The following is a 529,685-nucleotide window of genomic DNA, read 5'->3' as shown; positions in this document are numbered from 1 at the left end:
TGCTCTCTCTTTCTAGTCCCTGTCAGGACTCTTGCTGCAGCATTTTGGATTAGCTGAAGGCTTTTCAGGGAGTTTTTAGGACATCCTGATAATAATGAATTACAGCATGTGACTTGTGGCCAGAAGCTGGTCCACCAAAGTATCCAGTTGGGCCCACAAGCTGACTGTAATTGAAATTGAAGAGTGGGAGGTCATTATTTTTAGGGGTTTTGGGTAATAATCAGATCAGAGCTGAATCACTATAAGTTTTAGAGTAACACAAAAGAGAAGTAACAGAGACATTAATAGTAGCACTTATCAAGAAGCACAGGGGAACTGAGATGTTACCACAGAAATGAGGCATGAGGAACTGAAACCAATAAAAATCAACTTGAACCAAGACACAAAACTGCAAAAGTGAAAGTCATGGCTAGAATAACCATAAACTAAAAGCAGGGGTCAAATACTTCATATTATTACCAAAAATAAAACTCACAGTCTGCTAAAAATATAAGGAAACCAAAACCAGAATCCAAAGTTCAAAAAACAGAAAAACTTCAAACACTAGAATAACAATAAAACCCAAATAGAAATCAAATATACTGACTGAGAATTCTAAAACCCCCAAAAAGTACAAAATCCCGACTGAGGCAGGTATGTTGTTTCTCAGCCATGTAAAGAACAGGTGAGGCTGGCTCGAGCTATACACGCATCATCTTCAAAGTACCACAGAAACTATTATTTCATAGCCTGCCTAATGAAAAGGTTTTACTCTACACAGAGGGACATGAATGATGTGGCTATCCATCCTACTGCTAAATTTAAAATCCATAATTTTTTATGTTCCAATGAACTTTTAATTTTATTTTGGTTAACAACCGGACATTTTGCCATCTTATGATTTAAAACATGTTTTCATTACATATCTGACTGTCTAAAAAAATGAAAATAAAAGGCCCTGGCTATGTTTTCTGTTGTTTTAAACTTATTTGGAATCTGGATCTCTTTGAAACGCTTGCATCTAGCCAGTGTTTTGAAAAACCAAGTATAAGATTGATTATGTGATCTGGACTGCGAGATGTGGCTTTCTTAATCCAGATCATTCTGATCCAGATTAAATCTGGGCATGGTGATGAGGAATATCTTTATATATTCTCCAGTCTCTGGTAACTGTCAGTCTGGCAGTTTTATTGGTCCCTAGTCTCCTCCTGTTGTCAGTTATGGGTATCACATGTAACAGAGCTCACCTTTCTTTGTATGAGAACTAGCAAAACATCCTCACGATAAACTTAGATCCTAAATTTAGAGCCCAGACTTTGGGCATAGAGCTGTTTTCTTTCCTAATTATCTGACAGTTATTGTAAGTTAACCTTTCCTTTTAATTTCCTTTTCATTCTTTGTGATGGAGTCCTTTACATAGCTCACACAGTTATGCCCACATATTACTCTGCAATGCATTCTGCTTATTTACGCATTTTCACTGGGATACAACCTTCAACAAGTTTAAGATAAGATGAGATAAGATAAGATAAGATAAGATAAGATTTAGTTTATGTATCACAAAATGTACCCAAAGTTGGATTTTTTACAAATTTGTTACGGAAGCTAAATAGAAAGTATGGAGCTAAATAAAAAATAAACCAAAATATGAAAAAATAAGGTAAAATCTAAACTGAAAATCAAGATAAATTAAGTCAAAATCTAAACAAATATATTACTAAAGCAGAAATATCTCACATTCAACAGAACAGAGAAAAATATTAAAATGGCTTACTGAGTGTAGTAAAAACAGGGCAGCAAATATTAGATAACATTAAAGTGGCTTAGCAAAATAGTATATCATGTTATTATTTATTACTATTATTGTATGTTTTTATAAAGCACCATATGACTGTTGCTTGTTCTAAAGAGTAAAAGCATTTTAAGAAAAGATATAAGATATGTGGAAGGTTTTTCATTATGTGATTCACGAAATACTGTTTAAAAATATATAACTTTATTTGAACCTTTGTACAGCTCTTTGTAAAAACTTTCAGCTATAATCCAGCTTTTGTGTATTTTTAGGCTTTTAGCTGCCACATCAGTGTCAGCACAAGTCTTGGTTAGTGGGGGGAAAATGACAGTTTACTTTTTATCTTTTCCAACAAACTGCGCTATTTATACACCTAAATGCTTGCAGGGTCCATTTTTAACACACTAAGATAAAAATAGAGCACAGAAGAGGCTCCTTTAATTCGACATGTTTCGCAATGAATCATGGGAAACATAGGAGGACGTTCCCAGTCGTGCTTATGCTGCTGATGTCAAATCTTGCTTCGTGTATGGGCTCTGTCTATGTAAAGGATCGCTGACACAGCGCCTAAACTCTCGCGAAATTGGCAACAAATCTGACCAAAATGCTGAGACTTTGCTATTTCCGGGTCATGGAGAGGCTGTGGTGGATAGGACGAAAGGCGGAGTGATTACTGGGGAGGTTTGGCTGTCAAGTGACTCACTATCCAGCTGGTGCTAATCACCTCAGTGCATGTCTGCAGAAGCTAACCGCAGCTAACTAGCTCGGTACTGCCTGACAGCCCCGCTTCCCCGGTCACATGAGACGAATTTGACCGGAGGGAGGATGGCGGAGCGGGATATGCCGCCAGGAGATCTTCCTCTGCGGTCTTCTTCAGAAAGTTCCGGCAAACAAAACTCCTCCGATGAAAATGGACACACTGACAGCCCGGACGAAACTCTCTCCCCGACCTCAGTGATTTACTTCAAGGAGGCTTTAAACTCGTCCAACCTGCGCTTCGCAAAGACTGGATCGCTGCCGCCCGCTCCGCTTCGACAGTATGACTTCCAGATTGAACGAATCGAATCGAGGCGACGAAGTAAGTGCTGACCAACTTCAAAAAGTACACCTTTCCCGTGACAGCTAACACTAGCTTCCTAATACACCGAGAATACCAGCTGTAACGCTGCAGTTTGTGCTGCTAGCATTGTTGGCTAACTTTCCAACGTCCGTAAACAACCACCTTGCTGACACATGAACTCAGTAAATTACCAGCAGTTATCGGGGCTAAAGCTGGGGAGAGATAAGCCACATCACATGATTGTTGACTCTCAGCCTCAGATTTCTGTCTGCAACGTAAAAGCCGCTGTGTGTTCTTCTGTGTTGTTTCTCGGCTAATGAGTCAACATGTGTCATGTGTTTTGACAGGCTTGGTAACTCGCCTTGCTGCTGATTGTTATTGTTGTTGTTGTTGTTGTATAGATTTATCATTTATCTGATTTGGAGCTGCAGTTCAGAAAACGACCTCCTACCTCCTCTCCTAACCACTTGAAAACAAAGGAGAATTCCTGAGGAGTTTTTAAGGAAAATAAGACCGCTCAGACAATCCAGCTGCCCTTACACCAGGCTGTTTAATACTGTGACAGTGTGTTGTTTACATGGGTCTGCTGTGTTGGAACGTTTTCATCCTTTTATTTTTTCATTTGAACATTGGGAAGGAGGTGATATTTTTCTTCTATATTAGCTGCATGAAACACGACAGAAACACACGAGAGGAAGTATCAAAGATGAGCCATCTGCAGTACATCTTTGAGGCATAGTTTCAACTCCATCCATCCAACTTCTGATACTTATCTGGGTCTGGGTCATGGTTGCAGTAGCCTTCTTTCTCCCCAGTAACCTCCTTTAGCTGTTCTGGGGGGCATTGAAACATCCCCAAGCTAAATGAGAGACATAATCTCTCCATTATCCCCTGGGGGCACCTCTCAGTTGGACATGCCCCAAACACCTAAACTTTGAGCCTTTTCTGAATGATGAAGCTCCTAACCCCATCTCTAAGGGGCTGCTAAGGCACCTTTTCAATCACTGCTGGTGGTTATAGGTCGGGGGGGAATGTAGCTCGACCGGTTAATTCACAGCTGCGCTTTCACGTTCATCACCACACCACAACACTGGTGATGCTGCATCAGTCCATCTTTCAACGTCCTGCTTTGTTCCTCCCTCACTCATTAACAAGACGCCCCAGATATTTGAGCTACTCCAGTGGAAGGTACATCCATTCCCAACCCGCAGTGGGTATTCCACTCTTTGGTTCTCTGTACTGTTAATATTTATTAACATGATCTGCATCGCTTGTGACTCATGTTGATGATTTAATTTTGTGTGCTGTGGTCAGCTTCTGGGTGGCGTTGTGTACTTTCCTTTGATAAAGGGATTGTCCAGTATGTCCTCTGTTAAAGGAGGTAATAAAGGAAGCATTCAGACACCTTTCGTTAGTATTTAGAGGAACTCTTAAAAGGAGTGGATGTATTTATTATAGCTCTTATTCTGGCTGCAGATACTTTAAGGTCAGTTAATTCAGTTAGAAACCTTCCTAAGGAATTGAGTCTTTGACTGGTCCTGTTGTTGGTCGTGACAGAGTTAACCATGGTGTTGTTAAAATACCTGTTTGCTTTCACATCTTCATTCTCCTTCAGCACACAGGTCTCTGTGGCATTTAAGATCTATAGATCCTTTTTACTTTTAGTTTCCAAAGCTCTTGCACAGAGACCTTAAATAAATGTAAAGGCAATAGGTCGGTAATGTCTATCCATAACATTACAGTATAAAACTAATAAACTTCAGTGACATCCCATTCTTAATCCATAGGCTTTAATACTATGTTGGCTCACCCTTTGCAACTATGAAAGCTGCAACTCTTCTAAGGTTTTCCACAAGGTTTAGGAGTGTTTATGGGGATTTTTGACTTCTTCTTGTGAGGTCAGACACTGATGCTGGTCTCATAGTCTCCCCTCTAATTCATCCCAAAGGTGTCCTATGAGGTTGAGGTCAGGACTCAGTGCAGGCCAGTCAAGTTCTTCTACACCAAACTCTCTCATCCATGTCTTTGTGGACCTTCCTTTGTGCAGTGGTGTGCAGTCGTGTTGGAACAGGAAAGGGCCATCCCCAACGGTTCCCAAAATGCTTAGAGCATGAAGTTGTCCTAAATGTGTTGGTATGCTGAAGCGCTAAGAGTTCCTTTGGGCCAAGTCCAGCTTCTGAAAAACAGCCCCCGGCATAATCATAGAAACACCTCTAAACTTTACACTTGGCACATTCCAGTCAGACAAGTACCGCTTTCCTGGTAACTGCCAAACCCAGACTCATCCATTGCATAGCGTGATTTGCCACTCCAGAGAAAATGTGCCCAATGCTCTAGAGTCTAGTAGCGGCATCCTTTACACCACTGCATCTTATATCACTTGGTGATATAAGGCCTGGCTGCAGCTGCTCAGGCATGTAAACCCCTTCCATGAAGCTCTGTGTGCACTGCTCTTGATCTAATCTGAAGGAACCATGAAGTTTGAGGTCTTTAGCGATTGACTCTGGAGAAAGATGGCGACCTCTGTGCTCTATGTGCCTCGGCGTCCACTGACCCTGCTGTGTTTTTACGTAGAATTACCACTTTGTGGCTGATTTGCTGTCGTTCCCACTTTGTTAAAATGCGCCTAACAATTGATTGTGGAATATTTAGTAGTGAGGAAGTTTCAGGACTGAAACGCTGCAACTGTTTCTAGAAGCAGTCTGCATGCCTAGCTGCTTCATTTTATACACCTGTGGCCGTGGAAGTGACTGGGATACCTATATCAGATAGGTCAGTGAATTTGGCAATATGGTTTATTTCCAACATTAAGTTCTTTCTTTATTACTTTATTGCAATATTTTCTTCATCACTTTGTTAGCAATTTATTATTTTTACTAATCACTGTTTTTTTTACAAGTCAAATGAAAAAAAAACAGTCTTCACTGCTATATAACAAACCAACTATAGATGAACAAAATTACAGTACTGTAAGAAATTAGTTTGGAACTTTAGAATCAAGTGTTTTAGCAGATAGTGTATCAGGGAGAGTAATGCTTGTACACCATTTCTTTTAATGTTGAATATTTGTATCCATTTGAGAAAACCTTGAGGAATATCCTTAATTTGAAAAAATGTTTGAAACCAGAGCCTGTGTTAGGTAATTTATGTGAAAAGATAAAACTGGCAGAAATCTATAATTTTTAATGTTACTGAAAACAGTGTAGAATAGAACAAAGGTGTTGGGGTTTTTTTAGAATATATCACAGACAGTATATGAGGTGGATGTAGCAGCATGGATGTCACCCACTGGTTTAGTACTCCACATTTTGAAGGTGTTTTTATAGCTGAGATAGTTTTTTGGAGTTGTTAGGGACCACATTTAAAAAAAGAAGACGTAGGGATAAGTTATCAGACCAGTGTGTCCACAGTGGGAACAGTTTGCAGTAATGTGGCAACCAGAGACCAAAGGAAGTTGATGACACTCAGCAACTTCAAGCAATTGCAGGAAGAAGAAACAAACAAACTTCTCATCTTTGATGCAAGCGATTGAAGTGACTACCAGTGAGAGCACAGGATACCGCTAATTGACATCAATATTATAAAAATTACATTACAGGGTTACCAGGCAACTGGAGCCTGGAATGTCTAGCATCAGATCATCAGCTCCAAAGTGTGGATGCAGCTTAAGCCTAACCAGTTTTGTTAGAATTCTGCATCAAGAACTGCAACAAGCCAACACAGATATCTGAGTAATAAAACAATAGACTCACCAAAACTGAAGCACAGAGTTGGTGAACACGCTGTACGTCCAGCAGGACATACCATTTTTCAGCTATTTGCCTTTAAACTGCCCCAAAAAGATACCAATGCAACATGATAGAGAGGTTCAGTTTGGTTACGCTGTAGTCACCTGTGATCAGACGGCTGTCAATCAAAGTAGAAAGCGTATAAAATAATTGTCCCCATAAAGTTGTTACAATATGGAAACTAAGCTGTTTACTGTACAGGCTACAAACATGTTTGTTTCTGCTGTAAAACTGGAGGTTTTAACACATCTGTGAGGTTTGACTCACTTTTCTAGCCTCATGTGAACATTAGAGCAACTGCAGTTTTTAACTACGTATTATATTGAACACATGGTATTACTTTCTAAGAGAAAACGGAGCCTCGTTTCAGATGAGCAAAGCAATCAATTTTTTAAAAAAATGTGAAAACTTTCTCAATTAAATTTGTCACATGTTTATTTTTGCTGTCCTCTGATGGCACCGAGTGTCGTCATCTAAAGATTATCTGATTGTCAATATCCAGCTCGACGTTTAAGGTGTTAGGCCCAGGGAAGCTGTTCCAAAATGGGTGGGGGATTTAAAAAATAGATGGCCCCCGCTTACATCTGGGACCTTTGGCCTTATTGCCCTTCATGCTCGCTGCTGCTGTTTTTCTGCTGCAGCCAGCTCAATAATTGCATTGTGAAATGACAGGCCTGTGTTTGAGACTGGGAGGAGGGGGCATGTTGTTGATGCTTCAGAGAGACACAGGCCCTCTGCTGCATCATTAGCCTTGGTTGGTTACTCCGGGGACCCCCCTCCCCCCCCTATTTTAGCTTCTTTTTTTTTACGCATGCACCATCTGCTCACGTGACAATGTGTTGCTCTACCCAGTGCTGCCGTCAGCCATCTTGGTCAACACCCACCCAGTGCATTCACTGCGGTGCGCAGGCAGTCCAATCACAGAGAACCGGTGGTAAGCTGACCGGAGGAGGGCTGTGATTTTTCAGCACGGTGCTCTCTGTTGCATTTTAAATCCCCAGTCGGCACAAAAGGGGATAACAAGAGGCTGAAGAGGAGGAGGCGGTGGAGGAGTAGAAGGCACAGACAGCAGCCTGTTTCACTCAGTTGTAGCAAGGAGGAGAGGAGGATGCATGCATAGAGAGGAGGAGCACCCTTTCTAACACCTGCTGAAGGCTGCTGTGGGCCTTTCCCGTCTTGTCCTTTTTGTTTCTTCCTCTGATTCTCTTTTCATCTTTCATCCTCTTGTTTTTCTGGCCTTCTCTGGCTGTTGGAACGCAAAGCTCCTGCATCTTTTTTACCTCCCCCCTCCCTTTTCCCCTTCGGTGGTGTTGGTTTTGCCTTGCACAAGCTGAGTCATCATGTCTGATCTGACGCCTCAGAGCGAAACCCCGACTCCCACCACAGACAAGATCACCCAGGCTGCCAGGGAGACCATTTATCTGTGCAACTTTCGCGTCTCTGTCGATGGCGAGTGGCTTTGCCTCCGCGAGCTCAACGACATCTCGCTCACGCCAGACCCCGAGCCGGTCCATGAAGGTAACGTGACAGATTAGCTCAGCATTCGAGGAAGTGTTTGTGAGCACAGTGCGATATGTGTTAGGGCGTGGTGGTGTGCATCGGGGACACCAGAAGCTGCATATTTCACCTGGTGAACGGTGTGAGCTCTGTCACGACGGGTTTGATTTCACTGAAGGTTACGCAGCAAGATGACGCCACTTGTAAATAAGCCAGGAGCGGACAACAAAGCAGCCAGGAAGTGCAGGTCCTGCTGGGAGGATTCAAGTACTTGGTAGCTGTTGCTCCTTACAGAAGATCCCAGTTGCACAGAACAAACATGTTTTGTGCTGATGATTTACATTTTGTTTCTCCCACTGTTGAAGCCGAATGCAGCCAATTATAGATTTAGCAGCAAACACAAGCCTGACTGTAAACGGATATCTATAACTGTGTGCTCTGTTTTTATTGTTTTTAAAACTGCCACACCTACTCTCAGCACCGAGCAGGCCAGCTGGCAGCCACTCGTAGGCAGTTCAGTTGGCAAATTAAGCGCTGCAGCATTCAGCCTACACCGCTGAAGAGTCCACTTTAATGACATTACAGAAGCCCATTAACAGACAACAGAAACATCTGCTTTAGGCTTTAGTTTGTTATCGGGGGATGATCGATAGTCACGTTCTCTCTCCTCTTCACTCACTTTGCATAGGTTTCTGAGGTTCTTGTTATCGCCAAAGACAACATGCACAAGTTTGTTGCTTAAAAAATAGTTCTGTCATAGCACTGGTAGTGTAAAGCCTTTTTATGGGAGACGGGGCAGTATTCTTGAGGAAAATTTTCCATCCAAAATTTATTTTAATGTTCATACAGTTTTTCCACATGGCTTAATTAAACAAGCTGGGTAATCATTACCACCCTGTTGAACATTTTCTTAAACAGACGGATTCAGATTCACAGGGACAGATGCAGGAAATCTTATATTTTAAACATATGCACATAATATTTTTATTGTATGATAACTGTTCATGATATCTTTATTATTACTTCAAGTGCACTAACAAAAGAATATAGCACAACTAGGGTAAATAAAAGATTTGTTATTTTTCCATAGACTGTATAAAAAGATGGATGTAGCCAGCATGATGTCACATATTGGTTGGCGAGATCCTGCCATGTGATTTCACCGCCGCTCTTGGTGGTTTTATAAACTGGAGGTAACAAGTGAGGGCTGGATCTGAAGCTGAGGGACACTGCACACTTATCAGTCACACAATAGAGCATGCTCTGCTTTATCCACCTTTTCAAGTCTTAATTGTGCCATTAAAACAAATGAGCTTCATGTTGTATTTACTAAGACCTGAAACTTGTGATGTAGCCCATAAGGTTATCAGAGAAAGGAAGATAAAGGAAGGTCAAAGGTTATTTTCCCACAGACTTGTACAGAGCCAAAGGCCTTATTATAGCCACTGGTGTCGCCCCCTACTGGCTGAAAAAATGCAGCTTTAAGGCACTAAAGCATCGGCGTCACTTTTCAGAGCTGGAAGCTTATGGATCTGTAGTTTCCACTGAAAGGGTTATCAAAGATGGGCACGTTTTTTTTATTTCAACAAAATGTTTTAAACACTTCAGATTGACTCATGGAAAAAACCCAACAATAAATGACAAAGGCTGGCTCTTTGTTTCGGTCGCTGCAAAGGAAAAGACCAGATAGAGATGGTGGAGAAAATGGTTTTTAATCAAGCAGACCAGTAACCGCTACAAAATAACCAGACAAGTCACGCCGTCCTCCTGAACCAGCTCAGTATTTCTCAGTGTCTCGTTGTTTAGTTGCCTGAATTTTTTTCCAGTTTTCTGTTTTGAGGAACGTTTTTCTATTTTACTTTCAGCATTAATATTATAACACTAATTTATACAGTTTTGCCGAGGATCTTTGCTACTTTGTTTACATTTTGTATTAGAGAATAAGATGAACATGCTGCACTGCAAATGTAAACTTTAAATGTGTAACTGTATTAATAATGTAAACAAATCTGCAGGGCAGCGTAAAGCACCTCCACTAAAAGCCTCTCAGTGTTAAATGCTGACATAAATAATAGATCAGGATCAGATGTGCAGAACGAGTGGACTGTATTAAACTTTCACATTCTCTTAATTGAGACTATTTCTCTTGCAGACACATTTTATAGTTTATATTAAAACTGTATATAATCATCAGATTTACAAGGTTTTTCATAGGGAAGTCCTGGACTCTGTCTTCTTTTAGCTATTTGTAATGATGGAGTCTTTGTTGTCTTGTTGTGTATTCTTTATTTCACCTTCCTGGAAACTGAATTTTTTAAAATTCCTGTTTAAGAAATACAGAGCTGACTTTCAAATGAGTGTAGCTACTGACTCACTTGTGCTGTTAAATTCTGAAGGTAAGAATTATAAAAGTCTGTTCCCTGTTTCCTTTTCTCCTTCTTTTAGATCCCAAGGATCCCATCGCGATCGAGAGGCTTAACTTGATGAACATGGCCAAACTGAGCATCAAGGGCCTGATCGAGTCTGCGCTCAACCTGGGACGCACGCTGGACTCTGACTATGCACCTCTGCAGCAGTTCTTTGTCGTGATGGAGCACTGTCTGAAACACGGGCTGAAAAGTAAAAACTGCATTCATGTTGTCTCTTATAACTCAGTTTTTGACAGTGAGATGTGAGAGATAACACGCGGCATGCTGTTAAAATGTACAGTTCGCATAGCTGTAAGGAATATTTAGTCTTAAACTCCTGCTTTAGATTCCTTTTAACTGTATTGAGGCCAGTGTGTTTTTGCTCTTTCTGTATGCATGTGGTCTCAATCTGTCCGTCTCATCGTTGTTTGTCAATCATCAGCTAAGAAGACCTTCCTGGGGCAGAACAAGTCCTTCTGGGGACCATTGGAGTTGGTTGAGAAGCTGACGCCTGAGGCAGGAGAGATCACTGCCAGCGTAAAAGACCTGCCTGGGCTCAAGTGAGTTTGTTCAAAGTTTCCTAAAAAAAAAAAGCCCTTCTCCTTCGATTTTAATTATATCATCTGAGCTCTAAACAATGCCAGAATACGACTGGAGCTTCTTTGCTAGCTGCCTTAATCTTGTAAAGGCTGTTAGTGTGTGCAAATCTCACTCTTCCCGTGTTTGATACTAGAACTCCTCTAGGAAGAGGACGCGCCTGGTTACGACTGGCCTTGATGCAGAAGAAGCTCTCAGACTATATGAAGACCATCATCAACAGAAAGGACCTGCTCAGGTGTGTTTGGATCGTAATATTCACAGAGGCGAAGACTTTATGTGAAAAGATGAATGTGGTGTCTCTTGTTGGCCACTGCAGCCACAACATCTATCAGTTGGAAGTACAGTCATTAATTATAACAAATTATTATAATTTATCAGATAATTGCATTAAACTTCTCCAGAAGGCAAAAACACCACAAAACTGATAGAAAGGTTCAGTTTCTTGACTTTACTTAGCAGCTGAGGAGGCTAGCAGGCAGCTTGCAGCACAGTCTTCATTCACCTGCATGTTTAAGCAGCCACGCTCATGATAATGCACAACTTTAACCTTTAATAATGAAGCAAACCTGGTTGCTTAGAACAGTTATCACATCGATCAAAGCTGGCTGTGGTCAAACTCAATCACAGACAGGTGTGTTGGGTCCAGACAGCAACTTGTATTACTGGCTGTGCTTTTTTATGTAATCGCTACTACATAAATCTACATGTATATTCTGTATTCTTAGTTTCCCTCCAATGTCACCATTATAATCCTGTGATCAGTTTATCGTCTGGTCAGTTGGCTCAGGAGGATGAGAGTCTGGCTCCAGAACGAAGGGTCAGGAGTTTGTGGTGCACTTGCTGCATATCTTACATCAGCCAGTGGAGCCGTCAGATAGTTCACCTGACCCTGAAATATCTCCATGGCAGCCATAATAGCAGCTGGTCATAGTTTTTTAAGAAGGATGCTTCAGTGCTTCCTTCATATGATCTCCTTTTGCAGAGGATAGAGTGAAACATCCTTTATGAAAGGAGACAATGTTGTCCCACAGTTCATACCACACTCTGTCAGCATGACTGACACAGATCATGTAAATCCTCATTTTAGTGCATTTACTATTTTTATGCCATTTGTTAAATGTTTTGAATTTTCAACAACAAGCTGTTGAACCCACAGGTTCAACTTTGAACCTTACACCGTGGTAAAAAAATCAGCATCTTATCAACGTGTTTTATCTTTATGAGCTCCCTAAATCCAGATTGTGAGCTGTTTTAATCAAAGTGTGTTTAAGGTGTGTAATCATTCAGTTTGTATTAGTAATGCCTGTTCATGGACTTTGGACTGGTTCCATCCCTCAACCCCTGATCCCACTGTGTAGCCTGCCTCAAGTGGCCATCTGAGGATCTGCAGTTTTTGGTTTGGTTTGGGTTTTTTTGTTTGTTTGTTTTTGGCTCGGGTAGTATTTTATACAAACCTGAAACCCTTCCGCCTGACGTTATGGCCCTTTCTGTCTCCTCTCTGTAGTGAATTTTACGAGCCGAACGCGTTGATGATGGAGGAGGAAGGCGCCGTCATCGCCGGGCTTCTGGTTGGATTAAATGTCATCGATGCCAATCTGTGTATGAAGGGAGAGGACTTGGACTCGCAGGTTAGTCTGCTTTCACCTTCACCTCTAACTCCACTTAGAGCAGCTCAAACTAAATCAAAGACCCACCTTCTTGAAGAAGTAAGGCAGAGGAAAATGAATCCCACTCCTTGGTGTGGCATTGTTTTCTCTCAGCCCATGTGGAACAAGGGCGTCAAGTTTCACTGATCACATCTAAGGCCAGACATGGACTTTATGACATGTGTGAAATAGCTAGTTATTTTCTGCAATAACGCCAACAACCTGACGTGGTACAAGTTCATGTTAAAGGAAAATAATCCTTTTAATAAATAATCCATCATTTTATTTGTAAATATCTAAAGTGGCCTCTTTCAAAGGATTGAAGCATCTGCTGTGTACTGGCTGGAAAGCGTAAACGAATAAATAGCCACACAAAACAAATGTTTGGGAAATCTGTTTATGTTTTCATTTCTCTGAAAGACAAAAAAATGTTCCATACATTAGAATATCATTTTAAAATCACCAAATACCTGTATGGTATCGGTCTTAAAAATCTGGTCTGTGTCGACCGGGTTTGGTCCGGATTTGGCAGATGTGGTGTAGAAAACAGTCACTGTGGTGGAGTTATTTAGAATTATTGAATTAGGTTTTTTTGGCATTCAAATTTTGGCCAGATGGCATTTGTATATCTGTATATTTGAACTCTCACTAATGTTGTTTAGTTCTTTTCCTACAGTCATTATTTTCCCTTTAAAATGCCAACAAAAGCCTTTAGTTAAACCAGGGGTGGGCAACTCTAGGCCTCCTGCAGGTTTTAGATCTCACCCTGGGTCAACAGGCCTGAATCAAATGATTAGTTCATTACCAGGCCTCTGGAGAACTTCAAGACATATTGAGGAGGTAATTTAGCCATTTAAATCAGCTGTGTTGGATCAAGGACACATCTAAAACCTGCAGGACACCGGCCCTCCAGGCCTGGAGTTTCCCACCCTGAGTTAAACCATCTGTTCAGATCATTTAAATATGAAGTACAGGGATGTTTCCTTTATACAGCAGCAGCATAACTGAGTTAAGAGCAATGTAATGGGGATCGGTGTTTTGGGCACTGAGACCTGTGTCCCTGCTCTGCTTCAGAAACATTAACATGCTGAGCAGTGCAGCTCCTGGTTGTTCTTGTTTCAGCAGTTCACAGGTAGTCAGTCAGGATGTTCAGCTCTCAGGTTGGGAATGAGTCCAGAGTGACTGTGAGGAATGTTGCACAGCTCTTTGTTAATATCCGCCTGAGCTTGGAGACTAAAATATTTCAGCCTGCCGACTTTACACATACTTTAAATTGTTTTACATACAAGGATGGCTCCTGTCGTCATTGCTTTTTTTTGCCTTCTTAATTTTCTTACATCTGCAGGTTGGGGTGATCGATTTCTCCATGTACCTAAAAGACGGTGGACACAGCAGCAAGAGCGTGGAGGGGTGAGTCCTGGCTCCTGTAGTCCCATCAGCAGTAACTGTACACTGTGGGCCTGTAATAGGAGCATATGTTTTGGTTTTGCTTCGCTCCTACCTCTGTCGACTGACAGCCATTTGTCTTAATCTTAATTAACATAAAGAGTTCTTTTATTTGGACGTCTGGATTGAGTCCCAGCCTTCGGACCATATTTTTCCAATGTGTGGCCTTTAAACTTGAATATTGAAAAAGAGAGAAAATCTGAAAATTCTTCCATTTCCATTCCATGGCTGAACCACATTTTAGCCTAAACAGTTTAAAAATACTGCACTAGTATGAGATTTTCTATCAGATTTCAATTGTTTTGTTTTGTAGTTGCTGTGTCTTTGTGTGCCTGACGGCTAACTGCACGTTTCTCTTTGTGCGTTTTCAGGGACGGTCAGATCACGGCGATTCTCGATCAGAAGAACTACGTGGAGGAGCTGAACAGACATTTAAGGTTTGTCGGGGTGGTGCGCTCACTTTGCTCACCTCACCTTGTCGAGCTCGGTGACTCACATGATTTCTGTCTGTTTACAGCGCGTCGGTAAATAACCTGCAGGCCAAAGTGGACGCTCTGGAAAAGTCCAACACGAAGCTGACAGAAGAGGCGAGTCTCACAGTGATCATCCTCAAAAACTGTTGTCTTTAAATGTCAGCCTTACATGTTTTTTGCCCGGCTGCAGGGACTTCCTGTTTACCAAGCTGCTTTGTTCATTTCTGTCCTCGCAGCTCGCAGTGGCGAATAACAGGATCATCACTTTACAAGAAGATGTGGAGAGAGTAAAGGAGGAGAGCTCATATCAGCTGGAGTCCAGAAAGGTGAACGCTGCTTATCTGCCGGTTTATGCAGCAGCTGACTCGAGCATTTGGAAATTTGTAGTAAAAGCAAGCGTTCCTGTTTTCTTCAGGCATTAAGAAGTGATTCAGCAGCAGACGGACAAGCGCTGGGGGAAACACGCAAGCAGCTCAAAGAGGAAACTTTGCTTCGACTGGTACGTTTCAGCTGTTTGACAGTCTTTATGTAGCTTTAACTCTGCTGAGGCCTTGATACCAGCGAGGGATTATACATGTAGCCGTGTCATCTGCTGAGAAAGTTTGTAGTTATAGTAACAAATGTGTTTTACCTGTTTAGCGTGTTTATTTTTAGCTGCGATTTACACAGAATACAGTGAAGCTTATGTGGAGAAAGACAATCAGCCCAGTCCAAATTCAGTCCATTTAGCTTAGTTTAATTATGACATTCCTGCTTATATTTTTCTAACTGACAAAGTCTGACTTGTGTGCAGGATGTGGAGAAGGAGCTGGAGGTGCAGATCGGGATGAAGCAGGAGATGGAGCTGTCCATGAAGATGCTGGAGAAAGACGTCTGTGAGAAGCAGGACGCTCTGGTGGAGCTCAGACAGCAGCTGGAAGACCTTCGTGCCATCAACCAACAGCTAATGCACAAGTCACAGGTGAGGCGGTGCTTCTCATATCTGATTATGAGGACACTGAGCCGGAAAGCTTTTAAAAGGCTCACATCCACTTTTGTCTCTCACAGCTTCACTCGTAGATTTCAGCTCTTCCCAGAAACTTGTAGGTGGTTCATTTCACTATGAGCTCTCTGTGAAATGATAAAGCATGACTTCCTGTCTAGAATAACTATTAGGGCTGCCACAAACGATTATTTTGATAGTCGACTAGTCACCGATTATTTTTGCGATTAGTCGACTAATCAGATCATGCATCGATTGGACGTAAAACTTACAGCTTGAAAATATGTTAAACGTTTATTTTGTGACCCAGAAAGAATAATAAGAGTAATATTAAAACTAACTAGCTGCCGCCATTGTTGACAACTGCGCTGGGCCGCACTATGAATTCTGGGACACAGCTTCTTCTTCTTCGGGGTTTAACGGCAGCTGGCATCCTTTACATGCAGTGCTGCCATCTTCTGTTTCAGTCCGTTATTACACTTTTAAATCCTACTACTTATTCCTGCGTCTTTTGTGATCTTACAAAGCTTCAAACGACGCGTCGACTATTAAATCAGTCGTCGACGATTTTGATAGTCGACGTAATCGTGACTAGTCGACTAATCGTGGCAGCTCTAATAACTATCAGTCAGCAGTAGATCCTGACTGATAGTAAAAACTTGGCATTTTTTTCAGTTAAGGCAGAAAAGAGGAGGCCACTTCAATGAGAGAATTCAAAGGTCTGCTTAACTGCAAGAAGACTGAAACTGTTCCACAAAGTAAGAATAAAATGGACGATAGCAATTAGTTTACTAAAACACATCGAAAATATTAGGTGGAAAAAGGTTTTTTAATCTGGGCCTCGGTGGGAACGCTCAGATTACAAGGTGCACAGGTGATCTTCACTTTTGCTCAGAGTTTAGTCTCTTAATTTGGATTTCTTGCCATCTTATCAGCATTAACTTATCAACTAGGGGTGGTCACATTTATCAGATATTCCATCCGTCCACCTATCCTTTCTTTTTCTGACCCCTATCCTGGTCTTCCCAGCCGCCTAATCCTAATCTTCCACCTGCTGTTCTAGGGATGAAGAGCAGGTGGAGGATTAGATCCCCAAAATATCTTTTCACATAAAACTCAGTTTAAGGACGAGAGACATCAGTTGACTAGTTTGGATCATCTTCTGCAGAGTGCCGATGCCAGCTCGAAACAGAAGAGTGAGGTCATCGTTCGCATGGAGGAGAAAATAAACCAGATGTCAGGGACCATAAAACAGCTGGAGACCAGGTGAGGCTAGTTTATTATCACAGTACGATATGTATTTGGTGCCTTCAGACAACATTTCTTATATTCATTGACACATTTTCTCTCTCTTCACTTCCTTTTTCTTTAATTTTTTCCATCATTTGTTCATCTGTTGTGTTGAAAAAAAATCAGTGACAAACATTTGGTGAAGCAGGCCCGGAACCTGAACTCGGCAGCAGGGAAGCTGCTGCAGCTGCAGCAGTAGCTCCCTGCTTTCACGAGTCTGAAAACAAACATACAACCCTGCCTAATATAGAAATAACCAAACTAGGATGTTATCTTTTCTGTACTGCTCCTTTGTTGTTACAAAATAAAAACCATCTTCTTACAACCTCCTGCAGCGGCGCTCCAGCATCAGCTTTTAGTGTGGACTGAATGGATCCTTTAGCAGCCCCTTAATCCTCGTGTTTTCTGCCAGATGTGTTCGCCACATCAGATTTCTACTTCAGATTTCCGTTTCTAAAACCTGCCCCGGTAATGCTTTAGTCACACATAAGATGAGTAGAGACGTCTGATGGACTGATGTGCCAATAAACTCATGCTGGATATTTGACAGTTGCTGTAATGTGATTCGTCCTCAAACCTGAGGCTGTCAGATATTCTCAGCCGACAGAGAGAACTGGCGTGTGGCGCCAGATGTCCGAGGGGTTTGTTGAATTCGAACGTCCAGCGCAGAAGAAGGAAGGGGCAAAATTAATGAATAATTTTAAATTGTATGTGAACATAAGTTTGGTGTCAACTGTAGTAATCATTAGGCTAATAAAACAATAAACAAACACAGTCTGCTTCATGGTCTTTGGTCACAGTGTCCCAGGTTGCTCTTACATTTTAGTTTCCCTTCATCACATTTTTATTTTGCCATGAGTTTATGTTAACCCGCTCACCCCAAACCAGATGCAAGCAGGCGGAGAAGGAGAGGGACCTGGCTTTAGAGGCGAACCGGCTCTTCAAGCAGGACTTTGGAGACAAAATCGAGAGTCTGCAGGTGGAGGTGGAGCAGCTGAGGAAGCAAAGGTAAAGTCTGGCACCTCACTACTCCTGCTCCATTTGAAACGCTGAGATGACCAAAACAAAGAGGAATAAGACAAATCACTTCCTTTTTACTAAAACTGATTCTGAAGTATGATTTCACTACCTCATCTGCTGTAAGCCGTGGCAGTTGGCAATTCCACATTTTGCATTTATACTGAAAATGAGCATTTTCTTTTCTTAATGTGGCCCTAATGCTCCTTTATATTTTATCAGTCTTTCAGACTTTCTTTATTAAAACAGACTCTCACTCTTTGGTCTCAGTGCTCTCAGTGAGATCTTTCAGAATTTTATCACAGACTTGTGCGAGCGCATTTGTAACCATAGAAACGTGCAAATACTAAAGATCTGTAGCCCATCAAACCACATCGATACAGAGAGTGGTTTCAATCTTATGAGCTGTTTCTAGAAAGTTTTGAGTAGCAACATTTCACACAGATTTCAGTTACACAGGAAGCCTGTATAACATGCTATAACGTGCAGGTTATACCTGACGAAGGGACAAACACAGGTCAGAGGCCTGGCAGAAAACTGCTGGATGCAGCTCTGTGTTGGCACAGCTGTTAATCAAAGCTGCCATCAGAAGAATCTTATTTCTACTGTAACGCTGGGCTTTCCTACCCCTTGGAGGTTCCCCTTTACCATAAACGTTGTTCCTTTTTCTGCTCCAGATATGTTTATTAATTACTGTCATCACTGAACTGTATGTTTCTATTCTTTGGCTTATTTTGCTGTTTCAGGTCTCATCTGGAGCGAGAGCTGAGAAAAGGTCGCGATCGAAAGAGCGAGCATCACCTCAGTGCCTCCTCGGTACCTCAGTCCAGCACTCCTCGGACCGACAGGAGACAACCAGAGGATGTACCAAAAGTACGTGCACTCTCACATTAACGATATGTCCGAAGAACAGCTGTCAGCTGTGCTTTGGTGGCTGATGACTGTGTTTTTAACAGCAACTCCCAGAATCCCCGTCAGTGAAGGAGAAAGACCAGTTACTATGTGGCCCGGAGGACAAAACCAGCCTGAGCTCCAGCTTGTAGGTATCTCAGGGTTTCAGAAAATAATGTGAAATTTATGGAAAAATAATTCACATATTTATGTCCTGTCTTTAACTTTGAAGGTCCCTGTCGCATCACGAGGATGAACAGGTGAGATCTGACTTTTTACCTGTGTGAAAGTTTGGCCTTTTAATAAGTGGATGCTGAAACAGTCAGCATGTACTGATGGCAGTGTGTCTTTGCACTGTTCAGAGACTCATGCATTTATTTTTGTTGTTCTTCCTTAGAAAGAATCGTTCTTGGAGATCAGCGAGCCTTCCATGTGTACGATGTGTGAGCAGGCCGACTCCCTCCTCAAGACAAAGGTACAAATTACTGAGGATCATTTTGAACTTTAGTTATCAAGAATATTTTTCTGTTTTGCATTGAAGGTTTACAGCGTCTTTAAATAGTTGACTCCTGTTTTTCTTGGGTTGAATTTCCTAAAGCTGTTAGCAGAAACGGCTGTTCCAAAACGTATTTTCTGTATCAAAAAAATATCAAACATATGCAAAAGTCTGGCTCAAATCCTGATTGTGGATGATCCATTCCCATCTCGTCAGTCTCCAGGTTGACCACAGGTTGTGGGATTCCTCTTGTCCACACGCTTTTTAAGGACTGACCAGGTCAAAGATCAGCATGATCATCTCAAAGGGCAAAGTGATTATTAAGACTCACAGATCATCAGCATTTTGGATCAGTGGTCAGTAAACTGCCCCGATCTCAAACCAATCCATGATCTATGGTCAGGCTTTAGAAGGCTGAAGCGGACTCTTTGATTGGTCGGTTCTGGCCCTCAGGCTGTTTGCTGAATGGGGAGGAGCTAAGGTGGACTGCACCAAAGCCCAATATGAGATAAATATGATCTGTGAGTCATGCAAAGCTGCTCTCATAGAACCAAAAAGTAAAAATATGGCGCTGTAAATGAGCAGAATGGGTGGAGAACTGGTGTCCCCAGCTGTGGTTTTCTTGAATGGAGTTTTTCTTCTTCTCTGCAGAAACAGTGTAAGAACTGCAGCGGTGTTTTCTGTGAGAGCTGCGTGTCCAAAGAGCTGCCTTTACCTTCCTCCATTCTCCCAGAGACGGTCTGCACTGCCTGCTACTCGCTGTTACTCCAACAATACGCTTCATCACCAACATGAACCCGCAATCATCAGACACAGCAGAGGCGCTCGAGTGTAAAACTGGCACTTAAAAACCAAAAAATCCCAACTTCCTGAGACATCCTAAGAATCACGGGGTCTGTGAGATATTTAAATCAGTCTGGTGTGTGTGTGTGTGTGTGTGTGTGTGTGTGTGTGTGTGTGTGTGTGTGTGTGTGTGTGTGTGTGTGTGTGTGTGTGTGTGTGTGTGTGTGTGTGTGTGTGTGTGTGTGTGTGTGTGTGTGTGTGTGTGTGTGTGTGTGTGTGTGTGTGTGTGTGCGCGCGCGCAGGTTTTCCTTATAATAAAAACAGCTGAAGCCATTTATCTTCCTTTTCTGGTTCGCAGTGTGTCCGTTGGTGATTTAGGCTTCTGTCGGCACTTTTAAGCTAAACTTGCACTCCCTCACATGGCTGGATTAAAAAAATAAAAGAATCATCTCATTTACGGACACTAAGTGATGAAAAGTTTAACTGACATATCTTTTAACACTAGGGATAAAGATAAAAAAGGAAAAACTGGAATTCAAGGCTCGGTGTTTCGATTCAGAGATCAGGATATGGAGTTACTCACACGTTTATGCACTTTTGTGATTAAACTGGTGTCAGATTCAGGGAAAATCCTGACAAAGTCGGTCAAAATGACCGAATGCTGTCATGTTATGTGTCATTACTTCCTTAAAGACTTTTTAAAAAAAATTCATGCAATATATGAAAAAAAGTTACAAAGTGTTTATTTCCAGAGTGGAGCGGATTCTGGGAATTATAAAGAAAACTGAATTTTAGCATAAATAACCAAATCCACCTTAAGAGGTCAACATTTAACATGCCAATTTGCATTTCCAGCGTTGTGTGCTGGAAACTTGGACAGCGATTCAGAAGTCACTCCCAATAAAAATCAGTATCACCATTAAATTCTTCATCTTTGGATCTATTTTAGAAACTGAATTTGTCTCATGTCTTAATATTGGTAAAGCTATAAAAATGGAGACCAATTCAAAGCTGTTCATGGAGAATCAACCTCAACAAGCAAGTCAGTGAAAACCGCAAGATCAGAGTTTTGATCGAAGGTTTGCACATTTCAGACTCGGCCCCGGTGCTCTGTTCAGGAACAGCTGCTCCCGTCAGGGCCGGGAAACTTTAGATGCAGTGTTTCATTTTTGCAACGATGTGTTAGTCGGCACTTTTCCTGAGCGGTTTTGGTCTCGTTTCCTTTCTTTACGCTAAGCTCAGCTAGTTTCATGTAATGAGAGATAATAAATGTATTTTGCAAATGATCACCTGATTCTTAAGTTTACAAAGCTGTTTTCTTTTTCCTGCTGTTGTGTATTAGAAGTGGCATTAACAAGAAGGCTTAAAATCAGTCATTTAACATGAAGTCACATCTGAGTCTGGTGTGTTTTAAACTGTAGCAGGTGAATCATACATTTTTAGACTGAAGGCTTTTTGCTTTGGATAAACTGAATGTGTTTCAGCACTTTTGATGCACGGCTCTCTGCCTGGCTGAGGTAAAGTGAAGACACATCAGTGCAGGTTTAACTTTTATGTTCTGTTGATTAAAAACAACTAAATCTTTATTTTTTTGTGGCTGATGATTAACAGGTGAAGTGGAACAGCTTCTTGGCTTAATAAACATAAGAATTTACAAGTGTACGCCTCTTTCTTTAAAATTAAAGTGGAGATGCAAACCTCCAGAATAAAATCAAAAAAACATTATAGGAATATTACATTTGATTAAATAAAGACGGACAGGTTTGCCTTTGACACCAGGAATGTTTATTAGATGTCCACGTCAGGCTGGAAAATAAATACGGGAATCCTGTGTGTGTTTGGCATCCGTGTGTCGACGTTCACCTGCAGGAGAGGGAGAAACAAAACGCGCTCAGTCGAGGCAGCTTCAGGTTTTCTCTGCAGCAGCTGGGTTACTCGGTAATACGTGTTTAACCTCTTTATATTTTCTATTATTAGTTTTACATTTGTAAAATCAGTCGATCCGTCCCTGAATAACAAACAAGATGAGGGAAGGATCTGTGTACGGGCCTCAGAGCAGTTTGTCTACGACACAAATTAATTTGCATCCTTTCCTCTCCGAGACTTTGAGACCAAATATTTTCTCACAAAGAGGAAACGGCACTCTGTTTGACTCTAGTAATTATTGGTTTACACAAAAAAGGACCACTCCACTGTCTTGTGCATAACTTGGTCTCTTTTAAAACAAAGTAAATTGACTGATGGTAGATGTGTTTCCTACCTGCTGTCACAGTCTGGGACAGAGTTGAGAAATAACTCGATGTATCGCTCGCCTGAAAGAGAAGAACCAAATAAAGTCAATATCTGCCACCGACCAAAAAGCAGCAAAGACACATTTTAGACATAAATATTATTTGGATCATAGAAAAAAAAATAAAATAAAATAAAATAAATATATATATATGAAGAGCAGAGAAGACTATCATCCAAAAGAGCAGTTGTTCCTGTGGCCACCATTAAATCCTTTACTGGGAAAAAGCGAGCAAGAGTCCTTCATCAACAAATACTGACGTGAAGAAAAAGCGAAGTTTGAAGCTGCTCCATGCACCGCCGTTTATTTTACACAGAGAAGTAAAGCAACATTAAACTATGTAGATGAACTGATAACTTGATCTGATCCCAGACCAGTTAAATTATAAAGCTCGCTGAAGGCTGACGGCAGCCATCATGTTATACATGGGAGCAAACAGGGGTAAGTCTAAAGGGGGGCATGGGGTGTACTAGATTATATTAATTTCAAGGTTTTGTAACAATTTTCAGATTGAAAGAGAAACAATATCAAATATTGTGTTAATTAAATTATATAATTTAATATTTAAAAATGTAAAAATAAAAGCTTTTTTCACAAGCCCATAAAAATGCACATGGGCCATTGAACTCGCTGACCTGAGGGTTGTTGGTTTGGACACTGAATTATTATTAATATAACATCTGTTTTCAGCAGCACAAAAACTTGCCTCCTGCTAACGTCAGAAAGTTTTCCAAGACGACGGAGTAAAGGTAACATTTTTATACCTTACTTTAGATTGCATCTATGTCTTATTTTATTCAAGTTTGACCTTTGACTCGAGATCATTTCCATAGTTTTGCATTTAAAAGATGTTTTTCTTAAAAATGTAACTTTAATACGAGACGTAGGATCAAAGAGTTTATTTTGGGGTTTTGACAGATGTTGTATGCAGTTAAACTTTAAAACATTCACGTTTCTAAAATGGAAATCAATGAGAAGTTCATTCTGAACTCATCTTTTAAAAATGTATTATTGCTCATTTATAAGACAAAAGTATTTCTTATCCAATTACTCGATTAGTTGATAAACTACTCGATTACTAAAATAATCGACAGCTGCCGCCCTGTTAAAGAGTCTAACTAAAAGCAAAACTAAAACAACGCTGTGAAAAGCTCGCCAACAGGCTCACCTATGTTCATTCTGTCTTTTGACATGGCGGCCACGGCGTCTCTGTGGCAGTGGAAGTAAACGTCAGCCTCTCCGCTCGGCCTCCCGTCGGGGCCGCATTCGATCAGGATCTTAGACACGGCCAGAGGATAGAAGAACTGCGAGAGAGAAACACACACATGAAATCACGTCTGACGCCGAACTCAGTTTCATCATCTCGACATGTGAACAGCTTTACCTTCACTATGTCTTCCCCAGAAGCCTGGAAAGGAAGTCCTCTCACATGGATGTAGTGCAGCGGTACGGTGGAGCTCTGAAGGTGAAGTGACGGAGGAGGCGAAGCAGGTGATCTGTTTTCAGGGGCTAAAACAAAGAGTTTTTTAGTATCCCATTACACTGCTGTCTGTAACCAGGTTCATGTATTATTTGGGCTTGAACTTCCATAAATGGTTAAAATATCGTCAAATATTCATATATTTAATCTATACCCCCCCCCCCCATGAGTCTTTATCAGGGTTGCATAATCAGTCAGAATCAATGTGCCAGAGGGACGGGCTAACTACCAGCACCTGTTGCATGGTATATAGCCCATAGAGGGCGCTAACTGTGCTGTATATGTCAGGTCATTTAGATGCTTTCTACCCTGTAAAGCACAAGAAAGTCTTTTTTTAAATATGGTTTATAAGATTAAATTGGCACATGTAAAAGATGTCCACATGAAGAGTTTTAACCCCACACTGTGTTACCTGTTCGTCACATCCTAAACTTCTTTCATCACATCTTAAGTGTCATTTATTTTCCCATAAATGTATCCGTTTACCGAATGCCGACTGATCGACAACTGAGCTGGAATTGGGAAAGGAGCTAGAGCAGAGTTCACCAGGAAACACTGGTCAAACGAACACATGTACACAGGCGGACATATTTCCAGAACCATAAAATACGCTTTACTCCCACCAGAGATTTGAGGAGAGGATGTGAGGCGAAAGGGTATTTGACTAAATGGGACACTGGAGCCTTTGAGCCTCTTTTCAAAACGATGTTAAATATAATATTTTGCAGAGCCACATCACAAATTTTTTTGTTGCAGCCACTCCTGCTGTACTTCTTTTTATTTGTTTTATGTTTATATTCAAGTGTAAGATTTGCACGTTTTTTGAATTAAAATTCCTCACCACTCCTCCTGTCCACTGACTGAGGCCTGGACTGAGAGGAAAATGGACTCGTCCTCCTCCCCCAGGTTGAGTGAATCTCATCTCTTCTGCTGGGAAACACCTCGATGTATCTGCAGATATTAGAAACAGCACAAGAAGCAACAAACATGACAAAAAATAAAAGAATGCACTTCTTCTTGCTGACCTGAGAAACATCCAGGTGGATTTGAGAGTCAGTAAAGCTTCCTACCTGTTCCCTATGATCTCTCGATCTCTCTGCAGCGCTTCATCAGCTGCTTCCTGAGACGTGAACTGCACATAAGCCACTCCAGACTTTCTTCCCCTGGAGTCTGTGACCATGGTGATCCCGTTCTCCGTTATCTCCAAACCTGTGAAATACAGCTTGTTAAGATAAAGTAGTTATAATTCTTTTCCCCTTTCATAGTTTCCCCTTTTCAAAAGGCTCAGTGCCAGTTTTCTAACTGAAAGCCGTGTGCTTAAGTGCTGTCAGTGGTCTTTTTGCAACTAAATCTGCTGAGTTTGCACTTATAACAGTCCCATGCTCTAGCAGCACAGTGTACCTGAAAAGAAGTGGACAATGTCATCCTCAGTGCAAGTGAAGGGGAGCCCTCTGAGCAGCACCACGCCATCAGCTCCTAGAGGCTGGGTGGCTTTCTTCAGGATGGCTTCAGCGTCACCGTTTGTCACTTCATACACTGAGACAGGACAGGAGAATGTGTTCTTATGAGTTAAGTCAACATGACTGCTTCTTATTTATTATTAATAAATCATATGCTGTCTGCTGTATAAGGGATGTACCCCAGAAGCTACGCCCTCCTCTGAAAGCTCTGTTCACCCACACAGAGATCACAACCGGAGATGTATGTTTGGGTAACTGGATGTAACAAACTGGGCCACAAATGCAAACTAAACTACTGTTTACAATAAAGAAACAAAGGACCAATTTAAACTAACCATGGCATGACACGTACACATAAATAAAAAACTTTGTTCTGTCATCTGAAGGTCATTCCCAATCATGTAGGAGTCCTTATTGCAGAGTTGTAGGTCTGAGTTTGCCTCAGACCATTTCCTGTGTGTCATGCACTCCAGCTGTATTTCTGACTCCATCAGGACCCTGAAACTGAACTGAGTTTTCCTTCAAACCATCACTCTTTGTCAAGGACTTCCTGTTTGGAACAAACCTTCAACGTATCGTGGGCCGAGGTACTGCCGGTGCTTCTCCAGGGCTTTGCTGACGTCCTCCTCGTGCTCCATCTCGATGAAGGCTCGTCCTGACGGCCTCCCCAGCCTGTCCAAAGTCAGGTGGATGCCTTTCACCCCATCACGTATCCTACACTCTGGTACATGGTAATTGCAAAAAATAATAATCTCATTTAATTTATTCATATACTGTGTAGTTACAAAGTAAATGTTTGCCACTCCTCAGACTCCCACCTGAGAAGAACTGCAGAAGGTCCTGAGTGGTGCAGGACCATGGGAGACCTTTCACCTGCACGATGTAAACCTCCTTGGTCTCTGGTTCCGTTTCAGGATGATAGGCCGGCAGAGGTGGGTAGTCATCCTCACAGGTTCCTCCTGTCTGGAAGATGTAGCGTCAATTAAATCAATATATCAGTGTGAAATGGAAATGATCATACATGCTTTCAATTCATCACACCTTGATTACTGTAACTCATTATTCCTGATTCTGAGATTAAGATTTTCATGATCACTTTCAGAACTTTTTATGCTCTGATGCGTCGCTGTATTAGTGAACTACAACAACCTTTAACAGCTGCTAAGGACAAATGGAGATTGTGCTGTGCATACTTGTTTAATCCACTGATACGATTTTGATTATATGTGATTTTATATTGGAAAGGATTTTGTGACTTCTGTATTTGTATCTTTCTGTATTCACTCATTCATTTAGTCTGTAAAGACGACGGCGCGTAAAGTTTTGAATGAATTCTGATAAAACTTTGTAGTGGTGTAGAGTGGGGATATGTTAGCATGTTCCATTAAAACTTGGCTTACATCCACTAAAGTCTTCAAGGTCAACTTAATGATTTATTGGCTGAAAACTGACAAAAAAGGCCTTAAAACTTACAAACTGTGTCTCTTACAAGTGTGGTTTTATTTTCAACATATAGAGAGTAACATAGAAAGATTTAAAATATCATGTAACATTTGACCTCTGATCTCTCTTTCAAGGTCAACAGACTGATCTGAAGGTCAAAGTGGTGATAACAGAGTTATTAACTACATGTAGGTATAGAGGGAATGATACTGAAATATCACATTACTCTCGACCTCTGACCTCCTCTTCAAGGTCAAATAAGGTCAAACTTTCATTAAAAAATATATTTTATCATTAAAACTTTGCCTAAAATTGCACTGCCTTTGTTTGTATTGGCAACATTTAGGAAATGATACTGGTATATGCGGAGTCTGAAAATCACATTGCATATCATGTCACATCTGACATGTACATGTGATAAACTGTAAATTTAAAGCTTAGCTATAATGTCCTGATTTATTAAGTGGATCTGTACATGATGTGTGGCTGTTGTGTTACTTCATATAGGAAAATGTCATGAAATGATCATTTCACGTTACTCAGAGGGAAAACCAGCACACCGCAGACCACGGCCTCTCTGTGTGAGGATCTAAACGTATTCTACGCTAGATTCGACACAGCGAACACCAGGAGACCGGACAGTGTGCGCACCGCGGATGACGTCAGTGCGCACACTGTGTCTGAGGAGGATGTGCGGAGGTACTTCAGGAGAGTGAACCCACGCAAAGCTACTGGTCCGGACGGGATTCCCGGCCGCGTCCTCAAGTCATGCGCGGCTCAGCTGGCTGGAGTGTTCACACATATCTTCAACCTTTCCCTCTCTCTGTCTGTAGTCCCAGCCTGCTTCAAAATGGCCACCATCGTCCCTGTACCCAAATCCTCCACCATCTCATCATTGAACGACTGGCGACCTGTAGCCCTGACCCCCATCGTGAGCAAATGCTTCGAGAAGCTGGTCAGGGACTTCATCTGCTCCGCACTACCCGACTCACTGGACCCTCTACAGTTCGCATACCGCCACAACAGGTCCACTGATGATGCCATAGCCCTGACACTCCATGCTGCCCTGTCACACCTGGAGAAGAGAGACACGTATGTGAGAATGCTGTTTGTAGATTACAGCTCAGCATTCAACACCATCGTTCCCTCGAAGCTGGACAGGAAACTGCAGGATCTAGGACTGAGCAGCTCCCTCTGCAGCTGGATCCTTAACTTCCTGTCTGACAGACGCCAAGTGGTCAGACTGGGCAGCACCACCTCATCCCCCATCACACTGAACACTGGTGCTCCACAGGGGTGTGTACTGAGCCCTCTCCTGTACTCACTCTACACCTACGACTGCACGGCCACTAACAACTCCAACATCATTGTGAAGTTTGCGGACGACACTACAGTGGTGGGTCTTATCACCAACGGTGATGAGACAGCCTACAGGGAGGAGGTCAGCGCCCTGACCCACTGGTGTCAAGACAACCATCTCACCCTCAACGTCGCAAAGACAAAGGAGCTGATAGTGGACTTCCGGAGGTGCAGAGGAGTACACACCCCCATCACCATCAACGGCGCCGCTGTGGAGAGAGTGAGCAGCTTCCGCTTCCTTGGTGTACATCTGGCTGAGGATCTTACGTGGTCAGTACACATAAACAAGACAGTGAAGAAGGCGCAGCAGCGCCTCTTCTTTCTCAGGAGACTGAAAAGATTTGGCATGAGCCCCCGCATCCTCAGGACCTTCTATCGCTGTGCCATTGAGAGCATCCTCACTGGATGCATCACCACCTGGTATGGCAACACCACCGCTTACAACCGCAAAGCTCTCCAGAGAGTAGTGCGGTGTGCTGAACGGATAATTGGAGGTGAGCTTCCCTCCCTCCAAGACATCTACAGGAAGCGGTGCCTGAGGAAAGCGGGGAGGATCATCAAGGACTCCAGTCACCCCAGCCATAAACTCTTCAGACTACTTCCATCAGGAAGGAGGTTCTGCAGCATCCGGTCCCGTACCAGCAGACTGAGAGACAGCTTTTTCCACCAGGCCATCAGACTGCTGAACACGTCATAGACACCTCACCCTCACTACTGGAACTTCAACATTATGCACTCCATACTGTACATTAATGCCACTGTTTTGCACATACCTACCTCTGTATATTTTATATTTTATATATCTTATTTTATTGTTTACTCTATTTCATTTGTAAAACATGTATATACACACTCACACACACACACACACACACACACACACACACGTAGAAAAACATATTTAGTACACACATTCAGTAATGTATATACCTTTATATATGGTACATATATTTATTACTTTTTAGATTAACCATTTTTATATTTTGCTTGTTGCACGTTATTGTATTTTGCACAACTCTGTTGCTTGTGAAGCTTGCACACAAGAATTTCACTCGCATGTACTGTACCAGTGTACCTGCACATGTGATGTGACAATAAAGGTGATTTGATTTGATTTGATTTGAGATGTTATACTGGGCAGTGAGTGCAAGCTAAACTGGGTTTATTTCTATACTCTATCAGGGCAGTGATGTCTGACAGACTGCTGCAGACTGTGGTGTCCATGGTCACTGCTAGGTTAGGTCCTACATGCACCAGGATCAACTGTATTATATGAAAGAGATGCTGCAGTGAAACAAAAAAATTATAGGAAAATTTTTGAGAAAGAAACAGTGGTGGTAGACATCATTGTACCGATCGTGGCTCAAGAGTTGGGAGTTCGCCTTGTAATCGGAAGGTTGCCGGTTCGATCCCCGGCTTGGACAGGCTCGTTCGTTGTGTCCTTGGGCAAGACACTTCACCCGTTGCCTACTGGTGGTGGTCAGAGGGTCCGGTGGCGCCAGTGTCAGGCAGCCTCGCCTCTGTCAGTGCGCCCCAGGGTGGCTGTGGCTACAATGTAGCTTGCCATCACCAGTGTGTGAATGTGTGTGTGAATGGGTGGATGACTGGTTGTGTAAAGCGCTTTGGGGTCCTTAGGGACTAGAAAGCGCTATACAAATACAGGCCATTTACCATTTACCATCATTTGGATGAGTGACAAACAGTTTCTACCACTGAAAACTCTACGTTTGAACAGAATCAATCTTTTGGGGTTCTGTACATACAGTTTTTATACCCCTTTTAGTGAAAGGGAAATTAAAGTTAATTTAGATAATGCTTCAGGATAGCTGCCCAAATAAGTGCCTGGATGTGTTTCAGTGACAAAGACATAACACTAAAAGGACCATGTAGTCATCAATTCAAGTTGATGATGTTTTTCAGTAACACTTGTCAAATCCCACAATTATAGCAGTTTTAGAGTGACTAGGAGTCGGAAAGCAGCAATGATAGCTCAGGTAGAATAATTGTTTGTACTATAGAAGGCAGGTGGTAAACCTCAGAACCAGCTCAGGTCAACTGACCATAGCCAGACCACAGAGAAATGGCTCACAATAGAAATTACTGATTCTTTTGTTCTGAGAGTCATTTCCTCCACTGCACTCCTACACCAGAACTTAGGAACCCCCACACTAGCCCCTGCCAAAGTGGGTTTGGTACAAGTGCTTTCCTTTACATGAACAGAGATATTTCTGTCCTCGAGTGTTGCATATAAGTGACACAATTCTAGATAAAAGTTCATTAAAAGCACGAATTTAAGTGTCTGATGCTCCCCAACCAAAAGATACACCCGTGGAGTTAATAAACTCTTCTAGAAGCATCTTCAGAACAGTTTTAAATGATCTTCTCGGTCTTTAACCGTCTCTAGTTGCCTCTGTGACCCAAACACATGCTAAACCATGCGGGGCTGTTCTGAGACTAACCTTCGTACAGAAGCGGCTGTGGCTGCTTCTAACTGCGGGCTGCAGCTCGCACAATCTCTGGAGACAGGCTGTCCGGGCCGCCGAAGTCCAAGTTCGCTGCTGAGTGAAGCCGCACATGCGTGAAGCTGTCGGTGCCGTTAGCTGTCTGACTGCGACACACCGCCGCAGTAAAAGCCACAGAGATTTACCCCTGCAGGACATCGTAGCCGAACCGAGCCGGAAGTCAGGTCAATAACAGACAGTCTGTTCTGCAAAAGAAAGCAGACGCCCGAACAGCGTTAGATCGGGTTTCTCTTAATGTCGCCGGTTAGCTTAGCTAACAACCGGCTTAGCATCACAATAACCTGTAACTGAACATACTCACGTGGGTCGGTGACAGTCAAGGGCAGCGCTCGAGCGCTAACTATCAAGCTAACAGTTTCACATTCTCAATATCCGATTTGGATTTTCACAATAAAGGTCTAAACATTAAACAGTTACCACAGGAAAGCTAATGACCAGTTTTATATTTTTAATTCTTTTTTATTATTTTATTTTTATTTATTTTTTAAATTCGGTTTGGTTTCAGTTAATTTCAAGGGCAGGACGCTGTTCTTTCGACATAATTCTATGTTTTAAAATGTTCAGCTTTGGTTTATTTTTTCTTAGTTTTAATATTATAGATGGTATCTGACAGGAGAACTTTTTTTTTTAAAGAAATCACAGTAGAAATTACGACATGAATGCAGCGCTTTCAGAAAGCAGTTGACTTGGTCATGTGGACATCTCAAGTCTTTTTTTATTATTTGTGTTAGTGTATTTTGTAAGTATAATAACCTGGCTAATAACTGTTACAACTGTTGTTGTGTTTTTATTATTTTTATTTTTTCAAAATGTATTTTTTTAATTAAATGTTATTTATATAGCACTAATTCACAGCTAAGTCACCTTTAAGGCAATGACGTTACAATAATAGAGAGAAACCACCATAAACCCCCCTATTAGCAGCACTTGGTAAAGGTGGGGAAGGTAAACACACTTTTAACAGGAAGAAAACTCTGGCAGAACCAGTTTTTGGGCAGTTGTCATGCAGCAGTAAAAATTTAAAATAATATATGGCATCATTCATGACTGAATTATAGAAAAACAAGTGAAAGGGATGATTAACATATTAGTAAGACCTGCTGTGATGTATGGTTAGGAGACGGTGGCACAACCGAGTGGCAGAGTTGAAAATGCTCAGGTCAAATAATCTAGAGACCACAGAGGAGACTTAGCGATGTAGTGTAGGAGAACATGCAGAGGGCTGGCGTCACACAGAGGAGGATGCCAAGGAGAAGATGAGATGGAGGCAAGTGATCCATTGTCGTGTCGCCTAAAGGGAGCAGCCCAGATAAGAAGACCAAATCGTCCTTTATTTATTTAACGTTATTTTTAGATTATTTCACGTGGATTGGTTGTGATGGGTGCAAACTGCTAAAGACTGTGTGACAACAGATTCATCAGTAGTTATACAAATGTGCCACAAAAAGAGAAGCTGAATTTTTCACACTTATATTTGCCATTATACATGAACATTGCTGTGGTTATTTAAACAGTTCATTTCCGCTTTAGATATTAAATAAGAGTTTGTTGCTCAGAGAAACAGACTGGGCTTCTTTTGTTTTAGTGGGCCAAAATGGACGGGATGTTATTGTGAACTACTGCAAACTTGATGATCTTTAGCAACTTCTGCTTTGCAGCACTTCCTCTCTCACATAGTATTTAACCCACACTGCCATCTAGAGGTCTGGATCGGTGTGGGTATTATGAAGGGCCTCATTCACGAGTATGTGCGTAAAAATCTTCTCACTCTGTGGAGATAATGAGGAAGTAGTGGTTAGTCGTGGTTTTTGGTATTTTCATATCTTCTAAACAATCTGCTTCGAACCTTCTGTCTTTCAGCACTTCTTCTTGTTTTTAATGTAAAGGGTTTTCATTCTTTTCTCTCACTTCTTTTTCATTTAGTTATTTATGCTTTAAAGGTTTGTCTAAATAAGTTAAACAATTACAAACCAGAGGGAACTAAAGCTCTCAGCGCAATGTAAACAAACCCTATGACTTTATGCCCAAAGCATCAGTGTACTGTGCGGAAGAGATGCTAGCTGAAGCTGAATTATACCTGAGCTACCTGAGCTGCACTTTTGCATAATACAATTTGCTACCACCAGGTGGTGCAGTGTGCCAATGTAACATTATTTAACCAGGTAAGTCATTGAGTGCACACTCATTGAAAAGGTATAAAAGCAAGCAGAACATGTTTAAAAACATGACAGCTTCCTCTTTTTTTAAGGTGTCCCCTTATGGTGCAACATTTAATGAAATTCTCCACATGAAAATTATATTATATATTATATATATGCATATTATATGAATATTATATGCAAATTAAAAACGTTTATAACCTTCCAAAATTAATCAGTGGCATCAACAAAATGTGAAGAAGCTGCGTCATTGATGCTAAATCCGCTTTTCTTTGTTTAGAGATTGAATACATTATTTATATTATATTTATGTTATAATAAATTAATTCTGAAACTTCATCATCATCATTTTTATAAGTAACTTTGATGTGAAAATTCTTATTTTTATAATCTATTTTAAAATAGCTAATGAGGTGATAATTTCCTTTATTATGTTATTCTTTATTAAAAACCTAAAATAAAAGGGTCTCTACATATAGACAAGGCTGCATATGAAATAATATATAAGTTATTATACTTTATCTCCTTAAAACTGTACTGAATTTATTTAGAGCTCAGCATGCCGGATCAGATCATAATTTAGAAATATTGTTACATGGAGAAACACCGGTTTCATCAGTTACAGAGAAAATTAGGACATGTAGATATGTCATTTCGTCACTTGAGTACATTTTTGTCTTTCAATATCTCCACAGATAGATAGATAGATAGATAGATAGATACATAGATAGATAGATAGATAGATAGATAGATAGAATGTTATTTTGAATATGCAAATATAACTGAAATAACAAGAGGGGAAAAAAACAAAAACAAAACTTAACAAACATCAAGTTTTCAAGTATCTATGTCAACAGAATGTGTGTGCTCGAAAAGGAGTAGGATGCAGTTTAGTAGGATGAAGTTTACACTTCATGCATTTAAAGCAACTACTTTCATCGGGAAATTGTGACAGATATAAGTGTTAGTTTGGGGTGTTTATATGTTTTAAAAGAACATGTAATCTTGCTCTGCAGCTGCTAACAGGTTGCTCAAATCCAACGTCAGAGTATAGGTAAATAATATTAATAATAATAAAATAATATAATATAGTATATATAATATTACAATTGCATTTATAGCCCACTTGATAAAGTTCCAATTCACATGAGCCCAGTTTCTTTTTTTAATATTTGTAATGTTTCGGATGTAAGGACGTAAACGTTATCTGAAGTCCTCTCCGTTACAGCCTTTCTGTGGCAGAAATAAAATATAGCTTTTTTTTTCTTTTAAAGTAAAATAAATAAATAAAGGCCAGAGTCACGTGACCGCCTCCGTTATGTCTTGCAGCAGCATCCTCTGCTGCGCGCTCCTGCCTGCGACAGCACAGCCGCGGTGTGGTCGCTCTGAACGCACGTTAACGGAAAGGAAAAAAAACACTCCACACGTCGGGAAGGCCTCCGCCACACTCTACACCCTGTTGCAGTCACAGCGGCGTCGGATATAAACACAGACACGCACGTTTTTCCAATCCTAGTCGCTCTTTTTTTTAATTTAAAAGCCGTTTTAAAAGACAGTCTTCGTAATGGCGACAGCTGCGGTGTCTGCCCCAACTGGCAGCGGCCCCAGCCCCGGGCCGGGAACGGAGCTGGTCCGCGGGCAGGCCTTCGACGTCGGGCCTCGGTACAGCAACCTCTCCTACATCGGCGAAGGCGCCTACGGGATGGTGTGGTAAGTTGTAGCCGAAGTGTCTCGGGCTGACACTTTTTGATTTTAGCCCGACATAAACGGCGGCTAACCCGCATCTTTTCCGTTTCTAACTGTCATGTTTCGGCTGGCTAGCAAGCAACAGCGAGAAGCCGATGTTGCTTAAAGGAAGACGGCAGTTAAATCCCGGCCGGTGGTCGCTGACTTCATGGCATTATACTAGCCTGGAAGTGCATTTTATGTGGCTACTTTTAGCTGTTATCAGTGCTGAACGATATCTGAGGCTATATCTGAGGCTATATCGATCCTTTCAGGAGGACAGAGGCGTTTCCAGGATTTCTTTTAAAGTGGGGTCCGCAGAGGGGGCCCGCGGGGAATCCGAACATTTGATCAGAAATAAATGCAGAGTAGAAAATGTTACTGGGTGTGATTTTTTTCAGGCTCACGTGAAGCTCTGTGCGCATGGAAAGTGATCGTGCTCAAAGGTTTAAGGCTGTTTTGACTAACGAGCTGTTTCGCAAAGAGATGGGAAAAAACTGTTTAGATTCTTCACTGGGCTAAAGATCGTAATCCTGTTTAACTAGACAAATGCTGTAAACATGTTTTAGATTCTTAAAGTTCCTAAAGTAGAAGGAAACTCTGGTACATGAGAGTGCCACATCATAAATATTGATTCATTATTGTGTTTATCAGTCTAATATTGCAGCCATAAACGATTGAATTGTTTGTACTTCATGTATACTAACACTGTGTCATTTACTGTTATATTTGTCGAGAAATTGAGGCTTTAAAATAACTGGATTGAATTACAATACTTGTAGAAGTACTTAGACCCTTTAGTAAGAATGATAATTCCACTTATTCCAGTGGACAGAAATACAAAAGTGTCTGCTTTAAAACAATCCTCAAGTCACCAAAATGAGCCATTAGTCTCAGTTATGCCTCCCATTATCTTTATTATAATATCTATATTTATGTTTGTCACCGGTTTTCCTATAGCTATAGAAGATTTTGTAAAAGTGCATAGTTTCTTCTTGCACACCATAATAAATTATACTAACTTTGTGAGTTAGCTCTCTGCCTGAGGGCTTCTGCAGCAGTGCTACTCTGGGTCTGTTAGCCATGGTTCACTGCACAGTCACAATGTAGTGATTAGGAGTGGAAAATTACAATAAACTCAAACCTTTAATATAAAAAAAACAAAAAACGGCATGTTTTCCGCATAATTTTCCATTATCCTTGCCACACCACACCAGTGAGCTAATTCCCGTCATTGGGGTGAAGAATGCACATAAATATATGGAAGAGGTCATAAAGGAGCCCGCTTAGGTGCTTAAAGGTACCTGGAGTCAAGTACTCATGATGCTCTGAGAGCATAACTATTGATTTATTAATATGCATCATGTCACCTTAGTGTTTCAGTTGTAAACAGGTTTTAATTTCCTACCATACAAAAGTAGTCGAGTAGAAGCAGAGAGTAGCGTGACGTTAAAAAATGTAACAGAAAATAAGAATGTCTCTTACTTCAGTTTCTGTAACGTGCTGCGTGTAGTCATCCAGTGACATTTGCAGTAATTTAATCAACACACTAGTCTCTATATGTGTCTTCAGGTTTATTTCTGCCACATTTACTTAAACATTTACAGAAATGCAGTTTTAATCTACTACATTCTGGATGCTAATAATGTCATTTGAACCCCACATGATTTATCTTGAAGTCTTGGGTTTTTAATATTTTATAGATTTTAATATAAATCCAATAACAGCTTCATGTATTTGTATACATGAAAGTACCCAGAAGCATTTCAATCATCTCCAGCTGCATTATTAAAGTGATCATCAATGATTATGATTTGATATTATAATGTGGTTAATTCTGCTTTTGCTTTGTTAATGTTGCTTTGAAATGTAAAGTTTGTTTTGGTGCTGTGTTAGTACTCTCAGGCTGCTTAAGTGAGACTTTCACCTAAGTAAAGAGTCTAAATACGATGTTCAGTCTCATGTGCAGCACCACATTCCCTGTAATATCATCTTAATTATTGCACAGGACGTCACATGAGCCTGAAAGTCATACCTAATGTTTTCTAGGCCAGTTTTCTCAATCAAATATTCTGATTTCTGTGCCACCTCATTTAAAACATCCTGGAAATACCGCTAGTGTGTGGGCTTTATATTGAGCTGACATTACCTCATTAAATTTTTCTTTCTTTTTTTTTTGTTCCTACATGCGGTTAGTCCTCTGTTTAAGTTCTTGGTGTTGCATAAAATGCCTGGAAAATGTATTGTGGGAGTATCTCAAGGGGTTTTCCTTGTAGCTGATGGCAGATTACAAGCAGCAAGGAATGTACAGGAAAGACCACAGAAGCATTATTTTCTAACCTAATGGTATGCTATCAGGAGTGCAGTAGAGCATAAAGTCAAATTATTCACCATTTTATTTGTGGTTTCTCTTGGTAGTGTACATTCCCACACAGGAATGGCAATCAAAGGTAACTTAATTTTGTCCACATCTCGCCGTGTATTAAATCAAACTCTACCCTCTACTTTGGAAAACACTTCTTGCATGTGTTTCTTTAGCCTGAGGAGATGTTTCTGACCTTAAATGTGCACACTGTACTGCATTACATAATATATTGTCCTTGTGTCAAACAGCAGCAGTGTAGTTCTTTTGTCTTCTGTAGTTAGAGAGAGGAGCAGGCTTTTCTGAGAACAGGCTTTGACACACAGTCTGCCCACGGTGTAGATGCACAGCAGGTTGTTTTAGCACCTTTTCGTCTGCAAACTGGAAAACCCACCGAAAGCACACAGCCACAGTTGCTAGTTGTACGAGCAAAGAAATGACTCGTAGCTCAAGTCGAGCCCAATTGAAGTACATTTTTCCATGTGAGGATGTTCACTTGTAAAGAGACCTCTGTGCTTTTACAGTAATGCTTGAAAGTACGCGTTGCAGTCTGCAAAGTTAGCATTGTTGCAGACCTGAGCTCACGTTAAAATTACTTTCAGAAGTTCACCTGCTTGGACATCTTTAGAAACACTATTGCATGAAAATATTACAGCTGATATTCAGCTAGCTTTTGTATGTTTGCAAAACTTCAGTTTAACCACACACTGTGGTCAGGAGAGCTAACACGACTGAAAAACGATGATACTTTGTCTTGCTCAGTGCTTCAGCAGTTTCTTTATGTTAATTGTAACATGTGTTTGGGAGGTTTTACTGCAGTTACAGTAACCTAATGTTGTACACTGATACATCACCAAAGTGGAGGTAACGGCCACAAGGGCACAATTGTACACTATATCTCCAACTAGGCCGCAAACATCAGGTTGCGAGAGTTGCTCAAGCAGCTGAAAGAACACCACAGCACAGCATGTGTCAAAAAAGTGATGTCACTTTTGCTATGCGCTGTCGTTCACAAAGGTGACTGTTTTTTTTCTTTCTTTTTTTTTCACCGATGTTTTAATGAGACGGTATAGAAGCTCAGGGTAAACGGAGGGAGATGTTCCCACAGTTTGGAAAGATGAGACTTACAGAAAAAAAACTTCTTTGCTTCCGGTTTTGACAACTTCTCCTTCTACATCACAGCTGCCTGAGTGGGATACTGTTTTGTTTTTTTTGTTTTTTTAGAAGAATACTGCAATGGCTATTTGTGCTATAATGGCGACTACTCATCAATGTGGTTGTGTGACGATTATACTGGTGGCACATGAAGAGACCAATGCAACGAGTATATTGGTGCCTTAATAGTTCAGTGGTCAGCCTACAGGCAGCTTTGCAGACCAACGTCCGCATGTTGTAGCTGTTTTACCAGGGGGAAGTGTCGCAAGCAGCCAGGCTGTGGGCTATTCTTGCATAAGCAAGAGTTTATGCCAGAACTTATAACGTTACAAAGAGCTGAGGTGAAACAAGAGCATTTAATGTTTGGAACCGTGTTCCAGCCCACTTTTGAACAATTTAGCATTATACTTATGCACAACGTCATTCATGGTGACCTTCATGCTGTTTTTATGGAAAGGGGGGGACTGGACACAAGCATGTTTGCATAGGTTGCAAACACCTCTGTGTAATCAAACCTACACAAACTGCCATAAATTTACCATAATGTCTTTCACACTGAGCTGTTATTTATTATTTTGATTGCAAATACTAGCTCAATAAATGAATATTACTGGATTTATTTATTTGCCACATTTGATTTCACACAGTTTATAAAGCAGCGTACTTTAACCCCGTTGTTGTCTTAAATATAAAGGAATGACTTCCAGTCTCTTCCCCACAGTAAGGACTAGAGCTTATTCGTTTAACAGTGGTATTGGGTCGGTTCTTGGTATCAGCGTACCCTAAGCCACGCTATCTCTAGTGTGTCGGTTTGACACTGACAAAAGTTAAATGCAGTGCATCCCTGTCCATCTTATTACATGCTATCTTGTTTTATGAACTGTTGTGCTAATTGATGAACTGTGTTATATGGAGTATTACTACCAAAGAGACCAATTATGCTTTTTGAGATCTGTATCACTGTAACGTAATTTCCAGGAAGGTGGATTTAATGTAGAACTGTAAATCGAACATATCAGTGCTCTAGGCGTCGTCTTGGCAAGCAGTTTATGTTAATTTCCTACAAGTGGTGACTTGTTTAAAGTTTTGCTTCTAAGATTTGGATCTCATCGCTGTGGCCTTTCCACACCTTCCCTGTCCATCAAACTGCCAACTGGGTGAAAGGTTTGAACTTTTCTTTAGTGAACTTTGTTTCCGTCACCCAAAAGTGGCCTCTGTCAGTGTGGTCTCTGCAGGTGCCACTTCCAGTAACCATCAAGGTTCATATTTTCCTCCAAAATTGGGTTCTTACTGAATGGTGGTGATGATCCTCTGTCTGTCTGGAGCTTTGTCAGCAGTATTTAATGGCGGTAGCTGTAATACTACTCTTTTAAGGGCCTTTTCAGAAAAAGCGTGCTGTGACCAGTTTCAGGAATGTTTCAGTCCATTTTAAGGGATGAATCTGGGCAAGTTCGAACAAAACATTTTAGGTTGAAAGGGAAACTCGAGTGATTTTTGCTTCATTCAAAACTCAAATTTCTTTTGTTAGTGTGTTTTTTTTGTTTTTGTTTTTTTTTTTTTGTTGTTTTTTTTTTTTAAATATCCAGTTTTGCAAAAATCTCTTGGCTGATCAAAAAAATCACAGGTTTTAAAATGTATGGCCATTAGGTGTTATTTTAAATGTTTTACAATAGAACTTGTGTTTTTTTTTTTCTTAAAAATTATTAAATAGATGTGACAATTCTAATCTTCTCGCAGATTTTCCTACAGAGAAAAAAAAATGTGTAAAGCTTTGACTTCATAATTTATACATTTAGGAATTTTGAATGCTCTTTTATTTTCTTCTGACTCAAATTTTTAAATTCTGCCCTTGGACCCAGTCAACGTTAAGCACTGTGCGGAGATTAAAGGTAGAGCTTTAGAGTGGTACACGTTGCAAACAAGTTTTAGGGTCAGTCATCTTGCTCCTCTGTGGAGTTCCTGAAGGTTCTCTTTTGGGGACAATTCTGTACTCACTTCCCATCTGATCTATAGTTTTGTTTTGTTTTTTTTAAGTTAGAGCATCTCCTTCCACTTCTATGCTGATGATTCCTAAATCTACCTGCCCCTCACGCAAAATGAAGTGCTTGTTAAAAAGTTAGGTTTCAGTGACATCAAAACCTGGATGACCGTTTTAATGAGAGTAAGACCAAGGACATGATTCTTGGAGCCATCAGTTGTATTTGTCCATAATTGGACTGGATCCTTATGTTAAGCCTATTATAAATAATCCTGGCATGAAAATAGATTGACTTAAAATCAGGTAAAGAGATTAAATCCACTGTAAAATAAATTAAGGCTTACCAGTTAAAGCTTCTTTCTATGGCCAAGTCCTTCTTATTTTGAGAGAGTTACATCTGCTTTTATTGCAGCTTGACTTGACTATTGTTACACCCTGTTGGATCAGATTGTGCTTCCCTTTTGGATGTTTAATTGGTCCAAAATGATGCTGCTCACTTACATACTAGACCCTATACGATAGAGCATATCCCATGTTCTGGCCTCCCTTCACTGTCTTCCTGTGCTTTTTAGGATATTATTACAACATTTTTTAAATCTCTTAATGGATTGTAACCACCAGCAACTGCACATCTCTTACCACCTTACAACGTTAACGTCACTGAGATCAGCTGACCAGTTATTCCTCCTTATCCGGAAGATTACACTGAAGAACGGGAGGGATGGAGCTTTCACAGTCATAGCTTCTAAACTGTGGAGTGAGTTGCCTCTCCATATTAGGCTGACCCCCACCTTGCAAATTTTTAAGTACTCTTTAAAACTTATTCTTTGTCCCACAATGACATTGGCAGGTATTTGGACAGCTGAGCTGTGTCATCGTGGTTTTCAGTGTGTCTGAACACTCAGCTATAGTCCAGACACTCTTGCCACTTTTACAGGTGGTTTTTATTGTTCCAGACTCTACCGGCCTCTTCCCGTAGCTTTATTAGCCATATGTTTCAGGGTGCGTTGAGCTTCAGATTTCAGCACTAGCACTGGCCCAAACTGTGCACACTAAGTATCAGAGGATCTAATAACTTTGTAATAGCAACAACAATAGAGAAACGGATACATGTTTGGTGTAAGCACCTAATGTTGTTACCATTAACATCTTTTTGCTTTGCTCCTCGTACTTGCGCTCTCGTTCACAGTAAAGCAGACTGTATGGGCCTGAAGGAGTGACACAGATGCCGTCCCATGATGGCTACTTCAGTTTCGCTTATATTCACAAATCAGTGATCCTTTCTCAGTCCTTACTCAGGTTCAGGTTGAAGCCCAGTTGTTTCACCGACTCTGGTAGTGTTACTGCATTTTGGCTGTGTATGCTTCCGAGTGAGAGGCGGTTGGAGCGAGTGCTGTGCGAGCCTCAGCCTCCTTGCGCTCCTCTTGCTGCGTTCTTTTTGAGACCTGTGGTTTTCAGCCAGTTGGTCATGCAGCTTTGATGTGCAGCAGCCAGCGAAAGTGGTGCAGGGTGTACTTCAGACATCCCTCAGTTTGCATCTGAAATATTTTTAAATATCATCAGTCGGTTCTTTGTCAGGCTGCGCTGCTGTATGGTGGTGTTGGGCTGCAGTCAGCTGGCCTTTATGAGTCAGTAAAGCAGGATGCACTGTTCTGTTTTGTGCATTTTCTATAGCGATTAAACGTGAGTAAAAGCCACAGATGCACAGCGATGCGCTGATTGCTTCTGTGATTTTTTTTTTTTTTTGATTTTTTTTTTTGAAAGATTATGATTATGTTTCTACTGTGTTCGGGTTTATCTCCTTTGGATTATTTAAACCACAAAAACAAATTCATATTGAGCATTTAACTGTCACCATCTTGCTTTTTTGAAACCAGACATGACAAGCTGCAGGTTGATCTGACTAGTTTGTTATTGACAGTTCATTAGCAAATCAGCATTCACATGTTATTTCTCCTTTTTGACTTTAATAATGATCGTGCTTTATTCACTATGACCCAAAATGAGTGACTGACCCGATAAAGTAATCAGAAAAGTGTTTACGGAGGTTCTATAAGACCAGAAGTCTTTTTACCAGCCCCAGGTATCGCTGATGTAAGCTTCTGCTTAAAGAGCGTATTTTTGGACCAAGAATCCCACTTCTCGTTCTGGTCGCCCACTGTACAGCAGGATATTGGTTCTCTGTGAATTCTCATTAAGTGCACATTTTGTTTATCTTTCTAAAAAAGCCTGAAACATGATGCAGATTCTTTGTAAGTTGGTACGCTGCATGAAGACATTTGCTTACCAGTCGACTGTGAGGTATGTCTGTGTCATTTTCAGAGCAGGCCTATTTTTGCTTTCAACAACCTCTTGTTGGCGCCTGTTGAGGCTGCTCATGTCAGGGCTTTCCAGCGGACGCTCCACAGATTGGTGGTACACTGAGCCTCTTAACACCGTATGCTTACACAATCACAAGATACTGTATCGCCCTCTGTGATAATATTCAGAAGCTGCCATGGCATACTCTGCCTTTTTCAACCCGCCCACATGAGCAGTTAGATCATGGGGGAATGCTGCTGAAGTGGCTCATGTTTATAAAAAGTTTTACATCTGAAAAGATGGGCGATAGTTGGTCAGATTCCACTTTTTTGTTCATATCACATTGGAAGAAGGAAAACGGCAGGAGGGGATAAGTCGTAAGTTTTTATATTACCTAGTATGCAGTGGGGATCGCTCAGTGAAGCCTGTTTTAGGAAAGAGATTCTGTTTAATGGCCACCAGAGGATTACTCCTGTGGCTGCAAAAAGACTTGTAGTCCTACAGAAGGCCGCAGAAAAACGGCAGCCAGACATCATGTCTATAAATGGATTCTGGTTAAATACACGGGCTCATTCACTCATTTCAGGTCATATTGAATAAAATATTAAAGTCCATTTTGTAAAATTTGATCACTTTAAGTGTCAGATTATTCAGAATATGCTCCTGTCAGTTACAAGCCATTAGCCCAAGATTGAGTTGGTTTCTTTAGATGGTGAAAATGCTCAACTCGAGGCTTCAGAACTGGACTTAACTAACCAGTGGGTGACATCACGGTGTCGGCGTTTATCTTTTATACGGTTTGTGGTAAAAACAAAGCAGCACATTCAGTCTGAAACTGCTCCAGTACTATTCAAAAAGAGCCTTTTTTGTGTGTTCTTATTTTAACCCCCTTGCAGGTTGATGGCTATATAAGCAAGTAAATAAAAATACTGGAAGAAATTAAATAAATTAACCACATTAAAGCACGCTTGCGCAGACATATATAATAGAAAAGAAGGACATGAACATGACTCCAGATTCAGATTATAGTTAATTACAACTAAATTAAAAGCTAACTGTGAAGAAAAGAGCATCAGGATGCTTTGGCATATTATTTGGTTTATTAGACTGTGACGAATACATGGAATTGCATTTTTTGCACTCACCAAACACGTGGTTTGATGCTTGGCTGCTCCAGTCTGCATGCCAAATATCATCGGACACTAACTAACCCAAGGTTGCTCTTCGAGTGCGAATGTTAGATAGAAAGCACATGCATAGAAAAAACATGAAAAATGTGGTTAGCACGACAAGTGTATTCAAATCATAATTCTGATTGCAAAAGCTGCCAGACAGGATTAAAAAAAAAAATACACACACGAAGAGAGAAAAGTCTCCGGTGTGAATGTGCGAATGAGGTAAGTTGTATAAAGTGTTTTGAGTGCTCGGGTAGAATAGAAAAGCGCTATATAAGAACCCACTGTAGTGCTGGACTAATAAGCCCCTCTGATATCTGGTATCTCATAATGTAAACCTGGCTATGATTTGAGCTTTGGTATTGTATAGAAATACAAAGTTGTTGTCACAGCACACTCTTTGGTACCACTGACATCCAGCATGGGAAACACTTGTTGCTTGTAAACATTTCATCCTAAATTTATTTGTCATTCTCGTCGTCCTCTGGTGATTCTGACTCCGTCTCGAGTCCTTGACCTGCCTGATTCTTAGCCACCGCCGATGCTCTGCTTCATCCTCTCGAAATGCCACCGTGGCGCCCATCTCCATGGCAACTCCTCTGCTTCTGACATCAGTACCACCACTCCACAGCCAATGAGAGAGGGGGGGAGAGAATGAGAGCCTTGACACTCTGAAATCCTGTTGTGCAATTCAGAAGGAGATGTAATTTGTGTAATTTGGGTGGCTGCGCCTGCCAAGACGAGCATGACGACTTCTGGTTCAGAAGGGCTGTAAAACATTCAGGCGCTGCTCTGCTGCGTTGATGTTAATATCTGTGTTGATCATCAGGGACTTAAAGGCGCATGTTGTTGCTGGTTTTACTTGTTGCATCCGCATTTCTCAGAAACCCCAGTGCTAAGCTTACATTAGGACTTGTAACCTAATGAGAAAAGGCAGATATCGAGTTCATGCACAGTGAAATATGCAGAAGTAGCTGTGATTATATCACCTGCCCTCATTTTTATGTCAAGGTATGGTTACGGAAGTTCAAGTTGCCTTAAAATACACACACACACACACACACACACACACACACACACACACACACACACACACACACACAAAAGTGTTATCGTGAATACTTTTTTTTGTTTTTTATTCTTTTGTTTTTTTGGGCTTGACAAGCACAGTTTTGCTGAAGCAAGGATGTTGTTTATCACAATAAACTGTGGAAGATGATTTTTTTCTCAAGAAAAGTTGCACGTTTTCATTTCAGAGATTTTAAAACACGCCTGTCTTTGAATTACCTTAGGTTAGCATCCTTTCAGCTGAACAGTCTAAATTATCTGCATGAATTACAAATCACAAGTGTGCTTCAATAAACAAACAAAATGTTATTGCCCTAAAATAAACACTTGTGAAAAACTAAGATATATTTTTTTTAATCATTCCATATATGAAGTGACATAAAGAACTAGAAATCCATGAAAATGACTCTGCTAAGCCCCAGAAATATTTAATTTAAAAGGACAAAATTTCGACATTTTAAAAGCTACAGTCAGAGTATTTGCTGTTTTTAGGACTTCATTATAGTCTTTACTCCCACAGTGGAAAAATTACTTTTTAGAATTTTCTGTGTGACGTCTTACTTTGGTTCATTTAGTAGTTTTTAAACCAAAAGACTGAGTTTACTAACCAATAAGTCATGGTAAAGTCCAGATCCTCTGAAAGAAGTCTAAGGGATTCTAACTTTCTAATTACAGTTGGGCATCATTATGAAATCTAAATGCACTTTAAATAACTATGGAGCCATTGACAAAATCCTTGTGTTGGTCAGGTTGAATCCTGAATTCTAGAGAGTGGTGATGCTTTCATTTGCACAATTTGTTGTCTATGAAAAATGTCTCCATTGAGCTCTTGTAATAATTGGTTTCGCTCATTCAGAGATGCTAGAGAGTGCTTCACGTAATTGGAAGACTTTGAATTGATGCAAAAAAAAAAACAAAAAAAACGGCATCTGAATCTGAGGTTCAAGTGTTTGGTCAAAGCCTTGGAACTGGAAGGTATGCTGTGGCTAAGTGGGAGAGAAGCAGCAGGCCTATGGTCAGAAATTAAAACATGAGTGCTATCTGTAGGAGAGCTCCTATATTAAGCATTTATATCAGTGGTTCTTAGCAGATGCCTAAAAAATGGGCTGCAGGGACAAGTTTCAGTGAGTCACATGTGTACAGTTTTTTGTTTTTCTGTTGTGCTTTCCTCTGATTTGACCTCTGAGCATGCATCAAGACATTTACAATCATCCAGGTAAGTAAATCCCCAAAAGTTGATTCTGTTCATCTGGACGTAGCGTTTTCAGTGGGAGAAATGTTTTGTCACTCATCCAAGTGAATTCTTCAGTCTCAGCTGACTGCAGGTTTCCCCAATCTTATAAACTGTACATTTGCATGATGACTGAAACCAGCACCACTGAAGGAACAATGGACTGGGAGGTCAGTTCCTTGATCATTAATATGGAAATTCTTATGACCATTGATTAACAACCCCTGATCAAAGCTAATTTATCAAAGACCACCATTCACAGAGAGTTGGGGAATGGCTGCAATCACAGCATTGTAAGATGGTGACAGATGTACCCTTAGGCCCCCTCCTCGATTCAGAGATGGTCTTTCCCTTTTCACGTAAATGGCCTCCTTGACTCCGCGCTCAAACCAGCGTTCCTCCCTGTCCAGGATGTGTACATCCTCATCATTGAAAGAGTGTCCACTGGCCTGTAGGTGTAAATAGACTGCAGAGTCCTGGCCTGACGAGGTAGCTCTGCTGTGTTGTGCCATTCTCTTCGCCAGAGGTTGTTTGGTTTCCCCGATGTATAAATCCTGGCAATCCTCCTGGCACTTAACAGTGTACACTATGTTACTCTGTTTGTGTCAGGGGACCCGATCCTTGGGGTGGACCAGTTTTTGGCGCAGCGTGTTTTGGGGTTTAAAAGCCACAGAGACCCGGTGTTTAGAAAAAATGCGTCTCAACTGTTCCGATACTCCTGACGCATACGGGATCACTACAGGTTTTTGCAGTGGTTGACCTTCTCTCCTGGATCGGCTGGAGCTTTCTTTAGGTGCCTTCCCAGCTTTGATAGAAGTCCAGCTGGGATAACCACATTTACTCAGGGCCTTCTTGATGTGATGTTCTTCTGCCTCCCTGGCCGCTGTGTCAGTGGGGATGGTGTTCGCTCTGTGTTGTAGCGTCCTGATGACACCCAGTTTATGCTCCAGTGGATGATGAGAGTCAAACCCTAAATACTGATCTGTATGCGTAGGTTTACGGTACACGTCAGCTTGTAGATGTCCCCCATTACTGATGGAAATCTCACAGTCTAAGAAGGCTAATCTGCCACTTTTCATATCCTCCCTGGTGAATTTGATGTGTCGGTCCACAGAGTTTATGTGATCCGTGTATTGTGGTACATCCTTAGATTTGATTTTCACCCAGGTGTCATCCACATACCTGAACCAATGGCTTGGTGGTGATCCAGGGTGGGATAGCAAAGCCCTCTTTTCTACTTCTTCCATGTACAAATTGGCCACGATGGGTGAAACTAGGAACCCATGGCACACCCATGTTTCTGCCTGTAGAACTGACCCTTGTATGTGAAGTAGGTGGAATGAAGACACAATTCCAAAAGCAAACACACTTGGTCGATGCTGAGAGTGGTCCTGTTGCTGTGGTTGGTGTCATCCTGTAATCTTTTACAAACTACCTCCAACGCTTCCGTGACTGGGATGCAAGTGAAGAGAGATGTAACGTCGTACGAGACCATGGTTTCATCTGCCTCCATAACGACATCTCTCACCTTCTCAACAAAATCCAAGGTGTTCTGGATGTGGTGTTCAGAGCTGCCCACCAGCGGGTTGAGGATCGAAGCCAGAAACTTAGAGATGTTATAGGTGACTGGGTCAGTCATACAGACAATCGGTCTTGAAGGTGCACCCTGTTAATGTATCTTCGGTATACCATAAAGACTTGGTGTAGATTGCCCTGGGCGAAGATGGTGGTATGAGGTCCGGTCAATTCTAACTGCTTCAGACAGTCTATCACCCTCTTCCAGTAATCACTTCCTGGGTCTCGTTTCAGGAGCTCATAAGTATTTTCGTCACTGAGCAGTGACAAAATTTTCTTATGATAGTCTTTCTGGTTTAGGAAAACTGTGCACCTACCCTTGTCTGCTGGAAGGATGATAATGTTGTTGTTGTTGTCATTGCTAACTACCACCATTGTTCCTTCAGTGGTGCTAGTTTCAGTCATTATGCAGATCTACTGTTGATAAGATTGGGGAAACCTGCAGTCAGCTGAGACTGAAGAAGTCACTTGGATGAGCGACGAAACGTTTCTCCCACTGAAAACGCTGCGTCCAGAAGAACAGAATCAATCTTTTGGGGGCCTCTGTAAACGCCTTGCCTGATGAGTTTATAAGCTCAGTATGACCTAATTTTCCATAGCAGGTCATCCTGAATAAAACAGAGTCACTTTTGGTCATTCAAGTGCCAGAAAGGATTACTCACTGTTTTTTGCTTTTTAAATTTGTTCAACCTGCTTTAGAAAAATCAGGTTGTGACTTGATGACTCCAAAGAATGGCAGCTGTAACTGATGGTAACAGGTGGAGATGCACATTAAGACTGATGGTGAGATTCTGTGCATTCAGGTTTTGCTTCATTTGCCTGATTTTAGCCTGCTTTATGGTTTTTGGTTAAGTAAACTATATCACTTTATTCAGATGTCATGTTAGCAGCTGTGATCAGAGAGTCAAATATAAAAACCTAGAAAGAAGTCAAGAGTTCGTGTGTGTACGTATAAAGTATATGTTTTTTTTTTGTTTTTTTTTTAAATTTGTTTGTTTTTAAATAGATTTGGTTGCATAATCCAGTTCATATGTGAAGAAATGAGAACAATGAAATGGCTTACAGTATCAGTAAAAACAGATGTTCCTGGTAGAGCAGGACGATGTGAACAAAAATATTTATCACGATATACATTTGAAAATTTGCGATAACAATATAATTGACACTAGACAAAATACTTTACAACTCCACAACTTTATTAGTGCAAAAAAAACCCCATCAATATATTTTCACTTAAACAAGCAGCTGTTTTATGTGCATTAAAGTTATATATTTTGCCATTGTTTTACTATGTGTCTTCCTATTGTAAAGTGTCCTTGGGTGACTTGAAAGGCACTCATAAATAAAATGTATTATCATTATTATTATATAAACATTTAACACTGCAAATGCAAATTCCTTGCTGACAGTTTAACCAAAAGGCATTTCCAGTGGAAATTGGCCGACATATCCTCAGCATAACCATGTATAATATTAGGGGTGGGGGAAAAAATCGATACTGTGTAGTATCGTGATATTTTGTTTGCTAATAATGTATCGATACAGGGACAGCAGAAATCGATATTTTGTTACAAAAAAAGTTTTTGTGGACTGGAACACGCTCTGACTTCAGAGCATGTTGATCAGCTCCTTTTTCTGAGCAAGAATCCTGACATTCCTTCACTGTCCAAATGTGTTTAACTTTTTTTATGACAGCAATAAACATGACAGTTTACTTATTTTAATTTAAGACATGTTTTATTTTAATTAAGTTTTACATTAAATAAAAAAGTTTTAAATTATATTTTGTTTTAATTTACTTTCAAATTCTTCAGTTGCTGAAGGGGCTGCATAGTTTTCACAAATTGCATAGTTCAGAATAGCTATAATTGTACCAGATGGTTCCGTTCAGTTAAGTTGGACTAGACCGTAATATAAACCGTTCAGTTTGTCAACAATAAAACTGACTGAAATGAGAGAGAGACTGAGTGTGAGACTTTGTTATTAGATAAAATGAATATTGATAAAGTTTACCTTTATGTACAGAATCTGAATATCGCAAAATATTTTCAAAAATTGCAATAATATCATATTGTGCGTTAAGTATTGTGATAATATCGTATCGTGGGATGTATGGTGATTCCCACCTCTATATAATATCCACAAAACTTAAAAAGAGGTTATACACACACAATACGGTAATATTATGTTGAAGCACAGTACGTATCACTCCGCGAGCCTCCTGCCTACGATAGCCGTAATGCTCCGAAAATCCATCAAGCGGTGCGGGTTCGTAGCTTAGCAAAGTCGTACTAAAACATTTGACAGATTTTCGAGCGCCGTGTACATAAAATCATTTCGAGGTCAGTAAACACAACCAGAATTCATATATAAGGCACACGGGATTATAAGGGGCACTGTCGATTTTCAGAAAAATCAAATGATTGATTTTAAGTGTGCCGTATTTTCCAAAAAACACGGTAATAACGACGGCCCGCTAGCATGCTCTACCAAAAATAGTGCTTTGTTGTGTATCTGACAGACGAAAGCTAAACCACTGAAGTTGCAGCATTTTTACAAACCAATTCTGGTTCATCCGTTTCATTCAACGATCCGCTTTCGCCCTCCTCATTCTCCGTTGCCGCCATGCTTTTTCCACCATGTGCGTATGAAAACAAGGGCACTGCGCATGCGCGTTTTACTCATATTCTATCGCGATATTTCATTTTCTTATCGTTGCCCAACATTATACCGGTATTACCGTGAACAGTATGATATGGCCCACCCTAGTTCCTGGCATCTAATTCACCAGTTATTGTACTGGTAAAAGAAAATAATTGACTAGTTTTATAGTAAGAAAAATAAAAAAATAAAACTGAAAAAGCGTAGAACTGAATTAAATGCCTCGGTCCATAGATTGGCCTATTGACACCAATATTGTGCCTTCCTAATAACTGGCATCTAACTAATAATAACTGGCATTATTTTATTTATTTATTTTAAATGCAAAAATTTGTTGGTTTCAGCTTCAGCTTTTGGGTTTTGGACTGCTCGACTCGTAAACATTTTATACTCAAAAGGATTGGTCAATACTGGGGACAAAAAGCAGCAAATTTAAATGTTACTGTAACATTAAAGCCTATAATGGTTAAAATATTAAGGCTATCATAACGGCACACCTAAATATAGAGCTGGGGTTATGAATGACTCCACACAGTCTCTTGGAGTTTATATACGTCTCATTTTCAGTCTGAAATGACACTGGAAAGTTAATTATTTATTCCATGTAAGTGTATTCATTTTTTTATGATAGTAGCAGAGGTGGCTTTTATTACAAGAGTGGCTTCTCCCCTATGTAAGAATAGACTCCGCCAGTCACTAATGCAAAGACTGTGACGAAACCCTGCAGGCCACACTGAGGTTATACAAATATATTAGAAAAGTGCGATGCATACTGTGTGAGGAAATGGCTTTGAGGAAGAAACTTTTCTCTGCTCATGCTCTTCAAAGTTTCTTCATTATGTCTGTGCTAAATAGTCTGAATTGCTGCAATAAGGTTACCTGCTAACAGTGAGTGAAATGATATTGTTTAGGAGCTACACGCAGTATAGCGCTTTACCTCTGAAAAGAAACTAGAGGTATGTTTCAATGCGTGCATTTTGCTGACGTCAAGGAAAAAATGGCTTATTGTGCAGAGCTGGATATTTCATACAGCCGTGTAAGCTTGATTGAAAAGCTCCTGCAGACACAAACACCACGCTGGCATGTTTTTATAAATGGGTTATTGTGGTTAGTGTACACAGAAACAGGAAAGGCTTTTTTTTTTACCTTTTTTTTTCTTTAACTTTTGTTTCTTTCTTTTTTTCTCTTTTTTTTTCCTTTTTTTTTTAGTAAGCATGCAAATGCAGTTAAATCTATGATCGTTCCCAATGATAAATGCTGGAGGATATAAATCAGATTGAACTTAAATTAAACTTTTGCAGCCGATAGTCAATGCCGCCCAGTTATCTGCTGAAGCTTCTCATAGAGCAGCTCAAAAAGATTCAACTTAACTGATCTCTGTGCAGAAATAAATAAATGTTACAGGTTGGAAAAACAAAAATAAGTTTGCAGATTACGTGTTCTGTAGGCTGGGCAATATACCAGTGGTTTCTGGTAGCGGTGCAGTCGTGTTAAGGAGATCAGTTTTCATAGTTGTTGCAGATGCACTGACCCCCTGGTTATCAGACAATTTATTTAACTGTACGTTAATTTTGATATTATTGTTAGGAACTCATTTAAGCAGTTTAAACAGGGGAGTACAATGACGTGTTTAAATTTATGTGCTGCTTATTCAACCGTTCTGCTCCAAGCCCTTTTATTTTTTTTCTTTTTGTAAATTTATTTTTCTCTTGGTTCTGACTAACATTTGTCTATTCAGGAAAAACTCCACGAGTAATCTCTGATGTGACTGATAAGCAGTTATGACTTGCTGTCGGTCTGAATCAGTAACTTCAGGCCAGAGACGCTCCAGTCCTACTGTACCACCTCTTAATGCAGCAAACCCCCTCACAGCAGCACTGTGGTGTGAAGCCCGACCCCACAGCTACGGTACTCGCGCTGCCTTTTTAAACCTCTGACTGTGATGTCAGTCCACATTCTCACCATGGGTCGCCCTTTAAGCACAGTGAGCTTTGCCCCCCCCCCCTTTTCCTTCCACCCTAACCGTGAATATTGTCATGGTCACAGTCCTATTGCATAACTGAGAAAAGCCTTGTATTCCCGTCTCCATGGAAATGGAGGCCCCCCACCCTACCCCCACAAAGCTTCTTCCTGAGCACTGAGCATGCTCAGAAAACACTAAGTGCACAGAGGAAATAGGAAAAACAAGATTTCACTACAGAGCAACTTTATTAAAATAATGATTGCACTACCTGCGTTAAATTTACCTTTTAAAAATATTAGTGCACAATCATACCTAGGGCTTTTTTCCCCAATTTGTTTAATTTTATTTTATTTTTTGTACAGTAGCCTGTGGGTTTAATAATAATAATAATAATAATAATAATAATAATAATAATAATAATAATAATAATAATAATAATAATAATATAAAATAAGAAAAACGAAAAAAATTGCCTTCATTCTACAGGCTGTCAAAGCACACAATGTGAATCAAAAATTGGTCCTTTTGGATTCACCTTTTTTCCTAATTTTAAGCCGTTTAACTCAAAGTACAGGAGATTTTCAGCATTTAATAAAACATCTAATCTCTGTTTAAAAACAGACTGACTTTGCAGCTGATTCTTAATGGATGCAGTCACATGTGATGTTGAATGCTTTTTGATGGATGGATGTAGGTCAGTGAAATGGTCAAAAAAATTACAATATCAAAATAAACTAATTAAAATGATTGCTCATCAAAACGGGATAGCTAAAAAATGAGGGCATTAAACCAGGTTTGTGCAGTAGCTTTGAGTTCAAAGGTTGCGAGTTCCTGAGAGCAGCCCGAGTCCACCCTCCAGTGATAAAGCTGTGCAGCTCAAAACTGCCTTAGCAAGCAGAGATAACTGCATTAAAACTACTTGGTGAACTCTGTACTTTGTACTTCCTCAAAGTTCCTTCTGCATGCCGGATAAAGGGACAAGGAACTGCAGGGCTTGGCTCAGTAAATATGGTGAAATACAGTATGAACCAATACTTTTTGTTTGTCATAAATTCCTATAGCATGGAACAGCATTTCAAAAGCTGAAACCAAAAAGTATTTGGCCTTTTTTGCCTTAGAAGAAGTTTTATCTTCTGTCAGTGTGATCATTTAAATTTAAATACTTTACAGTAATATGAACCACAACAGCACCAAATTCTTTTTTTTTTGCAGCTGCAGCCTGAGAATAATAAAACAAAAGAAAATTGTGCACATCAAGCTAGCAACAGCAAAGTCGCTCCCTTCAGGGCTTTATAACCAACGGGTGATATCTGCTTCCATCTTTTATACCATCCTGGTCTCTTCACAAAACAGGAAATGGTCACATGACCATGACATTGTGCCTGATGTATTTCACTAGAAGGTATATTTCTGCATCAGAAAAAGCAGAAACGTGTCACCATGCCAACCAAGAAACTGAGTTTTTTAAAAGAAGTTGCAATCAATGTTGTTTAGGTTTGGCTAAACCATGATCCTTTTCTAGACCTGATCCAGTGATTTATGATGCCTCACCCCATAAACCTAAGTGATGTGTGAATATATGTGTAGTGTGAGTGTCACCCTCCACTCACCTCAACAAGTTCTGCGTAGTGACTGAAAGAATGAAGTTGCAGGGAATGAGCTTCCCTCTTCCGGTGGCTCCTCATCCTCCCTAAGGGAGAGAGGGTGAGGCGCTCCAGAGTTAGAGCTACGCATCAAAAGGAGGCAGCTGAGATTGAGTTGCAAATAACTAGAGTGCATCTTGGAGATACCCTAGGTGAGGTGCATTGGGCATATCAGTGTGGAGGAGACCCAGGGCAGACCCAGAAGCTGCTGCCCCATACTGGATAAGCAGCAGATGCATGGATGGATTTATGCTGTGAAATGAAGTGAAAGCATCAAAGTCTTCCAAAAGGTTTTGTTATACCATCCAGCACTGCTGCAGACCTGCTGTTCTAAATGGTGCCAGAGTTAGGGACATATTTATTTTTGACCTTTGACAAATTATCAGTTTCATGAAAATATTTAGCTTCTCATGTCTGCCATTTCCACAAACTGGTGGAGGAGGCTGTTGTACCATTGACTGTTTAAAAACAGTACGAGGATATGATGTCTGTGCCAAACTGCCTCTGCCCTGGATCGGATTGTAGCTTTGATGAATAACTCTTGTCGTTGTCTGCTCCTCTGTACATGAGGGTATCTGCTGGTGTAGAACAGTTACATGGAGAACTATTTACTTACCTCCCACACACACACACACACACACACACACACACACACACACACACACACACACACACACATACATACACATTCCTCTCACACAAGTGGAAAGGAAGGTCACTCATATTTCCCTCACAGAAGGCTGGCACACTTGTGTTTACATTGCAGTCCTTACACCCCCATCACTATAGCAACTCATTTTCTTATTTTGTCCGACTGCGTGGGTGTTTTTCAGTCATTTCTGTTGTGTGTAATTTGCTGAAATAAAACAATGCTTGTCTAGATGTAAACGATGAAGCTGAGGAAGATGATAAAAGCTCCAAATTCTCTGTTTGTCATCCCGAGGTGCAGCTGTGTTGTGCAGTTTTGCTTTTCTGGTTGTACCAAATGGGGTGAGATGAGCTGGCAGCAGTGATTTGCATTTCTCGGCGGTACTAGTTCAGCTGGACTTGGTTTGGATGTGTCATCTGAAGATGTTTGATCATTTCGCCAACCCAACACCAGGCTGTAAAGTAATCGTTCTCGATGACGTATGTAGGCAGGCTGAACTTCTGTCATTATTATTCAGTTTAAAAAAACGAAAACAAGGAGGTACAAAGTGCTTTAATAGTCCAAACTGCAATCATTCATTGCAGACTAATAATAACCGGAAAAGATGAATTGAAGTCGACTCCTGCAGATCTTTTTATTTATTTATTTAGTTATTTATTTATTTTAGTAAAGTGTTTTGTCAAATTTAACAACAGATTTGACAGATTTTTTTATTTTTTTGGTAAGGCTGTGAGATTTAGGTTTAGACCATAGCGTGGGTCTGAGACAGCCATTAAGAGTGAAAAAAGCCAGAGATTCAGCAGTGGACATGTCTGTACCTGGGATAGTGTGGAGGAGGTGTTTCAGCACAGGCAGGGCTGGATATTTGAGTGGATGAACAGTGAGCCTGTTGGGTGTGAGCATAATCACCCACATCTTTCCACATAATCACTAAAGATCATTTTTCTAAATTAAAAATGCTTCCAAAATAAGATACAGCTGTGAGCGGAAACTGAAGAGGAAAACACTCTAACTTGATGTCCAACATTTCTGTATTGTGTTAAAAAGCTGATTCTAGGATGTAAAATAAAGTCAATTAAAGCACTAAATTTGTCTGATCAGTTTATGATGAATGGAAATGTAAGAAAGATGGCAGTGAAGTTTAGATTTTTAGATTTTGTTTTCTAATAAGTTTAATGTTTCCCACATTCAAAACATCACATCTGCTTTCTGCTTTGAAAATTTTGGTCTTTGCACAGTTACACAAGAGAAAATAAGACAAAGTGGGCAGACTAAACAAAAATCCAGCCAACATGTTTTTACTAGTTAGTACAAATAAGTGGTGTCATTCTGGGAAGTAAAAACCCTGCAGAGAAAAGTGCTGATACACAAACCCTCTTCATGCCAAAGGGTGTGCTAGTGTTTGTTTTTCCCTTTCAACATCTAATCTCACACACACGGTGTTCATGTGCTGTGGTCCTGTCTTTGTTGATGGCCGCTAGAGTTGCACGGTACGTTAAAATATTCCAACACCTTTGGTCAGGGCGTCTGTCAGTGTCAAGCGGTCCACTGAGCCATTATTCAGCACATTATTTACAGAAATTAATTGTAAAGAAGGCAAACCAGTGACCTGTCTATGATTAGGATTGGGTTTTCTGCTTTAGCCACATGCGAAATATGACAGTGAAGTATAGGTTATCTCTCTGAGCTGCTACAGCCTCGTACACCCACCCGCTCTCTCAGGTCAGCTGATCAGCAGCTCCTGAATGTACCCAGGACTGGGTGTAAACTTAGGGAAGATCATGCTCCAAAACTGTGGAACGATCTCCTTTTAGAGATTAGACCGGCCTCTTCCCTACCTGTTTTTAAGTCACTCCTAAAAACCCACCTCTTTACCCTGGCCTTTGACACCACGTGAGATGTTGGTTTTTATTTTTTATTTTTATTTTAGTTGTTTTTAGTTGATTCTATGCTGTTTTATCTTGCTTTCTTTTTAATATAGGGCTGTTTTAAATTTTTTGTATTATGTGTTTTATTCATTTATTTTTGCTGTTTTCTGTTATTCTCTTGTTTTTAACTTATTTTCTGTACAGCACTTTGGTCCTGTGCTGGGTTAAATTTTAAAGTGCTTTATAAATAAAACTGTATTGGAATGAAGTGTCATACACTAATTTTGGAGTAAGAGTTTTGAAAAGGTTTGCAAATGTTTTTCCAAAATAGTAACTGATAAACGTATTTATTATTTTTTCCCTGAGCCTGGTTCTGCTGGAGGTTTCTTCCTGTTAAAAGGGAGTTTTTCCTTCCCACTGTCGCCAAAGTGCTTGCTCATAGGGGGTCATGTGATTGTTGGGTTTTTCTATGTATGTATTAATGTAGGGTCTACCTTACAGTGTAAAGCACCTCGAGGCGACTGTTGTTGTGATTTGGCGCTCTATAAATAAAACTGAATTGAATTATTTTATCTATATTTTAATCACACATGTTTGTGTAATGAGCCTTTACCTTAGTAAGGGATCTCTCTGCTAAGGTTGATATGAAAGGAGCTAGCTAAGCTTTGCATGTTAACTCCCTGCTCTTTCTTGCAATCTAGCTTTAGCTTTAGATCCTCCATACCCAGCTTCCTACATTTCCTTTTTTTTTTTTTTTTCTCGGTCGCATTGCAGATACGGTTGGGTCAAAAGCACTTAAACCAGTTGGGTTGCTGTAGTAGTTCTCGTGTAAAGGGAAATGTTCTACCCTTATCTTCCATTTTAGGGTGTGCTTACTGTTTTACAATACTTTTAATTCAAACCTAACATTTCCTGCTGTTTTGACTTAACATGAAAAACTTTTCGCTTGCAAACCACAGGAAGGAAGTGGCATTTGTCACAGAGGTTTGAGCGGGTTTGATTCACACAGCAATGTTTCTTTATTTTTCATCTGCCATTTTTCATTTGTAAATAATCGTTAAAGTAATGGTTAAAGGTTTTGGATCAGTTGTGTGAGATTTTGTTAAGAAGGACTTGTAATGGTACATTTTTCATAAATCCTTATTTGGAAACGTGACTTTTTGGTGGATGAACATGTGGTCTTTTTGTGGAATAGCTTTTATTGTTGTCTTCTAAAGATAGTTATTAGAGGCTAATATAAGCTACAGTATCGGTGCTGGTATGTGGCATATGTGGTTCTTCAGGCTGCACTTGTTGAACATGCTTGGCCCAATAAGCACAGTGGCTTAGAGCTGGATATGGAAAAAACGGATTATATTAAGTGTTATTTTGTGCGATATTGGTTATAGCAGGGGTCTGCAACCTTTTACACCCAAAGAGCCACTTGGACCCGGTTTCCACGCAAAAGAAAACACTGGGAGCCGCAAATACTTTTTGACATCTAAAATGAAGATAACACTGTATATATTGTGTTTTATCTTTATGGTTTGTGTGAACAACTAAGGTGTGCTGCTTATGAAATCCATGAAGTGCTACAGAGAAAATTAAATTATATTTATGTAATCAACACATTTTGAACTCTTAAAGAAATATAACAAAAGGAAAGACACCAACCTGAACTAAAATGATCCATGTAGCAAACAAAAACTGTTATCAGCCGCCATCCTTATATCGCCTTTGGGCTGTTGGAGCCTTGACCTGACTCTTAAAAAATAACTGGAAAAAAGCTCTATGCTGCTGAAAAATGAAAAATGGATATTTGCAGAATTCTGCCTAAATATGTATTTTACCTGGTTAATGCGTGCGGCGGGGCGTGGTTTGCAGCGCCGCTGCAGGGGAGGCGGACGCACCTGAGCGACACCCACAATCACGCCTCACTGCCTTTACGTCTGCGCTATCTGTGCTGTTGTGTTAGTGGTGTATGTCGGGCTGTGAGCTGAAAAGCTACAGCCGGCTGTATGCGTACAGCAACCGTGTGTGAAAAGTGCTCAATAAAGAGATGCTCAAAAGCGTGCTCATGGAAACATCGTCGGGTCTGCCGTGATTTGTTTACAATGGGACTTCTGCTCCTGAACCTCTGCGCACAGCGTCCGCAAATCGGGGCTATACGAAGTCAGTTTACGCAGGACTGTAAGCTGTCATCTGTCGTCTGTGAGGCGTGAACGGTGTTTGTCTTTAACATAGTTCACGGTGGAGAACAGCTGCTGACATAATGTGGATCCGAAGATCCATAATTGGCCTATCTGGGGTTGAAAGTCTCGATAAATGCACGGCGTTTCGGCGGGTACACCGGCTTCCGCGAGTGTGACTCTTATTTTGAGCGATGAAAAAATAACAGAATATAATTTAATTTTTACATTTCAATATCACAATAATCTTCCAATTTAGAACTACGAGTTAAAAAAGAACTAACATAAATAAAATACACTTCAGCTAAATACTTCTAATTTATTTGCCCAAACCAGGCAGAGCCACACTTTAAGGACTAAAGAGCTGCATGCGGCTCCGGAGCCGCAGGTTGCCGACCCCTGGGTTATAGCTTTAATAATAATTACACTGACTACAATCTGCACAGTCTCCACAAAACACTGACTTAAGGCAATTAAAGGGGAAAAAAACCTTGTTTCCAGGTGCTATGGAAGAGAGAGGGAGGGTCCTGAGCAGTTCCTCTAGGTGAGGCGTGCTCCATCAGCTCACTGACCCTTGGTCTGTATTTCCCTGATTGATTGATTGATTGATTGATTGATTGATTGATTGATTGATTGATTGATTGATTGATTGATTGATTGATATTCACCATCCCAACTTGCAAACATGGTTTTCAACATTTGGATAATGGCTGTACTCAGTTTTGTGCACAGCTGGGCATTCACAGAGGAGAGAGTGTGACTCACTTTCACCACAAAGGCCATGTTCTTAGCTGTGTTAGCACCGTCACCACACCGAGAAAGTCTCGGTCGCCTGCGGCCTTTCTGTCTTAATAAGTGTTTCTGAATTGTAATTTTAAATTAACGCAATTATTGCACATATCTGGCATTTGAGTTTTATGGATTTAAAAGGTTTGCATTTTTTAAACTTTGTCTCATTTTGGGGTTTTTGTTTTGTTTGTTTTTTAAATACAGCTCTGCCTACGACCGGGAGAACAAGATACGCGTGGCCATCAAGAAGATCAGCCCCTTTGAGCACCAGACCTACTGCCAGCGCACACTGAGAGAGATCAAAATCCTTCTGCGCTTCAAGCACGAGAACATTATTGGAATCAACGACATTATCCGTGCACCGACCATCGAGCAGATGAAGGACGTGTATCCTCACTGAAGCATGTTTGATTGTAAAGCGTCTCATTCTTGTGTTTGATGGTTTTCTTTAGCTGCTGGTCAGATTGGTATTACCATCAAGGGTTTGTGGTCAAGAGGTTTTTATTTGTCTTTTGTTACATAATAGCCACCTGTCGCCATACAGTTGGCAGAGATGCTTTTCACTGTAGCCAAATGGTAGCAAACTATCAAGCCTGCAGGCACTGTGTATAGTTTTACACTGCATCTGTGACTGAAGCCTCCAGCTGCTCAGCCTGGCAGCACAAGCACAAATAATAAATTGCACTGGCTTTCTTTCACCAAGAGTCATCAGGGAGGTGGAGTCCACCTGGACCAGTTTCATTGCATATTTGCCTCAAGAGCATCAGCTCAATCAGAATCCTTATGCCTAGGGACTTTGAAACTTGACTAAAAGTCCTAAAAGACCCAACAAATGACCATTTAGTTTTGTATTTTTGCAGCTGTGCATCTCTCTGGGCTAAATCTTTGACACAAGAACCTCTGCCTTTGCTCTTATCAAGTCTTTCTTTAACAAAAAAAACAAAGAAACGTAAAACAATCAATAGTTTTACTGAACTTAAGTGTCAAGGAGTTTTCAGCATGATGAATACATTTACCAAAATTTACCACACTGACTAATAATGGCCTCATAAGTGAGTCATGAGTATTGACTGTCTGTAAATGATGTACGTAGTCACTCTGACGCCACACGTTAGATTGTGAAACTCTGTTTTGAATCCTCAAGTGTTTTGGCTACAGGCTTGTGTGAGTGTGTGTGTGGATGGGTATTAACATCTTTGTGGGGGCCAAAAATTGGAAGTTTACTATACTTGTGGGGACCAAAATCCCGGTCCCCACGAGTTTGAAGATATTTTTGAGACTCAAAATGTGGTTTTACTGTCAGGGTTACACATCCATTTTTGATGGTTAGGGTAAGAGGCTAGGGAAAGCATTATGTCAATGAGATGGCCCTGCAAGGATATAAATACACACGTGTGTGTGTGTGTGTGTGTTTTTTTTGTTTTGTTTTGTTTTTTCAGTATAAAAGCCGACTTTCCTTAACCTGGAACCGTGCAGATATATTGTCCAGGATCTCATGGAAACAGATCTGTACAAGCTCCTGAAGACTCAACACCTGAGCAATGACCACATCTGCTACTTCCTCTACCAGATCCTCCGAGGGCTCAAGTATATCCACTCTGCCAACGTACTACACCGTGACCTGAAGCCTTCCAACCTTCTGCTCAATACCACCTGTGATCTCAAGGTAGCGTCTCAAGCAGATGCTGGCTTCATTTAAATGCTCGTTTTCAGGCACTTATCCTTAAGGGCCCCATTCAGATATTTTTCTTGTCACTGGAAAGACCTCCTCATATGGTGGTTTAACTAACACCAGACATATTTTCATCATGATTAAATAACTTAATGTTGTCATAAAAATTCACAAATACAAATCTGCTGTGTAGACTCTCAGTGTTTTACAGCCTTTAATTTTTATGTTGTGTCCTCTAATGTTGTGACAATTTATTGTGCCTTTCTTATTTTATTGTTGTTGTTTTTTTTTGTTTTCTTTGTTTTGTAGATCTGTGACTTTGGTTTGGCTCGTGTGGCTGATCCCGACCACGATCACACTGGTTTCCTCACAGAGTACGTAGCCACTCGTTGGTACCGAGCTCCTGAGATCATGCTCAACTCGAAGGTGAGTAGAGTAACAGTGGCATATGTTTAGTGTTTTTAGGTTTTCCCAACTTAAAAAACGTGTCGATTGGAAAACGATGACCCTGTTAGCGATGTGAAATATCTTTGAACTTTGTATTTCTATTTCAAGTCTTAAACTTTAATTTCTAAATACTAGTTGGAATAATTTAAAATGACTTACAGCACTTGATAGGCACATGGTATATTAATCCTGTGTATAACTAAGTTAGTTACTGTAGTCATGATTATGTCTGTTCTACTTGATTTCAGGGCTACACCAAGTCCATAGACATCTGGTCAGTGGGTTGCATCCTGGCTGAGATGCTGTCCAACAGGCCAATCTTTCCAGGGAAGCATTACTTGGATCAGCTTAACCATATTTTGGGTAACAATAAACTTTGCATGCAGTAAACATGTAGAACTTTCCATTTTTAAAAATTCAAATGAGCTGTGTTGATGCACAAGTCCACAGAGGCTGACATTTACCCCAGTATGCCACAAAATTAGAGCCACCTGCAAAATGATGTCTGCCAAAACGAATCAGAGATGTTAGTGCTTTAGGTTCGGTTATGGGTCTATAAGTCAAACGCACATCTAGATGAGTCCCATGATCCAAGATTTCTCTGCATTATATTGATTTTACTTGCAAACCTTCTTCCTGTTATGCAAGATTCTGCCATCTCTTCCAAGGGTACACAAAGCGCTCACACCTGAGTCACTGCTATTGCTCCATTGTTCAGCTCAGGTGGTGGTTGAGGTTCAGCTGGGGAACTGTGACTGCTCTGTGGCTGCGTAGTGCATTGCTTTGTGTTCTGGCGTCTTTCTATCATAGCAAGCGTTGAGGTTTTCTCCAGTTTGAGCAACAGTGACCATGTAATCAGTAAACGTCTGCACCGATTACTGGTTATTCCAGTTATTCCCTCTTGGATTCCTTTTCCTTGGTACTCGCTGCCTCATACTAGGAACCTGTTTTGTTTTGGAGATGGTCTGACCAAGTCGAATCCTCCACGATGAACTTTGTCAGAGTTTTTCCTGATATTTTGTTTTTTTGTTGTTGTTAATTTGTTTGGTCTGTATTTGTTTGGTAGTACAGTATATCGTTATGGTGTGACTCAGCTGCATTATTTAGTCTGTAAGAAAAGCAACAGCTTCCTGGTGCCAGTCCATAGATACTGTAGCCACTAATATGTCCTTATCAAGTCTGACTTTTTTGTCTCTTGGTGCTAGACCACATATTGCTTCTTCCATCTGTCCGTTCGTTGTGCAGTCTGAATGTTTTTGTCCAGAGAATTTTTCCTTTCACTATGAACTTTTTGCGGCGGCTCGGCAAATTGTTACCTGATTACCTGAAGAACAAAATCTGATTGTCTTTATGATTTTCTGTTTGTCCTCCAGGAATTCTGGGTTCTCCCTCACAGGAGGATCTCAACTGCATCATCAACATTAAGGCCAGGAACTATCTCTTGTCACTGCCTTTGCGCTGCAAAGTGCCATGGAACCGTCTCTTTCCCAACGCTGATCCAAAAGGTTAGAGGTGGAATCTCAACATAACCACAGTATTTGGTCATCGGGGGATTAGTAAATGACCCTGTTAAACATTTCCTGAGAGAATTTCATTTTATAGAGAGGGTGGAAAATGGTTGCCTACACTTGGCACACCTCATACAGATCACATTACATTCATGTTGTGTCTACTTCTTAAAGGTTTGATGACCTGTGCCCTGGCACAACACACAGCAATCACACTAGTCAGAAGATCTAGACTTTAAGGCTCAAACACGCTCAGTTCAGGCCGCCTAGTGTGGCTACACTGATGTTTTTGCAGATTCAGTTGGTCTTTCTGTGCATAATGATTTTATGTCTCCTTCACTGCTGAAATTAAATTTAATCTGTATAATCATTCTAAGAACTGTGCTAACAAATGCACAGTGCCATTTGAAGATGGTGAGAAAAGCTTTAGTAAAATCTTTGGTAATCACAATGTGAGTCCACTGACGTGCATCTAAAGGCAGCCTGAAGTTTCAGAGAGAAACTGATGATAACATTTACACAGTGTAAATTTAAATGTACTTAAGAAAAACGTCCTCAGAAGCGGTAAAATTCATAGAGACGAAGCTAAAAGATGGATTTGGTAAGACTCAACTAAGAACTGTGGCCAAACCTTTACTCAGAGCACAAAAGCAGTGCAGGTGGATGACGCGTTCCTGCTCTTATATCTTTTTCTCTGTTTACAGCACTTCACAATGAGTCACCACATATTCACCGTATCACTATGACATCTTCCAAACTGATATCATGCAGTGACACAGGCTAACACAGACATATATTAGAGCCATTCTGCAAATTCAATAAGCTGAAACGCTCATTCTCACACAGTATTAAGTAGTGGATGAAGGTTGGGTCAAGAGATCCAGCAAATTCATGTCCAGTAAAGAGCTGATCAGAGGTGGAGTGACAGACTTTGTTGTCAAAGGATGGTTTAAAAAAATAACATGTTGGATGTAGACTAGGACCTCTAGTGGACAGACAAGGATATTGTTGTTGTTTCAGAATCACCTAAAGTAACTTGACTCCATCTTTGTGTTACAGCTCTGGACCTGCTGGACAAGATGTTGACCTTTAACCCTCACAAGAGGATCGAGGTGGAGGAGGCACTGGCACACCCCTACCTGGAACAATACTACGACCCCACAGATGAGGTGGGTCAGCCATCTTGTGCTATATGGATAACTGTTTTAGGAGGTGCAGTATTCCATATGCAGTTTTTTTGGGGGGGGGGGTTATATGAATACTCAGTCCTCCATTGTCAGAGACTCGTGGTCAGTTCAGGCCTGTTCCTCAACATGAGGTTTAAAGATAACGATGCGAGTGAAGACCGTCAGAGGGTGACTGTGTGAATGTAAGCTTAAAAGTGTAAGAAAAAATATTTTTGTATGAATGTGTGCTGTACAGGCGAACGAGGCTTGTAGGTAGAAATTGCTCAAGTGTTGTGTTCAAATAAAGTAGGAAAGCATTTTACAAGAACCAGTCACTGCTAAAACGAATGAATGCACTCGTCAGCTCAGCAACAACGATACATCTGAAATACCACAGGAAGCAACTGAAGTGGATGATTGCCAAATTATTTTCATGGTTAATAAAAATAATTTCAGAGAATTTTGACAAGTCGCTCTTAAGTAGGTAAACATATCAAAGTCTGCAATCAAGAGCCACCAAACACAACTTTGTACACTCAGGACCAGGAAGGCCAGATTAGACTGCCAGCAAACGTCTATAAGAGCCTTCTCAGGTCTGGGAAAAATTCTTTGGAAAGATGATATCAAGAGAAAATTATGGAGGAGGAGAGAAACGGCTCATTAACCCAAAGCACGCCACATCATCTGTCAAACATGGTGCAGGAATGTAATGAAATGGGCATCCTGGTAGAAGAAGAAAGATGTATTTTGAAGTGTACAGGGCTATGCTCTCTGCTCAGGTTCAGCCAAGTGCTGCAAAACTGAGCAGACGGTGCTTCATAGACGAAATGGTAATTTCAGTTACCAAAGACAAACCCGAAGGCCGAGAGACCCACAAACAAGCAGCAACAGAGGGCAGCTGCAGGAAAAGGCCTGCAGTGAGGGAAGGGCATTTGGTGGTGTCCATGGGTTTTTGAACTTCAGTCACTGGCAGCAGAAGATTTTCATCCAAATATTAAACACAGTTTTTATGTTTAAAATTGTTAGATTGTTCAATTAATTTTGGTTCTAAAAAAATGGAAATAAAAATGTCTGTAACTGCAAAACAGTTGATGCAAATTTTCATTGAGCTGCTTGAATTAAAGCTCGAACGTGCACTTGACTAACACTTGACATAACTTTGACTTCAAAGTGATGGTAATTGTCCAAATAGTTGCCTGCATGTTTCTCTGATCTAAAAATGTTCTTAATTTTTTTTGTTGTTTTTTTGTTGTTGTTGTTTGTGACTTAGCCGTTCTGTTAGATCCTATAAACATTTACCTCACTGTTCCCTCTTTGTTGCTCTGTCTTTAGCCTGTTGCCGAGGCCCCATTTAAGTTTGACATGGAGCTAGATGACCTACCCAAAGAGACACTGAAGGAGCTCATCTTTCAAGAAACTGCACGTTTCCAGCCCAGCTTTAGGTCCTAACATCCCACACAGGTAAGTACACATCACTGCAGCTCAACTTATAACCCCAAACTACTGAAAAATAACCTGCAGGGGCTGGTGACACAAAAATATGAGCAATTTGTTAAGAAGTACACAAAAACCAACTTTTCCAAGGTCATAAAGATCAGGGAGATCCTCATGACTGTCCCACCTCCGCTGCTTCAAAATATGGTGGAGTGAGTCGTGTTCCCGCATTGAAATCTGCTCAGGATCATTGGGGTTAAATTTAACAGCTCCTCTGTTTAAGACCTGCAGTCAGGACCTCACAGAGTAAGTTTAAACTTTGCTTTTGTTGAGTACGAAGCAGAGGTACTCGACAGGGATAAAACCACTTAAAACCATCCATCTAAGCACTTTAAACTTAGTGATTTGTGCTTTACTGCCATCAATTTGTATCCAAAACAAAACACAAATTCTTCTGTGGTATGAAATTTAAATATTTAAATGTTCAATATGCAGCATTTACCATGTATTAAGACTTTTTTTCCTATTGCCAATGTGCGAATTGATTGTAATGTAAAGTCAAATTCAGTATAGTTTAGTGTGAAGGGCGTGGGACAGATATTCCAAGAAACTCTAAATGATAAGACTTTAATGTTCTCTAGCTCATGCCTTGCCTCGCTGCCTGTGTTCTGCTTCCACACACTGTCAGCAGTGAGCAACACTAGCGTTAGCCATTTGAAATGGCCCACCTCAGATCAGCTTGTTGCAGAGACTGACATTCATTTAGGGTCAGTGTTAGCAGGGCCTTACATGTGTAGTTGAACTTTCTTTGATTGTGGGAATCAAACAAACCCTGAACTAACGCTGGTTTGCCGGTTACAGGGTATCTGATGTACTGTCTTTAAGTGGCCCAGGTCAAGAGATGGCCTCTCACAGCCGATTTGCTATATTAGTTTTCCAAGTCATTTTGTCACCTAATGATATGAACCTAACCAATGGCACATACATGAAACGTGCTGAAGTTGCACCTAGCTCCCTAACTCCAGATTTTGCGATTGCTAATGTCCCAGCTGACCCACCTTAGATGTTTTTTCTGGACAATAACAGTTATGATTGATTATAAGCTGGTTGGAGTTGCTAAAGTAAACCTCAGGAGACTGCAACAAAAGTGTTCCTAACAACAAACATAATCAGACTCCTTCAGCTGAATATGGACATTTTACAGAAGCTAACAAAGGGAAAGTAGCTAAAGCTACTGTGAGCTGTGAGTCAGCCTCTGGCCTGCAGCCTCGGTATGAGCAAAAGATTAATTATGAAAACGGGAAAAAGGCTTATGTCCTGTTATCTGGTGAAGTCATAAACATACTGGGAAGTGACGCAAGTATCTGACGTTTGCTTTGTTATAGAAATCTGCTGCACCTGCTTTTGTTTAAGATACAATGTCTCAGCTAAAGGTGTTTTTCTGTGATTAGTATCATGGCATATACAGTGCCAAACACTTTGATATTTGTTTTCTTGTTTTTATGACAGGTGATCTGACAGGTTTGTTAAGCACTGTATCAAAGTTTTAATAACTGAAACTGCATCAGTTGAATATAAATGGCGTAGAGGATCAGAAACCGGCATTGCTGGCCTGGATGTTTGCTCTGTTTTCTGATGACTTGTGAGAGAAAACTTCCAAAAGTACAGTCAGATAGAAAACCTCAAATTAGTGTTTTGCTGTTGAAACTGTGATGAGCATCACGATACCGATTTCTCTGTAATCGTGTTGATATTCTTGGAATGAAGGTGAAGAGCCGCATGGCGTCATTAAATATGCAAACATCATTGTGCGAATAAAGTCAGCTGATTGTGAGGGAGTCAGATGGGAGACGAGCTGTCTGTGCAGTGTCTGACATTAATAACTTTGTCATATCCAAGAATTATTATTATGTAGTTCTAAAAGTTTCTTTAAACAATGTAAACTACCCAGTTTATTGTTGCAGTGTAATTGTAATTTCCTTAAGAAAGGATTTTGGCCAATTATACAGTTTTTTTTTTTTTTTTTAAAGTCTGAATTTAAATGAAAATTTGGAGAGATTGTTTTTGTTTCCCGTGCTGACAACAGTCCTCAGATGCGGCGTCCCCTCCCTCGCTGATCTCTGCTCACCACCAGCTGCTTCCTGACAGGCCTCCTTTTGTGATAATAGCTATCAGCTCTACATTTTATAGCCCATCATCCTCTTTGTGCACGAGATGGGCTGTGTGTAATTACTGTGTTTCCTCTGTGCATGTCTTGAAGCATAACACGCGTACAGTGAAAGTGAGTCTGTGGTGCTACACCTCCCAGAGCACCAACCATGTTTGCATTTTTAGTTCCTTGTTTCAATATCTGCACATCTGGTAATCTGTAAAAACGCTGCCTTTCTGCGCTGCACTCATTTCATGGGGCCTGGGCTGTGAAGCAAATGCGTCATAGCCAGGGTAGCTTTCCATTATGTAGCTTTGCTTAATCTAACATCAGCAATCAGGCTAAAAGGTCACGTGAACACAGTTATCAGCTGCATAAGTCTACCCGGGGTTTATCTATGTAGCTAATAGCACGTTCACATGAAAGAGGAAGAGTTCAAACATGGACCGGTCTGCTGGCAGCAGATTTTACAAATCAAGATAAAATTATAATATTAGAAAAATATGATGAGGTTAAAAATAAATAAACGCGGTGTGAGACGTACAGGAAAAGTATAGTATTGTAAAATTAACGGACTCTTATATAGTGCTTTATACAACAGCCTCATTCACCCATTCATACAAGCGCTTTCTTCTATGTTCAAGTGATGGGGGGTTAGTATCTTGCCCAGGGATATTCCCATCAGTAGATGCTGCTTTACCTCCTTATGAGGGGCCGTACAAGCCAAAATTCATTCTTTCACTCTCACACACATACATTCTTCTTTCACATACATATATTTTCACTCTCACATACATATATTTTCATTTATGCATTCCTACATTTTGCTCTCATTTACATGCATTCAATATGCATTTAATCTCACAAATAATATATGTATGTAAGCAGAGAATGCATACATGTCAGAAGAAAATATATGTATGCAAGAGAATAATGTATGTGAATGAAAGAGTATAGTGGAAACGGAAGGCTGGGTGTCTGTACCGCTGTGATTGGCTGAGAAGCATGCGCGGGTCACTTTCAAGTGTCTGACAGCATGGAGGGGGGAGAAGAAACTCGAGTTCTTCAGCAAGCTATCGGGGTGTTAAGAAATATTTTATCATCTCCTGAAACGGTCACATCGTTGTCCTCGTCACTTGATCGAGATGGGACGGGCTCAACTTTTTTTTTACGTGCGCTCAGAATAGTGGCACAAAAATAACGCCATAGTTACCCACCAGCTGACCGGGTGATCACTCGGGTTAAACATAATATATAAAGCTCAACTGACAAAAAATCACCGACTACACCACCAGGTATTATAGGAAAAACCATAAAGCCTTTGAACTAAAACAAACGCTGTTGTGACAGTGATGTACACTGTCTTGTTGATATATATGCATGATTTGTATCACCTTCATGTTTCCAAACCAATACCATGAGCAGCAGTTTTTACAGCTGTGGCTCCAGCAAACATCAGCTGATACTAGAAATTAATTTTAAATAAATTCTAACAGCTTATCAAGCTTGAACGTGCTGCTGTTGTTTAGCGTGACATCCGCTGGTTTCCTCTTTCTGGCGCAAAGTGGGAGATAAACAAACAAGAAAGACGATCAGCTGATCATTGATCGGTTTCATGATTGAAGTAGCAACAGGAGAGGGAGGGAGGGGGAGAGAATGAGGGGAGAAGAGGCAGCTGTGCAACGTTAAGACAGAATAACTCCAGCTTTGTCTTTTTTCATTCTAGCTGAAGTACGGGACTAATCGCGTTGTTTTTCCTCTCAATACGGATGTATTGTAATTGGTCCAGCCCAGAGTTGATCATGAGCAATTGGCTAATCCACCACCTTTCATTGTTTATACCATTACAAAAACAAACAAACATCTGTTATATTGTGGTTTTGTGGCACAATATAACAGCGTACACAAAGAGTTGAGCGCGCACGGGCAGAAATGTTGAGAGCGTGAGCGCAAATACAAAAACTGAGCGAGAGGGGCTGCTATTGTGTGTGTGTGTGTGTATGGATAATAGCAAACACTGAAATACATTTTTTGCACGCGGCAATGAATTTTGTTCGCTCAAATTCAGCTTTTCTTCGCTCAAAATAAATTTCTCCTCAAAATGCAACACTTGCACCTGCAAACTTTTTTTTACGTGCACTCAAATTTTTTTTACGTGCGCTCAGAATAGTGGGACAAAAATAAGGCCATAGGTAACAGGCATCTCCGAAAATGTTAGAGCACTTATGGAAATATGTGATGTCTTGATGAATCAAGCAGATATTTGAAGTTTACACAGCACCATTCTCGCATGAAAATATCTTAAAAGTTTATTTTGTGACCTATGGCGTTATTTTTGTGCCACAAAACCAGCCAATCACAGACTTGGATGCAAAAATATCTGATTGGCTGTTCTGGTCTCCAATCGGCTCGAAATGACGAAATGCAATATCCCAGAATCCATTTCGTCCAAAACTCAAACGAGGCAGTGGCAGAGAAGCACAGAGTGGCGGAGTTTGAAATATTACTCTTTCTGGGTTACTGTGGCGTTATTTTTGTGCCACTATTCTGAGCGCACGTAAAAAAAAAAGTTGAGCCCGTCCCATCTCGATCAAGTGACGAGGACAACGATGTGACCGTTTCAGGAGATGATAAAATATTTCTTAACACCCCGATAGCTTGCTGAAGAACTCGAGTTTCTTCTCCCCCCTCCATGCTGTCAGACACTTGAAAGTGACCCGCGCGTGCTTCTCAGCCAATCACAGCGGTACAGACACCCAGCCTTCCGTTTCCATTAAACTCCTTCCGTTTCCACTATACTCTTTCATTCACATACATATATTTTCTTCTGACATGTATGCATTCTCTGCTTACATACATATATTATTTGTGAGATTAAATGCATACTGAATGCATGTAAATGAGAGCAAAATGTAGGAATGCATAAATGAAAATGTATGTATGTGAGAGTGAAAATATATATGTGTGTGAAAGAAGAATGTATGTGTGTGAGAGTGAAAGAATGAATTTTGGCTTGTACGGCCCCTCATACCTCCTGAGCTACAGCCGCCCCACAAAGCTACTGTATGAATGTGTGAGGGCTTCATCACTAGATCTGCCAGAAGGTTCATTTTTGCCCCTTGCTGCAACAGCAGTAAGTGCCAAAATATTATTTTTGTAATTATAGGTAAGATTTGACTAAAATAACTATTTAGATGTTTTATTAGTATTACAAACGATTTGGAATGATTTCGTTACAGATCAGAAAAGACTGAAAAAGCACCATTATATTAATAAAGTTTGAAGCCAGGATAAAATGCCATTAACTGACTTCTCAGTATCACAGCTCTGTTATTAAGACACCTGCTGCTTCATTCATCAACCCTTTGAGGTCTTGCACTTAATCTATGCTTCTGCATTTAATCTCTATAGTCTGCTACATAATGGCGGGCAGCTGCACTTGTACATGGTGAGCATGCTTTGCTCTTCATTTTCTCTCTTTGAGTTGATCCATTCTCTTCCATTCGTTTAAAAAAACAAAAAACAAATGGCATCAGAATAAATGGCTGCACATGCGAAGGAGGAAATGGCAGTATTGAACGAGCCAATCAGTCGTCGCCTGTTCCTGCATTTCTAGGGATTTGCATACATGCCAGGTCACAGCATAGGGTTTAATTTATGATGTAACTGATAAGATTTAAGGCAGAAGTATAAATGATGACCCTGAAGCTATGATATACTCATTGTTTGATAATAATGCTACAGAGAGCTTTTTAAAACCATCTTTCTTACTGTCCCCATATGTCGCCTCTGTCAGTGCGCCCCAGGGCAGCTGTGGCTACAATGTAGCTTGCCATTGCCAGTGTGTGAATGTGTGTGTGAATGGGTGAATGTAGTGTAAAAGCGCTTTGGGGTCCTTAGGGACTGAGTAAAGCGCTATACAAATGCAGGCCATTTACCATTTACCATTTAAACTCTAAATTGCCCACAGATGTAAATGTGAGTGCGAATGGTTGTCTGTGTGTGTGCCCTGCGACAGACTGGGGACCTGTCTGGGGTGTACCCCGCCTCTCTCCCTAAGACAGCTGGGATAGGCTCCAACCCCCTCGCGGCCCTGAAAAGGATAAGCGGGGATGGATGGATGGATGGATGGATGGATGGATGGGTTTCTTACTGTGATTGTTTGTATTGACAACATATAGGCATACGGGGAATGATGTATGAGGATTTGAAATATCACGATACTTCTGGTACGTGACCTCTAAACTCTTCTTTGAGGTCAAATAAGGTCAAACTTTTATAAAATCTCTTTTCTTTCAAACTTTACTGCCTTTGTTTGTATTGGCAACATTTAGGAAATGATACTGGTTACAGGGTTTCTAAATATTACAATATACTTACAAATATCATGTCACATTTGACCTCTGACCTCACTTTTGCACTTCACATCTGCCTTTTTTTTTTTTTTCAAGTTGACCCCAAAGTGTTTCACACCTTTAAAGAAAGTATTGTCAAAGAGAATGAGCCGCCTGGTCAGTTAGAAATATGCTGTAGTGTAATATAATATGAGGTCAGGTTTATCCATTATCTACTCTTACATGATGTTTATATACAAAATAAAATGCATTTGTCTTAAAACTAAACTAAAGTGGGCTGTCTTTGTGCACAGTTACGTTTTTTTTAATTTGCCAAAACTTGCAAAAACAAACAATCTGTGGACAAAAAAAATCATTCAGACACATCAAAAAGTGTGCACACTGCAGGGTTTGCATCTTTGGCCCAAAGAGATGTGGTTTTGCACCAGTCAGTGTCGTATCTGTGTTTGTATAAAGGAGGTGATGTTGTTCAACCTCGCTAACAGTGAAAACCCTCAGGGGTTTCCTCGCTCAGCCCGTATCCTGCTCAGTGTTATGACTCTTGGGTTCAGTATGGCGGCTCATCACAGCGTCTCTGTTTTCTTCTCCTTCCAGATGATTCTGCGGACTGGCTCCTGCGTTGCCACTGCTCCTCCCCGCCTCCACACTGTTGCTGTGATATTATATTTTTATTTTATATTTTTTTTTTTTTAGTTTTGGTTGGTTTTTGTTTGAATGCTCCTCTGCCGATGTCCACATCTCCTGGATTCCTTGGGTCTCACTCGTCAAGTCCACTTTGCTCAGGAATGGCGTCAGGAATCAATCAATCAAATCATCCTCTGTTTGGCTTTCTTTTTCTCTCTTTCTCTCTCGGAGGTCAGGACAGGTGAGGGGAGGGCGGGGTCACATCACAGCTTACAGGGGTGGTTGGGGTTGTGTGTTTTAAGCCAAGTTAAGCATTTTTTTTTTTTTCTAACTGTGTGTCTCAAACAACAGGGGTTGGGGGGAGTTGGCTCTGGCTATTACTATTCAAGACCTTTAATGTCCAGTTGAATGACGGTCATAGACTAGCTGTTCTTTTTCTCTGCCTTCATTGCACAAACAACAGAGGGTTACATCTAAGGATCACTGATCGGAGGAGTTTTCTAGTACTCGTCACAGTGTTACAGGGGATGCAGTGTACTTTTTTCCTTCTCTTTAGAAAAAAAAATCCAAATTTAACAACCTGATTTATGCAATGAAATCACTGAATCAGCCAGAGGTTCTGCAGGCAACAAGCCATCAGTCAGTGAGGACCTATGTTTTATCAAACGCTGTATTTTAATTAACACACACAAGGCCCGAATGCAAATATATACATATAAGACATATAAATATATGGCCTAAAGAGTCTTAAGATATTTTAAAGGTGATAATTAGGATTTCCTGTCTCATCAGCTCGAGGAGGAAAGTTTCCACCTTAGCTGTGAGGAATTTCCCACACGTCTGTATGTACAGGGTGGTGTTTTTCATGGTGGGTTGGGGGAGCTTTACCGCATCAGGACAAGAATTCAGTTACCGCTCAGCGCTTGTTTTGTCTGGAGGAAATGTTGTTGTGCCTCCCCCTTTCTTTGTCTTCTTTTCTTCTTCTTTGTGAGTCTCTGTTGATCTCTCTCTGTCTCTCTCTCTCTCTCTCGCCTTGTTAGAATAAAACTGTGCCCTTTGCATGACTGTTAAAAGCTCTGTATACAAAGACGACGATGTTAAGTGCCACACAAGCCGGGCGGATCCGCCGGGAGAGCGCCCAGGCTCTGTCCGTTCTATCTTTTGTGGTATATCACACTTTCCACACTCACGGTGCTTTTTGTCCTCTTTCTTTCTGTCGCTTTCACAACCTCTGTCCATTTTTCTTTTGTCTTGTTTTTCTTTATTTCTTCAGATTTCAACTTTTTTTTCTTAGATAAACTCCATCTGCATGCTGTAAGACATCTTGTTGTGGTTGCAAATAGGAGAATAACCATATAACTGTATTTATGCCAATCTCTCTCTCTCTCACTCACACACACACACACACACACACACACACACACACACATTTCCTGAACCTGACAAATGGGATCCAGGCATTATAAAGTTAGAAATTATACTCAGATATAACAGATCATGTTTGTTTTGTTGTGGGTTTTTGTTTTGTTTTTTTTGCTTTAAATTGCACATTTTAACGCTGATAGCCGTTAGCAGTGTCAGCACCAGCAGACGACTGCAGTAAAACTAAAAAACATAAAGAAATGCAGCAGAAGTCAAGACCATAATTCCACTTTTTGTCAGTAACTGCTGATTAAAGACTGTTGAATTTGAAGGTTTTATTTCAAGTGAGTGGAGTTTAAAGATTACACATATATCAATGTGTGTGCGTGTGTGTGGATTTGGAAACTTTTGGGGAGCAAAAACGGGATGAAATCCCCGAAGCTTCAGCATCTATCCGTGTCACTTCACGCGAGAAGCACTGCAGTGTTTAAATATATTTGGCTTTAATGGCACACCTGACCTTAGGTTGAGTTGCAGAACTGCATATTCAAATTGAAAACTCTTGGTAAGGTGCGCATGACTCGTGTTAGTTATGATATTAAACCATTTCAGAGTACATCAAATTTAAAATCTACCTGAATGGATTCTTCAAGAATCTGACTCTGCTGCACTTAAAGTACAAAATTGAAATCATTTATTCTTTTTTTTCTGTGCATATGGTCAGTTGCAGAGGTAAACTCCTGATTTTTATGTTTTATGCCAAGTTTAAGTCGTTTAAAAGTCGATTTCTCCGAGGGCGGAGCTGCTCTGGTCGATAATAAATCGCAGAGCCAAAGAACCTCAGTTTGACTTTTTTCGTTCTGACCTAAATGACGTTAGACTGAAGCTGAGCGGAGCCACGACAGGACGCCGGAGCTCTGCTGAGATGCACTCAAGCCATAATCGGTCAGTCAGCCAGCCCATTGCACCTCTGACCACACCCAACTGTGATGTCACGGCGTACCGACACACCCCTCGAGTACACGTCAACATCACTGCAGCCACGTGATGTTATGTCAGTGAAAGTCGGCAAAAACGAGCATTAAGACTCGAGATTAACACGCTGACTTAAGACGAAAGCAAATGTTTTCTGGGTCTGCTGAGTTTTCTGGAAAGAACATGTAATTTTGCACTAACTGTCAGATAATTGGAGTCTTCTTTAGAGCTAACAGTTCATTGGGAAGCAAAGATGGCAAATTGAGAATGATGAGAATCCATGAATGGAGACAAGCTTCAGGTAGTAAATGAAGTGATGCAGTTTTAAAGGTAATTTTTGCAGTGACCCTCTGCAGAGTTTAATTAACTTTCACCACCAGGGGCATTGTTACCCATGGATGTGTTCAGATAGTTTCAGATATGTGCCCCCTTTTCTCGTAAATTTAGTCTTAGCCTGCCCTTTTCCCTAGAGGCCAGTTTGTGACCTCCTGTCAGTCTCTGTTCAGATGGCCATTTTTGCTGGCTGGGTTGCTGAGAGCTGCAAAGAGGGCGCCGCGGTCACCTGTAATTTGTAAGGGAGATGCTGACTAGTCAGCAGAAACTTGGAAAAAACAGCCACTGAGTACATTAGTAACTTGATCTTGCTGTCACAGGTGTTAGCAAGTGTTCGCAGACGAGTCGGCATGTTTCTTGCAAACTACGGGACTTGCCGTCACAAGTTCTTTGGTGCAGAACTGAAACTACTTTCACTTAATAACAGCACGCAGCTTCCTGCAGCCTCTCACCAACCATTGTTTTACCACGGCATTACTCAGCAGTCGACTTTACAGCAACCGCTCAAAAATCATAAACTGATGAGCTGTGGATGCCAGCTGGTTTCCTGCTGGCCTCTAAGCCTGTGTGACTGAGGCCCTTAAGCTCGCCTGGTTTCATCAACATTACATTGACTCATTGCACCATCTTGTGGTATAAGCTCAGATGACAGTACAGCTGGCCCCTAGTTCAGTTTCTATTGATATTGCATAAACACGATAAGAAGATGTTCTGAACATGAAGTCAAAGAAGCTGACTCTTCATTCTGCTGACAAAAAGTACCTTTCAACACGTTTTTTTCCCCCCCTAAGACAGTCTTTATTGTAATTTTTAAAACATAATCAAACAAATCAGCATTAGAGAAAAAAAAGAAAAAATCACATAAAGAGGAGACGCCTCAAACCCTGACTGCTTTACAGAAGAGATTAAAACTTTGTGACCTTCAAAAGTAAAAAATAAAAAAGGTCCAGCTGAACACATTTTCCCAGTGATCAGGGTGAAACTGCGTGGTCTTTCAGGAAACTCGCAGACCTGTACAAATAAAGTTTGTTTTGTAAATGTATACTTTTATCTTTTGGATCAGATTTCCCTCTTTGCTAACATCTGAAAATAAAAAAGACTATTTTTGGTTCAGTTTGCAGAGATTTAACTAAAAAAATAAAGTTCATGACCAAAACTCTGATGCAGAAATGACAGTTTTTGCACTCAAATTAAAAGACGCTGAGATTCGTCTGTCCCAGTGCTCCAACGCTCGCTGCATACACCCGTCTGTCACACGATTATTAAATGCACTTGCTTCTACAGTACTTGGGATGGGACTTGTAATCCGAGGTGCCTGCCGGGACTTGACTCGCCTGTAGATAGCCTTTTTTGGGGGGCGGGGGGTTTAGCGAGAACATTAAGGGCACTGGAAACCTTACTGGGATTAGTTGTATAAAACAAAAAAAGCTTCTGCTGAGTTCTTTGTGCAACCTGTCTGTTTGTGCCTTTTTTGATAGTCTTGATATCTGAGATTTGATGTGCAGCTTTCGTTCAGTCGGGAATCCGTTGTAATCGCAGTATACGCGCTTAAAAATGAACACAATCAAGTCTGGGGGGGGTGGGAGGGGTTGCGGGGTTATCCTTACCTTTCATTTCTGTAAATTTTAAAGAGATTTGTTGCCACAGCTGTGTGATTTGTGACTGTATTGAAAAGATGAAAAGCAAACATTTATTTTATTTTTTTGCGTAACCCTTTTTTCCTTGAGACTTTTTTTTTTTTCCTTTTTTGGGGGGATGTTTTTGTGCAGATATTTTTATTGTAAAATGAATGTTATGTTTCTATCAGACACTAATCTTGTTTGAGTTGTCTCCAGTGGAACTACTTCACTCTGTATGTTTTGATCAGTATAAACCTTTAATTGTGTAGTTAACATTTCTGAAAGGAAAAAAAATAAATAAGTTCCTTGGTTGTATTTTAAGGGTTTCTCTTTAACCTGCCATAGAAATTGTTCTGAATTGATTGGTCAGTTTTATTTTGCTGTCGTGTGAAGGATTTGACTTGAACGAAGCGTTCACTATTATTAAAGACTGACTGCTACTTTGAAAGATCTGTTTTTTAATGTTTTTCTTTGCAACTCTGCCATGAAAATTAAATAGACGTTCATTAAAGACACTGTACCTTCATCGGCATGTCTGAGGTCTCTTTGTGAGGATGTTTCAGTAAGTTTGTGCTGCGTTTGAGGAGTTTCCTGCCAGCATGTATCAGTCCTGGATTCTAATTGGTTGTTGGACAAGCAGAGGTGCATGCACCTGCAGGTCAACTTTACTAGGTACCAAACCAAACCCAAAAAAGGTACAGTCATGGCCAAAGTTTTTGACAGCATTACTAATTTAGTTTCATCTGCGTTGATACTTCAGTTTGTTTGTTTTTAACATTTTTCTTCACTTTATCATTTAACCTCCTAAGACCTGAACTCTTCCACAACATGCATTTTTAATTTCTCTTTGATATTTGGGCATATTGGGGCCCGATGAATGTAAAAACAAAGAATTTCCAGATTTTTATTTTTTTTTTTACCTTATTTTCATTTTTAAGAAAAATGAGAACCACAAATGAGGACATTCATTTAAAATTTTGATAGAACAGTAGCAGTATAATGTCCTCGTAAGTGGATATCAGGCCCATGTATAGCAAAATTGAGTATTTTGGTCAAAATAACCAAAAATGTGATGTCCACATATGTGGACGGCAGGTCCTAGGAGGTTAAAAGTAAAAACAAAGACAGCTCTCCACACTTACTCAAAGTGATGATTTAATCCTTACAACATTTATTTAAAAGCAACATTTCCATTGTGCTGGAGAGGAGACATGTTTATGGAAGATCAAATGGATGAAAAACTTTACTTTAACCACAGAAAACCACTGGAGGGCGCAGTCTTCAGCTAAAGGGATACTTTAGGTTTATTCTTTAAGCTGATTGGGCCCCAAAACAGAGCGATGCCTCGGTGTCTGGACAAATGCACAACCAGTCAGAAGGAAAAGGTTGGAAATCTATAAACACCTGAAATACGGAGTACAGCCTATAGAGGGCGCTAAAGATTTAAAACCAACCCCACACATGCCAGAAAAACTTTCCAAAAGGAGAAAATCCTGAAAGTTTTGTTTTTGTTTTTTATTGTGGTGTTTAAATGAAGCTCTAATGCATCTTATACAATAAAATATTCTTTATATCTTTTTAGTATAAACAAAGACATTATTTTTTTGTATAATTTGGGGGGCTTTTCATTTCAGTTAAATATTTTTTAATACAAATGATTGATTACAGGCAGACTGACAAATACTATCCCAGTTACCCAAATACCATCTCCCTGGTCCTGATCTCTAAACCTACTGATGGTGAATTCTAAAATTTTAATGCCAAGTGTGGCGTAAAATCTGATGGAATAAAAATGACCGAAAACTTAAATTAATGACCTTAGTTTCTTGAGGATTAAAAGCTCAGAAGACGAAAGTATTTATAAAGTTTATCTGATGCCTGCCTTCTTTTTGGGGTCCCCCCCCCACGTATCCTCCAGCACTAAATACTGGATTTAATATAAGCAAGAGCCCCCAAATCCAAATAACACCTGTGACTGATGCCTCCCATCACTCACATCAATGTTTGTCTTGCTCCTAACACACTGCCTATAAGTGCATTCCAAACTCAGTAATGACATTCCTGACAGTTTGAAGGCTGTTGTTATTCTTTCTAATGGATTTTTTCGGCGCTTCAGAGGGCTTTTCAAACCCACAAATGATACAAAGAGGCAGAAACGTTCAATAAAAGCACAGAGCATATGGAACATGTTGGATTCCACATTGAGGGATTAAAGTTTCCTTTGAAACTACATTCTTTGCTGTGCCAGGAACCCATTTCAAGCACAGCCCCAAGGTGCTTCTGTCCAGTCACAGACTGGATCGGCTCCGTTTAATGGAAGTAGGCTGGATGATTATTTCCTCCTGAAGTCTTTACAGTGTCAAGGATGAGGTTTGCCCTGTCACAATGTTTAAGAACTCATTAAAGCAGTATCATCTGCATACATAAAATACTCTTTAAAATATTGTTAAAAGCAGATAAATAGTCCACAAAGGGTGTAGTGCATGCAGCAAAGTCAGTCCTGAGTTTTCCACCTACCTACAGGGTTGGTGGACAAATTGCAGGGGGTCTATAAGATGCTCGTTTTGTGAGACCATGTACCTCCCACCAGGTGTTCAAAGCACTTTGTGACCAGTGATGTAAGTGTGACTGCTCTAAAGTCTTTGGGGACTTGATGGCAAATACGATTAATAATAAATAAAAATGATTGATCATAATGACAGAGATGCTATATTTTATTTAAAGATATATTTTCCCAGCTTCTTCTGTTTATTTTTATGATCTTATATGATCATCATTGTATACTCATCGTTTTCTGTCCCAAACTGTTACCTGTTTTTTCTTTGGACTTCAGCTGGGATACAGTGGTACTTTTCTTTTTTTTCTTTTCTTTTCTTTTTTTGTAAACACTCAAAATATGTGTCATCTTCTCATTAAGTGAGTAGGAGAGGTCACATCAGCATAAAAGTATTTACAATTATTTAAGCATGTTTCTCAGATTCAAAACCTAATGGCATTTGAGGTTTTATTTGTTTATTTATTTATTTGTTTGTTTGTTTTTAGTAGTAAAATCTTTTTTAGAGGAAACGCCAACTTCAGCAGTTTTATACTGTCTTTAGGAAAAAGTCATCCATAGAGAATTTATCACCTAAAGAGGGACCAAACCAACTTCAAAGGGGACCAGAAATATTCAGGTTTGTCGTTTTGAATTACTCACACGGTTTTAGTAGTACTCAGTGTGTCCGGTAGGTGGTGCTGCGGTACAGTTTAATATGATGTGCTGCGGCTTGTCCCGTGATTGATTCATAAATTCAAAACCTCATTCATTATTTTCAGCTACAAACCAAAGCAGGGTCAGAAGTTTGAGTTTTTTGCTTTTAATTTTGGAGTAAATTTTGTTGTTTTTTTAAAAGCATCTTCATTCATAAATCTGCGTTAATATCGCAGGGAGATATAAACTAACCCGTTACATTTACGAAGGTGAAGTTACACCGGTGCATGAAAGCAAAATTCTATTCCAAATTATTTAAATCAAAAGTAAACACACTGGTTGAGGTTTTAAATATATATATATACATATATATATATATATATATATATATATATATGTGTGTGTGTGTGTGTGTGTGTGTGTGTGTGTAAATATATTCACATTTAATGTGATTGTGAATAATGTCATTGTAATCCTGACAGAAAAACTAATGTACATGTGTAACTGCAGTGAACACGTCACTGAGCAGCGATCAGCTGGATCCATTTCTGACGGCTTTGTTTACCAGCTTTGCCACGTGCTTGCAATGCGTCCACGCATGCGCACTAAAGTATTGTTCTTATGGCACGCGTCGGTATCGGCGGCGCGCGCAGCCAAAACAACCACTAGCCACGCGGGCGCGCAGCCACTTCCCTGCCCTCGAGTTGATTGGCTGCCATCGCCTCTCCCCGCCCTCCCCCGCAGCTGATTGGGTACATGGTGATCTTTCTCCTCGCTGATTGGACTCTATTTGTAGAGCAGGCTTTGTAGCTAGGCTGCTGTTGCCTTCACGTACCTCTCCAAACAGCGAATTTTAAGATTGAAAAAACACAAAAAACACGGCCTTTGTGTGAAGAGTAACAGGGAAATGTTCCCTGTCACAGTGCTGTTTGACTGGCCCGTTAAAGGTTGTATGACGTGTACCATATGAAGAGTCATAACACAAATGAAAGGAGAGGGACGATTGGTTAGCCAGCAAAGAGATGCAGGAGCGAACTGTGGATACATATTGTAGATTTTACTCGCTCACTTTTAAGCCACAAATTATACAGCTAATAAAAAAATATTTTAAAACGCCAGAAAATGAATAAAGTGAAATAAATGGAAGACAGAAAACTGTTTAAGATCCTGATTTATTTGTGTGTGTGTGTGTGTGTGTGTGTGTGTGTGTGTGTGTGTCGGGGGGGGGGTAAATTTGAGTGTTTCTTTCATTTCTTATTCTTGTTGGGTTCCGCGTGGTTTTCTCACGGGCTGTGTCTGACACCCGCCATTTCCTGCAACACTTAAATGCATCACCGATAGATGGAGATAAAACTGCGCCTCTTCTGCACTTTTTTTTGCACAAGTTTTCCTTCGCAGCCTGCGGCGCTGACGCTAAAGAGAAGCTGCAGACACCGAGGCGACGCTTATAAGTGACAGATCCGCGGCCGTGAACGCGGCTGTGCGCGCATCACAGAGCTAATTAGGATTTCAGTATAAAAAAGGCCGCAGTCGGGACAGCTCGGCCTGTCCTGCCGCTGATATCGGAGAGCTGAAGGTACAGAGGTGCACCCCAGCATGCACTCGCTCTGATCCCAAACAAGCGGATGGGATTTGGGGATTTCGCCCACGCCGCACTCTTCACGGTTTTGCTTTGTGAACGCATTGAAACTCCAACGAGGACACTGATGTTTCTGGAGACTTTAATGGCACTGGGCTCGACCTAAAGAGGCTGCTGCTGCCTTTATGGGACGGTGAAGCTATCCTCATTTCTTTTCTTTTCTTTTTATTTCTTTCTTTTGTTTATTTTCTAAACTGATATCCACACTGCTGGTTCAGAAGGAAAAGCTTCGATTTCGTGGCCGGGTTGTTTTGGTTCTCTGACGGGGAGGAAGGCTAAGAGTTTTGGGGTAAGTGCAGAAGCAGTGACCTGCTGGAGGACACGCATGTACTGGTCAGATACACCCGTGCTGTGGTGCTTTTAGACGTGTGTGCAGATTTTGTCACACTCTGTTTCCTGTTTTTCCGTATTTAAAGCCTGCTCTGCGTATCTGTGGGGCGGGTTTAAACTGTCTGACGCGTCGGGGAAGAAATAAAAATCAGGTGTCACCCTCTAGAATCTGAAATGATATCATTTAGTCCCCATTGTGGAAGTCCGTGGTCTTATAGGATGGCAGCTCGGGTGGATTTATGTAACTGTGGGGCTTTACCAATCTGCTTACATTAATTATAAGGTTACAACATCCTCTCCTTTAATGGGACACGTTTTGTAATTTGATCTCCAAGTTGCGTTCAAGAGCAGAAAAAAGCACGATTTGCAGCTGCTTTCAGCTGATTATGTGCGCTGCCTTCATCACCACCACCATCATCATCGGTGCGCTTTTTTGGCTGCAGATCTCGGTCAGATTTGTGTGTGTGTGTGTGTGTGTGTGTGTGTAGGGGTGGGTAGGAGGGGAGGGCTTATAATGCCACGTGAACAGGCGACAAAAACACAGCGAAAGGACGGATTTCATAACGTCCACGCGCATTCTGCCTGCACCTCTTGAAAGAAGCTGCAATATTGTGTTTACATGCATCATCATCATCATCATCATCATAAGCCGCCCTCGTGGTGAAGCAATATCGCCCCTCAGGGTTTGTTACAACACGACTGTCCTCACGCTACAGTTCATTATTATTATTGTTATGAAACATTTAAAAAAATAAACAAATAAACAAAAGGAGAAACATGAAATGTTGTCTAGGGTAAGCGCGCCCACGACGCCACGAGCGGAAGAGTAAGAAGAGGCCAAGCTGTTCTGTTTAATATGAGACCTTTGTTAATGTTTGGTGTGATCATTCGTGGCGTCCTGTTCCAGATGTGATGTCCAGTGTCAGGATGATGCAGCGCTGACACATAAACAGCGCAGCAGCAGCTGCAGGAGGAGGAGGAGGAGGAGGGTGAGGAAGGCTGCTGTTTTTGTGCCTCTTATTCCATAAAAACATCTTCATCACGTGACAGAGCATTGAAGGAACCTGCTGGTCTTTGTCACAGTGGCAGGCTTTGTTTTATCGTCTGTGTTGTTGCCTTTTAGAAAAATGACCGTTAATTATTTCGTTATTACTCAGTTATGACGTTTCCGGTGTTTCAAACACTCGTATGGTTTCAGGATGATGTAAGTCTGACTGTTTAGTTGCAAAAAAAAAACACGAAAACAATCCTTTCTTAGTTCCGTTTGGTTAACTCGCAGATTAATTATTATTGATCTTGAAATAATTAATCAACGGGGTGATTGGAGGGAACGCAAACGCATCATCTTCTTCATTTAACTGGAAGATCCGCAGGTGGGAAACCAAACTGCACACACATGAATGCGTGTGATTTTTATTTTGCTTTGTGTGTGAAGGAGAGGACAGAATCCAGATTCATATTCTCATCTTGTATTTATTTACACATCCGGGTGTCTGCGCGCTCCCGCCTCCCCTCTGTGGTGCGTTCAAGCCGCATGGGAAATAATCTCGACAGTAAAAACAATAACATGTAGAGTTTTTTTCTCCCTCCTTTGTTTGGTCTCCAAGCAGAAATATGCGATTTCCTTTTCTGGGAAATAAGTAGATGATAGTCTGTCACAGCAGAAACACAGACATCTAAAGAGTGATACAAGGAAACCGTGAAAATGTGCCATTTATGACCAATTTAAAATTCACAAAGAGAAAGACTGTGGCTAAACATGTGGGTGGAAGACTCTGGGAACATTTTGTTTTATAAAAACAAATTAAGCAGCATAAATCCATCCACAAAACAATTTCTACTAACGATTTAAACAACGATTTAACAATTTAACCTAAAAAACAAGAAAAAAATTGAGGCACCAATTTTCATGGCTCTGCAGTTATCTCCACTAGCATGCAGCCTGCCTCCTTTACCTCTCACACTGTCCAACAAAATCTCGGACTGCCTCTGGCATGTTTGGAGGAGGCCGAGTTCGTGCTTCTTTAGCTTGCTAAGTGTCATGTCTCATAGATGTTGTTGCACTTTGGCACATATTCCAGCTGAAGCCGTATGGCAGGTGGCTTTCTGCTGGTATTTGAGCTAACATAAGAAAGTGATTCTTTCCCTGTCCTCACAAAAGTCAAATCTGATCCTTTCTGTGTGGAGTTTGCATGTCCGCTCCAGACATTTCGGCTTCCTCCCATGTAAGGTTAATTGGTGATTGTAAATTGGCTGTAAACTGTCTGAAGGCAAGGATCAGCTTCACCTTCCACATGACTCTGAAGTGGATAAGCAGGATAAGAATAAAGCAAGGATAGATAGTTGACTAAAAATGCCAAGCATGGCTTTCCAAAAGTATCCAAAAGCATTTAAACTTTCATAAGAAATCTTGTAAATATGGATATAAATACTAATTGGTGGAAATCACATTTTAAAAAATAGTCGAAAATACTTTGGTAATCTAAAGTAAATGAAGTACAAATGTACCAGCGACATAAACAAAGACAAATATTTACAAGAATAAGGTTTCTTCATAAACTTTAAAACAGAGTTGTGCTTTTTACAAAATAAGAGTTCTCAAAGGGTGGATTTAAAGAGAATAGAAGGCATTAAAATCGCACAAACACACCATTTTCCCTTGAATGGCGCTCTTAATCTGGAATCCATTTTTCCCACGGGAGCCTGAAGGCAGCGGAGGCATCTATTGGTCAGCTGGGCTGTTAATCAGAGCGCACTCTCCCTCCCACGTGGTGACGTTCTCGTAAAGTAACCAGGCCAGTCCATTACGCACACAAAAGGCACAACAAAAGCCCGTGTGGGGAAAAATGAGAACCGTCAGCACCCAAAGGACGCAACAATAAGTTCCCGTCTGGCAGCATCACCCATGGACCAGAGCCTGGGACGCCGACAATCATTTCTTTAAGTCCAAAAAGCAACAAGAAGTGCAAAAAACCCAACAACAACACCTCTCTGTCTCTTCCTGCAGCAAGCAGTTTTCCACCGAGCTGCGCTCTGCTCAGATCTGATCCAGGTGGTGAGTACAGCAGCAGCAGCTGAAGCGCCGTTTGCCTAAAAACTGAAAGAAAAGCAGCAGCCGAGGTTCGGTGTCGTGCTGGATTCAGAGACAGCGCCAGGCTCGGAAAAACAAACAATGAAAGCAGACGGCACAGCGACACTGTTGCGCCTGAGCTGGCGTCGTGCTCTTTGTTGGGCATAAACAAATTTAGAAGAGGAGCAGGAGGAATTGGGAGGGCTGCAAACGCCTCTAACGGCCAGATTAACTGCTTTGGATCGTAAGACTTTCAGCGAAAACGCATGTTATCGTGTTGTTTTGGCTAGACTCAGTGATGAAGGGAGCGAGTCTTTTGTCTGGACACTCTTCCTGTTAGTGGTTACCAGAGACGCACACTGCTGCCTCTTTGTTTTCACTTTGCTCAGTGCGAATGTCAGCTGTTACCTGTCCTCTCCACTCACTTCGCCACCCTTTTAAAATATATTTCTGCTTTTTATTTTATTTTTTTAAAGCCAAACATACTTTTGTTCAATTAAAAAAACAGAAGCAGGAGATGAGATAGCAGGCGATGGAGTGGACGGACACAATAGAGAGGAGGAGACAATGTTGCAGGATTCAAAGCGTCGTGTTTAGTGTTTTATCAGCACTTTAGTCTGCAGAAGTCGAGAAATGTTAAAGTTTCATCAAAGAAGCAGACCATGTGGTTTTAAATGGCCTGAAGTCAGCAACTTGGCTTATAAAGTGTGTGTGTGCGTGCGTGCGTGTGTGTGTGTGTTTACCTTCATTGTGCACGTGCCGCTGGGGTTAAACTGAGCTAATTCACAGAGGGGATTTTGTCCTTTTCATGCAGGGATTAGGCCTCGGCACCTGTGCAGATTATACTGTATGTATGTAAACGTGGCTCTCTGCGTGGGGCCTCCTGTGGGCCAGAGTGTGTCGCATGTCAGGTTTTTACCTGGCTGATTGTGTGTGTGTTTTTGTGTATGAATACGTTTACATTCGTGTGTTTGTGTTTGCAGAGCAGCCATGCTTCACGCTGCTTCCTGTTGAGTTGCGGAAGCTCCTTTGTTTTCTGTCTGGCTGCTGGCTTCTGTCTCGGTGCTGCTCTTCCTGTTGCGGCACATTGAGCTCAATTGGAAACTTCTCGAGCTTTTTTAATTGTTTTCCCCCTCAGGGCCGCAAGGTTATTGTTTTGAGGGGATTTCTGTCTAATGGGGCAACCTTTGCTATGCAGAGATGATACAAAGATAGGCGTGTGGTGGATTTTTCCTTCACTTTGCAACTCTTGAGAGATAAAAGTGAAAGTCTGAGAGTTTGGGTGTAAAATGTGCTGGTTGGTGTTTGAATGGGGAAATAAGATCCACAGAGTCGGATTCGCTGTATATTTCAGTCAACATAGGAAATGTGAGCCACAGAATTTGCAAACTTCAGGAATCCTCACGCTCTGGTTTCATAGGGGGCGCTGGTGAGCCCGAAAATATAAACATTTCAGTTTTCAACCTCATTTTAATAGACCAGGGTACGGAGCCCCGCAGGGGACATGGGAGAAAAAAAAATTAAGACGGACTTTTGCGAGATCTCGCAAAAGTAACTCGGGATCTCGCAAAACTATTGCGGGATCTCGCAAAACAAACTCGGGATCTCGCAAAACTATTGCGAGATCCCGCAAAACAAACTCGGGATCTCGCAAAAGTTTTGCGAGATCTCGCAATAGTAACTCGGGATCTCGCAAAACTTTTGCGAGATCCCGCAAAAGTTGAATTCCAACAATGGCGGCAGCTACTTAGTCGTAATATTACTCTTTCTGGGTCACAAAATAAACTTTTAAGATATTTTGAGGCATGAATGTAGCTGTGTAAATGTCAAATATCTGCGCGGTTTACAAGACATCACATATTTGCAAAAGTGCTCCGACGTTTTTCGGAGATCTGACACCCACCATCTCGAAGCTAACGGGAGGTCGAGACCTACTACAGCCGGGAGAAACACCGCTCTCCCGGCACGTCGTGCCTCGACCTCCCGGTCGGCCTCGACCTAGCGGCCTCCGAATGCGGCTAAAACTTTTGCGAGATCTCGCAAAACGTTTGCGAGATCCCGAGTTACTTTTGCGAGATCTCGCAAAACTTTTGCGAGATCCCGAGTTTCTTTTGCGAGATCTCGCAAAAGTCCGTCTTAATTTTTTTTTTCTCCCATGTCCCCTGCGGGGCTCCGTACCAGGGTGAGAGAGAGGAAAAAAACATTTCTGCGGGTATCAGGAACCTCACAGCACCATGGGTCCCTTTACATCCTCGGCCATTTTTATTTGGGGCATGAAGCAAGCAGCAGGAGAGAATTTGGCTTCCCTGCAAGAAAAACAAAAGTGCGTGAATGTCATTTCATACCCGTTCGGAGGTGTTGTTGATGTGTATTTGTATAAAACTAGAAGCAGGTGTAAATGATCATCTCAGTCATTTAGCACAATTTACCCCCATTTATTGAGGATTAGCTTACGATGCGCCCCCTACTGCACACCAAGCTGAACTGCAATCACATTGCAATGGGACAAACAGGAAGGAGAATGCATGTCCTGGATCTATAAAGGCACCGTTCGTAACATCTATGTAGCCATTAACTGTGTTTATCCATCCAATTATGGTAACCATGCCAACCCAACTGACGTTCAGTTTAGTCAGATGATGTTAAAGCTTTGTAGTTTTGGGAAATCTAATCTAAAGTCCTCAAGATTTATCAAGCTCCAGCCAGGTGTGTTTACCACGGTTAATTTTATCTCCCTTAACCTAGTAACCTTAGTTAACCTGATTAGCATTCTGTTAGCACTGTATGTTTAAGGGCTGAGGACTTTGACTCTCTGATAAAGTTACTGCATGTTGCTCATTTCCTGAAAGTCAGTAGTTCTGCAGAAAAAGGGTTAAAAAAAAAATCCATATGAGGAAAGATACACTTTGTAAATCAGTAACAAAGTTAAACACAAGCAGGCAAAGATGACTTTTCTCAGCTGTCAGTGGAAACCTAATCAGCGCTAAAAGCACAGCAAATAACAGGCGTGCATTCACCAGGTGTTCAGAAACTCAACACCAGTGTTCAGGTGCTCTGCGCCTTCTGGCTGCTGATACACTGCTGCAAATCAATACATGTACCTCATCGGTCAATCAGCCAATCAGTCAGTCAGTCACCTTTTGCACATTCAATCAGTGTGTGCTCTTCAAATGCAGCAACCAGTAAAATAGAAAAAGACACAAAATATGATTTTAAAAAACGAATAAAATGATATTTTTAGCACCGTGCACAGCAGTGAATGTATGTTTCATCTTTATCTGCAGAGCTGAACAGTGAGTGGGTCTGAATGTGTTCAAATCTAATTCAGCATGAGTTCCACTGCGCCTTTAAAAGTTACAGTAGTGATTTATTTATTTTGTTTAAATGTGGAGAAATGCCTCAGTAAATAAAAAGGTGTTTTCTGGCCTGTGCACGCTACAACGCACAAACCTAACGATTAATAAAGATGATTCTGATAGGTTTAAAGGTCGGGACACCGAGTGCAGCTTTGCTTTAGCTTTTCGTTTAGTTTCCAGAGTGCGTTTACTCATTGCAGTTTAGTTTGCAATGTTCAGCTTCAGGTTAGTTTTATGTTCTGAGTTTTATAAAAGTGCGGGTATTACTCAGGGCCAAGATACGATGCTCACAATAGCAAAACGCAACAGTTTGTGAAGGAAGTTGAGTCACAGTCCGGTGGACATCCCAGTAATCACACACTCCAAAGCCTCGTGAGGCAGGTTGTGTCGACAAACCAGACCACACTGGGAAAAAACTAAAACTAAGAACACTTCCTCAAATTTTCTATTTGCTTTTAGTTTGGCGAGCACAAAATATCCTCTCATTTTATTCTTTTATCCAAGTTTGTTTGTGGGATGTTTTTAACGCCTACTTTTAGTCTTTTTTTCTTGATTTAGATTTAGTCCAGGATCACAGCCTTGGGTGGGGTGTCTGGCATCGGGCTTGTTCAGGCATGTCTGTGGAAGTTTGAAATCTGGGAAAAAGTCTGCACGCTGTTTGGATCTGGTTTAATAATGGAGGAAACCAAATCAAAGGAGGCAGAGGGGGAGAGATCGATTACACTGAGCTTATTTAGGCTCTGTTTCTAGCCTGCACAGGTGTGCCCAAATTAGTCTAACAACTCCCCCTACCTGCACAGTCCCGCAGGGAGAGCAGAGAAACCGTAGCAGTGTGAAAGTAACATCTGCATGTCAGTGCAGTTCCAGGAGCCGACGAGTCCCCGCAGGACATTACATCCTAACGAGATCATCAATGTCACTCACTTCACCTGCAAGTGGTTTTAATGTTGTGGCAGATCTGTGCAGGTCTGTCACTCTGGGCTCTTTTTTTCTTTTTGAGGTTAAAAAAAATTCCAGATATGCATTTTTTTTATGCAAGCATTAATCTCATATTGGTCAGCTGGGAGTCACATGCTTGCAAACAGCTGCACAATAAGAGGAGGAGGAGAAGGAGGAGGAAGTCTCCACGTGGGTGGATGTTTAGCATCTGTGTAGACCTGCAGACGTGTTTTTCATGAACCCCTTTCAAAGCTCGCACCTATTATCAGGCTTCTGTTTCATTGTCTCAGCAGCTGTGCTGTGTGTATTTGTTACTGCAGTGCTGCAGTTGCCTGCTTTCACTTTTACCTCTGAAACCTTTGCAGACAGTCGTGCCTCTTGCTTCTTTAAACACCAAGTTCCAAAATAAGGCCAAGAGATGTGACTAATGGTATCCTTTGACATAAAATCCCAGAAAGTTGATTCATATAAACAAATGTTTCATCAGTCAGCCAAGTTCATTCCAGACTGAAGAAATCACTCGGCTGAGTGATGAAACACTTCTCCCACTGAAAACACTGCGTCCAGATGAACTGAATCAACTTTCAAGGATTTTCCTGCCTGGATTGTTCGGCATGCACTAAGATACTTTGACGTCAAGTGTCCAACAAAAATGATCATGAGCCATTTGTTCGTGTAAATTAATGACATGAGAGGAAAACATATTGAGTTACTTGAAAAATTGACATCTGAGCAGCATTTCCTTAAGTGTCTACAGGCACAAGAGTTGGGGCTAGAGTTTCATCTGCGTTTTAGATTCTAAATACTGTATATTTTTGTCCTTTGAAGGATTTTTGTTTCCCCAGAGAAATTCCTGACTTATCTCCAAGCTGCTAATCTCTTCTCGCATCTTTCAGTCTAAAGAGACAAAATGAAGACAGGCTGGTTTCTGTCATGTGCTGTGAAGAAGGAAATAGTTTGAGAGCAGGTGAAACGTATTATGTGGCCACTGACTCGTTGTCATATTAAGTTACATAACCATGCAGCCGTGTTGGTAGGGGACAACATGCGACTGTAATCACTTAATAGATGTTTCTAATCAAATGATTGTTCCAGTGAACGAGCTGTTTATATTGGAAATGCAATTAAGCTCATGAGCGCTATAAATAGGAAGTGCGGAACGTGCCGCTCACCACATCGTCTCTTTCCCTTTCCCGCAGGTTTGATTTTCTCCCGTGGTGTCTGTGTGGAGCGTGCCACACACCCACTCCACAACAACGACGGCTTTTGCTTGCATCTTCCAGTGTTTCTTCTGTCAGCAAGTCCAGCAGAGCTGCAACTCTTCCAGTGCCAGCCCTGACACCAGCGAGGAGCCCTGCCCCACTGACATGGTGAAGATGACCAAGTCTAAGACCTTCCAGGCTTACCTGCCGTCCTGCCACCGCACCTACAGCTGCATCCACTGCCGAGCACATCTGGCCAACCACGACGAGCTCATCTCAAAGGTATGGCGGCTCCACACGAGCTCGCTCGTCCCTGCTCTTCATATAAAGCCACCCTGCAGCACTTCACATGACTTCAGCTGCTCTGTTTTATTTATGGGGGAAGGAAAGCTTCAGGGTTTTGCACTTGTCTCACAAATCTCACAGCAGCTACACTTGGTGCCGTCACGGAGGTCAACTAGAGAGAAATATTACATTAGTGCAGCATGCTTAAAACACCCTGATCAGCAGCGAGTGTTGGCCCTCTCCTTAGAGCTATAAATAAAAGCTGCGAGTGTCGGCCCATTCTGTAAGCTATAAATAAGTGTGGATAACGTGATGTAGTCGAAGAAGCAAATGTAGGTTACTGTGGCACAGCAAACTGTTTTTAGCCATACTGTCTGTTTGAAAACACGTCATGACGTGAGAGCAGAACAGAGAATTAATCTGAGCGAGCGCCAGCAGGCTGCTCCGCGCCGCACACCGTGCTCGTGTTTGTTTGACTACTATGGTGACCAGCATGCCTCGGGAACTTCTGGTGATCTGCTGTGCTCGCCTGAGCTGACAGGAAATTTTAGTTATATAAAACCTAAATTGCGAGTTTGGAAGAGTTACGAGACGGGAGTCTGTCGATAAATGGGTCTCTCGAGTCCCATAAACTGGGCTCGCTTCCTGAGCTCATAGCCTGAAGCCGCTGTGGAAGTGCACAAACCTGCAGTGTTCTCGAAGGCCAGCAGGGGGCGAGACATTCAGTTGCAGGCTGTGTCCACCTCGTTATTGACAAACTGTTACCGTATGAGTGTGAGGTGTCTTTTAATTGATCGCATCTGGTTTCAAAGAGCTACCGTGGCGATGGCTGAAATGTGTGATGTCACTATCGCTATGTCCGTCTTTAATATACAGTCTATGGTTGTATTTTACAGCCCAGAGCGTTCTTTAGCATAGTGACTAGTGGAGTTCACTCTGTTATAACCTAATGTTGTGGTATTAAATGTATTTTTTACAACCAAATATTTACTTTCAGCCAGCTCAGCGAGCAGGTGTGCTCACGTGAATTTTGGGAGCTTTTGTTTTTTCCTATTGTTCCTTCAAAATAAGAGCTCAGCTGCCTCGTGTTAGGAATAAGGTGGATCATGTGCTTTAAAACCTTAACAATGTGCTATAAGAGATTCACTGTACAGTATTTTATAGACTGTATATCAAAAATGGTGTCACCTGTTGGTCAGTCGTGCTGTGAAGGCTCAAGCTTAGCATTGTTGATGCCGCCATGTTTATTTTTCTTTCTTGTGAAAGAAAATGAAAATGAAACCACCTTAAATTTCACCCGCCAAAGCTGGAACACAGACTCCGGCACATTTAACCAAAACATGGTTATCCATAACATGTGTCACATAAATTCATTATAAATACTTCTGAAGGCACAAACAGTACAAACATGCTGAAGAGGTTCAGTGACTCAGTCAGATTACCTGAAGGCTCACAGATTGCGAGTGGCTTTACCTGTCTGTGTCACAATCCACCTGTTACTCAAAGTGGGTCACCTCCTAGTATTGCATAACTTTAGAACAGCTGACATGTGTAAATAAAAACACCTACCTTACAGGTGTCATTGAGGGGAAACTGAAACTGCTTTGTGTTTGTATAATATCAGGCTCTATCCTGTGCATTTAGGCTGTTAATCCTGGCAGTCTTTTTGGGATTGACTCGCTTTAACTGTCCATTTGAGTTTTTGACAGTTCATTTCTAACCCTGACTCTTGAACCCTAATCAGTGGAGCTTTTAAATAAGTGATCCTCACTAGATGGAACTGAATTAGAAGCACAAGCAGTTAGAGCTCTGAAAGTGTGTTTATAGGAAAATAAATGTAGTTTTGTGCTGATTTATGCAGCTCACGGTTAAAATCGAGCTCTGATAATTATGCAGACTTATCTGCACATCAAAATGAATGGCATGTTTTCCTTAGTAACCATGGGGATGACTTTCTCAGGCAGTCATATTTGACAGCATGCTCGTAATATTTTGTAGTGAATAAATATGTCTAAACTGTGAATTCCCACTCAGCAATGACTGTCATCTGATATCAGTTCGGGCAAATGACACAGATGAAATTTTATGTGATGCTCAACTTCCTTATTGCATCTCCACAGCTCGTGTACCTGTCCACTCTTGCGTCTGTGTCTTGTTACTGCCCATAAATTCTCCGAGGCTGGGATGCTGGGCGGGGCTGCTGTTATCACTGACGCTGCTGCAGAGCATGAAAGAGCTGGTCGCTCTTTTAAAGTGTTACTGCCGTGGCTATTTTTGCTTCTGTGGCTGTTTTTGAGTTAAAAACGTCAAAGCTGAAAGCACCGCCTTGGTTCGCTGAGCATCTCTTTGGTAACCTCATATGTGCTTTGAAAATCCAAGATGGAAAAATCAAGACAATCGAGCTTCGTATCTGCACCGCTGGCCACACGTTTGCCGGGAGTCTGGGGATGTGTTTTTGTTTGTGTTCGCTCATATCGTGTATTGTCATGTAGATAAGCGTGGATTTAAAGAGCTGCCTATTGCAAAATGTCAGAGATAATGTCTACAGATTGCATAATCTCCATGAACAAAAGTTTAAAAAAGTCAATGCATGGAGGGATGGATGGCAACACTTTAAAAAGCCACAAAAATCATTAAATCTCAGACGTTCATTGACTGAAAGTTTGAGGCTGATAAGCATGAAAACCTCACCGCTGTTCTACTCGCCTTACCTGTCATCGCTGGGCTGGTGTGACTAATATTCCCATGACTGTGCTTTTCATTCCGACTTTACCCTTTTTTTTTTTTTTTTTAAGGAAAATTACCTTCATCATCATCCACTCCTGTCGAGTACGAACAGCTTAAAGGTGCTGGTAGAAATGATGTGTCACTCATTGAATCCAGTGTTCCCGTCAGACTATTGTCAGAGAAATTCATCTCCGCGACTCTGTGACCTGAAGCAAAACTAGACGACACGTTATTATAAGCGTCATAAAGTGTCCGACGGTGCCAGTCTGGATTTAAAGTCGGGAATCTCAGGGAAAATCTCTGAAAACGCGAATATTAGGACCACTAATTTCAGCACACCGTTTTCACAGTACCTGGTGGTGGAACTGGTTTTGAACTGGTCGCTGGTGTTAACTCGTGACCCCTCCTCTGTGATGTGTCTGTGGGTCAAATGTTTGCATAGTCCTGTGGAAAAAAGCCTCGTTATTAACTTCCCATCATAAATGACTGCTGATCGTTTTGTTGCTGCCTGCACATAAATCCTGTCTTCACTAATGATCAATTCTAGCAGAGACCAAAACAAACAAAAAAACCTCATTTTACAGTCAGAGCGCACAGCAGGACGCTGAAGATTCAGCCAATTTCCCAAAATGAAATTGTCCTGCCAGGGCTGGTCGTTCATCAGCCCACAGAGAGTGACAAATGTGAACCTGAGTGAAATACAAAGAGCTCTGTGGCCCCTTAAAGTTTCTGAGTCTGTTTATTACATGATTTCTGGGTATCGAAGTCCACGCTGGCATTTGGAGGCACAAACACGCAAAGCTGTGAAAGCGTCGCTTTAATGCCGGTCGTAAATCGGCAGCTGGTGGGGAAAGTTTCTGAACTGTGAGATGAAGCAGAGCAGAAGTGGTGACCTTTAAGTGTTATAATACAGCAGCGACGGCGTGCTCCTCTGCGTTAAGGCCTTACCGAGCACTAAGCTGATTATTTAAATGGCAAAGTTGATCAATCTGAGCTTTGATCGACCATGTGGAGGCTGCGCTGCTGTAATGACCCCATGTACATCATGTGGTACTCACTTGGAAAAAACTGAAACCAAGTAAAGCAGAGTAGGTACTGCTGAAACTGCTGTAACATTACCACTGGCCACTATGTCAAAAATCCAGTGTTTAAAAATTCTACATATGTGCTAATTCTCTCCTGAAGCAAATGCTGAAAACTCAGTTTGTTAGTGCAAGCAGAGCAGCACGGTCAGTGAAAAGCTTTACCACCAGCCTCTCAGAAGGTTCGGAGGCCTCAAGGTGGTAAGTTTGGAGTTGCGAAGTCTGCACAACAACAATTTCACTGGGTTTTAATTTTTAACGAGCATCATAAATCATGAATGCGATGTGCCTTTGGCCAGAGAGGGGGGGGTGTCCTCATTTATCTGTGCCTCACTTAACCTGTCGTGAGCCATGTCAGATATGTGGATTTATCGCCACGCGCAGCAAAGACTGTGACAGGGCAACAGGGCAGAAAGAAGGTGTTTTATGCTGTGAAGGTTTATTGGATCCTGCGCAGGGAAATTAAATTGTTGCTCCAGCAAAGTTGAACTGAAACCGTGGGGGGTTGGGGGGATAAAGCAATAAATGAAGAGAAGTTTAGCCGATGTGGCTCATGCAAATAACCTTCAGTTTATCAGCAGAAGAAAAATGTAGAGGAAAACATGATTCATTCATGGGATGTTATTTAAATCGAGACACCATCGCTTGCTCTTGTGATTAATACATTTCTTTCGCATTTTGCAAACAGGAAGTCGATTGAGGAAGAAAACACCATTAAACTTAACTTGACACGGCTCATCCTCAGTGGTCAAAGCTGGATTAAAAAAAACCAACACGTTGAGTTTTCATTATGATGGAAGAAAGTGAAACTGAAACAATAAAAACTGCCCCGTTACTCAGTTATTCTCTTATCAGCGGCTCCTTGTTTACCATCAAGCAGCAGCTTGTTGTAATCTGCTCCATAACCTCTCACTGAGTTGAGACAGCGGCTGATGACGGCTTCTTGAGGCCGATCAGTGACTTGCTGGATGATTTTTATTTTTTTCCTTCAGAGACCAGAGCTCCGTCAGGGCCCGTCCGGATGCTTTGAAGGTCAGTTTGACTTTCTGGTAGCTCTGTGTGGCTTGGACAGAGAAGACGAGCATGTCGCAGGGAACAGAACAAATGCTTTTTACACTCTTGGCTGCGATGGACCGTCTACGATTCAAACAGTGCCAAAACTGGAGGTCAGCTGCTGTTCAGAGCAAAGTTCCCAGAGAGCTCTTTTTAAGGAAAATATGCAATACTGTGTTTTACTGAGTACAGGCCTGTCTGGTTAAGGTGCTGCTGAATCTGATCAGGTGTAATTTTGCATTGAAACGTCAGCCAAAGAAGCTTTCTGTTTGCCTTTTGAAATATTTAAGCTGCAGTTACACCAGCACTGCAAGGCTCGAATGCCTGGTATGGCAAATGTCTCACTGGGGTCATGAGCTTGTTTTATTATAAGCGTCAAACCCACCTTTCCTGAGCTGCAGTCATTCTTCTTGATGTTGCGTCCCGTGTGACAAACGATTAGATGAAATAATGACGTCAGGCGTCGGCGCTCCGCAGGTCAGAGCGGGAGGAGCTGAAGCTGTTGAAGGTTGTTTAGCCTGTCTACTGGCTTTATTAAAGGCACGCCACATTGTTTGCTGTGTTCCTCAGAGATGACATTGGAGCAGGAATGCTGGAAAACCAGTAGCACCAGAGCGCTTCTGTCTGGGAACTGATTTATGACTTCACATTAGCCACGTCCGTGCTGGCCTTTGTTTGGTTTGTGGGCTTTATTTCCATGGGAATAAATTAAACCTGTCTTGTTTTCTCATGAATTACTGAGGAATCAAACCACAGACATCCTGCTGCTGTGTTTACTAACATATAACCAGAGATGGTGTTGCTGTGGTTAAAGCTGAGAGGCGATGTTTGCGTCAGACTGCAGTCAGAAACGCCAACTCGCTTTAAAATACCCCGCGCTGTTGTGACAAGTACAAACGATTCAAATAATGATGAAAACAAACATTTGTTGTTTTCTCTTTCGTGGAATGAATTCTGCTCTTGTCCCGTGCGTGACTTGAGATGAACTTTCTTATCAAACTTGTCTGAGTAGAAATATGTTTTGGTTTTGTTGTAGAACAATTATCAAAAAATTTCACTGGTGGAGCTTTGCTGGTTTGGCTGGTTAGTGTTTTATGATGTTAAATAGTTATATACCACCATAAAAAATCTCTATTCTCCATCTCTGTTTATTAAGAATGCGATTAGTTGGCAGTGCTAAACAGTTCCCAGTATACCACTGGAGTAAAGAGTGAAGGGCTCACTGGGTTGTGTTGCTGTGTTTACTGAACTAATGCGACTGATGACGGACGACCTCTTTAAGCCGAACAATCCACGTCTATAATAATTGGATTTCATTAAGAGCGCTTCCTCCGACAGTCTGTTCTTCTCCGTCAGGTTTCAAATGCTTAAAATGAGGCTATTTGCTGCTATTCTGCCTTCATAACACTAATATCTGTGTGGTGTGTAAATTTTTTTTTTTTTTTTTTTTTAATCCTGACTCAGAATCCTGAAGTGCACTTAATATTTTTATTTTTTTCCAACTCACTTCATTGTTAGTTTTAATTAAAAAAGGTACAAGGCGTCCAGAGAGATCAGATGCTACAAAAGGCTGCGTGCACTTCATTTGGATGCAGATATTTCAGCTGAAGTTCAATTAGCAGGCTTTCATCGGGGTAAGTGTCAAAAGGGTTTCTCAGGGCCGCCGTGCATGTGCTTCTTCCTGCAGCCTCGCAGGAGATAATTTCACAATCGTAGCTCCTGCAGTTCAAGCGCCGCATAATTAATACAGAAAGCAATCAGAACACAGCCAGAAAAAACTGCAAATGTCAGGAAAACCTGTGACGCAGCACAGCAGTAAATGTATTTGTTGCATAATGCTGCCACGTGGACTCACAGCCACAGTAAAGTAACAGAAGCTTTACCACCTTCATACAAGTGCAGGAATGCATTTTTAGTCTTTTTCTATTGTTTGAGAAATTGCAATTGAATGATTTTATTTTTAAAGCAGAGATGTGTCTCGAATTAGAACAACATACAATTATTTGTTTGACCACCAGTACGTGACCTAAAGAAGTATAATCCATGTAACTGTAGAGAGAAACGGCTCATTCTGAGGATAATTATCAATAACATGAGTGCTAAGTTTTATTTTTTATATTTCCTAGCAATCATTTCAAAATAAAATAACCATCGTAGTTACAAAATAAAAGTTCAGCCCATGCTCAACATCACCTGAACCTCCTTGTTTGACTTTTGAGTAAAAGAAAGTTTGTATTCAGTAGTTTTTTAAATATTGTCATGTGATTCAAAATAATGAAAAAGCTTTGAGACGTGGGAGTGACTCGACCCGCAGGCCTCCTGTTCTCAGCTCCAGGTTACGACGGTGACGTCAGGGAGCAGAGCGCTGGCGGATGTGACCGTTTAATACGTTTCCAAAATTTCATTTCAAATGTTGTTAGATCACATCAGGACCGCCGAATGTTTTCATTGCAGCACTCTGGTGTTTCTCGCTCCGTTTTATGTGGAAGCGTCGTTGTTTACGGTTTAGTCTTCGACCTGTTTTTGTTTTTTGTTGATGGATAAAAAAACACAAACATGTATTTTAATGTCTGATTTCACACAAATGCATCGTACCGTGAAAAAATCCATCTGGAAATCGTTCTTGATATCTTGATATTGATTTTTGACCGTACTGCACACTGATCTATTAATAAACTCCTCATTCTGCGCCACACCTCGCTGCCATGTGTGTGTTCAGCAGTCCAAGGCGGCATCGCTGGTCCTCAGCATCAAGCCTTCTAAGCCGATTATGTTACTCAGAAGAAGATGACACCGTAGTCTGGTGTTTTCCACTGCATGGTGCCAAGGACCGCTCGCCTGGTCCATGTTTGATTCTCATTTCATGTGAAAGTATCTTGCACCGGTAGTGTGTTATGTGGGGTTTTTTTCATTGTATGTGGTCTAAGCAGAGGAGAAAGTAGTTCTTAAGCCCTGTTTAAAAACAAAAAAACAAAGGGAAGTGTTGGAGGAGCTCTGCAGGTTCTGACAGATTTCTCTCCATCGCTGCAGCCTGAGTGCTGGAAATCCCCTGAGTCGGGTATAAAAAAGAAGAGTGGGGGGAAAAAATGTTTCGTTACCCGAGCTTGTGCACAGAGTCTTCGAGGCATGCCAGGCAGTGAGGGAAGATGCAGATGGAGCAGCCTGAAAGAGAGGATTAACCTGAGCACATGGACCAGAAGTATGGCAGGCACAGTGGCCTCCCCCCTCCCACTTCAGCCACTAAACTAAATATGCAAATTTTTTGGGGGGTGGATGTTTATAACCTCAGCTCTGAGTGGAGATGGTGATTTATTTTTTTATGGTAGAAACTTGATGAAAATATTTGAGGCTATGCAGTCTTGGGATTCATGTGCATCAGCATCAGTTAATGTGCAGATTGTTTCATAGAACACTGATGATGCATTTAAATCACTTGTAGGGCTGTTGATCAGTTAAAAGAGGAACTAATCAAACAAACGTAATATTTCTATTATTTATAATATTTTATGTCTGTTTATTTTCTGGGCCGATTCCTGCAAACTGCTGCTGGAAAGCATGCAAAGTAAATAAACGACATAAATAAAATCAGCTTAAATATGTTTACGTTTGCCAGCAAACATGTTCCTTGGGCTTGGAAATGATGCTAGATTAATGCTGTAGGATATATATCTAGTTTATATTTACATTAAAGCAGACAACTTTTTGAAATGTATATCTCACTGTTCTGATTTAGTTGAGGCTAAAACTGTGCCGATATCCAGCGCCTGACTCTATGGTCTGATTCTATCGTCTATTTTTGTCACTCCACTGGATTTGTTAACATGAAGGGCAGCTAGATAATCAGTGACATGGTTTAATTTCAGTCAACACCTTCAACCCAAACACGCTGAACACAAGACGCGCGGGCACAAAATCCGATCGGACATGTGTTGTTGTTGTCATCCTGCGCACGCAGCTTCTTTTCAGCATTGCTGTCGCTTCATATTTTTATCAGATGCAGGTTACAGATAGCGATACGGCATCCTGAAATCAGAGCAGCGGTTAAGAGCAGAGCGTGAAGGCCTGCAGTGTGAACGTGGTCCCGGAGCGGGAGGATGCCGCCTGAATACTGACGAGGAGGCTGAGTGCTTCATTCAGCACCTTGGCCTCGTCCCACCCATCGGGCTGATGGAAGTCCCTCTAATGGATTGATCACACTTTTCATTTCTCACCATTAACAGACGCAGCTCCCTTTTTTCGTCTTTCTTTTTTAAACCATCTTTAACTGGAGGTTTGCCAAGACTCTGCCTGTGACAGAGAAGTCAGTTTAATATTGCTCTTCTTTCTCTCTTCTTTAAAAAATACACCATTTGACCAGGAAGGTTTTATTGAACGTTTTCGCAGCACCGTCAGCGATGTTTAAGGTCACATTACCTGTTAAGTCCAAGGTGAAACATTTCAGTAATCACTTGGTTTGACGCCAGAGATGGTGGCAAACGTTCAACACTTGCAACAACTCATATTGAAGAAATCGGTGCTTTCGGTGAAGTCCTCACCTACAGTACATCCAGCTGCTTGGAGTGATAAAGGAGACGAAATCGCACCTGTGGGTTACAGACGAATTCAGTTTTATTTTAATGGCTTCACTTCACAACAAAAACGATCTCATGGAGAGAGAGAGAAGGGCCCAATGATTCAACAATCCCATATCTGCAAACACTTGGTGACAGTGGGAAGGAAGAACTCCATATTAAGAGAGACAAACAAAATTCACAAAACTAGGAAGGCCTCTAAGACACGGGTGTCGAACTCCAGGCCTGGAGGGCCGGTGTCCTGCAGGTTTTAGATGTGTACTTGATCCAACACAGCTGATTTAAATGGCTAAATGACCTCCTCAACATGTCTTGAAGTTCTCCAGAGGCCTGGTAATGAACTCATCATTTGATTGAGGTGTGTTGACCAAGGTAGATCTAAAACCTGCAGGACACCGGCCCTCGAGGCCTGGAGTTTGACACTTCTGCTCTAAGAGGATCACAAACCTTTAGATGACTAGATATCTTGTAATGATTACACCAAGAGTGCAACACGGACTAAAACAACATTTCAGGAAAGATGAGATAAAAGTTTTAAAGCCTCGTCCTGACTGCAGCACGGCGGAGGTATCGTTGTGGCTCAGGGCTGCTTTTGAACCAATGAATGCAAAAGTTTATCAAGAAGTTTTACAGGCGGGTTTGGGTAATGCAACAACAGAGACCCAAAGCGGCAAGTAAACCAAAAACCGCAAAATTTAAAATAAGGAAACGGGTTTGGAGTGATGACATGAAGAGGACCATTTCTTTTATAATCAAATTCAAAATGTGTATCATTAGTTCATGTTGAATTTTCACAGATAATCTCTAATATATCCCATCGGAGCATATCTGTGAGTGAATGCCACATGACTTATAATAAAACAGAAGTCAACACAAAATCTACAAATACCAGATCTGCTTTTCTTACAGACATCTGACAAACGCTGTCCTCTAACTGAATTTATACAGAGCTTTGGGATTTAACAAGATTACGTTGGAGCCTTCACCTGCAACAGCCGACATCTGTTAAAACAGATGGTAAAAGTTGACCTGAGCGGGTTTGTTAAGAGCTCTGAGTTAATCTATTTTCTTTCCTCTTTTTTTTAAACACAAGTGTTTGTTTCACAGCTTCTCTTTCATTTTTATGGCATCATTTTAAGAAGAAACACTGGTGAAATCCTGCAACTTGGTCACAGCACACTCACTGCTCTCACGGTGGATTTGTGTATCGTGTGTTTGGCTGAAGGAGCAGATTTCTGTGTGTGAGGTATTGTTCCCTTTAGTCCCATGTGGTCAACAGGATATTCAGGGATTTTGAGATTTGCTTTGTAGAATTCATTTCTTGGGAACAAGCGTTTTAAAACAAGTGTAATTGCAGCAGCTTAAAGAAATGAGCTTGGTAACCACACTCCAGTTTTTGTCATGTTTTATTAAGCAGCAAAAAAAACAAGCTGTGGGAATATTTCCAGCTAGTATCTGATTCTTGCTGCATGGTTAAACAGTCAACAAAGCAGTCCCCGGGCTGTCTAACAGGACTGCTGGTAGGCTAGAGGACGCTCGGGTTGCCGTCTGTCTCCAAAAGCTACTCTCCGAATTTCTTTCTCTTTTTTCTTTTTAATCTTGAAGGATTTTCTGTTGCTAATGTTTTAGTGAATGTTGCAGCAGCTTGGGAAAAGGGGGAAAAACACAAGCAAAGTAAAAATAGACTGTGGGAAACAGATAAGGGCAGCCAGAGATGGAGCCTTTTGCCAGTTGTTCAGCTGATGGCGAGCTACAGAGCAGCACAGATATGACATCAGCTCTTGTCACACAGCGTAACCCGCCACCCTCTCTGGCCTAAACGCTGCCGAGGACTTGTTGTTAACTCCACGGGGACCGACCCAGTTCCCTCTAGCAGCTAAAGGTCACATGTCTTGTGGCGCTGGACTGCATGTGTGCATAGATTTCCTTTCAAACACAAACATCGAAGTTAAGGATGTGACAGTAAGAGTTTGTCACCTGCAGAGAGAAGGTTTTCACTTTTTGCACCTCAAATTTGTTGCTGTGGAATCGGTTTTGGGATGAACTGCTAACGTCTGAAATTAAACTTTGCCGGTGTGGACAGATGCTGGGCAGTTAAAGATGTCCCCCGGGCCTCAGTGCTGTTTGTGGCTGTGGTCAGTGAAAGAGGCAGCTGGTGCTCCTATTAGGCGGTATTAGCTCAGCGCCCTCAACCGCAACAACAAATGTATCTGCCACACTCATTTGCAATGGAAAAAGCAAAGCCGATTGAGGCCTGTCGCCCGGCCTGGGATGACGGGACCAGAGGATGGAAGCCTGGCAGGCTCTGTTGTCACTCACTGTGACGGCTTTACTGCGCTCTGTTTACATTATACAGAACAGTCATGTGTACATTCAATGGCAGGCAAATAGCAGGACAGTAAAAAAAAAAAAGCCAGTTTTCTTTTTATTACCTCCTATAGCAACCAAGACTACATAAGTGATTGAGTGTACCCTACAATTGGCCACTCCCCTGTAAACAAACTTGGTGACTGTGGGGAGGAAGAACTCCCTCTCGGTCGGCAGCAGACATCTCCCTTGGTGACCTGCTGGAGTGACACTACCATAAGTTGTTTGTGCAAGCGTCTTCTTAGGACCTGCAGTAACATGTCACTTGCGTTGTTATCTTTAAACATTGTGGATTTTTTGCTTTTTATTCTTTTTAAGATTGTACTACTGTGAAGTATTAATTGTGCATTATCAACTTAAAATTCTCTTTAATTGGTGTCTTTGGTGTATTTTTGGCAGATGCTAGCAGACTCACATCTGCTGTTCTAGTGGCTAAATGTGTCATGGAGATGAAATATAAACCTTGGTAGTTCTGTCTGTGATATTCCCACTTCCCCACGGGTAAGGCATAGCAAGCTTTATCTGCCTCGACACTAATGGGAACCATGATTTACTAAATGAACACGTTGTTATATTAAATTCAACATGGAACTAGCGATTGAGCCTATAAAGTAATCTGGAAAGTATTTACTGAGCTCATGGAGGAAGTGAGAATCAGGCTCGTTTTCCCATAGATTACTATACAACCAGACATCTTTGCAACCATAGGAATCGCCCCCTGCTGGACATTTGAATGAATGCAAGTTTAAGGCACTTCCTTGTTTGCTTCACTTTCTCTCTGTAAACAGTCACAGCTCAGCAGGGTCATGCGTGCTACTCTCAGACAAAACCTGCCGCTGTCATTGGTTTGTTCTTATCATTTCTGTAACTGAAGACTGAAACACTCCCAAAATTTTATTTGAGTACTTGGACTCAAAGTTTCTTTTGTTTGCAGGAGCATGAATACATAGGACCCCCAGTTACCCACATCATCCTTCTCTGCAGAGACACTTTTAATTTCAGCCTCATAAGGAAGGCTGTGTTTGATTTGCCTCAAGGAATCCCTGCTTATACTATTTTCAGGGATGTAAATATAACAGTTTCTGTCTAATGAGAAAACTCCACGGGGTGTGTTTAATAAAACTGATGCAGGGTTTTCAGCTCATTTTGGGGGTGATGACGATGATTAAAGTAGTTATTATCAGCTGTGTGTGTGTGTGTGTGTGTGTGTGTGTGAGATAAATCCCTATTAAACTGCATTCCTCAGACATCAGTCTTCTATCAGCTGCTGTGAAAGCTGCTTTGTTGTCCTGCAGATGCACTGAATATCTGGAGCTGCATGTCAACAGTGGAGCTTGAAATCTTGAGATTGCAGATGTAAAAAACTCTGTAAAAATGTGACTCATTAGATTTTTAGCTTGATTTTATATGATCCATTTATTCAAAACAAACTTTCATCTGTTTCCTCATAGCCCTACTTGAACTTTAACGGCTTTCTTACACGACTGTCCCTGCAGTATTTAGCAGAAACTGAAGTTTGTGAATATTAAGTCATTGTTTATGTGGTCTAATGTTTTTACTGCTCTCACGTCCAGATTATTCATAGACCTGTCTGTGTTGTTTATCTGCTCAGGCTTCTGCATTTTTGAGCCTCATTTTATTCCTTACCTCCAGCCAAACTTGTGCAGGACTGTTGATAAGGTGGAAGAACAAGAATGCACAGCAGTCGAAGGGGGAAAAGCACCCCGGGGCGTCAGATGCTGACATTCTTGAACTCAGCGGTGCAGCTCTTTAATGTCAACTTACATGATGTCTTTTTCTCTCTCTCTCTGGTTTCAGTCATTTCAAGGCAGTCAAGGAAGAGCCTATCTGTTTAATTCAGTGTAAGTATGAATCTCACACATCCAACTCACCTTCCTTGTTTCTCATATAAGCAGTCTGACCTACAACTTAGTTTGGCTTTGAAACACAGTTCAGTTATCTGAATTCATCTTTCACTCCACTTTGCTTTCAACATTTGCCACTTTCATCAGTTAAAACACCATATTAGCTGATGAAAGTGGCAAATGTTGAAAGCACTTTCTTCTTAACTGCACAGGCCAAAATTTAGAACTGAAAGGGGAACGATCACCTCCACTAACCCTGTTCACTTCTGCAGAATTTGTTGGAGTAGCCATTCACAGTTATTTTGAGAAGTTTTACTCAGCACATGCTTAATGCACGCACATATTCACTGTTCAGGAAAAGCATACTTAAAGCAACCCATCCTTTAATTAATAGTTCCTACCCCCCATGTCCTCATAGATGCACACCTTCCAGTGACGAAGGTTCATAGGAGGAAATGTTGTGCACGACGTTGTGCTGGAGTGCTTCTTTGTCTGTACACCTGCATCTTATCAGTGCACTGCTGCAGCCAGAGCTGTTAGCATGAGATGCACATGAATTTTGATCCTCTCAGAGCATGGATCGGTCTCTGTCATGCATGCAGACTGCACCGCAGTTTGCTTACAAACACCTCCTTTAGGTGGCCTCTGTGGGTTCATAAAATGATATTGCATGCCAGAAATTTTAACTACAAACACTCAAAGGAACTGCAGATTTCTGGCACCACAGTGACTCAGAAACAGTCTGGTTCCAGTTTGCAGCAGCCAAGCCCAGCAAGCGCTGATTTATTTGGTGTTTTGCAGGTCAAACGATGTCAAAGTAATTGTAGTTTTCAGTTGTTTAGATCACACACGACCGGTTCAGCTTTTGCAGTATTTCTAATCAGGTTTTAATGAGTCCAGTCATTTATTTATCATTTGACCCGGAAACAAACAAATCATTTCTTACTGGTAAACACAGGACGGACTTCCATTCTTTCAGAGTTTCAGTCCGTGCTGCAGAAAAAGCTGGTTAGCATTCATCTCTTTGAACCTGAGAGCAACTTTTACTGGTCTATTTCTTGGTTGGTTGGTTTTTGGGACTCTGCTCTCAGTCTTAATGAACCGCGCAGAAGCCGCCCCCCTCTCTGCCCCTCAGAGCCCCGAGACATTTTGAGACAGTGTCGCTTTTCAACAGCTTCGTGCCACCCGACTCTGAATTACATTGTTTCACCTGTCACAATGAATCGAATGAGAGAAGCAGTCTACGGGCGCGAGCGTCTGAATAAATGATTCCGGACAATGTGAAAGCAACCGAACCCCTGAGACAAAGCTTATGGTGCGCTGCAGGTAAAAAGACATTTAGGCTAAAAAACAGAAACATTTGTGGTGGAGGGAAAAAACTAAAGGTTTGCAGACATCTACACGTTGCTTGGTTACATATAATAATTTCAAAAGGAGTCTGTTTCTCATGACGTGTTCATTTAATTAAAACGCCACTCAAACTTCTCTGCAGCACAGCGTTTTTAAAGGGACAGTTCACCACAAAAAGCAGTCCTCTCAGTCTGCCTGGATTGTTTTGCTGTGAGTTATCAGACGTGTCTGCCTTATTCCTCATGAAGCTCAGCATCAGGCGCTTTCGTGCAGAATTTTCTTTCTTGTGTCTACATCTGCCAACAAATCCAAGCGTGCAGCTCGCTGACAGTACAGGTCAGCCGAGGTAGACGTGAATGTTTACATATTCTCACACCGTCACGGGTTGCTGCACCTCTGCACGGCAATACCAGTTCGTCAGCAAATTAAGTAAGACGCGAAGGTTCGTGGTATTTTCAAGGAAAGGCTGACGTCTGTAGAGCTGATGTGTCCCACACTGGTCGACCTAAAGCAGAGGAATTAACAACACAACAAAGATTTTTGGGGCAAACTAAGAGCGAAGTGTCAGTGTGGAGACATTCTTAACACGTTTATCTTTGCTTTGCTTTCGCTCCTGAAACTTTCTGCAAGAAAATAAGATTCGTCTATATAAAATGGTTTAGGTAGACAGAGACAGAGACAGGGTTATATTTAATCGCAGGGCCTCTATCTATACTCTGCTTTCATTTCCTTGACCCTTGTGACCTTTCCTGCTCTCCCTGCCTTCCTTACAGGGTGAATGTCGGCTGCGGGCCAGCAGAGGAGCGGGTTCTCCTCACAGGTTTACATGCTGTGGCTGATATCTACTGTGAAAACTGTAAAACCACCCTTGGCTGGAAATATGTAAGTAATTTGCTATTTAAACTTTCCCCTCAGCGTTTCTTTGTGTTCTTACTTCCCCGTCTGTCTTGATGGATCACTTAAGGCTGCTGCTTTGTTGTTTTGCAGCTATGTGGTTTTTCTAGTTTCTGAGAGAACACATTATGCTGTTACAGGTCAGAAGAACAAGGTTGCTCTCATTAAAGCAATGCTCATTAAAGAAACTGTGACAGTTTTTTTCTTTTTTTTAAATACTCGGGTTTTTGTTTGGGCTGAGAGATTGAACACTCTGTGGTATCCAAGTGTGCAAGATAATTACAGTGCCGAAAGGTTGGCTGCAGACAGCCAGGCTGGTACCTCTGAGAGTCTACAGTGATTAAATGTCAGGCCGTTTTGAAGAGGCTTGTCCTGGTAATTGTGTGAAAAGAGTATAGAAGGGTGTAAAATAACTGAACACGCTATAAAGACAGGGACTCACTTAAAGCTGCTGCTTCAGTGACAAAAACAATTAGAGATTCTCCGAAAAGCCCTGCAAGCAAAGCAGAGCAGGGCTGGTTTACAAGGCAAACCAGGCTGAGCAAATATTCACAGAAGCAGACTCGCACGAGTCTCCTGGAGCTCAGCAGGGCTGGGACATATGCCGGAAATCATACAGCACTTAACGAGATGCACTGCCGGTCTGGAAGTTTAGACCTTTGAACGAAGCAATTTGGTCGCCGGAGGAAAACGTTTTCTGTTCTCATATTTCTCTCTGCGTCTCTCAAAACCCTGCTGTTCTCTGACGGTGATGGTGATAGTGCTACATCAATGTATTCGTCTTGGATGCTTGAATGCTGCCGTCTCTACACTTCCCGTGTTCTCCAAGTAAAAAAGGGCTGGGACAAAAACGCCAGTCTTTCTTTCTTTTTGTGCATTTTTATGGCTGTAAAAAAACAAAACCTAGAAGATGTAAGCATGCCAGATTTTATCAAAGCTGCTAATTTACATCAGCAGTCCCTGCAGGGCACGTTAATCTATATGATGCACCGGTGATAGAACAAAAGTAAAGTGAGCACAGATGAGCCATTGAGATAAGAAGAGCAGCTGTTTATTGCTCTTATTCCACTTTGTATTCCCACCGTCACTCGTTTTGTTTAATAAATGTGTTTTTCTTTTTCATGACTGATTTTCTGATGTTTTTCCTCTTTTAACAGGAGCACGCGTTTGAAAGCAGTCAAAAGTACAAAGAGGGAAAGTTCATCATCGAGCTGGCTCACATGATCAAGGACAACGGGTGGGAGTGACGCTCCGCCTCTCCATTTGTTTTTGTTGTTTTTGATGTTGTTGTTTTTCTGACCTGGGAATGCTCTTTATCGAACTGCAGGGGGAGGGCGATCGTCCGGCCCTCCCCCCACCTCCCTCCACCAGCCCCCGCACTTTCCTAACAGTTAAAAAAACAAACAAACAAACACCTCCACCTTCCCGCCTTCTTCACGTGCACACGCACCCACCTGCTCATCGTGAAAGTGAACAAACGGTGACTGACGAGTGGAGCGACTCGTTGAAAATCGACGTCGCGGGAGTCCCGCCGTTACTTTGAAGATTCCTCGTTCTCCTTCGCAGCCCCAGAGCTTTTGGGATTGACCCCGCCCACTCTCAACCCGCCGCCGCCCCACCGAAACACGCTTACAAGTGATTGTGGTGACGTGTCGACCACTATGCGAACGAAGAGAGAGACTTCACCGAGAGGACGTTTTTCTTTTCTTGATGGATGACTTTGATTATTTTAATGTTATTTGCTTTAGTTTTGACGTCGGGTTGGTAAAGATTTGGTTTGGCAGCCGATGGATGTTACTGGTTAGCATTATATTTTATTTCCCTGTCAAGTCTGTTTTTATTCATTTTGTCGGCTTGGTGTATCTCTGCCTCTAGCTGAGCATGCTTTTCTTTGCTAATGTCCAAATGAGTAATCAGGGATGGGTGAGGAGCAGAGGGGGAAAGGGAGTTTATCGTAGTTGCAAATATGTAGCAGCATCTTGCTTTCTTTCTTTTCTTTTTTCTTTTTTAAAGAGGCAAAGAATGAGTTTGCAGTAATGTGGAATTTTATACCTGATATTTTTCTGTTTTTACCTTTTTTTGGACTTTCTTTTTCCCTCTTTCTGGTACTTTTCAGCACCCAAAAGCATTGAAAGCAGCACCTAGTATTTGTTTGACATAAATGGGTATATATATACGTATACATAGATCTATAGATAAATATTTGTAGTGTTTGGCTAATTGCGATTGTGGCTGGTCCCAGTTTGCAGCAGTACCACGAGTGAAAGACGAAAAAGGAGCAGAAATGGTTATTAGACTGGGGATCCTTACGTCAGTGCCCACACATCATAAAACACGATGACAGAGTGTATTATCCCATTGTCTAGTAATGAAACAATAAGAGACACACTTTACATATGAATATAAATACACATAGTATGATTACATATCCATAAATACTATGAAAATGTTCGTAGTACGTAGATATTGGAACATGGTTTCTATATATATATTTGCTGTCATGCACATATGTATATATGCATATTACTGTGTGTATATATGCATTGTGTGTGTGTGTGTGGTCATGCATTATACAGTGGCATACTTGAACGACTTCGTTTGCACTTTGCAGAGGCGTTTGGTCCATCGCGGTTTGGAGGCAAAATGTTTGTTCGCTCTCGTTTCCCAATGGCCTTCTCACAGATGAACAACAGATTGTTGGAGATGGAAAGGAAGCCGGAGCAGGAGGGCTTCGTCGACTCTGGTATGCTTAGCAGCTGCCTGTTAGATACTTTGAGGAAATTTGGTTTCATTTTGTTTAAATTCAGGGTTTCCTCTCACTTCTTCCACCTCAAAAAGTAGTTTCTGATTCTTTGCTGCTATCCTGGAAATCCCGCCGCTTCGCCCCGTTCTTGTAGATCTTTTGCACTTTACGTACTTCTCTCTCTCGGAGCGTATGAATCGTCTCTTTGTGGACGACATCTGTGATTTGCCTCCAAGCCGTATGAATCTCGTGCCTCTTCAAAACACGAACGGCCTCCCTCTACTTGTTTTCTTTTATTTTTCCTTCTGTTGTGCAGTGCATAACTCTGAAAACTTTCATGTGAACCGATGTGTCTTCCCCTTCCCTTTGCCCCCTTCCTGGTTCAAAGAAGTAGCCCTCGAAATAACATTCTTCACCAAAATCCTCAGAGCTCTATGGATAACAGAGACTTGGTATATATACACACATATATTTTCTACGTTAAGATTTAGAGGTGCAAAAACAGATGGATATTCAGTATATTATTTCTCAGAGTAAAGCAAAGAGGAGGAAGAGGTTGCCCGGGACCTGTTGGACTTTTTAATCAGAGGGATTAAAAAGATGGCAGCAGGTGATGGTGTGGGCAGGGTGGGAGAGGATGGGAGAGATTTTAAAAAAAAAAAAAAGAAAAGAAAAAGGAAAAAAAAAAATCAGCAGTGATTGATTACTTTGCCGGCAAGGTCAGTCAGATCACACGACCTTTTAACCTAAAACTATGACAATGCAAACCCTTGATAGTTAGCAGTGATACCTACTTGAAATATAAATACATAAACAGCTAAGATATTGGCCCGTGTTCCAGTTTTTGTACATAAAGTAACATATTTAAGGTTTTATACGTATTTCTACTGGGTTAGTTCTTTTACTTCCCCTACTTGAAGCACTTTTGTTCACCGTACCTCTGGCTGTGTGGTGTCTGGCTGTGTGGTGTGTGCGCATACATGCATGTGTTAGTCCACATGCATGCCTGCACACCAAAGCGAATGTTTACCTTCTCTTGCTCAGTTTTCCCCTCTTTCTTTTTTCTTTTTGAGTATTCCTGGCGTGTTTTCTTCCCTTTCACAGCTGTTTGGTTTCACTGTCTCTCTCGCTGATCTGTGAGGTTGACAGCCAGGTTAGTTTGTTTGGAAGTGATTTATTCCCCGTTTGGTTTGTTTGCTTTTTTTTCTGTTAGCTTGTTTATTTAGCTTGTGTGGTAAGCGCCCGTTAGAGGGCCGGTGTTTAGGTCTCTGCTGAGCCATGTAGACGTTGAGGGCGAGCTGGAATCTCCCACCATGTCGCAGGGAGAGCCTTTACCGAGACCCTTTGGCCACCACAGTCAGTGTCTCCTGTGCTGAGGGCTTTCAGGTGTAGAAATGCACCCTGTGGCAGCTATGTCGGAGGTCGTTAGTTTGCGGCAACACTGGCTGTGAATATCTGATTGTATTTTTTGAACGTATTCATTCTTGTGGTGTTTTTCTTTTTCTTTTATTGTGTAAAAGTGAACTGTTACTCCCCTTATCTATTTGATCGGCTTGTTTTGATGATAATAGCCTGTTTTAGTCACATCTCAGTTCTGGTGCTGCATCCTTTCAATGTTATGCAGGACACGCCGGGCATGTCAAATGCAAGCAAGAATTTGCAGCTCTGTCCAACAACTTAATGCATAGTGTTGAATGCAGCTGCAAGCGTTAACCCCGCAGCATAGTTTGGGCCCATGCTCAGAGGTGCAACAAACTTCTTTGCAGATGTCGTATCAAAGTTTTAATGGCCTGTTTTTGAGTCCAAATTCTAAAGTATTGAAATATGATGTGAAAGATTTGAGCTCCTTCAGTCAGAACTAGCTTGTCTTTCCATTTCCTGGTAAGAAGCTGGAAAACTACAGACTGGAAGGTCATTCTTAGCGCCATGGGATAAAACGGTCATTGGATTAAAGCCGCGTCTTCTTCCACATGTCGTGAGATTTGGTCAGTTTAAAGCTACAAACATTAGATGTTCACAGGAACACGTGAATGCATCGTTAGAGAAGAATGCTGGGCGTTGGTCTGGTATCACTCGAAGGTTGCAGCTCCTGAACTATGATGAGCTTTTATTAAAACAGCAAAGTCTGATTGCATTAACATAACAATGCCACAGCCCTGCCTTTAGGTTGGTTTACCTCTGTGAACTTTCCACACACTCACAGTCTCACAAGACCAGCACCGGTAGCAAAATTTGGAAAGAATTCTACCTTACAGGACTGTTTTTGTCTATCTAAATCGTTACTGAATGCACACACACAGTCGTACGATTTCCCTCTGCTACATGCACACAGCCAGTTTCTCTTAAGGACCTCCACATGGCAGCAGCAGCTTCTGGGAGCAACCCGGCTGCAGAGCGTCTGTACTCTTCCCTTCGATCAGTCAGTCAAAGTTGAACCAACAAAAAGCAGCTGCCAGTGTCACCGCCAGTGCGTACCAAATAAAGACCCAGGCTCTATCGAATGCATCAGTGTCATGTGTCAGCGGGCAGGAACGAAGCCAGGGGCCACGGTCGATGGTCTCCTGGAGATTCGACTGCGATACCAAAATCAAAGAGTAGAAAACCTGTCACCTATGACATTGTCTTTCTGTAGAATGTTTTGATTCTCTGAAATACGGCGTCAAAGCAGCCTGGATGAAAAATGTAGATATTTGCTGCTGAAAACTGTTTACTTTTTATTGTTGTTCTGTTGTTATCGTGGCACTGGCTACCTACTTTTTGCGCTCTGTTACTTTCTAAACAGGATGTTGATCAAAGGCTAGATGGGTATACAGGAGAAAAGACTGTACAAGTTCTTTTCTTAGGACTGTTAAACTACAGTTTGAGGTCTAAAAGCATGTTGTATTTATAATGTCGTGCCTGTTTTTTGTTTGTTTTTCTTCCTAAATTTAAAAGCAAATATTCTATGCTTTTTATTTGACTACATTGCTTTGCATTCTGTCTTATTAAAGCCATGTCACATGTCTGTTTTCACTCTAATGTAAACTATCAGATATCACAATAAAATTTTCAATGGCATTAAGTCTCGGTTTGTCAGAAGGTGTCATTATTTTTACATTTTAAATTTCATATGCCATGTTTCATAGCGCATTAACTTTTTCTGAATGTGTGCAAATAAGACAGAAAAATGGAGGATTTAGCTTTTTGTATATTTACTTTTTTAAATGTATACAATCTAAAGATCATGCAACTTTTATTGTTTACATTTTAAAGACCGTTATGACAACAAAAGTGCAATTTTACATAATATAAAAACATTATCTGGTCTTTAGCAGGTTCTAAAATTATGTAATCTCAAATAAACAACATGGCATATCACACTTTCATTATTTATTTAACAACAACAAAAAGGCGTAGGAGTGTATGGAATAACTAAATACACACTTACTACTTCCACTGAAATTTAGGTAAGCAGCCAAGTGCTACTAATGAAATCACTTGCTTAATTAATCATTCATCAGAATGACCACCTCCATAAACGCTAAAGTGTCGGCAGTTTGCTGGACTGGAAAACTGAGGGTTTTGTATTTTTTATCACAATGTCAAAGAGCAGAGACATCAGCGATGAGCTTAGAGAAGCAACAGTTGCCACTTTCAAGGAACTGAAGTCCATCAATCTATAGTTTTTCAAGACAATCTCCCCAGGAGTCTATGTTCCCACAAACTCACCCCAAGGTCAGACCACGCAATGCTCAGAGAAACTTTAAAAAAGCTACATCTCAGACTCTGCAGGCCTTGTTAGCTTGTTAAATGTTAAAGTTTATATCAATTACAAGTAGAAGAAGCCTGAACACTTATGGATTGTTTGGAAGGCTTGCCAGGAGAAGACATAGCAGCATGGCTTAGGTTTGAAAAGTTCTAAGAAAGACTTCTGGAACAATGTCCTTCAGACAGACGAGTCCAAAGTGGCGATGTTTAACATAAAGCACAGCACCACGTTTGGAGAAAACCAAATCACCTTATCAGGACAAACTCCTCATTTGAACTATCAGCACGGTGGTGGAGGGGTGGTAAAGGGCCTGTATTTGTATAGCGCTTTACTTAGTTCCTAAGGACCCCAAAGCGCTTTACATTATATACAGTCATCCACCCATTCACACACACTGGTGATGGCAAGCTACATTGTAGGCTGCCGGACACTGGCGCCACTGGGCCCTCTGACCACCACCAGTAGGCAACAGGTGAAGTGTCTTGCCCAAGGACACAACGACCGAGACAACCTTCCGATTACAAGACGAACTGCCAACTCTTGAGCCACGATCGCCCCGGGTGATGGTTTAGGCTTGTTTCACAGTCGACCATGAACTCCTCTGTGTACTAAGGTATCCTAGAATCAAATGTGAGCTCATCTGTCTGACAGCTAAAGTTTGGCTGAACTGAGTCATGCAACAGGACAATGATGCCAAGCACAGCAGCAAATCTGCCACAAAATAAGTGAAAAAGAAAAAACCTCAAGCTGATGTGTTGGCACAGTCAAAGTCCAGACCTCAACCTGATAGAAATGCTTTAAGGGGGGACACACAGTAAATCTGCCTGGGGCAGCATCAAACTCAGCTTTCTGCAAATAGCCTTGCAGCACATGGGTCACCTGCTCAGCCCAGTGACCTAAACTGACACTCAACAAAATGATTGCTGCTCTAAAAGCTACCGAATCATGGGATGTTCTTCATTTTTCACACACTGCTTCTGCTATTCGGCTTACAGTTTACCAAATAAAAAATGAGTGTGATGTGTCATGTGTTGTTGTTCTTCTGAAGCTGTGATTGCCTAATTTGAAAACCTGCTAAGGACCAGACAACTGCTTATTATGTCCTGATATGTAGGATTCAAAGTCTGTAACTGTTGAGTGTAATATATAAACTGTTAAGGTGAGTTAGTTTAAATGGTTATTCTCTTCTACATTTTTTGTGAGCATAGATAAACAACAAGAATGCAGACATTAGACAATTGTTATGTGCTTATTTGAGCACCATAAAAAGCCCTGAAAGTGATAATGTAAATTAGACCAGAGCACTGGCCTGGAGCAGTTTAAAACAGGAACGCAGCTGCAAAAAGGAACTGGTCTGTGGTGAATGTCGTGTCTGTGAAAGGTGATGAAATGAACTTTGACAGTTTACCACAGAGGCGGAACTTCTTCATTGAATATTACAGGCCTTGCAGGAAATATGGGCTTTAAATGAAAAACAATTACTGAGGCATGAAATTGACTAGTCTCTTTTCTGATGTGCAAGTGTGTCAGTTTGGAGGGTTGTCAGGTCATTTCTTTAAAACACAAAGAACTGCAGGTGACAGTGCTTGTTGTTTTCGGTTTGTGCAGCTGAAGAGTCGGACGTCTGCAGTTGTGTGTTTCATCGACTGCAGCCGCACTTCCTTTTACCTGGTTTGACTGTTGGCTCAGTGCCAAAGGGCATAGGGTCATATATATAAATAATTAATTCTAATTATTTTTAGCAGGTCTCCAAGTGACAAACAATGAATTCTTTAGGGGGGGAAGCTTTATATAAATTAAGCAAGACTATACTGTGGGATTGGGAATTGACAGTTTATTGATGAATGAATTTAGTCTGCACTGGTTCCTCAGATTTCTTGACTATATTTTCTGAGCTTCAGGGCTGTTTTGTTTTGTTTTGTTTTGTTTTGTTTTGTTTTGTTTTGTTCTGCAGTTACACTGTGACTATCTTCCCTTCTATGCCAATGACACTCAACTGTTCTCAGTTTCATGGTCAAGGGAGGCCTTTTCCCTCATTATTCCATGAAACATTTAGCAGAGAAAAGATTCCAAGACTTGAACTTGGATTTGGGAGCTGTTCACTGGAAGTTAGAATATGATGTCCAATAATTGAAATAAAGGAGGCCATCAACAGGTCAAACCAAATTAAACCTAACAGAGAGATCAAAGCATACCACCACATCATCTGGCAAACATGGTGGGGGGTTGTTATGTGTGAGCATGCATGAGGAATCAGCTCACTAGTGTTTATTAATGTGACTGCAGATAGTCGCAGGATGAATTGTGACGTGTACGGGGCTATACTCTCTGCTCAGAGTCAGACAAAACTGATTGGACCGTGCTTCAGAGTGGACATGGATAAATAAACCAAAGCAAAATGCAAAAGCAGCCCAAGAGTTTCTCAGGGCAAAGAAATGAAATATTATGAGATGATCTAAAGGCAAAACTGAAGGCAGAAAGACCCTCAAATAAAGCAGGTGGTCTTTAATTGCAAAGTATTTCAAATATGAATAAAAATTATGGCAATTCCTAAACAGTTAATGCAAAATTGTTTTTAAACCCCTTGAAATAAACCCCAAATTCTGCACTTCACATTGATTGTTTGATTTAGAATCCAATGTCACTGTGTACAGATGACCTAAAAGGGATCACCAGATAAAATATGAGGGGTCTTAAGATGTTTATTGGGGTCACAAAGAAGGAAAAATAAAAGTTCTGCCCTACAAATTTTCTTTTACTATATTTTGTTTTGTTTTTTCCTCCTGTCTTCTGGTTTACTTGAGTGAATGTACTTACAATGTTCACTCTTTTGTTTCTAGAAAAGGGCTTTTGAATGCACTCCTAAGAGTTTCAGTTGTTATTAGTTCTTCTGTTCTCACAACAGTTTTGCTTTTATCTCACAGGTTAATCATTCTCTATTTAGGTGAGTTAGACTGACACACAGTAAGTACCTCAAACAGAAAGGTTGCTGTTTTATAACTGATCTTAACGCCCTCTTTACTTCCTTCAGTATCATCATATCCATATCATGGTCATACATGTGACGGCATCTTCAACAACAAAGGCAAGAATTCTGCTAAGGTATAAAAAATGTGAATTCCTTGCAAACAACTTTAAACAGATTATTTAAAATGACTATAGCCTGCCATGGTATGAAGATAAAGCCAGTGCAGTGGGGGGATTGACATTTTTAATTTCTATATGCAGATAAAAGAAGACTGGAACATTTTCCTCTTCTCTCATAAAAGTGCTCATATTTTTTTTTTAATCGTATTTGATGAGTGTGAAGGCTCGAGGTGACAAATGAGTCTCACTACCTCTCTCCCAGCAGCCTCTCAGTCTGTTCTCACTCACAACTGTTTAACCTGCAATAGCTCAAAGTAAAGGAGTTATTTGAATTTTAATTTCTGTATTATGAGAATAACTGTGTATTATATATGTAAGGGCTGTGGAATAAACCTCAGCAGTTTACATGCATCCCACAATGACTCAGAATGACTCAACAGAAACAGTCGTACAAATAACAAACATGTTGTGTCCACATACTGACTCAATGTCATATTTTAAATATCAAAATATATTATGTATAATAACATACGTATCAGTTATTTGATATTGAAGTGCAAAAAATAAAGATTAGCATTAACAGTTAAAGAAGTACAATCATTTTAATATACTGTTAAAAGTTTCAAAGGTCATTGTTCAAACAGTTGTAAATAAAATGAACTTTGTGGAGAAATCTTTGCAGGCAATGACTGCCAGAAACACTGCAAAATATATAGTAGGTTTGCTTCTTTTAGATGCTTTGCCAGGCCTGCAGCTGTCTTCAGAGAGATTTGCTTTTCTTCCTTTAGTTTGTCTTCAGTCAGTGAAATGCAGATTTGATCTCTTCACTATAAAATGCTTTCTTCTCTTTGGCTGATCTGAGCAGATGATTTGTGATGAATTGTCTCTCAGGAAGTTCTCTTTATGATGGTAGACCTAAATTATGATAAGTCTATCTTCTGGAGACTTTTCAGGATTTCACTGAATGCTGTAAAGGGGATTTTTATTATCATGGAAAGGATCCTGCGATCATCCTCCGCTGTTGTTTTCTATTATCCAGGCCTTTTTTTTTAACCAACTTTTTTTTTTCAGAATATACTGAACTGTTGATTTTGTCTCGGGGCTTCCACACAGTAAATAACAAACAGCGACATGGCAGCCAGCTCACAGAAAGCTGATGAAATTCGAGGACTTGAAGTGATAGCTGTTGAAATGAACCCACCCACCCACTTCACTTCACCAGCTCTTGTTTCCAAGTCACCAAATGTCTCTGATTCTCTGGTCTCTAATTGCCACGTTTCTGCTCAGACCCAGTAAGGATGGACAACTAAATTTGCATCATGAGCTCACATGTTGTAGGTTCACAGTAAACAAAATGCCACAGATAGAATCATCTCTAGACCTCCCACCCGCTTAAAATAAAGATTAAACAGCTTTTCTGTTCAATTGAAACAAAGTCCCTAAAGAAGGAGTGTGTATCTTTAAAAATGTAATAATTTCATAATTTTAGATTAAAGATAAGACCCTGCAGTTTAAGCCCATATTCATCACATAACTCTGACTTCAATGTTAAGGCTAAAGACTACTTTCCAAACAGAAGACATACATTTAACCATAAAGTCATTCTGTTATGTTTTCAGATGAGTTCAAAAATCTTCTTGTTTACCTTCATTTCTCCAAGCTTCTGTATCATTCCATCCTTGGTCTCATTATTTCTTCAGACCCACTACTCCAGCCTAAAGTCATCAGAAGAGACAGAAATGTAAATTTACTCCACAAAAAAGGCTGCCACACAATGAAACATCAATGTTTTGATCTCGGGAAGCAGTAATTTCTTTAAAAATACACTTTTTTTCAGTTTTTGGCATGTGTCAGTAAAACGAGAGAAAGACTAGCTGTCTTTTCCACCAAAAGATGCTTTTGTGTAACAGCTTTCAGAAGCATTAATGAATAGATAAATAAGAGCTTTAGCCTGTGGCAGACAGACACAGCTTCCAATCAGCAAAGAGGAAACTGCAGAAGTAATAAACAAGAAGCCCGACACTTTTTTTAGCTGGTGGAGACCAAAAATGGAGCTAAAATAATTGAATCTGGAATTTATTCAGATAATTTGACAGACAGACATTGCAGCAATTATGTGACAATAATATCACCTTAATTCATTTAAAAAAAAATGTTGGATGTCATGTCTTTGCTCTCCCCTAATTTCTGTTTTGTCCTTTTCTTTTTCTCTTTGCCTTCAACCACTTGCAGTACAAGTTACCCAAATCTGGTTTTGCTGGAAGTCTCTGTGCTACTCACTGGTAAACAGTTTAACCCTTTAAATCCAAGCGTATCGTATTTGATACACGTGTTTTTGTGAGTTTTTGAGACTTCTACATCATCAGCATGACTTTTTTTTACCCCCCAAAAATGATATAAATTGCATGACACATTTTTAATGACTAAATTGCAAAAATATTGCTTATGTAGTAAATGTGATTCAATGGTTCAGGTTTTAAAGGGTTAACTCAGCTCAGTTTTAATCAATTTATAACTGCAGTTACATCAAAGCACTTTATCTTGTAAGCTAAAGACGTCACAATATTAGTGAAAATCCCAACAATCAGACAATCACCTCATATATTTTAATCATTAAACAACTAATATAATTATTAATCTTTATTGTTTAATCAGATCCTGTAAAGTGCCCAGCTGTTTTCCACACTCACAAATGTTTACAAACTTTATCAAGTGTGTATCAAGTGCAAACTGAAAGCAGAAGCCAGATAAAACTTTGGCGTGCCGTATAATGCCACAAAATCTTATTTAATGAAGCTGTGCGTTTCAGTCCAGGAGAAGCGTCTGTCGGGCTCTGTGAAGTGTTGAGTCTGCTCTGCTGTGAGCAGCACAAATGAGGCTGTGGCAGAAAATATCTCAAAACCTGGGAAAACTTTGTGCGATGCTTAAAACCCACTATGGGTGAGTCACACCGTGTGTATTTATGCTGATTTGAGTGTACTGACCATTTAAAAGGTGTCACTGAGCTCTGCAGCTTTTATTTTGCAGAAAGATTATCTGACCTGCAGCTGCACAGCTTATTAAGCATGAATCATTTGGTAAAGTACAGACAGTTCATTTGTTGTAATGATGGGAGCTCCTGTGACAGTACATACTTAGATAAATATTCTCTGCACGGTGCTTTCTATCTGTCTAGCTTGTGATGCTGATGCCCACACAGCCTCGTATTTTGATGTCCTTGAGGTGGCTGGCTTGTTTTCAAGCACAAAGCAGCCTGTCAGCCTCTAATTTATCCCACATTATGCTTTTCTCTTCAGGCTGCCGGACTATAAATGCATAATATTAATATAGACTTCAAAGTTATAATTTTCAATATTTTAGACTTTTTATATCAGAGGGTGGTAAACTTATAGTAGTTTGTGGGGCACAAACAGCCCAATTTAGAGTGGCCAGAGAACTAATATTACCAATAACCTGTAAAAACAAATACCTCAGAATGAATCCTCTGTTAGTATAAAGAAGTACATCCTGAGAACATTCACATCAATTAAAAATGTGTACCCTGTCTTTTGCCTTGTGGCAGCTGGACTCAAAGACCCAGTATTGTGACAAAGGGGACTAACCAAATTACACATAAAGGAATCTTAAATGCAACAAGACTCAAGATGGTAGAGTGAAAGCAAAAAAAAAATAAAAACTTGATCAACACCAAGCACAGAAACACCTAATAATAAATATAACTTAAGTGGCTTTATTGTCATTTTAACCATGTGCAGTGGTGCAGTACACAGTGAAACGAGACAATGTTCCTCCAAGACCGTGGTGCTACATATGACATCTAACAGACAATCAACACAGGACTACATAAAGTGCAAAGTGCAAAAATTGCAAAAAACCCCAAACAACAGCAGACAGAACAGAACGACACAGACACAAGACAGTGCAAGAGAAATGTGCAAAATACTGAGCATTATGCAAAAAGTAACTTGGTGTATGAAGGTGTGTGTGTGTGTGTGTGTGTGTGTGTGTGTGTGTGTGTGTGTGTGTGTGTGTGTGTGTATATGAGATTGTGCAGATAAGTGCTTGACAATAGACAAACGACCATAATAGAGACACATCAGCATGTCTCCACGGGACCTGTAAAATGATAGAAAAAGTACTGGCAGTCTGTCCCATGATTTCCTGTATAATTCACAGAAAACTCTAAAATGTCATCTAAGCTGATTTACTGTCCTTTAGCAAAGCCACCAGCTGGTCGGACTGTGGAACTCTTGGCAGATCACTTTTTGTCCCCAGGCAATACTTTGGACAGGTTTTTATTCTATATAAATATATGTATAACTTCTTAAAAGTATGTTCATTTACACACTCAATACTTATCTGGGGCTCCTTTACCATGGATTACTGCATCGCTGTGGTATTTTGGGGTGTTTCTTATCTTTTGTTTGATAATATGTAACGAGGGGAAAGGAGAAGGAAGAGGGAGGTCCTTTTCCATCGGGTGGAAAGCAGCTAAAACAAATAAAATAAATGGGGGTGGTGGTAGCCGAGTGGTACAAAACTCCAACATTTATTTACAGTCCCACACATATATAATGTATGACAGGTGCAACAGTCTTGAAATAGATCTTCTAGCACCAACTATCTCTTGCTGAGAAAGGCCTTACTGCATACAGCTCCAGTTCCACAGACACTTCCAGTCTCCCTGGCATCTGTCTGGCTTCTCCATCCTTCTGCTCTGCTGAAGCTCTGCGGTCTTCATGCTTGTGCCACTTCTGTGCATGCTCTGACTCCTCTCCCATGCTCTGTGATTCCCCTTGACTGCACCCACCTCCCATCTTTTATGCAGTGTGAGCAGGTGTGGAGAATTGCTTTGATTACGGCGTGGGTAGGAAGAAAAAAACAAAATTTCAAAATAAAAGCATGCACGATCTATATAAACATGCATAAAACCATACTATAACACCAAACCAATAAAAGACAGAATAAAACAACAAAACTACTTCTACCCCATAAAAAATAACCCACAGATTCTCTCTGGGGTTTAGGTGAGGTGTGTTGGCTGGCCAATTAAGCACAATAATAATTATGTGAGTAGACCTGGGTAGTAGTTTTGACACTGGGGCACTGCTGGAAAAATGAACTTGGCATCTCCGTAAAGCTTGCAGGGAGATGGAATAATGAAGTTATCTAAAATCTCCTGGTAAACAGGTGGGTTGACTTTGAACTTGGTAAAAAACAGCAGACCGACCACCAAAAACACCCACAGGTGACCTGGCACCCAGCTGATCACAGACTGGAGAATCTTCACACTGGACTTCAAACACCTTGGATTCTGAGGCTCTCCACTCTTCCTTCAGACTTCAGGTCTTTGATTTCCAAATGAAATCCAAAATTAACTTTAATCTGCAAAAAGGACTTCAGACCTCTCAGCAGGAGTTCAGATCTTTTCCTCCTTAGTCCCGGTAAGGAGTGGGTTGATATTGGGAATGTGACAGTTGCTCGGAAACTAGCCTCAGTCCACTTCTTGTGAAGCTCTCACAATTAATGAACTTTTCATAAGAATCCTCTCTCTTCAAGGCTGTGGTCATCCCTGTTACCTGCACACCTTACATACAGCACTCTGTGGACAGCCAGCGTTTTCACCTCTCACCCATGCCTTATCCTCCCTGTGGGGGGGTGTTGATGATCATCAACCACAACCCATTACTGTGGTTGTGTTTATTGCAACAGTCCAAGAGATGCACAATATACTCAAACTCAAAATAAACTATTCAAATAAACTGAGACACTGGATTACAGATTTTTTATGAAAATCATCCAGTTTGATATAAAAACTGCTTGAAATATTTCACTGTGCATGTAATAAATACAGATTATGTGATGTTAAGTGTAAAAATGTTACTTTTTCCCAAGAGTCTACATTTTTGACATACTGTAGTATACTGTATAATCTGTATAATCCAAAGTTACATATACACAGTTGCAAGAAAACAATAGTGTGCAAAGAAGAAGCCATGTATGAACATCTAATTAAAAACATCACAAAACCAAAAATACAACAAAGACGACCCTGGACTGCTGAGCAGCTAGAATCATCTATCATCTCCTGAAAGTCCAGCTGGGTGTCCTCAGTTCCCAGGTCTTTACAGACTGCTGTTCAAAGAAGAGGGGATGCCACACAGCACTCAACTTTTTTTAGGATGTGTTGCTGCCTTAAAATTCCAAATGAGCTAAACTTTTTTTTGTTCTATGGTAAATAAAATATGGTTTTATTAGATTTCCAGATCATCAAATTCTGTTTTCATTTACACTTTACACAGCATCTCACTAGTAATTGAGGTTGTACTGTAATTTATGAGTTTATACATTTTTTTTAAAACGTTTAGACGAACTTTAGAGATAAAATGATGTTTTGGGTTTTTTTTTAATCATTCTTTTTGATTGCTGATGACTGAGTGCAGTTATGAGACACAGACCAGGCAGCTCCGAGTGAGAATCAAATCTAACCTTTACTTTGTAAGGTCCATTTCCTGTGCGCAGATAGAGCGGCAGGCAGGGGGGATATGGATGGGTGTGCTGTTGGTGTTGTGATGGCTGCAGATAGTCAGGGTGTGCTGCTGTTAGCTGTTTATGTCTGCACATATTACTCACATGTTCACATGTTCCTCACGTCTCCTGACCTTCTCTTGCACAGGAGGGTCTCTCTCTTGGTCTCTCTGTGTGTGGAAGGCTGTTTTCTTTTTTTCACACTCTGTCACTTCATCCACAGACAGGTTGTGATGTGAAAGTGGAGTGAGGGATAAGGATAAGTGTTTGGGTGTGAGGGAAGCATGAGGAGTGAGAGGTAAACTGAGAATATGAGGGTAATGAAATCTTTCCATACTATTTGATTCTCTGCTTTTTGCTAGAGGATTTAATGCAAATATGCATGCCGTTCATGCATAAACAGAAATACTTGACGTGGACCCTCAGTTCATCGTCTGTCTCATGTGAGCTGTTTATGTCCTCACAGTTTAAACCAACTTTCTTCTGATTGGCTGCCCCTCTCAAACAGGAGGCCCAAGCAGCAGGTGGGTGGGTGCCACTGCTCGCAACCAGAGCTGTGTGCTTGAGATGGGAAGACAGTTTGACCCTGACTTTAAATCCGTTTGGTCTCATATGTACAATCCATGTTCATGAAATCAGGATTTTCCACTTTCAAACGGTGAAACAGTTCATGGTTGGAGGCTGGAGGAGGCTGCAGGGCACAGGAGGAGCTGATGGTGGAGCTGGAGTAAATCACTTATCAAGCATTATTCGTTTTTTTAATGTTTAAATATGTGCTTTGATTAAATTTAGTCTTAAAAGCCACTTGGTTAGGAATGAAACAGGTCACAGTCTGGGTTAAGACACAATCGTTGGCACTTCCTTTAAAGCTGTTTTCTTGGTTGCCATGGTAACACATCCCTAGTTTTTATCTGTAAAAAATAGGTGCTGCAGAGAAATACATTACATACACATTTTTACTGTCCTGATCAAATGTCACAATTCGAGTCCATAAACTTGAGCTTTTCATGATTATTTCATATTTTGTTATGAAGCTCGGTTGGAGATAACAGTATTAGCTCTCAGTGACATCATACAGAGCCAGGATTAGAAAAAAACAGTCTGATTCTGAGTGTGTAGATCAGTCTGTGTGAGCTTTTGGGGTTTTAAGCATTATTTCTACTTACGTTGGCATCCATTATTTGAAACTTTGCCATGTTTAATATGGACATCTACTGTTATAACCACATATATGGCTAACATATTTGCAGCTATATTATGTACCATGAATTAGTTCATGTTATTAGTTTATTGCAAAGTAAGAAACAAAGACGAAAGATTAAACCAGTGAAAATGAAAAATATCCAGGTACACATGGTCAGTTTGACCAAACATAATTGCCGCTCTCATATTTTGCACCCCTTCTGAGTGAGAGTAGCTCTGAAAGGATGTTGAGCTGATCACCCTCTCTGACTTGTTGCTCCCATCACTTCATTATCTCCTCCGTCTCTTTGTTTTTATGGCTCTGCCCACCCCTCCCAGTCTCACTCCCCTCCTCAGCTGGAAGTGGCTGCTCTGGGTTGCAGGCCTCACAGCAGGACCCCATGACTGGAAGCTTTAATGCTGCTGCTGCTGCTGCAGCAGCAGCTATTTCAAGCCCTCTGATGTCATCTGAAGGAGGGGCCGGCCCTCATGCCCAGAGCGTGAGTCACAACCAGAGAAGGAGAAAGAGAGAGAGAGCGAGATTCAGTGAGGAGGAGCATCTAAACATCAGGGGTATGCTGTTTGTTCCCATCTTGTCACATGAGACATTAAAACCTACATCGTGGAAAAACCAGCACAGACATACTGGTGTAACTGGGCTGATGCTGCCTTTGTGGACCAGTCAGGTTTGTTGATCACGGTTCCGCCTTAACACAGCTAAATAAAACAGTCAGTAAACGCAGCGTTGTCACGTTCTTTTGTTTATTGTTACTACTGTATTTTAAAATGAACTAATATTTTTTTAAATTTGAAGTATTTTAAGAATATTTTGTCCTTTTTTTCTGTTGAATTTTATTTCTAGAGATTCTGTACTTCATGGTGATTTAATAACATTAATTAATTTTATCTTTTATTTTTGCTGTTAAAAAATATTATATTTTTGTAACTTGTAATGATTTCTATTTCGTTTTTTTCCTCTCACCTTTTAATAAAGTGTCATATTTCTTTAATCACACATGTGTACAAAGGTTTCCTAAATATAAAATTCAACCAAAACTCATTTTCAAACAGTTTCCAAAACATTTGAGCTTTAATGGTGAAGATTGTATCAGTACTGGCTTTCTTCAGCAGTCATCTTTTTGGCACAGCAACACAGAGATGCCAGTTTCTGGCTTTGCTTTGGTTCAAATTTGATTTCTAACAAAATGACCGTCTTTAGTTTTGCATCTTCCTCCAAATAACATTTGGTGTTATCGTCACGGGCAGAAAAACAGACACAGGAACTGAAGGAGATGTTGTTTTTCTCCCGTCTCCCTGAGTGATGTCATCCCCATTCAGACTCTGCCTACACAAAGTCGTGGCAGTGCTCAGCATCCACTGTCGCCATGGCTACAGCACTGCACCTGCCACACCTCCCTCACATGCACCGCCGGGCAGTCATTGGTCAGTGCCTCGGACTGACGGTCACTTTGTCCAATGGGAGGGGTGGTGAGTGATGTCATTGAAAGGATGGGTTTGAGGCAGAGATGCATATCCAAACACAGATTGTCAGATCTTCTGCTGACGCACCAACTTAACACGACAGGCCATCACATTATCTCTTTGAAGGAAACAGGTGAGAGTGGATGCCAGGGTCTGAGATCATTTACAGCTCAGTCCAGTCGCTCTTTAGCACTCAGATAGCCAATTAAACCTGCGCTGTTCACGATGTCGGGTATTTCTGGGTGGGGTTTGACATACTGCGGGTAAGTGGTTCAAAATATCAAAGCTTTTCCACGGACCTAAAGATCTATTACACCCAGAAACAAACTCTACACTATACCAGAGAGATATAAACAGGAGTCAGAGCACCCAGAGGATCCTGAAGAGTAACAGTAAAGATGCTGGCAGAAGTAGAACCACAAGTGTGGGAAACACCTTAAAGAAATATTGTGGGGACTAAAGAACAATATCAAAATACACGATAAGCTGCATTTTGAATTGATTTTAGAATCAAAGTATAAATCTGTGTATGGACTGTGCAGTGTCATTAGAGTAATCCGTAACATTTCTCATAAACATAAACTGCATGAACATTTTCTTCTTATTTCGGCTCATCCCATTACAGATCATCTTTCTGACGTCTGCATCTTCCCGTGTCCTTGTTTCTGAGGACATAAATTTTTAATCTAAATCTGGAGCCTTTCTTAAACTTAACGTTGTTTTCAAGGGAGCAAAAGGAAAAGTAAGAGAAAATAAAGCCAAATAAAGTGTAAAAAATCCAAATCAGACATGAACAGTGAACTTTCAAAGCATGATATGGGATTGCAGCCTCCTTCTGTGACTCCCCATCACACTGAGGTGTCCTTTGAGTTCCCCTCAAATAATCAGGCCCCATCTTATCTTAATGACCTTGTAGTACCATATCACCCTATTAGAGCACTTCGCTCTCGCTCTGCAGGCCTACTTGTTGTTCCTAGAGTATTTAAAAGTAGAATGGGAGGCAGAGCCTTCAGTTTTCAGGCCCCTCTTCTGTGGAACCAGCTTCCAGTTTGGATTCAGGAGACAGACACTATCTCTACTTTTAAGATTAGGCTGGATCAGGTGACCTGAATCCTCCCTTAGTTATGCTGCAATAGGCTTAATAGGCTTCACTCACTATGTGTTTGTACACCTGTTACATTCCCCTAAAAAGGTCCAGGGGATGAGGGAAAGTAACAAAAAGTGTCCAGGTTGAAAAAAGGAGAACGGTTAAATTAACAGGTTTTATTAACGTTTCTATTAATAACTAAACTGAAAGAGACGGACAAGCTGCTATCACCATTTAAAGAAAGACAACAACAAAACTCAGGTGTTGGTCAGTAAACTGAAAAGTAAGTAAAAAAGGATTAGTCGCCAAACACACACTCCTCTCCACAGAGCATGAGCGAGCAATCACCAAACACACACAGCTCACTCGCTGCAGCCCAACATGACTCTCCGCCACTAGAGCTCTGGCTCTCTTTCACTGCATGTCTTTGTCCTGTCTTCCTCCCCTCACTCCCTAACAGGTTATGACAGATGGCCCCGCCCCTCCCTGAGCCTGGTTCTGTTGGAGGTTTCTTCCTGTTAAAAGGGAGTTTTTCCTTCCCACTGTCACCAGGTGCTTGCTCATAGGGGGTTTCTCTGTATTATTGTAGAGTCTTCGCCTTACAATAAAGCACCTTGAGGCTGCTGTTGTTGAAATTTGGTGCTATATAAATACAACGTGTCACCTCCCTTGTTCATTATCCACAGTGTTATCTAACAGAACAGCAGAATTCATCGTTTTTGGGGTTGCACCTCTTTCCAATGTTAAAAAACTAAATTCTGTAGTTCAACATAACGATGGCACCAGTTCACATTTTGCAGGCACTTATTCACCGGATTGTTTTCACCTGTGTCTGATTCCTCTCCTTGTGACTGCTTTGCGTTTTCTCTGTTGTCTGTTCACCTTCCCTAGTTCCTTACTTTGTGTTGCCTGAAGAGCTTTGTGTTAATTCTCTAAGCTAGGGGCTGCATAACTTTTCACTTCCATAAGTTTCAGGTTGTAATAAAAGCTCACACATAAGCTCTGTTTGTTGTTTTCTGTAGCTGTAGAGCATTTGTTTCAGGGAATGTTTCTTTATCCAGAAAAAGAAAATGGTGAACAAAAGCTCGGCGCTTTCTGTTTCGCTGTAAGCCTGCTGTCGGCTCAGTGTGTGAACAGAACGATCCAGGAAATTTGATGGCTTTCAAGGGACAACATGAAAGGCCTGGAAATAAACAACACCGCGTCTCCACAACACTTTATACTTTACTTTTCTTTGTGAAAGGGCCGGCAGGGAATTATCAGAATTACCTCTGAGAGCTTCTAACATAATTGAGCAGACCTCTCAACACATCAGACATAAGATCAAACGAAATGATCGTGATTATTGCAGGAGAAGCGCGCACCTTCACAAGAAGAGAAAAGGATTAGAAACAAGACTCCAGCAAATGGACCTTTAAAAGGTGTTTTCATCCAAAAACACAAAGAAAGCTTTTATATTTAAACCTAACGGTGTCCACTTCCATCTGTGATATCTGTTAATGCCTCCCAGGAACTGTTACCTGTTCTCAAATACAAAAAAAGAAATGCTACCATAAACACACAGTCAGGTTAAATAACGAAGTAACCCAAACATTGAACCAAGTCAATAATCAGGCTGGTAAATGTCAGCTGTGCTTTCACATTAAAAGTAACTAAATTCATACTTGTAGTTTAAATATAACTATAATTAGATTCTGTACTATTCGTCTCTTAATTGGGGTTGAGATTTTTTTTAAACCTGCCTTGCAGGTATTGATCTGAAAATGATGGATAAATTCTTGTGCTGTTCCACTTCTAGGGCACTGAACACCATGCACAGTGTTTTTCACACCAGTTTTCTGCGCTGTATTTAATTCAGATTAAATCATTTCTTTGTTTTCGCCTCATTTAAAAATCATGGGAAAGCTGCTGCCTGGGAGTGAGACTGATACGAGGAGCACTTTTTAAGAAGTTAAAAACAGCTTGTTATGACGAGGCAGTTACTACAATGTCTTGTCTTGATGCATTCTCAATCATCCAGGAAAGTAAATCTCCAAAAGTTGAATCTGTTCATCTGGACGTAGCGTTTTGTGGGAGAAACGTTTCGTCACTCATCCAAGTGACTTCTTCAGTCTCAGCTGACTGCAGGTTTCCCCAAACCTTATAAACAGTACATTTGCATAATGACTGAAACCAGCCCACTGAAGGAACAATGGGCTGTGAGGTCAGTTCCTTAATCATAATTATGCAAATTCCCATGACCATTGATCAACAACCACTGACCAAAACCCACTGATCAAAGAACACTGATCAATGGCCATGAGTCCCATTCACAGAGAGTTGGGGAATGGCTGCAATCACAGCATTGTAAGATGGCGAAAGATGTACCCTTAGGCCCCCTCCTCGGCCACAGAAACACCGGGTCTCTGTGGCCTTTAAACCCCAAAATACGCTGCGCCAAAAACTGGTCCACCCCAAGGATCGGGTCCCCCGACACAAACAGAGTAACGCTGTTAAGTGCCAGGAGGATTGCCAGGATTTATACATTGGGGAAACCAAACAACCTCTAGCGAAGCGGATGGCACAACACAGAAGAGCTACCTCATCAGGCCAGGACTCTGCAGTTTATTTACACCTACAGGCCAGTGGACACTCTTTCAACGATGAGGATGTACACATCCTGGACAGGGAGGAACGCTGGTTTGAGCGCGGAGTCAAGGAGGCCATTTACGTGAAAAGGGAAAGACCATCTCTGAATCGAGGAGGGGGCCTAAGGGTACATCTTTCGCCATCTTACAATGCTGTGATTGCAGCCATTCCCCAACTCTCTGTGAATGGGACTCATGGCCATTGATCAGTGTTCTTTGATCAGTGGGTTTTGGTCAGTGGTTGTTGATCAATGGTCATGGGAATTTGCATAATTATGATTAAGGAACTGACCTCACAGCCCATTGTTCCTTCAGTGGGCTGGTTTCAGTCATTATGCAAATGTACTGTTTATAAGGTTTGGGGAAACCTGCAGTCAGCTGAGACTGAAGAAGTCACTTGGATGAGTGACGAAACGTTTCTCCCACAAAACGCTACGTCCAGATGAACAGATTCAACTTTTGGAGATACAACAATCAATTATCAATCAACCCCCCCCCGCCTCATCTAGTGGTCTTTCTTTATACCTTCACCTGGTTTACTTACCAGTATATAAACCTTTAATAAATGGGTCATATACACTGATGTTTTAGCTCATATAAAGCAGTATATATGTAGACCTTTTTCTGATAGTGGGGTTTTTTGTGCCTCTTCTCTCTCTGGACTATGTAACCTCATAAATGTTTCAGAATAAAACGCTGCAGCTGAGACGTAGCTCCCACAAACCCGTCCCCTTCCTGCGGTGCAGGGAGGAAAGGAGTCACAGATCACCTCCCTGTTCCAGGATGGGTGATTCATTTCCCTGTCTTATAAAGTAACAAGTAATCTCTGGCACTTTCACGGCAGTTTCAGTGAAATGGACGCAGCATGTAAAATGGAGGGCTGACCTGTGAAATGAAAAAAGACGGACAGCTGATGGTTGTAATTTAGAAAAAGGCAGATATAGAAAGACCCAAACACTGGTGCTGTCAGCCGATCCCTCGGGAGCCGGAGAGGCTGAGGTTTGGATGTTTGTTGTGGTTCTGGAATCTTTACACAAACCAGAACTTTTTATCCAAATACACAGCTGATGCAAATTATTCTATTTTCAGTTAAAGCCAATGCTGGAAATACAAGCCAAACAATTTACACTCTGTGTATCCAACGGCTGTCTGGAGCTGTATTCAATGCACTGTTTTAATGCCCTTAATTATGGTCGAGGACTGTCATCTAAATAACCCAAATAATAAATGTTAATACTGAATTACTCTTTAGATCATTAGGGTTTTCTTTTATTAAGCTAACTTATTATAACATAACAAACAATGACATCATTTCTCAGGGAGCAAAACAACAAAAAATGTTTTTCTATTATTTCCTTTTTTCTAAAATATAGGGTTAGGGTAGTGTTGCCACCCATAATGAGTTATGTCTGAGGTCATGGGTTAAAGTTGTCACTGATGGCAACTTCGGTCTCAAAGGGTTAGGTCATGTCTCTCTCTGGGCTAGATTAAGTAACCCTCCGATCACACCTGCATGTATAAATTCCAGTGTAGTGGGATGTCACCCAGTCGTTTACTGACCACCTTTCCGATTCCATTTTAAAGCACCCAACATTGCCTTTTTGGAGCCAGGGTCTTGAGCACTTGAAGGCTGAAGGCAACTGGACTTCCTTTTTCTTAGGCTCTTGAAGCCATTTCACTTCTCATCTGAAAGCCTTCTTTGGTTTCTCTTGAACTTCAGATGTGAAAACCGGAGAAATCACAAGAGAAAATACATTGAAACTAAACCCTCTGCTGCCTTAGTTGTCATTAAGTGACAACCTTAACCTTCAGAAGAGGAAGATTTTCATGCAAGAGGTGAAAGAAACCAAAAAGAATTCAGTTGCCTTCAACTCAAGTGTTCAAAACTACCATGACCAGGATGACTGAAAACCCAAACAGACAGATGACCATCACTGGGGAGCATAACTTGGTTGCCAAGCTGTATTCAAAAACTGTATGGGTGGTCACACAGATACACATGTTTGTTAATTAGTGTTTAGAAACAATCTATTAAAATGCTAGAATTTCAGTTACCAACACTTAGATGGTTTGTCAGAACAGCTGACAATCAAACTGGACCCACCTCTAACTTACCAGCACTTCATCGTACTTTGATGAAGGTCAAAACGACTCATAGAGGCCAAACTGTGAGGGTGTAAACAACCTTTAACACTGTTAAGTTGGGAATTTCAACGTGAGTCTAAAGACTCACTCACTTTTCAAGTCAGCCTCATGTGGCCTCCAGAGGAACTGCAGCTTTTGACACTTGCCTTAAAGTCATTTCTCGATCCCTCTGCAGAGCCAGAAGTAAACAGCAGAAAGGAAACACAAACCTATATTTGAGCTATAATATCTACTTAATGATGAAATTAGAACCACAATCATCAAAAGAGTGAATTTAGTCAACTACAATAACTGACCAGGAGGAGATAAAGGTGCAGACCTGGTCAATATATGTATGTTTTATACACAGTCGAGTCCTTAAATGACATAACAGCACCCATTTCTCCACTATTGTGGCCTGAGCTTTGTAAGGTGAGAGGAAGTGTTGACACTTCTTTACATGCAGTCTGTGGTCTGGACTGACTAACAGCTGAGACAGCTACAGCCCTAAAACGCACTGGTGCATCAGAGCCAGTGTTACATAAGAAAAACTAGACAGGGAACGGGGACATAACCATTACTGAGATTTTTAAAAAGCAAGTGATATTCCTAGAAAATCTAAAAATCTGAAAGGGGATGCTAAACCATGATGAGAATCTGACTGCTGCATAACTGTGCAGAGCATTCACCCACTTTCTCCCCCTGCAGTATCTCTGCTGAGGTCTGCTCTCAACGGTCTACTTCAAAAAGGAGGCCTGGGAATGAAAAGTGAGACTGAGAAGGGAGAGGGATGATGATGATGATGTGCGCAGACACACATTAGAAATTTATTCACGTACCCTGAGAGATTTCTGGTCAGTTTTTATTATAGCACTGAGGCGGTAGGGTGATGACTTTATAAAGACTATGTCCTCTGCTTGGCCTTTTAAAGGCACTAAAACTGGATCTCTATAACAACAGCATGTGTGACATCCAGTTACTGCAATTGCCTGACACAGCTGTTACTGCCTATTTAAGTTTGATATTAGTATTAAAGCCAGAGAAGGAAATGCCGGATAACTGACTGAAAAGCCATTGGTGAGCGGTGCTGATAAACACAGCCTCTGACTCCTCCTCAAACTCCTCAGAAGAGCATGAATACAAAGCTCCATGTTCACTTTCCAGCCACCTGTTATTCACTGTGGTTGCAGATGGCAGTAGCCATCACAGGTATGTAGTAAAAGGAGGTTTTTTTTTCTTGAATCCCTGGTAATGGTTTCCTCTAAGAACGCTGTATCCCATTTTTAAACCTCTAAATTTTGATTAGGTTGTGTAAAACTAGGAGTCGTAGGTTTCCCTTTCAAGTGAGGTGGAGGTTCACCTTAGTGGGAGCCTAGCCACCTTTGGTGATGTACCTCTCCACCAAACTTATGCATGTGAGAGAAGCTACCTATCCAGCCACTTCACACTCAGCTGCAAACCACCCTAGAGTGTGCTGGGGGTCACTACCTAGTGAGGCCAAAATAACCACATTATCTGCATAGAGGAGGAACGTGATCCTGAGGCACCAAAACTTGGCTGACAGTGACAAACTATTCTGGTTCGACTAATGAGCAGCGTGGAGTCTGTTAGTCAAACGTCCAGGAGCAGCAATGCAGTTTTCACCATGGTCACAGCACTCGACCAGCTCTGTATCCTCTTGAGGGCACGCGAGGGTGTGGAGGAGTTTGCCCAACCAGTCTACATGTCTTTTGTGTACTTGCTTGATTTTCAATGTAGATTCAAGTCAAAATCAAGTCAGTGCTTTGGGAGTATGGAGAGACTGGCCCATGTCGAAGAAATGTCTCCAAGTCTTCAGAGTTCCTCAGAGTTTGCCGTGGTGGTGTGTTTGTCGTGTATTCCAGTTGGGCTTTTACCACCACATAGAGGGAGGTAAGCTGATCCTGAGCCACTGAAAAGGCATTAATGGTGCTACACAAAAGGATGGGAATGATTAACACGAGTGTATTAAACAGAGAAAAAACGACATCAAAAGGTCTGAAGCCAAGAGTGTGGTGACAAGATCAAAGACGAAGACATAAACAACTAAAACCGGGGGGAGCTGGACTCAACAGTATCCAGCTTTTAGTTTTTTGTAATTACACAATATTGTTGAAATTGTTTTTTATATTGGTTAAAAAAAATAGGTGTTCACACCTATGTTTAGTTAAGTAAACCAATATAAACCTACATTTAAAAATATTTCTACTCTTTGAAATCAGGGTGCTGAGACAGGATCTTCAGGAGGTTTAACTGACAGAGTATATGAAACAGACGTGTTTCTGACCTCAAACAATTTATCCTTGGACCGACACACGTTACAGTAACAAGACTTTAACTAAAAACCGATAAATACAAATTTGTGCATCTTAAGTTGGTTTCTTTTTTAAAATTTCCTCTCACATTAATCACCTTCCAACCCCCGACTCTGAAATGTTCCTGTGGAAACACCTGACATTTGCTACCTGGGATCAAACTGCTGCAGCAGTGAAATGTACTTAAACATTAATGCATTCATGTCACATGCCTGCTCAGCTTACTGCTCAGTATACTTTGAAGATATTGTTTTTCTTTAGTCTTAATTCGATCATTGTATTTTAGTGTTTTGTGCATCACATGAAGTTTGAAATGAAATGACATGGAATTTTTTATTGACTTATTGGATTGTGAGGCATCTTTGAAGCAATAACCTGCAAGAAAAAATGCTTTACAAATACTGATTTTTGTACTTTAAGCACACTTTTCTTATAATTATCCTGTTTCTGAGTTTAATGGCTGCAATTCTTTATAATTTATCCATTTATTATTTTATTGTTATTATTTATTATTTACAGAAGCTTCAAATAAAAATCTGAACATTTCTATTATTTATGCATGACTGTATAAAATATAATACAGTGTTATATATGCTAATGCATTTTTGTAATTAACAGAAATACTGTTCAAATGATGTGTAAAAACAGGCTTTTTAAACTATAGATATTATACGATTAAGGAATAAAGTAAATATAAGTAAATATAAATGTCAGTACGATACATTTTAATTCTTTATGTACGATTTGTATGGTTATGTTCTTTTTATCTAAATTATTTTAAACTTTAAAGTTTTCTCTCTTGTTTTTCCAAAAGGGGGAACAAAACTGACAGTTTAATTATGCAGAAAATGAGATGCTGTTGGAGCCTGTTCTTTGTGCATTTACCAAGAATATTTCAGTGGTTAATGTTTTAAAGGACATCCAGTGCCAACTTTAGTCATTACTTTGTGAAACTGTTCTGCTCAATAAAAAATACTCTTAAAATACAAAACTGGAACAAAGTTTGCTGCCCAGATTAGATTTTACAACAATTCAAATACTTTCCGACATCTTAACTTTACTCCACATCATTGCCCAATCACATATTTGTAGCCTGAAATACAGAAATAAAAATAATCCTGAAGGCGCAAGTCTGGCTTCTCAGATTTGTCAAACAACAAAAATTTAACTTTGACTGGAGAAAAGTTCAATCAGGACGTTTTCTGTATCAAAATCTGAAAGTCTCAAATCAACGTAATTTCAATGATTTACAATCAACAACTGTATTAATCTTATACTGGGCCTTACTGCAACCCCTCAATCATCCTCTGTGTAACACAAGCTAATTTAGCTCTCCTTTAAGCTAAACTTCTTCTGATTGGCTGTCCCTCACAAACAAAAAGTTCAAACAGCAAAGTTGGGTGGGGCTTCCATGACCATATTAGGAATACTTGCTCTTTTTACAAGTGCCAAGAGAGAAAAAGAAAACCACGCGCCCAGCTCACGATTCCACCAGGTGTACCACAGCACGTTTTATAAGCAGCCTTCAGGTGGTTTGTCAGTGTTCGAGCTGCACCAATCAGAAGTGTTTGGGTTTTTTCTCACCTCTACTCCTATGCAGTCTTCTTCTGAGACTTTGGTGTTTGGTTTTGGGGGTATAACCTTGGTTTGAGACGAAATCCACCCTTTTAAGATCTATAACACATCAAACAAAAGTTTCTGACCGTCCGTGGGTCACAGTGGTTAATCACGCTAAAATAGTGGCAACACCAGCAGAGACGTTTTGTCCATGGTCTCATTTCAGATGCTGAAGGAGTCCTACTGAACTCCACTGAACAAACCTTCAACCTGAAATATGGATAACCAGAGCCAATAATTGTGACCAATCGACAGTATGTGACAAGTTAGGAGGAACTGTTTGAAACTGGAGCGATTTCAAGGAAATATTTTAATGGTTCGATTCAGTGAAGAAACTTTGTCATTTCGAAGTTTAGCCTCGTTTTTGCCTTGATGTGCTAAAATAGAACCAAAGTGATTTACAGCAGTTATTAAACCTACACTTATAAAAAAAAAAAAAGCATTAAAAATGATTATGTGTAAATCAAACAGTACAAACTGTAATAAATTATGTTAGCTTGTGGGTCTGAAAAGTAAAGCAGAGTGGATTTCTTAAAACAACCGTATAGAAGTCCATGAAAGTGGCACTCAGCTCCCTCTCGATTAATTTATGGCCTCAATCGTTACTTTCAAGGCTCCAAAGTTAAGAAGAATAAATCAGTTTTACAATTTGCTTGTGTGGCTTTAAAAAATGAACATGCCCTGTCCTAAACTTTAAAAAGTTCAGAACAAGTATTAAAATACGAGCAACATTTTTTAATTGAACATTTTCTCAATTTTCAGCTTTTCCCAATATAATTCGTTATTTTCTAAAACTCAAATCAGATTTTTTGTATTTTAAACTTTTATAAAGATGTTTTTGGATAAAGAAAAAATACTGTGTATAAAAGTTTAATATACACTGGAACCCGGTACATGCTTAGCCTTCCCCTGGCTTAACCACTTGACTTCATTATGTAAACAACACACAGTTTAATGTTACTGCTTACATGTCACTCCTCAGTCTTAAATCGCCCAGCCAATGCTTTCAAGCAGCACAGACCTTAATTATTCATTCTGGTAGTGACATCAGCATCTGAGAGCCTGCAGGAATTCATGTCAGCTGCTCTGCTGACAGGACAGTTGTGAGAACGAATGAGTGTGCCGTCACGCTGCAGCACCGTTTTAGCCCTCCATGTGTGAAAAGGATAATCGTGTAGGTCAAGAAGTTCAAGTTTTGGAGGGCACCAGCTTCATTTTCCACCTCCCCGTGTTTACGAAGCTTAATCTCACTCAGACAAGAGAGAAACTGAGGACACTCAAGGGTGTATTCATTCAGGTAAAAGCCCAAAGCTTAGCAACTGCTGCCAAGAGCAACGCTAAATGATGAGACTTGAGTGGAGCAGCATTAGGGCGATAACCAAGCAGCTAATAAATTACGTGTTATGTGACACAAGGGGGCCATTGCCAATAGGTCTGCTGCAACAGCACAACAAGGATCTTTAAAAGGCCGATCCCACGCAGCTCCGTGGAATTACACGCCTGTTTTTCAGCCTTCAGATATGGAGCTAATGATTTAATACTCATCCAATGAAAGCTTTCACACTTCCTGCCCAGAACACCTGATACTTTTGGTAATTCCGAGAAATATTTATAGTGTATAGGAAGTGATGTTTTCCAGGAACAATGGGTTATAGGGAAAATTACTTAATGCCCACGGTGCTCATTTCACATTGTTTTGAGGTTGGAGAAATTACACGACCGGAGGAGTGATCAGCCAAGAACGTCAGCTTCCTGCATATAAACCTTCACTGCGCAGTTACAATCACCAAGTGGAAATTCCTCAAAACCCCCAAAAAGGTTTCTTAAATGATTGTAATCAACCAAAGACCAGTCCAATAAGGTGTGGGAGTCACTGTCAAGCACCAAGAAGAAGAATAAAATAAACTGCAAGTAAAAAAGTGTGTGCATAAATGTGCAGAAGTCTTCTGTCAGGCTTATTCACACACTCGGAACTGCAGTTCTTTCTTTTCATTGCCTCAGGGCAACTTTTCAAGCACATCTATCATGGATGTTACCACATATTATCACATCTGCACGAGACTTCAAGTACAGCTGTCTTTTTTTGATTTCGCTGCTTTTAAAACATTTTAAAACACAAGATGGATTTATGGAAGAAAAACGCAGAATCTGCATTTTTCAGGAAACACGAGGTTGCCCTTAAACTAAAAAGCAAAACAAAAATATATTAAAAAATACTTCTTTGTCCAAAAAAAATTAAATGACCAAAAATAAACCAATAAATGTGAGGGAGTCACAAGTTGTCACTTGTTATGGGTTGAAAACATCCATCCAACGTCACTTTGTAGGCAGTAAATTCAGATTTTTCTTTGGTTTACTCTGATCGTTTTCTATAGATGCTTTGTGAAGTCTCTTTTTCTTAGAGTGGATGTATGAAATTTAATTTTCAAATTACGTCCTCACATAAAAGGGATGACAGGAGCCCTCTCTGAACGTTTATTTAAAATGCATGAAAACAATGAATCAATACAGACGAAACTATAAACACGAGAACAAACGAGGCAATAATCACACCTCTAACTGCGTGCTCGTCAGTCACCGCAGTCTGATTTCCCTCAGTGTTGTTCAATGAAAACTCAAGAAGTGAAAATATTTTCACATATTTTTCATATATTTTTCTTGGTGGTGTTGAATGAGAGCAGTGAATAATAAGGTTTTTGTGAAAATAAAATAAATAGATAAAAGATTCAAACCCTGAAGCTCTGTTGAAAAAATTATTTTGAGGTCATTTAAACTAGAATGAGAAAATATCAAACTATTGAGTTTGTTAGGTGAAGAGAAGCACTTCCCAGTGCTCGGAAATCACCAGACCATCCTTTTTTTTTTGTTAGAAAATATTAACTCTATGAACTATGAAATTCTGAAAACATGAAAGAAAAAAAGAGTTTTTTTCTTTCGAATAGAGCGAGCTTGGAGGCTCATCCCTCGAGATCAGGGTGGGGAAGGGTCAAGGACACATCTAAAACCTGCAGGACACCGGCCCTTGAGGCCTGGAGTTCCCCACCCTGATCTAGACGCTACAAGATTAGGTCAAAGATTTTTCCACACTGCTACTTGAGCAGTGCTCTATGAGCCACCTGCATATCTACCATCAGTCCTGAGCTGAACCATCCTTTAGTTACATTTCTTAGGCTGGTAAACGCGACGTCTTCCTCCCCACCATCACTGGGTGCTGCTCACAGGAGGTCATCTGATTGTCAGGGTTTGAAAACGTATTAAATACACTTTATCATCTGTGCCATGCAGAAGCCTCAGCGGAGATGATCTGTCTGCACAGACTCTCACCGATTTTGGGTTTTGTATCTGAATTCTTGTACTGATTCAAACAGCCTTTAACTCCAGTGCTGCATGATGTGTGCATAGACCAGGGGTGGGCAATCCCAGTCCACGAGGGCCGGTGTCCCTGCAGGTTTTAGATCTCACCTTGGGTCAACACACCTGAATCACATGATTAGTTCGTTACCAGGCCTCTGGAGAACTTCAGGACATGTTGAGGAGGTAATTTAGCCATTTAAATCAGCTGTGTTGGTTCGAGGACACATCTAAAACCTGCAGGACACCGGCCCTCGTGGACTGAGATTGCCCACCCCTGGCATAGACTGTACATAAGAGATGAAGCCGCTGTGAAGTCCTCCTTGTTTAATGAGGCATTACTCAAACGAGAGATGGATCTGTTTAAGAGACCTTGCATATTCTATAAAGATGTGAAACTAGGAACTGAGCCCATAAACCTATAGCTTCTTGTTTACTATAGACACTGTAAATAATTATGCCAGTGTTGCTAGCAAGCAGCTAACTGTAGTAGCACAGCAGCACTTAATTAAACCATCCAGGACGAAACATCAGTGAGATATTTAATCCAAATACCGATAAGATTATCTTTAATAATAAAGAAAACAGTCTTTATGAAAAAAGCAGCTTTAATTGATAGTTGTCAAAAAGCCGGTGTTACTGAGAGAAGAAAAACATTACAAAAAAAAAATGAATAAGAGTAATTCTGCTGGCTGCCATTCTGACCAGTAAAGATACAAACTGGTAAATGGAGAATGTGTCAGTGCTACCAGGAGCTGAAGTCTCCGAAGCTGGTTTTGCCTTTGGACTTCTTGGCTGCCGTCCCGCTGGTGGACGGACCGCTTTCATCTTCAGCAGCTGAACGTTTTCTGAGAGAAAAGAAGCAGAATATGAACACACGAAGATCTCTATTTACATATTGCTTCTTGCAGATCATGCTTTGATCTTCCTTATAACTCTGTTCTTTGTAAATTCTGTTGTGCACGTCCTTGTCTGCATGCTGGGCTCATATTTTCAGGCATTTCATCTTAGTGAAAGTAAAAGTCAACCCAAAAAAGGGGCGGTGGGGCCTACCTTCAGTCTTTATGGCCTAAAAGCACTGCTGAGCTTTCTCTTGATCGATTCATTGACCGACTGGTCTGTACAATGTGAAAATATTTTTTTAATAATGTGTTAAATGTTTCTAACGGTTCCTTAGAGACTGTGATGTCCTGTTTTGCCTGGTAAATGGACTGGTTCCTGCTTTTATAGAAACGTGCCTCATTCACACCAGCACGTTTTTCTACAAGTGCTTTCTATCCAACATTCACAGTCTGATGAATAAATTGGAGAAACACTCAGGGTTCAATATCTTGCTCAAGGACACTTTGGCAAGCAGACTGAAGCAGCCAGGGATCGAACAACAACCATCCGATTAGCAGATAACCTGTTCTAGCTCCTGAACTGCAGCCACGCTGACTGATCAACAGCTCAGCAGAACAGATTACTAATTATTAATTAATTATTCAACTACTCATTAGATTATTTTTCCACTGTGACACGATTACAGTTAATGTTATAAACCTCAGGCTACAGTCCCACACACTGACATGAATCTGCTCTGCAGTGATCGTCCCACCGCTTCTGTGGGACCACCGATGACCACCGGCATCCTTAAACCTTGTGGTAGCGCCAGAATGGCCTAAACGTCACGATCTAGACCTGTACCCGTCTCTCCTGCACTCTTTATCGTGTCTTTATCGAGTTTTCACCACCAAAAGAAAAAAAACAGCCGGTGGAAACAAAATTAAAAAGAAAAACAAATTCAGCCACATTATGATCCAAATCAAAAATCAAACCACAGCTACAGCACGACTACTCACCACTGCTTCTTCAAATTTTAACTAACCGCATTACACGTTAACACAGTTAAAAGCTTAACACAATAGATTAAAAAAACCCCAAAAGAATGATCCCATAAACCACCATAAGAGGCCCTTTATGGACTAATAAAATAGAGCCAGAGGACAAAACTCTATTGTTTGGATCCATCTGTTTTATAACCCAGCGACTGAGCAATTTGAACAGAAAACTTGAGCAATAAAAAGTTAAAGTTATTCTAAATATTATGCCAAAACATGTGAAAACAAAATGAATATCAAAAATATGTTCTGGATAATAACCCTGAATTATCCCTGTGGGGAAAATTGGCAATCTTCTCTATAACTGGCAATTTCGTACAATATGCCTATTCCCATTCTCTCTTGCTATGCTGCTATATAATCATACTTTATCATCCATTCATTGCTTTCCACTTTCTCTAGTCTCTTACATCAGACGGTGAGAAAACGCTGCAATTTTTTAATGTAAATTCTGTCAACGGAGTGGAAAGAAATACTCTTTAACTCGTGTTTGTGCGCTTGCAGCTTTTATATAGTCTCGCTGGTGCATATGAATGAGTCATTTCTGCATTAAAAGCACAGGGGAGACTGTAGTAATCTGTATTCATGTGTGTTCCTTACATTGTGGCAGGGTTGATGTATTTTCCAACACCTGCTTTGAAGGTTTTTGGCGCCTGCTCCTCCTTGGCTTTCTTCAGGGCGATGTTGGCCTGCTGTTTCTCCTCCTCTTGCTTCTGTAGCTCCTTTTCTCGCTCTGTGGCAATCTAAGAGGCAAAAATCATGTAAATACCCACAAGTACACACAAAACTCACAGGATAGATGGGTTTGAATAATAACTCTGACACAGGGCTGCCAGGTTTGTCAACATGATATATAAGAGCTGTGACCAGACGCTCCATCAGCAGACCTATAAAAATCAAATAGCTTATCTGCTTTACATTTTTCCGATCTCCTGTTCAAGGTCAACATCTCAGTCGTGTCCAAACAGCTGCTATTTTTAGACTGCTGACTAGAAATCCCATGCTGACTACTTGCACTGCACATTCTGAAGTTTACAGTCCGCTTCTTTTTAAACTGACTCGACTTTCCAGGATCATAACCAGCGATATGAGCTGGCTCTGCGGCTACAGTTTTCAAGCTTGAAGGTAGCCTGTTGAGAACAGGAGTACGCTCCTCATCATTTTTAAATCTTTTTTTTTTTTGGGGGGGGGGGGGGGGGGGGGTTCTACACCACGAGAGTTTCTCGATCCTGAGGCGTCTGAAGGAGAACGTTAGAGGAAACCATGTGAACAGTGGCGCTGGTCAGTGCTGGCATGGACTGTGTAAGAGGCCACGAGAATGAGCAGAGGTGGGAATTATCTTTACCAGCCAAACAAGGCAGAGCGTGATGGTTCTGAATAAAAACTAAAAACTTTTAAAATTGCTCAAAAGAACAAACTTTTCAAGACGTTAGCACCATCGCTATTGGGCAGCAAGCAAATCAACCCTCAAGTGCCACACTGTACACCTTAAGCCCCTCCCACAGGAACTACTTTATCTATTAACTAACACAGTTGGCATTTTCATTCAAAAACTCAATAAGGGAATTGTAGACTTCTCAGAAACACAAACACAAATTCTGAAGTTTGAAAACAGCACAAAGCTGTTTCCCTCTGAAACCCCCATAAAGATATTTGGAATGTCCCTCTTATTGTTTGACAGTCATCATCTTCATATGAGAAAAATTCAAACCTGGACATCAGCTTCTTCATACGGGTCCACAAACACTGTTGTGCTTATGATCTTGATCTCCGACTGTGGAACAAACATTAAAGCATTAAATGATGTGCAAATGATAAAGTATGTAGGTTCTGTTACACACTCTCAATCCAGGTTAAAATATGTTCTACACAGTTAAAAATAATATAAATACTGGTTGAAAATAAAGGGATCTAAATTCATAACTAGTCCAATTTTTATTCATTGATTTAACTTTAATGTAAACTTGGAAAACTACTGCTGTAGCTGGATTTCTTTGTTGTGTACAGCTGTTTACTAAATTAAACAGAACTCCCACGCTCCCTGCATCGTTTCTAGTCCTACTATCTGACCTTTAGATGATCTGTGTATCCGTGGCCTGACGGTGGAGTCTTGTTCTCCTCAGCTGCTTTTAATGTTTCCGATCCAGAAACTTTAACTCATTTTAAAACTACAGCTCAACCATTTAAAATGTAAAAAAATCGGACATAAAACAAACCTGTGGAGTGATACGTCTTTTCAGTCCTTTGGGCCCGATCACACATTTACAAGCTAAAGCCAACCTAATACCTCACTGCTTCATACCTTTGGTTTGTCTGTTTTGGGATCACTCTCTATGTTCTCCATGGCTGTGAGAGTCTCAAATCCACCAACCACCCTGCAACAGAAAAAGAACACAACACGTCCTTCATTTTATACGCTGCAGACTCTTCTATAGTCCCGAGCTCCTGGCAAAGGTCCCATCATGCCGACCTTTGCCAGGGAAGAGGATCGTATCTGTCATAAAACATATAATGTAGCCATGAGAGACTCAGACTGCTGAATAATTCATTCCCAGTTTTACCATTTAAAATGACACATCCATGTTAAGAGTGATGTGATGAGAGAGAGGAGCGTGATGAAGTGGAGCTTAAATCGCCATGAGCTAATCCATCTACATTAAGAGACCTGAACTGTGATTGCCCTGCGCTCACCTTCCACTGCAGGAGGGTGTTTGAATTTAGCTTTTACCTTCCTTTCTGACTGATAATGGTACTGAGTCGATTCATATCACACTGAAAACACCAACAGATTCCAGGACTTTAACCTGCATCTTTTTTAATGGCCAGTCACTGTCCTGACTGATGTGTGGGCTTGGTCACTCCTGGATTGACACCTCTCCATCCACTTCAAAACGAGTCTTCACAAACCAACAGGCGACATCATGTTTCATACATCCATGTTTTATGGATGAGCACAGTGCAATTACACAATGACAACGTATATTCAGGCTGGGAACCTATTTCATCATGAAAACCCATCAGCTGGGATTCTTCTATCGGCATCCAGAGTCGGTAACGGAGGACGAGCTTGACTTGATTTGTAAAACTCTTTCTTTAGCTTGCATTCAGCTTTCAGGTGCACCCCTGCTCGTCCTGTTGACCGTTGGAGTGACTATGGGTGCCTAACAGAGCTGTATGAAATCCAGTGTCATCATCTTATTTGACATGAACGCACCATTGTAAGGTATATGACTGCTACAGATGCCAAACCTCACACCAGGATTTCTATAATTTTGTAGTGGCAAGTGTTTTTTTGGTAAATTTATTTCACCTTATTAGAAACTCTGATGAGGCTTTCTGGAATTGGAAACTCTGGGTCAATTAACTCTGACCATGGGAAACTACAGAGGCCCCTGGGACGTATAAGACAAAGGAAGTTCAACACAGCCGGGCTTTTTTGTGTTTGCTGGCTTATATATACACACACACACATATATACACATACATATATATACACACATGAGCTCATTGTGAAGAACAAAAAGGTAAACATGAATTATGATGCGAGTGTGTCACACAGCTTATAACCCCCGTAGCAAACTAACGTCTTCTGCACATGGCGACAGCTAAATAAGCTGTGAACATCAGCAAACAGCTGCTTTTTCAGTTTAAACCTATCCTATAGACACAGAACAGCGTTTATATGGAGTCAGGCTCTGAATCCAAGCCCAGTACTCACTACGTGTAATTCTGCTTTTAGACACTTCCAACTCCTGATGGGAAAATCTGGCTTTTTAGCTGATAAACACTCAATTAACCCTGTCTCCCATTTAGTGCAGAGCATGTAAGGTATTCAGAAGCATTTTGAGCATTTTCTGTTAGAAGGCATGTTTCTGCAGGCAAAAATGACTCAGGGAGCAGTGAGTGTGAAATAAAATGGAAAGGTTTAGGTCCAGGCAGCCAAACAAAAAGCTCAGACTCGCTGATAAAGCTCAGTGAGGCCAGGAGGAGCTGCAGGTTTCGCCGATAACACTCCTCACTGGATTCATCACTCGAGCTTTGTCACATTGTTTTGACGTAGTCATGGATGTAACTGTTCAGATTACACTGCAACCTACCGTTAAACATTTAATGCTTAAAACATAAACAAAACTGCTTTAAAACCTGAATTAAACAAACAGTTTGAACCCGTCACGTCTCAGCTTTCATACACAAGAGTGTATCACTTATCGTCTGAGCGATTTATGCAGATCCCATTGTACTCATCAGTCAACAGTGACTTTCAGTTAAGTCTTTTTTATCAGCACAGAAGCTTTACAGTTTAAACACTGCAGAGAAAACAACCGCTGAAGATATAGTGCGTGTCAAATGCTGAGGGCCGAGAGGCGATCTGTTAGTGACTCCCCTGGTGCAGAGCACTTTAAGAAGTTGCTCTCACTTCGCTCTTTAAACTGCAAACTCGTTCTCCAGCTGCTCCTTTGCCTGCCCCCCCCCCCCATTACAATGTGTAGAGTGAGAAGACGTACACACACACACACACACACACACACACACACACACACACACACACACACACACACACACACACACACACACACACACACACACACACACACACACAGGAGATCCTTCTCAGGTCTCGTGTGCTCTGCTTTCATACGTTCAGCCGAACCGATGAGCACAAACACCTGATGACTCACTGACCTGCGGCATCAGATCAAGCTGTTATGTTTTCAACTTTTTTCCTACCTCCTGGTTACCCGGCACATTGTTTTTATCTCTAGGCCTTCCAGCTCGAGCCTCTTTTTCAAATTTACATTAAGATATAAATTAAGATTCCACCTATCTGCACAACAGGTATCTGCAATGTGAACAAACATCCTCTATAAAAGGTACAAAGAACCAGCGTTATATAATCGATTTTCAAAATAAAAGCATTTGCCAGATAAAATAACACAGAGGTATGTGCCTGTTTGGGCTAATCCAGTGAATGGCAAATCATCACAACATCACAAACACAACAACACAATAAAGCACATCCACTAATCATTTTTACAGGAAAAAAACGCTTCATTAATTAGTGAATTAAAATTAAATTAATCTGAAATACTTCTGACAACAAGTAAAATGATCCTGTCACTTTTCAGGAAAAAAATATTGTAAAGCCAGGATTCACATGCAGATCAATTATAATAATCGATTAACTGAGAAAATAATCAGCAACAAAAATTCACCATCTCGTAGCTCCACTACTAACATGTCCAGATAAAACAAGATAGAGTCATACTATAAAGAGTATATGATTAAACCTCTGCATCTTCCCATGTTCATGTCACTCACAGCTACACCGAGGGTAAAGCAGCATGAGGATTAACACGTTAGCCCAGTCAAAAAATAATGCACACAAAAAGATATCATAAGCATATTCAAAGTCAACCCAGCTCCAGATGAGCCTGCCAGAGTTTTTGTTCTGTTTATAAAGTGCAGTCAATTAATGAAATTTGTGTTTGGAGTGCTGGCGATATATGTGAAGATCCCTCATTAAAATACAGCCAGGGACGTTTGTTGCATATCAACCCCCTAAACTTCTGTCTTTCTTCTAATAAAGGAAGAAAAAAAAAATCTTAACATTTGCAAACACACAAAAAAATGCTAATAAAAGAAACCAATAAGCGGCATGAGGGGAAAAAAAGACTCCTGGATTCAGCTACATGAAGTGATGCCTCCGTTTTATACGATTCGTTATGGTCAAGCAAAACAAGACATTTTAGACGTGACCCTTTTTTAAAAAATAAATAAATAAAGCTCGTTAGACGATGGAAAAAATCATCTATCCCTCACAGACCTAAACATTTAATCACTTACAAAAACTAAAAATAGATAAAGAAGCAGTCTAAAAGTGTGATTCTCCTCAATCAGAAAACAGAGGATGTGGTCGCACATCATTAATACGAGCATTATATCTATTTCTTTAGACATCTTTAATTTTCCATTCGACACCATTTATGCAACCCATGAAGGTTGTTTAATGAGATTTAGTGTTTCCTCGTCAATTAAAACAAAAACATCATGTTCAGTACTTACAGAACAATAATAAATATTCTTGACAACCCTGCAGAAACAGTGTCCTCTGTAAAGTACCTAAATAGATCTAGTTTGGTTGCCTAGGTCTCAGTTAAATGTGCAAAGACACTGGGTTAGGCGGTATAAAAAGCTGCTTGTAGGGTTAAAACTGAAGCTTTTATAGTGTGCTGAGCATCTAAAGAATCAGCCTGTTAAAAGCAGTCTGAATATTTTTAGACAACAGTCAAGGCTTTTTGCAAAAGACAACCATTCGCTTAGCAGGGAGAGAGAGAGGTTCAGCATCTCCTAAATTTTTCACTGTTTTTGGCCTGAAGTCAGGTTCGAAGTCACAGTTCTGGAACCATGTGTATGAAAGAATAATATGAGAGGTGAGAAGGAGAGATGGAGAGTGAGGACTGAGAAGAAAAGAGGAAGAACATGCAGAAAACTGTCTGTCAGGACTGTTACCTTTCACACCCAAATAATAAACACATAGACACAGTACACACATACAGTGAAGATTATAACACTTAAAAGAGATTTACCTTCCAAATACTGTGTGCTTCCTGTCGAGGTAGGTGCACGATCGAAATGTGATGAAGCTAGGAGGAGAAATGGAAAAAAAAAAATTACACGAGTTTAGGAAAATTAGCCGGCCTTTAGGCTTATTAAGACTGGAAATAATGGAAACAAGGAACTGTGGAATATTAGCTGAATGATCAGAGAGCGCTTTTGTGACAAAATTTGCTCCAGTTTGCTTTTTTAACTTGGGGAAAATGGCAATTTTTTAACACTAAACAGCAAAAAAGTAAAAAGAACTAATGGCTGTGCTGTTAACACATATTTCTGTGTACGCTCAGCAGAGACAACGACACAGACGAAACACAACATAATTCCCTGCCGGCTGACTTTCAAGCTCTGAGCAACTGTTCTAAGTTTAGGAAAAGTATGTCTTACAACTGAGATTTGTTGGTGTTTGGACCAGAGTTTGCCATGCTGAGAATCCCCCGGCCGGTATGGGATAGGTTGGGGCGAAACTCATCCTTGAAAGGTTTTCCCCAGAAGGATTCGCCTCCTGAGGATGGAGAAAGTGTGTGAGGGAGGGAAAAAGGAAAGAATGATCGAGAGAAGGAAAACAACAGAAAACGTGACGTCAGGATGGAAAACAACAGAAATAGTCAAGCCCTTAATAACATCTTTGCTTCAGAGTTCTAATTGATGTGCAGTTTTAACACTTTCTTGCACTCTGGTAACGTGGCTGAAAATGTTTCTGCAGGTAAAGCTTCAATATTTGCTCAAGCTAAACCTTTTACACTGCAGACACTGGGTCATGTTAGCAGGAACTGTTGACGGATGCTGTACATCCTGCTTGTCCAGCTTTCAAGGTCTTGGGATTAAGCATGCTGGCTCACTGGCTGTGTTTACTGGGTGCTATTCACATTTTGAAGGCCAGCCTCTCTCTGCTGGAGCTTAATGTAACTGTGCACGTGTTTCTTTCCTCTCCAATGTTGCAATTCTGTTGGTGAAAAGATCCAATGTGGGCAAATTTACACCCCAAAAACAGAGTGAACGGGCAGAGCTATAAGTCTGAGGTAAAAAGTAAGCAAGTAAAGTAAGTTAACTATATTTATATAGCACTTGTCTCTCTCATATCCATCCACTCATTATTAACTACAGAAGGCTAAATAATTACAGATATTCTCTCTTCACGCTTTAGAGAGAGGAAAAAACTCAACTGTGTTTGTGTGGGTGGACGGTGAGCTCCTCCCCACCAGGCCACAGTTGGTTTTGGTTATAGCATGGCTGCTATATGGAGCCCAAATAATGCAGAATACATGGGGAGTGAATACATTTTAGAAAGACTGAGTATGGTTATACACCATTAAATATATGTTATATATATAAATATATATGTTAATATATTGTATCTCTAATTCACTTCTTCTTGCTGAGGCTTGTGCTGCTGTAACATGTGGAATTAATAAAGCCCTTGTATGCCTGACGAGTTTTTTCTTCTTTAGAAAGTAAATCTAAATTAACCAGGGTCCAGTTTGGCGCGGAAGCAGTCTGAGCAAAGACATAATCTCTCCAGAGTGTTCTGCCCCAGGATTTCCTAACCGGGGTTTCCTCCCGCTCTGACTTGCCTGAAACACCTCTCGTAGGAGGCGCCCCAGAGGCATCTTAATCAGATTCCCAAACCACCTCAGCTGGTTGCTTTCATGTGGAGGAGTAGCAGATCTGACTCCCTTCCACTCCTTCACTTAGGTCAACAAGCCGTTTCTGCCTGAGAACCATGGTCTCAGACTTGGAGGTGCTCATTCTCATCCCATGCGCTTCACACTCAGCTGCAAAACGCCCCAGTGAGAGCTGGAGGTTGCAGTTTAATATAGTCAAACAAACCCACATTATCTGCAAAAAGCACTAGCTTGGCTGTACCTGAAAATTCTGCCTCTAAAAATTACTGACCGAGCTGGTGACAGAGGACAGTCCTGGCTAACTGGGATAGAGCCTGGCTTACTGCTGGCAATGTGAGCCAAACTCTCTCTATGGTTGTACACGGGCCAGGCAGGGTGTAACGATGACCCCACACTCCCAGAGCACTCCCCACAGTGACCGAGTCCAAGTCCACAAAACACATATAGATGGATTGGACAAACTCCTACTCTCCCTTAAATATCCTTGAGGGGAAAACAAACCGATTGAGTGTCCCATGACCAGGACGAAAAGTGCACTTTGAGCTTCTTAACCAGATGGGTCATGTGTGTACAGTAAAGAAATGCTTGTCATTTATCCACAGACCCACACGGTTGTATAAATAAACTGTGGTTTCTCGCCATTCCGCTGATCCACAGCTGACATGCCCTAAAGGTGGGAAAAAGGAGACTGCTAGCTGGTATAAACAGATGGAAAACGCAACGCAGGTTTCAAAAATAAAAACATCAACAAATGCTTAACAGAAGGAGACATGTCGAGCCTCGAGGACACACGAGGGTTTTAGTGAGAAACAGTGGACGGAAAAACAATTTCAAAGTTTGTTAGGAAAAAGGAAACATGTCCAAGTCTTGTTTTCAGCTTTCAGCTCCACATAAGTGCATGTTATATTTTTATATTGTGAAAGTAACAAATCAAATTAGTTTGTATGAAAACAACTTGAGTTAGCGGCTCTGTCGGTACCACTTATTCAGATTCCTGCACCATGAGAGAGACAGGCAAGAGACCCGTTTGCCCTTGAACACGGAGGCGTGTTGAGAGCCTTCAGCTGTGAATCATTATTCAGACTGACTTCATCATTAAGAATCATCATAATGAGTATACAGGAATACGCACTGCAGGGGCTTATTGGCTCCCAACAGGGGAAAGGATCTGTCGCCCTGAGATGTGTTTCACTGTCCTGTGTGCTGCCAGCTGGTGTACGTGCACAAAGCTCAGTGTGTGTGTGTGTGTGTGTGTTCACGTAGGTACAATATGTACCCCGTGAGTGTGTTCGCGTTTGCGATGCATACAACCAACCAATCAATTCTTTAGAGGCTTCTGCAGCCATGACGTTTCCCCGGTGACATTTTTGTATAATTTATAAAGTCGCTGACATTCTACCTCGCTACAAACGGATCGTAAATGAAGGTGAGCGAGAGAGGAGGGCCAAGGGAGAAATTAATTGCCACCAGCGAGTTAACGATTAAATTAAAGTGAAATTCGCTCTGTGGGGAATTTCAAATATTTCTCAAATTAAATCAGTGGTACAAACGTAAACTTTGCTTGACCTAAACAGGAAAGAAGGAAGAGACATGAAGACCGATCCCGGTGAGTGACAGCTTCAGTCTAATAAACATTGTTTTTTAGCATTTCAAAGTACCTGAGCATGTGCTCGTTGTTACACGTCTTCACAGCGCATCGGAGGTTTCACGGTTCAGTGTTTAAAACTCGGCTCTCTCCAAAGCACCTGGTCTTGCAGGGTTTTAGATAAATGAAGCTTTTCTAAACTTGGCAAAGCGTTAACGCTACAGTGAATGTGATGTACAGGAAGTGGAAAAGACAGATTCGCTCAAAACACAGAGGCAATTTCTGAAACTCCTGACAGGAAAGCACTCTAACATGACCCAATAACTTATTTTAACATCACTACCTCCCCATGCACGCACAGTATTAATATTGCTTAACCTTAAAATACACATTTAGTTTTCTGGGGGGTTTCACCTCATGCTTGTATTTGAGATCTTCAGAAAACTTCACATTAAACAACATGTGAAACTCATCAGACCTGCTTTGGTTTCCACACATTTTAATGCAACTTTTTCCAAAGGGCCAAAGCAAAAACAACAGAATGAGCGTCCGCACTCCAAACCTTCACTGCAGTTCATTTTATTATACAAACAGCATGCTAGACTGCACCCTACAACGTGCTTTGGGACTATTAAAAGAACAGTTCACCCAAAATCAAATTTATGCATTTTGGAGATATCGGCTGTAGAGTCGTCTGCCTTTTCTTGAACATAATGGAACAAGATGGCATTTGCTTGCAGGCAGTAAAAAAAAGCTATATTTAAAAAAAAATGTTTTACAGATCGTCTTTCCAGAAATCATGATCCGATTACTCAAAGGAAACGCACAAAAGTATTGTGAACAGTAACTATTTGTAGCACACCGAGCAACTGTATCACCCTGCAAATGAAAATGGCGCATCTACCCATGATGAGAGTCTCAATTTAGTGACAGTGTAATGAGTTTTTCTCCTGAGGCTGGCGTGGCTTATTATTCTTTATGATGGGAGCAACAGGCTTGTATACGACGCTATGCCAGAGGCCATCCCTAAAATATCAGAATATTGAAAATGATTAGAGGAATACTTTGCCCACTGTGGATCTGCCAAGATAAGTAACAATCACGTACTTGAAACACACCGTCTGTCTTAATAACCTTACAGAAACAAAAGCATCTCAACAGGGGAAAAGAAAGGTTGTAATGTTTTCCATTAAGCGTGTGGCTAGGTGGTTTTCAGCCCTTAAAAAAACAACACTTTCCTAATGGTGTCCACCCTCAGCTGACCTTTAATGCTAACTTGCTGCCTGCTTCTTTTGGTTGGTGGATGACGACATCAGGAAGAAAACACTTCCTATATGAAACTGTAACAGCAAGTACTGTGGATTTTATGGCTTCAGCATGTCATGATTTCTGCACAGAGACACTGCTGCTGAACCTTTTACTTTTAAATGCTCTTTTTAAAAAATGTCAAAGCCTTTCAAATGATTGCAGGCATACAGACCAGGAGACAACAAGAGAAAGAGGCAACGTTTGCCCTCTTCCTCATTAGGGGGGTGATATCTTTAGCAGACAATAACAAAAATCCTGAGAAAGGGAAGTGAGTCAGTAGCAGTTTGGCCTTACATACTCGTACAGCTGCGAGAAAACGAAAATATTTCACATGACTCTACGCATACCATTTTACTCCATTATATTTAAGAAAAGGCACCTCTACAGCCAATATCTCCAAAACTGGCCCACTGATAATAAAGCTATCTATGAAGATAAACAGCTCTACAAGCCAGTGGGAAAAGACACGAGTTTGATTCTGGATGAACGGCCCCTTTAAGCACTGCAGAGAATCCCTCCTTTAAGTCCGGAGTTGTGTGCACACACTGTTCAGCCCAGGTGACGAGGAACATTTTGCCCACAGGCCAGAAATTCTGCACCTCTATAAATCTGTCATGCTGGATGCGTTTTGCGTAGTGTTCAGAGACGCCCACAGACACAAAGCTCACTTTGTGCTGCAAACTCTCACATCGGCTCCGACGACACGAAGGCAGGAAATTAACTACGTGTGGCCTAGCAGTCAATTACACTTTTGCTTTTAAAGTGGTTGTAAAAGCAGGAAAATTACAGCATATGCTAGATGATTGGTGTTTCACCACAGCCCCATTCAGCACTCTACCCTCAGCCGCCTCTATCCACATCATCTCTGTTGCTTTGTACGCATGTACTCCCATATTTAGTAACACTCTTGACTTCCAAAAAGGCACTATTAAGGATTCAACCACTCAAATGAATTCAAAATGTAGTTTAAGTGCAGTGCTAATCTTACCTGTGCCCGTGCCAGTGGGGTCCCCTCCTTGAATCTGGAAAAAAAAGAAAAGAAAAAAGTGACCTTTGGGTGACCTCAGCTTTCTCTGCTGCACACTGAAAAACTAAATGCGGGTTTTGTTCTGCAATACAGGAACAAATGACACAATTTTTAAGCGTTTTTCTTCCCCAAATGTGACTGTAAATTGATTATCTTTTGGATGGGTGGCTTCTGGATGTTTCAGCAGTTTTTAAACGTGATAAATGAAACAACTGACAAAAATAAAGTTTCCCTTCTTGCCAAACACCCAACCTGGGGTCACGTTTCCCTGTTAGAAGCCTGACTCAAAGCTTTCCAGGATACTGGCCCCTATTGTTCATTGTAAACCTGCCCGGTGTTCCTATGAGTGCTTCTACAGTTCTCTGCATTTCTTTAGTGTTCTTGTTTAAAGAGCTTTCTGAACTTTTGACCACCAGCATCACTGTAGAGCACAGTGTTGTTGAGTGGGCCTCCTGTGCTTCCATGCAGAAAACTCTTCCGTCTAACGTCTTGACGCATGCTCAACCATCCAGGTAAAGAAATCCCCAAAAAGTGGATTCTGTTCATCTGGACATTTTCAGTCGGAGAAATGTTTCATCATCATTCGGGTGACTTCGTCGGTCTCAAGTGACTGCAGGTTTCCCCATCCTTATAAACCTTATGACTGAAACTAGCACAACTGAATGAACAATGGGCCGCAAGGTCAGTTTCTTGATCATTAATATGCAAATTGTCATGACCATTGATGAACAACCACCGATCAATGGCGAACAGATGAACAGAATCAACTGTTTTGGGACTTTCTTCTAAGAGCACAGGCAGCTGATTATTCTGCATTTCTTACTGTTGCCTTTTAAGCCATGTTCTAAAAAGGAGCCAGAGGCAGAGGAACAAAAGCTCAGTGAGAGAGAAGAAAAGCACGACTGCGGGGAAAGGGAGAAGACAAAGAGCAGAAACATGTTTGCTCAAACATAATTTGTGGAAACAGGATATTGTTTTAGGTACGGTTTATGCTATGCACGCCCCAGTGTGCCAGCCGTGCAGTTATGGTTTTTCTGCCACCCTTGTTAACCTGCTCCCTCCTTTTTCATTCTTCCTTACTGCTGATTGGCTGTCTTTTGCTGCTGCTGTTTTAACTGTTTTACTTTTCACTAGAATCTGTTTTACTGTTCGTTGAATAGTGCAACACAAATAAAGGGTTTTTTTAATGCAAAAGATCGTGGAATCAAACAAACACTGCACTGTCTCGAGTGTACTGGTCTTCCATGTTAGAGCTTTAAAAAGGTGCAAAAGACGACAAAAAGCAATGCTTGTATGCTTCCCCATTAATGCAGTAAAAAAAAAAAAAACATATTATTAAATTAATATTAAACCTAAATTATTAGACGGCTGCATCATGTTGATGTTCAACATCTCTGTGCCTGAAACATTAGAGAGCCTCTCATCTTTCAAAGTAAAACCATCTCTGGATGTTCAGCGACTCAAAAGGTCCTGCTTTATAGTAACAGTGCCTTTACTGCCACTATCACAGATTTTAAAGTGTTTGTTGCTATGAAATTATTCTCTGTGAGGCCACCCTCCTCTCCTTTTGGGCTGTGGAGGATAAGCTGAAGGCGCTAGTGGCAGTGTAATTACGTATAAACAATTCACAGCTTGCCAGTGCGAATGAACGCCACAGGACAGAATGAAAAAGGTAAGGGTCCTCTTGAGACCAGATGTCCACTCAGAGCCACTTTAATTATGGGAGCAGCAGCTCTGAAATACACAGACGAGCGGCTGATCAGACTCGCCGCCTCATATTCTCGGTCTGTGTTTAAAGCTTAAGCTGAAGAGACGCAAATAAAGTATACCATGATTACAACAAAAACCAATGTAATAAAACATAGATTCTAATTATTCAGGGGTGGAGGATGAACCCAGTTATATTCAGGTCATCCTGACTTCATAATGTGAAGTCTAATCACTGTTTAAGCCAATATAAATCCTCCACATTTCAGTTAAAATGCAGCAGGCCGAGCATAGACCATAATTTCCAAATCCATCAGTTCCATCAGCTGTCTGTTTAAGAGCCAATTTGAAGCTTTTAATGAGTAATTAGAGCATTAGCGCCTGACCACTGCACATGTTCTGCAAACTCTTGACCTCTAATGCAGTGAAGTTGCACTGATTTAAAAATCTGCGAAAGGAACTTGTGAATCACAGAGAAAAGTCTCAAAGCTCAAACCAGACACATATTAATTGGTGGCTTTAGTGGAGGTAGGTAAAAGCAGGAAGGTGTTTTAAGCAGGTATTATTTCCTTACCATGAAATTCCGGATGGACCTGTGGAAGATCGTTCCATCGTAGTAGCCCTTTTTGCACAGACGGATGAAATTCTCGCCTGCTTTGGGAACCTTCAGGAAAAATAACACAGGTGCTTAGCTTTGCGATTTTCTTCTTCACTACAAGATCAATACTTTTCATTTTATCGCCACTCATTTGATAAGTGCCAGCACAAACAGTCAAAAAGTCCCTGGTGTGTCAAACTAGTGTCATATCATAATATATATATATATATGTTTTCTTTCCCACACATATACATAATTGCATAACCTCCACCTATTAGCATTTTTTAAGTTCATGATAAGTCCAAGTACTTTTGGATAATGACATGTTTGTTCTGAAGTTCAGCTTTATTTCGAGGTGTTTAACAAAAATATTGCTTTACCTGTTCAGGAATTACAGCCGTTTTTATGCATGGTAACTTAAAAAGTACTTATGGAGCTAAGTGTACTTTCACTCCATCATCCTTGTGAATATTTGACTTCTCTTACTGGAGCTTTAGAAGACACTGAACTGGCTGTATTTCAGCTTTCATGCAGCAGTTACTGTCAGCGTGAAGTTTTACATTCACATAAACAAACTGAGTCGCACATTTTCAGCTCTGCCTGACCTGCTACAAAGTGTTTGTTATACCCATAAGTCTGTCATGAAGTAGGGCTCGTCTGCAACCTGAGGCAACGCCACGTAGCTAGAAGGCAGGCTTAGTTCCCGTCTACAACAAAGCGATTTAAATGTTGAAAAATAAAAACAGATGTATGGTTCATTGAAGGTGCTTCCTGGGTTATGAAACTTTTAGACGTCTTGTAAATCATTACAAAACACCAAGTGTCAGGCGCTAATTTTGACTGACTGGTACTCTGTGAAATGAGGCGGCGACACTGCCCCGAGCAGAAGGCGTGGCTTTGACTATGACGCCGGTCAGGTCTACCGTTATTAATGTCAACAGCCTGGAGGAACACCTCTCTGAGTGTTCATGCGAGAGAAACACACACCCCCAGCCCGGCAACAACGGTTGGTGGTTTCCCCAGATTTATAAAATACTCTGTTTAAACCTCTTTATTTCAACAGCTCTCTGCTGGTCTCATTTCCACATACATCTTGATTTTGCTGGGGGTGATCAACTCTCTGGCTCCTTTTCCCTCTAACATAAATCCCAGATTTTCCAAGCACTCTGGTACAAGAGGCTTATTGTTTTAAACCACTAAGCACACACACACACAAAGTAATTTATTTCTATAATTTTGGACATAAAACTGATTTTTGGAATTGAAAAGAACGTCTTAAAATAGTTGTCTAAGGACAAGCTGTCTGGTTCAACAGATTACTACCACCTCTATGAATAAATACATAACAAATCAATATAAAAGCCTCCTTTTTCCCCCAGTGCTTTAACTTTGATTATTAACCAGTCTCCTGCGTCAGAGACACGTCTGTAAGTCCTCTCTCTCTCGCTGTTGCTGTCTGTAATAATGGTTAATTTAGCGTGCATGCTTTTGCGTTACTTTGCGAGTCTCTAAAATGCAATTCAATTCAGAAACATGCCTAGGTACCTAAAATTGTCAACAATCAGTTGGTGTCAGCATGGAAACATTTGGTGACGCAGACAAGAAGGAAAAGTAGAAAATGTCCTGATTCACACGTGTTTACAGACTCGCTCACGCTGCCATGCAATCAGGCAGTAATGTGAAAGAATGGAGGAGCATAAATCCATTAAAATTACTCAGTTTACATTTTAGGCACATTTGTGTGCAGCTGAGATTTTATAGGTCCCACATAACCCACTTCACTAGAATAAATAGTCATCATTGTTTGTGCGTTTTGTTTAACTTTAAACCCACTCAAAGACAAAAATATCTGACTTTACATTTTGTCATCCTGTTTTATCACAGCCAAGTAAAGGCTGCAAGCTGAATCAAAGGTTTTTTTGAATATAAAAAAGCTTTGATATCACGGGCAACTAAAGCGCAGTCTCCGTCGGCCACTTACAAAAATCCACCCCCTTGCATTTCATCCACGTTGCGGACAGCGAGGGCTGGGCAGGCTGAGTGAGCAAACCTTACATGGAGGTGGGCTCTGGGTCCTGTGTGACTGAATGTGACGGTAAAGCAGCTCTCATTAATTCATAAACAGCAGGCTACGAATAGAGCTGCGATCTTGTGAGAAAACCACTGGGGAGGAAGGCGGGGTGGAGGAGGATGTGGGGCACAGAGGGCAGGTTTGTCTAACTGCTGCAACTTTCCCTTCATTATTCTGATTCGACAGCTCAGAAGCCAATGAAAACCAGACGCACAAGGCGCTCGGTTACCAGGGCAGAAATATGTTCCTGGAGTTCACGCTGGCTCTCAGGAGCCCCCACGTCTAAGCTTAGAAGGGTGAACACGAGAAACTCATTCCTGCCAAGACGTAAGTTTGGCAAAGTGTGAGGTGGGGACACTGTCTATTTTCACAGTTTTAGGTGAGTCATCCTAAAAGCTATTTATTTAAACACATGCACCAGGAAAAACTTCATTTGAAAAGCTTGGAGCGGAGAATGAAATCACCCTGTCACCTGAATCAGAGCCTCACAGGCTGCACTTGTAAAACTATTCGTTTTGGCAGTTAGTATTGCTAATATCCAAGTGAAGCCATCTGCTCCTTTCTGGTTCCACATTGTTTTCATGCAGCCTGATGCAGTAGCTTTGTACGGTTCACAAAATAATCCTTATTTCTCTTATATCAAGCACCCCTCAGGAGCTTCATTGTCTTATGAACATCTGTTTAAGGCCAGCCTCCCTTTAAGCCGGTGGTTTTTAAAATGGTATGGCAGGAAGTTGCAAGCTTAAACTTTGATTCCTGGTTAGTCTCTTAATAACTGTCAAAAAATTTTAGCTTTTGACGCAAGGTACTTTGGAACATGTTCGACAAAAACTGCAGACTTACTTGTGTATACGCTACACACCTTATTATATGAAACTTTGCTGACAGCCAAGAACATGAAAACATGTCCAGTCCCACCTTCTTACACCCACATCTCACTCGCCCATTTGTTCTTGTGCTTGCGGCACTTCTGCATTTGCTTCATTTCTCCCACCTGAGAGCTACGTCCAGCTTTTATACAAAGACAAAAACAACTCACAAAATCTTCAATGCCTGCAGAGAGACCTAGCTGGCACCGCAAAAACAAAAAAGTTATATATTTTTATTTTCCCACAGTACTTCCTGTACTAACTGCTAAGAACTGAAACCCCGACTTACCCTACAAATTTTAATGAGCTTTTATATTCTAGTTCTGTCCTGCAATGATCATGAGAAAACATCAATGAGGACTGTTACTATACTAACAGGAAAACCTGCTGAATTGCACACTTTCTCCTCAGTTTCTTGTCTTTTCAAAATAAAAGCACGACGCTAAACGGCTGAAATCTATTCATCGTATAACACAGATTATTATAATTATTTCCATCTTATCGATTAGCAATTACCATCCAAATTATTCCTACTGTTCATGCGTAAATACGAGCGTTCTTACCTTATCACAGTGCAACTCAAGATTCAGGTCTCCCTTGTTTGTATGCAGGCGTACGTATCCCTTTTTCTTCACATACTGGTAACGCACAGTGTCGTCTGCGATAGCATCTGTAAAACACGTTTGAATATAAATTTAGTTGACGTGCAGATGATGAAAATCTTTCACATTTATAGCTGGCACGTCAAGCGGGGACAGTTATTCTGAAAAACAATCTTAAGAGTTCATTGATTGTTTTGTGAGTCTCAGCTTGATGTTGGCACAGGTGAGATCTGTGACCTTTAAAGAGCCTGCATGCGTCTGCAGGGCAAGCTGTTATGTAGATTTATGCCTGAGTGTTTTTCTCCTGTAGACAATCTCCAAATCAAAAAGCCGTTTTTAAACATCAGCGTTTAGCTTTTCACTAGAAACACTGGTTTGAAAAAATAAATAAAAATCCCTTCTTGTATTTCGCTAAATAAAGAGCTCTGTATAAATATATTTCAAGGCATTTCATCCCTTCTCAGAAACTTGAACTAGGTCACTAAATCCAAACATTGTCCTCCTTTTCTGAAGTGTGCTGAACCTACTATACAGTTGCATAACAGCAAATCTCTTTCATGAAGCAGCTCAGCGGCTGACAGGAGAAGAACACGCCAGTCGAAATAAGCAGCTCCCACTTGCAGCTGCATTTAAACTGTGTGAGCGTGAAACTGCACTTTCATTTTTTTTAAAAATAGATAAATAAATAACAAGAGCACACATGGGCAGCCAGTCGTCCCTGAATGAATGCAGGTTGAAGATGAGCCAAACGTTTGGTTTTACGGGGACTCTGTGGAGGCTTTTTGTGTGCCATGTGTTCACTTGCCTGCTTCGTGTGTTGTGGCAGGAGTCATGGCCGTGGATGTGAATGAGGCAGAAACTCTTCCCGTGGAGTAATGAGCCTGACAGGGAGAAAAAAACAAGATAAAAGTTTAAAAAGTCAAGCCGATCTGCCATCTGTCGATAGAGCTCAAAAAGATGCTGAATATAAATATAATTAAGACAAGAGGTTAACTTAATGCTAAATTCTGGGGGTGTTGTTAGCGTCTTTATCATGTGGCGTTTGTTACGCCCCTCTGCAGCCCTTAATCTCTTTGTAGTGGCAGTGCAAGAGTGTTCAGCTGTTGCCAATTGACCACACCTAGTCAGGTGTGAAAAAGGCATACCTGAGACAGGGTTTCATGGAAGCACACTAGTCTTCGTCTTAGTGGTACCTGCTATTTTAGCTAACTTGTTACATAATTGAAAATAAAACCTCTTCTAGTTGAATTTCTGGTGTTACTCTCCATATTTATGTTGCGGCTTTTCATCTGTTCCACAACATAAATGGGGGCTCGTCCGGGACATGAAACCGGGACATCTTGCACCCCAATCATACTGCTAGACTATGATTCTTTTGAGCCGGGTCGTAACAGCATTAACTTTTCTAGTCTTATTGACCACTTGACGCACTCATAAGTCATTCTCACACATAAACTCTGCACAACTATTGATTAAGGTCATGATATCCCACACACGTAGCACACACCAGGAAATAGTCTACTTTTCTTTGTTTTTAAGTCACCTGAGCAGAGCTGGCAGGAGGCAGGACACATGAGGCTGCTGCCTAGTCACCTGTACTATGGGGTATTTGTACTATTCTCACATAAGCATAAACTGGCATAATTTGACAGGACTAAAGCTGGCAGGTTCAAGGCTGTTTAATGACCACCTGTTGAGAACTATATAGAACATCAGAGGTGCAACAAATGTGCAAGAACAGCTTTAGCATTTTATCGCTCACACATCAATGGTGGCAGAATAATCTGGGGTTCAGTATTTTCCCCCAGGACACTTGGATATGCAAGCTGGAGGAGCTGGGGAATGAACCACTGACCTACTGATTCAGGATGACCTGCTTTAAGTCCCAAAGGAGGGGCGGAGGTATGAAAAAGTGTCTTTGTATTATTCTAGATGCAGGGAAAAATATGTAAAATGTTACAATGTAATTATTAAATGCTTACTAAAAACCATCACTTTCTCTCATTATTGTACATTTTTCTTTACTGTGAAATAATCCACTGGAGCTCAGAGGCAGCCAGGGGAGATATTTCCTCATTAAAAAGGCCAGAAGGTTCATCCTCCAGTTGAGGAAGCGTCTTCTCCACTCGTCATATCTTTCCAGCCTCATACTCGATTGGTCCCCTCGTTTGCTCTAAAGGGCGTGTGAGCTTTTCCAGGCTCCGCATGATTAAGAGCCGAGAACAGAAAGATTTCTATCATGTTGTAATTACAGAGCACCGGAGAGGTTATCTGAGCTTAAATTATAGTCGAAAGCAATTGTTGGATCGTAATATACACCTAAAAATACCAGAAACATGTGATAAGGCAGCTAGAGTTATTCAAGTCAAAGAATAACAACTCTGAAGATTAAAGCAGAGTGAAAATGGATTTCAAAAGCTAAAAGTCTGTTCTTCAGTCCCCGCTTAACATTCTTCTGCTCCAGTTCTTGTGAAGGCGCATGAAAGCGCAGACTTCACCTTGCACGCTCTGTCTGACCTATATTCCCTCTTCTCTCAGATGCTGTCGAAGCGTCACTATGAACTCGACACAGAGAGCGACCAAGGAAGAGCTGTGCTGTAAAAATGAGGCACGGCGCAGCATCAAAGGAGAGCCGATAAGAAAGAAGGTGTAGCTGCGGCTCAAACTGAATCAGCCGTCATCCTTCCAGTAATTCAAGGACACAGTCACGGCGGTAACGTCACCGCCGGTGACCTCCTTTGTTACACATCGGTCTGTGTGTGCACGCGAGTGTTCCCCAGAGGTATGATGACTGAGAGCAGGCCTGGAGGAAGGTTACATTATGTATATGTTGGGTTTTCAAATGGATATAAACATGCTTCACATTTTACTCTCTCGGGCTCAGACACTGATGTTATTTTTTATTAACATTATTTTGCATGAAAAATATTATTCATCACTCTCCCTTAGATTACAGTAAATATATTTTATTCTTTGCCGTTTCTGTATCTGGATACAGCTGGGGTTTATCTGGTGTTCGTTTTTGTTTTCTCATCCACAATACTGTGAATATATTTTCTAATATTTGGCTCCCTCCTGTGTACAAAGTAAAACTAGCACATCTTCACCTGGTTCAGAAGGCTTAAACCGGCTGCAGTGACGTGACCAAACAACTGAAAAATCTCCTAAATTATGTTAAATTAGTCCTCAGCAATGACATTTGATTAACTGTCAGCTTCATGACTAGTTTTGAGCTTGTCCAAAAGTAAAGAACTATGAAATAAAATAACGTAATGGTTTAGTAAAACAAGTTGAATAAGGGTTCAGTTCACATCCTGTTTGCTTCATTTCAAATCCAGAAGCTAGAAGCTTGGACACCCGAGCCCGGGCAGTTTTTAAATTATTATTTATATTCTTAATAATCATTTATGAGTTTTTGTGATCCACCATCATATTGGCCAAACATCCCTATAAGACTAATTCATTGCTCAAAGCAAAGAAGATTGTGCTTACTCATCATGACAGCTGATGTTTCTTCATTGCTCCAAGTAACCAAACGCACAGTGATGAGAAGCTCAAAGGTTTAAAAACAGCAATGAGTTTTTCCAAAGCTGGGAGAAACCAGAGCTTCTGAGAAAACCAACGTAAGCAAAGGGAGAACATCCAAGAACCCAAGACCCTCTTACTCTGAGACTGCTGTCCAAATATATTATCTAATCTTATTAACTAAAGTCACTTCTAGCAAGTTGGTTTTTCAGGCATTTGACTCTACATCACCTTAACTTAGCGATTAAACTCTGCTGTGGACACAGACAGCTACAGATAACAGAAGCAGAAGAGTTGTCTAATCCCACCCAAAAGGTGTAGGGGTTGAATTAGAGACTGACCAATATATCAACTGGTATTAAATATTCCAGATAAACTGCTGTCTGCATTTAAAAAAGAGATGAGAGAAACACCCTTCAGCCATCTTGAAGGGTTGATGTTTTTGTCCATCAGGGGGAACTCCGGTTCCCCCTGATGGGAGTCAACAGGAGTCAAACAGAACGTAAACAAGTAAATAAATGACTACACATGTGTCAGGGAACTCTGTTTATGTTTTCTGCATGTGAAAGAAAACATATCAGATTTTTAAATCACTAAATATTGGCATCAGTTTTAAAAAAATCCCATAGTGGTTGGGTTCTAGTCTGCATTATAAATGGAGAACGGGTGGAATCTGACTCTACCTTCAGGTGTTTGGGCATCTACATGTCCACTGGTCTCACCAGGACCTACAACACCATCGCCCTAGTAAAGAAGGCCCAGCAGCAGCTGTACTTCCTCCGTGTCCTGAGGAAGACTAACCTGGACCAGAAGCTGCTGCTGGCCTTCTACCTCTCCTCAGTGGAGAGCGTGTGCTCCTCCTACCTGGGTGTTTGGTACGCAGGGGTCACGACTGAGAACAGGAAGGCCAACAGAGGGCAATTAACCCCTCACAAAAAATCATTGGCTGCCCACTGCCACCCCTGGAGACCACCGTCAGATCCTCCTGTCTCAGGAAAACTAGGGCCAACACAGGTGACCCCTTGTACCCACCACCTCACCAATCTGAGCCATGGTCTGAATAACCCTCATCACTCAGGCCACTCACACACGGACTCTACACTCAGACCAAGTCCTTTGCACTGCCTCCAATCACTTTGTCCTCCAATGTGTCCCCTTCTCTAGTTTGTATTCCTTCCTCTTGAGTGTACATTTTTCTCCTGTCTGTTATTTATTCTGCTGTCTTATTATTTATAGTTTACTCCTGCACAGTTGTTGTGGAGCACCCATAGTTTCCTTGTACATGCAGAATGACAATAAAGGGCTCTTCTGCTCTATTCTATGGTCACAAAGGAATTGCTGCGCATGGAGCCTTGCAATAATGAAACCAGGAGCTATAAAGTGGCTTAAAGGATCACAGTGGGGAGGGTTTTCTTACAGCATTTAATTTGTCCGTCTTCTTGGCCTGTGGCTCTTTCATGGTGGAAGCCAGAAGTTCATCCCCTTTGTATTCTTTATAAAGCTCCGCTAAAGTCTCCCTCGTCTCCAGATTGGTGCTCTTCAGATGGTATGCTGGGTCCTGCTTAGCCTTTTCCTCATCTGAAGCATGCCAGAAAGAGCAAGAGAAAATGATGATTTTACCATGGCACATTTATATAATGCGAGAATTACCCATCACCAGAAAAATACAGATAGCTCACCTGGGTCCAACACTTTCAGGTCGTTCTTAACATGGAAAAAGTTGGAGACGTTGAACTTATCCAGGTTTGTGGGGTCCTAAGAAGAGAAAACAAAGTCTCTATTCCTCAAATAAAAGTACTCTTTCATTGTGTAGGTGGATAAAAATTGTTAAAAAAAAAACAACTCTCACCTGAAGAGTTATGATATCTTTTCTTGTGAAGGGTTCATCTGTGAGCAGATCATTAAAACTTTTGGTCTTAATGTTTAACTGCTCAACTGCCTGCATGAAAACAGAAATATTAGAAAGAGAAGCCTCTGTTGGTCATAAGGAAAACAAACTTGGACAGCAGGTAAAATTAAATTATATGTATGTTTCCTTTAAGTTTAACACAAGCTTACTATCGCTACAACTGAATGAACAACACTTTGTGGAATTCATCTGTAAAAATAAACAGAAGAACACTGTTTTTTGTTTGGAGAGAGATTTTTTGCACACAGCTAATTCTGTGTGATGTAAGGCAGCATCTTGTAAGACCATGTGGGCTGAGCATCTGCACTGTACCACACCAAGACCAAAATCAATATCATCTTTTTCTCCGTGTGCGTAATTTTAGACATCGATTTCTGTCTGAAAAGCATCATCGTGAGGATCAATGAAGTAAGAGCGCGAGTTCACTGACCTCATAAGAAAACACATTCCCGCTGACCTTGTTGGCAACAATGTGAGAATTATTTGTGAAGACGTTGTACAGAACAGGGCAGTGATACTTTCCTGGAACGAAATGAAGCAAAGAAAAAAAAAGTGAGAGAGCAGCAGGCTGAGCAGCAGAGTCCAATCTGCTGCCAGGGGCTGAATCCACTCAAGAAGTCAACGAGTACCTCATGCAATCCTCTGCTGAATTATATCACATCTTCTCCCCTCACTTGCTTTTTTGGGTTCTTATTCCTCCAACCCCTTTTAAGTCAAGCTTTCTTTTTTAAGGTTCCCCTCACACAAAGCAAAGCAGTAAGAAAACCGTGGATTTAAAAGAAAACTAAAACCTGCATGTTTTCAGTGACTATGACCTGGCAAACCAGGCTAATGACAGTATTAAATTTCGTCTAGATGCATTTTGTTGTGCCTGAGGTGTATCAAAGCATAAGCATATTTACCATCATTGTTCTTGGCAAAGTTAAGTTTAATGAGGGACTTTGCTTCCAGTTTCTGTGGAAGAAAAGAAAAAATTTGCTTCTCAAACTGTACAACAATGCTTGCGCTACAAATACAACGACAAATGGATCATCTTACAGAGATCAGTTTCCAGCTGTGACATGGGGGAAATTGTACAGATGTGCTTTTTGATGCGTGCTCAATCATCCAGGTAAGTAAATCCTCAAAAGTTGATTCTGTTCATCTGGCCATAGTTTTTCAGTGGGAGAAACTCTCTGTGAATGGTACTCATGGTCTTTGATCAGCGGTTGTTGATCAATGGTCATGAGAATTTGCATATTAATGACCTCCAAGCCTATTGTTCCTTCAGTGGGCTGGTTTCAGTCATTGCGCAAATGTACTGTTTATAAGGTTGGGGAAACCTGCAGTCAGCTGAGACTGAAGAAGTCACTTGGATGAGTGACGAAACGTTTCTCCCACTGAAAACGTCCAGATGAACAGAATCAACTTTTGGGGGTACAGATGTGCTGTATATACACATCACTGATAAGTAGACTTATTAACTTTAAACAAAATGTCTGGTATTAACACTGTATTTGTGAGCAGCATCTTTCTCCTACTTATAATAAAAGCAGAGTTGAACTGGTTATAAAGATAATAATAACATGTTATACACAGCCTTACCTTCAATGTTATTCTTATCATTGTGAGTAAGACACTGACAAAGAAACAGAACTGCTACGGCGATAAATAACATGTTTGCCATGCAGGGTCAAGATAAAAACTGGATATTCTCCTGAATTTAAAATTCATAAAAAGCTTAAGGTCAAGCTAAACCAACCCTAAGCCCTAAATGGAACAACATCACATTGGCTATGTCCATCTTGTATACTTGAATTCTACCTCCACTTTTTATAAATTGCTTGCTCGGCTAATATTTAAGGTCATGTTTATATAGAAAATTGTGTTTATTTCTTTTTGCGTTGGATGATTAAAACCACAATTTTTGTAAATGAGAGCAGCTTATGGAGCAGTTACACCATGAAAGAAACGTTGTCTCCTCACCTCTCCAGAGATCGGGTTTGTACCATACTTCTTAATCCACGGAACAATGCTCCTAAAAACAGGAGGCACACAGTAAATGATCTTTTAGATTATGCTAAAAGCAAGCAACGACATGCAAAAATATGTAAGATACATTATGTTGTGCAAAATTATTTATGTATAGTGAGATGTCAAGTCACACACCAGATAAATCATCAAAAAAAAGAAAAAAAGAAAAATCACCTTTATAAGCCAAAACTGAAACAAAACTGATATTTTATGGGGGGTTTTTAACAGAATTAAGGCAAGTGTGACATATCCAAGCTTCCTTTGTGTTAGCTGGCTTGGTATAACCCAGAAACAGAGTTGGAAGCAAATCAGGACCAAGCATAAAAACATATTTTTACTGCAACAACTTAATGAATGAAACGCAACCCATAAAGTTTGCGCTTCTGTAACTTTCTGTACAGCTTCATCAAGTGGCAGAAATAAGATACAGCCGATGAAACTGCATATATAATATGTATTCCTTCAGCATAGACTATATAATTTATCATGCTTAGACCATGTCATCAGGAAAAGAATCACTAAATTTGTGGCACATCTGGATGATTTTAAACCAAAACTCCTCAGGAGGAGGTTATGTGTTCAGCATATGTTCTAATCCAGCCGGGGTTAAATACACTGAAAACCGTCCATGAATGTTGCCTCACAGTACACACTCAGAGCTTCTTCCAAGATCTGCCCGGCTACTGTGGGTGTTATGTGAACACTTAAAGCCATCAGACATAATTTACTCACAGCAGGTCGAAGACAACTCCCTCCTCAGTGCAGACAGGATACTCAAACGGCTGAAGGGACAAGCTGAAATATGTCACAGCAGGAGTGTCAAACTCACTTCAGCTCATCAGTTAACCAAAGTTCATCTGTATAGCATCTTGCAGGTCAGCACAGCTCAAAATTATTCACAGATGACAACAAACCAATAAAAAGACATAACAAGAGATAACAAAGGAAAGCAAATAACATATTATAATAAGAAATTCAAATTAAATTAGGAAAAATTCAATTCACTTAAAACATGTTTAAAAAGTAAGGTTAGATAAAATATGCTGAAAAGTACAATATCCACCAATATAAAAGCATCAGTGAATAAAATAAAAATGATGTAATGATAAATAAAAATCCAAACAGTAAAATGGAAATAAAAAATAAATACTAATCAAATAAGGTTTAAAAATACCAACAACAACAACAAAAAAACAAGTAAGTGACTCATGCAAATGTTGAGATGGAGAAGGGAGTTTGAGTTGAAACATTCCCAGATGTTTGTCAGGGGAACTGTTCATACTCTGTCAGTATGAACTTATGGGAACAAAGCTATGACGTACTTTCAAAAAAAAAACAAACAAGCAAAAGGAGTTTTTAAACACAGCAGGGTTTGATTCTATACATGGGTTTTAAAATTAGTTCAATTTTCCTTCCCTTCCTAGTAAGTCACCTGCCAGTACTAAGAGAACAATTTGTTCCCAAGTGGACCAAACAAGTGCATAATAAAATATCCTTCTTTTAATATTATAAGAAGTACAGGTTTACATTTAATGAACAATGCATTTGCAAAACAGATAAACAGCCGGGAATGTCTTTAAAAAAATAACTATAATTATTTACTTTGCTCTTTATGATAATTTGCAGAAATCTAGAACTAGTTCTAACTTTCTAGACACTGCAATTTTTCTGACATCACCTCACCAGGTGTGGCAGAGAAGAATTTGAGATGTCAGTGACTTCACTGCAGTTTTCACACTTTACAAAGCCATTCAGGCGCCAGGCTGGATCCCCAAACAGTACGACAAATACTCAATCGTTTACAGCTATTGAACAAAATCATGTTCAGATGCAGATTTACCAACAAAAACATGATCTAAATATCATCAACTGTCTTCTAAAGGTGTAATGGGTTGGCCGGCAAAGTTCCTCCTCTTCTTCGTCATCATCATGTTCTTCTTTCAGCTGCTCCCTTTAGGGGTCTCCACAATGATCATCTGACTCCATCTTACCCTCTCTCTATCATCCTGCTCTGTCACACCAACTCTAAGCATGTCCTTCTCTACTACATAAAGAAAACTTCTCTATGGGCTTCCTCTTTCCCTTCTCCCTGACAGCTCCTTCTTTAACATCATCTCCATCTCAGCCTCACCTCTCTAACTTTGTCTCCAAATCACTTAACCTGATGTGTTCATTTCTAATCCTGTCCATCCTGCTCACGCCCAGTGAAAACAGTCTAGCATCTAGCTTTGCTTTCTCTCTTTTTGTCAGTGCCACAATCTCCAAACTACACACCATAGCAGGCCTCACTACCATATTGTAAACCTTTTCTTTTCCTCTATGACATTACTCTTCCGCCTTTTTCTTAGGTGCCTCTTCTCATAATAAACAAGTCTCTTGTTACCTGCAGTGGTCGAAGGGAAGCCGTCTGAAGTTTGCTTGTGGGATTTCTGTAAAGTAAATACACAAACAAAATGTAAGACAAGTAAAAATCAGTTTCATTTTTAAGGACTACAAAACACTGAGAAACCCCCGACCTAGTGCATTTATAACATTACTTCTAACGATTAACTATAGATATTGTTAATATGTGCTATTAAATATGACTCACTGATACAAAAATATTAACTCAGAAACATAAATTCAAGCAGCTAAACAAACTAAAGCCTCAAAAACAGCATAATGTTGACTTCCCTTCTGAACACGTTGTTACCTGTATTAAAGCTTAGTGAGGTAGCACGCTGCAAAAACTACAACTTATATAAAAGCCAAAAATAAATAAATAAATAACATAACATAAACGATGTCTCCACAGACGCTGGTTTTAACCGGTTAGTCTGAAAACTCACCTGCTCGTTTTCCTCCATAAAAGTTCGTGTACTCTGTACATGTGATGTACCTGTAAGGAATAAACAAAACACAGGTGAGAAAACAAAGGCAACGATACAACTTTAATTATAACACTTTAAACTGTTAGTAACGCCACACTCAATACGCTAATGTGGGTTAGCTTGCTACTAGCTTCTTAAGCGCTAACGGTGGCCAAACAAGCCCGTTTCAGAGCTGCTTGACGGTTACGCTTACATTTTGTCTTTCTGGTGCTGTCGCTTCCCCATTTTGACTGATTTTACAGGTCTGAACAAATATCCTCAGTCACAAAATAAAATATTAAGACACGCAATAACGACTGTGTGCCTTTCCTATCTTCCTGTTTACTTTCTCTGTCTTCGTCGTGATTAAATGTACACCATATGTAAGAACTGCACTCTGCTGCCCCCTATCGACAATCCGGTAAAAACATTTTAAGCATTGAAGAAAGTTTTACTGAAAAAACAAAACAAATAAATAAGGGGCTATACAAAATCATGCAGTTCGGTCAGAAATAGAGTATTGTGACTCTCTGTCGAGATACGTTGTATGATTTTTATGGAATATGTAAAAACAGTGTTTGTTTGTGGGGTTTTTTACCATCATTGAAATAAGATGAAAGAGTGACAACCACAGACTAATTTGGAGTTCCCTCAGACATACTGTACCATACTGTACTTTTTAAATCAACAATTTTTTTTGTTTTGTTTTATGTCACAGTTGAAAAACTGTTTTCTCATTCACTCTGTGAGCCTGCAGTTCATCTATTTTACTTTTGGGGACTGCAAGCAAACTTAGCAGAATTTATGGTTGAGCAGAGAGAGCATCTACTTGGGGCTCTTAAAAGCACTTGAAATGTTACACAAAACAGGTTGCTCATAAGTTTTGTGATAAATCATAGTCATACAAAATAAAAACACCAATCCATTTTCCTCTGCTTATCCATTTGAGCGCATTCAAGCTGCCATAAGCCAGAGAAACGGGGTCACAAAAACAAAATATTTTAATAAATATCTTTAACAGGCTGACAAGTTGGTACTAACTTCCGCTGCCTGTGTCAGAGATGGGGTCGCGTCCATGCACACTGTAACTGTTTGCCAGTAGATCGTTTATGTTTACATAAAAAACACAACAAATTTTCCTTCAGCTGCCTAATTTGTCCAACAGTGTGTTTCCAGAAAAAACAGCATACGTAAAGCCTGCGCGTGCCCTGTATACTTTTGGAAAGCATATTATTCGTTCCTCATGGGTCTGCTTGATTTTGATCCACTATTTTGTGTTCTTCTCTGATATGAACGCGTCATATCATTGAACTTACCAAACTGCCTGCGTTTTCGCAAACTACAGGCTCACTTATGTGAAATGATCAATTTTCTTCATCACGAATCCGTTGAATCGTCCAGGAAAGTCCCGTCCTGTCCGAGCTTTGGACACATATTTGTCTCCAGCTTCTTTTTCCTCTTCCAATCTGTGTAGCTGTATCTCTTATTTCTGACATTATTTCTCAAACATTTCTACAAACATAACAAGACAATACAGGATAAATTCATCTACAAGTTTATTCTTTTCTTGGCAATTAATTCGTAATTATGGCTAATCTTTGACTTCTTCTAACAAGAGAAGGGAGCAAAAAAAGAAAAAAAACTGGTTACAGGGGCATGATCCAGGGCCTGGTGGTTAGAAATATGTTGTAATGTGGAGCATTCAGGTACATTCAGATTGCACACTTGTCCTCTGAAGCGTGAACACATGATAAAGATCTACCAACCCTTTATCCAAGAAACAATAAGGACATTTTAAAACTTCACACAGAAACATTTAACGGTAGAGGATGATCTGGAGTGATGGGGTATAAAAATAGAATACAGCGCAGCAACACAAGCACTGCCTGCATACCTGAGTTACAACTTGCTTTCACTTCTCTCATCACTCATTTAAAAGAACAAAGAATAAATTAAAAACTTCACACTGGACTTCATGTTGCACACTGAAAAACTCAAAAACAAGTTTATGTAATCATCCTTGGCACTTTATCCTTCAGGAGAAACCAAAATGTGACGATGGTGCAAGAAAGGTTTGGGTTACCAGACATGTGTCTCTCACTGATGAACAAACATTTTTATTAATGACAAAAGGAAAGAAGTACACCACACACTGACAGAAACAAAGGGCCCCAAGAGCCAGTCCTTTAGCTGGATCGCAGTTGCTTGTTTGGAAAGTGCAACAAGTGGATTATCTTCTTAACAGAACAAAAAAACATAATAAAAAGAAAAACATTTGCAGCGTTGTTCTCTTTGAGAACAACCGAGGTCCATAATTATGGTAAACTCGTGGCCAGCATCTGCTCAGAACCACCCTGAAAATAAAAATGAGTGTTTTTTTCCCCAGCTTGATAAAACAGTCTGTGAGTGTTTTGGTGGAAAAAAAGGAACGAGATCACCGCAAATCCATCATGGACACGGTGCCATCAGTGATGGTGACATGTCCGGCGTGCTGAAAAAGGAGAAACACATTTCAGTTACATGCTCACTCAGTTAGCCACTTAGCTCAAAAGACTGAAATAATACATCAGACACCCAAGAAGAGTACAGTACCCCCCCACCCCACCCCCCAAACAGAGCCAAATAAGAGCTGGACTGAGAATCACAGCAGACGTTTCATGTGGCGGCAGATATACGTCTCCTTGTGATCATAGCAAAGATGGACGTAAGAGTACTTTTGAAATATTTATTTCTTGGCTTACGCTCTCTTAACATTAATTAGCATGCTGTTGGCCAAAGATGTGGACAGTGAGCCATTCATAAAGCTGTAATATCACACGTTTGCACACAAATAACTTGTGGAAAAATCCTTTTAAAAATTTATTTTGGGACAAAAATAATAAGATTTCTCAAGCTTTTGTTTTTTTTTTAAAACAGATTATATATACATGCAGTTTTTATGCACAGGCTCAGTGATGAGGCTCTCATTACTGATGAAATAAATAAATAAAATCAATTCTCAGGAAGATTTAGGTAGTTTGATCTGATGAACGTTATCGAGCCCACAGATTAGTACAGATTTAAAACCGGATGGCCTTCCTGATGCAACCCTCCCAACTATCCGCCTTTGGGACGGCCTTTGTGAGGACACTAAGCTTGTGACTCCCTGAGGCTGGATTTGTGCCTCTTTCTTGTTTGGAATCTGGGATTTTTCACATGTTAGAGAAATGTGTGAACTATTAAAACGTTTAAGTTATTTTATTGAAAAAGTAATAATCAAATCTATTTAAGATGACATGAAAATAAATCTGTTTTATTTTTCTGTATGAACCTTTAATCTGACTGAGATTGGAGTAAATATAAGAAAACGCCTCCTATTAAGTAGATTTGAGTACTCTCTGGGTTAACTGACCTTTTAAAAGTGACCCAAATATCTAATTAAAGGAAGAAAGAAAAAGCTATACTAAACCCTTGGTCATCACTTCATCACTTTACATCGTCGGCACTTTTTTGGCAGTAAGCCTTGCCCGTCCCAAAAATCATATACGACTTTCCACAGAAAACTGTGCCCAGTACATTTATCTGTAGGGGAGATAAACTATACTCTGCAGGAAACAAATGTGGGACATTTATTTCTAAACAGATCTTTATTCTGGAGTGTTGCATCTACCTCCATACAATCCTGACACTTTAAAAAAAAACGACACGTCAGAGTTTTTAGTCATATGTTACAAACATGTTTACTTTTTGCAAGACTACAGTTGGATTCCTTCTGAGGTTATTTCCCATCATGCACATGGTGGAAATTTACAAGCAGAAAAACTGGAGCAGAAACAAGGAAGGAGCTTTTGGCCACACCTGCAGTTTTGAGTGGAGTAGTTTGTTCTAAATAAAGACAAAAGAGCTTTAAAAAATAAAAAAAGAAAGATCTGGCAGAATGTGGGCACGGCATGGAGAGAGCGCAGACTTTGAAAACTTCAAATAATGTTAAACATGGCTGACTTCATTGGAACGCCAAGACAGGAAAAAGACTCAGTTTCCTGACCACCAAACAGTAGATGATGATGATGCAATCCCACTACAGCTTTAGTAAGACCGTTGAGGTTTTACTGAGACACTGAAATCACTTTTATAGTCGTTTGGTATGAGGCCAATGCTTTTCCTTGTTATAACTGGCTGGTTAGAGGCAAGTAAAATAAGTGGTGAGGCTCAGTCATTCAGTCTGTCAAAATGAGATTATTTTTACATCATTATTAACAATCTAAAACTATTTTCTGACGTCCTTCGAAAAATAAAAGACTCCAATTAGTTATTGGAAGTTATCATCCTGTTTAAACGCTTTGAGGTTTTCAAAATAAAATCTAACTCCAGTTATAGGAGTTATAGAAAATAATTCTAGATGCACAGAAATATGCAAGATCTTCTAAATAAAAGCCACCAGTTAATTATAGGATGCTTTAGTGCTAGATTTTCAAAATAAGAGCTTGTTTTTCTTTTGTGCCACTTACAGTTAAATTTGTTTCTACAATCCTAAATCATCTATATAACTCCAGAATTTTCATCATTTTCTTTAGCGATACAAATTCCTACCATTTGTGACAACACTGCATCTATGACTTCACAGCACAAATATACTTACTGTAAATAGAGGTGGCTCTTTGCTGTGAGGATGAAACCCTTTCTGTTTACATGTGGAAATCTCATCTGTTCCCCGATCTGTCAATCTGAAGTAGCCAATTCTGAAACACACACAAACACACAATCACACACGGTTAGATCACAGAAAAAGACAAAAAATATCCTGTAGTTTGTAAAAACAGGACACTGAGTTCTCCCACTCACTCGTTGAACTTAGGCGAGCAGACTATAGCGATGGCCTCCGGCAGCATGATCTGGTAGGAGCAGTGTGTGTGGAGGTCGACGCTGGACAGGAAGGCTGTCTGTGTGGGGTGAGTCTGGGAAACAGAGGGCAGACCGTCAGTGCACATTACACAGCAGGACAGGACCAGCGGTAACCATGAGGACTTATACTTGTGAGCCAAACTGTAGTTTATGCAGGTCTGAAGTCAGAATGTCTAAAAAAAGTTTAACTATACACCTGAACAAATACAAATTCAAAACCAATCAGTGAACAGTGAATACTTTTACATTTGGTGGCAGGTTTTAGTGCCTACTCAGCACTTTGGTTGATACGAGGTTCCACACAGTTAAGCAGCATTAAAGTACGATTCATTACTGAAGAATGTGATGGGTGGTTTCTAATGCCTCTGTTTAGGCAGTTTTTGACATCCTCCAATAAACAGTCCTCAACTTTAGCTTCATATCTGAGCGTTGCTTCTTCCTGTTCTTGTCGCTATTTTCAGAAAGGTTGCTTCCTATCAGTTGACCTGTTTTTGTAGATGCAATGAGGTTGCAGTTATATTTTTACTCGTGTGACTAAGCCATTGGTTTGCTCTGAGTTAGGAAGAATCTCAGTATGAGGTGAGCGCTTTTATTTGTAGAGTATTTTAATTTATTTAATACAATGCTGATATTTGGTGCCGTTGTATTAATACAACATCACCACACAAAATATTGCGATACTTTTTCCCCTTAGCCCTTGTGAACACATGAGGAATTTTTCCTTTAAGCAGCTGGAACATCCATGAGCAACCAATCATCAGCTGGTTAAGTTTCATACACAGTCTATGATTTTATATAATAACTCATGCGCCGTTGTTACGAAGCCTGGTAAAAAGTTAATATTTAAGTAACAGTATCATATATTAACTTTTATGAAGTTGTATCAAAACCACTTGTTTTGTGTAAGTACATGAACACCCCCAATGATGTTTAACAACCTGCCATAAATATCTAAAAAACTTTTTTATAATATTCCTAATAACTATTTCATAAATCAACAAGCAGTCTCCCCAATGAAATTTCATCATAGGAGCATTAAAAAAAGATTAAAAAAAAATCTATTTTAGTGTGAAATCAGACACAGAGGATTACCTCACTATGAATCAGTGACCTTTTTAAGACATTTTACAGAATGGCTTTGTTGATGTCTTTAACTTCTGGTTATCGTCTTATTTATCATCTATGCATGATTTTACTCCTATAATTTAGACGCATTTATATTTTTCTCTTCTGACATGTTTTAAAATTTCTGTGAGTAATGTTTGAATCTATTCTTTGAATAAAGTTTATAAGCTAAGCTGATTGGTGTGGGTGACTCTGATTATTCGTCAGCACTGACCCCAACCTGCCCATCTTTTACTCACATGTATCCAGCCGAGCGTGATGAGATCATACTGGTCCTGTATGAGGAAGAGTTCCTCTTCGTTTTCCGTGTCACAATAGTCCGGTCCGCCGCACTGCTTTGGTACGATGACGTGGGTCACAGTAAACGCATTTCTGGTCTGGACCAAACACAAAAAGCGTCTTGCTTTTACACTCCTTTAAATTATGCATGTCCCGCTGTCTGCCAAAGTGCCACCCAAGGGCACTGCCTGCACGAAATTAACACTGAGCAGCTGCTAGCAAAACCGCTCAGTCATGCTCATAAAAAAGTGGAAAGAGCTTGAAGTTAACCCCACCAGGAAATGATATAACGTAAACAATGGGCAGAGCAGCCAAAGAGCAATGAGACAAGTGTCAAATTATCTTCTAAACCTCTTTGGAGGGACATCAACTGTTGTCTAAGTTTCATTTAAAATCCACATTCATAAAACGTTCACAGCCTCAGAATTATTAACACTAACATTGAGCACCTCTGGGTTCAAGGGCTGGATAAAAGCATTTATTTAAAGTCATTTTTCTACTTCAGTACTATCGCTCCAACACGGCCACACTGTTCCAGCTTCTTACCAGTTTGCCACATAGGATGCCACAAGTTTCTACAGCTCTGCTTGTGTTGGCCTCAGCCAACCTCAGAAAGCTCCGGCACAACTCAGCGGGAACAGCCAACTGCCGAAGGGCATCCACCATTGTATCTGCAGAGATCATACACAAAAGCTGAATGGGAAAGTTAGACTCTTGTGAGATTCTGAAACAAGTCATGGTGCAAACAAACTAAATTAAGTAGGTCAAGGGGGGAAAGAAATCAGCTCAGAGGAATAAATACTTTCACCCAGGAGCAGGGCAGCACTTTAAATCCTGTGAAGGCCTGCCCACCGTGACACAAAAGAATGAACTCACTGTTATTCCCCGGGCTGACCAGAGACCCGGGCTTGAGTGAGCGGTCGAAGCTGGGCGGGCCGGTGGTGGGTGTGCCGATGGATGTGGGAGGGCGGTTATGTTGGTGGTTGGACAGTTCTCCTGGGATCTGAGGAAAGGTAGGGGAAACTAACGGTGGGCCCTGGATGCCCGGGATGAGGGGTGTGTCAGAGGAAGGCTCAGCCGGAGCAGCAAACTCCAGAAGCACTCGTTGGCGCTCCTTCTCCAACTCCTGGCGGCGGATCATCTCCTCAAAGGCACTGAACTGCTCCTGCTCCCGCTGCCGCCGTTGCATCTCAGCCACACGTTCCCGCTCTGCGTCCAGCGCTCGCTGCTTGGACTGCTCCCGCGCCAACGCCTCCTCCTCCTCTTTCTGAGCATGTAGCAAACACATCACATACTAGCTTAGTTTCAGCTGCAGTTTCTCTCTTTTGGCTCTTTTTTTAAACAGTGAGATTAAATGTATTGATCTTCTTGTTGATGAAACAAGTTTGCTTTAGAGCAGTTTGTGTGGCACATGAACTGCTACTGATTGACTATTCAAGGTCAGTTCAGGTGCATATTAATGAACTGTGATATGAGGTTACTGTGGGACTTGTTAATGATTCACCTGCTTATGGACTTTAAATGTAAATTGGATTTTATTTAATTACTTCTAATCTCTTAAACCTTTCCAGTGTGACTTAATGTAGCAACGTGATGCAAGGGTGTAAATTCACAAAAGAGTGTTTCAGCTCACCTTTTTGACAAGATATTGAGCATATTCCTGTTCAAATCTTTTCAGTAGAGCTTTTTTGAGAATCTCAGCCTGAGGAAACGCAACGTCCTTCAGTTTCTGTAGATTAATCAGAATGAAATAAGTGTCAAACTTTCCTTGAAAACAATTAGTAGTGCAAATAAACAAACAAAATAAAACTGTATGAGCACCTTTAGTGTGTCCTTTTTCTCAGGAATGTTGGCTGTCTTGTAATCCCGATGTTTGGGAAGTTTTTCTATAAAGAGCCTTAGGAGGGGAAAAAAAACCATCAGGACCAGTAAAGGTCAGAAAACTCTCGAGGGAGGTCTTTACGTAAACTCCTTCAGCTTGCTTCAGTCAATATGGATGGAAATGTGAAAAGACACTCACGTAATATATTTATTATAAAGGACAAAGGCATGCTCGATGTTGCCCTCCTCCGTGTAGATGTTAGCCATGCGGATCATCTCCATGCCTGAGCGGAAGTAGCGGCGTGGGGGCATGTCGTCGTTAATCTCCACCGAGCTGCCCTTCTTGGTCAGGGCGCGGACGCGCTCCTCCGGCTGCAGGCTGACATCAGTGTGATCGGCCATCACGACAGCTCAACCTGTAAGACTGGAGAAACAGGCTGACTCAGTGGAATCTTTAATTCAACAGTGCATTCATAACGCCGGGTTTAAACATCCGAGAGCCTTTGAACACACCGTCAATCTGAATTCTGACTTGGAGGTAAAGCTAATCGTGATTATTTTGGTTAATACTGAGAAAAAGACAATTTAACACAATTACTCAAAGACTGTGTAATATCAGTGAAGTTGCTAAACTTGTAGCTAAACTTTACTTAAAATAACTAAATAAGAAAGAAAAAACTTGACAAATAAAGGAACAGCTTAGTATCACAGAGCAACAAAAATGAAGTGGGCGCTAAAAGACAAAGCAAAGCTTCACGGTGGAATCATTTTATCTAGCTCAGGAATCTTGAACATGCAGCGTGTCATAGGCAACATACTTCACCTGGTGACTTAACCTCTTAATTTGGCTGAACCTGAATTGCTGATAGTAGCATGGACGTATACATATAAAAGGCTACTCCAGAGTCCTCCTAGTTATACTTCCAAAAAGTCACCAAGGAAAAATAAGAATTAAACATTGTTCAGACCTTTTTTTTGCTTTCACCACCAACGCTGCTGGAGTAAGTTTGATCAGTTAATGGTTCACAGCTAAAATAAACTGATACTGGTCTGGAATATAAACATTTACCATTTTTAAAGCTAATATGCAGCTAAATGTTTTATTTATTACCAAAGTAGCATACGTCTAATTTGATTTATTTGCAAAAACACAGGTGTTCATCCAGATTTCTTACTGATATAAACCCCAATAATAACAATAAACATCTTTCTAATATAATATAATCACCACATATAGTACAAATTATTATCACATTGTGACTCTATAATGCCACACATCAAAGCCAACTGGTACCTCCAGTTTTAATGAGTTAACTGTACAATCCAAATAAGCACCAAATAACAACTTTCTAATCAGAAACATTCACGGAAAATCATCATTTTCTGTTTCTTTGTCTCTTATGAAGATCAGATCTCATCTCCACATTCAAACTGCACCACAGTTTCACTCCATGCACAGAAACACTAAAGCTTTTCCTGGTAGTACGCACATTCAGAGGTTTGAAGTTCCAAAAACTCTTTAAAATATAACTTTGTTCTCTCAAACAAAGCATGCTTTGAATATCATCTGGTAGTTTATTATTGCTATGCTAATAGATCCTTTTTCCTCATGCCACACTTTATAAACAATTAGACAACTTCATAAATGTTACAAAAACGCTGTATTATTGTAATGTATGTACAGAGACCATTCCCACCAACGACCACTTCAAAATCACCAGTTAACCTAACATAAATGGTAAATGGCCTGTATTTATATAGCGCTTTTCTAGTCCCTAAGGACCCCAAAGCGCTTTACATATCCAGTCATTCACCCATTCACACACTGGTGATGGCAAGCTACGTTGTAGCCACAGCCACCCTGGGGCGCACTGACAGAGGCGAGGCTGCCGGACACTGGCGCCACCGGGCCCTCTGACCACACAGCAAGAAAATGCATGTCTTTTGGTCTGTGGGAGGAAGCGACAGTCCAGAAGAGACATATATGTCAGGTTAACATGAAGAGAACCCACACAGGCACAGAAAGAACAGGCGAACGCAGGAATTTGAAACCAGGAATTTCTTGCTGTGAGGCGATGGTGCTAACCACCAGATCACTGTGCTGCCCTCATCTAGATTATTAGAGATCGAATTTTGACTAAAATTAAAATTAAATTAATTTCACATTAATTTCACTACTTGGAAGATAAACAAAGAAGCATATTTCTGCTCCTTTTTTTAAGTTACAAATGTTCATTGTGTACCTAAAACAGAGGGAAAAAATTGTGCAGGTTTTTATTTTTGTAAAACTAGAAGTATCTAGCCTAGCTATTCAGCTCGTTTCAGTTTCATGTGTGCGTAATCCATCTCTGAACCTTTACCTACCAAACCAAAAACAACAAAATGAAGTATAAACAACAAGAAGACCTGATTCTTCAGTTCAGAGTCAGACTTTCATTCTCAAACAGGATTTGGAAAGTCTAAGCAGGTAAAAAACAAAACTATAGAGCTAACTAGAGTGAGTAATAACTAAGAGAACATTTAGTTGGCCCCCTTTAAACCTCTAAAATGCTGCACATTTGTTTCACAGTTTTTATGTCAGACACTGCTTCATCTCCTTTCAGAACTCTCTACAACCTTCATGAGTCCTAAGGAAATGTAAACTTTATTAGAAGTGAACAGCAAGAAAGAATCTTGAAAAAAAAGTAAGGCATATCCAGCTGGAGTTTTTAACAAAATGACTCTATGTGGAATTCACAATGACATCACTGGAAACTATGTGTGTATAGAGTATATTTTAAGGTAATTAATTCAGTGAGTATGTAGGAAACACAGACTCTCGTATACGCTAGCACAAAGAGGCAGTGTCCTCAGTATCAAGGCCACAACTCAGTCTAAAAATCACTGGCTGCTGCATATATTTAGGGGGAAAAAAAACTGCTGGGAGGGTCGATTTGGTGTGACTCGAGATTCTCTAGGCTTCATCAGCATGCTGACTAACAGTCAAATGGCTGCTATTGATTCTCCCATGATGGCTTCTTGGCTAGAAGGCACAGAAACACAGTGTATAAAGAGGCGGCCACTTCTTAACAGTTTAGCTCAAGAGGTGTGGCGCTGATAAAAGGAGAGGAGGGGTGGTACTTGTGGTTCATGCTGTTACCATACCATATTATATATGGTCTATATAACAAGTTAGTAATATTATGTAACACATACTTAGTTACTGCTTTGTTAAGTCGAAATTATTTATGTTGCCCATATAAAGTAGATGATGAACATAAAACTAAGGAGATATTCATGGAGAAAAACTAAACTTTATTAACAATTACAACACTGATGTCTGCATAAAATATTGAAACTTGTTTTGTAGACTCAGAATAGGACTGTAGGAAGTGACTACCCATAATGGTATTTTTGGTAAACAAAATTTGCATTATGGACAAGTGTCTGTAACCCTAATTATAAAAACAGCTAAAAGATATTATGTATGTAAAAAGGTGCTAATTTTCATTTGGCTCCAATACTCTTCCTCTAAGCAAGAAAGCCTAGAGAAACCTTAAACCTTTTAAAATGATTATCAAGTAATCTACCCTTATTGTAGACTCACAGAACTAAAACAGGCCGAAGAGATGACACAACCACAGCTGGGGTTGGCAGCGTGTGTACTAAATTTTATAGTTGAGATAAACCCCTTCAGAAGCATTCAGTCATCAAATGTAGGTAAAAATTAGATTTGACTGTGTATTTTAACTCTATATAACTATATAATATCAAAATTAACCTGCAATGAAACCACGAATAAGGTGCTTGACATACATAAATTTCTTAGAAAATGTATTGACAGAGTATTTGAGAAAGTAACACGTAAAAACCACAGTGGCAGTAACTTTTATGTTTACAGTCAGTGTGATCTTTACAGAAAAGGGTAAATTACAAATATGTTGTGTCAGACTTGGTTTTTTATCCAAACCATTAGCCAGCTCGGTCATGGCTCCATGACCGAGCTTTTTCAACCTTCAGGGTTGCTTTCACCTCCTTTAAAAACTTCCCGACACTCCCTGTGTGTCACTGTATTTTCCCATCGATCCCTGTATCGCTGTCACTGAACTGATCGAGCTCTTTAAAAACGTCGCGTTAGCCTGCGCTAAGTTAGCCTCTGATAAACGGGTAAAAAGCTCTCCACTTCCGTAGAAATGCCATCATCCTTCTTACCTGATCGAGCCGTGAACCTGAACCCGAAGCTCCCACAGAACTACATACAAGTGGATAATAAACACGGTCAAATTACGGTCCCAAAGCTGATTGTTAGTGAGCTTCGCCTACAACAGCATCTGTACACTTCCGCAATCAAAGCAACTTCCGCCCGACTAATTGTCACGCAAGCGCAGAAGTAGCCCTGTAATTTAGTTTCTTTCGAATGGATATGGGCTTTGTGTTGTGTTTAAAAATATATACACTGATCTGATTTTTAAAGGTGAAAAATTTCAGACAAAAAATTGATTTATTTTAAACGTTTGATGGTCATTCTGCAGTCTTTTGGTATTTGTCTGTGCAGCCATTGATTTCATGTGTTTTCAAGCATTTTCTAGCATTTCATTGGACAGTTCGCCTCGTACTTTACACACGCATGCGCTGTCCTTCCCCAGGTGGCCTTGCGCTCTGGTACTTTCCCTTGCTTAGTGATATGCATTTAAAACGGTTGGTTCAGATCAGCGGATGCGTTTCATGCTGAATGGGGTGACGTCAGCTATCAGCCCAGGCACCAAGCAATCAAACCACGAGAGCGAGCGACGTGGTTGCTCGTGCAGTCTGGCATCAAAATGTCGAGACCTCGATTACTGTGCTCAATAATGAATACACTATATGTCAACAATGTAACCAGCAATTAACTTGGCTCATGCTAACAGGAAGGACGATGACCCACGAGCGAACGTGGCTCGTTGGTCTAGGGGTATGATTCTCGCTTTGGGTGCGAGAGGTCCCGGGTTCAAATCCCGGACGAGCCCTTTATTTGTTAATGCTGACGTACTGTATGAGATCAGAGGCGCTTGGGCAGTAAAAAAAAGTACACTCATCCAGTGATGTAGCGCACTTTATGCAGAGAATTTCTCACTGTGTTTGTCAGGCTTATCTGCGTGTTTTTAGGGTACTTTCTGGGTTTATTAATTATATAATCATAAATAGCATTCACCTGAAATTCTCTGAATTACACTGCAGGGATGGAACAGCACATTTATTTTGAATTACTTTTTGTGATCACAGTTTACTCCACTATATTAATTGAACATTTAAGAATGAAATTAGGAATTTAAACCAAAAATTAAATGACAAATACATTTGGAAAATAAATCCATCCACTCCTTCTTTTGTGGAGTTCTTACCATAATAACATATTTGTTTGCCTTGCCATATTTTATATCATGACCTGTATTCATTTTATTATATTAAATTCATTTGTGCTAGGTTGTTTTTAAAGGTTTAAGACATTACATTACTTCTCATTTTTAAAATATTTTGCTTCCAAGGTGCCAGACTTCCATATGATTTGGTAAAGTGGTTTTGAATTGCTGTTCTTCAGGGTTTCTGCAGGTCTATCAGATTTTTTCTTTGCAATTGGCTGCATTGTCTGTAATCACCATTTTCAGGGGATTAACACTGATCTATGAATCATTCAAGTATAAAAATGGCACCTAAATAAATGAAAAGTTCTGTGTTATGTCTATGCATAAAATACAACAAGCATTTTTGGGCATGTCTATTGCAAAAACCTACAATTTCTAATTTAGTTTACTCTTAAAAAAGAGAGACAAAGATAACACAGTTTGACAGGCATAAAATAGTATTTTTGCACAAATAAAGTGACTCCCAAAGCATGTGAAACGAGGGTGTATTTCTTTTCTGAGAAAAAAAAGTTGGGGATGAAAGATGTGGCAGGCCTGAAAATCCTATCTCCAGTAGGTAGATAGGATTATCTGAAATTTATGTCTTATGAAAAAAAAAAGAATATCAGTCAAAGGCCTAAAACAGGACCTGACATATTCATCTGACCTGTCAGCAGATCCATCTACTGTTCACTGAAGCACGAGGGCTTCTGTCAAGGAGCCATTCTTAAGAAATGGAATCAGGTACGACAGGGAATGTGTACAACCCTCTGTAAAACACAGTGGAAGCATGGTGATGGTTTGGCACTTCATAGTGATTGCCGAGACCTTATCAAAACTGATGGACACAGAAAAATACTATGAGGATTTTGATCCATCATGCCATGTAATTTGGAGGGTGTCTGACTGGCAGAAGGTTTATTTTTCACAGACTGATCCCAAACAGACTGGCAATGCAGAAAAAGCATACTTGGATAGAAAAACACACAGAGGAGCACTATCCATCATGGACCGGGCTAGCCAATGTTCAATAAGGATGACCTCAACATTATTGAATAATCAACTACCTCACTTTTTGTTCAACAATAAACACAACCCATAACAATCATTTTTTTGATCCTTTTAATTATAATTTAAGTAGTGTGGGATCATCTTGAGAACACGAAACACAACATATATATAACATGTAGAATGATATATAGCTGACTAAAGTAAAATAGAATATGACAAAACATTAGTTAAACTAATGTCAGGTTAAAATAAATATAAATTTGAATGAAAAGTGATATAGCTCACTCATAATCAGGGTACGGTTTTCCGTGCAGTACCACCTTTTGAACGCAAGGTGGCAGACACGACCATGTGGAAAAGCCAGTGCGGTCTGTCGACGTCACAGCGAGAAGGACCACATCCTCCACACGTTCCTGCTGCCAGGGGGTAAAAAGCGAACGTCCTGTCTGTGTGTGAACGACTGAGCAGTGCCGGATGGATCGTCCCCACCACAGCTGACATTTTCACTCCCTGAATTTGACATCGCGGATCGTGTCGGAGCCACGGGAATTGAATTGTTGACAGGAATTGACGTCAAGCCTGATTTTCTGCCCCAACAGTATCACCCGGTAAGCTAACTCTCCAAGCTAATCTAAAACCAGCTAATATACCTGACTCCAGGTTATCAGACCACTAAGATGAAATGTCTCCTCAGTTTTATTGATGAACACAGGGTAGTGTGTCCGTGTTTATTCAGCGTAATCATGTAAGACCATAGATATATAATGAGTTATTTTTTAGTGTAGAAGCTAACATTATAAAGGTAGATAAGTAACCATCAGGCTTTTTAACTCATTGAATTTTGGGTTTAGTGTTCTCCACGATAATCCATAGATTTGTCTTTGGAGAGAAGCAAAGGAGTGCAGACAGGTGAGACTCACCCAGGTGTCTGTATAAATCTGCCAATAGAAAGAGTCCCTTTTAATCTATGCATGCAATATCTGTTTTCTGGCACAGATTAGATCCCATTTTGGTCACTGGAAGTCGGCCCTGTTACTCAGCACCACTACTACTACTAACTGTTACTCACCTTGTATGCAGATGTGTTGCATAGGATGAGTTAATTGTTAATTTATCTTTTATTGCTCACACTGACAGTTGCTTAAACCTGTAAAGTCCACTGCCTCGTCAGTCGTTCAGGGTCGCTTGTAGTTTATAGGTCACATTATGAGATGTTATAGTTTATATTACAGTCTGCAGACTGTAAAAAATAGTAATAATTAGAATTATTGTGAATAAGTTTGGAGACTTTACAAGTATCTCAAAGCCCTTTATTTTAATTGTTAACTTTGCAATTCAGTTTAGTGTTTTATTTAGTTTTATTTCATTTTATTACTTTCCGTGTTATTGTTGTAAAATAACTACAGTGTGTGTGCATACAGACACTATGGTTTGGAGATATGAGTACAGAGGGGTGTACTACAAACATGGTTTAACACAGCCAGCCCTTTTTTTGCATTAGCTGGTGTGACCAAACCTAAAACCACATTTGGGGATAAAAGATATCAAATTCTCTGTTAAGCAGACTTTCTGCTTCAGACTCTGTAGGCTTTCACATAAAAAGGGGCATGTCACAAATGTCATATGATTCTTCCTCCACACAAAATGATCCCCATGAGTGCTGCCAACTGCAGAGACATTATAAGATGGCAATCTATAACGGTAAATATAAAGAATATGCAGAAAATCATGCGTCTGTTGATTTTGCACAGAGAGCAGTAAAATAAACATTTTAATTCAAGTTAGTTGTTTGATCGCTGAGTGTGCTCTCACTGCTGCTCCTTAGAAACCTTATTTCTAAGGTTACAGCTGCACATTATAGCTCTGAGAATGTCCTTAGTTTGCAAAATAAAATGTTACACATCTACCCAGTATCACTGATACACAGTCCAGATTTTGCAGACTGTGTTTGAATTTATTTATTTTTTTTGCTCCAGATATATTTTTAATATTACCTTAGACAGGTTAGCTAGAAGTTTCTTCCTTATATTTGAAAACAGCATGGCTGACATGTGTTTGTTTGCTGCCAGCAGCTCTAGGGTTCTAGGGGTCTGCTTTTTGCTTCAGGTGTGCGAGGTCCCGGGTTCAAATCCCAGATGGGATTAACCCCATATTTAAGTATTATTTTAACAATGTCATGCAAGCAGCTCAAGATATACAATTATCATTTTTTAAAGCAATGATGTGAAATTTGTTTGATGCTGAACTTTGTAAAATAAAAAGCATGGCAGCTTTTCCTTTGACAGCTCTCTCTCTGTGCATGCACCACCTACACAAACATGTTGTGCATGGAGTGGAGCCAACACCAGACAGGTGAAGTGAAATACTATTAATAGAAATTGGATTGCAGGTGAGAAATGAACAAAGATCTGATCTGAAAAGATGTGCCTGTTGTCACTGATGCATGATCTGGTTATTTTCAGTCAGGATTACACTGACATCTGTCCTCCTCCTGCCATCAGTGGTGCATTTTCGATATGAAATTGGGACGGGTGAGATGTTTCACTGCCTTTAGAGGGCCGTTGGGCAATGTGCATGCGTCTTACTTTGTGTGCAAAAGGCCCTGGATTCATATTTTGTTTGTTACACGCCTGTATGATAATACATACTTTATATGTGCATTATCTGCAAGCACCTCAAGCTTTACAGTTATATACAACAAGATGCCTTACTTTATGTGTGTGTCTGCCATTTTCAAAGGCTTTTCTGACTGCTATTATGGCTTGCTGTGCGGCTCGTTGTTCTTTGTGTCTAGTTCTTACTTTGGGCATGAGATGTCCTGGGTTCAAATTTCACACGTGGTCTAAGGCTGTATGATAAGATGCAGTGTTTGATTAATGTCTGTACACAATTTGACCTATGCAGTGAAATAAAACCCTATGAACTGATGACTTAATCTGACCCGATGTTTACATGATCCCAGTTCCTCTTGCAGTTATACCTGAGGCAAACAGGGGTGAGTCTACAGGGGGTCATGGGGTGGACTATACCATATTTATTTTAAGGCTTTAGTAACATTATTTTGCATGTCAGAACATCTTTGTTGGTATTGAGAATGTTGATATGCTCGCCTTTCTTGATTTACAGCCGCCACATCCTCCTTTAACCCTTTAAAGTTGATCGGAGAGCCTGCGTGCCGTTTGCAGTTTTTTACTTTTTTTTTGCAAATTGTACACAATAATATTTATTTTTGTTTTTTGCTGCAGTTTTAAAAAATGAGCTTATCTCAGAAATTATGAAGACACTTAAAATAAATTTCCTGTGGTTGGAAACTATTTTGCACAACTTTTTTGCATTTATAGTTTTAAGGGATATCTTTGACATTTCTGTAACTAGAAAAGTTACTTTCTTTTGTAGTCTTTGCACTTTTTAGCAATTTACGTAGTTACTATGGACTTAATGCATACCTATTATTAAAATTTGGGATATAATGGTTGTATTGATGCATAGCAACTTGAAATACTCCAACAAATGGCTCTACATCAAGTGAAATGTAAAGATAAGCTCTGACGGATTTTTTCTATGGTGGGCTTAAGGTTTACAGAGAGACGCACTCACTCGTATACTACCACACTTATACACACAGACACACACAGATGCACAAAAACACGATCACACACCAAATGTACATCATTGAGGAGCGAATACTGTCACAAAGTGTTCCAAGAAGACCCGCCCTCCACCTGCAGCCCTGATTTGGATAAGAGCTTCAGTAAGAAATGCAGATTCTTTGAAACAATGTTCATGTTGGCTGCAGTCAGTCATGACAATGTTATTGCTCTTTATACAGAAGAACAACACTAACAAAAAAAGAAAGTAAGTTGAGCAAGATTTCGTCAGTTCGAGGTTCTGAATGATTAATTTTTGATTGATTACCCAGCCATAGCATGCAGGATATTTACAGTCTGGTTCAGAAATGGTTTTGCCCTCTATGAATAGTTTCCTTCTTCATAACAGCTCTGAGGATGCTGATTTGTTTTTCTTTTACCTTATTCATCTGGTTGATTTCTTCAGAGCTCTGTCCACATTAATTGACACGTCCTGACCAGGCCTCGCTACTCTGAGTCATTAAACTGGATCATGCATGTGCTGTTGTTATCCTGTTTTTGTGCTGATTTCAGTTACATGTAGTTAGATTCAATGATCTTAATTAGATTTTTTTTTTTTTTTTTTTTTTTTTAATCAATGCATTTCCCAAACATGGATTTAACCTACTTGAAAAAGGTTTATGGTCTAAGATTCAGTTTAATCCACGTCATGTTTAACTTACTCTACCTTACACTGCAGCCATCAAATTAATTATCTTTAATGTTCTCTTAAAAAGGAAACGGTAACCCACCACTTAAAATGTGAGTAACTTACTTCAGTGCACATGCTCTGTGGCTTTCTGTGTCTGGCTTGCTGCTCTGGGTAAGAGAGACGGGGTCTGAGTCAGTCCGGGTCACATTGAAACCCTTTAATTTTATGGTTGGTGGTCCTTTGGAGTGTACTCAGGATGAGTGGAGCACAATAACAATGCGTTTGGTGAACCAAAACAGTGCCCACAGCTATCGCTCTCTCATCTAATGACGGCTTTGGTTGATGATACCTGCGCGAGAACCAAGCGAAACAGTAATTAGGGGTTGATGAAGGCATGCACATCCTCACCTGGTCTATCCTGTGGTTGTATATAAGGTGGCCTGGGAGGAGAGAGTTCAGAGTGCAGATGTGAGAGGACGGACGAGATGTGAGGAGCAAACTGCTGGAAATTGCAAAGTCTCCATTCATAGAAAAGGTATGACAAAATGCATGCTCTGTAGTCAGCATGAGTCTGCAGGGAAAGCCTGTTGAAATCAGATCTGAGAGCTTGTTTATGTTTTTACATTTATCACAAGTCCAACAACTGATAAGTACAGTTATTGGACTAAAAACCATTAAAGTGATTGATAATGAAAGTACTTTTGTTATTTAGTGACACAGCCCTCCCCATTTATCCAGGTTTGGGACTGGCAGTCGTCACTTTTGTTATTTAAAGACCTAAATATTGATTTTATGGAAACACACGTGACATGGCAGCACTTAATACTAAGTGTTCTTATTATCATTTTGTTGGGCAATATGAATGGAACCACTGCCTGTTGATCATTGAATTCTCTGAAAAACTATCTCTGTAAGATCTCTTGGACTTCAGAGTGCAGAGTTTTATCTTTCCCCGAAGAGCATCGGTAAGAAATACGGATTCTTAGAAGCAACTTTATTCGTTCTGGCTGCAATATAAAAATAACCTTATTGCTCTGTAAGCCTCTATATATGATCCTAAAACAGAGCACTTTGTACTTTTTTGTCTTATGTCAGTTTTTCAAAGCCTAAGTTTGAATTCATTTTTTAAATTCTTTTTTTATATTTATCCTTTATCATCAGAGTTTAAACACCTGAACATAGTCAAGCGTTTGTCATTCGTTGGTACGTCAGGTCTTAATGACAGAGCTGTGATACTGGTGAATGTGTTATCGTCCACAGACGGCATTTATGGCACCTTTGCTTGCTTCACGCTGGCCAAAGTTTTATTTCTCCTTGTAAAATCTCCCCTCGGGCTTCGGTAGACCTACCCTAGTTTGTGATCAGTAATATGATGCCAACGCCATCCCTTTCATGTGAACGCGTTAGTATCTAGACTGATAAACGCTGGGTTGACTTATTACTTCTTTGTACAGACTTGTGATCTTCCCCAGCTGAAAGTAAGGATAAGAATGACTGCAATTATGCTGTTTGATTTTATTTTTGGAAAGACACAAAGTACTTCTTGCTTAATCTTACTGTTTCAGGCGCCTCTTTTATTCACTGCTTTGTTTGGTTTAATTCCCCTGTGCTCTTCTTTTGTTTCGTTTTGTTAACAAATTCCACTTTTCTTTTTCTTTTTTGTTACACCCACTTGTTTCTCGAGATCTGCCTCTTCAGACTACCCTTTTAAAACTTTTCTGGTGCCAAATGACGACATCTATGCTCCTTGTACTCATGATGCTGGATTTAAAAAGGTGAAATGAGAGCAGAAAGTTTCTTTCTGTGCTTTTATGATTTAGTTTAGTTTGTGGATTAGCTCACCAGTATGCATCACCCTAATTACTCACTAATTTATTAAAAAGATGCGTGGGTTTGGAGTGGTCATGGTTTGTTTGGTTAAACTAATCCATGGAAAGCAGTTACTCATGTTCTCTTTTTGAGGCTGCTGGTAAAGTGTCAGCCAGAATTCCTGTGAGACCTGTAACCCACCACAGACTTTATTTCTGCCTTGTCAGCACATGAAGTTGGTGATGACGAGGGAAACTGGTCATCGAGCGGTGTTTACTCGTGGCTGCAGGAGCTGTGAGATGTGACAGTAGTGCAGATAACACTGGTAATAATGGTTAATCACCACAAGTGCTCATGGCCCTCGGCGCTGATACCGCCTGGTTACAGCGGTGACCTCAGCCTCCGAGTTCACGACTTTCTCTGGCTTCAGTATTTTCCTGCTAGCTCGTGGATGGCTACCTGATCTGTAACAGAAGCCCGATGTGTCTTGTTTGTCCTTCCTGTCAGCGCTACAGTTTAATGGGATTCATTTTCGTGCCAGTGTTAGATTAGATTTCCTCTTCCCTGGCATTGGTACTTTATACTATATAGAAATATAATCATTGTATTTATACTTATTGGTATGAAGATGTTTTGTTTGATGTTACTGTTAAAGTGGTGTATTTAAATAGAAGTTACACTTATTTTGAAAATGGGAACAAATCTTCAGGGATACATATTAATAAAAAAATGTATCGCTGAAATGATAATAAGTATATGTTTACTTATTTACTTATTTGGGGGGTTGGGTATGGATCAGGTAGAGATTATCCTGTCATGATGGGAGACTAAAAAGACAAACTCAGACCGACAGGTGACGTCTTGAGACATCCGAGGTCCTCTGCATGCTGTCGGGGATTGGTGACTAAGCATTTTCCCTCCTTCACCCCTCTGCTGCAGCTCCAAGGCAATCATCATGTTTTCCATCCGTGGCCTTCATGTTGAAGAGCTCACGTCTGTGCTGCAGACTGCCAGTCTCGCCCGCCAGCTTTTATCTTAACTGTGCACACACACACACACACACACACACACACACACACACACACACACACACACACACACACACACACACACACACACACCACTAAAACAGACATGGTGACATGAGTGTGACCCAACACGCTGACATTCGGGGCACTTGTTCTGATTGGACCTTAGCCATCTGCCAGTGAGGAATGTTTCTGCTCCTTCACTGTTTATCGCACCTCGGCTTTTTGGAGCTGCCCATCCTCCAGACGCTGAGATGCATGTGTATATTTAGTGTGTGGAACCTGAAGATTGTCACAGGCAGGTTTCTAACTGCAATAATGGTGCTCGTGTTGATGTTGACATTTGATAGTTGACGATTTATGTAATCGACTGACTGCAAACATCCGTGTTGCATGTGTGTGTGTGTGTGTGTGTGTGTGTGTGTGAGCATGTATTCATATCATTGTGAGGACTAAAAATTGGAAGCTTACTTTACTTGTGGGGACCAACGGCCCTTATGGGGACCTAAATCCTGGTCCCCACAAATTTGAAGGCATTTTTGAGACTCAAAATGCGGTTTTAGTGTCAGGGTTATGTTGTGTTATGGTTAGGTTTAGGGTTAGGGTTCATTTTTGATGGTTAGGGTAAGTGGCTAGGGAAAGCATTATGTCAATGAGATATCCCCACAGGATATGAATACCTGACGTGTGTGTGTGTGTGTTTGTGTGTGTTTGTGTTAATTTTTTAAGGAAGATTACGTGGCTGGTTCTTAAGTTTCAACACTGACGCCCTTCATATTAATTAAAGCCTTTCCTCCTGTGTTTGTTGGGTGGTTCATGTGTAATGTAGCAGCAGAGCTTCTAGTCTTCTGGGTTTTGTTGGTGTCTGCCCATTTTTTGGTTTTACAGGAATTAACCCATATACATTTTGGGAAACTTTTGTTTCAGACTTGTTAGGCTGCAAATAGAGAAAGAAAACTGTGATTATAGTGTCCTGGAGAAAATGTGTCTTGGCTTTTTCCCTCGCTGCTCATCTCTTTAAAATATTCTCACCTTCTTCTAGACAAACATTTGTCTCGACCATGCCCGTGAATCTGTTTCACCTCTGTGCTTTCACTCTCTAATATAGGCTGACACACCTTGACTCTCTTATAAAAAATAAATGCACAAGATGAGGGAGATATCGGTTTACTTCTGGCAGCTTTCCTGGGTTTTAACAGGGAGCGCTAACAGCAGATAAACCACAAGGTGAAGCTTCAAAACAGCTGGCTGTTACTCAATCTCATTCTTAAGATTCGAGTTACTTAAGACCTTTATTTAACCAGGCAAATCCTGTTAATATGAGGATGTTTGGCTAAGGCAGTGGCATTATAAAAAGCTGAAAGAACAATAAAATATCTGCTAGGCTTCTGTCAACTACTTAACTTCACTATATGTGGACCAGTTATACTTATTGCACAACATAGTGTTCACCACACACTCCCTCAGCAGGAGCAAGTATTTGTTGCTTTTACTTCATTATCTTCTAGAAATGTATCAATTTTAGCTTGACTAATTTATTTTAGTACCATTGTTTACTCTCAGCTTCCCCGTGTGCCTGAACGTTAGCAGGCAGCAGGAAGGAGACCAAGGTTCAGAGCTCCTGCAACTTTAAGGAGGATTGTGCAACAGAGACTTGCAGGGAAGAAAGTTTGAAAAAGTAGCACCTAAAGACGCTTTTGAAGTTTTATTCTATTTCTCTCCTCCACCAACTCCAGAAAAAGGCCTCATTAGGCCAAGTGGTGGGGAAAATGTGGGAGAGAGGGTGTAATCCACTGGGGAGAAGAGGAGAGTTTTCTCTTTGCCTCCTCAGATCAGAGACCTTTGCAGAGAGGAGTAAAGACAGTGCCTGAACTCAAATTGGTTAGTCAACTTCCCTAGATAAAATAAAACTTTTACTTTTCCAGGCTGCATTTTTCCAAAACATCACTGATGTTTGGAAGTGAGAAATTTTAAAGTGAATCATCCTGATCACTTGCACGTCAGCTTACTTGATGATTCTAAGTTGATCTTTTTCAGAGCTGTTCAATGCTATAGTATTAAGTAACTGCATAGGTGTCAACAAGAAACACTTCAGTTGCAGAAAAGAAATATTCAGGGTTCGGCTCAGTTCTTGACTTTGTGGCCTGAGTGTCAGACAGGAAGTGGACGAATCGATGGATAAGAGCACACATGGTAGATTTAAGCTGGCAGCTGCCATTTCAGGTTTCGTTTTAGTCCTCATTTCTTTTTGTCTACCTTTCCCTATTTGTTTCCTCCTCACCAGTGACTCGTAACCTTCATTTTATCTGTCTCTCTCTCTTCCACAGCCCGCTGCACTCCCGAGGACCCTGCTGCTCTCTTCAGACTCACATTTCTCCCTCCCCAAATCTATCTCAGCTCCCAAGTTACCCGTGAGCATTACTCAGCAGGCTGGGAGCCTCGGGGCAGACCGACTGAAACAGCCTCTTTACTCACCGGCTATCATTACGCACCTCTGTAGGAAAAGGTGAGCTTCTTTACAACAAAATGAATGGCTGTGTTTATTCAGCTCAGCTTTGCTTGTAGACCTGCAGGGTGCACAGACATGAGTAGAGACTCTGTTATAACAGTGGACCCTATGTGGACATGATCCTATGTGATTGGACTGTCAGAGTTTAAAAAAGTGGAAATCACAAGGGTTTTATATAGTCGAAACACACAGTATTGGATATTTTCCCACCGACACCGATTGAGTAAAGTGTTGAAAGATCAGTAAATCCTGTTTCCAGTCGACAGACGGCACATTGGTTGGGATTGTCAGTGATAATCTGTGTGCTATAATTTCCTGTAATTGTCTGTAATTGGGGACTGTGTTTATCCCACGGTTTCCTGTTTGCAGCATGTGCTTCGTGCTACAAAAGCTCTTTGTGTCACCTTGTGTGTTTGGTGTTTAATTAGAAGTTCACAGCTTTGCTTCAAGCAGCAGTTATTTTGTATATTATAGAGTGTTATGGTAGCCATGTTTCTCTCCTGCTTTGGATGAGGCTCTGCAGCGCTCTGTTTCTTTTTGAGCAGATACAAGCTCCAAAATCTTTCAGTTGTCATAATTCAAAAAAGAATCGATCCCGGGCTCAGGAAGACTTCAGTTTGCACATTAAGCTTAGGGTCAGGACTTTTTCATAGTGAGCAATCCAAACCACACAGCAGCATATTAATGTTGTAGATCGAACATACATACATCATACATACATCGAACAGATGTGTCTCTGGGGGACCTTTAACATGGAGTACCACTGAGAACAAGTTAACCTTTGTCCTACCTTTTTCCTGGGCTAATGTGCTCATTTTATCCGAACCATAGCTTTGTAGCACCAGGTAGGTTAACACTTTATTATGCAATTATAAGACGCTCCCATAGAGAGCTGAGCACTTGACTGTCCTCTGCAGTGTCTTTGTTGTTCCTAGGGCTGCGCACGTCTGGACAGAACTCTCAGATGTCGTTCCTGCGAGCTGCCATGATTAGTGCCTCTGTGCTGACTTTCAGTTCAGCTTTGTTCAGCCACTGGTAGGATTTCTCAGTATAAGCCACTTCTTCTGTCTGTTGGTGGTACATGCTGTGCGGGGGCCTGTCCTTCCATGATGGTCCCTCTTCTTGCTCGACTTCTGTCTCGGGCTTCTGCTGACAGAGATGTTCACTAAGAAGTTGGGAAGATCCTCCCAAGTCATGGCCATGAGATGAACTTTCGCCCCCAGTCCGATGGGGGCGCTCTGGATCACCCTGACTACTAGAGATGGGAATTGATTAGAATTTTGTGATACCGATTTCGTTATCAGTTGCACTTATTGATTCTTTTTCTTACCGATTCTCGTTGGCTGCACTTTGAGAGTCACCACCATCTCTAAGCAGCATTTCATTAATTTACATTCATGCAAATTAATTACACGCTGCCTGGTCAAATGTTTGTGCATGTTGGAGGCATTTCCCCTCTTTCTTGTGATCGGTGAAAAAAAAAATTGCACATAAAACAACAGAACACAATAAAATTAAAAGTAATGTCCACGCTGTAGGCTGCGTCTGTCAAGAACCGTAGTTCTAACACCCAAGCTGGACCCAAAAGCAAACACAATACACAGAAATGCACACGAAACAAATTTATATTTTAACTAAAGGTGACCCGGAATAACCAAAGGGAACGCGCTGCTTTAGTGTTGAACAGAAGAGACCGGGAAATAAACGACACGGGAACGCCCTGATCGGGACCGTGGGAGGGATCGGGGCCGGACCATGGAAACCGGAGGGAGGGGTGAGTGTCCGCGGGAGAGGATTCCAGGGAGACGGAGAGGATGATAGGTGGTTTCTCTGAAATCCAGGCGGGCAGGAGGACAGGCAGGTGAAGGCACAAACACGCCGGACAATAACCTGAGCACACAGTGACAGCATTAACACAGTTCATAAAATCCAGGAAGTTACCACTGAATGGCGACTGATGGACTGGTGTGGAGCAGCCGGCCGTGCGGGGTTAAATCGTCTTCCTGATGATCGCCTGGAATGGGATGCAGGTGTGGAGATGACAGCCCCACCTGAAGGTGTGGCCACCTGGGCATCCCAAACGCTCCTCAGACGCCGAGCCGCGGACCATGACAGTGTCACTATTTTCCTCCTCTGTCACACGAGCAGAAACCAGCTGATTGTAGCGAGAGTATAGAAAGACAGGCAGACTAACCATTCCAAGGAATTGGACTACTGGGTTTTCATTTCCCGTCCCTACCAACGAGTCTCCCAGTACCTGCTGCCACCATGCTTCACCTTAGTAATGTTATTAGCCCGGTAATGAGCAGTGCCTGGTTTCCTCCAGACATGCTGCCTGGATTCAGGCCAAAGAGTGCAATCTTTGTTTCATCAGAGTAAAGAATTGTTTCTCATGGTCTGAGAGTCCTTCAGGTGCCTTTTGGCAAACTCCGGGCAGGCTGTCATGTGGCCTCCCTGATGAAGGGCCCTTCTACCCCGATCGCTCAGATTGGCTGGGATAAATAAGAGAAACATATGAGAAACATCAACATCAACCCATATATTACTGTTAGCGTGCTTGTTTTCTATCAGAAATTAGGCATCCAAACTACTACTACTAACTGTATTGTGTTACGTACTATCAAAATGTTAACACAATCTTATCTTATCAGGAAGTCCCATACAGAAACTATGCTGTTTAGACAGTATAGTGAATTTCCACCAAATAGTGAAGCGTGCTTGCACACAAACACTGATGTCTCCAACAGATATTGGTAGTCTGGTATTTCAGGTCTTCAACATGCAATCCAAGTAGTTTCCTGAAAAGCGAGGTAATGCCACATTCTGCTCAGTAATTTCAAAGATTTAATCAAACTGTCTTTTTTATGGCTTCTGTCCTCCCCACAGATCGACGTCCTCCATCCACTGAAGAAGACATGCTCATCTGCTCCCCTCATGGCCGTGCCGCTACATCCACCAGCCTCTTTCACGTTGACTGGGCGTTCCTGTTGGCTCTAGCTGTGGTGCTCTGCCCCACGGGCCAGGTGACAGGTCAGGTGGAGAGTCAGACGCAGTCACCTGCCCAGGTGCTACAGGACTTGCTGTCCCGCTATGGCGACAACAGCACCATCACGGTCCCTCAGCTGCGATCTCTGTTAGCAGCCCTCAGCCAGGGCCAGAGTGAAAGTGACAGCGACAGCAGCAGCACAGCTGAAACACCAACAACCACACCTCCCCAGTTCAACGGCTCCAAGGTACAAAACCTTTTCATTCTCTCCATTTTGAGTTAAAAAAATTTTCTGTTGTGGAAAAAATATAACAAATAGAAGCTAACAACTAAAATTAGCTAATGAGTTGTCAACCACAAAATGATGAAAAGCTAAACAAGTGTTGGTACTTGTGTACCTGGTCTGCTACCTAGCAGGTGAGGACATTCCCTTAATTTGTATGGTGTTGTAGAAATTGCAAAAAGGACCAGAAATGCAAAAAGTAAAAAAACAACAACAACACATTTGCTGGATATATTTACACTTTTTGATGAGGAGCATGTTAGCGGTGTTGGCAAAGCCTTAGCACCTTTGCAGGACTCTGAAGTAGAATCATAAATCCAGCTTTAGTCCTGTCTGGAAGAAACAGGCGGCACCGGTTCCAGATAGCTGAGCTGTTTAGCATATTTCCCATACTTAGTGTCGTGGCTCATTGACTCACTCACTTGTTGATCTGCTTTCGAATAGATTTGCTGTGTGTACTAGTGGCCAAGTATGAACCTTTCCAAAAAATGATGATTAGGACGTAACATGTGAGTCAGGTGTTGGTTTTTGAGATGCATCTGTGTGTGAATATGGCAACAGAAGAACAAACACTTAATGTCTTTGTGCGGGTTTATGAACCAAAGAGAACAGAAGCAGAAGTGCAACCTTTAGCCAACTGCTGTCATCACGTCCCACCTCCGGTGCCTCACAGGCTGGTATTCTCTGCCAAGTGCTTGGTCACGTTTCTCACGCATCTGGCACAGACGCTGAAAACGTTGCGTTTGTCAATAACCGGCCGGACTACAAAGAATGATCAGGGTGTTCCACAATTTGACTTTGCGGCATATTTTGTACTGAGGCATCAGCTCATTCTATCATGTCACAGATATTAAAGCAGGCCTATTGCTTTTTATTATTTTCAGCATCGACTTTTCTTTCCCACCTTTGTAAAATACAGTGTAGCAAATAAATGCACCAGTGTGAACATGAATCTCTGAGCAGATTCAGCGTGCCTCAGCGTGCCCACTAAAAATGTTACAGTGCTGTGATGATGCAGCAACAAGGCCCAGCAAAAAGGATTATTTTAAACTGTTACTTTGTTAAAATTGAATCAGTAGAGTCTAAAATTGAATCATTTTTATTTGGTCAGATGCTGTTTTTTAATTATTTTTTTTTATTGGTGACACCAGTGTTATGCAATAGTGCCTTCCTATTACTTTCGTCTAGTCTATACTACAAATATGAATCTTGGCAGACTCATTTGTGTTGTGTTTTCAATCCACATGAAGGTGAAAAGCATGTTAACCTGTCACTGCATCCTGGTTATATGATGTTAGCTTGTGTGGGTTCTTTATGGGTATGTTTCCTGTTCCAGTGCTTGCCTGCAGACACACTGGCCATTTACAGCTTCAGCGAGGAGTCGCGGCTGGATGGGCGGGGTTTTCAGGCGCTGTGCCCCACCATGCTGCAGCAGCTGGATGCTGGAAGCTGCAGGGCACATAAAGGGGAGGAGCAAAGCAGCGACACCTCCCCCAGGCCCTCAGACGCTGAAGGTGAGCACCAACTAAATGCTAATATTTAAGATATTTTTATGTTATAATTTCCTCTGGTGGAAATTGTGCATATGTGTTGATCAAAGTTTACCTTTTGCTCCTTAATGTGTCTTTTAAAGCCTTATTTAGAAGAAACATCTCAGACGAAAACAGTATGAATCCAGAAAGTGTTTCTTCTCCACATATTTTCTTTTTAACTTCTTCTGCAATCGCTGTATTTCTTTCAAGGTTTTCTGTGCCTCATTTTTCATGTCTGTTGTCAGTTCAAGTATTATCACACACCTTGCAAACACATTCTTTCATCAAATCTCAGCTCGAAATGTGTGTTTTGTTGCCTGGAGATGGTGATTTTATGGTGTCCCCGAAGGAGCTGAAAGCCAAAATAAGCACACGCAGTTAGCCAAGAGCTCAGATTGCATTTCTCAGTTTTCTGTAAAAACCAGCACATCTTTCAGAGTCCACAGTCCAGCTTCTCTCAGCGTTTTCAGTATGCAGCACAGATCTCATCCAGGTAAAGACAGTCCAGACTGGAAAGCTCCTCTTTCCTTGGCTGCTGAACCGCTGAAACTCCGTGCAGGCTGCTGACTGAACACACCCAGCAGGATGTTTTAAGCCTGAGAGCCGCTTTGACATGCACATTCTGTCTGAAATTCTAGGAAATGCTGAATTCAGTGCAGGCTGCTGTTTAAAGAGAAAAAGAAAAACCTTTGAGTCTTCATGAAGTAAAACTAAATTAGCTGTGGAGTGTGTGGCTGGTATAAAAAGCAAGCTAATCACAGACTTGGAGATTTTGGTTAAGTCATGTGATGTTTTGTGCTCAAGGCCTCAGGATCATCGGTTTAAAAAAGTCCAAAGCATTTCTTGAGCTTCAACTAAAAGAAAAAACAACAGCTTTCTTTATGCAGGCAAAGACTCTGGGCTTGAATCCTGTGCTGTAGCCGGTGTCCTTATTTATTTCATCCTTGACAGGTGAAGAAGAAATGGCCCCGGAGCTCCGGCTCTATTTCTCACTCTCCACTGACAAATTTGTTTTCCCTTATCAGGCTCTCATGGCTTCAGCTCACCTCACACTTTCCTCTTTAGGCAGCTTATTTTGGCTTGAGAGATGTTTTCCTAGCTGGAGGTTTGCGGGCATCAGAGAGAAAATTCAATAACCTTTTCTTTTCTCATTATGTGAATAATCCAGCTTTACCCAAGGACTCGCATTAGCACTGATATACTGTTAATAGACATGAAATAATGATCCTTTTTTAACCAGATACTTGTTTTAATGATGTTTGATGACATTCTCTTTATTCTGCTGCTTATGTTCTTAACCCCGTGTCCAGCAGCTGTGTTTAAATGGTTTTTGACTCGTCTGCACGGCTCTTGTACGCCATGAACATTTCTCAATAGATCGGTGATTTTCCAGAAGTCTTTAAAATTACTTTCCTTGGGACTCTTTTTAAAGAAAAACACTCTACATAGCAGTAATGGAGACAATTTGCAAACATGGAATTTGCAGGTTACTCATAGCCACTTTGATATGTACTCCATCTCAAGTGATTGTTAACAAATATTTAATCACCTGGTCACATGGCAGTAACTCAGAGATGTAGACATGGTCAGTACAGCCTGCTGTATGGGCTCAAAATGTGGTCATAAATATTTTGTACTTGTAAATCAGGATTTGTATGTGTAAAAAAGATTTGTGTGTGTAAAAAGAATTTGTGCGTGTGTAAAAGTCCACACACAAATCTTTTTTACGCACACACAAATCTTTTTTACACACACAAATCTTTTTTACACATACAAATCCTGATTTACAAGTACAAAATATTTATGACCACATTTTGAGCCCATACTGCTGACGTTAGAACCAACCATCAGAAAGAGTAGGAAAGGTGAGTCACCTGACCTCAGCACCTTTGGGGATGTGCTGGAACAGCAGATTGACATCATGGAGAACTGGGTGATATTATCACGTCATTATGAACCAAAATCTCTGAGAAATGTTTTCAGCAGTCTGTGAGTCTGTACCGTGAAGCATTAAAGGCAACTCTGATGGGAAAGTGGGACCTAACCCACACTAGAAGATGTACCTAATAAAGTGTCTGCTGTTAGACCAAAAGACACAAAAGTTTGCAGGGATGCTAAGTTAGCAAATCAATTTCCCATTGGAGACAAAGTTACCATTGACATTGAGAACTGATATCAAGTCAGTGATGGAAATGTTGGTGTTTCTTGTTTTTCCGGAGCTACTGTAGGTCCATTAGATACTGGAAACGCTAAATAATAATGATGAAATATAAAACTGTGGTGCTAAGTAGTGGGGAAAAAAACAGAGTAGGAGTTTTGCTATTGAGTCAGAAACCACAGAGTGTTTCACCATAAGTCCATCAGAAAGAGGAAACGATTCAAACTCATCTAAACAGCTCAAAGACAGACATCTGGATCTGTATTCTCTAAAATTCTATTTGAGTTTCAGGTGTCATCAAAATGTTTAGGATAAAGTTCCCATGGCTCATAGCTGAGCTGGTGCTGTTATTGGTAAACTACTGTCACAGCTTCTGATCTGCATGCAGCAGATTTTCTTTTAGGAAATCCTTTTTGAAATATGATCCGATTATCCTTTTTTGTATCCAGTTTAGCAACATGACCTGAGAGGCTGACGTCCAGTTTTTACCATTGCTGATCTGATACAGTCTTTTCTCCTCTTTGTGCATTTTTTAAACATTATTAAATATCTCTTTTCCTCGGCTGTACTCGTCTTCCTTCATCACCATTGTTGCTCATCTGTTTACTTGTTTCTTCCTCAGCAAGAAGTTGAGAAGTTGTCTCGCAGCATCAAACTCTTCGCTTTCCAAAAAAATTGTTTTACAGCATACGGAAAATCTAACCAATGGCTACTTCCTTTTATTCGTTTTACATGTGTTGCTTAATATATTTAACTGTACAGCAAGTGTACATCACATTTATGTCTGTTAGCACTGTGTGTGAGCACTTCAACTACTTCTTGTACTTAAATTGTTTTATTTGACTGCTTTCTAGAGTCCAGGTGGAGTAAAGCTGCAGTGTTTCACAATATAATAACTAAAACTAAAGAAGGGAACAGAAAGTGGATTAAATTGCAGGATTTATGTGGTGCATGCTTCTAGCTGATTTAGCTGTGCAGCCAATTTTTCTCATCTCCTGATGAGAAAATCTATTAACATGAGTTTGAGCACTGATTTTAACCCCATGAAAATATAAGAACAGCCTATTTTGAGTATTTAAAAATCAATAAACTGCAGCTGCATACAGTCATATAAAAAGGAAAATGCATCTGCTTTCAGCTCTCTTGGTTTTGCGTATCAGGACATAATTTAAAAAATCATCTGGTCCTTACGAGTTCCAAATTTCAGTACAATCTCATATGAACAACAACACGTGACATATTATACGGTCATATTTTTATCTATCAAAAACAAAGCCATATCCAAAAGCAGCGGGTGGAAAATCTAACTACACCCGATGATACGGTAGCTCGGAGAAGCACCTTTAAACAGCAATGCCTTAAAGTAATGGTTTCATCACTCTCTCACAGGAATTTTGGCCACTTTTCTTTACAGCATTGCTTCACCTCACTGATGTTTGCAGGCGTTGTTCTTTAAGATCGCTGCTGATGGTTTTTAACGCCCACCTGAACGCTCCAAACCAGCAAACTGCCAAAGTGTCTGGCTGTATCGAGCTGGTTGAACTGGCTGATGAACAAGTAATCGTGTGCATTTGAATAGCAGCACCTGGCTGCAGGAAGCAGGAAGGGATTTTCAAAAACTGTTAAAGAAATAACGACACATGTCATGTGCTGTTGTTCATTTGAGGCTATATTTAAATGATTGGAAGACCTTCTAAGGATCAGATTATTTTTATTATATGTGTACTTAAACCTTAAAACTGAAAGATGGTGTTATTTCTTTCTTTCATATGACTGTATGATACCAGATTTGAACTGACAGCAAATAGGCTGATGCTATCGTATGGATTTGTTGGAATAATGAGAATTTACTTTGTCACCTCTGCAGTGATGGAAAATCCACTGCTGTTGGCATGAACTTCAAAGTAGCTGCTGATCTTGCAGACTTAAGACACTCACACAACAGTTTTCTCACATCCAACAGCCGGAGCCCACATGATGTTTTTCATTGGCTGCTGACATTGTCAAAATATTGTTGTTGTTTGTTTGTTTTTGTTTTTTTTAATTCTTGACCTGTATGATTGAATCTGAGGTGGCTGACGTTATCTTATATCCACAGCTTAAACTGCATTTATAGATGGATGACTGCACGTTATTCACAGCGCTTTGTTTTAACGTTGTACCTTCCTGTCACTCCAACTCCAGTTTGGGGTTTTTCTTTCTTGAGTGTGACAATCATCAATGTCTCTGCCCTGACCGGAGTCTTCCTCGTGCCTCTGACGAAGTCGCGCTATGGGAAATATGCACTCACCTTTTTCATCGCGCTTGCCATTGGCACGCTGTTCTCCACTGCCATCCTGCAGCTGCTGCCAGAGGTTTGACATCGGGACATACATGCATGCATACATGCAGACCTTTGACTTTCACACACTGATACAAAGATTACGCTCTCCTTAGTTCATGGCATTGCCATCAAAAAATCAATCAGTACTTTCCACCTGACCCTCTCATAATGAGCTGGTGTAACTCTGCAAATTCTTATAGTGCTGTAAATAACGTTTTTCATGGCTTCATGAAAAATGCCAAAAAGCAGCAGATTGTGAGGGGTTTGGTAGGAAACTTGGAAACGGTCTGACCCGTGGACATTCACAAAATTACAGCACTTTGGCCGAGCTCGCCATTGTCTCTTCTGTGTTCATAACTCTTTCCTGTTCCTGACTTTGTTTCCGGCCTGTGGCTTTCTCGGGCACTGTGGAATTTGCTCTGATCTCATTGCAGCCCCAGTCATCTGGCTGTGTGTGTGTGTGTACCTGTGTCTGCAGCTCTCCTGGTACTGAGATCTAGGCCACCTCTGTTGTTTAATTGAGGAGAGAATTTCTGTTCTGATGCTAGAAAAGCTGTACAGACCTGAAACATGGTTTTAGTCACTGTTTTTGCAGGGCGGGGGTTGTCATGTGTTTCACTGGGTGTAACAGAGCCCTGGGAAATGGAGCACTGCACCCTTAAAGTGTCCTTCAAACTGAAATGTGACCCCTTGTTAGCACTGCTCCTTCTGCCACTAGTGGGCTATTTAAAGTTCATTTGCCCCCTTTTGTCTCTGCAGTGTTTAGCCTGAGGCTATGACAGTGGTACAGACACACCTGAGTAGACTATAACAACCGTGTGTGTGAGTGTGTAGACATCTTTGTGAGGACAGAAAATTGGCATGCCGCTACACTTGTGGGGACAAAATGCCGGTCCCCACAAGTTTGAAGGCAGTTTTGAGGCTCAAAATGTAGTTTTAGTGTCAGGGTTACAACTAGGTTATGGTTGGTTTAGGCTGGGGTTAGGGTTAGGCATTCATTTCTGATGGTTAGGGTTAGGTTAGGGTAAGCAGCTAGGGAAAGCATTATGTCAATTAGATGTCCTCACTAAGATATGAAAACGAAAATGTGTGTGTGTGTGTGTGTGTGTGTGTGTGTGTGTGTGTGTGTGTGTGTGTGTGTGTGTGTGTGTGTGTGTGTGTGTGTGTGTGTGTGTGTGTGTGTGTGTGTGTGTGTGTGTGTGTGTGTGTGTGTGTGTGTGTGACTGCTCAAGATTGGAGTAAACCATAATAATGTCTTTTTATCAGTGAAAATGGGGAACCAGTGATTATCTTCAAATACAAGTAAAAGGTGGTCTCACTTCAGCTGTTTTCAGCGGATTATCGGCTCGCTGTTTCTGAAAATCCTTTAATGTCTCTTTTTTCTCAGGATGATTTCATTTAATTGTTCCTTTCCAGGGAGTTAACTGCTTGGTCTTCCCTCCTTTTTTAAAAAAACTCATAACGTCGATTAACACACTGGTCATTAATCCCACAAGATTATTTCCAAACTGATTACCTCTTTCTCTCTCTCTTCTTCCCCCTTCTTTCTCCTCTGTTAATCAGTTTGGGGCTATGGGATCCTATGCGTGACACTGATCTCTCTGTGCTCGCTGGTCGGGGCATGCGTCGTGCCCTTCATGAAGAAAACCTTTTACAAGCGACTGCTGCTCTACTTCATAGCCCTGGCCATTGGCACTCTCTACTCCAACGCCCTGTTTCAGCTCATCCCAGAGGTAGTGTTGGTGCTGCTGAGGCTCAGTTTGCTGCAGTGCATTTATAGCAGGGCTACTGTGTAGTTTCTGGAAAGAAAATATATTGAATATATATTTGGAAATACAGTTAGGTCCATGTTTGTTTGTTTTTTAAATTTCATCTCTGCCCACCCCCACAGTGTATTTCAAGTCAAACATTCAAGATAAGACTTGAGTGCAGAGGTTCAGGTTTAATTCAAGGGGTTTAACAAACGTACTGTATTAACTGTTTAGAAATTTAGGAGTGTCAGATCAACACTCTGCTGTACTCTTAAAAAGAAAGCATGGACTCACCAGCTCAGCAACAGCAAAAGGCCTGAAATACCACAGAAGACAAGTGAAACAGATGATCACACAATTATTTCCATGGTTTACAAAAACAACTTCACAACATCCACCCAAGTCAAGAACACTCTCAAGGAGGTCGGTGTATCATTGTCAGGGTCTGCATACAAGAGACTCCTTCATCAACGTAAATACAAAAGGTTTCCAGCAAGGTGCAAACCTCTGGTTATACTCACGAGCAGGAGGGCCAGATTACAATTGGCAGAAAATATCTGAAAGAGTCTGAAGAGCTCTGGAATGAAATTCTTTGGACCAATGAAGCCGGAATGGGAAGAGAGAAGTTTGGAGAAGCGTAGCAAATTATATGTCAAGCATGGTGGAGCCATACATGCCCATGCCCAACAAGCACGGGCATGTATGGCTGCCAATGGAACTGGGTCACTAGAGTTTTGTCTCAGTTCTGTACCGTGTGCTGGGCTGTACTCTCTGCTCATATTACTAAAAGGTTTCTCCAAAAGTCTCCCAAGAGTTTCTCCATGCAAAAAAATAATTGATATATTAAATATTCTTCAGTGGTCGAGTCAGTCACCTGATCTCAACTCAGTAAGGCAGCTTTCAGTTTCTAGTCCTTACATTTAAAATGTTGTAGTTTTAAGGGACTACCGTATTTTTCGGACTGTAAGGCGCACCTAAAATCCTTTAATTTTCTCAAAAATCAACAGTGCGCCTTATGTATGAATTCTGGTTGTGCTTTCTGACCTTGAACCGATTTTATGTGGTAGATGGCAGCGCTCAAAAACCTGTCAAAAAATGTTTTAGTCCGACTTTGGTAAGCTATGAAGCCGCACTGCTCGGAGCATTGCGGCTACCGTAGTCAGGAGCCTCACAAAGTAATCTGGGTCCAAAACTCCGTCTGCTTCAGGTCCCAAAGTCAAATGAACACTGCGGCATCTCTGAGAGTTAAAAACCGTCTAAATTCTTTCATCTTTAATAAAATGATCAGCGTTGCTGCTTTACCAGGTGTAACAATTACGTTTAACATCCAGGCATCCATGAAAACAGGATTTATTAAATTTAACAGAATTAGAAGTTAGCAGGAGGTTAGCTCGCTAGCTTCCACCTAAACATGATATAGCATGTTCTGACTGAGAGGTTTCTGAAACATTCAAACGTACAGCTCTGCTATCACTTCCAACATAAATGAAGACAGAAAACTAAACAGCAGTGACGTTTGTAGGGTTACTGAAGTTGGGCCAGCTGGTATGTAATGATGTGCTACGTGATCGCTAGCGACACAGCTATGTTAGCATAACATAAACACAGTGAAGCTGGAGGATGAACGCTAACTTTTTTCCACTTGATAAAAGTTAACGTGAGGGTTCCCGATGGTTAGGGACAAATGCGATCGCATGGCAGGATGCTGTAAACGGACCAAACTTCAGTCAGGAGAACAACTGAGATAATCCATCCACAATACGAGGTTAGTCATTCACAGTGTTGGGTAAGTTACTTTAAATTAGTAACTTAGTTACATTACTAGTTACTTCTCTAAAAAAGTAACTCAGTTACTTCAAGTTACTCGTTACTTTCCCTAGTAACTAGTTACTTTGAAAGTACTCAGACTTCTCTTGTTAATGTGTTGCTTCCGTAACTGGATACCCAGCCACACTGCCAGTCTTCTAGCTTGCTTACTTGCCACAAGTGCACTGTGCCACCTACCAATAGAAAGGAAAAAATAATGTGCACATTTCCACGAGAGAAATCCCACGCCTGGACCGTCGTTGACCGCCGCCATGATTCTAGCCTGCTTTTTACATCCAACACAAAAACTGCAGTCGTGGTGCTTTTGATTGTACTCAGAACTTGGAAATTCTGCCTTCTGAATAGGAAGATGTAGGTAACACCAGACTGCAGATGAGCTGCAAACAGGGCTGGACTGGGACAAAAAATCGTCCCGGGCATTTTGACTAGAGACCGGCCCACCATTATAGGAAAAATCATAAAGCCTTTGAATGAAAACAAACACTGTTGTGACAGTGATGTACACTGTTCTGATGGTATATATGTATCAATCTATCAATTGTTTGTTGCAAGACTCAGATAATTATTTTTTTTAAAAGCGAGACATTTTAAATGAGAATAATAAAGAAAAGTATTTCCTTGTGCCCCCCTTTCCCTGTTAATGCCCTACCTGGCCCCCTGGCAACACTTTGCTAGACCCGCCCCTGCACAGTTACCAGCTGTCAGCTACTTAGAAAAGGATCCTGGTGTTATTTGTCTCTCAGAAACAGTTCATAACTTCCCTTCAACTCATCCATGTCACCTAAAAGGTAAACCTGTTTCTCCATCACCTGTTCAGCTCTGATGATTCAGTAAGGACATCTCCTGGTTTCATCTGCATGTTTCCCTCTCACCAGATAACCAAACCGACATCATGACCAGCAGCTTTACAGCTGTGGCTCCAGCAAACATCAGCTGATACTAGAAATTAATATTAAATAAATTCTAACAACAGCTGATCAAGCTTAAACGTGCTGCTGTTGTTTAACGCGACATCCGCTGGTTTCCTCTTTCTGGCGCAAAGTGGGCGATAAATAAACAAGAGAGAAAAGCCGATCAGCTGATCATTGATCAGTTTCGTGATTGAAGTAGAAACAGGAGAGAGAGGGGGAGAGAATGAGAGAAGAAGAGGCAGCTGTGCAGCTTCAGCTTTGTGTCTTTTTCATTGTAGCTGAAGTCCGGACAAACTGTGTTCCTTTTCACCTCAGTACGAAACGCGTAATATTTTCTCTGAATACCAGACGATTCTGTTTTTTACGGGACGGTTGGCAACTCTAATAATTAACCGTATGAACAAAATAAAGTTCAACATCAGTATCATAGCACCCACCCAGCTGTATAGAAACTCCGTCATGCTAGCTAGCACGCAGTACGAAAATGTCAGCATACCGAAAATAAACTCCACCTAAACTTGGTTTATATCTGACTCAGATAGACTGCAGGTCATAACTTCTTACCTGAAGTTCAGTTCACCTGACACGCGGACCGGCGGCCGCTTCGGGTCTCTCCTCTTGCCTCCCTTTTCCTTCATCCACCTGCTGGCCTCCACCACTTGCTAATGTTATTGAATCTGTGGAAGCTCTGCGATATCCACCACACGAAGTAACGAGTAACGAGCCTATCTAAATCCCAGTAACGAGTAACGCGTTCCTGGTTTTGGCGTAATAACTAGTTACCGTGCTCGTTACCACAATAATAACGTAGTTACTGTAACGCGTTACTTAATAACGCGTTAGTCCCAACACTGGTCATTCATATACTGCAACAACATGGGAATAGAGCAGCTGCCAGAGAATTCAACATTAATGAATCAATGCAAGAAGAATGAGTTGAGTAAAGTTTGACTTATCTGTTTTGTTTTGCTTAATGCGCCTTATAATCCAGTGCGCCTTATGGTCCAGAAAGTGTGGTACATATAAAAATGGCTGTAATTCCTAAACAGTTAATGCTTGAATTAAGGCTGAAACTCTGCACTTAAATCACATTTTGATGAATTTAAAATCCACTGTGGCGATGTACAAGCGTAAAATGATCAAAACTGTGTCATTGTCCAAAACCTTGTGCACATGTGTTTGTCTTTATCACTAGGTTTTGTTTTTTTTTTGTCTTATCTCACTTAATGTGAGATAAATCACAGTTTCACAGTGAGTAGGATGAGTTTTTATTGTATGTACCACTGACCAACAGAGTAATGTGCTTTAAAGTTTATAGTCCTCATAGACAGCACAAGCATTAAGGATAATCCCCAGTTTTTGATGACATTAATAGTCTAAATTGTCTCACACACATCAATCAGCTGTGTGTCGAGTCTCACTTAAATTCAACTATTTAATAAGATTTTTGCAAGAAAAACAAAGGACAGTGATTCAGGGCCTCACATCCTGAACCACTACTCTTCATGAAAGCATTCTTAATTGTAACACATTGCTGCACGCGTTAACATCACCTTCTTCCTTCATGCTAGGCCTTTGGATTTGACCCAATGGTGGATTTCTACGTGTCCAAGTCTGCCGTGGTGTTCGGAGGCTTTTACCTCTTCTTCTTCACTGAAAAAGTTCTGAAAGTGCTACTAAAGCAAAAGAACGGGGTGAGTTTACACCAAGAATGACACAAATTGACTTTATTGTGTTTTATTGTTAGATAGTGGCTGTTAGATATTCTCTCCACCTGCTGAAGCCACAAAGCATATTCAAACCAGTCACCAAGATTACAAGAAAGTACGTGCAAATGCTGAGTATGAGTAGAAATTATTTTCAAATGTGGTTCACGTGTGTTGCAAAAGCCCAGACTGTGGATTCTCCCAAAGCCAACGATAAGGTGGCTTTGCTCTGTTCACTATTTTAACGGAATTTTAACGCTCTTCAGACACCTGTCTTCTCATCATGTTTCTGCTGAGTGGGGAGTAGTTTATCACTGATTATTCCTCCATGTGCCAGTATTTTCTCAGGCTAGCATATCATGTTTCTGATTCATCTTTCCTCTGACATGATCATGCCACACAATTACATTTTTATTGTCAGTTATTCTCTGCAGCATCAGCAGGTTAAACAAGGTGGACAGGATGCCGGCGTCTCAGTAACTTGAGAGAAAAAACTGGGAAAGTGATGATTCAACGCTGCAGGCAGTTTACAAATCGCATGTTTGATCCCAGCCTGTTGACTGACACAGAGGTTTGCAAAGTCACTGTCTGGAGTTGAAGCCAGAGGCACTGCTAATACAGTGTACATTATGCACTGTACTCTGTTGTACATACTGTACTAAAGTGAAAAATGAGACGCCTAAAAATGTTCTCATGACCTTTAGACATAAATGGGAAGACGAGGTGAACTGAACATTCTTGTTTGTCGTGACTTTGAGGAACCATTTAATCACACAAAAGAGGATTTTGTAGATTTTTTTTTTTTCTGAAGAGATCAAAAGTCCAGCAACATTTTCTGTATTTTGTGTGATGTGACAGACATTCATGTTTTTGCCTTCATTGTGGTAAATGAGATCGATAGAGACGGTTTTTTAAAAAAAGAAGAAGAAAAAAGAACCAATCATTTAACTCCACATACATAACAGCCAATGAGGCACCACATAGGGTGGGATGGACATCAGTCATTGGTGCTGACAAAGGGGAGCGACCAATAGAAAACCTTGATGGTGAAATATGTGGTCTGTAAACTGGAGAAGTTCAACTGCTCAGAAAAGATCCACTTAAAAATAAATAAAAATATTTGGAATAAATGGATTATTACCTTAGATAAGCTCATGTGTTAGAAGATGCCTGATAAAGCATTCTTTAAAAGGTAAATAAAATGTTTGAATCGCTGTAGAAGCTCACAGAGAGGTCGTAGTTCACACCACCTGGAAATAAACTTCATCCTCTCCTCCAGAGGTTGGAAACACATCGGTGTTTAAACAGTGAGCTTGTTAGTTTATCAGGCGAAATTCTATAAATTAACAGCTTCAGCCGCTCAGAGGTCACTGCTAATAAATATTAGTTATTAAATATGTTGAGCTGCCTGCGACTGCTTTCATCTTCTTGTTCTTTTACACATTGTTTTGTGAAAACAGTAAAATATTTGAAAGATCAACACCATAAACTCAAATACTCAAAGCTTGTCTTTTAATGTCAAGGTGCAGTTCTGACTTATTAACAAAGCAACAAAAGAAGCTGTGGGGTGTGATTGTGGGACAGTTGCTCCACCTTGTGGTTGCTCTTTTTTAGTCCAACCTAGTTAACTGCTAACATTTTACGTCCTAAAAGAGCTTCAGATCTGGGAACTGGTGATGTGTCCTTGAGTGAAAGACTGACTTTGTGCTGTGTGCTGTGGTTTACTCGCGACTTTGTTACACACTTTTGAGCAGATTACATTCCTTGTTGGGTTTGCAGACAGTTTAGTTCACAGAACTCGACCTCGCTGAGTCACTGAAGAAGAAAATGGTTAAAATCACATGGTCGGCCTTTTTAGCTGTTCAGTCCCAGCAAATATAACAAAAGCAAAAAGGAACATCTTCAGCTTTTAAGTGAAATCTCTTATCTGAACCTCCTCTTAACCAGATTTTGAGGTTATTTCACCTGTCAGGAAGAAGATGCTCACAATAAGTCTATCAGAACGTGCTGAGTTTTTTCCTGCCTGTCTCTCAGAGCCACGGCCACAGCCACTACCCCGGTGCAGATCATTACTCAACCCCTGACAGGGATTTGGAGGAGGGGGAGAAGGAGAAGCTGCAGCAGAACGGAGAAGCCAGCAGCCTGGCTCTGGGCAAAGTGGACGCAGGCGAGGGCGAGCTCATGCTCAGCCCTGCACAGACACCACAGGTATGGATGTAACAGCTCAAAGAGGAGCTTGTCTGGAACGCAGAAAATGAAATGGATAACTGAAAATGGAGTTAACTTTTGTATATGTGGACAGTTTCAGTTTATGACTGGAGGTTGACACCTAAAAACAACAAAATCACTCTTGTTGAAATAATCAGATCTAAACAAATTTAACTTACAAGGTGGGAACTGTCGATTTCCCTCCTCTGCTCCTTCCAGGACTCTCAGAGTCCAGACAGCGGTGGACGGTCAGGCACCAGTGGTGGCGGCTGCTATTGGCTGAAGGGGACAACCTACTCTGACATCGGCACGCTGGCCTGGATGATCACACTGAGCGATGGCCTGCACAACTTCATTGACGGCTTGGCCATCGGGGCCTCGTTCACCGCCTCTGTTTTCCAGGGCATCAGCACCTCGGTGGCGATCCTGTGCGAGGAGTTCCCCCACGAGCTGGGTGAGTCAGGGCGGACTGAGCGGGCGGGTGTCCCTAATGCCGAGATAATCAGGCTGCAAGCTTAACCCTAGCTACTTTCCTTTTGACCCTTTAGTATAAGATCTCCTGAGAACATTTCTTAATGAATTTAATGGAAGTGTTTTGTTTGCTGTCCCAAAACAAACTACTTGAAACATCAGCTGTTCTGACTCTGATGCATGTTTTCCTGCTACCAGGAGACTTTGTGATCCTGCTGAACGCCGGCATGAGCATACAGCAGGCTCTCTTCTTTAACTTCCTGTCGGCCTGCTGCTGCTACCTGGGCATGGGCTTTGGCATCCTGGCCGGTAACAGCTTCTCTCCCAACTGGATCTTCGCCCTGGCAGGAGGAATGTTCCTCTACATCGCTCTGGCAGACATGGTCAGTGAATTATGAGATTAAATCAACACAGATGGGTCTCTTGAGGTAGTGGGCTTTTTAAATATGTTCTCATGTTGCTGTTTAGTTGGTTATGCTGAGAAATAAAAATCCGCAACAAATAAAACTCCAATCAGAAGTACAGGATTTATTTCTAACAGTAAAACTATGTAATAAACTTAATTTATTTCATTAGGTACCTTTTATTTGTACTATACAGTCTATACACTGATTGCTAGTCAATTTGTTTTTACAGTTTTTAGGTTACATCCTTCACATTAGGTTGTGTTTCTATATTTAAATTAAAATGTGTGCGATTAAGCTAACAGCTAACCTGAGGCGGAGCTCTTCTGCTAATTTTCAGATTCACATTTTTTATTCTTGGACCCATAAATAAAAAAATAATCCTAAATGATTCTTTTTCATCTTAGCCTTGATTGCCTCCCAAATTACCCTCTCTCTGAAACAAGCTGTTTTTGCTCCTCCCACTCTAAGAAAGCTTTCTTCTGATTGGCTGTCCATCACAAACAGAAGGTTTGAACAGCTGGTTAGGAAAGGGGGAGTGTTCTTTTTATGTATTGGACTTTGAAAGAAGAAATTTGAATGAGAGGTAAAGATAATGGAGTAGTAGTTAGTGTGACTGAGCTTTATAAGGTTGACCTGTTCCTGGTTACACGGACGTTTAAGAAGTGTCGCTCTGTTTTATGTGTCTCAGTTTCCAGAGATGAACGAGGTGAGTCGTGAGGAAGAGGATGCAGGCGGCAGCAGCTTCCTCCTCACCTTTGGCATCCAGAACGCCGGCCTGCTGACGGGCTTCTCCATCATGCTCCTCCTGACGACGTACTCTGGACAAATACAGCTGGGCTAGCAGCAGACTCCTCCAGGGTCACCATCAGCTGCTTTGTGCTGTTGGAAACTGAGCCCTAAAGAAGAGAGGCTGGCTGAAAGTTTCTCCTCTATTTTTCCTCCTGTTCTCATTTTTTTCGGGTTCTGGACTTTGGGGATTTTGGTTGTGCGGCAGGTACGCGCAATCGTCTTTTAAAGTTATACAAGAAGCTGCTTGAGCGCAGTTCCTGCATGCAGAAGGTTCAAGGTCGAGGGTTTGACGGCCCCGTCTCCTCAGCGTTTCAATCCTTTCTGCACAGCTGCCCCTGAAAACGTCCTGAAACATCAACTGAAGCAGTCGCAAAAGACGGCTATACTTGATGTGCAATACACTCACCCAGTCTCTCAGATATTTCTCTTTTCTTCAGACTGCTCTCCAGGCGTCTTTCCTCAACCTTCATCCTCATCATCCATCCTGGTTGATGCCATTGAGCCTCCACTCAGGCCAGTTGTGATTCCTAGCGAGTGTTTATATCATGAATCCTCTGTGAAAAGCACAATCAGGTAACAGCAGCTGTTCTCCAAACATCTTTGATTTCCAGGCACTACATGTCCCCCCACTTTTTTTTTTTTTGTCCATTCCATACCAAAAAGCAAATGTTAAAACATTTAAACTGGAATTGTTCCAACTTCCAGCTGGACTTTGTTGTCTGTGTGTCGATTTTATATTTTTTTACACATGAATACTGACTTGTAAAGACCAAATATGGGCAGACCATTGAAGTGAAGGGCTACGCAGTGATGTTTGGAAGCGCACGTGTCAGTCAGCCAGCCGGGAACTCCCAAAGACTCCGGGGTCAGACACGGAAAAGGGACTAAGTGGCTTCATCCAGATCGCGGTGGCGCCATTTCTCTGTAGTTAACCATCTGTGCCCTTCATTAGAATAGCAAGTGAAAAGTTTTAGCTTTTTTATTCCTTCTGATCTTGAATTCAGAGTGCAGATCTGCAGTTTTCACATATCCCATAGACTATTTTTCCCAGATTATCTATTCTTTTACGGTGTCGTTGTAACAGAATACTGTAAGGTGAATCATCTGTATAATCACGCACACGTCACCTCGTCTGTGACCTTATCCGTGTTAACTATTCAGAATTAAGAACAGAAGTACAGCCAAAAGTATGTGGACAGACTCCATGCCTCGTTTTGTTACCGGGCAGTTTTTAAAGGGGTTTTTGGCCATTTAACCATGGAAACAGTCTACACTGCATTTTTAACCCAATCCCACTAAGGGGAATCAACTGACATGATTACGATATTTTTTAACTCAAAAGCTTTCATGTCAGCATCTGCATTTTCTTTCTTTCTTACCACGTTATTGATCAAAAAACAAAGATCAGCTGAAACTCAAACAAGGATAGACTTTCTTTAAAAAAAACAAAAAAACAAAAACTGTGTATTTCTTTTCTCATTTTTAGGTGTTTCATTAAGGACTTGTCCTTATTTTCTGTTTAATGTGGCTAAAGTTGCCTAAAACCCTGTGAGCCAAAAGCTCTTAAACACTATTTTTCTTTACTTAAAAGGAGCTAAAACAGTTTTACCTTCATCTTAATGAAATAATAGTTAATTTGATTTGTGAACCTTGCACAGCAACTCTAGAGCTCAAGAGTTAAAATGCATTTGGATATCAGCCGAACAGATCTTCTTTAAATGCTTAAAATTACTCATTTGACCCATTTAGTCGCGTTTTGCAGACGAATAGAAAAGCTACTGCCAGCGCTGTGCAGAGGAGCTGTGTCAGTGATGGAGCTCGTGTGTGCATCCATCCAGTTTGATGGACACAACTACAAATCTAGAAGAGCAGAGGCTGTTGTTAGGGGTACTGGGTTTGGGTGTCCACATACATTTGGCCATGCTGTTAAAAAAAAAAAAAAAAAAAAGGTTTATGATGTGAGGGGTTAATAGTTTATTGGATGGTCGGGAGGGGGTGGGATACTTGTTCTGAGATTGTCGGGTTGCTTTTTGTGTTTGTCTTACAGGTGGATTAAAAAGATTTTTCCTCATCTGAATACTGACAGTTCAACAGAGCTGACGTGATCCATTATGTAGCATCTTTACATACTTTTCCTAATGTGAGTGTAGATTAGAGCTGTAGAATATTATTTATTAGAGCTAGAAGCTGAAACCCGTGATAGGTTTACAATAAAGACGACATTGCAGTTCCAGGAATGAGAAGGCAAGCCATTACAAAGAGAGTACCCTGAGTGGTACAGCGAGTATTACTGCTGCTTGATATGTCATGTAACAGATTATTTATTGTTGCTTAAGCCATAAAATATTTATTTTATGCTTTACATCTAAGATCAAGTGTTGCGCTTAGCTTCACACCATGAATCCAGACGTAGTTTAGTTTTTATTTAGAATAAACGGGTCAGATACAAGCTAAACCCTCTCTGCTCTGCACACTGTTAATGTTGTGTTTAAAACTGAAGCCAGTGGATTTACAGCACACACAGACTGACAACATACCCACTTAGTTAATGCAGATAATACATTCAGAGACCAGAAGAGGTTCTTTGGAGCAGAAACAGGAACAAAAACCAGACGCAGAACACAGAAGAACATTTTATCGGGAAGTTTAATAATGAGGCAGAAAGATTAAGGTTAGGAGGTTGTATTGGGGGTCAGATTGCTCATGGGGGCGGGAGGGTAGAGTTTCTTACTTGTGGGGTTTCTAATAAAAGTAAGGAAGCCAGAATAGGAAAAATAAATGGTAAGAATTTGGCTAATTGTGAATGTGTGTTGGAGCTCAGGCAGGGCAGCAGTGGGTCAGGGGCTGGAGGCAGGAACAAGCAGGAGATCATAGAATATAATAAAAAAAACTACTGATGTGTTCAAATTAGAGCTGCAGCATAGTGATGGAGAAGACAAGAAAGCAAGAGTGAGGACAGAAGAGACAAATCTACGAGGAGCTGACCTAGAACCAACCGACCGACTGACAGGATGGACTTTCTGGCCATTTTAATATTTGCAGCGCTCTCGCAGACTTGTAAAGGATCATTTTGAAAAGTATAGTATCTAATTTCATGTATGAGATTCCTCGTTAGCCTTCTGTGTGTGTCATGGAGATTGTTTTTATATATAAATTTCATTTTCCAAGAAATGTTATTTGTTGAAGTGTCATCATTGATTGATACTGTGCTGGGTTTTTGGTTTATTTTTCACCAGTTTAATTAGAAGTGACCAAGTAGAGTCATTTATATGAATAAATATAGTATGTATGTTTTATATTTTAATTTTATTCTGAATTTTCCCACGACTGCTGAAGCCTTGAGGCTGATACTAAAAGCCCAAAGTGATGATGAAAACAGCTCACTTGATGTAGCTTCAGTTTCTTTTTGTATAAAAATGATTAAAAGCCATGATTAGTTGGTACATTTATCATGAATAAAGCAAACAGTATAGCTATGATAAACACAAATGGAGCCTTTAAAAAAGTATTTGTGTATACAGTAGTGAGCCAGCTTGATTACTTCAGTGTTAATCAATGTTATGAAATGCTCTTTGTCCTCAGATTACCGAGCTTCCCCACATTTAAGAGGTTATGTGACTTGGAAGAATATGTTTATTTGAGGTCCTTCATTTTTGGAGAAATGTACCAATCTGCAAATATCATGAAAGCATTTAAAATGACAAATACTGTGGCAGACAGGATTCAGGCTGTGGATGTTCAAACAGTTCTCTAATAACAAAGAAAGCATTCAAATTTGATCGTTCTTGAGGAAAAGAAGGTCGCCTTTGACCAGAAAACCACAATGAAGCTGATTATGATTTGCACATTACAGTTTTTCACACCTGCAAAGACACAATTCTTAGAACCTTCTTTTTCACAAACATCTAAACACAAAAATACACAAAAGCTCCTTCCATCAAAACAGTTTTATTTGTGTATGTGTGTTTTTTCAGATCACACACACAACCAGTAAAGGTAACAACACTGCTGAGCACTCATTACAAAAGTCTGAGAGCCTATCCCAGCTGCCATAGGGACAGACACACCCTTAAATGCGCACACACACATTTTCATATGCAAATGTTCATTAAGTTACTGTGAGAAAGAAAAAAGAACGATACCACACTGATTTTGTTTCCTTTGGTCTTTGATGCCCACCGGGGAGTGGTGCAAACAAACAACTCCTACTCCTAACTGGAGTGCCTTTTTATATCTCAGTAGCTACGTAAAGCCAGTCGTGCCGTGAACCCAGTCACACTGCCAGTGCAATAAAGGCATACCTGAAAATATCATTTATGGACTGGCCTCACAAGAGCCTGGACTGTTGAAACACATCATCTTGGCAGATAACAGGACAAAGGACAGCCAACATCCAGTGAAGAGCGTTTAGTGTCCTTCAACAAGCCTGGAGAGTTATTCCTGAAGCCTTACAGAAATGAGAAGAAAACTGCCAAAGAGTTTAGATTGTGTTCAAGATTGAAAGTAGTCAAACCAACCACTGACTTAAAAACTCATTAGAAGTGTTTTTGTCTTATATACTGTATTTAGTTCCATCTTTTTGTGGCAAATGTAAGGAAATTAGGTGTGGCTCAAGACTTTTACACAGTTTGAGAGAGCGTTGGCTTTCTTTGCATTGCTCTTTGGTGCCCACCAGGGGGCGATGTAAACAGCCAACCATCATTAAACGTCACATGCGTCACGCTGAAGGAAAACAAACTGCGTCACTTCCTGTCTGACACAGATGCTTAGAAAACGTTTGGTAGCTGGAACTGTGGGAAGCTGCTGTGGTGACTCTGATGTGATGGCCGTGAACAGTTGGGGACAGTGATTCTGAGAGGTGAGCGGGTTCATGTCGCCTGTTTCCTGTTCGGTAGTTCGATGCTGGTGTTTCTGTCCCGGGGGGACGGGTTTGAAGGCACCGGCTGGTTTGACACGTTGTGTTAACGCGTCCATTCATTGCCGCGCTGCTAAACTCTGTGAATAAGTGACAGCTAACGGGTAACTTTAGCTGAGCACGCAGTTAGTTATCAGTCTGAGCTTAGCTAATTACTTGCACGCTGCTAGCCGTGAACAGGTTGGAGGTTTTACAAGCTAACTTTACCTTAGCTTCCTAACTAACCGGAGTGGGTTTTTGTATGTGTTTCGTTTCTATTTTCAGCTTTCTGAATAAACCGTTCACATTAGCTTGCTACAGAGCTCACATACAGAGTGAACGTGGCTTTGTTTTTATCATTGGTTAATCCTTTAAGTTTGTTTTTCGAGCATAGAAAGTTTTTCTTTAATACTTTTGGATCTAGAGGTTTGGATTTAGGGCGTCCATCAGAGGCCTGTACCACGAGCAGGATTTGGGGCTGAGGGAGGTAACTTCAGGGTTAACCCGAGTTTTCACTGTTATCAAGGTGTGGTACATCGCCATGGTAACTCATGCAGCAGACCTAACCTGCTCAGGTGCAGGTCACGTTCATGATGAGATACGTCAGACCTCTGTACGCGGATTGTAAGAAGGTCTGATGTTTTTATGAGCACCTTTAAGAAGTAAAGCAGTCAAGTACACCAGTTGATGCACATTAGAATAAAATTTGGGTGCAGTGACTCGCCATCGGAGTGATACAATATAAAAAAATCTAAATATAAAAGAACCTGAGGTAAAAGAGATGTGAGAAAATGTGTCTATATATGTATAATAGGAAGAGGAAAACTATATAGGATCTTTGAAATAAAAATATTTACAGCAGTGTAGCAACAGAAAAACGGTGTACATTCGCCATTCCAGAAATATTACACTGACCTAAATATAGAGTCATTACCAGTCCAGTTCAGAATGTGCTTCATGCATGTATGTAGAGAGGGGGAAAGTAGCTGGGGACTGATGGTGCAGGTTATTGAGGGTTCAAGAGTCTGATGGCTTTGACGCTGGTGTTCCTGTCCCGGGGAACAGGTTTGAAGGCTTTGAGAATGAAACTATTCCAGAATCTGGCTGTCCTGGTCCTGATGCTCCAAAACCTCTTCTCAGAGGGCTGCAGGGAGAATAGTGTGTGGTCAAGGTGGGCGGAGTCTCTGATGATGTTATGGGCTCTACTGGGCTCTCACTTGTGTGTGATGTCCTAAATGGATGGATGGATGGATGGGAAGGGAAAGGTGTGCTCTCCTTAACCAGCACATGAAGTGCAGGTGCTGCTGAGCCCGTTAAACCAGTGTTAATGTGTTCAGTGACCAGTCCAGACGATCATTTATCTGTACTCCAGGGAATTTGATGATGCTGACTACCTCCACAACACTGCTGTTAAGGATGAGTGGTGAATGACTGGGCTGTTTTCTCCTGAAGTCAATGATCACTCCTGATCGTTGACAGAGCATTGTCACTAATGAGACCCACCACGATGTGTCAGCAGTGCAAACCACAGTGGACTGGGGACAAAAATCTGAATTTCTTTGCATGTTTGTGATTGTCCGTTGAACACTTCTGCTTTTATTTGAACAGGCTTGTAGCTAGATTGATAAAGTCTGGGTTAACTTATCAAGTTGATTATCACCTTCACTAAACAGCCTGAACCTGATATCTGTTGTTATGATGAGACAAGCCAGATAAAGTGATCCTGAAAATGTTGAACTTGCTTTGTAATACAGATCCAGACTGCCAGTTTAGGATTACGGTTAAGCTCACTTATACTCACTTACATAGAATTTGGTATTTCTTAACAACCAGCAGGTCACTAGCAAACCATTTACAGCAGAAGTGTTGAGCTTTTTATTTCATACCAAACTTCAGAAGCTGAAAATCGTTCCCACCCCACCCCTCACAATTTTTATTATTTATCAACAACAAAAATGATCCAAACTGAATTTTACCAAATAGAGGTCAGTGCTATTATTCCTAAAACTTCTAAAGCTTCTAAATTTCCTGCTATATGTGAAGTAACTGGAGCAGATTAAGGCAGTTGTTTTAAATTAGAGCTGCATATAAAGAGAGGGTCATGCTATTGGACCCTTAGCCATCTTTACACAGTGACTTTAATTGGCGTCCTCCCTGTAGATATGAGGCCTTTTATTGCCTGTGTTACTGCTTTTCAAACAAGCGCAGTGGCTGTTACTCAGTGTTTTGAGTTTTGAAGTGACCTCTGCCCTTTTTTTATTTTGTTTGCTCATCTATTCAGGTTGTCCTTGTAATGTTAGTTTTATAATTAGTCTGTGTGCTAAACCACTGTATGTTCAAAAGATGGACAGTTTTAAGTTGAAACTGTGTGTGGAGTTACTGACGTGGTTCATGTTTGGGACCAGACAACAAGTTTCAGCAACAAAAAATGCATAAGTAATATCAACGAGAAAATAACGGAGGATCACATCATGGTATAAAGATCAAACAAGAAACACCAGATAGTTCAGGACGACGTGTCAGATCCCCCTTTAGAATACAGACTCAGTCACATTTAAAGAGCCTGTATGTAAATGTTTTATTGTGAAAAGTTAGTCGGTGCTTTCCAGGTGGCCTGCTTTGTTTCCCTTCTTGTGGCTGCTAACAGCTGTGTCAGCTACCTCTCAGACAAGTCTGATGGACGCCCTCTCTGCTGTCTTTGAGTGCATTAGGTGATGATAGTCCTTACAGGAAGTGGTGAATGCGCTGAACAGGACTGCCGTCACGGGCTGCAATCCAGGAATTTTTGCCTTAAAAGTATTAATAATAATAATGTAGCTACCTCCAGTAAAATGTACTTTTTTTCTACACTCCATCAGAGGAACCCAGAGAAGGAGCAGCCATGGCCTGTGCTCGAGTGCCACTGGATGAGCAGCAAGTGACCGAGCCTGGCCCTCTGGGAAAGGAGCGCACGCTGCCTGCACTGGTGAGTCGGCACTGATGGTTTTATGCTAATGTTTCACTCTGACAGCAGCTCACCTCGCATACTGACCCGGATCCCAAACTGTGCTTTCTGCCCCCCTTCAGCACCCAGACAGGACAGAGGAGCGCTGTTTCGTGCCTTACAAGCCCCCTCCAGAAGACGGCTCTCCAGCTGATGTGGAGGAGTTTTTAGAACATGCCAGATTCATCACCGAGGACCTGGAGTGGCTGCTTGCATTGCCTCACGACAAGTTCTGGTGTCAGGTAGAGTCGTGTTAACCTGTTATGTAGAGAAAAATCAACGGCTCGCACTCTGCAAGACCCCCAGTTTTTCATTTTGTGCAACATGAAAACTAATGTCACATGATCCAGGCCTATGGATGCAGTGTTCATACACCAGTATTACACTGATCTGTTTATCAGAGACATGTTCACAGTTTGTGTTGTACCAAGATGTAAACTGTCAAAAAAAAACAACAACTCAAAACAAAAAAATAATATAGATTAAAACAATCAAATAAATAAATTAATTAAAAATGTAAATACAATTAAAAGAAAAATATAAAATAATTATATAAAAGCAAAAAACTGTAATAATAAAATTAATAAAAACTATATAAGCATTAGTACAAAAATAACAGTAGACAGTAGGAAAAATGTTGTCTGGATCACATTCAGCATGTAGACACCAACCAAGCAGAAGGGAGTTGGTTCAATCTGTGGAAAATGTCTAAATACTGTTGAGTATAGAGTGATAAAGGTACAGTACGTCTCATATGTCTCAGTACCTCTTAGGTAATAAAACATACAATAATTATAATTATTTTTATGGAACTATAATAAATCCATGTACAGCATGTGTGGATATATAGAGAAGCCTTTAATAAGCTACCAGGTTAGTTTAAGGAAACAGGGGAATCTCTGTTGTTCAATGAAAAAGGTGGCAAAATGGTGACGGCTCAGAAGATGCACAATAGTACAGTCAAGAGGAAAAGCTTCAGGAAGGAGTGCAGAGAGAGGCTGATAGTGTCAGACATGACCTTCAGGTGCCGAAGGGTCGAGAATAGTTCTTGCTGTAATAGTAAGACTTTAACATTGATGCCGCATTTCCTTTTGTCATTCAGCTGCAGGCGTCCTCTGGACCTGGGAGCAGTTTAGATTCACTGGTGACTCACGTGCAGGAAATGGTGCTGATGCTAGAAAATGTTCTCCTCCTGATGTCACATGGCCTGTCTCTTCCATCAGGTGGTGTTTGATGAGTCCTTGCAGAGGTGTTTGGACTCTTACCTGCGTCATGCTCCTCGCGGCCTCGATCTCTCCACACTACCCTCCTCCCCAGCGGTTGCTGACATGCAACGCTCCATCCACAAAGCGGTCTTCTTGACCTTCCTCCGTATGGCCACGCATAAAGAATCAAAGGTAGGAAAACTAGATCTTCAGCATGACTAATGCACTGATGTTGGTGGTGACATAAAGTAGCGCAGTACGCAACCTTAACTTCCTCCACCTCCCTGCAGGAACACTTCTTTACCCCAGCTGTGTTTGGGGAGATTATCTACGAGAACTTTCTGTTTGACATTCCCAAACTTTTGGATCTTTGTGTGCTTTTTGGAAAGGGTAACGGCCAGCTGCTGCACAAGATGATAGGTGAGCTGTGTGCGAGATCTCATTTATGTTTCATACCAGTTGTTGCACTCTGCTCACTTTCAACATGACGGCCTTTCAGAGAACATCTTTACTCAGCAGCCGTCCTACTACAACGACCTGGATGAGACGGTGCCCACAGTTTTACAGGCGAGAGCCCACTTTTATCATTTCACTGAAAAATGTCACAATTCCAAATGAAAAACACATTGTATCTGTCGGATAATATTTTAATGCGCTGTAATAATATTTTCTTTTTTAACACTGTGTCAACTTCAGGTATTTGACACGATCCTGGAGAAGTGTGGTCTCCAGTGTGAAGGAGCCACCGCTGCCGAGCCAATGAAGCTGAATGCACACAAAAAACCCACTGCCATGACCATGAGCCAGCAGGTCAGTCAGACAGATGCATTTCATATGTATAACATTTGCAGTAAATTAAATAAATAAATAAAAATACTGAAACATCTGAGATCCATGAAGGAGACCACATCAGGTTAACTCTCTCAGTCCATTAACTAAAGCTGAGAAAGTGACACAGCTGTGCAGTGTGAAGCTGAGTTTATGAAGTGGTCCATCTTCTTACGATCGAGCCTTTGACTGAGCAGATGCAGATTTCTACACAAACTCTTCAAAGTTCTTATTAGCACATCGTGTCTGTGCTGAAAGGGAAATGATATCCTTCTTATTAAAGCCACCTTAATTGTTGTTACTCCGAAGTGTGCTGTGAATTATGGGATGGTTTTATCTCTGTCCCTTTCATAAAGGTTGGTCCAGTGAATTTGCTGCTACAAGAATCAGTTTTTGTTTCACTGGTTTGGTCACAGTCTCCTAGTGTTGTGCAGCTCTCTTCAAGTAGAGCTCAGATTCAGAACCTCACGATAATCTTCTGTTCACTCAGGATCTCTAAGGATCTCTTCCATCTAAAAGCCAGCCAGCTGTCTATGAGCCATGCCTCACCTTTAGTGTTCTAGCCTACTAAACATAGGTCGTTATTATAGGAACAGATTTTTGCACAGTCATCTCAAGATAAAGGCCTATACCTCGGTGGTACAACTGGCTTAACTACTAGGTTGACTACGGTTCTACAGAAGGTATTTTCATTGATAATGTCTTTTATAATTTCTGTCCTAGGAACTGTTAGATATAATTTTGTACCTGTGTGACTCAACCACCACCATCAATGCCTTCCTGGACATCTTCCCCGCGGCCTGCTCCAGTTTCCAGTCCCACGGCTTCCTCAGCAGGTAGGTACCCTGAAAGTTCACCATGAGTCGTACTTCCATAAAACCTTCTCACGATCTTTGGGTTTTCTCTGCTGGCAGTCTGACCTCGTTTTATGAGACCGGTGTGCCTGACCTCGAGAAGGCGATCAGAAAGAGAAACTTTGACGATAAAAGGTGAGCGTCTGCTGAGTGAAGGAAAAAACAAACGGGAACGTAAGTGCGAGGGGAAACGTTTAACACCTGAGCGATGACAAACTTTCTTATAGTCTTCAGGAGGACCTGTGGAAGAGGCTGTCTCACTCCTGTCGTAAGATGGTGGAGACGGTGCACCTGCTGCTGCACCACACCTGCCTACAACCCATCCTGGAGGGGTGAGGCGCCCAGAGTTTTTGCATGGAGATTAGCAGGATCAGCATTACATGTTTAAACAGACACACCCATTAAAACGTCTACTGGTTTCATTGCAGGAGAGAAAACATGCAAACATTTGCAGAGGAACTGCTGCAATATTTCACATCATTTTTACCTGAGAAAAGGTGAGATGGATGATTAATAATTTATCTCGGACTATAAGGCAATATTATAATGGTTTAGAACATTAGTAAGCATGTTTTTGTTTTTCAACAATAACTGTGAACAGCTATGATACAAAAAAAGAGTAACAAAAAGAAAACAAAGTTCAAACAACTGCAAGTAAATAATGAAATATTAACACTGAAAAACTGAATTTCATCAGTCATTCACACTGGCTTATTGTTGGAGCTAATTGTTTTGGAAAGTTTGAAACCTTTTCAGTGTTTTGTCTTTCAGTATACGGGTTATTCTGGTTTTTGCTTGAACTCTTAGTCAGACTGATTACTGCTATAGTGAGAAGTATGTCATCAAAACTGAAATTTAGAGTCTCTCTTTCTTGCTCCTTTCAGATTCTTGACTGACTACGATGAGCAGTTCCCCGTTGCAGACGACATCAGCCTCCTGCAGCAGGCCGTCCCCATCATGTATCCTCAGGCGCTTCGCAGCAGGACATAAAGGCTGTTATGACTAACAGTAGCCTGAAAGCACTAATCCAAAGTTCAGTAATACCATTAACAGAATGTAAAGAGACTGCCACTGTGGTTTGCATTATGTTTATGTCTGCATTCATATCTGCAGTTATGGAAGGACTGGTATTCTAGTGGACCACACTCCAGGCAGTCACTAGAAAACACCAACTTCCAGAAATAAACCACACTCGGTTGCATTGTGTGGGCCGCGTTGCACCATCTGATTGCTGTAAAATAAACTGTGTGGCACAATCAGAATATATGCGTAGTTGTGGGTGAGAGATAAAGAGGCAGAGGGGAAGTTCATTTCTCACGTCCACCATAAAGAGAAAAGTGAAAAATACCAAATCACTAATTACTACGTTTACATAAAGGGATGTAAAATTTATCCTCCTCTTATTAATTAGTGATAAAGTGGTCAAATTTTCCTCCTTTATTAGATTTCTGGGCTGTTTTACGTGTACTGGTAACAGCAGGAATATTAGGTGGTAGTTTATCAGCAGATTTATGATAATGGTTGGAGCATTTATCTGTTGAGAAATCACAAAGCTGAGTGAGAGTGTGCTGCGTAGGCTCAGCTTAGAATAGTAATACAGTGTTGACAGTTGAAGTGAAATCCAGGAGTGCTCATTTGGCCACTTGTGGTGAAGCATTTGCATTTCATGAAGGACTTTTAACTTTAAATGGCATCAGAAAGCGAGACTGGGGATAATACAGTTTATATATTCAACAGTGCTATTATTGCACTATGTGATTGTTTTTTTAAATTAAGTAATTAAAAGACATATGAGAATTTGTTTCATCCCTTATCGTCTTGCATTGTAATATCGCTGTATTTAAGCTTCTTAGGGTTCAGACTGTTGCTCTGATGGATGATGGGATGCATCTTAAATCTCAAGGCCAGACTTGGGTCTTAGTGCTGGATGATAAAGTGACTGTTTCCCTCGGTACCTTCCTTAACCACCTTTTGCCTCAGTGATGAGACCAGGACGTCCTACCTGCTCCAGGGAGTTGAAAGTGCCTGGGACAGCGTGGGACGACGGAAACCACAAAGCCAGATTCAGACTAGTCAGGCTCAAGCTTCTGCATCGCTATCGGCCAATCAGGGACCAGCGCCTGGTGCTGCTGCTTCCTCTTTGGCTGGCTCTAAACCTCAGGAGGTCAGAGAGCCAGCAGAAGGAGAGAGTCCGAGGGGAGCAGAGGCCATGCTGGATGTCCCCCAAAGAGGAAACAATGTGAGCTCTGTGATTGTTACCACTCAGTTAATGCACGATTATAGCAGCCCAGAGATTTTCCTTATTTTCTGTCCTATATATCCTGTAAAAAGTGTGGACTTGTATTCATCATGGCCAGAGTTTTTAATAATTAGGTCAGCAAAGCTACTGTGATGGAGTCTAAAAACAGCCTGCCTTTGACGCGGTTTGTGTCCTGGTTCCGGCGTGGTTTCAGGGCGCCATGTGTCCAGTGATCGGGGCGGAGCTGGAGTCTCTGCTGTCGTGTATCAGGGACCTACTTCCTGATTTGGGTGAAGGTTTCCTGCTGGAATGCCTGAAGGAATACAACTACAACTCCGAGCTGGTCATCAATGACATCCTGGAGGACCGGTTAGCTCCCAGCCTGGCCAAACTGGACCGAACCATGCCACGGTAACACCAGACACAGAGATTTATGCATAATGCTGATATTTATCATCTGCTCTCTATTTTGCTCTGTGATCTGATATTTATAGCAGTGTCTAACATTACATTTCTTTATCTAGATAATTTGATTACTTTATGTACTTTAGGCCTAATCCATAATAATATGGGATCATATGAAATCTGTCCCTGAGAGGCTGCAGTGGGCTAACAGGGTCTCCATTTCTGCTGAGACTGCAGAGGTCAGGCTCACAATTTGGCATCAGTACATCTGAGCCAGCCTGGCTTGTGCCAACAGTCCAGACTGCTGGTGGTGGAATAGTGCAGGAAATTATGTGTTTTATTATCTTCATTCATGTTTTTAATGCTGCAAATTATACTTCCCGACCTTTATAGGCACAGTTTCCCATTACCTGCACACCACAAAGCAAAAATGATGTCAAACTGCTTTGAGTTAATGAGTTAATTTGACCTTTCCAGCCTTCACATCTGAACGAAGTAGAATGGGATGTGCTAGAATGAATCCTGAGTGTTTCAGGTGCAGACAGATGTTTCAGGGACGCCACATCTGAACACAGCTGCAGATGAAAACAAAGAGTCATTGTTCTCGAATAAACATCTGCATGACGTGCCTACAGAAGATATTTACAGCAACTTTAAAAAACATCTGATGCAGAGAAAAACCTCTGAGGCCAGCAGGATGACAAAATGTTTTGCTCACCTTCGTGTTACACCACACAGTTTTCTTTTCATGTTTTTGTTCTGCAGTTTTGATGTTTGGTTCTCCGGGTGGTGCTTAGTGATCTTACAGTTTTAGAGTAGAAAAGTACACATTCGGTCTGGGTTGTGCTGATCATTTTTAGATCGCTGTAGAGTTTTATGCTATAATGTTTGTCCTGCTCTTTTAGGCCAGTGAAGGAGGAGCTCCCGGCTGTTCTGAACAACAGATCCAACGTGTTTGATGGTGACGAGTTTGACGTCTTCCGCAGAGAGCAGGTGGACATGTCCCGCATCTGGAAGGGCCGGAGGTAAAAGCACACATCGAGATAATCACCGATCGGGAAGTTAAAAAGGAAAGTGGACGTGTTTTCAGTGTCAAGTCTACCAGGTCCAGAGTAATATGTTCAGATGTTTGCTTCCATGCTGCTCTTATTTCAGGATGTTTGGCTCATAACTCAAACTCTGTGTGCCCTTAAAGAAGACGACAACACGTGGTAATGTCCTCTCGTTTTGTTTTCCTGCAGGAAAGGTGAGAACGTTCGGGAGATGCTGAACGACAAGCGGCACGTAGCGGAGCAGAAAGCTCGTTATCACGCGTACGAGACAGTGGTGGACGAAGTCATCGTTGAACCCGGAGAATCCGCGACGGCATACGAGCTGGACGACTATGACGACGAGTACGACGACACCTACGACATGAACCAAGTGGGCGCCAACGACCTGGACGGAGACTCTTTACTGACCAGAAGGTATCTTTGGTGTCGCTGATCATGATGGAGACGCAGCGAGCCGGAATTAATTTCTGTTTCCCTGCAGGCCGTTCACGGTACCGCAGGTACTGAGAAAAGCAAACAAGGAGGACGAGGAGGATGAGGATGAAGACGGTCAAGAGGAAGATGCTTCAAAGGTACGGAGATCATTTGATTGTATTTTAAATCTTTAATGTTGTGCGATGATGGAATTTCACCTTTTTTGGGTAAATAAACAGTTTTATCCTCTTAAAATCTTGTTATATTAAATTTTAAAGTTGGTATGCATTAAAAGCTCTTGTGCTAATATTTAAATTCTGACATATGGACTGTTACAAATAGTGTGAGGTATACTTTATCACAGGTGGTGGAAGTTTACTGTTCCAGCAGTCAGGACAGCCAAAGTGGGAGTTTAGGAAACGTTGATGTTAATCTGTTACCTCAGAGCTGAATCGTGTGCTTCGCTGCCACTGCCTTGTTATTACAGGGCAGTCACACTTTCCGTATATGATTTAACTTGAAGTTTCAGCCAGCATTTACATGGTTTGGTTATTTATTATTTGTCCTCGGCCCTCATGATTGGCTTTGCACCACCAGATTTCTAGAATTCTGCACACTCCGTGTGTCTTATTGTTTGTCACTTCCTTTTATTTCAGGGCGCTGTAAACAGGGACCAGTTCGTGCAGGACCCGGCTGTGCTGAGGGAGCGAGCCGAGGCTCGAAGAGCAGCCATGCAGCAGAGGAAAGGGTAAAGACGATGCTCAGTTTGCTCTGGTTCACTCTGCTCTGGTCGGTTTCCGTCCAACATGTTCTTAAAAATATGTGCTTCTGAAAAGTTGTGACATTTAAAAAAAAAGAAAGAAACTCTCTCTCCAACCCTGCACTCACGCCTCTGCTGTCTTCCCGGCTGCAGCTTCCGGCCAGAGCGTTCCAGCAACGTGGTCGGCCGACCCAAAGGACAAGGACAAACCACTGAGACGTTACTGGACCGGCGAAAAAAGGAGACCAACAAGAGCCGTGGAGCCAACCACAACCGACGCAGCATGGCCGACCGCAAGAGGAACAAAGGCATGATCCCCTCCTGACCTGTGGCTCGACCCCAACGGACTGAGGCGAGAAGGGGAGGATGAGGCGTGCGTGAAAGGTGAAGAAGGATCTGGGCTCTGGTGTGGCTCTGGTTCCAGCCTAAAGTCACTGTGAAAGCCACCACAGCTTCTCAGTGGGTGAAAGCTTTCATTAGTTTTCAGAATGATTTCGGTAAAGCTGCATTTTGGCTTTTTCTTTTATTAAAAGTTGCCAACAAGCTTTACTGAAATAGTTGAGAGATCTGTGTCATGTTTGAGCTCAAAGGATTTTATTCTATAGTTCATTAAAAATCAGAGTGAAGGACTGACGATAAAGAATAACATGTTTATTTTTGCCATGTAACAAATCATTTTATTATTAAGATCCAGAGTGATCAAAGTTTCTTTGACATCATCATCAACAAACAGACTACATAGGAATAAAAGGAGGAGACGTTCAGGGTTTGGGAGTTCCTACTGTAGCTGGAAGAACAATTACTGACCTGGAGATCAAGTCTGGACGTCAGCGGCCGACTCGTCCTGTTCGAGCATGTGCGAAAGCTGCTGCACGCGTGCATCATCATCTACCTGGCTCACACCACTGCTGTCCAGACTTTACTATAAATAAGGAAACTCCAACTCATAACGATGCTGTTGTTTGTGTTTGGAAGCACTTTCTGTAAGGATGGTCCTGGAGAACCTCCTACACGCTGCCATGCACACGCTATTTTCTATTCAGCGATGAGCTTTTTGTAACAATTTCAGCACAAAGTTATGCTTTTTGGAGTTGGCATTGCAAAAACAAAATCACAAAATAAATACAATAAAACTATATGTTTAACATACTTTGAGTTTGTGGTTATTGGCAAAGTAAGAAAATACATTAGATTTAAATTCCCGTTTTGCAGTAGGAACACACTTCAGAGTAAAAACAGTGATAATTATTCATCTTCAGCTTTGGTAAGTACACAGTTTCTTTTCTGTGCTTGAGCGTTTGAGAATCCCACAAATCTGCACTGCAGAGATTTACTTTGATGTAATCACAGTTTGGATATGATTTCTTCCAAAGAGCTGTTTGACATTTTTACTTAAAATGGGGTGAGAATAATGTTACTGTGTTAGTAAATTGTATGAATCTACTGCCATTTACAGCAAACGCAGGGACAAAAAAAAACAAAACTCATGCTCAGCTCTGTCCAAACATGATCAGATCTGCCTTTCAGCACCTCTGCACTTCATTAATTAATACGATAGTCTTGGTTTGTAATCTAAAATGTAAAAATGGTTGAAGTTTCTTGTGCAGTAGATTTAGTTCAGTTAAATTTCATATATCTAAATATATATACACTACTGTTAGGTAAACCTCTTACAATGTCAGGGAGAGAAAACTAAAAACACAAAAAACCGACGACACCACCTTATGAGCGGAACTTGGCAACAGTGGAAAGGAAGAACTCCCTTTTGACAGGAAGAGCTCTCTTCAGCTGGACTTTCCCTCCAACCTTAAATTGGATAAACTGTTTTGGAAAAGAGGTGGACTGACAGACCCACCCTTGAAGGCGTTATTCAGTCAGTTTTAACCCTGACCTGTCCCAAAGCCTCTGGCCCTGATTGTTTTCTGTGATTTCAGGACTGGACAGGAAGTGATGTCGGTCCTCGGTTTCATTCGTTTTCCTCTGAGTCCTGTGGACAGACTCCAACACCACCTTTTGGACTACAGCTGTTAACAGACTTTGTCCTGATGCCTCAGTTAACCTGGTGTGTCAACATGTGAGCGACATCTCCACCCGTTGCAGATTCTGGGTGGAGCACAGACTATATATAAAAGTCCTGTTGCATAAACTGCTGTTTGCCCACTACCTGATGTTTTATTCAAGACTTGAAAGTAACAACCGGGTTTATGAAAGTTTACACTGAGCTAACAAAGAAAGAGAGATGAAGGTAATTTTAAGTATGCAACCAGAACTCTTTCTGCAGCCACAGATGGGAGAGAGATTTAAGGTCCGTCCACAGGCTACATCCAAATTAGCAGCCCTGCAGCTCATTACAAGCACTGCTGCTGCCAGCTGCAGCCAGATGTTGGAGCGGGAGTCTGTCCATCGTCTAAGAGGTAGCATGAATGACACTGTGGACCTGTCAGCCTGCAGGTAAGGAAAGAGGATGAGCCTTCCTGGTGCACGGTGAGTAGACTTGCTCTTATAATTCAAGCTCTTCATGTTTTTATATATATGTTAAAGAAAAAAATTAATGTTTTTAGTGACCTTATTTTTGTGGATCTTTCTCCAAACATAAGCCCATTTGAAAATCAAACTATTGTTTTTAAAATTTGTTAACTCTGTTTCACTTCTGATGCAGAATAATGCAAACTGCAGCGCTGCTGTGAATAAAGCTGACGAGGTTCTGGTATTCTGACTTTTTGAGGATGAAGCCAGATTTGCTGTCATTTCAGTCTGGCTTAATTTTTTTTTTTAATCTTAAAAACACGAGTGGAATTCTTCTCATCAAACTGCAGAATAAAACTTTTCCAAAGATATTTCATTGAAATAGAAAATAGGAGCTGAAAGGACACTGCAGCAGATCTATGATTTGCAAAGTAAAACTGCAGCGGCTGTGAGAGCACTCTTTACACAGCACACAATCCTTCTGTGCTGCAAACACCATCCTACCTGTTCAGCATCACCGATCGTACCGGTGAAACTAAACTGGCTGCTGATGTATGCAAAGTGCGATTAAAGGAGAATCAGGGAAAAAAAATACATAAATGGCAATGGAGGAGTTTAAGGATGTGCAAAGAGGGTTTTTTTTCCCTACATGACACCAGCTGGTACACACCGACTCCTGCACTACGACTACAGAAGCTCTACAACTACCACTGAACTGCAAAGTACCAAAGAGGACCAGTTTTTTTAAAACTTTCAGTCCTCCCTGGTTGTTGGTTACTGACATCATTTTGACCCAAAGTGAACCAGGTGATCAGTACATCCACACTAAAAACATAAAAGCATTGAACGCCTTTGCACCAGCAGCGGACTCAGATACTGAGGTTGTCAGTTTTTACACATACTGATCCCAAAAAAAGTTGCATTTGCTGCTGTTTACACACCGAGTTGTACAGTAACGAGATTTCAAGAAGAAGTTCTGTTCACAGACAACACGACCAGTGGGGAACTTCATAGTACTGCTTTAAACTACCACTGTATTTTGTAAAGGTTAAAATCTGATGGCCGGTCAGCAGCAATGACAAGTTTATGCTCCCAAATCCACAGCTGGAAGGAGGAAGTGTTGAGGTCGCTTTAACCAAAAACAAAAAATAAGTGTCACTGAGGTCGGGATGTGGACCGATTCCCCGAGATGAAACGACTGTTAACTGTCTTTGCAGATGCTGCCTGCAGAGGAAAAGATTCAGACACACATTTCAGTCCCAGTCCTGAAAACGATTAGACTGGAATAAGGAAGGAATAAGGCTGATCTTTTAAAGTGTTTTACTAAAAGTAATTTTAAGCCTTTAGAAGAGGATGACGGAGGCGTGTACGAGTGTGTGAACTCACCGAGGATGCTGCGCTTGCACAGAGGACAGGTGTGCTGCAGCAGCAGCCAGGGGTCGACACAGTCTCTGTGATACTCGTGAAGACACGGCAGCACCCGCAGACACTGAGACAAGATTTTATAGATGCATTATTACAGCCTGCACTGTACAGGGTCGTTTATTTAAATCACAAACTTAGCCAAAAAGCAGCGAGTGTTTGATTTTTTTATTCTCATTATTCACGGTAGCTCCCTCCTTACTGGATTAAACAGAGAGTTATAGTGTGGGGGTGTGTTGGCCGACCTGGTTGTTGTTAAAAGGCTCCAAACAGACGGCGCAGGTTTCTGCCTCTGCCAGCTGCGACGGGTCACACCAGGGTTTGGGCTGACGGTATCTTTTGGTCTTCAGGGATGACATCCTCTTCAGAACGTCCTGTTTGGGAAGGAGCTGAAAAACACAGCCCAGCAGAACATCTCATGTACCGCTGATTTTTGTTTCTGTGTGGGTGGAATTGTAGAGATGTTAGCTTATAGTATTAGATGACTTGAGGTGAATGTTGTTGTGATTTTAGTGCTATATAAATAAAATTTAATTGAAACTGCACGACAGAGGCCTCACACAACTTTTGTTTTGTGTCGGCTAGTTTGTTGTGCTCTTTGCCACGAGGCTCTGTACTGTAGAAGTTTACACATTTGCTTAACAAACGAAAGGTCGCTGATTCACTCCCAGCCACACACACACACACACACACACACACACACACACACTGAGGTTAAACCAGGAAGGCATCCAGCATTTTTAAAAAAAACAAACAGTGAGAGCAGATACCTCAGGAACAGCTGCTGCTGTTTGAATCTTTTGTTTGAAAGGAGCAGCCAATCGGAAAAAAGTTGGCTTAAAATGGGGGGAGGGCGAACCGAGGGGCTGTGCCAAAGCAAAGTTTAAATAAGAAACATAACTGTCTACCTCTAAGTCGTCGTTCAGCTGGCGGCCTTGGTACTGCCAGCGAGCCTGAACGATGACTCCTGTGCTGAGGATCAGAGCCACCAGGAGGACGGTGTCCCACAGCTGCTGCAGGTACTTCTGTGAAGCAGCAACAACACGGATTCCTTTAAACCACAAACAAGAAAAGTCTTCCAGAGAAATGAGCTTATATTTCTAATTTTTGTACCGTTCCATCTAATCGGGTTATTTTGACAAACAGGAACTCAGAGGTTTACGCTCTAACACAAGTTACTCACTCGGCTCTGATGCAGCAGCTTAAAAGCAGACGTGTGTTTGACGGTGTCATGTTTGCCCACCTGGACCTGAGAGTTGGTCTCGCCGGTGCAGATGACCCCCTGCCACTCCCCGTAGCGACCTCCTCTCGACCGCCCGCAGCTGGACCACAGCGTGAGCGTGGCTCCCTGCCCGAACACACAGCAGCAATGCGCTCACTGTCAGCTCAGCCTGTCATCTGTTCACTCACCACTGGAGGGTGCTATCAACTGAGATGGATGTGGATCTCACCAGGTTGTCCTGCAGGATCGTCTTGTATGTGATTTTTGCCGTCGCCTGAAGGCCCCTGTGAAGAGGTCGGTGCAGATTTAGGTGCCAATAAAAATCATCTGCCACCTTCCAGTCCTCCTGCATTGTTTGCATTTCTCTCTGTTAGTGTTTCCAACAACCAACAAGCACAGACTGTGTATCAATGATGACTAAGAACATCTGCATCCTCTCTCACGGGCAGCAGAGGGAGACATTTGTGACATCTACAGGACTCAATCACTACTTTTAAGTTTTATTCATACAACATGGTGCTTATATTGTGAACTACGGTCCCACTGGAGTTAAAGAGTAAGATACTGCCATTTTCAAATCCACATAAGACACATTTGACATCAAAGCTTGTCAGTAAATTGTAAACATCTCGCCTTCATGTGATTCTCCTGTCTCAGTGAGGCTGTTGAAATTGAATGTGGCAGAACCTGAGTTTACTGCATGCACACCTGAAATACCCTTGAAACCCATTTTTAAGGTAAGTTAACCTCCCACTGTTACTTTTTAAAGTTGTTCTGTGAAACTATGCAGTGTGTAGTACTGGGGAAAAAAACTGAACAGATGATCTGATGCATTCAAAGTAATGCACAGCATCCATCAGTGTTCTGACCCACTGTACTGCAAACACATGTTTCAAGTGCCATTATATGCAACTCATACTCATGGATGCATGTATGCAGCTGCATCTGATAATCAGGCACTGACCTGAGCAGTGCTCCGATCAGCTTGGTCACATTTTCTGATGTCTGGATCACAATGATGGGCTTGGACAGCACCTGGGACAAATCCATCTACAAACAAGAAAAACAGGGTTAAGAATTCAGCAGACTGAAATGTAAACACAGTCAGAGGGCTGCTGTGCAGTTGAAAAAGACTTATTTAATGATATCTGCATGTTTCCATGCATGATGGTGGTTCTTCAATTAAGTTAGATACAACATAAAATACTATAATAGTCTCATATGAGAAAATAGAAATAGAGGTTGCGGCAACATCAAAACCAGATTCACACAGTAAACCTAAAACAGCCACCAGCATTATTACTGTCAATGATCTGATAAGAAGCATGCACAGAGTGCAACAACAGCACTTTCGTCTGGGCTGTTATGAAAGAAAGGTTTACAAAATATGCTTCTGATAAGAGAGACGGTTCTAGTTAAAAGCAAAGGAGGCCATGAGAATTGTTAAGAATTCTCTTTTGGACATTTAGGTGAAAACTGGCTGCAGAGCAGGAACACAAAAAAACAAAAACCCTCAGTCTGAAAGCTTTTCATCATCCTGTGTGCTGTATGTCCTGTAGAACAATTCTCCTCCTCATCCCCCGAAGAGTCAGAGCAGAGGGCTGACCCTCCCTGAGCCTGCTCTTGAAGAGGTTTCCTCCTGTAAAAGGGAGTTCTTCCTTCCCACTGTTACCAAAGGGTGCTCACAAGGGGTCATCTGACTGTTGGCGGTTTTCACTCTTATACTGTAATGAGTACTGTTACATCTGAGATCATAAAATAAAGCAGCAGTTTGGCTATTATAAAACTATTAATGATGAGTTTGTATCAAACGCCACATCTTCCTTGCCTCTGCCATTTGCATCTCTGCTGGGAGGGAGGACTGGATTTGAGGATTTGCAGTCAGGGAAATGAGAAAGCCAGCTGGGTTACACTCATGGGAACTGTAGGTGCTGCTCTCAGATGATCCTCTCAGTTTCACTCTTCTTGAGGGACTCATGAAGAAATCCAAAAAAGCTTCTGCAAAGACATCCTCTTATGCTGTCGTCAACTCTGTTGCTTGGGGACTTAACTGGACCTAAACAACCTCAGATCTGTTTCTAATAGAATGTGAAAATTTGAACCATTGTTATACATGCAGGCATTTTATATGGCTTGCATCCTGACACAGACTGGCATGAAGAGCTTGATGCACCAGCGGCACTTGCAGTATAACGAGCAACTTTATTGCCCAACCAGCAGGTTTCAGCTGGTAGCTTGCATCGGGGTCATGTACATGGACTGGCACATGTAAAAATAGGTCAAATAAGGAAAAAGTCGGAGGAAGTTGCTGTACAGTTATGATGGAAAAGGTGGGGAAACAAGATCCATATCAACTGCAGACACATCCTACAGCTACCTGCTGCTTTTCTTTCTGAATTTTTACCTCACTGACGGTGTTTTGGTTGAGAGCCAGAATAATCAGCGCCGATGCTCCGAGGACCAACGCTCGCTTCATCTTGAACAGAGAGAAATCGATGTTACGTTTCAGGTTTTTAACTAAAATACTTCTAAAATACTGAATGATCACATCAGAACTAAAGCAGAAAGGCAATGTGGAACATGTGAAAACTAAGCGGTTGACTGAACTGTACAAAAACCACTCACTTTATTGACCACAGCATCAGCGAAGGACTCCTGGTTCCCAGTCGAGGCTTTGCTTTCGTCTATCTCCACGGGCACAACCCCGATCCACGGCTCTGGCTTTTTGATGTCAGCCTTGTCTTTTCCTTCATCCACCGGTGTCACCTCATCTCTAACCTGAAGACAAAGGGCAGGGAAACAGGCTGAACATCTGCCCTGACCAGGGTGGAAATTCTGATGGGTGATTGTTAATCTGTTTTTAATATTAGTATATCTTCTATTATCTCTTTAACCTGAAAGGTGTGATTGGTCCACATACAGTAAAGGCAACAGGTTAAAGTTACATTTTTCTGTCTAAAATCTTATTTTAAGCCAAAAAAATAAAACTTTATTAACAAAACAAATTGTTATGTTGTTTTAACATTACAGTTCTGTTTGTTGTCCTTGGTCTCTGCCTAAAACCTGTTCAGGGAGCACCAACAATTCCTCTATGCAGGGAAAACTTTGCACTACATATACTACAGGAACATATATTTACCATGAATATGTCATTATATTCTGGTTTCTGATCAAAAAGCAGCGTTTATGCCCTCTTGTAGTCTCCCTTGGGCTCGTGTCACCCACACGTACCACTCTATTAAAGGACCAGGACAAGAGCCGAGCAGCTGAGTCCCTCGGGCCCACTCACCAGGACCAGGACCAGATCTCCCTCCAGCTCTTCTCGCTCCTCGTCCCGCTGCTCGGAGCTCCCGCCGCCCAGGCTGGATTCAACCACCTCCCCCTGGAGCAGGTCGCTCGCACCTGGCCGCTGTTCCAAGAAAACCTCTACCAGAGCAACCTGCTCCGCCACCGCCAGCAGCCCCGACCACCGCAGCAGCAGCAGTAGCGGTAACGACACCCCGAGGCGGCACCAGCGAGGGGAAGCCATGACCCCCAAAACAATACAGAGGAAATAGAGCAGAAATCTGCAATAAATCCGCGAATTTAATCAACTGTCAGACATTGTTTTGGAAAAGCCGTAGCGATTCCCTCCTAGCTCGCAGAGCCCCGGAGAATGTAAACAAGAAAAGCAGCTTCCGGTCGAACCCGGAAGCTGCAGGATAATTATTCTCTTGCATAAGAAAAAACGCAACATAGGCCCTTTAGACAGCATCGACAGAAATGAAATCACATGCTAATGCTGTTGATTAGCTATCAATGTATTACACTGGTTATGAACTGCCAACTTTAGCATATGACTAATGTTTTTCACGCTAGCGTACAGTCGCTGAGCTTTTAATTTAAACAGAGACGAAAAAGCAAACACCGAGAGAAGTACTCTCCCATACTTCCTTCTTCGCTTTAAAGCTAGGACTCAACCCTACAGCTAAAGTTCCGGATAAAATATTTTCAAAACGGTCTGTTGTTTATACTGAGATGGTGACTAACTAAATTCCCTTTATCAAAGTCTAATATTTTTCAGAACGCACTGGAGATAAAAATCAAGAGCTTTTAACCTGTTCCTTTTCTCACTTGCCCGGTACGACTATAAATATAGGGTATCACTACTACGCAATACGCAGTTAAACATAACGTTAAAAAAAGTAGCATAATACGCAATAACTTAATTTAATTAACGACGTGAAAAAGCTTATTGTATGTGCGCATGTGCAAGATTTGTTAATTTTTTTTCTTTTTCCAAAGATCGTCTCCTTTCTGTCTCGACAATGTCTTACCCCAAAGGGAAAAAACACCTACTATTAAACGTTAAAGAGCTTAAATTTCTCAGTGTAAGGCCTCGTAGATTAAATTATTTACTCTTTATTTTCAGCTGATTAGCTTGAGAATTTAAATGCGAAATATAAATTGAATAATTCTGTATTTAATAACATGATTTTAATAGTGCGTGAACCTATGAACAGAGAGGGCGGGGCTTCTGCTCCCCGTGGCCCCTCCCTCTGCTGCAGAGTGGCGGTCCTGTCATTTTCACCCTCTTTCTTTGGCTGAGTTAGCCAGCTGGGCTGGATCTTTAAGCATAGCGGAAAAACGGGCGGTGTGAGAGCCTTGTTTATATTTTTTCCCCCTCTCATACGTTTTCCACCACCGGGCAGTGACACCGGAGGATAGCAGGACGCTGAGGCCGTGGATGAGCATCACGTGGAGGCGTCAAAGACGGAACTTTGAAGGAGCTCTGCTGTCTTTATCCACAGGTCGGAGGCATGAGCGGGAGAGTGGGAGACCTGAGTCCTAAACAGGCTGAGGCGCTGGAGCAGGTCAGTTTCATAATAAGAAGAGTTTGATAATGCGACTGAATGGGGTGATGCCTTCACACTGGCCTTATTCGTCTTGATCTGCTTCGCTGTTTTCACAGTGTGTGGTTTCCTTCACACTGTGAAACGCTCTAATAGTGTGTGTAGAGGCTCACAGTGAGCTGTCACAGCATGCGCACAGACGCTGTCCTGCATTTATTTCCTTTCTAGCCCATATATCACAGTGGAGTCTCCTCTGTCTAATTAAGCGAAAATTTTAAGGGTTTATACGCAGCACTAATATTTTCTGTTAATGTTAGTCATATACTGATGTATTATTGATCAGCAACTATGGAGGAAGGTTAAATTTGCTAAACTAGATTAAATTTTTAAATATCACCCACGTTTGAAACTGTGGTGTCTTTATTACTCTATATGTAGCCTGTAAATGATACACAGAATCTGTAAGCCACACTTTATAAAGGGTTTATAAGGATTTTTTAAATTATTGTTGTTGTTGTATTAAACTTGATTATATTTTAGATTTTTTTAAAGATCAGAATTGAGCCCATAGAACAAGGATAGCGTTGTGGGAAAAAAAAAAAAGCTAATCTGACTGAGAAACTCAGGTAACAGATTTTAGTTGCTGCCTAAAACCCATTAGATAGTCAGTGTTCAATAAATTTAAAATCCTAATATTTTACAAGCCAGTGATGTTCCAAATAGTGATTTGTGTATTTGCCAAAAAACATTTGTATCCGTATTTAAATGACTTGTTGGCCTATAATTTGCCAAACAACAGACAAGTAATTCTGAGCCAGAAAAAAGGCAGGAGCTGCAATCAGTTGTTGGCAAAGTGACCTTTATATGTCTCACTGACATTAAAAATGTCCTTTTCTTCATCTGTATGTGAACAAAGTGTTAATAAAAATAGATTAAAAATGTCTTTTTTAAGATTACCCCTGTACTTGGTGCACATTTTCCACCAAGAAGTCAGAGTGGGAAAACATTACTGAAAAACAATAGGTGCTATTTTAGATTTATAGTACTGTGCAAATGTCTTGAGCCATCATCATTTCTTTATATTTTGGGACTGGTGATGTCGGTGATCTTGTCTAAATGAATGGAATTATGAACTTGGGAAAGTACAATCAGATTTTCATCCACCGTACAAAACCATCTGGAAAGCATCTGATTGGCAACAGCTTCATTTTTCAGCATGACACTGATCCCAACCACACAGCCAGTGTTGTAAACCCATCATAGATAGAAAAAAAAAACACCATACGGAACACTAGCAGTCATGATTGGCCCCTTTAGAGCCTGGATTTCAAAATTATCATCACAGTGTGGGATCGTATAGACAGAGAATGGCAAACAAAAAGCCATCAACATCTAAAGAAGAGCTTTGAATGTCCTTCATGAACCCTAGAGAACTATTCCTGAAGTCTAAAAGAAATAACAAGAAAGCTTCAAACCAAATATTGACTTTCAAGCTCCTAGAACGGTTTTTGCCTTATGTTTCAATAAGTCGCTGCACCTATTTCCCATTTTTCTAACAAATTATTAATTATAAAGAAATCAGATGTGGCTCAAGACCTTTGTAAAACATAAGTTAAAACTTCAGTGTTATGTTTATTGTTAACACTAGTAAATATCCTTGGGCAGGATACTAACCCCACGTTTGCCTACTGGTGGTGGTCAGAGGGCCCGGTGGCGCCAGTGTCCTCGCCTCTGTCAGTGCGCCCCAGGGCAGCTGTGGCTACAATGTAGCTGCCATTGCCAGTGTGTGAATGTGTGTGTGAATGGGTGAATGACTGAATGTAGTGTAAAGCGCTTTGGGGGCCTTAGGGACTGAGTAAAGCGCTATACAAATGCAGACCATTTAGTATTTCGGACAGTGAAACAGTGATTTCTTTTAACCAACAAATTACATAAATTACTTTTGAAACATGCTGCATTCATAGAGCTGTCAAGAAAAAAATAACATTTTTGTCCTTGCACAGGTTAGTAGCAAGTGAGCATATCCTGAATAATCCTTCTGACTCTTAGGGTCCTTGTAGTTTACAAAATGTACTTAATTTTGTATGTGTTATGACATGAAACCAGTAACTCATCCAATAAACCCACAAGGACAGTGTTTTACTAGAACTTTTCTGGATACAGTTGTTGGTTAACAGCTTGTGAGCGGCTAATCATAAGCCAGTGAGCTTGTGGTTTCACACTCAGATCCACCCTTTGCTTCTTACTGTCATGTAATGGACTGTGTAGATTACTGGACTCATCAGATGGAATTAATTAAGGAAGAAAAAACAAACCTTTATGTTTGTGTAGTTTAAGTCCAGCAGGCAGCAGGAAACAAATCACGTAAAACCAAACAGGAGAAACACAATGGAAAAAGCCACAGGCAGACAAACATTCAGTTCACTGTAGGCAAATTAGAAACACCAGGGTACACAGCTGAAGCCAATCAGGGAAAACAAGACAAGGGAAGCAAAACTGAATATAGGGCACAAAAATAAGGAGAATATCAGAATAAAACAGGAAATAACTTAACATGGGACCAATTACCATAGTGATGGAGACTTAACTAGACACAGGGAACACGGGTGAGGAAGGGTAAACTGAGAGAGGGAACACAATAAACACAACAGTAACTGTAAAAAAAAAAAAAAGGCAGAAGAGTGAAAACACAACAAGAAACTGAGAATTAAACTGAAGACAGTTTATAATAGCAGAACTTAAAGGTCCAAAAACACAAAACACAGGGTTCATAACACGACTGCCCTAAATGATGGGTAACGTCACAGTGGGTACGTCCATTTGTTTATGCCGGTGCTTCCACCATGAAAAAACAGGCTCGGCCACGACTTTCTCGCAAAAGAATTTCTTCCTGGATAAATAAACTTTGAAAAAAACCCCAAAACAAAACAGTTCTTAGTCATTAGCAACATAATCAGCTGCAAGTCATGTACCCCATTAAGAGCATATTCAGCTCCACATCTGTTATCATATGATGTCAAGGGTCTGCTGTCATTCATCATCTAGCTGAAGGGAAAGTCTGTTATCTGCATGTATACACACCACAAAGTGTACAATAAAGCCAAAAGTTTGTGGACATGTTCTATTAGTTCATATTAACCCTCCACAGCAGAGGTCTCTGCTGCAGGAGTGTTTTTACAGTAAGAAAGATTGAGACATATACTATACTGTTATGATAAAGGTAGATAAATTATACATGGACTAGCATTTTCTACTGCAAGGCTCATTCACCAAGTCACACCCACATTCATACAGTGCTTTTATCTATGTTGATCTATGCACACACTCACACTGCATCAGGGTTTAGTACCTTGCTCCAGGCGATCGTGGTGATTCCAGCTTTACTACACAGCTGTTTAGTTCCATGTGTCTTTAAAAGTTCACTATTATGTGAACATTGTAATCCACATGTAGTGAGGTATGTTGCTAAAACTGCACATATTTTTCTAAAATGATCTCAGGGGTATTAAATTAAAGATGAAAATTAAAGATCTCATTAACTGTCGTCTAAAATGATGGGTCACTTTACCATGCAGCTGTTTTAATGGTCCAAGCCACTGGAGGTTAAACTGGGCCGAGGTCAACACCTGCTTTAAATGATCGAGTAACAAACCAAAAAAAAAAGTTTGCTCTTCTTTTTTCACTCTGGTGCGGTGAAGCTAAGATGCTCCTGTGTCTCTTATCCACATCCGTTATATGTCAGGTGTGTTACAATTGTTGAGGCGTTAACGGCTGAACTTTCACTGGGTGGAGCTTAAAGGTTGATGGGAAGTTTTGTTGCTGCTGAAAAAAAAAGATTTTCATTAGTACAAAAAAAACGTTTTAGTGATTTAAGGTTAAAACCAGCGTGGACAGAAGGATGTGACTTTATTTCTACATATGAAAAAACATTAAAATACATAAAGTTAGACCAATAAAATTGTAGGTTTAATGGTAAATGGCCTGTATTTGTATAGCGCTTTACTCAGTCCCTATGGACCCCAAAGCACTTTACACTACATTCAGTCATCCAGACATTCACACACTGGTGATGGCAGCTACATTGTAGCCACAGCTGCCCTGGGGCGCACTGACAGAGGCGAGGCTGCCCGAACACTGGTGTCACCGGTCCCTCTGACCACCACCAGTAGGCAACGGGTGAAGTGTCTTGCCCAAGGACACAACGACCGAGACTGTTGGAGCCGGGGCTCGAACCAATTACAAGACGAACTGCCAACTCTTGAGCCACGATTGCCTCAATAATCAATATCTTTTTACATGAGTGCATCGAGCAGTGGTTTCCAGTGGTTAAAAAAGTATTTCAGGCCCGTGAGGTCGGTTGGGTTGTCTGGCTTTCTGGGTGTGTCTTGTATTTTGCCAGAATATGATGTAAAATGGAAGGTGTGTGGATTTCAGGTAACGTCACGTTTTCAAAGTGACACACTGATATTAGGAGAGGCACTTGACATGTTTTGACATGATAGTGCACATAAAGGCAGGCACTTAAAGAACTGGCTTTGGTATTTCAGAACTGAACTAGTCTACACAGATACATGTAACCTCCACTGACTAAGCTTAAGTGGCTGTATGGGAACAAACTCCACCATCCTAATGGAAAACCTGACCATCCTGCATTTTGCAGCAACTGAATTTTTTATGTTTGCCATTTATTTCTGCTCTTTTACATTAAACTGACAAAACCAGCAATACAAATATTTCTTCTTGGTTTTAGGAAGAAAATCTGACCAATTCATCCATCTGTTTCTTTTCTTACCAAATACTTTTCTGTGATTACAAAACCTGCAGCCACACCCCCAAAAATTAACCCCATGCACCAACACGGGGTTAATTTGAGTTTATACGACCTCTTTTATGGGCCCCAAATTTATTATTTGACTTGATTTTTTTTTTGTGCATGTTTTATCATTAAAATCAGCTTGTTTCAAAATAAACTTGTGCCTTATCTGTTCACATTGATAGCAGATAAGGGGGAGAGCTGTTATCAATGTGATACAATGAGTTGATACATTGAGTGAATATAAATCATGATACAGCAATTTTGCAAAGCTTGCATTCACTTCTTCCTCATTTATTTGTGCCAGTGACTCTTGTAAGTCAAAATCTGCAGGAAGGAATCAACCTGCATGTATTGCAAGGGGAAATGATACCATACTCGTCCTTATCTACATGTATTTGTTTGACATGCTGTTGGCTATAAAGTAAATTTAGAGCCTAAAATGTCATGTAAGCCTGCCTCGAGCTCTGTAAACATGTTTACAGGCATCAGCTGTAATGGAAAATAGTCATTAAGTCACAAGATTCGGTGACACACACCACTGTGGAAAAGACTTGGCTTTGGACAAAGAAAAACCTCTTTTAAGGCTGTTTTTCACCCCCAGGCTCACCGCTGTAAACATTTAGTGAAACGTTTCCTCTGAAGTCATATGCCTCTTCTTTTCTCCCGTGTCTGACTGCAGTTTCGAGTACGGGTACAAGATATTCTTTCTCAGCTTCCTGCACAGCATGACCACTTCCTCTTACGTTGGCTCAGAGGTGAGTTTACTACCACTTTGCATCCGTCGCTTCTCCCAAACTGAAAATGGCAAAAAGCAGAAGTTTACCCATAATTCCACTTCCTACAGGCTAAAGTTGTTTTCTCCTGTAATGCAAACTGGGAAAAATCTGGTCGCATTATTTCACTTGTGCAATATGTAACCGCAACTGTGGTGGTTTATTGCATGAAGAGACATGAAGCAACGTGTTTTCATGACTCTGCTCACATAAACCAACACGTGCACTCAACATGCCACCTCTTATACTGTTGAGTGAGGGGGAGGCAGGTCTTCTTGTACCCCTTTTTAATGCCCCCTCCCCGGGGCCCCACCCTTCTCTGTCTGCGTCTGGTTCAAGCAGGGCGTTGTTGTGGCCTGAACCCTCCATTATCAAGTACATTTTGTGACACACACACACACACACACACACACACACACACACACACACACACACACACACACACACACACACACACAGAGCAAGCTTGTCTGCTTGTTTGTGTGTCTGTTTTGTAACAGTAACATACATGCTAATCTGCCCCTCCCTGCCTGTCAGCTCTGACACGGTTACACTATAAAATATAGAAATGTGAATAAATACAATAAAATAACATGATGCCGACTAACAAGAGGAGCCTATAGAGAGTTTATAGAGCTTGTTTTCACAAAGCAAATGTGTTTGGCACAACAGTGCCATCAGATCATGATTCTGTTTGCTAAAGTTGCTGTCGAGAGGAGAAGTTAATAAAACAGAAAAATGAAAAACAACAACAACAAAAAAACATGTTTTTTTTGCCAAAAGATGACGAATAAATAAGAGATAAATACAAAAGTTGGAGATCTTCTTTGTGTAACTGATATCCAGAGTCTGAATAGGTGGTGGTTTTGCACCCTGGAGGAAGCGCAGCGATTAAAGCAGGCCTTGTTCTGATTAAGTTCTGAAGCAGAGGCCTAGCACTCCATGTATCAGGCTAATCCACGGCTAATCGCATTAAAGGTGCACTACGGCTGTCTGCTGCTGTGTTTCTGCTGCTCTTCTAGGTTTCAGTTCCCTGGATTTTGATAACAGTGAAGAAGTGTCTCATAATGAGGATTCGGACTGGCGGTTAGGGCGTGCTGTTCTCTTTAATTAGGCCTTACTAAATGAGCGTAAATGCTGTGAAATGCCTGATTTGCTTCTCAGAAAGCTGAGCGTCACAGCTCCAAACATCGACAATGAAGGTCTGTTTGGACAATGCATGCTCTAAATGATACGAGTTATGTCACACTCAGCATCACACTGTAGGAACAGTGCAGCTTAGTGATTCCCAAGAGGCAAAAGTACCCCAGGAGGTATTTGTGCTGTAGCCACGGGATACAGATTAGTTCTGTATCTGTAACCAGTGTGAAAAAACCTGCATGTAACCTGAACAAATCTGAGCAGAAAAGTTGACTAAAAGTGATGAATAAGCACTCAAAGACGGCGCCTGGTCATACCATGTTGACTTTCAAGATCATGGATCATTAGTAATGTGAAAACTCGATATTTACCTTACATGTATTCCAGTTGTATTTACACATGCTGCACCTGTTTCCCATTTTCCTAACAAAAGATAAGGAAATGAGGGGTGGCTCTAGACTTTTGCACAGTACTGTAGTTAAACTATTAGGATCACACAGTTAGGAAATATTGATTAAAGTGTGGCTGGCAGTTCAAGCTGTTGGCTAAGAATATGGAAATGCATATTCTTAGATAAACGTAGTGTATAAAAGCTCTTTTCATCTGTTTCCTTATTCACCAAATTCACCATAGCAGGTGGGATCCCCTTCCTGATGCAACCTTAACAGGATTTATGTCTTCTCCTCAGATCAAACCATCGATTTTTCACTTGTTAGGTAAACTGCACTGGATAAAAAGTTGCAATAGCTTCCTAAAATTATGAATAACAAGTTTAATTAACTAAACATATGGCTAGCTTAAAATAAAGAGCCGGTGTTCACTAAACATAATTTAGAGTAGCTTTTAAAGAAAGAAATAACTGAAATTAACTGTAACTGGATGAGTGATTGAAAGAGAATTCTAGTAGTAACTGATGGTCGTCCAGTCATAACTGAAAGTCTGCGATAATCTGAATGTCCAGATCCAGTTTACATGGGCCTGGACTGCCATTTATATTGTGCTTGTGCACCACTCCGAGGATTTAGATTACAAGCCACAATTTGAACGTTGAACATCAGAGGTGTTGTTGATGGAGATGTTGTAGAGTCCATCTGACGGGAGCTTTTAGAGGCATATCAGATGAGAAACACTGGTCTAGTTTATTGATGTGAAGCAAATAGCCTGAATTAGCACATGGTGAGGACACATGATCACCATTAAAATATCAAATTCTGTGCAGACTGGGGCAGCCAGGGATCGAACCACCAAACTTCTATCTTTGTTTCTTGGTAAATAAACAAGAACATATACTGTGGGAATGAGAAGACAGTGAAAAGCCAGATCACTCCACTGATGATTTAAAACCAGTCAGAGATCTCTGTGTGCTGTGAGTGCAGCAAGGATCAGCGGGAGAGTTAAATGGCAGAGAAAAGGTTACCCCTATCCCATATACCCCTTCAGCCTGTGATCATCAAGCGGAGTCTGCTGAGTCAGCTTTTATTAACCACAAGTGCCAAAACTTTGTACAGAGACTTCCTCTTCTGACGACCACAGTTTTAATCACGTTTGTGGGAACATGTTCATATCATGATATTTTGTTTTCCTTTGACATTAGCACACGCTCTTTCTTTAGAACAGCAAACGTTATAAGAGTCCCTGTAAGGTGCACAAATACATTATCGCTTAATTTTGGAGTTTGATCTCCCTGCATTGTTTTTTAGCGAGCATGCACCAGTGATAGCAGCGAAACTATCAGATAGACTGAGAGTTATCAGGCAATGAGCTGCAGACGGAGGCTTTGTACCAGTAATGAGGCACATCGTAAACTTTTATTACAGCTAAAGTCGACGCTGAAAATGTCTGCAGCTGTGAAGTGAAGGTGCATGGATAGAGCCCAAATGTGAAACATAAAACGGAGCCTTTACTGGTACAAGGAAAATCCCCAGAAGTAACCACAAAATAGGAATCCAGTGCAGACACGATGAGAATCGGTAACACCAGGCAGCTTAAACGGAAGTCTTGACAGAGGACAGAGGGGGGAAACAACTAGCTGCAGTCGAATACTCCAAAATGACCTCATAGGTGTTTTCCTTAATATTTTCTGAGGGAAAGCATCGTGAGCTCATAAGGAAAAGAGATCCTGGATGCACCGAGCTGATTAATCATGTGGCGGCAGATACTACAGTACTTGGGTCTCTTTTTCATTCTTCCTGTTGGAGAGAGGATCCAATACTACTCCTTATTACTTCTTATCAAATGCAGTCAATTAACAAAAGTTTCTAAAAGCTGGCATTACATTAATCCAAACTGAGTGATTGTATAACTTAAATGTAATTGGATAATTCTAATCCTTATGTAAAGACTGTTTGTGTGTATAAATCCACATTGTTTATGTAAGAAGCAGATTTCATCAGAGCTGTGTCGTGCTGTGATTACATCTGTGGTTTTACCAGCCTTTCATTGAAGGCTCAAAACACATCAGCAAGTTATGGCCTGGAGCGAAAAATACTATTAATCAGCATTTACAGGTGTGCCACTTGTCAGCCACGTTAATCATTTGCTTTGATTAATGATGGTAAAGTGCGCTGGTAAAGGTAAAGGACGCTCCTGTGAAGCCTCTGCTAAAGGGGGTCATAAGGGAAGCGCTGAAGCACTTTTGCCGCACAGACACCTCCAGGTGACTTCAGTCAGTCAGAAAGCAACGAGACACAGGTGGGAACAGCACAGGTGGGAGACAGCTGCAGAGGATCAGGATGACAGACAGGGAGCGAAAGCGCCCAAGAGAGAAACCCGGGGAAAAGCAATCACCAAAATAAAACAGCAAATGGAAAACAGGAAGCCAGAGATGGTGGCGAGGTTCATTAGCAAGCTGCAGTCATAAACTGTACTGATGACACACAAAGACACGGATATCTGCAGAAACACCGTCAAAGCATGGTGGGGTGGATGGTTGATGAAGTGGACAACTATCCATAGCAGCCAAAGCTGTTTTTATTTTTGTCTCATTTGCTTTATTTTTGTGTTTCGTTGCTGTAAATTTGGACATTTCAATGTGCCAATCTGTAGGGACTGACTTGGTTTCGGGGGTGAGCCTCAACTGCAGTGTCTGAACTTTAATATCATATAGACCAAGCGGCGTTTGAAAAAATAACTGTCATCTAAATTTAAAAAGGTTAAACCCATTACTTCAGACCATTACGGTGACATGCATGTCTTTACTGACCCAGAGGAAGAGGTGGCCAGGTCTTCATCCTGGCCCTGCTTTGTGTTTGAGTGCCCTGGAGGTTGCTGTTAGTGTGCCAGGAGGAAGCATTAGGTGTAGTGTAATCTAGTGGTTGAGTAAGATGTAAGTCTCAGTTCACAGCCACAGCACTGTCGTGTCTTTCCACCGGACTGTCAGCTGCAGAGCTAATCACCTTAAAAGGAGCATTAGCCTGTGTGTGCACTCTGTCCTGCATCGCTCGTACTCACACCGTGGTGTTAATGCTGACTGCGTTACAGAGAAGAGCTGCACGGCGATCGAATGTTTGATCATCTAAGAGATTCTTCTATATTTTTAAACTTCTGAATAATTGTCTCAGATCATTCAAAAACATCAGGGGAACAATTTTAGTAATTCCTGGCTTCTCAGATTGTTGTCTGACACCTTTACATGATTTTTTTTTTTTTTGTTATTTGGCCAAAGTTGGAACAACATAGTTCCAACATGAGCACCGTACTGCCATTATTCCTGCTAATATTTCTGTTAGATTCCTGTTGATAAGCAGATTTAGGAATAATATGAGAGAAAATTCCAGAGGAAGCTTATATAAATTAAAGCCTTTCTACATCACCAGCTGCCCCTTTAATTACAGCACCATGTGTTTGCACGATGGTTTTAGTTTTAGCTTTATGTAACATATCCTACATTGTATAATTCAGCATTAAATTTGTTAAAAATATTACATTTTCCGATGTAAATTTTAAGAATCACAGCAAAATTATGTTTCTTATCTCTTTTCTGGACTCTCTTATTTTATCCTTTTAATTTGCACTTGTTATATAATCTCATTCAAGCTTCAACTCTCTTTATTGTGGAATAGAAGATGGATTTCAGCATTAATCATGGCTGCCTTCTTTTTTTATTTCTCCTTTTCAGCCAGAAACTTCAATATCCAGAAGTCTGAGGCAATGCTGCGAAAGGTAATAAACTTGGACTTTCACTTTTGTAGGCCTGGACTTTTAAAGGACTTCCACGTGTAGCACTCTTCTAGAAATGCATTGCACTGCTGAACCGCAAGCCAAAGTACGACCATAATGCGTTCCCATTTAGTGAACGATATTCGTGCGCTTAGCTGCAGCACACACTGGTTATTAGTGTGGGAGTGGCTCCAGATTAGAGAGGAGCAGTGTGGTAATGTTACACTGTGGATAAACTGAGTCATCACTGCCACCAAAGAGATAAGATGTAGATAAAAAGGATTAAAGAAGTATTTACATTGATGGGATAAGATTTACAGTGACTAAATTTACTGTACAGGTGACTGTTGTCCACTAGGGGGCAGAATGTGAAGTTGCGTTTGCGATTATTTGCTGTTTCTGTATCATTGTTGCCTTCTACGAAACACAGTTCATGCACAATTTCAAACCATGATTCAACCAGGGATTAAGGCGACTACTAATTATTTACATGTTGCTTCCATTGCTAGTTGTCATCAGGAGTACTAGTTAGTTAATTTAAATATTATTTTATTTATACTTTCTGTGGAAGTTCTAAACGAGGTGTGCAGATGTTAGCCTGCGAGAAAGGAAGGCGGCTGATGCTAATACTGCTAACGGTAGCAACGCTCTGCAGACTAATCTGACACTGCGTGTGTGCAGCAAAGGTCAAAGTCCTGCAAATTTAACACACAGTTATCAAGGTATAGCATTAACAGTTTCAAATAGCTCCTAAATATTACATGTGGAAATCACCAGACGAGGAGTTCCTGTTTTGTTTTCAACTGTAAATGACAAAAAAATGCACACGTACTTTACGCAAAGTCTGGAGGGAGGATAGGAAATGACAAAAAAACCCCAAAAACATCAAAACTTTACACTCTGATGACATCAGACACCTCTGAGAAAATGTCACCTTTACGTTTCACTCCAAGTTGGCGTCTGAATACAAACCTAGGTTCTTATGCTGTATATCAGGGGTAAGTAACTCCAGGCCTCGAGGGCCGGTGTCCTGCAGGTTTTAGATCTCACCCGGTGTCAACTCACCTGAATCAAATGATTAGTTCATCACCAGGCCTCTGGAGAACTTCAAGACATGTTGAGGAGGTCATTTAACCATTTAAATCAGCTGTGTTGGATCAAGGACACATCTAAACCTGCAGCACACCGGCCCTCCAGGCCTGGGGTTCCCCACCCCCGCTGTATATAAAAAAAAGAAAGTGCCACTTTAAAAAATAAAAGTTGTCAGTGTTTCAGCTCTGTCATTGAGACAGATTATTAATGTGGGTAACATAGTTGTTTGTTTCAGCTGCAGCCCTGGTGCTATTTAATGGTCTGAGAACTACTAAATAACAAATCAAAAAAATGTATTATTAATATTTAAGTGATGATCTCTAAGCTTGAAAAAAGAAGTTACCAACAAACTCCAACAGGAAGTGAACTGAAAGCCAGAGGCTAACAATCCACAGTTACTATCTCAAATAAAAACAACAGAAAACTGCACAATGATGGCGGGAAAATCATCTCATGAAATCAAACGAGAAGCATGTGAGCAAGTGAGCAAAGCAAGTGAGCAAAGCAACAGTAAACATACAGGAATCAATAACAGATGAGGACAACAACAGAAGCACAGATGACACAACGATAACAACAGAAGCTAACATGCATCCATCTTTTCTTCCAGCATTTGGAGTTCAGGAAACAGATGAAAGTAGACACAATAATCACTGACTGGCGTCCACCAGAGGTAACCCCCTGAAAAGGTTTTATGTACATGTAATGTAGCTTCATTGTACTTTCAGAAAATGACACGGCTTCTTCGCTCCTATTCCAGGCAGTGTTTGATATCAAAATCGGGGGTTTTCTTGCAGGTTATCGAGAAATATCTGTCAGGAGGGATGTGCGGTTACGACCGCGAGGGCAGTCCCATCTGGTACGATGTCATCGGACCTGTAGATCCTAAGGGCCTCTTTCTGTCTGCCTCCAAGCAAGACTTCATCAAGTCCAAGATCAGAGACTGCGAGATGCTTCAGAAGGAGTGTAACCTCCAGTCGGAGAGAGTAAGAGCCGATGCAGTGTTCCTGTTCACGCCTCACACTAAAATGCCGTATCCCTGCGATTACTCCCCACCTGGTGACCCTTTGGCCTTCAGCACTGCATTTTTGATTTATTTGAATTAGGATCAAAGTTAATGCAGCTGTTTTAGTTCAATGACTGTTTAAGATCACAGTTATTGGTCACCAGAACATGAAATCATTTTAAAAAGAGCTCAAAGCATTCTTTAATCTTCATGAATTCATTAATTTTATAAATACCACATAATCACGTCCTAATATTTTATTTTATTCTTCTTGTCTCCTTTGGATGTCACTGAACCCACATTATTTAATCTTATAACATTATTTAATCACACTATGGCAATTTTTCGCAACTTGACTGTTAACTCTGCAATAAACATGCATCTCATTTTCTGTCTTTATGTCACCGTTTCCTTCCAGCTGGGGAAGAACGTGGAGTCGATCACAATGATCTACGATGTTGAGGGTCTGGGCCTGAAGCACTTATGGAAGCCAGCTATAGAAACATATGGAGAGGTATAGACTTGTATGCATGTAGTGTAAAAGCAGACGGAGCAGAAGAAAAGATCTGTTGGTGCTGATGTTTCTCTGTTGCACCAGATCCTCCAGATGTTTGAAGACAACTATCCAGAAGGGCTGAAGAAACTGTTTGTTATCAAAGGTGATTTCATACTTTTTTGAAATGACAAATTTAGCTGAATGTCCGATTGACAGATTTCTGCTTTTTCTGTCGCAGCCCCTAAAATCTTTCCTGTGGCCTACAACCTCGTCAAGCACTTTCTGAGTGAGGCCACGCGACAAAAGATCTGCATCCTGGGAGGTGAGACAAAAACACTGCATGTCACTACCTTCCGTTTGCAAGATGTCACTCAAAGGAGTGAAATTTAGTGTTATGGTTTCGGCGCTTTCACAGCCAACTGGCAGGAGGTGTTATTGAATCACATCGATGCCGAGGAGCTGCCGGTGATATACGGGGGTAAACTGACGGATCCTGACGGAGACCCTCGTTGTCGCAACAAGGTGAGTCAGGCTGCAGCATCCTGACTTGTTTGTCCTTTATTTTTTAAATGATTAAAAAATGGCTGAAACGTTGGAGGCGACAAATATCCATCACAGATTTACAATCAGTGCTTTTGGCTCACTCATAAGACATTAATGTATCTGTTGCATATAATCTCAACATCTCTAAAAGCCTCGGTCGCTGTAGTAGTCTGAAGTTGTTTTCTTTGGTTGTCGGGTAATTTATCGACTGTTATTCTACTGTAGTTGTTTTGCCCACGTTCATAAAGACTGTATATAAAAGATGGATGTAGCCACCTTCACATCACTCAGTGGACGATCTGTCTTAAGCGCATGGCCATATAATATAATATCTACATTTATTTTCCATGACACAACACTTGAAACTACGTTTATAAACTCCTCAGGACTTCATCACTGAGGTCACAAGTCAGGTGAAAAGAAGGGTCATTGGACTTTTCTTTGCAACAGGAGTCGCCCCCTGCTGGCCTTTATGGTTGAATGCACTTTAAGTACTTCAGGATTGGCTTGCTTTTTAGGCCTGAGGTTTTCAACCTTTGTGATAAATGAATCAACCCTTTTAGGACTGTAACGTGCTTGACTGTGGGCACAGACGACATTTTTATGTTATTCCCTTGTTTCTATTAGGCCAGGTGTTCACACGCTGTATATCCAATACACCTTCATATAAATATCATCATCGATACATTGTGTGTTTCGCTCAGTGATGTGCTTCTTTGTTACAAAGAATATGAACATGACAGTTTATTTACAAATGTATCCACTGACTGCTTTAAGGTGACCAGCATATCAGAAATCACATGACTGCGCTCAACAGACTGAGAGTATCAAATATCATTTAATATTAAAAATGCATCAAGTGAATTCAGTAACAAACACCAATGTAATCATTCATATATATGTGTGTTTTATTTGATAACATTACGCATCTCGTTTTGAAAACAAGCTGTCACACAGGTGTGGTTCTTATTATAGCTGTAAATGTAATTTTCTATTTCTATTAAATGTATTAAGCTTTTAAATTAATGAAGCTATGTGACAACTTTAATTTTCAAAACTGCTGTGAGTGGATAGCAGTCTGACTCCAACTACAGCCAATCAGCTCTCCCGTAGATGCAGAAATAGTCACCGTTTTACTGTTTTAATGTATCTCGACTGAAACTTGTGAGTCCTGTAGTTTCCCTTCACTGCTTTGCATCGTGTGCTCCTACGGTTTTAGCAGCTTCCCCTGTGCTTTGATATCATGCTAATATGTTGTGGGTTTACATTTGACTAGCAAACGATGTTTTACATAACCTCCTGCTACAGCCAAACAAACCACCACCAGGCTACTCTAACACTGAATCATAAAATGTTCGGCCGGCTCTGGCTGTGTGAGGGATCCTGTTACACATGGATGAACCAGTGTAGTCACTGCAGGTCACTGACAATGCACCGGCTATTCCAGACTGGCTGTCTGCAGCAGGATAAATCAATACAGCTACACACACACAAAACACTGTTTAGCGCATCTTTCTTGATACAATACAAAGAGCTTGTGTGTTGCATTAAAAAGAATGACCAATAATATGTTTGCAGACCTGCAAATAAAAATAGAAGTCCTGTCAGATGTTCTGTGAAGCGAGTAGTGGCCTTACCCTGCAGAAAACAGCAGCTTCGGTAGTCCTGCAGCCGTAGACGCAGCTCCAGATGACACAACTGACCCGTGTTTGTCACTGTTTCTGTAGATAAAAAATTGGGCCCAGAACAGATGAGGAACAGAACGAGAGAAATTCATTTTGACTGCGTTGAAGGGAACAGACGCTCAGCCTCAAATGTTTTGTTTCTTTCTCTCCTTTTTTTAACCTTGTGTGTTTAACTAGTTGTCCTTTAGCTAGCTGTGTGTCATTGATTTTCTATTGTGTTATTCTGATTTCGGTCCATGTGTGAATTTGTGTTCTAATTGCTGTTACGGGTTCACATACTTGTGCTGTCCAGTGTAGTTGTGTTGCAGAACGAGTGTTTAATTAGAAAGGTTTAAGAGTTTGTGGTGATTTGTTTCTGAATATGATGCCTCATTATTTTCAGGTACTGTTAAACAGTTAGTGGCTTTGAAACGGGTGCATACAGCTTTGATAATATCATTTTTTATATAGCTTTAAAAATAACAAGATTATTAAGTGCTTTACTAATAAAACTCTCTGGAACAACATGAGTGTAAAAGGAGAGAAGAGAAAATCGCTAAATGCAACTTTCTGTTTCCAACAGGAGCCGAGTGGTCGGGGACACAAATCTGAGAAATTTACTTCATTTTAAAAACCTACTTTAAACAAAATGAAACATACATATATATAAATAGCGCCTTATGCACCTCACAGGGTTTTTCCCCGTCACTCTTCCTCCTTCTGTATGAACTGTGTAAATTGACTGATGTTCTTCTCACTTGCTGTTAGTTTTGTTTTGATTCTTTGCCTCTGCCTTTCTTTTCTGTACCTGTTCGTTTTTCTGTGGCAGTCATAAAATAAAATCACATAAAGGTACATCTCTGCAAGATTTTTAGAGAAGTGGTTACACAATAGTTTGACTTCCTCCACAATAAAGCTGACATCCAAAAACAGCTGAAAACTTTGTGAAACCGTGACAGGTTTTCTTAAATTTGACCTACAGTTAAGAGCTCTGTCTGTCTGTACGTGCTCTTAACCTGCTCGTCACCTGCTGGACCGATGGACATTGGATTCAACAATACAGGCAGCTCAGCTCAGTTCTCATCAGGAAGTCACTGCCCTCTGCTGGTTGCATCTTGTATTGCACTGTTATGGGAAATCACTGAACATCATTGGTTTGACTTTATGTGAATAAACAGAAAAACCGAGAGAGAGAGAACACTTTGCTCGTCTATAACATTTTTACCAGTTTTGTGCTCAACTAGACATTTTACAAGCTTTCATAGCTGTAAAATGGCACAGTAAGTGAAGCCTTTTCTTCTTTCCTTCACTTTTCTGCTCTCAAACCTCTCACTCATTGTCTGTGTGAGTATTTGACGCCTGTTTTTTGACTTTTTGACTCTCTGCTGCAGATAAACCATGTTGGACCAGTTCCTCCCTCCTACTACGTGCGGGACCATGTGAAGGTGGATTACGAGCAGTCTGTGACCATCAGCCGAGTTTCTTCACAGCAACTGGACTTTGAGATCTTGTTCCCCGGCTGTGTTCTCAGGTCAGTGATAAAAGTCATACAGAGTCTATGATTAAAGGTCCTGTCAAAAGGAGACTGTCATGTAGAAAGAATAGTATCTGTAAATTTCTCAAAGTGGAGTCGATGAGCCGTAGCGAAGAGCCCTTAAAAAGAATGTGCTGTATCATTACAGAGACGGCGTGACTCACAGCCACAGAGGCTGTGATATGATTATGACTCATCACGCCAGCTTGTTGTGAAATCACTCACTTCATTCATTGTGCGATTAAAGGTTGAAGCACGCCATCCGTCTTTGGAGCGTGAAGAAATCTTTAAAGTGATCTTTATTCAGGTCATTTATATCACAAAACATCAAATGACAAACCAAAAGGGTCTATGTTCAAGCTACAGCTTAAAAAAAAGGAAGATTAAATCAGTTACATCTTTAAACTTTAATGTAAGTACAGAATCGTGACAAAAGAAGAACCAGAACAACAAAGTTAGGTTTGCTATTTGACAGTTATGCTGACAATGTAAGACCAAGTGAGTAGGGTCCCAGTCAACCTGAGCAGCATGTGCGCATCTGCAGGGAAGAATGTGCGCTCCCTCTTGGTGCAGCTTATTCCTCGTCGTAGTTCCTCCTCTCCCAGCTGCAGTGAGACCATAGACAGAACAAAAGATGGACACGGCTACGGTGACATCATTCACTGGTTTCTAAAGTCCCATTGTGTAGCCTCGAGACGAGCGTTTCTGCCATCACCATCTTGGTTGTGAGAAACCACAGTCTAGTTTTCAAAATAAAGGCCTTCGCTAATTCAAAGCATTTTTACATCCTGTTAGGTGGCAGTTTGCCAGTGACGGTGGAGACATCGGATTTGGGGTCTTTCTAAAGGCCAAAAAGGGTGAATGGAAGAAGGCGGCTGAGATGGAGGAAATCGTCCCCAGTCAGCGATACAACGCCCACTTAGTACCCGAGGATGGCTCACTGACCTGTGAGCGTCCAGGAGTCTGTGAGTAGCCTTGTATTCGAATGCTGCTGTGATGTTAAACCCAACTGTCTAAATACTCCATCCTGCCTGTCCCCCACAGATGTGCTGAGGTTCGACAACACCTACAGCATCTTCCAGGCCAAACGCATCAGCTACAGTGTTGAGGTCCTGCTTCCTGATCATTTACAGCCCGCGCAGAGAAACGGGAAGTCCGGCGACCACGTGGAAGTGGAGTGCGACAGTCAGTTATAACAAAGATGATGTCATCAGATCAGTGATGGTTAGCTGCTCAGAGAGCACAGCCTTACATACTTGATTTGAACATGTCGTGTGGATTAATAGTATTATAGCTCAATGCTGGGTGACTCTTATTCATGTGGCATCTATTTGGAAACTTCACTTCACCCATTCTCCTCTCAAACATCACAGATCCCAGATTTTCAGCCCATTTTTTTGGCCTGTTTAGCTTTACTCTGTTATTTTTGTTCCACATCAGCACTGGTGTTTCAGCAGGCGCCAAATAAATGAGCTGGTTATAACACAGCGTGATACGGTGTAAACAAACAGCTGAAATTAGTATCAAACTTTGTCCATGTGCAGAGAAATATTTTCTATAGACATTTTCTGAGTATATGCAGTAAAATCAAAGTAAAACTATAAATATTTGAATTTATTGCAAAATGCACTAAATTTTGTGCTATTTGTCATTCTTTTTTTGATTCATCATTTATCAGGTGTGCCTCTAGTGATCACGCTTTCCATGAACATACACTGTCATGTCAAAAAGAACATATCACGGACTCTGCAGTGAAGACTAAGAATCCCATCATTCAGTAGCTCATAAACCACGTTCAGCACCTTCAGCTCATTGACATTTGCAGGTATTGTTTATGCACAGCTAAGGTCCTGTAACAGCATTTCAGTCAGGTTGAGGTCTGGAGTTTGTCCGGACCATTGTAGCACCATGAGTCTTTTCGTTTTCAGCCATTCTGTTGGAGACTTGCTGCTGTGTTTGAGATCATTGCCCTGTTGCTGAGCCTTCTTTGGGCCTCACATTTGACACTAGACTACTTTGGCACTGGAGGAGCTCATGGCTGACTTAACTGACTTGACTGCATGGTGCACAGGTCCTGAAGCTGCAAAACATCACTTCTCCACCACTGTGATGACAGTTGGTGCGAGGTGTTGGTGCAGAGTTTAGACACTTTGGCCTCATCTGACACAAGGATGTTCCTGAAGTCTTCTAGTTTGTGTAAATACAAGCTCGCAAACCGAAGCTGTGCTGCCACGCGAGTACCTGTGAAAGCTTTCTTTTTCATATGACTGTATTAACAATTAATTTATATTCGCAAAAAACCCTTTCCTCTAAATATTTTTTTCAAAGAATTGCATTAATGTGATTTATTATATAATTTAATATTTAAGTTTTAAGTCCAAGACTGAAAATATAAAGGCAGAAATGAATATAATAAATCCTCTTGTTTGGTAAAATAAACAGTATATATTATTCCTGCCATTCCAGTGAGTGAATCTTTATAATCTGACTGTGTCTCAAAGCTGTAATAACACAGTTGTAAAGAAATAAAAATGGAATAATTGTAATATTTGTTTTATTTGTTTGATTTGAAGCTTTCATGGTTCCAACATTGATGCTTCACAGATTTAAAGCGTAAAACTTTGAGCACCTTCACCGAAAACTGTACTGATGCAAAACAGTTTATATACAGACGGTGTTTTAATAACTCAGAATGTGACACTATGGTAATGGAGCTCCTTTCTTCTGGGAATTTGCTTCACCAGTTATTTTTCTGAACGTGATCAGAAATCTTTTAATAACCATTAAATTAAGAAAAATAAACTACTTTTTTGTTGTTATTTACTAAAAGTATAACAAAAATGTAACAAATGTAACAAAATTTCATCGATTACCTTTAAAACAACCAGAAAAAAGCATCAACATAGGTAACTGTAAAACACCTGGAAATTAGAATAAAACACCACAGCAGTATTGATCACCTGATTCTCAACAGGACCTGGTGATTCACACTTTGGTCATTTGAACATGTAGTAATCTCTGTGCTGTGACATCTGGGGAGTAGTCTGTTATTTTCTCTTGAGGTTATTTATTTCTTCCAAATTATTAAAAAAAATGTAATCCAGACTAAAATGAGCAACTCTCCCTGACTGTACGTTCATCAACGACCGGCTGAGCAGGATTGTAGTATTAATGCATCATTAGAATGGACCTGCATGTATACAGCGCTTTTGTAGTCTTACTGACTACTTTGAGTGATTTAGACTACAATACATTTACCCACCGATTCATACAGCACTTTATGCAATACACCTTTAAGTACTTTATCAGCACACAACCATTTAAAATCACCAGTGCACTTAACAGTCTCTGAGTACACAGAATAATAGAGCCTGCACAATCCACGCAAAACATCCCAAGCACCGCTACCCCAGAACACTCACAGTACCCGGGGGCCTTGTGGTTTGTGCACTTTAGTTTAAAATGTTTTTCATCACAGTTACTGTGATGAAGACTGAAGGTGTGTGTTTGCAAAGACAGCTGCACACCTGCTCTCCACGTTTTTTCTTTCTGAGTGTGGTGCTCAGGTAAGGCAGGAATCGCTGATCGGAGGTGCCGACCGAGCGGGAACAGCGAGCTCTGTGACAAAAGACACGAGGTGCTGCCTTGATTCATAAATATTTTATGTACAAAATAATGTTACAAGTATATTCAACATATGTCACATTAGAATAATGATAAGTACTTTACATACAGTCTTCATATTTCACAGTACATACATGGGGGGAAAGAAATCACAATTCTAGTTGACTGTTTACAATAAATACATGCTCTGGATGTAGGCATTGGTTTCATTTCTTACAAACTTACAGTGAAACAGAGTGCAAGAGTTCGGGTGTGACTACAGATGTGGCTCACTTCTAAAGTTGCTTTCGTGCAGCCAGTTTTGGAAAAGTAAAAAGTGGGATGTCTGCAAAGGCCACATCTGTCAAATACAACCCGAAACATGTGAGAAAGCTGAATGAGGCTCGCTGAACACTTGAGTTCCTTGGCACATAGTAAACAGACAAGAGGGTGGAAAAAAAACCCACTTACAGTTCAGTCCGTTCAAACCGGCCCCTATGCTCTGCCTGTATTTTCCTTCAAAGTTTTACGTTAATGCAAAATGCCACCCTGTGTTTGGAAACATGAAAACGGTCAAACATGTGACGGTGCATGCACGGCGAGGCTGCAGCGGCTGATTTTATCTGTCCTAGTTTGTAAAAACTGTTAAAGTAAACAAAATGGAATGATCCGAGGTCCATGTTTGGTCCCATATTCGAGTTCACGCTATGTAACACTTACAAGGGTTTTTCAGCTGTTGTTTCCATTCACAGCATTTTGTCACCATCACAAATTAGCATTAAACCAAAACCTGAAACACCCGACGGCCCAGCAGTCAGTCAGATTCTTAAGTCATGATTTTTTGCTTCTGAATAAAATCTTTTTTTTTTAAATTTACAAGTCAGTGTTGTCATATTTCAAGTCTCTCAGAGCAGGCTAGCTTCGTTAGCTAACTCATCTGCTTATTTTAAGGCAACGCAATCCATAAAAACTTGCTACAAAATCAAACCACAGCCCGTATTAGCGCTCCTGCAGGTTTTATAGATCAGTCTGAAGCTAACATCAAAGGGAAAAACACCTCTGAGACATTTCCTGTTTGATTACCTGCAAATCATCAGGATCTGACACTGTATCACAATATTTCACACTGTTAAATTTGGCTGCAAATGTGTGACACTCACTCTCTGGATAATGCATTTCCCGACTACTGTGTGATAACTGGTCCTTTCTTAAGTTGTGTTAATTAACATATGTGTGTTACAGTTATAACTCCGTCTGTTGACTAAATTGTGGATCAGTCTTAAATGTTTCAGCTTTCTGCAACAAATCCTGCCAAATTAAACATTTGTTCACTTTTTCATGACATTAGTTTTTGGATCCAGAGGTTGTTCCAGAGTCACACAAGGTATCTGTAAAGAGTTTAAAGGCCTCAAAGGCTCAAACATTATAAGAAGAATATGGGGTCACGCTCGTGTAATCTCAGTCAATAGACAGTCGATTCACCAGCAAGGACTACAACCTCAAACACAATTAGACAAAGTTTATAGAGGAGGGTGAGCAAAGACTTAGGCCTACAGTGGTGTTGGCCTCACTGAGGGTCTGCAGGGGCCCCTGGAGTCATGAGAAAAACAGAGTCAGAGTGTTTGAGTTGTCGTCCTGCTGCTAAACTTCAATCAGAGGTTACTGTTTAGGTCTAGTTTTAAAATGTGTCGCGCGGTCAAGTATCTCAGTGGTATTTGAAAGTCAGAAGGATTTTATCCAGATTAACTCACTAAAGAAGGTTAAAATATAAAATTATGAAATGACACCACAAAAAAAAGCAAAGTTAGCTGGATAGACGCTATGCTGAGCTTCCCCTCACCTGAAACGATCACAGCAGATGGCTGCCGTTCCTGAGAACCTGTTTTCAGAAGTTTCTTCCTGTTAAAAGAGGTTTTTGTCTCTGTCGTTGCTAAGAGCTTTCTCGTAGGGTTGGTTGGATCGGTGATTCTCTCTAAAATCATCGTCTGATATACAATCCATTGATAGGACTGGTATCGTAAACTGGTGCTATGAAAAATACTTTTTATACATTTTGAGAGACGATCTCTTCCTCAAAATTTGCCCTTTTAAACGAATCCATTTTTCTTATTCCAACTATGACAAACTCGTTGTACATCATCAGTCAGAAGGGTCTGCGTTAAGGATGAAGGTGAAGCGCTGCTCACAGAAAACAAAGTCAAAGCCACACTTCTAAACCTCGCTTTCAGTAAAGCCCGTTTCAGCTCATCTGCCTTCCTCCGCGGGACGAGTTTCCGATTTCAGCTTGACAAACTCTTTGGCCACCTCGTCAGCAGGACGCTGGGAGAGGATACGCATCACCGTCATGCCCGTCTCATCGGTGTGAATGCGTGGCCCGAGAGGACACCAGCACACGCAGCTCTTGCGGTCGGCCACATCGCGCAGCTGAACGACGGCCATGCCGACCACCCGGTCCGCCCGTCCGAAACAGTAATCCTTCACCGTCACCTGCAGCTCGTAGCAGTCTGGGGATTCTTTACCCAGGATGCTGCGAGCAGAAGAGATAATTGACCATCTTTGGTATCTCAACTCATTCAACAATCTTACTTGCTGGCGCTTCAGATTTCCAACTCACAACTGGAAAGCCTCGTTGAACTTGGCCGTCCAGCTGTTGTTCTTGGATTTTGTGGTGAACTTGCGCTTCTTGTCAGCCAGGAATGGACCGACCATGGAGACGTCGACGAAAGGCCGAAACATCCCAGACGTCTGCCACTTCATGTCGTTCACCGCAATGACTGGAGGGGAGACGAGTGAGAGGGTGAGCAGATAAAGGGCAAGAGAGACAAATACAAAGCAATGGTGGTGATACTACTGCATGCACGCATGTAGATTTATAAACACATATCAGATCAAGTCACCAAAAATGTGTGTGGTGGTTTCTTTTGTTTTTCATGAGCTTTCTAAGTGAGCTATCAAAGGAGGTTTGCTTTTTTACAGCACCAGGCGAGATGCTTTCCGTGTTTGAGAGTATAAACTTTCTGATTTACTTCATTTATGTGACTAGTTCTGTATGTTACTTTACTGCCTCTCAAAGGACCAAAATTACAATTTGATGAAGGGAAAATGTTCATGGACAGCCTGTGCTTTGGACAAGAGTAAAAAAATTAAAAGAAGCTATTTAAGATATAAGAAAGTATTTCGAGTTCACTTCAAGTTTACTTGATTTGATCAAAATTTGTTCCTCGCTAGAAGTTTAAATTCAAATGTATGAAGAGATCTGCTTCATGGCTCACGTGGAGACGAGGTCTGCTGTTGTGATTTAAACACATCTGTATGCGTGCGTCTCACCTTTGACGTTGACCTTGCGGTCTTTGCCGAGCAGCATGTCGATCTGCAGCAAGGCCTCTCCGATCGGCTTATCTACCCCCGAACCTGCACGATACAGCCGGAGCGATATTACACATTAACGCGATTAAACACATCTTTAAACTTCACTCACTGTGTAATTAACTTCTTATGGTGGCCTCAGCAGCGCTTCAGTGACCCATTTTCATTTCTTTATTTCTGCTTTGGGCAAGCTTGTTAAAAATTCATTTAATCTCCACAGAGGCTGATAATGGCAATTTGGGTGGCAGAAATGTTTCACCACAGTGTTTTACATTTTAATATTTAGCATTTGATAAGGAAAAACAGCAAATCACCAAAGTCCAGTCAAATACAGCGAGGAGGAGAGGAGGCATGCGCTTTGCTTCAAGGATGCCAAACACCTTTCATTAAAGCTCATCGCTGTGCCAGCAACATTTCCAAAATTCTCCTAACTGTTCTCATTATTTTCCTCTTTAATATTAACTGTGACAGCTGAGATGGGCTCCAGCCCCCCCCCCCGTTCACGTGTATCACACTGAGCTCATTTTTTGGAGTTTCCTCCAAAACAGGGTCTGCACCGTTGGCGAGTCTGCAGTCAGTGCCCGAGTTCTTTTGAACCCCAGAGTCCAGTTTCTGTGTCAGGTGCAATCACTGCCAGGGTGTGGGTCAGGTGGACAGTTTGCATGCAGGGTAGTTGCATTTTGAGCCCCAGCATGGATCTGCAATGCTTCCTCAACAACAGGTGGCTCCATGAAAACTGCTTTAGGGTAGTGACTGAAATGTGAAAAGGTAAAGTGACATTGCTTCCACAATTAAGTGTGAGTATAACCTCAGACCTGGGGAGCTTTGGGCTGCCTGGTCTGAAACAGAACTTTACGCGGGAGCTTCTCTACATGAGTGTGAAGGTAGAGTTAAAGTGTTTTCGTTCTGTTTCTGTGTTGATTCATGCTGAGGAGTACTCATCCTCCTGGGGTCTATTTCACTCGGAGTTTAGCGAGTTCTTCTTATATCAAAGAAGACTTACCCCTATCAGGTCTGATCTTCTCATTGGCGGTGATTCTGATGCCCATCCCATCATGCACTGAGAGGACAGGACAAGAGGAGCAAAGTTTAAGGAACGTTTTAGCTCAGTTTGAACCACAGAGAAGACAAACATCCACACTGTACGTGCAGTGAGTGAAGTTTGTGTGTGTGTGATCACCTTGGGAGTGCTGTGTGGTGACAAAGGTCTTGATGAGAGCATCGGTGCTCTGGGAGTAGAGGGAGAGGGCGTAACGCAGCGATGCCAGTTCAGGACTTTTCTCGACGAATGCCTTCTTCAGCCCATTTCCTCCAGCGTGGAAATATTGCTGAAAGGAAAGGAAGTGGCAAGGTGGAAGTGAGGAAATGCTCACTTTAGAGGAACATCTCAATAAAATATTGAAGAATAATACAATTTTCTTCTTAACCCTAAACTCATCCATTATGTGGCACTTCAAATATGGCAGCAGATGAAAAAATGAAGCTGTAAAAATGATGTAGGTGTTCACCTACCTTGATTGACTCAAGGCTTGCATCAATAATTATGCATTGCTTGGGCGTCAGGGTTTTGGCTTCACCTCCTCCCTACAGAAGTCAGAGAAGTTATACATCACAGATACATGAAACCAGATCATGAGCACACACGTAAAACTCCCGATGCTGGATAATAACTACAGCCAACTGTTGTAGAAAGTCTTAAAAAGCTGTTACTTGGAAGTTTGTAGTTATGAGCTGTGAAGGTGGTAAAATGGATTTGAATGTACTGCGACTTGTGCAAGTTTACTGACTTTATCTACGATTCAAACTGCAGATTTTACTGAACCATTAGCGAGCAGGGTTATTATTGAACCGTAATAAGAATTTACAATGAAACATAAAGGTAGCTACGCCCTTTACTGACAGTCTACGTGTGTTACCTTGAGGTTAGAAAGTCCTTTAGCTGCTGTGAGGAGCTGAGCTCCCTGCAGAGAGAAAGACAGAGAGGTGGAATATATGAAATGTTAATAAGCTTTGCTTAAAATAATTCATTTTACATTATTACTGCAACATTAAAGAAATCTAACAGCAGCAGTCATTTTGTAAAAAAGCTGATGTCAGACACTAGATGGCAACACAGGGCTGCATCTGCAGCAAACTGCATAACATTTAAAGCATGGGCATGTATAAGCTCGCTGTAAACTCTATTTACGTTGTTTTTTTCTGTAAAAAATTAGTTTTGTAAACTAATTTAGTACATTTAGGAAAATTAGTATGATGCTGAGAAGACAGAAAAACATAATAAATACAACTGTCTGTAAATTTGGTTAGATTTGACCCCCAGCAAGAAACAACTCTGTCTCAGACATATTACCAAAAAAGTTTTAAAAAAAAGAAATCAATACAAATTGGGACAAACTGTCCTAAATGGTTGTTCTTTCATAAATGTGTCCTTGTGTGTGTGTTTTCCATCTCGTTTACTGTCCCCAGAGTAATCTCATGAGTATGTAAAAGCTGGATTTTGATGGCCACTCAGTTGTGATGGTTAATGTGCTCACCAAGCTGTCATTGCTCTGAGGCAGCACGATGGTCTTCTCCAGGCTGCTCAGGACGATCTTCCACAGATCCTTTAAAATCCTCTTCAGCACCGTCTTCTCACAGATGTCAGCAAAGATACTGAGACTGGATTACAAGCAAACACGGAAAAATGTGAGGGACCGTGTGCAGAAATCGGCCTTAAAGCATTCTGAAGTCACTCTGCAGCCTGTGTGCTGTACAAAAGACTGACACAGCACACAAATAAACACACACACCTAACGAAGAAAAACTAACATGAACATGATGAGAAGGGATACATTTGGCTTTTTCAAAATGAAAATAAAAAAATCAAGATATTCCAGTAAAACGGATAAGAAGCAAATATCAGTGCTGCTGAAAAACCTTTTTATTCTGATTGTACAGTACACTCTGTCTCATAGCTGAAGCCTCATTAATCGAAATAAATCCGATTGCTATGGAAGCAAAGATACGGCCTGATCAGGTGACGCAAAAAGATGAAACATATTAAGATGTCATGACGTTGGGTTTCTGTTAAATCTCTCGCTGTTTTATTTCATAATAATAAAAAGATATATCATTAATAACCATGTTATATTGAGGGTCATGCAGTTCTAAACAGATGGATTTTGAGGCACGATTTAAAAATAGAAAGTTTATCGTCTGGACAACTGGTGGAAGTGCCTTCCAAAGCCTCGAGCAACTAAAGGCTCTGAGTCCCGCAGTAGTCAGGCGAGCAGATGAAACAGACGAAAAAGAAGCTGAAGAGGAGCGAAGTGTTCGAGAGGGCGAGTACGTATGAAGAAGATGACACAAATATGAAGGAGAAAGGTTATGAAGCACTTTGGAAGTGAGAAGTGTGACGTGTATGTGAACTGGAAGCCGATGGAGCGGTTTAAGAACAGGTGATTTTGTAATTCTTTTGTAGTTCTTAGCCTGTTTGTGTTGTTGTGAGTTTCACTTCCTTTGTGAGTGTTTAGTCTGCTACACCTGTCTCCATCAGTCTCCTTGTCTCCTTTCAGTCGAGCTTTTTCCTCACGTTCAGCCTTTTATTTCTAATCGATCTTTCTGGACTCTTGCCTGTTCCTGGACAGTTTGGCTTGCCACCTGAGTTCCGGCTTTGAATTTTTGGACTTTAACAACACCTGCTGGTGTGCCGCATTTAGGTGATTTTACTCCTTACTGTTCCACGACCAGAAAAATATATTTTATAAATATTAAAACTTAATTTTGATCTCTTTATCATGTCACTTAGAGATACAATATCACTGCTGTTTCCTTTATTTTTTTTTTTAAAGTAATCTAAACTATGCTTAGTTTGACTATAAAACTGAATGTAATTAATTCATTTAATTGATCTTAAAATGAAGTTTGTTAATTTTCCTATGCAGAATTCAGCTCATTTGACAGTGATCAGAGGTAGTGATGGTAATTCTCTCAGGATGAACACAGAAGCATTTTGACTTTTCTGTTTCCATCGATTTTCTTCCACTTTGTTGAGGGTCTCTGAGGGACTGGAGCATATTCCAGGTGTAATGTAAGGAGATTTGGGGTTTGGGGTGCATGGTCATTTTTTAACGACTCGTCTGGTTTCAGTCATAAGCCAATTCAATTCAATTCAATTCAATTTTATTTATATAGCGCCAAATCACAACAAAAGTCGCCTCAAGCCAAGCAAACGTTGGATAATCCTTCTTTTTAAACCTATAATGTTTGTTTATCAGCTTTTTTTTTTTTGAAAAAGCTTTTTCATCATAAAAAAACAAATCTTTGAAGCTTCTCTTGTAGTGGATCTGTGTGACATCAGGTGGGCCAAAACTTAAGCACCATCCTTAAGTTATACTTTTCAATTTTCAATTCAGTTTGATTTAAAAGATGCCAAAACACAACAGCAGTCGCCTCAAGGCTCTTGATATTCTAAGATACAGATGCTGTTCAGCTTAAAGACACTGATGGATACGTCCCTTTCTTACCAACAGGACTGAATACCCAGGCCCCTCATGTTACTCCACACCTCTGTACTTTAAAATGCTGTCTATAATTTGTCACCCAACGACTTCAATAAAGGCTACAAGCTGACACAAACACACGCTGGTTGATGATCAAGTTGCTTTATATACTACAAGTGTTGCTGGAGCTTTAACCGATTCCCCTTATTCAAAATTGAAATGTCACTAGTCTTACCCAGTAATCTATCTGCCCTTCAAGCCACTGACTCCCTGATCTTTAAATTCATTGTGAGATGTCTCTGTCTTTAAGGCTGCTTGTTGTGCAGCGCTCGTCCTTTCCATCTCCACCTCATCTGGGTTGTCCTGACTCCATCAGCCATCTGTTTACACTGCTCCACCAACACAAGTGTCTCTGGTGGGTTCAGTCACTATCTTGAACCTTCAGCTGGAGCCTTTGCTTTGTATCATCACTTCAATTTGCATACTCATATTTTGAATCTATTTTTCCCGTACTGCAATGCTGTTCATATGATATTCCAAACAGCACACTCTGTACCAATAAAAAATAACAAAAAAACACACATATGAGTTATAGCAGCTTGCAGCCATAAAATATTAAGGTGAAAAATATAAATATATATATGTCTCGGAAGGTTTTCTACCTGTGAGCACTGCGGTACCGCAAAGCTGGATCAATTTTAACTCGCAGAAAGTAAAAAATCATTTGGGTTAATGGAAATACACATTTCATTTAATCCATGAAATTAATGACTTAAAACTTCAGTACATTCAATCTATTTTCCCCCCGTACTGCAATACTGTTCATATGATATTCCAAACAGCACACTCTGTACCAATAAAAAATAATAAAAAAGCACTATATAAATACAGGCCATTTACCATTTAAGACAGTCACTCTGGGGGTGTACTCTGATATAATCTACTTTACAACATAAGCTACTTACTTCCCATCCAGAAACTCCATGAGGGGCCTCAGCATGGTGTCAGCGTCTGCCTCAGCGGTGCTGTGGTTGGGGGGGCCTTTCATCTGGTAGAGAATCTCAGCCATCTGACGCATGCAGCCGTTAATGCGAGTCTGGAAACTGGAGGCAGAGACCGAGGCAAACTTAGAGGAAAAAGACTTCTGCAAAGGCGGTGAATGCTCAGTCATTCAACTGTGTGTGTGTGTGTGTGTGTGTGTGTGTGTGTGTGTGTGTGCGCGCGCGCGTTAGGTTCCAGCTAAATCAGGATAAGGTTGGGTTGGGTTGGGTTTTTAGTTGGCTTGATTAAGAGACCAGAAAATGAGCATTTTTACCTCTTAGCAAACATGGTGCTGAAATTGTCCAGGACGGTGCTGAGCTTCACCTGCAGATCGTTCAGGATGTCAGCCGCCTCAGTATCCAGCTGCAGCACACATAAAGGAGCAGGAGCAGAAGGGAAGAGGAAGAGGAGGTGTTCACAGGTTATTTCAAACTTTTATTAGCAGTTCCACAGTCTGTGGACTCGATAGACTGCAAAAACCTCAAGCATGAATTGGATGCAGCTTCGCGGCCGAGTATCCTGTGCTTCTACAGCACGGCTGTCAAACTCGTTTTCATTTAACGAGCTAGAAGGAGCCCAGTTTGATCTCGAGCGGGCTGGATCACTAAAGCTACGTATAACCTTAATATACATATATGCTACATGTATGCATAGAAAATATAAAGAAGTACATTCAGAAATCATTTACATTTATTGAATCATACATTTATGAACAAATGATAAGTATTTTGAAATTAGAAAAATGTAAATTAGTCCAATAATCCATGACATTGTTACAACCTGTGAGCCAGACTCAACCAGTTATTCATGGTTTTCTTATTATATTTATCACAATTTAAATATTTAACTATTAAAAAAGAAGCTTAGAAACACCAAACACAGTGTTGCCAGAACAACCAATTTAATTATAGTGAGAATTTGAATAAGAAAGTATGTACTAAAACTGTGATTAGCTTACTTCAGTATGATTAACAAATGTAAAATAATCACAAATTAGTACATGATGAGTATACCACAAAGAGTGGTTACAAATTGAACCGTTATACGTGAGTATGATTGGTTTAAATCCAACTGAAAATTAGGAGGTCACAGCGGTCACCGTCCACATTCACACTAAAAGGCTCAGCGTTTGAAAATCCTAACCAGCGACGGGCACTGCCAGCTGGTGTTTTCTATACATGGTTCATGAAAACATGCTTGTCTCTATGAAAATAAACTCTATAACTGTGTTATTTCCACATTCAATGGCCATTTTTGAGAGCTGTATTTCTGTACTGCAAGACACATTTCCAGCAAACTACAAACATTACAATCGATGTCAGCATCTCCTGTGGAGTTTGCAGCAAAATAAATATGTATGAACCAGACTGTGGCGTTAGACGAAAAGGCAGAAGTCGTACAAAACGCGTGCACGAGCTCTACTGCAGGAAGCGTGCTGAAAAGATGACGAGCTGTGTGTAACACCACATTTCTTTCACAGTAGGTTAGACACTGACGACTGCGAGCGTGTGAGTCATGGATACACACAGCGACTTACAGTTTGGGCGTATTTGCAGTTTGATGACGGTATGCAAACAGGAAGTAAATGCTGACTAAAATGCACATTGGAAAGACCGAGTTGCAAAGAAATCACATATCTAATGGGCGATACGGATGATGAGTCCTTTTATGCCTCTTAAAAGCTATTTACCAGCGTGAAAAGAACGCTTCGAGCTGTAGAGTGCACGCCACTTCCTTAAGTGCAGAGAATATATAAATACACCTCTGAAGTTTGAAGTCTGTAGTAAAAACAATTTCACCTTTTCTTAGCAGGAAGCTATCACCCGTTTTTCTTAAGGCTTCCCATGAGTCAACTTTGCGAGAATAAAAACCAAACGGCTGATGTTTAGAGTAGAAATAAGGAGGAAGCTGCTAAAGAAGAAGCCTAATATTAAATAACTTTTACACACTAATGTTGTAATGACGTAGGATAAATGTTACTTTTTTATGTTGGTATATTTAGTCCCAAAAACAGCAACAGTGAATACTTGATACAGTGAATACTGCATCTACACTTTTAACACAGACATTTTGCTTATGTGCTTATCTCCTTTGCTCTTTGCTTCAGAGCATCTTCAGATCTTCCCAGTAGTCAGAGTCTGGGGTGAGTTCACTTTAGCACCTGACTGGAGCGTGTGCAAGGAGACCTCTGGGCAAAAACGCACTCCAGGCTAACCTCTCTTTTAATGGGCTCGCTGAAATATGAGCACTGCACATTTCTGGGTTTCAGTTGTGCCCTGTAGGTAAAGCAGCAATGATTTAATTTGAAAAATAAAATAGATTTTTACTGTTTTTGAAATCACTTGCCTTGACCACAGAAACCAGTGCACACACAGTCGGAGGAGCAGCTTGACTTTAACAAGAGGTCCGTGCTTTTGAAAAGTGGAACTTTTTAAATATTTTGTGTTTTCTATGTTCTTTTTTCAACTTCTGCAAGTATGTAACTGACATCTGTATCTTAAGTTTGCCTAGTTTTCAATTTGCACACATGTAAATGGCAGAGAAATTAAAAGATTGTGTGATCATTCGTGCAAAAAATGGTCCTTAACTTCAATCCAAATGCCACAGAAAACGTAGATATGCGACACCCTGCTCGAAAACTACCACAAAAAACAAAGCACAACAATTTACTGCTGCTGCACATCACACATCTGGGCACTCTCACAGGTTAACACATGAAAGCTAGCTTTTAAAAGGCCCTACGGACTCGTGCATTTTTATGGTTAGACCTCTGTGGCGTGTGTGGACTGTGTGGGCGTGTCCAGACCAGGTTTTGAATTGACACGTCTCTCTTCTGTTGAGACCATCGGAGTGGGACAAATTAAACACCGATAAATCTTATGGGAGTTTGGTGACGTGACATCAATCTCAACGTAGCAAAGCAAATGTCTCATTAGGCAGAGTGATTGAACAACTGTGGACGCACAAGGCTACAAACCCTCAGCAACAATCGACTGTTTCGTTTCGACAAAAACGCCGAGACTGAGCCTGCAAGATCAACTGGCCTTGAGAAGCCTGGTAACAGTCCTTCAATAAAACTGTAAAATACATCCTGAAGGTTTAAGCCCATTAGTATGCTGGACCTCAAGCATTCACCGCGTGTTACACCAGTCAGTCGCTAGACGACTACAAGATAAGGCATCCCATCCCATCTTTGTAGAAAGTGTGCCATCAATAACTGTGGAACTGTGTTATTAGCTAGAAGACATTGGGCATACTGCCAGAACATATAATTGGACTAAAGGAGGGCCACGACTTTCAAGTGACAGTGTTTTAGCGTTTTGCATTTTAATTGAGAAATGTTGCAGTGAGTGAAGTGAAAGGTTGGACTGCAAACTCAGGCCTTTCAGAATAAATCTGTTCTGGTCTGAATCCAGAACGTAAATGCACCGCGGTGTGGATGTGAACGCCAAAGTGAACATAAACATTCTGACAGAAATTTGTAAGTGACCGCGCACATTTGAGATGTCCTTGAAAACTCCACGACATCAGCAATAATATTATTAGGTAGTATAATAAACAGAGAAGAACAGGAAGATTCGTGTAATGACTAAAACTGGAATAGTAAATAATAGCGTTTATATGTGGTATATAAAGTTGTTAAATTAACATACAAATCACAAGCTCACCGTACTCTGCACTCATTAATAAGGTAGCAAAGCATATCCTGCTTTATGGTTTATGTTTCTTACTGTAATTCTGATCATAATTTACCCAGTGAACATCATGCTATAGTAACTCAAACTGAATAGGCCACAGATCAAGCCAGCATCAAGTAATTTTTACACAGACATGTATGCAAACACACTTATTTGTTCTGGCGATTAGAACAACACTGGCTTTCATTTATCAGACCTGGAAGCTGTGCTCGTCTCTTATATACACACTTAACCCTCTGCAGAGTGCTACCATCATTAGCTTAAAAGAAAAAAAAAATCAATATTATTCTCAAGTTTTCTGCCAAATTTTGTGTGTTGGACTAGCTGTTAAGAATGACATGCTGTGTTTTTACGTTACATTTCGCATTTACCTTCTTTACAAACCCAACAGCACTGTTCATCATATGTTGGTGTCATTTTTTGTGGAAAAATTCAAAACGTCAGACATTCTACAAATCCTCAATTCTCTAAGTATAATTCATGTGAACTTTGGGAGGAGAAAGAAAGTGACTGACTATGAGGAAACTTGCTTTCAGGTTAGAAAGGTACCCGTAAGCTTGAACACACACACACACACACACACACACACGTTGGGTATTCATATCTTGTGGGGACATCTAATTGACATAATGCTTTCCCTAGCCACTCCCCCTATCCATCAAAAATGAATGCCTAACTCTCAGCCTAAACCTAACCATAACCCAACCATAACCCTGACACTAAAACCACATTTTGAGTCTCAAAAATGGCTTCAAACTCATGAGGACAGGCACTTTTGTCCTCACAAGTGACTGTTGGTCCCCACAAGTATAGTAGCATTCCAATTTGTGGGCCCCACAAAACTGTCTAAACAGGTACACACACACACACACTCACAGAAACACTCCTCTCTATAGAGTCACAGCCTCAAATTAGAGGTGTCCTTTACAGGCACTATGTGTTTGTCAGACTCTCTTTTCCTTCTCTCACACCCAGCCGTACCTTCTTGGTCACAGCGGTAGCTTCAGTCTTGCCGGATAGACAGAAAGGAAAAATGAAAAGGAAAAATACAAAAAAGTAAAGAGAATAATCACACAATAATGTGCAGGAGATTTAAAACACAAAGTACACAAACACAGGGATGTGTTTTTACCTCATTATTATCATAGCAGGTAAAAATAGGGTTTGTTTTGGGTGGGCTTTTGTAATATTGTCAAGTGGATTGGGTAAGGATGAGTGGGTGATTTTAATAAAAGCTTTTACTTTATTGCCTCTGGTTTATTGGGATGCTACAAGGGACGCAAAAGAGGACATTGACATTGAAGGTAGGAGTCCAATGTTTCACTGCTGTCTGCTAAGGTACGCTGCTCAGTGCCTTCTTTTTTTTGGCAACTCATATAATAAATGATATCCGATATTAGCATACTGCGAGTGAGGTCTTATGCCTCCCAGTGTTTATTTAAAGCCCCACAGAAAACATATATGCACTATATACTTAGACAAACAACAGCTGCTATAGGTTACCTGGCAAAATCTGAAGAATATGGGCTAGATGCCAGATTTGAGCAGAATAAATGCTTCAAATACACAAAGTAGCCATAATTCACATGCAAAGTGTCATTACAGGGAGGCCAATCAGTGCTCTTAGTTTTGTAAAAAGGCTCCAAAATTTCAAGATACCCAGGAGGTAGAAGAGAGCACACAAAACGTTTTTCATCCTCTGTTATTGTAGCGCACTCCGTAAATTTGTTTTAAAAAACAGAAACTGTAGAATAAAGCCACGTCAAATGGGAGATGCTACAAATGAGATTGGTAAATATATAGCACCTTTCTACTTTAACTGAGCACTCAAAGCGCTTTTTATTACAAGGCACTACATATTCGAGGCATTTAAGCACTTTCTAACCATCACACACACACACACACACACACACACACACAATGACGGATGCACTGACGACAGCTTAAAGTAAAGCAGAAAACCTGCCTTACTTCCTGAGCTAAAGCTTTGACTTACAGATATCTAAGTAGTAAATAAAATTAAACAGACCAATCTTTGTCACATCTCTTTATCGTACTTTAGCAATAGACATGTAGATATATATATATATATATATATATATATAATGAAATGTGACTGCACTTCTATGTTTGTACTTGTACAAACATGTTTGTACAAGTACAAACATGTTTGTAGTGTTGTAATTCCTCAGACATGAGGAAGCCTCTCCCCACCATCACACTCACGATGAATCAGAGCTTCCTTATGAAATTAGATGAGTTCAGGTGGAGCACCTCCCATTCGGCTTGGCATCGTTTAACAGTTTCTTGTCTTCCTTCCAGTTTAACCGCTTTTGAAGTCAAATTTTTTTTTTTATAGAAGAAACAGTTTTGCTTATCTGTCCAGGTAGAGAGGTTAGGTCAATCTGAATTGGTTGTTTTGCATGTCTATATTAAGATATGTTCATTTTGTTCTTCATAATGTCCACTTAAAGCCTAAAATTTCATACTCTGTAGGACTGCTGCTTTTTATGGCCAGTGAATTCAAAATACATAAAAACACCTGAAATATTAAAAAAAAAAACAGCATAAAATATTTATTAGCTCTGGAAGTGTCTGCCTATCCTTCAAACAGCAAGCTCGATTCTGCTGTCACTACCTGCAGAATAAATGTTGCACGTTGGGATAACTATGAGGCAGGGATGCATATTAGCTAAGATTTTAAAGTCAGGCGAGGCATTTTGGAGGGGCAGCAGAGGAGAGAGGTCTACAGGGGAAAGAGGACGACTGGATAAACAAACCTTGTTTACTTCCTCCTTTGTCTATTAGGAAAAAAGCAAAAAACATCAGACAAACATTTCTTTCTTTTCATTTGGTTTCCTGCACAAACATAAATCTACTAGCCAAACACTGTCAAATATAGGCTGTTACACACACGCACACACAGTCAGTATAAGGCACACCTAATTTTGTAAGATGCGTTTGCAGTTCTGGACTTGTACAGCATAAACAGCTAATGTGGGTTACAGCTGTCTCAGGCCACCTTTCCGACCAATAAAAACAAACATCAGCCAGATATGAATTTGTGAAAGTGGTTCCTTATATTGACACACGTCCATTTAAATTGAGGACAATTCAAAATGCTCTCTGAAATTTGCTAAATGAATATTCATTAGGCTTAAAAAAACCAGGAGGCAGAGCTAGAGTTCAAACGTGTTGATTTGATGTTTATTTTCTGTTGTTTGTTTAATGGCTCGATTCCTGCTGTTCTTCTGCTGGGTAACTGCACTTTAACCAATTTATCTTCAATTTTAGGTCCAATAACTGGGTGAGCAGTAGCCTCAAAAATGCCTGGCGTGTCATCCTGGCTGATGTTAAGTGCAAAGTGGGCTGGAAAACCAACATCCATGCCATTTAAACAAAGCAGGGTAAAGAATCATCAGCACTGCCACTCTTTTTGAATATTATAAAGCCCTGGAAGACGTCCAAGTCTTACAGATCCCTGTACTCACTGCACTGGTTGAGCCAAAGACATAAGCTGTGTTTTAAACACCCACCTCTTTGCTCTTGGAGTCGTCCTTTGGGCAAAGATGAGAAAAGAAATTAGGGAAAGAAAGCCGACACCATTAATCTCTCTTTTTTAAAGTGAATTATTTTTTAAATCTGAACTTCGATTGTAGTATTTTCAATAATGTAAATCTATAATGAAATGTTCAAATAGTATAAAGTGGAGATGAAGGGCGATGAGTGATATTACAAACGAACCAACCTGCTTCTCTTTGTCTGTCTTTTCAGCCTGCAAGGATACACATTTGTGAGTGAGCTAATGCTTAAATTCACACACTAACCCTGCAAAGAACACACTTTTTTTTTTTTTTACATTTTATTAGATTCATCTTCTCAGTAAGGCTCTCACTTCTCCAGGCAGAGACTCACATATTTATGAAGCTGATTGCTGCCTACAGGTAAAACCCTCCCAGCTGGACTTTAGCCGATTCACAGTTTTATGTCCAGACTCCTCTAAGCTGAAGAGTTAAAACGAGCCCCGAAATTTTAAAGGCACAAGGTGTTTCTACCACAGTATTATGCATGAGCTCACACAGGATTAAAACCTTCAGCTACCTTCAGATAGACCCTGTCATTATCATAATTTCAACCCCTTTGATCATCTTAGGATGATTAACACCATGTACGCAGATAGCTAGCCCCCTGAGATTTGAACACACTTAAAAGTCTAGAGCTCTGAAGTGTCTGCAGTCTCTCCTCACAAACATGGAATCATTTCAATAATTACATGCTCCCTCTGTGCTTGAAGGTGTGGTAATGTGGAAGGAGTTGAAAGGGAAGCCTGCAGACTCTTGGACCTTCATGCACATAATTGGACCCCACTGGTGTGTACCGGGACCTGTGCACTGTCCAGAAACTTCTTACTGATGAGGAACAACTAAAACCAAGTCCATTTATCCATTACAGTCTAACAGCAGTTCATGAAATGGTCACAAAGTTTTGTCTACTGATTCATGTTTGTGGACACAGTTTTCTTTTCTTTTCTTTTGGACACAAAAAATGACCTCATACCAGCGCTTCTAGTTTGAAAGAACAACTAAACCCATTTAATCAGGCACAGGGTATGGAGGTTCGGTAAGCTGCAGGATTTCTTTCAGAACATTGAGGTTTGAATGCCTAGAGTAACTTTATTTTAGTCTTTCACTTGTTTTACTTTTATGCTTTCATTGGTTAGTTTTGGCATCACAGCTAATTGGTTAGGTTTGGAACAGTTTTCATATAATGACGTAGGTATATGTGCTGGTCAAATGATCAGGCTTCCAACTGATGTCAGTGAGAGTGGATAGAAAGATGGCATAAAGGGAGCCGAGTAAACATCACTACAGGTCACAGTAAGATAAATAAGAATTATGTTGAGCTCTGAATCATGAAATGCTACTTTAGCTGAGCCAAGAATAAAAATATGGCTTTATAAATGTGGATAAATATGTTTGTATATATGTGTGTGACTTGGCATGCTGGTACACTTCAGGCCCCTGAGGGTTCTTATCTATATCAGATATTATGATGTGAACATGTTACCTAGTAACCGTGCAGCAGTTGGCTAATATTACCTAAATGTAGCATTTATGCACATTTATGCACCCATCATACCTTACTAACCATTGTATCATTTTTATTTTACTACAGTAACACTTAAATTATATACACAAAAACTGAATTAGGCATAGTGTATCATGAGGCCATCAGGTTGCCTGGCAACCATCTAGCCACAGGTTAAAATGACCTGTTTTTAGCATTTATGCACCCTTTAAAGCACTGTATCATTTTAATGTCATGGCCAAAAGAACATTATCTAAATGTGCTTTTTTAAAATTTACATTTATTTACATGAATTTTAATATGAAGTTGTTACAGAAGAGCTCACTGAGACAATATGAAAATCAATAACCAAACTTTTATATTAGTGTACATGAACGTGACTATTTCACAAACTGCCATGAGACCGGGCTGATTTACCACTCATGTTAGACACCGTGGTCTTTGTCTTCCACAAATGTGGGAGTGTCAGGACAGGTATAACTTTATTCAGACTTTTTTTTCTTCTGTAGTTTGTTTTCTTTGATCAGACTGTGTACAGTCAGTACGCTTCACAGCGTGGGTGCTTTCCATTATTAACGCTGGCGGCCATTCTGACCTCCTGCAGCTCCCTTCAGCTAATCTTTCAGGAACCAAGGTACAGACTTTTAAGGCCACTGACTCCAGTTCTGTGTAAAGCATCTCTCCTAAATATAAAAGAGCAAACAAACACCACTCAAAACCTTTTTTTGAGGTGGAAGTGAAGATAAATTATACAATTTGGGATTTTGGCGAGAAAAACAACACAGCAGTGATATGGAAATGCTGCAAATTAAAAGGTTTACAACATCTTTTTATTCTGCAGTTATTTTTAAATATGTCTGCTCTGAAGCAGCACTAACTTGTGTGTTTATGTTTCTAAATGAAGGTCAAGTATTTACTTTCAGTTCTCTGTTTTTTCTCCTCATTTCTCAAAATATCTTGTTTGGCAGTTTTTTAAAAAGCCTTTTCTAACTTATTTTTTAATATACAATAACAATTTAGGCTGCACAATCACAAATGAACACAAAGACAAAGTGCTTTAAAAAAACATAAAAAACATGAACACAGTTTAGTTGAAAACACACCTTTTCCTTCTTGGACTCAGACTAGAGAGGTGTGAAAACAAAAGAAAAAGACAAATAAGACAAATGTTAATGAAATAAAAAGAAACAGAACAGTTGTGTGGTTCTTGTTATGGCTCACCTTCTCTTTGTCCAGCTTTAGAACAAAAAGCAATAAAAATATATTTAAAAATTAAAACAACAGAAAACAAAAACAAAAAAGGCCGGGGAAGACAAAACGTGAATGGTGCACAAGCACGTACTTGTATGTATACATACGTGGATCATATGTATACCCACTCAGACATACATAAACATAAACTCTTACACACAGGAATGGTAAACTGGAAGACTTATGGTTCAGTCACACAAGGATGGCAACACCCTTATAGAAAAACTAGGGAAACAAATCAGCGACTAAAAACATCTGATTTATAAATACAGACAGATGGACAGCACATTGCAATCAGTCTGTCTGCACAAATTGTCTTTATAATAGGGAACTTGAGTGGTTTCAGACCTGATCCCCATCTTTAAAGCAACAATTTCAGAGGTAATAAGAGTTTATAACACAAGTTGTAATAATTTTGGTTGTCCAGCAGTTTCCCAAGTGTGACTGCAGCATTATTTAACCATGTGTAATGATTTGAGTCAGTGAGGTCTGTCAGCAGGAGAGGAGAGGTCAGTTATGGAAATACTGGACATGCAGCCAAACCTTCTCCTGCTCCTCCTCACTGTCATCATAGGCTGAGGACTCATCCTACAGGAGCACAGAGGGTAAACAGCTGCTTTAAAGACAACACAGTCACAAACTAAAACGTCTACTTCCAGTACAAAGTTGCTCTCTCTCCACAAAACTATTGAAGCCTCAGCTTGGTGATAATGACAATTAATGGTATATCATTGCTGAACAAATGTTTTATACATTTCAGTGTGCTGTCGCCTTGTTTTGAAAAGGGAAGGCACGCCGTGTTGCCCCATGAGAGCTCTGCATTTTCATTTTTAGTACTGGTTTAAAATATCTCAAGTTTTCGCTTCCCACTCCAACCACATTTTCAATCTTGTCAGCTTTAATAGCAGGAGTCGTGTAGCACCCCGCGCTTTTCCCAAAGCATCTTTTTAGTGCTGCTAGATGAAAAAAAAAATAGGCATCTGGTGGAAAGAGGCACTTAATGCATTGTCACCAAGAGACAAATGCAGAGAAACAGGCACAGATGTGAGGGAGCATCTATGGTGTGTTTGATACACATCTGTTAATGACTTAATTCTGTGCCAGTCTAACACCCAGTTTCATTTGTGATTTTGCTGGAATAAATATTTGATTCTTTTTGCACAAAATATGTATCCAAACTGCTGCAGGCAATATCTTAAAGAACATCAGCGCAAAACACTAAAGGGGACAAGACTGTTTTAGGAGACAAACTAAAATCCAACTGATTTTCCTGAATTAGAATCAAGAGTTGGATACAGACACTGGCAGACGTCTGGGTGGAAAGCTAAAGGATTGGAAACTGTATTATTCTTCCTGGGCTGATGTTGGTGAGTTTTCTTGCATAGGGCTTTAAGCTTTGAAACACTTTCCTCTGACTTTCATTTGGAGTTTGTTTGTCCACCTTTTAGCATAAAACTATCAAAACGTTACACTTGGCCATGATTAGAGCTCCTTCAGTGTCGCTTCTATGAAATGCTTTCAGCTCTCCTAAGTTTGGATCACTTCCCGGAAGTCCCGCTCTCACCACTTGAAGTGCGTCTGTGATTTCACATGTATTTCAAATAACATGAACCCAGAATTGGTGTTGTGAGAAGTCACTCGGGTTTCCAGCTACAACTCACAGCCCAGAAAGAAGTTTTCAGTATAAGAGCCTGAAGGCTTTGCAGCAGGTGAAGAGTGCGACCAGAAACATGACTTCCACGGGGCTGTGCACCATGTTGTTTGTCACACGGGGTCAAACTGTCTACTATAACCTCTTCAGGTGACCGAGTTAGAACAGTCAGTGTAAATAGACCTGTACTATGCAAATGTGTGTCCACTCACAGCAAACTGAAAAGGCTGGTCGAGTTCTCTCACTACCAGCTGTACTTGTCAGATCTTGTTCTTTACATGTTCTTTCTCTTCCCCAAAATAAAATCATGATGAAGAGTCTTTGCTTTGCTACGGTGTTGGAGACTCACCACGCAAACATGCGCATGGAAGTGGTCGAAAAGGAAACTCAGGGGCACAATGAAAAAAAACTAAACCTAGCAGGAGCAGCAGACAAGGAAACTTGCAGGGAATCGTAGCCAAATGATATTTGATTTTATCAGGTGGAACTCTTTGATTGTAACTTCTAATCAAACTAAAAACTAATGAGTGAAGGAGTTTATAAAACACAAAAGCCTAATTTCCAACATGAACATATGGTCATTATGCACAACCAACTGACCTTTTTCTCCTTCTCTCGGTTGTCAGCCTAAGAGTGAGCAGGAGGATTCAGAAGAAGATAAATAGGAAAGGAAAAGGAAGGTGTTCTCATTATAACGAGTATGATCTACCAGAAGAAAAATGTTCCTTTTTCATAAGGAAGGAAATCCTTTAATAAAAATTTAAGGTTGGGTGATCCAAGAATCAAAAAGTCATAAAACTAATATAAACATCATTGGATTTCGACTGATTTTACATCCTCGACCTAAATCTTAATATAATGATGCAGCATGCTGCCCTGCAGACACACTGCCGGCTGACTGAGGTTGGGACACTGAAGATATTTCAGTGTCTCTTTTTCAAAAATACATTGCAAAGTCTATCTGAGGCTCACACAAGGCTTCAGCTGACTGTTAGAAGAGCACAGCTGAAATCTTCACATTGTTTCTAGAACAAAAATCAACATAAAATAGATTTCAAAGATTGAAACTTCTGGGCTTCTTTACAGATTCACTGAGAATCTTGGCTTTATAAGCTGGTCATGTATGACTGAAGGTATTTCTAATATCTGTTCCACAACAACACAAGGACTAAAAGCTTGCAGGTATTAGTCCAATTAAACTGACTACAGTACACTTTTTCCAGCCTTTCAGACTGAGTTTTCTCACCAAACAGACACACTTTTTATACACACGTGTAATTTCAGGCAAATAATACCCAAATAATTCCCCTTTGGAACCTGAACCTTAAACAAAGAAGAAGCACATTAAGTGTACCTAACAGTGTGCATATCTAATAAGCCATTCAGCACCTAAAAAAAACAGCCACGTCAGCCGAGACAGACTTTATCCTTCCCTCACCTCTGACACCCTGTGCCACAAAGAAAACCGCTCCCTCAGACATGAACACATACACAAAACACACACTGAGCTGGCTATCAAAGTCATTTCAGCAAACCATTTAGTGGCGGCTAAATACAACATGTTTATACTCCATCAAATTCAATTATCTGGCAGCCCACTGTCTAGTCTATTATGTACTCACTGGAGGGGAGAGGAAGGAGTCTGCATTAGGACACGGCTGTAAATGTGTAAAAAGCTTTGCCAGCATGTGGTATCAAAGGCTTTAATGAATTTTTTGGCATCATGTCTGCGGAGGGATTTATCACAAGTATTTAGGAAGTAGCACAATTTTCTGACAGATTAAAAACCACAGAAGACTGTATATAAAAGATGGAGCTGCCAGGATCGCGATTTCAGGATTTTGGCTGTTTTTAAAAAAATATTTTATTTTGTAGTCGGAGTGATAAACTAGGAGTGGATCTGAGATCCTGAGGACACTGAATCTCATGCGAGCGGTTAAGTCCTAACACTAGCTGGCTATACTGTCTGCACTCACTGGTTGCATTTTTAGGTACGCCTGTTAAGGCATCGGTATCGAATCGGCCAATCACATGGCAGTAACTCAGTGCATTTAGGGATGTAGGCATGGTCAAGACAACCTGCTGAAGCTCAAACTGAGCATCAAAGTCTGAAAGAAAGCTGACTGTGGCATGGTTGTTGACAGCACACAGGCTGGTCTGAGTATTTCAGAAACTACTGATCTACTGGGATTTTCCCACGCCTTGTTGATTCACGAGGTCAGAGGAGAATAGCCAGACTGGTTTGAGCAGACTGAAATTGAACACTAACTCAAACAGCCACTCATTACAACCAAGATATACAGAAAAGCATAGGGGCACATGTTGAACCAGGAGCAGCAGACCACGCTGTCCACTCCTGTCAGCTAAGAACAGGAAAGTGATGCTACGGGACACAGTCACCAGATCTCAGTTCACCTTTGGGCTGTGGTGGAATGGGAGACCAAATTATGGATCATTATGGACAAAAATCTCTGAGTAATGTTTTCAGCCCCTTGTTGAATCTGGATCACATTGAAGCAGGTCTGAAGGCCAAACAGGGTCCAACCCAGTACTAGCAAAGTGTACCTAATGAAATGGGCGTGAGTGTATTTGACTGTATATATGGTAATATAGGAAATACTGACAGAGACTAAACTCATCAAGGCTTTACTGGGGTCAGAGATCAAGTGACATCTGCATTGTGTCGAGATGAGTCGCCCCCTGCTGGTCAATATACAGAATGGCAGTTTTAGGAATTTAAAGGCTTTTCAGATGACAGCTCCATCCATCTTTTATATACAGTCTGTGCGTTCACACCTTTTAAATATTACACCTAGCGTGTTCTGAAACAGTGTTTTTGTCTCCCGTCACATTAATTCTACATGACAACAAACTACCGACTGCAGTTTCAGAGACTGAGTCTACTTTGTCAGAACTGAATGTGATGATTGTGTTAACAGATGTCAAATCTCCTGTTTTTATCTTATGCAGATTTTTACTTTAATATCATCGCAGCTCAGAAGAAGAGTGTTACATTCTCCCCCTTACCTCAGATCCCTCGGAGTCTGAGCAGCCAGACTGACGTTGCCATCGACAAATTAATATAGAAACATAAGAAAACGAAGTCAAATGAGACAAATGAGAGAAAGAAAAGAGAAAAAATGACATTTGAGGAAGCTATATGAAATATAAATGTTGGCTGTGGCCTAGAAACCTTATCTCACCTTGGTCTCCTCTGACTGTTAGCAAAAAGGATCAAACCCACACAAATGCGGTCATTTAAAAATGTAAGTAACATTTTATAATAATAAAAACAGACTAAAGGAGATTTCATGAGTGTTTTTTATCTGCTGTTGTGGCCTACCCACCATGTCATCGCCACCTTCGTTGTCAGAGACAGCCTGGTCCAAATATCATAAGGAAATAAAAAGAAAGTACATAAAATATATGAAAAAAGAAAACGACAAACCCACAAAGGAACGATCTCACCAGGAAATAATCCTCTGCTATGGTTTAGTAAGGACATGGATAATGAACTATAACTTTCAGTTTGGGATTTTTGAAAAAGGATTTTTGCTTGTCTATATTTCATCCGGCTGAACTTTTCCCATTTAATTTATTTTTTAATGTAATTTGTAAGTGTATTTATAGTGTATTGTTTATTATGTATATTATTTGTTCATATAAAAGCCTGACTAGAGCCATCAATTGTTAAAAGTGAGCAATAGCTGTAAACTCCATTGATTTAAACTGTGTTGTTCCTATCAAAAAATAAAAATACTGCAAATTTTACAGAAAATTTGAGAAAAAAAAATCTATCCAGTAAATTTTTGATTTTTTTTAATATGCATGTTCACTAAAATTATTTTCCCAGTGGCTAAAATTCTAATGAAACATTATGTTATGATGAGTTTGGCAACAAGGGTTAATACTGGTACATCACAACAACCGTAGGTGGGGCAGATCCACACACATGGTTTGTGTTATAAACACAAATTTGGTGAACAATCATCTAAAAACTCTACTTGTCCAGCTACGTATCACACCATAATTTATCCAACAAAGGTCATATGCATATCCATATCCTTTTAACTTTCTGCAAAGTCTTTATAAAGCAGCTTTATCTCTTAAATTAATGCTCTAGTAAATCAAAGAGAGCAAAACTGTGCAGCCAAAAACAAAAAAAATTCTCCTCAACGAGGACTCCCCAGTTTAACAGATGGGTATAACATCTGGATGTCTACATACATGTTTGACAACGTTTAGATATTCTAAAAGGGAGCAAACTGTTCACAACCTGAAAATAAAAATAAACTGGTCTTTTTAACGAATCATCTTAAATTAAAAAATAAAAATAAAAAAGCAACGAAACACTAACAATGGCAGTCAGACATAATACGGGAACAGAGACAAATCAAACCAGTCAAAAAGAAGTCGACCCACCTCCTCATCACACTCATCAGGTTCGTCCTCATTCTCAAGCTTTCGAGAAAAAAAACACCACGAAGAGAACGTTTTGCTTTTTTTAAACACACATCTACATCATTTCTATCAGCTGGAGTTTATTTTGGGGAGTGAAAACTGGGAGTCTAGGAAGAAGGAGAGGAAGCTCTAGCTGATCTCTTGTTTATGAGTAAATTGGGATCAATCTAAAAACAGACACACACACACACTGCTAGGTGGAAAAAGGTTTGATGACAGGAAAGAGGTGTGGAGTGGGTTTTACTGTACTCATCAGATTGTTCTGGGTGGAGGAGGAGCCACAGGGAAGCAAAGCAAAAAACAACAACACCGAGACATACCATCTCCTCCTCAGCTGTTAACTGCAGAAAAAAAAGGCACATGCTTAACTCTCGCTCTCTTAAATCTGTGATTATATACATGCAGGCTCACACTTGCTGCAGCTTTTGCACCTTTGTATTTTTAACACCTTGAAACTACAATCACAGGCTCAGCAGAAGGAAAGATTCCTGCATCCACAGAAGGTTCAGCTCTGCTGCTTCTCCTTGTGGTGACTGATGAACCCAAATACATACCAAATGGGTTCATCATAGAAATTAGGTCACACCTGGAGGATGGGGAGGTGACCCAAATAGGTCCAGCAGTGGACTTCAACACACCAACAGACAAAATGGATTTCTTTGTGGCTCATAGAGCTTTCAATGCATCAGTGCTCCAACAGATAGATTTTTAAACCTTCGTCCTTTGTGGTTTTTGAGCCTCACTGCAGAGTATGACTGGAACTGGAATGCTGACAACTTTCGACTGCAGTGTGCACCTAATTTAAGTTTGTAAAGTGAAGGTTCCCCAACCTACGTTTATAACACACTCTATTCTGCACAGGTGTTGTAGCTCAGGAGATAGAGCAGGTCATCTACTAATTGGAACATTGGTGATCCCTGGCCGCTCCACTCTGCATGCCAAATATCCTTGGGCGAGATACTAACCCAAAGTTGCTCTGTGATGCATCCATCAGAGTGTGAATGTTAGAGAGAAAACACACAAGCATAGAAAAAAAGTGCTTGTGTGAGTGAGGCATGTTGTATAAAGCGCTTTGAGAGCTCAGCCAGAGTAGAAAAGCGCTATAGAAGAACCAAATCCATTTACCATTTTTCACATTCACACTTCTGAACAGAAAAAAGTATTTTTTCTGGCATTTTTCAGTCATGTACTTCATGGATCCAAAAAGTCTTTAATTCAGCATTTTGACCTTTAAAGCGAGTGAAATCAGTGTCTGCCTGGCAGATGGTTTACAAACTTTAGGGTTTGGTGTGTGTGTGCATACACCTGTTAACGCTCACCTGTTTTGCTCCCATCGACTCAAACATCTTCTCCAAAAGGACTCTCATCTGCTGGATGTTGTTCATCAGCACGCACGGCTGGAGGAAGATAAATCAGGGAGGCAGCGTTTGTAAGCAGACCAAACATAAATGATGAATTTTAAAAATGAGGAAAAGTCAAGAATATAAAATTAAAGTAGATTAGCAAGATAAAAGGGTGATGACAGGAAGATTAAAGACTGAAGTTAGATGAGTAAGTAGCAACCACTGAAATATTAATCCACTCCAAAGAGAGTTTACTAGCTTTCAAAGTGTCTCCCTCCAAATCAGAGATGAGCCCTGAGGGAGGTGTTTTGGTAGCAGAGTGGTGACGCAGCAGTACTCACTATCTTCTCCTTCTCACAGTAGGAGGGAAAGCTCTTGGCCAGCAGAGCAGAGTACTGCAGGAGCACTTTGGTGATCGTCTGTGGAAACAAGATAACACTCACATGGGACATGCTTTCCCTGGGATCCTCTGGAGTAAAGAGTGACGCTGAACACTGATGTTTAGCCTTTTAGTCTGGTGAGCTGAGAGCACTGCTGTTTGAACTCAGGTAGCATCAGACACTCGCACTGTGCTAACTGAAAATGTCAATCTGTCTGCCTTAAAGAGCTGCGTGTAGTTTCAGGACAACACGAGCTAGTCTAATGTTTAAGATAATAAAGAAGATGCCTCATCATGTTTGACTGATTTACCTTTTACTCATTAATGACACTTAACTGTTGTCACACCAGATATGTGTAAGTCATGGAAATCTGAGTTAATGCAGAAGCTTCTAGTGAGAAGCCAAATGTCATATTTTGCGTGATTAGCCATTAAACAGTCTTCACCGTGCCCACTTCATAATAATACTACATCTGTTTGATGTCTTTCATGAGCCCACCTGAGAATAGCTGCCACCAGCAGGCTCCACCCAAGCACTGGAAGAGGGAAAGTCACTCACACTGCACTGCATTGTGATATTTTGCATGCCAATATTGTATCGATACAGGAACACCAAGTATTAATAACTTATTATATACTTTGCAAATATAAAGGAAACAATGAGTGGAAACAATATGCAAAGAAATCAGAGGAGCACTTTTCTGAGTGCTGGGGCAAAGGAGATGTGACAGATGGGATTTGTAAGGATTGTCATAGGAAAGTAAAATCCTTCAGAGTTCATGTGACATTGTGTGATGCACACAGTGCCATCAGCTGTTGGAAGATCTTGCAGAAAATCGCTGCTCATAAATCAGAGACGTGAAGAAGCACTGTTCCTCTGCATTTTTAAAACTGTGTGGAGTTTCCAATCACTGGCCTCACTGTATGTTTCTTGTTTAGTTATTGCATCCTTTATATGAGAAAACACATAATTATCAAATGAAAGACATGAGATTTGCACGAGCTTTATACTCTTCAGCACACAGACAGCTGGATTCTGTAATGTGCTCGATGAAGAAGCCCTGCATGAATAAAAGCTGAAAAATATTTCTAGAATAAGTGAAGAAAACATTTATAATGTCCAGCCAGCAGACTGGCTGCTTTTTGATGGGAAACAATGAATGACATGCTTGCTTGCAATAAAAACTCAACAGGGCACTTTTAAATAAATCACAGAGTTAATTTATCATCATCACAGTGGTAACTTGTGCCTCACAACACCGTGGGCTCACTGTGAGAGATTTCCCTACTTTCTGATGACTCAGCAAGATTACAAACTATTGCATTAAACATGCAGCTTGATAACTGCCTGCACTGCTTAGTGCGGCTTTATATTCCTCAAGTTCTGCAGCCATCTCTTTCCTCACACTTTTAAAAACAAACTCTAATTATTCTTTCTTGCATAGGAAAGCAGAACAATGTGAAACTGGAGGGTGACAAAGAGATGAGGAAGAAATAAAGCAGACATAGACGGAAAAGTAGGAACACAAAAGACAAGAGTCCCAGGAGTGATGGGATGGCAAGAGGGTAGAGATGAAAAGACTCAGGAGGAGATTAACGTGAGCAGAGCGGCACAAAATGAAAAGCGAGTCAAGGGTTGGGGACGGAGAGATGGACAGCTCAGAGTGATGGCTTACATTAGCCTTTCTTTATTTAATGAGTCCCGTATCGATCGAGCCATAACACCAGACACGCGCACACACCCCAAACCCACACACACGGTTTCTCTGCAGAGAAAGGTTTGTTAGATTGAACGGCTCTGCTTAAAAGGACCTGCCTTAAATTACATTTCAAGAAAAAACATAACCCTACACTTTATGCCCTGTTTGTATGTTTTACAGAGAAATACCTGAAACTCGTTAGTGAGTTAGAAATGATTCAAGAGACTGAACAAAGAAGAGTCATGTAAAGACCTCAGTATGAGTCATGGTCTAAAGCTGCGTCGAACTTTCAGGTAAAGAATCTCACCTCTGCACCACTGATGGATTACAGTCATGAAAAACTTACTCCAAACAAACAACTGCATACCAGAGTCACAAGCTAGTAAAGAAATAGAAAATTCTGATCTCAAAGCCTTCTGCATACAATTTTCCTCCTCATGTCTACATCCATCCAACCTCTTCCCTTTGTATGATGTATCGGGGATGGCTGGAGCCAAACCAGCTAATATTTCTGTCTTGAAATCACTCAGAAACAATTACATTTTACTAGATTATAAAAGGAGGAAACAGTCTTCTAAAAAGGCTGATGCTTTTGAATAGAGTCAGATGATCCTCTCGATTAACTGATCAATCCACGCTACCCACTATCCCACTTTAACTTGTCCAAATATCCAAAGCAAAACTGTGTCTGTTATGAGCAGTGAGGTGTGGGAAAATTCAAATATTTGAAAAGGATATAGCAAATATGAAGTTTTTTCACACTGCATCTCTGAGCATGAGAGAACAGCTTCCTAAGTCTGTGCAATATCAGATTACACTAAAGTGCAAATAGTGCAGCTAATATTCTGGTTTCACTCTGAGCTAGTGGTCATCATCTCTATGCATTTCCCCAAGTGCAAGCGTGCCTGAAGTGAACCGACTCCTGCTGCTGCAATACTCCAGAAATGTACAGAAACCTATTAGAAGGGCTTTTTAGGCTTCCCCTTTGAAAAATTACTGAGGAAAATTATAGAGAAAACACTTTTAGCTCATTATCTGGATTTAATTAAACAGAAATATTCTGTTAATTTAGAGCAAATTATGTTTACTCTTGTTTAAACTTCATTTCTGTCAGTAGTTTATCCAATTATTATCCAGCTATGACAGGCCATGCTAGATGTTTTATAAACTGACAAAAATTCAGTTTTTCTGCTTTTCTTCTTTTGCCGTTTTCACATTTTCAAACTGGGCCTCATTAGAACCATCGGTGGGATGATTCTGGCCTCACTGGCTGTATGCTTGATACGCCTGCACTAGAGGTAAGAGCCAGTGAGTATTTTTGTAAAGTGCTTGACCTATCAACAGTAGTTCTTGGAAAGCAAAAGGATGTTTTAATATGCTCATAATGTGAGACATGGCCTCTGCACATGCTCACGTTGAGCCAACAGAAAACAGAGAATTGAATAAAAAACTAAGGTCCTGTGAGATCCGAGAGAGACTGAATGTTACACAGACCAAAGTTACAAAATGGGCTCTAAACAAAGGCACAGGGCTCACCTTGGCAAAGCGTCTGTTATAATGCGCCACCACCGTGGGGTCAGGGCAGTCCAGTTTCTTGATAATCTCAAAGCTCTGATTGAGCTGAGTGAAGATGTCCACCACCGAGCTGGAGAACAGAGCATGCTCAGATGTCTGTTGGAACTGCAGACAGAGGAACAAGAGGACATTTTTTTTACTTTGACACAAATAAAAAAACCAAACAGTCTCCCTACGCTGTGTTCCTCCTTGCTGACTCGTACGTCCTCCCCTTCTTTCATTTAATGTACCGTATTCTTCAAATACTAATGTTAAACCTACATCCCTAAGATTTATTGCTCTTTTTGCATCTTATTTACTCCACAAAAATGTTCAGCTCCAACATCACATCCACCTGTAACTATGTAACCTCCATGCTCCATTTTTACAGCTTACTTAATGATTTTTATGAGTCAGGATAAAATGAGAAAAATGTATCTAAATGTTTAATCTTTGCTAAAATTTTCCACTTTCGATGTCTGAAAATGCACATGGAGGCCAATCCGTGTGAGCATGATTGAAAAGGACCACCTGCCCAGGCCACAAAAAGGGCCAGATCGCCTTTAGGACACACAATAGCCATCTTAGCACAATAAACCAACAAATAGGATGGCAGAGTGCAGCTTGGGGACCAACAGGAGGCAGACAAACACTTGTTCATCATTCTTCTAATCTACGAAAAGTTGGCCAAAAGCAGAAGGAACCAAAGGAAGAATTTGAACAAAAGGTCATGAGTCTGAAGCGGTCTTTTATTCTGTCAGTACTGCAGAAAGCTTTCCTTTTTACTGCATCGTTTTTCTACTGCGGTTGCACTCTGGTGCCATGACAACAACATGATCAACAACTCAGAGAAACGAGGTTCCTCTGTGCTCTCAGCTGCTGGGCGCATCAAGCACAATCAGGTTGTATCTGTTATGTGATATTAGATGTGCTTGTGCTGTTTTGTAGGCTTATTTTAACAACAACCTGATAATATATATTTTTAATCACTGGCACAACCTGCAACAGAAATGCTCACATTTTAGTAGCTTTCATGCAATCTTTTATCAGGATGTCTGAAACTATATTTGTGCTTTTTTATTTTTAGGATGTAAAGTGGAAGGTGACGCACATCTCATATCCCCTCCTCTGCCTCATGGAAGCACTGTGACCTCAGCAGTGTCCAAATGGCAAGAAAACATAAATTTATCACATTTAGGCAAACCTTGTAAAGTAATATCGCCGATAATGGACGAGATCACAAACGGAACGTCTCATTTTCACTAAGTGAGAAGCCAGCAAATTGTTCCCGTTTCCCATGATTAAATTCTGTTTTCTGGTAAAACAATTTACAGGAAATACAGAAACGTTCACTGAAACTTTATAGAATGAAATTATACATTTTCTTCAAAGAGGACAGTTTTTGATGCTCTGATAACGACGTTGTTGGTGAAACTGACAAGAAAAACAAGGAATGCATAACTAAAAATCTCTCTCGTTTATTACACATTGAGACGGACGCATACCTTTATTTAGAAAGCGTAGCATGCCATGACGTTCATAATGTCAGCACATCATCAGTTCTCATTCACATGGCTTCACTAGCAATAACATCTTCCCCACCAGCTCCTCACAAATAAACAGGAGGGCCAAATGTGTTTATTGAGAGGCACACCTGAACAAAGGCTGGAAGCCACGTGTACGCTGTGCCAGTGCTCAGCCCAGATACTCGAATGTGCCCGAAGCCTCAGCGTTTTGACTTTCAGCTAAGGACAGTGTGGGAGATCTCTAAGGGGCCGGGGGGCTGACAGTGAGGCTTGACACAAAGATACCGTGTAAGGCTAAAAGCTCTGACGTAAGCCTTTGTTCTAAAACAGCAGCAACAAAAATAATTCGGTTGTTTTTGCAGCCCAGACTGCAGATTTTACATTTTAAGAAGCAACATTAATGCAGTGAAACATAAATGCTCCGTATGATGACAACACCATCTCGTTTTTCAAGTATTAAACAAACAGTGATAAGTTACCAAAATGTAAACAAATATAATGTAAACTATAAAGACGGAGCCCGCTGTTGAACCAAAGCACACCACAGCAACAGTTTACTTCCTGTTTCCATTCCTTAAATTATGGCTTATATGCAAAGCAGAGCCTGATGAAACTAGTGCATGCATACATCTGATTTTTGAACATGATCATCACAACAATGACGTGGAAAAAAAAAAGATCAGGATCAGAGCTGCAAGATGACGTTTTTGTCTCGCTGTTTATGCACAGATTATTAAACAGTTTGTGTTTTTAAAAAATGTATTTATCCACTTAATAAAAAGTCAAAAATTAAGCTTTTAACATTGACAAAAATCATGGTTTATGTTTACATAATCAATGAACATTTTAGCCAGCTCAGCCCATCACAGCCAGCCTGCTGATACTCCACCACCCCCACCCCAAAGATTTCTTCAGACATGAAATGAAATGAACTCTTCTGGAGTATAATCCTGTGTTTGACCGATCACTACCTCCTCTTCCCTGCGTACATCTTCATTCAGTCTCTAACAGAAAACTCTGACGATAAACTTGTTGCTTATTCAAAGGAGTCTGTGACACTTTTGTTTTGCTCACGATGACGTGACAACTTTCAGCAAACAGAATAATTTCTCCCGAGTCTCTGACTCACCCCTTCTCTCTTGTCTCTCTCCAGCGCTCCATGCATAAACTCCATGGATACCTCCTCGTTCTCAGCGAGCCAGGCAAGGACAAACTGGAGAAACCATCTGAAGGAATAATAGGAAACAGACAAAGCTAAACAAAGTTTAATCTTCTCTTTGACAGCCTGAAAAAACGCTTGCAGATTGAAAACGTTTTCAAAGCTCATCTGTCCAAAATTCCTTTCATTACAGTTCTAATTTACCTGATTTGTTTGGCCTTTTATATTTTACATTAACATGTTATAGTTTGTAGAATAGAAATATTTAAGTGTAAAAACGTCTTGTGCCTTTGTATTAAAAGGTGATTTCTCCGTGAACCTATTGAATTTTGGTTATCTAAACTGTGAAACAGAGCAAAGGCCTTGGGAAAAAAATGTGCTTGCTGAGAACTCTTCTAGCTAATGTTATTATTCTGTCCTCCATATTTCTAGTGTCAAAACCCAGAGAGAAATGCTTCGAGTGTGTGTTTGGTATGCAACATCACACCAAATCTAATTGGAAAGTCAGAAAAATCAATCAAGAAGAGCTCTCCTTTGTCTGAAGGAGAAATAATGAGAGAGAGAAAACATGGTCTCACGCAGGGTATTCTGGCACAGCGTCTTTGAAGGCAGGCAGGTCCTGAACGTACTCGTTGTACAGCCACTTGACCTTAAAGTGCAGGTTCATGTAGTCAGCAGTCTTACAGAGCTTATGCTTCTCATGTTCTGCAAAAAAACAACAGCCACAACAGCAAAAGTAAACACAGGTTTAAAATCTCTCTCGGTGAGGATTTTGATAAATGACTAACTAAACTCATCCAAGAATCTTTTATTTATTCTGAATACCTTTAAAGATTTTTTTAAAGAGTGAAGTGAAGAGTGTGAAGTCTGTTGTGAAGGAGCCAGAAATAAAAATGTGGACCCTTACTGTGCTTCCTTAAATACATCATAGATTCTTAATCTTAAGCAGAGATAAAATCCTTCGAGGTTTCCATGAAGTTCGTTACATATTCTAAAGCAGTCTTTGGGGACAATGTACTTTTAAAAGCAGCACTATAATCCATCATAATCCAATTGTCATTTGTATGAAATTAACCAACCAAAAACAGCAAAAGACTAAAAACTGTGGTTTCAAACACTAGTTTCATTTTGTACTTTGTTTGTAGAATCACCATTTAAAGTAAATAAACACGTGAAAAAAGTGAAAGAGTCAAAGAAATAGAACAGCTCCAGAAGTGTATTCTACTTCCACTGTATACTCAAGTTAGCTTTTTCTACCTGTGAGCTTTCCATCTAACATTCAGCCTCCTGTGAACACACAGGAGAGCAGCTTTGGGCATCCAGACTAGATCCACCAGGGACTGAACCTCCATTAGTAGATGAGCTGCTCTGCCTCCTCAGCTACATCCACCACACGATATACAATAACTGCATCCTGTTTCCAGTCTGTGACTTCTAATAAGAAGCTTAAATTGTAAATAATAAAACATGTTGTTAGCCCACTTGGGGAAAGTGTAATACATGTGTCATACATTTGGAGCCATGTTATGGCCATCTATACAATGTAATGAAATCTACTCTAATAACCACACAGTGTACAACCAATGAGAGCTTGTTCATGTTAAGATATCTTCCTGGTATGTCCAAATATACCCTGTGGAAATGAACCAGTCAGCTAGACGTTAACAACGTAAAGGTGAGTTGTTGGTGAGTGAAGCTGCAGGTTCAGATGACTGTAAGCTTGCACACCACTCGTCTTAGATTCTCGGCATAATTCTCAATAGAACCGACGTCAGAAACACACATTTCTCATTAAGATCCTCGGTCCTCACACTCATTACTCTACAGATCATTTGATAACATGTTGAAGAACATTAATAATTATACCAGTATTATAGACTCTGATAAGCTGTTTTTGAGGTAACTGGGTTGAACGTGGAGATGCCTGCTTTTGTCATATCAACACTTTTTACCGTTAAACAATACTCCAATACTCAGACTGCTACACATGTGTTACTAAAATACGTCCACTAGGCTAATAGTTTGGTTTTCGCGATTGCAAGTTGATGCACTCGTTTTTCTCCATTACTGACTCACTCCTAAATAAAAATGATAAATTATACAGAGAAACAACATCTGCATCATTTATGAAGAAGGATGTAAACACATGGATAGAATAAAGGGAGAATGTTTGTTCTAATTTAATTAAGTAAAAGATAAATGCAGTTAAATAAGTTTTACTGGTGCAAAAAAAAAAAACCCTTAGGAAACTATTGAAGACAAAAGAAATGAGTACATGCACTCTCATCACACACACACACACTCTTACCAGCGTAGAAGTCAACTTTGCGGATACGAAATGTAGCCGGAGCTGAGATGGCAACAGAAATATGACAAAAGCAATAAGAATTGAAACTGAAAGAGAAGCAAGTTTGTGGCAGCAATAACTGAGATGAGAATGGCTTCAGAAAAACTTGTTAGAAGAAAAATACTAGAGGAGCTGGAAAGTACACTACGCACAAAACAGAAGGCTTGAAAACTTGTCACCAGTCAAATTTGCTACTAAAGTCTACTTTCTCAGGAGGTGTTTAACCCTATTCTGGAATCCTGATTACTGACTTTTCTGACTGTAGCTCCATATTTTTATCTCTAATCTCACCATTTTTCCAGTGGTAGTGGTCAATCTTATCCAAAACTGGAAGAGATGATGGATTGAAGAAAAGACAGTGTGAATGCAGAAGGGAAGAAGGAGGAGTTGGTTTCTCAGCGATGTCTCTGTCATATACACACACACACACACACACACACACACACACACACACACACACACACATATGCATACACATATACTGTCCAAGTATGCAAAGATATAGTCTTACCCTCTAGGGCATATTTCATGTCCTGAGCGAAGAGCATCCACATGACCTCTGCGCTGACTTTACCCACATTGAGCTCTTGAGGAAACCTGGAGGAATAAAGAAGTAAGACAGTAAAAATACTCATTACTCTGCAAGTAATGGGGGTCACTGCAACCCCTTTCCCTTCCAGTGTAACTGGAATCTGAAGGATTTTTGGAAATGTTGTTAAATGTTACCCTTTAAACTTCAGTCTTGATCATCTGATTGGCTGTTGTTACTTTCCTTATGCTTCCACTGAGCCCAAACATTACACGATTGGGGGTTTATCCAGGATATTATTTAATATCTCAACTTGAACACAATATCTGTGTTAAGCTCTAATCATCTAAGCTAACAACTGACCAAAAATTAGTTTTTTGAGTTTTGTAGCACCCACATATCCCACCGTCTAGTTTTTAAAAGCTGTTGTGTTTTATGTTGTTAACTATTAAACCTTATTGATCAAAAGCTCTGGTTCAACCCGGGCCATCTTGTTTTTTTTAATGTTACTTCCCTTGATCTATAGAAAACCAGAAGTAGATTTACCTGGGACTTGTCCTGGTTTTGCAATGTCTTATGGCAGTAAAAATAGCTGAATAAATAAAAATAAAAAGATTATTTATAACAAAAGAAAAGATTCTATTGCAATGTACAAAGCTTTTGTGTTTTTATCTAGCACCTCCATGGATAATACCTACCACCTTTAGCTCCTAGTTGATCTTTTATATTTCTATGCTTTTGTAGTAAACAGTCTTTTTAAAAAAAAAAAAAAAGTATTTAGCTGTTTTCACTGCCTTGAGGCATTGCAAAACCTACACAGGTTCTTATGTTTTTATCTTCTGTGTTAAGCACAATGAGCTTATGTATGACTGAAATGTGCTATATGTCTTTAAAAATGAATTACAATAGATATATATGTTCAAAAATATAATACACTTGATAGTTCTGCTCCCTGAAGACAACTTTTGACATGCAACAACACATTTCCCAGACTTAGAATATAGAAGATAAAAGAAAAACACTGACTGGTTAATGATGGGTGTGTACGAGTTCTTATCCTCCTCAATGATGGACACAATGAGTGTGATGAGTTTAGGCCAAAAGTCCAGATTCTGGATGCTTGGGCCCTGCTCTTCCGGTTGACTCTCCTCTTTCTTCTCCTCCTCTTCCTCCTCTTCTTCTTCATCCTCCTCCTCTTCATCATCATCTTCAGCTTCCTGACCCTCTGCTTTTTCCTTCTTCTTCTTCTTTTTCTTGTCTGGCTCAGGCTGCATACGTGAAAAAGAATATGAAATAAAGGAAGAATTGACTTGGCAGATATGACATGTTTCAGTTCTACACAAAAGCACAAAACAAGTTCAGAAGTTTGCTCGACAGTTGAAATTTCGATGAATAATTTATCATTTTTTTCTCTATTTTGCTAAAATGACACATTTTAAAAAATGTTCTTCCTCCATATTTATGTGATAAGATTTTGCACACTCCATGAAGCTGAAAATGACACCATTAATACATATTTTTAATTTATTCCAGAACTCGAATGGTTTAATGACTTTAGACACACTAATACACAAATCTTTCTTGCCAAGGTTAAAAATATCCCTTGTTCTGGAAATAATTCTTTGGCTGCTACAGATACAGGGGTTCATTAGAGCATCACTTAAACCAGGCTGCAGTGCAGATTAATGTGATTAATATTGCAATTTGAGGAGTTGATGTAAAGACTGAGAGTTAAATCTGGTGTTTGCTTGATTTAAATATTGTTAAATCAACCACAGAATAGGGAGAAACCACTGTAGTCACATGAAAAGTAACTCATAAATCTTTGTAACATGACACTGTTGCATACTACAACACTGGATAGTGATAGAGAGCAAACTACTGCTTTCTATCACTCTAACAGACATATTGTTTAGGGTTTGGTTTTAGCTGATGGGAAATACTGATGTAGTATCACTTCTCTCAGTCAAACATTTGCAAATTTCCCAGAAGATCTATTGATCTGTTGTGGAAGCTTAAAACATGTCGATACTTAGCCACTCACTGCTTGGACAGCGGGTTGAAACTGGCGGTTGAAAAGCTCCAGACAGTTGTTAAAGATATACTCGTAGGTGGAGTTCAGGCAGGCCTTGACGCAATCCCGCACCACGTTGGCTGCACGGGGAGGACTCTGCAGTTCCAAGACCTGTGTGAGACCGGGCATTGGAGTGGGAAGACAGAACACAGTGGGTGAATATGAACGTTATCATGTTATTAATCTAGAATATAAATTTGTCTGATAAAAAGCAGGACGTTATAATCTCCAGAGAGGGGACGTGGGGTGGCAGTGCAGTGTTCCTGTATAGTATACATTGTTACTGTATTTCAAATTCTTTTCTTTCATTTACCAATGCTTTAAATTTTGTCTCCCCTCAAATTATTTTCCATCAAACACGTTTTATCTACATGATTATTTTTGCAAAATATTATACATACTTTGTACTCCATATTAGTTATTTTAATGCTACAAATCTACTAATATAATGCTATATTATTATGTCTAAGGCTACATATTTGTACTTTTTTATGCTACTGTAAAAGTCATGTACTTTTTTTAATGGATAAGTCACATTGCAGTAATGCTAGGAAAAAGGAAAAAGGAATAAAAAGAAGAAAACAAAAAATCTGCCCTGTGATTGCACTGAATTTTTTTTGCATTCGGCAACTGATTGAAAGTAGTTGCAGTGATCATCTTGTTGAACACTTCTGATTGCCTGGTGGGGGGTAACCTTTTTTCAAACAATCACATTCTGACTTTGACTTCAATCAGTCTCAGACACACTGACGAGTGTTTGCAAACAGCTGCTCTTAAATTTATTTATTTGATTTTTTTCCCCACCTGTCCTGTCCAGCAGCTTTAGCAATCAGAGTCATGATCTGAATGCCCTGTTGTATCAAACACATTAACTTTGCAAAGAGATGCTCTTTAAAAGATCTATACATTCATCTTGGTCAATTTCTTTTTATCTTATTTTGTATTATTTACATTAATATTCACATAAATATGTGTATTTGTAACAATGCCACAGCTGACTGGCAAGGTGAAAGGAGAACAGAGAGCTGAAAAAAGTCATCTTGGAGTTAAATTAATGTCCTGCAGCAAATACGTCACTATTTGTTGGAGTATCAGGGACCAAGCAGCCAAGAACGTGCAGGCGCAGGTGTAATCTTCAAAATATGGGTTGTATTATACGCCCAAAAAGACAAACGGTTGTGTCAAAAATACACAGTCACGGAATTAAAGTAAGTTCTTTTAAGAATTAAGTGGGCCCATAAAAGAGATCAACTAAATAGAATTCTACTCAGAAAAAACAATAAAAAATAAAATAATACGTATTATAATAACTCAACAAACTACAAGAAGAAACCTCATTCCCCCCGTGTGGTCACAACAGATGGTCCATTTTGTTGGCCTCTGCACTTAAACCAGCTCCACTCGCAGCATCTGTCATTTAAACCCAGAAGGACTAGAGCAGCAGCCAGCTAACAAAGAATTTCAATTGTGTGGCTGTGCACAACCATCGAATGGGGAATTGTGAATTTCTGTTTCTATGAGGTGCTGCTTGAATGTAAAAAAATTAATGTGGCAACAAAGTTCCAATTTTTTACTAATGTATCACAGTGAATGACTTTACTATCACAAACAGATTGCATTTAGTTCCTAATTTGATCCTATTCAATTAGCAGACTGATAACAGACTGATAGCAGACTGTAAGCAGGTTGATAGCAGACTGACAGCAGACTGTAAGCAGACTGATAGCAGACTGTAAGCAGGTTGATAGCACTGACAGCAGACTGTAAGCAGACTGATAGCAGACTGACAGCAGACTGATGGCAGACTGTAAGCAGGTTGATAGCACTGACAGCAGACTGTAAGCAGACTGATAGCAGACTGACAGCAGACTAATGGCAGACTGTAAGCAGGTTGATAGCACTGACAGCAGACTGTAAGCAGACTGATAGCACACTGATAGCAGACTGTAGGCAGACTGATAGCACACTGATAGCAGACTGTAGGCAGACTGACAGCAGACTGTAAGCAGCCTGATAGCAGACTGATGGCAGACTGTAAGCAGGTTGATAGCACTGACAGCAGACTGTAAGCAGACTGATAGCAGACTGATAGCAGACTGATAGCAGACTGTAAGCAGGTTGATAGCAGACTGATGGCAGACTGTAAGCAGGTTGATAGCACTGACAGCAGACTGTAAGCAGACTGATAGCAGACTGATAGCAGACTGATAGCAGACTGTAAGCAGACTGATAGCAGACTGATAGCAGACTGACAGCAGACTGATAGCAGACTGTAAGCAGACTGATAACAGACTGATAGCAGACTGTAAGCAGACTGATAACAGACTGATAACAGACTGATGGTAGACTGTAAGCAGACTGATAGCAGACTGATGGCAGACTGTAAGCAGGTTGATAGCACTGACAGCAGACTGTAAGCAGACTGATAACAGACTGACAGCAGACTGACAGCAGACTGATAGCAGACTGTAAGCAGACTGATAGCAGACTGTAAGCAGACTGTAAGCAGACTGACAGCAGACTGTAAGCAGACTGTAAGCAGACTGATAGCAGACTGATGGTAGATTGTAAGCAGACTGATAGCAGACTGATGGCAGACTGTAAGCAGGTTGATAGCACTGACAGCAGACTGATAGCAGACTGACAGCAGACTGATGGCAGACTGTAAGCAGGTTGATAGCACTGACAGCAGACTGTAAGCAGACTGATAGCACACTGATAGCAGACTGACGGCAGACTGACAGCAGACTGTAGGCAGACTGTAAGCAGGTTGATAGCACTGACAGCAGACTGTAAGCAGACTGATAGCAGACTGACGGCAGACTGTAAGCAGCCTGATGGCAGCCTGATGGCAGACTGATAGCAGACTGATGGCAGACTGTAAGCAGGTTGATAGCACTGACAGTAGACTGTAAGCAGACTGATAGCAGACTGATGGCAGACTGTAAGCAGGTTGATAGCACTGACAGCAGACTGTAAGCAGACTGATAGACTGACAGCAGACTGTAAGCAGACTGACAGCAGACTGACAGCAGACTGTAAGCACACTGATAGCAGACTGATGGCAGACTGTAAGCAGGTTGATAGCAGACTGACAGCAGACTGACAGCAGACTGTAAGCAGACTGATAGCAGACTGACGGCAGACTGTAAGCAGACTGCTGGCAGACTGTAAGCAGGTTGATGGCACTGACAGCAGACTGTAAGCAGACTGACAGCAGACTGACAGCAGACTGATGGCAGACTGTAAGCAGGTTGATAGCACTGACAGCAGACTGTAAGCAGACTGACAGCAGACTGACGGCAGACTGTAAGCAGACTGATGGCAGACTGTAAGCAGGTTGATAGCACTGACAGCAGACTGTAAGCAGACTGATGGCAGACTGTAAGCAGGTTGATAGCACTGACAGCAGACTGTAAGCAGACTGACAGCAGACTGTAAGCAGACTGATGGCAGACTGTAAGCAGGTTGATAGCACTGACAGCAGACTGTAAGCAGACTGACAGCAGACTGATAGCAGACTGTAAGCAGACTGTAAGCAGACTGACAGCAGACTGATAGCAGACTGACAGCAGACTGTAGGCTGACTGATAGCAGACTGACAGCAGACTGATAGCAGACTGACAGCAGACTGTAGGCAGACTGATAGCAGACTGTAAGCAGGCTGATTGCAGTGACAGCAGACTGACAGTAGACCTTATAGCAGACTGACAGCAGACTGCAAGCAGACTGATAGCAGTGACAGCAGACTGATAGCAGGTTGACAGCAGACTGATTCTGCCCTTTTATGATTCTATCGCTGTCTGACTGTGAGTAGTCACAGATCTCGCCCTTACCTTCGAAGCAACAATTTCAAAGCTAATAAGATTGCAGGTTTATTTCATACAAATTCAGTAATTTTGGTCATGCTGCAGTCTTTAACCACTGTTTTATATAGTGCCACTGTAGCATAAATAAAATAGGGATACGTTTTGTTAAGCAGAGTCAAAGTAAAGTGAGTAACGTTAACTAGCGGCAGTTTTTAAAACCTGCAACACTGAATACCAACTGTGTGCAGGGCTGTACTGGTAATCTGGCATACTAGAGATCTCCCCATTGGGCCGATGGGTTAATGTTTTTTCTTTGTCGATATTATCATACAGGCTACAGGCCGACTTGAAAGGCCACTGTGCACCAGCTCTATAAACACTGACAGACCGCTCAATCAAATGTCTAAATGCAACCAGCCCCTCCCCTGACCTTCCCTGCGTGCTCATGCAACGTGTAGAACAGAGTTTAATGTGAAGAAGTGGTTCACACAGATGGAAAAACAAAAGTGGGGAAAAAAGTCAAAGTGGAAAGCTAAGAGAAAAAAGAAGAAAAATAGATGCAGCAAAATGTGTGAAATTAACCAAAATGTTAGCAGCTGCACCGTAGTAACAGGAAGAACTAATATAAGGCCCTTGCTGTTTCTAGCACTAGCCACGGAGAAGTGTAGGAGAAGGGACAGCAGTCCCAACAAGAGAGCGAGGAAGAGACAGAGGAAGGTGTAATTAACACGATAAGAAAATAGATGGAAGGACATAATTGGAAGGGAGAGATTCAAGTAAAATAATTAGCTACTTTGCCCATGAGCCACTGCTAACAGCTAAAGTATAGCTTTTAATTGTCACATGCTGCACTACAGTGCAACTACGATGTCCTAATCCAACAGCAACCCTACCAACCTGATTTAAAAAGGGAAAAAAAGAATGTATATTTCATATAAAGTGTATCAAAAACATCTATTTATCCATCCGTCCATCTACATAAACTCTATAAACAAGCTAAAATCATAAAATAAAAATAAAATAAAATAAAATACATTTAATACTGCCATTTGAGGCAATACCTTATCATCAAAGGTATGTAACCTTATAATATAACAGCAGTGTTGTATGTATCTGTTTGGTTTTAGTGCTATGATATTAGTGATTATATGCTATGAGCTGATTTTTGATTCTACCTTCATCCTGAAGAAAGTGATGCTGGTGAGAAGATCCACAGTAGATTTGAGGTCACTGAGGCGAGCCTTGCTGCTGGCTGGGAAATTATTCTGCACATAAACACACACGAACACTTGGTTAATTATGTTTCTTCCAAAAAGTATCAGCCTATTTAGGTCAGGCTCTTCTAGGTTCTTATATTCTGTAACTCTTGTTACTAATGGTGATGAAACTGTAACATTCATCGAATCAAGCACTCAACTTTTAATTGTATAACAAGCAAAACGTTTGGCTACAAATGGAAACCAATGCTATATTCACATATTTCTGTAGGTCCAGAATAAACTTAAAATTAAGAAAATGGACAAAAGCTGGGTGATTTTTTTAGTGTTATTATTTAGAGCAGGTAAATGGGCAGGAAATAAGGAAACTGCCTTACAGCAGAAGGGGGTAAAATATGTAGTAAGTAGTCCGTGTAGTCTAGTTTGACTTCTGCCCTCTACCATGTGCTATCTTGTGAACGACTGAAAATACAAATTCTCCTGAGATTCATTGAAGCCGTATTCTCTGTTTGCAGTTAAGAAACTTATCAGCAGCTGGAAGCTCCGACTCACTCTGTACATGGAGAGATCGATACGCAGGGAGTTGTGCAGCTGATCCAGGAGCTTCACAAAACGGTCTTTCTGTTGGGAAAAAGAAGGAGAAAGCTCAGATTCTTGTACTTTTGTCAAACAGTGAGGAAGACAGACATGAATGTCCTCAGTCTGTGTGTATCTACTGAACATACTGTATACGGAATTTGAAAGCAGAAAAAGAAGAGATGTGGAGATAAAAGAATGATGCGTCTCACAAAAGTGTCAAAAAGGAAATGTGCTTTTTTCTATACATGTGCAAAATACAAAGTGAGCTGCACGGATATATTTGCAAGTTGGAAAGCTGGTTTTGCACTTTCTGGTACTTTGTACTTTATGACCTCTGCTGAATCGAGGAAATAACTTGGATACAAAAATTGATTGGCATTTATATTAGGCTTTTTAATAAAAACATTTTACCATTTTTAAAAACCTTGTTCACATACATATTCACATTTTCATGGATGATCCATATGTAGCTCCTGTACTGCAGGAGCCAGGGATCATACCACTCACCCATCAATTAATGGACAACGCTGCTCTACCTAATGAGCCACAGCTAACCATAACAACAACCATTCAGGGACTTTTTCCTCTCTTGATGAAAATACTTGAGACGTACAGTAAAAGCAGTATAAGTACATAAATATAAGACTTCCTGTGCAGCCTGAGAGTACACGCAGAACTTGTTTGTGATCATCCTACGAGATTCTTGAGCAGAATCAGAACTACAGGCAGAGTTTTTCACCTGGTGACGAGAGCAGGAAAAGGAATTTACAGATCATCAGATACAATGTAGGCGATTACTGAGTGTAAACTTATTCGCAATGTGTAGTTACCACTCAGGGAGCAACACATGCAGCGTGGGGCAGAATTCACGGGATGGTGAAAGTGCATATTTTCATTTTCCTGTTTCCTGAGATTTTTGAACTTTGTTTGGAGAAAGTTTCACATTAAATTCTCACAGGTGAGTTTGTTTGGCTGCACTTAAACAGATGCATCTGTTATTTCTCTTGTTTTGCATATCAGACAGCTACTCAAGACATATGTTCCACCCCTGCTGTGGACTACAGTGCGTTCTGGAGGATTGTTCTGTTATTAGATCTTACCGAATCAACCAAGAGTAGAATTTACAAAATAAAACTGTTAGTGTTTAGCAGAGCTCTTTGGTGCTCTGCATCTTAGTTAAATACAGGAAGACATCTGGACAGGAACAGCCAGGAATCAAACCAGCCTGTGATCAATGGCCAGTCAGCCAGTACAGGCATCCCCAATGCTTATTTTTAATTTTTTCCCCACTATCTTCCTTCATATGCTTTGGCACCAGAGATATTTACATGGAAAGGCAATAAAGCAACTTGAAACTGGGAGAGGGACAGAGTCCTCTGCTGTGCTGGGAGTCACGACGTGGCTGATAAACTGAGGAGGTGAAAATATTGAGTTTAATCGAGAGAAAATGGGGGGGCAGAAGAAAGAAGTGCAGGGTTTCTTGTTAGTCATTACAAATTATTAAAAAACCAAAACATTTATCTAACAGGTAAGGACAGAGGTGGGTACTAAAATGGGTGCATTGTGATTGTGTAATAATTCTCAGTGTTTCGTGTCCTAAGAAAAGTAAACCCTCATGTTTGCATAACAGCTGAATTGTTAACATACTGCAAAGGGTTTCCCTTTGTTTTAATCCTGGGGTGCAACGATGGACAATGGCCAACAATAACTGGCACAAATGAGCAATTAAAAAAATGTGACTGTCTGTGCGTGCTGATGGCAGGAACAACGAAAACAGTTAATGACTATGTTTGAAACAGAGACAGATACAGAGTGTGGTGCAGCTTTGTGAGTCACTGTTAAGAAAGTAAGAAGACAAGTTTGGTGATGAAGGAGAGAAGATGAAGGAGAGGGAGGAGGGAAATCCACTAACTAGTACAACTACATACCCAAGATCAAATCTGACTTAAAAAGCTTCAGCCTGCTAATATTATTTATTTTTACTATCCAAAACTCTGTGAAATAAACATTTTTTCCCCCTGGACCAAAGAGCTCTACTGCCGTCTACTTTTAAAACCACACCACTGAGCCATATGACACATCCCTTCATTACCAGGAACATTGTTTTTAGTCATTCCCACACAGACCCTCCCGCTGCTGTAAATACAGTTATTTGCTGGGGAAACTTGGATGCACCAATTTATCTGTGCAATACTATTAAAATAACCTAATTAAGATACCAAATACTGAACCCACAAGAGCGCATTTTGTTTCTCCAAAATAGATTTTTCTCTAATTTAACATAAGGTCAGCGATCAGTCGGACGCTATTCAAATCATCTTTTAAAGCCATGGTTGCCAGGGTGCTGGAGCCTAAACCAGGGAAGGTAAGGCTCGAGTTAAGAACCACTGCCTCGCTGCGGTGCACATTAATGATATCTGCTTATAGTAATCCTTATGATGATTAGATTTTGGAGTTTTATTATATTGGTGCTCCCCTGGATAAGCTGCAGGATGTGTCTGAGGGGAAGGAGGTCTGGGTTTCTCTGCTTAGGTTGTTGCCCTGTGACCCGGCCCTGGATAAATAAAAGCAAATGGAAGGACTGATGGATTAAATCTGCTGAAAGCAAGCACAGAAAATTAAACCAAAAAGTGCCAAATGCATCAGGTCCTTGAGGCTATTTCCACAGATTTCCACAGATGAGTCAGTTCCCATAGCCTCCCATTTTAAAATGTCCAACTTTACAGAAGAGATGAACACGTTAATAGGTTGGTCCCTAAAGCTAATTTTGCCATTAGGTAGTGGCTGCTTCTGCTGACAGATCATAATCACAGAGGAGGCAGCAGCCGTCTGCCAGGCTTCACCTCAACTAATTCAAGTTACTGAACCTGACCTCTCAACTGTGTCGGAGCCTTACTCTGAGGTCAGCTTCACTAAAAGCCTCTCTGAGAAGACCGTCCCACTGTTTTGGTGAGGGAATTCTAATATTTCAACATTTTAACAAAAACAAATAAAACCGGTTTCTGTCTCTGTGTATTGTAGCCAGTCTATAGAAACACTAAGCTATCCAAGCCACCACTGACCTCTGCACACAACCTTCTCGTACAGCTGTAACCAGCCTAGAACCTTAATCTTAACTTAAAGTGATGAACATGCAAAATGTCACCGCTTTGATTGTGTGAAACCCCAGAAACACTTTTAACCTAAAAAGCATAAAAAAAGGACAAACCTTAGTTTTAACCTTTAAAACATCCCACTGTCCCCACTGTGTCCTTCCCCAGAGCAAAACCATCTTTGTCCTCCCCACCACACTCGCACAGCCGCTCGTCCTCTCTTGGTAATGATTATAATGAACTCCTTGTTATTGTACCTCCTCCCCACATGCTGAGGGGCAGGTTAACCCCTTCCTGTCCTCTGCTGCTGTCACATCTTTTTCTGATGAAAACAAACGTACACATATGATACATATACGTAATACATTTGCATTGTATTCTATATTCTTGGAAGATGGCCGTGTTAGCCACTGTGATATTAAGGTTTTTCTGTAATTTGTATTATGACTGAAAATGTATTGAGCTATATTTGGTGAGTCTGTTTTTTCTTAGATCATTATTATTGCTAGTCTTGTTCTGGGGTCCTGTGGGACACTCAGGTGGTGCTGCTCAGCTGGAGATGCTTTGCTTTTACTTTGAGTTCTCATGTTTTTGCTTATTTTAAATGCAGATGTCATATTTAATTTTTAACTTGTAACACTGTCATGGTGTGACTTCTTGGGGAAGTTTTCCTTGAAAAAGAGACGTTAACCTCAAAGGACTTCCTGGTTAAATAAATGTTAAATAAATAAAAGAAATTACACTTCTGTGTAATCAGATATGGAATAACAGCACGGTATAGAAATCTCTCAGTAAGAGTGAGATTAAGGTTGCTGACAGCCATGAAAATCACAGGCCACAAAGCCCATCACAGTCCTGACTTTCTTTATTAACAGTAAGCGTTACAACGAGGCGGCTTCTGTACTGTACTCACAATATGAACGTTACCTTCTGTTAGAAGATAAAGAGCTTTCTGCGCCTTGTTCAATCAGTTCTCTGTATAGCAGTCTGTACTGAGGAGGTCACTGAGTGCAGCATAACACTTATACTTTTACAGTTAATACACTGATGTTGATTTTGATGTATGATTTTTAGCATTGCTCAGATTGTGGTTTGTTGTGCTGTGCATGTATGTGGTGGCTGTACTGTTTGGAACTTTTAAACCAGAAATAAACTTCCTCTTTGGGATCAATATTCTATTCTATTCTATTCTATTCTATCTACTGAACCCTTTTTTGTCCTGACCAGCAGACGGTGTCATTCTTCTGCCTCCGACTGAATCTTGGGAGGTCTGAGAAAGTTTCGTGTACAAACATTATTTTTGGTAACTTTATGGCTTAGTTGCTAATGGGGTTAAACAAAGTTATCTATCTCAGTGTTATCTATATATGAACCCAAATCACATCCTTGTTTCTTCCTTCAGAAATTTCCCGACACATTAATGAAAACCACTGCGAGCTGCTTTCAGCACCACAGCTTCTGCTTTTTCCATGTGGAGCAGGTGCACACTCACCACAAGCCAATAAAAGGCACCTTAAACAAGTTGCTGCAGGCAGATGACATCAAATTATCTTAGAAGGAAAGTGCTTGTATTGCTCTGGTCGTGGAAAGACTGTTGCCCAAAGCAGAAAAACACTTCAATAAGTCTACAAGCCAAACAGAAGTTGGTAACAAACCATGAATGATTCGACTGCCAGACACGCTCTCAGGCTTATTTAACCCTAGACAACCTGACGACCCATGTACAGACTACTCTGCATCACGCTGTTAAAGCTCCACCAGTCACCATTTTCAGATATAATGGAGGCTTTCCACTGCACTTTACTTCTGTCTTATCATTTTGAAAGAGTTGCAGAGGAAAACTGAAAAAGGCCCTGCAATGATGAAAAGCTGGGACATTTGTGGACATGGCTGGAACTGATTGACAACATTTTGTTTTTCCTGTGTTACTGTTTCATTTTTCCCTTTGGGCATTTATCTTTGCAGCTACATGACTTTGGTTTAATAACACAAACAAACACACAGGAAGTCACATCCTGTTCAAAAACTGTGAAAGGATTATCTCACAGGACGTTTCCCTGTAAGAAATCAGTTTTATTTGTTCGCATATTGTAAGTAACTTTTGCACAATCAAGTCTTACTAATAAAACCAACATATTGAAGTGGTTTTCCTTTTTCCTCAATAAGTAGACACTAACAGCAGAGCCAATCCACAGAGAGCTTCTTCACCTTCAGCCAGTCGGCTGCAATTCCCCTACAGTGCGCTCAAAAGATAGCTCTCAATAAACAGGAGCGAATGAAGATTAATAATTTACACCTGGTTCATGACAAAATAGACCACATTCAATGGTGTTTTTAAAGTTCACAAATATTGCCCTGTTTATGTTTACTAAATAAAATGAAATATTAATAACTTTTTTTTTCTGACCCATGAAACAGATACTTAACAGTAGTTCTTCCAGGAAAACTACTGTTATATAGACTGTTGTATTTTAAGCCCATTTCTAACACACTTTGCTGACATCTACCTTCACAGTGCTTCTGCTCCCACTCAGCCACACATTCAGCCACACTGAGGGTCTAAAACGGCCCCAAAATGACTCAGAAAAATCAGCTCCCCCTCATGAAAGAACCACTTCAGAGGAGCGAATGTAACTTTTGCCATTATCAAGTAAATTTGCAGATAAAACACTTTATACTCAACTTACATGAACCTAATCAATTTCCCATGACCTACTCCACTGCAAAAGGCGCTTTTAAAGAGCAGGAATTGCTCATCAAGTTTGCTGCCGCTGCTTAGAGTTTCTTTTTTCTGATTAAACTACTTGTCAAACAAGATATTCACAGCATCTTCAACTTTACGGGCTGACGACCGGCGAGATCCCAAATGTGAAGATGTATAACAGCTTGGGGGGCAAAGCCAAAAAGGAGCAAACTGTAGATGCTCAGTAATTGTTCCCCAGGAAAGTAGGTCTATGTGAAAGCGAGCAAACAAAAAATCCAGTGAATCCTGTTCTCATTGACAGAATGTGCAGCTTCACCCGCAAGAAACAGGTGGGAGGTGTGAGGCACCAGCATGTCTGTAGATATTTGTTCCAGTCTAACACACACACACACACACACACACACACACTCAAGGGCACAGCCACACACCTGCTCTTCTCAACAATGGCATTAACACTATCAGCTGATGACATGATTTCAGAGATGAATTACGAAGGGCAGAAGAAAACGGGAGGAACAGATCAATACGATGGTATCTGTTTCCAGACGGAAGCAGGATCGGATAGAGAAAATAGGAACGAGAAGACGGAGGCGACGACGTCTGGCCCGTGGATTATGTTTCAAAGATGAGTGAACGGGCCTGAGGGGGTCTGACAACATGTAGTTCCCAGAGCACTTCCTCTTTTTTGCTTTCTTTGTATCGAATGGAAAGGCTAAAGTGAAGTCGTACAAATCAGAAAAGCGCTTCATTGCCATGGCAACAGGTGCTTTTGGACTGGCTAAACATTTAAATAAATAAATAAATAAAAGCAATAAAATCCCAGGAAACGGAAGGTGGAGGTAAATAATGCCTAGGTTTTCAGAGTGCCGCGTATCTTAGAGGAAGCACAGCAGCATTACAGAGGGCAGATTCTGGCAGTAATACAACAAAAAGCTCCAGAAAATGAAAAGAGGGCAAAAGACACGAGTGTCACCAAGCAGATGGTTTATAAAGAGAGAAAAAACACCAAAAAATTAAAGTTAGTGGTGATTGTGGTTCAGTCTAAAACTACAAAAAAAGAAAGAAAATAAATAAACAGAGATCAAATAATTAAACACAGCGACTCTTAATGATTTCAGGAAGACGCGACTCATTAATAAATGCATCTCTATCCTTTAAATATATGTTATAAATCTAGATATACTAACCATAACTGGATATTCAGCAGTGACTTTGGAAACACGATGGGGCGAAAGGATCGTTCATTCAAGGCAAAGGTCACCAGCATGTCACGATCCTGGGTCATGTGACCCAGCCTTTTGAGTTTTAATATATTTTGATGTTGATGGTTTATGTTTAAGTTCATTTTTTATGTTTAGCATGAGTTCACCCAGTTTAGGTTAGTGTTTAGTTTTGCCTTTGCCCCTTGTTTTGTACAGTTGAAACCAGGCTTTAATAAACGGCTCGCTTTCAGTTAATGTTATGTTTGTTTCCACGCTTTGTTTTGTCTGCATTTGGGTTCTTTATTCTCCACACAGTCTGCTTCTGCACACTGTGACACAGCAGGAATCAAACCAGGGGGCAGTGAGATGCCCAGTGCTTTGGGCACACATGAACAGGACAGTTAATATTTTTATATATTCATAAATAAAACAGCCAAATTACTGACAATATATCCAACCAATAAAACTACTAGTTACTATTACTACTAGTAGTAGTAATAATAATCAGAGATGAACAAGGACTGCTGGTTAAGTCCAGGACCACCTCCTCCAAAAAAACAAAAAACAAAAAAGAGCCATGGATCAGAATTGGTTTGCAATTATTTACTTGAGAAGATCGAGACCCCTTTTTCTTAGCCCCCCTTTTCATTTGATATGTACTTGAAGATGTAGACTTAATTTGAAACTTCAAATTTCATGGCTTGGAATGGCAAAAAAACCCTATTAAATCCCAGAGGTCCTGTGTCAGCTTCGAAAAAAAACTCATCCAAATCCATCCACACAAACCATTTGGAGTCAAAGAAATGAACCAATTACACACAGCCACTTTGGCTGAAGTAAGTATGGTCACTAAAACACCTTTTACTCAGTCCCCAGTGAGAAGGAAGCTGCAATTTTATCAGCTTCAACCAGCTATTATTGGAAAACTGAACACTGTATGTGCTCAGTCTCATAAGTAAAGCAGATGCTATGTACACAGTTTGATATGATGACATATGTGTTTTACATTTGTGGTTGTCATATCAGTTTATTTGTGCCCTTCGTTCAGCAGCTTTAATGGCTCGTTAAATCTTTTTAAAGAAATTTTGCAACCACCTGCAATGAAGTCGCCTTATTTACCGACAAGCACTTTGATGAATTTAGATGAGTTAAATTAAGAACCTTCATATTTATGTACGAAGTGAACATTTTAACAGCAAAACATTCATTAGTGCGAGTTGCAGAGACTCGACTGAATATTCCACGCACAAATTCAAACTTTAATACTTCGCTGCTGTGCATTAATTACTGTCAAGTCCTTCAAATATTACTGACGCCCTCTGTCATCAAACAGGGAAAGAAAACAGCCTAATGAAACATTTTTTATTTGATACCCAGATACCCACACAGAAAACGAGTCAATTTAGTGAAATTAAATGAGACAAGTAAACTTATCTAGCAGGGCTTGTTACCGGGCTGGCAGCTCAGAAATAGACCTGCACCGCCGTGGCCCAGAGTGAGAGCAGGTCTGTCTGCTTCCCCTGACCCTTTAAAGTAGGAGCACTCAGCCTGAGGATGCTCGTATATCGTTAGCGCCCAAGCGTGACCAGTAGGAGATTCGCTATTGGCAACCGTCCCAGTAGTCATTAAGCTCGGCCTCTAACTGTCATTGTCCCCCTGCCTGTGGCTCCTCTGGGGTCCACGAGCCAAATTTGTGCCACCTCAAAGTTCAGAGCCATTCCAAAGGTCTAACAGTGATATGACATTACCTTTTAATGGGGCAGATTATTAGCAGAATAGAGATAAACCTGCTGGGTTTGTACGGCCACTCTCATGGATACCTACGTGAAATAGACTGTAAGGCTTCAGGCGTTACCTGGGTCACCTTCTGTGAGAAGACTTTGCTCACTTTAGGTCAAACTGTAGCTTTAAAGCTACATCATCAAATACCATCTTAAAAGATTAAACTGCAGTCAAGCGTCACTCTCTAAAATTCGGTTCATTCGTTGGTTTTGTATCTTCTTTGCTCTTTTTGGTGAATATGGTTTACTTGTTACTCCTAAAATGTTATTTTCCAGTCGTAAACTTGAACATGCCTCACCGAGCTCCTGCACAAGAGTTTGCAGAGAGAGAGTTCGTTTCAAAGTCGATGCCAATACAGCAACTACAGTCAGTGTTGATCTAAATAATCCTGATCATGATATGCATGTAGAAAAAGAAGCACACTGCAGACGTGATGGTGGTGGAATTACTGGAATAACCACACTGGCACTTTTTTTGGTGGCTATGCAATTACTTTAACTAATTTTACAGGGCATGTTTAACCAAAGTGTTTGCTTCTATTCAAGGAAATCGACACTTTTTAAAATAATAATAATAATTATAAAGAAACAGATGAAAGCACAACAGATTGTCAGCCAAACATGCAAAACTCCTTGCAATTAATGGAAAAACAACCATAGGTGAAGAAATTGGAGTTAAAGTGATGGCATTGAGCAAGGATGAAAGGGCACTGATTTCAGGGTTATTTAATAAATTTGGCACATGCATTAGTAAATGAATGGTTTCAAATGTTCTGCTGAGGTCTTGTTGTACAGAGAATTTGCTTCGAAGAGCAATAACAGAACCAGCCGGCCACTTCTGAATTTGTTTGCAGGGAGTGACAACAGTGATCCGTCCACTGCTCCTGAGGGAGAAGCTACAGTACAGGACGTTTCAAACATGTCCACCACCTCATGGATTACTCACTACTTGACAAACAGGCGAGCAGTGCTCTGACTGACTTGGTGATGTGCAGTACAGGAGCACCTCGGGGGACTGCGCTGTCTCTACTCTTGTTCACCATGTATACCGCAGACTTTGACCACAACTTCAGGTCAAACCACCTAGAGCGGATGTATTAGTGATGTACAGGAGGAGGACAGAGCACTGGTGGTTAATTTGACTGACTGATCTGCTTCCAGACACCGGAGAGATGGATGTTGACCTCAGAAGGAAGAGGATGGCTACATGTCTTGTGTCTACCCTGTGACAGGATGCTGATGTGATGGAGTACACAAACAACCTGGGCATCGACATTGATAACAGGCTGAACTGAAAGACCAACACAGAGGAGTTGTATGTCTCTGTGCAGTGCAGCAAAATGTTGGAGATTTTTTAACAATCTAGAGCTGTGGTCTGCTGGGGGAGCATCATCAGCTGGTGACACCAACAGACTGAATAAAGTGATTAGGAACACTGGCTCTGTGACTGGCACACGTCTGAAGCTTCATGGATAATCCTCACTGCCTTCTGCAACACTTACTGGACAGTCAGCAGAGCATCTTGTCTAACAGACTGATTCAGCTCCACTACCACAAGGACAGACACAGAAATAATACTCGAGCTCCATTATTATGTAACTTTTTGAAGAGAAAAAGCTAACAAAGAAGAAATGAGCCAACCACTGCTACCCAATATTTGACACTTAGAATTACAAACGTCTCATCTCAGCCTTCAGCTTCATTCATTCTAAGCCTTTATTCTGAGTCATAGTGTGTGTGTTTAATCAGTTTGCCTCTCATTGAAGCTCTTGACAGTTAATATGTCATGTTAATAAACTATTTCTTTAGTCTTTTTTAGTTTAGCATGAGAATTACTGCAGTTTTACCACGTGCCAAAATGTTCTCACTGGATGATAAACTTTACATGTATATTTTATCATGATGGGTGTTCACTTACCCCGAAGTTGGAGGCTGCAAATCTGGCTGGAGCAGAGACATTGGTGGAGGCGGTGGGGTGGGCGTAGAAGGCATTGATGTTGGCCAGCAGGGTGCTCATCACTGCCGGCACCCCTGACAGCATGTACTTAGAGGACAGGCAAGAGAATTGGCTGAGGAGGAGAAGAAATGGGGGGAAACGGGCAGGGGAGAAAGAGAAAGGAAGATTGAAGATATAAATGCAGTTAGCAGGTTAAAAAAAGGCAGAAGTGGTTATGGAGAGGCGGGAAGGAAGGTGGGTAAGCAATTAGGATAAGACAGGTGAGGACAGAGGGTAAGAAGGTCGAGAATGAGACATAAAGAGGCCAGAGGGGGAATCAGTGGAAGGGAGGAGGAAATAAATTACGGAGAAAAGAGAGAGAGTAATTGAAGTGGACGCAGGAAGGCAGGGAGGAAATAGCGAAACATAATGAGGAGGTGAAAGACAAAAGACACAAAGAGAGATGGAAGGGAAATGATCAAAAATAAAGTCAATAAGGATGAAGAAAGAAGGAAACCTTTAGTGTGGACCCTAAATTAATATTGCCAATGATGATTTATTATGATTTAACACAGGCTGATTTTATGCCTACCGAGGATTAACAAAATGGAGTTAAACAGTATTTCCCTCTGAAGACCCAAAAAAGAGCTAAAGGAAACTGGATATTTGACTTAAATATGCTAAGTGACCAAATGGATTTGATTTGGGTGCAAACATACCCTGGGTGTAGAATAAAATCTGAAGTGTGCCACCATTTTTCTGTCCCCATAGTTATGTTTGAATCAGTTTTGGTCCACTTGGTTTTGGCTGTGGTCTAAATAGCAACAATGTAGCAAACAGAATGACACAAAACAGGAAAGCCGATGCTGAAGGCAGCCAGTTTTAACGGAGGCTGGAGAATGGGATCTTCTTTATTCACTCTAAAGACTGGCCCCTGTATCCATGCGTCACAAGATGATCTCATATTCTTTGTGTTGTCATTTTGAATCCACACACCAGCAAAAGATGTGGAGTCATACGAGGGGGTGGAGAGGTTTCAGAAAGCCACTGAACTGAAAAGAAGCATGCAGCTACAGCAAAAAACTGTCTTTGAGCCAAATCTCAAAGTGATGGAGCTGTAAAACCAGGTTTCACTGTCGCAGAGGAAATAGCTCATTCAGTGGAAGATGCTGCAAAAAGAATATGAGTATTTGCGAGTGGTAGCTTTTTCTGAGAAGCCGAGGCTGTAAAGAGCATAGAAACTACATGATAAAAACAAACTTTCTCACACAGACAGCAAACACTACACTGAGTTGTCATATTGAGGTGTCTGTGACAGACTATGTGCAAGGAAAAATAATATATTACATTTAATTAAATAGCCAGTTGTATGGTAACTGTGCGGCAACCTTCACGTAAAACTGTAATCAGAATGCATTTTTTCATTTGACTAACATGTTGACTTTTTTATGTGTTAAGTGGAGCATAATGTATGTGAACAAGCTTTTAGGGAAATTGATATTTAATTTCTTTTTACTGAAATAAAGCATCTCAGAAGCTACAAGTGTCCGGCCCCTGATGTCATCCATGTTTCCCAGAGTGGAAGTTTGAAGCTGAGCCCTTAGAAGCTCACTTTTGCATCCCTGCTTTCCAGGACGCCAAATTTTCTTCTAAACTTATCCACAAAATTATAAATTGTTTGGTACAAACAAATACACACATACCATTTAGAGTGTGTGAAATATTAGACGGGGTCCTAAAAACAGGTGAATAAATTAGTTTTCTCAACGGTGAAGGAGCTGTTCGGTTCACCGAGTTCTCAGTGAGACTTCTATAATGGCTACAGTGTTCTTGTATATTCCAATCACCACTTTCATTTGGCTGTGTCATTGAACGGCTCATATCCACATTTCCGCTGGGACAGAGTCTGGCCCATTTCTGCTTACAGCTTCACTTCACTCAATATTTCCCCATATGATTGCGTTATGTGATTGCGCTCCTTTTCCCAGCACACAAAACCAACACACGTCCCTTTAAGCCCAAATCCTGACATTATTAATGCAATTAAACCAGGATGTGTGTATGAATGCTTGTTGAGTGCTTCTGTGCTCCTGCCTGCAATGATCCAACCAAACAGCAGGGAAATCTCTGAGGTGAGGGGGTCATCTTTTCTCATTAGGTGAGATAAACTAATTTGCATGCTGTTTATAGTTCATGACATTAATGCCTCCCATCACATCAACATGCAGGAAACACACAGGTCCACAAATAATACCAACGAGCGCACTAATATAAAGCCCTTCCTGACACATCCACCCCACATCACAGCCTGTTGGATGGACTGTAGTCAAGCGCTCGGTAAGTGTGCAAACAGAGCTTACGTCATGGCCTGGAAGATGGACTCAATGCCGTAACGCATCGCAAACTCATCCACAACTTCCTGTTGCACTTCATCAAAGTAAACCTTCCACGCGTCGTCTCCCTGAGCAGCTGGGATCTTCACCACGCCACCACCCTCGACATCCGTCGTAAAGTGAAACATATTCTAGAGAGAGAGGATTTAAAATTTAAAAATGTAACTGTAATTATTAACCACATGAAACAACTTTGTTTATTTTATTGAGGAATCTGTTTTGTGTTAGCAAACAGACTCAGACGTGTGTCTACTGATCCTCAAAAAGTATTTATGAATATTTCCATTTGAAACAGAAATCCCAAAGAGGTGTGCAAAATGTTCCATAACCAAAAACAATCAAACGTCATTCCTTCAGTGCCCTCCTCTCACCTGAAAACTGAAGGTGATCAGTCTTTCTCGGTTGCTGTCCCTAAGCTGTTTTGTTTTCATTGTTGTTTCTGTAGTTATGTTTCAGTAAGAATGGAGTAAAAATGGCACGGCAACATTTATGTGACCAGGAAACATCAGTGGTTTATCAGTGATGGCACAGATATTTTTCTCTTTCAGCAACCAGTTGCAAAAAGCTGCAGTGACCAACCGATTGGCCAGAGGTTGAGTGTGCAGCTCCCTCAGCCTCTGGGTGACTGGTGGGAGGCAACCTGTTTCCAAACACTGGTGGTCCAATTGTCATCTGCCATCTGATCAATAAATGCAGACAGATCACACAGACTGACTGCGATGAGTCTGTTTACAATAGGAGACGTGACTCAGCTGGTTATATTCTGGTTATATTCATATATAAAACCAAAGTCAGCGAGCACCCGTGCCATTGTGCAGTTACACTGCGTCTCTTTTTGTGGAGAAGCTTCAGTTTCAAACCTGTGAGGTTCTGGCTGGACTATAAATGTAAGCAGCTAATTTGAATTTCTGTTTAATTCAATCTGATTTAATTTCTCTGTGTACACAGCAACGGAGGCAGTTTTCACTGATTTATCACAGCTGACTGCTGTATTATCACACACAGACTGCATGTAATTGTCAGCCTGACCCCGTTCAATCGTAAACAGACTTATCGCACGCGACCATAATCGTTTTGCTCGTGCCGTGGCCTCTAATCGCTGTTCTCCCTAGTGTGACTGTAGCATCCCATTTATTCATGCACCTCTTTTATTATTTCATCTCAGTGTCTTTATACTATTTTACTTCACTGTTTTTTATGAGGTAAATTGTGAGAGCTGTTTAACATTTCCTTTTTGATAGCTTCATCTGAATAGAAACTATAGTATAGCATACTGTTTAACAAATACAGTCAGTGTCCCCACGACATGTTTGATGTCCTTTACCTCATGAAGGCACATGTACTGCACGTGGTAGGGCGCCACCTTCTCCTCGCCCTCAATCTCCACACTAATCTGAAGACGGATGGCACCAGACACCGCCGACTTGTCTGTCCTCTTTTCTGTAAGTAGAGAAAAACACAGACACAATTACTCTGAAGTGAAACATCACTCAGAGTTGAATTTGAGATGCTCTTTAGGTCTAAGATGACAAACAAACACTCTGAGACATTTATTCCCATAATCCTCTGAGTTCTGAGAGACTACATACCCAGGTTATACCACACGTCCATCTCTCCACTGAGCGTTCGGACCTCAATGATGCTCTGTCCCAGGAAGTCGTCCGACTCCCTCTTCAGACGCTGCTTCACTCGCGACTTGATGTCATCGTCCTCGTCCCAAACCCGGAGCTTGATCCGATCTGATGAGTTGTGGCACTCGCTGTGCAGACAGGGAACAGGTGTGTGGGCTGTTGTTTCAACACATGTGGCAGCACGCAGCTAAGGTGAGGCATATGCAAGCCCAGAGCAAATGAACATGTGTTTGAAATGATTTAAGAACCGCATACTTTATCACTCTGCAGCCAGCAGCTACTGACTCATTCATTTGAAGGAAAAAAGGAGTTTCGTCTTGGCTATATTTGTAAATAAAAAAAAATAGATGTCCTAAACAAAAGCTGAAATATAGCTTGAAAAAGACAGATTATATAATTAAAATCAATTTGAAGTGCATGTGACTCAACTTTACATCGTGCCTAAGCCGGTGCATATTTTAAATCTCCAAATTTCTCTTCTTATGTGTTTTTTCTCGTACTGAGGAGAGTTTTAAACTTCTTAACTGCTCTAAAATTAATATAAATATACAAAGTGACAGGGCTACCAATGTTGCACCAGACAATAAAAGCTAATATGATGTATTAGTGCTAACTGACCCACACTGGTCTGCAGTTGTTCAAATATTCCTTGTTTATTAATCAAGATCATAATCAGATTATATAATAAAGTCAATAAAAACCAAAGGAGGGCATACAAAGTTCTACCAAACAGAACATCCACTGAAAAACCACAACATTCAACCCACTGACAGGTGACCTGATTAACATGACTGCTGCCTTTAAAAGTTGGATTTTCCTGGGAAACTTTGGTCTAGACATTGACGTGGGTGTTACTTTGAAACGTACCGCCCACTAAATATTGCAGCAGCACAATCACACACCTCACATGTCAGGCCTCCCTCATGGAAACAATGTTAGACCACAATATAAAAACTTGATGAAAATCCAGGCATTAATCTTCCCATATTCCGATATGATCCCAAAGCCACAACCCTTTGGACCCAAAGGAACCACAGATACTGATACTACTACTGTATATGCATTTTGCTATTTCTAAGTCCTACACACCCTTACATCTGTTCCACTGGGCTCCATATACTTAAAAAAGATGATGTGATCAGGAACAACAGAGCAAAGAGGATCATGAGGAATACTCTGTGCAAACCCACACAGTGAAACCAACCAAGTGAAATCATCTGTGTGGGTTTCCTATGGATGTGCGGGACCTTCAGGAAAACGATTAGAAATCATCTTCTTGCACAGCAGGGTCACCGTGACAGAGGCACATAGCTTTCAGCACATTGGAGAGCTCCAACTACGTTTTAAACCTGGAGGAAAACAGAAACTTGCACTTACAAGCTGAACTTTTCCTCCCAGACTGGGTTCAGGTTGCCGTAGATTGTCTTTGTTCTCTTCTTGGTTTTACCCACTTGGATGGTCACATAAGGATCGCTGGAACCTGTCCTGTCCTTGGCCTGGAGACCCTGGGCACTGACGACTGACATGCGCACGCACACACGCGCACACACACACACACACGCACACACACGCAGAGAAAATGACTATGAAAATTGCATAAGAACAACAAACACCTACTCCCTACCATCATCTTTCTGTTTCTCATTCACATACACATCGAAACACACGATATCACCCACACAGTTATGCAAAGCCTCGTAACACAATACTCGTGACTCACAGGCAGATGTTGGGTAACATTTTTTACTAAATTTCTTAAATAACCACGAGGTTCTGTGCAACAAGTGGTGAAAGTAGGCTTTAAAAAACCCTGAAGCTATAATGTGGTCCCACTGTTGCATTAGAGCGTAGTGAAGGCTGTAGTGTAAGCAGCACATGGCATGCAATTTTCTTTCATCTCCTTTTTGCACATTGCATTCTGTATGCTGTATCTGTACCATACTTTATTAAAACAACCAAGCAATAAATGAAATAAGAAGCAGTTTCTGTGACACCTGGCTCTGTTTGGCTTCTCTCCAGTCAGCTGGTACAAAACTTTTTTGATAGATGGATGATTTGAATTGTGTCTGGAGACATTTATCAACTACGGAAGGTCAACAGGTACCAAGGAGGGACAACTTCATTTCTGCCATCCCTCACTGTCACTTTAATCCAGGTGAGAAGGCAAGCAGGATTTCTGCAGCACATACTAATGAGGGGAACTATTCATAGCTGCAGACTTTAACCAGAGCTGAAGCCTGAAGACAAATCAACTAAGCAACATGCATGCACATTTGCTAGGACCAGGAGGAAGGTTATTGACAGAAATTCGACATGCAGGGTGAGCTCAGGGTGAGTCTCATCATTTAGAATGTAGCAAATGATGCCGATTGCACAAACTGTGTGTGTCCGATGCCATAAATAGCTGTTGCTTAACAGCAAACACTGACTGCACTTAAAGAGGGGGTCTAATATATGTCTAATATTTGAAAAAAGCCAATTCATGCATGCATGAATATCTGATTGACAGATTATCCGAGTATGAAATGTAAACAGATGATTTAATTTTAAAAATATGAAAAAAGAATAACACATTTATGCCATTTATGAAAATCTACACTCAACCATTTTATTAGGTACACCTGTTAGAGTGCTTGTTGATGCAAATGTCTAATCAGAGCAATTCGATTCATGCAAGTGTGCAGACATAGTCAAGATGAGCTGCTGAAGTTCAAACTGAGCATCAGAATGAGTAAGAAAGGTGATTTAAGGGACTTGGATGGTTGTTAGTTGTGGACAGGCTGGTCTAAGTATTTCAGAACCTGCTGATCTGCTGATCAGCTTTCCTGCATAGCCATCTCTGGAGTTTACAGAGAACGGCCTGAAAACCTGAAATTATCCAGCGAGCAGCAGTTCAGCAGAAGAAAATGCCTTGTTGATGCCAGATTCCAAAAAAAGCTGGGATGCTGAGTAAAATATAAATCAAAACAGAATGCAATCTTTGACAATCTCATAAACCCATATTTTATTTACAATAGAACATAAAAACAAATAAAATGTTTGAGCTTAGAAAATGTACCATTTTAAGAACAAAAGAAAAAAAGGGTCATTTTAAATTTGAGGGCAGCAACACGTCTCCAGAAAGTTGGAATGGAGCAACAAATGGCTGGAAAAGTAAGTGGTGCTAAAAAGTAAAGCTGGGCAGACGTTCACCAAACTGCAAAAAATTGTGTCTAAAAATTGTGGAACAAATTCAGAATTATGTTAATGGCATTATCAGTACCTAATATCATCAAAAGAAACTTGAAAAATCTCTGTGCATAACGGACAAGGCCAAAAATCAATATGATGATATGCCTGTGATGTTTGGGCCTCAGGCAGGACTGCATTAAAAACAGACATGTTTCTCTCATGGAGATCACTCCATGGGCTCAGAAGGTTTTAGCTCAACATATGCTCCCATCCAGATGACTTTTTCCTGCTTCTCTCCAGGGAAGGTTTTGTGTATTTCAACAAGACAACAACAGCATGGCTTCACAGTAGAAGAGTCTGGGTGCTGAACATTTGGATCATCGCGAAACTAAAACTACAGCAAAGAAGACCCAGGACTGTGAAGCAGCAGGAATCTTCCATCAGACAAGAACGGGACAACATTGTTCTCCTGTTAGTCCAGCAGGTGGTCTCCTCAGTTCCCAGATGTTTGCAGACTGTTGTCAAAAGAAGAGTGGATGCTACACAGTGGGAAACATGTTGTCATCAAATTCAAAATTACCCAGTTTCTTTAAATGGTACATTTTCTCACTTTAAACATTCGTTTCCTGTTTTTTTCCCAAATAAAATGTGGATTTATGAGATGTATGTTCGAATGTATGATTAATATGCTGTAATGAGCCACAACGTTCCAGTCATATATTTGCTGTCTGTTCATTTAGTGGCCACGTCTCTGTGCTAAAGAGCATTTTGAATATAAACTGGTTATTCCCTACTGGAATCGAGTGACTCTTCAAAGAGCTCTCTGTAAAGCATCTCCTGGCAGTCCAGAGGGGTTCGAGTTAAAAGCGCTTCTAGTTGTATTTCAGATGGATGACATGACTGACATCTTAGACAGCTTGATCAATTTATAGACACATGCAGCCTTTTCTTTATCGAGTTTAAAGAGTTCACTTGTTTAAAGGGTTTTATCCCATTTACAACTACAGAGAAAAGCTGTAGTTGTAGTTGCAAGCAGCCACACTGATAGGTCTACTGTACAAAGAGATTATGCATCCAAAGCTTGTGAACATGTACTTTTTAAAAAATCCTATTACTGCATATCAAGAATTCATTGAGTATGTTTGTCAGACCTCGTTCAGCAGAAAAGTGAATGACAGCCATTAGGTTATGAATGATTTTCAACAAAGCAGCAGCTCCACGCCCGTCCCTGTATCTCATCTTTAAACGAGCTCATCTCTGCTGATTGGGGAGACAAGGTGTGATGGCTGCTATGGAAACACTGCTGCCAATATATGGTGTGATATGTCTGGTTGCTTTGGTAACAGTGGCAGTCCTGATGATGTGCGGCGAAGAGAGGTGGGGATGTGAATCCGTTCAAATTAGTAACTCCTTCCTATAAACAGTTAAAGTTTCAGCACAGCTCAGAAGACAGTGTGAGGAAAGAAGATGCTTTATGAATACGGGTGGATATTTTTTAGCAACTGTCGCGCTCTGGCTCAGTGACACTCTGCTTCACTTCCACACAGCTGCAGGTTTACACAGGTGTCGACGACAACTGTGCCAGCTTTCCTAACACACTCATCGGATTTGAATATGCATGAAAAAAACTGCTTTGCTTTTCTAACTTTCTAACACCTTGGGGTCTCAGCCAATCCCAGGTGATCCCAGCCCATATCAGCTGACACCTTAGCTGAAACCAATTAGCCTGATTAAAGCTGCTGCTGCCCCTGCAAGACACTTTGCAACCCACCATCCAAACTAGTTTCATATTTGTCACTGATGCCTGTGGAGGTCTTGCTGGTGCTCTAACTACTGTATACGTTCCACGTATAAGTGGAGATCCTTTTTGACTAATGTGGGGCCCAACTAAAATACACCAAACTAAATGTGGCTGAAGTCAGTGTTAATTATAAAAGGGAACCTCTACATTTTACTAGAGTGAAAAGAATCTGGGATTTACTTTTCCTGGAAAATGTCTGTAAGACACTTGCTCTTAAAAGAAGTCTGAAAGTGTCATGGAGAGTTTGTGCAACGTTCTTTATCTTTTGATAGCTGAAAATCAGACAAAAGCGGAGGCAGATTAAGGATGCCGTGTAGCGAAATGCGTTTTTGGCAAACTTTCTGTCATCCACGGCATCGGCATTCCAGTTTAAAACTACCTTAAACATATAAATGGTCTCTGTAGAGAAAATAGGCAACTGTTTAGGTTTTTAACTTCAAATAAGAAGTAACAAGTAAATACCATTGATGGTGATCTTGGCTGACCACTTGGAAGTGCCATCCAGCACACTCTGCTTAATGCTCTTCATGTTCTGGGTGTGGACCATCTTGGAGACGTTGAACACTTTACGGATCTCCTCAAAGATCTCTGGCTTGTTCCTCTCGCGGATTTTCATCCGGTCTTTCATGGCCATGATGATGTGCTGCGTCCGGTCCTCTGCCCCGGTCTTGGAGCTCTTCTCGGCCGCTCCTGAAGGCGATGCAGCGAGTTCACAGGAAGCAATAATAAATATGATCTGCAACACAATTCAGCTGTCAGGTAGTTTAATAACTTTACTTACTTTGCAGGCAGTCAGCGTTTAGCAGCTCTTGGCATTTCTCATGCACTTTGACCCCACACTCTGCACAGCGCATTCCCTGCCGGGCGATGCCCCACAGCAGACCCTCGCACTCGTAGCAGTAAGTGGGCGTGGTGGCGGTCCACACCTCAAAATTGTGCGGTGTGGTGCAGGAAATGGGGTAGATGAGAGCCTGCAGGGTCTTCTTGTATACGTGGTTTTTCTGTTGGAGGAACAAAGAGAGATAGAGGAAGTGATAAAGAGAAGGTCAGTCACAGCCAGAGTGTCTGAAAGAAGCATAAAAGCGAGGAGTATGACTGGTTTTTAAAACATTTTCAAAAGAAAGTAAACGGAGGGAGCAGACAACAGCTTAGAGACTAATATGGAGCAAAAAGGCGAAGATCCATAACAAGGCAAGACAGAGGACGACGAGGTCAATGACAGAAATGCACAAAAGACTATTTGCACTTAGTAATACATAATTATACAAAAGTATATATTATCTAGTTGTGTTCACTGTAGTCTGATTTAAGTAAGGTCTGCAGAAGTAATTCAGGAAAGCTGTCAAAATGAACCACAGCGTAATTTTAAGGAAGGATCATTTAAAATTACAACAAGCTTTGATTATGTACAGCAATTAATTTGATTGAAATTCTACGACTTTTCTCTGACGAACTAAATTCTGATGTTGTAGGAGGAGTGTGGGAGGAGGTGAACAATCTACACAAGACCAGAGGACACCTTGACAAGAAGCCCAGTTTGATTTGGTGAATTCTGTATAGAGGGCAAGTGAGTCATTATTATTGTTAATGCTCTCTTTATTCTTTTCTTTATAATTATCATGGTAGAGATGCTGGTGTGGTGGAGTTACCAATAGAAATTACTGTTTTGTATCAATACTTTCACTTTTATTGATCTGACCTTTTGACTTCACTTTGTGCTTTTATGTGATTTTATCACCTTTGATTTCCATTTGTCTGCGACTGTTATTGCCACTGGTACCTTTTGGCTATTGATGACCACAAGTGTTTTTTCACACTGTCTGACTGAAATAACAGAACAGTTAGTATTGTACACATTGTTTATCTTCTTTTCTTTTCTATGAACCCCTTTACCCCATGCACACCCACACGGATATGTGCAGAGTACTTTTCTATAAATGTTTATGTAGGTTTCATGTAATAGTTAAAAGCACGCTCTAAATGACCATGACACGGACATCACTGCGCTCCAGGCTTTCTTTCTGAATTGATGAGAAACAGAAACTTTCATACAGTTGGAATCCAACAACACAATTCATTAAGGTTCATATTATAGGAAAAAAGGTGAGAGACCATCAATACGGTTCAGTCCACCAATACAACCTATGGCCTTAAAACTAAAGTCACTCAGTTATAAGGTGAGGTGAGCCGGTATTTATTGCATGGTCTATTTTTAGCATTGCACATGAGCTGCACATGCTTGTGCACAAGTATTCTAGTAAACTGCGTTTCATCCCAATAAGAGGCTCTTAATTTTTCATGTGTAATTTTACTCTGAAAAGAAAATTCCAACCTTTGAAACTGTCCTCTGCTGTATCATTTTCTGCCAAATCCAGTGACCTACTTTATGCACTTTAATTATTAATGCTTCTTCTGATATATAATGTAATCACCATCATGACTTGGCACAGCGAGGCATGGAAAGGAATCGCAAAATGAACTATAATAAACAAACATGAAGTCTGCCCTGCCTCCATTAAAACATGAAGCTGTCTGAAGTTGACTCAGCAAAATCCAGAGCCTACAGTATATTGGATCTCCAACAAACAGATTAACAGTATGGCTGCAGGATAATGACAGCAGGAAAACGGAGGAAAAAAAAGTGCGAAAAAGTGTGTGTGACTGTTTGTAAAAATAAGTTGAGGTCTGCGTGAGTCCCCATTAGCTGGCATCGAGGTGACAAGTCTCCCTGTAGGTAACTCACACCTTTATTGTGTGTGTGTGTGTGTGTGTGTGTGTGTGTGTGTGTGTGTGTGTGTGTGTGTGTGTGTGTGTGTGTATCTGTATGGCATATGCACTTGGCCACTCACAAGCTCTTCGTCTTTCAGGGAGGTCCGTGTGGCCAGTGTGTGGGCGAGTCCAGCTTTCCTGGACTGTAGCATAGACTAGAAATGAGAGAGAAAACAGAGAAATCAGGAATTCACAGCCACGGAGAAACATGCAAACAAACACAGTTAAAAGAAAAGAAAAAGACAAAGAAAACTTTCAGCTTTAAAATTCAGGAAATCAATAGTTTGTGTGATGTCGGGCTTTTCTTTGAAAGCAGTGAAAGCTCAGCATCACAAGAACAACACACACTTTTGTTCTCCTTTTGTCTTTGAGGCACACTTTCTGAAACACACTACTCTCATGTATTGTCTCCTTGAGGACAAACCCTCACGCGTGCTCGCACTGCTACAGTTGTGAGGCTCTTTGTAATGTACAATTAGAAGGAATCTTTCAAATTTGCTCGGCAGGTTTGTCGAGGCTAAAGGCAGAGTTTTCAGTGGCACAAAGGTGGTTATGTTTTACCTGCTGAGATGAGCAGATGAGCTGATAATATTCACTATGAATGATATTTTCATATCATATATGTCATATATGAGGCTGTTAAGTCATAGGTTAGGTTAATTCAGGGGGGCATGGAGTAACTGCCCACAGATTTACATTTTATGATTAAGTGTTTATGGAGGTGTTGAAAGACTTTAAAACCATTAAGTTTTACAAAAAAGATACAAAAATAACAAATGCAGATAGGATCATGTGTGCTGTTGCTCTGCCAGTATCATCAACACACAGTGATCGTGACACTCCTTCACAATACAGCGAATCTGCGAAACATTGTTAGATAACTGTCGACACTGCAAGATCTTAATATGAACCCTGAAATGATACAACTATACCTATTTATTCACTGTATTTGTGTTCATTACTATTGGATTACCCTGCTTTTTTACCCTTTTATAAATTTCTTGGTCACCACAAGTTGCTTATCGTCACTAATCTGACCTTTTGGTAAGTTTTGGTTAAAAAAACACACATCAGAACAAAGCTTTGCAGTTTGTCTTAAGTTGGTTTTACGCTGCTGAAATTTCAGCAAATTGGGCAAAAACTTAAAAAAACATAAGATCAAGTTTAAATTTTAGGCCTCTGTTGTGCAGCTGTAAGAAATGAACAGGAGCACTAAAGATGCTCTGAGAGAAACATCATACATATTAACTTTTCTGTGGCACTTTTCTCGTGTCTCAGTTGAAAATGTTATCGTTATCCTTCACATCTCTCTATGACCTGTTCTTCTTGGCTGGAGTAGGCGGCACTCGATTATTTAAATCGTGTCAAACGAGCACACGCAGAGCCTTAAGCTGAAAGCTTGGTGCAAGAAAAAGAAGCTAATATCATTATTGGATTTTGATGAGTCTGCTAACACAAAGGAAGCCTGGTTATGTTGAACTTGCTTTGTGCTCCGCCCCTCTCTGCATCATTTTTACGCTCAGAATTTCAACACTCCAGTTTATTGAAGTTGTTCTCCTTGCTTTCAGTCTTCGTGCTGAGCTAAGTTAATTATCTGCTTTATAGTTGCTTTATATTTAATGTGAAACTATAAAAGAGTTATTCACCAAAAAGGAAGTAAATAAAGAGAAGACGGGTTAGAAACCACTAAAGCTGAAATGTGTTTCCATTTCTCATTTGTGTGACGCACCTGAGAATATTCTTCAAACACATGCACAGATTTCTTAATCCTACAGTGAGTGACTCCTCTCACTGCAGCTTGCTGTCAGTTATCATCATATTAAACTGATCAAAGTCATTTATTTGCAGAAGGAGTCATTTCAAATCTCTTCACTTGAAGAAGCAGTATTTTGATTGAGTGCATTCATAGTTTTCTGATTGTTAGTTGCCTGTATTTAGTTTAGTTTCCTTCACTGGAAATTAGTGAGAGGCAAATCAGATCACAGATACCGAGAGATACTTATTACCCTCTTTTTGTGAAATCAAGGGCTAAAATTAATTAATTAATTTACAATGTCAAAAATGGCCCATTATATGAAGTGAGGGTTTTGGAGGTGAAAAAGGAAAAGTGTAGATTGTATATAAACACATTCGAGGTCTTAAACATCTATATCAATGAACCAAACTTTCACTGGTTCTGCCTAACCTAACAAAGGTAATTACGTATCCTAGCTTTAATATTAGCCTGGCATTGGATGACACTGAGCCCTGAATTTGTGCTCATATTAGTGGAATAAGCTGTTTCACGTAAGTGTCACATTCACTGAAACCACGAGAACCATCAGTATGATCAGTTTATAATAGTGCATGTGAGATAGATATAAGAGCTTTTGCTTAGTCACAGTTGTTCTGATGATTAATCACATGCCAGCGCCACAACCTCCTGTTATTTTTAGCGCTGTCGATTTAACTAGTTTGTTGTGTTCGTGTGTACTTATCAGTGAAGTGAGGTTATCGAATTCTCTGAATAGTCATTGCGAGCCCTCTTAAAACACCGTCGTCTTTCCTATTAGACCTAACTGTTCAATAATTTGCTGTAATGGTCAGTTCTCTGACATAAGCCTCTCTGGCTGAAGTGCATCAGCCTGAAACGTATTACCAAGCATACTTAAAGAATTAAACCCTCTCCAGTCGTGACTCACTGGAAAATTTCTTTTTTCTTTCTAAATGCTGAGCCTCTCCTAATCCATTCTGACAGCTAAGCTCATAGAAGTGGATACGATACTCCTGGACAGGTAGACAGACCAAGGTGAAATAGCTTTAATGTGCCAAAAAGAGGTCAGTCGATGCTGAATGGAAGCTACTGTCTGTGAGCAGGGAAGGTTAAAAGAGTATCTAGAATTTATATCTTCATATCTTTTGTAGAAGGATGTCCCAGCAACAGGATGCATGCAATTACTTTGTTCTAAGCCAGGGGTGGGCAACTCCAGGCCTCGAGGGCCGGTGTCCTGCAGGTTTTAAATATGTCCTTGATCCAACACAGCTGATTTAAATGGCTAAATTACCTCATCAACATGTCTTCAAGTTCTCCAGAGGCCTGGTAATGAACTATTCATTTGATTCAGGTGTGTTAGACCCAGGGTGAGATCTAAAACCTGCAGGACACTGGCCCTCGAGGCCTGGAGTTGCCCACCCCTGTCCTAAGCAAACCAAACCCTAATCTAAATGGAGAGAGATCCATAACTTTAATTTCAATAACACCAGGGTATAAAAAACAGGACTGGCTGTCAAATGTTACGAAAAAAACAAAACACTTTAAAGGTTTTATGACTTTTTAAAGTTATATTTGTCATGGCGAGTGCTGTGCGGCAGGCAGGAGGAAGGACCCAATTGCAGGACACGGAAACGGAAAGTTAAACTTAGGCCGTAGCTTTATTGCTGCGAAAAACGCTACATAAAAATGAACTTAACAAAAGCTAACTATAATGTCAAACACAACAACTAGAAACTAAACTGTACACTGGAGAATGAACTGGGAAACATGAGCTAGGGAATTCTCGGAACACGAAGGGAGCAAACACAGCACGGAGGGAGTGTAGGTTAACGACGCCACAACGACCAGGAGAAGACTGAGGACTAAAATACACATCGGAGAACTCAGGGAACGGGAACTACTTTAGTTCCATCTGAAAAGTTTCTTGTTCATCTGCGGACATCATTTCCTGTCTGGGTCACTTACTCTTTATGATTTATGAATTGACAAAGCTTGATGAAGTTAGATGAGCTTGTTCTAGAATCTTTATATCCCTTCAAACCTGATCTGTCACATCTGCCATTGAAAGAGTGAACGTCACCCTGGAGCATCACTTTAAATCAAAGGAGACGAGTTTCTTTAATCAGACTAGTCTCAGGGACTGAATGTTCACAGCTGCAGCCAATGGATCTACGTCTGAGCCTCTCCAAAGTCCTCAGCTGAAGACTGAAGGGAGAAAGCCACTACTTACCTTAACATTTATTAGCGTTGTTGTAGAGTAGTGGATGTGTTATGTAAAAAAAAATGGAGCGGTTAACATCGTGCATAACAATTTAATCGAAAACACAAATCCCCCTCAAAAAAAGGCAAATCTGAAAATATTCACACAAAGTTTTGTCAGCTTATTTTGAAATAAACTGATTTATATTTGACTTGTATGTGCTGCATGTGTGTGCATGCTCACACTGAATGTATGAAAACCCACAAAAGAAAAACTCGCACTGAGCAGATCAAAATGCTTCGCTACAAAGCAGAGTTTGAAACAAAGCGCCTTAAACAAATAATAAAGTACAGCAGCTGAAATCTCTGGTCTTTTACTCACCATAGCCTGAGGGCCGACAAAGGCAGGGAGACATGTGCAAAGAAAGAAAACAAGAAGAAAGAAAAGGTTAGAGACAAAACAAACAGGTTCCCCTCTGAGAAGACCAGCAGCTTTTACCCTGAAACCAACAATTCACTGCTTGCAAACAAATTACTACCCAGCGGGCGCTGCTGTACGAGTGCTATTTCAAGCATATATCCTGCATCTAACCTGCAAATTATCAGTATTTAAGAATCAAATCAGGTGATTGTAGTATGTACAACTCCTGCATCAGTTTTTTTTAATTGCCACTTTAGAAACTGAAGGCCTTTAATTGGTCATTACAGCTGAAATCCATAAGTAAAGTTATGGCAAAACATCTCGTGCACCACAGTTACAAAGAGAAAGAAAAACTAAGCACTAGACAAAACAGCAACATGGAAATACACATTTGTGCAATGGGTACATGAAAAAAACACAAGCAAATGAGAGAGCTACGGTTGCTTTGGTGACCATCGTTAGTCCAACAGTGTGTACTCTACCAGAGCTCAGCATTGAAGCTCATGAATCTGAAAGGGGGACTATTATGCTTTTATTTATTTTCTGACTTGTATATATTGGTACTGTACAGGTTAGTAAACCCTGTGAACCAAAAGCTGAACCTTCAGACTTCAGTGAACAGTTTCAGCTTTTTTTTTTTTTTAACTCAACCTTACACGATAACTTTCAGACGCACTTTTGGCTGTGAGCACAGAAGCCCCACCTTTCCTTTGCTGATCCTCTGCTGCTCAAACCTTCAGTTTATGGTAGCAGCCAATAAGAAGAAAGTTAGCTTAAAAGGGGAGGAGCTTAAACAGGAAATGAACATACTAAGTCCCCTATGATCTATTCTGCCTTAGCTTTATTTCAGATATCTATAAGCAGTTTCTTCAACCCAAATGTTTCAACTGAGTGATCAGGAATGGAAGCTGCAGATATTCATTTATTTAAAACTGCTGTTTTGGTGCATATGGTAAAAATACTGCAAACTAACCAATAATATCTACCAATAATAAAACCTCCCATTCTTAATTCATAGACTTAATTGATATGTCGACCCACCCTTTGCTTCAACAGTTTCAACTCTCCTGGGAAGGCGTCTCACAAGGTTTAGGAGTGTTTATGGGAATTTTAGGCCAATCTTCCAGAAGCACATTTGCCAGGTCAGACACTGATGTTGGATTAGAAGGCCTGGCTTGCAGTCAAAGGTGCTCTACTGGGTCTCCATGCAGACCAGTCAAGTTCTTCCACACCGAACTCTCTCATCCATGTCTTTATGGACCTCGCTTTGTGCACTGGTGCACAGTCATGTTGGAACAGGAAGGGTCCATCCCCAAACTGTTCCCAATATGTTGAGAGCATGAAATTGTCCAAAATGTCTCAGTATGTTGAAACATTAAGAGTTCCTTTCACTGGAACTAAAGGGTGGAAAACAGCCCCACGCCATAATCCCCTCTCCACCAAACTTTACACTCGGCACAATGAGTTGCTGTGATCCCAGTCACTTTCACTTTGTTATAATACCAGTATAATAACAGTTGACTGTGGAATATTTAACAGATTGGAAATTTCAAAACTAAACTGCTGGAATTCCCTGAGTTCCTGGGAGCGACTCACTCTTTCAAGATATTTGGAGAAGCAGTGTGCATGTCCAGCTGCTTTATCTTATACACCTGTGGCCGTGGAAGTGATTGCATCACCTGAATTCAATGATTTGGATGGGTCAGTGAATACGTTTGAGAATATAGTTATATAGCTAGACCTTTGTCAATAATTAGAAATGCAAAATAATTTTAGATATAATCAAATATGAAATTAATGTTAGCTGGGAAAACTTAATTAAGCGAGTTGTTTATCATTCACAGCAGTGCCACATGACTCCATCATTGTAGTTAAATGATAAACCTGTTTTATTGCTCTCATGTGGGAGGTTGTTCAGCTCGCTCAGTCACTATTGACTGACATTTTCAAACTGGTACATCTGCATATTCAAATACAAGTCGGTTTACAAATATAAAGGTGACTGTCTTTATTTTCAATTAGCTGATCAAGTTTAGGGTCACGAAGGGTCAAAATTAAAATGTCACAAGGAAAATGATTGAGTGTTTGCTTACCAGCTCACTAACGAGGGGAATGGGCCTTCTCTTGCGGAGATCTGGCATGCTGTCAATGCCAAACGGTGTGTTCCCCCTGTACACAACAATCGAATGTGGAAATGTATTGATCAGTTTTTAAATAAGGAAAATCCAGAGTACAGCACCGCGAAGCTGCGATTCAGAGCCTTAGTTGTTTGCAGATTTTTCCTTAGCGCCCAAGTAAATTTCACAAAATTTCACCCACAAAAACCACAAATATCCTCCGCAATTATTTTAGCGGAATTTGTAGCTTGTGATGGCAAAATAACCCTGTGCTCAGACGCGGGAGATTTGTAAGTAGCCAATCTGAGAGCGGTCTATATCTCTGCTTATCGCATCTCCAGATGCAGATGCAATCCAGCATTCTCGCATCATAACAGTCTTCTTAAAGCCCTAAGATGGCGCCCAAACTTAGGGTTTAAACTATAATAACAGGGATTTATATGCATGTTATGACCACACCCAAAATTCACAGTTTTTTACTATTCACAGGTGCTCTAGGAACGTGACACCTGCAAATTTCTAGGGTCGACTGTATGATACTAACTCACTTGAACGAACACACACACACACACACACACACACACACACACACACACACACACACATCAGAAGACCTTTACTGACCCTGGCTTGGCCCACGGGTGCTTGCTGAGGTCACCATCTTGATCTCGGCTCTGAAAAAGAATGTCACAGGTCACGCGTTCAGCTACTGGGTCTGGCTTTACTGGATTCATAACAGTGGTGCATGCACATGCACAAGCATGAGATATAGAAGAAAGTGAAAAGGAAATAACAAGACAGAAGCACAGGGATTCAAATGTGTTGGTTGAGTTTCAGTACCGCATGCCAAACAGGACTCTGCGATCAATTGAATTGTCGTCATGCATATATGAGCCTCATTAATGTGGTTTCACCTTGTAAAGTAAACACAAATAACATGTGCTCCCAGAAAACACAAACCAAATATTTGCCCTGTTTTTGTTTTTTCTTCTAACAGGTATTAAAGGAAATACCACAGTGACTAACATGTTTCACCCTAATCCTAATCAGTGTGGGCATTTTTGCATATACATAACTACATACACATAACTGAACATCTAAGTGATATAAACGCAAAAGGAAAATTAAATATAGACACAAGCATGATGAAAATGTATAAATACAACAGAAATAAAATTATAGAAAGAACAGTTTCTTTAAAAATACTGTTTATAATTTTAATGGGGGAGAAACCACGAAATAAGTAACCTGATCTCCATCTTGACTTCCATCTGTAACACAGCACAGAAGAAAAAAGAAAAACAAACGGAAAACAGTCACAGACTAGTTTGTGAAATAACACGCCACACCCTGGATTATTCATTTTGTTGTTAATTCCTGAGTAATGCTAAAAGCAGCACAGTTGCTGAGCTATCAGATAGATGGGGTCTGAGGTCATAAATGTTTCATTAACATGTATAATTTATCATGAAAATGACTCCTAATATTCCGCTTCTCCTTCCTCTTTAATGTGAGGCTAGCTTTCCAAGGAGATAATTAATGTTTTCTAATTCAGCAAATGGCCACTGCCTTAGAGGAGTAAGGGACTCTTGAGTGGCAGGTGATACATTACTCTCAAGGGAGAAGAAAAGTGTAGTGCCAGCATAAAACATTTGGTACGGTAAATACCCAAAGGAACCTTTTGGTACGGGGGCTTATTCATAACCTCTGGGTGAGGGTATTTAAAGAGGACACCGGTGGTTAAGCTTTCATCAATGAAAACGATGCACTGCAACCAGGACAGATCAAAGAGTTTCAGTAACGGGAAGAGGCTTTGATGACAGGAAGGTGGGAAGGAAAAGTTTTCCTGTTTGTTCTTCTAGAAACACTTGTGTTCACAAAAAAGTTAAATGATGACTCAGTTACCATTTATAGACATCTGAATAAATTAAAATACCCATTCTCCTTTACTGAGAAGATGAAGTGTGCATCATATCGCTCTTCATTTGAAACATTTCAGTGGTTCATCTACTCTAATCACAAAAAAGGAAAAAACAAAACAAATTAAAATGCGCATTAATCAGATATTCTTATCCAGTCCTGACTCAAAGAGCTAAATTGTGATTAACTGAATCAGTTTGATCAATTAAATTCTATATTTTTGCTAAATTCTTCGTTAACACAACACATCTCAGAGTGGAATACAGTTTAATAAATCCAATATTCTCCGGCTGATACTGAAAAAGGTGTACAACCAAATAAAATGCATACAATAAAACAACAGATGAGCCCAACATTAAATGTCATATAATGACTACCTTGCTCAAACTCTTGAGAGAAGGTGGACATAGTCACACTGGCAAGGCTGCGCCTGGTCTCTCTCTTCTCACGAAGAATCTGCTGAAAGCTCCTCAGACACTTTAGCCTGCGCTCATCCATCTGGCTGATCTCTGTGGATGGCTCTCCTTCTGGGTTGTCCTCTGAAGCTATAGCAGTGTCCATGCTAGTTTGTTGTGGTAGTGGGACATCAGTTTGCCCTTGCTCTTCCACGGCTGCAGGTTCGTCAGCAAAAACAGAGGCCGACAATGAATCTGCAGTGGTACACTGCGAAAGCTGAGCTTCTTTAATGCTCATATCTGCAAGAGTTTCTGCATGTTCTTCTGTAAGGCCATCAGGTTGAGGCAGTTTTGCAGCACTACTGCAAATCACGTCAGGGCAGACTGGGAGTTCCTCAGGACACGGTGGGACAATGTCAGAAAAAGGGTGTTGGTAAGTTTCTGTAGACTCCAATGTAAGGCTGTTGATGGCTTCTTTAAGCATAGGCTCCACATAGAAAGTATCTAATGTATCTACAGTGCTGGTTATGCTTTCCCTAAAAGCAATATCATCCCCACCAACCACATCACCTTTTTGGGTTATATCAGATGTTTGAACCAATTGTGTCTCATAGCAAAAAGGTTTTGAAGGCAACTGAGTTGTAGGCAGATCAGAAGGCATTGATATTTCAAAGTCTGTTTCTTCTTCAGGATTCACAGCTCCAGGTGCTTCAAGTTTGCGCAACGCACCCCGCAAGGCAGAGCTAAAATCAAGTACTGCTCTACCTATGCGTTTGACATTGAAACCTCCAGCTTGGGGATCTGCATTGCCAGGGTGAGAGAATTGATTTCCTAAGCTTTGGTTACTGGCGTCAGTCGCGCAGGATGCCTCAGTCCAAGTCATTGCTGTAGACTCGTCATATGCTAAATACGTTTCAACTTGACAAGTTGTTGTAAAGCTCAGATCAGCTGAATGCCTAAAGTCTGATTCCTCTGCTTCAGCATCATGCCCATCGACTGAATGGTAACCAGAACTTTGAGGGTAGGACAAATCAGCAGCACATTCATATGCTACAGTGGAGTTTTCACCATTGGGATCTGCCGATCCATGAATCCCAGACTGGTTCTGAGGCCGCCTCCTTCGCGGCTGCCATTCCTCTCTGCTAGAACTGCTGGCGGGTGAGTTGTAATGCTTTCCAGAGTGTATAGAGAGATGTTCTGAGCTTGCATTAGAACACTGCCCAGATGTACCATATCCTGTCGCACCACTGTATTGCTCCCAGCTTCCAGCTCCTTCACAGCAAAGAGGGCTCACACCTTCATGCTCCCTTATGTAAGCTGTTTCCCTATGCCACACGGATTCCATAGGTCCACTGTGTGTTGGTACAGCATTAGTCCAATGTTCCTCCCCATCACGAGTTCTCTCTTGCTTTCTTCCATGACTAGATGATGGTCTTTCTATGTCTGATTCAGATTTGGAACTATGACCAGAAGACAAAGAGCTGGTGCTTAGGCAGTCTTGACCATCCTGCCTGTCAAGGTAGCCAAAGCTGAGTTTTCTTGCTATAGCGCCTACTGGGATATCAGAGCTATGCTCAGAGGTATCCTCTGGTTCCTCTAGATCCCGATGATCCACTGATTCAGCGATTGGGGAAACTGTTGAGTCTTCTGGCTGGGATAGCAGTAATTCTCTATGTCTGCTATGGTGCTCATTGCATACTTGAGGGAAACAATTTGACTCTGACTTTGGCACTGCACTACCTAAACTGCCATAAGCACTTGCAGGCCTTCTGCGGCAGGATGGGCCATCTTTGCACCCTACCCCTGACCAAGTGCCTGCATGGGCTCCAGGCTTGTTGCTAGAACGAATGCCCTCAATCTCCAACAGAACAGCATCTACACACGACGATACTTCCTCAACTGACCCTCGAACTGAGGTCAGGTAATCCCTGAGGTCGGAGATTTCCTCCTGGATCTTGTTGATCCCCCTCAGCTCTTTTAGAATGTGCTCGATGATGGCACTTGACTCCTCCTCTTTATCTTCATCCTCTTCTAGCAGAGTACCAGGGAGAGGTCTGTTAAAATTGTAGTCAACACAGTCACCAGTAGAATAGGGTCTCTTTGGCCGAATACGGGGTGAGGGAAAATTCCTTCCTGCTGTTGATACAAACTTCTTGCCATTCACGTCTGGACCGACTGGAGCATAGTGTAGGGGTGGCCGTAATTGCTCCGGAGCATCCCGAAGTCCTTCTTCAAAGGAGATTCGTTTAATATTTGCTGGTGATCTACAGCTTTTATGCTGCAAAGTGCAGGGTATTCTTATACACCCCTCTCTGTTCAGTTCCACCTCTCCTACACATGGTGGCCCAGATGCTACACCATGCGTTTTAGTGTTTGAAACTGTGGGGGAATATGCTTCAGCCCTTGGGCTAACCTTTGGGTATATGCTCCTGCGCTCCTTTCTGCTCTCATGTGTTTCTCTCGCCTCGTCTTCCTCAATACCGGCATAATAGAGGTGGGAATCTGGGACATGGTGGTCTGCAGATCCTTGCAATAAACGATGTATTTTTCCCCGAATAACTAGTGCTACCCTGGGGTTTGGAGCCCTCTTCTTAGGTGGGTGAACTTTTGACTTTGCGCCTCCTTTAGGGGAAACACCTGCTCCATGTTGTCCATTGAAACGATTCTTGGAGAACATATTCTAAAGAGAGCAGTCTGTCCTTATCTAGTTCCCCACATTGTCAGTGGGAGATGTACATACATGAAGTATCATAGTTCATTAATAACGCCTGTCGGAAGCTTATCCAGCCCAGCCACTCAAAGTCAGTGGCCCATGACTAAAATGGGAAGACAAAAAATAAAATTTGTAAAAATTAAAAATACTCTGTCATCATTAGATAAGCAAAGATGTCACAAGTTAATCAACCTGTACTCTTTAAAAAGGAGCATGCACACTAATTCACGCACAAAAAAAGCAATGCTCTGTTCCCAACACATTTCCTCTCCTTGCTCTCCACGAGCCTTAAAACATGTCCTCGCTGTACTGGAACGATGAGGTTAAATCAACCCTTCAGAAAAAAATTGTTATGTCAGAACAGCCTGACCGGGTCAGATCAATCTGAAACACAAATCTCCAGCTCTGAGCATCAAAAACTAATTAAATTTGCTATTTATCAAACATTTATATGTTCAAATTAATACGATTAATTTGATTATTTATTTCGTAAATGTTAAATTACAACATTATCTGAAAAACGAGAATGGCATGAACTTCAATTAGGAAAGATTATGTTGTAGTGATGTAAGTTCCAGCTCATTTAAAATCCTTCCAGCTTCAAGCACTTGCACCAAATATAATAATGAAATGGTTACTATTTAAAATTGCAAAGCTCCTTGAACAGACAGATCATGTTGTTGCAATGCAATGTATGATAACTGATCTTTCCTAATCCACTGCATTCACTACAACTTGACATTATTCAGTGACTGACGACTAAAGGAGAATGTCAAAACACAGCTTGTGTCTTCCAAAGACGCACATTTAGCAGCAGGCAGACATACGTTGTAAAATTAACACAGTTTTCTGTTCAATATTCAGGTAACTCAGAAGGTACGTTTCAAAATAATGGACAAATTTGTTCAGCCTCTGAGATTTCTACATGTTAAATCTTATATATACAAATATTTTTTCAGTTGTTGGTGAGAAAATATTGAACAGAAGAGGACTGAACAGCATTGGGACTCTTTGGTTTTGTATAAAGATTTTGGCCTATCACCCTCAAACTACAGACTTAATGAAATTCATTGACTGTCCTACAGGGAGCACTTCACACTGATCGCAATTACAGCAAATGCAACCATCAACTGCAAAAATCACATATGATCCCAGTTCCACTACATCAATAAACACACTCACATGGATATAAAAAGATGAGACATTGTTTAAATGCTTTCAAAATGGAAGCTTGTGCTTTTTTTCCTTATAATTGATCAAATCCTAAATGCTGAAATCTAAAAATAAATATCATTATTCATGAAAACAGACCAAGCACATGATGGTTGTTGCTTTTACACGTGATGAATGTTACAGACAGGCTATATAGGATTACAGGGTAATTACTTGATATTTCAAAAAGGGGAAACTATAAGTCAGCCAGCTAACAGGAAAAATGAAGATTTATTTTAGAAGCTTTAACGCAATCTAAATGTTCTTTTGACCGTTTTAGAGATAATCCTTAATATCTTTTTATTGCAGAACCAACAATGAATTTTTATGAATAAACTTCTAGCAAGGATGAAAGAGTGCATGAACACAAGTGCCCAATAAAAAAATATTATTTTTTAGGCAGTATGAAAATTCCTATAATGACAGAGGAAGCATTAAAGCCTAATTAAAGGCCGTTAGAGAAGGATAAATGAGGACAGACATGGAAAATTTCAGATTCAGTAAAAGTGCCTCTCTGGCAGCAGAGACACCCTGTTTTCTGCAGCTTGATTTAGAAACTGACACAACTGACTGACACTCATCCTTAGTTTGGGCTTTGCTGAGCCTACAGAAAGCTGGGCATATTCTCAAATGAGCAACACACTAAAATAACAAAACCAAACAAAATGAGAAAGTCCAGTAAAAACCAGTCTCTTTTGCCATGGTTTAAATAAATATATAGATATATAAATAAATATATAAATATATAGATTGATGAACTTTTGCTGGGTATACCAACAGTTAATTTGCTATTTCATTTCAACATTTAATCAATTAATCCCTCCACCTCTTAGAAAACAGTGACAACTATCCATCACAAATTGACAGGTCCTGTTTTGGTCTACCAACAATCCACATGGCTGTCAAACCAACTCTTACACACCTGAAAGAATAGCACCAACAAACAGGATAACAAACTGCATGAACTACCTAATTACTTCATTATACTATATAATTAGAACAATAAATATTAGCTACTCACAAACAGCTTTTTTAAAACTTGTACATGAATTAATCTTTGTTTTGATGATTATTTCTCTGTAAACATTTTATTTACATGATGACAATGTGGAATAAAGTCAGTGACAACCTTTACTAATACAGTATGGCAATTTTCAGAGTGAAAATTCAAGCAAACAGATTTTATTAAACCAATGTGAAAACACCGAGCACTGTTTCAGGCATGATTATAAAAGCTAGACCCTGAGATTTGTCCTGGCTGTAGAAAATATCTGCTACCGCTGAGCTCAGACAAACCCAGAAGAATCAGAACAGAACAACAGTTTCTCCTCATTTATTCCTGCACGTCACCGAGCTTGGGTCTACTAAAAGAAACATGGAACAAAGATGAAAGATTCCTAATGTCTTTTAAATATACGGAAGAAGCTCAGCAGCTATGCTATGCACATTCAGTTTTAAAAATGGGGACGAATAGAGGAAAACACATAGCAACCAAAACATAAATCATTCCCCTGGCAGTGTGTTTCCTTAATCCGCTTTTTACAAAACACAGACAGAACCATCTTGTTATTTTGTAACATTTCTGTAATGTATCATATTTTTTAAGGCCAAGCTTTACTTTGTTTGAAAAAAAAAAAAAACCCCATGTAGTGTCATGGGGACTCGAAGGATTGGCAGATATGTAATCCACAAGGAAATATTTCAGTCTGTGATTTGAAAAAAATAAGAGAGAGAAAGAAGCTGCTATAACTCCAAATAAGACATTTCAGTAAAGGGCACCTGTTCTCCAAGCTTAAAATGACACTTTTTGCACAATGAATTGGAGACGACAAAGAAAATGTTTTGTGCAACTCCAATTAAACAATTATACATTGTTTTCATGAACTCATTTTGTAACCTGGATCATTTCTGGATGAATTTCTGTAACAGTAACTTTTGTTGCCATTTGAATTTAATTCAAATGCCAAAAAAAGCATCTGATATGTGCTCTAACTAGCTTCTTCTCCTTGGTGACAGCAGCTGAGACTCACGATTATATCACTAAGAAGGCAGAAAATAATACAGTTCAAATAATTAGAAACAATGACAACAGCATAACCTAAAGTATTTGTGCCGAGAGTAGGTGGGTGAGTGTTTTGCTGCTTTGCTGATTCAATGACGAAAACCACAGCACTTATGGAGGCAGGTCTGTAGATATTCTTCTTCCCTAACTATACTGTTGTTCATTTAATGCTGTAAAGAAATAACATCTGAAACCTCCTGTCACTCTGAGTTTCTCTAAAGATGACATTTCTATGGCAGAATCACTGTTTTCACACTGGTTGTTTCTTTTTTCCCCCTGGAGCCTGGAGGAGAGCAGCTGGCTGATGGCAGGTTAGAAAGCCCCATCATCCCCATCCAGCCCTACTGATTAGTAAGCTGCAGGGAGGATGGGAGGAAGCTCTGGGCATGTCAAGACTCCAAGTTTTGGCTTTCTTTGGGGTGACTCATTCATTCTCAAAGCCCTTATTATCAAAAGCTACCATTTGGATATAATTACAAAGATCCTTTATATAATTTAGTTTATTTTCCTTGCGACATCTTCCTGCTCATCGTTACTTCTGTCTTTCTATTGGCTATGCTCCTCTTGCTTTTGCTCGGTGTCATTTCACATTGGACTTGACCCAAAGGAGAAACTCACGCTTGAGCCAAGGGGGAGATTTTCTGAGTGTCTGCCTCAGTGCCAGCAAATGACAAGGATGACTTTGGAGATTTACCTGTTCCTGTCTGCTGAATGATCCTGCAGCATCCATTCATGTCACAGCACAAGTGGAAGAATGGGATGTCAAATTCCAAAATATTTATTTTTACCTAACTGACCTATTAGTCTTCCTTTAATGATCCAGGACAGGCAGAAACAGCACCTCATAATGGTAAATGCATTATGACATCTCAGACTTGCCAATATCTAGTGTGTTTCTACTCCAGAGTAGAATCTTGTTACCCTGCTTTCACTTCCAAGTGCATTTCAAGTTTATGATTTGATGCATTTGGGAGTAAAATTGGGGTAATATAAAAACTGAAAAAAGAGGAACAAAGTTTGGAGCAAATTGTGATTTGGCTTCCAAGAGAATTGGACTTCTTCCTTAAATCTTTTAGGACTGTAGCGTGTCCACTGGCCGTGGTCAGCGCAGCCATTTAAGGACAGCATAGAGGTTTGGTAACAGCTACAGATGAAGGGTTCTGGGTTTCCATGTTGTATTTAATGGGCCAATGTCTACAGAGAAAAGGGAATTTGCAAACAAAATATGTCAACATAATGTAAGCACGAGCTTAACTGCACAGAGATTTATTTAGTTACATAGTTGCTTCTTTACTAAAGTATGATTGAACAATTCTAAGCTATTAACCCTTCTTACCAACAAAATAGGCCACGTGTCATTTCTGATGCGACAGCCTAAGGTTTATTAGTAAAAGTGAGGGCAAGGCCTATTAGAGCTGCTGGAATCAAAATGTAAAGATTTTACATACATTGCATCTCTGCTGGCTTCCAAATAATTGGACACCAGTGTAGCGATGCAAAGACAGGTGAAAGGTGTTGACTTGGGAGATATTTATTGCTAACGCCAGTAAACAGAGTATTACAGGAGTCACAATCTGAAGTAATGAGTGCAAGAGTGATACCTCACCGAGTTCAGGGAACCAAACTAAAGAAAAAATGTCTTATAATTAGAGAAGCTACATTTAGCTACTTGTAGGAGATGTGAGCAATCTCTAGCACACAAAGTCATTTCTGACTAATGTGTTTTTATTGCAAATATATCAGCACAAAAAAGTTTATTTTTATCAGCCCCTTTTTTAAAAAAAATCCTTGAAAAAATGCAACCTGTCTTGCTAAATGGTGGGAAATATGTGCGATGTATTAAAGGCCTTGATTACCAGCAATGAACTTATGCGGCGCAAACCACAATTAACAAGCAAGGGGAAAAATGCAAAAGATACTTGTCTTTTGGACTGGGGATGCTCTCAGCCCAGGTGCATCATCTGTAAGGAGAGGTTTGGTAATGCTAATATGGTGCCGCAAACTAAAGGACTTGGAAAGCAACTCTCCCTTATGATGAAAACTTGGCCTACTTAAGAGCCCTGGATCCAAACCAGAGGCCGCAGGAACGTTAGTTGGATTGTCTGAAAGTATCTGACAAGGCGATGTGCGAGTGGAGTGCTGACACTCTTGCATAAATGATTTCAAGTCTGTGAGTAGATGCTGTAAAAGCTGTCAGAAGTCCAAAGAAAAGAAGAACTGATATCAGCTATGTTGTAAAAATGTGAATACAGATGTGCTTTGTGGATCTGGATTTGAGTTTGGCTTATCCTCAGCCTAAAAATCTAGAAACCCACTGATTTATTCCATATTATCACACACTAAAATACATTGGCTGTCCTTTGACAATGACAGTGTCAAGTGGATTGCTTTTTTTCGCTTCATCTTATCTGCATTGACACATAATAGCCAGCTAGGCTTTTGAGCTGACAGATGTTGAATGGTGAATTTATAAACTTGAACGATTGTCCCCGTGATTGTTCTGCCCAGGAGTCTGACTGAGCTCATCTGTTTAGACAAAGCCTTTTGGTAATGGCTTTCTCCTCGGCTGGTCCAAAGGCCTTGTAAAAGCTCCACAGCATGCTTCCTATTCAGAGGCTGTAAACTTATTGATCAGCATTTTAAATTCTCCTCTGTAACCAGGCAAACAAAACCTGCCCTTCTGCCAATATCACACACAGGCTATCAATCAAAGTGGGCTTCAGTAGCCAACATACTGCAGGTTTCCATGACACCGGGCATCAAGTTACAAGCTACACGGGATAACCAATCAGAGGTAATGAAAGAGGAGGGTTTATGAAGGAAACCACAAAAGAGGCATGCAGTTTCTATTAATGTAAAATACAAGCACTTCATCCATGAACCAACCATCCACATAAGAGACCAACAAACAGCACAACCCTTCCCACAGTCAGCTAGAAAACACGACCCCTGACTGCTACAGAATTACCAAGTCAGAATTTTCAATCTGCCATGTGATTCAAACCGTTTTTCTTTGAAGTTGTTTCTGAGTTAAGAGTTCCTAGTTTGATTTCTTTGTTGCTGAAGTTTCTTTTGAGTTTTGAGAGTATTTAGTGTTCAGGTTCCTTCTGTGTTTGACGGTTTTTGTCCCTCCATCTCGTCTCTTGTTCGGACCTCTTCCTCTGCCTCTGTGTCTGCTACAAGTCTGTATCCTGATTTTTTATTTATTTATTTTTAGCTGTTTGTCATCTCATTTCTCCTGTATCCCGGTTCTCCCATTTCTTGTTCCCAGTGAGCTCTAAGAGTAGTCCCGTCTTCCCCTTGCCCTTTGTTAATGTGTCTGTTCGTGTTCCCTTGTGTGCAGCTCTGTTTGTCCCAGTTTTTCCTGGATTTATTTCCTGCCTCATGTGTTTCTTACATTTTGTTCACCTGATGGATTTTATTATTATTTATTTCTAGACTTCTGTATTGCCTGTTGTTCATTCTTTGTCTACCTTGGAGTCCTGCATTTGGCTCCTCACTCTACATATTGTGATCCTGATGTTGGAGACTAATAATGGAACATATTAATCATTTTAGTATAGATTTAATTTAATCTCATCTAGTGAGCCTGCTCAAGACTCTTCTTGGCCTCACAGTGACTAACAAAGAGCAGCTATGATTAACATTTTTATTGTTGTGCCAGAAATACTTGCTGTTTTAGTAAAGATGAAGAAGAAGAAGTAAAAAACAAACAAACTGGAAATGCTAAAACAAAATCATTCTCACTGCACTGAAACACCTCACTAAACTACTGTGGAAATCCTTCTGCTTATCTACAGGGGAAAAACAGATATAGTATACCCAGGAAAGTATATAAATAAGGCTGATTAGTAACAATTCTCTGGGGAGTGTTAGTGTGTGTCTGTATGAAAGAAGTGTATGCTCACAAGCATCTTTAACGTGTCAATGTGTGTCTAATGAGCCTGCTATTCTGTTTGGGACAAAGACTGCCTGACAGAAAATAAATACCACTACTAGGAGGGGGCATGAATCCTGTGAAAAGAATGACAACCAGATGAATAGTGGCAAGCTGGCTGAGAAAGGGAGACAGTTAAAAGAGAAAGCACCGAGAAGAAAAGTGCGATAACAGCTGTTTCCAAAGAGTGACAAAGTAGACGGCAATGACAGGAGCAATTTTAGGCAGTAAATAGATGGAGTTAGTATAAGGGGGAAATAATAGCTTAAAGACAATGTGCTCATGGAATATGATTTGAAATAGGATTGAAATGAAGAAAAAAGCTCTACAGTAAAGGGTAGTCTCCTTTCTTCTCAGTTGTTAAGTCTGAGCCAACCCCAAACTTATTTCATTTCAAGTGGGACTGAAAGTCCTACAAAAAAGGTCTGAGATCAAAACTAGTTCAACTCAAGTTTGGGATTATTTGAGTTTCTTTCTTTATAGTCAGCAATCAGCCAAATTACAACAAGAACAAAGCGAGCGTAAAGACGAAGAAAAGTCATTCTTAATCTAAGACATTGTTTTGAGCTAAATGCTAACATCCTGTTACATGACATGCTGATTCTTAGCAGTCTCTGCATGCCCACAATCACAGTTTCACACGGAAATATGAAACATTTCACTGTGTACATGAAGTAAGCCTGCAACAGACTGACGACCTGTCTAGGTTGTTCCCCGCCTCTCACGCTCTGGCAGCGGGGATAGACTCCAGCACCCCCTCGACACTGACTTGAGTAAGCAGAAAAAGATGGATGGATGGAAGTGAAGAAAGCTGATATGAAACCGGTGAACACTAGCGAATATGGATACGCCGTGCAGCAAAAAAAAAAAAAAAAAATCTACACCAATCCATCTGACAGGTGTCAGAACATTTCTTTAAAACCAAAAATGTCAGACTGATGGAAGATAATAGAGAACTCAGAGGGCTGCCAGTGAATAGGCTTCATCCTCTGAGAACCATGAATTTTACATCAGTGTTGTTTTTGTCTGCATCTTCTTTTTATTTGTTGCAATCACTTTTAGTCCAGTTCTGGAACAAACTACAGCAGCTTTAGTATATCTCATTTATTAATAAGAGACTTAAGGAACAGTTTTTAATCTTTTAACATCCAACAACTGGCATCACTTCTTTTTTGCTATTTGACATCCCCATCTGGAAAACAGCTGGACCAAACTGTGCACGTATGAGAATTTATTAGAAAGATATCTTCTAGCTGGTAAAACAGCAACAACATAAAAACATCAGAAATTAACTTTAAAAAGTGTCCTCAAACTTTTTTTTTTTTTAATCTGTCAGTCAGTTAACTAGATCATGCATTATGCAAATCTCCAAACTTTCTGTGTGAAATTTCAGATCTCTGGCACAGACCTCATGGGAGACGGCGACTTTTTAGTTTTTGGTGTCACTGGTGTCGTTTGACTATCATTCAAATCCTTGATGGCATCCTTCACTTTCTTCTAATTATGCTGCAGGCCTCTGCTGCGTAAGAGACAAAGTTTCCCTACTAATTCATGCAGTAGCCAGTCATTATATTTCATACAAAAAAAGAATAAATAAAAGTTTGGTAGCAGATTTAAATTCACATGGCCACAAACGGTGCTCATCAGGTTTATCTACAAATGCAGGCGGTTGTTTCTGTTTGGTTTTTCTCATGAGAAAATGAGCTTTTTATGCCATCTTTTCCTCAAATCAAATGATATTACAGTTCCCTATCATGATCAAACCCTTTTTAAAATTCTTTGCTCCTGTGTAGGATCCAGTAAGAGCACACATGTGCACTAGTTCACACCCACCAATAAGATTGAGTCACAGCTGAGTGGGACGCGGGCCCTGCTGTCACCTTCATTAGCCTAATTCTCCTATGCACTCTAATTGATTTATCATCGCCACTCCAACGCCGTCCAGTTTCATCAGTCATATATCCACACACACACACAAATAAAAATATATAATCGAAAGACATAGGAGTCCTTCTTTTCCATTAATTAAACACAAACTATACAGCACCAGCAACACAACTTGGTCTGCAGCATGAACAGATGTAAATACGAGGTAAAATGTTTGCGCTGGAGGCTGAAAGCTGCAAAAGCAGCCAAGACGAACACTCTGGCAAGGTGTGTCACAGTCATTCAGCAGCTAACGTGTAGAGCAGCAGGGAGGGGAGGATGTTAGGTAGAAGGTTTAATCACTTTCCTGAGCAAATCAAATAAGCCGCCCTGCTGCCTCTCCTTCCTCTTAATCCTTTCCTCCCCGTTTCCTTGAGTGAGCGTCTGCTCCATGAACCGCAGCTGGCTGCTTGCCACTGGTAACCCGATGCGAATGACAATGCACTGCCTCTTGAGGCTAATTGATTTAGCTTACTCTCAGCCATTTCAGAGATGCCAAACCATGATGCTTCTTGCTGTTCCTGCCAATTTGGGAGAAAACCATGGCTCTTTACAGAAAGCTTTCTCCCTTCAGCTGACTGTAATAAATTGATGCTGCCTGGTCCTTCAGCCACTGCAGTCAGTGATTAAAAACAGTCCAAAATGATTCAGATTTTTTAAGTTTAAATAGTTCTATCCTATAATTTTGCTTCAGACATTAAAATGATAAACTTGCTGTAGGTTTGAGTCATCTCACCATCTTTTTAACATATCTCCAAAAGAATCTGACAAACGCTCCCAACTAAAAGAGTGACGGTGCACAAGTGAGAAACTGGGCAGGATTTGAGCTTCTCTCCCAAGATCTTATTTCATTCTTTACAAAATTACTTCTGCGCCGTTTTCTGTCTATAAGGAATAAAAGTGGGGACCATTATCCCAATTTGTGCAGTTCATTAAGTTAAAGCACAAATGTTCTGTAGAAAGACTGATTGGAAAATGAGATACAGCAAACGAGGAGATCATGACAGGAGTCTTTTCATATGACTGTCAAAGTTACTTTACTTAAGAAATGTGCAAATTCTTCTGTTTCTTTGCACTTTTTGAAACGTGATGATGGCTGATCATCAGAAGCATTTACTGATCTTCTTGTTTGAACGTAACGCGCTGAGTTTTCTGACCGGTGCTGAAGCTCCGAGGGCTGTTTTAAAGCAGGCATACCCATTGTGTGGAAATCCTTTTGTTCCATTCTCTTTCATGCTAAATCACTGAACAGTTGGTGGCATGAAGGAACAAATAAAGCAGACACACACATTCAGTGGGAGAAAGCCTTGTTTAGATAAACAATTTAAGTTTCAAAGGAAAAAAAATGCACTTTGCAAGTGTTCAAAGATGAAGAAAATTCACAGGCACAGGTACGAGGCACGGTGTGTTTCACGTTTCGTTGTTTGTTTACAAGATAATAACACAGGGCAGCTTTTAACAGTGAGAACTGAAGATTAGTTTAGGGCTGTTAAACCTATCCAAACAAATGCGAGACCTCAAACAGCATTAAATTCAGATGCTGTAGCTCCACATCAAACACAACCTTTCCTGTATTCAACACTTGGTATTTTATGTGTATTTATGGACACATTTGTAAGTGCAAATAAATAAACATATCTGAGAGTCTCTGTGGATTTCACACACAGTGCTGTTGTTTTGCATTGGCTTTTTTCCCCATGTATGGGCATGTGAAGTTGTTGCCAGGATACTATAGACAATACTTCTCAGTAGCATCCGTCTCCCTCCATCAAAGCACTCCTTAGATATAAAGGTGGTCTCGTATTGCCATTTCTCCTCCATCACTCCATCCATTTAATGCTGCAGCAGGTCTGTACACCGTGACCCTTGCTGTCTCTATTTCCTTGCTCTGTCTGCTTCAAGGTATTCAGCTCATTCATCACTTGTCATGTCTGGGCTAAACTAGACATACCACCAGTAAACACACACACACACACACACACAACCCAGTGTGACTATCAGTGTGAGGACATGCCACCAAAAGGCCTTGACCACATCGTAGTGTTAAACACTGGGCCTAAAGGAAAAATGATTTAAAACTCACAAACACATGACTTATAAATATGTTCAAAGGGTTTATTTTTTGTGACGTTTTGCCAAAAACAGTAAATTCCCACGTCTGACTATCAGCACTTAGCTTAATGTTAGTGTACAGTTTTTAATTTTTATCAAGTTGAGTCTAAAGCCACCAGTGACATCGTTAAAACAGCTCATTTCACTTCCACACAGACCTCCACCCACTGTCAAATATTATAATCTACATCTTGATGCACGCTCAATCATCCAGGTAAGTAAATCTCCAAAAGTTGATTCTGTTCATCTGGACGTAGCATTTTGTGGGAGAAATGTTTCGTCACTCATCCAAGTGACTTCTTCGGTCTCAGCTGACTGCAGGTTTCTCCAATCTTATAAACAGTACATTTGCATAACGACTGAAACAGCCCACTGAAGGAACAATGGGCTGGTTTTTCTCCCACAAAACGCTACATCCAGATGAACAGAATCAACTTTTGGAGATTATAATCTACATGAAATATTGTTGTTGTTAAGTCAAAGCCACAGTGAGAACTACTAAAACACTACTAAAAAAAAAATCAGTCACCTCCTGGGCTGATAGATTAAGCCGGTGAGGAATGGGCAAAAACTGGAGTAGTGCTAACAACAGTGAGTCAAGCCCCATAGATTTGCATGTTTAGTTGCTTTACTTCAGGCATGAAAATGTACATGTTTGCATGTATAACATAGTTGTTGTTTTTTTTAAAGCTAACGTCACTGCTCATGTGTGTAAAATTAATTAAAGCTTATAATCTGCATTTGGCAGAGCATGGTCACTTTGACTGGCAGGTAGTATCCAACATTTCATTTAATATGACTCACTGAGCTGAACCTCTTGACTCCACTTGTAGTGTTTCTGCCTTAATTCTATTATCTGACAAATCCGTGTGGATTAGCTGAGTGAAATCCAGTAATTTACTTACCGCTAATTAGCAGGTATCTGTGCAACACTCATCTAAATATGGGCACGTGTGGTTTAAAAAGCCCCAAGACAATGACAGCAGCCACAAGTCAAATCTGTACAAACTGATGAATGCCACTATTGCCTATGTCTACTGTTTACCACACAAAATTAGCTCACATCTGTCTATTCCACCTGCAGTTAATATGCACCCATTAATATGCTGGTGCAGACATCCCAAATTTACTTTTCATTTGGAGTATTTCATAAAAGTATTCATATAAAGTCAGTGTATTCAAAGTCACCGCTTCCCATAAGGTTAGCACTGGAGATAATAATGTAAATATTAAATGAAGCTCTGCCCTAGCCTGAAATTCATTATTCTCGTTTTAACCTTCAAGTCAAGACTTTAACCATAAACCGGATGACGTGATGGAAGTAATCTACACTGCTGTCTGCAGAACCCAGTGTTTCAAGCTTAAAACGGTTTTGCCCTAAGGTTAGGGCGACAACGCACAGCACAAGCAGGTACAAACTCAAATACCGAGTATTTTTAACGAGTTTACTCATTTGCACGTAAAATGTCAACATGTCCAATGCACGAATGCCTGTGCAGGTTAAAACCTCAGGTCAGGCACACATTACTTGACTGGCAGCAAAAAAATCACTGTGGCCTTTAACTACATCAGCCTCCCTTCAGGAGGGAGTGCCTACAAACAATTAGCAGGGTCAGGACTGGTGTGCTTGGTGGAGATAATTTTAATCACATGTCAGTCCAAATGTAAAGAGGTCAAGACCCAGATCATTTTTTTTCTTTTTTTGCTACAGTCATGAATTTTTATTCAGATCGTCTATGAGTCGGAAGTTCTGTCTGAAACTGGACAGTGTGCTTGTTTAAAATAAAATCTGATACATTTTCTTGTGAGCTGTCTGCATGTCAGCCATCAAAGTGATGCTGCACAAGAGTGATCAAAACGTTCCTATTGATTTAAAATGTCTTATGGAAACATTTCAGAAAAATATCTTGGCATGCATTACAAAGTACATATATAGTTTCAGCAGCCACTGAAAATGTAGAGGTTATAACTTTTTTCACTCACTGTTACTACAAACTTAAGATGACAAATGTTGTTTTAAAGTTTACAACCAGACGTGAGAGATCAGTTTGTGACGGTGCCACGATAGATGACAGAGAGATGTCCTCCTCCTGTTGCCTACAGTAACTGCAAAAACACTGAGCTTCACTTCATACAAACACTTGGTTTTAAACAGAAACTGAGACAGTGGATTATTTGCAGAACCTCACAAATACAAAAAGTTTCCAAAAACCTTTGAGGCAGTAAATAAGAAATGCACTTCCTGAATCTGAATTTCAAATCGCAGTTAGTTTCAAAGTTTCTCCTCATGATTGTGAAGTGTCAAATCTTCCCAGATTTACATGAAAATCTTACCTCATCAAATATTCCAATTACTGTGGGCTCCCCCAACTTGTTCTCGCTCCCTGTATTACAAAGATGCATACTAATGCATCTTTGTAACCACTCTTGGAACAAATGAGAACGCAACAAATGGCCACAGGCAGTACAGACGATGGACGTAACCATCCATGGACGTGGCCATCGCAGCATTGCCTTTTGAAGTCAGAAGTAACCGTGCATGGATGAAAAGGTGGAGTGCTAATTTATCCCTTAATGCTAGCATGGTGCACCTATAAACTGTACAGGTGCAATGAACAGACAGAATTTCACCCAGAAAAACTGTCTTGACATCTGTCGATGAATGCAGGCCACCCCTCCAACATCCTAATACAGCAGTTATGTAAAAAAAAAAAAAAAAAATGAAAAGAAGCAAACCTTGAGTGGCCACTAGAGGAACTGCAACTTTTGCTATGGCCAGTGGCTTCAGTTTTAGCTCTGGAGGTTGTCCCTTTACATACAGGCACATCATCATGGCTATAAATATGCCTACTGTCCACTAACAAGCTAACAAGTTTGCTTCTAAAATGATCTGTTCAGTTTATGTCTAAGATGGAATAAAAACAAAAGACAAAAAATGAAAATACAACATAAATTTTAAAGTTGTTCGTCTGTAACATTTTTATAAAAACACATTTTTCCCTCTCTGTGTCTTTTTCCCCCTTTAAAACACCCCCAAACCATTTACTGCCTACAGCTGGTAACTCAAACTCAACCTTTCAGTCACAAGCTCATTTATTTGAATCATAGCTGCCAGACATTTATTCAATTACTCAAGCCCAAAAGACAGCCACAATACAACCCGCAGGACATGGACATAAGGATGATGAACTTTGTCTGAAATATTACTTTTAATTATTGCAAGAAGCTCTGAAAGCTGCTAAATGGCTCATATGAAAAATGCATTTACCGCAAAGATTCAAAAGAATGATTAAAACACTTCCAAGTTAGAAATGACTCATATCAGTCCTCTAGTCGTCCCTCAACCTGATGAATGTCCTGACCTGCAGGTTGAGAAGTAATGTAATGAAGGAAAAATGCTAATTACTTTCTGCTATTACTCTTCGAAAAAAATGTTTAAAGCTCGAGCTTCTGGATACGCCCCGTGGCGCTAAAGCCTCGACACGTTCACACCCTCTACACGACACGAGTTGGGGATCACGACTTGTATACCCACACAGTGAGCTGTTCTGGAGCGTCTGCACAGAGCTGGAGGATGAAATACTTTTGTCTTTTCCTGTGAAGCTCAATGCCAAGTCAGACTGGCAGGGATGGAGAACAAGAGGCAGAGATGCTGTATCGCATTAACAGAAAATTATGTATCAGCACAGCCGGAGGACGAGATGGAAACAAAGTTTCATTTTGCTTCAGCAACCTTGGAAAAATTTGAATTTCTAACATAAGATCCTCACAAGAAAAGGAGAGGAAATGTGTTTCCTTTATGAACACATGCTTCAGCACTTTGTGTCACACACACACATCTACACACACACAGCTTAATCAGGAGGTCATTAAACACATTAAAGTTCTCCTGAGTCACTAAATGTAGTTTATCCTAAACAATTCAAAGGACATAATTAATTCTATTAATTCTAACTCTAATGATATTTTTGCATTCCTGCTGTGATTCCGTCCTGAGTGAAAACTGAATACCTACCTCATGCAGATTGAAAATGAGCCAAGGTGGTAAATAAAGAATCAAAGTCTGAAGCAAAATCCGAGCATCCAACAACAGAGAGGCTACAATCCCCAGTGAACATAAACAGAGTGATTGCACCTCTTTACATCATTTTCAAAGATGTGCAAGACAAAAGGCTTTGAAGTGACAAGCTGGGAAAACTAATTAACCCCCCTTGTAGCGCGATCCACTCAGCTCCACAATAAATCAGAAGACATTAGCAGATTAAACATTAATCAAAAAAGAAGAAAAAAGTTGCCAAGCTTGTCCTTTGCTTTGGCCACGTCGGGCGTGTCAATCAGTGCACTCTGTCACTTTCCCTTCGTTTCCTCTACTCGTCTCTGTGTTGATCACAGCGCTCAGCGAGTCGCCTCCCAGCAGTCTCTTTCACCTCCGACTCAGTCTGCACACACGGCGCTGTCTCCTCCTCCTCTCCCTCTCTCTCTCTTTCTTTGGTCCTGCCTCTCCATCTCACACCCTCACATCTCCCGAGCGATCTTTATTGCTTCCAGGCTTTTCCCTCAGCTCACCTCTTCCTATTAGCTCCACTGATCGCAGCTTGTTGCACGGCCAACAAAAGCACCGCTTCTTTTTGCGTTCACTCTCTTCTCACTCGCCTCTCTCTGTTGCCCTTTTTCTCTCATAGTTTCTGACAGCCACACGTTACTCAGCTACATCAGTATGCCCTCAGCACAAGATATCTGAAGGACTACACTGGTTATACTTTCAGATATATGCTGTACAGACACATAATAATTATGCCAGGAAAGAATTAATTTGACCGCTTCATCCTTTAACCCATTACAGAAACGACCCTTTTAATCTCTGCTTTGAAGTAATTCACATTTCTAAAAATAAAACCTTTTTTAATGGTAAATTTGGAATAATTAATGAATGTTTTGCTACCACTGAAGAGTTCCCATTAATTTATTATGAATTAATCTCTCCAGTATGAAAATTAAGAAGTAATTTAAATAGTTTGTTTTCATTTTCAAGGACAGCAAAGTGTGTCTCTCTGTGGGTCCAATCATCACTTTAGTCCAGATGTAAACATGTCCAGACTGTCCGGAGAGACCGTGTTAAACTTATGGAGGAATTTCTGAATTTCCTTTTCAAATCTATAAAGTTCTGTTTGAGTCTGAATGTCGTAGCTGAAGTGAATTTCTGTGAGTGAAGACAACATATGTGCAAGAGATGGCAACAGATTTGACATTTTTGCCCATTTATCTCAGTTAATTGACGTATTGGCGCCAACAGATGGAAGGTAGCAGATCTGATGGCAGATCAACAGTCTCAGTGCTGCTCTATGGCTGTGTTGATACAGCAAAGTCACGCTGAAGACAAACTATATCACACTTTAAAATGTTGTGTGAGAGCTCATTTTTAATGAAAACTATTAAAAAAACCCGACTTCTACCTGGAGCAAAAAACAGAAGCACTAAAGCAGCTGAAACAGTGACGGATAGAAACTGTTTTCCATAACGAATGAAACCAAAGACTCATCATGTGTTGATCTAATTTTCATGGTTATCATCATTAATTTCCTAATCATTTCAGCGCTGCTGTAGAGTTTGTTTCCTTTTGCTGTTTGTTTCCAATAAGAAATTCATTCTAATTAATTTCTTCAGGGTATGAACATCAAGCAGCAGATTATTTAAACTTGTGAAATACGTTTATTTTTAGTCATGCAGGTGGCATGACTCCACAAACGTCAATCCCCACCTGTGACTGAAAAAATACCTACAAATAAATAATAATGCATCTGCAATCCGCATTTACATATATGCTACCAGTGAAGTCAAAGTTATAGACCGAAATGCCATAAAAATTACAAGTATAAGAATGCAATGTTCCTCTGGGAAGCCTTGAGTCTTGGCATTCCTGTAGATGTTACTTTGACACATATAGTCACCCAAACATTATTGCAGACCATGCACAGCCTCATGATAATAGCACACTGGCCTTCATTGGCAGACAACTGCAGGTTGTCACATAAAAAGATCTTTTCAGAAATGCTGCAAGGAACAAAAAGCCAGAGGTGGTGACACTGCCTTAAATCACCTCTGGCTTCAATCTTTTCATGCATTCAAGGGAGAACCAGTGCAAGCCTCAGACGCTGAATTCCCACTGATAGTCAACATATCCTGGTGCAAGAAGACCCCTGCAGAAGTCCCGTCTCCACGAGGAGTCCTGGAGGGACAATATTTCACAGGCGGTTTGAATATTGTGGCTGAAGTGTGTAGAAATGTAGCGTGCGCCGGCTTAATTTCTCAGATTTAACATTTGTGAGAGCTCATCTGTAAGACTGACAACAATATGAGTAATTCATGTCAAAAACACAATAATGTATTCAAGTTTCTTTACTGATGTGGAACCATCGTCTTTGAAGCATGAAGGCATCCACTTTGTTATGGATGACAAACAGGAACAAAATGCTTTGCAGCGAGCGGAGAGGGATGTGACTTACGGCTCATTAAAAAGCCATTAGCACAAAGGAGCATCAAAGCCATGGCCAGTGGCTCCACAGCCTCCGGCCCATGACACGGCGGTCAGCCCTGAAGGCGAAGCTCAAACTAATAACCGCTCGTGTTGCTGTTACGAAAGACACGCATGATTGTAGATATTATTCACATATTTAACTACTACCAGAGGAACAGCTGTTTCACACCAGCATCTGTTATTGCACACTATATTACACACTCCTCAGGTCATATTAGGCTTTAAAAATGAGGGGCTCTTAAGTAAGGAACCAACCACAAATGACTGCAAAACACACTTCTATGGCAGAAAGTCACATAATTAACACCTCTGCCTATGTGACAAAGACAAACATCTTTTCCAAGGGTTGGGTGTTCAGTGACAGAGTGAGAAAACATCACTGAAGAAGAATTGCCATTCAATATTATGAAAGCAAGCCCCACATAACACCTGACAGGCCTTTATTTTAAGTAGTGTTATGCATGTGCTGAGATGCTTTTTGCGTAATGCTTTCTGCTGTACACGATGCTTGGTTGAATTAAATATGTGCTCTGGGCAAGCAAAGCCCACAAGAGCCTTGAGTCATAGAAAAAACAAATCGCACTTGAAAAGACAGGAATCACACTGCCAGCAGACAGTCGGAGGTTCAATTTTTCAGCTTTTCAGTCTTCTCAGAGAGCTTTAGTGTCAAGAGCAGTAATTTTTAAAGGCAATGAAGTGCAGGTTCTCTCATTCCAGGCATGTCTCAGCATTTTACTTTTTACAACAGCCATTGTTGACTCGGTTTGCAGAGAACAACAGGAATGAAAGGAACAGCCCTTTATTGTCATTGTACATGTAGAACAAAATTATATAAAATATATAAACATAAATAGCAAGACAGCAGGAATAATAAAACAAGGGGAATATATATACAAAACTAGAGGAAGGCACAAAATATAAAAAGAATAAGTTGCAAAGGAATTGGTCTGTGTATAGAGTCTGTGTAGGAGTGGCTTGAGGGATGAAGGTTACTCAGATTGGTGGGTGGGCAACAGTGGGTGGGTGGGGGCATCCTGGATGTTTGCAGTAAAACACAGAAAGGTAAACAGAACAAGAGCTCATACAAACTGTAACAAAGACTCAAAATGTAAAGAGCACAGAATACAAGAAAGCATCAACGCCTGGAACCATGAAACCATAGCGACTAATAAATAGAAGGAAATAAATCCCGAGGAATAACTAAGCTCAACTACAAATGGCAACTGCAACTAAGCACCAGAGATAAATACTAAGGAAAAACACAAAGATAAATGAGAAACAATGAGCATACAGGGAATCAAGCAGAATATATTTAATTATAAGTCCAAGAACTCATAAATCCTGGGCTTAAGACCCAGGACACTTTTATTTATTATTACTTTCTTTTTAACTTATCAGTGTTTTCAGTGAAGCTTTCCTGTTGTGAAGTCATGCACAGGTAATTCCAGATAGCTCAGGGTAATCAAGTCACTAAGGTGCATGTAATTATTAATTAGAGGGACAGTTTTCCAACAGCGTAACAAGAATTTTAAGTACACACTAAACCAACACTCTGAACTACATATATCCAACTTATTTTGGTGTCAAAACAAGAACATTTTTTATGTCCACATAAACTAAGGCAGATTTCCAATATGTATTTGTCAGCTGCCTAAAATGCCACGAGCAAGAACAAATGAGAAAGAAAGAAAAGAAAAAGCACCGTAACAGTCAACAAGTTGGGCGACAAATTTGACATCCAAGTCTGCTCTGCTGTCAAGGAATGAACAAGTCAGAAAATGTACTTTACTGACTGACTAATATACAATATCTGCTGCCTCTTATTGAAGAGTATCAGAAACTAATCATGACATCATTTATGTAAAACGCTGTATGATGTCTGTGAGTGCAGTCATTTCACCTACTAAACAGGCTGTCAGCAGGAGAGCAATGCTTTCATACACCAGCTGCAGCTTTCATATACTGAACAGACAAATGGCATCTGGGTATAGGAGTCATGGTTATCTGATACGGCGGCTGGCAGAGCTGATAAATAAACCCAACATCCTGCCATTGCCTGGAATTAACTTCAGCCCCGGAGCGTTTAAGACGCGGTATAAATAATTTTATTACAGATAAGGACGTTTCGTTTTTAGTCTGAAGAGGAATTTAATCTACAATTTAGCTATGCAAGTTTCACATTTAAGGTGTGTTATTCTTGTAATCTTTTGTAATGGAACATATTTCATCAACATATTTTAGTGTGTGTGTGAAGGCATTTTCATAGCCCCTGTATTTAAGCTAGGAGCTGTCGCTCGGAGCAGATAAGCAGCCAAACATCTGATTTAACACCAGGATTCATGAGGGCATGAATGAGGCTCCTTACACTTCCTGTAATACATACAGACACATTCACACAGACTGCCCACGGGCCAGATTTCCACAGTAACATTCAGCCAAAGTCATGGAGCAACGTCAGGCTCGGATCTCTCAGCGAGGCGGGTCGTTAGTATATTGGACAGACTCATGATCGTCAAAACATACAAAACAATTCTCCCCTCATTTATCCTTCATTCTCCTCTTAATCACAGCTCTGTTTTCTTTTTTCTCCTCGTGTGTCCATGTCTCCTGCTCTGGCTTCAAATGAAGTTTCACCAATTAAGATAAAGATTGTCACCAGTTTGTGTTTTGTTTTTATCGTGCCTTTTAAATCAATTTTTGATTGAAGGTAAAAAGCACAAAGAATTTAGAATAACTGTTTTCTGTAAATGTCTCAACAACAAACAGCAGAACACAAGTGAAACTTTTCACCTGTTGACACTTTGCAAATCTGATTGGTGTAGTTAAAAACGAGAAGGGTCTGTCACTCCCAACTGCACATGGAGACTTGTAAAGGTCCACATTTAAGTGCATAAGTGCAGCATTAATGGAGCACAGGAGTACATTAATATAAATCTTTTCTTATACCTGACCAAGAAGATTTTGTTGCTTAAATCTAACGCGCAAGTCAATGCAAAAGTAAGAATTTTGTAAAAATCAAGTTGAGTTGAGTGTTTTCTAAGTCGCCATCTTGGCGCCTTGAACCTGAACAACAACCACAGTATGCAGAAAAGCATCTCTGAATGGATAACACATCAGCCTTAAAGCAGAAGGGCTCCAGCAGCAGAAAACCACACCAGAGGACTCCTGTTAGCTAAAAACACACACGGGCTCGAAAAAACTGGGAGAAAAAGTTTGGAAAAACATTGCCTGGAATGATAAGTCTCAATTTCGGCTGCAAGATTTAGATGGCAGAGATTGAGTTTGAACTAAAAAACATGAACCTACGGCTCCATCCTGCCTTCTGTCAACAGCTCAGGCTGATGATATTGGTGGAATAAGTGGGGGTATTTTCTTGGCACACTTCAGGCCCTTTAGTACCAGTTAGGCATCGTTTAAACACCACAGCCTACCTGAGGTTTATTGCTGTGTACCCATCTTCTGATGACTGCATCCAGCAGGATAACACACTCACAAAGTTCAAATAAACTCAAACTAGTTTCCTGAAGATCACAATGAGTTCCAGATGTAAATCCAGTAGAGCACCTTTTGAATGTAATGGGACAGGAGATTCTTATCTTGGATGTGCAGCTGTTGACACTTCTGGAATCAAAACTGGGGCACCTAATAAAGTGGCCAATGAATGTATCATTTCTTTTAATGCAGAGTTGTCTGCTGTGAAAATAAACATCATCCAAGCCTGATAAATTCTGCAGAACACTCATTAAAGTCAGTCAATGAAAATCAAGGTGCTTTAAATTCCAAATGTTTCAAAAATTTAAATTAAATCATTGACTGGATGAAAGGCATTGGCAGTAATAAACACAAAGTCTAGAATGTGAATATGTCATTTAGCCTAAACGTCACAAAGCCATTAAAATGATAAAACAAGATGGAGGTAAATCCAGACTGCATTAGCAATAAGGCAGCGCAGCATATTTATTACGACAGGTGTCCCGGTGTAGAAAGAGCTCAGGGCGTAAAGAAGCTGTCTGCTCCCATCCTCTCAGTTTGAAAATTCACTCACTAATTTTCTAATCAAAAGAAGAAGCGACACTTCCCCCACCTTATTGCTGACATTCTGAAATAAAACAGTTCACATCTGAGTGACTTAGATAACAATTTCTCCACCAATAGGAGCTCCAGTACATCACAATTCAGTGAAGCAGCACGACATTGAGTGTTTTATGTTTATGAATCACTGCAAATGCAACCGCAGAATATTTATGAAGTGCTTAATAAACCATCTGTAAAATATGGCAAGAAGCTCATTTTCAACAGGAGGTTTTCCTTTCCACACGTTCCTTTGGATCCTTGGTGAACTGCTACAGAAATGCCATTTTAAATAAATATATATCCTTAGACTTGTCTGAAAAATACAGTAAACAAAGCTTTCTCACTCCCCATCTTTCTGATTATTTCCCCACCTTTTCATTCTCACTGCTCGTCTTCATCAGGACCCCTGGACAGGCAGCCGGGAGGTGGTCCACTCCTTACATATCCAATTATGTCTGCACGTCTCCTCTGTCGATAATGAGTTATCACGCTCCACCCTGTTCCATCCAACGTGCCGTTTCCTTTTTTTTTTTGTATTAATGCTGCTTTCAGTTTTTCCCCTGATCTTGCTCAGAGACATCAGCATCAGAATCCTTTATTAATCCCAAAGGAAACGATGTGATCACTTCTTACTGCTCCAAGACAGTAAGAACAGTAACTAACTAAACCAAAACAAAGAATACAATATATTACAAAGTTACAAAATATGACAAAATAACTCTAATATATGGTGGAAATTGAGGTAGATGCATAAACAAGGTAAATGTAAAGTCGATTTAATTGTGAAAACAGGTTGAAGGGATCAAAGAGACATGAAGCTTATATCTGTATTCATTCCTCAGTCTTTAGAGAATAAAAGGGCCAGAGTGATGACATCAGGGTTACGTTTGACAGTGCAGGAAAGCAGAAGTGATGCGAAACACAGACTAGCATCTGAGCAGCATTTGTCCCTTTTGCTTTAAATTTCATTGATCTTCTGTCATTCTGCCTTTCAGACTGCGATCCAGCTCCACCCAAACTCCACCTCATCCTGGCTAGACAGAGATCCTGGTCCAAGTCTCCATCTGCTTCATCTTCTTTCTACTCGGTTCTGCTTCATCAAAGTCTAATTACCGAATAGTTTATTACTCAATCTCTGTATTTCAATGAATCCTGTTCACTTACTCTAAATGAGCTCTCCTTACTGAAATAGATTTGTGTGGCTTTCACTAAGCAAGGCTGTTCATGTTGAGTTTAAGGCTACTTTTACTGCACAGGCAAAAGCAGGCAGGAAAACAAAAGGTTTAAAAGCATCAAAGCATATAAAGGTAAAACTGCAGGTAAAGCAACAGCAGCCAATAAAGCCACTGAAAATATTTTTTTTTTCATAAGCCTCTGAATGTTTATCTGCATACATTAAAACTTTCATCTGTTAGAATTTTAGATATACACGCACCAGGCACTTCATTAGGTACATCAGTTCAGCTGCTCACAAACATAAATCCATCTAATCAGCCAACCCAGGCTATTAAGGCATTGGGTCGCCTTGCTGTGGTGAGAAGACAGTGGCCGTACTACCTGCGTATTGCTGCTGACCATGTCATACCTATATGACCCCATTCAACCCACCGTCTGATCCTTCTTCATGTCATGTAACAAAGCTCACATCATCTCAAACTCGTTATACTCAAATAACCACCGTATTTCAATCCAACAGGTCACCTGAGGAATGTTGTGGAATGAGAGGTTTGCATTGTGGGTGTGATGCTCAGTCAGTATGGACCAGAATCTGTGAAAAATGGTCGTTGAATCTATGCCATGAAGAATTAATGCAGGTCTGAAGGAAACAGGGTCAAAGTAAATACAAAGTAAAACCGGTGACGTGGCTGATGAGTGTGTGTTTAATCAGCTATTTCACTTTTTAAACTACTACCTTTTCATTTTGATATGTTCTTTTGACAGCTAAGTTCAACCTCTTATCTATTACATTTAATTAAATAATTTCAAACTGTTCAGGTTGACTCAATTCTTTAATTAAGTTGCCTTCCCTTTTTATTTTTCAGAGTAGTTATTATTTCCAAGTACCCCAGGCTACTGTGAAAGTTCAGAATCCCTTTCCTATAGGTTGTTTAATAAAACCTTATTGTCAATTTCAGTTCAGATTTACAACGACGCACGTCATGACAGGACATTTTCCACAGTGTCATCATGCCTGTTAACAGGATTCGAGAGAAAACCTGCCTTTGAGCAACCAAATGATGACAGGTCAGTGTGTATTAGTATTTTACCATCTACCAAATAATGCAAATGTGTTTGAGGACAGAAATCTTTGTGATTATGTCAGTCTTTCTTTTTGAGTTAATGATTAAATTACTACAATTGTAATAAAAGCATTAAAAAAAATCCAATTCCCACCAGTTTTGCATTAATAATTCAAAATATACAATTATATTCCCAGATTCTCATTACTGCTATAGCCAGACTGTCTGGAGCTTTGGAAGAAGAGTTAAAATATTTAAGTAGAATATTTGCATTACACCATATTTGTGGGGTGAAACTTCAGTTCTGCAGGTTCTGAGTCTGCTGTACTTTGTGGGTCTGTGGGTCTGTACAGCAACTGTAACAACCTCCCCGCGATGCGGTGGGCCACAGGATCTCCTCATCTCCCTCCCCACAGTCCTTTCTGGCTGCCCCTCATATTCTCTGATGCTTGTTTTGATGTCTGGCCGGCCCAGAGAGCGATCTCATCTGTTCTCTTTGGTCGCACAAATAAGTGTGTGTGTGTTTGTGAGAGTGTGTGAAGCATTTCCAAGGATGAGGGAACATCTGCATAGTCCTGTAACCTAAAGTACCGTTTCCACGAATTTCCACAATAGCAAATACTGAATGAATGTTTCTAATCTGAGTTCCCTTCAGACATCATAACCTCATTATTGGCATCTTTTGAATAGCAAACACTGTTTTTGGAAAAAACCCTGCTGCCAGTTTTAAAATCTGGAAATTCTACACAGCTCTTGCTAGAAAGTTGCCCCTAAAAGCATCCTCTACTGACCACAGGACCAGGGTCATGCTGTGGCAGCGTTACAAATGAAAGCTATGACTACAATAACTTTACATTCTTAAAGTGTTACGTTAGATAAGGTAGTATAACAACATCACCCCGTCCTTAATATATTGGAGTTTTGTTATTGAAATACATCACAGCTATGGTGCTGTGTAATATTATTGTATTGCAGCAAAGTGAGGTCTTGTCATTTTGGCATATACACGGCATTATGTGTCCTCTGGTGTTGGTCATCCCTAATCGTTACATGCACTCACTCATAAAGGAGCTCTTGGCATCATGTTTACATGCATGGAGTAAAATTCTTGTTTTAACATGAAGAGACACATTTTAACTTAAACCATGGTCTTTTCTCCAAACTAACCCTATTTTTCAGGCCCGACCCTGCACTGCAAGGGAAAATTATAATTATGAGATAAAGTGAAACAAGCTTCCACACCAGACATAAACTGCAGGGCAATTATCTCCTGGCATCCATTATTGCCACGACTGGTTCATCACGGCACAGACAGCAAAGGGCATCTTGTGTATATCTCTGCTGATGGCAGCTTTATTGGACAAAACGACAACAGGGATTAGAATTTGTTGCATATGTTTTAGTTCCCCGATCTTTACCGCTTTCGTCGAATAAACTGTTATATTCAGGTAAAAAAAAAGTGATTGAGATCATAATTATGCTCATCTGTAAACTGAAAACAGCAAACACCGTCAAAGATCCATGACCTGTAAACTCTGCTGTTGCTGTGACATCTGCATACATGAAGACACAGTTGTGTCATATCATTTTGTCTGACAGACAAAAATAACACTTAAAAAACTGAATAACTAACAAAATAGGCTTGACAAGAGGTTCTGATCAGATAAGAGGGAGCACAGTGCTGTTTGAAGCATCCGAGTGAATCACAGCACTGTCATCTTTCTCCCAAGGACAGTCTGTGTGCAACATACAGCTGGAGCCACATCCATCAACACCAATCCACAGAGCTGATCAAACGTGGCAGGAGAAAAGTGACGGGCATGAAAAGACTCTTAATCGTCTGCTTAAATCGAACAGAAAAAAAAACCAACAAAAGAAGAGAAAAGAAAAGAGAAAAGCCACTATTTGACTTTATAGTTATAGTTTATAGAAGTTACATAAATATATAATCTTTGTCTCGGCAACACTTTTATTTTTAATGCAGTATAATTATTTAGCATGCCAGACTTTTGTGCCTTAAACTGCATGAAGATCTTCCTTTGTTCAATTAAAATGTATCCAAATGTTTGTGCTTAATGAAGGTGAGTCTGTCTGAGATCAGTTTTCCCCAACATGACAATTCACAGCTACACTTGACTGTACTGGGAAGCATGTTATCCTCTGATATTCACCAGCAGTTACATGTTGGTTATTCTGTTACTCGGATTGTTCTGCAAAAATGTCATGTTGTTCATCGCAGCAAAGTATGAAACATGCCAACAGAAAAAAACCTATAGATGTGACCACGTTTCCCTAACTGCAGTTAATGAGGTGTTACATGTGAATAATGTATCAGTGGTATTGTTTTAAATACTATAAATACTTCTGTCTCATCATTATTTTGTTTTTGAATATTCGTCACTTAAATATATGAAAAATGTTACATAACTATACAATATGTAAGTTAATTCTTCAGTTGAGAGTAAAATATTAAAACTGCACACATACATATAAACTAATAGTTGAACTGAACAAAAGTTCTGACCCAAAGTAGGTCACATTAAAATAAAATGTATATCTGACACAGAAACTCCAGCACCAAGACTCGTCTAGCACAAACTTACTGTACACAATACTGCTCGCATTAAAAAGTGGAAGAGCTTTCCAGAAACTTTAAGCCTGTATTCACTATTTCCCTAATGGTTTCATACAGCTACAGCTTGTGACAGCGATTGTATAAAACGCACACTGGCAAACTTTCAACGTGTTCAGAGCCAAGATTTTAACTAAGTGATTTTTTTAATTTCTCGAGTCAGAATTTCTCTTCTTTGCTCACATGTAATCACACAAACACACTTGTACTGCTGCAGCTTTCACTGCTGCATGCAGTGTGTTAAACATCAAGCACATATTTTCTCAAATTTTCCATAAAAAAGTCCAAATGGACACACAAAAATGCTTTGAAGAGATCTAGAAAGAGTGAAGGAAACTGTGCAATCAAAGACATGAATCAGTACAATATGTGACTGATTTCTGATGGTAGCTAGGCTCCAGCCCCCCCACAACCCTGAGTTGGATAAGCAGAAGAAAATGGATGAGTGGATATTTTACCATATGTATATATATATTGCATTAAGCGTCTGCATCCACAAATATTGATATTTTTTATATCAGTTTTTTGCATATTGATTAAAGCCTGCGTCAGATTGGTTTAAAGTGTCACTGGTTAAATATGAACAAAGCAGCAGCATCTGTCCTCTGCTTTGTTACTGCCTGCAGCTCAATTTTATCACATAAACAATTTATTAACACATATTTGTAGCGCCTCCTCCCTGTCATGGTTTGTATCGTTCAACTGTACAGCAGGTCACATTTTTACGTCGAGGATAAAAACCCTTGTTAAACCTCGACCACAGCGCTCCTGGCAAACCTCCTCTCTCCTTGGTCCTCTCTCCTCTGGATGCATTTTAAAAATTGAGACATTCTTCAAGATGGTGCAATGAAATTGATTTCAAGGTCACCGGCAGGAGGACGTGTGACATAATGAGATAAAGCCTTTGTTCCAGCTTTATGTTTTCCCTGTAGGTCTGCTGGTTTTAGCTTTTACTCTAACCTGGGTTCTTGTCTACTGGTTGTTACAAAAAACTGAAGACTTTATGATCAAATTTTCCTGGACAGAAATAAAACATACATAACAAAACTGATGCAGCAAAAGCATTTACAGTCAATGCATCTGACACTAGAAATTCTCTGACATACAGAGCTGCAGCACATACTGCTGGCTGTCTGGCGACTTGCTGTTGATTCTGCAGAAAAAGAACCGAATATTAATCTTGCATGTTGTCCCTACTCATTACGTACTGAGTGCAGCATAATGCTGTTGAAAACATCCGCTTGTGATCATATTTTTCCCAGATCATCAATAAAATCAGATTACTAATTTTAATGGACAGTTTGTATTCCGGTGTGAGTCATAAAGTCAACAAAGAGCTGAAAAAAGCTCAACTTGATTTATTTCACCATGCAGAAATTCATCCTAATCATAAACAAGTGTTGGAAGGTTGTGTTTCCATAGAAATGCGACATTGTTGCCATGCTACAATGCTTGCGAGAGTGATAAAATACTATTTTTGTCCTTAATGGCATAACTGCTGTCCAGTGGCCTGGAGATATCTTCAGAGATAAACACCATCTAAAAAAAATTGTTTATGTTTTTTTTAAACGATGGTAGCATATCTATACAGACTTCTAATCTAACTGAGACTACAAGTACAAATGATAATAAATGACTATAATATATAACTATATCTCAATTAAGTTTTACATCAGTGTGGATAAGTTGCTTCCTGATGAAGATGGATGGATGGGTGGAGTAAGGGTTGTTGGAAAAGTCAGCTATACAAACTGAATTTAAAAGGATGTATTATGCTTTTTATTCTTCGGACTCCCTTCTGATTGGCTGCCCCTTGTAAACATAAGGCTTGAACAGCAGGTCGGTGAGGCCTACCTGCTAAAAGTGTCAGGGTCAGGGTCTCCTGACCCAGCGTTTTTAGTTCTTTGTGATGTTTGTGTTTTGTCGAGTTCTCATGTGATGAGTATGCTTTCTAGTTTTGATCCCTTGCCCCTCATGTTTCTCTGTGCCCCCTCTGTTCTGTGTAAAGTCCGTGTTTCTTGGTCTGTGTCTTCGCATGTTTTGAGTTTCCTGTGTTTTTTGTCACTCTGTATTGTGAATTATGTTCTCATGGTTGGTCTTTTGTTACTCCCTTGAGTCTAGTTTCTTGTGTTCCAGGATTTCCCTCTGTGTATTATTTATCATCTCTAGTCTTTTGGTTCTTAGAGTTCTCTGCCTTATGGTTATGTCTCTGTTTCTTAGTTGCTCTGTCTCCACCGTGTCAAGTTCGCATCTCAGTGTTATACTTCCTGTTTTACTTTGAAGGTCTGTGTCTCATGTGAGTGTATCCTACTTTGCTTCCTTGTCTCGTCAGTTCTGATTTCCCCCAGCTGTGCTCTCCTTCTGTGTCTCATTCCCTCGTTATTCCCCATTTTTTTTAAGCCCTGTGTGTCTCTGTGTCGGGGTCGCGTCGTCCCTCATTGCTGTGTGTTACTCTCTCCCTGTGTTTCCTTGAACTTAGACTTCCCAGTGTAGTTTTGTTTTGTATGCATCTTCCTTGCCAGACAATAAAGCTGTGATTTTGAGTTCACCCCTCAAGTCTGAGAGCCTGCATTTTAGGTCCAACTCCTGCCTGCCACACAGCACTTCCTGAGGAAAAGTCAGAGCTGTGTACCTGAAATCACCATAATAAGGGTTTACAAAGAGAAATACCAGGATCCCAATATTTGGAGCATTTACTTTTTCATAAACTGACTTAATTATTTAAATTGATGATGGTCGCCTAACTATGACACAAAATGAGGCCACTTTAAATAACAATATTGTAACTGACAGTGCATTCACACATATAAGTATGACTACATGAAGTGCACTGTTACTACCCTTATGGTGTACTTGTCAAAACCGTCAAAAAGATGTCCACCTTTCACCTTGACATGTCACTATCTGGGCTTTGCAGTGGAAAGAGAGGGACAAACAACAGTCAGTCAGTAGGGAGTGATCCACTGCATGTGTTATGAAGCCGTTACATATTTATGGATGATAAATTGTCAGTTTTATTTAATATTTCCCAAACTGTGGGGCAAAGAACCAAAGCAGGTTAAAATATGGAGTGCAGCTCCACTAACAAAGGTTAGCAGTCTTTATTTTCACAACCTGGGACCTTTTTATTATTATTATTTGATAAAAATGAATTCTTTGTCGGCTTCTTTGTTTGAGTGCATGACAGAAAACAGAAGTGTTTAGTACTGAGAGCATCTCAGGAGAAAATGTGGCAGCTAAATATGCTGTCAACATGAGAAGTGGCAGCCATAATTCTGGTATGTGCACAGTTTTCCATGATCAGTTAGGAACACTGTACTCTCCAAATTCAAGTAATGCACAGGTACAAAGAGTAACATAATAAAGTAAATGCAAGTATCTAAACTGAGACATGGCAAATGAACTAACAACAGTAAATACACGTAAATATATGGAGCTTAGCATTGTTTAGGAAAAGGCTGCAATTTTGGCAGATTTCTGTTTTCAGTGTTAGCACACATGACCTGAGGGTTCAGCCAATACCCTTCAACGCATTCAGAGGCAACTCTCATCTTCTAAGATGCTCTAGCCTGTGCACAGTTGATGCTGCCTCTTTGGATCCCATTTCCATCCAACACCTCATATTTCTTTCCCCATTCTGATTTTTATCAACGTCAAATCTCTTGTCACTGACGTCGTCTTCTCCATCTGTCCTGGGGTCACGCCACTGATGCCCTCGCCTCTGGGTTTCCATGTGTGGACGTGAGAGAAGTGACATATGCATTTTACAGTAATGATCCTAATCGCTCCTCCTCTCGTCATAGAGAATACAGTTCCAGTAATATCTGGTGATTTGATGTTCAACATCTATGATATATGATTACATCACAGATGTGTTCTGACATATTGCCTTACAGTTACAGTTATTTGCTGCTATAACCAATGAAAGAATTGATTGCAGTTTGTTCAGCTGTCAAATCTTTTCTTCGAAAAAAACTGAACATTCAGAAGCTACATTTAATCTCCAAACACAACTCCCAAGAACACATGCTAATGAGCATCAACTAGCAGCACAATACTTGTGTAATTGGTCACGAAAGATGAAGGATCTGATGTATTTTCTCCTCTGGGTTTTGCAAAAGATCAAAGGTGGCATTTAAAGAAACGATCTCTTGTTGATAAGCCGCTCGGGACTGGATGAACTAATTATTCTCTATGATCGGTCCTAGAGTGGCGTGCAAAGGCAGCAAAGGCTTTTCACCTGTAAGGAAGGAGGTGAACTACTTTCAAGTCTTTTATTCTGTTTGCATAGAGCAGCTGAACCAAACACAAATGAAACAGACGACTGAAAAAGCAGGTCCCAAAAAATATATATCACAAAGGGAGGAGAATATTAATACCTTCAAAGCTTTTCCACGGGAGCTTTGACACTGTTTGTGTACTTATACATCATGTACTTGTCGCACCTCAGAAAAAAACAAATGTGTGGAACGGCCCTAAAATCTCTAAAACGCTGAAAGAAGAAAATTATGAACCAAAATATTAATCCAACTGTGGAATTGTTAACTTTAGGCTGGACTATTCTAATTCGGTTCTATTAGGTCTCTGGAGAGCCTTCAGCCAATCCCAAATCGATTTTAAAATCCTTCACCTGATACCCCATCAACCATTTTATCCAAGTTGCTCTCAGAGTTCAGGTGTATTTGTGATTCCTTTCCAAAAGCGGAAAGAAAGGCAGGACCTTTAGCAACTAGACTCCTTTCCTGTGGAATCAGCCTAAGCTCACCTATTTTCTGGGCGAGCTTTCATTCTGAAATGCATTGAGCGCCACAGTTTTCAGTGTCTAAGGTAGTCTGATAGGGTTCAATAGTTCTTTGGGATCTGAAACAGGCACAGACAAAAGTGAAATGATGGTGTCAACACTGACATAAGACATGTAACAGATATGTCTGAGAAGGCTTTTTGCCTTTAAACTAAAATAGTACGTTTTAACATAGATTCAGTGGCTTAAAAAAAACAAACAAAAGGCTAAAATATGTGGAGAATATGGAATTCTTGACCAAGTGTCAGGAGTGAGAATGTGTTAGTTTAATCTTAGAGCCCAAAGGTCATTTAGAACCGTGTGGTCAAATATATTAATTTAAAATGGACTTGTCTTTTTTCCTGTAGTGTGTGCCTTGCCTCTGTGCTCTCTCCTTCTGAGTCTCCCGGCTCCAAAGCTGTATGTTCCTGTTCTGCAGCGACCTGCTCCAATGTAAACTTATTTAGTTTGTTTCTTCTTTACTTTGTTTGCTTTTCCCTCACTTCATCCATGGAGACAGATGGCTGCCCTCCCTGAATCTGGCTCTGTTGGAGGTGTCTTCATGTTAAAAGGGAATTAGTTCTCTCCAGTATTGTCAGGTGTTGTTGGATTTCTCCCTGTTATATTTTAAAGTTTTTGCCTTTGCGGCTAAAGTACCCACAGTTGACTGATGTTACTGCGAACTAAGACTACATGAATAAAATTGAATTTAACCTATTTTCTAATCTTAGCCTAGTTTTAGCTTAGTTTTTCAGTGTTACCAGGTTCAAGACAGAGCTGCTTTTAAAGCTCTGCAATAATGTCTCATTGAAATAGTAACAACCTCCACATTAAACCTAATATAATATTGTAGGGTGTAATTCCCATGCTATCTGAATTTTGTTTAAAACTGACACTTTGTGGGTCATGTACTGTAATCTTAATTCATAAGATAAGAAACATAACAATGGCATTAAAAAATTAGTTATGACTACAATGCCTGCTGCTGGCATCAGAAGAAGGTGAAGAGAGGAAATAAGGGGGAAAAAAGACTAAAACAAACCCGTGATTCAAAGAAATATTACAAAAGTGGCCAAGGACCTCTAATCTATGAGGACAACTTGAAGGTTTCTTCAGGTAGAAAGCACTCGAGGTGACTATGAGCCACAAACATGTCAGAGCAAAGAGAAATTCATGCAGAGGGGCACTAAACGAAGCACTAAATGGAATCATGAACCATTTCTTGTTCTTTTTCTGACATTTTCAATAGCTCTTTAACTTTCAATGCCAAACCAGAACCACTAATTCCAAGTAAACACACACCTGTAGTTGTAATAGTTCAATGTCGCACGCCTGATTCTCACATAACAAAGCAGCCACTTTGTGTAAGGTCCCAAATTTACCTCCTAAGAAGTGCCGTCAAAAGACAGATTTGATTCATGACAGAGCACTGATGAGCTTTATTGTTTAAGGAGACAGAGAGTCACAGATGGGAGATGAGTCATAAATAATTTAACATAAACTTAATGGCTCCTGATGGAAACTTCTCGCTTCTGTCAGCCTCCTGCCAGGTAGGTCAGTAAGTTAACTGGGATTCTGTGTTTTGCTCTAGGACTCTCTTCTCAGCACGGGGCCGTGAACTCACTTGCCCCCCGCATTAAGCCAAAATGAACTAAGCTTGTGGCATTTAAGAGGCCATGTTTCCAAGTGAGCAATCTCACTGCTGCCAGACTATCTATTGAGATTTGATTCCTCTATGTGATGCATGCCTTTTCTTCTTCTGCCCAAGGAACAAATGAGAAATGAGAATGTGAAATAACCCAAAGAAAAATGAACACAAAAGCAGATCTCAAATGTGACTGTTTATGAGTGTGAGTGTAGATACTTATTTCCCATCTAGGGACAAAACTATGGACACCACAAACTAACTATTAGGGTTAAGACTGTGCTGTAGAGTCCACATGTCTATAGAACATGTATTTATTAATTAGTATAAAGAAGGGACAATGCACTGATTGCTATACTGTCAAAGAAAATGACAGGAACACTTTTTAACATGTCTAAGAGTATAACAACAAATCAAATACATTTCTGGGATGTTGATCTGAGGAAGTTGCAGAGGGGGGTGTTAATCAGTTTCAGCCGATTTGATTTTTATTAAATTAACAACACCTGCAGTAGAGGGACAACGATGAGACAGAACAGAAATGATTTTGCAGGTGGACATTTTTCCCTTCTCATCTTTTCTGTCTGTTTCTCACTAGTGACACTGACCCTAGTCAGTGTCACTACTGGTAGTGGCACAGGTAGTCCAAGAAGGTGGCCTAAGGGCCTGATGTCATGTAGTTAGCCCCGTGTTCACTGCCCAGCACCTTGGAGCCTGACTGGTATTGCCAATACCAGAAATGGAATGGAACCCTGAATATGTGTGACAAACATGAAGGGGTCTGAAGGGCAGTCTTATACTGCCTGTAACATTGTTCAGTATGACTGGTTTGGTGGTGGAGCAGGGGGGCATATCCATGGACTTGCCTTCTGTAGGCTAGGAAACATCTTTGGGATGAGTTCACTTTTCATCTCAGCCATATATTTCCTGATACCATCCTTCATATTTTGCACTCTTCCCATTGTAGAACACTTAATGATATATGGACTGTGTTAACGTTTATTTAGTCTTGCTGCCCGATCAACCAACACTCCTTAAGATCACACACCCTCACAGATTCTCTCATTACATACTAGAGGTTTCAGGAGGTAGAGAGCAGCTTAAAGCATGAATGCAAACACAAACAAATTGAGATGATTATCACTTTAGGCGCTCATCAAATTGTCAGACTTCATCAACTGGTAAGTGAATGGTAAACAGACTGGTTCCTATATACCGCTTTTCTACTCTGAGTACTCAAAGCACTTTCCACAACTTGCCTCATTCAACCATTCAGACCTATTCATACAAGCACTTTATCTAAGCTTTTTCTATGCAAGTGCTTTCTATCTACCATGTACGCACATTCATACTCTGATGGATGCATCGGATCAACGTGGGCATTCTAAACCTACACAGGTTGTTTTCTATGTATGTGTTAACCACATTGATTTTTCATGTAATGAAATGTGCTCTATAAATAAAAATTGTCAAATTGTCATTGTAAAGCAGCCACATTCACTGTGTTCACATGCTTTTAGGTCACAAAGTGAAAACAATATGGATATTACAAAGCAAAAGCTCAGAGTGTTTAGACAACAGCTGTTTCCAACTTATATTTAATTTACCTGAGTTATTATGAGAATCACTGGTAATAACTAACTTTTCTAACTAATCTAAGTAACCTGATGTGCAGTAGAACTAAAAGACACTTAATTAGAAATTAAATGCAAGGAAAATGTAATTACAATACATTAATTTTCACAAGTTAAAGCATTTCTTATGGCGAAATAAACATTTAAAGTAAACTCGAAATATATCAAACTAATTAAGCCTATGTCTGTGGTAAAAATATTTTCTGTGTGTGTGTGTGTGTGTGTGCGTGTGTGTGCGTGTGTGTGTGCGTGCGTGCGTGTGTGTGTGTGTGTGCACCTTAGTCTAAAGTCTGATTTGATATGTACAAAATTATATTCCCTATTAGTTGCTTTATTCAAAACCTTCACAACCCCAACATTTATATTTTTTATTAATTTTATATTTTATTTTATTGCTGCAGTTATATTCTCCATCCAGAGTTTATGTCTCTGCACAGCCGAAAATGTAAAGCAAACCATACTTCTTTGTTAACAGTTTTTACTTCTTAGCATACAGTGATTTGAGGCAAGGCCATATTATTTGAAGAAAACATACACACAATCTCTCATCATTTGAGGACTTTCAAAATGACAAACAGGTCAGAAATAACTGTAACATTTGCAGTACTCAGACCCCAGTCGACCGCAAACCACCCTCAGGTGTTTGGTACTATAATAATGAATCTTTTTAACTTGCAGTACCATATCTTGGAACTAAAACCTTTCTGTAACAGCAGAAGTGATAGCTAGATTTGAAGAAGCCAGTGAAAAAAAGGAGTTTCCCAGATCAAAGCAGAAATCCTTAAGGAGCGCAAAATTGGTGCAAATTGCTGTGGCATGACTTGAAACTCAACCAACCCAGAGCAGTAAAGACGGAGAGAAAGCATCATTACATGAAAGAGAGAGAGAGAGGAACAGGAAATGTTAATGTGTCTGTATCTGTGTTTTGGATTTGGCTGGCTTGTGCTCTCTAGGATTGAACCTCTACTAAATACAATGAACTGATTCTAAAATGTATGCAAGGCATGCAATATATTTTTGTAGTGAGTGCATAAGAGCAGAGTATAGAGACAGGAGAAAGAGTCTTCCTACCTCATGCAGTTTCACTCTCACTTTGTTGTAGGCTTTCAGCCAGCGAACTTTGGATGGAGAGCAGGGTGGAGGGCCGTCTACGAAGAAACTGAGAAGGACCAAGAAGAGATCAGCTTTTGGACACATAGACAAGACCAAAATCAATCAACATAAAATAAATGTTTTCCAGGCTAAATCTGGTCAGCCACTCCTATATTTAACTCAAAAATAATCACTGAAAATTTGGCTGTTTTTATTCTGGCTGAATTGGTCTCAATTTAGCCCAGTTTGAGCATCGTTTTGGACACTATGCAGTCCTAATACAGATCCAGCAATCCCATCCAGCAAAACTCATTGAAGACAATGTTGCCAGATATCTTGGCTGTCTGAAAGATGAAAGGGGATCTAGAAAAGTCATAGCTGTAAAGGGTTAGTGTTTGCCTCTTTCAACAAGTATTTATTGAGTAGGTTGTCGTCACTACTTTGTTACTAAAAGCCAATAATTCCTACTGGTATCTCACAAACTAAATGCTGTGTACAGCGTCAGATATTTTGGTTAGGATGAACAGCACAGTTACCATTAATATTTTAAAAATGAAAATGCAAGACCAACATACCCATTTGTCTGACTCCTGTTATCGCAGTTGTCCAAGGTTGGTTTAGGAAGGATGTCCAAAGAGTCCTTTAAATCTTTCTTAGAACCAGGCTCTGGCAGTGCATGCACGTCCTTTTCAGCATCGTCCTCTTCTTCCTTGTTCCAGTTGGATGGCTGGTTTTGGAGAGGAGGGCGAGGCTTACTGGGGTGGCAGGACTCTACATGTCGGCGCTCTTCAGGCTCAGAGCTCAGCTGGGAGCTGACTGGGCTGAGGTTGCCTGACGAATCAAAGTGGCTGCTGTCTGGAGGGCTGTAGACAGCAACATCACAATTTAGAATACAGAGGTGATTTAGACAGAAAACTACTATAAAGGTCAAGGTTTTATTCCAAAATCAATATGGAAATCTGCATTTTACAAAATCATAGTAAGGGATTGATAGATTGGGGAAATTTTGTTTGCTATAATACTGAAAAAAATTTTCAGTTTGCAATGGCAGACATGATTTTGGAATGAAACATTAAAGGATCAAAGGGGAATATAAGGGTCAAAGGATACTCGTCATCATATCACAGACAACAAGGAAAAATAAGAGGCTTCAGGAAGATGAGTTGATTAAATACATTCCTGTAACGGTCAGGTCAAGAGAGGTTCCACCAAGATTGCAAAGTTGATGGTCATGACTATGTGACTATCTGCCACCACTGGAAACTTCATGCATTTTTGGTTGATGTGTCATTTTTACTAATTTTGCAGTCTGCTTCTCCATGTGGCATAAGCTTTCTGCCTGTTGCTATCTTTTCTGACACCACCACTCGTTAAAAAATGTGCACAACTTTTAAGAGCAGGTGCAAGTTTAAAGCAATGTTGGCATGTTAGTAAATAAAAAGTTAACCTGTTTAAGTAATAGGGATAAAACTGATAAATCTCATAAGTCATCGACTCAAGGGCTGGAAGACTGAGACTCCTGGCTCTGTACTTTAACTTGTACGATTTACTTTCTATTGGGTGTGGGCCAAACCACTTCTCCTTGCTCCTTTTATTCCAGAGTCCAGCCTGCCTCCACGGTGTACGCTGTAATGCCATGATAAATCTATCAGTTTGATTCATATAAACAAATTGGCTAAGGCTTGGAAATAATTCAGAGAACTGCAGGGGACAGAGGAAGGAGGGGCTTTTTAACCACCTCACCAGTGAAAAGGTAATAAATAAGAGCCGCTGGTTTCTTCGTTCATTTTGCTTCCATCACTGTCACAAAAGCTATTACTGAGGTGGTGTAAGCACAAAATAGCTGCAGTGCATTTACACTTGATGGTTAGCACTTTCTAAACATGTTATTTTCTTTCCTGTGCCTCGATCATGTCAGATATCTGGTAACTGGTTTCCATGTATGGCTATGGAGCCATACAAGAGTTGCAGAATGAGGATGGGACTGGAGTGTCCTAATGAAAACTAATTAGGGAAAAGGGGGAAAAATGGGAAAGGAAAAGTGGGAAAAGGGCTGAACATTTATCTATGCTAGCATGATAAATGAAGTATTCCATTTATCATGTACATTGCACTAGCCTTTTCATAGTTTCCTTTGTTAACTGTTCCTTTGGTTGATCCATTTCCAGTTCTGCATGCACGACATCAGGTGTGTTTACTTCACTCTTATCTAATCCACATGGGGTGACCATTAACTGAGGCGTATCCAAACTTTCTATTTGGGAAACTGAGTGCGAAGGAACACCAGACAGAGGTGACTGTGCTAAGCTGTCACAGCTTCCTGTTTTTGAAGTTTCTGTTGGTCCTTCTGTATCACTGCCATCTTCACTTTCAGTTTCTCCAGAACCTGGGGAAGGTTTATCAGGTTCTGGATCATTACATTCGGTAGGTTTTGGAGTTTCAGACTGAGGCTCTACACTGACCACAGGAGGGGTGGATTCAGGTCTGGGAGAATCAGAGTTACCAAACATTGAGGTAAGTTTCATGCCGAACACAGATGAAACAGATGCCTCCTCCTTTCCAGTTGACTTTTCATCATGGAAAATACCAGCTGAAAGGCTTTTAAAACCAGAAAATAGACCCCCATCAGTTTGTTGTGTCTGAGGTGCCTTAGAAGCAGTGGCTGGAGATGCTGAGGTGGAGAAAAGGGATCCAATCGATGATGTACCTTCAGCAGCTACAGACAAAAAGCCTAATTTTGGGGCAGTGAGACCTGGAATTTCAAAGATGCCCTTGTTTTCAGGAGCTGTGTGCGGTGCTGCTTTGTCAGACACTGCAGTAACTGGCCCTTCTGAATGCTCTACATGTTCATCATCCCCTGATTGTTTCTCAGTAGTCTGAATAATAGATTCAGTGAGAGAAATTTCATCTGCTTCTGTTTCTTCTTTTTGTTCCGTCTCCTCCACCAAACCTTTTTCAGGAATTTCAGATTCCTCTGTGCTCTTGACATGTCCATCTTCAGATAAAGGTATCTCTGGTTTTTCAGTGATTGCACAGTCTGTCACATTAGCAGAAAGCTCATCAGGTCTACACTGTGTACCAGACTGTTGAGTTTCCTCAGGTTTTGTTGTCTCGGGACCTTTGAACATACCAAATAAGTCACTTGTAAGAGATTCTGAAGCAATACTACTTGGAAGGCCAAAAAATGAGCTTTTCTGTTGTTGCTGTTGTTGTTGATGTTGCGGTTGTGGTGGTGGTTGACGAGGTGCAGGTGATGAACCAAAAAGTGAGGCAGCTGAACTTGAAAAAAATCCACCCACAGTTGGTGATTTACTTTGTGTATTTGGGGCAGAGAACATAGACATAAACCCAGAAAATGGAGCTGGTTCAGGTGGCTTTTGTGGCCCTGGCTGTCTTGGACCAGCCATTCTTGGCCCACTCATTCGTGGCACTCCCATTCGCGGCCCACCCATTCTTGGTACTCCCATTCTTTGGACTTGTGGACCAAGAGGCCTGGTCATACCCAGCCTAGGTTGTTGTTGTTGTGGTGGAGGAGTTGAAGGAGCAAGAGGTGGAAATGAGTTGGTACCAATAGTTTTTTCTTCATTTGTTGAAGAGGCCACTACTGCCAAAGGTGAACTTTCAGATACTTTTTCTGCAGGTTCTGTAGCAGCATGCTGTAATTCTGCCTCAGTTCGTTCTTTTATTGTCTCACCAGATGTGAGTGTTAAGTCTGCCAAAGTTGTACTTTCAGAGACTTTTTCTGCAGGTTCTGTAATAGCATGCTCTAATTTTGCCCCGGTTATTTCTTTTACTGTCTCACTACATGTGATTTTTAAGTCTTCTTGGACAGCTTTTTCAGAATCTGAAACTGCTGTGACCACAGATTCTGCAGTAACTGTTTCTGGTTTTTGTACCACAGAATCAACTACATTAGTATGTTCAGTGGATTTTTCCTCATCCGTCATTACCTTTTGTTCATCAGTAACTTTTTCCAGCTCACTAGTTAATTTTTCTATAACTGCCTTTGCTGTATTTTCTTCACTAGCATGTTCTGAAGTGTGCTCAGTTGATTTTTCTATTTCCAGAACAGCTTTTTGTTCAAAACTGTAAACTTTAAAAGGCTCCTCAGTTAGTTTTTCTACATCTGCAACTACTGTCTTTTCTTCTGCAGCAACTTTCAAGGCCTCCTCAGATGTTTTTTCTATACCTGTAACACTAGTTTCATCTTCATCAGCAACTTTCAGTAGCTCCTCACTTGGTTTTTCAATCTCTGAAATTGCTAGCTCTGCATTAATAACAGCCTTATCTTCAACTATATTTGAATTTGTGTTCTTGTCAGTAGACTCTCTAGAACCTTGCAATGGCATTTGCATAGTGTCATCTTTTTCTGAAAGACTTTTGATATCAGCTGTCTCAGCTTCGTCACCTGTGGACTTACTTTCACCTTTAAAGCTATCAAGTTCTGATTCAGCAAATTTTCTCTCAACATCTACGTTACCTTTTATCTCTTTATTTTCTTTTTCAGTTTCTGACTCTGCCTGAGAAACTTGTTTTTCAGCCTCCACAAGTGTCTCTTTAGAAGTCGTGATTTGAGTGTCCACAGTGGAAGCTTCAACAGTGTCTAATGCGTTTTCATCAAAGGGCAAGTTCTGTTGTATTGTGGTTTTATTTTCTATATCTCGATCTGTCAAGGGACCAGACATTTTAGTAACATTTTGAGTGATGTCTGCAGTTGAATCCTTGACATCTTGGCATGCCTGTTCTATTTGAGATTCCATCCGAATTGAGGATGTAGAAAGAAGCTCTGTGGATACAATTTTTTTGTTCTCAACACAGTCACTCTTTTCTTCTTCTTCTGAGTCATCCTTTGTGCCGTGAGGTTTCACTTGTTCTGAGGCAATTTCCTCCCTATCTGATGATACAGAAAGAGGCTCTGGAGAGACACTTTTTATCTTCTCAACGTGGTCATTCTTTCCTTCTTCCAAGTTATCCTTTGTGTCTGGAGGTTTGTCTAGTTCTGAAACAATCTCTTCCTTTACAAAATCAGTTGTTTCTTGTTTGGTTTCCTCCAAGAAAGACATCCCAAATAGACCAAACCCAGTTTTAGCTTTGTTACTATCAGAACTCCCACCAAGTGAAAACACAGAAGAAACTTTGAAACCTTCTGATTCAGGCGGTTTAGAAACTGGTGATTGTGCTTCTGATGCTTGTTGGCTTTGTCCACCAAACATCGAAAACAGTCCTTTTCCCATTATCTCTGGACCACTGGGTCTTGGTGGTGTAACAGTTGGCCCAGGTGGGCGTACTCTAGGACTAGTTTGAGACTGGGCACCAAGACCACCAAACTTTGAAAACAAACCTGCTCCAGGGGTTTCTTTATTTGTAGTAGAACCAGGGAGTATGCCACCAAATACAGAAGACCCAGTAGAAGGTGCCCTCGGCGTAGCACTACCCATAGGTTGACCTCTGGGACTGGGTGGTTGCTGAGGTGCAGATGAACCAAACATGGAGAACAGACCCTTTCCTGGAGGTTCTTTGGGTGGAGGACCTCTAGGTCGCACACTTCCAACAGTTGGACCTCTTGGAGCAGGCGATGCTTGACTACTGGCTCCACCAAACATGGAGAATAAACCTTTTCCCTGTGGCTCTTGTGGCATTGGCGTTGTTTCTTTGGATCCAGGTGAAGATGGGGTACTTGACCCACCAAACATTGAAAGCAATCCTGTCCCAGGAGCATCTTTGGCAGATGAGCCAGGAAGAATACCACCAAGTAATGATATACCAGGGGAGGAAGTCTGCTGTGAGTTTGGAGTAGAGCCACTAAATATAGAAAATAATCCTTTACCTGCTTGTTCATCCTCAGGTTGATCAACCTTGCCAGCAGAACTGTCCTCCTTGGAAACTATTATTTCCTCTGTGAGAGGTTTGACAGGACTGGGCTCAGGTTCAGACAAGGAGACATCCTTTTGAGTTTCATCATAAAGTGGTTGGACTTTTTCATGCAATTTTGCATCTGAGACTGAGGGTAATTCTTCTGGTGACACATTTTCATGTGACTGTACTCCTTCAGACAGTACGATTTCTGAAGATGTGCTTTCCCTCTTATTAGCTAGAGCGTCAAGTGTTTCAGGAGCATTGGAGGATTTTATTACTGAAGTTGTATTGCCAACCTGGCCAGCCAGATCACTGAGTTGTTCAACCACATCAAGTGTTGTATTGTCTGGAACTGATAATTTTGCATCCTTGGAAGTCAGTTCAGTTTGTGGCTCGTTGGCTTCAGTACTCTCTGGTATTCCTTCAGCTTTAGAGAGGACATCATCTACAGTTGAACATTTTTCAGTCACGATAGGCTGTGAGTCTCTCTCTGCAAGAGTACTACTTTCTGCAGTCAGTGTAAGTGGCATTTCTGGTGAAGAGGTCTTGATTTGTTCTAATTCAGTGGATAGCTCTGTGCTACTTATTTCTGTAGATCTAGCCTGCTTAGACATCTCAGACTCTGAAACAGAATAATCAGGTAAAGAATCTTTACATTCTTCATCGAGAGCAGTTTCTTTAGAAACACTGGACTCTGGGATTTCAGGCGTGCTACATTCACTAAACTCATGCTCATTTGTGTCTTCTTCTGGTGAACTTGCTGCTGAGATAAAAATATGGGGCAGCCTGACATAAGGTTTTGGGTCACCTGGTTCAATTTGTGTTTCAGGTATTTCAGAGCCAATGCCAATGTAAATTGACTTTTGATGTTGATTTTTATCCTGTGATCCATTAGACAAAGAATTTTTACCACACTCAGTATTGCCATCGATAGACTGTATGGCTACAGTTTGTTTGGAATGCTCTAGAATTCCATGCATAGATATGTCTGATTCTGCTACAAGCATTTTATCCGTGATGACAGAACCCTCTTTTACACCTGCTTCTGACGTAACTTCTGACAGTGTTTGCGAAGGTTCTGCTGAACTGTCAAAACTCAGAATTCCCTTGGGTGGCATGGTATCTGATGGCTTTGCTAGTAAGTTTTCAGGAAAAGGCCTTTCTTTATCTTGTGTTTCTCTTTCTGGGATTGCATTTAGCATTGGCGGTGCTTGCTGATATTCTTGAGAAAGAGTTGAAGGCAAACCATGTACTGGCAACTCACTAATGTTGGAGATCAAAGGCAGTATCACTGGTGACGTTTCAGAGCTTATATCACTTAAAATGGAATCGTTGTTTCTGTGTTCCGATTTGATTATTTGTGATTGGGTCAGATCTAGCTCTGTCCGTAGGGCTGCAGATTGATCCTTTGTTGATTCAGATGAAAAGGAAGAAGGTACTTTATCTTTAACCACCACTGATCTAGATTCTTCAAAAGATTTTGTTTGTGTAACTGGATATGTAATTTCTTTCCTGTTTGATATGTCATCATTTTCACTAGTCAATCTAGAATCAAAGTTAGCTTGGTCAGTAACAGGCAGAGAACTTGACACAATAACACTTTGTGAGCTTAAAGCAGTTTTTTCTTGAAGCCCGGCAGGGGTTACTGAGGTGGTGGTCTGCTTAACATCAGCTGCCATCTGTGTTCCAGTAAATTGCATCCTTTGGTCCTCGGTTGTAGACATAAGCTGGTGGGACAGAGCAGCAGCTGGCATTGTACTGGCAGATGGTTGCGATCCAGCACCGCTGAATAATGAAATCAAACCCTTGACAGAGGTAGACCTTGCTGCTGTCACAGATACCTCTGGTTGTTGCAATTGAGCCCCAAAGTCTTGGTTAGGAAAGCTACTCTTTAATGGTTGTGCACGCACAGGATCACATTTTGTAGACTGTTGGGATATAGATGTGCTAATGTTCAAAGATTCAGTTGGTATGGAATATTGCTGGACAGTGACATGTGTTTGGATTTGAGTAGACTGTTTTGATAGTTCAAGAGATCCTGTCACAGATGCCTCTGGTTGTTGCAATTCAGCCCCAAAGTTCTGGTTAGGAAATTTGCTCTTTAATGGTTGTACAGGTATAGGATCACATTTTGTGGATGGTTGGGATACAAATGTGCTTACTTTTAAAGGTACGGTTGGTGTGGAATACTGCTGATAAGTGACAGGGGTTTGGTATTGACTAGATTGTTTTGACAGTTCAAGAGGTCCTTTTGAAAAATCTTCTGTTGCCATGCTATGTACAGGTTGTATGCCAAAAGACTGTGGAGAAGGTTCAGGTCTAGGTCTGCCATCTGGTTGCTGACTAAGTGAAAGATTATGAACATTGTGTGTGGTGGGATCATTTTGGATTCTACCATACAGTTGATGGGTAGATGCAGAAGGCAATGCATGTCCATTACTTGACACCGTTTCACTGTTTGGTACGTTTTCCTCAGTACTCTCATAGCTGTCCACAGTTGCCTGCTTAATAAGAATTTTGGGTCTAGATATAATGTCAAACTGAACACTTGGATCATGTCTTTCCACCTTTAAAGGTATTGGCTGAGATGTTACAATGGCTGCAGTCCATCCAGTTTTAGCACCAGACTGTTGATATTGCTGTTGCACAGCTGAATGTTGGGTTTGCTGCTGCTTTGGTTTGCAAGGAGACAATGGATCATGTTTTTCGTAATCAACATTTGCACAACTGATCTGTTGATATGCATTGTTTAGTGATGATCTCTTGGGTTCCTCTATAGCCTGAGGAGGCGGTGTCTTCATTTGAACAGGTACAAGAGATAACACTGAAGTAGTCAATGACTCAGAGTTTATTCCTGTTCCCAAATGCCATCTAGAGTTTATTCCAGGTTGGATGGTAGAGTTTTTATCAGGTAAATATTCTCTGTATTGCAAAGGCTTCTGAGTATCTTCTCTGATATCTTCAGTACTGGCTGCAGGTGTGTATGGTTGCTGACAGTAGATACCATTTTGAGATTGTGATGAAATATAAGAAGAAGAAAGATCCTTTGTATCTTGATCTCTAACAACTGTGTTTTTGTTTTGAAGATCTACAGTTAGGTTGACAATACCAACTGGTGTTTCCTTTTCTAACAGCCTTTCAGTTTTCCTTCTTTCAAACATTTCTTTTTTTGCTTTGACATTTGAAAAGTTCATGGGCTCTTCTGCTTTTGGCTCAATTTGATTACTTAAAGCACTAGGCTTTAGGCTATCTTTTGCTGAGAAGTTCACTGGTTTATTTTGTTGCCACATGTCCTTACAGATGGCATTTGGCCCAGAAAATACATCATTACATTGGTAGGGAAATATATTTGTGTGCAATGTCTCAGTTTTGCTGATTCTACTCAAAACTTGTCTTCCTTGTTGATTTGCAGATTGTGTCACTATAAGTGGTACACCAACAGAACCATTTCTTATTATATTTGCCTTGTTTTTGATCAGTGGCACAACTCCAGTTGACAAGGTATCAGGCACTGTTTCAGACCATTTCTCCTGTGGTTTTGGAGACATGTCTAGGTAGCTTTTGATAGAATTAGCAGGTGCAGATATTTGTTGACATCCACTTTGAACATATCCTTGTTGTATTGGCACCTGTGAGCCAACCACTGTTGGCTGCCTTTTAGTTTGTATCTGAGATAGGTGCGTTTCCACAATAAGTGGTACACCAACAGAATCCCCTTGTGAATATGAAAAGCCTGACGGTCTTATCCTTACCAGTGATACTGGATCTGAATAGTTTACCATCGCATCTGATTTACCTGTCTTTGTTGACATATCTAAAGTGCTTTTAATAGAGTTTGCTGGAGATGTAGCGGGTGATTTCATTTGGGTAATGACTGATAGCTGTGAAGTTATCTGATTTGAATGGAGAAAGGCCTCAGATTTTCTGTGCCATGGTTGTTGGCACAGAATTGAACCTGAGTGATTTTGAAGCTTACTCATAGCTGGTTGCTGGGCATTTGCATTTGAGCTTCTTAAGTTACCAAGAGGTACTTCAGATGGGCTATCAACAACTAATGGTATGCCAACAGAATTATTTCGTACAAATTCATGTGCACTTGGCTTGCTTCTTGTTAGTGGTAGAGCTTCAGAAAGAGTATCATTTGTTCCCACTTCTAGATCTGCCTCCTTAAATTTGGCAGAAGATTTAGAAGTCATGTCTAGTGTGGCCTTAACTGCATTGGCTGGTGCTGTGGCTTGACAGAGTGGTTTGCCAGTTTCAAGAGATTCTGTAAACTGTCCAAGAAGAGGTCGTTGCCTTGGTAATGGTATCCTCCTATCACCACATGAAGTCTCCTCTTTTGTGTGAGAAGATCTTATTTGAATCGTTCCAGCAGTAAGAGGAAGCTTTTTCTCAACAGGAACGGAATTAGTATACTCTATTGTTTGTTCCGTTGGCTCTTGAAATTCTGCCTTATTTGACAAGTCAATGGATTCATGACGACTGAGACTTTTGTCTGTCTTTTCAGAAGGTAATGTTTTTCTCTTTGTCAGTGGCAGTGCCTCACAGATAGGAACAGTTGGCACAACAGTTTGCTGAGTCTGCTGGGTTGTTTTCTTTTTAGACATATCTAATGTAGGTTTAATTGAGTTTGCTGGTGAAGTGTTCTTCTGATATTGCTCAGCTGTTCCATTAGAGTGATAAGGAGGAGTTGTGGATATCTGTGGGCTTTGCTGCATTTGCAGGCCCACACCAACAGAGCAATTTGGTTGTGGTTCCTGAGTAACTACTTGTTTTCTCAAAATTGGGCTTAATAGCGGTGAGGTACATACAGGTTGTGCTGATTTCGTTTTTGCAGTTTGTTTAAGACCACTATTGAGGCCAGAGGCTTTACTAGAAACATCAGTAACTGAAGAGCTAACACTACCGTGAGAACTCTCTGACAATTTGGAGGTAGAAGACGGCTTGGGTGAACTGTCTGCTTCAGCTTTAGTGCAGTTTGTCTCAGTCATTATATGGGTACTCTGAGAGCCTGGGAGCTTTTGGATATGAACTGCAGAAGTTACATGGCTGGTTGTGACTTCTGGCCTGGACAATCTTCTCTCTGATTTCTTGTGAGGATCAGCAAGCCTATGATCAGTCTGAGAACATGTTGGACGTTGCTGTAATGTGTTCATAGTGCCATATTCTGAATCAGGCCATTCAACTTCATCTTCCTCAGTTTGTTTGGTAAGATCTACAGCAATGGTAGTCTGGCCAGTCAAGTCAGTGTTTGCCTGAGTATCAATGGACTGTTTCTCTTTGAATCTTTTTAACTTGTACTTTGTGAAGTCAACAACTTCAATTCTCTGTGTAGATTTTACACTGTCATCAGTTGCACCTTTTTGTTTGCCATTTTTGGTTTGGTTCATTGTGGCAGAAAAGTCTATGACTTTATTGCATGTTTGAGAGTTGGCAGTGGTTGAAAGTGATGTCCGATTTCTATTGTAAAGGTAAGCTTCACTGTATGTATCCGAGCTGTCATTTAAAATATGTAACTGGGGTGTAAGTTGCTGAGAGGTATCTTGTGGTTGATTTTGAGACAGGGAAGCACTTTCACAGGTTGCTAAAGAACTGTTCACATTGCTAATGCTAGACATCCCAGTGACAGTGATCTGATTTGGTTGTGATAATACTCTGGGTCTTTCTGCTTGAGAGGGCTGTCTTGCAAGCCTATGTCGCTGTGGTGAAACCGACGGTACAGTTGAGGTAGATGTCGCGGATGAAATCTTAATAGAAACTGACTGTGATGGAGATGCTGCAGAGCTGACTTCTGTCCTAACAGCTGGTGGCGTTGGGAGTTTCCTTCCTGAATGCACAGGTCCTGGTATTTTTTGAGCTGATGGGCTCCCTGAAGGAATTCTTGATGTCTCTGAAACACCTTTAGATACTGCTGGTGATGTAGCAGGTGTTGATGACTGAATTCCAGCTTTACTTGTCTCAGTCTTGGAAGGCTTTTTAACAGCTTCTCCAGCAGCTGAAACTATAGAGCTTGACTTTTGTCTTGGTGGTTCTGAAGGTACATCATCTGCAGGTGCAATCCTGATTTCAGGAATTTGGGAGTGTCTATTTGGAAAACTTTGTGTTGAACGATACCTTGGAGAATGTGCTGATGAGGTTGTATTTACATCTGTTATTCCCTGATTCTTCCAATATGGCCCTCCATGTCCACCTTTCAGTGACTTTAAAGTCAGATCAGCGGCCTCTATTGGTTCCTCTTGACAGTTGTGAGTATTTTGTAATGAATCTACATTGATCTTTTTTAGCTTGTACACAGAAAAGTCTACAGGTTGTTCTGCTTGGGAAGATAGCGATTCCTGAAACATTTGAGAAAAGCTTTCCAAATTCATGTTCATTATTTTCTCACCCTTTTTGAGTGCAGAGGTTAGGTCCACAGGAGCATCAGAAAGGACCAACCTATTCTGCTGGTTGCCTTGAATCCAGAAGCCTTCATTTTCAGTGTAAAAGGGGATTTTAAAACCACATAGGGTAACTTTATCCCTTTCTTTTTGTTTCAGAATTTTAGCAATATTTTCAGTGATATTTCCCAGAGCTTGTACATCCTCTGGTGTAGCACAGGCATAGAGATGTTTACCAGCTCTGTCAGTTAAAAGAGAATAAATGTAATCCTCATCTGTATAGACATAATATCCACAGTCCCCAGCCTCAGCTGGCCACCACAGCCCTTGTTCCAAGAGTAAAAGCCATTGCTGATACCACTCAGAGTCCTTAAATAGCATTTCTTCTTCTGCATCTCCTGTAATGCCTGCAGATCTGCTTAAATCCAGAGCACCACGTCTTAAATCCACTGGACCCTTTTTTGTGGCAAGTTGTTTTAAAAACTCAGTTGCTGACTTCAAATCAAAGTCTTGAACTTTTAAATGACTAACAGTAGTTTTTTCCACCGTTTTGCTAAATTCCTGTCCTCTGCATTCAGTGAGTGACTGGCATCTACTTAACTGTGTCTTTGTTTTTTCCGTAGACAGATTCAGCGCACTGCCTCTAACAATCCAAGGTTTAGCATTTCCAGCAAGATTATTTAATTGGTCACAGCTACTCCAGGATTTGTTATCTCTGCAGCTCATGTCAAACAGAATAGCATCTTCACCTGGCTCAAGAAAACGATTTCTGCTTTCAAAAAGCTGGGCAGCAGAATCCCTCCAAGGATGTGAGGGTACATTAAAGCCACTAATGTCCATTTCTTTAGGATTCAAACATGTTTGATTCTCCCATTGAGCTGGTCTAACTGTAGGAGGCATATGCCCTTGGCATGTTTGGTAGCCTTCCTGAACTTGAGTAGCAAGGGATTCAGCAAGGATATAATCATTGAGTTGTTGCCACAAAAGAGCTTCAATAAGACACTGATGCTCATAGAGCTCTGGTGGAATAACACCATGCTCTGTAAAGTTGTATAAAAGATCCTTGTAACCATACTCATCTGCTGTTCCATACAAGAGACGTTGTATTTCCTCAAGATAACGTTGCGTTGGAGAAATTGTAGGATCTTGCAAGCCCTGAGAATGTATGGCTTCTTTACAAGTCTCAACAGTGGAAGTGACTGGAATGCCACTCGTTTGAGTTGCTGTACTTGAATGGATATCCACCTTACTCTTTGGTAGTAAATGATCGAAGCAGCCCTTTTCATTTTCCTTTCCAGGAGCAGAAGTACTGTCATTGGTGCCTGTTTTTAAAATACTTGATAACAGACTAGGAGACATGCTACTTGTGCTGGTTTTTTGTTCTTCCTTTCCAAGTTGAGGAGTAGATGGCTGCTGTGTTTTTGATGGTGATTCCTCAGTGACACTAAAAAGGCTTTTGAGAAAACCTTTTTGAGATGTACTTTTTAAGTCCTTATCTTTATCTCCCACATCTTGGGAGGAATGCATTTCTACAGGTTTAGTTCTCTGAATCTGGGGTCGGCCCTGCCCTGTATGTGGCTGCTTTGGTTCCTGTATTTTCTGATCAGCAGGTGGGGATGGCGACTGTTCCACAGTACCTGAAATTTTGTTTAAAATGCCAGAGAATAATCCCCCTGATTCAGACTGAGCTGGAGTTTGTCCAGGCTTATCAGATGGCTGACCTCCTTGTATAGGTTGAGATGACGGTTGTTCCTGTGGTGCGCTGTCACCGGATGCAAGCTTAAGAAAACCTGAGAGCAAGCCTCCGCTTTGACTCGGCTGCTGAGTTCCAGTTTGTTGAGAGCCTGTTTTACCAGGTTGCTGCTGCTGTTGTTGCTGAGGTGATGTTTGACTGAACAGACCAGACAAAAATCCTCCTTGCTGACCTGTTTGAGATGACAGTTGACCTACAGGTTGGCTGGGTCCAGCTAGATTTGATTTATTGCCTTGTTGAGATGGAGTCTGTGGGGTGGGCTGTTGTGGTGCATTATCACTAGCAGCCAATTTATTAAAAAGCCCTGACAATAGCCCCCCCTGTTGTGGCTCTGTTGCAGAGGCAGCACTTTGCTGAGGTATTTGGTTTTGTCTCCGGAGAGGTTGTCTGTTACCTTGCTGTGGTTGCTGCTGGTTTCTACTAACAGGTGGCTGTTGCTGAGGTGGAGGAGTAGGACCTGTTGAAAATAACCCAGAGAAAAAGCCTCCCTGTTGACTAGATGCTTGTTGAGTAGTGTTAGGCCCTGGTCTTTTTGCTTGTTGCTGTTCAGGTTGACTCCCCACTGTAGACTGTGGAGTAGCTGCATCTGTAATTTTGCTAAATAATCCACTGAGCATCCCTGCAGGACTACTGGCAGGTTGCTGTGGTGGGAGTTGGTTTTGCCGTTGTAGGTTTTGCCTATTGGTGGGTTGCTGAATGGGCTGGTTCCCAGGTTTGACAGTCTGTGACTGGTTTTGTGAGTGCTGGGTTTGGCTAGATGGAGCAGAGTCTTGAGCTCCAATTCCAAAAAGACCAGAGAGGAAGCCACCTTGCTGAGGAGGATGTTCTTGCTGGGAACCAGTTTCTGGGAATTTTAGCAAACCTCCAAACAATCCACTAGGTTGTGGTGTTGTTCCTGTTTCTGTTGGAGGTGGTTTGGGGGGTGTTTGGTCTGTCTGTTGCTGCTGTTTGCTTGGTTTCTGGTCTGAGACTGCAGGCTGTTTTAGCTGTGGGTCAGATGGAGTCCCTCCTGACAAAATCCCTGCTGACTGAGTAGGAGTCATCCCTTGGCTCAAGTTTTGATCAGATCCTTCCATTTTTGCTTTATGGTCAGCCACTTCTGGTTGTAACTCATGGCTAGCAAGATTTGACTGAGACCCAGACACTGTGTCTGTGGCTTTTTTTAAGATCCCAGATAACAGTCCTACAGATGATGGCTGTGTGGAAGCAGGCTGTTCTTGCTTTGGAGTTGAAATTTGGCTAGATTCTCCTCCTGGTAATGTGGATGAGGACTGATTTGTAGAAGCAGAGACATCAGAGGCAAATTTTAAAAATCCAGACAACAGTCCTCCTGATTGTTGTGTGGCAGAATTTTGCTGTGTTTGGGGAGAAGACTGGGAAGGTGGTGAAAACAGACTTGAGAAGAGCCCACCCTGATGAGACTGAGTGTTTCCTCCTTCAATTTTCTTTACAGGAGAATCTTCAGTTGATCCAAGTTTCAACAATCCAGAAAGAAATCCTTGAGTCTGTGAGGCTTCTGGTTGCGATTCATCTTGTTCCAAAGATTTGGGAGAACTTAGATCTTTAGATGTCACAGTTGATTCAGACTGAACATCTGGCTTGGACTGGGAATCTTTTTCAGATGACATTTGGTCTTGACACAAAGGTTCTGTTTTGCAAACAGTGTCCTCTGTGATATCAGAGACTTGATCAGTTTGGTCAGTAGGTTTGGTTAATATCACGGTGGGAGTCATTTGTTGCTTCATGGGTTCCTTAGCTGGTTCATTTGGGGTTACTTTAAACAGGTTTGAAAACCACCCAGTTTCTGTGTTTCCTTTGGGTAAACTTTCAAGAAGTGCTGCGCGACTTGGAGAGGGTGTTCTTGTAGGGGTTGGGGTTGGACTCTTTGGTGTGGCACTGGTATCTTCACCAGACGCAAACTTAAGAATCCCTGATAGCATGCCCCCTTCTGCCTTTGGTGGGGCTGTTGTTGTGGAAATATTTTCTGAGAAAAATGGAAGTTTGAGTTTGGTACCTAAAAATGACTCATCTGCAGGCTTGGTGTCACTCTGCTGGGAACTTTCTGGAGGAGTTGTTGACATTAGTGAAGAAAGAGACTTTTTAAAAGGACTGAAAAATCCTGCTTCCTCTGAACTGCCTTCAGGTTTTGGTTCAGGTACTGGTGAAGATTTTCTTTGCTGAACATCGGGTAGTTCACCAGAGGACTCTGTCTCCGGAAGAAGCTCTACTGACCCACTTCCAGTTTCTTGGAAAAGCTCGATTGATCCACTTCCTGTATCTGGCAAAAGATCAACTGATCCACTGCCAGAGCCTGTTCTCATTTCACCTGATAATTGCCGGTCTGTTTGTGATCCCTCTCTACTAGGACTCACCGTTTTGTTTACAGGCCCTTGCTGGGAGTCATTGATTGGAGCAGATGCACTTCTCTGCTCTGATGGCTGAGGTGATGGGTCTCTAGATGGTGGTGCACTAGAAAAAAGTCTCAAAGGACTAAGTCTTCCTAACATGGATTCAAAACCAGATGCAGCTTGTTTACCAGTAGAACTGCTTCCTTGTGAATCTCTACCAAGTGTCGACGTCTGACTGGCATCAGCTTGCTGGTTGGATTCGGAAGATTGAAATGGCAAAAGAGACTGAAGGGAAAACTTTTTTTCTGATGTGGGTTCCTGAGAGGCAGGTGGAACTATAGCTATGGGTGGGGAAGTACCACCACTTTTGGGAATAAATGAAAGCAGCTTTGAAATACCTGACTCAGGTTGGGGTGATGATTGAGAGGTAGGTGGTTCTGTGGCAGTAGCACCAGAGGTTTCTGTGACTTCAGTATTAGCTTTGGGGATCAAAGAGAGCAGTTTTGAAATACCAGAGTCTGCTTGGGTTGGTTGGGGAGATGGACTTGTGCCAGTAGCATCTCCCTCAGTGGCAGGCTTTGATCCTGTTATTGTACTAAACAATGAACTCATTGCATTCTTTACTCCAGCTATGCCCTGTTCAACAGCACTATCCTCCTTAATATCAGCTCTGACATCATCATTACTACTATCTTCAGGTTGCACAACTTTAGCATCAGTTGGCAGTGCTGGGAGTTTTCGCCTAACTGGTTTAGGCATTGATTCGTAGTTGCTGATCTCCTCTTCTTTTACAGCCAAGTATTCAGACACTGAGTGAACTAAACTCTTTAGTTCATCCATTGGATCTATATAGTCATCCCCTGGTTCCTTCACCGGCGACAACAGAGGATCTTGTCCATGACTTGATCTCCCTTTACTTGAAAAGTCTTCTCCATAAGGCGGCATGTACTTGCCAGGGTGGTAATAACTTTCATATTCATAGCAAGTATCCCCCTCAGTGAATGTCAGGTCATCTAATTCCTCCTCAGAGCCGAAGGAATACTGCATCTCATCTGAACCAACTGAGTTATATTCCCCCCTTCCCCTGATCCTTTCAGCCTCTTCCCGAGCAGCTTCCTCCTCACGAAAAGCTGCATAGTTCTCAAGTGTGTCTTCTAAAGCAGTTTTGGCCCACAGTCTAGTTTTGAAAAGTAGACTCTCTCTATCTGACAGCTGTCGTAGCTGTTTAGCAGAGGGTATTATATCAATTTCAGGAGGTGACGATTCATCCTCAAAGCTGCCGGCTTCCTTGTAGACTAACCGCACTTCTCCACTGCCGAAGGCACGCCTCCGTCTGTGTGTCCTGCCATCCAGCTCCAGCAAGTCCTCTGGGAAAAGTGCATCACATTCCACTGTCTGATAGAATCTGCTGACTCTGGACTCGGATGGACTGTCACTAATTTTATAGATGATGCTTTTGTCCTCATCCTCCCACATTTTCTGCTCGGCATCCAAGTAATCATCCAAGACACCAGAGTCAGGCACTTTAAATTTACTCTCCCAGTCCTCCACACCCATACCTGAATCAACAGGGATTATTCTTACTCCACCCTTACTGTTTGATTTCCTAAAAATAAAGTTAAAAGAACCAAGTGGGAAGCAGCAGAGGACGATGCAAAGAAAAAAGAAAGAAAAAGATATTAAGCATTAGACATGAACCAAAAATAAAAGATCATGCAGAAAAGAAAAGCATTGTAGAATACCTGTGTAGTAAAAAAGAAAAGAAAAGACAAGATGGAATACAGATGGAAGATAAAGTATGTGATAGTGTGCAAATTTTCATGGTCCAATTGTTTATCAGAAAGTTATGCTTTGACATATGTCAGTTGTGATAGAGCAGTTTTCTGTTTTCACACAACAAGTTGGGTATAATGGCTTTTCTCTGATTTTGGCAATATATTAGATAAAAATTATTGGTTTCCCATGGCAACACACACTTTAAATAGAGTAAAAAAATCAAACCGTGCATCTTATGAGCTACAACACTTATATAAACCTTTCCTGAATTTAACCTTTACTGATCTGCCTTTCAAGGTCACCTTATTGTGCAGCTCTGGACTAGTTCCAGTGTAGCTGCCATTTATAGGTCATTCTGTGGAAGTCCTGTGATCACTATTTGCTCATGAACATTTGCATTTTCATCATAGAATTCAAACAAACATCTGTGTCAAGGGTCATTACAGGTGAGGAAAGCTGTCTACAATGTGGACGCAAAATAGCACAGTCAGGTCAGGAGGTCAGATACACAACAAAAGACATGCTAGGATTTGTGTGTGTGTGTGTGTGTGTGTGTGTGTGTGTGTGTGTGTGTGTGTGCGTGTGCGTGCGTGCGTGTGCGTGTGTAATTCACAGGGTTATGCACCCTTAATTTGTCCTTCATCATGACACTGTCAGTTTGGCTTTCTACTTTGACATGCTGAGGCATCCAAGGGGAGACATTTGATGAAAACAAAATTAACTGCAGTGGGTGCTTTCATGAATGCTGCAGCAACACCATCTTCAATCATCACTGCTGTACTTGCTATAATTTCTTTCCTAGATTATTGTCCTCTTTCCCAAATTGATATTCAAGTTAGTGGGACGCCTTTTGAGAGAGTGGTGGAGATGCATCTGAACATTACAGATGTAAAGTCGGAGTGGTCAGAGAGAGATTTAATTGAAAGGGCTATCATTCATTTATATCAGATTTGGCTTTTGATTTTGATCTTAGGGGGTGAGGTACACAAACATAAAAACGTTCAATCAATTAGACTTAATATACTTCAGTAAAAAAGTTTTGACAGAAGACAGTATTTTTATATTTGGAGTGAGAGCATCGTTCACTCAAAAAGTGCCACTTCTGCTATCAAACTGTGGCCATTTAAAACAGGAGGGTAAAACATAAGGCCCGGGGCCCAGAATTGGCTCAGCAAAAGTTCAAATCTGGCCCACTTGATGTCTTTGGAAAATGTACAGAAGGGCATAGACTTTAGACTTTTAACCATATTTTAGATAAAGACCACCCACACTGTCATCCACATTACAAAGAAATTAAATAATAAAGAATCAAATTAGAGAAAAGTTCCTATTTTTCACTTAATCTACTAGTGAAATGTTTTTATTGCGCGTCCACAGTAAAACGAATAAATAAAACAGGACAATTTCTGTCTAAAGTTCTAAAAGTTCGTTCTTTATAATTACAGGATAGTCTGCACTATGAGCTATTAAGAAGTTATTCTGTAATTTTGCACATTAATTTCTTATAATTTAAGCCCAAAAGGTTGTGCTGATGGATTTCTTTCATTAACTAAAGCAGCACATCATTTATCATGCAAAAATAAATAAATAAATGAAAAATAATTGCGGTGTACTGTTAAAATCCCACGTCAGGGATTACATGCGCACTTAAACCACTTTACTGACAGAAAAGGGACGTTTCACTGGTCCAGCCCAGTTAAGATCTAAGCTAGTTAACATCCCTGTTTTAAAAACATTAAAGGATTCTTAACTTTTGTATTAATATTAACTAAGTCACGAAAACCAAAGGCACAAGGAAGAGTAGTGGATTAGTGTGAAGGGAAATCCACATTTCATTTAGAATTATTTATTAGCTTTAAACTGTATTTGGAGGCAAAGAGTGACCATGAAAATATTAACCTCTAGCAGTGCTGCAGTGATGTGCTTGCTTATGAGTAGAGTATTTTTAAGTGAGCATATATTTACCTGGGCCCCCTCATTTCTAGCTCATAGCTATGCACAGAGTCAGACTCCTTTGACAGGGGTTGATGTTGAACCCTGCGCATCATGGGGTACTGATGCACTGAGGAATTTGTTTGGGAAGTGTTGTGGAAGGGTGGAGGTTTGTTTCCAGTTTCACTGTCCCAGTCGTCCACTGCACTGTCATGGTCATCAAAAGCTGGGTGGAAGACAACAAAAACACAGTAAAGAATAAGATCGTGTCCACCCTCCGCAGAATGCTGCCTGCACTTAGAGCACAAATATTTGAGTAAATGACTCCCTCTTGGGGTAACAGGCATGTATTACAAAGTGAAGGAAGTTAAAGCCCAAAATGACGGGAAATGATGGGATATGTTTGCTAGAAAACATATCAAAGCGCCACGCAACAAAACAACATGCCAACAAATGAGGGTCTCACATTTTGACCAAAAGTATTCAAGACTTTAAAATTTCATTTACAGCAAACATAAAGAATAAAGCGCTAACATGCAGTGGTACTTGTTTTCAGTAGGTACCCATCCATACCATGCAGTCATAGACAAAAAATACAAGTCACAGAGGGGAGGAAACACCGCCATACGTACTCTGTTGGTCACTCCATCCAAAATAACTCCAACTGCCTGGTGGCATGGAGGCAAAAATTAAACTTTGTTACTGCAGAATGAAGCCAGTAAGTGTTACTGATGATGGCCGAATGAGAGTGTGACATGGTACTGAACACATCCAAAGAGAGATGAAGGAGAACTATGTGAAGAAACGCGGTGAAGACGAAAATGAAGTAATGCGAGTTAAATTCACACAAAAACAACAAAACAGAAGAAAGTATTTACAGTCAGTGAGTTCATATCCGTGTACAAGTAAGTACAAATTTTATACTTTATAACTACTTATTATTATCAGGCGGTGAAGTGGCTTCACACCCAAAATCCAGCAGAATTTCTCATAGTAGCTGAAAATTATTTCTCCGCTCATCTTACAAATGTTAGAGTGAGATGACTTTATCCAGATCAAAGTCATCCTCAGCAGAGAGTGAAAGTTTAATACTTACAGCACTGGGAAGGCACAGATGGCATTCTTCTTCTCTGGCCCTCATCTTGTGATGGATACTGCAAAGATTAAACAAAACATAGAGGAGAATTAGAAGCATTAAGATATCAAAGAAATGCCTTTATTGGAATATGGGCATGTCACTGCAGTTCCTATAAACCCCCTGCTACTGTTTCCCATGTTATGTCACTAGATGGAAGCAGAGAAGCAAAACAAAGTGCCACATCACTGAGAAGCCCACACAGTGTGAAACAATATGATATAAAAGCACACAGAGTTTATAGATAAAAACTCAATAGCTAGCAGGTAAATATCACAGTTGTGCAGAATCATGTGATATTTCTTTATAATACAAACATAAAAGATTTATACAGAAGAGGAATGAAGGCTTTATACATTCTGTAATACGCGCTTGCCAAAGAATATCTCTAACAGCTGATTAATATATAACACATTAACAGGAAAACAGAATATGCAGTGAAGTTACCTCATTATGTATCCGCTCCAGTTTGCTGGTCCAGTACTGAGCCTCGTCTTCGGGAATGTCTGGATAAACGTATGGGACAGAAGAAATATGGAGTGAATTAAAATAGTGACGGGCGATTACAAGGTGGTGAAAAAGAATGTGTGGATGAAATACAGGCGCATGGAAAGGGGGAATTTAGGATTAAATACATAACGGGAGATGACAGAATATGAGGCAAAGTGCAGAAAGAAATGAAGGACCATTTCTTTAGCTCCACCCTTCCATCATTTGCCACTCCTTCATGCTCCCTGCCCCATCCCATCCTATTCTGTCTGCAGGTTGATGTTATTCATTCAGAGCTGATGAGGTTTCCTTTCAGGGGCCTAAAGGTTCTTCCCAAAGAAGAGGGAGTAGCAGAAGAGAAAATGTGAAAGAGCAGTAGTCTCTGCTGTGGTTCCCCAAGAAAAAATAAACAAATAATATTTCAGCTTATGTAATGTGGCAAAACCTTGTTCAAGCAGATTTATGGCCATACTAGGGTAATCGAGAAAATGATCTAGATACTCCTATATACTCATACTTCATGCCTGGGTTTCAAAATGTTAATATTTAACCAAATATTTTTAAATATTAGTAATTGGGCAGTTGCCATGTAGATTATATCACACTCGTTGGCCGCAAAAACATATCTTTGAACTATATTTTATTCATTTGAAAATGAATTATCAATCAGGCTTTTTATAAACTTGAAATCTATGAACAAACTACAGGCGATAACTTTAAATGTATGAGATTCATTTCACAAAGTCTGTCAATCTGTGCCAGAACAGTAAAATCATTACAGAAAAACCTGTTAGACCGCAGCTAGAATTCAAAGAAATACGTCAGTGTGGTTCTTTGGCTTAACCACTGTTCTGCGCAGTGGTATAGCGGGTCAGGGGTGATGCCTTTTCTTAAGAAGAAAGCTGTTAAATGGTGATTCAGACTTTGCACAATGACTTTTCTGCAGAATACAGTTAAAATTCCAACAATTACACCTTTCTTCTCTGCACTTTCAAACTTTGCAGACCAGTTTTCACCCACAAGCCGAGTGTGTGTTACAAGAATGTTGAATTAGCCTGGTGGCAATTTTATATTTGTTGGATGTAAAAGAAAGTGGATTACCAGATTACTCTGATAATGAAGCAACATTTTCAGACAGCATCTGAATTTCATCTTCCATTATTTACTGTTTGCACATTCACTTGGCAAGGCGAAAAGTCGCTGGTTCGATTCTAGCCAGAAACACAAAATCCCATCAGGAAGGGCACCTGGCGTAAAACCTGCAGAGCTACCTGGTGTGGCGACAACAGAGTAGCTGAAAGTAGCTTCATAACAATTCAATCAAGCAGTGAAAATGGAAAAAGGTCACAAAATCCCAGCACTGTAATTCATATATGTCTGGTCAATGCTCAAGTATCAGTGCAAACTGCAGCAGTCAAGTCCTCGGTTGCAGTTTCAGTCAGTGCTGCAGCTCAAACTGCTCTGTGTTGAACTTTTTGGTTGCCGGGTTTCTCTGACATCCACATGTCTGCTTCACCTCACATCCCTACATCTCCCCCCGCGGCCTCCCCTCAGCTCTAGCTGTCTCACCAAGCAGCTGTGCCTTCCAGTTTAAAAACTTTCAGGCATTTGTGAATGTGTTTTCTGGATGATTTGTTGTGTTAACTGATGACAAAATAGAACTAATCACTAATTAGAACCTATGTTGTTAACTGCACATCACATATCTTCTCCTGTTTTTGAGGATTTATCAAAAACAAACTCCTAATTTCTCTCCATCTTTTTTTAAGTTGAGCAAACATGAACCACAGTTCGCACTGTTGACAAACTGTGAAGGTGGAAGGAAAATGGCAGCTCAAGAAGAAACACTTCAGACAGCTTCTTGAGATTAATAGCTTCCAGAGGAAGCCAACTGTTCCACAGTTATGTTGCTATTTCAGTCAGAGCACTAAAAGTGAAAAAAAAGATTATTTTCATTTGCAGTAATTTACTTTCGTATTTACGGCTCTGTTTAGAGCACACATTCCTGCTGTCCAGTGTGCACACGTGGAAGGGTGGAGGCAGCAAAACCCCGGCACAGAGCAAAGCAGGCCTCAGTGACAACAGATATGATGTTAATTAGGTTACATGCAGCACTGGGAGGAGGAGGTGGGTAACAATGTGGTTTGCAGATGCAGAACCACTGTGGGCATGCTAACATCAAAAGTGCCCCATATATGAAATCTACCAGCTGGATGGTCACAACAGTATCAACTGCTGATCTGCCAGAATTGCAGCTTTGCTCGGTGACTGCACTCCAGAAATAAAAACAGCAAGAAAGCAGGAGAACAACAGGAGAGCACGCACTCCGGCCACTGCTGTGTTTTGCCAGAGATTTTCCCTTTTAAATACATAAATTCAAATTATCCTGAACTGCACAAAAATGTACCGTCTTGAAAAATGAGAGGCAAGCAAATATTACCAAGCACAATTCTTCACCTCAACTCTTCCCTGGAAGAGGAATAAAAATAGAGGACTGAGGAATATTTAGGAGTAAAATGTTACAGTGAATAAATCTTCATAAAAACTTTATGAAGCTTAATGGTTCTTCCACAAGCTCTGAAATATGAGGGATTCTACAGGAAGTCTTAGAGGATACAACATGGCACAAATAAAACTCTAAACATTGCGCTATATTTAGCACAATGTTTAGAGTCTAACCACTCTGGAAAGATCTCACATGTTGCTAAGTTGGGGATAGTTGTTTTGTTCAGGTTTTATTTTGAAGTTAAAACGCGTTAAATAGTTATTATCCTTAAAATTTGAATTATTATTGCTCTCACCCAGCATAAATTTTCTTAACCACTGATTTAACTTAGAAGAGACAATGTCACATCCACAAATACGGCCGATTCAGAATCACCAGTGAGACTAACACATATCTTTGGGCACAAAAAGGCAAGTTTTCCTTTGTGAGAAAATGTGTTTGCATAAATATACAAACCAAAGGGCAACTCAAAGCGAGTGTCCATCAGCACTTGGTGCGGAGTTGGGTTGGTGGTGCCACAGATCTCATCCTCCCTCATTAACACCTCAGAGTCCAAAGACGTCCACTCTCCTGGTCCCTCCTAGAAGACAGAAAAGCAGATGCAAAAAGAAAGGTAGTCAGGAGAGAGCCAGGAGGACTGAAACAAAGATTAGAAAAGCAAGAATGCCAAACATCTGCTTTGTAGGAAACAGCATCAGCAGGATAATGGAGGGTGCAGGAGGGCTTATTAGGAATATCATCCACTGAACCTGAGCAAAGCTGAAAAGATGAGGAACAACACTGACAGTTCAGATGTTGAACAAAAGAAAAAAGAAGGTGAGTGTATACTGTGCTTCATACTTAGACGCCAAACATTGAGGCTACATTATTAATGACTACACAGGAGCTGCTGCCTCGCTTTAAAACTGCAGAAAAAGTAATGAGGTCTACAGGCGAGACCGGCCTGCCCACAGTCCGACAAAATGACTCAGCCAATGCTTCACCTGTGAGAGGGCTTTTTAAGACTAAGCTAACGGGGAAAGATGGAGCTTTAATAAGTAAGCACTGCTTGGCAGAAGGTGTGTGTGTGTGTTTATTTCAAGGGCTGTTGCTAGCATAAGTAGCCTGAGCTGCAGATACACCACATCTCATAAAAACACAGCACTGTTTTTTTGTTTTTTTCAATTTTAATGGTCAAAACCAGTTTAACCATCAGTTCAGTTCAAATATAATCAGACACAAATAATATTTTAACAATAGAGATTCAGGTAATTACTGCAGAAGTATGTAAACACAGTGTGTATGTGTAGTTTAACATGTTGAATGAAAAGAATTCAGACCACTTCTCTTTTTTCACGCACAGCTCATATTTAGATTTAACTTTATTTTCCCCCACAATCCACAACCAATCATCAAATCTGATCATGTGCCAAAATTAATAATCAAAACTTTATCAGTAGCTTAGTTGTGGTGTGTGATCAGTTGCATCTTGTTGTGTTCAGTTATGCTTGATGTGTGTCCCGCTGTGGCAGATTCACTGACCGATTAAACTGTTTGGACCGCAGCTGACTGGAAGCTACACTTCCAGTTGGTATGGGACTGATCAAATATTTCAAATTATGCTTAAACTGATTCGTGCTTTGCATTATTTATCTGAATAAAACCTGATCTCTACATTAACCCAAAAGAACCAAGGCATTCACAGAAGTGAGAGCATCAAGTCTGCTTTATCAAGTATAAGAAGTACTAAAAAGAGCAGGTCTGTCAAGTGTGTAAAAATAACAATCAAGTTCCCATTTGTATGTTGAAACAGGTCCTGGTTGTTATAGTCAGTCTTGCTGTTCACAGAGGCCATTAAAAAGCTTGAGGGACAAAGTCCACAATAATTCTGTGGAAGTGTGAGGCTATCAAATCAAGAAAATGTTTTCTTTTGTGTCAACTAAGGGGCACAAACTAATGCACGAACCATGGGCACAGCTCATTTATGTTTAATGCCTAAACCTAACAAGTGAGCGGGAGTGAAAGAGAGTAAACAAAAACAAAAAAGGTCTCAATGGGACGCAAACCAGGGTCTCCTGGTTGAAAAGCCTGACACCTAAATCCCCCAACCCAAACCTTCCAATGCAGATTTTGCATGTGTTTAAAATGGGGCTGTCATCTCTCAGCGGCCAATATTTCTGCAGACAGGGTGTCAGGATGCTCACTCCAAAGGACGCCTGTTACTCAGTGCTGAGATGCTGGAAGTAACTGACAGAACAGCACTATTACAGCATGCTCCTCGATGGGGAAGGTTTATTTTAGAACAAACCATTAAGTATTGATTAACTTTGAAAAATAAGTAATTTTATTTGATTTATACCTTAAACTTTGCATATTGAAATTAAACTGAAAACATGAATATGTGCTCATAGTTCGTGTGCAGAAGTCTGCGTCTAGTGACATAACGAGGTGACGTTGTTTTAAGCCCTTCGTGTCCACATGCGAGCGAGGACAAAGAGATTAAAGGGTGTGTTACCTCGTCAGACTGTCGAATGGAGCTGAGGGGTATCAGTGCCGTGCCGATCATCGTGTCCCAGATCAAACCTTTGTTCCACAGCTCCACCACCAGCCCGGACTCTAGATGACTGATCTCACTGGAGAAACAGACAAACACATTACCTATATTACAGTCAAAGTTAAAAGCTCTGTACCAGTGTATTAACCATAGAGATTATTAACTAGAACATGTCTGTGTGGTTGTAGGGCGTTCAGGTATATAGTGGCAAACTGCTGTGAGTAACCTCTGTTCACCAGCTTCAAAACAAAGATACACAACTGTTGTGCAGGTTTGAGAACATTTGCAAACACACTCAGGTTCATAACAGAACATTATTAATATATAGCTTTGGTGGGAAATCACGTCCTTCACTTTTCTCTTTGTACCGTTGTTGCACACTGATGTGACTGTCAATCACTGCTGTGTATAAACAAAGTAGGAGGTGCTGTCTCGCTCCGAATTTGTCGAGCTGTCGTATAAACTCCACGCAGTCTTTGGTGTTGTCTCGTATGAGTTTATTACAAATGTGAGAGCTGTGGAAATGAGGCAGGGATGAATATAGGGCCTTATGCTGAAGAACCCAGAGTTCACAACTTGATTTATCAAATATCACAAAACCCCCCCCCAAAAAACACAATTTCACACAATTAGCTACAACAATCGTCACGATTTGTGACAAATGGACAGCAATAAAAGTGATAATGAAGATTTAGAAGATGGTAGTGAGACCTGTTACGATTTATTGTTTGAGCCTATCTGAGCCATCATAAGGGGGGAGGCGGAGTGCACCCTGGACCAGACTGCTGCAGGGCTAATGCAGAGAAACAACCATTCACACCAAGGGCTACATTAGAATCAACAGTTAACCTAACACCACCACATGCATCTCTTTGGATTATGGGGAAGAGGCCGGAGAGAATCCACACAGACACGGGGTGAACATGGAAACTCCACACAAAAAAATCCAGATGGTGGATTTGAACCCTTGCTCTGCTATCTGCCACACCACTGCGCTGCCCATGCCAACGGTCATTTCCATCTGTAGTAATTCATCTGTGTTCTGAGCATACCTCCCTCCCCTTTCATATTATATGACTTTTTCAAATTGGGTGCACAGAAACTGACTGGCTAATCCATCAGCTGATGCAGGCCGACAGCTGACCTGCTAAGCTTGTCTCCAAGCTCAATTCTGTGGCCTACCTGACTTAATGCTACCCTCACTTAGTGCTTACTTGTTATTTGCCTAATAACGACCTAAATAATTAGTGATTATGACACAACAGTTGTTTGGTTCAAGGTTTATCATTATATACTCTGTGTGTGCCCCTAACCTCAGCACACTGCAGCACCGCTCTCCTCCCAGCAGGTCTGTAAGTGGGCCAGTATTATCTTAAAGAAGCGAGGCTGAAGGGTGACAGCCGTCTTTTTCTGACAGATCTTTTAAAAAAGAAGACAGCAGCCAAACCGTCTCCGCTCCTCATCTGCATATTCATATTCACAGTCCCATTCATATTCATCTCGCCTCAGTTTAGCTGTCAGTCATCCAAGATGACACGTCACAGCTGGGATGACGGAGAGAAGAGGGTGTGTGGGAGATGCTATGTGAAAAGTTTACACTTGTGTACGTGAGTGTGCTTGCATGTAGCTCCTTGCTGCCTGTTGAAGGCAAGTCAAACCAAAATGGTGATCTTCCTAAATATTAGCATGGTTAATATTAAACATCGGCACTGATGTGTTTGGCGGTTTGCTATTGCAACTATGTAAAACAACGCCATTAATGACGCTCTCATTGAGGACAGCAAAATGACAGCAGAGGCCAGAGACCAGTTCCAGGTCGATGGAAAATTCTGACTTTTATCTGTGAATTTTAAACAGCAGGAATCAATTCAGCTCCAAAATATAACTGACACACAAAAACATTCTGCACATATTAAATCTGCTTTCACACCATGGATGCTCGTAAATGTAAACATTTAAACATAATGTTTTTTGTCCATTTGTCTTGAATAAGAAAACATTGATGACATTAAAATGTTCTTTTTTTTCTTATTTTCACTTGTAATATATGTGATACAAAAATACTGTTTTAATGACTTCATTATATGCAGGAAACCAAATAAAAATGATTAATAACTTGTTTGTGGTCCTTTAAATCAATTCAATTCAAAAGTATTTACATAGGAGCAAATTACAACAGCAGTTGCCTCAAGGCGCTGTATATTGTAAGGTGAAGACCCTGCAATAATACAGAGAAAGCCCCAACAAATGGAGCAAGCACTTGGTGACAGCTGGAAGGAAAAACTCCCCTTTAACAGGAAGAAACCTCTGGCAGAACCAGGTTCAGGGAGGGGCGGCCATACACCACAACCAATGGTATATGGCTGAAGGTGAGGACAGGAAGACAGGACAAAGACTTGCTGTTGAAAACGGTCACAGATGTGAGGTGCTTAAACACAGTGAGTGGAAAAAGGTGAGTGAAGAAGAAACACAGTGCATCATGGGAATCCCCCAGGAGACTAGACCTATTGCAGCGTAACTATGGAAGGATTTAGGGTCACGTGATCCAGCCCTAACTATATGCTTTAAGTCTAATCTTAAAAGTAGAGAGGGTGTCTCCCAAACCCAAACTGGGAGCTGGTTCCACATTAGTTCTTTTGACTTTCCCAGTCTCCCTTGTCTGTAGCCAAAGTGCAAAAACACCATTTGGACATTTCCTGGGTTTTTCAGCCGATCTGTTCTTGGCAGATTGTGTAATTTTCGAAGGTCCAAAAAGACCAAGGTGAACTCGACTAATGGCAAGTAATGCATTGCATAACGTGAGAGTCAGCTCTGGATCAACGGGCTTAAAGAAAGGAAAAAAAAAACAAAACCAAAAAACAAAAGTACCTCATGATCTGCTCATTTTAATCTGAGGGATTATTCATTTGATATCATAAAATCCAAATTTTAGAAAGAAGTCTGATGTTGCCCTTCTGTGGAGCCTGTCTCCAAACTATATGACTCATAGCTCAGATGTGTGTTTGTGTGTGTGTACATGTGCCTTAGGTTTACATCTGGCTCCGTCATATGCCCTCCATCAAAGCCCATCCATTATTGAGGGAATGGTTTGTTGTAAAAGGGAATGAAATGGTGTATTTTTAACACTCAGATGGGAGTGTGTACATGTGCAGGGATGTCTTTGAGTGCAGTTTCTGACAGAAGAGACAGAAACTGGAAAAAACAGAAAGGCCAGAGAGGATGTGTAAGTATGTATTTTTACTGAGCATAATGCTTGATGGAAATTATGTCCTGTGAGGGAGAGACTGAAGCACTTTGGAGAATAACGGATAAAGTCAGTGGTGAAGCAGCTTTTTATGTGTTCCTGTGAGAGAAGCTTTACACAAGCTGCTCCTCCAGCTAAGAATCAGTGCTCCTGCTCAAATTTACAAAACATTTTCCCTTTATTTGACATCGCCTGCACAAATCAAATCATTTTTTAAATGCACTCTAAGAAAACTGCAGAAAACTGCTTCCAACTACTGCTTCCAGACGTTGGTGGAAAATACCCTTTCTAAAAAACAGCACCACTGGGACAAATGTTAGATGGGTGCAAAAAGGTTACGATCAGAGAGACGTTGATCAGTCCTGATATTATAACTTGATAAAATCGGTGGCCAAAGACTAATGAGGGTTGATGTGAAAAGACGGAAAGGTTGCCCTTTTTTGATAGTTAAACTCAACTTAATTGACAGAGAACTTGAAGGAAAGGCCACACAGTCTGACCCACGTGGTCAAGGAATCGAAACAAATCTATTTTATGTGCGCGTTGTCTTACACTAAGGGGGTTTCAAATTAAAGAGAAAAATGTGAAAGCTGCTGTTTTCAGGAGGAAATGATAGTATAAAGCATAAGCCCCATGTGGCATCCTGTTACAAACCCCTGTAACTTTAAAAGTAAACTTTTACTGAAGCCGCCTTCACAGCAGACCTCTGAACTGTGCCAATCATGAGATCTAGATTTAAGCGAGTGGGTAAGTCAGACTAAATGAAACAGCCAGAATCAGCAAAGAGCCAAAGCAAGCAGAGACATACTGAAAAAGGAAATGGAGACAATGAGGTAAGCCACTCCCACTTACCTGTGATAAAAGAAAAGAAAGACAAGAGCAAACCGAGCTGGAGAGTTTAAATCCTCACATGCATGAGGAGAGGCTAACAGGTTAAGTCTGATGAGTCTGTTTAGAGGCATCAACATTCAACTGCTTATCGTCTCATAAACCAGCCCACCAAGCAGCCATCATACAGTATTTAACAGATCAGATACGACACAAAGAACGAAGGAGGCTAAGATCGCACAAGACAATTAGTGATAGCCGAAGGAAAAATAAATATTGGACTTTGCAGTAAGATGCTAGATAGACGCTTTCAGCAGAAGAAAACAAATAAACTCAATTTACAAACAACAAGAAAAAGATTCTCATAAATAATGCAAATGTGACCTCTCAAATACCCAACTGACCATCTGTTCATACATAGCCTGACGATTTAAGACTACGAGTCATTTGGCAGGTATGTATACTTTTCACATATCATAGCTTATGTGTGTTGAGATTGAGAGGCAGTGCTGGAGGTTCATGAATCACCTTTAAACTGCTGCTTTATTGTGATCTCTCTCTATTTCTCTCTCTCTTGCACACCCGGCTCATTTTTCCTCTCATCTCCAAGAAAATGTGTATTTCCTCATTACAGCTCAGCCTAGTCCTGATGGAGCAACATCCTGATCATTTTGCCATCACCTCATCAGCAGAGCTAAAAAATAAAGAAAAATCTTCCTGAAGGAAATAAATGGCTTAAATTAGAATCTCTAAAATTTAGAAAATTGCTGCTGCAGTGATGTGTAAAATTGGTTCCTCTTGAGTTTTCAACAGCAGCTTTTTATGGGAACCTGTATTCCTGTGTAGAAGGAGGCCCGTTTGTGTGACTGGTGCTCATCAGGGCTTTGCCATAAATCTCTGAAAGGCTTAGGTCGTGTCTGTGGACAGAGATGTTTTAATATTTTCAGACTGTACTGTTGAGGCCGTCATCTGTGACGGCCGATTTTCTCCCCAGAGGAAAATCCTGCAGGTCAGACTGGGCTCAGCAAACCTCATCCTGCTGACTGTCTCTGAAAGATTCACTCCAAAATAGAGCAAAACCACACACAAGCAAGCCAAACACAAAGGTCACAAATAAACATAACAATTTCTAAATGCATAATTTTTGAGTCTGTTTTCTTTTTAGGACAAATTTCAGAAGTTAATGTAAACATTCAGTATCTACAGAGAATAAATGTGCAGATTAAATGTATTTAATGTCAAAAAATGCAATAGTGGGCTTTTGCAACTAAGCCGAATCTCAAAGTAGTCGCACTGGTACTCAGTGACATGCTGTATCCTGCTCATCAACACACTGCTGGACACACTGACCCATGGAGAGAAGTCAGTATTAGGTACACTAAGTAATTAACTGATCTTAGCATCTACTGATAACTCAAGCACATAAGGGACAGATTACACAGCACAGCTGGTATGAGACAGTTTGCAGCGTCAGACCTTAAGGTGGGATCCTTGTGGTTATTCCAAAGTTAAAGCATGCATCCAGAGGTGACCGTGCCGTGGCCACGAGGACACCTCGGCTTTAAAACAACCTCTGCTGAGCAAATCCAGCTGGTAGAATCAGTGACCTTTAAAGCAACACGTTGGGTTACTCTGTGACTATAATGAAACTGATTCTTACAGTATATTTTGTTGATGAATTCCACAATTTCATAGGACAAGTACAATGACAATAAAGGGCTATTTTATTCTATTGTATTCTGATGCAGGTCCTTGCCAGATGTTTATACAGTATCTCCACCTTTGACGTTACCCAAGGTTTAACTGAGAAAGCTCTGGTCTTTCCAGAGGTCTAGCCCCCTTTAGAAATACACTTATTTAGGCCATTACTACTACCACTAAGATTCAGCTAAACCTCACCATTACTCCTCGCTCACCATTATGTATAATGGTATTATCCTGTGCACAAATATAAATATAGTTGGGCTTTAAAGGTGAAGCCAAGTGCCTCAAACCTGCATTCCCCAGCAGGGGAAAACTTGTTTGGCTCCAAGAATAAGTCACATTTTATGGAAGTCTTTGAGCAAACAGCCCCGTATTTATAGTCTGGATCATATTTCATATTTAACACATGATGATGTTCATTTTGGAAATTATGGTTCCATTAAGAGTAAAAGAAACACTAAAGCAGGGCATAATTTAGGGTGAGTGATGGAGTGTCCTTTGGTTTCTCAGTCACATCTATCTGCTGCTCACCACAAAGGGTTAAATTAACACCTGTGACCAAAATGCTCAACTGGAGGCCTTGAAACCATATTTCAAGAATAGGTGACATCAAGGTGGCTACATCCACATCGACAGTGTAACCTCGATGCAACTTAAAGATTACTGATTGACACCCAAAATACTTGCAACAATTGAAACGTGGAAAAATACTGACTGTTTACTTCCAAAGTCTGATTACCTCAAGTTACTTTACAAAGTCTTGCCCCCCCCCCAGCCTAAACAGATATCTTGCAGCTTTCAAAAGTCAGGATTCCCGAAGGTTGCAAAGTGTCAGAGAGAAAAGGCGAATGCAATCAGCAGGTGAGAGATTGAGTTTGAAAGGAGGCCTAAGTGCAGCTGGCAATGCGGTTACTGTTCTTGGCTTTATTTTTAATTTTTGCCGGAGTGAAAGGGTTGGCATGACAGTTGAGTGCAAGCTAGTATCAGTCCAAACTCCTCTCTGACTTGTACCGCATTTCACTTTCTACCCAGCTCTCATTTTTTCTTTGATCTGAGCTTCATCTGAACCAAAATACCAGCACGCCACAGTGAAGCTGGTAATCCCACCACTATGAAATCTACTCCCGATCAACACAGATCCCCAGTGTGACATGGGCATGCCAATTCGCATCTGTGCTAACACACACACAGTAAACGTGAGCACACAAACATTGTGTAAGCTTAGACATCTGCCTTCCCCCTTTGTATCTGAACCCACAGTAACTTCTGTCTGTAATCATCCGTTTTAAGAATCTTGAGAAAAAACAATATAAGAAACTAAAGCCGCAGATGTGCCTGGTACTCCCAGTGAGGTCTAAGAGTCAGACTGCACATCTGGCAGGGTTTCAGCACAGTCACCATCCAGCTGTGAGGAGGTGACTTCTTCACTGTTTCTGAGCAACACAACCATATTTAGAGTGAGTCCTGCTTGTAATGCAGTTGATATTTACAATGCATCATATACTGCAAAATGTCATTTCAGTACAAAAAGAAGAAGATGCATGCTAGCTGTGAGGAGTACGTGTGTTTTTAGAGAGGATGAAAAACAAAAAGGTAATTTTCAGTTTCTCTTTAGTTTTTTATTATTGGATTTACTGTGTTATATACTGTGGGTCGAGAACAGCTGCAGATCTCTATCACAGCAACACCTAGAACAATATCTAGAGTCACCAGTTTAAACCTGACTGCAGAGGCCCACCATGACTGGAAGCCAAGCCCATATAGTGAATGCTATATGTTAATAAAATATAATATAATATATTATATGTTAATAAAACACAAAAACACATTTCAGGAGGCCCTACGACAGATACGACCGTCTCACTGAAACCTTGAAATTCCTTCTTGATACCTTGAACGTGGCTCAAAGGCAGCGCACTGCTTCTGCGCCTCACTGAGCATAACTGCTGCTAATGAGACTCAGGAGTTAATTAGCCATTTAGCTACAGCATGGGGGGCTGTGTGCTTCTTTTTTCAACAATAAGGGCCATAATATCTCGATGCATGCTCAATCATCCAGGTAAGGAAATCCCAGAAGGTTAATTCTGTTCATCTGATCGTAGCATTTTCAGTGGGAGAAATGTTTCATCATTCATCCAAGTGACCTCTTCAGACTCGAGAGACAGAAAACACTACGTCCAGATGAACAGAGTCAACTTTTTGGGTAAGGTCATAAAACTCCATATTTTACTTAACTAAAAAAAAACCAAACCTTCATACTGACTCTGGAAAACAGAGTAACAGGTAAAGAGTGAGGCGAGGAGACAGTGTTATATAATAATGTCGATTCACAGTCAATCTCTCCACTCCATTCGCTAATCAAGTCTAAAGGGATCAGTCTGCAGGAAAGATCAGTATCCCTTGTACAGAACACAATGCACGACTGACATATGTGTCTGTGTGTCTGACAAAGACAGACGGGGAGAGGAGGAAGATTAATGTGTGATACTGGTGCGCGCTTTACAAGCTGTATTCAAATGCTAAACTGTTATGTAAAGAAAAATACAATTTCAAACTGTTGTACTAGTGAATCATTTATAAAGCATGTTTATCTATCACTTGAAAATTTGCCCCTATTCACTCACGTTTTCTCAAGCAAGGTGTTGACCTGAGTGTCTCTCCTCACACTCAGGAGAGATTTTGGGGTTCGCCGTTTTGTGTAAGATCACGTGCTTGGAGTGGCATTACATGCACACAGATTTTTGAGTTTTTCACTCAAATCTTTTATGTTTGATTGGTGATTAGTTAGTTCGTTAGTTTAGTGCGCACATCTGCCTGTGAATACTCTCACAGAGCTTCTTAGCATATCCGTGCAAAGAACTGAGCTATAAGACATCCTTGGGGATCCTAGCCTGACCCCCATGCATTCATAATATGCATTTATTTTAACTGTTCTCCCAGTCAGTGCAATCAGTGTGTCAGTGTACAGCAGTTACTTTATTTTGTGAACCCTACATGTTGTCAGCACACGTAGAGTTTAAAATTAATAACTGCTAGTTACATGATACATGAAAAAAAGAAAGTGGCACACAAAGTAACAAATTACTTCCTACAGTAAGCACATGCACATTTAATAGTTACTGTAGGAATTAAAAAGTAATGTGCCGACATTGATCTCAAGACATATACAACTGAAATGGCAGCTGCATAACTCTTTGTCTAAAAATGGGTTTTGCATCCAACCAATCAAAGAGTACCAAGAACCAGCATTTCAGGAATGACAACAAAAAAACGTAAAGTGGGATTTCAGCTATTTCAGCTGCACCCCCCCCCCCCCAACTCCCTCTACTGTTCACATGTACTCAGACCTGGCTGGACAATTCATTAGATTTATCACCAACTCGTCCACTTATCTGAGCTGGGCATATCATTTCACTTTCTATCCATCCTACCTGCTCCAACCACAAATTCCCATTTAGTAGCCTGTGCCCGACTGGAGTCCCACAGGCGGCTGGTGCTCTCTTTCAATTTCAGCGAGCCCTATTAAAGCCAGCTAACAAGTCAGCTTGCATTGGATACCTGGCCTGCATTCATCCAAGGGCTGACACATACTCCTGAAGCTCCAATTTCTCCCTGCATTTGCTTTAATACATCCCAGGAGTTTAGTGTCGCACTGCTGCCAATAAAAGTGACAACACTGAGCCAAAAAAGTAAACGACGAAAATGTAAACCAAAGCTCGAGTCAGAATGACGTGACTGATCCTTGGTGCAATGCATCCACAATAAAAATCTATTTTCAGTATATTACAATCAAATATGCCATTACTATGAGATGAGATTCAGCTAACTTTTAATGTTTTGCTACGTGAGTGTTATATGCGTTATAGCATAGGTCTTATAAATGAAACCAAAACTAAATATGCCTCCAATACCAGGAATCTAAAGTGTGGTTGGACGGTCCTGCCTACATTTGGTTAAAGAGTGCAAGGTGAAGTTGTCTTTGAGAGATCTTTTAGATCTTTTTCAACTTTAAAATCTGGATTAGTTTGGCTGATAGTGAAAGTAGTCAACATCAGGCTCAGCCGTTTCGGAAATGCAGCTTTTCCGTATCCGTTATCAGACAGAAACAAAGTTCTGGGTTTGAATCTGGTGGCAATTTGCAAAGACGTGCAGGAGGAAGAGATGTTCTTCTACTTTAAAAGCTAAACCAGATGTAACAGGACACACTTTTATAGACAAATGAACAGCCAGCTTTCCACCTTTCACTTATTGACCAACTCTTTATTTTGTTCTTAAGTCTAGCAAAGCCATCTTTTCAATGAGTGTCTTGTCAGTGAGTTTCTGCTGGGTGGAATACATTACTTCAGCGCCACATTATTCAATTTGAATACTGCAAATCTGTATGCCAGAGCACAGCACTACACCGCGTTGCAATATTTAAACCATAAAAGAACACGTAATCTTTCAGTGGATGAAAGATGTATGAAGTTTCTACATAAAGATGTATGAACTATCATTTTATATTTAAGCTATTGTTATGCTTTCTGCGGCTTAAAAAATGCTGAAGAAGCAGGGAAACTGAATTAAATGTCATAATTTAAATGCATTTTTTAAATTAACATATAAAAGTGATAAAACATAAAAACTGTACACTGAGAAGTGAAATTTAGAGCAAAGCAGTGGCAGGGTTTGAGGTACTCACAACATGAAGTCTTGTTCCCAACATGGCCGGTCCCCTCGGACTGTGATAGTTGTGCTTTTCACATTCTGCACCTTTAAAGTCACGTAGGCGTTGAATTTGTCTGGAAAAGCAAATAAAATGTGAGACTTTGATTATTTAACACACAACATTTTTCATTTTATCTCAAGCCTTTTATTGAAGGTTCAACTACTTTTTGCTCTTTCCTACCATCCCGAGGTGCAGTGAACCAGCACACAGCCTGCTTACTTCAGAACCATATGATTAACAGGCATTATTTTTAGAGTACTGCAGTCTCATAAAGAGTTCAGTAGAAAGATGAAGGCGAGATAAGAGAGGCAGAAAACAGACAGAGGTATCAGTGTATCTTGCAGACAGCAGGAAAAAAACTGAATAACCTGGATTGGAAACAAAGACTAATGAACACACTTCCAATTCTGTGTAGAATTTATTATTACAGAAAAGATAAAGCCATTATCTGCTACCTACTATAAGATAAAGACCTACCTCATAGTATAACCTGTTCTGGAGCAGCTTATACTTGATATAACAAATCAGTTCTTTAGAAAACAACGTCACCATTTATTCCTCAGACCTCAGAGCGTACAGGCTTTTATGATGATTCCTAGTGTCTAAAATCTTTGCTGTTCCATAATGAGCATCAGTAGTAATTCTAGATCTTAGACAACTTTATGTCTTGATTTTTATTTCCTGCTGGCTGCAACAATTTTATTGTTTTTTTAAGTCTTAATCCTAATATTTGCAACTTATCTTCATGCTTTCCTACTATTGCCTCTTTTCAGGCAACAAATAATTAAAATCTCAAAAAAAAAAAAAAAAAAAAAGCCACGGAGAACATTTTGCTGTCTCTAGCATTATTCAGCGTTATTAGTTTGCTGGTTGGTCACTGATGTTCTGGGGAGTCATATCCATGGAAGAACAGAGAAACCTACAGGCTAGGCAACACCACCCTGACTGCCATTAGATATCGGGGTGAAATCCTTGAATCCACTATCAGACCCTACACGGTGCACAACAATCCCCAGCATCACTTGGCGAGAATATGCAGGCAGTTCTTGGAGGATGAAAATGATACCACTGACTGGCCCACATGCTCGCTGGCGTAAATCCATAGAACGCCCCTGGGACGTTATATTTCAGGCCGTCCGTTGGTGCCAGGTTGCACCTCAGACTGTCCAGGAGCTCAGTGATTTCCTTGTATAGATCTGGAAGGAGATCCTGCAGGATACCATCCGTCATCTCATGAGCATGCCCTGGGGTTGGACAAAAAGGACTAGCCTGATGCAGAATTTTGTCACAGATTTTCAGGGCATGGTTGGATCCAACCCTCTGTGGGTCGATAATTTTCACCTCAATCAAACAATGCGGCAGTCTTTAATTCTGTACCAGCATACATAACCAGCATGACCTTTTCCTATTGAGAACTGATGTATTTTCAAAATGTTCCTTTAATTTTTATTGTATCATTTATATTTGAAGGCAACACTTATGTTCCTGGTGAGCCAGAAAATGGAGGGGAAGCTTCTAAATTCCTTACTTTGTTTGAAAGTATCGACTTTAAATCAAACCCTGATCGTTTCTTAAACTTTACCAAGTAGTTTTGTTTCCTTAACCTAACCAAACAGCAACTGACACTTAAAGGAACGTGTGAAAAATAAACAAAACACATAAATAAAGGTGTGAGTTGAACTTTACATGCATTTAAATTTTTAAATGGGCTTTAATTGGATACTGTATGAAAAAACAGAATAATTACTATTATTATTAGTGTTTGGTAGTATAGTCATTTGAGGAAATATGCAGCAAAAATGTTAACAAACTTCTAAACCTTGAATATTTGATCAAACTGAAAAAAGAAAAAAAAACAGGAGATGGTGAAGAGAAATAAACAAGTGAAGATAGCTTTAAAAAACTGCACTCTGTTGTATGATCATGCTTATCTGAAGGTGTTACTAACATCTGGCGTGCTGAGCAGGAGAGAAGCTGTGACAAGAAAAGGCCATTTCAGAAGGTAAACCAGACTCCCGTTATATTTATTAATCAAGCAAAGAGGAATGTATTTTGTATCAAACTAGTCCACGTCATGCACTCATCCAGATGTAACGCATATCATATTCAGTCACATCAAAGTTATATTTGATTATTCTAAAGTGATCAATAGCATGATCAATTATGTCAGTATTTATAAAGTTTTCTTCTTTCATATTTATATCATTTGTCTAATTTGGCTGTATAATTGTACCAATTGTTTTGCTTTTTTCTTTATTCAGACTTGCAAAGATGTTTTGTTTCAACAGCTGGCTGATAAATAAACAGAACACCTACAATCTACATTGTTATGCAAATAAACTGCGTTCTCCTTTAAAATCTATTTTCTGCTCAACAAAAGAAATTGCAATTAGAAAGGTAGTTAATGAACTTACAAAACTGTAATGAAATATGGTTACTAGGGTTATTTTGCAGATTCATGGGTGTTGAGAGCTCTAAAGGCTGTAAATAGCAGTGTGATTTCCCAGCAATCAGTACTTAAGAAGGGAGATTACGCCTTACATTTTGAGCTATATTGGTCTAATCAAATCAACCAATTTTGCCCAAGAAGTTAATTCAGTTGTCACTGAAGGCCATCCTGACTATAAGAGAGTTTATCCCACACCAAATATTTTCCTTATTATTTTCATATTCTTGATTTTACGGGCCTAAATGTACTTCAAAAACAAAACTTTATAGCCTTTTAATGGCTTGGAAGGAAGTGACAAATGATCCTGAGAACAGGGGTGTAAGAAAATAACTGCATGTGATACTCTCGTGGAAAATTAAAAAGCACTTATTTTGAATTTTGCATTTCTTAGATTATCTTCTTTGTCATTTTAACCCAGTACTCTCCTCTTTTACTAAACTGAAATTATTTAATCCATTTACTGCATAAATGGTATAAATAAATACATAAAAATCTGATTTGATGTTTAAAAAAAAAACCCACACACAAAACCAATGTGTGTCTGCATATTCAGCAATAATATTCAGCTTGATTACCTGCCTCAAGTAGCCACTCTTCACACAAGAGAATCCACTCAGTGTTATAGTGTGTGTGTGTGTGTGTGTGTGTGTGTGTGTGTGTGTGTGTGTGTGTGTGTGTGTGTGTGTCCTTGTATACTTCTGTGTTCTCCATCTTACAATTACTGTCTTTTGAAGAGCAGCATTAGTGGATCTGGGGTGAAGATGAGGTAAGGGATGAGCTCATTAATCTGCATGAATGAATACATTACAGCCATTGCTGGGCTCCAATATCCAGGTTCCATTTGAGTCTAAGCCCAAGTTTTTAAAATATACCTAAATCCCAAATTCCAGATCACATCAGTCCACACCCAACCTCGGTTATTTTTAGGGGTGTGTGTGAGTTTGAAAGGGCGTTTCAAAAATGTCTTTATATCTGAAAAATTTCCAAATGGTCAAACAGCCATGAAGTACAGGAAAGTGACCTTTCCTGCTGGGTGACCTTTAGATGCCATAAAGGCTGTGAATACCAGAAAACTACATATTCTTTGTGAAAAGACATCATTCGCCAGCTGTTTCAACCCTGCTTATAGAAATAAAGTGGTCAGTAATGTAATGTAGAAATAGAAAGCAATTTTCCATCTAACAAAGGTCATTGTGGTTCGTTTTTAAAAAGAAGAAGCTCAATGATATAAGTGGGGGCCTGTCCTCGTAAAGACATAAAAGTAAGAGTGGTTATTTTAAATTGATATCTGTACCCAACCGGAAGCCAGTGCAAGGACTTTAACAAGGGTGATATGAGAGAATTTATGACTGTGGGTTAAAAGCCTTGCTGCGGCATTTTGGACCACTTGAAGGTGATTTAAAGAAGCCTTGACAGACCGGAAAGGAGTGCATCACAATAATCTAATTGGGAGGAGATGAAGGCACAAACAAGCATCTCCAGTTCACCTTTGAGAAACGTAGATGTTGCCTAATTTGGGGCATGACACTCTGTGGAGCGAGAATTAAACACTCAGACTTGTCTGCGTTCAGCTGCAGAAAGTTGTTTGTCATCCAACCATTAATTTCCTTAAAACAGTCCATTAGAATGGATAAGTTGTCCAGTTCACAAGGTTTAAAGGAGATGTAAAATGGGATATCGTCTGCATACAGATGGTAGGAAATAATTTTGAAACAACTAATGAGAAGGCCTAAAGGCAGATTATACAATGAAAATAACAAGGGGCTTAAAACCGATCCTTGTGGGACACCGCATGAAATTTCAGCTACATCTGACCGAAAGTTTCCCACTGACACCAAAAGTGTTTTATCCGCCATAAATAAGGACAGATCCATATATCCCTACCATATGATTTAAGCAGTGGATTAAGATCTGATAATCAATGCTATCAAAGGCTGAGCTAAGGTCCAACAGAAGAAGGACTGAGCAATCACCCCAGTCCGCGGCCATCAAAAGGTCATTTGTGACTTTAAGGACAGCTGTTTCTGTGCAGTGTAACTTTCTAAAACCCGATGGGTCTGTAGCTTGTCTGTAGTGTTGGATCCAGGTTAGGCTTTTTTAGCAGAGGTTGAATAACCCCCTGTTTAAAGCACCTGGGGACAGAGCCAGATAGCAGGGAACCGTTTATCAAGGTGACCACGGTGGGCCCAATGGCTTCAAAAACATTCAGGAACAGAGAAGTAGGTAAGACATCAGCTGGACTCGTCGAGGGTTTCAAATGTCTGCAGGAGCCATTTCCTGTACATCAGGCCCAGTGCTACTTTCCTGTAAGCTCTCTACTGCCATGTGGAATAAAGGCTAAAGAAAACGCTGAAAAAATCATTTGAAAATATGACTCACTTCATTTGCCACATTGTGAAAATATACAAGAAGCAATGCTACTGAAAAATATGTTATGTTAAATATGTTATGTTAAGGAAAAGGGTGGAAAGTCCACTCTGGGTCAGGGACGAGTGTAGAAGTTTAAGTATTTCGGGGTCTTGTTCACGACTGAGGGGAGTGGGAGATCAACAGATTTGTGCTGTGGCTACAGTGTACTGGTCTGTCATAGGGAAAAGGGAGCTGAGAGTAAACGGGAATCTACGTCCCCGCCCCTCACCTATGGTCACGAGCTGTGGGTAGTGACTGAAAGAACGAGATCAAAGATACAAACAGCAGAAATGAGCTTTCTCCGAAGGGTTGCTGGCCTCTCCCTTAGAGATGGGTTGAGGAGCTCAGCCTTCTGGGAGGTGCTCAGAGTAGAGCCGCTTTTTAAAATATGCTTGTCTGAAACAGGTCTCACTTGTAAATGAGACATTGATTCTCAATGGGACTACCTGTATAAATAAAAGGTTAAATAAAAAGAAATAAAATAATCCTCGACATGGAAAAGGAGCCAGTTGAGTTGGTTCAGGCATCTGACAAGGATGCCTCCTGGGCGCCTCCTGGGTGAGGTGTTCCAGGTATGTCCCACTGGGAGAAAGGCCTGGGGAAGACCCAGGAGACGCTGGAGAGATTATGTCTCTCGACAAGCTGGAGGAGGTGGCTGGGAAGAGGGAGGTTTGGGCTTCTCTGCTTAGGCTGCTGCACCCGCAACCCGGCCTGGATAAGTGGAAGAAAATGGATGGATAGATATATTTTTAGTTTGTGGTGCTAAATCCGAAATAGTGTAACTCCAACACTGAACACCCAAAGATTAAAAAAAAAAAAAAATGTATGACTCATGCAAAGCTTCATGAAAACAAGCACCATAAACATGGCAACATTTTAGCCAACTACCCTGATGAATAAGCATAAACATTACCTGATGAAGCCCTTTGGTTCTACCCTGTACCAGTGGAGGTCTCCATATTCGGTCTCTTTAAAGATTTCTCTCAGCATATTTTCTTAGGTTTTCCATTTCTGCCAAATTTTCAAACATATGATTTTACACTAGAACACAAATGCAATACAAAATATTTATCAAAGTATTCTGGGAATGGTTTTAAGATCATTCCAATTACTGGGCTGTCACATTATGGCGTTTTTTAAAGTCACTGGCATTTCTCATTTATGCATATAGTGCCCTTTAGAGACAGTGCATTAACAGACCAGGTTATGGCATTAATGTTACGCTGCTGTCATTCCCAAACATGACTTAACCCTAACCAAGTTGTTCTTAATGCCTAGCAACTAAAAGGTACAAAGTGAATAAAAACAAATGCATCATATGCATAATGAAGAGTGTGGGACTCAGACATCTGACAAAATGGTTTTTTTACCATTTACTTTTACATTTTTCTGCAAAGTCAATGAAAAACATTTTGCATGAGCTAAAGAGGACGAGCTTGGAAAGAAAAAGCGACTGGACTTCTTTAAGTTTATTGAAGACATTTCCACTCTCATCCAAAAAGCTTCTTCTGTGGTGGAGACTTAGTGGAAGTTGTCTCTTAAGAGGCTCGTGACCCACTATTGATCATGCACCTCACCACATGTGCCAAGGTGTGCAAAAGGGTGTGGGTCATTATCGGCAGAGGTTTTGGGTGAAACCATTGTGAGGCCTTGCTCCACACTATTATGTCACCACTATTATGCTCACCTGACACAGGTTGTGGGTGGGGGCTCCAGTTGCATTGTACTGTAGGTTGCAGGTGGTGTCATGAGCGACCCCCTGTGTCCAAAGACAGTCGTTCACAGTGGACATAGGTGGCCTCTTTCACTCCTCTTTCAAACCATGTCTTCTCTGCCCAAAATGTGAATATTGGCATCCTCAAAAGAGTGACCTTTGACCTTTAGACGCAGATGTACAGCTAAGTGTTGTCCTGTCAAGGTGGCTCCTCTATGTTGAGCCATGCATTTATGAAGTGGCTGAAAGTGATTTTTCTGTCATACTGTAGTGGAACAAATAAATAATAATACCTATACCTGTCCTTTTATGAAATAAAATAAAACTAAAATGATGTCCACTGTCTGTGTGCACGTGCCCAGGCTTTCTCTTCGTCACGCACAGCTCTAGAGTGAAAGGGGGCAGGAGGGAAAGGGTTAAATTGGGAATAATCCATCATTCCTTTAAGACAGTTGCCAAGTCTGTGATTAAGGGAACAAGGTGAGTGGCAGGGCTGAAGGCAGCCCAATTTACTGACAGCTAACAGTGGAAAGGGAAAAAATGAGGAAAACAAACAACAACCGGACAGGCAGCGAACGAAAAAAAAACAAAAACAAAAAAACAACAAAAATGACCCAAAACACATTATAGTAAAAATCTATAAGTGTGGCATCTATTTCCTATGACACCTCCACGGTTGTCATGCAAAATATTGAGATCATAACAAATATCTGAAGGACATTATGCAGATCTCCATAAATGCTCGCAGTGAAAAAAAACAAACCACAAACACCTTCCTCTTGTCAACAGCTCCTTGCTAAAGACAAATCCCAGCATGCAGCGGGACTCTCTCGGGGGGGCAGCCAGCGTCATTTATAATTAAGTAGCGATGACTTATGAAAATAAATAAGTTATATTCAGTTATACATGGATGTGTAGAGCACAGCCAGGCAAGATGACATTTACTAGGCAGTCTACAGTAATGAATACTCTATTATGGGTGTCAGGGGAGGTGGCGGGGCTGCAGAAGGCTGGAGAATGTGGCAGAGTAATGGGGAGCGCAAGCAGAGAAGAGGTGTTGGTCGATGAGGACAGCTTAAGGTGATGACAAAAAAAAGAATAAATTCTTTTTGTTCCATAACAGACACGATCACCAGCATTTTATTTCAGCTAATTATATTTAATATATATAATATATTTAAAGTTCTTTGTTACTAATTTAAATTTAAAAAGTATTTTCTAAAACACCAGTGCAGAAAATTATTGGGAAGTTTAGCCCTGGAGCTTGAGCCTTTAAAAGAAGAAAAGAAAGTGGATGTTGCTGTTGCACTAACTGTATTAGGCTAAGCGCAACAAAACCGTGGGCTCATCTGGGATTTGGATCTGAGACATCTCACACTCCAAGCAAGAATCAACTTTGACAAGATCACAACACCGCTGGCTGAAAAGCAGATCGAGCAGCCACCATGTCTTGTAGATCAGCGGTCCCCAAACCCCGGTCCACGGACCGGTACCGGACCGTGAGTCGTTTGGTACCGGGTCACGAGAGTTGAGGTCGGGTGTGAAATTTATGGTTTTCAGGGTTTTTCTCGTTAACTCTGTTTCCCTGGGTCTTTGTAGTTGTGCGTCTGTTTTTGATAGAAATATTTACGCGTTACCATAGCGACCAGAGAGCATTAAAGGGCAGAGAGGAGGATGTCACTCTCAATGTTGTTGGCGCATTTTCAGGAGGATGCTGCTAATAAAGTTACACAATTACACAGTGAATTTGCGTTTATCATTATATTTACAAAATACCAGTTTTTTTCTTGGTCGTATTATTTTATTTTGTTATATTTATCTGCAACACCTTAAAGGCCGGCCTGTAAAAATATGTCTGACATTAAACCGGTCCGTAGCGCAAAAAAGGTTGGGGACCGCTGTTATAGATGACTGTAGACACTGACTGCTGTGGCTCTCTCCTGACCTCCTCTAGATGTACTGACTATGCCAAAAAGTTGATTCTGTTCATCTGGACGTCACGTTTTCAGTGGGAGAAACGTTTCGTCGCTTATCCATGTGACTTCCTCATTCTCAGCTGACTGCAGCTGATAAACGACCTTATAAACAGTACATTTCCACAGTGACTGAAACTAGCCCACTGAATGAACAATGGGCTGTGAGCTCAGTTCTTTGATCATTAATATGTAAATTGTCACGACCTGGATGACTGAGCATGCATCAAGACATACTGACTATGATTTGAACCAAAAATGTCACATTATTCACTCCGTCAGACCTGTTGCCACTGAATTTCAGTCCAGTTCTTGTATAGTTTAGCATACCTCAGCCTTTTCTCTTTCTTGAGAGTAGCTCCTTGATAGACACCTTTCACCTGAGACCATTTCTGATGATGCTGCAGTGAGCAGTGGATGGCTCAACCTGCTGCATCTCTCAGTTCCTGTGTCAGGTCTTGGATTTTTGCATGAATGTTTCTGCTAGGAACAAGGTGTTCATCAAGTTAGGTGGTCCAGTTAGTAATGCTTGAATGACTGATAAATCAGTGTTAACAGGCTTACAATAAAGAACACACACACACACGCACGCACGCACGCACGCACGCACGCACGCACGCACGCACACACGCACACACACACACACACACACACACACACACACACACACACACACACACAATATTTCTCTGAGTGTCAGGTACCAAGACTGGACTGAAAATTAGTGAAAAAGCTAGTTTTCTAATTAGCTTTTTTAGTTAATTTTCTAATTAGTGAAAATTAGTGAAAAAGCAGCCAATGTCCAAAGAGAAACTAGGACAGACCTTCAGAAAGCCTGAAGAATATTGGTCAAGAAATGACGGTCTTTTGTTGAGTCATCCCCTGTTCTTCTTAAGCAGACTCTTTTCTGTGCATCAGCTTGTTCTGGAGCTCTTCTGCCCTCCAGTAGAAAAACTTTCCATGCCTGTTTGTTTAAAGTTACTGACACTGTAGAGCCCTACTGCGCGTCTTCATTCTGTATTGAACCTAGATTTCTTTTTCTAATAGGGAATAATACTGTCCTCTGGGGCAGCTATGCAGTTTATGAATAAACTGTTAACTGGGAGGAGCTGCAATAAGTCAGACAGCACAACAGGTTCAGGCTGTGCAGAGACAGGCCTGCCTCATTACACCAGCACTATTGACTCATTAGGGTGAGGGATTCCTCTGCAGTTACAAGGCAGCAGTGGACCATCACAGCTATACAGCCACTTCTGCTAATGAGCAAGCTGTCAGATATGGAAAAGAACATCGCTTGAGACAAGTTTGTGTTTAAACAAAACTGAAAAATAGTCTCTTGTTTTGAAGGATAATGATTTCTTTTAACAAGCAAATATTTTAACTGACTCAACTTCAGCTGAAACGTAAAACTAAAAACAGGTAAGATGGACAAATAACAATTTTTTAAAGATGCAAGAAACCATTTGATGTACTATTAAACTGACACAGTCATTTTGAATGACTTGTGTTATTGCCTTTTTGTTTTTTTCAGTCACATTTTCTGCAGTCATGAGCATTATTCTTACATCCCAAACCTCTAACAGAGACAGTAAGTAGTGTCAGGCCCCTCAGGTCCTAAGCACAGGTAGTCATTTCAACTAAATGCAAAAAAAATTAAATAAAAATCTGCTGTCATAGCAGATATTTGAATTCCTGACATCATATAAAAGGGAAGCATTCAATTCAATGAGCCGTGGAATGGTCGCCTTCCACGTGAGTGTCAGGTGTTTGTATGGACCGATTTTATTCTGTTTGGGCTTTTAAACTGATCAGAGTGGAATATTACATTCTATGGAAATTAGCCACATAGTCACGTGGGCCGTATCTTTATAAGCGCTGCTCAGGTATCACCAGGGTGTCAAAGATGGTCAGAAGCTACTGAACTTTAATCAGAATTATGCACAAATTATTCCCTGTTATCAGTGTCACAGCTAAACTGTATGTATAGACAGAATGGTTCTTAAAGAATAGAAAACAAAAATAAAAAAAGAGCAACAAAATCTACATTGGGTCATGCCAGAGGTGTCAGCGGAGTACGTCAGAGGTTTGTCAGCTAGGTGACCGCAGTGTTTGTGGTTTTTCTGTGAACTTTATTTCTTCTTGTTTTGATTTGGTAATTCTTTTAGTTTTTACTTTTTGTTTTTTTAAGTTCCTGGGTAGGTTCATGCATCAACTGCTGCTTATTTAGACTTATAAAAGACTTTAGTTTGGCTTAAATGATCCACCTCACAAAGCTGCCTCTGAGCCTTTAAAAATGGTGCTCAGCCTATACATTTAAATTTGACTCGGAGGCTGGGCTGGCACTGTTCTCTGAGTGCACTTGCTCAGCGACAACCAAACAACTGACCTGCTTGTGGCTCTGGATGAAAAAAAAAAAAATCACTATTAATAATATTTTAATATTTGCACCAAAACCCAAGGCTTGTGGGGTGCTGTATAGCTTTGGACCCTCAGACTAGCCAAGATTAATGTCTCCAGAGCCTAAAAACAAGATAACAGTTACATCTTCTAAACTAATAAAGTGACACAAATCAGCTAACATCCCTCTGAGGTCGTCCACCCATGAGATTTCAGGAGGGCCCTGGGACAGCAGCCAGCTCCCCCCAGGCAAACAATCTATTGCTTCTTACTATTAAGATAAAATCAGATCATGTTTTTAAAACTGGGGCATTAGAGTGGGACAAACTCATGTCGCCCGACAGAAAGCCGTCCTGTGCTTATTCCCTTTAACTGATGTGACTGGGTGTCACAGCTGGGAGGAGAAGTAGGTTTGTTATTTCAGGTCATTCCAATGAGAAAATTACAAATTGTGAACGGAGAGCTCCAGCACTTCCAGTGTGCATCAGACAACTTCCAAAATGAGGACTATCACAATTTGGCACCAAAAAAAACAAAACAAAACAAAAAAAACTTGGCTGGACTGTCAATCATCATAATGTATAACAGGGAAAAACAAGAGAACAACAGACCCTGTTTAAGCAGGCCGAGATGGGAAAAGAAAGACATTTTGTGCACTAATGTGGGTGTTTACAGTGTCCTGCTGTAGGCAGTTCAGAGGAACTACAGGACACCACAGGTGCCACCGACACAACCACCCATGCCCTGTTTCATGCACCCTGGATTCACATCTCGCCCTCCTGGTCTGAGAAATTGCTCGTCAATCAGAGGCCAAAGGCAGCCAGTGACAAATCGCTCGTGTATGGAGTCTGTCTCTGTCTACTAAAGAAACTGAGAGATTTGTCTCCATCGTCTCCTTTATGCCGGGATGACACGTAGTCATTTCAGGCTAGCAGGTGGCCCTTTGTCTGTGATGATCTATTGATTTCCTTCTCCCGTCCTCCAGCTTGAGTTCTCAATCTCCCACTCTTTGCTGTTGTTCTACCATCATCATCGCCTGGAGAGAAGATGGAAGGACAAACAGCTGCAGCCAGCAAAACTGTTTAAAAAAAAAAAACAAAGAACAAAAATGTGCGGGAAGAGGGAGTCGCACTCTTGACTGGCTGCTGAATTGTTTATGCTTCACGTGTGAAAAGGAACCGTTTGAAAAATGGTTTTTCAGCTTTGTGACACGTTTGCTCAAGTGTGCAGCCACAGAGAGATTCAATAAAAGCCTTTTGCAACATGTTTACAAAGGGACAAGTGCAGACTAACATCTGGTTAGCAGATCAAAATGTACCTTTCTTTTTGGACTGACAAAATTTTATTTCCAAATTTTAATTCAACTTAAGTATACGACCCTGGGTTTGATCCACCGCCTGGCCAAGGTCTTTCTGTGTGGAGTTTGCATGGGTTCTCTCCGGATACTCCGACATCCTCCCACAGTCCAAAGACATGCAGTTAGTGGGGATCGGTTAGTGGTGATTCTAAATTGCCCATAGGCAATTGAACTCTATATTCTAAACCTGGACCCACTGTTGCCTCATAGCGACCATCTGGGTTTAAATCCACCGGCCAGTACTGTGACTTCCTCCCTGAGTCCAAAGATAAACGACTTTATATGGAGTATTATCAGCTAACACTAGTAAGCTTGGTTAGCAAACTGCATCCAAAAAATGTGTCCCGTATACAGACACACATATTTACCTAATAAAATACATTTCACTAACCAAAACCAAAACACTAACTTTATAAACAACAAGCTACAATATTAGTTAGAAATTTCCATTAAAGTTGCTCCAAATGGCACCAACAGGATAAACATATTAAAGTTCAGTGACTCCAGTTAGCAGAGATGAGGCCTCCAGCTGTCCATGTCAGGACACCAGCGCCCCCACGTCCCGTGTCCAGGTCACCCCCCCTCAGAGACAGTTTAAAGGTTTAAAGGGTGCAAAAATCACCAAAGCCAAACTTTCTATCTGTTGTACTGAGCTATGAGCATGATGCTGTCAGACATTCAAGGTCACTGGAGGACTTTTAAACTTTAGGAAACCTCTTACTGTTTTTCAAACTTCCCCATCTGCTCAAAATATTCAATTTTTGTTTATTAAATATCTTCAAAACTAATGAGAGCAACGCCAGCCTCAGCTGTGCTTGATTAAAGTCTTAGCATGCCTACAAACTGAAGACTTCTAACACTGGTGCAAAACCTCAGGCTGTGAGAAAAAGGTCAAGGTCTTAAAAAAGGACTCTTTTTGTCAAAACTTAAAGAAAACTGTTTAGCTTTTTATTATTTAATCTCTAAAAAAACAAAAAAAAAGTGTGATGAGTGGATACTAAGAATGATCACCAAAATGTTTTTCCTGGACGATGAAGTTCTCTGTATCTTGGACACAGACACTGCAGAGTCAATATGTCTGTATCAAGGTTTGGAGGTCACTAAAGTGACTTACTGTGAAATAATGTAGAATTACAAATAGTATATATAAGTGCAGCAGAGATAGAGCGAAAATGATCCGTTCTTACCTGGGGGCCCGTGGAGTTTGGCTTTCTTTACTGAAAGAAGAAGAGAGAGAAAACAGATTAGTCACAATGTGATGAAGAGGATGAGGAGGATTCTGTCTCTTAGGTATTTCAATGGAATTTAATTTTGGGGGGACTGAACAATGTTATAACCCCTCTACACTCTTATTCCTGATTGTTGATGTACTTCAAAAATAAAAATGTGCAATAAAATTGCATTTCATAGAATGAACCCTAAGCCTATTAAATAACAGTTCAATGTTTTGTGTGACTGTAGGAAACCAAGTTTTTATATTTGATGTATATTATTGCTGTGGTTGAAACAGTATTGGCACTGTTGCAATAGCTGCAGGAAGAATGGACTGTGTGAATCAACAATCAACGAGGAAATGAGTTGTGAAAAGACACTGACACAATCTGCTAAATCCATAAATATTAACTTAGAATAAGTTAACCCAGCCAAACACTGGAACCGTTCATGGAGATCACACATCCGTGATAAGAAACACTTCATAGTTTATCTTGTGGGTGGAAGGATATGAGACACATTTCTCACTGCATACATCAGATGTGAAGTCATCTTTTCAGTGACTTCAGTGACTTCACAAGGATAATTTACCACTGTGACTGTCATCATGACATTAAAAAAAACAAACAAAAAAACCCATCAAACATTGTTTAAACATTAACTGTAAAATCATCCGTCAGCTGAACTTTATCGTTTTACTATAAGCCATAGCTTCCACCTTGATGAACGGCTGATGGTACTTTGGGTGCTTTCTTATTTCCACAGTGGATAAATCTACATGTTTGACTTGGAAGAGAGTTTATTCCTGATGTGCTTCCTGACACAACCCTTCCTCCCAGTAGAGTTTTGCCTTTAAGAAGGTTTTGTTCATTATTTCCATCCTGGTACTGTACACATAATACTGCACACAAACCCAGGACTGCGGAGCAGCTACAGTCTTCTATCATTCCTTTCTCAAACATCCAGGCGCTGTTCTGCTCCCAGATGTACCTAAAATGGTACATTTTCTCAGTTTAAACATTTGATTTGTTTTCTATATTCTACCATTAATAAAATGTGAGTTTATGAGACATGCAAATCATCACATTCGGTTTTTATTCACATTTTATTTTTTTCCTTTGGTTTTCTACAATGTTAAATCAATACTAATGTTACTCTTTGTCTGTTACATGTTTAGTTACTTCTTTGCTAATCAGTAATCCTATTAGCTACACTAGCACTGCAGTAATTGGTGGAATAAAGCAACTGTGTTACTAGTTCAAGTTGCACCTGTTGGCATGACAATCCCAAATGTGTGCCGATGGCGTTCACAAACTTCGTTGGCCACGCCCCCACCCGCCTGCCCGGCGGGGTGATGTCAATATTCCTCAGCCTTTTACGACTGAGGGGTTTACAACATTTAGCCAAGCAAAATAATGTATTCCGATTACAGTTTTACAACAACACGCAAACCTGAATATGACTGTACAGCTCGCTCACTTTCAAAGAAACATTATGCTGTAGTTACATCTCTCCTCTTTGTTCAGCAACTGTTCTTCATCTATGACTGCATATCTTTGCTACTATGTGGATTCAAACATAATAATCAAGCCGAATGGGGCTCTGTTTATGCTCTACTCAGTTTCCCAGCTCAGTTGATACATTTAAGAACCTAAAGTGATACACAGGCCTTATTAAAATGTATAAAGAGCCTTGAGTTTGACACGTGTGATCTGTATACACAATTTTGTGTTTCATATTTTGGCTTTACTGAAATGTTGAATTTTAAACTTTTGCTGAGCAAAGCATCAAGCAGCGACTTTTGTTTGCACAACAGGAAATATGTGAAAAGTAAACCTTTAAGAAAAAAAACCTTTAAGAGTCAAACACGAACTCCTGTTTGACTCTTGACTCACCATCAAGAGTCAAACACCTTGACTCTTGATGGTGTTGCAATCAATGTATTTATTCTGGGGACTAAATATTATTAGCCTCTAAAGAGCAGCATGACAAAAATCACATTTGATAAACTGCTATTATAAGCTAGCATTTAGAGAAAAAGGGGTTATTTGTCTACAAAAAATAGGACTCATTAATATTTTATATTTAAAAACAGAGCTGAGATTTTAAATGTACTGAAACCCAGAATGCCTTGAAATTCACAAGAGAGTCTTGAAATGCCAACATGTTCTTGGCTTCAGGCTAGAAAGTCCCCGATATTGATCTGCAGTGCAATCAGGCCTCTCCTAAATCTGTTGCAGTCATTTGACTATGGAGCAGTATCAAAGCTTATTGCCTTTTTAGGGCTAATTCAGTTATTTAAATCCAGTTTAGACACATGTTCTCACTGAGGAAGATCAATATGCTCATTCAATCACAGTCAGAGTGAGAGATGTGATAAGAAAAACAGAGAGAGAGAGAGAGAGACTGTTAACAGGTCATTTATCTTAGGCTGTCAGCACAGCTTGCTTTGTGTGTCAGTCGTGCCAGCTCGGCAGAGGCTCACAGTGGCCTCGTTGGTCAAGTGCCAACTGGGCTCTGACGCTACCTGTATGAATGACCCAACACTGTGAGAGAAGAGAAGATGTCATTTATTCTCATTCAAACATAAATAAATGTGAAACAGGTGACTCAAGGGTAGCGCCACTGCTTTATATTAAATGTAAAAAGTGTTCTGAAACTTTAGCTCACATGTTCCTGAAGCAAAGGGCTGAATCAGTTCTGAAATACTGAATTTACTTTAAAAATATTCAGTGTAAAGTACTTGGCTCTGTTTGCCAGTGAGCCACCTTTCGGAGTCACAGCTCCTGACGGAGAAGCATTAAAAGCAACATTAAAACAACACAGCTCGTATTTGTAACTGTGTGACAACAGATGGCAGCTGCCAGGTGTTAAACCTGAGTCCGATGTAATGCACAGCGCAACATTTTTTTGATTTGATTTTTTTTGAAACCGGATGAGCAGCTCATTCAAATTAAAATCAAAAAGAGCCTTATCATGACACACACGATTGGCAGCGTTGGACATGTGACTTGTGCAAAGTTTATACTTAGACGTTATATAACGTGCAAAGGATTTAAAGGCCTACCAGATGTGATGATGCGTGTTTGAGCACAGAGTCATCTCTGAAACAAGGCACCAAGGATCAAAATGATGCAGCACAATCAGAAAATCCTTCAAAACCTGAGAGCAACAGTCCAACATCAGAATGAGTTCTGAACTTCTGGCTGGTGGAAAAATGCATCCTCTTCCCTTAGCCTGATGTGGGATGTGGGCTACATGTCTACAGTGGCATTCTAGACATTCTCACTTCTTCCCAGTGCTGATTGGTGGGCACCTCTCCCTCTCCTACAACCTCACATACCAGCACAAACACTGATCTGCACCTGAAGTAGGTGTCTGCTCCTGGATTACAAACCCAAACTAACAAGGGTGGCTGGTGTCCAAACTTTACCTTACACTGCAAAAACAGTTAATGTTTAATGTTTTTGAACAATATTAAAGATGAGAAATTGTATATAAGACTGGCAGCGCATCGCTTAACAGTTTTTCAGGAAGTTACCACAGGTGTCGGGTAGCACCCGATATCCTGATTTGTTTAAAGCAGCCTAAACCTCAACTTTATGCAAATGAAGAGCAGCCAATACAATGTTCTCTTTGAAGAGAGCAATGAACAGGAAGCGCAAACAGCCTGACAGAAAATAAAGGCCTGTAATGAAAGAAAAATCACCTAAAATATAAATGCAAGTGCATCGCTACACCAGACAGAAGAACTCTTTAAGATTTGGACGAATAAAAATGTGAGGGTCAGTGTCACATTTTAGTGCTCGCACAGGTCAGCATCCGTCTGGGCTGCAGGGCTGGTGAGGCTGATCAGAGGTAGTAAAGCAGGCACGTGTCCTCTGGAGTGATTGTATGAGAGGATGCGTGCCGCTGGTGACCGCGTGTTTAGCTGGTGGGATAATCCCTCCAAGCTAATGCTTTAAGCGGGGCTGAAATCTACCAGACCCTGCTACATTGTACTGTGGATGAATTACAAAAGACACATAGGAAAGCAGAAAGATTTCTTTTCATTGGTCAGTAGCTAACTTCTAACCTTACAATGTTTTTTTTCCTTCTTAATACCTGAAAAAAAATAAAGAGACTGAGAAAAACCATTTGGGGAAAAGAGCAGACTGATGTTCATGTGATGACTAGTGCGCTGGATTAAAGCTGCTACTGAGGAGCACTCAAACGCACATCTGTAATGTCTCCATACGCAATGGAGGACGTGGATGACAAGGCACTGTTTTTGCACAACAACACAATGCTTATACTGAAGCTTATATTCAAGCACAGCAGACTTGATAATATATTTCATTTGGTTCTTTAAATGCCAATTTAAAATACATAATTATGTTTGCTTAAAAACAAGTTCACTGAGCACTTACAGCCATCTTGTATATATCCCAAACTTTCAGGGTTTGCATTTTATAACTTTTCAATGTCATTTTAAATATGAGGTCCAAAGAGAGGGAGGCTATCATTAGCAGGACAAGTAGATTTTTTTCTTTTACTTAAATCGATACAGCATGATATCAAAATACTATTGCAAAATTGCGTGTCAATATTGTATCCATACAGGAACACCAAATATCGACATATTATTTTAAAAAGTTACATTACTCGGGAAATACTACAAACATGCATATCGTCCTGAGATAACGGTAGCCGAGTAAAATTAAATTGGCTCAAAAAACAAAAACAAAAAAACCCCACTGGACACACTTAGCTTGACAAATTCAGAGCCCAACTGCTGCCAACCTCACTGTAGACACTCACGATCTGACTTGAACCGACTGCACTCGCCCTCAGAGAGATTATCGAAGGTTTAAAAACGATTGCTGTCTAATTTACAAATGCAGTCAGATTGCCAACATGTTGCCATGAATCTGAATGAGCGTTTGTCAGTGAGCACAACTCACGAGGACTCGATTCTGCAGGCAGCTCGCTGGTTATATTCTGGCTATATTCCTATATAACAGGAAGTTCGATGAGCACAAATGTAACAGTTAAATGTCAATTTCTGTCAAAGTGGACGGCAACAGATGTGTGATTTTTAATGATTTATCACAGTTAATTGTGAGATTATCAGAAACGTGCCTAAATCATAATGCATGTTATTTCAGTACTCACATATTGCTAAATGTTAAAAAGCACAATTATATTTTATTGCGAGTGAACTATGATAATATGATATGATAATTGTGATATCATATCGTGGGGTGTCTGGTTATTTCCACGTCAAATCATCAGGCAAACTAAACCTCATAGACAGGAAGCAAAATCTTCAGCCATGTCCAATCAAGAGACGCCTTCATGGAAGGAAATACAGAAGTTTTACAACAATGTGCAAACCGCCGGTTACACTGAAGGCAGGAGTGGAATATTCTTCAATGGCCAAGTCAGTCACTTAATCTCAACCCACTAGACAAGTTTTCTCAAGGAACCTCAAGGAAGCAACACCCACAATTAGGACCCACCCACAATTTCGCCACAGGTTTCACATTTCAGACAGTCACTGACTACAAAGTTAGACGTTTGTAACACAAAACAATCTTTATATTTAGCATCCTGTTAGTTTGTACAATTCATTTTAAACCTCTGAAAAATTGAGTTGATGTGTATAAAAATTGGTGTAATTTCTAAACCGCTCACACATTTTTTGATTAAAGCTGCAACTGTGGTTGCATGCAGAGTCAAAACTACAGAAACTGAGTCAAATTATGGGCTTCACTATTTTTAACTTATGGATATGCATCATTCACTTAACCGTGCTCTCACCAGGAGTATAACATCCACGAATTACATGAACAGTGAATGCACGTTTGTAACCGATATCCAAAACAACCATCCAAGACTGAATTTTTAGCCTGACATGGGAGAGAAAAAAAAACAACATCTGACAAAATCTGAAAGCTAAAATGATTATCTGTCATCTCCTCTGTACACCGACGACATTCTTCTCTTTGTTGGACTGCAGCTCTGACTGTGACCACTTACAATCTGCTCTGGTGTCTCAGGTTTGAGCTCTTTGAAGTGACAACGAAAGTGCAGCTTTGAAGCTCAGGGTTGGAAATGGCCTCTCGGTGCTGAAATAAAGACACATTTGAGCCTCTGAAGCGTCACGACTTTAACTCTCTGAAAGCTGGACATGTAGAGGAGAGTCCTGGACAGGACCCACGACCTCTAGTCTGTGCCAGAACATTCACACATCGTTCTTCACTCAGTTTTGTCATCAGTGAGTGAAAGGCATGCTTGATTGGGTCAAAGGTCAGGTGACAGACTCAGAAAATTTGGTGATCTTATGGAGATCTTATAGATACATTTTGGGCCACTTTACCTCTGTCTTGTGAAGTAAAACCTAACCAGTGTTATCGTTTGACTAAGCTACTTTTATCAGGAGCCACATCATCAGCAAACACCAGTCACCAGTCTTAATGTCAGTATTAAGTTCACATTAGCACACACATCTCTTTGGACACCTCTTAAACCAAACTCAGCCCAAATGCCTGGAATCAGCTCTACATCTTTATTTCTTTAATTTGTCATGAATTCATTTGAAAAAAGAAAAAAAGCAGACCACAGCTGGACACAAGACTGTTCATCAGGTTGGTAAAACATGGCTGTAATTCCTAAATAGTCAAATGCAATATTTAAACACCCTAAATTATATTTGAAAGTCTACACAAGTTGATTGCTTCTTTCTGCCAGCTGGTCTCAGTTTGTGACTCTAATAGAGACAGCACACACCGCGCCCAGACGACGTACAGGACATCTGCACCCCTCGTGAAATTTGAGCATATTTGTGCACATTTATTTATATTTGGCATACTTTGGGGGTTTATTTCATTGAAAATAAAAGATGGCACTCTTTTACAATGATGCACTTTTCATCTAAAGAAAAGTTGCACATCAAAGTAAAAGAATATCATATATTTTAAGTACAGCATTATCACACAATCACTCTGGTGTAGTAACACCTAATAAAATGTGTTGAACAGGAGCAGCAGACCTGACATGCTCAGCAGCCAGACAGGCGTAGACTATAGCAGTGTCATTACAAGGGGCCAGACTGTGCCTCTATTTTTAGCTCCAGTCCTTCAGCTCATGGTGGGTTTGAGAGCGTACAGGTTGCAAACCTGGTGACCATGTCATTAACACCCTCTCACTTCCATTAATGGACAGCCCCCGCGGACCTCGCCAGGCCGACCTAATAAATACAACTATTGTGGATCTAGCATGGGTCGGTCAATATACTCTGACTGAAGTATGTTTGATCATTTTACTCATGTATAATCTTCTGCTTACGCTCAGGCTTCACACTAGCAGCACATATGTGGCTGTATGTTTGTGTGCAAACAGTTCAAATTCAGTTTATGGATTAACATAATTTCTCTAAACTGTATCTAAAGACACTTTATATTGTAAGGTAAAGCTGTAATATATATATTCTGTGTATAGTTTAGTGTTGTGGGCACACACATTCCTTCATTTAATTATCTGTTTCAATGTCAGTGCCTCATTGTGTTTACATTAGCATGTATACCACATATTATTCCACATAAACGCAAATTAAAAGAGACCGTCTCCGTACCTCTGCACGATAATGAGCCAATGACAGAGAGACGCTGCTGAAAGTCCACGAGTGATCCAGTATGAGTGGATCAAGGAACGAGGGCTTTATAGACCATGACAGTACCACAGACACATCGCACCATTACCTGAGTGCTTGTCTTCATTTGTTCGCTGTGTGTCAACACGTATCACAAACACAAATCATGTTGTTGTTCAGCAGGGAGTGACACAACGTCGAGTCCCAATCGATCAATATCTGGGGTCTAAAACAAATCAAAACTGACAAACCTAGTTTACAAACCAGGATTAAAACCAGTTTTAGATCCTCCGTGTTTTTCTGGGCCTGCATTCCTAAGGAAATGAAACTTATGGACTTCTGCATATCTGAGTTACATCCAAACCTTTTTTCCTGATCAGTTTTTGCACAGTGATCAGACCTTCATATAATAAAGCAATTACTTTGACCCTTCAAACCTCTGCAGGTCTAATTTTTTTTATTCAAGAAAATTGACCAGGAAATGATAAGAATCAATAAAAACAATGACATTAAAATCAGTTTCATCAGCATCTAACCTTTGTGGTCACTGTGATGAGCACAAAGAGAACACAGAATCCAGGAGTCATAAAGCTTCATCTCAGAAGCCTTCATGTGTTGATTTTTTTCCCACTTTGTCTATCTTAGGTTTACAGCGATCTTATCCCAGATGTCACTGAGGCAAGAGGCCATCGCATGGCTGAGCACAGAAAGACAAACAACCACACAATCACATCTACACCCAATTCAGAATCAACAATGAACCCAACCAACAGTCTTTGGACTGTGAGAGGAAACCCACAGGAGAACACTCCACACATACAGCCTCAGGTAACCATAAGGTTCGAACCCAGAACCCACCTGCTGTGAAACGATGGCGCTAACCACTGCACCACAATGCTGCGCCCTAAATGAAATATTACAACATTTACGATCACGTATGTAAAATATGAGCAGGTCACATGAACTGTTAAATACTCTTTGTTCTTTTCTTGTTTGGTTTTCTCTTTAGGGGTCTCCACAGTGGATCATGTACTTCCATCACACCCTATCGCTAGCATCCTCTGCACATCTTCCTTCAGTATCCATGAATCTTCTCTGTGGTCTTCCTCTTTTCCTGTAACTTTGTTGCCAAAGAGCTTGACCTGAGCTGTCCCTCTGATGTACGCATGTCTAATCTTGTCCTTTCTGGTCACTCCCAATGAAAAGCATCTTCAGCTCTGCCACCTCCAGCTTGTCCTCCTGTCTTTTATCAGTTCCACAGTTTCCAAATAATAAACCATAGCAGGTCTCACTGCTATCTTTCAGCCTCTCCTTTCAGTCTCGCTGCTATCATTCTGTCACAAATCACCCCGACACTCATCTCCACCCACTCCACCCTGCCTGCACTCTCTTTTTCATCTCTTGTGCACTGCCCATTGCTTTGGATGGTTGAGCCCTGGTATTCATGTACTGGGAGATTCTGATAGTAGACCAGAATTCTTTGGAGAAATTATATATATCTCATCTAACCTGGGAGCATCCCAGGATCCTCCAGGAGTAACTTGGAAACAGTGATGTTAGGAAAGTTTAGCCTAATTCTGATCCAATTATGTTTCAGATAAGTGCAAAAAATGGATGGATGTTGGTTTACACATATTTGTCATTACTGACAAATATGTCATGATATGCCAACTGATGTTTATACTGCAATAAGAATCACCAATCAATATAAAAACTCCTGCCTTTGTAAGAAAAAGTGCTGAGACAGGTAAACGTAGTTTTGTGTCTGTATTTTCTCTGCATTTCATGTCACAATCGTCTTGGACTGTACTTCTTTGAGCCTCCTCAGCCTGAGTTGAGACAAGTGGCCATTAGCAGAGATTAAGTGTAAAGAGAAACTGTTAGATTGAGCCAGTGCTCATAGCAGGAAATAGCCTTATCATGACAGGGAGGGAAAGAGAAGGAGGAAGTGAAGTCCACTAGCCCGTGTGAGCTGCAGTCCAATATACACACATGCATACAAGCATAACCGCACAGGACAGGAAAAGCAGCAGATGGCTTGGGGATTATTTCCCTCTATCCCCACCCCCCCTCTCCACAGATTGGCTGCTGAAGCTTTGCTCGCGTCCCTGTCATTCCACTACAGTGTGTGCCGGTGTATTGGCTGACCTGGTCTGCCCTCACCTTTTGCATCTGGCGGCCTACAAAATGGTTTTAGAATTCACCTTGAATGAATGAATCCAAACCAGGCCATTTAAAATAAAGATAAATAAACTCAGCACAAGCTCCAGTCTTTGCGGCGATCTGCTATCTCCAAATGCCTGACAGTCGACCTGCACGTATTTATCTCCTATTACTGCCGGATAATTTCATCTAATGCAATTTCTTCACAGTAACCTTACTCAACACTGAGCAAATTATGCAATGCCATCACTGTATGCATTTATTCCACTGATAATTGCTATCCAGAAATAGCTAGGAGTGGGTACTGACTGAGCTGTCAGAAGCTGTGTCCTCCCATCCTGCTTTCGTTTCTGCAGCCGTTCACTTCCTGCGGAGATCTGCCAGCCAACATGCAGGTTCTGAGGGCGCTCAACACAACCAGGAATGAGGAAATGAGCCTCTGAAAAGTATCACAGCTTCCAAGAAAGAATGCCACTCGTCAGGTTTTATATCAGGCACTTCCTTTAAGAGATGTAAAAGACTGGCTTCTCTGATAGCACGTCAGGTAGATCATAGACAAGAAAACTGCCAAAGAACACATTTACCACAGGTTAGAGAGAGCATTTCCCAGCTCATCACACAGAGATACGCGTCCTGTCCCTGAACAGCCTGAAGACATCATAAGAACACAGTTGGTTATCTGTTATCTGCTGGTGTTGTCAGCGTCTGACGTTTTACGCCAAGAAAGGCTCTTTTTTTTAGTCCAATATAATCACTTTAAACTACACCAAGCAGGTTTTAAACCATAGAAACAGGGAAAAACATAAGGACTGTGGACATTATAAAGCAGCTAAATTTACTTTTATGCAGAAATTACCTTTCAGGAAAACAACATATCATATAAAAGAAGAGTAAAGAGCACACATTACAGGAGGTGGGCTCATGCACTTCTAAGGACTGTTCTGTGACAGCATCTTAATACTATAGACTGTTTTTGTTCACTGCTCGTTCCTGTGAGGTTATTTCTCCTTATTTCCCCATAGCTCATGTTTCTCACCTTACTGTCTGCATATGCAAGGAGATACTAGGTAGAGTTCCAAGTCTATTATTAGCGTTACAAAGAAAGGCCACCAAGCTTGACCCCTCGAGACCTTTCCATTAAAAAGGGAGATTATCTCAGGAAGAATTCAGGTGACATTATAAAGCAACGAATCTGCAAAGAAACAATGATGGGCTGGACAAGTTAACAAAACATTAGCTTTTCACATGGGAAACCATGGTTTACTTCCTATTTCTGTCAGTGTTGTTGTTTACTATTACACCATTCTAGTCTGCCAGCTGAAAATGTATTCTTTATAAAAGATTTGATGTGTTTGTGAGAGTCAGATGATGGAATATTTCAGATTAAAAAAAGCAAAAGAAACTGTTTAAAGGACAGTCAGATGACATATTTTGTAGATTTACTTGGGAGAAACGTTAAGAATCACACATCCACTCATATTTATAAGCTAAATTTACTTCAGTCACCGCTTTGATAAGTGTTTGAGTCCATCCTAAATCAGACCTGCAATAACTGATATTTACAACCTCATCTGGGCAGCAGAAACACGCAAACACTAACAAATCTGCACTTTATAAAGATGAAGTAGTGAACCTGAGAGTGAATATTTCTGGCGTATATGTCCAGAAGTTTTGGGACAATGTTATGACTGATTTGAATTCATATTTCTGTCCTTCTGAGTGAAACAGCAAAGCTTAAAAAGCTGAGCCCAGGGTTCATGCCAACCTGAATAAGTAACAACTTTTATGTGAGCATGAAGCACAGTTTCTCAATCCCAGGGCAAGCTATGAAACAAAATTAGATTATTTTATAATTCCACTTGTCTGAGCCCACTGCGACCCAGGTGTGCTTCACTCCCTCCATCTCCAGCCTCACCCCCATCTCATCACTCTGTAATAGGAGTTGGGTGGTGGTGGTGGTGGCCTATCATCCTCAGGCAGCACTCACACCCAAAGATGAGAAATGGTCAGAAATGATCAGTGAGAAACAATACACCAGGGGCTGAGAGCTGGAGATAGCCAGACAATAGTTTGATGGTGTGAAAAATCAATCAGCATGTCTGTGAGAGAAGAGCAATTTGTGATCTGGAAAGGAGCCAAAAATGTTAATAAAGCGGCGGTGAGGGGAAACACCGGCTTTTTAACCTTTAATTAATCAAACTTTATCAGTCCTGATACACATGCAGGTTTTCAAAAAAAAAAAAAAAAAAAAAAAATCCAAAATCATTTCTGATTCTTTTACTTAGACATTAAAATCTCACATTGCTCAACAGCTTCAGCTGAACAACTGCAGATCAAATGTTTTGCTTCAGGGCAACTCGGGGGGCAGCTCACGTGAAAAGAACGCTGAACGATGAAGAAGGAAGTGCACATTTTATATATAACGTCCCTGCAGAAATTGGGAGTTTCTGTAACCTGCGACCTTAAAGGGGTCAGTAAGCTTAAGGACAAAGACCTTAAAGTACCAAACATCAGCAAATACATAAAATTTGTTCGTGCCACAGCAGATTACAAAGAAAAAGCCATTGATTTATCCATTTTCTTCCTCTTATCCTATTCAGGATGATGGGATAAGTGCAGTCTTAGCAGGCAGGTGAGAGTATACAGTCCTATGTTATGTTATTATGTATGAGTCCAGTTTCAAGCAATTTTAACATGTAGAATTGACAGTTTCCGGTTTATGTCATTTAAGAGTATAAGTGACCCAAATGCAGGCAGCTAAGAATCCACCTGAAAGAATCAGAAAACTGAGCTTTTACCGCGGCTGATGTAGATCCAGATCAAAAATAAGGTCTGAAAACAGCATGGAGACACATGTTCCAGCCTTGTTTGCACTGTAGCCGAGGATTTAAATATGCACAGGGAAACTGGAAACATAAAGGTAAGAAGACACAGCTGAACTCAAAGTAATGAGACATGAGGCACCTGTAGTAAAACTACGGTGAAGCAAAGAGACTGAAAATAAAACAAGAAGTAGCTAACGAGACACAGAGACAAGCCACTAACACTCATTTGAACACTGAGAAACACAGGGGAGGCTATCATCGTCGAAAACACAAAGGAACAAATATAATATAACTCAAAGACTACTTAACCTGTAATGATAATTCTAACAGGACTTGGAATGCTAAAATAAGCATAGAAACTCAGACAAATGGTAATCCAAATTAGAGTTCAAGAATAATAATGAAAAGCAAATGTAAGCTAAAAAAATAGTAATAATCATAAAAATATGCCAACGAAATGGGTAAAAAAAAAAAAATCAGGGCCAGAAGAGCTTCTATCATAATCAAGTATATGTTACTATAACAGGAAGAAAACATACACTTTTGTGAACATTTTTTCATTCACAAAAACGTGTCTATGATTTTATTACTTTTAGAAGTAAATGCCCCTCTTATGTTAGGGTTTAGCCTAACAGACTAAATAAATAAATCCTCATTTAGATACAAATGTAATACTTTAACAGTTGAAAACTAAACTTGAGAGTGCTCTTTGGTGAGCACTGGCGTTGACCATTTATTACTCGATGTCTTGATTTAACCAAAGCCCAACTTTTCAGAGACTCGCAGTATCGGACCATAAAATAGCAACAAAACATTAATGCGCACATATCCACTGATCACAGTTAAATGCTCTCACTTAACTGTGATTTTGGTTTTTTAAGTCAGCATCCAGCCTGAGTGTTACACTAAATGTCACTGGAAGCAAATGAGGTTTAAATTCACCTTCCGGGGAAACAAAGTTTATTTTATGTTCTGAATCTTCAAAACTGGACCCCAGTAGTTGGCAGTTAACTCAAAGTAACGCCACAGTATTGCCCTCAAATGTTCAGCCTTCCTTTTTTCTTTCTTTCTTGTGTTTATATATAAAATCTTTTCCGTGAGAACTTCACCCGTTTAAGAAACCCTGACATGCTGGCAGAGCAGATCCATCAGTTCTCCTGTTGAAACGATAACCTGCGCCTGTGAAGTGAGAGCATACCTCTAACGCACAGCAGAGACATCGCAGCGGGGTTTTGTGCAACAGTTCCTCCGACCAGCCGAGCAGCCTTCAGTGAGTTTGCAGCCCAGTTGCCTGTTGCACAGAAGTCATTTAGACTGCTCCTAAATGTCGCTCAGTTTCCGCTTCATCGCGCCGCGCGGTGAGGAAAAGGACAGATGTCGGGCAGGTGGACAATCCAGGAGGTCCTTAGGGTTTAAAGGGATGACTGTCACTGGCAGAAAACGAGTGCCTACCGGCTGAAATCCGGTAGAGCGGGGCGGCACTTGCGCTGCGTTCAAATGTCGCAGGCAAAGTAGGAATCTGGACTATCAGCTCGAGCATACAATTGTCCTCCTGTGGTTCATAACACTTTACGTCACATTTGAAATGTTGAATTCAGCTTGCCATGCTCCAAATCCTAGTTTCCCGTTTCACTGACAAAAGGATTCAATTCAATTCAGTTTTTTCAATTCAATTTTATTTATATAGCGCCAGATCACAACAGCAGTCGCCTCCAGGCGCTTAAAAGGAAAGGAAAAGAAAGAAATAACAAAAACCCCCAAAACAAAACCGAGTATAGTTTAAAGTGATGCCAAAAGAAAGCTTGGCAACACTTTATGATATGGCCTCGACTAAACACGTAATTTCTTTGTAACTAAACTAAACTTCATTGTATTGTATTTAAAATTACAAAGTAATTATATTTACCTACTAATACTTAAGGGCAGGTACACTAAAATAAGGGGTTAACAAGTAAAGTTTTTACAAGAAACAAAGAATAATTATATATTTAAATAAAGTAGCCTAAGTAAAGAAGTCTATAAGTATTTTAATTGATGCGTAAGTCATTTTTGGCAGTGCAGAAGTCATTTTAAATATTGCACAATTTGAGGTATTTTACAGAAAAGGAAAAACAAATTATACAGTAAGTAATTTGAAGTACTGCATAATTTTGAACATCCATCATGCACATTAACATAATGAATATTAAGTGCAGATGTAAAAAGGAAAGATTTATTTCTACTCAGTAATATGGTATTTATGATCTAAGATGGGGAGACATTGTTTTTCTTTTCTTTTTCTTCAAAATTATCTTACACTATAATTTATAATTTTAATTTAATTTATATTTCGGTTTCCTGTAAAAACCTGAATTGTTACCTGCTATTCTAGTGTACCTGCCTTTAGGCATTAGTAGGTAAATACAATTGCATTGTAATCTAAAATAAAATACATTACAGGGGAATTACACCCTTTGTCACGGGCCTTAATACAAAGTGTTACTGAAAACTTTGAGAGGCTGACAGCTCTACAGAAACATGAATCAATGGCTCTCCTTCATCAAAATATTCTTAGATTCGCACTTGAACATGGCCTTATATTTCCAGTCTCCTTACATGTGATTTATAAATGTTGCTGTGCATTAGAAATCTCTTAAGCAGTTTCTAAGAATCCCATTTGCAATATGGAACAAGCCTTGAGATTTCCCCTGATGCATTTGAGGGTTTAGAAAGGAAGAACAATGGACCAAAGAGAAGAAGAAGAAAAATACCTCCTATTGAGGCAAACATGAGATTGTGGTAATGGTAGAGGAAACTGAAGCCCTGCAACACATGCTACTATTCATTGAACTGCATAGCTTGTTGAAAAGGCTAAGCCTTATAGTAAAAACAGAAGTGTGGCTGATAGGCATTCATAACTACAGCACCTCTACATATATACATACAGTCATGGTAAAAAGAAAGTACGCACTCTTTCAGCTCTAAGGTATCAGGAGATGATTTGGTCTTTAGCAGGTTTTAAAATTAGGTAAATTTTAGAACAACACTCAGATGAAAAACACTCAACATATTACACCACACTGCATCTGCAAAACTATAGATGCAGCGTGTGAAAAAAAGTTACACCCCATGATTCAACAGCATGTAGAAGGATGCTAGATGATCTACAGAAACTTGTGAAAAGGTTGTGAAAAAAAGGGTTTGAAGTCCTGTTTAAATTTATGCTTTCCTGGCTTATTGATGACAATGTTAGTCCAGTAACTTGGAGATATAGTTTGTATAACCCCTAATGAGAGTCTTTTAAATACAAAAAATAAAACATGGAGGGCTCTGTCCCCTGATTTTAAAAATGGCACTTTTAAAACCAGTAGCTTCAGAACGTAACAAAAACAGGACAGACATTTATATGTGATCACTACATAACATAAACATTTGCCAGTAAAGGCATCACCAGGAATCACTGGGAGGACTGAGTATTCATCAAGTGGTCAAATTAAATTAGCAAGAAAAAGACTGGAACAAGTGAGGATGTGCAGAGCATTAGGCTGTCTTTGTTATAAGTGATGCTTCTAAATGCAGTTCAAAGCATTTGCTGAGCTGTGGATGGAGGCATTCTGCCAAAGCACCCAGTATGAAATCACTGACGAGCACCTTTTCAGTTATCATTCAGTTAGTTTAACAAATAAGATGAGTGTGCTCTGAATCACTTACATCTGGAGTCAGTTTCAGGTGCATTAAAGCTTGTGCGTTTTCGAATTTCACCTTTGAGTCATCCACACACCAAAGTAGGACAAAATTCATTTTTGTTACTCTTCAACTATGAGATTTAATTAATCTCCAAGATATCATCCACAGTTGCACAGCTGAAATGAGTCACTCATTCTAAAAGAGTGAAAAAGTTATCACAACAAAGCATCCACTTTGCACTATAAGCTACAATCATGTTATCTGAACTCTCCCCTCTGAATCCTTCTGCTTGGCCCAGCACACAGGTCAACAACTTTACCACTTTCGCACGGTGTCTGTCTCAATACTAACATCTGTGCTCTAGTCCAATCATCTTCCTGCCCACCTTCTCTGAGCTAATCAGCCTCCACTTTGCATGGTTTAAATCTATGCTCTCCGTCATTCTCCCTTTCAGATTCTCATTCATGCAACCCACCTCCATCTTACAGGCACCTCAGTAAGAGCTCCATCCAAGCCTCAATCTTCATCTTCACCACCACCAGCATCTAGACGCCATGGGTGTCCCGTCCTAAATCCAGTCACAGCTTTGACTCCATTCTGCCATGATGGCCCATCGGAATCTAATCGCCAGATACATTCATTTGTATGCTCAGTAAATCACGTTCAGTTCTTCCAGCTTATCTCTCCTTATTGCACTGCCTCACAGTCTGCCCTGACTCTTCCCTGAGAGGTTAATAGCTTTTCTTTCAGCTCTGTTCTTACTGGACTAAGTTTCTGAACAAAGCAAAATACAAACAACTCAGACTTGAATAATGAAACTTCTGCATTCTGATGTGAGACACAGTCATTCTGAAAATAAATTAAAACCAATTCCAGAATAAAATAAGAGTGATGTTTGGAAGGACAGCAATACACCAGATACCAACGAGCCAACTCATATAGCATTATACAGAATATCACAGCATTTACAGTTTTGCACTTTTATTCATGTTACATATACAAACATGTCTGTTTTTTCATAATCCTCTTATATAATCCACCATACTATTTATCTTGCTCGCATACATTGCTGCCATGATCCTTATATCACATGATCTTCTCCAGCATACTGACCATCCATTGAACACAAACTCATCTCAGAGGTTTCAGATGGGCCTTATTTGTGATCTACACCGTCTCCATTTACAGCACAACAGGGGGGGGAAAAAAAAAAAAAAAAAATCTCTTCCAAAAGGGGGATACAAGAGCCAAAGTTCCTCTGGAGATACGCATTAAGTGGAAAACTTCCTTAGCCTTTTGAATTTTCAATTTTTCAAACTGGCAGGTTTTCACGACAGAATTTGAACCAGTGGATACACTTTAAACAAAAGAAAAACCTCTAAAGCTTTTGACTGCAAGTGAGTGAAATTTATAACTACAAAAATTTTGCTAACATGTTGCTTCAGTGGTCCAACCACAGCTGCTTGCTTTGCAAGTTAAAACAATGTTAAAGGTCAAAGTTAATAAATAATGTTATGCTAGTGGAAGCTTATCAGGCATTTCTCTATGGGCAGAAATCTGTGCCATCAGAAACTGAATTTGAATCTCTTCTCTTCTGGCAGGACAGGAATGTAGCCTTGTCCTGTGAGCCATCGTAAGGATGTACTTGGAGTAGAACTGGAGTGTCACCGGCCTCAGGCTCTTCACCTTTTCAAAGACAAAGCAGTCATTTAGATAAAATATTAGATATTGTTTACCTGTAAATGCACAAAGAGAATTTAGAAATGTAATTATTGTCAAGAGTGAAAAAGCACTGATAGTGTAATCTACAGCTGTGGCCAAACGTTTAGAGAATGAGAAGTGTTGTTTATTTACAAAGTTTGCTGTTTCAGTGATAGTTGTATATCATATTATATTACTTCAAACAGAGGTGATCCAGTAACGCTGCACTAATGAATTAGACTAACTATTCACTTTAGCTAAAGTTATTAAGTTAGCTAAAGAGTTGGGATGCTGTGTAAGACATAAATAAAGCTCAAATACAAAGGTTTGGACACTGTTTTGCATGTTTCCCTACTGTAGGGGTCTCTGCAAGCATACAGGGCTCTGACAGGGTACAAGATGACAACTTTGGAATTCTACTAGAAACAGTCGATCATATTTGTTTGTCAAAGCTGAAATCAGGGCAAACTAGGCTAAATTAGCGTTTTTAGCTAACAGCTACAATAAGCATAAAAGTTACTGTACGGCTATCAATTGTTAACATGACGCTTGTTCTTATACATGTAATACATTTATTACCAACCTGAGAGTTTATCCGCTGGTCATTCGACATGACGAATGACTTCTGAAGTCTTAATTCAGCTCAAGACGCTGTAGATTCCCGTCAGTAACACTTTCGGTCCGCTAGTAAAACGTAGTTCTATTAATCTGCGCTCATCTTGAACCGGAAGTAAGTTCCAAAAAACTGAATTTTGGAATTGAAACTGAAACTGAATGGTGAGAAGTGAAATTATTCGAGAACTAAATTTTTAAAGGATAAAATACAGTTTCAAAGCAAATGAATTCATTTTCAAAAATAAAATTCAATTTCAATTTAGTGATGATCATTTTCAAACCAATAAATTGAATTTCAAATTAGGCCAATTCATATTCAGTTTTTAAAAGCATTTATTCAAGTTACAAGTCAGATTCAATCCGAGCAATTCAAATTTAACTTATTCAAATTCAGTTTCTGATGGCACAGATTTCTGCTCATATTTCTCCCCCAAATTTAAGGCCAGATTAGCTGCATTTAGCATTATATTTATTTATCATATGCCCCCCCCTTCTCTCTTTTCTTGTGTTGGCCTTGAAATTGAGTTTGCTTGAACAAAATTATGAATACTGCTTACAAGGAGGGAGGTGGGCCCCAATTAGGCAAGTCAGGTTTCTGCTTTGCCACTCTTAGTCTTCACAGGCCACCCACTGACCTTGGGGCTCAAGCATTTGTCAGTTGACTGGCGAATAGACTGTCCCCATCGAATTGATTGAAAATGAAACCCAAGCAGTTTCACAGCAGTACTCATAATCTTCTGCATGAACTTCAGTTTCTCCATTCATGTATTTTCTGTGTTCTACCCTCTGCTAGTTTAGCTCGTTTCAGGAAGAGGATAAGCTAAAGAGCCACACCAGTCCAAAACAATTTAGAGTTGGGAAGAATAACAGGTCCCCTTTAAATACATTACTAAAAACCTTGCAGGACAGTTGCTGGGCTGACTTCTCCAATTTGTCAAGCGGCAGGGGGAAGTCACAATACCCAAACTGTAAGTGTTAAATACACCACAAGGAATGTGTCAACTTCAAATTCACTGATTCATGCAAAGCAGAAAATTCAGGTGGTGAATGGCCTGTTAAGACAAACTTTAAACGCTGCAGCAAAACATCACTAATCTGATTTTAGTTCCACTACTCTTGATTTTAATTAGAAGTCAGGGAGGCACAAAGGTTAGACTATTCATGATCGAACCCAAGCACCATCGTAGGTTTGCTCGCTTTGTTGCAAAACTCGAAATACTTCTAGGAATCGACATGTGGGTGACAAAAAGGCCAACCTTTTGTTAGGTTGTTGGCCAACATGTGAGAACAAAACAGCTTCAGTGGCCTTTAGAAGTGACTCATTTACTCTTAGTATTTTGGTAGTGGGTCACCCTTTAAACCAGCCAAACCCAACAGCTTAACTTTGTTACAAAGACCTCATCTAAAAGGGGGAAATTAACCTAAAATATGCTCAGCAGTGCTCCATCCAAACATAGAGCACCCTCACCCAATACCACACTCTCCATTTTCCTTCACTGTATGGAGCAAAGACCGTAATCTCCCTCAACCGACACCTTATTGGAGCAGATGCACATGTCTGCAGTAGGTGCAAGCTAGTAAAGTAGATCAGCAGTTTGGCCTCTGAGACACTTCTGTGCAGCATGTACAGAAGTTCTCAGTTCCAGGAGTGAAGAGATTTGCTTCGCAGCAAGTAACAAATAGAAGTTTCTTTATTACTATTTTTACAAAGATAATTTTAATTGGGTCCAAGTAGTTAAAGATGCATTTTCTGACATATCTGAAATGAGAAAGATAATTAAGGGTGTTGATCTTATGTTAAAAGCACAACAGTAGATTAGAAAGTAAATGCCAGTCTTACCTTGAGCATCCTCCTGTGCTCTAATTAAGCCTATTTCCAAGCTTGATGGTTGTCTATGGGAAAAGCCCTGCCCCTAGGAGAAGGCCAAGTTCTGCTTTGAGGCTGAGTCTGAAGGATATCCTGGGAGCCCTGTCTCCGGGTCTCAATCTGAAGCCTGCGCTGAGAGCCCTGCCTCTGGGTACGTGTCGGAAACTTGTGCTGGGAATTCTGTACTTGCCTCCAAGTCTGAGGCCTTCTCTGGGTGCCCTGACTTTGAGGCACAGTACTGCTCTGGAAGGCCTGATCCTGGAATTCAACCTGGTATTGGTGGGCTGGAACTGGGGATTGAGGCCAGACCTGATACCTGGAAACCTGGGACGGCAACGAAGCCTGGTAGTTGGGAACCCGGTGTTGTGACCAAGGCTTATAGTTGGGAATCTGGTAATGTGACCAAGGCTTATAGTTGGGAACCTCAGAACGCAACCAGGACTGGTAATTGGGAACCTGGGAATCTGACCAGGACTGATAATTAGGAATCTGGAAATGTGACCAGGGCCGATAGTTGGGAAGCCGGAGCTGAAGGTTGGACTGGTAACCTGAGACCTGCTGAGGTTTGACCACATCAGTAGTTTCAGAGTCAGGATACAAAGCTGAAAACAGAAGATTTCAGATTGACACAAGTGAAATAGTTATTTTGTCATCTTCTACTTAAGATGTAGCTTGAGTCATTATGCTGTAGTCTTACATTTTACATTTGCTTGAAGCTCCCCCACAGAGAGTAGCCATGGCAGCACCGCACTAGAAAAGAATACAGGTTTAAGTAACCCTGTTTCACTTCAAATGGACACAGCCATTATATGGTGGCACGAAACAGTACCATAATAGTTTCATGGCTTCAATCAGTGACGTGACCGAAATGCATGCAGAAAGGCCGCTGGACCCCCCAAAAAAGTCTGCTTTCCTCCTTCAGCGCAGTGGCAGGAGCGGTCCAGTGCACATAATTTATCTTCTTTTGACAGCCAGTCAAAGCTCTTGCCCTCCATCTGATTGACTGGAAACAGGTGGATTGATTGCACCTGGACCAGATTCATCATGATTCACAGGTGTTGTGGGACTTTGTTGCAAAACACTTTGAACAATATCAAAGCCACAATCTTATTTCAAATTTGCCATAAAGCAAACGACACATTCTGGTTACCATCTGGTAGCTTTCCATTTATTGTTTGAGTTATTTTATAATTAAAAGCTTAGTGGTCAGTATGCCAACCAGTTTGATTCACACAATGGTTGTCTAAAGATTCTTGTTTGAAATTAATGGAGACAAGATTAAAATGAATTTTATTATTGTTAGGTAACAATAACACATCACTACTGGCAGTGAAATTACTAAACTCAGAGTCAATGCAATATTGCATGTAGAGAAGCTAATTAAAAAAAACCAAATATACAAAAAATCAAATTTAAAAAAAAGAAATCAACTAAAGAAGATTGGCTTACTAAATGTACTATGCTGTTAAATGATAGGATCTGGTGACACGTGGCCTAAAACTAGACCAAATACAATTAACTACGCAGATGTTTGGGGAGTTCTTTGGACACTGGACTTCATAGTGAAACTTATTTTGTTCACATCAGAGCTGATTCTGAGTTTTAAATACCTGAAGCATGATTTAACACTCACATAACCAGTTGTGCTTGTAGTGACTATTGAAACAGAAACCCCTCTGGAGACTGGCGGTCTTTATTCAATGCAATTAAGTTTTATCTATATAGCACCAAATCCCAGCAACAGTCACCTCAAGATTAAAAATACTACAGAGGAATAACACCAATGTTCAGACAACCCCCTATGAGCAAGCACTTTGGCGACAGTGGGAAGAAAAAACTCCCTTTTAACAGGAAGAAACCTCCAGCAGAACCAGGCTCAGGGAGAGGCGGCCATCTGCCACGGCTGGAGGGAGACAGGACAAAAGAATCACTAGGCTCGCCTCTTCAGCCCTCAGGCCTTTCTCGCAGGATCAACCTTTTGCTGCAGTGACTCAAGCTGCATTCACAGCTGCCTTTTTGGTACTTTATCTCTGACATTTCAGAAGTGGCTTAATGTTTGTTTTCAACTGTATTTTTTAACCTTTTAATTTACACACACTTTGAGCATTAGTGTGACCGGAAACTTTTAAGGTGGAGCTGTTATATTTGTAGTATTCTTACTTTTACTTTTAACCCTTAAAATGTGGCTGTCATTTTACATATGAGATATAGAAGAATTGTAACTCATACTAATATACCATTATAGTACAAGTTATACTTTTGAAACAGTGTAAAGTCATCTCAGTAAAAGCAACTTTCTAGAAAACAGTTCCTTAAAGAATCTATTTTGCCATTTAGGGAAAACTGGTTTCTTTATAGTTTAAAACAAGTATTAAAATATTCTAGTCCCTGCAGTATTTGTCTTTTAGTCCCAACATGTCCACGACAGTCAAGTTTCATGTCAGATGGTGCCACCTATAGGCAGAACATAAGCATGGACATGTAGGAACAATGTATGCTGGATAGGAAACAGTTGTTAGATTAAATGTGCTGTGAATAAATGAGTTCAAAAACATGGAATGCTTCTGCTAAGGACTTGGAGGGATCACCAAACAAAATGGAATTAGTCATATGCCTGCAGCCTCCACATCTCAAACCAATTTAACAAGATCCACCAAAACCAGGATTTGGACAAACAGCATTTCATCCGTCGAGGGAATTATCAGAGACATGTACATTTTTGTAGCTTATTATTTCTACCACCTACGTTATATTAACACCTCCTGGAGGATACTTAACTGATAAAGAGACGACTTTGGTCGCTTTGCTGAACAGGAACATGGAGTTAAGCATTGCAAGTGCACTGCATGCAGCAGTTTTCCACGAAGGCCTGTTTTTTTTTCTTGCAGTTACCCAGTGAATTTAGATGTGCACCTGAGACTCATTTGTCTCTGGTGCACATTAAAGAAAATCTGACTTTATCTAGTAACCAGACTGAATAGTGCTCTGAATCAGTTGGATTTTCTCTTTTAAGTTAACAGCAGTCTGGAAATAAAAGGTACGCAAAAAAGTAATCAAGATTTCACTTACATGCTGAAAAATATAGACTTTTGGCTCTATATGCAGAACCAATCTAAAAGTCTCCATTTTGTTTAAGTTTTCCACAGTAGCGTCATAATCCCAGTATTGATGTGCAGTTCTGTTTCTTTGCCTGGGTTTTTTTTTTTTTTTTTTTTTAAAAAAAAAAAAAAAGCAGCTTGTTCCAGTTGAACTGGGTCACCTGCAGACTGAAGAGCAGGTCATTATGCATCACTCGTGCTGTCAGAGCCAATCTTCTTTGCCTGCTGTAGATGCTGCACATGAATGGCTTCAGTTTGAGCTCAAAATTTGAAATATGCACCACCTGCTGTCACAACTGAGATATTAGTATAAAATATAAATAAGCTAGCCCACACACAGACTCGTCTAGACAGATTTATTTACATTTCCCCTAAAGATCAGTTTAATTGTATCCATGCAGTTAATGATCCATCTTCTGATGTTGGCCCTAGAATGAGAAAGATGATTAGTGGTGTTGCTCTTATGCAGGTTCTAAAGGGAAAGGGGGGGGAAAAAAAAAGAAAAAAAAAAGAAAAAAAGGACAAGGTAAACACCAACTAGTTTTATGGAGTATACCTCTTCGTTTAAGCCCCTTGCAGAATCTGGTGGTTTGTGGCAGTTGCCCTGACCCAAGGCTGAAGATGAGGTCTGCGCTGGTAACGCATCATCTGAGGATGCATTGGATAGCTGCGTACCTGTATTGGGATTTGAGCCTGATAGTAAGAATGGGCCCGTGGATATGCTGAATAACTATGAGGCTGTGTCTTGGACTGAGCATGATGACTGCGAGGCTTTAGGTGGGCCCGGGACTGAGAAGTGCTAGCATGCAGCTGGTCTTGGGGCTGGGCCAGAGAACTACGAGGTTGTGCCAGTGAATCAGCCTGATTGCTTTCAGGCTGAGAACTGTGAGACTGCAGCTGGGTCTGGGCCTTGGGATGGCCATGGCCCTGGCCCTGAAAGCTGCGGGGCTGTGGCTGGGTCTGGCTTTGCAGCTGGGTCTCGGGATGGCCTTGATGGCTACGAGGCTGGGTCTGGGGACGGACCTGGGCATGGCCCTGAAAGCTGCGAGGCTGTGGCTGGGTCGGTACCTGGGCATGGCCCTGATGGCTGCGAAGCTGTGGCTGGGTCTGGCTCTGCAGCTGGGTCTTGGGATGGCCTTGATGGCTATGAGGCTGGATCTGGACCTGGGGATTGGGATGGGCATTGCCCTGAAAGCTGCGAGACTGAGGCTGTGACTGCAGCTGGGACTTCAGCTGAGCCTGGGGATAGCCACGATAGATGCGAGGCTGCGGCTGGTGGGAATAGCCATGAAAGCTGCGAGGCTGCAACTGATTCTGGGGATGACCCTCAGGCTGGAATTGGTGATGGCCCTGAAAGCTCCTGGGCTGTGGCTGGGTCTGGCTCTGCAGCTGGGTCTTGGGATGGCCTTGATGGCTACGAGGCTGGGTCTGGGGACGGACCTGAGGAGGACCCTGAAAGCTGCGAGGCTGCAGCTCGGTCTGTGCCTGGGGTTGGCCCTGAAAAGTACGAGGCTGAGGCTGGGACTGCATCTGGGTCTTGGGGTGGCCCTGAATCCTACGAGGCTGTGGTTGGGTTTGGGGACGAATCAGAAAGCTCCGAGGCTGGGTGTGGGGACGGACCTGGGGATGGGCCTGGGGGGCACCCTGGATCCCAGGATGGCCTTGACTGCGAGGCTGCAGCTGGGGGTGGGCCTCAGCCCAGTAACTATGAGCCTGTGGCTGAGCTTGATAGCTGCGAGCATGCACCAGGGGCTGTGACAGGGGCTGGACTTGTGGCTGAGAACCATAAGCTTGCAGCAGTGGCCGGGGGAGGTAGCTGCGAGACTGGGGTTGGACCTTGGGCTGAGAGCTAGGAGCAAGAGAGCTCCGAGGCTGAGGCTGGGCCTGGTCCTGGTGCAAAGGGTTGAACCAGTGTGGCAACTGATGAAGCTGGTCACCTGAGACCTGCTTACTGGCATCAACATTTCCAAAGCCAAGATGGGAAGCTGAAAAGAGATGAAACTTAGCAGTGAATAACCATGTTTGTCATACTTTACTTAAATTTTAGCTTTACATGAGACTTACGTTTCATACTTGCTTGAAGCTCCCCAACAAGAAGTACCCATGGCAGCAACACACTAAAAAACAAAATCATATTTGAATAAACTATTGTGATTACATCAAAGGAAGTCATAAATCTCAAGAAAAGAATGATTTGAGATTACCAAAATATAAAGCTCATCGCTTTAAGCAGAAATAATATCAGGTGTAAGCTTGAGAAGCCCCAAATCTAGTGTCTGTTAACCCAACACAAAACAACCACCACTCTGCTTTCCTCCTTCTGTAGCACAGTGGCAGGTGGAGTCAAGGCACCCAATTTATCTTCTCTTGACAGCCAATCAAAGGTCTCGCATCCAAAGCAACTGACAGGAAACAGACAGATTACTTGCACCTGATGCAGATTCATTATGATACACAGGTGTTCAGAAGAGAAGAGACTTCTTTCTGAACCAGGCAATTGCTTAGTGATGCCAGTGGGTGGCGCTGAGGACTGACAAACTAACTTTCCAGCAGGGCCAAAGTGTGCAAAGTTTGCAGTGAAAGTATGAGAGACCTGACCTTCTAAAGAGAGCCCCACCTGACTCCACTCACTCTGTGCAAGTGGCATTTATGATTGTGTAAAAAATATAAATCTAATGACACCAAGATAAAAAGAAAGATGAAGAAAAAAGAGAAAACAGGAGAAATGAAAGCCATAGAAGCAATAAATCAGCGAGATGATGATTAAATATAATGGTAAATAGTCTATCCTTAAATGTTGGGGACACTTGAATATTAGAACTTCCTGTAGCACGACATTATTTCTTTTCTTTACTCTGACTTTGACTTAGCTAACAGAGCATCCTGTGTGATGTGATTGAGCATGCAATCTTTCTGTTGGTGTGAGATTATTTGTAACATAATGGTGATGAATACAGTGATGAACCCACCCCATCCCTCTGTGGGTTTTTGCCTAGATCCTAACAGAGTCTAGAACAGCCACTGGATAAAAAGCCAAACCATTCTTCTGGTTGTAGAGCTGAAGTTAGAAATACGAGTGATGTATTGACACATATTGAGATGTGAAGCTTCTCCCTCCTTAAAATTCAGTTACAACAAAACAGGATTTTGTACATATTTGAATAGTTTATATTTTTGGTGATGTTGATGTTGAAGAATAACATAGGAAATAAAGACAAGTGGGAGCGTTTTTTAAGGGCTTGAATGGAACTGAAACATAACTGGATAACTAATTGACATAATCTTTATTCATAGAGCTCAAGGCTGTACAAATCAGGGCTGGACTGGAATGGGGCCAGTTCACATTAATGTCATGTCAGCTTTAGTTTCTGTGGGTAACCATTGCAATAACATCAGGAAACCAGTAGGTGGAGCTCAGCATATGCAATTCCCACTCAAACTGAACTGGAGTTTAAATCTCATTGGGAAGGAAAGTGGACTGGTTCTTATATAGTGATTTTCAACACTGGTACTCAGAGCACTTTATACAGCATGTCTCATTCACCCATTCATATGAGGTTTTTTTAGTTCTACGTTTAAATGCTTTCTGTCTAACATTCACATTTAAATGCATCGAGCAACTCGAGGATCAGTATCTTACCCAAGGATACTTTGGCATGCGGAGTGGATCAGCAAGGGATTTAACTACCACCCTTGCAGTTAGTAGATGACCTACTCTAGGCCCTGAACCTCAGCCAACCTGAAAGTAAATGATTGTCCTTCAAATTATACTATATAGTAGTATAGTATAGTATAGTATAGTATAGTATATAGTCTAAATGAAATAATCTTCTGCAAAATCCATAAGAGGTTTGTTTGTCTCCTCTTCTCCACACTTGGCCTGGCAGCGGCATTTGTGTGGAAGGTTACATGACCTCCAGTGTTTGCTGAGGCTCATCATGTTGTTATGGCTGCTCACCTTTATCACTCATATTCTTATTTCAGCCTAAGATGTTTGGTTGTTGACCCTTATCTTTGTGAACTAAGATAATGATGTTATAGAAAGTTGTGTAGTTTGAGAATGAAGATGCCATTAGCTGCTTTTCAACAAGTAGAATTAATCATACCGTTTTCAGGCAATCGCATTGCAACCTGCATAACTTTGCCATTTGTTTATAACTTTGTTCAGAAGTTGGATTTTTTCCCTTTTTCACCCCTTTTTAAACTAAACCCGTTGGTTAGGTTACACAACAAAATTGTCTTTTGTTTAAAAAAAGCTCAATTTTTTTTTTCCAGGTCGATTATTTCATATTATTTGTTTGTAGCCAAACATTTAATATTTTAGTTTATGGTATAAATAATTTTAAACCTGCCGTAAGAGATAATTTGCAGGCCCAGGAGCCAATTTCATTTTAATTCAACTGATTTTTTAGTTACTGTATTCACATATCAGTTGTTTTGTTCCATCAAGTTACAGGATGTAAAGATTCAAAGTAATCTGGCTAAAATAACACAGTTACAAAAAAGAAACAAACATAAAATCCTTATTTTCCAGCATTTGAATGAGTTTTTTTCAAAATCTAAATTCTATAAAATCCAGTTATTTTGGTGCATAAATACATTGCTGTGACTGAGTGCAATGATAGAGTTTTTGAACAAACATAAAAACTGTAATTTCAAATAAAATTGTTGCAAAAAATGCTTCATTTTAAAGTCTGAACTGAAGTGTTTTCATTTTGGCATTTCTTATTATTAATATTAAAAGTTGAGAGATTTTTTCCATCCTGTGTTGCCTATTATTATACTTATTGTTATTGTTAATACTAATATACAGGTTATATAAAGTAAAATACAGAAAATCATATCATATGCAATAACTTTGCAACACAACAAATCAGCTTGTCAAAACATGGCACAGAGAGCACACAATGATAGGTGAACATCAAGGAAATCTCCTGTCAATTATGGAACAACGAGCAAAGCACGATCCCGCTGTAAAAAGAAAAATGACAGGTCAGAGAAATACCACATACCTTGGACATGCTACACAAAATGAAATAATGGCTTGCCTGGCTGAAATGGGTCTTTCCTCAATAATTAGTGAAATTACACAAAGTGAGGCTTTTATTATAATGGTGGATGTAACCAAAGACCTTAGTAAGAAGGACCAGATGTCCTTTGTAATAACATATTATTATAAAGGGTCAGTGTGTGGGCGCATCCTCAACTTTAAAGCTCCAGAGAATCTGGATGCTGCAGCACTTTCACTGAAAATTATATAAATACTGCAGAAGTATGGCCCTGACTACAGAAACCACCTTGTGGTATAACAATAACCTTGTAAATGATGGGGCCTCAGTAATGAGTGGAAAGAACACAGGTGTGCAGGCACGCGTTAAATCTGAAGCCCCATTAGCTTTTTATGTCTCTTTAATGCACATTGTTTAAGTTTAGTATTACTTGACAGTGTGAAATGCATTCCTGGAGCAGACTGGGGTTTTTTGTTGTTGTCTTTTTTCCAATAGCTTTATGTTTTTGTTTCTGGTACCAAAAGTGGCAAGAGGTACAAAGGGAAATTTTCTAAGATCCGCCTAGAGAGTTTCAAAGGCTGATAGAAACACAGTGAGTATGAAAGTACAATGCTTGCAGAACAGTGAGGGACAGACTACCTGCCATTGTACATCTGCTGAAAGAGTTATCTGAGGGAGGAGATGGTGACAGAGCTGTAGAGACAAGAGTTCTGTTAGCCTAAGTACATCTAAAGTTTGTCTTCTTATAACTTTGTTTTGTTTTTGGTGAGGTCAAACATGTGTCTAATATTTTGCCGTCCCCACAGCTCAGTGTAGGCACAGCTGTTATTGACGCTCTTGTTGAAACACTGGTGGTAACACTGGTGATGTATCTCCAGGCCGTCACGTCACACCAAGCTCTGGCTTAAAGCCTACTATATTTCCACTCCAGTAGTTCAAAGACAGGTCAGCACAGACAAGGAATCATTTCGAACTGGTACATTCCTTCCAATCACTGACATGCTTCGGAGATGAAGAGAAGATTTTCATCAGGAAACTGTTATTATGAAAGGGATACAAGCTTTAAATCCCAGATTTTTCCATTTGCTGCACAGTACGCTCACAGCAACATCAACGATCTGGAATACGAGATTCCCCAACTAAAATGAATTCTTGAAAAAAAAGAGAGAGACTGCAAAACATAAACAAGTTTATTAGAGCTTATCATGTTCCCTGAGCCATATAGGGAGCTGTTTCGTGAACTGTTTTAACAGTGCAAATTGCACTTGCATTTCCCGTGACCTGTGTCATGTGAGCACAGTTTTTCAGTGCTTAATCACATCTTCTTTAAGGAACATGATGAGTGACAATCGACTCAGCAGTTTGGGGGCATTAAGCACTGAGGCAAGAAGGGCTAGAGCCATGAACCTTGATGATTTTGTGGATGTTTTTAGACATGAAAATGATGGAGCAAAACTGTTTTGAATAAATGTGACGCCAAAAGATGATTTTGTTTTGTACCAGTAAACACATGAAGGTCTCTGTGTCGGGTTTGAAATCTCAAAGCTGTATTTCCAGTGAAAGAACTACTGATCAAAGTGATGGTAGCATTTGTTTACTATATTATTTACAGGTATTTGATCCTGACAGCTCACTGGTGGATCTCAGGGCCAACACAGAGACAGGCAACAGTTCACAGTCTTACATGATCCAACACGTGTTTGACTTTCCTAAACATGTTTGCTCCAAAAGTGAACTCCATTCTTGGAGAGGGAATCTTAAGCTGCTTGTGCTCAGCTCTGCTGAGAATCATTAAAGCGATTGTTGGGACTTCCAGTCAATCAATTAATCGATTAAAAACAGATTATTATGGATTTCAAACTCTTATTTGGTTTTCATATATATAGCAGGAAATTAACTATACATATAATTCTTTTCTTTCTCTCCTTTTCCCTGTATTTTTCAGGTAACCTATATTTCACAACATCATAATAAAACTGGAAATTCTGTTTCCACTGTGCCACCGCAATATTTTTAGTGGCCCCCACATGGTTAAGCCTATAAAAAATTCTGGAGGCGCCCCTGCAACAGATCCGTTGGGTAAAGAATAATTTTTTTGTCCACTGTCAATATTTTATTATTCTCGTTTTACTTTTTATTAAACACTGTGTGTGCACCAGGTCATTTTAATACCACCTTATAATCTGTTATACTGTGCTATTTATATTACTGTTCTATTTTTCTTTCATTTATAGTTTTTGTAAATTATATAATTCTATTAGTCACTTAAAGAATGTATACATTGTTTATTTTTGCATTTTAATTTAACTCTTTTTTTTTTTTTTTTTTTTTTTTACTATTGCCATAATAGTTACAGTGTATCTTACCGAATTATATACCACTGGAGAAGTTTTGTTATATGTTGTGTTTAACTTGGATTTTAGCCGTTGTCATAAAGGGCTTTCCCAACTTTTGGGGGAAATAAAGTATAAATAGTGTTTTCTTCGTACAATATTCATGCGATTGTGAGCTGTGCATTTATTAAGTCAGTAAAGCTTCGCTGGTTGAGGTCACTGGCTATTAATGAGCGGCAGCTGTCCCACCCAGGGTTAGATAATCCAGTCTGGGACCAGGCTGTGACTTCAGGCTGACGTGCCGCTCCAGCCCAGCCCATCCTGCGATGCAGCGCCGCTGACGCTGTCCGCCCGCAGTCTGTCGCTGAGAAAACAAGCCTCGCTCCTCCACAGCTGCACATGCGTTTCACCGAGAACAACACCACCGCCGACCCCCGAGACGAGGTTAGTGCATTAAATTGTGATTTTTGTTGTTTTCTTTTGTGAACGATTTGGTTAGAGGTGCGGAGGGAAAAGGGCTCCGCTCAGCAGCATCGCGTCGGAGGCAGAAAAAATGATGCCTCGCTCGGTCAGATCGGGAGGGACGGAGACTGCTTTCAGACGATGGTCACCCTCAAACCGCTGTGTCGTGTTAGAAGACGCCTTGTTTTTATGGTTAAATGACAGTTTCCATGGATGGATGTGCCCGTTTGCCTTCTGACGTGATAAACATGGATTTATTTTAATCGCAGCAGCACAAAGGCAGCGTGGTAACGGTCTGACACATCATCCATGTTCGATCATCTATCCGCGGCTTCAGGGGGGCCGTGGGCTGCGGGCTGAAGGGCGCGATGTTCGGTAATAAACTGCGACTGCTCGGGATCATCTGCACTGGTTACACCAGCGGCCTGCACCGTGCCATCACCATATTGATCCCTTATTAGTAGAAACAACAGGGATAGCGAGCAGCGTCAGCTTAGGAAGATTGTAAAGGGATGACTTCCGCCAAAGATTTACAAAATAAAAGCTTGGATGACTCGAAGAACTATAAACGTGTGCAGCAAACACTATTAAAAGGCAGGTTATAAGTATGGGATGGATCAAGAAACAAAAATGCAATAAATAAAAATATAAAGAAAACAGGATCAGTTCAACTGATAGAAATCTGATGTTTGTATTTTAAAAAATTATCAAACAGTGTTTTTGTTTTTTATTGTTCAGATCCATTATTATAAGGTTCAAGACTGTAAATTCTAAACTAAATGGGTGAAAACCTTGCAAATGATCAGAACAGTACTAAACATAAATAACACGGAACTAAAACTTGATTTTTATCTACGTTTGAGCTGATATGTGATGGATGGATCCATTTTTGCCATAGACCCTACTGAGGTTGGTTACTGATACTCAGAACAAGGCTTCATATCCTTAGTATTGATCTGCCCATCCCTACTATGCATCAGAGGTAATGCAGAACACAAGGAAATAGGAGATTTAAAATGTTATCGATGCACTGATCTGAGATTTGGATCAGATGTCCGTTGGACGCTGACGCAAAAAGACAAGCCAATCTGGTTGTCAGAGCATCGGGAAAAAAGAGGCAAAAAATAAAGTATATTGTAAATATGTTTTTCAAAACACTCGAGTAACCGTATTAGATTTAGTTTTATAGAGTTGCTCTACTTTGGCGTGCTCTCTGAGGCTTTTATTTTTTAAGGTTCTTTCCTATTGCTGCTTTTTTTTGTGGGTTGTTGTTGATCTGTTGAGGTGCATTACATTACATTATGCGACATGGTGGGGATGCAGATTACTCATTTGAAAGGCATTGTTGTGTCATGGTCACATTAATGTATAAGTTTTACCAACTAAATTATTACATAATGAAAGTGACAGCACTGATCATTCTCTCAGGGATCACTGTGTGATGTCTTGGTGACATCGTTTCTATTTTGTGGTGTTTTTTTGGGGTTTTTTTTTTAACAGGTCAGTTGTTATATGATTTAGTGATTAACTGAATACTTGTTTTGGACTCCAGATGTTTTGTCTGCATTGTTTATGCAATAATAAGTCATGCAAGATGTTAATACACCAGGTGGTTTACTTGTCCTGGTGCTCTTTTAGACAACCTGATAATCTCAGGGGGGAAGAAGCGGAAGGGAGAAAGCTCAACGTGTCTTACGTAATTTATTTTTTCTGCCTTGCTTTCTAATCTCCAGAACCTGAATCCATTTGTTTACACCTAGATGTCAGCTTTATGCAGCCCTACTGACCTCTGCAGTTCTCCGTCTTTATATACTCTGTTTTCTTTGTTTTTATCAGTATTGTATTTAAAAGAAACTTAACCAGCTGCTTTCTTTTCATGCTCCCAAGACCACTGTTGTATATGTTAAATTTTAGCGTTATCTGACAGTATAAAGCCCTCACTATGAGTCTGTGGCATTTTTATTTTGACTATGTTGTTTATTTTGTAGCCTGTTCTGTTGTGGGATTACTACGCTCTTCCTGTGGGGCACAGATGATTTTCTTTTTAGGATTATAGCTGTAGTAGTAACAGTTAGACTTATAAGGCTGTGGTAGTGCTTGCTGCAGGAGCTGTGCTCACATTTTTATTAGTAGTACTAATAGTAAAATTAGATACTTGGAAGAAATTTTAAAATACAGGTTTTTTTCTGCTGGTTGTGTGCATGGATTCAGGTTAGGTACTCGATTAGAGATTATAGAAGTAGATACACAAGTATGCAGAACCTGAAATAAAATGTAACAATTTTCTCATGATAAAAGCAGTGAAGACTATTACGACTGCCACTGTTTTTACGTCGTTAAAACATTGCCCAAAATGCCCTTACATCCTGCTGCAGAGAAATTTACTGAACTCACTGATTAAAGACAGAAAGAGATCAAGGAAGAGCCGTGAAGATCAGCAGGCTTAGACTGATGCTTATAGCGTCAGAGTATTATCCTAAGTCAACCTGAGGGCCCAAACCGTGTCTGGGGTGCAGCTATAGAATCGGCATAAGTTTTACAATAGCAGTGTGTTTATCTGCTGTTCTTTAAGTTCCACAATATGTTAAAATGTTCCAACTGGCCATTTTCAGCCCGTCAACAGGTGATTGTGTAACCTCTGATTGCTGATAAATATGTTGTGGTGGATATGCTTTTTATTCTAAAGTCACATGTTTCCAGAACTCTGAATTTTGGGATGCAAATTGGTTGTTTTGTCTTACGTAAAGTTGTTGTTGACTGTCAGAGCAGCTCACACTGTTCACAGTGAAAGCCACTTAAAGCAGCAGCATGTTAGCAAAGCATGAATCTGTGCCGATTCTGTCTGCGTCACCAGTCAGTGTGAAGGAGGACCTGTGACCGCTGAGCTAATCGTCATGGCATTACAGGACTAAAGCCTCAGCGTAGTGGTCATTTCTCGAAACTGGCGGATTCACTGAGTCAGGCCGATGCGCCTCCTCTCGCTGTTCAGCTGCTTGTCCTCATCTTCAAATGTGTGTGTCTCTTTCTCTCGTTATGTAACTGAAGGCCTGCTGAGGCCGGATGTGAACAGTTTCTGTGTGTGTGCACGTGCGCCTTTCATATGTGTTAGTGTGTGCTGTGATTTGAGCTATGCTAAGTATGTAAAAAACATGCACAGACGTGACGCCCGTTTCCCAGCGTGTAATCGAGTTTTCCTGAATAGAGGATCTCAGCACTATTATCTGCAGCTGCACTCAGCCACACAAATGCTTGTTTTGGAGACTCTCCAGTTTGTAACGAACAAAGTTAGTTTTCAAAAACATAATTTGGAAACCTTTTCGAGGCATGCCAGCATCTCCCAGGCATTTCATATCTGAACCATCTCTTACTGAGCTTCTTTAGCTCATGTTTGTGTAACTCAGTGCTCAGAGTAGACTGTGCTGTTTTTGCTTATTAAGATCTGCAACCGTGACATATAAGAATTGGTCTCTCTAAATTTTGTCTGTTTGCAGCTTGAAATGTATCTCTAGAGTTGTGAGGTATATTTATCTCAAATATTTTGTCTAAAATCAGAATCCATTGTTTTAGAGCGAATCTGTGACAACAAGCTTGTAACTGAAGCAGGCATTTAACCTCCAACAACTCAGCGTTTCAAGTCAAGGAAAGTGTTAAGAACTTGATTCTTCACTGCTGATCAGCCGAGGTCGCGTGTAGCCTCTGCAGGCCTGTGGTGGTTTGGCCTGGAAATGAACCTCCTTGTGATTTTGATGCAACATTTCTGTTAGGGCTTTTGCAAGTGTTCTGCTGATCAGGGTCTTTTGTTTAAAGCCTTTGGCTTCCCAGGAAAAGGGCAATACTCAAATTAACAAAATGCATTTCCTAAACTACTATAATTTAGTAATATCTGAGGCAGATTTATGACTCCACACAGTTGCATATTGGTACTGAACTGGGCTTTTGGAGCCAGAAGTGACCATACTTTGACCAGAGGGTGGACGGCTAAGCTGTCAGCCAATGCTAACAAGCTAGGTTAGCAAGTTGCAAACATTGATCGGAAAATTAGTAAACTTAATCCATTAGGAATGCCTCACAAAGTACCAGCATCGCAAACTTTTTCCAGTCACGTTTGGAGAACTCTTGAAGCGTGGTTTACAGCTGCTGGCTACAGAGGCCTGTTTTGGCCACCTGTCAACCCAAAAAGGTTGAACCATGTTCAGATTCATGAGTATATAAATAGGGAAATTAACTCTAGAGAACTAAGCCGTTTTTAGTACCAGGCTGTAAACGTACGTTTTAAAGCTGTAAAATCAGACATTTTAACACAGGAGTCTGGTGGGATGATTTTCAGAGCCAGCCTCAAGTGGTCGTTAGAAGAACTGCAGTTTTTGGCATTTATGCTTCAGCTTGGTTATTTTGGCACTTGGGAGCAATGTACCACTCTACAAACCTTCTTTATGTTTTTCACATTGCTTAAATTTCAGTTAATTAAACTGTTTGCTCCAACTTGGCTCAGATTAGTTGGTATTGTTTGAAGTACAGCAAAAAGTTGAACAGGTCTGTGTGTGATGTCACTGATAGTCTTCAGGGAGAACCGGAATCGTGCAAAATTGGAATTAAAAAAAAAAAAAAAATTAAACTAGAACTGGTCAAGAAAATCTATGATCTAATTCTGCAACTAATGATAAAATATGCACGTCTTATTTTGAAGCACATTTTACTGATACTGCCCATATGGAAAAGAAATAGTAAAAACTTACATGATTTACTCATGAAAGTGGCCACTTTCTCATTACTTTCATATATTGTTTTAGTAAGTATCCAAAACACACAAGTTTCATTATATAATTTTTCAAGGGATCTTATATCTGTTTTCACTCTTGTATGCTTTTCATACAAGTTTCACACAAGACGAATACAAACTTTATAAGATTTATATATATCTTTTCCATATGGGTGTTTTTACGCTGAGAAGTCATTTTTAATCTTCATAAACCACTGACTGTGTGAAATGACTTTTATTTAAGTAAAACTACTTTAAGTAAAACCGGCTGTGGAAGAAGAGCAAAGCAGAACCAGCACAAAGTGTAAGGACATAATCTGTGTCCGAAAGGAAAACGGCTGTGCACGTCGGATGTGCATCTTTCCCTTTTGACATTTTTGAGTCGAACGCATCAACACACGCACAGCGATCGTGCACCCACGCAGCTTTTGCCCTCCACCTTATTATGGCAGTTTTGTTCCTTTCACGTCTCTCGGCCTGCAATGCTTCGCTGATTTAAAGGCACCCAGACGGCTGTTTGGGAGAGTTGTGAGTTGGTGTGCGTGTGTTTACTGCTGAAGCAGATGAATGTTGCCCGCCCTGCTGTGTATTTCATGCTGATTTGTCTGACTGTGAAAGACCTGCTGGGACACCAAAGTACTTTGGACATTTTCACTGTGCTGCTGAGAAGAATCGAAGGGTGACATGTAAGCAAAATCATTCAGTGTGAAGGCGGTAAGACTGTCTTAGCGTATTTGACCAAAATCTCAGCAGTTTCCTTTTAACTAGATTTGATTTCAAATGAGCTTGAGAGAAGCAATGCATTAATCTAACTTTTTCCCGCTCTTATATGATATCAATAGGTTGGGTTTGGATATCAGCTGATGTGGATTACTGATCAGTGACTGTTCGGGAGTCACTGAGAATCATTTATGTTTAAGGCTTGATTTAAACTTTCCTAACTTTGTAAAATCAAATTGAGTAAATACTTAATCCTTGAATGTAAATGATAACAGTAGGACCAGGATTTTAAAAAAAGAGTTTATAAACTCTTACTTCACAACTGTTAAACTCAAAATATTGTAAGAAAGAAAGGAAAAGTTGTTGGTGTTTCAGGGATGACCTCTGACCTCTGCACTATGTTAGCATTGAGGAAGCTCCTGCTTCTCCTGCTTTCAATATTTGCCTTAGTTAATGAAGAACAACAGCTGTGTGGCAGGTTGCAGAACACAGGGCTGGAATGGAAAGTGAACATTTTTTTGCCGGCTGTTGTGAAGAAGTCCAAAAGCAATCGGCAAGGTGATCACAAACCAGGGGACACACATCAGAGACTACAGGAACTATGGAGCACACAGCGCTCAGAGACGACACTATAATGAGTAACGGGAGACTGGGACAATATATACACAAGGCCGTGGGAAACACAGCGGGAACTAATCAGGGATAACGAGACAAGGGAAGTTAAACTCAATACAAGACACAAGCGACCAAAACTACCAAAATAAAACTGGAAGTAACCAATAAAAACGACTGAACACAGAGATGGAGACTCAACAGGAGACACAGGGAAGCTGGGGGTAAACGCAAACTCCAGGAATGAAAAATCAAATAAGTACGACAGAAAGAAGACTGCAAGAGGAGGTGAAAGTAAAACCTGAGAAACACCAAGCAAACCAAGAACCTATAGAAAATGTAAATAAACAAAACTCAAAGCCAGCTCGACAAATAAAGCTGACTGGCTTGTTATTAGGATACCTTATTCAGCTTTCTGAGTCAGGACCAGACAGATATCTGATCCAGATGGAGGCTCAGAGTGAAGTGAAGTAAAACCACAGTTAAAGTTTTAAAAACATTAATTAAATTAAATTCTTCTGGTTCTACTCATAAGTTTATCTTATACGTTTTTCTTACTGGCAGCGATTCGACTGTTAGCCACGCAAAATCAAAGCACTGCTGGATTGTAATAGGTGATCTCAGCGAAACCATGTACAGTCGGTCTCAGTTGGATATGGAAGTGAAGAGAGAGATTGAAGGAGAAGGGAAGGGAGATTACGAGAGAGGCAGAAGTAAAGGAAAGATGTATCACACTGCAGTGTAATATGGAGGTGAAGCAGAGAGGATAGCCGAGCAGGGATTTAGTGAAAGTGGAGTGGGGGGGGGATAAATGAGAGAAAGCAATAACGTGTCAGAAGAAGACGGGGAACAGAGTGAGAGGTGTTTGGATGTGGACCAGAGAAAGAGGAGAGGAGCAAGAAGGACAAAGTCAGCAGTGTGAGGAGGTCGAGAGGAAAGGAGGTGTGATGGCTAGAAGCAGAACTGCAGCGCTGCATTTTCAGACATGCTTTGCAAGTCATACTGATAAAACCTGATGTCATGTTCACAGCTGGTTACATCTGTTTGACACCGGTGTCACATGCCATTCATGCAGACTCATGCTCACGCTGTCGGGCTTTGTGGGAACTTAAATACCTGTAATGACAAGTCTGTGAAATAATCTGTGGCTCAACTCGTTCAATATAACAACCAGCATGTATTTAATCATTTTCTGAGGGTGTGTTTGTAAGAAAAGCAGTTACTTAAAATAAACTGTGATAAGTTGTAATTAAAACAAGTTTCCTGTGTCATGTGACACATGGTGAAGATCTTTCTTTGCAGATAAGATGGCAGACAAGGATAAAATGTCCTCATCTGGACAAGTTTGAATTCAATATGGTGATCTTTTTTTGTCGGGTTAGATAAAACTGGTTGGTCATTAAAACAAGAAGATATTTGTCACGTGGCTCAATAATCAAGTGATTTATATAATGATCCTTGAGTGGTTGGGCAGCGGGGAGGGAAACTGTAGAGCTGGTGTCAAGGTCATGTGTTCCTGCTTAACTCTGTGAGAAAACCAGTGTTTCTGTTTCATGTATTGAAATGTAATGTATTGTTTTATGGACAATAAATTGCATTTTTAATTGAAAGTTGGGAGCGATTACCAGCCAGAACTGCACTGATGTGCTATAATTCTTAGTGCAGGTATCACTTTTCTTCATCTGTTCAGAGATGTGCATATCTTGGTTATCATGAGCAGTTACTGTCACCTCTCTATCAGCTCAATTTCAATTCATTCAGTTTTATTTATATAGCAGCAAATCATAACAACCATTTCCTCAAGGCACTTTGAATTGTAAGTTAAAGACGCTACAATAATAAAAGCATTTGAATGTGACTGGGGTAGCAGAGGGAGGGCTGCATTTTATTTGATTTACAGATTGATGGATAATAAACAATACTATGCTCAATACAGCAGAATAGTGCCATAAAATAGAGTAAAGCTAAATATCTCAAAAGGAACCACATATAAAAAAATGTAATTAAAAGAGCAAAAAGCTCAATAAAATGCAATGATGCTCAGTAAAAACAGAACAGAGCTGAAGCAATAATAAATTTGGCTATAAAGGCCGTCATGCTGGGATTCTCTGATAAAGCCGTAAAGAGGAGTCCTGTGGGACAGTGTTTTTGTGGCAGTGGAGCTAAACATACAGGATCAATAGGACGACCGATTTTTGCTGTGTCAACAGGTAGCATCCCCCCTCCCCCCAACCCACCCCTCAGTTGCATGTAGTGCAGTGAACTCTGCTAAATAAATCAATAGATGGTAAGTCAAATCCAAAACATGTGGAATATGAATTAAAACAATGCAATTATTCAGAATCTCATAAACAGTTTTTTACAGTAGAACGTAGACAACGTGAGACGTATCGTGGCAGCGACACGTCTCAGTATAATGTTTCCTACTGTGCAGCATCCCGTCTTTATCAAAGACTTACACATCACAGCTTTCTGTTTTTATCTTCTAGTTTCTTTTGGAACTGGGGTTGTATATCGAAATGTATGTAACTGATTAGCCCTCTTGACTTAGCCACACTTGAAGATGGCAACACTTGTCTGTGTGCATTATTATCATCCACAGTCTGTGTATCCTCATAACTTTCATGGTCTCTTGAATACTTTGTGGTCCCCTTATTGGAGAATTGGCATTAAGCAAAACATTCTTTATTAAACAGTGGAATTAAATGAAAAGTTGTGCATGTTAACATCAGTGCAAGCTTAAACTGACAACACAGGTGTAAAACTGGGCCTGTCCACTCCTCACATGCTGACCGTATACAAAGGATAAACCCCCCCCGGCCTTTCTTCCAGCACCAGTCGAGCCGTAGCTAAGATGGATGTGATTATTTGTTAGAACAGTAGAACCCCTTGTTATCGTTCTCTCATACATGTATAATGTTCTAGTTTTGAGTTAGTATGGTAGGAATTCATGACTGTTTGAGTTTTGGAACACATCCTTCTTTGTTCCCGGCAGCTGGTTGGACTTGGTGAAACATTTCCACGCTGAATACGTGACTCGGTGTACTGTGACTGGTTCACTTCCCGCTTGTTTTCTATTTTTCTCCTTTTAGTTATCTGTGTGGATGTTTTACATATTCTTTCTTCCTGAGTAGCAGATAAACCTTTTGTTACTCGTCGAGTTCAGCGCAGCAGTAAGACGGCCCCCAAGTTCCAAGAACCCTTCAAGGTTGTTTAGTTGCAGCATTCCTCGCTTTTAGCTCTTCCCGTCTTTTTGTCTGGCTCTATTTTGACACTGCTTTGTGACAGTGAATGTGTGCAACAGACAAAAGATCCATTCACTCGCTCTGCAGAGAGAAACACTGATAACTCAGCACCAAGACAGCTACAGACTGTTGCAGGAGATGAGAGCGAAGCAGGGACTGTCTGGAAAAAGAGGAACATTTGTTTTCTGTGACAGTGTTTATTGTGTTTGTTTGTTTGTTTGTTTTTTCCACAACGAGCCAACAAATCATGGATGCAGGATGTGTAACATATAATGCAATCGTGCTGTTGGTTATTGTCATGAAGTTGTCGGTAAGTTTAGTTATTTTTCTTGGCTGTATGTGCACCACTCGTGTGATTTAACATGGCGTTTGGTGGGATGGTCCAAAGAAGCTGATCTTAAAAATTAACCTGTAATATTCTGAATTTTCTAATGTTTAGTAGAAATGCCATTTACGATGGGAAAAAAATGTAGTCCTTATTTTGGAGCAAATTCAACTTTTAAACATGTTTTTTGTTGTTGTTGTTTTTTCTTTATCGGACCTGACCGGTGATTCTACACATGTAGTTCTCAGTAACTGCAGTAAAACTACAGCTATGGTTTCCCATTCATTTAAATTAGCTGCAGAGTAGCAGTACAGGTATACGTGTGTGTACAGCCGCTCATTTCAGTTCATTCTTTGTACCGCTTTGTATTAGCAGGGCGCTTTATTTTCGGTTGTTTTGCATCTTACAGCCATTTAATTATATTTTTAAAGCATTAAATTATTTATTTAATACGTTTTTTTTTGTTCTTAAAAGAATATATGTATATTTTAGTACGCGTGTGTGTGTATATATATATATATATATATATATATATATACTAAAGATGTGAATTTGAGTTTGTTTGTAAGTAAATTTGTTTTTAAGCTACAGCCTTTTCTCCATCACAAATGCAGTTTTGATACAGGCCAGATTAAATTGGACGTTTTATTATTTTTTTCTGAATCTGTTGTCTGTCTTCTTCACAGAAACAAGTTGTCACCTGCTCGTGTTTTAGTGCAAATATTGACAACATTGCAATAAATATGTGTCCCGCCGTGCGTGGACTTCATCCATCATCATAATTGCGGCTGCGTCTGGCTGTGCTGTCTCTGCCCCTCGAGGGTGTGCCTTCACTCGGATGCACCCCTCCTGGGCTCAGACTTATTCCTGGAAGTACAGCCCCGATGATTTAAGAGGGAGGATGTCCTTTGTTACAGCTTTGCTTTCCTTTTCCTCTCGTGTTTCATAAATAGGTCAGTTTCCCACCCTAGTTAGCATCTAAGCTATGCTGTTAATGCTTTCTGAGGAAACCATTAAGGACGTAGTTGTGGAGAAAGATAATAATGGAATTGATTTTTAACAAGAACCTTTTACTAATCTGTAGTTATCAGAGTGTCAGAGACCAAAAATCGTCTTTTTTTTGTTCTCTGTTATTATCACATTATTAAATACATTAACTGTGTTTCCTGGCGAAACAACCTCTAATGATACGGCAGTACTGCTCCTTCCTCACACGATCCTAAGTGTTGTACTGGGTCACAGACTCAGTGCTTTGTGTTTATTGGTGAACTGATAATTCTACCTGTAATTATTATGATTTATGGTTTTCTGCTAATGTTACACTTTAGTCCTTGGATTGTAGTTTCTGTTTTGTATCATCTCTGTGCTTCAGGTTCTTATGTTTCCATGTCTTAGTGTTTAGTCTGCGTCTTGTTGCTTTGTCTTAGTTTCCTGTTTTACTTTGGTAATCCTTGTCCCATGTTTGTGGTTTCAGTTCTGCTTCCCCGTGTCTCATCATGAGTGCATTATCCCAGCCGTGTTTCCCTCCTGTCTCCCATTCCCTGATTACGCCAGTATGTATTTGAGCCCTGTGGTTTTCCCTGCCCGTTGTTGCGTCCTCCGCGTTAGTTGTGTGTTCCTCAGTCGTCATGTTTTGTCAGGTTATGTCACGCCACATCGTGAACTCCTAGTTTAGATCATCCTTCCTAGGTTGAATTTTGTTTTTTGTTTCTAGTGCTCATGTCTTGTGTTTCTAAGTTTGTTTTCTGCCAGTGAATAAATACAAAAATACTTAAATATTCCTGCGCGTGGGTCCAACCACTGCCTGCCACACAGCTCACCGTGACAGTGTCACTGTCAAAGTGGGCAGTTGTTTCTTTAAGCCACCATTTCATTTTGTTTTACTTGTCTTTAATTCCTATTTTATTACAGTAAATATCAGGGATGCTGTTGAGTTTTATAGAGTCTGAACACGGAAACATGATCATGAAGTTACAGGAGGTCTTTGGTGCATTCAGCAGATTTGACATTTAGTTATGTTTACTCTGCTTTAGGACTTTGGTTAGGTCTCAGTACTAAAGGCAACTATGTTCATCAGCAAATTTACCTGTTGGACCATTTAGCTAAATGATGCTAAAACACTGCACAGTATAGGAAAATACCACTGTGGGTATAAAATGCTGTGAATCTGAAGGTGCTGTGTTTATTTTCTCTTGTGTATTTTCAGGCTCATGACAGATTTAGAGACGAGTTGGGTGAATAAAAACACGAACCATCCGATGCTGCTGGTTTCAGAATGATATTCTGTCTCCTCATCAGTTTTAACGGGGTTTTACTGTACAAGCATCAACAGTAGGACGTCCTGAGAGAGCTCGACCTTTCTGGATGAATTCAGGTTCTTATGTAAGCAGGTATTGTGTTGGAAGTAAAGAGAGACGAAGAAAAGAAATACTTTCTCATGCTGCCCGTCGTGGAGCAGGGCTCTATCTGATTGGGTGGCATTGTAGCTAGGGTTTCTGATGTTGCATGGGAAATGGATTTCGATTGGCCAAACACAGCCTCTTTGTTCTTCTTAACCCGTTATCTGATCAGATCTGCTGTAATCTGGTAATAACACAGAATTCAGTCATGCTGCTGCTGTTGTTGTTGTTGGCGTAAAGAGGCTGGTTGTGCATGTTTTCTTAAGAAAAGTGTGCAGAAGCTTTCTCTGCACTGTATTGTGCTCTTTGTTGCAAAGGCTGCATAAAGGCTGAACAGTTTTAGATTAACTTTTCACTTGAAGGACCGTTGTTTATATTTGTCAGGGTGGAACTGTCACAGTTATGTAACTGCATGGGTATGGGTGCCCCGTAGAAATGCCAAAAAGATAAATGTGGCTAATGCAGCATAATGGGCATTCACTGGACGTGTTCACTGTTCACTCTGTCATTTCTGTGTGTGCCTGAATAGCTGAATAGCTTGGCAGCCTGCATACATTTGTCAATCTTTTAAGAGGCAGTTTTGAGACAAGCGTCACACAGCGCCGTTTCATTGCTGCTGATTGATGTATCATAAATATCACGCAGTAGATTTAAAAAGGCTTAACTTGTGGGTCTGTACCTACATGTCTTCACAACACAGCTGTTGATACTTCAATTTTGAAATGATTTTCTCAAAGACGCATGCATTAAATTAATGTAAGAGCTTTTATATTATTTGCTTTTAACTGATTCTATATCAGTTAAAAGCAAATTTCCACAGTAAATTGGATTTGCAAAAAATTAATTGCTGTATGAAATGAAAGGTAAAATGTGGCTTGTAGTGAAAAATGCTTTGACATAATGTTTTTCCTCATAGTTGTTTTGTCAGCATCAGTCGTGCCTACAAACACTTTAATCCTTTAATCCTCAGATTGTCTTTATTAATCATCAAAAGGAAACATATTTGTCACAGTTTTTCAGAACTTAATATTCGTAAAAAGGATTCAGGAAAGCAGTGAGACTGTGGACTGTCATCTTGCACAGTCGAAGCGGATGATGTCACTCTGTTACCTGCTTCATCAGGTGAGGGTTATAAACAACAACCAGGATGTTGTGTGAAAAGTCCCCAGTGAACACAGCAGAGAGACCGAGTGTGTTTCTGTGTTGCAAAGCAATAGATTATTGTTATTATTTTATTTTAAATGATTTTTGCACGACTTGGTTTAACAGGCAGAAGCCCCTTTGACCAATTAAATATAAATGCTCTTTAGGCTCACGTAAAAGAAGCTATTCAGTGTTTTAAGATAATAAGCAGCCTTTATTTTCCTTGAACTCAAACTACAGTAAAGATGACTCATCAGAACTGTTGCTTGTTACTGTAGCTACAATCAAAATCTGACTGGTGAAAGTCCAACAAGTGTCTTTAATCAAATTATGTTTATCACAAATTAAACGTGATGAAAGCTGAGATTTCACCCGCCACCCAAACAGAACCTGTCTGCATGCAGTTCATATATTTCACCACAATCTTTGCAGATTTCTTGTAAGTTGCAGACTAACAGCAGCTCACTCTCAGTAACAGCTGCAGGATGCAGGGGTGAGTCTAAAGAGGACACGGCATTTACTCCACTACATACATTTTAAAGCATTTGTTACTAATTATTTTGCACATTTAGATTATTAAATGGAAAATATAATAGAAATAATTATAATATAATAATATAATTATTGTTTCAGCTACTCAGCAGTATGTTAAGTAATTAAAATTAGCTTGGTTTAGCCCTAAACAAGCAACCCACTACATTATTTTTTTTTTTTTTGTCAGTCAGCTTCTTCTGATGGTCTGTGTTGTTTTGGTGACTCAGCATTTACAACTCGACTCAGTATCCTCGCTGTGATTTTGAAATGCAGTGAGGAGAGCGTGGGCTCAGATCTTGGTCTATGCTGTTTGTTTACTTTGCTGTTTAATCCAGGAGGAATTTAAATGCTTTTCCATCCTTCGCTATCACATGAAAGACAACTTCCACCCAGGCAGCTGCAGGTACACATTCACTGTGGGGGTTTTCACACCGTGACGAACAATAGTTTCCTTCCTGCTATAATTTATCAGTTCAAGATACTAAAAAAGAAAAGTCAGAAAATGTCATGATTTATACCTGCAGCACAGGTTAGTGGGAACCCATCACTTCTTTGTTCACAGCTTTGAGATAAATAGGTTGAGCTCCACTTGAGGTGAAATCTGAGTCCATCCCGACAGCAAATACCACTCTGTTCTCTGTTTAAAAGGTCAGCTATCAAGAGAAGCATCACAGTTATTGCAGTGCCACAAAGTAAACCTGTCGCACTGTGCTAAAGTGCAGCTGTAGAGCTGCTGTGTGTCGCCTCATTCGGCCTTTGTGTTTTCTTTCACTGCAAAACTGACGAGGAAGCCTTTGGCTCCATCGTGATCGTGAAGGTCTCGCCAGTATTTATATCTGCATCTTCTTATCCACGTGACTGTTTAGCAGTGCAGCTTTCCAATATGCTAAAATGTGGCTTTTGCTTTTATCTTCAGATCTGATTTCCCACTTTTGTAGTCACAGGCTCACTTAATCTGAGATTACAGTACATATCAGTCTGCACTACACAAAGGATAGAAAGGTGGTTTCTGAATAATTTCTACATAATTTGAGAAGAAAAATCCTATAAAGAAATGATGGAGAAGCTTTCCAGTGTCTGAGATGATAGAGAGCATTAAAGCCTGTGTGAAATGTTGTTACTGCAAACAGAGCTGCATTTTACTTCCTCTGGGGAGGAAGTGGGAATCTGATGGAAAAATGACTTTCAGTATATTTATTCACCTCAGTGCGGTGAGACTAGCCTGAGGAAGAAGCCATTATTTTTGTGTAATTTTCTGTAATGACACTTAATTTGGGAGTTACATGTATTGACATATAAAAGCACCTTTATCTATAAAGTTTCATCAGCACGAACGCTGCTGGGCTGTAATTGAAAAATGACAGACTTGATGCAGTGCAAGGTAGTGCATAATTATCTGCAACCAAAAGCAAAGTAATAATTTTTTCCTTATTTGAAGATAAATTGCATGCTAGGTAAATGTGTGTTTGCACCAACAAATGTCATCTGACAGCAAGAAGATGTCTTGAAATCTCTTGGAGATTTGGTTGTTTGAGGAGCAAGAGAAGAGAAGGATGAAGGCTCTGTCCTGTGTCTGTTATTTAGGGCGTGATGTGAATAAGGATGAGATCATAGTCCTGTTTAAGAGTCAGCTGTTTGGTGTGTTACTGGCTCTCACTGTTTCCACTTCATGTGTTTCTGACTCAACCTGCTCACTGTAATCATACTTGGTTCTCTACAGTTACTGAAGCTGTTTTAATAGGATTACTTTACATTACTAAAGTTTATTAAATGTTTTGGGAGACTCGCTGATCATTGGTGGAAACTAGTGTGCAGTGTATTATGTAGTTCCAGAACTGCAATTTCTCTTTGTTACTACATTTTTAACAGCAAGTATGGTTGCAGTGGAGGATGCTGTCGAGTTGCATTAGGTGATGATCCACTGTTTTTTGGAGTAAAAACCACATTAGGGAATAATAATTTGATCATCTGTGCATGGTTTTTGACCTTTTGTAATGAAGCTCTGGATTCCCGTTACCTTCTCCTGAAAGTCTGTCATGTGGGGAAGAAACAAAAACTGTTAATGGAAGTTTAATTTTTACTTGTTAAACTAAAAGGGACAGACAAGCAGTCAAAAGAAAGACACAGCAAAACCTAGAAGCTGATCACTAAAAGAGCAAGTCAAGAAGGTTAAATGATCAAAAACACCCTCCTCTTCACTGAGCAGGATTAAGCAGCAGACTGCAGAGACGCTCTGGCTCTCCTCTCCCTGGCCTTAAGTACTCCTGGTCTAATTGCAGACTACAGACATTTGCTCAGAAGGGAGGCTGAAGAGAAGAAAGCAAGACGTGCAGGAACTACCCCCGAGTTCAACCAACCCAAAACAAAGAGACTATTGCAGAGCTGCTTTTCTCAGTGCTCACTGTTTTCATGCAGCAGACTTTGTTCTTACATTATGTCCTTTATTTTTCTCATGTGTAATATTAGTTAAGCTAGCAACACGAAGACGCTAGGTGTGTTTAGGCCACACTTTACTAGAAGCACAGTGGCTTGAGAACAAATAAACACACTCCCTGTCTGTTCCTGCTGTTTCATAAATTACTCGAGCATTAAAGTTTGAACATAATGTGACCTCAGGACTGTGAGCCCTGTTAGCTGTGTTAGGATGCTGCTGTTGCTGGGTGGATACTTCCATTAAAGACTAAAAGTAAACACAGAATCTAAAGTTTCTCAGTTACGGGGAGTTCATAAAGACTCTCTTTTGCTTTGGGAAAAGAAAACTTCAGTCACTGGTCTGTTATTGCTTTCCCTGGAGGCGCTTTACAGTGATTGGTTTGGGGACTTTGGGGTTAGCTGATCCCCTGTATTACAAGCTAATGAAAGCTCTGATGCTCCATCATAGAAAGAGTTTTTTGAAATGACTGTGCATTATCCTGTGGTTTAAGCCATTCAATACTTTAACTGTACTTATATTGTATGGTATACCAGTATTATTGAATACCGTAAATATTGTATATTAGAAATACAGTGGAACCCCGACTTACGAAATCAATTCGTTCCAGAGGGTCTTTCGTAAGTCAAAATTTTCGTAAGTCGAAGCACCTTTTTCCATCGCCTTTTGAGTGAGGCGATGCTGGCTGAAGACGAAGTTCTTGGTGGAGGAGGAGGAGGTGGTGGAGGCTGAAGAAAGCATTCATATGTACGTGTACATGTACATAACATTAAGTAATTTAATTCTAAACATTAAAACTAAAACTTACATTTACGTTAATTAATGTACGGCCATTTTTGTTACGCAGTCATTTTGTCGTACCACGGGCAGAAATATTGCCGCTAAGCGCCTTCGTAACTTGAACTTTTCATTAAATGGGGTCTTGGTAAGCCGGGGTTCCACTATATGTGATTTTCTTTCTTTTTCTTTTTTTACTTCTATGCAAGATGTAACAACGCACTAACAGTAAGGGCTAAGTCTTCACCTAAGAAAACCATATACAGTTTATTCATTAATCTGAGAGTACTGAAATGCAGTTTTTGAAGGGCAGGAGAAGATTTGTGCCTGAAGACACTGACAGGTATCTGCCTGAGGGGACATTTAACAGTTTGTTATACTCAAAAACTGAAAGCTCATTTGGTGGAGTTTTCATTTTATCTCAACCATTCGGCCAAGAAATTGCTCAAGAAAGAAGAAACATCTTTGGAATAGAAGTTGATTTTTCACATTGTATCTGGGCAGATTGTCTGTGGACATCTGATGGTGTCGGATATGAGGACAGAATATCACCATAATATTGGTGGAGCTGCAGGTAGAAAGCATGCAGCTGGCTGCAGTACATAGGGTACCAGGACTTGGTGGACTAACTGCCTCTGCGATGTTACCTACTAACTGAAAAACTCTGCTGTGATGTCCCGTGTTTAACATGGACACCAAACTCCAATAAAACAAAATATGAGCTGGAAAAAAAGGTTGTTTGTGGTCTAGTAAGCGTTATGGTTTTATCTAACACCATTTCACTGACTTTTTTACAACTTTGTAGCCTCAACCCCTGTGTGTGCGCGTGCGTGTGCGTGCGTGTGCGCATTTGCCTGCTTTCCTAACTTCTTTTGTCTCTGTGTCTTTGTGTTTTCCAGATGTATCACTCTGACCATGGTGTAGACTTCCCTGACCTCTCCTTCCAAATCCCTGGCTGCCCTGCAGAGAGAGGCCCAGCAAACAGAGTGTGAATACTGTCAACACACCTCGTTTAAGCCTCCCCCCTCACCCATACGGGCCTCGCTCAGCTGCTGCAGCTCCAGTCCCTCCCTCGCTCCTCATAGGCCATGGACAGCCCTCCTAAACTGTCTGGTGAGACGCTGATTGTGCATCACATTCCCCTGGTGCACTGTCAGGTGTCGGGTAGGCGGCAGGGTGGCTGCGGGAGCTCAATGAAGAGGACCAACCCTTTTAGCCCACCAGAGAACCTGGGCTTGAGTCGCACCACTTCCCTTCCGGAGAGAGACGTCCTCCAGAGAGAAGCTCTCCTCTACAGCAGCCTGATCCAGACCTCTAGTGGCTCCTGGTCCTCCCACAATGGAGGAAGAGAAAGAAAGGGTGGCGGGAGAGGCGGCAGCACAGCCAGCGATGATTCATCATTTGCCTCGAGCAATTCGGAGGACCAGCTGATTACAGCGCACACATTACCCAGAGCCAAACCGAGGAACAGGAATCCATTGCGTCACAATCCTTTTCTGTTGAATACCGAAGAGGACGAGGATGACGAAGGGGAGGAAGATGACGGTGACAACCTCAGTGGTTACCTTGAAGACTCTTCCTTTCACCTTCACAGTGACACTCACTCTGCTCTCGATGACGGTTTGACTTCCTTTCATTTGCATGACCTTGGCTTTGCTTCCCAGCCCTTCCTCCTTCACAGCTCAGTGGGAGGAAGTAGTGGGGAGTCCCTGAGAGGTGGCGCCTCGGATCTTTCTAACCACCTAGAAGACCTCGACATGTTGGAACTTACCAGTCAACGGCGCCATGGAAGCAGTGGCTCCAACATGTCGATGGACTGCGGAGATCAAGATTGGGGTGATGATGACGAAGAAGACGAAGATCATCCGATGAGGTGTGGGAGAAGCAGCAAGACGGGCTCCTACTCTTCCAGCTCTTCCACCCAGCACTGCTCCTGCTGTACTCTCTCCCAGAATTACCCTCGGCACTTCCCCGAGGCGTTCTCCGAGCCGTTCTTAGAGTGCCAGCAAGGCTACGGCAGCGACTCCTCCTGCAACAGCTCCGATGGTGTGCTCGTCAACTTCAGTGCCATCTACAACAAGATGAACAACAGCGTCCCAGAGAAGCCACCAGTCTCTGGTCCCACCAACCTCAACAGCTCCATCGACCACTCCTGCACCTCATCTGCTTCCGATCTACCAGGAAACCGAGACTCAACTGGAGGGGCTTTCTATTTGGACCTTCACACTTCTCCAACCGAACCTCCCCTATCTCATCAACTTGGAAACACATTCCCTCTCATCCGTGAACCACGCCTGTCCTCTTCCTCCACCTGTTCCTGCTCAGTGGAGCACCAGGGGGCTCTTGACCTCGATGCCAACTGCAACTCCTACCACCCTCCTCACGCAGGGTCCTCTGGCGACCTCGCTTCCTGTCTCCAGAGTCAGGCACGACTGGTCGTCGCCACCCAGAACTACTACAAATTGGTCACGTGCGACCTTTCATCGCAGTCGTCCCCGAGTCCCGCGGGCTCCTCGGTTCACAGTTGCTCAGACGAACACAGCAAAGACAGCCCCACCCCCACTCAGCCGAGTGAATACTTCCTCTTCAGGCAGCAAGCTCATGAAGAAGGAGTGGAGGAAGAGGATGAAGAGGGAGAGACCTCTAGGGTGAGTGGAGAATCCGGCTTCCATAGTTTTAACAGTTTCTAATCCGTTTCAGGATACACTGCATGCAAAGGTCCACACTAGAGTGGAAATGCAGTCCACTAGAAGTGTGGCCAAAGGGTCAAAGTTCATCAGATATTTTGTGATGTTAAATTGTAACACTGACAAAACTAAACTGTCATATTGGGTTCCATTTGATATAATATGATTATAATAGAATATGATCAGTGACAGCTTTGTTCTCCTATTTATTATGTCTAAACATAAATACACTGATTTACTGCTGAATAGGTGCAGTATGTATCACAGCACTTAACTGTGAATAATTAAAAGGATTTATGATGATAAAGAATCCATAATCCAAGCCGAATGCAAAAGATCTAGTCTTTGATTTATCCTCCAGTGAATTTGTGTTTAATGTTTTTAGTTACATAAAGATCAGTTTAATTACTTGATGTAATGTTTATTAATTGTCTCTCTTCCCTCACCTCCAACTGGTTGAAGTAGATAGCTGCACCTACTCAGTCTTGTTCTACTGGAGGTTTCTTCCTGTTAAAGGGGAGTTTTTCCTTCCCACTGTCGCCAAGTGCTTGTTCATACAGGGTCGTCTGATTGTTGGGGTTGTAAAGGCTTTGAACTTACAATATAAAGCACCTCGAGGTGACTGTTGGTGTTATTTGGTGCTATGTAAATAAAACTAAATTGAATTGAATCGAGTCTCCGTCAGTGAAGCAAGGCCAAATCAACAACAGAGACAGAAATTACATCTGACTCAACACAAAAGGAAAAATGGGGAAAAGAGACATAAAGAGCTCCTAAACTGTAAATTACACTGAAGTAACTCACTGTAACAGTGAGAATAACCCTGAACTTTAAATGGCCATAACACTGGTATTATTATTATTATTATTGTTATTATTATTATTATTATTAGTCTGGCACTGGCTCGTTTTAGACACTAGCCGCCGTCTGCAGTTATCTGCTCATGTCTGAGGATTATTTTAGCACTTATGTAGAGCTGAAGGGTATTAATATCAGTAACAGTGCCACTGCCACTGTGTCCAAGCAAATCTGGATTAGTCAGTTTAAGCCTTTGGTTTGTTTCTAATTCGACCTTTTAACCACAGCTAGTAATGTGTTTTATTTTATAATCTCCTGGAAAAAGTTTTACTTTGTTTTCTTTTTGTATTCCTCTTTATTCAGCGGGATGATGATGACGATGATAATGACAAGGATGAGGAGAAGAAGAAGAATGAGCAGGGAGCTAGTGGAGCTAAAACTGGTCCTGCTGTGATTGAAGGCCAGGTGTATGTCAACATTTCTCCTCCTATGTCTGGTCGGGGTGTTATTGGAGCGTCTGCAGGAAGCCGTCCACGTTCTCGCAGCTACGATCGCAACCTGGACAAGTCTCCGTCTCCACGGCTCGGCTCACTGGAGCGTATGCTGAGCTGCCCCGTCCGGCTCAGCGAGGGCGCTGCCGTGACCCCACCTCCTCCTCCGAGGGTCACCTCCTTCGCAGAGATCGCTAGAAGCAAACGGAGAAATGGAGGAGCGGGTGGATCGCCCTCGGTGAAGGCTGCTTCAGACGCCGTCTCCTCTCACTCGCACTCCTCAGTGGACTTTTCTCCGATCCTGGAGCAACGTGTCGAGGCTGACAGTCAGGCCCTGTCGCCTGTACCCTTTACCAGATGTTACAGTCAAGGCAGCATAGAGCGACACCTGGAAGGGGGGAGAGAAACCCGGGCCAAGGCAGAAGGTACACCACCTCTTACACTGCACAACAACAACAGTGTAAAACTCATTTATTTATTCATTCATTTAGGCTGCAAAGGGACAGAAGAGCTTAAACTGACAGTTTTTACATTTAGAGAATTTCCCAACTACATATCCGCCTCGAGCACATTAGCATTCATTTGTTCTCCTTCTGTCTACCTAATGAATGGAAGTCAGATACATTGTTTCCTTTTAGCTAATCTGGGCTCTGCAAACTCCGGTGGAAAGTATTTGGTTTGACAAAAGCTGATGTCATGCAGTAATGACATATAAACGCAACATGTTTGGGAAGTTCCCCCAGCAGCCTGAGCCAATAGCAGCATCACGAAGGTATGACTCATGTGATCAAGCCCTGACTGTGAGTTCGTTAAAAGGGAAAGAAGGAAAGAAGAAAACAGTTGTTTTAAAAATCAGAAACAGGTAAAACCGTTCATTCAATTATAAATATGCTGACATTTTTACATACTTTATAACATCCCTCAGGTGTGGAGAGGCATTTTGTTCGGTCGTGTTTTTTCACTTTTTGGGTGTAAGAGTGCGCCCCTGTACAAGCAGGCTGATGCCTTAGTGCAGAGGTTCCCAAAGTGTGGGGCCAGCCCCCTAGGGGGGGCGCAGAGCCATTGCAGGGGGGGTGCGGTATGAAAAGAAAAAGAAAAAAAAGAGCGCTTGGACACTGTGGACAGGTTTTTGACGGGGCTCCCACACAAACGCAAAGCAGGAGATGAAGCATCGCCAAATATGTTTCCAAACCAACTTCCTTCCAAACCAAAGACAGGAAAATATGTTGAAGCATATCTTCCCTTTGGCTTCACCTGCACAAGTGCCAAGGTAGGTCTCCCCTGCAAAATTAGTTTCCCTGCGTCGGGAGCAGCGCTGGGCTCTCCAAATCACGGACAAACAGGATCCCACATTCTTGATTTTTAGTTCACAAACACTTCTTGTAATAACTAACTACTCCTGACATTTTGGACATGTTAGCTCTTTATGCAGTAAAGTTAGTGGGATACAAAAAATATCAGGCTGATCCTGCCGTAATTTGTTCCCCCTGTTCAAATCACGGACAAACAGTATCCCACAGCTGTTTATGTGTTTAAACCCATTTTGCACAGAGAGGCATTTTTTGAAAAATGTATTGACAGCAATGTTGAATATTATTACACAGGAAAAAAAACAACTACACGTAAAATAATCACACCGTGACGCCTCTGCCTTTCTAAATGGAGGGACAGTAACTGCGTGTGTATATGTAAGCGTGTAAAACCTGAAGATAGTCAGATTAACAGTATTTTGTCTCTATCTGCCATTCTGCAATTCATCTCATGTAAACAATAACGTGGCGCACAGCGTGACGTGAAAAGAGGCACATACCTTTGACGTTGCGTGACGAACTCTGTAATCCTCGTCCACACTTAAACGCAAAAAAGGAGTTTTAAATAATCTCCGTTTTCGGTTAATCGCAACGCCGTTTACGTGTTGATGAAAGGCCCAAACGCATAGAAACAGCTGAGTTTTCAAAAATACCCGTGTAGGTGTGGACGCAGCGTAAAAGAGTTGCCGTTTACTTGTATTTGCTTAATTGTTTACTAAATGTTTGAGGTGTGAAATAAACCGCAATGGAGTTTGTAAACAAAATATGGGTGTGTGTGTGTTTGGAGGATGTGTTTGGAGGGGGGGGGGGTTTGGTGGTGGGGGGCGCGAACATTTTTCTTGTAAAAAGGGGGGCCTGGCAAAAAAAGTTTGGGAACCACTGCCTTAGTGTGTGTGTGTGTGCATGTTTAGATATCTTTGTGAGGACAGAAAATTGGCATCTTACTGTACTTGTGGAGAAACAACAGTCACTTATGGGGTTTGAAGGCATTTTTGAGGCTAAAAGGGGTTGTCAGGGTTGCAATTGGGTTATGGTTAGGCTTAGGGCTTAGGGTTGGGCCTTCATTTTTGATGGTTAGGGTGAGTGGCTAGCGAAAGCATTATGTCAATGAGATGTCCTCACTAAGATATGAAAGCGTGTGTGTGTGTGTGTGTGTGTGTGTGTGTGTGTGTGTGTGTGTGTGTGTGTGTGTGTGTGTGTGTGCTACTTTAGATGGAATGAAGGGTTGAAGTGGGCCAAGCGTGCTCAGAATAACAAACAGGTGAGAGAGGAGAGAAAGATGCAGAGAAACACCCGTTCCCCCACCGAGCTCTGCATCAGCTTGCTGAGCTGTGTGTGTGTGTGTGTGTGTGTGTGTGTGTGGGGCTTGTATATTTGCATATCCGTGCATGTTTGTGCCATCCTTCCAAAAACAAGCGCTCGTAGATAGAAACCTCTGTGTCATCGCTCTCAAACAATTATATTTCTGAAACTTCTAATGAAGTTTGTGTTTGAATGTGATTCCCTTCGGCTCCCTTTAATTTGGCTTAACAGATCAGTTATTCTCAGAAACCTCAACACAAACCTCCATCTGTAGCACTGGATTATTTTCCAGAATTCAGAGACGTGAGGAACCTGACTGAGGAGTTTCTAATGGCGTCAGGTCTTTTTTGGCTTGCTGAAGTTGAAATGCTAAACACATCACCTTCTCAGCCAAACTTAGTCACTTATGACCAAGCAAGATGTCACTGTATTCCTGCACAAGCCTGTTGTGCCTTTGTTTGTGCCTGAAAACCGATAAATTCTGCTTAATTTGGATGTATTTAGCACAGTATGCTGGTTGTTACAAGTACACATGGAGTTTTTGGCGTAAATTTTGCAGACTAATTCAGGAATCTTTAAAAAAAGATGAATTTGGAATCAATGAAAGCACTGTGTACTGTATAATTAGGTGGACAGAAATCATTTGAAGTTGAAACAAGTGAAACATCTGCATCTGTGAATGAAAATAAAGGAGTAAAGCCGTTAACATATCGCACTGTGGAAAAGTTTTCAGCCAACCCTCATTCCTGTATATTTTGCTGGGATAAAGGGAAACAGGTGCAGATATAAGATACATGGAAATACAGCATCAAGGTAAAAATAGAGTTTGTACAATTCTAACAAGCTTGAAAGTCAATATTTGGTAGGACCATGTTTATTCTCTCTTGGGTAAGCTTGTTCAGGAGTAGCTCTCCAAGCTTCTTGAAGGACATTCGGAGCTCTTCTCATGATGTCGGCTGTTTTTTGCTCTGTTCTCTGTCGTGACACTGCTTCAATAATGTTGATGTCTGGTCCAATCAGTGACTCCCAGTTTTCTGTTTTGTGGTTTCCTCTCCAGGTATGCTTTGCACTGCCCTTTAAACTTTGGGTCCGTCAGACCTGTTGCCACTGTTTTTCAGTGCAGTTCTTACCTCGGCCTTTTCTTCCAATTTGCCTTCATTAAGAATGGCTTCTTGACAGCCATCCTTTCACTGAGACCATTTCTGATGAGGCTTCAGTGAACAGTAGATGGATCGGGGCTCAAGGGCCAGATGCATCTCTCAGGTCCAGGGTCGGGTTTTTGCTGGATTTATTTCCTATTTGTTGAGGACATGATTTTCAGATACTGTTTGTCTGCTGCAGATACTTTCTTGTAGGCCTGCCACTTCTTCTTTTTTTGTCCTCTTCTTGTCCAGTTTCTTCAGATTTTGTAAAGACACACCACACGCCACATGCCAGTTTCTCAGAGCTAATAACTTTATGGGAATCAGCTTGTTGGTGCAAAAATTACTATTTTGTCCTTTTAGGGATCGCCACAACAGAGAGCTAATGCTCATTTTAAAAGATCACAAGTGTCCTTGGAAGCAAAAAAAGTAAAGTGAGGGATGGGCCAAGACTTTTGCACAGTACTGTACACTAAATGGATAGACTGTGCATAAAAAAAAAAAGATTACTGTCAAAGAGTAGCACAAAGTGTTGGACTGATGTAAAATCAGAAAGTTTTCAGCCACTAACTCCTTCTTTGATGCCTCATTAGGGTTTCGGGTACTTTTAAACAGTCCAACTGTGCAAGATAACTTATTTCTATGAATTAAGTCACTAACGCCATCAGTTTCTGTACATATAAGAACAGTGACCGTCGTCAGCTCAGTCTCAGCTGCTCGCTGTTTGTCTGCTTAGGTAAATACACAAACACATGCTTGGGATTCCTGTGGAATAAGACCAGGGAGGGTAAAGCGTGCACTGGGAGAGTGATATCCCAGGAAGCCCCAGCTGTCGCCTTTTATAGTTGTAGACCGGCTGGCGTATGGAGAGAAATCAGCCTCAAATGTGTGTGATTTGTGGGTAATTGTGAGTATTCACAAATATGTGCTCTGATCTACACACGTTCAAAGACACGTTACAAAGCATATTTGGAAACCTTCAGTGATCAGTACCTGAAGTAATGATCACTGATGCACAAGCGTTTGAGGTTTGATTGTTAAATGATGAGCTTTCGTTTGTGCATGCGCGGTTTTGAGGCACTTTTCACACAGATTCATAAATGTGTGCTGCATTCAAGTGCTAGTGGAAAACTGGGTCATCCGAACATCATTTGAGGAACATAAAAAAATCTTTTTAATTTGGACTTGTATGATCTTTTAATAATTACAAACTTCTGCCCTCGGCTGAGTATTCAACGAGGTTTCTTGGAATTAAAGAGAAATACTCTGTGGGTTTCGTCCTCCTCTGCTGTGCCATAATATAACATGAAAATATACGGCGTGCTACAACCAGCCTGTGGGCCACACTTCAGCTTTATTTGCTTTAAACTTCTTCTTTTTTTTTAATCATTTGCTGGTTTTCTGTAGTGCTTTCGTTAGGTCGATTACCTTTGACTTTGGACTGTTTTCTTTGAGAAAACAAGACTTTCATATATTCTGCGGCGTTCCTGTGGTGCTAAACCAGAGTCATCACAGGTCTGCTGAAGACCACAAGGCCAAAAGCTCGGCGTGTTTGCTGACAGGAATAACCTGACCAAACTGAGATTTGTCAGCTTTTTCTTGAGCTGTTTTGTAAAGTGCTACATTTTTACATTACAGCATTCAACACTGAAAGATCATCTAACAGCTGATTTTTCTGTTACGTTACAGCTAAATCACAATAATGAATATTGTCTTTACTTGAGGGTATAATTAAAATAGTCCTTGTAGATTTTTATGCACAAAACAAAAAATACAACAACAGAAATGTTGTATTTCTGAATGTACCGGCTTTCCTTCTACCTGCAGCAACAACCTAGAACATGTCACCTCACCAGATTTACTGAGTATAGATGAAAGTAGTGATTAAAAATAGATTGTATTTCACATCTTTAAGCCCTTCAGCTGGGAAGTGAAACCGAGGATTTATTGATAATTTAGAAGGCAAGGGGACATTTGGTAAAGGATCATCCCAAAGAATAGAGGCACATTCCCCCCTCAGTTTGTAACACTGTATCCATAAAAGTCGTGATAATTTAAGGCTGTAATGAAAGGCTGTGCAGAATCTCAGCACATATATTATTCATTAGACTTCACTTCAGTCAGCTGTGTTGTTTCACCGCAGCGTACAGTACAGGCTTCAGTAAAAGCCTCTGGGAGACAGCTTGCTCGCTAATGATGCTAACATAAAGCAGAGAGCTGCAAAGGAAAAGCTTCGGCTGTCTAATGGATTCATCTGTGAAACAGGAGAAAAGCAGGCAGAGAGGAAGAAGAAGAAAGTTGGGAGAGGCGAGTTAGCGAGAAAAGAAATGAGTCCAATTAGAAGAATGACCGAGCAGATCCAGAGTCAGAGAACGAGGGCTTCTCTTCTCCATCCCAGTGGGAGCTGAGTCCTGCTGGGTGTGTATTCCTCTCACTCTGCCCTCCCTTCCTCACGGTTTCCACAGCAGCTTGTTGTCGCCCTCTGTGGCTGAGAAACAGCCACTGCACTCGGATCAGGTGGCAACGGTGGGCCGGCCTTTGGGCGACAAACAGCTTGCGCAACCCCGCTGACGTCACACGTCACTGTCTGTCACCCAGTGCGCTGGATCTAGGAGCACACACACAAACACACACACTGCAGACAAAGGCTTCTCCTCGCTGCTGTGTCTCCTGACATTCCCAGGTTTAGTCTGCGTGTGTGTTTGTCTTTGTGTGTCTGTGTGAGTGAGTGTGTGTGGGCATGTGGGCCTGTGAACAGCCGTGTGGTTATCTGTGATAAGAGCGGTTGAGCTTTATGACTGGGCAGTTTTCTGCTGTGTGTTGTGGTTTCACTTCTAACCTTTCTGTTTGTGCAGTTTTGAGCTGCGATGACCAGCAGGTTCATGAGTTTCTACACCGGCCTGTACTGATTTTATTTCATTTCTTTATTTATTTGTTTGAGTATCTGAGCTGTGAATATGTGTGGTGTTTGAATCTTTGTACATTTATTGGCTTTTAGTTTTAGCCTGTTGATTGGACAGTGTGAGGAATTTGAAGGAGTCTGTGATAATTTTATTTTGTTCCCTAAATTATTAACCAAGAAATCAAATAATCAGCAAAAGGGAGGAATCCACAGTGAAAATAAATATTTGCAACACACATTTGGCCAGTACTGAGTTCAACTTGTCTCCGCTTTGAGAGAAGAGGTCAAGGAGAATATAAATGGGAGGAAAAGATGCATTTGTGACATGTGACATCTTGGTAAACACATTAAACACTACTGGTAGTAGTGATAATGTAACAAGAAGAGCTTTTAGTGTGCCCCGAGGAAAGACAGTAGGCACAAAACATGAAAAGCATTCCATCAAAATACCTAAAACTTGGCACAGCATTTACTCAACAATACAGCCAACAAATATGAAGCAGGCTGGATTAACGGTGAAGCGCGCACACCCACAGACACGCATAATGACACTCCTGGATATATTCAGTAGATCAACAGTCCTCAGTTGCAGTTTTGATTCAGGACTTTTTTTATATCTTTGTTTATTGTTGCTGTCAGAGCAGGGGGGAGGGGGGAGGGGGGAGGGGGGAGGGGGGGGGGGGGGGTGTACTGTTAAACTTGCGGCAAACTAGAATTAACCAGTTTGTGTTTGGGCTCTCCCAGGTGGTCTCTCCAGTTCTGCAGACAGCCGCTCGGCGGTGGTCCGCTACAGTAAGGACCAGCGGCCCACAACCCTTCCCATCCAGCCCTTTACCTTCCACCACCAGTTTGCAGCTAAAGCCCCCCAGCCCAAGCCCCTGGCGCCCCTGCTCACAGGCTACATCTCAAGCATGCAGGCCCGCTCCAGCTTGGGCTCAGGGTCTGGGTCTGGAGGTCCAGTCGGGGAGGACAGCGACGACGCAGCTGAGAAAGTGCACAGCTTCCAGGGTTCTCTCATCACAACGGCTCCTCCTCCTGGATTGGTTAGGCCCTCGCCTCTTGGGAGCTACTCCCCGGTCCGCCTCCAGGGAGCACCCAGCTCCGGGACCTGCTCCACCTGCACCCCCAGCCCTAAGCCAACGCACAGCCTCTCCTGCCCGCTTTCAGCCGGCCTCGGCCCCCTGCAGACCCCGTCCACGATAAAACAGGCGGGGCATCAGCGCCGTTACCAACTACTCCTCCTCCTTCATCGCTGGGGCTGAAGAGAGGGGCGGTGCCACCAATGCTGCCAGCAGTGCAGGGACACTGTTTCCACCGTGGAGGGCTGCCCGGCTTACCAGCACTTCACAGTGACACTCTGAGCCCACTGGGCTGCCTCGACTCTGCAAAGCACGAGGAGGGAAACAAAGGACACGCAGCCAGGACGCATAATGGTACGCCCATACATAAATCTCACGTTTCCGTTAAAAACTATTCATTCAATCCCTGATGAGAAAATGCTGTTTTAAAATAGATGAACAGAGTCAGGGATTTTTTTCACTGTTCACACTTTGCTTTCACTTTGTGACTGAGGCCATCTTCCTTTTGTCTCATGCCTTTACATTTTCTTTCTTTCAACTGTCAGCCCTTCGTTACAGAATCGCTCAGCAGGTTTTGTCCTGATGCAGTTGGTTAATAAAATCTGCATTGAATTAAAGTTCTGTGTTGATTTATTGTTAAAAAGAAACTCCTGTAGATTCTTACTGTTCTATTTTTCTCTTTCTTCCCTCCCTTCATGCATGAACTTAAACATTTTTCCTGTCCTCCCTTCACCTTTTCCACACGCCCATCTTCATCTGCTTCGTTCCTGCGTATCGTTTCCATCCGTCTCATCAACAAACCCTAATCCGACCCCTTTATCGCAACCCTAACACCTCCCCTCCCACAACAGCGCACCACCTCTCTCCTCAGGCTCTCAAATGGAGGGAGTACCGCCGTCGAAACCCTCTGGGAGTGGAGAGGGTCTCAGGGTGCCACGCTTCTGCTGGATTGGGACCGCGACCTGCCAGACGCAACGTTTTTGATTTCCCTTCGGTTCCCTCTGGCCACAAGCTGGGACGACTCAATGGTGCTCAAAAATCTGTTGGCACTGTTGAGACCTGCAAGAATATCAAATATTTAAAAAATAGACTGAGATGTTTTAAGTACTGGCAGTATTAGTAGGCTCATATAAGAGTGCTCCTTACCTCAATGCCTCTAATTGTGACTTCGTGTGTGTCTCAGCAGTGGGCCAATCAGCTAAGCTGCAGCAGAGCTACAGCGACTTCCTGTCCGACTACTTTTCCTTGACAGAGAAGCCGCCTGAGGAGTTCTGCCTCTCCCCGGACGCCTCCACCTCCTCCTCTTTGTGCTCGTCCTCGCAGTCTCACATCTCTGTTGACCTGACGCAGAAGAGAGGTGAGTCCTCTGTGTGCGTGCGTGCCTGTGTGTGTATTCCTATCTTTGCAGAGACCAAAAATTGGAAGTTTACTATACTTGTGGGGACCAAAACCCCAGGGTGAGCAGCTAGGGAAAGCATTATGTCAATGAGATGTACCCCCTGTGCGTGCGTGCATGTGTGCATGCATGCGTGTGTTCCTGCGTGCGTGTGTGGTAAATGCTAAACGATGATATTGAGGTGTCAGAGCTTTGGTGCATCAGCTGCGATTCAAATAAAGTCTCGGTGCCTGCACTTGCACCTTGTTAGGGATGGTTGGGATTTTATCAAAAGCAATATCAGTAATGTTACAGCTTACCGTTCTCCACACACCAACAAGCCGGTCTTTATTCTAAGAAAGTGTGATGGTGTTGTTGTGCCTCTGGGCTCACAGGCTGCAGGGATCTCCCAACATTTATAATATTACCTGTGAGCAATACAGAATTAATCGATTTCTTAGGAGAGTTCACACTAAATTCAAGCTCCCTTAAGTCTTTCATACAAAAGCGCACTGTTCTCCTTTTTTGCTTTTCCTCATCTGGTAACTGAATAGTTAGTGTGATTCAGGGATTTGACTGTTTTTCACACTAACAAAAGCTGCTGCTGGTCTAAGCGTTAGTTAGGTACACTTAAAGAAGAGCTTAAAACCATCAAGTCTCCAGAAACGGTGTACATACGGAGTGCTGCATCCAAGCCAAAATACAAACACAAAACATCACGTTTCACCTCTGCACTTTGCTTTTCTACAACACAACTCTTAGATCGTCACAAGGAGTAACGTGTTTGCATTAACTCTGATTAAACACAAACTGCCCCCTACAATTTTCATGGATCTTTAAATACAAGGAAATAATCCCAAAGGCATAAAAGTCCATTAGCAGGTAATTCGGACATTATTTGGCTCTTCAGTTAAAAAAGGCATCACTGTTCCTGTTTAGATGCTGTTTTTCACTCAACTTTAGTCCTTCCTAATATGTAAAAGCAGGATGACACCTTCATTTTATTTACTGACAACCTGTGAGCTGTAAAAGCTTTTTGAGCAGTGATACTGCAGCGCAGACAGAATCAAATCACCCTAAATGAAGTGGATCTCACCGAGTTATCCGAGGCCACAGCAGTGAGAGAGGAGATCATCCTCCTACCACATAATGCAGGTTTACACAGCTGTAGGGAGCAGCAGCGACAGTGAGTGCTGAGCAGACTGATTAAGCCCTTTCACCTTACTTTCATAAAAATCAATTTCACAGATGAACTAGGACACAAAGATTTGCTTTACCTTCAAAGTGAAGCTAAAAGGCTTTTTGCTCAGTAGGAGTTGAATCTTTGTCAGCGTTTTGTGACTCATATCTTTGAACGTTTGTCTTGTTTTCAGACTGATGTGAGTCAAATCCCTAGAAGACAACTTTACTCCTGTAGCAAATCTGACAGTGCAGATTTGGAGCTCAAAGACAGTTCAGGACACATTATATTGGTACCTCACCTTCCTGCGGGGATGTTGTAAAATAGCACACAGACGACTGCCATGTGACTGTTGCCACAATAACACAAATAAAAAGATGAACTTACAGACGCTTTGCCCTGTTTGTCTCGTCAGCTCTGGTGAAAGCCGTGAACACTGCAGTGGATCTGATCGTGGCTCACTTCGGCACCAGCAGAGACCCCGATGTAAAGGTAAGACAGCTCAAAGACTGGGATTCACAGGTGATGCAGCCACACGCTACGGCACGATATGAACTCACACACTGGTTCTACTAGCTGATCAAAGTTATACATATAGACTTTGCACAAACACCACAAACACATCACAACTGCAATGAAGCGCAAAAGAACCAAAATATGTGTTCTGGTGAATTACAGCAGTTTCACCATCAGATGGCGCCATCTGATGGTGAAACTGCTGTAATATTTTATTTGTATGTGCATTTTTATACTGTATTTGTATACGGGACAAATCCGCTGCATCTAAAGCAGCTGTTGGTTCAGTAAGTTTAGATTCAGAGTCAGGGTGATGGTTTAGAGAGCGCTCGGTCAGACTCTGTCACCCACGGTCGGGTAATCTTGTCTCAGAGCAGTTTGTACATCAATGCCACAAACATCTATCATTTATTGTTACAGTGGTAATATTATAATATAATTTCTGGCAAATACATATGAGTTTATTTACACAGTGTCACGGTCCTGGGTTGGTGACCCAGCATTTCTGTCCAGTTTGTGATTCCTAGTTTTTAGGTTTTGGTTCCTGTGCCCCTCATGTTTGGTGTAGGTTTAGTTCTGTCCTTGTGTTTATTCTCTTGTTCCCCAGTCAGTCGTTTCTCATGTCACTCCTTCCGTGTTCCCTCTGTTCAGTATCAAGTCCGTGTCTCTGTACCTGTACTTCCTGTTTTGTTTTGACAGTCCCTGTTCTGCGTTCAGTCTCTGTCCCCATGTTTTCTCTGTAGCTGTCCTGGTCCCACGTCTCATGTCTAGTCTCCCTGTCTCTATGTTCCCGCTGTAACATGCCAGTTTTGTTGTAGCGTTAAGCTCATGTCTCTGAGTCTGTGACTGTACTTCTCTACAACCCGCCAGGCAAAGCTCGGGAACAGCTGGGTGAGTCCCAACGTGGGTCACCTCATCCTGAAGTATCTGTGTCCGGCTCTACGTGACGTGCTGCAGGACGGTCTGAAGGCCTACGTGCTGGACCTGATCATTGGACAGCGCCGCTGTCAGCCGTGGAGCCTCGTGGAGGCGTCCACACAGCTGGGTGAGAGCGGTGGGGTGGAGGGGACAATGACGATACTTAACAATTAGAAGTTGAAGTTGATCCACCGCAGTGACTCGCTCATTGTAATGCTGACTGTGCGCTGACAAATATCAGAAGACATCTATAAGTTTAAAAAACTTGACTTATTCTGTTTTTTTTCTCCATTAAGAGGTGATGAAGCAGTGACATGTTGAACTAAACTGACACTGAATGTTTTTTATGCAAGGTTTTGATCATCGGTGTCGGAGCAGACAACTACAGAAGGATGAGGTGAAGCAGTAGAGGAGTAATGGCACCTTTCAAAATAAAATTACAAAGTGCTTCACAAGACTAGAAAGGAAACAACAAGCAGTAAAACATTTAGAAAGATAAATGAAAGATTAGAAGATTAAAAATCGTGAACAAATAAAATATGAACTGCAAAGCAGATAAATTAAAAACAAATATAATAAAAAATTAAAAATGACTGATAGGAGGCATAGATAAGACCTTCATATGGAAATATGTCTGTCCCAGAGAGAGAGGCGTCCTCACAGGAAAAGCCGGATCACCCTTCGTCCTCGCTCTGGTTTGGCTTGCATGCTATGATCTGAATGCGCGACATGCGAGTGTCCGTCTTTGCAGTTTCAGTCCCTTCTTGTGTTTATAACAAAACTAAACTTTGACCTTTCGCAGCGCTGACATGAGCAGGATTTAGGTGACTGCAGAGCAGCAGGGCACAAAGAAATTAGCTCCTTGCCTCCGTGCCAAACTTCACCTTCTAACCAGGGTCCCAAAATGCTTACTCGTTGTACTTTCCTCACTCTTTGGGGTGCATTCACAAACACCTGCATTCATTCTTTTGCAGATGTTGTTTAAGCTTAACATATGTTTTTTAAATGTGTGTCCTTTCAGGCCCGTCCACACGTGTTCTCCACAGCCTGTTCTCAAAGGTGAGCCAGTACTCGGAGCTCACGAGCCACAGCATGAGACTCAATGCCTTCATCTTCGGCCTGCTCAAGTGAGTCATTTCATTTACCACTGTTTTCATTCTCAGTTTACTCCCTGAGCCTAGAGCTCACTCTAATTCGCTCTGACACAACAACAGCTTCTGTGTTTTTGGGTCTTAGTGACCGCAAAATGGTGATGTTTCTACTTTAGGTTTATTCTCGAGGTCATTAGGATGTGCTGAAGTGCATTGCATTTAAAAGCATTGCTGTTTATGTCCGATAATAGAGGTGATGTATGAATGTCTCAGTCAGTTAAGAATACCACACTCTGTGAATTCTTGAAGTCAAACAGATTAAAAACCATTGAAAAGCTCTTTCTGAGTATTTTAAACCCTACGTTGTTGCATTCATGACTTCTTGTTCCATTTCTTTCTGGTACATTCCTGCATATCTTGGCGTGTTAGTGCCCCCTGTTGGTCAGTGCTTTAGTGTATTTGTGGCTATGTGTATAACTTACAGTGAGATGTAATCATGTTGTGAGCTGTTATTCGTCTCTAGTAAACTTTTTGTTAGTTTTGATTACCCGCTCTCTGAGGACATGTTTATAAGCTGAAGTGTGTTCATGTGCAAACATGTTTTGAATTGATGTTATTCTTTAAAGAGAGCCTAATATTTGCCTAATCTGCACTAAATTATTATTCTTTAGGTAAGTAAAGTAACATCGAATACTTCACACTTCAGAATAATCCTGTTTACCTAATGCTGGCCTTCATCATCAGGGGCACCCTCCCAGATTTCTTCTGATAGGCTTTGAACAGGTTTGAACAGTGGGTGGGCGGGGCTTCTGGGATGTATGAATGTGTGTTGGACATGAAAATACAAAGGCAAGAGTTGAGTTCAAAGCTGGCCGTGTGAAGCAGGCAGAAATGGACCCAAATGCAGACTCACAGAGGCAAGAATAAACTCAGAAGGCAGCTTTATTGCTGAACACCAGAAATACAAAAGCTAACTAAACTGTGAATACGCATGAAACTAAACAGGCAGGAGGCAGAACACTCGGCAGGGAACGAGAGAGATGGTGACAGTGGACAGACAGAAACAGAGGGCTTAAATACACCAGGGATGACGAGGGAACAGGAAACGCATGGGGAACACAGCTGAGACTAATTAGACACAAAGAGACAGAAGAAGCGAAACTAAATACACTGAACATGGAACGCAAGACTGTCAAAATAAAACAGCCTGCGTCTTAGTGTTTCCTAACTCACAACATGATATGGGAACTGAGAGGAAAGCACACTCAAGGGAAAAAAATGGATTCTTTAGATTACAGGAGGAGATAACGAGGGGGACGCAGAAACAGTTAACAGAGGCAAGACAGAGAGAGAACCATGACGCTGAGCGTCTAAAGCACAGGAGCTACAAGAATTACTTCCATACACTGACCCCATTATTATCAGTAGCAGAGAATAATAAAAAGTATGATGGGTCCCCTTTAAAACCATGTCAGAGCTGAATAAAAGGCTCCGTTTTGGGTGTAATTCTGCGGGAGACTTTTACGCTGCTGCAGTTTTTAAATAAGTGACTGTTTTTCTGTTTTAGTCTGAAATCTTTGGAATTCTGGTTCAATCACCTCTACACGCATGAAGGTAAGACCATAGTAACTGAAACATGGTAACTGATTTCTTCTTGTGCATCTTGTTGTGACGCCTCCTTACCTCTCTTATCTTTAATTCAGATATTATTGCCGCATACTACAGCCCTTGGGGTTTCCTTCCCCTGTCACAGGGGCCGTGTCAGCCCCTCTTTGAGGAGCTCCTCCTCCTGCTGCAGCCTCTGTCACTGCTCCCCTTTGACCTGGACCTGCTGTTTGAACCACATCTCCTCCAAAAGGGACAAGAGCAGCTTCGTCGCAAAGAGCAGCTCTGCTCTGCAGGCCAGAGCGTCGACCAGTCGAAGTGCTCCACCTTCCAGCTCATGAGGGGGTGGAGCAACACCGTCAGTGAAATGGTCAAGGACTCAAGCGCAGAGGTGAATAAAGAGAAGGCGGGGCTCAGGCGAGAGGGAACATGGCCAAGGATGGAAGGAGTTGGATCGAGAAGAGAGGCAGCAGCGGGGAAATCGATGCTGAGGAAAGAGGGCGTTACAGCTCAGAGCATGACAGCTAGGCCTGATAGCATAGGGACAGTGAAGGAAGTAGGGTTTGCACATTTATGGAAGGAGAGGGGGGTCGAAGGGCAGAGGGTGAAAGGTGTAGGGCAGGAGAGCCATGGAGAATGTGAAGATACAAAGGAGAAGGACAAGAGGAAGGAAAAAGACAGATTTCCTGCAGATGAAGGGCGTCAGCGACAAGACAGGCAGGCCGGCTGGTGGTACCAGCTCATGCAGTCCTCCCAGGTCTACATCGACCAATCCACAGAGGGGACAAAGTTTGTTAAGACCGAGAAGAGGAAGAAGTCATCAGAGAGACGACAGGGCCAAATCCCACCCACAAGAGAGGGCGTGGTGGAGGGAGCGGAGGCCACTCAGGAAGGTGAGGGTGGGAAGAGCAGCAGCAGCAGTAGCTTGAGCGGGGACTCGTCTGGATCCAGGGGGCGGCCTTCATGGATGGGCAGCCCCCCAGAGTCTGTCCTCAACCAGGAGAATCATACCAACCCTCTGGAGGTCACGGGGACTGGGAGCCATGACGGAGCCCAGGATGAGAGCCCCTCACAGGGACAGAGTCTGCGCTGGAGCAGGCTCTTTGGCTCTAGTGTCGGTTCTCCCTCAAAAGCAGAAGGAGGTGAACAGAGGCCAAAAACCCAAAAGACCAGGTGAGAAAAGTCTGGATGTTCATGACTGAAACCAACAAAACATCATTTGTGCATCTTAATCTGAAACTAAAACAACGAACAACGGTCTACCTGAGTAACATTTTCCAGTTCATGATTCTTTACAAATTTAGTGGGTTTATTTATTTTTGCTTCATTGGACGCTGTTGACACCGTGCCACAAATGATGAAAGACCGACCTGGACTAACATCGGCCTTATTTTTATGTTTTCATGTTGTGTTTGTGTTTCTTAGACCTCCATCGGGTTGGCTCGGCTTGGATCGGTCTGTTCTAGACTTTGTAGCTTTGACCATTGGAGCAGGCCCCGGGAAAAAGGCGGAGCTTCCTGCCACACCAACTCGCACCCAAAGTACAGCTCCACCAGCGTCGACGTACCCAGCTGAAGCCAAACTACGGTCCACCTGGTAGGAACCGCCTATAGTGTTATTGTAGAGTGTTACTTGGAAGTGATGCCAAGCATTCCTCCCTCAAAAATTTATTCCGAATACTTTTCGATCACTTATCCTCACCTTCTGCCTTCGTGTTGATTTCTCAGTGAAGTACGAGCACTGTGCCACCACATCGCCACTGAGCCCGGACAGCTGAGCTTCAACAAGGGCGACATCCTGCGCGTTCTGAGCAAGGCTGACCCCGATTGGCTGCTCTGTTCCCTGGGCTCCACCCAGGGCTTGGTTCCAATTGTCTACGTCACCCTCAACAGCATGGAGGACAGCCAGGATGCCCCTGGTTTCGGGCAATGCTGAGCAGGAGATAACTGTCCGAAAGATGAAGCCAAACAGACATGGAGGGTATCCCTCCCGCACACGGACCGAACACAAAAACCTGTTTTTGTCTGTACATTGAAGGATTCCGGAAAAAAAGACAAATCATTGTAGTAAAGCTGGAGATTCTAAGGATGCAGACATGACTGCGAGGGCAAGCATGCAGACTCAACCACAAACAGACATCTGCTTCAAGGGTACATCCAGACAAGTATGCATGCATACATCCAAAAAAAACAAAAAAAGCACCCCACAAAGATCACAAACCCAAAGACTCTCAAGCGCTTCTTTCTCTGCCTCTCCTTCTAGCTTAGCAATGTGCAGCTCCAATCTATTTATCATCCATCTCTAATTTCAGCAAAATAGGAGGGTATCTCATGCTCCACACCTGGCTGCACTGTGCTGTGCCACACGTTGAACGCACCGCTCAAATGAGCGCCCTCGGTGCCAGCGCAGGTTGGTTTGACGTCCTCTTGTAAACTTAGTGCTAATATGATCTTTGCATTCATGTCGAAATGAGTGAATCTTTGCTTTTTGGTAAGATTGATATGAATGTAAGAGCTATTGGAACTTTTGGACAAACGTTCTGTGATTCAGCATATTTTTATTATTATAATGAGACGGTGGAGATCTGCACACGAGCTCGTGCAGCCATTCAAAGTGAAAAGAGCGCAGAAGGAGAATCAGCTTTCTCTTTTAATCCTCTGTTTTGTTTGATCTGGCTTCATGTAAGCGTGACTGTTGGATGGATAGACAGTCAAAGTAATCCTCCTTTCCTCACAGCTGGGATAAAACGATGGTTGACATCGATGACTTGCATGAAACCTCTCGAAATCTTTTGCTTTCCCTTACCGTCCTATTCCCCCACTCCTCCCGCTCACTCTCACATCCAAGAAGACTTGACTGTGAGGATGGCAGGACTGAGCTGGTGGAAACACGGCCCAATTTATTGGTACATACTGTAAATGCATTAGTCAGTTAAACGTCTGATAAATTCTATTTATTTAATAAGTTGAGGGAAGCACCTAAATGGATGCTTACAGAAAACATGGATGTCAAATGAAAGAAAAGCATAGCTGTGCAGGTGTCTTTGGAAATGGGGATGATGGGATTTACCCCAGCATGGAAGTTTATTCCGAGTTTATCAGCCGGTTCAAAATGCAAAAATCTCATTCATGCCCTAAAGTAGGGGTGTCGAACTCCAGGCTTCGAGGGCCGGTGTCCTGCAGGTTTTAGATCTCACCCTGGGTCAACACACCTGAATCACATGATTAGTTCATTATCAGGCCTCCAGAGAATGTCAAGACATGTTGAGGAGGTCATTTAGCCATTTAAATCAGCTGTGTTGGATCAAGGACGCATCTAAGACCTGCAGGACACCGGCCCTCCAGGCCTGGAGTTGGACACCTGTGCCTTAAAGAGTGTAAGGGGGGAAAAAGGCACCTGTCCAGCTATTTGTCCTGATGGTGTATTTTGTACGTGCTCTGATGCGTCTAATGCGACGTGTCCCCCAGATTTGTCTGCACAGATTCTCGTTCACGTGAAAGAAAAGGAGATCTGTGGTGATAGTTTTGATGTTTAAAGGGAAACCCGACACCTTTTTTGTGATGTTGGCTCTGTGGGTGTCCTGTTCAGGTGCAAAATGTGGCCTTAGGCTCAAAATGAGTTGATGGAGAACTAAAATTCCGACTGTATACTTTAAACCTGGATGGATGTTAAACATATACAGAAGGCCAGTCTGGAAAATTCTGAAGAGGTAAAATTAATGTACATATATTAAATAAATGAATGCTTGTGTATTTTTTGAAAATCTCACATAGGATATAATTTCACCATTTCAGTTTTCCGTTGCATTACTGTATAGTTTTTATTTTTATGTAAGACTTTTAACATTTAATTTCAGCAAGATGATTAACATTTCATCCAAATGTAAATATATTTAAAACCCTCCTGAATTCATTTCTGCTGTAGAGCTGTACGTACGAATGTTATTAAAGGTTTGTCAGTGCATTTTATGTTGATTACAGAAAGCGAGTATAAGCTTTAGTTTCACTGCTAACCAACCTGCTGACTGTACGACAAGTTGCCCGTCACGTTGGTGGAAGGTTTGCTGTTCGTTGCCATCCTGCTCAGAGCTCACAGGGGACCGACAGAAATAAACACACAGTAATTAAAACAGAGATGGGCGAGGGAGGCCCAGGGGGTCAGAGGCAAAGACAGACTTCTCTTTAGAATTAAGCATTTAATTATCTGGGATGTTGTGCATTAAAATACTTGTAGGAGTGACATAACAGAGAAGGAAAGAAAGGAGTGATCTTTGTTTCTCTCGTCTGTTTTCTCTCTGCATTCTCTCTCCCGGCTGCCTGTAAATACCTTCAGCATCAGTGACACTGCTCTTCTCTCTGTGTCCAGACTATATGATGTGTACGTATGACATTATCAAACTACTATGGATGTTAAATAACAAAGTGCTCATGTGATCACAAACTCATGTGGCTCCAGTGTCTTTTTTCCCCTCACACGTCACCTTTGAAGGGATTTTTCTACTTGAGAACACTGTGGATTTATGAGCAGCATCCAGCTTATGACTCGGTTTACTGCGCGCTTGTTAAATACCTGCTTCATTTATCAGTGAGCCTCTGTGCTGCCCCAGTGATGGGCATGCTGAGTAAGTGTTCTCATCTTAAATTTTACTGGAAAAGTATAAAACTAAGTGGCTGCAACCAGAAATGTGTCAGGCAGTTTTATTATTATTATTACTGAGGGTGCAAGTTGTGCTTTCTGCTTTAATGCTATGCCAACGCGTTCAGCTGCTTATGACTTATGAGTGGTCAAGTTTTCACAGGACTCCATTCAAACTAAATACAGCTTTACAGCTTCTGTAGGACTTAAGAGAGTAAGTAACAGCTAGGTACTGCTAATCAAACCCACTTGATAAACTAGGAATCAGTAAGTTTAAGCACCTGTGTAAAAGCAGGTGTTTGGGCATTTTGCTGCTGCAGAGCATTAATGTCCAGCAGGTAAAATAAGCATTGAACACATCACCAAATTTCGAAGTAAATCTATTTCTAAAGGTGCTATTGACACGAAATTGTCCATACATTCCCAATGATCCCAAGCACAGCAGCAAATCTACAACAGAATGGGTGAAAAAGAGAAGAATCAAGGTGCTGCACTGGTCCGATCACAGTTCAAACCTTATTTAATACTGTGCATAAACAAATGTCCACAAACCTGAATGAACTGTAGCGATGCTGCGAGACACTCGTAAAGTCACACAAAAGACTGAATCGTCTTTTGTAGTGTTTTCTTGTGTGGTGGATGTTTTGTTTTTAGGAGTCCGCACAGAGCTCTATGAAAACTTTAATTTCTTCATGATTATATATAAAACGTAAGTCTGTTTGTTTTTTTATTATTATTATTATGGCTCATTAAACACCAGTTGAGAGTTGGTGTTCCAGTTACAGTTTAATGGTCTGCACTGCAGATCTGAAGTAGATTTTATCTTTCCCATTATGCCCTCAATGATATTATCATTCCACATGTAGCACATTCTGCCACCAGATGGCGATATTGTCTTTTTTGAGTCCTACACTCCACCATGTCTGAGCCACCTATGCATGAACTAATGTGCTGCACACTGAAGATGTATTTGAGAGGCAAACATATCAAATCATTTTTCTACTTTTATAAGTTGTCCTCTCTTTAAGGAGCTATAGCTCCACATATGTCTTTGTGTACTGATGTAAAGCTACACAAGTTAAACCCTAACCACTGAGTGGTTGTAGTTAAGAATATACCTGTTTAATCTAACCATACTGCTAAAGCTCATTGAACCAGCTAGATCCATGAGTGGATTTAATATTATTATAAAGTCAGAAGTGTTAATTTGCAAAACAATTTTGCATAAAATGTTGTAGAAACAACATTTGAAACAAAGAAATGAGAAAAAAAATTGACATAAAATTAGAAGATTTCATTGAAGGGTAGTGTCATAAATCATCAAACAGCAACAACACTGATAATTCAGTGTACATAACACTTAAAGTGTTTGGATTGCGGGGCGGGGGTGTTAAATACCTGAAAGGTACTTAGGAGACATTTATATTGGGGCAATTAAGGACAACTCTTGGTTCAAAGGTAAAGCTCACAGTGATGTCTGTCAGTCAACAGCTCATCAAGCCCAGGGTGGGTAATTTAACACCAGCTAAGAACTGAGCATTTGTCTGCCATCAGGGAGGTTTGCCAGCTGTGCTGACAGATATGCTAGTGAAAGCCATGCATCATCATGTGTAACTTAATCTGATGATTCACCTGGTTTCAAAGCACAGAGAATGTTAGACTTCAACATAGACTAGATAGTCAATAACATATAACCCCTGGTGATATAAAATGTCGCTCTGCAAAATGAATCGTTCCCCCAGTTTGTTGTGGAAGAACGTCACAGATATGCACTAAGCTCTGAGTTCAGCTCCAGCACACAGGTGTGTATTTTCCACAGTCACTGGAGAGAATATCCTATTTATCAGTGCTGTTGTCTTTCAAATGTTTGACCTAACAAAGTAAAAATTATATCCAACAATCCAGAATCTCAAATTTAAATTAATATGTGCAACATTTTACGGCTACAAAAGCTACACATGTTATATATGATATGAATGACCACATGCTTTAGTTAGCTAGAAACAAATCCTCAAGTGCACTAGGTCATAAATCTGTGCAGTTGTAGCGCAGTAAGATCAAGACTCTCCCAAACGGATATCAGGTGTTTCTAATATCCTCTGAAGAGCTACAGTTAGGTCCATATATATTTGGACGCTGACAAGTTTTGTTCTTTTACCTGTTTACTGAAGCATATTCCAATTATAGTTATATAATGGACATAATGTGTAGACCAGGGGTGTCCAACTCCAGGCCTGGAGGGCCGGTGTCCTGCAGGTTTTAGATGTGTCCGTGATCCAACACAGCTGATTTAAATGGCTAAATGACCTCCTCAACATGTGTTGCAGTTCTCCAGAGGCCTGGTAATGAACTATTCATTTGATTCAGGTGTGCTGACCCAGGGTGAGATCTAAAACCTGCAGGACACCGGCCCTCGAGGCCTGGAGTTGGGGACCCCTGGTGTAGACTCTCGGGTTTCATTTAAGGGTATCCACACTCAGACTGGATGAAGGGTTTAGGAGTATCAGCTCCTTAGTGTGCACCACCCTCTTTTGAAAGGGAACAGAAGTCATTGGACAATTGACTCAAAGGCTATTTCATGTACAGGTGTGGGCAATTCCTTCGCTATGTCATTATCAGTTAAACAAATAAAGGCCTGGAGTTGATTTGAGGTGTGGTGCTTGCCTTTGGCAGATTTTGCTGTGAACAGACGACATGTGTTGAAACAAGCCATCCCAAGCTGTGAAAATAGAAAAGAAACAGCCCAGAAACTGCTACAATATTAGGAGTGGTAAAATGGTACATCCTGAGAAAGGAAGACAGCACTGGTGAACTCAGCAATGCAAAAAGACTTGAACATCCAAGGAAAATAACAGTGGTGAATGAACACAGAATCATTTCCATGGTGAAGACAAACCCCTTTACAACAGCCAACCAAGTGAAAAAAACTCTCCAGGAGGTCAGCGTACTGATATCCAAGTATACCTAAAGAGAAGATGGCATGAAAGTAAAGGGTACAGAGGGTTCACTGCAAGGTTAAGCCACTCATAAGCTTCAAGAATAGAAATGCTGGACCGGACTTTGCTGAAAGATCTAAAAAAGCCAGCACAGTTATGGAAAAACATTCTTTGGACAGATGAAACCAAGATTTACCTCTACCAGAGTGATGGCGTGGAACAGCTCATGATCCAAAGCAAACCACATTGATGATGTGCCACAGGACAGAAGCAGCTGAATGAACTCTGAGGTGTTCAGAGGCTTACTCTCTGCACAAATCCAGCTAAATGCAGTCAAATTGATTGGATGGTTTTTCTAATACAAATGGACAATGACCCAAAACATACAGCCAAAGCAACCCAGGAGTTTATCAAAGCGAAAAAGTGGAAAATTCTTAAATGGACAAGTCAGTCACCTGATCGTGAGCATGCATTTTACTTGGTAAACACTAAACTTCAGACAGAAAGGCCCACGACAAACAGCAACTGGAAGCTGCTGCAGTAAAGTCGTGGTATGACAATAAAAAGCAGGAAAGCCAGCATCTCTGTCTCTGTCCAAAAACTTGTGAACCTGTATTTCTTATCACAATACTGAAAAGTTCCAGTCAAGGGTCAGGTCTGAAAATCTGAAATAACTCACAAGGACAGAAGTTAAACACATTTCCAGTGCTCAAATGCAAAGTTAGAAGTACATGCATCAGTGCACAACATGTTAAAGGTTGTGTCTGGATCAAAAGTGTTTACATTTAAATGCACAGCTGTTTTCCTGGAAATGTGTTTGTTAATATTGGTGCAAGTTTTTCAGGCTTATAATGGCTCAGCTGAAACTGCAAGCATGGATGTGTCTGAAATCAGTTCACGGTCAGGCAGCTTACTTTGGACACATTACTCACATTTGTGATCAGATATTGCCAATTTGTGTATTTTGCAAGAATCACTTCTTTGTGCTATTAATATTTCTGTGAGCCACTCTTGCAGACACACTGACTGGTGTGTGCTGACACACGGTGAGTGCTTCTTATTTGTGTCACAGTTCCTCTTTAATGGTTTAACCGCAAAGACGTAAATTAGATTCCCCTGAAAAGAAGCCTTTTCCTCTGAAAAATAACCGCGCTTCCATTTCTTCTTCTCCATTTATTTATTTTTTTGCATATGGGTATGTCCTAACTCAGAGCAGCCTGAGCCGTTGTGATATATGTGGCTACATGCCTATACCTAATCTAATGAAAGAAGATTTTCTTTCTTGGGAGTGTCTTTGCACTATAATGACAGTCATGGCACAAGGATCTGTTGGGAAATTTAAATTAAGGAGTTGTAAGAGAAATGTTGGCACATTCACTGTAGATGACAGCCTAGTGTGAAATCTAATCCTTTATATTTCCTGAATGTGTGGTGGAGGATAACAAAGGCCTTCTCACACACCAGATTAAACTTTATCCGGATAAGTTATTTTATTAAATGTCTCACTGACACTTCCTTGAAATTTCACTCCAAATTTACCAGCGTGTAAATTCTCATTTTCTAAAGTTACCTAACAGACTGTCTATTACATAAAACCCAAATAATGCCTCATGGTCTTTGTTTGTGGGGGTTTTATGTTACTGTGAAAGGGAAGTTGTGCAAGCTCACAACAAACGCTGACTCAGCTGAATAAGCAGCTACAAAAGTTCTCATGAACTGGACGTTTCCAGCTTTGTTTTCGTTGCTTTTACATAAAAAAAATTGAGTTGCTGGAGTTTTGGACTTCTGCGTAACTGTGAAAAAAGTGGGCCAAAGTAGTTCCTGTAAATCCAGACATCTTAGGAAAGTAGCTTTAAAGAACAAAAAAAACTCATGTAGCCACTGAAACTGTGAGTAAATCAAAGATTATATGAAAATTCTCTGATCGTTGTGGCGATGCAGTGGCTGAAAATGTGAAGGCCTCTTGCAATTAGCCAGTTATCAGGTTCAATAAAGATTCCTGGTAATGGAACCATAATGTCTTTAAACAAGAGTCTGAGGTTTAGCACAGGACACAGCAGTCCACGGAGCTGTCTATGCCAACTTTTGATGTTCACCACGTTCAGTAAACCGAATCCTAAACTGACATATAACCATGTAATTATCAGTTTAGCATTCCAACACTTGCAATGCTATCTGGCTCTTAACCAGGGTTTCAGGCCTGTGTGACAAAACCGCAGACTGTGAAAGATGTACATATCCTGTGTGACACCACCAGTGTTTTGAGAAGACAAATCTGCACATGCACAGTTATGCAGGATGCAAATACCCATAGAGACCAACGAGTAACTTTCATATCTGAAATAGGACATTTTAGCGGTGGCAGGCTGTGGTTGTGGCCCTGCTGCAGGAGAGGGGTCAAGCAGAGGGCTACGCAGTAACACACTGGTACTGTGAAGTGCGAAGTACCCCCCCCCCCAAAAGAAAAATACCTAGAACTGGAATCAAAAGGGAAGGGGTGAGTAAAGACTATGGTCATCAAACTATGGTGTGTGTGTGTGTGTGTACATGTTTAGACATCTTTGTGAGGACAGACAATTGGGATGCTACTATATTTGTGGGGACAAAATCCTGGTCCCCACGAGTTTGAAGCCATTTATGTGGTTTTAGTGTCAGAGTTACAATTAGGTTATGGTTGGGTTTAGGCTGAGGGTTAGGCATTCGTTTTTGATGGTTAGGGTTCAGGTAAGCGTCTAAGGAAATCATTATGTCAATGAGATGTCCTCACTAAGATATAAAAACGAGTGTGTGTGTTTTCCTGTGTTCTGACCAGGAGTCATTTTGATTTATTCGTGGATATTCATACAGTTTTCATGCAAAACAGTTTAAGCTCTCAGAACTCTATCTTCTTCCCGCAGTCCAGAGATCTACATGCTGGGTTAACTGGAAACTCTAAACTGACCATAGGTGTGAATGTGAGAGTGCATCGTTGTCCAGGATGTACCACACCTATCACCTTATGAAAACTGGGATAGGTTCCAACCTTCCCACAGCTAAATGGATGGTTGGTTAAACCAACCGAGCGCTTTAAGCACTTTTATCATATTTTCAAGGCAGTTATGATAAAGCTTTTCAATTATGTGAGTCATCTAAAGAAACTGTGAAGATGTTCAAAGCACTAATTACAGTCCTGTAAAAAAATATTAAAACTAACTTTAATATTCAGCTAACAGCAAATACAAAATGCATATTTAAAAAAAATATTTAATTTATCAAAGGAAAATCTATCCAAACTTACCTGGCCCTGTGTGGGAAAAATAATTATCCCAGATCAGGAATTAACTGTGATCCAGTTTAATTTCACCAGCCACACCCTGGCCTGATTACTGCCAGACCTGCTGAACCAAGAAATCCCTGGAATAGAGCCTGTCTGAGAAACTGAAGCAGGCTTAAAGATCTCAAAAAGCATTACATCACAATCTAAAGGTGAGCTGAGAAATAAAGTCACTGACATTTATGAGTCCGGAAAGGTTTCTAAGGCGCTGCGAGCCACTATCCACAAACAGAAAAAACTGCATCCTGAGTGCATCAACGACTCTTCCAGAAGGCAGAGTGAGGACTGCAGATCTCACTTGTCAGAGTCAAGGTCAGCGTTCATGATTCAACAATGAGATCATATTCAGATGCTTTGGTATGACTGTAAGTAGACTGGCCATGCTAGAAAACTCTCCAGTGTGTCTCAATTACAACAAATTTCTCAATAATATTGGCCAAAAGTTCTCCACAGAGATGTGAAAGAGTCATTCTCAGTCATCCAAACACTTCAGTGCAAAAATAGCATTTCTTTGATGATCTGAAACATGTTAATGTGACAAATATGCAAAGAAATAAAGAAGGGGCAAATATTTTCCACTCAGCACAATGTAGGTGCTAAAGATCAGGACCAAAACTATGAACATGGGTTCAGCCCCTATTGTAAAGCTAAATAAGCCAAGGTCTGAATATATATCTACAGTAAGATGAATTATAGCATTTTAGTGAAGGTCATTTACTCATTTTCAGTCTTAACAGAGAGTAGAGCATCATCGACAAAGAACCACAGGCACGATTAGGAGTTTTTTGGGGGGGGAGCTTTATTTTGATAATATCAACACTCACATAAATCCATATGACCAACAAACTGCTTGTTCCTGAGTTTTAAGTTGCTTAGTGAACCAAACACTAAACAAAGAATCACATTTTCAGTTTTTCAATGTACCCATATCACAGACCTTTTACTTATAAAACAAAACACACAGAATAAAAAAAATAAAGTCCTTCAAAATATTTTGTCTTCCATAAAATTGATAGTTACATAAAAACAAAGGCAAGATATTGTTTTAGTAGGCAGAAAAATAGCTGATCATTTTCATATTAAGCTTAAATTGTTAATTTATTCATGTTGTGGTTGATCCCATCTTTCTCCTCGCTGACTTGGAACCGCTGCTCTGGCTGAAGGGTCAAAGTTTGATTCACTAGGGTTTCACTCCAGTGCAGCGTTTGGGCTGTAGGAATACAAATGTTCAGAAACCCCAAGGTCATTATTTTCACCACGGCTTTAACTTCCTGTTTTGTCAAGCATGATGGCTAATGACATAGTAACAGGGGACTCTTGTGTAATCCAGTCGAGTGCAAGAACAGCGATTAAGTGATTACAGCTTGTGTCTCGACTTGTGCTTTGTAAGATAAAAAACGTACGGGTCACTAGCAAGGAATAAAAGAGAGTGTTTAAAAAAACAACTATCACAAAAGCAACACAGAGGAAGACGGTAAAAATGTGCACCTAGCATACAGCTGAAGGTGAGAGGTGAGCACAACCAAAACTAGCATCAGGATTAGTGGTTGAACAGTTCATTGACCTCAAAACACTTGAAATTAAATGAGGCTTGAAACATGTGGATGCTTTGGTTAAAGTCTGTGAGGAATTTAACTGATGATGCCACGACAGCATAAAGTCCAAATATATATGATCTAACATTTCTAAATCTCACTATTTAATACGTTGTAGCTTTTTCTGGTGTTTTTATTTGAAGACATTTTATTATTTATTTATTGTATTGCTTAGTAAATTTTATATTGTAAAATAAGAACAATTGCATGTGAAATGTGCACTGGTGTCAATTTTAACTAATAAACATCTGTTTAAAGGATATATTTTATCCAAAACACTCATCTTTGCCTGACCTCGAACCTCAGTGTCTAAACCTAACATAGTAGTGACTACAAAACAGTCTTCAGGCTGAAAGTGACCTCTGTTCACTAATGTAAAAACAATTGAAATCCAGATGTTTCAGGCAGGATTAATTTAACCACCATCCCCCCCAAAATATCCAGAAGGTCGTCACAGACAAAGCATTAACCCAAGAAAGCAAAAGAAGACGAATTGGAGATAAAGCGGGAGATTAAACTAACATTTTACTGATGTAGAAAATCCATGTTAGGAGGTGGTGGGTATAAGTTCTGGTGTTTTAATATTAAAAAGACTTTGATTCGTTTTGACATTTGCACCTTTGGGTTTTGCAGTGTTGCCACTTCTTTTAAATTCACTGCTTGGTTTTTAACTTTGCCTGAAGATAAGTTTCACACAGCAGGGACTAATGTGATGATTTTCCTGTTCAGCGCACATAAGCAGTCTTCTTAAAACTGCAGCTGACATTCCTAAAAAGCTGCACTATTCCTTCAAATCAAGTGTATTTCTCTTAAGTAGGGTCACTATCACATTTAAAAACATCTAAAGAGTTTATCGTGCTGAGAAGCAGAGTAGAGTGAACGTACCTTGTAGTTTTGTTTCTTGCAGTCTTTCTTCAGCTGATCCACGTGGCGTTTCAGATTTTCGACCCACTTTTCATTAACGGGGGCGCACATTGTCCGGCCCCTTCTGGACAGAAAACTGCAAGAACACAAATCACTCAATTCAAAATGAGCCTGTGATAGCAGCATGTCTCTATATCCTGATCCCTTACATAAATAATCCACTGCACTTCATCAGAACTTACATTGTGGCATCAATAGCGCAGCCTTGTCCCTGGACCTGAAGGCGGTAGTTTGCGACGAGACCTTTTTCGATAGGTTTTTTTGCCACCTCCAAGCAGCAGTCAGCGGGCACCTGTGCCAGCGTCACTGAAACACAAAGAAGACCATGTCAGCAAAAGGTGACGCTCCAAAACGAAACTGCACATTGAAACCACGAACACATGCTCTGTCTCTGAGGTCATGTTTGTGTGTGAAAGATAAGGTGATGTAGGGTCAGTCCAGCTGAGCTGTGAGGTTTTACAGAAGGAAAACAATACAGCTGTTAGAGTTTTTTAAGTGTCAGGTTACATATCAGGTTCTGATATTTGCCTCTTTTCAGTCATAGTTTTTAAGATTTTTCTTTTTAGTTGCATCATTTTGGCTTAAATGCCCATTTTTCTTGATATTACTACTTTTATATATTTGAAGAAGATATTTCCAGGAAAGCTTTGTTCAGTGCTACATTGTATTGCGTGCAACTTATTAGTACTTATTAGGATGCAGTCCCCAGAGTGACAAACACGCCCAGGGGCATGGCACGTTTGTCACTGGACAGGGATTTTCCACAGTTAAACTTTAGCTTTCACCTACAACAAGGAATGCACCAAGGTGAGGGGAATGCCACCGCCACACCTTTGCCATTGCACTGATAAGCAATGCTTATCAGCATATTTATAGTTAATTTTGTTAATTTTGATCATCTTACTACATTTTTACTGGATGTCACCCTCATCTCTACATCCTGCAAGAGACTTATTGTTCTCTTTTGTTCAGCTCTTTAATGATTCATCAATAGCAAATCTTCCAGGAATGTCTGCAAACATATTTGGAATCAGACAAAGCAAAACTCAATTCTACAGAACCACAGATGTATATTTAGGATTACTGCTTTCTCTATTAGTCATTTCAAGTGATTATTTTTTGAAGATACATTGCTTCCCTTTAAGCCTACAGACATGTTTTTGCAGTGATTCATTTCATATTTCTGCCTGAGTTGAAAATGCATGAATAGAAAATAAAAAGATCTGGCACTGGAGGATGCCTGAGAGAAACTCACCTGTGCAGTAACAAGCGATGAAAAGGATGGAGAGGAAGAGTCTGCCATCACCCCTTGGAGCCATGTCTGGTCTTGCAGGAAGAGTTGCCTTTTGGTTTCTCTGGAGACAGATGGGCTGATGCAGAGCCTGTTCTTCCCTTCAACACCTACAGTGGCAAAGGAAGTGAGGGGACTGCTGCAGCAGCACTCCTTATATAGGACACAAACGGCCTCTTCAAACTTTCACTTTTCATCATCCCACTTTGTTCTTCCTGTTTCTACTTCTCCTAAACCCTTCCCTCTCAACCAAAGAAAAATCCCCTCTTTTATTTAGCTTTAACAGCTGTTTCTTGGCATGCACTGCCTGTTGACGATAACAAGATGAAATTAATCAGACATAACCATAAACACACATTTGATCAAACCCCAGGAGTTTGTACCATCCATCCTTTTTCTCACTTATCCAATTCAGGTCTGCACAGGTGCTGAAGTCTATCCAAGCCTCTTATAAGGTGAGAGGTAGCGTACACCCTGGACTAGTCTCCAGTTTCTCACAGGATTAAAGAGACAGACAGCCAGTCACACCTACTAGTTTACCTAACCAGTGCATGTGTTTGAACTGTGGGGGGTAGCTGGAGTGGCAGGAGAGAACCCATGCAGACACAAAGGTGTGACTCTTGCACTGACTTTAAAAATAGATAAAAATAACTGTAGTCTGCTTTTGGGAGCCCCACTGGACCACTTTGGAATGTATTCTCAGTCACAGTGTCCACTGACATTTCCCATATTGTTTAACAGCTTGTATCGAGATATTAAAGTAACAAGAGCAAATATAGTACAATTAAATGCTTCGGTCATATAGATTGGAAACAACTAAAGGATTTTATGGATGAAAAATTAGGCATTTGACTTGTATCGCTGTGTGCTGAATCTAGTGGACTTGGGCTCAGTCCTTTGCAAAATTAGGTAAAGCTAAATAAGGCATAGCTTAAAGCAAACCTATGAAGCCATTAACAGGGTGTGTACACAAGTGAAACAAAAGCTCAACTTTAAAAATAAGGCAGGAGATTTAATTTACTTCTATTAAGTTCTAAAAATGGTTAGTAGTTACCAATTCATGGATATGCCAGCTCAGAAATGACAAAGATCAAGAACTGAATGGTAGCACAGTGGTTAGCACTGCTGCCTCACAGCAAGAAAGTCCTGAGTTCAATTCTACCATGAGGCCGTGGTGTTTCCTAGCAGTAGCAGGGCAGAGGTTATGTTTGCAGATCTGCACGAATGTGATGTAAGTATGCTTATCAGACTTTTTCAAAGAGTACCAGGACCAGATTTTAATTTAAAAAATAGAACTGTTCATTTTGAGAATAAAGTCCAAACATGTAGATTAAAGTTTAAAGTCGATTAAAGTTGTTTCAAATAAAATAAACTGCCACGGCTGCTATATGCTCTATAAAATGCCTTGTGTAGACAAGCGTAGAGAGCTTGTTTCACTAACTCATCTATTTCAACTTATCGATTATAGTGTGCAGACTACAAACAGTAATACATGTGCAGAGGACCAAAGTGGCAACTCCTGTGCTGTAAAACAAAGCTAACACCAATGTCAAAAAGCTGCAGTAACCACAGGAGGCTGGCTCCAAAAGGAAGTCAGTCTCCACAGACCCTCGTTGTAAAATGCCCAACTTCAAATATGTTTACAGACTGGAACAAAATCCTTTGCACATTTTCTTCTGTAACCTTCATTTTAAATTTTCACATTTGTTTCCTAAAGTGCACTGCCTGTACATTAAAGCTACTGGGACATCGATCCTCTGGTTAGGGAGCCTCGTGCATCCTCTTGGCCTCCCAGAGGTCACCAGTCTGTCACACTTATGCTATAGCACCTCAAGCTGGCAGCATGGTGTTCAGAAAACAACCTGGCACTGAACACTAAGAAAACCAAAAGAGCTCATTGTTGACTTCAGGAGACACAGCACCGACTTGGCCCCCCTCTACATCAACGGGGAGTGTGTGGAGAGGGTCCACACCTTCCGGTTCCTTGGTGTCCTCATCTCTGCTGACATCTCCTGGACAGAAACATCTCAGCGGTCGTCAAGAAGGCCCAACAGCGGCTGCACTTCCTGAGAGTCCTCAGGAAGTACAAGCTGAACTCCAACCTGCTGCTGACCTTCTACCGCTCGTCCATTGAGAGCCTGCTAACCTACTGCATCACGGTATGGTACGGCAGCTGCACCAAGGCGTATAGAGCGAGGCTTCAGAGTGTGGTCAAGACAGCACAAAAGATCATCGGCTGCCCTCTCCCCTCCCTGATGGACATTTATTCCTCCTGCTGCCTCAGCAGAGCAGCAAACATTATCAAGGACAGCTCCCACCCTGGCTTCAACATGTTCAGCCTGCTTCCCTCAGGGAAGCGCTACAGGTGCATCAACACAAAAACCCACAGACTCAAAAACAGTTTCTTCCCCAAAGCCATAACCACCCTGAACTCACACATGCACCGATAACACAGCCCCCCACTTCCCACTTCCTCTATGGACCACCACGGTGCAATACCAATTCTATGTGCAATAACTCAACTGTATATACATAACACTATTTATTACATATGACTTTTTTTTTTCTTTCTTAAAAATACGGCTTGTATATTGTACATTTTATATATATATATCTTTTCCCCTATGTTAATACTGTCCATATGTACATAGCACTGCAGAACTGTACCCCCCCCCAGCATGTTTACACTGAGTAGGAGATGCTCTGTATCTCATTATACAACTGTATAGTGACAATAAAGGCATTCTATTCTATTCTATTCTATTCTATTCTATTCTATTCTATTCTGTTCTATATTAATGTGTCACTAACTGTCTCTGAGAAATTGTGGGTTTTTGTGCAACAATCATTGTTTGAATTATGTATGGAAATGTTCCTTCCTGGTAAAGGGGGCAGCCCATTGTTAAAAGGAAATAGAAATGAAAAGAGGGTTGTTGGGGTACTTAGTGGAACTAGATTGTGAAGGACATACACTGCCTGTCATCCCGAGTGTTGTTCCAAGCCTCTTTAAAAATGGCCTTAAAAAGACGTCTCTTTTTCAAATGTTGTCTGACTTTTAATTGAGTTCTGTCTGTTTTAGTGCCAGTTCACAGCAACGGTTGCCTCAGTGTGGTTTAATCTAACCAGACAGTTTAATTATTCCTGGCATACAGCATTCCTCAGAGAATTTATTCCACTTTGACATCATAGCGTCCCACAGTGGCTGCAGATTTGTCGGCTGCACGTTCATGACGATAATCTCCAGTTCCATCTCAAAGGTGCTCCAGTGGATTGAGATCTGGTGATTGTGGAATAGAGTAAACTTACTGTCAGGTTGGCATTGAGCAATGCACAAGAAGGGCTTTGGTCTAAATCCCATCTGGTGTGGAGTTTGCATGCTCTCCCCATTTCTGTGAAGCTAATCTGGCTTCCTCCCACAGTCCAAAAACAGGCTTGAGTTTAGATTAACTGGTAGCCTCAAGGTGAGCTGATCTGTGTGAAACTGATACATGGATGTTTTATTTTTTTTAAATAAACATGCATGCCCTCATGCTACAATAATTTGACCTTCAGCATAGCTTAGCTGGAATAAAGAAAACAAACACTTTGAGATCAGAAACAGAGAGCTCTTTAGCCACCTGTAACACAGTTTTCTTCGAACTTGAGGTGAAGTACCCTCAGGGTCTATTTTACTTTTCAGCTGTAGACTTGTCTGACCAGAAACAATCAAATCAGGACCTGCGATAAGAACAAAGAGTCCCATTATTACGACACTTTGTTGTAAACTTCCTCGTTGATCTATTCCTACGTAAATGACACCTCCATGGAACAGCTGTACTTCCAATGAAACAGATACTGCTACATCTGAATGTGGTGTCTGTAAAGAGCAGCTTTCTCTTCCCCCCTTATAGTATTGAGGAACTTAGAACAAGTGTGACAGACTGGTGACCTCTTTCTCTCGAACAACTTGTTGAAGAAAATAAGAAGTTGCTTGCACGGCCGTCTTAATGCATTAACATGAGTAAACACTAATTCTCACGTGTCACCACAGTGAGTTTCAGTTTCTTGTAACCTGCTGGGTGGAAGTTTGCCTTATCGGGTGATTGCAGTGTTTGGACTTTCCCTGCTGAAGCACTTACAGGAACATTTTTTAAAAGTTGATACGCCTGAATTATAGCCTCTGGCAGGATTCCATTAAGTAGTCCATGTGAAAGGACTGTGTTGGAAAAAGTCTCTCATTATATGTCTGCGTCCTGCATGAACAAGAAAAAACATGTTTTACCTTTTGCAATATGTCTTTGAAGACATGCTTGCGAGAATAGTTTATCTACGGTTACTGATGCAGTTAGGCATAAAGATTAGAGTTAAACAAGGCCAGAGGTCATCCATACTGATTTCAGAAAACGTTTACCTTTTACCTTGGCCCACTTTTTCACACAAGTGGTTAATACCACACTGATGTCATTTTTTTGCAGTGTGGAATTAAACACATCCAAGCCATGGGCTGAAAATAAAGCGCTGCAGATGTGACTGAAATCGCACTCTTTTGCACTTTCACATGGAGCATTCTCAAGAAGTCCAGAATAAATGGGGCCCAAATATTTTATTTTATTTTAGAGATGTGGAGGTTACAGCTGTCATTTCAAGAAAACCTGCTACGGCTGCTGTAATGAAATCGAGAATCAGTTTTAGTAAGAAGGAAGAACTTTTTTTAGCACATAAAGAGTGTCATGATAAGTATAAGGACACTGAAACCATGGTGCAGAAAGCTGCATCTGGTCAAACAGAAAAACACAAACCTGGAAGATTTAATTTGCACAATATGAAATGTCTGGTAATGGACGGATGCGAGGTCATCGATGGCTGAACGCTCGTGCAATACAGAGGATGTCTGTTATATCACAAGATGGTTGATCAGTTGCTTTCAATAACTCATTTACACAAGGGCTTTAGCAGCCGTGGCAACAACAACTGTAATCTCCACATTTCAACTTTTGCCTTCAATCTGAAAATGATCAAAAGTTTTTTTCTCAGTGTGGCCCTAATACTCCTTCATAGGGCTGCATCAGGAAGCGCATCTGGATTTTTAAACCATCAGTTATGCACATCCATCCACTGTGGTGCTCTTTGGAGAAGCTGAGCAGTCAGCCCTCACAAACAGCTGATTGTTGCACTCACATGTCCGCTTCAGACGTCTGGTTACTGTTTGGTAACAGATTCCATGACAGGAACATGTAACTAACCAGGCTTGCTAATATTAGCTGATAACTGAGCTAATAACTCCACCCTCTCATCAGAATATGGTCAAATATGGTTTCAAATACCAAGATGGTGATGGCCATCCTCAAAATGTTAGTGCACAAAATATTGAGATTGTTTTCAGTTCAGTTCCATTCAGTTTTGTTTATGTAATGCCAAATCACAATAACATTCACCTCGGGGTACTTTATATTGTAAGGTAAAGGCCCTACAGTAATACAAATTGACTTTGTTGCAATATTTTTTTATATACGGTCTGGGATTACCAGTCTGTGTCCAAGTTGTAGTTAAACCTGGGAATTTTCTCACTCCTGATAATGCAGATATGGCTTTGGTAGATGTGGAAGTGATAGCAAAACATGAACACTGAGGCAGATTGTATTTGAAAATGAAAATCTGATAAAGCAAGATGAAATGCAAACAAACATGAAAGATAAACAATCCTCAAGCATGCTGAAGTACTGAGTCAGAACTTTCTGGGATTTTGTGACTTAAACTGACCGTCTTTACAAATCACACTTACGATAAAGTTTGGAGAAAGTCTCAGATTGGACTGTTTGTTTGATTTTTAGTTACCGATAACACAAGAGTGAAAGTCAACAGAAATGTGAAGCATTTAGTTTTGCTGTGAAAGGACATCTGCAGCAGATCTGACCAGAGTAAGTGCTTCCCCCCCAGGAGCGTGTTTCCTTTTTGGGTGGTCTGTAGTCATACAGATCATGTATCTTGTGGGAAACTCAAAAGAAATGCTGTGAACCGCTGATCTTTGGCTCCCAGGACAGTTTTAAAGTGAGCACAAAGATTCTGTTACGAGCAGGTCAAATGGTCAAAATGAGCTGGAAGGACTTCCTGTTTTCAGACCCTCTGAATCCCAGCCTGGATTCTCATAAATGTTCAGCATGCTTACCACCAATTATTCGTCACTTACACTTACAGCAGTCAAGTCTTTTGGCCAACTCCAGTTTCCATTTGAATGTTTCAGGCACAGCTTCCTGGAAGTGGTGTTATCAAACATTTTCACTTAAATAAACAGCTGTTATTTGATCATTTATTGCCACATGAATAAACACAACGATAATAAACCCCAAAGGCCTGAAAAACTACACAGAAACAGCAAAACCAATATAATGGTAACTGCAACCAAAAAGAAAAGGAGATGCATGTAAAAAAGAGAAAAATAACCTTTTCCAGTTATTATTTGCCTCGCACAACAACGTCGATTCTTCTTGGTAAACATTTTAAGGTGCGTGGTAAGTCGATTTAAATATCTTGAATGAGATACTTTGCTAAATACTAAAGGGGTAAAATTCTAGACATCTGACACGCTTGGAACTTTTGCCCAGAGCTGTACGTTGAAGCATGAGGAAATCACAAATGCAAGCAACAATTAACCACATTTTACTGTTATATATGTGAACCAAGTTACTACAGTGTGTATGCAGAGCAGACTGTTTTCGAGCATCATGAGAGTTGGAGGCAAACTTAGTAAAAGACGTGTACGCACAAGCAAAACAGCAACAAGAAGGGTAAACACCCATAACCGCCGCTAACCTCTCACACATCATCAACATCACATTTAGAAAATGATGACAAGTGTAGCTCGAGCTGACATTTAGATGTTTATCTAAATGTCAGCTCTTATTCTGACCCTCTTACTTCCTTTATCTGTCACACTGTGCATGCTGTTACCACGGTGGCTGCTTATATTAAAGTTGTCAAGATTTGAAATAATGAGATTAGTGTCCTGATGCATGCTCAATCATCCAGGTAAGGAAATCCCAAACAGTAGATTCTGTTCATCCCGACGTCCAGATGAACAGAATCTACTTTTTGGGAAAGAGGTTAGGTCATATGCAAATACTCCAAAAGTCCAAAACACTCAATTGTAGATGGTTATTCTACTCTCAGCTCTGTATGATGTCAGTGAGAATAGATATTTGTAATACAGTCCTCTCAGGCACTCAGCTGTGGCTGTAAGCACAGAAGTCTCAGCAGCTTGTTGTTCTGACCTTCTGTTTGCAAGGACAAGCCAATCAAAGACTGTTAGCTTAAAGGAAGGGTGGCCTTAAAGAGACATGTTTCTTCAGCAAGACCCAGTATATGAGAAGCTTGTTTTGTTTGTTTTGATCATAATCATGTAAACTCACTCTAGTATAAAAAATATGATCCTGGAAATGAGGAGAACTGGTCCACTTTAACAGTTCTTCAGTGTGTGTGTTCATAGTTCTCCTGGCACTTGTAGAGACAGCACCAGTTCCACATATCAGCAGGTAACATCTGTGTGGCTGCTGGATGACATATCGCGCTCACAGAGGTGCAGAGTGAGATACCGCTAAATACACCCTGATAAAGAACTCATGTTCACTCCACCATCACACGTCTTTTAACTGAGCAGATATGGCTCAGTTTGATTTTATTCACTCTCAGTTATCCTGGTATTTTATTTTATTGTTTGGGCTTTTTAATTCTTTGAATTTTACTTCGGCGTTGCTGTAGCTCAGGAGGAAGAGCAGGTCATATACTAATTGGAAGGAATTGGAATTGAATGCCAAATATCCTTGGGCAAGATACAGAATCCCATGTTGCTCTGTGGCGTGTGAATGAAGTGTGTGTGTGTAATTAGAAAACACTTGTGCTGTACGCAACATCTTTTGTTTTTCTTTTCTTGAATGATTTGTTAGAGAAACAGACGATTTGGTCATAAAGAAAAAGACAGCAACTAGAATTTACAAAATAATGTCCAAGTTTATTTTGAGATAACTCTCTGCAATACGTTTGATATATACAAGCCATGTTGTCAGATTTTGTACAAGCTCTCGCAAAAACAGAAATGCGAGTGTTTTCATTCACAGACACTTTGACAGAAACAGGATTGTAACGCTGGTGTCAGTTCCAGGGCAAGTTCAGGCAAATCTTTCTATTTCTATGGATCATTCATAACAAAAAGGAAGAAAGAAAAGAGACGTCCCCACTGCTCCGTCTCAGAGTTCGAGTTTCACCACAGTTTCACCGCAGTCACCACAAAAAAAGAAGAAACACATATGTAGATATATATTGAGCCAATAGCCGAGGCATGGCAGCTTATACAGGACAACATTATAAATAAGATGAAATGATGATTTCTCCGTAATCGCTCTAACAGATTTTAATCTTCTACAGTGCAACATTGCCATCACAGACTATGAGATCTGGTTGTCTCCATCCATCCTTTCCCAGAGTTTGTTCATCTAAGAAAAAGCAGAAGATTCAGTGATTAGCCGGTGCACAGGGAATAAATTTTAAAAAATCACATGTGATGGAGTAAGGAAATCGCTGCGTTCTCACCTCATTTACTGTTGTGCTTGCTTTTTCTTGTTCACGATATTGATGAGATTTCTCACCCATGGTTTCTGGCTGGGATGGATGACACACAGAGTTCTTCCACTGTTGGTAATGAACCTGAAAAAGCAGATGAGATCGTGAAGTGAGATGAGGCAAATACAGGTAAACCAGGCACTGTGGTTCTTTAGGAAAGCATCCCTGCACAAATACACTCACTACTTAATACATATGCATGAATTTTGTACACGTGTTTGACACTTACGCAGTAGCGCTTATTTCACAGCCTTTCCCAGCTTCCTGAATGATGTAGTCCACGATGTTTTTGGAGGGCAAACGCTTGTCGATAGCCTGCAGACAGCAGTCCACTGCGATCTCACCTGCAGGGAGACATTACAAGAGAACACTTGTAAGGACACGCAGAACACCAATGACAGTTTAACAGGCAGAAGGGTTTTATACATGTGATAGTTTAAATCTGAGAGATGTCATGCAATCTGCACCTGTTTTCTCTCCGTCTTACCTGATGCAAAGCTAAAGCAGAGGACACCCAGCAAGAGCAGAGCTGCAACTCGGGAAGCCATGTCTCTGATTCTTCGTAGGTTTGCTGCGGCTTGGCTGCTTGAGTGAGTCTCTTCAGGAGAGTGGAGGAGGCAATGGTGTGAGGAGGAGAGCTACAGGTGCATTTATACAGGTGAGCACGCGAAACTGAAAGTGTCCTCTGGGCTCATTGACTGGAAATGGGTGAAAGTTGGCAGAACAACTAGGAAATGTTGGCACGTGGCAGGACAATTACAGCTTATCTCCTCCTGACTTTTGGTTTTCTTGCCAAAGAAACTTAACGAGTATTTTTTTTGCCCACATGCTTTCTGACACCAAGCAGGAGTCAGCACTTTTTTTTCATTTATGTTTTGTGCAAACATTACAAAAAAGGAAAGATTTTGCAGTCAAATAAATTGGGTTCTTCTCATTTTTGGGAAAATAAAAATCTGAGGATTAGCTTGTATCAGTCAGTGCAGGTTTTTTCTAATGACCCACTAGTGCAAGACAAAGAGCAGTGACTATGAGATACTCTGCAACTAATGTGAAACTGGACGGAAACATTGCAACATCCATCCATCTCACCCCCTGACCAAAGTCAGGCTCACCTGAGCCTATTTTACCTTTCACAGGGTGAGAAGCACACTAGTGTCTGCTCAAGTGGAAATCCTGGAGAAAGCTCAGGCATGTGTAATTTAAGCTTCTATTAAGCGATATTAAAAAGGGGGAACTAGCTGATATCTGCATCCACAGCTGTGCTGCTGCATCATGACTGCAAATTGTTTTTTAGGCTATTTTGGTGCACTACACTACAAAGTAACAATAACATATTAAAGCAGGTTAACACGACACATTTCTGCAAATGCAAACAATTCTTGCAAAACTTATATAGCTCAGGTATTTGCATCATTGAGTGGATGAGCACATGGAGCTCCAACTACACAACATGGTTTGTCATACATGGAGTAAACACTCAGACACAAAGTTATCAGATTTGGTTCATAACACAAAATGAGTCAAATACAAAGCTAAGAAGTATTTTGTGCGTCCTTTGCTTTCAACATGCTCAAAACATGCTCAAAACCACAAAAAAGGGGTGAGGCGACATCAAAGATCCCATTTGTGATGCCACATTTGATTCTGAAGTGAGCTGTGTTTGAACACATTCAGTTTTCACACTGGCTGCATGTCAGCACTGGCAGAGCTTCTGTGCTCATTTTACCTCATTAAAGCTTTAGGTTTATTTTACAGCTTTTAACAATATTGACTTCAATTAGAAATGAGGTATTATTGTAGTTTTATGAACCACTGGAGACTCATGGAGACCACCGACGGGCAGCTGACCCATATGGACAAGAAATAGAAAAAACTTATAAAAGACTTGCATAAGATGTGGCCTACTTCATATCGTGAATCATATAAGGCTTATATGATTTACTCATGAAATGGCCACTTTTTCCATATGGGGGGAAAGATCATTTAAACCAATTTTGCACTGTGGGAAGAAACCTGGAGAAAACCCAAGAGGCACAGACGGAACAAAAGGCTCATGGACATTCAGGCCTTCTTGATCTGAAGAAGCATTTTCAAGGCTGTCTTGGCCAAGATAAACAGCAGTTCAACCAACCGTGATTCCACAAACAGTAACACATGTGCAAATGCACAAAAAAGTTTATTTGTGCAGAAGATCAAGAGTGAGATTCAAAAACAGGGAGAATATAATATTTAAAGCTGCGAATATTGTTGGCCGAACCGGGGGAATAATGTTCAAGCACAGTCTCTTATAATGTCCTTAAATGTATTTATTGAAATCTATTCTTTGCAGATGGATCTGCAAATTTAAATACCTTTTTCTAAATTATTCAGTGTTGCCTTTTGGACCTTTTTTGGCTTAAGGTGCATTGGTGTAGTTTTGAACAGAATTTGTACAAATGACCTATTTCTGGAATTGTCGTCCACCACACTGAGGTGTGAAGACCTGCATAGCGATAGTATCATTTTGTGGTTTGGGAAACTGTGCTCTTAGCGTGTCTACACAAAGATATCAGTCTTCATGTCCAACACAAACAATTGCATAAAGTGGAAAGTTGTAAATATCTCATCTTAATCTTGTCTTTACAGTAATAACCACAAACTTTAGCCGTTGGGATCCGTCTATTCACTGTGCGGTTCGGGGATTTTTCATGGAATGCGTACGGGCAAGTGCTTCATTGTGTTCTCCTCTGAGTGTTTATGCTTGTGTGTGCATGCATCCAACAATAAATCTCGATCTGGGAGAGCAGGATTTGCTGCGCAAGAGCAGCCAAACCTTTCCCGCCAGAAAAGAGGGTTTCACCAGGAAACTGGTGATGCAACTCTTACAAAGCCTCTGGCCAGACGCGGAGTTTAACTTGTTTCACAGGAAGTAGTGTAGACCAGTTTCCCCATTAATCTTACTGTTTATTTTTTTTTCCTTGTCTTCACTAACTGCATGTGATGAATCAAGATTATCCTGCTTTAAGATTAAGGAAAGTTATTATCTTGGTTTTGTGGCCTGCAGCTTACAGCTTTTGTTTGGTCTGATCTCTCTAAAAAGCTTCCTCCTCAGACGTACCGGGCTGCCTTCATATGCACGTACAAATGAATGTTTAGAATAAGAAGATCACACTGTGTAAAAAAAGAATAAAGTCAATACCTAAACACCATTTGAACCATGTATGAAAACAAAGAGTTTGCAGAATAAGAGCCAGTATGTTGCATAAAACACTGTAAACACTGCAGAAATGCTCGCATTGGATTTCATCCTGCAGTAAACACCTGCCAAGCAATCACATCTTGAGAGTTTTTGTGCGTTGCAAAATTTAAAATAAGATACTCATGGCCCCGTCTGTATTCCCCCCAATTGTCTCACAGTTCCTTATACACAAACATGAAAATGGTTTAAATCCTTTTTCCAAAAAACTATTTGTGTGTTCATGTTGGTAAACGTTTCACTTCCTTAAATCTGCGTGTTGACCTTCTGAAGTGCTCTTTTACACATACATGCAGAGAGTTTGAGTTAATGGTCATGTGTTTATGTTGTGAAAGAAGCTGTGAGTTCTAAAAGTGCCGCATTTCAGCACAAAGAAATGAGTCAGGAGGAAGTTTCTCCAGTTCAGCACCCAGGCTCTTCCACTATGAAGCCATGCTCGAGTAACAGATGCGGTTTGGCATTGTCTTGCCAAAAATCAAAAAGACAACTTCTGTGCATGGGAGCATATGTTTGTCTAAAACTTTATAGCATTAATGGCGCCTTTTCCAGTTTGCCTCAGTCCATTTTAAAAGACTTTGGCCCAGAGAAGATGGCAGCATTTCTGGATCATGTTCACATTCGCTTTCTTCTTTGTGCAATAGAGCTTTAGCCTGCATTTGAGAATAACATGGACAAACGTGTTCATAGACAGAGGTTTTTGGAAGAGCTCCTGGGCCCATGCAGGGATTTCCGTGATAGAGTCGTGCCAGTGTTTAATATAGTGCTGCCTGAGGGGCCAAAGATCACAGGCATCCAACACTGATTTTCAGCCTTGTCCCTTATTTGTCAAGATTCTCAGAATCTTTTGATGGTATTATGTACTGTAGATGATGAGATAGAGAACAAATCAAATGTTTAGAGAGTTTCGATTCGTTCTGCTGTGGAAAAAATCTGGGTTTGTGAGATTCTGTTTTTATTTACATCTCACACGTCTCAAATTTTTGGAACTGGGGTTGTATTTAATTGGAAAAAGAGAAGCAACAGAAAATTTCCCTTGACCACTCGTGGTTTCTGTTATATTGTTGCTGAGAGAAGTACTTCTTGCAGCACATGAAGTAATTCAAGCAAGCAAGCAATATTTACAAAAATGCCCTGGCTGGAGCCAGAGCATGCAACCTTTGTCTGTAGCTTAGCAAATATTAATATTAATACTAGCATTAATGCCTGCACTACCCACACAGCAAAACCTACACAGGAATGTTTGAAATTGCAAAACGGAGTCTTTGCCAAAAGTGAGCGTTAAGAGTACCAAAAGATATTTCTCTTATGTCCCATTCATAGTTCCGACATTCCAAACTGACGTTTAGTTAGTCATAGACAGCCGCGGGCCCTGCAGGCTCTCATGCAGCCACATATCAGGTGTGAAACATCAGCTGTGTCGTCGTACCATGTGGGAACATAGACAGAGTAGAGATTGATGGAGTGTATCGATGTGTATCTGGATGCCTCAGAGCGAAACTAACTTAGTGTTTGGATCCGAGCCTGCTCGCAAACTCAGAAACTTTAACATTTCACTCCACACCTGTTTGGTGTTTTGGGCTCTGGCCCTAATTAAACACTTCCAAAAGATCTGTCTTACCAAGTGTAGACTTACATACAGTACACAGGCTGAGCGTGACAGCTTTAAGTGTCAAAATCATAGATTTGTTTGCTTTTTCAGTATTAAGGGAGGACAAACATGACCATTCTTCCTCATATGCATAAGTCGTTTTTTAGCCTTTATTTTGAGAGTGGACAGAGTAGTAGGGAGGATCAACCACTGGGTGACCTTTAATTTCACATCTCACTAGTATATCTGTGTCATGTTACTATCTTACTTTGACTCCCGCAGCTCTTACATTGAAAAATAAAACATTAGTCTGTAAACTGAGATACTGAAGCTGAGATTATCGCAACATGAATAAAAAAGAGTGACCTGTTTCTACTGACAACCATACATGCCCGTGCCATAGCACAACATTGCCTCCTTTAACAGATGATGTGATACGATTCAGGTGATGAGCCGTTTCTCTTCATCTGAATAATCTTTGTTTTGTCTGCACGTAGGTTTAGGGCCTTCCTCTTGTTAAGTGTAACCAGTGGTTTGCACTTTGTTATAATCTTTCTGTGTTTAAATTTATGAAGGTGTCTTTGACGCAGACTTTGAGAATATTATACTTTTTTTTCTTAAGCAAGGAAAAAGCTCTGCTATGAACTACTTCAGCTGTCTTCTGTGGTTTCTTAGGTCTTTTGATGTTGCTGTGCTACCCAGTGCATTCATTCAAGCTGTAGCAGAGTGTTGATTTAGCCACCTTTAAAGTCTCTTTGATAGACTTATTTAAGATTTTCAGGCTAATGATGTCCTCTCTTACCTTCGACCTGTTTGGAGCTGTTATTGAGTGTTCCAGCTACGAATACTAGTTTCAACATTTTTGTTTGTTTTGTCCTATTTGAATAACTTCACATGGCTATGAAGTGCGTGTCCAATTACTTTTGAGCATATGAGGATAATACGTATGAAGTGGCTTTAATTCATTATCAGGTCATGTAAATATTTTTGTGAAAACATGACGCTGAAAGTCGACACTTTAATCACAGCGTGACAGATTATTTTAATCATTTTCTGGTAACATGAGAACTGATTGCTAACAAATTCACTTCTTAAGCTCATCTTAACTTGTTTATTTGCTGAATGGATCATGCAAAGAGAAAAAAGAAGAAAGGCTGTATAGAAATGAATGTAATTTTGTGTGATAATCTCGTGTAATGTCCTCCCCTTCCAGTAAGCTCAAGTTCTTTGATTTGTTGTTGACACAGGTCTTAAATAAGAGGAGGATTAAAGGTACAAAACAAAAACAGTCCTGCATGTCAAAAATACAAAAGATGTGCACCAGCTTCTTTATTTTGGCTTGATCTGTGAAAGCATTTACTGCTCCTCCCCTCAGGACATTCACCTCCTCTCCTGGCACAATGAGGCCTTCATGAATACAATTCTCACAGAGCAAAAATAGGAGTTGAGGAGTTAAACGAGTCCAAAAACCACGTGATTTACAGGAAAGCGGGAGTAGACTTGAATGCAAGTTAAGATCCAATTTGGAGTAAAGTTAAACGTGGCCCCAAAAAGATTGAGCAAACAAGAGAGGGCTGTTAAATAAATAAATATCAAAGCAAACATATCGCAGTAAATCTGATCAGACTCTTCTTGCATGGCAGAGAAAGAGTGCAGCTGGGATAGTCCTTGAAAGTGCAGACAGTTGGTTTATGCTTTATGTGTTTTAACAGCTGCACATGATACCCCCCCCCCCCCCCCCGAAAATATGAAATTGCTTTCATTCAGCTTTTAAAACCCAACAGGAAACAATTCCTGAACCCCTGGGCTTTAAGGTCAGAGGTCAAAAGTACAGTTAGGTTGGGTTTGAATCCACCATCTGTGCTTGCATGGGTTCTCTTTGGGTACTTCGGCTTCCTCTCAGTCCTACAAATGAATAGATTAGGTGAATTAGCAGGTTTAAATTGGCCATAGATGTGAATGTGTTTGTCGCTCTCTGTTAGCCCTGTGCTTGACTGGTGGTCTGACCAGCATGTGCACTAACCTTCAGCCTATGAAGGCTAGTATAGGCTTCCTCCTGAGTTGGATAAATAGAAGAAAATTGGTGAGCATCTAAATTGCATTAGTAAGGTGTTGGGCCACAGTGTTGTACAGGTATCATTAGAGCACAACTTAAAGGTGACTCTGGGACTCTGCTAGAGAGTGAAGCATTAAAGCGGCTGTGTTGTGCCAGGTGTTTGTAGGTTATCTTCAGTATCTAGCTAGCACTAGCGAAGAGGAGCTGCGAGCATAAAGAGAGTAACGTTTTTTACTAACTGGGAGGTAATTTCAAATACAGCTTCTTTTTTTTTATCAGCTCAACAAACATCAGCACACATGCAAACTGTTTGTGTGCAGTTTGTCACACAGTGTATTGCTATTTCTCAGGGAGAGTGCACGATAACTTCACTCAAAGATGGAGAAAGATGTAAGAAAGTCAGGACAATGAGGAAAGGAGAGGTTGGATTTAAAGGTAAGGATGCTCGGTGGCATTTGACAAACTGCAAAAATGTAATGTCATCATTTTAATCACATTTTGGATCTGTATATGATGTGTTTTTATAAATTATGTATTTTCATCCTGCAACATAAACTAGGGTATACATACTTTGTGTTTTTCAAGTGTTGCTCGAAAATACTAATGTGGTGATTTTTGTAGTAAAGCACTGTGGATGGGTGCGCAGTGGCCGTGGAGCTCATGGTTACAGTTAATTAACATCAAATGTAGCAGATATTAATTTGCATTTAAGCTAATGATGCTTAGATTCATTCACTGAATGCCATTTTTCTACCAACTTTATACAGTCTGGTATAAACGTGGTACAGTATACAGTGTAGGGGATGGATATCAGCCAAGGTGTGAAACATTTGCTTACATGTTGTTGAGTTCAGCTGTGTAAATCCACAGAGGTCAGCAGGTCAGCTGATCACAGCCTGTACAGGAGCTCATATTAGAAGTTCTTGTTAGTTGAGATTCCTTTGCTTGTGGTCTGTACTCGGCCGATACAGCAGACCTTAGGGTTCCCCCAACTGCTGAATCTCACTTTAACCTTTAACTTTACTCCCTGTTCTGTTTAGTTGTGGAGACAAAGTCACCTCTACAATGTAGGCAAATGGTTATAGTTTAAAAAAATTCTCTTTCACTGCTGTGTCCTGCATGACAGATTTGAGGTAAGAATTAGCATTTTGATTGGAATAACATTTGTATTTTCATGAACTAATATTATTATATTATTATGCTGACAGACTATTGTTGTATTACATTATATTATTGATATAAAGGTTTAGATACCTTTGCATTAAAATAGATGGTAAAATCGTCCTTCAAGTACAAGAACCTGTACGTTTTCACTTTTGCTTGAGTGAAAAAGTTGCTTCAGTACTTCAACTTTTACTCAAGTATTTTTTAAAGACAGGTATCTGTACTTCTACTTATGTAAAGAAGTCTGTACTTTTGCCCCCTCTGGTTATACTTTAATTGAGATAACTCTTTCATTGAGAAATAGAGGCAAGCCATCCTTGCAGATGCCCCCACAGCATAACAGAGTCACTGGATACCTTTACTTTAAGGAGCAAGTGTTCAGGTGGTTTCTTTAATTTTGATTCAGGTATGGTTTGGCCAGGAGGCGTAGTTTCAAAACTTTTTTGGCATCCCAAACCTGGCGGTTTTTCTGTCAGCATCATATTGAACCCAGCGAACACCAGATGTCAAGATTTGAAGGAATAGTTGAAGGTTGGGAAAATACGCCAAGACAGATGACAAGATCAGTCAAATACGAGATTAGTATCGCTTCTCTTATCTAACCCTTGACAAAAATGTAAACAAAAGTATTTCCAACATTTAGTACTCCGTGGGTGAGTTTCTAACAGTTCACGTAGGGTGTACAGCTGAACAATGACAGTTGATTGACAGTGTTTTATGAATCAGATAAAAACCTGAAAGTAGAATGGTTTGAAGCATCTGCAGCAATCAGGACTCTTCACTGGATGTTTCATGTAGAGTTATAATACTGTAATTATAGACAATGTTGAAAATTTCTTCATATTTTGCTGAAAAGAACAATAGAGTTTCCACAGAGAGCTTGAAAGTCAGTATTTGATATGACCACCCAGGCGCTTTTCTTTCCAAGCTCTTTAGACCACCACGACCTGGATGACTGAGAACCTTCACAGACACCTTTATTCTTCTACACAGCCTGAACTCTCTTGAGTTAGTCTTTCTTTTCTCTTTTTTAAAAGTAATATTTAGGAATACTTCTCCATTCTTCTTGAAGGTCAGTCAAATGTTAGCTGCCTCTTGTGCCATTCACTGTCAGGATGATCCCACACTGCTCCATTAGGAATACTTTTACTGTATTGGCAGTGTTTTTGGGATCATTGCCATGCTGAAAATTTTTATTTTTTTAACTTATTCAATGTATCATTTCTGGCATGTCAAGTGTACAGCACTTTGTTTTCAGCTGGGAGTTGTTCTGAAAGTGCTATATAAATAAATTGCTTGCTTGCCAAACCATAACAGAGCCTTCACTGCATTCTTCTGAACTCCTCTATACATATTGATGACAGTTTAAAAAATGTCACATTATGGATTCATTCAATTCAATTCAGTTTTATTTATAGAGCGGCAAATCAGAACAACAGTCGCCTCTAAGTGCTTTATATTGTAAGGTAGACCCTACATTAATACATACAGAGAAAACCCAACACTCATATGACCCCCTATGAGCAAGCACTTTGGCGACAGTGGGAAGGAAAAACTCCCTTTTAACAGGAAGAAACCTCCAGCAGAACCAGGCTCAGGAAGGGGCGGGGCCATCTGCTGCGACCGGTTGGGGTGAGAGAAGGAAGACAGGATAAAGACATGCTGTGGAAGAGAGACAGAGATTAATAACAGATATGATTCGATGCAGAGAGGTCTATTAACACATAGTGAGTGAGAAAGGTGACTGGAAAGGAAAAACAATGCATCATGGGAATCCCCCAGCAGCCTACACCTACTGCAGCATAACTAAGGGAGGATTCAGGGTCACCTGGTCCAGCCCTAACTATATGCTTTAGCAAAAAGGAAAGTTTTAAGCCTAATCTTGAAAGTAGAGATAGTGTCTGTCTCCCGAATCCAAACTGGAAGCTGGTTCCACAGAAGAGGGGCCTGAAAACTGAAGGCTCTGCCTCCCATTCTACTTTTAAATACTCTAGGAACAACAAGTAGGCCTGCAGTGCAAGAGCGAAGTGCTCTAATAGGGTGATATGGTACTACAAGGTCATTAAGATAAGATGGGGCCTGATTATTTAAGACCTTGTATGTGAGGAGCAGGATTTTGAATTCAATTCTGGATTTAACAGGAAGCCAATGAAGGGAAGCCAAAACAGGAGAAATCTGCTCTCTCTTTCTAGTCCCTGTCAGGACTCTTGCTGCAGCATTTTGGATCAGCTGAAGGCTTTTCAGTGAGTTAAGTATGTGAGGAGGCGCTGGATTCGGGGAAGGGGGGGTGATGGTGAGGGCGTGTCAGTATCATGTACATGGGTGCGTGCATGTCAGTATGTGTGTCCTGAGTCAGCCTGAGAAAGGATCAACAGTCCGCAGCCTACGCAGGTGGCCTTGAGGGAGAGAGATAGTTGGATAGTTGGTTCTCGTTATCATATCTCTTGGAAGAATTGTTGTTGTTCTCATCGGCGTCAACCTTCAGCCTTCAGGAGCATCTGGCTGGCTCTGGCGGCGGCGGCGGGGGGGGCAAATGAAAGATGATGGATATGTTGTTTTAGAGCGAACAGACTTCATCAATTTTACAGTTGTTCTTAGCATCCATCACTGGTCTCCAGGTGTATCTCCCGTTTAAGACAGGAGCTCCTCCAAGATCTTTCCCATATTATGTTCAGTTTCACACTGGTAGCACCACATACAGTGGGCTACCCACACATGCCCCTTTAATCATCAATCTACCATTTACAGTATGGGGACTCATTTGTGTCCTTTGGTGCTTTACCACCACCAACTGGTATGGAGTGTGGACCAGAATGTGCTTGGAAAAAAAAGCAACTTTTAGGCACTCACACCCTTATTCATCCACATATTTAATTTATCAGATTTTTTCACCAGATGCCATTCCTTACATAACCCCCACTGGATTTGCTTGATACTCAAACATTTAAAAAAACTACACTATGCAGCCGCTTGCCCTCAAGAAGGACAAGAAGAACCCTTTAAATCCTATCAAATAAGTTTTTTTGATGTAAAACATGAAATATGACCTTATTTCTTTCACTTCCCAAGTTTTTTTTGTTGTATATCAATTAGACTCAGTTCAACTTCCATTTTTCTGAGGTTTTAAGTCAGTCTCTATCTCTCTCACTTATATTTCTGACAGTGTAATAAAACATGCTCTGTGGTTTCATTCTTTCCACAAAGGTAACATTTCCCTTTACAGTGTTTCCTTATTATGAATAATGTGCCAGCAAACATGCCCATGCAGGCCTGCAATGGATAGATGTGGGTGAACTGTGGGGGTGTATGGGAAGCCCAACCTACACTTATCCCACGTGAGCCCCAGGTGGGTCGGCCCACAGCTTTGCCCTTTGGGATCCCTATATGTGTTTTCTAGTGACAAGCCCACTATGGATAGCCTACAGAAAACCGCCATAGGGCCAAGATGGGTAAAGCTAACCATGGGGCCTGCATGGGGAGCCAAAAGGGCAAAACTGCTATGGGCACTGCCATGTAGGCTGCCTGGGGCCCCCATCTGTTTTATTTGGGCAGCCCATGGTGTGTTACCCATCCTGTTGGAAGAGCTTATACATCTCCCTGTCTGTGCTGGGACACTGATGGGCTCATCCCTTGAGTTACATGCCATTTTTTTGTGTTATAATGATTCATAGACTTCATAGAGTGTTAAGTGGGTTCACAAACATACAAACAAACACACACTTCAAACTTCAAAGACCATCAATCTGCAGAAATATTGCTCCTAACCACTTAAAAAAACCTCTGGTTGCTTGGAAGCAAAAGGAAATGAAGTGTGGCTTGAGATTTTTGCACAGGACTGTAGCTCTACATTAAAACTGAATTTGGGATTGGGATAGAAACTGGGAAGCAGGCATACTCGGAGTAAAAGTATTTAATGTCTTATGCTCTGCTTTCTTTCTCCCATGATTTGATTGTAGGACATTAAAAAGTCATTTTTAATATTCAACATTCATAATTGAAATCAAATATTTTTAATTATTTTAATATTTCTGATATTTCAAAGAAAACACTTGTCTTTAAAAAGAAGAGCAATAGACAGAAGCTTACATCCACTCATCATAGGAACAAAAGTCATGGCAAGTTTGGGCTTTTAGTGATTTCTTTAAGCTGTTGTTTCCCAGGGTGGAGTGATTGTACGGCAAACATTACAACTTTAATTACTTTAAAAACAAGAATTTGGTGCAACTTTGAATCTGTTTCACACAGGGTCAAAAGTGCACATACAAGCTGAAAAACGTAAATATACTCATTTATAAATTACAAACATTATTAAAGATGGCGCCACCAATGGTTGCCTTTGTACTTTGCTCGCTCATGTTTTACTTGCTTCTTTGTGGTTTTCTGTTTTTTGCTACTATCCTCACATCACTTTCACCAAAGAGAAACTCTTTAAAACCAGCCGTCTGTAGGTACTTTTCCCTAGTTTTCAATGACCCTGGCAACCTAACCAAGACTAAATTTGCCGGAGACACAAACGTGTCAAGCTGCGTCTGTGTCAACCACTGCCCTAAATACTAATAACCCACTGTTACACCATTCAGGTCATACGCACATGCACACGTTACCCTACTCCAAAGACTTTCTGTAACTTGTTTTTTCTTCATTTTTATTTTCAGATAGTTTCTGGTTAAATTAATAAGTTATGCTGGAGGTTTACAGTGTAACAAGGCCAAGGCCAATTATTTTCTTGCAAATGATCATCATTCACTACAGCTGGTAGTGAATCTCTTTGCCAACATTTGAAGGATTTCTTTGACCGTTGGATTGACCACCACTCAATGGACAATGAAAAATCCAAGAATGAGAAGAACTGTAGATTTACACATGTCAGGAAGGTTTCTTAAAGCAATTTCTAAACAACTGCAGATTCCAAGGTAATCATCATCAGTTTAAGCAAAAGTTATTTGGAATTGTCACTACTTTGCCAAAGTCTGGAAGACCCAAACTTCACCCACACCTTCAGATGAGAGGAATTTAGTTGGGTTGTTCAGGAACAAACCAAGAATCATCAAGGCTCAAACCTGCCATGAATTGGAAACTCCAGGAACTCCAGTGTCACTATTCACAGTAATGCAAGTTTTACATTGCAATGGACTAAGAAGATAAACATGAAGAAAAAATCCCCGCTCCAAAATTGACACCTCGAAGCTGAAATTTCCAGCTTCTCACACGGATAATCCCAGTACCAGTGAATTATGTTTGGGGGACTTTCAAAAATGATAAAACTGTACCAGCGGTCAAGCACGGTGGTGGTAGCATCAGGCTCTGGGCTTGTTTTGCTGCCAGTGGAACCGGTATTTTGCACAAAGTGGATGAAATAATGAAAAAGGAGAGCTAACTCCAAATTTTTAAACTGCGCCTCATATTAGCAGCTAGTTGGTTGATATTTATACACACACACAGTGTTAGGGTGCCTGGGTCATCGACCCAGAGTTTTCAGTTTTACATTTTTATTGAACTTTGATTTTTATATTATTTATCATTTCTAGTCTTTTGGTTTCTTTGTTAGAGTTCTCTGTCTCATGGTTTATGTCTCTGTGTTCCATAGTTGCTCTGTCTTCCCTGTCAGCCATATCCTCTTGTCCTTCGTGTTATGTTTCCTGTTTTACTTTGAAAGTCCGTGTCTCATGTTAATGTATCTAATGTATCTGGTTTTGCTTCCCTTGTCTTGTTAGCCCTGATTTTTCCCAGCTGTGTTTCCCTCCTGTCTCCCATTCCCTGATTGCTCCCTCTGTGTGTTTAAGCTCTGTGTTTTTCAACAGAAAAAAATCCCAAACACACATCAAAACAGGTTTTGGAGTGGATAAAGCCGGCGTACGTTAACCTTCTGGAATGGCCTTCCGGATTACCCAATCACAGCACTCTTGAAATTTTGTGTACCAACCAATTTATATTAACTTGATCAATTCTGCCAAGAGTGGTCAAATAACCAGCCAGATCTATGTCAGAAGTGCAAGCTGGTTTAGGTGCAACTTGCTAGGGTACATTTAACCAAATATGAGTGGGAGTGTATGTACATATATACATACCTGTATATGTACTTTTGACCCTGCATGGATTAGAAAAAAGTATGACATAAAATTAAATGCCTAATTCTTATTTTTTAAAGTCATTAAGGATGTATGCTGTCCAATCATTCAAACTTGGAAAAAGTTTTTAAAAACTGTTCAAAAAATCTTCAAAATCACAAAATTATCATGACATTCATGATGAGTGTTTGCAAACTTTAAACAACTGTATCATCTTGTATTTGCAAGTCTCTAGATGATCTAATTGTTTGTCACTGAGGTAAATTTTATTTGGTGAAATGAAACTTGTAGTGTCTCTCTTTTTCTGTGGAAATTGACGTGTTTAGAACTGTGTGCTAGCACTGAGTCATTGCTGTAGAGGAACTAATCCTGGTCAGCTAGATGTGCAACCTGCATTATTGTTTTGTGTTCAGGACCGTTGTAATTATCCAGTGCATGCCAACCTTTTTTAATAATGGGCATTAGCACACAATTCACAAACAAGCCAGCAACTCTGCACGTAATTTCACACAAAGGCCCATAACTTTCGATTTCCTCATCTATCAGCGTTGCACACTTACTGAAAGTTTCATGTTCAGACTTGTTTTAGACGTGTTGAAATACAGCCAGAGATGTCTTGCCAGAGCATTGTTGTTCTTTTTTTTGCTTTATTTACTCATTAATCTTTGTTGGGGAATTCCATTAACCACAAACGAAGTATTGAACAGTTTTAGCTGTAGCTGGGAAAGTGTTTCCTGGGAAAATCAACCTGATCTTGGACATTTTGATTACCCTCTGCACACAGTAGCTCCTGAGCAAGATGCAGCAGCCCTCTTGATCCATCACAACTTTGATCAACTTCATCCCAATGTGATCCTAAGCTGGATAAGAACTACGCGGCTACGTCTGCAGTCTGCCACAGTTCGGACACAAGCATTTCACCACATGTTCAATATATGTTGTACTGTGTACGTGACAAATAAAAACTTGTATTTATCTTGAGCATAAAACGAAGGTCAAGTCCCAGTGGGACCTTCAAAAATACTGCAGTGCATGTACACAGCCTGTGACATAACTTTATCTTGAACTTTAGAAGTCCTGTTGTTGTCCCAGTAAGCACTGATTTAGTTGATAACTTCCAGAAATTAGACGTGTGTCTGTATTTTTAAACAAATGCCAAATGGGAACAAAGACAGAAATTTTAAAGTGCTGTTCATTAGGGTATCAAATTCCACACCCCACCTCTGCCCACAATGTACACTGAAACTGCACTGCTCAACGCTCAAAGGAAAGCCCCAGATCTAATATCATAGTAAGTTACTGAGCCTCCGGTTATCATAATAGCTTCATTAGTCTTTGGAAAAATGCCTGAGGAGTAACCCTTCCAAAATGTATTGCTTCATTTGGTTTTTGATCATAAGGCTGGAAATAACTGAGCCCAAATTCTCTCATAGATGTTCAGGTATGTTGAGACGTGCATGTGGTTTAAACCATTCAGTGACCTCTCATGACCTATGGATGGATGGGGCCGGGCTGTGGTGGATAGGTGCTTGAGCAGAGAATAAAGGTGCTCTCTCTGTAAGAAGGGATGAGGTGACCTCTTCCTCCCTGTCAGGGTCCAGGGTTACACTTTTTTTTTCATTAATTTTTCACCCATCTACATGTTTGATCTATGCATATAGGGGATATTTCCAATAAGCAAACCAAAGTTCCTTTGGTTGAAACATTAAATTTTACATTTTACTCAGGACTTTATTGAATTATTATCCTAATCCTGTTTCAGTGGTTGTTTTTTCTTCTTAGGGAGAAATCAAAACTTAAAGGGTGTACTTTTTTTTGGTTTGTTTGTTTTACTAATACCTGTACTGAGCCAGACTAAGCAACAATGGGTGCACTCCCTAATTGCGAGTAGACGGTAGATTTTCAAGTCTGATATGTACAAAGAATATCGGACTATTGAGTAATAATGGCATTCACCGCTGAGGTGATTTCACAGAGACAAACCTTACAACTACGCCTTTTAAGCTTTTGTAAATGGGAAGATAACAAAAGGTTTAACTGACAAAAGTGAATTCCCCAACCGGAAGAGCAGAAACTGATCCGGAAAGTTCTGATGCGTTTCATGATACAGCAGCAATGAATGGATGGTAATAAGGCAGTGTTTACCTTTGAAGAAATATGGGCATAACAGCATGTAAGTCATCAAAGCATCAATACCACTGGGTGAGGTTACAGTGGTTTGTGGTTTGTGTTACCACAAGCCACCCATGTAGTCATTTGCACTGAATTGCTGTGATTTGTAAAGTTCAAATGAGAACTGCTGTCATCTAGTGACTCTGACTGCATATTACAATGCACCACACTGTCAAGTGATTAGGATCTCACAATCCTGAAGCATTCACAATGACCTTAGTGAAATAAGAAATGAACCACGGTAAAGGATAGATAATGGACTTGATCTCCTAACTGGGGTTTCAGCAGTCTCAGTCAGTTTAAAAAATACATTGCTTGATTTATCCAGCTTCATATCACCTCAGATAAACTCAGAAATGTACTAAAATCATGTTAAAACATGGAACAAGTTTTAACACAACAACTTAAAATAGAATAAATAGGTAGTTTAAAAATTCTCTGTAGGTCCTCCTTTGGCACTCGCGCTCTGGGGGCCTCTGGATGTCTGGGGCCTGGATCTCCTCCAGGCCTGCTTCATGCCCTGGGGGACGGGGCTATGGCTTCCCATACCCTCTTGCAGATGGAGAAACCTTTTGAATACAAGTGCACCCGTCCACACAGGTGTGCACACAGGTGTGCACACGGGTGCTCACAAACACAAGCTACACCTTTCTTGGCGGCTACCTGAAAACACATTGTGCACTGTCGGTCTTACATGCTGCACAATAACATTCAATATTTAGTATCTACTGTTACTTACATTTATTAAGGTTATTGCAGTGATGCTGTGTCTATCTTTTTGCTTGTTTTCTCTTTTTTTTCTCTCACCAGGTGATCCAGGTGATTTTTTTTAAGTGTCCTCTCTCACTGTCCCTCTTCCCCTCTGTTTTTCTTTAACAATAAATACATAAAT

The 529,685-nt window shown here is 40.7% G+C and overlaps 16 protein-coding genes and 1 non-coding gene across 32 annotated transcripts; 8 read left to right on the top strand and 9 right to left on the bottom strand.

The window, feature by feature from the left end:
• Positions 1–2,261: 2,261 nt before the first annotated feature.
• rufy3 (RUN and FYVE domain containing 3) lies at positions 2,262–20,276 on the top strand. 4 transcript variants are annotated; one of them, XM_019365924.2, is made up of 18 exons: positions 2,262–2,849; positions 10,562–10,735; positions 10,967–11,084; positions 11,258–11,359; positions 12,629–12,752; positions 14,116–14,180; positions 14,588–14,653; positions 14,734–14,803; positions 14,926–15,015; positions 15,105–15,188; positions 15,483–15,650; positions 16,840–16,937; positions 17,850–17,969; positions 18,725–18,851; positions 18,935–19,017; positions 19,102–19,129; positions 19,267–19,344; positions 20,017–20,276. In XM_019365924.2, the coding sequence occupies exons 1-18, from the start codon at positions 2,597–2,599 to the stop codon at positions 20,158–20,160; spliced, it is 1,992 nt and encodes a 663-aa protein (XP_019221469.1). In that variant the 5' UTR covers positions 2,262–2,596; the 3' UTR covers positions 20,161–20,276. The 4 variants fall into 4 exon arrangements, with proteins under 4 accessions (XP_019221469.1, XP_019221471.1, XP_019221470.1 ...); XM_019365925.2 differs by lacking the exon at positions 2,262–2,849 and adding an exon at positions 7,485–8,137; XM_019365926.2 differs by lacking the exons at positions 17,850–17,969; positions 18,725–18,851; positions 18,935–19,017; ... (1 more) ...; positions 19,267–19,344; positions 20,017–20,276 and adding an exon at positions 17,088–17,735 and having other exon boundaries at positions 2,265–2,849.
• A 296-nt stretch (positions 20,277–20,572) lies between these two features.
• Positions 20,573–31,147, bottom strand: grsf1 (G-rich RNA sequence binding factor 1). Of its 3 annotated transcripts, none has more exons than XM_003444475.4 (11): positions 31,004–31,147; positions 30,640–30,887; positions 26,197–26,341; positions 25,944–26,099; positions 25,320–25,454; positions 24,989–25,127; positions 24,760–24,869; positions 23,823–23,947; positions 23,607–23,742; positions 22,409–22,460; positions 20,573–22,011 (listed from the first exon to the last, which is right to left on the bottom strand). In XM_003444475.4, exons 2-11 carry the CDS (start codon positions 30,838–30,840, stop codon positions 22,008–22,010), a joined length of 1,203 nt encoding a protein of 400 aa, XP_003444523.1. In that variant the 5' UTR covers positions 30,841–30,887; positions 31,004–31,147; the 3' UTR covers positions 20,573–22,007. The 3 variants fall into 3 exon arrangements, with proteins under 3 accessions (XP_003444523.1, XP_005451593.1, XP_025752741.1); XM_005451536.4 differs by having other exon boundaries at positions 30,640–30,882; positions 31,004–31,079; XM_025896956.1 differs by lacking the exon at positions 31,004–31,147 and having other exon boundaries at positions 30,640–30,993.
• Positions 31,148–34,195: 3,048 nt separating this feature from the next.
• Positions 34,196–77,342, top strand: mapk1 (mitogen-activated protein kinase 1). Its single transcript, XM_003444474.5, has 9 exons — positions 34,196–34,571; positions 59,377–59,559; positions 60,649–60,838; positions 61,154–61,270; positions 61,540–61,654; positions 62,665–62,796; positions 63,859–63,968; positions 65,298–65,426; positions 72,498–77,342. Exons 1-8 carry the CDS (start codon positions 34,426–34,428, stop codon positions 65,412–65,414), a joined length of 1,110 nt encoding a protein of 369 aa, XP_003444522.1. The 5' UTR covers positions 34,196–34,425; the 3' UTR covers positions 65,415–65,426; positions 72,498–77,342.
• Positions 77,343–81,332: 3,990 nt separating this feature from the next.
• On the top strand, positions 81,333–112,540 carry ypel1 (yippee-like 1). Of its 3 annotated transcripts, none has more exons than XM_003444473.5 (5): positions 81,333–81,934; positions 90,540–90,824; positions 104,446–104,489; positions 106,616–106,724; positions 107,894–112,540. In XM_003444473.5, exons 2-5 carry the CDS (start codon positions 90,708–90,710, stop codon positions 107,981–107,983), a joined length of 360 nt encoding a protein of 119 aa, XP_003444521.1. In that variant the 5' UTR covers positions 81,333–81,934; positions 90,540–90,707; the 3' UTR covers positions 107,984–112,540. The 3 variants fall into 3 exon arrangements, with proteins under 3 accessions (XP_003444521.1, XP_005451590.1, XP_005451591.1); XM_005451533.4 differs by lacking the exon at positions 81,333–81,934 and adding an exon at positions 84,766–85,030; XM_005451534.2 differs by lacking the exon at positions 81,333–81,934 and adding an exon at positions 85,037–85,289.
• A 26,695-nt stretch (positions 112,541–139,235) lies between these two features.
• Positions 139,236–169,215, bottom strand: ppil2 (peptidylprolyl isomerase (cyclophilin)-like 2). The gene is made up of 20 exons (XM_003444472.5): positions 169,040–169,215; positions 168,805–168,854; positions 168,360–168,405; positions 166,709–166,771; positions 165,929–165,980; positions 164,866–164,917; positions 164,394–164,485; positions 163,904–163,993; positions 163,734–163,809; positions 163,472–163,632; positions 159,335–159,410; positions 158,491–158,597; positions 154,964–155,053; positions 152,644–152,677; positions 147,525–147,642; positions 147,113–147,169; positions 142,828–142,900; positions 142,237–142,299; positions 141,126–141,268; positions 139,236–139,493 (listed from the first exon to the last, which is right to left on the bottom strand). The coding sequence occupies exons 1-20, from the start codon at positions 169,069–169,071 to the stop codon at positions 139,391–139,393; spliced, it is 1,578 nt and encodes a 525-aa protein (XP_003444520.1). The 5' UTR covers positions 169,072–169,215; the 3' UTR covers positions 139,236–139,390.
• Positions 169,216–170,364: 1,149 nt separating this feature from the next.
• On the bottom strand, positions 170,365–181,272 carry LOC100700731 (STAM-binding protein-like A). Its single transcript, XM_003444471.4, has 10 exons — positions 181,123–181,272; positions 177,131–177,355; positions 176,932–177,007; positions 176,744–176,839; positions 175,987–176,377; positions 175,657–175,781; positions 175,071–175,208; positions 173,647–173,759; positions 173,444–173,543; positions 170,365–171,316 (listed from the first exon to the last, which is right to left on the bottom strand). The coding sequence occupies exons 2-10, from the start codon at positions 177,331–177,333 to the stop codon at positions 171,260–171,262; spliced, it is 1,299 nt and encodes a 432-aa protein (XP_003444519.1). The 5' UTR covers positions 177,334–177,355; positions 181,123–181,272; the 3' UTR covers positions 170,365–171,259.
• Positions 181,273–181,844: 572 nt separating this feature from the next.
• On the top strand, positions 181,845–181,916 carry trnap-ugg (transfer RNA proline (anticodon UGG)). Its single transcript has one exon. It is a non-coding gene; the product is annotated as a tRNA-Pro (tRNA).
• Positions 181,917–183,680: 1,764 nt separating this feature from the next.
• On the top strand, positions 183,681–215,449 carry slc39a14 (solute carrier family 39 member 14). Of its 4 annotated transcripts, XM_005451528.2 has the most exons (11): positions 183,681–183,910; positions 188,016–188,115; positions 192,745–192,923; positions 195,813–196,159; positions 197,532–197,709; positions 203,772–203,941; positions 208,269–208,391; positions 210,438–210,611; positions 210,831–211,065; positions 211,281–211,465; positions 212,178–215,449. In XM_005451528.2, the coding sequence occupies exons 4-11, from the start codon at positions 195,842–195,844 to the stop codon at positions 212,328–212,330; spliced, it is 1,536 nt and encodes a 511-aa protein (XP_005451585.1). In that variant the 5' UTR covers positions 183,681–183,910; positions 188,016–188,115; positions 192,745–192,923; positions 195,813–195,841; the 3' UTR covers positions 212,331–215,449. The 4 variants fall into 4 exon arrangements, with proteins under 4 accessions (XP_005451585.1, XP_005451584.1, XP_013126339.1 ...); XM_005451527.2 differs by lacking the exon at positions 188,016–188,115; XM_013270885.1 differs by lacking the exons at positions 188,016–188,115; positions 203,772–203,941 and adding an exon at positions 202,070–202,239.
• A 1,537-nt stretch (positions 215,450–216,986) lies between these two features.
• On the top strand, positions 216,987–230,031 carry ascc2 (activating signal cointegrator 1 complex subunit 2). The gene is made up of 19 exons (XM_003444470.5): positions 216,987–217,136; positions 220,031–220,137; positions 220,239–220,397; positions 221,379–221,552; positions 221,651–221,780; positions 221,860–221,927; positions 222,057–222,170; positions 222,912–223,024; positions 223,103–223,177; positions 223,270–223,374; positions 223,471–223,539; positions 223,927–224,001; positions 225,023–225,281; positions 225,496–225,692; positions 226,592–226,711; positions 226,928–227,152; positions 227,220–227,310; positions 227,809–227,900; positions 228,066–230,031. The coding sequence occupies exons 2-19, from the start codon at positions 220,054–220,056 to the stop codon at positions 228,235–228,237; spliced, it is 2,322 nt and encodes a 773-aa protein (XP_003444518.1). The 5' UTR covers positions 216,987–217,136; positions 220,031–220,053; the 3' UTR covers positions 228,238–230,031.
• Positions 229,924–236,951, bottom strand: rnf215 (ring finger protein 215). 4 transcript variants are annotated; one of them, XM_019365573.2, is made up of 10 exons: positions 236,312–236,951; positions 235,648–235,800; positions 235,427–235,498; positions 233,987–234,072; positions 233,252–233,306; positions 232,984–233,148; positions 232,709–232,825; positions 232,046–232,189; positions 231,765–231,867; positions 229,924–231,602 (listed from the first exon to the last, which is right to left on the bottom strand). In XM_019365573.2, the coding sequence occupies exons 1-10, from the start codon at positions 236,549–236,551 to the stop codon at positions 231,580–231,582; spliced, it is 1,158 nt and encodes a 385-aa protein (XP_019221118.1). In that variant the 5' UTR covers positions 236,552–236,951; the 3' UTR covers positions 229,924–231,579. The 4 variants fall into 4 exon arrangements, with proteins under 4 accessions (XP_019221118.1, XP_013126341.1, XP_019221119.1 ...); XM_013270887.3 differs by having other exon boundaries at positions 233,044–233,148; positions 236,312–236,943; XM_019365574.2 differs by having other exon boundaries at positions 236,318–236,943.
• Positions 236,952–237,554: 603 nt separating this feature from the next.
• LOC100697943 (SEC14-like protein 2) lies at positions 237,555–257,622 on the top strand. 2 transcript variants are annotated; one of them, XM_025897099.1, is made up of 12 exons: positions 237,556–237,875; positions 243,350–243,425; positions 248,701–248,744; positions 250,444–250,506; positions 250,631–250,819; positions 251,258–251,353; positions 251,438–251,498; positions 251,574–251,657; positions 251,751–251,857; positions 254,934–255,073; positions 255,872–256,041; positions 256,121–257,622. In XM_025897099.1, the coding sequence occupies exons 1-12, from the start codon at positions 237,822–237,824 to the stop codon at positions 256,270–256,272; spliced, it is 1,236 nt and encodes a 411-aa protein (XP_025752884.1). In that variant the 5' UTR covers positions 237,556–237,821; the 3' UTR covers positions 256,273–257,622. The 2 variants fall into 2 exon arrangements, with proteins under 2 accessions (XP_019221117.1, XP_025752884.1); XM_019365572.2 differs by lacking the exon at positions 243,350–243,425 and having other exon boundaries at positions 237,555–237,875.
• Positions 257,623–258,721: 1,099 nt separating this feature from the next.
• unc13ba (unc-13 homolog Ba (C. elegans)) lies at positions 258,722–436,605 on the bottom strand. 2 transcript variants are annotated; one of them, XM_025897097.1, is made up of 55 exons: positions 436,331–436,605; positions 422,487–422,516; positions 408,974–409,073; positions 398,478–398,595; positions 396,440–396,563; positions 393,436–393,494; positions 392,950–393,007; positions 392,486–392,521; positions 391,887–392,079; positions 372,387–372,674; positions 371,791–371,878; positions 331,527–331,576; positions 330,879–330,954; positions 328,747–328,752; positions 324,493–324,567; positions 322,425–322,644; positions 322,106–322,333; positions 318,049–318,190; positions 316,630–316,799; positions 316,365–316,480; positions 315,008–315,171; positions 312,630–312,780; positions 301,906–301,974; positions 301,312–301,401; positions 296,298–296,438; positions 295,280–295,521; positions 294,236–294,321; positions 291,956–292,082; positions 291,348–291,444; positions 288,675–288,818; positions 285,401–285,478; positions 285,036–285,113; positions 284,037–284,057; positions 283,678–283,716; positions 282,603–282,635; positions 282,459–282,473; positions 282,283–282,312; positions 279,856–279,882; positions 278,148–278,192; positions 277,575–277,589; positions 277,457–277,477; positions 275,014–275,040; positions 274,802–274,822; positions 274,046–274,066; positions 272,247–272,273; positions 267,842–267,930; positions 267,492–267,629; positions 264,580–264,703; positions 263,962–264,006; positions 263,558–263,629; positions 263,226–263,373; positions 263,049–263,105; positions 262,007–262,090; positions 261,294–261,453; positions 258,722–261,206 (listed from the first exon to the last, which is right to left on the bottom strand). In XM_025897097.1, the coding sequence occupies exons 1-55, from the start codon at positions 436,350–436,352 to the stop codon at positions 260,924–260,926; spliced, it is 5,208 nt and encodes a 1,735-aa protein (XP_025752882.1). In that variant the 5' UTR covers positions 436,353–436,605; the 3' UTR covers positions 258,722–260,923. The 2 variants fall into 2 exon arrangements, with proteins under 2 accessions (XP_025752882.1, XP_019221112.1); XM_019365567.2 differs by lacking the exons at positions 272,247–272,273; positions 274,046–274,066; positions 274,802–274,822; ... (19 more) ...; positions 422,487–422,516; positions 436,331–436,605 and adding exons at positions 332,151–332,173; positions 333,200–336,033; positions 351,195–351,814.
• Positions 436,606–442,787: 6,182 nt separating this feature from the next.
• On the bottom strand, positions 442,788–443,970 carry LOC100697414 (uncharacterized). The gene is made up of 4 exons (XM_003444542.5): positions 443,811–443,970; positions 443,679–443,731; positions 442,955–443,583; positions 442,788–442,873 (listed from the first exon to the last, which is right to left on the bottom strand). Exons 1-3 carry the CDS (start codon positions 443,822–443,824, stop codon positions 442,985–442,987), a joined length of 666 nt encoding a protein of 221 aa, XP_003444590.1. The 5' UTR covers positions 443,825–443,970; the 3' UTR covers positions 442,788–442,873; positions 442,955–442,984.
• A 2,450-nt stretch (positions 443,971–446,420) lies between these two features.
• Positions 446,421–448,436, bottom strand: LOC102080247 (filaggrin-2). The gene is made up of 4 exons (XM_005451525.4): positions 448,284–448,436; positions 448,144–448,196; positions 446,636–448,064; positions 446,421–446,507 (listed from the first exon to the last, which is right to left on the bottom strand). The coding sequence occupies exons 1-3, from the start codon at positions 448,298–448,300 to the stop codon at positions 446,644–446,646; spliced, it is 1,491 nt and encodes a 496-aa protein (XP_005451582.1). The 5' UTR covers positions 448,301–448,436; the 3' UTR covers positions 446,421–446,507; positions 446,636–446,643.
• A 5,187-nt stretch (positions 448,437–453,623) lies between these two features.
• On the top strand, positions 453,624–493,664 carry rusc2 (RUN and SH3 domain containing 2). The gene is given in 14 exon segments (XM_005451518.3): positions 453,624–453,865; positions 471,728–473,476; positions 474,677–475,229; positions 482,205–482,720; positions 482,723–482,893; positions 483,391–483,567; positions 483,723–483,896; positions 485,510–485,586; positions 486,481–486,655; positions 487,550–487,655; positions 489,187–489,233; positions 489,323–490,397; positions 490,650–490,820; positions 490,952–493,664. Coding segments are annotated over 13 exon segments (5,010 nt in total). The 5' UTR covers positions 453,624–453,865; positions 471,728–471,916; the 3' UTR covers positions 491,160–493,664.
• A 7,218-nt stretch (positions 493,665–500,882) lies between these two features.
• Positions 500,883–504,336, bottom strand: ccl19a.1 (chemokine (C-C motif) ligand 19a, tandem duplicate 1). The gene is made up of 4 exons (XM_003444469.3): positions 503,883–504,336; positions 502,810–502,933; positions 502,589–502,703; positions 500,883–501,318 (listed from the first exon to the last, which is right to left on the bottom strand). Exons 1-4 carry the CDS (start codon positions 503,944–503,946, stop codon positions 501,289–501,291), a joined length of 333 nt encoding a protein of 110 aa, XP_003444517.1. The 5' UTR covers positions 503,947–504,336; the 3' UTR covers positions 500,883–501,288.
• Positions 504,337–511,881: 7,545 nt separating this feature from the next.
• Positions 511,882–513,197, bottom strand: LOC100699919 (C-C motif chemokine 20). The gene is made up of 4 exons (XM_003444468.2): positions 512,998–513,197; positions 512,740–512,854; positions 512,481–512,594; positions 511,882–512,383 (listed from the first exon to the last, which is right to left on the bottom strand). The coding sequence occupies exons 1-3, from the start codon at positions 513,056–513,058 to the stop codon at positions 512,486–512,488; spliced, it is 285 nt and encodes a 94-aa protein (XP_003444516.1). The 5' UTR covers positions 513,059–513,197; the 3' UTR covers positions 511,882–512,383; positions 512,481–512,485.
• Between the last annotated feature and the right edge of the window lie 16,488 nt (positions 513,198–529,685).

This window comes from Oreochromis niloticus, linkage group LG12, assembly GCF_001858045.2.
Source record: "Oreochromis niloticus isolate F11D_XX linkage group LG12, O_niloticus_UMD_NMBU, whole genome shotgun sequence".
NCBI lineage: Eukaryota > Metazoa > Chordata > Actinopteri > Cichliformes > Cichlidae > Oreochromis > Oreochromis niloticus.
The sequence above is the reverse complement of the archived record's forward strand: the minus strand, read 5'-3'. Positions and strand labels throughout refer to the sequence as shown.

Bases quoted from the DNA above. Each gene is read 5' to 3' on its own strand.
- rufy3 (XM_019365924.2), top strand. From the start codon at position 2,597: ATGGCGGAGCGGGATATGCCGCCAGGAGATCTTCCTCTGCGGTCTTCT. The intron at 15,189-15,482 runs GTACGTTTCAGC...ACTTGTGTGCAG, and splicing joins AGGAAACTTTGCTTCGACTG to GATGTGGAGAAGGAGCTGGA. The intron at 18,852-18,934 runs GTACGTGCACTC...TGTTTTTAACAG, and splicing joins AACCAGAGGATGTACCAAAA to CAACTCCCAGAATCCCCGTC.
- grsf1 (XM_003444475.4), bottom strand. From the start codon at position 30,840: ATGTCCTGCAGGGGTAAATCTCTGTGGCTTTTACTGCGGCGGTGTGTC. The intron at 26,100-26,196 runs GTGGGAGTCTGA...ACCATGTACCAG, and splicing joins CCTTCTGCAGTTCTTCTCAG to AGTGTAGGATACGTGATGGG. The intron at 23,743-23,822 runs GTAAAGCTGTTC...TCTCTCTCGCAG, and splicing joins CTGGGGAAGACATAGTGAAG to TTCTTCTATCCTCTGGCCGT.
- mapk1 (XM_003444474.5), top strand. From the start codon at position 34,426: ATGGCGACAGCTGCGGTGTCTGCCCCAACTGGCAGCGGCCCCAGCCCC. The intron at 61,655-62,664 runs GTAACAATAAAC...TTTGTCCTCCAG, and splicing joins TCAGCTTAACCATATTTTGG to GAATTCTGGGTTCTCCCTCA. The intron at 62,797-63,858 runs GTTAGAGGTGGA...TTTGTGTTACAG, and splicing joins TCCCAACGCTGATCCAAAAG to CTCTGGACCTGCTGGACAAG.
- ypel1 (XM_003444473.5), top strand. From the start codon at position 90,708: ATGGTGAAGATGACCAAGTCTAAGACCTTCCAGGCTTACCTGCCGTCC. The intron at 104,490-106,615 runs GTAAGTATGAAT...CCTTCCTTACAG, and splicing joins GCCTATCTGTTTAATTCAGT to GGTGAATGTCGGCTGCGGGC. The intron at 106,725-107,893 runs GTAAGTAATTTG...CTCTTTTAACAG, and splicing joins CCACCCTTGGCTGGAAATAT to GAGCACGCGTTTGAAAGCAG.
- ppil2 (XM_003444472.5), bottom strand. From the start codon at position 169,071: ATGGGGAAGCGACAGCACCAGAAAGACAAAAT. The intron at 165,981-166,708 runs GTGAGTAAATTA...TCCTGTTTTTAG, and splicing joins GGAGTTGTCTTCGACCTGCT to GAGCATTGTTCCGTGGATTA. The intron at 164,486-164,865 runs GTAAATATGCTT...ATTTCGTTCCAG, and splicing joins CTTTGCCAAGAACAATGATG to GAAAGTATCACTGCCCTGTT.
- LOC100700731 (XM_003444471.4), bottom strand. From the start codon at position 177,333: ATGGCCGATCACACTGATGTCAGCCTGCAGCCGGAGGAGCGCGTCCGC. The intron at 177,008-177,130 runs GTGAGTGTCTTT...TCCCCTCCTAAG, and splicing joins CTTTATAATAAATATATTAC to GCTCTTTATAGAAAAACTTC. The intron at 176,378-176,743 runs GTGAGCTGAAAC...CTACATGCTCAG, and splicing joins CTCAATATCTTGTCAAAAAG to AAAGAGGAGGAGGAGGCGTT.
- slc39a14 (XM_019365570.1), top strand. From the start codon at position 195,842: ATGCTCATCTGCTCCCCTCATGGCCGTGCCGCTACATCCACCAGCCTC. The intron at 208,392-210,437 runs GTGAGTTTACAC...CCTGTCTCTCAG, and splicing joins TACTAAAGCAAAAGAACGGG to AGCCACGGCCACAGCCACTA. The intron at 210,612-210,830 runs GTATGGATGTAA...TGCTCCTTCCAG, and splicing joins GCCCTGCACAGACACCACAG to GACTCTCAGAGTCCAGACAG.
- ascc2 (XM_003444470.5), top strand. From the start codon at position 220,054: ATGGCCTGTGCTCGAGTGCCACTGGATGAGCAGCAAGTGACCGAGCCT. The intron at 223,025-223,102 runs GTAGGTACCCTG...CTCTGCTGGCAG, and splicing joins TCCCACGGCTTCCTCAGCAG to TCTGACCTCGTTTTATGAGA. The intron at 227,901-228,065 runs GTAAAGACGATG...TCCCGGCTGCAG, and splicing joins GCCATGCAGCAGAGGAAAGG to CTTCCGGCCAGAGCGTTCCA.
- rnf215 (XM_019365573.2), bottom strand. From the start codon at position 236,551: ATGGCTTCCCCTCGCTGGTGCCGCCTCGGGGTGTCGTTACCGCTACTG. The intron at 231,868-232,045 runs GTCGGCCAACAC...ATCTTGTCTCAG, and splicing joins AGCCTTTTAACAACAACCAG to TGTCTGCGGGTGCTGCCGTG. The intron at 231,603-231,764 runs GTGAGTTCACAC...TTTCCTCTGCAG, and splicing joins GTGCAAGCGCAGCATCCTCG to GCAGCATCTGCAAAGACAGT.
- LOC100697943 (XM_025897099.1), top strand. From the start codon at position 237,822: ATGAGCGGGAGAGTGGGAGACCTGAGTCCTAAACAGGCTGAGGCGCTG. The intron at 250,507-250,630 runs GTAACCCCCTGA...GTTTTCTTGCAG, and splicing joins CTGACTGGCGTCCACCAGAG to GTTATCGAGAAATATCTGTC. The intron at 251,658-251,750 runs GTGAGACAAAAA...GCGCTTTCACAG, and splicing joins AAAGATCTGCATCCTGGGAG to CCAACTGGCAGGAGGTGTTA.
- unc13ba (XM_019365567.2), bottom strand. From the start codon at position 335,894: ATGTTCTCCAAGAATCGTTTCAATGGACAACATGGAGCAGGTGTTTCC. The intron at 331,577-332,150 runs GTTACTTATTTC...ATTCTTTTTCAG, and splicing joins GAAGTCAAGATGGAGATCAG to AGCCGAGATCAAGATGGTGA. The intron at 263,374-263,557 runs GTAGGTGAACAC...CTTTCCTTTCAG, and splicing joins CAAGCCTTGAGTCAATCAAG to CAATATTTCCACGCTGGAGG.
- LOC100697414 (XM_003444542.5), bottom strand. The intron at 443,584-443,678 runs GTAAGACTACAG...TTCTGTTTTCAG, and splicing joins GCTTCAAGCAAATGTAAAAT to CTTTGTATCCTGACTCTGAA.
- LOC102080247 (XM_005451525.4), bottom strand. The intron at 448,065-448,143 runs GTAAGTCTCATG...ATCTCTTTTCAG, and splicing joins GCTTCAAGCAAGTATGAAAC to CTTCCCATCTTGGCTTTGGA.
- ccl19a.1 (XM_003444469.3), bottom strand. From the start codon at position 503,946: ATGGCTCCAAGGGGTGATGGCAGACTCTTCCTCTCCATCCTTTTCATC. The intron at 502,704-502,809 runs GTAAGTTCTGAT...GTGTTCTTGCAG, and splicing joins TGCGCTATTGATGCCACAAT to TTTTCTGTCCAGAAGGGGCC. The intron at 501,319-502,588 runs GTACGTTCACTC...GTATTCCTACAG, and splicing joins GCAAGAAACAAAACTACAAG to CCCAAACGCTGCACTGGAGT.
- LOC100699919 (XM_003444468.2), bottom strand. From the start codon at position 513,058: ATGGCTTCCCGAGTTGCAGCTCTGCTCTTGCTGGGTGTCCTCTGCTTT. The intron at 512,855-512,997 runs GTAAGACGGAGA...GTCTCCCTGCAG, and splicing joins CTGCTTTAGCTTTGCATCAG to GTGAGATCGCAGTGGACTGC. The intron at 512,595-512,739 runs GTAAGTGTCAAA...CTGCTTTTTCAG, and splicing joins TGTGAAATAAGCGCTACTGC to GTTCATTACCAACAGTGGAA.